The 476,032-nt window shown below is 41.6% G+C and overlaps 7 protein-coding genes across 11 annotated transcripts; 3 read left to right on the top strand and 4 right to left on the bottom strand.

The window, feature by feature from the left end:
* Positions 1 to 16,471: 16,471 nt before the first annotated feature.
* LOC117417689 (tumor necrosis factor receptor superfamily member 13B-like) lies at positions 16,472 to 29,786 on the bottom strand. The gene is made up of 5 exons (XM_034029880.3): positions 29,723 to 29,786; positions 24,624 to 24,757; positions 23,529 to 23,645; positions 22,259 to 22,513; positions 16,472 to 16,929 (listed from the first exon to the last, which is right to left on the bottom strand). The coding sequence occupies exons 2-5, from the start codon at positions 24,733 to 24,735 to the stop codon at positions 16,472 to 16,474; spliced, it is 942 nt and encodes a 313-aa protein (XP_033885771.2). The 5' UTR covers positions 24,736 to 24,757; positions 29,723 to 29,786.
* Positions 29,787 to 65,711: 35,925 nt separating this feature from the next.
* Positions 65,712 to 265,519, top strand: LOC117418224 (myosin phosphatase Rho-interacting protein-like). Of its 5 annotated transcripts, XM_059035673.1 has the most exons (25): positions 65,712 to 66,575; positions 80,282 to 80,359; positions 97,256 to 97,321; positions 150,944 to 151,095; positions 164,632 to 164,716; positions 172,054 to 172,107; positions 206,765 to 206,975; positions 215,076 to 215,550; positions 221,848 to 221,995; positions 223,003 to 223,119; positions 229,195 to 229,251; positions 231,348 to 231,416; positions 232,281 to 232,370; positions 232,747 to 232,856; positions 234,852 to 235,446; positions 236,052 to 236,168; positions 243,831 to 243,978; positions 244,590 to 244,695; positions 246,426 to 246,585; positions 247,530 to 247,640; positions 247,911 to 247,997; positions 251,762 to 251,924; positions 256,678 to 256,763; positions 257,978 to 258,036; positions 260,535 to 265,519. In XM_059035673.1, exons 1-24 carry the CDS (start codon positions 66,456 to 66,458, stop codon positions 258,008 to 258,010), a joined length of 3,438 nt encoding a protein of 1,145 aa, XP_058891656.1. In that variant the 5' UTR covers positions 65,712 to 66,455; the 3' UTR covers positions 258,011 to 258,036; positions 260,535 to 265,519. The 5 variants fall into 5 exon arrangements, 4 of the variants coding, with proteins under 4 accessions (XP_058891656.1, XP_058891658.1, XP_058891655.1 ...); XM_059035675.1 differs by lacking the exon at positions 172,054 to 172,107; XM_059035672.1 differs by lacking the exon at positions 257,978 to 258,036.
* On the bottom strand, positions 89,186 to 94,349 carry LOC131740202 (uncharacterized). The gene is made up of 2 exons (XM_059035676.1): positions 93,327 to 94,349; positions 89,186 to 89,500 (listed from the first exon to the last, which is right to left on the bottom strand). Exons 1-2 carry the CDS (start codon positions 94,330 to 94,332, stop codon positions 89,493 to 89,495), a joined length of 1,014 nt encoding a protein of 337 aa, XP_058891659.1. The 5' UTR covers positions 94,333 to 94,349; the 3' UTR covers positions 89,186 to 89,492.
* A 2,904-nt stretch (positions 265,520 to 268,423) lies between the features above and the next one.
* LOC117417903 (COP9 signalosome complex subunit 3) lies at positions 268,424 to 286,770 on the bottom strand. Its single transcript, XM_034030291.3, has 12 exons — positions 286,565 to 286,770; positions 285,161 to 285,290; positions 282,663 to 282,775; positions 282,465 to 282,514; positions 282,003 to 282,095; positions 279,398 to 279,577; positions 278,881 to 279,021; positions 278,294 to 278,467; positions 276,599 to 276,685; positions 269,993 to 270,106; positions 269,751 to 269,831; positions 268,424 to 269,172 (listed from the first exon to the last, which is right to left on the bottom strand). Exons 1-12 carry the CDS (start codon positions 286,617 to 286,619, stop codon positions 269,119 to 269,121), a joined length of 1,272 nt encoding a protein of 423 aa, XP_033886182.3. The 5' UTR covers positions 286,620 to 286,770; the 3' UTR covers positions 268,424 to 269,118.
* A 386-nt stretch (positions 286,771 to 287,156) lies between these two features.
* On the top strand, positions 287,157 to 302,030 carry LOC117417896 (5'(3')-deoxyribonucleotidase, mitochondrial-like). The gene is made up of 5 exons (XM_034030280.3): positions 287,157 to 287,973; positions 289,802 to 289,902; positions 291,681 to 291,741; positions 295,261 to 295,375; positions 298,602 to 302,030. The coding sequence occupies exons 1-5, from the start codon at positions 287,689 to 287,691 to the stop codon at positions 298,739 to 298,741; spliced, it is 702 nt and encodes a 233-aa protein (XP_033886171.1). The 5' UTR covers positions 287,157 to 287,688; the 3' UTR covers positions 298,742 to 302,030.
* Positions 302,031 to 326,853: 24,823 nt separating this feature from the next.
* med9 (mediator complex subunit 9) lies at positions 326,854 to 330,595 on the top strand. The gene is made up of 2 exons (XM_034031636.2): positions 326,854 to 326,993; positions 329,983 to 330,595. Exons 1-2 carry the CDS (start codon positions 326,923 to 326,925, stop codon positions 330,197 to 330,199), a joined length of 288 nt encoding a protein of 95 aa, XP_033887527.1. The 5' UTR covers positions 326,854 to 326,922; the 3' UTR covers positions 330,200 to 330,595.
* Positions 330,596 to 337,379: 6,784 nt separating this feature from the next.
* LOC117417760 (dexamethasone-induced Ras-related protein 1-like) lies at positions 337,380 to 339,359 on the bottom strand. Its single transcript, XM_034030053.3, has 2 exons — positions 339,014 to 339,359; positions 337,380 to 338,828 (listed from the first exon to the last, which is right to left on the bottom strand). Exons 1-2 carry the CDS (start codon positions 339,282 to 339,284, stop codon positions 338,302 to 338,304), a joined length of 798 nt encoding a protein of 265 aa, XP_033885944.3. The 5' UTR covers positions 339,285 to 339,359; the 3' UTR covers positions 337,380 to 338,301.
* Between the last annotated feature and the right edge of the window lie 136,673 nt (positions 339,360 to 476,032).

The following is a 476,032-nucleotide window of genomic DNA, read 5'->3' as shown; positions in this document are numbered from 1 at the left end:
TATTTCTATTTCAGGGAACCAGTGTTATGATAATAACCTAACGTTCCCTATCAAGTACGAAATGTAACTATTACCGTATGGGTGAGTGTACCAAATCTGTCGCAAGGGAATATTGCATAATGACTAAAAAATTGAAGGCGAAACTCACCTCTATGTTGAACCTGAAGCCGCCCTCAATACTCTGGCCATGTTTTTGTGGATCAATGACATTCGGTCTATAAAACCTGGTAAAGGTATGGCGAGTAGCCCACACCACTACATTGCAAACGTCCTTGACAGATGCACCCTGGAATAAAGCCCACAAAGTTGCCATGCCCCTGGTGGAATGGGCAGTGAGCTTTTCTGGAGGGGGCAAGTTGGCTCGCTCATCGGTAGTCCTGACTGTCTCTTATCCATTTAGATAGCCTCTGCTTGGCAAGGGCTTGACCATGGGACTTCACCCCATAACAGACAAAAAACTGTTCAGACTGCCTCCAACTTTGTGTCCTGTCAACATAATACGCTAGTGCCCGCACAGGGCAGAGCGTATGGAGCTGTCGCTCTCTGTCAGACCAGAAAGGAGGTGGATGGAAAGCCTCCAATTCCACAGACTGGTTGATGTGGAATGTCGAGATTTTCTGCAAAAAAGTAGGATTGGTATGAAGCGTAACCTTTGTCCTGGCTTTTGCAAAAATTAAGCAGGCTTTCAAAATTGGAAATGCTTGCATCTCACTCACCCGCTTAGCGGACGTGATTGCAAGCAAGAAAGCTGCTTTGATTGATAACAATTTCAGCTCAGCTGAATGCAAGGGCTCAAAGGAAGGCTTTGTGAGTGCTTAAGCCTTCGTCAAACGGGTCCTGAAAAAATTTCAGTATAACTGCCATGGGACAGTTCGTGGAGTCAAAACCCCGAGGAAGGCACCACGTCTGAAAGACGCCCCACTTGTACCCGTACTGGGAACATGTGGACGCTGCTCTTGGATTTTTCAGGGTGTCAGTTACCCTATTAGAAAGCCCCAGACGGCTCAAATGCAGGCATTCAGGGGCCAGACCCAGAGCTGCAGGCTCGATGGATCGGGGTGCCACAATGTCCCCCACGCCTAGCTGAGCATGTCGCTGCATCAGAGCTGAAAACCAGTGTCTCCTGGGCCAATAAGGCGCTACTAATAGCACCCTGGCCCGGTCCTGTCTGATTTTCCCTTTCTGGAGAACCAAAGGGGACAGTGGGTCGATTCCTGGGAGGCAAGACAGGCAGTCTGCTCAGCAGCAACACTGCTGTATACAGTACTGTAATAAAACCAAGCCCTCTGGTACTGGACCAGGGATTGTACCGCGGTCAGAACCAGGTTGGTGACTTTGCATCGAGTCTGAATGGTATGATACCAGGAAGGAACCGGAGCGGTTCAGTACCGGTTCTGTGCGTAGCACCAGGTCGGTATGGTACGGTACCGGTGCAGTAACCTCGTTACCTGTTCAGTACGGGTACCGGGTCAGGAATGGAGCGGGTCGGTGACTTACAGGTCTACTCAGTTAATTTACCGCAAGAAGCAGTATACAGGGATGCCCACCTATATAGCTTCTGGCAAGCCCAAACACTCCGAACACATGCAACACTGCGGGAAGCCTGCTGTTAGAGCCCTAACAGCCTTCATAATGGTGCTGCAAGCAGTCACCAAGACAGCAGCGAGATACGGGAGAGACTGCAAGCAATCAGTGCCGAAGCTCGTATGTCAGTCAATGCACAGCTGCTAAGCCCAAGGCTGCTGCGAGATGTAACAAACAACAGGCTATGTGCAAAAAATTACGTGTAATTAGTAAAACTAAAATTAGCGAATAATAAATGCAGATAAAAAGTAACAAGTACTCATTTGTCTATGGTTCTCCTGTCAGGTTCAGTCTTGTGAAAGGAAAAATGATGCTGGGATCTGTCAATGCAGTCTTCTTATGCCCTCGGGGGCAGGCATGACTGCGTCACAGGGACTAGTGCGCAGCTTTATATATCTATTCAGGTTCGGGGTCTTTAGGAGGTAAACACCTGCTAATGGTTACATTTTGTACTTGATAGGGAACAACCAGGGTGTGTGGTTGAAATAATTGCTTTGTATTAAGCACGAGTCATCTACTTTTGCACAAAACCATATGAACAAGACCCTGCGTGATAAAGGGTAAAGATAAATACAGTGAAAGACTGTAAAACACATTACATTTTTGTTTTACATCGTTTATAAATCAGGCTTCAATTAAAAATTTTGCCCAGAGTAATCGGAGCAGGTAACTTAAAATTAAAATACCAGCTCTATACCATGTGTCTGTTGCTTGCTGTGTTTCTACAGCTTTCCCTTTTCTTTTTGGTATTGTTGGGTGCTGCTTTCTGAGTTTTAAATATTCTGGTGCCAAATGTCTCCCTAATCTGTGAGACATAAAAATTGCACAATTGCTTACAGCAATATTTGGACACCCCTGGTGGTTTGTGCTGCTGATTGGGCAGGGACTGGGAGGGAGGGATGGGAATGAATCTGGGAGTTGCTGGCGTGTTTTCTACCATTTTCAAATACTGTACTGTAACTAGAGCCCCAGGAAATTGTTTTTTTTACAAATTTAGTTTTATCTGCTAAAAATTGTTTTATAATTACAGATACACATTAATAAAATAGATGTATATAAATAAAAACAAAGTATACATCATGTTTTAACTATATACATAGTTTTTATTAATCTTTTTTTTTTTTTTTTACATTTTGACATACAGACCTAGCACAGAAAAATAATTGTTACCATAATTTCTCATTAAGTTTCTCAGTATTTAAACACTAAGCAAAGCAGATTCATTCATTCAAATCCATTTGTTACAGTCTGGCTCACAGTGGTGAAGTGGATGACGTCACGGACCAGGAAGTAACTGACACCAAAACAGTGGATGGGCGGGTGAAGCTGAATGCTATTGCACTCAGCGTATTTAATAACAAACAAAACAAAAGATTTAAACAAAACAACAAAACACAAAACAAAAGGGCACGAGGGCCAAACGAATAAACAAACAAGTAAGTGTCGTGCTGGATACTCCAGCACGTTTTAGCAATTGTTTTTACTTTTCCTTCTTTCTCTCCACTCCCCGTACTCTCCTCTCTACACCCAACCCAAAAGTGCAGAGAGCTGCAGGTTTATATACTCTGGCCGAGGGATTAACTAGTTGTTAATTATCTTATTACCCCTCGGCCAGAGTCTGCACGCGTTTGGTAAGGATGCATGACTGTCAGCTAGTTAAATAATCAGTAGCTGATCAGCCATGCATCCTCACGGGGTTTTTAAATATAAAATAATAAAAGACGCGGCGCTTTTACCCGTGCCGTAAACAAAAATACAAATAATAATAAATAGGGGCGGGACACTCCGCCACATCATTCAAAACCAAAACAGCATTTGCTCCAGTGCAAAGTCTGCACCACTTGAAATAAAACAAAGAATTAATAAAATACAAGCAAACAAGCCATATTTCCCCCAAATGCAATAAACCGCTAATGTTTAACAACGGGATATTCCGACTCCCATTCCAGCCGACAGTTGCAAAATCTGCACGTCATTATTTTGTCAGTTAGCTGCATACATCCCCTCATGCTCAAATTCTTTGCAGCGTTGTTTAATTGTTGTTTAGAAACAACCTCTCTTCCATCACAATTTTAATTCCCAACAATGCAACGACTCGCTCCAAATTATACATCTGCGCAAGTGCTAGACAGAGCTTCCGTTTCCCTTCAGACTGTGTCTATATGGTAACAGCTGAGCCTTGACAACTACAATTGCAAGTATTTATTTAAAGTATATTTTTATAACCCTCCCAATTTAAAAATGTAAGTTTGCTTTTATAATGATTTTTCATTTTATAGGTTTCATTTTTTAATATATGTTGCATTTCGTTTTATTTTGTGCTATTTCGTATTTGCGAAAAACCTGGGGCTCGAACTATAACTGTAAAAAGCTAAATTTATGCAAATTGTAAGGTTTTATGATTAAGCGATCGTGCCTGTCGATGAAGGCTCTACCCTGTGTTAGTTGACCGCGACTAGAGTTATGTGTCCCGAGTCGAAGGTGAGCACGCTAACAAAAGTGAAGGTCTTTCAAGAGGGCACTGTCGCTATAAGAAAACAATGTTCTCATTATTTTCTTAAAAAAAAAACAACTTTGAAATCTACATTTACCTTTAACTTGTAATGATTCATAGGGTACCCTTCCGCTGAGAAAAGCTTTAGGAAAATAGGAAAAAAAATAGGAAAAAATGTTCATAAGGGATCACACACCTAATTAGAAAAAAATATATACTTTATTAAACAAATAACTGTTTTACTTGCCAGAGCTGTTTATAGTTTATCTAAACAGTGCCGATATCTGAATGTAGTAATATTACTGAATTGTCCGTGACTCTGTTGTTGAAAGGCAGTGTCTGAGCTACAGTCGAGCTGACAGGATATGATTGGCTGACTCAGCAGTTACAGGTACAGGATTGGTTGCTTTCACTGATGCAAAGTATTGATTGGCTGGTTTTGGTGGATAATAAAATTAATTTGGATCATGTAACAGGGATTTGTTACATGTGTGGGTCGTCACTGAATAATCATGAGGCAGACACAGAGCACTGGTGTTGACATGCTGCACAGGCGCGCAGATTTAATAACAACACAGGTCCTGATGCTAGGGTGCCAACAATGGTAATCCTTGCGCTGGATTTAATAAAGAAAACAAAACAAAGTGAAAAATGTATGTGTGCCACACAAGGCGAGCTCTAGTCTCACTAAACGAGACGTCCCACTCCAGGAACCTACTACACTACGGTTGTGCTCTCTATACATGGTTGGGATCAACATCCCCTAAACTAACCTTTTGCTGTTGCTCCCAAAGTCCTGGCCTCCCAGTGACTCTGTTGTTGTGACGGGCCTGGCTGAGCAGAGTCTTCACAGGCACCATCTTGAAGTTGAAGGGTTCCGTCTGTGTTTTGAGGAAAAGGGTCTGGTATGTTCTAGGAGTTCTGAATGATCCACTCAGTCTCACGCACGCACGCACGCACACCGCCTTGGACTCCCTTACCTGAGTTCCCATTGGGTAGTACAAGATTAGGGCTATCAGGGGCTGTGGAACCAGCTGTAAATATTCTGTTTCTTGATGCTTTTAAAAATGTGTTTATAACTTTGAAATAAGCCTCTAGCCACAAAGCAGTGCCACATAATCTATTACCAATGACATTACTTTCCTAAGAAGTATCCATATCCTTTAATGACTTCAGTGCCCATTCTGGAAAATAAATCATTAAACTCGGGGAGATGTTGACAATTCAAGTATTAACTAATCCTACACTGGTGCCAAGTATACAAAATTGAAGGCATATGAAAAAGTTTTTTTTTTTAAATGTACACAAAACGTTTAAAAGATTAAAAAAATATTTTATTTTCAGGATGTTTCGGGCAAAAGCCCTTCAGCTGTTTAAAAAGAAAAGTAAACACAGTGCAGTAAACTTGTTGTTATTCAAGAATTGTAATTATACAAAAATTCTGTGGATGATGTCATGATTATTAGACTAGAATGTTCATTCCCAGAGGTTCCAAAGTTCCCAGTTTGAAGATAAACTCTCGTTCCTTTTGTTTCCGAGCAATATTTGTTCCATAGCACTGATTGATCATACAGACTGTGATGTCTTCAACTGCAAAAAAAGACATGCGCTGTGACAACTTGCAAATTAATCATTTAGCTCCTCAATATCCCTGAACCTCTCAGAATTGTAATGCAGGTGGTCCTCAATATCCCTGAATCTCTCAAAATTGTAATGCAGGTGGTCCTCAATATCCCTGAACCTCTCAGAATTGTAATGCAGGTGGTCCTCAATATACCTGAACCCCTCAGAATTGTAATGCAGGTCCTCAATATGCATGAACCCCTCAGAATTGTAATGCAAGTCCTCAATATGCCGGAACCCTTCAGAATTGTAATGCAGGTCCTCAATATGCCTTAACCTCTCAGAATTGAAATGCAGGTGGTCCTCAATATCCCTGAACCTCTCAAAATTGTAATGCAGGTCCTCAATATCCCTGAACCTCTCAGAATTGAAGTGCAGGTCCTCAAAATCCCTGAACCCCTCAGAATTGTAATTTAGCTCCTCAATACCACTGAACCTCTGGTCTTCTTCTTCACTGCCACTGCTGCATTCATCACTGGTGGATATTAAGATGTATGAACAATGGCTTATAAAACAAAAAGTAATCTCCATCTCAAGCATTTCAGATTGCTAGAAAAAATTATTTTACCTGCCTTTAAATTTAAGTATCTAAATAAAATTAGATTTTTAATTAAAATGTAATGAGATGGAATAATAAACATAATACATAATACATAGAATGATATAAACTATATAATATTGTTAGGCAATATAAAAAAGGGGAAATGTGGGGCTCCCGAGTGGCGCATCCGGTAAAAGCTCTCGCGTAGCGTGTCAGATGCGCCCTATAGTCTGGACGTCGTCGGTTCGAGTCCAGGCTATTCCTTTGCCGACCGAGGACAGGAGCTCCCAGAGGGTGGCGCACAACTGGTCGAGCTCCACCCGGGGGGAGGGAGGGTTAGGTCGGCCAAGGTGTTCTCGGCTCACTGCGCACCAGCGACCCCTGTAGTCTGGCTGGGCGCCTGCAGGCTTGCCTGTAAGCTGCCCAGGGCTGCATGGTGAGTCTGCAGTGTGAAGAAAAAGCGGTCGACTGACGGCACACGCTTCGGAGGACAGCGTGTGCTCATCTTCGCCGCTCCCAAGTCAGCGCGGGGGTGGTAGCGGTGAGCTGAGCTAAACAAAGATAATAGGACACTATTAAATTGGGGAGAAAAAAAAAAAACTAATTGGCAACTACTAAATTAAAAAAAGGGGTAAATGTTCGATTATTTGACACTGCCCTGTACAGCCAGGTAGAAAATGTCAGTCTCAAACAGAGGTTGCGCTTTTGTTACAGGGTATTATAGCGATCTGTGCTAAGTGTGTGTGTGTGTGTGTGTGCTGTCCTGTCTTTCCTGCCGTTTGTGTGTCACCCTGCATGACTCTGTGAGTGAAGCGCACTTTGTGTCTAGGCAGTGCTCGCGTGTTGCCTGGGGTGTCACTTGCACAGCTGTATGTAGATAGGGGTCTGTGTTTGCTGCACTGTGATTTGTGTTCGGTTCCGCCGGTCAGCTGCTTGCACAGGACCGAGGGTCTGAGCGATTGGTCAGTGTGTATGTAAATATGCCCTTGTGTGTGGGAGCCAATAGGGCTCGGGGGATCTCTATTTAGGAGCTGCCTGCGGTGTCCTGACGTTGAGTGAATAAACATCTGAATGGGATCTTGCTGCGGTTGCCTGGCACTTGTTTGTTCCTCTGAAACGCTACAGTATTATATTATTTAAATATTCAAATATAAAATACTGAACTATTGTATTGGATTAAAATTGTCAGAATTTCTATATTGTATTAATTGAATGGTTAAACAAATGCAAATAACACATTGAAAATCAATCTTTCACCAGACAAAATACAATCTGGGTGTGGCAGGATAGCATCAGGAATGAGACTAAGAGACTGGAAAGCTGCAGTGAAAGCGCTGGTTGTGCACATTTATTAACAAAAGAACAATAAATAAACAAACAGGGCACGAGAGCCAACATAAAAGGTTCAAACAAAACACAATAATCACATGTTCACAATCAATGCTTTGACTTGTCCAGGCTGAGCTAAGCCTTCATTGGACCACCATTGGACCTTCAGTGGACCTTCTCTTCCAACTTCTTCCAACTCCTGGGAATGGTCACGTTCCACCTGTGGGCCTGGCAGGGATGGAATTAACCCCCTCCCTGCCAAACTTACATAAAAAATACCCCTATCTACACTGGCAGGGCTTCGGCCCTGCCACACTGGGATATGTCAGTATAGCTGGTAAATGTTCATGAGAATGGGCATGGAACATACTGAAAATATAATATTATACTAACAAAGGCATTTAACATTACCATTCTCATATTTTGTTGTTTGTTCTAGTTTTGCTTGAAACAATGCTTGAAAATGGCAAAATCAGCAGTACAAGACCAGCCATCAATTGCTGTAGCCACTGCTTTTAGTGTGCCCGTCTACTGGAGCAAGCCACCTAGTTCACAAACTAGAATGGGACAGTCACAAAGAGATGAAAAAGAGGAGATGGATGTGACTATAATAAGGGTATACTTCTAACACTTACAAATACTGTACTTTAGTATATTAAGTCAACTATCTCGAGTCATGGCAGTGTCTTCCGCATATTCAAGCTTCATTGTGTCAAGCTGAAATAGCTGTTGGGAAAGCGTTAGACTGTAAAGGCCCCTGCTTCGATACCGGGTTGTAGGAGGCTGTGTGGTCCAGTGGTTAAAGAAAAGGGCTTGTAACTAGGAGGTCCCCGGTTCAAATCCCACCTCAGCCACTGACTCATGGTGTGACCCTGAGCAAGTCACTTAACCTCCTTGTGCTCTGTCTTTTGGGTGAGACGTAGTTGTAAGTGACTCTGCAGCTGATGCATAGTTCACACACCCTAGTCTCTGTAAGTCGCCTTGGACAAAGGCGTCTGCTAAATAAATAAATAATAATTCAGAATAAAGGCTGGACTAAAACTATTGTGACTCTTTTTAAAGCACAGAACACTTGGCTAATTCTAAGTTGTTCAAAACAGATAAGAACTAACATCACAAAAACAACTGGTGCGTAGGGTTTAAAAATAATATCAAAATAAAGCAAAGGAAACCCTGCAGCTCACATATCAAAAAACACTTTACTTGTTAAAGTATTTGCCCCCTGTCTGAAATTATTTTGTGGGTTGTAGTAGTATATAGAGGGAGTCTGAGAGAAAAAATGACACCAAAGTTTGGTGCTTCTTTCATTTGTTTGGTGTGCAAGGTAATCAAACATGAAATCTTCAGGTGTGAAAAGTTATTGCCTCCCCAAGTTAACTCAACCCAATTAAAGGGATTAGGGTCAGCTGTTTGAGTACTTTAGTTAACAACGAGGCCTGATTTGGGCCAGCCCTGCCCAATATAAATCTGACTAACTTTGGCCCTTACCATCAGAGTGAAGTTGTCAGCACACAGGATCTAGAGGCACATCATGCCACGAACAAAAGAAATTCCTGAAGACCTCAGGAAAAAAGTTGTTGATGTGTCTGGAAACGGTTACAAAGCCATTTCTAAGGCTCTGGGGCTCCACCGAACCACAGTCAGAGCCATATTGTCCAAATGGAGAAAGTTTGGGACAGTGGTGAATCTTCCCAGGAGTGGCCGTCCTGCCAAAATCTCTCCAAGAGCAAGGTGTAAAATCGTCCAGGAAGTCACAAAGAACCCTAGAACAACATCCAGGGATCTGCAGGCCTCTCTCGCCTCGGCTAAGGTCAGTGTTCATGACTCCACCATCAGAAAGACACTGGGCAAAAATGGGATTCATGGCAGAGTAGCAAGGCGGAAACCATTGCTCACCAAGAAGAACATGAATGCTCGTCTCAAGTTTGCCAAGAAGCACCTGGATGATCCTCAAGAGTTCTGGAACAATGTTCAATGGACAGATGAGTCAAAAGTGGAACTTTTTGGCCGACATGGGCCCCGCTATGTCTGGCGAAAACCAAACACTGCATTCCACAGTAAGAACCTCATACCAACGGTCAAGCATGGTGGTGGTAGTGTCATGGTTTGGGGATGCTTTGCTGCATCAGGACCTGGACGCCTTGCCATCATTGAAGGAACCATGAATTCTGCTCTGTATCAAGATAATTCTACAGGAGAATGTCAAGCCATCCATCTGTGAGCTGAAGCTGAAGCGCAGCTGGGTCATGCAGCAAGACAATGATCCGAAACACACAAGCAAGTCTACATCAGAATGGTTGAAGAACAAGAAATTTTAAGTTTTGGAATGGCCTAGTCAAAGTTCAGACCTAAACCCCATTGAGATGTTGTGGCAGGACCTGAAACGAGCAGTTCATGCTCGAAAACCCACAAATGTCACTGAGTTGAAACAGTTCTGCATGGAGGAGTGGGCTAAAATTCCTCCACGGCGCTGTGAGAGACTAATCAATAACTACAGGAAGCGTTTGGTTGCAGTTATTGCTGCTAAAGGTGGCGTAACCAGTTATTGAGTCTAAGGGGGCAATTACTTTTTCACACGGGGCATTGGGTGTTGCATATCTTTCTTTAATAAATAAATGAAATATGTATCAAATTGTTGTGTTATTTGTTCACTCAGGGTCCCTTTTATCTAATATTAGGTTTTGGTTGAAGATCTGATAACATTCAGTGTCAAAAATATGCAAAAATGCAGAAAATCAGACGGGGCAAATACTTCTTCACGGCACTGTATTTTTTGATATGCGAGTTGCAGGGTTTCCTTCCCTTTATAATTCTAGGGTGTTGCCAGAACTATTCCAAATGTTGGAGTGCCATTGTTCGTATGTTTTTGAAGATATCCAGGCACTCTAACATGACATAAAAACAGCATTTCAAAAAGTGTTATAGGTCAAGAGAAATAAGCAGTCAAAAAGTAGGAATATTATTGTTCTTCCATTCATTGTTGAAGTAAAGTGTGGATTTTGATGACTAGTGAATGTTTATGTTAATTGTACTACAATGTTTTAAATATTTCATGTTTTCTTTTGTCTAATCACTTAATAAAAAGGAGCTCTGTTTTAATATCTTGCCATTTTCTTCAGGTAACCATAGTAAAACACTGCTAATGTTTTTGAGTCTGTATTTAAGTGTTCAACAGAACTGTTAAGCAATTGTTTCTAGCAGAGTAAAACATTTATTGTAAAACTTATTTTGTGTTTAATTGTGTTCTTCATGTCCTTGAGCCATGTGGGTGTGCCTGCTGCTTGGTTACAACCATTCAAAGGAATGCTGTCGAGCATTAAACAACAGCCCTTTATAAAGAATGCATAATCTAATGATTCATTTTAAGAAATACAAAACAGCCACCGAACCAGTACCTTCTGCAGTAAGACCAGCACCACAAAGGTATTATAAAGCAGTGCTAGAAAATGAGTACAGTACTAATACCAGGAAAATACTGCTGTACCAGCACCACAGAAGTACTGCAGTGCAAATCTTTCTTACTGAAGCTGAAATACCATTGTTTTGTTATGGGCTGGCACCAGAGAAATCAATTAATAACATCACACAATATTTTATCTAGACTACATAGCGAATGCATTGCTAGGAAGCAGGAACACCATACACGGAAAACACAGCGTAGTGCAGCAAATTGTAATGGCTAGTAAGTCTTTTGAGAACAAAAAATCTCTCCACAGCAAGTTCATTACATAGTATACATTATATTTAAACTACATTACATGCAGTTGTCAGGTTTTAGTTTTTTTTTCAAATTAAACTAATTGCAAGTTTTCTCAAGTTATTGTAAATAGATGACTTAAATAATATAGATTTCTTGTGCATGAAATGGTATCTAGTTTGAACAAGAACATGCTACAATTCCTATTACAATCCCAGAAGTTTAAAACTTACTTCCATTGAAAAATGTAAATAAAAAAACAATATTAAAATACATTACAGTATTACTTTTAAATCGGTTTGGCAAATAACATATATGCTGTATCACAGCAAAAAGGAATTATACAAAAAAACATTTAAAAAAACGAATTGTAAACCGTTATGGAAGCTACCATCTTTGTGATTATAAGAATATTCTTTTACTCATTGTAGATAATAAAATAATTCCATTAATCTTAAATTGTGCAATTCCCTTTGCATGGGTCTCAACTGTGCAGTTTTGAAAGAAACACATATAGCAATCTTGTATTTTGATTTTTAAATTATATTATCTGGTACTATACTTCACTAGATCAAAGAAAGTGCTCAGTTTCTATGCCTTACTCAGGAATATTACTGCTTGCCTACATCATTTCACCTCAGCAGTGTCTTCTGGGTCATGTTACTGGCTGAACGCATGTCAGTCAATAGGGGAAGAAGCTGATTGGCTATTGACAGGAAAGCAGGCCCTGAAGGGCTATCCTCCAGGCAGGATAGCTTACAAAACAAATATTTCTTTTAACTTGTTATTATTTAGCAGACACTTTGTTTTAAAATGACTACATGTGATTATTATAACATGTTTTGTAAAACTGCACATTTGAGACCTGTGAATGGTGAACAAAATATATTAAATGATGCTGTTAGCTACCAACACTTAAGCTCAGAAATGGACAAGCAGGTCAGGTGTTTTTTCCCCCTAAAAGGAACAGTAAGGTGAAGGTTAATGATAGCCTGGTCCCGTGTAATATGAAAGAAGTGAGTTATGTATACAAAATATATCCTTTTCTATTTTGAAATGAACCACACAAAATATATTTAAAAGTTCTTAAAGTGTCCCTTAAACCGGGATGGAAATATGGCACTATTGCACTGCCGTTTTAACCTCTCCATGATTTACCAGCAGATACTCTGAGTTTGTGTACGGCATGGTCCAGTTTATGTACAGCTATGACCAAAAGTTTTGCATCACCATATAGAATGAACACATTTTGCTTCATAAAGTCAAATGAAACCTGGTGAATAATGTTACTTTAACATATTGAATACATACGAGAAGCAACCTTTCCGAAGAGTAGAGATGAGTGAATGGAGAATGTCTGTTGATATGGGCAGGCGGGAAGGTGCAGCAGGGGGGGGGGAACTTTTGAAGATTCCGCGGAGAGTCAGACGAACTACTGGTATGGAGAGAATGGTGGGAAGAGAAAAAATCCCTAGCGTGGACGATGAAAGCCATGATCTGGTTTGATTGAAGGAATAGGATGAATCCGATTCTGGCACAGAATGTTTAAAACACTGACCAAGCTGTAGAATATGAAGCTTTCGAAGGAGGGAGAGGGCTGCAGATATGAAATGCTGAGCAGATTGAAGGAGGTTACTGAGAGTAGGATTCAGTCAAATAGCAGCTAGTGAAGCTGGGGAGTCTGGGGGGGGGGGGCAGCAGACGGAACTTGGATACTAAAAGTAGAGGCAGAAGGGGAGCTGGAACTGACAGTTGAGGTAGCAGCTGGAACTGAATGAACGTGTGTAAATCGACTGCTGGGGAAGCTCAGCACGCTTTGTGCTCCATTTTCTGGAAACGAGGGCAGAGATGACATGTTGACCATCCTATGTGTCAGTTAATACAGGATCGATCAGCGGTTTGCTACTATCATGTCTCCTTGAAATGGAAAAGGTGAACTCACATTCAGAGACTGGGTTTCACAACTCCAAACACTCTCCTAATAGTGGAACTCCTTAACTCATAAACAAAACAGATTTCCAGTCTCATACCGCGTCCCTCACCATGTATTAATGCTGTAATATTTGAGAGGATGTGTGGACATATGAGTAGATTGCTGAGAAAGTCAAGCACCTCGTATTTTGATTAGATGGGGATTAGCATTAGCCTTGATTGCGGAATGTTTCCATGATCTGCATATTGGAGGAAAGCGGAAGTGTTGGAAGCTCTGGAGTAGTGCAGGTACAGATTTAGACTGTAAACTAAAGCAACTTTTGCATGCTATAATAGTGAGTAGATCTGAAGAGGGAGCAGAGATCTGCTGTAGTGAGGAGCAGTTAACAGAAGAGGACGGGATCTGCTGAACAGAGATCTGAAGAAGTAACAATGAAGTGCTGTCAATAATGAGCAGTGGCCTGCTGTAGGGAGCAGAGATCTGCTGAATGTGGTGGATATTGGACTTAGAGTATTAAGGTGATTTAGGTGAAGCCAGAGATGGGGCAGAGATGAAGAATGCATAGATCAGAGGCCGCTGTAGAACCTGAGAGGATGAAGAAGGCGTTGCTGTGAGGCTTCTGCAAAACCTATTGACTTGGTCGGGAGCAGTCTATGAGTGTATTGTCCATTGCAGGATAGGAGGGCACTTGACTGAAATGTTGACAGTTGTAGCACATGATTTCTGTATCTGACTAGCAGCTCACGTTGATGAAATGATAACTTTGAAGGTTGAATAAAGTGTCTTGGTTAAATTTGTCGGTTTGGAGGAGAGGAGCCAGATGAGGAAGCACGAATCCAGGAACAGGAAGAGGTCGCTGGAATGGATGCCTGATGCAGGGAAGCTGGAAGTTAATGTGACTGTAGATTCTGAGCATCTCAGAAAGCCGATAAGTACGTGGCTTCATGACCAGGTCCTCAAAGGGGCAGGTAGAGTTGAAATTGAAGAATGTCATTTGACAGATAGACGAAAAGGTCGAGGCAGGAGGGGAACTCCTGAGAATCCATCAGAGTGAGAACAAGCTCTTCAGAAAGCACCTGTAGAACTCTTCTGTTTTTCCCCTGGGACACATATCACCCTTCCTTAAATGCGCTTTACTTGCTCTTATCTGCCCCCTATTTTACTGCATTTAATTCTGTACTTCAGAGTACTATAATCTGTCAAGTGTTTAATCTGTTGTATTTTGTATTTAATTGTATCCTGATATAACTATCACTGACACTTATCTGCTGTATTATTGAATTGTATTTTGTCACACTTGTACTTGTACTTGCTTGAACCAAAGTCATTGTGTTTATCTTGCTCTTAATTGTATTATTACTTGCACTGTGATTCTTGAAATGTGTTTGTTTACGACTGTAAGTCGCCCTGGATAAGGGCGTCTGCCGAGAAACAAATAATAGCAAACCAGCTTAAAAAGGAGACAGAACTTGTGGTATTATACTGCCATCCAGAGGTTACGATTGGAATTAACCATTGACTTGAGTTAAGCAGGGTAGACTATATGAGGTTATTACGATTAAAAAACCTTGTCTATGTAGAACAACATTTGCTTATTCCTTTAGATTTGAATAATAAATATTCTAGACATGTTAGGACAGTTAGTCATGTATATAAATAAGTTAACGCAGTATTTAGATGTCATGATTCGGCGCGTTTAATTCGTCTCCACCAGTTGTGAAAGCGCAGCAACAGGAAACCAGAAGACTGCAGTACTGAGGCACAGAGCACGCAGAGCCTGATGAAGCTGCCTGATCACCATGACAACTTACCACTCCCCGCAGTCAGTCAATGAGGGCATTGCCGTGGTAACCATGGTCTGAAAGGCGCCGGTGGAAAGGTTGCAGTACGGCACTATCGTTGGAGCATGTTGTGACCAGTCAAACCACGAGCCGCCACTGGTTGAAATTGAGTTTGTAATGGGCAGGATACGTCTTTTAAAAGGTTGAACGTAGCTGATGGAGGTCCAGGGCAGGATCTTCTTATGGGACGGTAATTGTGCTGGCTCTGTGGGACCGGGGGGAGGGGCGTCTGATTGCAGGCGAGGAGTAAATAGAGATTCCGCAGACAAAGCTTCGTGGTGGATTTAATAGAGCTAAAAAGGAAGGCAATTGCTGACAACGGGAATGTCGATGTCTTGTCGAAGGAGCTTGAAAGTTTAGCAGAGAACCAGTCTTTCTGACAAAGTTGCAGACAAGTTGAGTAATGAAGCTGCGCTTTGGACGGCGCTGTTGCTGAGGTGGAGACTGGATGGAACAGGAAAGACTAACGTTGGAGCTCCTGGAGCCGAAAAGAGAAGCTGACTGAAAAGAAGCATCACCTGAGCAGGTAGGAAAATGATTGATGATATCCTGGCAGCGCTGTGCAGAGAAATGACCTGCAGTGAGCGAGGCAACGAAGTTTAGATATTTAGCGGTGGAGCACGAAAAGACGGCGTCTGAGAGTTTGTTACGAAAACGAAACACTAGACAGAAAGGGTGCAGGTGATCAGGGCTTAAATAGAAAATAGATACTAATTGACAGAGAATTAGAAAATTAGAAGATTAGAACCCCCGCTCCACGCCCCCTGAACCACGCAAGCTAACATTTAACGAAAAACGTTTCTTTTTAAAATGTGACATTTCAAAATCTAACATGAAATACTGTACTACTATTATTTTTTAATAAAATATCTAAATCATGTTCTCTCTCTCTCTCTCTCTCTTTATATATATATATATATATATATATATATATATATATATATATATATATATATATATATAATTTAAATGGTCAGAATCCTAAAATTCTAGGTGATGCAAAACTTTTGTCCATAGCTGTACACGGTGTCCACAAAATCATTACAGTTAATCCTAACTAATATGTATTGCGTCATGTATCACTTCGTAGATCTCACATTTTCCTTTATGAAGAAGCTGACGACTTAATTCCTTCATGCGAATTGTCAAAGTTGACTGGAAGTGCAGCATTGAAAGGAGCATATGACACATTTTCTTCACTAACAGCTTCAAACAAATAACTATTAAAAAAATCACATATAAACATGTAAGATATAAGAAACGAGGGCTACACATGTCAGGTAAGATTTACTGGAATTATTTTGTTGGTATGTTCTAAGCTCACAGTAAAACTGGGAAGACTCAAAGTTTTAAAAACCCTGAGATGTGCCCAAGTGTTATCATATTAAACCCCCTTTAGTGCAATGTTTAGCTGTTGCTTTCTTATGTGCTAAGTGGTAGGTTGTGTCGGGGAACAAATAATATTAAGTGTTCTGTCGCTGCGATACATGGATGAAGCCGTGGTGGCTGCTGCCTGCTGGTAGAGTCCGGTGTGTCTGTGTGTCTGTGGTGCTGTCTCCATCGCTGCCAGTCCGGTGTGTCTGTGTGTCTGCGGTGCTGTCTCCATCGCTGCCAGTCCGGTGTGTCTGTGTGCCTGCGGTGCTGTCTCCATCGCTGCCAGTCCGGTGTGTCTGGGGGTCTGAGGTGCTGTCTCCATCGCTGCCAGTCCGGTGTGTCTGGGGGTCTGAGGTGCTGTCTCCATCGCTGCCAGTCCGGTGTGTCTGGGGATCTGAGGTGCTGTCTCCGTTGCTGCTAGCTCAGGAAAGCAGTAGCTGCAGGTCCCCACAGTCTCGGGGGTTCCTCTTCCACTCAGACTCCCTTGCAGACTGCCGGATTCCATTAAACAAGCTGTGCACAGGAGAAAGATCTGCATTGAGCATTTACATGCCAAAAGTGAAGCATCAGGTTTGGCCTTATGCTTACTTTAACTTCCTTGGGAGAATTCACCCTTCAGCTGACCAAGGAAGCATGGCTGGCAAACAGAGATTTGTCTACCATTGTGTAGTACCAGATATCAGATATAGCTATAAAACAAATCCACAATTAAGATTTAAGTAATTATTTTGTGCAGTTTCGAAAGAAGCATGTGTTATACAAAACTTCGATTAATGCATTAGCTAGAAGCAGGGGTGAAATTCTGGGACTTATTTGATCTGCTTTTCATTCAACGCGCATGTATTCCATCCACTCTTACTCAGCCCACTAGTTCTGTTGGAAAGCAGTCTCAATTGCAGCAACTAATATCATTCAAATATTCTCGAAATGAACCAATGGATGACTGTGGCAATGTGCCCCGTCCCTGTGTGCATTTGTGTGTTGCGTGCGTGTGTAAATGTTGGTGTATAGTCATTGGTACACGGGATATAAACGGGTCTGTGTTTCACGTGTATTTAAAAAGTGTAGATTTGTATTTAGGCACGAGGAGAGCACAAATCACTTCACGTGCTGGTTAAATGTAATATGTGAGCATGGGGTTGCACAGAATTAATTCACGTGCTGGGATTCAAGTGAATAATTAATTAGTAATTGAATCCCAGCACAACAGTATATATAGATGCACGTTTCTTTCAGTCGGGGTTAGGTGTTCGGTGAGTGGAGAACGGGATTGGAGACGGAGGTAAAGATAATAATAATAATAATAATAATAATAATAATAATAATAATAATAATAATAATAATAGGTAAATCTGCTCACCGTGTTTTGTCTGTGTAGTCCGTTTTGTTTGTCTTTTTATTTTGGCGTGTAGTGCCGTGTCCCGTGTTTTTGTGTTTAAAACCTTTTATTTTCTGTTCTGTTTATTAAATGCTGAGCGAAAGCATTCGCTCAGCTTCACCAAACCACACATCTCTGTCTGTTTATTTCCTGCTCCTGGTCTGACGCCACCCACTCCGGCCGTCTTTGTGACACGTGGTGTCAGAGTGGGATTTACAGCGCCGCCAGGACTCAGGCCAGAGCAGGAACCGCATATTTGGATTAAAAAAAAAAAGAGGAAATATGGCAGAAGACGCCATCAAACTGCGGGACTAGATCCGGGAAAATGCTGGGCTGGAGGCCCAGTCGATACCAGTAGCCGTCCGGTTCCTGCGGTTGATGGACAGTGAGCGATGGGAGGCGTATGCAAGGGAACACACCGTAAGCACCTGGGAGGAAGGTGTGGAGTTGGTCCTCAGCTACCTGGAGGGAGTTATAACTACAACAGCCCAGGTAGCAGGTCCACCAGCAGAGGAAGAATGCCTGCTGTCCCCGTCTCCACCAGCAGAGGAAGAATGCCTGCTGGTTTTGCCTCCACAGCCCAAGCGGGAGGAGCCAGAGCGTCCACAGCCCGAGCGGGAGGAGCCTGAGCGTCCACAGCCCGAGCGGGAGGAGCCTGAGCGTCCACAGCCCAAGCGGGAGGAGCCTGAGCGTCCACAGCCCAAGCGGGAGGAGCCCGAACGTCCTACGCCTGAGTGGGAGGAGCCCGAACGTCCACAGCCCAAGAGGGGGGAGTCGGTGCGTCCACAGCCCAAAAGGGAGGAGTCGGTGCGTCCACAGCCCAAAAGGGAGGAGTCGGTGCGTCCACAGCCCGAAGAGAGGGAAGTCGGGGCTTCCACAGCCCTAGGACCCAAGCTGCCAGCAGAGGGAGAATACCTGTTGGTTCACCTGCTGCTGCCATCCCGAGAGCTAAAGGGGGAGGAGCCATCGCTGCCGTCCCAAGAGCCAGAAGGGGAGGAGTTACAGGCGCAACCCCCTGAATTTTTCTGGGGGGGAGAAGGGCAGGATGCTGGTGTCCCCCAGCAGCCTCTATTTATGCTGCTGAAGGGAGCACGGCGCACACCAGCCCAGCCGCCACAGCAGAGGGAGCCAGCACCGCCACAGCCTCCCTCTGAGTGGCCAGCATCAGCCCCATGGCCTCTGCCTCCACCGCAAGGAGCAGAGCAGCAGGAGCTGCCTCTGCCTCCGCCACCTCCACCGCAAGGAGCAGAGCAGCAGGAGCTGCCTCTGCCTCCACCACCGCCAGGAGCAGAGGAGCAGGAGCTGCCTCTGCCTCCGCCACCACCACCGCAAGGAGCAGAGCAGCAGGAGCTGCCTCTGCCTCCGCCACCTCCACCGCTTCCTCCACTAGGAGCAGAGGAGCAGGAGCTGCCTCTGCCTCCAACACCGCAAGGAGCAGAGCAGCAGGAGCTGCCTCTGCCACTAGGAGCAGAGGAGCAGGAGCTGCCTCTGCCTCCGCCACTGCCAGAAGCAGAACAGCAGGAGCTGTCTCTGCTTCCCGTACCTCCACCACAGGGAGTACGGTGGTCGGAGCCCCAGAAAGGGGAGCTGTCGGCCACGAAGAAGGGGGAGGAGGTCTGGAGACCACCAACCCAAGCAGCAGTTTCGCTGCCGGAGATCGTGGGGGAGGTCAGGAGACCTGCTCCCACTGCAGCTTCTTTGCTGCTGGAAGTACTGTGGTCGGAGCCCCACCAAAGGGAGCTACCGGCTACAAAGACAGGGGGAGAGGTCAAGAGACCACTTTCCCCAGCAGCAGTTTCGCTGCAGGAATGGACCAGCATGCTGTCAGCCGTGCCACTACCGGCAGGGGTGCTGACAGCATGGCCAGCCATGGGCCCACTGAAGCCTCCCTTCCCAGCCCGAGACTTTGTCCTGGACTGCTGGATTTTTAAGGGGGGAGGTGGCCGTTGAGGCCACGTGTGCTGCGCACAAGGGGGGGTATATGTGGCAATGTGCCCCGTCCCTGTGTGCATTTGTGTGTTGCGTGCGTGTGTAAATGTTGGTGTATAGTCATTGGTACACGGGATATAAACGGGTCTGTGTTTCACGTGTATTTAAAAAGTGTAGATTTGTATTTAGGCACGAGGAGAGCACAAATCACTTCACGTGCTGGTTAAATGTAATATGTGAGCACGGGGTTGCACAGAATTAATTCACGTGCTGGGATTCAAGTGAATAATTAATTAGTAATTGAATCCCAGCACAACAGTATATATAGATGCACGTTTCTTTCAGTCGGGGTTAGGTGTTCAGTGAGTGGAGAACGGGATTGGAGACGGAGGTAAAGATAATAATAATAATAATAATAATAATAATAATAATAGGTAAATCTGCTCACCGTGTTTTGTCTGTGTAGTCCGTTTTGTTTGTCTTTTTATTTTGGCGTGTAGTGCCGTGTCCCGTGTTTTTGTGTTTAAAACCTTTTATTTTCTGTTCTGTTTATTAAATGCTGAGCGAAAGCATTCGCTCAGCTTCACCAAACCACACATCTCTGTCTGTTTATTTCCTGCTTCTGGTCTGACGCCACCCACTCCGGCCGTCTTTGTGACAATGACCTATTGACATTAGTTTTTAGCAAGATTGTGAGAAGTTTTTGACAGCTTTGATGCCAGTCATTATTAAACCAATCAGGCAGTTTCATTCAGTAGATATCACCTATACACATTTCAAAATTTAAAGGGAGGGTTCATGCTAGTTGGCATTTTCTATCTATGAACTTTAATCGTTGAACACCCTGTATATCTGTCTGTGGCTAATCACCGGTGTAACGTCAGAAAATGCATCCCTCAGTCATCTGGGCACGCGCAATGCCTGTTTCAGTAGTCCCCGCCTCACTCTTTTGTCTCGCCTTCTTATTTTTAGCATTTTCGATTTTCACAGGGCTCCAGTATTTCTGTTTTGGCTCGTGCTGTTTTCACCTGCGTCCATCACACACCTGTTTCTACTGCCTGCGATTAAGGATTGCTACTGATTCAATGAAGGTGGTCACACGCAGCGGCAGAGGAAAACGACACTCAAGCAGCACCGCAGAGCGACGCGGAGGAGATTAAATATTTTCAACTTCTGCCGTGCCGCGCCATGATGTAAACTACCAGCAGCCAATCAGGGGAAAGTGGGAGGTTCCTTTACAAAGAAGAAATAACTAAATAAATAAATAAATAAATAAGTAAATAAATTTAAAAAATGGGGGGAAAAGCTTGTGGTTCTGATTTCAGATTTTCCAGAGTTGTATAATACAACATTAAGTAGGTTTGCTTTCATCAAACCGGAGCTCCTGTATCAGCCGATGATATTCGCCGTACCTTTTTCTTTTCTTGAGGATGTCAAGGACCCACAGCGGTCTTAATTTTTTTTTCTTTCTCCTGTAGAGCAGGGCAATCGCAATTCTCTTTTTTAGTTTGCTGTTCATTGTTCAGGTATTGTGTTGTCAGATGCACAGTACCACTGATTGTTGCTGCTTTTACAGTCCCCCCCCCCCCAAAGTCTGATATGATGGGATGGCAGTAGCTGCATTTTTTAATCATGTGTATACAATAATGCTCAATAATATAAAAGTATAATGATGCCTTAAACTCACACTCTCTTTGCCTATACCCAGCAAACCAGACAAAACTCACAAAGAAAGAAAGAAAATATCTCCATTTTTAAAAGCAACATGTTTTTTATTTTATTTTAAACAACACAATTACCTGATATTTGGGGTAATTGTGGGGTGTGGGGGGTTAAAACGAGGTTTTATAAAAAAAATATATATATATACTGTATATAATGTTTACTCATTCCTCAAATATTTTTTTGTTTACTAAGCTTTGTGTATTTTGTATAAAAAGAGTTTTCCCTTCCCGCTGGCATTTAATGTTTGTTGCTTGGCATCCAAAAGTCACTGTACATGTAGCCATGACGTAACAACAGACCGCCCATTGACTTTCCCCAGCCGCGTTCGGTGTGAACAGTGGTCTGCGGCTATTGCAGAGCGACGCACAAGGAGGCGGCATAAATGCCCCTTTACTTGTGTAAATCAGGTTTGTGGCAAGCACTGAACCCGGAACAGCACTGCACTATTTGTCACTCTTTAAACTGTATCACCCACCACGAGCACTACAGCACGCACCCAGGACTGGTGACCGTGGTTGTATATTGTGGGAGAGATACTGTGTTTATTGTTTAGGGCTGCAATCCCTGTTACTGTTCTCCGTGTTTTACGCATCGTTGTTTATAACTGGAGTTTATTATTATTTGGTCACCAGACCTGGATTATAAACAAAAATAAAACAACCATTTTCCATACCGGATTACAAATCTCTGTCTATTTATTCCTGCACTGCATCACCTCTGCACCTGTTCATAATCAGCAACCACTTTGCCACACCGTCACACTAAATTTGAGGGAGAAAATAATGGGGTAAAATAATTGAGAGTAGTTACCTTTGGAAGAGGCAGGGGTGTGCCGAGTGGCCTCCTTCCTGTGGCACGCCTCCCCCCTCCTCTTCCTCAGCATCACGAGCAGAGCCATGAACAGGGTGAAGAGGAGGACACTGAGGCAGACACCGAGCAGGGAGTAGATGAGGGCTGCATGGTAGTGCTCCAGCACAGGCCTCACCGCCCTCCCTGGCTGCAGCTCCAGTGCTCTCCTTGTGGGGGGCCACACTGACGGAGCTCCTGCTGCTGCAGCTGTGCTTGCTGGAGAATGCAGGGAACATGTAGAAGAATTAAAGGGATACCTTACACCATCGATACAGTTTCATAACGTTTAAAGAATAGCATTAAACGTTTTCCTGGTACCGTTTTATGTTTGCAATCATTCTGAGTGACTCTTAATTACTCAAATACGGTGTGTTCTTACTTTTGTTGTTGTGTGTGATAACATTAACGATTTTTATACTCAATGCATTATTTAGCTAAGAGCAATAGATGGCGCCAGTATCTATGAATGAACAGAAGTCTATATTACAGCGTAGCAGAAGAATAAATCATCATTGATTTTGCTTACATAACTGCTGTGCTTATTCCTAATGACTTTACCAGTCACTACCTCTGTGTTAAGGTGCTTTCACGGTTTCTTTATACAGTAAGCAACAATGCCGTATAGTGATATGCAGCTCAATCTAGTTTTTGTTTTGCTGTCAATACACTGCTGTGCACTAGATGGTGCTGGCGCACACTAAAATAAAGACACTTAGACTGATCTAGCCTGCAGTACAAATAAATGTATGTATGCAGGATCTAGATCAATACATGGATTCAATATCTTTTTGGTTTTTGTGAATTGACTGCGTCACATTCATGCACACCAGATCAATGTAAAATTAAGAATAAGCTTGTACTGTATTTTTCATATTGAAGTTGGCAGTGATTCATTTCATTAACTTGGAAGAATTAGAAAGTGAACTTAGAGCTGCAACCAAGTTGAAGAGTATCAGTGTTTGAGTTATTATTCAAATTTCACATCCAATAGAACACTAAGCTTGGTTGGGCGTGGCTAGTGAGTCACATACAGGGCCGGTTCAAGGCTCCCGTGAGCCCCTCCCCCTGCAGCAAAAATAAAAGGATTTCAAAGACATTTTTCAGACAGTGACAAAATCCTCTATATGTGATTAATATGCACAGCTGAATTGAAAGTGTTTGCTTTTATTTTAGCGGCCACACGCTCCACAGATCTTGTTTAGTTGTGTTTCAGAGGCCGATGCTGACTCACCCTGACAGGCAGCTCCACACTGCACTGGGTGCTGCCCACACACTTCTGCGCAGTTGATGCACTTCCTCAGTAGCGTGTCATAGTAACTGCCAGCTGTGTTTGTGCACCTCAGAGCCTCTGAAAAGAGAAGCGAGAGTAGAAACAATACAGAGGGGCAGCGGGGTGGCAGCTTGCGGCTTCTTTATTTAACCACTCTCTGGAGGCTGATCTGACACAGCAGCGTGGACTGTGTGTACTCCGTCTGTTCAAAGGAAATGGGGCTGACTGTGGTTCATGTACTGCACTGAGAGCGCATAGACACATCTTACATCAACAGCCTCTATGATAAATAAAGAGATGTAAAACATCTGTTTTCAGGACTGTCAGGTTTTTAACTTCTAAGAGTTATATTTATTATTATTTTAAGTGTTTGCTTTTTGTTGTGCATGGAGTAGAAATAATGAATTTCAAAGTAATTGTAGATGACAAAATAATTCCAAGAACTGTTTTTCCATTAGCTACATACAGGAAGTCTCAAAATGTGCAGTTGTAAAAGCAACACATACTATAGCAAACACGTATATCTCCTTTTAAAATATCGGGTACTACACTGGGTTAAAGAAAGTTCTATTTCTAGCCTTATTCTCAGGTAATCTTTTGCCCTGGTACATCCCCTCAAATGTCATATTTTTTTCCCCCAGTGTTTTGACATTTGAGGATAAATGCCTTGTAGGCTAGATCATCTGACGTGTCTTTACGTATATGAGTAAGCGACAGCACCCTCTAGGGGAGAGCAGTGTAATGCAGGGAAACAAAAGGAAACTTGTGCTCCCAGATCACTAGTTGGCACTGGCTCTTAAAAAGACATGTTGGCTGATCTAACCAACATTCCAAGTACGTGTGGCAGGCAGCTAGAACTGAAGGGCAGCTCCTGAACGCAGGGGAACATATAAACAAAGAAGCATGGTGTTTTTAAACCTTTGGGAGGTAATAATAATTGTTATTTATTATTATTATCTCTTTCTAGAAGTTTTTTAAAAGAAACACAGTTTAATACAGGGGGTGTTGAGAAGCTCTTTATACATTCGGTTAATTTCAGACAAAAGGCAAACCTACCACAAAATGGTGCACATTTAGCTTTTACAATGCGCTGGTGACACATATCTTTACATGAAATGCATGTTCGTACGAGGCTGTCCCAGTATTCACTGTCCTGGCAGGATTCCATATTGCTTCAAGGATTTCCAAGTCTGCAGAACAATCACGATTTAAAAGAGATGCATTAGGAGGCTATGTACAATATAGCCGCTCATAATGATACAAATAGCTGATTTACAAAGAGGTCTCCCTTGTAAGAGCTTACAAGGGTTTCCCAGCACTTATCCAGTACTGCATTAACCATACTATACCAAGCTTTAGCACACTTCTCTGGGCTATACAGTGCCACAGTTTAGATCATTAAAATATTAAGAACATAAGAAAAGGTTGGGAACGAGAAGAGGCCGTTCGGCCCATCAAGGCTCGTCCTGGGATCAGCTTAGTTGCCCTTCTCTGTACCTTCTCAAGTGCAATTATGTTTTTATTTTTATTTTGTAGTGACCAAAACTGTACACAGTATTCTAGGTGGGGTCTAACTAGGGCATTGTATAATCTTAGCATAAACTCTCTGGACTTGTATTCCACACTTTTTGCAATATAACAACATTATATTTTTCTTTTCAATTGCCTTACCACTTTGGTGAGACAAAATAGTTGAAGGACCCAAGTTTCTACCTCCTATAAGCACGAGCAACATTATTACAGGTCCCCCTTTTCTTGTGCTGAAGATTTTGGTATTTTGAATTATTTTACCTAATGAAGGCTTTGAAATTGGTTACTTCAATATTCATTTGTATTATTGTATGTCTTTATATCCTTTCCACACATTTTCTTGCTTATTTTTTTATTTTTTTTATTTTGCATGATGCTGTGTACAAACTTTACTGAAATGTATGCTAACATACTTTTTTCCACTGTAAGCAAAGTTACCTCACTAATGCAATAACAGCTTTTCAGAATGTCAAAAATGACTGACGTTTACAACTGGAAAATGCTCAGCTAAAAGGCTTAGAAAGTAAAAACTACCTCTAAAGTTGCAAGTTCGTAAAAAAAATAAAATAAATAATAATAATAATAATTTGTTTGGTTGGAGTGGAAAAAGAAAAAATAAATGTTCTTTTTTTTTTTTTTTTACTTATACAACCTCTTTTTAAAGTTAATACTATTTTTTCAATACAATTCAATAAAAAAAAAGACTCTTACTGTGCTCCAATGCACACAAACTCAAATCGAATGGAAAAATAGAAGCCTGTAGGTTTATGGTTTTGTGTTGTTCGCTGCGCCTGCGGTGTACATAAGTTCAATTAAATCAACCTAATTACATTTTTTAAAACGGTAAAAACTGAAATAAAAAAATAATAAAACAGATTTTTAGTGCCCTAACTGTTATTTATGAGCCTGGTTTTACTTTTTAACTCCCTGTTAATGTGTGATGTTAAAGCTGAAAATCATGTTAGAAATCACATTCAAAATGACTTTGGTTAAGTGTTCAATATTATTGCAAATGTTATCCCTTTACAAGAGATTACTGATGACTTTAGAATAAATAAATAAATAAATAAATAAAAATAGATATTGCACTTTCTGTGAAAAAAAGTTTTAAACAGCTTACAGTTATTTAAACAGTTGTAGCAACACGTGGGGACGTGGAACGCTATATTTTTCTGAACCCTGCTACTTACTCTTTTACCAAAACAGAAACCATGTATGAATACCTTTTATAAAGGTTTACCACAGTAACTAACCCATGCTTTTCCCAGGCTTTTCCCAGGCTTCCACTCTGCATTCACCATAGTGTACACTGGGATCACATGTTTTTGAATATGCTTTATCATACCTCTCTGTGCTTTACAATGTTTACCTACAGTGTGCTTTACCAGGTTTTCACTTTGCTTTATTACACTTTGGTGTGCTTTTACTATTGTAAACTTTTATAAGAGTAGGTTGTCTTGAGATAGATTCTGTAAAGAATGCATTGCAATTCGCTGAGCCTTTCTGAAGATATATTCTGCATAGGCATGGATGCACCATGACCTTCATGCACCATCTGTAACTTCATAAAGAAATGTCTGTGCTAAGTTTCATCACAACTCATTCCTAAATCTTTTTATTGAAACATTCCAGTGCCTATATAGGTATATAAAGGATATCAATGACAGATTTTGAGGGGTCTAATACATGTGCACACTGCTGTATCTACCCTGTTGTTCATAGACAGTGCTGCAACAAGGTTTAGGGATTTCACCTTAAACAGTATAATTGATTTATTTCTAGGATTTTATTTCATGTTGCCCTTCTCTGATAATACTGTCCTTCTCCCTGTGCACTACTGTATAAGAAGCAGGTGGTCTTTTCAGTTTGAAAAGGATGCGTGTTGGGCTTCCTGCTGAGTCATACTATCCTCCAAGATGGGTTCAGCTCTCCAGCAGCTCAGCATGAAATCTCAATAGCTACATTATTGCAGGAAGTCATTCCAGACCCATCTGCTGAGCCCAGTTGATTGCTGTTTTCCGCTCCCAACAGTAGGTTTAAAACATTATAGTTCATATTACCTTCCATGATTTCAATCTAGATTATTGTACAGTGTGGCTAAGGTAATTAATTTGTTATGAATATCAATATACTGTACATTTTCAATGACTTAAATCATACAGTAACCCAATATTCCAAGCTCACAACTGATTTACACTCATCACTTAAAATAACATCATAAGATGAGATGGTCTCCATGTCTGTACATTTCTGTATTGAAATGTTCTGAATAAAAGTACGGTAGCACAATAGAGACTTTGTACAGCTTTCTTATGTTTTAAATTATTACAATTTGTTTTACATATACGGTCTAGTAGACTCTACAGCGATGGTCAAAAGTTGTGCATCACCCTATAGCAGCGTTCTTCAATTGGCAGCCCATGGGCCAAAGGCCTGTGGGAGCCTTCCGTCTGGCCTGTCGGATATTAGCTGCAGTGCTGCCTACGGCGTTTTTTCTTTAATAATTTTATTAAAAGAAATAATTTACCAACTTGAATAAAACTGAGTGAACTTTATTTCTGGAAAACTTTTTTGTTCTGTGACATTGAAAGAGACATGTGGTTACAAAGTTGTATAATTTCTTACAACGAACGATGACTCAAAATAGTGGTCAGGAGCAATCTCATCAGAGTAGAGTGGCAACAGAAGGAGGTTTATTGGCGGAAGTATTTGGCCTTCTCTCTCATGGCTGACAGACAGTCCTTTTCACTGAAGGAAATGTTCCTTCAAACCAAATATATTCCCGTGCCCATCCACATTCCCAAACTTGTCAGGATATCGCTGGCTTTCTGTTTCTGAAAGTATAATGGGAGCACTATGCAGTTCACAGAAGCTGTAGAGTCGACCTGTGACTGTCTCTGTGTCTATGTGTGTGAGCCCTCCACTACGGCTCTTTTGCTCTAGATGTGAACCACTGAAGTCTGTTAATGGTCTTGGAAAGACTATGAGGACACACGGTTGATTTGGTAGAAGATACAGTCTAAATGTATTGAGCTCAATAATACGGATTTAATCTGGAAACAAAAAAAAAAAAAACATTTTAATTTCTTTGCTGTCAACCTTTTAGTTTTAGTAAACCAGTCTGGAGATTTAGATTTTTGTTGAGTTTGTCTCTTAGGCATCAACTGGTACTCAAATAGGCTGAATGAAAACCTAAAATAAATCCTATTAGTTACCATTTATATGCTATACCTTACCATATGACAACAGTATATAAGATGATCATTAAATGTTATTCATCTGTTACTAAAAACAGTTTAAAGTTTCTTGTTGTGTTTCAAAAGAATATTTACAAACACTATAACAAAAACAATCAGGATTCAGGATAGTTTGAGGTTTGACCTCACAAGACAAGCCACACAGCACCAATGGATAAAACAGTCACCTTGCAAAAACCAAATGGACACTATAGTACAATAACATATTATAATGCAATTGTCAAATATGATGTTTCTATTCATAATGAATCAACCATTGATTATTTTGAATTGAAAAATAATGTGCAGAGTTTCCATGCAAGCTCAGTGGTGTTTGGAGGGATGCTTCTGAATCCCTTTAATACCACCAACCCAATTCACATGGAGGATGTTGAAAGGATTTCAGATGGGTAGCTTGAATCTGCATATAATAAACAGGGCGAATGTATTTTCACCAGTACAGAGGATCCTAAGTTTGCAGAACCTCCATGAATTGCATCTATTATTACTAAATTATATCGTACACCCATTACTCCATTATTTAATTAACTCTTATTTTTTCAAATTCAAAAAGCAAAACACCTCAAGGGTCCTTTAGAGGGCTTAAAGATACGACTTAGTTGTTTGGATCTAGTTTTGTAAAATGAACAGGTTTTCCCTCTTTCAAAAAATAAGAGTTATTTAAAGACTGAAGTAAACACTTTGAAAATATGGCCTAATATATTTTACCTGAAATATATTGTAGCTGAAGAGTTCGCCATATAAGTTTTAATTTTGCTACTTTATGGAGCAAAGCACTACATATGAAATATTCAGAATACCACGTTGTTCTTTAAACTTTGAAAATGGCTGGCATTCAATTGGAACCTACTGAGCAAAGGTAAACTAACAACACAGAATGTAAGTTTTAGGCTCCACCATTTCAAACATCCTATTCATGCTAGCAGACTTTAATAACTTGTTATTAGAGGCTTGTTACTTCTATCTCTAGTTTCACAGATTGGCACTAATCACCTTAAGCATTAGAGTTTCAAATTCAAATTGCAGTATTCAAGAAAAACGTTACCCACCACCATACTCTAATAAAACGTTAATTTATTCCATAAAGATCAAAACTAGACATTACTCCTCAAGACTTCTCTTTATTGAGCTTGAAATGGTCTGACAATCTCAAAAGAAAGGGCCCTTAAAATCGAGCACAAAGACTGTACAATGTGATCACTAAATGTAAGTAAATGCAAAGATCCTGTTCCTCTCCAGTAGTTTTTCATGCTGCTCAACGCTATACACAAGCATTGTTTGCCAACAAAAGAGTCCTTTCTGAAACATGTTAAAATGTGTTTGCCGCTGGCAACTGGAAAGTGAAAAGTATAGCTCAGCAGGACTTACCTTTAAGAAGCTAACAGCCAGTGAGGTGTATCTGCTCTCCTCGAAGCAGCCAACATTGTACAGCAGCTCTATTAGTACTGTGTGGATTTGAGTATGGCCATGTTAATTCATTTCCTGGGGTTTCCCCTTCACTCTAAGTTTGATCTCCTGTGCACCAGCAAAGCCCACAGTACTGCATTCTATAACCGCTCCAGCCTCTGGTCTCTCTAGCATGTCCTAGCTTATAAAGGTTTGGACCTCACTAAGCTGTATAATTGTATTTTTATTGTATAAATAAGAAATATATAAAGCATACTGTAGGAATCTTAATGTGGCAGATTTCAAAATGTAATGTCTGGTAAAAGTTCTGCAGTGCACTGTGCCTATGACAGTTCACCAACTATAGGATTTGTTTGCAGAGATGAAGTTGTCCATTGCCACATTCTTATTTTGTCCACATCAAATTCTGTTGGCCCACTTGTGCAATTTTGTTAATTTGAAGGTCATTTTTACCACTTCTAATCCTTCTTTAAACAACTTCAGTGTTCAGTATGTTGCTTAGCAATCAAAACTTTGTCAAGTCGGGTCTTAAAGGATCCCAGTGATTCAGCATCAACAACATGACTAGCAAACCCATTCCATACTTCCATTCTGTATGAAGAAATGTCTCCTTCCCTCTTACCTAACCTCTTCCAACTGTGTCCTCTGGTCCTTGTTTCTGTGCTGCGCTTAATGTATTAGTTAGGGGCAGTGCCTTTTAAGATCATAAAGACTTCAATCATTCAATAATTCTTCTTTGTTCTTGGCTAAAGATTGTTAGTTATTACAATGAAACCTACAGCTCCTGGTCAGAACTTTGTTATGAAAGGAGCTCTATAAAAATAAAGATGATATTCGCATTTTGGAAATATATCCAATGGTAGTTCTATTATTTATTAAAATTGCCTGTAACAACCCGATTGCCTAAAAAACTAAATACTTCAACACATTCAGGAAACTGGTGTGTAAATGTGTGCAATTGTTCGTGGTATTCTTACTTAATTAAGCATATATTGAGGTAGTATGGAACCCTAAAAGGTTAAAGGCCAGTTTCCTCAGAATTCATGGAATAAATTACAGTATTCTGTATTGAGGGCTTTGCAGAACTAAACATACTGAAACTGAAACATGTCAAATTTGTGCTTGTCACCCTTGACTGATTCTGATAAACAATTCTTTAAACGGGTACCTTTGGGAAATCTGTGACCAATATATAAACCTTGTAATAAACTTGAGGTTATACAAATAAGGGACATCAATGTGTACAAGCAGAGAGCTGGTGAATCACAAAGCATGGCAAAGTGGTCCAGAGATGAGTAAGAGAGAGGGAGAATACGTGTCTGTATGATGGCCCACTAGAAAAAAAAAGAATATGATTATTTCTAACTGTTTCCTGTGGTCCTGGTTTCTAAGCACAGCAGAGAACACAGTTGGAAATGAAGTGGAAATAAGTGTAGGACAGAGGGAAGGAGACATGGAATGGGTTACCTAGTCATGTTGCTGAGGCAGAAACACGTTGATCCTTGAAGACGATGGAATTGGTTACCTAGTCATGTTGCTGAGACAGAAACACTGGAATCCTTGAAGACGATGGAATTGGTTACCTAGTCATGTTGCTGAGGCAGAAACACGCTGATCCTTGAAGACGATGGAATGGGTTACCTAGTCATGTTGATAAGGCAGAAACACGTTGATCCTTGAAGACAATGGAATGGGTTACCTAGTCATGTTGCTGAGGCAGAAACACGTTGATCCTTGAAGATGATGGAATGGGTTACCTAGTCATGTTGCTGAGGCAGAAACACTTTGATCCTTGAAGGTGATGGAATGGGTTACCTAGTCATGTTGCTGAGGCAGAAACACGTTGATCCTTGAAGACGATGGAATGGGTTACTGTGGCAATGTGTCCCACCTCTGTGTGCATTTCTGTGTTATGTGTTACGTGTGCTGTGTTAATGTTGGTGTATAGGCATTGGTACATAGGATATAAACAGGTCTGTGTTTCACGTGTGTTTAAAATGTATAATTGTATTTAGGCATGGGATTGCACTTCACGTGCATTTAAAGTATTTCATATGTGAGCACGAGGTTGCACATAATTAATTCACATGCTGGGATTCAAGTGAATAATTAATTAGTAATTGAATCCCGGCACAACAGTATATATAGATGATTTTACTCACTCGGGGTTGTGTGTGCGGTGAGTGGAGAACGGTGCCTGCTGCCGCGACTCAGTTGCACACAGTACGTCTGTCTCTGTGATTCTTCCTGGCCTGAAGTCCTCCCTGCAGCTAGCCTGTCACAGTTACCTAGTCATGTTGCTGAGGCAGAAACACGTTGATCCTTGAAGACGATGGAATGGGTTACCTAGCCATGTTGCTGAGGCAGAAACACTGGAATCCTTGAAGATGATGGAATGGGTTACCCAGTCATGTTGCTGAGGCAGAAACACGTTGATCCTTGAAGACGATGGAATGGGTTACCCAGTCATGTTGCTGAGGCAGAAACACGTTGATCCTTGAAGACGATTGTGGCAATGTGCCCTGCCCTTGTGTGCGTTTCTGTGTTGTATGTTGCGTGTTGTGTGTAAATGTTGGTGTATTGTAGTTGGTACACGGGATATAAATGGGTGTGTGCAGCACAAGGATTTAAATTGTATAATTATATTTAGGCACGGGATTGCACATCACTGCACGTGCATTTAAAGTATAATATGTGAGCACGGGGTTGCACGTAATGAATTCACGTGCTGGGATTCAAGTGAATAATTAATTGGTAATTGAATCCCAGCACAACAGTATATATAGAGACACGTAGCACTCTCTCGGGGTTGGGTGTTCGAGAGTGGACAACGGGAGAGAGAGAGAGGAGTTAAAATAAGTAAAAGAAAAGTAAATATAAGTGTTGTACTCACCGTGTTTGTTTGTCTCCATGCACCGTTTGTTAAGTGTTAGTTTGTTTTGTTTGTCTATTTATTTTGGCGTAAGTGCCGTGTCCTGTTTTGTGTTTGTGTTTGTTTGTTCAACCTTTTTATTTTCTGTTCTGTTTATTAAATGCTGAGCGAAACCATTCGCTCAGCTCCACCAAACCACACCTCTCTGTCGTTTTATTTCCTGCTTCTGGTCTGACGCCACCCACTCCGGCCGTCTTTGTGACAACGATGGAATGGGTTACCTAGTCATGTTGCTGAGGTAGAAACACTGGAATCCTTGAAGATGATGGAATAGGTTACCTAGTCATGTTGCTGAGGTAGAAACACTGGAATCCTTGAAGATGATGGAATGGGTTACCCAGTCATGTTGCTGAGGCAGAAACACGTTGATCCTTGAAGACGATGGAATGGGTTACCTAGTCATGTTGCTGAGGCAGAAACACTGGAATCCTTAAAGACGATGGAATAGGTTACCTAGTCATGTTGCTGAGGCAGAAACACTGGAATCCTTAAAGACGATGGAATAGGTTACCTAGTCATGTTGCTGAGGCAGAAACACGTTGATCCTTGAAGACGATGGAATGGGTTACCCAGTCATGTTGCTGAGGCAGAAACACGTTGATCCTTGAAGACCTCCTCTAGTGTGTGAATGTTCTTATCTAATGTGCAAATTTGTCGTTACTTTAATAAGAGTGATATATGTTTAAGATATATTGCAAAAGTTTTAAATAAACATCGCCTACAAAAAACAAATTACAGCTATGGCCAACAGTTTAGCATGACCCTATATAATTAACTCATTTTACTTCATAAACGCTGAATAATGTCACATTAACATATTAGATTACATACTGCTTTGTAGTTTTCCATATACTTAATGAAAAACTGATAAAAATTGAAAAATGTGATATTTGAAATCTAACACGAACTACTGTACTACTATTATGACTTCCGGTAGACTTTTACAATATCATTTTGTAGTTTTTTTGATTACATGATGTTAAATAAAATATCTAAATTATATTCAAATACACACACACACACACATATATAGTCAGAAAACAGTGACAGTGACGTTTTAATCACCATTTTAGTGTTCGGAGCATCTTTCTTTTGTAGTATGTTTTGTAATAAATTTTCTGTTAAGTCACAGAATCGCTATTCAGCAGCTATTCAGCAGCTGTCATTGGGACTGACAGTGATTTTAACCAATCACATGACAGAGGGAGACTATTGACCGGTGGTGTAAGGATGTTAGTGCAATAGTTCAATCTATTTTTGCTCCTATGATGAGGTTTTAACCAATCACAGCACAGAATTTCCAACCACTGATTCTCTCTCTCTCTCTCTCTCTCTCTCTCTCTCTCTCTCTCTCTCTCTATATATATATATATATACATATCTATATATATATATATATATATATCTATATCTATATCTATATATATATATATATATAAATTCCTAAAATTATAGATGATGCAAAACTGATGCATTCTATAAAACATGTCTCTCCCTTGACTGTATGGCAAGCCAAATTATCATTTAGAGATATATCAAATTACATTTTAAGATATCTGTAAATATTTAGAGATATCTGTAAATCATTCAGATCATTAGCACCTGTTTGGTATAATTGTTTAATCATACACCTGACTATATGCCTACAAAATCCCTGACTTTGTGCAAGTGTACCTAGAAGAATTGATGCTGTTTTGAAGGCAAAGGGTGGTCACACCAAATATTGATTTGATGTAGATTTTTCTTCTGTTCACTCACTTTGCATTTTGTTAATTGATAAATATAAACTATTAACATGTCTATTTTTGAAAGCATTCTTACTTTACAGCATTTTTTCACACCTGCCTAAAACTTTTGCACAGTACTGTGTGTATATATATATATATATATATATATATATATATATATATATATATATATATATACACAGACGTGCTCAAATTTGTTGGTACCCCTCCACAAAAAAGGAAGAATGCACAATTTTCTCTTTAATAACTTGAAACTGACAAAAGTAATTGGAATCCACCATTGTTTATTCCATATTTAATAGAAATCAGACTTTGCTTTTGATTTTTTATTCAACATAATTTTGTAAATAATAAAACAAATGAAAATGGCATGGACAAAAATGATGGGACCGCTAACCTAATATTTTGTTGCACAACCTTTAGAGGCAATCACTGCAATCAAATGTTTTCTGTAGCTCTCAATGAGACTTCTGCACCTGTTAACAGGTAGTTTGGCCCACTCTTCCTGAGCAATCTGCTCCAGCTGTCTCAGGTTTGATGGGTGCCTTCTCCAGACTGCAAGTTTCAGCTCTTTCCACTTCAGAATAGTCCAATGTTTTGTTCTTATCCATTCTTGGGTGCTTTTAGCTGTGTGTTTTGGGTCATTATCCTGTTGGAGGACCCATGACCTGCGACTGAGACAGAGCTTTCTGACACTGGGCACTACGTTTCGCTCCAGAATGCCTTGATAGTCTTGAGATTTCATTGTGCCCTGCACAGATTCAAGGCACCCTGTGCCAGGCGCAGCAAAGCAGCCCCAAAACATAACCAAGCCTCCTCCATGTTTCACTGTAGGTATGGTGTTCTTTTCTTTGAAAGCTTCATTTTTTCGTCTGTGAACATAGAGCTGATGTGACTTGCCAAAAAGCTCCAGTTTTGACTCATCTGTCCAAAGGACATTCTCCCAGAAGGATTGTGGCTTGTCAATGTGCATTTTAGCAAATTCCAGTCTGGCTTTTTTATGTTTTTCTTTCAAAAGTGGAGTCCTCCTGGGTCTTCTTCCATGGAGCCCACTTTCACTCAAAAAGCGACGGATGGTGCAATCAGAAACTGACGTACCTTCACCTTGGAGTTCAGCTTGTATCTCTTTGGCAGTTATCCTTGGTTCTTTTTCTACCATTCGCACTATCCTTCTGTTCAATCTCGGGTCGATTTTCCTCTTGCGGCCGCGCCCAGGGAGGTTGGCTACAGTTCCATGGACCTTAAACTTCTTTATAATATTTGCAACTGTTGTCACAAGAACATCAAGCTGCTTGGAGATGGGCTTGTAGCCTTTACCTTTACCATGCTTGTCTATTATTTTCTTTCTGATCTCCTCAGACAACTCTCTCCTTTGCTTTCTGTGGTCCATGTTCAGTGTGGTGCACACAATGATACCAAACAGCACAGTGACTACTTTTCTCCATTTAAATAGGCTGAATGACTGATTACAAGATTGGAGACATGTGTGATACTAATTAAAGAAACTAATTAGTTTGAAATATCACTATAATCCAATTATTTATTATCTTTTCTAAGGGGTACCAACAAATGTGTCCAGGCCATTTTAGAATATCTTTGTAGAATAAGCAATAATTCATCTCTTTTCACAGCTTCTTTGCTTTATTCTATGACATACCAAAGGCATGCAAGTATACATGATAAAATAGCTTTTAATATCATCACTTTTCAGGAGGAATGAAGCATTATTTCAATGAGCTGTAAGGGTACCAACAAATTTGAGCACGTCTGTATGTGTGTATATATATATATATATATATATATATATATATATATATATATATATATATATATATATATATATATATATATATAAATAAATAAAAAATAATGTACACAAAAAGTTTAAAAGATTAAAAAATAATTTATTTTAGTTAATTATTTAAACTTTTTGTGTACATTATTTTTATTTTATTTTTTAAATATTTTTTCTTCTTATCAACCTTCATTTTTATACACTGCTGTTTTACCTTCTCTGAAATATATACCGTATATAAAATCCCTTTTCGAGATATCTTAATTTAATTTTGAGATATCTAAAAATGAAATAAAGTTATCTCAAATTGATTTAAAGATATCTTAAAATAATGATTTGCTAGCATGATACTCTAAACTGTCATTTAGAGATATATCGAAATTACTTCCCATTCATTTAGAGTTATCTCAAAATAACTTTGCATTCATTTAGAGACTCTAAATAACTTCCTGTACAAATGCTCTATGTTTCATGTCCATTTAGAGATATCTTAACATGAACTGGAAGCTATTTAGAAATATCTCAAAATGAACAGGAAGCTATTTAGAGAGATCTGAAAATGATTTAGAAATATCTGAAAATGATTTAAAGATATCTCAAAAACATTTTGAGGTATCTTAAAATGATCTAAAGATATCTGAAAATGCATTTTAGATATCTCATTTAAATCTCTGTTTAAAGATATCTGGAAATCATTTTTAGATATTTTAGATATCTTAAAATGGTTTTGAGATATCTTTAAATATTTGAAGATATCTTCAAATATTTTGAGACATCTGGAAATGTTTTAGAGATGTCTTAAACGGTTTAGAGATATCTACACATTAATTATATCTCTAAATGATAATTTGACTTGCCATATGACTGGGTACAGATAATTACCAGAGACCTGCCAGAACCCTAGTGGTTAATATCCTTTTTGAAGAAAATCAGAATTGAAAAAATGTTGAACAAACACTTGATGTTTTTGTAAGCAGGCTGTGCATCTGAATTAGCAAAGAGGGTGGGAACTGTGACTCAGGCTGCTTTTTCCCCTCTGTTTCCTCTGTTAGTTTTGAGGTGGCCCATCTTGATTCAGATCCGTTTCTATCTTAGAATGTGAGCAAAACTGCCATTAAAATAGGCCTGTGTGCACCTGTGAAATTGACTCATTTCATAGCTGGTTGAAAGGTCAGTTGGTTCAAATGTGATTTTTACAATCAGTTTTAAGGGGCCATATTTTTTAAAGCTTATTTAAAAGAAAACGGAACATTTCACATTAATGTTAAGAAATTAGAAACTAGCAACTTAAAAGTTATTAAACACCCAAGTAATATAATCCAAGTTATCTTAAGCTATCTCAAGGTGTTTCTCAGGAGTTAATCACAGAAGGAGGAAACGCTATGAAAATATTGCTCATTGAATTCTATTACTTAGCTGATGGTTTTAGTTTTGTAAACGTAATAGGAGTTACTTCAAGACTGGAAAGTCACAAAGATAAACAAATTGCAGCTGTGGAATGCTAACTGCCCATTTATTTCCTCATTAGGGCAGCAGTGTGGAGTAGTGGTTAGGGCTCTGGACTCTTGAACGGAGCGTTGTGGGTTCAATCCCAGGTGGGGGGACACTGCTGCTGTACCGTTGAGCAAGGTACTTTACCTAGATTGCTCCAGTAAAAAAACAAAAAAAAAAAAACAACTGTATAAATGGATATTGGTGTGTAAAAATAATGTGATATATTGTAACAATTATAAGTCGCCCTGGATAAGGGTGTCTGCTAAGAAGTAAATAATAATAATAATAATATTTACATAATATCACCTTGGAACTTGGAACTGCCCATTGTTTGGTGGCTTGAGACTGTATGGTCTCCTACACATACCCGACATATTACAAATTAAGGGGTAATATGGCCTAAAAATATGTTTCAAAAGGGGGCTCCTGAATGGCGCATCCAGTAAAGGTGCTCTGTGTGGACTGCAGGATGCGCCCTATAGTCTAGACGTCACCGCTTCGACTCCAGGCTAAGCCACAAGCCATGCAGCAGCCCTAGGGGTTTGCTGCCACAGGCCCAGGGCTCTTTTTCAGGGAGCCATCTGGAGTGTTGGTGTCTGTGCACCACAGACATCTGCGTGCTTGCTACCGTTCAGACCGGCTGCTCACTGCAGTTCAAGCACGGTCCCCCTCCCTTTCGGGGCGTGAATGTAACTTCAGTCACGGAATGCACAGGATGTCGCGGTGGTGTCTCAGGAGGTAGCAGCTCAACAGCATTACTGGGGAATTGGTTCCAGACCTCTCTGTGTAAAAAAGTGCCTCCTATTTTCTGTTCTGAATGCCCCTTTATCTAATCTCCGTTTGTGACCCCTGGTCCTTGTTTCTTTTGTCAGGTCGAAAAAGTCCCTTGAGTCGACATTGTCAATACCTTTTAGAATTTTGAATGCTTGAATCAGATCGCCGTGTAGTCTTCCTTGTTCAAGACTGAATAGATTCTTTGCACTCTTTCTAGAGCAGCAATATCCTTTTTGTAGCGCGGTGACCAGCATTGAACACAATATTCTTGATGAGGTCTTACTAATGCATTGTAAGGTTTTAACATTACTTCCCTTGATTTAAATTCAACACTTTTCATTATATATCCGAGCATCTTGTTGGCCTTTTTTATAGCTTCCCCACATTGTCTAGATGAAGACATTTCTGAGTCAACATAAACTCCTAGGTCTTTTTCATAGATTCCTTCTTCAATTTCAGTATCTCCCATATGGTATTTATAATGCACATTTTTATTGCCTGCGTGCAGTACCTTGCACTTGCTGCTGCAACAGTGTTTGCCACTCCTCCTATTTTTGTGTCATCTGCAAATTTAACAAGTTTGCTTACTATGCCAGAATCTAAATCATTAATGTAGATTAGGAAAAGCAGAGGACCTAATACGGATCCCTGTGGTACACCACTGGTTACCTCGCTCCATTTTGAGGTTTCTCCTCCAATCAGTACTTTCTGTTTTCTACATGTTAACCACTCCCTAATCCATGTGCATGCATTTCCTTGACTCCCTACTACGTTCAGTTAGAGAATTAATCTTTAATGCGGGACTTTGTCAAAAGCTTTCTGGAAATCTAAATAAACCACGTCATATGCTTTGCAATTATCCATTGTCGATGTTGCATCCTCAAAAAAATCAAGGACTTTAGTTAGACACGACCTCCCTTTCCTAAAACCATGCTGGCTGTCTCCCAGGATACTGTTACCATATAGGCAATTTTCCATTTTGGATCTTATTATAGTTTCCATAAGTTTACATATAATAGAAGTGAGGCTTATTGGTCTGTAGTTACCTGGTTCGGTTTACTCATAGTGGAGGCTAACCCTGAGGTGGTGAGCCTCGTTTGGGAGAGGATTGGGAGAACAGAGATAGATCTCTATCTCCCAGGACCCACTGTCCCCTCTGGCTCTCCATAATAGGAGGCGGGGACCCGCTGGCGGTAGATGCCTTGGCACACCAGTCGCCGAGGCAACTGTTATATGCCTTCCCAACGCTCACCTTGCTCCTGGTGTGTGGAGAAAATCAGACAGGACCAGGCCAAGGTGCTCCTAGTAACCCCTTATTGACCCTGATGCAGCTCTTGAGTGGTCAGCCGTGGAGGCTGCCCAAGCGCTGTGACCTGCTCAGTCAGGCAAGGGGGGACCTTATGGCATACCAACCTACCGAGCCTGCAGCTCTGGGTCTGGACTCTGAATGGCTACATTTGAGCCATCTGGGTCTGTCCAATAGGGTTATTCACACTCTGCAAAATGCCAGAGCAGCGTCCACACATTCCCAGTACGGGTACAAGTGGAGCGTCTTTCAGACGTGGTGTTCTTGTTTGGTTTCGTAGTACCAGTATTACACATGCACTTGAAACGGAAAGGAATCTATAAAATGGTATCATTCTCACTGGTAACAGCCAGAAAGGAAATATTTACTATGAAAGTCACCTTTAATAAAACTACTCACACTGCACAGCACAGAGACAGGACTTAACCAAGAGCACTACTCACACTGCATAGCACAGCACAGCACAGAGACAGCACTAAATCCAGAGCACTAGTCACACTGCAAAGCACAGAGACAGGACTTAATCCAGAGCACTACTCACACTGCACAGCACAGAGACAGCACCTAACCCAGAGCACTACTCACACTGCACAGCACAGCACAGAGGCAGCACTAAATCCAGAGCACTACTCACACTGCACAGCACAGAGACAGCACTTAACCCAGAGCACTACTCACACTGCACAGCACAGCACAGAGACAGCACTAAATCCAGAGCACTACTCACACTGCACAGTACAGCACAGAGGCAGCACTAAATCCAGAGCACTACTCACACTGCACAGTACAGCACAGAGGCAGCACTAAATCCAGAGCACTACTCACACTGCACAGCACAGAGGCAGCACTAAATCCAGAGCACTACTCACACTGCACAGCATAGCACAGCACAGAGACAGCACCTAACCCAGAGCACTAATCACACTGCACAGCACAGCACAGAGGCAGCACTAAATCCAGAGCACTACTCACACTGCACAGCACAGAGGCAGCACTTAACTCAGAACACTACTCACACTGCACAGCACAGAGGCAGCACTAAACCCAGAGCACTACTCAAACTGCACAGCACAGCACAGAGACAGCAATAAACCCAGAGCACTACTTGCACTGCACAGCACAGCACAGAGACAGCACTAAATCCAGAGCACTACTCACACTGCACAGCACAGCACAGAGACAGCAATAAACCCAGAGCACTACTTGCACTGCACAGCACAGCACAGAGACAGCACTAAATCCAGAGCACTAATCACACTGCACTGCACAGCACAGAGGCAGCACTAAATCCAGAGCACTACTCACACTGCACAGCACAGAGACAGCACTTAACTCAGAACACCACTCACACTGCACAGCACAGCACAGAGACAGCACTAAACCCAGAGCACTACTCACACTGCACAGCACAGCACAGAGACAGCAATAAACCCAGAGCACTACTTGCACTGCACAGCACAGAGACAGCACTAAATCCAGAGCACTACTCACACTGCACTGCACAGCACAGAGGCAGCACTAAATCCAGAGCACTACTCACACTGCACAGCACAGAGGCAGCACTAAATCCAGAGCACTACTCACACTGCACAGCACAGCACAGAGACAGGACTTAACCCAGAGCACTACTCACACTGCACAAGCACAGCACAGAGACAGCACAGAGGCAGCACTTAACCCAGAGCACTACTCACACTGCACAGCACAGCACAGAGACAGCATAGAGACAGGACTTAACCCAGAGCACTACTCGCACAGCACAGAGGCAGCACTAAACCTAGAGCACTACTCACACTGCACAGCACAGAGACAGCACAGAAACAGCACTTAACCCAGAGCACTACTCGCACTGCACAGCACAGAGACAGGACTTAACCCAGAGCACTACTCGCACTGCACAGCACAGAGACAGCACAGAGGCAGCACTAAACCCAGAGCATTACTCACACAGCACAGCAGAGAGACAGCACAACCCAGCACTTAACCCAGAGCACTACTCACATAGCACAGCACAGAGACAGCACAACCCAGCACCACTGTTCCAGGAGCACTTTCCTTGTGCACAAAAGTAGAAGATTGGGACGCAGTGTTTAAATTGATTATTGTTTGGGACTGAAACCCTCTTGTGTTTGCTTATTTTGATTAATAAACACAGATGTTTTTAACAAGAATTGAACTGTTTGGACCTTGTATTATTCCCCACACTACTCACATTCTGACAGTTAGTACTTAGGGGCAGAGCAATAGCAAGTTTTGGACAGACAATAAGCAAATTAATGAACAAGAACAGCATGCTGTAGTTGAAACACAGCAGGCTTGAACACAGGTGATCACGTCCCAGAGGGCACTCAAGAAAAGAGCAGTTTGAGGCTAAGGTGAAAGCATCTATACAGTGAAAAAGACTGTGACTACCGTCTAAATGGGGAACAGCTTCCTTTTTTAACTTCTTTTTGTATAGCTAGTTCAATGCTTTGCAATAAATAAGCGCAATAAATAAGCAGAGACACTTTCAAACTATTCAAAGTTAAAGTTTATTTTTCTTACTTTTTTCAAATGTCATTTTCTTAGTTTAGTGTCCCCGTACCTTTTTATAATGTTTGCAATCAATCCGAGTGGTAATTCTTTTGAATAAGTCTGTTAACATGCTTTCACTTGAGTTCAGTTCTAGTTGCTTGCAGCAGATACAGTGCAGTGAAAAAGTATTTGCCCCCTGTCTGATTTTTCTGCATTTTTGCAAATTTTTCACATTGTATTTGGTCAGATTTTTTTGTGGGTTATAGTAGTATATAGAAGGAGTCTGAGAGAAAAAATGACACCAAAGTTTGGTGCTTCTTTCATTTGTTTGGTGTGCAAGGTAATCAAACATGCAATCTTCAGGTGTGAAAAAGTTATTGCCTCCCCAAGTTAACTCAACCCAATTAAAGGGATAATTAGGGTCAGCTGTTTGAGTACTTTGGTTAGCAACCAGGCCTGATTTGGGCCAGCCCTACCCAATATAAATCTGACTAACTTTGGCCCTTACCATCAGAGTGCCACGAACAAAAGAAATTCCTGAAGACCTCCGGAAAAAAGTTGTTGATGCCTATCAGTCTGGAAACGGTTACAAAGCCATTTCTAAGGCTCTGGCTCCACCGAACCACAGTCAGAGCCACATTGTCCAAATGGAGAAAGTTTGGGACAGTAGTGAATCTTCCCAGGAGTGGCCGTCCTGCCAAAATCTCTCCAAGAGCAAGGTGTAAAATCGTCCAGGAAGTCACAAAGAACCCTAGAACAACATCCAGGGATCTGCAGGCCTCTCTCACCTCGGCTAAGATCAGTGTTCAGTACTCCACCATCAGAAAGACACTGGGCAAAAATGGGATTCATGGCAGAGTAGCAAGGCGGAAACCATTGCTCACTAAGAAGAACATGAATGCTCGTCTCAAGTTTGCCAAAAAGCACCTGGATGATCCTCAAGAGTTCTGGAACAATGTTCAATGGACAGATGAGTCAAAAGTGGAACTTTTTGGCCGACATGGGCCCCGTTATGTCTGGCAAAAACCAAACACTGCATTCCACAGTAAGAACCTCATACCAACGGTCAAGCATGGTGGTGGTAGTGTCATGGTTTGGGAATGCTTTGCTGCATCAGGACCTGGACCCCTTGCCATCATTGAAGGAACCATGAATTCTGCTCTGTATCAGAGAATTCTACAGGAGAATGTCAGGCCATCCGTCCGTGACCTGAAGCTGAAGCGCAGCTAGGTCATGCAGCAAGACAATGATCCGAAACACACAAGCAAGTCTACATCAGAATGGTTGAAGATCAAGAAATTTAAAGTTTTGGAATGGCCTAGTCAAAGTCCAGACCTAAACCCCATTGAGATGTTGTGGCAGGACCTGAAACAAGCAGTTCATCCTCGAAAACCCACAAATGTCACTGAGTTGAAGCATTTCTGCATGGAGGAGTGGGCCAAAATTCTTCCACGATGCTGTGAGAGATTAATCAATAACTACAGGAAGTGTTTGGTTGCAGTTATTGCTGCTAAAGGTGACGTAACCAGTTAGTCTAAGGGGGCGATTACTTTTTCACTCGGGGGCATTGGGTGTTGCATATCTTTCTTTAATAAATAAATGAAATATATATCAAATTGTTGTGTTATTTGTTCACTCAGGGTCCCTTTTATCTAATGTTAGGTTTTGGTTGAAGATCTGATAACATTCAGTGTCAAAAATATGCAAAAATGCAGAAAATCAGACAGGGGACAAATACTTTTTCACGGCACTGTATGTGTAATATAAGTCTGGCCAAGTGTCTTTATAAAATGATAGCCAGAGTAATCCAGTGATCTGCCACTTTGGATCAAGTTTCCTTTTGTTTTTCTGGCAGTACAGTGCTGTGCACTAGGTGGCGCTGGCTCTTACTAATATAAAGACACTTCAGCTGATCTAGCCTACATTATGGCTGGCAACAAAACTGAAGAGCAGCTCCTGAACTCTTAGAAAAGACTGCTCTATGAGCTCAATTGCAACATACCAATTTAAACCACAAGGTGTCAGAAGGCTTTTTGAACTTCAACGTACCAGCAGTGGCTTAATTTAAGCCCATTTTGCAGTGTATTTTAGACTACGTAACAGCAGGTTTAACTGTGGGGTTTCTACCTGTGAAGGGACAGTATTCCCATCAGAAAGATACTTACCGATATACAACTTCAAGGAAGATGTTCATAAAACATATTCAGATGTCATTTTTATTTTATATAAAAAAGCGTGGTTTAAAACATTGTTGATATAAATAACTATTGTTTTAAGTGCTTCTGTGAACAATAGGTACTGTGCTCACTGTGCCTTAATTATTTCATTTTATACTTTTATATATTAACAGTGTCTACTGAAATACCGACTGCTTTATTTAAAAACAGTATGTCAAATTCTATAGGGTGACATTCTATGGATGTCCATTTTAGGACATCCTCAGTCGTCTCCCCTCCTCGAGTCAATCCTCACCCCTCTTCGAGTCAATCCTCACCCCTCCTCGAGTCAATCCTCACCCCTCCTCGAGTCAATCCTCACTCCTCCTCAAGTCAATCCTCACCCCTCCTCGAGTCAATCCTCACCCCTCCTCGAGTCAATCCTCACTCCTCCTCGAGTCAATCCTCACTCCTCCTCGAGTCAATCCTCACCCCTCCTCGAGTCAATCCTCACCCTCCTCGAGTCAATCCTCACTCCTCCTCGAGTCAATCCTCACCCCTCCTTGAGTCAATCCTCACCCCTCCTTGTTTTATTTTTTGGAGAGAGTGAGGGGTTGGACGGAGCCCTCAGAATCACCCAATCAAACAAGAGCAAAAAAACTTTCGGTGCTTCCATTGGATGAAACAGATGTCAGTGTAGCTGCTGATTGGTTCATGCGTTTTTACCTTTCTTCAGCATTTAATATGTATACTGCAAGCGTTTTAAAAAAAATACTTTAAAAGTTGCGATGTGCAATTTCATTATTTGAATTTGTTTGGATTTAAATTAAATTATAAGGCAAATCTTCTCAGCATACGGCATCAGACATACAGTACTGTTTTCTGTTTGTTTTTTAAACAGTTTCTATGTATTTTTTAATTTAATTTAATTTTGTTATGTGAAGCACTTTGAGATGTCTTACGTGAAAAGTGCTATATAAAAATAAATTGATTGATTGATAACCTCATCATTAATCATTTTTTGATTAAATAAAGTGTGTGTTTGTGTAGTGATGGGTAAACCCGGAACGACAAAACTTAAGTTTGCATTTTTTCTATAATAACAAAATCATATCTTCATATTCTCTTTTTATATTATGAATTCTTAAAAAAACAACAGGCTTTACACATCAAAATGTAACAGAAAACAATCTAAATTACACATGTACTATGGGGTACATGGGAGAAACTTGCTTTTTCTTCACAAAGACACAAATATCTACTTTCTAATGTTTTTCTTCAGAAAATGATAGATTGTTTACTGTTACACAAAAAAATGATGCTGTATGCTAAGATTTGCCTTAGAATTTAAATCCAAATAAATTCAAATAATGAAATTGCACATTGTAACTTTGAAATTATTTTTTAAAATGCTTATAGTATACATATTAAATGCTGAAGAAAGGTAAAAACACATGCACCAATAAGCAGCTACACTGACATCTCTCACTCTCCCCGAAAAAAATAAATAAAAATAAAACTCAAGGAGGACTGATGCCTGACGATTGACTCGAGGAGAGATGAGGATTGACTCGAGGAGGGGTGAGGACTGATTCGAGGATGGGTTGAGGACTGACTTTGAGGAGGTTTGAGGATTGACTCGAGGAGGGGTGAGGACTGACTCAAGGAGGGGTGAGGACTGATTCCAGGAGGGACTGACTTGAGGAGGGGTGACGACTGACTCCAGGAGAGGGTGAGGATTGACTCGAGGAGTGACGACTGAGGATGTCCTAAAATGGACACTGCATGCGTGGGTCGTCACTGGTAATAATGAGTCAGACACAGAGCATTGGTGTTGACACGCCGCACAGGCGTGCAGATTTAATAACAACACAGGGCCGACACGAGGGTACCAACAATGATTGTGCCAGATTTAATAAAGACAAAACAAAATAAAATAAAACTAAGAAATAAAGGTTTGCCCACAAACGATGAGCGGAAACCGACTACACCATGAAACCCTCACTATACCAGTATGGGATTAAAATCCCCTAAACTGACCTAGCTCTGGTGCTCCCGATGACCAGCTCTTTCTGATGGTGTGGGCTGGGCAGCGCCTTCACGGGAGTCTGGGAGTGGAAGGGTTTCGTGCATTAACCCTTTTCCTCTGGAGCGGACGCTCTCCTCCTCCGTTTAGCTCCGCACATGTCTGTGGGTCAATGGCCTTGCAACAGCCAAGAGCTGTGGTGCAGATGCTTTTTGAACAGACCGTAGGCTCCCCATGGTACAGCCTCTAGCCAACCAAGGACTCCCAGTCAGCCAAGCCCCGGCCCGACCCTCCCTGCTCAATCAGTTGCCTAGCAATGCGTCTCCCGTTGCCTGTCCCATCTGTTTCTGCAGTAGTATGCATACGCGCAGGAACCAATGACAGGGTCCTCTCTGTCACATACCCTGCCCCTCAGAATGGCACCAGCGGTACATTCAATAACTCCGGCTGGTTCCTCTTCTGTTTGTGGGTGGGTCAGTGAACGGGTTGCTGTCCTCTCCGGCGCCCCCTCAAAGGGACTGAGAAACGATGACATGGTGACCTAAGCGCAGGAGGGTGACCAGATGGCTGCAGCTGCAGGCAGAGGCAAGAGCCTCGGCCAGTGTTCTAGTGACTCGAGTCAGAGTCAAGTCGCAGTTTTCGGTGACTCGACTCATTGTCATCAAATGACTCAACTCGACTCGAGTCCCTGCAAGAAAAGACTCGACTCGACTCAAGTCCCGCCCAAAAGTCTCCCCTCGACTTGACTCTATGATAAAATAAATTCCATGATCAGTTTTGTTTTCAATAACTGCAGCCCTTCTCCTGCCTCTTTGAGTGAGAGGAACACATGAGGCAGGATAAATCTCTTTTTAATTTGGTGACCCCTTATTTTTATTTCTGTGTTAAATGTATTATAGATGTTGTATATTTTGTCCTGCAAAGTTTAAGAATAAAATAGAGACAATTGAGTATTCATATTTAAGATTAATGTTATCTGTTGTATATGTGTGAAAGCTATAGGCCTATAAGGTATTTTACTTTATCACAGCTATTAGTTTAATCAAAGAAAAACAACACATTGATAAAAACATGCTTTTCCTTCAGTAAAAGGCAAAGGTCAGGGCTTGAATTACTGGGGAGCTGGGGGTGGAGTCGATCCCTTTAAGTTTATACAAATAGTTTTATTTCTAATTTTCCTTTTTAACATGTTTTAAGCCAGGGGTGTCCAATCCTGGTCCTGGAGGGCCGGTGTCCCTCCTGGTTTTTGTTCCAACTGTGTCCTAAGTTACTTAATTGGACCAATTATTTGTGGGGCTTGTGAAGCAAGAGTCCCCACTTTAAATCTTCGACATACTTCTTCTTCTTCTTCTTCTTATTCTTTGGCACGCTACTCCTCTTACACCGTTTAAGCTAGAAACGCTGTTCAAACTTTAAAACGTGTAGACCGGTCTGGAATAGTGTGCTTTTATACAACTTTTTGATATCTTTTATACTTTTTAAACTATTAAGCTTTTTGTCCTTTTTTGTCTATCTTCATTCACTTTAATGGGACTTTTTTCAACATTCTAAAGCTCCCCACTGTTTAAAAACTCCCAGACTTCCAACATCTATTTTCTGTAAATGATGTAACTTTGTAGCAATTCACTTGCTCCATAAAGTGGGTGTAAGTTTCACCCACCTGTCCCTTTTATTAGGGTCAGTAGCCTGGCCAGGTTAAAACTCAATTTCCCATAGTTCCTTACTATCAACCTCTGTTCATCCTCTCCCCCCATTGGCTCATTCAGATATCCACTCCTCCAATCTCAGAGCTCCTTGGAAGCCAAAACCTGTTTAAAGCTGGCTGGCTAGACCAGGAGAGGACTCCCTTTTCTCTTTAGGAATCCATTTTACAAACAGCACATTACTTAATTATAGTGTAACTTTAACTTTATTTTAGATAAATACAGGTGCATCCATTTACTCTTTTGTTAATCTTGTACTTTGTCTAAACCTTTCTTTTTTGTTTAAACTGTTACTTGTTTAAGTTTAGTTGCTGTACAAGGTCTGTTTAGGGTTTGTTTTTTGTTAGCGTGTTCAGTCTCCATTTTGTTCCTGATTCTCCTGATAGTTTCTAAACAGCTGTTCACCATTCAACCCGATTCTACTCGACAGACTCACCATCTTCTACGATCGCTATTTTTTCATCAACCTTCATCCATCATCATCAGTACAGGACTCTATTCGGGACTTCATTATTTCTTGGTGAGATTATTCCTTTTCTGTTTGCTGTTTTTTTTCTACTTTACTTTGATACTTTGGTTCCTGTAATTTTGGTTTTGTTCTTTTGTTACTTTGGATTACATGTGCATTGCTTCACTGGACTTGTTAGGCCTAAATTTTATTTATCATCCATTGCCATCAAGACTGTCTTTGTAATTGTTTTCCCTGTATACTTATTCATTCACCTGTGTCTTTTTTGCCTGTCGGTGTGTTGGTTTTGTATTGGTGTGGTGTTTGTGTTTGTGTGTGTGTGGGTTTATTGGAGGCCCACCGGACACCGCATTCATTTCGCTTTAGTATTAGTTTGTTTGGATGTTTGTTTAGTTCTCTTTACTTTCTGACTCCCCTGTACCTTCCACTAAATGTTCTCTGCAATAAGTTGTTGTCCTTATATTTCATTTATTACATTGTAGTTTACAACAATAAACCGTTTGTTCGTGAAATTGACACCTCTGGCGTCCCTGCTTTTGCTGTCTGTCACTCTTGCTGACTTAGTTAGTTATAGATATTGGGCCAGTAGTATCTCCTTAGGGAGGACAGTACAACTGCTTCTCAGTTGTGCAGAGTGATCGTTACAGAATTGGTGGCCGGTACGGGGACCCTTTGTGTCTCAATAAATTCATATTCAAATTCATCGGTTTAAATTGTTGGAAACCTGATGTCAGTAATGGAAAATCAGACCTTGTCTTCATTAAACTTCTCTGAAATTGGAGATAGACCCCATGTGACTCTCAGAGAGCCTGTCACAGAGATAACTACCCTCCGTAGTGATCTGTACATTACCCAAGAAGGGGCAGAGCTTTGTGGAGGCGATGATGATGAAGATAACCTTACTGACAGTGAGGCAATAGGGCAATTGACTGAGCACTGTTCTCATCTCACCGAGCGGGTTGCGCAACTGGAAACAGAGCTGTCTGAGTTCCAGGAGAGCAGCATTAACCGTGAACAGGTCCTGCGAGATTACATCGAAGGACGCTTTGCCGATATGGAGAGGCGAAGGCAAGAGGCCATAGATGAAATTGATCTGGAAATGGTGAAGTGTCTTAAACGCCGCGATATGCTGTGGGGAGAAGAGCTGAAGAAACTCTTCAAGAAGACCAGCACCCCTCATCTGCCACTTGCTAAACCATACCTCTCCTCTGGAAGGCAGTCTGCCCCGCAACAATTCTCCTTTGAGGGTGGGTTGACGGATTACCGTGACTCCAGAAATGAAGGAAGTCTTCACCCAGCAAAGCTGCCAATTAAGATCAACTTCCCGGAGTTTGGCGGAAAGGCCAGCAGCGATGTCCTTGACTACCTGGACAAATGCGATGAATTCCTTGCGTTACGGCCCATGACACCAAATGAGATCCTGGCAACCATGTCCAGTGTGCTGAAAGGCTCAGCAAAGAGCTGGTGGGTAGCAGAACGCAAGGCAATCCAGTCCTGGGAACAGTTCAAGACTGTCTTCCGTCAAGCCTTTCTGCCGTCCGACTTCCAGACCAAAGTGGAAGACCGACTCCGCTCCAGAGTCCAGCTGCCGGACAAGCGAATCCTTGACTTCGCCTATGACTATCATGCCCTATGTCTGCGCTGGAAGCCAGACTTGGAGGAGTCTGAAGTGGTTCGACGGATTCTCAACAGCTGTAATCCCAAACTGTCAAGCTGTCTAAGGGGAACGGTGAAGACAGTGAAAGAACTGGTGCGCATCGGGACCCAGGTGGAGAGAGACAACGCTGCCCAGCGGGAGTACTGGGTCAAGGCAAATGTAATCAAAGCTGTTCAGGATAAGAAGAGCAATAAAGGAGCTACCAAGAAGCCGGCAGAGGTCAGCATGGTAAGAAGCCAGGAGAAGAAGCATATAGCTCCTGCTGCAAGCCTGACTCTGCTGATCGTGGAGGTGGGCGTTCGAGAGCTCCAAGGGCCAGCAGTCCTGGACAGTGGGAGCACTTTCACTCTGATGAGAGAAAGTCTCTGGAGGAAGATAGCTCAACCAGGGGAAGAGCTAGAGTATGCACCAGTATTTCACGCTGGCAGATGGACAGGCCCACCAGGCCAAAGGTCAGGTTCATCTCACTTACCTTCTACACGGAGAGGTATGGTTTATAGGCACCTATGTCCTGGAGGATCGTCATCTAACTTTCCCTCTTGTCCTAGGCCTGGATTTCCTGAAGAAAACTCATACCCAGATTGACATAGTCAATGGGCATTATGGTGTTAAACACCAGAAAGATTTCTCCTACCATCCTTTTTTGCCACCGTACGAGTGGGAATCTTCGTGGCACAGGTCTTCACTGAGGGTCTGTCTGTACTTCCATACGGCTGGCCAGCCACCTACCACCTATCGTCCTAAGCCAACCCAACCGCCGAAGGAGACCATGACCATCACTTCATCTGAACCATCGCTTGTCGAGCTACAACTCCAGAAGCTCCAGCAGAAGTGGTCATCGGTCTGAATTCTGCTGAAAAGAAATACTCCACATCCGAGAAGGAGTGTCTCGCTGTTGTGTGGGCAGTGGAGAAATGGCGGCATTATCTGGAAGGGGTGGAGTTTGAAGTAGTCACAGATCACGCTGCACTCTCCTGGGCATTCAATAACCCAAAAACCTCTTCCAGACTGAACCGCTGGACTCTTCGCCTACAACAATTCACTTTTACCGTTATTTACAGGAAAGGTAGTCTTAACTTGGTACCTGATGCACTCTCCCGAGCTCCTCTTGTACCTCCTTCAACTTGCTCTGCAGCAGTATGTGTCAGCAAGGCCTCTGCGAGTAGCATGGACCTTCCTACCACCATGGACCAGATTGCGGCCGCTCAGTCCAAAGACCCAACTATCTCTGATATCATCCGTGACATTGGTTCAAAGACTGACAGTAATAATCACATCACCTTCATCCAACAGCAAGGACTTGTGTATCGCCGGGTGCCCATCCCTAAACAAGGATTCCGATACCAGCTGGTTATTCCGGAACAGCTGACGGATTCCTTCCTCCTACATTACCATGACAACCCTTTGGGAGGTCACCTGGGCAGGATGAAGACCTTTCTGCGCATACTGGAGATTGCATGGTGGCCATCCATTCATAAAGATACGTGGCACCACATAAAGGAGTGTCAAACCTGCCAGAGGTACAAACCTTCCAACACCAAACCTGCAGGTCAACTCCAGTCCACTACTGTGAAGGAGCCCGGAGAGATGTTGGGTCTGGACCTAATGGGACCTTTGCCGAGAAGTAAAAAAGGTAACACTTACATCCTGGTAATTGTCGATTATTTCACAAAGTGGGTTGAGCTGTTTCCGTTGCGGGACAGTAATACCACCAAGATTGTGAACATTTTGACGCAGGAAATCTTCACCCGATGGGGAACCCTACAACATATTCTTTCAGACCGTGGACCGCAGTTCATGAGCCAGCTACTTGCAGAGGTGTGCAAAACCTGGGGAGTCGTACAAAAACTCACAACCAGCTACCACCCCCAGACCAACCTGACAAACCATGGTGGCATCCTTTGTTGGAAAAAACCATCAGCTGTGGGATCAGTGGCTACCTGAGTTCCGTTTCGCCCTCAACACCGCCAAGCATGAAACCACTGGCTTCTCTCCTGCAGTATTAGCGCTCGGAAGGACCATCAGAGGCCCATTGGATCGATTAATCGCTGTTGCTCCTGCTCCATCCACTGATCCCTACCAACTGCTAGATTGCCAGCAGCAGATTGCCGAAGAGGTAAGGGATCATGTTTCCAAAGCTCAGAAATGGCAAGCTTGAAATTATAATGCCCGGAGAGCACACTGTCAGTATGAAGAAAGTGATTTAGTCTGGATAAGATCTCACCCCTTATCTGATGCCTCTGGAAAGTTTTCTGCTAAACTTGCCCCTAAATGGTTTGGGCCAGCTGTAACCAAGAGACTTGGACCCAACAACTACAAAGTCAAGTGGGGGGAGCCCGATTTTGTTCCTGATTCTCCTGATAGTTTCTAAACAGCTGTTCACCATTCAACCCGGTACTACTCGACAGACTCGCAATCTTCTACGATCGCTATTTTTTCATCAACCTTCATCCACCATCATCAGTACAGGACTCTATTCGGGACTTCATTATTTCTTGGTGAGATTATTCCTTTTCTGTTTGATGGTTTTTTTCTACTTTACTTTGATACTTTGGTTCCTGTAATTTTGGTTTTGTTCTTTTGTTACTTTGGATTACATGTGCATTGCTTCACTGGACTTGTTAGGCCTAAATTTTATTTATCATCCATTGCCATCAAGACTGTCTTTGTAATTGTTTTCCCTGTATACTTATTCATTCACCTGTGTCTTTTTTGCCTGTCGGTGTGTTGGTTTTGTATTGGTGTGGTGTTTGTGTGTGTGTGTGGGTTTATTGGAGGCCCACCGGACACCGCATTCATTTCGCTTTAGTATTAGTTTGTTTGGATGTTTGTTTAGTTCTCTTTACTTTCTGACTCACCTGAACCTTCCACTAAATGTTCTCTGCAATAAGTTGTTGTCCTTATATTTCATTTATTACATTATAGTTTACAACAATAAACCGTTTGTTCGTGAAATTGACACCTCTGACGTCCCTGCTTTTGCTGTCTGTCACTCTTGCTGACTTAGTTAGTTATAGATATTGGGCCAGTAGTATCTCCTTAGGGAGGACAGTACAACTGCTTCTCACAAATCAGCTACTTTGACCACTTTCCCAACAAGTAAGACAAAAAGTTAGAGCATATGGAATCTCCCTCTACTTTTCTGCTATTCAAATCTGAAATCAAAACATAAATAACTTTTACCAATCAAGAGGTACAGCTGTTTTAGTAACCGCATCAACTAAATTGTCTCTAACTTTTTATAAACAACTGAAATTTTTACCACTTTCCCAACAAGCTAGACAAAAAGTTAGAGGGTATGACATCTTCCTCTACTTATCTGCTATTCAAATATCAAAACAGGAATGGCGTCTACCAATCAAGAGTTACAGCTGTTTTAGTAACCACATCAGCTTCTTTCATAGGCTACTTCCCACTGTTGAATTAACTGTCATAGAACTTTGAGAAATTTCAAATTATAGCACATTCTAAGCACGAGACAATTAGTAAACAATGTGACTTTTGACACAAATCAGCTACTTTGACCACTTTCCCAATAAAGCAAGCCCCACAACTTTACTTGTAAAGTTACCATCTAGTTACCAATTATTGTTCTAATTAAGTAATTTAGGGCACAGTTGGAACAACAACCAGGAGGGACACCAGCCCTCCAGGACTAGGATTGGATACCCCTGTTTTAAGCCGACAGGTATCACTTAAAACAGAAAGGACCCTGTTAAAAAACGTGTTCATTGTATGATGGCATTTTCTGCCTTGTCTATGCAGTTTTTCAGCACCAATCAATGATAATGTGAAAGCGTCTCCTGACAATCTGAAAACTTCTCTGCACATTTTACACAGGCTAATGCTTATGCTTCCATTAAGGCAGATTCAATAGTATTCCTTTCATAAGTAAAGAAGTGACAACATTTCATTTGATCAGAAAAGGAAGGCGATTTAATCTTATTACAGCATGATCCGTGTCTCAGCCTATACTGTTGACTCAAAAAACTAAACTGCATCCATGATCAGCAATGGGCTTTATTTACTGCACACAGTCAAAAGACAGGACCCCCCCCCCCCCCCCCCCCCATGAATGAGAAAAAAGAGGCAGTAATTGGGTCAGTTTACAGCGACATAGCATGCTGCGCTTTGTCAACACCGTTCTTGTTCTTAAAATAAATTATACAGAATGTGCAATGCAAGTATTTTCAAAGCACGGTACTAGTTTATAACAAACTTGTAAATATCGTTCCACTGAGTCTCATTTTATAGTAATAAAGTGTGTAATGTTACTGTCGTCGTTTTCACTGAAACTCTGAACTGCTCTGCTGCCAGCTTCCGACATCCCAGTAAAGTAAACAATTCACAGTTACATACTGTAGCTACTGCTACATTAAACAAAGAAAATAATTTTACAGTAGCAGCTAGGGACATTAGACTACTCTTATTTTAGATCATTGGAAAAAAAAGAAACAAATAACATCCATGGGCTTTACATAAAGAGCCAGGGATAAGAATGCAGTTTAACTTTATTTTAGAGCATCCATCCGAATACATTTCACCAGATGTGATACATTCTTACAACCTCGAGTTCAGTTTGATACATTTCACCTGCTTTCCACAAAGAATGACACTTTGTATCAAATATAAACCAACGACATAAACTGCTGAATAAGCACCTGTAACGGGGAGGTCTGAGCTGACTGTCTGGCGCATGCGTGGTTCTGCAGGAAGAGGCCGACAGCCTCATAAGATCCGCCTGTCAGTCATGGCGATGACACGGAGAGATGGGGAAGAGGGTGTGCTGGCTTTCCCTCTCTCTGAGTGGCTGAGAGGCAGGACTGACCATATATCTGATCTGAAAAAAATATGTTTTTATAATTGAATTTGTTCTGGGCAGTGGAGGTTATTTTGGAGAGAAAATGGCAAGGAGGTGGCTCAGTGATGAGGCTGTTGCTAACCTAATGGAGTCTGGCTCAGACAGGGATTTTGTGCCAATGACTGCCAGTGAATATGAGCCAAGTGACACGTCCGCCAGTGAGGAGATCAACAGTGATCAGGAAGAGGAGCCTATGGAAACAGAGCCTGAGCCCCTGCCTGAACCCAGTACAGTAGGTGGATCCTCAAATTCCCTTTCCTGGCGCACCAGGTACCACTGTGAACACAACTGGGCTTACCCCAATTGACTTTTTTCAGTTGTTCATCACTGAAGAAATGTTTTAATATTTGGTAACCAAACCAATTTGTATGCTCAACAATATCTGGAACAGCATAGGAACAACCTGGGACCACATTCTAGGGTGCGCAAGTGGGTCCCCACAAATGTTATTGAAATGAAAAAGTTCTTATCTCTTCTAATGGGACTAGGGGATAAACCTAGAATTGATTTATTTTGGTCCACCAACCCAATCCATGCTGCCCCACTTTTCCCCTCCACAAAGAGCCGGGACACATTCCAGTTATTATTAAGATTTTTACACATTATTATTATTATTATTATTATTATTATTATTATTATTATTATTTGTTTATTTAGCAGACGCCTTTATCCAAGGCGACTTACAGAGACAAGGGTGTGTGAACTATGCATCAGCTGCAGAGTCACAATTACGTCTCACCCGAAAGACGGAGCACAAGGAGGTTAAGTGACTTGCTCAGGGTCACACAATGAGTCAGTGGTTGAGGTGGGATTTGAACCGGGGACCTCCTGGTTACAAGGCTGTTTCTTTAACCACTGGACCACACTACAATGACAATGCTATGGCTCTCCCAAGGGACCATCCTCAGTTTGACAGACTCTTCAAATTATGGACACTTCTAGACCATCTGCACCATGCACTTGAAGAGATATGTACAACATCTGTGGATGAGTCCCTCCTGCTGTTCAAGCGGAGGCTTCTCTGTAAGCAGTGCATTCCTGCGAAGCGTGTCCGTTATGGGATTAAACTGTACAAACTCTGTGAGAGCTCCAGTAGGTACGCAGGTTGAGCCGCCTGCTATTTTAATGCCTCTGGAGTTGGTATGGTGACAGTGACTTGAAGAAAAAAAAAAGTCCCAGTTTTTCACTTTGCAAATCTGGGAACCCTAATTACATGGACAGTGTGAGAAACTAAAGCTCTGATATAAATGCGGTCAGACACAAAAATACACTGAACAAAAATATAAACGCAACATGCAACAATTTCAAAGATTTTACTGAGTTACAGTTCATATAAGGAAATCAGTCAATTGAAATAAATTCATTAGGCCCTAATCTATGGATTTCACATGACTGGGAATACAGATATGCATCTGTTGGTCACAGATACCTTAAAAAAAGGTAGGGGCGTGGATCAGAAAACCAGTCAGTATCTGGTGTGACAACCATTTCCCTCATGCAGCGTGACACATTTCCTTCGCATAGAGTTGATCAGGCTATTGATTTATGGCCTGTGGAATGTTGTCCCACTCCTCTTTAATGGCTGTGCGAAGTTGCTGGATATTGACGGGAACTGGAACAAGCTGTCGAACACGTCGATCCAGAGCATCCCAAACATGCTCAATGGGTGACATGTCTGGTGAGTATGCAGGCCATGGAAGAACTGGGATATTTTCAGCTTCCAGGAATTGTGTACAGATCCTTGCGACATGGGGCCGTGCATTATCATGCTGAAACATGAGGTGATGGCGGTGGATGAATGGCACGACAATGGGCCTCAGGATCTCGTCACGGTATCTGTGTGCATTCAAATTGCCATCGATAAAATGCAATTGTGTTCATTGTCCGTAGCTTATGCCTGCCCATACCATAACCCCACCGCCACCATGGGGCACTCTGTTCACAACGTTGACATCAGCAAACCGCTCTCCCACACGACGCCATTCACGCTGTCTTCCATCTGCCTGGTACAGTTGAAACCGGGATTCATCCGTGAAGAGCACACTTCTCCAGTGTGCCAGTGGCCATCGAAGGTGAGCATTTGCCCACTGAAGTCGGTTACGACGCCGAACTGCAGTCAGGTCAAGACCCTGGTGAGGACGACGAGCATGAGCTTCCCAGAGATGGTTTCTGACAGTTTGTGCAGAAATTCTTCGGTTGTGCAAACCCACAGTTTCATCAGCTGTCCGAGTGGCTGGTCTCAGACGATCCCGCAGGTGAAAAAGCCAGATGTAGAGGTCCTGGGCTGGCGTGGTTACACATGGTCTGCGGTTGTGAGGCCTGTTTGACGTACTGCCAAATTCTCTAAAATGAAATTGGAGGCGGCTTATGGTAGAGAAATTAACATTCAATTCTCTGGCAACAGCTCTGGTGGACATCGCTGCAGTCAGCATGCCAGTTGCACGCTCCCTCAAAACTTGAGACATCTGTGGCATTGTGTTGTGTGACAAAACTGCACATTTTTTAGTGGCCTTTTATTGTCCCCAGCTTCAGGTGCACCTGTGTAATGATCATGCTGTTTAATCAGCTTCTTGATATGCCACACCTGTCAGGTGGATAGATTATCTTGGCAAAGGAGAAATGCTCACTAACAGGGATGTAAACAAATTTGTGCACAAAATATGAGAGAAATAAGCTTTTTGTGCATATGGAAAATTTCTGGGATCTTTTATTTCAGCTCATGAAACATGGGACCAACACTTTACATGTTGCGTTTATATTTTTGTTCAGTGTATAAGCTGAACAACTGGACAAAACTCACAAAAATAGTAAAATATAAATCAAATAGTTATTTTTTTTTATTAAGTGTTGTAGTATTAATCTGTATATTTAAGGTTCAAAATTAAACATAACCTTAATTGTGAATAAAATATTTGATTGTCAAACCATTATTTCAAATAAAATGCCCTTCCCTCTCCATTTAGCTTTGGTCCCCATAAATTAGCAGTGCCTTGTAGCTTACAAAAACGTTTACAGGTGGGAGACTGAACAATTAAAGTTACTTTCACCTCTGCGTATTGGGCACATGAAATTGGGGTGGGTGATATACACCATGGACTGCAGAATTCAAAGTGGAAAAGTCAAAGTGGCCCGGTGTCAGTCTAGGGCACTAAACCCCCAAAGCCAATGAAAAGATGCACAGACAGACATAAGAAAATACAGCAGCTTAAAAATTTCTAAAATCTTACATCAAACATCAAACATATTTTATCACATGCGGGGGACAATTAAAATGTAAAAAGTCATGCCAAAAAAGTAGATAAATGATTTGCTGCGCTCTTCCAGCAGATGGCAGTGTCTCTCCATTCCTTAGCAAAGTTATTCAGCTGTGTGAGGTGACTCAAATTAGCCCCCAACAAGTTGAGTTCTGGCCCTCTGGAGTTACCCTCATACGGACAGTTATATAAAGCATATTCTAGAATTATTTTACTCTCATTAGCAAAACAATATTGCCACGATGTTGGTGGTCTTTTTGTTTTCCAGACTTTGACTTTGACTAAGGTGAAGCCCATTGTTCCTGTAATAGCACTGTCCCTTCCTCTTACAGGAATAGTTTCCCATATCAAACATCTGGAAAACATCAAAGCAAAAGGATAAAGGTCTTGGCAGAATGTTGTTATGCCTAAAAAAGATGGTAAGATTATTTTTAGAAAGCTTTTAAAGGAGAGTTGTCAAAGCTTGTACTAGAATTGGGCAAAAAGGCTCGCTATACTTTGTATGACCAAACTGCACAGAAATACCAGTGTCCCACAGCCCCAGACATGTTTTCCTGTTTCATAAAGACACATTAAACAAATCAATATGTTATTTTAACCATTTTCAAAAATAAAACATGAGAATTTACCATATCAATAGTATTCAATTGGTAGTGTATTTCAGGGGGTCTTTTGACTGTATTAGACTGTATGATGTTCAATACAAAATAAAACATGGTCACGGCATTCCCTCTCCATAGGTTACCCTGGGGTGGAATTGAAATACACTCTGATAATATAACCAAATCATTCTAGTGCTTTGTGGGAAACAACGTGAATAACGCGGTTTGACACATGATTGTGATTCTTAATCAGGACACAATTGTGTGGTTGCAGTTATCTACCTGAAGAGTCACATTAGTGTGCTAGCTAGTAGGGATAGTTTACAGTTGCAGCACAGCTATCATCATGCTCCATTTACCACAGAGATGTCTTTAACCTCAGGTAGTACAAGATATCATGCTTTAAAATGAAAATACATGCTTGCTATAACATTGTTTCTTTCTTTCAAAACTGCACATTTCATATCACTACAGCCAATAAAAGTGTATGACAGGTAAGGGTAAATATGAGCCCATACCACCACCATTTTTAAATAATATAGTGCAGTAGTGTAGTACACTGTATGCATTGTAGTGTTGTGTTTTAGTCTTATCCAGTGTTAGTTTCAGTGTCTTGGGTCCTGTTGGCACGTGCACTCTGCTGTTTTTTGTTTACTGTGATTGATGTTGTAACAATACAGTATATCTTCTCAGAGGAATGCTTTTGTTTAGATAAAAACAATTGTTTATACCATTTAGGATTTTTAGAAAAGGAAAGGATGTACCCTTTAGGAAGTCCTGGCCCATTGTGTGGAACACATACAATCACTGTGGATTGGAGGTGGAAGTTATATAGAGTATCTTTACTTCAGGAGTTATACATCACATCAGTAAGGTTATCTTTAATTTAAGAGAAGCAGCTTTTTCTACCTGAAACAAAAGAAGGAACCAAATTGACAATGGTAGCTGCTGTACAACTGTATGGTAACCTTTCATACAGCAACTGACGATATACAGAATCAAAGTAACATAGGAACATAGGAACATTTCGAGAGCAGGCCATTCTGCCCATCAGCACTCGTCCAGTTCCTAGCAGCTGATTGATCTCAGAACTTTGTCAAGTTGGGTCAGCAAGTTGGATTCAGCATCAACAAAATTACTAGGTAGCCCGTTCCATACCTTCACCGTTCTCTGTGTGAAGAAGTGTCTCCTTCCCTCTGTCCTAAGTCTCCAATCAATTTCCAACTGTGTCCTCTGGTCCTGGTTTCTGTACTGCACTTAAAGTATTGGTTAGGGTTATGATTTTAAAGACTTGTCCTTTTAACACTGGGCAAGACACACCTATGTCCTCTCAAACGATGCCCTACATTACAAACTGGTTAAATTAAGAACCAGTTTGTGTTTGTTCAAATGAAATCACAATGATATGCAATAATATAATACAACACCTAAATGAAACCTAGCTTTACACACCTCTGGGCAGTCCAAGGCACCCAATTAGACTAATGCATACAATATAACATAATCTCCAAAGCTAATAATAATAACAATAGACTATAACCTAACATCATCATGCTTCAATATTGGTGAGATTATGCCTACCTCCTTCAAGAAGTATGTCTTGAAATATAAATTAGGACAAAGAAGGGACAGTTGTCCAAACAAGAGGCTCTGTACAACAAACAGCAGTCAGCTTCGCAAAGTGGCCTTCAAAGGATGGACCAGTTAAGTCTGTGTTAACAAATTCAACTGATGAATAAAGTGTAGTTTATTCCTCTTTTATAGAACTTTTTCTTTCTCTTTGTGCGTCAGAAGCCTAAACATCTGTTTCGTTTGACAGCCTTATCTGTAAAATTAACAATACATTTCTTGACAATAAGCTACTTCTTAAAACTAATAATAATAATAATAATAATAATAATAATAATAATAATAATATATATGCAGTACCATGCTGCCCCCCCCCCTCTAATATACTAATAATATATGTTCCTGTACCATGGTTAAAGTTAAATTAAAGTTAAAGCACCTGTTCTGTCAATAAGTTTCGCCTCAGTTGTTAAAATATACTTTCTTGTACCATGAAAATCCAAGTACCATGACAAATAAGTTTATAAAAGCGAGGGGCCCCTTGTCCTAAGTTATAACTGCTGATAAGGAATTTGGCTACATGAGCATTCCAAGGGGCTTTACAAGGTTGTTCAATCGTGTCAGTGTTTCATGGTTCACTAAACACATCACTGAGCTAACACAGAATTCTTTGCAATAATATTTCTGCTTGTAGCTGTCTCAGTATAATCTAAATGAATACAGAGTTTTTACAAGAATATTCTTGCCTTTAACAGTTACTCTTCTCAGATATCTTCAGTCATCCCAGCAAGGCTGGAAATCCCGGCTCTGCTCTCAGAGGTTCCTTAAAGGTGACCACAGGGCCCAGGAACCATCACTGCACATCGCAAGTGTGTTACAGTCTCACATACAGTAATCCGTCGCATATCCACCCGTCACATATCCGCCCTAACCGTTTATCCACCACGATCAACCTCTTCAGCAGTGTTAGTTTATTATTGAACAGAGAAGATTAGTTCAGATATTGTAGATCCTACCAAAGTTTTCGTACACTGTTGTATGTGCTCCATGCGCTGCCATTGCTGGTAGTGTCCTGTGAGCTGTTCACTGTGTTGATATGTAAATAAATCCTGTTCGCCTGCAGGACGTATCAACTTCAACCTCCGTCTCGATCTCCTGCCTGTCACTCAGCAGTGAATGCACGCACCCACACGGCAGACGCATACTCTGTCACAAGCATTAATACCCTGTATCTTTCTAAACAAGGGATTTACGGGCGCTTCCTAATAAAAGCTGAATCTCAAAACAATAATTGTGTGAATATATTAATTGTTACAGCTGTGTATAATGGTATTTAAAACAGGATTAATTTATCTGCCTTTTTACATACCCGTCCTTACTCTGGTCCCATCACAGTCAGACATGTGACAGATTACTGTACTTCGTACCTGCAGAATACTTGAACTCTGGTAGCAGGTTTCCTATCTTTGCATTCTAGTTTTCCCAAGTGAGCCCATTTTATTGTATGTGCTACATCACATTCAATTCGACCTTAGAGGGCTATTTTGTTAGGTATCCCTTCCATCCAAAATATCTGAGTGGGCCGAATTCACTATTTTTCATTTCAGAGGTTTCCCAAGCTTCAGTTTCCACTACATCATCAGTGGGGAACCCAATGATCAGTGAAGCTGGTTCTATCGAAGGGGCATATACTTTAGCAGCATTAGACTTTCATTCAAAAGGAGCCCGCACTATATACAAGAGAGAAGGGGTTTGAGGATCGCTTGTAACAAATTACATTTTTAATCACAATTTCATAAGCGATTCTCCAGATTAATGCAGTAGTGTGGCATACAGATGGACATGTCCAGACATACAGACACACCCTATTTCCCCAAATTCAGATATTCTCAATAACTTAAAAAAAAAATGTTAATGCCAAGCCTATTAAAAATGGGATAAGCGGTTAATATGTTAATATTGATAAGCTGTTAATATACCCAGAAAAATGCAGAATGTGTGCAGTGTGATGGCTGCCTCCACTGCATCCTCTTTGCAAGTAGTTAAACTGGCTGGCTTCATTAAATGGCAGCAGATTGGATTTGGTGGATTTTATCAAAACTTGCAGACAGCCAGAGTCTCTGATATAATCTCCTGGAGTTGGCCAGTTTCAGAGCTTGTACGCACACAGCAATGGCTCAAATAAATTGGCTAACACTTAAAAAAAATATTATTGCTGTTTGCACACTATATTTTAAAACTTCTAGGAATTTTTGTAACTATTTAATTATGTTTTAAAATGTCATTTACATGTTAATGGTTTGCCACCACAGCTGCCCTTCCACTGCTACTTCACAATCACGTGACGATTACTTGATTACCAGTATCTGAGGTCGACTGTCACATTTCTAGTCACACAGCAATGACACTTGAACGGCTATCTGTTTTCAACTATATTTGTTTTGTTGAGCTCCGGAGACTTCATCCTCTTAATCATCTGTCAATAAATGTTTTGGCAAACATATAATGGATAAGATATGAATGACGTGCATGTCCATTGAGATTTTTCTATTGCTTCTTTAAAGCCTTTAAGCCATATCATCTTTTAATATTTATCAAAGCTCATAATTTAGTTGTTTAAAAGATGGCCCTCAGATTTAAAAAAAATGTACGCAAAGTAGAAAAAATTACCTTGAAATGACCAAAATTTCACATGATTTGATACACATGGAAAAACACGAATGTAGCTATAGACAAGTTCTGCAAATGTATCCTATGGTAGCTCCATTAAAGGTGAAACAGCTTGTTAATATTTCATCTTCGGCTGTCACGTGTAGGCCCCATCTTATACCCTTTTACCACCTATACCACAGTAGCAACATAAGTGTGCACTAGCCACAGCCATTCAAGATGTGTTTGAGCAAAGCTACACACATTTAAATTGAAGAACCATGGTATTCCAAGGAGTCTGAAGCCAACATCATTGGTTAAAACCGCCAGAAAGCATAAAAGAACACCTGAGATCCAGTCATGTGGTGTATAAAACGCTGTACCCATTATCACAAGGAGGTTTTGTTTTTTCAGGCTCCTTTTATGTTCCCTTTACTTGTGGACAGCGGGCACCGACTTCTTTGTGTCTCAGAGTTTCTTTCAAAACTGCACATTTGAGACCAATATAGCATCTGGAAATGCACAGCAGGTAATGAAATTATTTTGTCAGCTACAATCACCTTTTTAAATGTTACAATCTTACAGTGAAGCTCTCCAAACTGTAACCACCAGTGTAGCATATCTTGAAGGAATGGCAGACAACCCCATATGACAACTACTGGCCAGTCCTCTGTTCGTTTTAAACGCTGTTGATTGACAGGGGTACACGACAGCTGCAAGCAGCTGAATGCACCAGTCAATAGATGCTGAACAAAAACCGAGAACTGCATTAAGCTGGGAAGCAAGCTTGACAACATCAGTGCACAGGGAGTCATGCACAGCTGTTTTTCACCTTGTATTGAGTTTGTCACTACTTTTTAAAATAATAAATAAGAATTAGGAAAAACTTACAAGAAACTAAATCAGGTAGACAAATGTTTCAGCAGGGCCAATGAAGGCACCAGCTAAAACGTGAACTTATTTTCTGATCAATTTTACCTAATAATTAATACTAAAGAAACAGTAAAGTGACTATTAACTTGAATAGTTCATTTAACTTCTCCAATCTGCCCAGTTTACCACAGTAAAAGTAACAGAGCACAGGGAAAGCATGGTAAAGCATAGGTAAGCATTGAAAAGCCCAGAGAGGTATGATAAAGCATATTAAAAAAAACATGGGAACGCTGCAACATGACTGGTGATTCATTTGAGTGAAACGTCTTGAAACATGGAAAATACACTGTTCCAAACAGTCACAAGTATAGAAAATATAGTGGTAGTACACAGTGCCTTTGATATAACATTAAATATAGCCTATGCAAACCAATGCATTGGTGTATAAAAAGTTACAATTTGCCCTTCATGTTTCTCTGGTGTTTTTATTGCACGTTACAAGGAAAAGAATCACAGCTTTTTCTTGTTAGGCTGCTGAATATCTGACTGCAAATGTACAATATGCTATGCACAATATACTGCACTGTACACTTTGTAATAGGCAGAAGCATACATAATCAGTTAGCACAAAGTCGCCATCCACATATGGATTTTAAAATGTAATATGAAAAAAAGACAATTCCGTTTTGCTTCCTGGAGTTTGAAGTTTTGAGTTTGCCTGTGTGTCTCTCAGTGTGTAGTCACATTGTTGCAAGCAGTTTAAAATACTAGCAAAAAGCCTTGCTGAAACGTCATTGTGGAATGCAAACAAACTGGACTGCAAACTGAATGTTCTAGAAGTCACTGTGTAATGGATATATATATATATATATATATATATATATATATATATATATATATATATATATATATATATATGTGTGTGTGTGTGTGTGTGTGTGTGTGTGTGTGTGTGTGTGTGTAGAATTTTACAATTTCACAATACAAGTCGCCGGGTGTAGCCACAACTGTGTGTCGGGGGGAAAAAAATGGCTCGCTCCCCTTGTATGGTTACAAATAAGTTTCACCGGGAGTTCATTAATACTAAAACACACAGTTAATTTACCGCCACTCGTCATAAGTTCTGCACTGGAATGGCCTGTAGTATCTCATGATTGCAAACTCGTGAGCTGTACCATGAACGGGTGTCAACCAAGGCAAAACACAGTATAGTGTCAGAAAAATGTATGAAGTAACGCAAACCTCTCTGGTTTACATACGTGTTTAACTGACTGAAGAGCACTCGAGCCAGATAAATACATCAAATATACGTAAACCTTTGAGACCGCCCCCGTCATTCAGATGTCAAATGGGCTATTCCAAGACCTTGGTCTGTCCACCAAGCTTGAAACCAGAAGCCCCGCCCATCCTACTGTATTTTTTTAATATGCCGAGACATTAAAGTCTACCTAGTTACCATCGTGTTTCTAATTTTGTGATTGGTGTACGTGAGTGCCAGTCACCACCTGCCTCCCATTCCCTGTGGAGCTATTCCAGCTGCTTGCTACATAGTTACAACGTTCCCAGTGTGGTGCAATCTGCAATTTGCTGTGCTTTGGAGGAGGCATATGGAATAGCACCATACGCAATTCTGGGGACTTTAAACGCAAAGATGGACTTTTTGGAGTGTGTAGTCACTTTGGTCCTGGGAATCTGAGCATATTTCTTTTGTCGGTTTTCATTTTTTCTGTTTACACTTGGGAAGTTTACACGCTCTTAGATCTGTTGTAAAATTCCTGATCCACTGGACCTGAACTGACACGGACACCGGGGACCTGGGATTGTATTAATACAGCTGCAGATTACTGTCAGTGTGGGGGGCGGAACCCGGATTGAGAGGAGTTCTATTTTTGCACAGTTGACACCGCCAGAGTGGCCGGTATATGACATTTGACTAACGTATTTTCATTTGGTTCATATTTCATAGCAATGGTAAAAAAAAAAAAAAAGTTCCTTGAACAGAGTTAATAATATAGCAACTACACATGGAGCCCCGCAATAGTTTTTATTATTTCTCTCGTCAAAACTTGTGCCTAGCTGTCTCTTGTCCTGTGCTGAAATATGCTATTCAGTTTAATGATTGTTTTGTAAAGCATTGAGACTTCATTCTGAAGATGACATGGTGTAATATTGTAATACTGCAACCCTCCCTTGCGATATACATTGCTCAACACAACAGTTCAAAATAGTATATCCACCCCGAGTTTCATTTGACCTGAGCTTGACGTCCATTATTCATTTCATTTGTGGGAGAATATCTAACCCGTTCAGCGATGTCTTCTAAGGATAACTCCTGCAGGAAATTCCAAGCTAACATTTTTAACAAAAGCAAATGCCAGAACTGTTTTAAACCACGGGAGTCACATTTATTGAATGACGAGGATTTAAATAAGGTACGTTTTTGTTCTGTTTTATATACACAATAAAACAACTTGTTTTTAACTTCTGCTTACCCTTAGCTATATCACATACAATACTACGTCATGTGTTAGTCTTTTATTTGTTTGATGCGGTGCCTTATTTCCATATGCTGCAAATCATACACGGGATAGTAGTGAGAAAACAGGTAATGCATAAAGACAAGTAGAAGCGTGTATTCATCTTAGCTTTGATCTGAACATTCTTATGGATTACACTGTAACATATTTATGAATAATTAATACCTGAAAACAATGACGCACAAAACAATCCCACTTGCGGGGCTTTTTTTAGGGCTTCTGTTGGGACTGTGGAAATATACGTAGATATAATATACTACGCGCATGCAGCCAATGCTACAGTTTAGAAGCCACGTCCATATGTTTAAGTGCTGTGTGTATATCAGTCAGCAGTGTTTCAACCGTGACCCGCTCGAGTCCATTGGACTTTCACACGTGTAATGCAATAACAAAGTTAACACGTTGCGAATTGTAATTGCAGCAGTAAAACGTATTTAGTCTTTATTAAAACCCAGATTGTGAGTAAACAGCAGCTCCTGTTTGTTCAAGTACAGTAGAATAATACCGTTGTGGTGTTCAAAATAGTATCTGCCTCTGGGATCAGACATCGAATAAGGTTCAGCTGCTACTGAACTAATGCCTTAATCTTTGACGAGCGTTTTCCTGTCCCAGAGACACATTTAACCCTTTCACCGCCAGTGTTACATACACTATATGAAGCAGTGGCATCATAGACAGAGGACTTGTTAACAGTATAGCTTGTGCTTTTTACTGGCTTGCTATTCAAAAGACGGCCCATTGACCGAGCACTACAGTCAAGCTGCAAGGTTACTCGGTTTTTGCTTGTGGAATGATTTGAATAACGCTGTCTACTATCTCGTTTATATTCACCACAGACAGGTGCATCAGTCGGGTAAAAGACCTTATCCACACACATGTGCGTGCCTAAGAGCCTTTGCCTGAGTGGGGCTGGAATTCTCTACATACCTGCAGTCCACAGATTCTGGTACTGTGAAAATGGAAGTTAAGGGTGTAGTAACTATGCTTTTGAAATCCATTACCCTAACATTTATTGAATTTAGTAGTAGGTACCCACTTTATTTTTCCTGTTTACTTTTCTACAGGAAACAGAGAAGCCTATTATCTGTGTAAATATTGGTGTGTCGTCCCCCCCCCCCCCCCGTCCCCCCCCCCCCCCCCCCGTCCCCCCCTCTCTCGCCCCCCTCCCGCTCTTTGCTGGGCAAAGTAAAAGTAAACAAAAAAACATGTCATTCAGCTGTCACATATTTTCAGTGGAGGCAGCAGGAATTGCACAGCTTGTGTTAAATGGAGTTCTGCTTCAGAAAAGGGAACTCTGCCATGCACAGGAAGCGAGGGGGACTCCCATAGGAGCCGACCCAAGTGGAGGAGAAGGGTACCCTATAGTGACTATCCGAATTGGAAGTACTACGATTCAGAAGTTCTGTAATGCTGAGGGGCACAGTGAAAAGGAATTTAAAACATTTGACATTAATTGTTACAAATATTCTAGTTGAATACCCTTTCTGGCTCCATGTTAAATAAGGTGTTGTCTTCTGTCCTTAGATCTCCTTTGTTTGATGAATTTAGCATGGTGTTGAATTACAAACAGGCTAGCGGCAACATGTTTTCAAAGGTAATGCATAGAGCTAATGCTAATGCTGTTCAACATTTTAAACAATTAGCGGCTTTTCAAACAGTTTTATAACCAACTCCATCCCTGTATCTGACATACATATCGTGAGTTTCACTATAAACCCATTGTTTCCAGCTGCATCTATACATAACGGACATACATACATACATACATACATACATACATACAAACGTATATACATGCATGCATCCTTTACAATGCTGTACTCCGCAGCCTAGCTAGGCTGCACTGTTTGTGTTCTGCCATGACAACAATGAGTGCTACTGGACTGGTCTTGTGGGGCAATGGGAATTACAAGCATTGGCTCTACAGCATAAAGGCATGTCTTATAAAGGGGTCCGCAATGAATTGATGGAAATTTATTTCTAAAAAACTTGTGCACTGGCCTCAGGCTTCCTCACAGACTGTCCCATTGGTAAAATGTGCTTGGGACCTTCTGATCCCTCACTATGGAAGAAATACCTTGAGTAAATGTTAGTGTTGTCAATTAATTGCAGTTAAATCTGTGATTAACAACGAAGTTGAATAAGACATTAATGTTTGTAACTCAGGTTAATGTCAAGTCCGGTTTATAAGAAATCTGTAGCCCATTTTGAGTAACTATATAAATATTTAAAATATGTTTTCTCAGTGGCTGCAAGAGACAACAGTACATCTGGGGCCTCAGTGTGTGTGTGTGTGTGTGTGTGTGTGTGTGAACATTTGACTGTCAAAAAAAGTATGAGTTCACCCAAAAAACGAGCAGGACTTGATCGAAAGTTAGCGGGTAATATGAGCAATATATACAAACCCAAATAATATTTGTACTGTAAACTGTGTTTTTCAAAACGATGATCACTATGACAAGGTGATATGCAAAATAAATAAAATTGTTGTATTGATAAAACAGTTTTCTTTTTTGTTAGGTTTATATAAAAAACAGTTTATTTTTTAATATTTCTCTTGTTCTGTCCACTGACTGTGTGCCTAAATCAGAGGCTATTAACTCTGGTCCTCAGGGATTTCCAATCATCCAGGTTTTTGTTCCAACCAGCAAGTAATTTGTTTAATTAAAATCCACTGGTTTGCATTTCATGTAGAATTCTCACATGCTTTAGACTTCAGTATGAATTAGGACATTTAAGTGTTTCATATGCAATATTAAACAGTTTACATTTTAAAACAAACTATTAAGTGCTGGTTGGATTAAAAACCTGGACTATTGGATGTCACCAAGGGCCAAAGATGAGAGTCCCTGTCTTAAGCAATGACCTAACACACCACCTAGAAAGTCTTACTCTTTGACCTTGAATCTCACTCTTTGGGGCTGTAAATCTCACTCTTAAGGAAAGCCAACCCTTGGCATCTCCTGTAGTCACCAGTATAAAGGCCTGCAGCTTTTCTTGTTCAGGGTGGGTGTTCAGAGGAGAGAACGAGAGCGAGCGGAGAAAAGCAAAAACGAAACAAAGTAAAAAGTAAGCAATTGCTACTCGTGCTGGGCAGACCAGCATGGTACTTGTTTATGTGGAGTCAGTGTTCATGATTTATTTTTGTTCAGCCCTTTTGTTTTGCTCTGTGAGCAGTGTTTTTGTTAAAGTATTTAATTAATTTTTCTGCAATAAAAACGGTGCACAAGAGCGCTTTTCACCCGTAGTACCTGTGTGTGTGTCTCTGTCAGCTATCTGGTCTGGGAACATCATCAATGCTCTGCTACCCTGTCACATGTGGTGTCCAGGGTGGGATTCTAGCGCTTCCACAGACCCAGAGCAGGTACAGACAGTTGTGCGATATAGTCTACTAGACTCTGCTTATTTATTCACTGAAGCACGTCAATAAGACGTGTTTTAAACGTTGCGGATGCACATATAACCACCTGCACACTATTCTCATGGGATAAGCAGCTGGGTGGTTAAGTTTTAATCTAGCATTACTTCAAACTTGTAGATAGGCAGCTTTCAACACTGAACTTGAATAGCGGAAGCAGTTTTATTAGACAGGTGTCTTTATGTTAATTTAAAGCAAAGTTGCCAGTGTTAATGTTTATATATGGTACCTTTATTGATTTGGTTATTATCAAACAAACAAAAAAACATTTTCCCGTGTTATCATATAAAATCTAATTGGTCATGTGATACAAAGAGGCCTGGTCTCGGATTGCAGGCTCTGGGCCACATCAAAACAGTGGCCTAAATCGGGCTCTGAAGCGGCCCTGGGCCGCCTTAAATCACAAGTATGAACGGGGTCCTAGTTCCCTATCAAGTACGAAATGTAACCATTACTGTATGGGTGTTTACTTCCTAAAGACCCCGAACCTGAATAGATTATATCAAAGCTGCGCACTAGTGCCTGTGATGCAGTCATGCCCATCCCCCGAGGGCATAAGAAGACTGCACGCACAGATACCAGCATCATTTTTCCTTTCAGAGGACTGAACCTGACAGGAGAGCCATAGGCAGATAAGTACTTGTTACTTTGCATATTTTATTTGCTAATTGTGTATTACACTGTTAATGTGATAATTATTTATGTTGTGTTAGGTTCACTAATTACATGTCATTTTTTTCAACATAGCCTGTTGTTTGAGATGTCCTGCAGCAGCCTTGTGCCCCACGTGAAGCCTGCGGCTATTGTCGCACCTTCCCAGGGATCAAGAACATAAGAAAGTTTACAAACGAGAGGAGGCCATTCGGCCCATCTTGCTCGTTTGGTTGTTAGTTGCTTATTGATCCCAGAATCTCATCAAGCAGCTTCTTGAAGGATCCCACAGTGTCAGCTTCAACAACATTACTGGGGAGTTCTAGACCCTCACAATTCTCTGCGTAAAAAAGTGCCTCCTATCTTCTGTTCTGAATGCCCCTTTATCTAATCTCCATTTGTGACCCCTGGTCCTTGTTTCTTTTTTCAGGTCAAAAAAGTCCCTTGGGTCGACATTGTCAATACCTTTTAGAATTTTGAATGCTTGAATTAGATCACTGCATAGTCTTTTCTGTTCAAGACTGAATAGATTCATTTCTTTAAGCCTGTCTGCATATGACATGCCTTTTAAACCTGGAATAATTCTGGCTGCTCTTCTTTGAACTCTTTCTAAAGCAGCAATATCCTTTTTGTAGCGAGGTGACCAGAACTGAACACAATATTCTAGATGAGGTCTTACTAATACATTGTAAAGTTTTAACATTACTTCCCTTGATTTAAATTCAACACTTTTCACTATATATCAGAGCATCTTGTTGGCCTTTTTTATAGCTTCCCCACATTGTCTAGATGAAGATAAACTCCTAGGTCTTTTTCATAGATTCCATCTTCAATTTCAGTATCTCCCATATGATATTTATAATGCACATTTTTATTGCCTGCGTGCAGTACCTTACACTTTTCTCTATTAAATGTCATTTGCCACGTGTCCAAACTTGAGGCAGCTGACTTGTGCTCTCCTCACAGAAACATGAATACACCTGCTGGGCTCAGTCGCTGTCCATTGACCGAGATAAGCACTTTGGCTGAGTCTGCTTGCAGTCTCTGCCACAGTGTCTCGCTGCCATCTTGGTGACTGCTTGTAGCACCATTGCGAAGGCTGTTAGGGCTCTAACAGCAGGCTTTCCTCAGTCTTGTATACGTTTGGACTGTTTGGGATTGCCAGAAGCTATATAGGGGGGCATCCCTGTATACTTACAGTTTTTATAGTACTGTACACTGTGCTGTTACATACAGTACTGTACACTCTGTTACATTACTGTGCAGAGGCATTGCTGCTTGTGTAGACTGAGGCAGCAGTTTTTTACACTGCGTTGCTGTTTACATCATGCTGGGGTATTATCCCTGTGACATTTGCAAGGCCAGTCTCTCAGTGGAGGATAAGCACGGCAGGTGCTATTCCTGTCTGGGACCAGAGCATGCAAAACATGCACTTGCTGACCGCAGCTTCTGCAGGTTTTGTGTGAGTTTTTCTAAACACACACTGGGGAAACGGGTGTCTCACAGCTCTGTGGACTTCATGTACATTCCACTTGGACTTGCTGACCGCAGCTGTTTCCCATCGGGCACAGTGCTTGCTGAGCTGCTGCACGAGCGCACTGCTCTGCCTGCCCCCCTATTTCCTTGGAACAACAAAGGGCTTTAGCACAGACTGGCAGCAGGAGGATATGTTGTCCATCACCACCTCCGAGGAGGCAAGCGAACCCGGAGTTCCCCTCTGAGGAGGTGGACTCAGACAGCCCATTACTGGCAGTTAGTCTCTCCCATTTTTTATGTCAGCAAGACAGGTGCTCAAAATATTTACAGCCGAGTTGTCACCCAGGGATAAATATAGCGGCGTTATAATGAAAATTAACCCCATAGCTACGCATAATATTGCCCATAGGCAGCATATACAAAGAAAACATAGTTGGGCCAAGAATTGAGTCCTGTGTGACCCCGCATGTAACCTTTAACAAAAAAAGGTCTCCTCCGCTAGTTTAACTAATTGCAACCTGTTCGAGAGATAGAATCAAAACCAAGACAGAACACAACCTGACAATACTACAAGATTCTCAAGACGATCAATTGAAACAGAATGATCAATAGTGTCAAATGCAGCACTTACATCTAATAGTATAAGAACCTAAGGTGGATAACAACACATCATTAACCACTCTAATAAGAACCGAAGATGTTCCCATGTCAGAGGATGACATCACATCATTAACCACTTGTGATGGGGTGCAGCCTATTTTGTGGTGGTTCTGTGTTTTTTTTGTATTGTTTAGAGTGGATGTGAGTGAGTTTGGGGTGTGGTTCAGTGAGTCTGTGCGAGGAATGTGTGGAATGTGCCTGGGCTAATGAGGTGCGAATTGCCCAATTAGCCCAGGCACCTGTATAAAAGGGAGTGGTTGGGTTTGTTAGGAGGAGAGTGTTTGTTAGGAGGAGAGTGTTTGTTAGGAGGAGAGTGTTTGTTAGGAGGAGAGTGTTTGTTAGGAGGAGAGTGTTTGTTAGGAGGTGAGTGTTTGTTAGGAGGTGAGTGTTTGTTAGGAGGTGAGTGTTTGTTAGGAGGTGAGTGTTTGGAACAGTGAAAAGACGTGTGTGAGAGAGTGAGTGATTCTTTCTGTATAGTTTATGTTTAAAGCCTGTTTTTGTGTTCGTCTTTTTGGTTGGCCACCGTGCCTTTTTATTTGTGTTTTGTTAATTAAAATATTTTGGTTTCACTGCACTTTCTGTCTCTGAGTCTTCCCTCTGCTGCTATCCTGCCACAGGTTGGTGTCAGAGTGGGATAGCGCCCCCTGGAGACTCAGAGCGGAAGTGCAGTTTTTTTTGTTTGTTTAAAAAAAAAAAAAAAAAAAAAAAGGTGAAGAGAGGATGAGGTGGAGGAAAATGGAGCTGGCCCAGGAGGAGGCAGATGACAGCTGGGAGCTATTTTTAAAAGGGCTCGCGGCAGAGTTGTGCCCCGGCTGTGGGGCATATGGACACACAGTGGCCATCTGCCCCACCCAGTATGAGGAGGAGGAGCTGCCGCTGCAACAGCCCGAGTGGGAGGTGCCCGAACGTCCACAGCCCGAGTGGGAGGAGCCCGAACGTCCACAGCCTGAGTGGGAGGAGCCCGAACGTCCACAGCCCGAGTGGGAGGAGTCGGTGCGTCCACGGCCCGAGAGGGAGGAGTCGGTGCGTCCACGGCCCGAGAGGGAGGAGTCGGTGCGTCCACGGCCCGAGAGGGAGGAGTCGGTGCGTCCACGGCCCGAGAGGGAGGAGTCGGTGCGTCCACGGCCCGAGAGGGAGGAGTCGGTGCGTCCACGGCCCGAGAGGGAGGAGTCGGTGCGTCCTAGGTCCGGAGGGGAGGAGCCGGTGCGTCCTAGGTCCGGAGGGGAGGAGCCGGTGCGTCCTAGGTCCGGAGGGGAGGAGCCAGTGCGTCCTGTGTCCGGAGGGGAGGAGCTGAAGGCCCAAACCCCTATTTTTTTTTGGGAGGGACGAGGGCGTGAAGCTCAGGCTCCACAGCAGCCACTGTTTTTGCTGCTGAAGGGAGCCCAGCGGAGACGCCCGCCACCAGCCCTACCCCCGCTGTCGGAGGAGCCGGCAGCGCCACCAGCCCTACCCCCGCTGTCGGAGGAGCCGGCAGCGCCACCAGCCCTACCCCCGCTGTCGGAGGAGCCGGCAGCGCCACCAGCCCTAACCCCGCTGTCGGATGAGCCGGCAGCGCCACCAGCCCTAACCCCGCTGTCGGAGGAGCCGGCAGCGCCACCAGCCCTAACCCCGCTGTCGGAGGAGCCGGCAGCGCCAACAGCCCTAACCCTGCTGTCGGAGGAGCCGGCAGCGCCAACAGCCCTAACCCCGCTGTCGGAGGAGCCGGCAGTGCCACCGGAGGGAGACGAGCTGCTGTTCTCGCCGCCACCACCCGAGGGAGAGGAGCAGGAGCTGCCTCTGCCTCCACCACCACCACCCGAGGGAGAGGAGCAGGAGCTGCCTCTGCCTCCACCACCACCACCCGAGGGAGAGGAGCAGGAGCTGCCTCTGCCTCCACCACCACCACCCGAGGGAGAGGAGCAGGCGCTGCCTCTGCCTCCACCACCACCACCCGAGGGAGAGGAGCAGGCGCTGCCTCTGCCTCCACCACCCGAGGGAGAGGAGCAGGAGCTGCCTCTGCCTCCACCACCTGAGGGAGAGGAGCAGGAGCTGCCTCTGCCTCCACCGTCGCCTCCCGAGGGTCCGCTGCTGCTGCCGTCGCCTCCCGAGGGTCCGCTGCTGCTGCCGTCGCCTCCCGAGGGTCCGCTGCTGCTGCCGTCACCTGGGGTCACCAGGGATCCTGCTTCGCCTGGGGTCGCCAGGGATCCTGCTTCGCCTGGGGTCGCCAGGGATCCTGCTTCGCCTGGGGTCGTTGAGGGTCCTGCTTCGCCTGGGGTCGCTACACTGTGGCCGGAGCCCCACGGAGGGGAGCTGCCGGCCATGAAGAAAGGGGGGCGGGTCAGGAGACCAGCTCCCCCAGCCGCACGTTTGCGGCAGGATAGTGTGTGGTGGGAGCCCCGGAAGAGGGAGCTGCCGGCCACGAAGAATTGGGGGGTGCCGGACCTCCCACCATGGCCACCCCCATGGACACTGTGCTTCCCCCTCTTCCGGGACTTTGAGACTGAGGGGGGAGGTGGCCATTTAGGCCATGTTGTGCTGCACACAAGGAGGGGAGGTGTGTGATGGGGTGCAGCCTATTTTGTGGTGGTTCTGTGTTTTTTTGTATTGTTTAGAGTGGATGTGAGTGAGTTTGGGGTGTGGTTCAGTGAGACTGTGCGAGGAATGTGTGGAATGTGCCTGGGCTAATGAGGTGCGAATTGCCCAATTAGCCCAGGCACCTGTATAAAAGGGAGTGGTTGGGTTTGTTAGGAGGAGAGTGTTTGTTAGGAGGAGAGTGTTTGTTAGGAGGTGAGTGTTTGGAACAGAGAAAAGATGTGTGTGAGAGAGTGAGTGATTCTTTCTGTATAGTTTATGTTTAAAGCCTGTTTTTGTGTTCGTCTTTTTGGTTGGCCACCGTGCCTTTTTATTTGTGTTTTGTTAATTAAAATATTTTGGTTTCACTGCACTTTCTGTCTCTGAGTCTTCCCTCTGCTGCTATCCTGCCACACCACTCTAATAAGAACCGAAGGTGTGCCTGTGTCAGAGGAGAACACATCATTAACCACTCTAATAAGAACCGAAGCTGTGCCTGTGTCAGAGGAGAACAACACATCATTAACCACTCTAATAAGTGCTGTCTTGGTGCTATGAAAAGGCCGAAACCCAGACTGAAATTTTTCTTATGTCGCGAACTGCAAGAAATTTGTTAAGTTGCTCGGCAACTACTCTTTGTAAAACTTTAAACAGAAATTGAAGATCTGAAATAGACCTGTAGTTATTAAGAACATTGTGATCTAAAGTAGATTTCTTGAGCAGTGGTTTTATTATTGCAGTCTTGAAAGAGTTAGGAACAATACCTGATAAAAGGGAGCTATTAATAATATTTAATGCTGTTGTATTTATTTTGGAGAATACTTTTTTAAAAAGTGGAGTAGGGATAGGATCTAACGCACATGTGTGGATTTCATCTTCTATATTAGCCAGATCCATTTGACTAATCCAAGAAAAATGCTCATAAATGTGGATTGTAGTGCAAGTAACATAGTTTGATGACACATCTAAATTTGATACGCTGTTGAATGTCTGATTCCTAATGTCAGTAACTTTTTTGTTAAAGTGATTCATGAAGTCATTACAACGTACCGATGAGAGATTGTTTGATTGAACAGATTCTGGTGGAGGTTTAGTTAACTTAGCAGTAGAAAAAATAGAAATTTAGGATTATTCTTGTTTATTTCAATGAGATTTGAATAATACGCTGATCTTGCTGGGGATAGTGACCATCTGTGCCTAGGCGTAACACTGGGCAGCGTCACCAGAAGGGAGGTCCAGCCTTAGCTGGGGCGCTGTGTGGAATTGCAGGGGAACCAGGGGGGATATGGAACCCCTCTTGGCAGGTCTCCATATAAATATTACATAAAACTCCCGGCTCCAGAAAAGCTCACTGCTCATTCCACCAGGGGCATGGCAACTTCGTGGGCTTTATTCCAGAGTGCATCTGTCAAGGATGTTTGCAATGCAGCGGTGTGGGCTACTCCCCATACCCTTACTGGGTTCTATAGACTGAATGTCATGGATCCACAAAACCATGGCTTTGGGACTAGAGTATTAAGGGTGGCTTTCAGTTTCTCCCTCAATTTTTTAGCCCTAGCTGCTTGTTACTGGGGTTCCTAATGGTAACGCACAAGGTAGCCTTCGGCTTAGCCTTGTAGCATTCCAGTCGTTATGCAATATTCCCTTGCAACGGCTTTGGTTCACTCACCCATTAGGTCATGGTTACCACATACAGCAGGGTGAAGTCCTGGTCCAAGAGATACTGTAAACACAGAGACAATGGTCACAAATATCCATGGGGCCCTATTCACAAAGGGAATTCATGAAGAGCTCCAAAACCACCCAGCAAAGTGGTATGATTATCACACTATATTGTATTACTAAGAACAATCTTTCGACCACTTCGGCTTATTGACTGGGACCCACTGTTGTTAGACTGTAATCTTCTTTAAACAGAGTCTAAACAATATAAGCTATTTAGTCAAATCATTTGCAGTCTAAGCTGTCATGGGCTGTAGGTATTAAATACCATTGTTTGTAATCAGTGACCACTATGGATACTATTAATACACTGCACTAGAAGTAGAATGACTACTTATTTGAGTCAACTAGTTGAGGTAAAAGTCATCGAATGGGTCAAGCAGTCGCCACGTTAAAAATAAAAATGAAAAAAGATCTTGTGTTTTGATAACGTCTGGTGCCTTATTTGTGAACTTGCTGTTTCGTAATACTCTGATGTTGTGTGCACTATATTTAAAACTGTTTATTAATGTTCTGCAGTGCCATGTACATGTTAACGGACTGCAACTGCAACTGCACTCCCGCCCATCTGAAACCACATGCTTCACAACCACTTCACAATCTCTTCACAACCTCTTCACAATCACTTCACAACATTTTCACAATATCTTCAGAACCTCTTCACAATCACTTCACAACCTCTTCACAATCACTTCACAACCTCTTCACAATCACTTCACAACCTCTTTACAATCACTTCACATCCTCTTCACAATCACTTCACAACCTCTTCACAATCACTTCACAATCTCTTCACAATCATTTCACAACCTCTTCACAATCACTTCACAACCTCTTCACAATCACTTAACAACATCTTCACAATCACTTCACAACCTCTTCACAATCACTTCACAACCTCTTTACAATCACTTCACATCCTCTTCACAATCACTTCACAACGTCTTCACAATCACTTCACAACATCTTCACAACCTCTTCACAACCTCTTCACGATCACTTCACAACCTATTCACAATCTCTTCACAATATCTTCACAATCACTTCACAACATCTTCACAATCACTTCACAACATCTTCACAATCACTTCACAACCCCTTCACAATCACTTCACAACCTCTTCACAATCACTTCACAACATCTTCACAACCTCTTCACAACCTCTTCACGATCACTTCACAACCTATTCACAATCTCTTCACAATATCTTCACAATCACTTCACAACATCTTCACAATCACTTCACAACCCCTTCACAATCACTTCACAACATCTTCACAATCACTTCACAACCTCTTCACGATCACTTCACAACCTATTCACAATCTCTTCACAATCACTTCAATCACTTCACAACCTCTTCACAATATCTTCACAATCACTTCACAACCTCTTCACAATATCTTCACAATCACTTCACAATCACTTCACAACCTCTTCACAATCACTTCACAACATCTTCACAATCACTTCACAACCTCTTTACAATCACTTCACATCCTCTTCACAATCACTTCACAACCTCTTCACAATCACTTCACAATCTCTTCACAATCACTTCACAACCTCTTCACAATCACTTCACAACCTCTTCACAATCACTTCACAACATCTTCACAATCACTTCACAACCTCTTCACAATCACTTCACATCCTCTTCACAATCACTTCACAACCTCTTCACAATCACTTCACAATCTCTTCACAATCACTTCACAACCTCTTCACAATCACTTCACAATCTCTTCACAATCACATCACAACCTCTTCACAATCACATCACAACCTCTTCACAATCACTTCACAACCTCTTCACAATCACTTCACAACCTCTTCACAATCACTTCACAACCTCTTTACAATCACTTCACATCCTCTTCACAATCACTTCACAACCTCTTCACAATCACTTCACAATCTCTTCACAATCACTTCACAACCTCTTCACAATCACTTCACAACCTCTTCACAATCACTTCACAACATCTTCACAATCACTTCACAACCTCTTCACAATCACTTCACAACCTCTTTACAATCACTTCACATCCTCTTCACAATCACTTCACAACCTCTTCACAATCACTTCACAACATCTTCACAACCTCTTCACAACCTCTTCACGATCACTTCACAACCTATTCACAATCTCTTCACAATATCTTCACAATCACTTCACAACATCTTCACAATCACTTCACAACATCTTCACAATCACTTCACATCCTCTTCACAATCACTTCACAACCTCTTCACAATCACTTCACAACATCTTCACAACCTCTTCACAACCTCTTCACGATCACTTCACAACCTATTCACAATCTCTTCACAATATCTTCACAATCACTTCACAACATCTTCACAATCACTTCACAACCCCTTCACAATCACTTCACAACATCTTCACAATCACTTCACAACCTCTTCACGATCACTTCACAACCTATTCACAATCTCTTCACAATCACTTCAATCACTTCACAACCTCTTCACAATATCTTCACAATCACTTCACAACCTCTTCACCATATCTTCACAATCACTTCACAATCACTTCACAACCTCTTCACAATCACTTCACAACATCTTCACTATCACTTCACAACCTCTTCACAACCTCTTCACGATCACTTCACAACCTATTCACAATCTCTTCACAATCACTTCAATCACTTCACAACCTCTTCACAACCTCTTCACAATCTCTTCACAATCACTTCACAACCTCTTCACAATCACTTCACAACATCTTCACTATCACTTCACAACCTCTTCACAATCACTTCACAACATCTTCACTATCACTTCACAACCTCTTCACAACCTCTTCACGATCACTTCACAACCTATTCACAATCTCTTCACAATCACTTCAATCACTTCACAACCTCTTCACAACCTCTTCACAATCACTTCACAATCACTTCACAATCACGGGTCTTTCGATTAGTCGACTACCGGTTTCTGAGGTCGACTGTCATTTTAATTATTTGGGTTTTTTGTTCCATATTTATGAGTACTTCCTGTCTCTGTCCAGATAGCAAATGTAATTAACAAAGACTGTTTGTTACAATATACTTCAATTCTCCTTACTAATATGCATATTTTATATCCATGTAGGCGAAACCCATTTATGGAGGCTGGTTGCTATTGGCCCCTGAGGGAACAGACTTTGACAATCCGATGCACAGATCCAGGGTAAGGGATGCTCTGGTAGCCATTGTACAGCTGTATTAACTGATCAATGTCAGATCCTATGGATTATTTGTTTAATCACTCTCACTATGTAACATAATTTTTGTTCCTGGGTAGTAAGTGTTTTTTCCTATTTGCTTATGCCTCAAAAGTATAGAAAATGGCTATTATTCCCCACAAACTTTGCTTTTGTGACCAGGACAGTGATATTTTGAAATTTACCTATTTCCAATGAGAAACTGGGTGAATTTGTGTCTTTTCGTTCACATAAAGTCAGAAAAAAACAACATATGAATCCAAATTAACATGTATTTATACTAAAGTAATACAAAAATGACTACAAAAGATTTAGAAGTGAGTAGTTTTTCGAGATTTACGATTATACTGTAAATCACTTTCACGAATCAGCCCCCAAATGTAGTCTCCCATCAAGTTCTCGTTATACTGTCCTTGGTAACGGCGTTCAAAGTCCAGTATATCCCGGTGGAAGCGCTCGCCTTGCTCCTCCGAGTACGCTCCCATGTTCTCCTTGAATTTATCAAGATGAGCATCAAGGATATGGACTTTGAGGGACATCCTACAGCCCATTGTGCCGTAGTTCTTCACCAGAGTCTCAACCAGCTCCACATAGTTTTCGGCCTTGTGATTGCCCAGGAAGCCCCAAACCACTGCGACAAAGCTGTTCCAAGCCGCTTTCTCCTTACTAGCTTCTTGGGGAATTCATTGCACTCCAGGATCTTCTTTATCTGTGGTCTGACGAAGACACCGGCTTTGACCTTTGCCTCAGGCAGCTTAGGGAAGAAGTCTTGAAGGTACTTGAAGGCTGCCGACTCCTTGTCTAGAGCTCTGACAAATTGTTTCATAAGGCCCAATTTGATGTGCATTGGTGGCATCAGCACCTTCCGGGGGTCCACCAGTGGCTCCCACTTGACGTTGTTCCTCCCCACAGAGAACTCGGTCCGCTGTGGCCAGTCCCGCCTGTGGTAGTGCGCCTTGGTGTCCCTGCTGTCCCAAAGGCAAAGATTGCAGGGAAACTTGGTAAAACCGCCTTGGAGACCCATCAGGAATGCCACCATTTTGAAGTCTCCTATGACCTCCCAGCCGTACTCATCATACTTCAAGGCGTCCAGCAAGGTCTTGATGCTGTTGTAATCCTCTTTGAGGTGCACCGAGTGAGCCAGGGGAAGAGACGGGTACTTGTTACCATTATGGAGCAGCACGGCTTTGAGGCTCCTGGATGAGCTGTCAATGAAGAGGCGCCACTCATTCTGGTTACAGGCGATTCCGATTGCCTCGAACAGACTGGTCACATTGTGGCAGAAGCAGAGCCCATCTTGACGGGTGAAGAAGCTGGAAAAAGGTTGGTGACGCTTCCTCTGATCTGCGACTTGCACACTTTCATCCAACAAGTTCCACTGCTTGAGCCTAGACGTCAAAAGCTCGGCATTGGACTTGGTGAGACCAAGATCTCTAATCAAGTCGTTGAGGTCTTTTTGGTTGGGGTAGTATGGGTTTCTCTCCTCAGCTCCACCTCTGAAATTGTCATCTGGATCTACAAAGTCTTCCTCGCTCTCTGACTTGCTGCTCTCTTCTAAAGACGGCTGCTCTCTCCGGAGGAGTGGGTACGGGGAGCTCATGGCAGTGTGGCACCGGGGCGATGGATGAAGGAAGGTCCGGATACGTGATAGCAGGTGCATTCTTGCCAGTCTGACGTTTGGAAGGGTCCACCATGCAGAAGTAGCAGTTGCTTGAGTGGTCAGTGGGTTCCCGCCAAATTCTTGGGATAGCGAACTTCATGGCTCTCTTTTCCCCTCTGTACCATCCTACAATAAATTATTTCACCCATGACTAATGTGTAAGAGATTCTCGCAACATTTTTCATATATGATATATTTTTTCAATAACATTGAAAATTGTAAAACAATTTAAAATTAAAAACTTTCACAATTTTAAAAAATTTAACAAATTTTATAACATAAAATTCCGAGCAACAATTGTCCATCTTACCTTCCAGAGTTTTTTTGCAGTGCTCACAGGTGAAATGAGGTGCCCAGGGTTTGTCTTGATCCCTGACAGGCATGCCGAAATATGCCTTGTAGGCCTCACACATCTTAGCAGATGCTTCCACAGAGTACTTTTTCGCTCTTGTCTTGATAAATTGGCTGCAGACATAGCAAAATGCATCTGCCGGATGCTTGCAGCCTCTTGATGCCATCTCAGAAAAATGCAGATATGTATCCACTTAGGCAGCTGGAACTAAACTGAACTGGTGGGCTTAAGGCCCCTGTATTTATACTACTATTTATATTACTGGAAAGTTCTAGAAAGTTCTAGAAGTTACTCCAAGTTTACTCAGCACTGAATCTATCTGGAATGTTCTGGAAAATAGGTAAATTTCAAAATATCACTGTCCTGGTCACAAAAGCAAAGTTTGTGGGGAATAATAGCCATTTTCTATACTTTTGAGGCATAAGCAATTAGGAAATAACACTTACTACCCAGGAACCAAAAAAAAAAAAAAAAAATTGTTACACGGTGTTATGTGCATACCATGTTTAAATGGTAATCTGGCTTTTTGTACATTTAACATGTTTTGACTACACGACAACTCTTAAATAATGAGTTGTTATCATCTGCAATAAATTCACCTGCTGTTTCATTTTTAAACTATTATTGTGTTATACTGTTATTTTAATGGCTTCTAACAGGCATCAGTGAATTGAAGAAGTTTTCACTGTGGAAATCTGGACAGTGGGAGAAACTGAAGTTCTGATAGAAATTTGGTCAGACACCAAATCCAAGTCGAACTGGACAAAACTCACAAAAATAGTAAAATATATTCAGTCTTAATTTACTTTGTCTAATGCTGACAGTAGGAGAATCGTGCAGAATGTAGGTCTGTAGGTATATTAATTAAATTAGCGAAGTGCCCCCCGTTTCACTGTGCCCTGACTCTTTGAAAGATTACTGCTATTATTCCACTTCATGTTTCATTGATAATCTCCACCTCACACTGCAGGTAGAAACGCTAATCAATATCTGCAAGAAAGAGGTAAATAGTTGTAGTTTACATTTTAAAATAAAGCGATTTTGTCATATTTAGCCTAAACATCATTATTTTTCACCGCATATTTTGGAATCATTAACAACTCCTGTCTGCTTTCATATACCAGTCTTCAGCACAGCCCAGTTTGCCATACTTGGTGAGCTTTGTTTTATTGAGAAATCATATGTGAGAATGCATTGGTGCATGAAGTGAATGTAGCCAACAAAATAATTCCATAACTCTTACAGGTTTTGTGCTTCCATTCCATACATAGGTCTCAAATGTGCAGCTTTGACAGAAACACATTTTAGTAAACATGGTTTTATTTTAAAACATGGTATCTGGTACTGCACTTAGTTAAAGAAATCTCTGTTTGCAGGCCTTGCTTTCAGTTAGTGTTGCATTTCCTTGGTCATTTTACCTGTAGGATGTAATTGTCCCCTCCCCTTCACTGGCACATTTGAGACTTATTTTGCTAATGGAGGTGCAAAAATGGTAATAAAGGATTTTGTTAGCTACAATCTCTAAGAAGATAGGCTGGAAGAAGATATTTTTATCCCAGAACAAAGAAGAATCAGGGGGGACATGAGTCTTTAAAATCTTAAAAGGAGTTGACAAAGTTAACCCAAACCAATACATTAAGCACAGTATAGAAACCAGGACCAGAGGACACAGTTGGAAATGAAGTGGAGACATCACCACATAATGGTGAGGGGATGGAATGGGTTACCTAGTCATGTTGCTGAAGGAGACACTTCACACAGAGTGGTGAGAGAATGGAATGGGTTACCTAGTCATGTTGCTGATGCTGAGTCACTTGGATCCTGTAAGACCCGACTTGACAAAGTTTTGAGATCACTTAGATGGGCTGAATGGCCTTCTCTTGTTTTTTCTTTTGTTCTGTAATATCTTAGGCATATTTTACAAAGGCATTTTTTAACTTTTTCCAAGTAGTTTTGGCTGTAGGACAGCACAGTAACTAGTGTCTCTGAAGATGTAAATCAAAGCAATGCATATGGGTCTGTTTTTTGCTCTTTTTGAAGAAGCAGACTGGTTATTGACTTAATTTTTTGTTTTAAAAGAAGACAAAATACAGGTATGTAGTGTTTTCAAAACAAGCCGGCGACTGGCGCAATCCACCTCCTATATTTGCACCGACTGCTATTCCTTTTGTTTTGATATCGTAAAAATATGTAACCACGTTCATATATAGAGGCTGTACGCCTTTAAGAAGAAAGGCATGATGGGATATCAACTGAAACCTTGACAGCTGATACAAATGCTTCAGTGCAGAGAGATGCATATTATTTACACCTGCAGAGCACGGTAACCCCAGTTTCATGCAACAGTTGTGATGATAAACAAATGTGTGTGAGTACTGTTGTGTAAAAAATGTGCTTAAATGAACAGCTTTCAAGAAATTTAGAACAAGAACAGCGAAAAATAAAAAATACATTTAAGGTTTGTGTGTTGCACATGTGCATTAAGAAAATGCACTGAAAACTTAACAGAAAGAAAATCATTTTAATGACGGGCTGTAGTGCAGCAAAAAGCAGAATAATTAAACAAAAAAGGAAGTTACTGTACCAAGCTGAATTAGTGTAGTGTACTGCTGATTATATATATATATATATATACAGTGCCTTGCGAAAGTATTCGGCCCCCTTGAACTTTGCGACCTTTTGCCACATTTCAGGCTTCAAACATAAAGATATGAAACTGTAATTTTTTGTGAAGAATCAACAACAAGTGGGACACAATCATGAAGTGGAACGAAATTTATTGGATATTTCAAACTTTTTTAACAAATAAAAAACTAAAAAATTGGGCGTTCAAAATTATTCAGCCCCCTTAAGTTAATACTTTGTAGCGCCACCTTTTGCTGCGATTACAGCTGTAAGTCGCTTGGGGTATGTCTCTATCAGTTTTGCACATCGAGAGACTGAAATTTTTGCCCATTCCTCCTTGCAAAACAGCTCGAGCTCAGTGAGGTTGGATGGAGAGCATTTGTGAACAGCAGTTTTCAGTTCTTTCCACAGATTCTCGATTGGATTCAGGTCTGGACTTTGACTTGACCATTCTAACACCTGGATATGTTTATTTGTGAACCATTCCATTGTAGATTTTGCTTTATGTTTTGGATCATTGTCTTGTTGGAAGACAAATCTCCGTCCCAGTCTCAGGTCTTTTGCAGACTCCATCAGGTTTTCTTCCAGAATGGTCCTGTATTTGGCTCCATCCATCTTCCCATCAATTTTAACCATCTTCCCTGTCCCTGCTGAAGAAAAGCAGGCCCAAACCATGATGCTGCCACCACCATGTTTGACAGTGGGGATGGTGTGTTCAGGGTGATGAGCTGTGTTGCTTTTACGCCAAACATAACGTTTTGCATTGTTGCCAAAAAGTTCGATTTTGGTTTCATCTGACCAGAGCACCTTCTTCCACATGTTTGGTGTGTCTCCCAGGTGGCTTATATGGATATCTTCAAGAAATGGCTTTCTTCTTGCCACTCTTCCATAAAGGCCAGATTTGTGCAGTATACGACTGATTGTTGTCCTATGGACAGAGTCTCCCACCTCAGCTGTAGATCTCTGCAGTTCATCCAGAGTGATCATGGGCCTCTTGGCTGCATTTCTGATCAGTCTTCTCCTTGTATGAGCTGAAAGTTTAGAGGGACGGCCAGGTCTTGGTAGATTTGCAGTGGTCTGATACTCCTTCCATTTCAATATTATCGCTTGCACAGTGCTCCTTGGGATGTTTAAAGCTTGGGAAATCTTTTTGTATCCAAATCCGGCTTTAAACTTCTCCACAACAGTATCTCGGACCTGCCTGGTGTGTTCCTTGTTCTTCATGATGCTCTCTGCGCTTTAAACTGACCTCTGAGACTATCACAGTGCAGGTGCATTTATACGGAGACTTGATTACACACAGGTGGATTCTATTTATCATCATTAGTCATTTAGGTCAACATTGGATCATTCAGAGATCCTCACTGAACTTCTGGAGAGAGTTTGCTGCACTGAAAGTAAAGGGGCTGAATAATTTTGCACGCCCAATTTTTCAGTTTTTTATTTGTTAAAAAAGTTTGAAATATCCAATAAATTTCGTTCCACTTCATGATTGTGTCCCACTTGTTGTTGATTCTTCACAAAAAATTACAGTTTCATATCTTTATGTTTGAAGCCTGAAATGTGGCAAAAGGTCGCAAAGTTCAAGGGGGCCGAATACTTTCGCAAGGCACTGTATATATATATATATATATATATATATATATATATATATATATATATATATATATATATATATAATTTCAAGAATTTTGGAACGCCTTGACTAGATTGTGCTAATGAAAATATGAGAAAAATAGTGAAATAAAATATATGTATTTGCTGTGGTGTATTTATATCAAATAGCAGAATGAACCCGCTGCAATTTAAACTTGTTTTTACTGAAAAGTAAATGGTAACATGTAATCATAAGAGATCTCTGTGTTACATGCTGTCAGATCAGGACTTGACTAATGCTGAGCATCTTACAACTGTACACAGTTAAAGGTGCAGTCACCAATTCCACACACATTTTCAGCCAGCCTTGTATTGCAGGGGCCTTAATGCTCCAGAAGTCTATGTTTCTTCTTGTTGATCTTGCCTTGCTGTGAGCAGTGCTGAAATAAAACTCCTTCATTGCACTAATGGAGTACTTTATCAGACACTACAGGCAGACCGCTACTAGTTACCACATGCTTAAACCATCCAAAATTGCACCAGAATGCACCATTTTAATCCCTTTTTCAAAAAAACACCCTCCTCCAAAACTCTCCCCCGTTGGCCCTATGATCCATGATAAGATTGGTGCCCTCTACTACCTTGTAAGTGCCACATACCTCAAAACTAATTGAAAACCCTGGGTATGGTTACATTTTTATATGAGCTGTTTCGATTTTTTTCTCCTTTAGGCTGAAAACTGTCTTGAAGCGACGATACAAACAATAACATGACCAAACTGTGACTGTAGCTGGTGCATCATATTTGCAGCTCCCTGTATATGAGTAAAGCCGTGTTATCAGACACGCAGCTGAGCCACAGCAAGGACAACTGGGATGCATTATCTGCCCATCAGAGACTGCGAGGATCTGAAGCGTGTGCCCTTGTAACAGGAATGTTGAAAAGGCAGATACATTGTATATTTCACAACCCAGAATGTGTGAAATGATCACAAACAGACTTTGAAAATAGATAATAGATTATGCATTTAGTGCATTTTATTATAATCTTCCAGTGGACAGATGGGATTGTATTTTAGTCAGGGAAGCAAGTCTTGTAGTCAGTAAAATGGAGACATTTTAAACTGTCCTGCTGCAAATAACAGTGATAGTAGGAATTAAGAAAAGTAATCGTAGATTCAACCCTGCTTACTTCAAGTTTGGGTTTTCATTTATTGAGGACCACAAGGGTGAATGCATGCCGGCATCTGCTTTCATTAACAAATGAAAGCCTAAAACCATGAAAACTACTCAGGCAATTGGAGACAATCACCTAAGCTATAAAGACAAGCCACTTTTTTCCAACAAAAAAGCAAAGATTTGGAAACGTTACAAAAAATTAGTGAGCGTGGATATAGTGTCCAGGAGCAAGCATTGGACGCCTCTTACCTTGTTGCACAGTGCATTGCGATATGTAAAAAACTCACACAATCACTGAGGAGTTCATTTTACCTGAAATATTAATAATAATAATAATAATAATAATAATAATAATAATAATAATAATAATAATAATAACTTTAATTTAAATACAGCGCCTTTCATACTGAAATGTCCCAAGGTGCTGCACAATTAAAATGTCCAAGATAGAAATTAATTTACAAACATTGTAAACTTAAATACAAACAAGATAATATAGTCCAAATACATTGGTGCAAGCATAAAAACAAGATTATTATTATTTTTTTTTAAATCTCAAATTTCATATTTCAGAACCTAGGACACTTAAGAGTAGAAGACAGCCTAAAAGTTTTAAACTGAGAAACTGAAGTAGAATTTTGTATGCAGCTGAGCAGAGTTCCATAAGGAAGGGGCAATGCAACTAAAGCTGCGCCCACCAAGAGGAATACGCTTGGGTGAAATGCAGTTAAGAAGTCCTGACTTGGAAGACCTAAGCTGTCTCCCAGGGATATATGGGCTAAGAAGGTCCATGATGTAAGAAGGACCCTGACCATGTAGGGCCTTGTATGTCAGCAGCAGAATCTTGAAAGTGGCACGGAAACAGACCGTTAGCCAATGCAAACACTCAAGAACAGGAGTAGCGTGTTCCGTCCGACTAGTGCCCATCAAGATTCGAACTGCTGCAAAGCTGTAAATGATTGATAGAGCGAGCAAGAAGACCAGCAAAAAGGGCATTGCAATAAACAAGATGTGACAAAGGCATGAACAAGGGGCTCAGCATCCCTGGGAGACAGGAAAGGACACATTCTAGAGATTCTCTTTAGGTGGAAGAACCCTGCCTTCATCACTGTATAAATGAGATGTGTGTGTCAAACGTTAACCTAGAGTCTAACGGAACACCTAAACTTCGGACCACCGAGGAAGCATTGAGGGAACAAGCACTAAAAGAGCAAGAAAACCCAGGGAGAGAGTAAAGCTGGGGTTTAGACCCTACTACCAGCAACTCAGTTTTGTTAGCATTGACATCCATACTTCAACATCAGCCAAACATGCAGATAGAACCGCTACAGTATTCATTTTAAAATAAATGTGGGAGTGTGGCAAAGTGGGTGGTGAGGGGTAGCTGTGTAGCAGTGATGCGGTGCAGGAGTAATGAGCAGACAACGGTAGTCCAGTGGAAAAATAGGCTTTATTTGCCAGCACTGGTCTAGTGCTCAAAATAATAAGCCCGGCAATACACAACGATGTGTAAAGCTCGGGCTGACAAAACACAGGATACAGTCCTGAACAAAAGAAACAAGAATACGGTCACCCGTCTCGGGTGCGTGCAGTCGTGATTGTGGTGAGTGAATACACAGGACGTTGTGACAGTACGTGAGGAGGTGATCCGGCTTGTGTTCGCCCAGTGCGACAGCTCCGGATATGTTCTAGCTGTCTGGTGATTCGGAAACAAGACAGACAGTTAGTTTTCAGCCACTCCAGCACACAAACACACACACACAGCTCTTTTAGAGCAGAACAGATTTTTAGGTCCTTCTCGGTCCTTGGTTTAACCCAAACGAAGGAAAAGAACAGCGTTACCCCGGCCCCTATATGTAATCCCGCATGATATCTAGGTAAACGGTTGCAGCTGCCTTTTACTTGCAGCTGCCCCTCGTTTACCTGTCAAATCAATACGGTCTTACAACAGAGTCTCGCTTCCTTCCAGGCTGACCCACTTTCCGGTCCCGGAAACGAACTGTCAGGCCAGCCCTTCCAGATACTTCTCCTCCCGTTCTTTAGCGCCCTCACAGGTCGGGAGGAAGATTTATCACCAGAACTCATTGTATTTCTGTCACATATCCCACCGCTCAGAGTGGAGCCGAAGGAACACTCGGCTAAATCTACCTTTCCCATTGCTCCCCCCTCCCGGGAAAAATAATCCGCATTTTGGTGGTCTTTCCCCGCACGGTGTACCATATGGTACATGAAGGGCTGCAATGCCAGATACCACCGAGTTATCCGGGCATTGCTGTCCTTCATTGTGCTTAACCACTTGAGTGGGGCGTGGTCTGTGACAAGATCAAATGAGTGTCCCAGCAGGTAGTATCGTAAAGAGTGAGTAGCCCATTTAATGGTTAAACACTCTTTTTCTACTACGGAGTAGTTGCGTTCCCGAGGTAACATTTTTTTGCTTATGTACAATATCGGGTGTTCTACTCCAGCTACTTTTTGGGACAAGACTGCACCCAACCCTACATCCGAGGCGTCGGTGTGGAGGATGAATCTCTTGGTGAAATCTGGGGTAATAAGAGTGGGGGCCTGGCAAAGTTTACGCTTAATCGTATCAAACGCCCCCTGACACTCAGCTGACCATTTAATTAAATTTGGCGCACTCTTTTTGGTGAGGTCGACTAACGGGTTAACCACTGTGGCGTACTCGGGGATGAAGCGGCGGTAATAACCGGCTAAGCCCAGTAGTGACCTCACCTGAGTCTTGGTTTTGGGGATCGCCGCATCAACCAAAGCCTGGATTTTGGTGACCACAGGTCTCACCCTTCCATTCCCCATTAAAAATCCCAAATATTGAGTCTCTGTCTTGGCAAACGCACATTTCCTCAAGTTAGCTGTCAGCCGGGCTGCCCTTAGAGACTGAAGAACGGCTGCAACCCTAGCCAAATGCTCTCGCCAGGTGGAGCTGTAAATCACCACGTCATCAATATACGCTGCTGCATATTCATGATGTGGGCGTAAAACCTGGTCCATCAGTCTCTGAAAGGCAGCGGGCGCACCATGTAGCCCAAATGGCATGGTTTTAAAGTGGAACAGCCCCTCGGGTGTTGAAAATGCGGTTTTCTCTCTGGAGCTGCGGGTTAGAGGGATTTGCCAGTATCCCTTCGTCAGGTCCAGAGTGGAAATAAACCTCGCTTTTCCCAGTCTGTCTAAAAGTTCGTCGACCCGAGGCATGGGATACGCATCGAACTTGGCAATAGCATTCACCTTTCTGAAATCTACGCAGAAGCGGTTGGTGCCGTCCTTCTTAGCCACTATTACAATAGGACTGCACCACTCGCTCCTGGAAGGTTCAATCACTCCAAGCTCGAGCATATCCCATACCTCTTTGCGAACGCCACTTCGTCGACTTTCCGGGATCCGGTACGGTCTCTCTCGCACTGTGACACCTGGAGGAGAGATAATGTCATATTCAACTAAGTTCGTCCTGCCGGGCACATCAGAAAAAACATCACTGAACTCCTCAATAAGCTTACGCAGCTCTCTTTGCTGATCCGGAACTAATTGTTCCCCCATTGAAATCGCTCTTGTGCTCGGGGTCTCTGGACAGGGACCTAAATCATCCTCCATATTGCCTGGGGCTATAAATAAGACCTCTCTTGCCTGCCAGGGCTTCAACAAATTAATGTGGTAAATTTCACGTTCATTCCGGCGATCGGGCTGTCTAATTTCATAATTTACTTTCCCTATAGCCCGAATCACCTCATACGGCCCCTGCCATTTAGCACACAGTTTTGACTCTGATGAGGGAAGTAGCAGCATTACCTTGTCCCCTGGTCGAAAGGTTCGAATCCGTGCATTTTTGTTATAATGCTGCTCTTGTCGGTGCTGAGCCGATCTGAGGTTGTCTTGGGCCAAACGACCGACCAAATCCAGGCGATCTCTGAGTAGGAGCACATACTTCACCACATTTTTAGACGAGCCTTTGTGCTCCTCCCACCCCTCTCTCAGCAGGTCGAGAATGCCGCGAGGCTGCCGGCCGTACAGGAGCTCAAAGGGGGAGAACCCCGTTGAACTCTGCGGCACTTCTCTCACTGCAAAAAGGAGGTAGGGGAGAAGTGATGCCCAATGTTTCTGCTCTTGTGTTACAAATCGCCTCAGCATCGACTTTAAGGTCTGATTAAAACGTTCCACCAGACCGTCCGATTGTGGATGATAAACGGACGTCCTGATGGGACGTATTTTTAATATTTTGTACACCTGCTGTAACGTATTGGACAAAAAATTTGTTCCGTGATCGGTCAAAATCTCCTTGGGGATCCCTACTCTGGCCATAATCTGCGCTAACTCGGTGGCTATTGCAGCGGCACTAGTGGACCTCAATGGAACTGCCTCCGGGTATCGCGTTGCATAATCCACCACTACTAAAATGTGCGTATACCCGGAGTCAGAAGGTAGCAAAGGGCCGACTATGTCCATTGCAATGCGCTCGAAAGGAGTGGAAATAATCGGCAGTGGGACCAAAGGGGCGGGGCGCACTCGACCCGGCGCTACTCGCTGGCAGTCTGGGCATGTGGCTACATATTTCGACACATCAGTATGAAGACCTACCCAATAGAATCGAGCCAATATCCGTTCCCTCGTCTTCTCGGCTCCGAGGTGCCCCGCAAAAGGGATATCATGCGCCAGCCTCATGACCTCCAGCCGACAAGACGGGGGAACCAACAATTGTGTTACAGGCTGTCCTGTGCCCGCGGCTAGGTTTACCCTATACAGTAATTGCCCCTTGATACTGAAGTGTGGATATACTAGCGCCCCAGCGCCGTCAACATCCTTACCTTCAATGGACCGGACCCGTCCCCAAGCGTGCACCAGTGACGGGTCGTTATGTTGGCCCCACACTAGGTCCGCGCTTGAGTACCACGGGTCCGGTACATCGAGAGGGGCTGGAATAACATCTGCTCTAGTCGGTCCAGTAACCTCGCTCTCTCGGTCACACTGCGTTCCCACTCCCTTCGACTGGCGTTTGTTACCATTGCAGCACTCTCCCACCAGACCCCAGCCTTGTCTCAACAACGCTCCCTCCCATTTTGCGGTCCGTCTCTCCTTATTCGTTTTTCTAGGACGGAAAAGAGGGGAAAACATTTCAGTGTGAAAAGGAAACACATCACCAATCCGTTCCTTTTTTTTTTTCTCTGCCACGTTTACGTGTGTGGCTGAGACTGCCATTTTTTCCATCAATTCTTTGAATTTTGGCCAGTCTCGGCCCAGAATAACTGGGTGTGGCAACCTTTCCGCCACCCCAACTACCAGGTGACGTTTTATCGGTCCTACCGATAAATATACTTTTAATGTGGGGTATGCCGCCGTGTCTCCATGGATACAGGAGATGGCCACCTGACCTCGTGGCCGCCACGACACACCGCCCAGGAGAGCTGTCCTAATCAAGGTTTGCTCACACCCTGTGTCCACTAATGCGTGGGTTTTCACATTCCCTAACACCACATTAATCAGACAAGGCCCCTCCCGACCATTTTCCCCACGCTTACCAGTCTCAGGTGCCCAATTGCACGCGGCCACGTCACACTCCATGGCAGCGGGGCATGACCTGGCCAGATGTCCCGGCTGGTGGCACCTAAAACAGATAGGAGGGACAGAGGGGGCATGGGTTAGAAATCTGTCCCGCTGCTGGTATGGCAACGGGGCAGGGGCAGCACCTCTACCCCAGCTGGGGGCCAACCTTGATCTCCATGGGGGGGAGGCAAGGGGGCCCAATGGGGTCGGTGCTCTGGGAGGTCTGGGTCCCTGGAACGAGGGGGGTGGTGGCGATGATGTTGGAGGAGAGGGAGAGAGAGCGCGGCTGCTCCGAAGGGCAGGGGCGGACAGGATCCCGATCCGGGCAGAGGTCAGGGAGTCCTCAAAATCTTCGGCCAATTTGACCGCCTCCTCCAGGGTGTCGGGGTTGTGGCGCCGTATCCACGCCTGGGTTTCGGCGCCGACCACATGGCAGAACTGTTCTACCACAATGGCTTCCCCCATCTGCTGGACGGTCTTCTTCCCGGGGGTCAGCCAATGCACCATGTGGTCGCACAACCTCTCCGCAACCACCCTGGGGCGTGTCTCCGGGGCTCTCCGGTACTCCCGAAACCGCGCCCGGTGGGTCTCGGTAGTAATGTTGAGTCGGCGGAGGATAGCCTGCTTGACCAGGTCATACTCGGTGGCGTGCTGGTCACTCATGGCCTGGTAAGCTGCCTGAGCCTCCCCAATCAGGCAGGGTCCCAATTGGCTGGCCCAGAACTCCCGCGGCCAAGCCGCCGCGGTAGCCAGCCGCTCGAATGCCACCAAGTACGCCTCCGGGTCATCCTCCGCCGACATCTTCATCGCCCGTGCCTTTGGGGGCGACATCACCGGTGTTGTAGTCGGGGTCGTTACCGCAGCCACGGCCAGTCCTACCCGTTCAATGAGCGCTGTATAGCGCTCCTCCCTCCTTCTCTCCTCTGCGTCCCGTCTGCTCTCCAGTGCCTGCAGCAGCTCCGCCAGCGCGTCGCGGTCCATGATCCCACTTCTGACACCACGTGTGGCAAAGTGGGTGGTGAGGGGTAGCTGTGTAGCAGTGATGCGGTGCAGGAGTAATGAGCAGACAACGGTAGTCCAGTGGAAAAATAGGCTTTATTTGCCAGCACTGGTCTAGTGCTCAAAATAATAAGCCCGGCAATACACAACGATGTGTAAAGCTCGGGCTGACAAAACACAGGATACAGTCCTGAACAAAAGAAACAAGAATACGGTCACCCGTCTCGGGTGCGTGCAGTCGTGATTGTGGTGAGTGAATACACAGGACGTTGTGACAGTACGTGAGGAGGTGATCCGGCTTGTGTTCGCCCAGTGCGACAGCTCCGGATATGTTCTAGCTGTCTGGTGATTCGGAAACAAGACAGACAGTTAGTTTTCAGCCACTCCAGCACACAAACACACACACACAGCTCTTTTAGAGCAGAACAGATTTTTAGGTCCTTCTCGGTCCTTGGTTTAACCCAAACGAAGGAAAAGAACAGCGTTACCCCGGCCCCTATATGTAATCCCGCATGATATCTAGGTAAACGGTTGCAGCTGCCTTTTACTTGCAGCTGCCCCTCGTTTACCTGTCAAATCAATACGGTCTTACAACAGAGTCTCGCTTCCTTCCAGGCTGACCCACTTTCCGGTCCCGGAAACGAACTGTCAGGCCAGCCCTTCCAGATACTTCTCCTCCCGTTCTTTAGCGCCCTCACAGGTCGGGAGGAAGATTTATCACCAGAACTCATTGTATTTCTGTCACAGGGAGTCATCTGCGTAGGAGTGAAAATGTAACCCATGCTGCTGTGTAACATCTCCCAATGCCATATACATGTTAAAAAGGACAGGGCCATGAACAGAACCCTGTGGGACTCCATGAGCTACTTGAGTGGTAGAAGAATTAGAACCAGCACAGGACATGTACTGATGTGGATCTGACATGTATGAGTGGAACCATTCAAGAGCAGACCCCCTCACACTCACCAGATAGTCAAGGTGTTCCAAAAGAATCTGATGGTCAATAGTGTAACACAGCCATAATGTCTAGAAGAACTAGAACTGATAGATCACCGTCATCAGCATTGAGAAGAAAGTCGTTGATAACCCTAACCAACGCAGTTTCAGTACTATAAAAAAAAAACAACTCTGTAGAACAAACATAAAAGGAAGGATGGACATGTTTCCTAATGTGTCTAGAAATGAAAAACTGGGAAGATTCTACTGTCCGGGAAGCACTGAAGAAAACGATCAGTAATCACTTAACTAAATTATACACTAGATTCTGTGATTACTTTCCAAACGAGCAAGTCAAGGTTGAAGAATGGGTTCGCAATCCATTTGGAGTTGTGTTGGAAAACGTGAGTCTTTCACAGGTTTGGTGCAGCGCTGCAAGTGAATAGCCTGCTCTTGCTTGCCATGCTATTAAAGTTATTTATCCTTTCAGCACTACATACTTGTGTGAAACAGGATTCTCTTCCTTGAGTCAGCTGAAAAATAAAAGCAGGAGCATGACCTTTGTTTAGCGCTGGCTTCAATTCCACCAGACTCTGATAAACTAATAGAGAAGCAAGCTCAGGTTTCTCATTGAGTGGAACCTAGGATTTATACAACAGAATCTAAGTACTGTGTGTTAATATTTTCTGCATTTAGTATGTATTATGTTAATGTGCATATTACATGTAATCGGTAAGAAGTATTTAGTAAGCCAGATGTTTTTTACAGCCGTGACTGGCCATCGATGTTTACAATGGGTCCTGAGCAAAAAAAAGGTTTAGAAACATTGGTACATGTGATTCAGGGAAGATGTTAAAGATTCATATTATACAGGTAACAAACATATGTAACCCATGCACACACATAAAGAGTGCCCTCAATACTTGAAAGGGTTAATATATTGGTATAGTATAATAGTTGTCGTGACTTATAGTAACCTTTGACTTGCTTTCAGACAATGCTTGGTTACTTCAGGACTTTGCTAATTGTCAGCTGACCAATGCTAATACAGTGTGGTTGTCGTGGATTGCACTAGCAGAAAGGAAGTTCACTTTCTCATATTGTTTCTTAATTCTTGATATTCAGATTTGGAACTTGTCAAACTTTATAATACAAACCACAATGTATTTGGAATGATATCTCCTCGGTTGAAAAATAGTTAAGTCATGAAAATAAGTAAAGCATTGCTGGGAAAGTCATAAAAAAAGTGATGGATTAAAAAAAAAAAACGTGCAGAGGCACAATTGTGTATGCTTGCCAGAGATTCCAAAGACCTTTCCCACGTTTATGGGTGCTCAGCGCAAAGAACTTTGTCGTTTCTAATTTTTGGTTTAAAACTACATACAAATGATTGGCCAAAGAACTCCAGGCATCTTTAGTACATATTTTGTGGTAAATAGACTACCTCATATTTGGGTTTTGTTCATCCATAACATTCAATCATGAATTATGAGATAAATTCTGAGAATTCTGGGCCCAATTTGAAAAGCTTTAATAATGATTTATGTAAAATTAAACAAATGTTTTATAAGCTTGAAGCAGTTATGACAATAAGCTGGCCATGTGCCAGTACAGTTTCATTAATATCAGCTTCATTTAATCTGCTAAAGTTGTGTTTATTTCCCTCAGCTTTGCAGGGACACTGTCCTCTACACCAACCCTGCCCCATACACTCATTTTAACTCAGATTTGGGGACAATCTCATTTTATTAAAAGCAACACAGCAGTGCTACCAAGAGGGAGGAGACACAGCACATAAAATAATGCTAATAAAATGCACATCTTGCATTATAAATATTTAGAGACAGTAAGTGGTTAATTTAGGCCCCTTGTACAATGTCAGGGAATCATCTTGGATTGAATCTGCCACAGATTGATCAAAACCCTGAGTAACGTAGCCTAATGTAGGAATTGTTTTATTTCCCAACAGAAATGGCAAAGAAGGTTCTTCATCCTCTACGAACATGGGCTACTGCGCTACGCTCTGGATGAGATGGTAGGTGTCGGGGGTTCTTTTTTATTGATGTTGCTACTATAAACTGCATTTATTTTGTATAATTTTTTAGGGCAGCATTGTGGTGGTTAGGGCTCTGGACTCTTGACTGCAGGGTCGTGGGTTCAATCATAGATGGGGGACACTGCTGCTGTACCCTTGAGCAAGATACTTTACCTAGATTGCTCCAGTAAAAAAAAAAAAACAACTGTATAAATGGGTAATTGTATGTAAAAAATAACGTAATTGTATGTAAAAATAATGTGATATCTTGTAACAATTGTAAGTCGCCCTGAATAAGGGTGTCTGCTAAGAAATGAATAATAATAATTTAAATGTTATTCAACCTTAATAATGAATTACAATTAGTTTTTTAAGTGTTACATACTGTGTATTATAGAAGTTGTTATATTGTAGTGTTATGTTGTGATAGTTCAAATAGTATTTCATAGCAGAATTTCATTCCTGTCTTTGTAATTGAGTTATGGATAAATGGTTCCTTGCAATATTTTATAATGTTCCTTGTTTGTTTATACATTCTTGTGGCCAAGTGCCTGCCTGAGCGTATTTTGTGTTTTATGTTGCATGTGGTGTGTTAATGTTGGTGTATATGCATTGGTGCATAGGGATTGCACAATCGTTTTATCTGCATGTGAAGTATGTAACAATATGTGAGCACAGGGAGTGCACAGATTAGTTCACATGCTGGGATTCAAGTGAATGATTAATTAGTAATTGAATCCCAGCACAGCTGTGTATATTTGTTTTCATGCACACAGGGTTGGGTGTTCAGAGAGAGAGAGAGAAAGAGAGAGAGAACAATTGCTATTCGTGCTGAAACAGTTCAGCACAATACTTGTTTTGGTTCATCCCGTGTTTGTTTGTCTGTCTGTTTGTTTTGGCCCTTGTGCCCTTTTGTTTGTGTTTGTTAAAAGTCTGTAAGTTTGATTCACCGTCCGTTTATCCTTTAATAAATACCGAGTGCAGCCATTGCCCCATATTCACTCTGTGTGTTTCTGTTCCGTGTCTGACGGTACAGCCATCCTGGTGACAATGCTATAGCTTGGTTCCAGATTTGTTTATATTCCTATTGGTGTGTGTTCGTCTTTCAAATATTGAACTCATATTTGCAATTAGTGAAGCGGACAATATAATTCTAATAACATTGGAAATATGCAGCAATAATCTCCTTCAATGTTTGCAATTCCACAGCATATGGGTTAGGTTAGGGTTCAGCCCAGTTTCTTTTTTACATAGTCAACATCTTCCGTCTTTGTCGGGGATGCATTTTCTGTAGTTTTTCTGCCGTAAAGTTTATTTTGTACTGCACATGGGGTCGCCTTTTTATTTTTAAAAACTCTCCATTAGTCAGACACTGATAGACCAAAAATGGTTCTGATACTGAATTTACTAAACTGGCCCCTCCCAAGCCTAACACTATTCACGAAATAGGATTGGTTTGGATCATAGTCACAAACTAAGGAGGGGGTGACATTACAGAATGAGTATTTCATGTTTGAAACAAACCTCTGGTCCTGTATGGTACTAGTTTTCAAAACCACTGCTTGTTTTATAAATTACTTCGAGACAACTGATTCAGTTAATTTGTAAATTGTCAGAATGCTCTGGCTGCAACAAGGTCACTGATATGGCTGGTTCAGTCAAACATTTCCACCACCTCTGCTGTATAATATAATCCTGCTGGGGTTTACAGCAGCTGTTTTAAACAGTAGTACTGCAGGACCTGTAATGAGTTTGAGGGCTGTGTGATAGTCAGGTGTTCCAGTGGAATTCAGAACAGGCACACAGAGTGGTTCCCTTTCAAGTACGAAATGTAACCATTACTGTATAGGTATTTACCTCTAAAGACCCGAAACCGAATAAGATATATCAAAGATGCTTGCAGAGCCTGTGATGCAGTCATGGCCCGCCCCCGAAGGCATAAAAGGACTGTGCTCACAGATCTCAGTGCCATTTTAACTTTCAAGAACTGACCTGACATGAGAGCCTGGTTCAGATAAGTACTTGTTGCCTATCTCATTATTGTGTTTACACAATATGAAGTGATATGATATGCTGTGTTAGTATTCTAATTGCGCGTATATTGTGCACTATAGCCTGTTGCTTGTTACGTCCCCCTGCAGCCTTGTGCTCCGCATGAAGCCAGCGGCTTCAGGCGCTCCTTCCCAGGGATCCAGCATCATAAGTTGGCAGACTTTGTGCTCTCCCCCCAGGCTGGAGCACCAGCAGGAGTTAATTAATTTTCTCGTTTTAAAAATGAGACGTTTATTATATTAACTGTATTTGTTTAATGTTCTCTTGTGTATATTTCTGTGTTTTTTTTACAGATACGACACGCACAGCAGCTGAGCTCAGCAGTGCTGTGCAGGACAGAGATACACGCTTCGGTTGAGTGCAATCTCATCCACAGTGTCTTGCTGCTGTTTTTGTGACTGCCTTTTGCATCACCATTACGAAGGCTGTTTGTACCTCTACCAAGCAGGCTTCCCTCAGTCTTGTGTGTGGTACTGACTGAGTGGTTTTGCCAGTGGCTTGTACAGGTGGGCATCCCTGTACATTGCTACCCACGGTGACTGCGAATTGGTGGGCCCATAGCATACCGGTACCGAGGTCACGGACCCCCTCTGTTCCCGACCCGGTGCCGTTCTTATTCCGACATAGTGCTAAAGTCAACGCACCAACCTGGTACCGGTTCCAACCCGGTACTGTACCGGTACCGAACTGACCCGGTACCAACCCAGTTTCTACCCAGTCCTACACAGCAGCTACCGACTGGTGCTCACGTTCCCAGTCCGGTACCAAACTGGTCTCATTCGGGTCTCATTCGTAGCTATCTATAAGCAGATTGAGGCAGCACCTGTACATCTCTATACTGTACACTGCATTGCTTGCTTCTTGCATCATGCCCGGGTTCCATCCCTGTGAGACACACAAGGCCAGCCTGCCTATTGAGGACAAGCACAGCAGATGCTCTTACTGCCTGGGGCCAGAGCAGGCCAAGGAGGCACTGGCTATCTGCAGTTTCTGCAAGTTTTGTATACCTTTCTCCAGGCGCACGCTTGAGAAATGTCTCTCCCACAGCACTACAGAGCGTTCTGTGTACTCCCTCAGTTGCCGCCTTGGTCCAGGCACCTAATTTAGCTCTTCTGTCCACGGACACTACTTGCCACAGCAAGCAGTGCTGGTTCTCAGAGGTGATCCTCTAGCGTGCCTATTCAGCCAGTGCGTTCGTCTCATGGCTAGGCAATTATAATAGCATTCTGGTAGCCTACCAGTCCTATTTGCTGAGATCTCTCTCTTACAGTCACAGGCCCTCACCACAGCAGCTGGATGAGCTGCGCCTGGTTAATAAGAACCTGCTCCATGTGTCAAAGCTCAATGGGCAGGCTGTAGGCAGGAGCCTGGCTGCGCTGGTAGCCACCCGCAGGCATCTTTGACTTTTCCAGGCACACGTCCCTGACGGGGACAAAGCACTGCTGTTAGACGCCCCGATTACACCAGGGCATATGTTTGGTCCCGCGGTGGACGAGATACTGCAGCGCTCTCACTGTGCGTAAACCAGTGGCAAACTGGCGCCCCAGCAACCTCAAAGACCGGCACAGCTGGCTGCCAGAGGTGATATTCAGAAGCCACAAGCTGAGCAGTAGCCCTAAGCCCTAGGAGTTTGCTGCCACAGGCCTAGGGCCCCTTTTCATGAAGCTATCTTGAGTACTGGCGTCAGTGCACCACGGACATCTGGGTGCTTACTACTGTTCAAACCAGCTACTCAATGCAGTTCAAGCAAGGTCCCCCTCCCTTTCGGGGTGTGATTACTACATCAGTCATGGACCCGCAAGACGCCACTGTGGTGTCTCAGGAGGTAGCAGCTCTGCTGTAAAAATGGCTATTCATATGCTACACCCCCTCCAGTTGGAGGAAGGGTTCTTCTCCAGGTACTTCCTAGTGCCCAAGCGGGATGATGGCCTCAGACTGATCCTTAATCTCAGACAGGTAAACCTGCATCTGAGCCGAAAGAGGTTCAAAATGTTAGCAATGCAACAGCTGTTGCAGTCAATCAGGCCAGGCAACTGGTTCACCATGGTGGACCTAAAAGGCGCCTATTTCCACATCCCATTAAAACCAGCGCATATAAAGTATCTGCCGTTTGCTTTTCAGGGAACAGCGTACAAGCTCCTTGTGCCTTCTCGGTGTGCATGGAAGCTATCCTAGTCCCATTGAGACTCAAAGGAGTCAGAGTGCTCAATTATCTGGATGACTGGCTCATTTGTGCCCAGTCTCCAGCAGAGGCCCACGTGGAACTTGTCACCGGCCAACTTTAACGGTTGGGCCTTTACTGTGAATCATGTGAAGAGCCAGATCACACCTTCTCAGACAGCCTATCTAGGAGTGTGCTTGGATTTCAGGTCCATGCTGTCCACTCTGAGAATAGCCGTCTGTTTGGAGCTCTTTCAGCTCAACAGAGCGCTCACTGTAGTGACATTCCAGAGACTTCAGGGCTTGATGGCTTCCCAGACCCTTCCATTGGGTCTCCTGCGCATGCGCCTTTTCTGCAGGTCTGGTTCAACAGTAGGGTTTTTCATCCCTCGTCAATGTTTTAGAGATGCAGGCAAATTACCTGGCCTTGCAGAAATTTTTGCAGGAGGTTTGAGGGAGACATGTGCTTGTCAGTACAGACAACACAACAGTGGTTGCTTACATCAAGCACGGTAGCGGTCTCAGGTCGCCCAGCCTCCATCGTGTGGCCTGCAAGCTTTTGCTCTTGGCACATTAGAACCTCCTCAGTCAGGCATGTGGGACCTTATGGCATCCCGACCTATCAAGCCTGCAGCTCTGGGTCTGGCCCCTGAATGGCTGCATTTGAGCCATCTGGGTCTGTCCAATAGGGTTATTGACACCCTACAAAATGCCAGAGCAGCGTCCACACATTCCCAGTACGGGTACAAGTGGGGCGTCTTTCAGACGTGGTGTCTGCCTCATGGGTTCGACCCCACGACTTGTCCCATGGCAGTTGTACTACAATTCTTTCAGGACCTGTTTGATGAGGGGAAATCCCCCTCTACATTAAAGGTCTATCTGGCAGCTATTTCAGCTTGCCATGTCAAGATTGACTTGGTCTCCTCAGGAGCTCACTTCCTGGTGGGACAATTTTTGATAGGGGCTCGGTGGCTTCGGCTGCCTATGAAGGACATTGTTCCTCGCTGGAGGCTAAACGTGGTGCTTAATGCATTCATGAAGCCTCCATTTGAGCCCATGCATTCAGCTGAGATGAAATATTTGTCGCTCAAAGTGGCTTTCTTTCTTGCTATCACCTCTGCAAAGCGGGTGAGTGAGATGCAGGGATTCTCCATTGCAAAAGCCTGCTTAATTTTTACAGAGGCCAGGACAAAGGTTACACTCTGTACCAATCCTGCCTTTTTGCCGATGACGATCTCGGCATTCCTTGTCAACCAGTCTGTGGAATTGGAGGCTTTCCATCCATCTCCTTTCCAGTCTGACGGGGAGCGAGAGCTCCATACGCTCTGCCCAGTGAGGGCCCTTGCTTACTACGTTGACAGGACAAAAAGTTGGAAGCAGTCCAAACAATGTTTTGTTTGTTATGTTTAAGCAGAGGTTGTCCAAATGGATAGCAGACACGCTCAAGACTGCCTATGAGCTGGCCAACTTGCCCCCTCCAGAAAAGCACACTGCCCATTCCACCAGGAGCATTGCAACTTTTTGGGCTTTATTCCAGAGTGTATCTGTCAAAGACATTTGCAATGCAGCGGTGTGGGCTACTCCCTCATACCTTCACTAGGTTCTACAGACTGAATGTCTTGGATGCTCAAAACCCTGGCTTTGGAACTAGAGTGTTAAGGGTGGCTTCCCAGTTGACCCTTACAACACAGGCATAGAGGTGAGTTTCTCCCTCAATTTGTTCACTCTAGCTGTTTGTTACTGGGGTTCTGTATGGTAACACACAAGGCAGTCCTTCTGCAATATTGCCCTTGCGATGGCTTTGGTACACTCACCCATATGGTAATGGTTACATTTCGTACTTGATAGGGAACGTTAGGTTATTATCATAACCCTGGTTCCCTGTAATAGAAATGTAACCATTAACCTTCAAGGTCGCTGCGTCCATGATTGCAGCAGGCTTGAAGGAAAAATGAGCACAGTCCCTTTATGCCCTCGGGGGCGGGCTATGATTTACAGGCTCTGCTAGCAGCTTTGATATATCTTATTCAGGTTTTTGGGTCTTTAGAGGTAAATACCCATATGGTAATAGTTACATTTCTATTTCAGGTAACAAGGATTACAACATCAACAAGGCGTCTATTGAGCGTGTCACTTCCTGTGGCAAAACAATAACATGAAAATCACCCCAGCACCGGAACAAGCTGATGACAAGCCAGCCCACAAGGTTTTCCTTGGTGGCAATAACTAAATGGCATTCAGTTCTGTCTGCACATTGTGGAAAGTCAGGGCTGTAGTGTGGCTCAGAGAATACAAAATGAACATACTGTGCATTGTGCTGGCCTCCAGTATCTCGTAACAGACATTTGAAAAGGCTTTGTGATGTAACCCTTTGTTATGTTTGTTAATGACCTTCAAGCTGCACAGTGCAAGTTTTCTTGTTCTATAGAGGAATAGTAAATGATACTTCTGGTGGCATCGGGATAAAGTGATAGGATTACAGTGTACTTTTGTTTTTAAAAAACACACTCTAATACAGTATGTTGCTATGGTAAATAATTGTGGTGGTTTTAAATTAAGTTGCATGTAATTGATACATGGTGGAGGATCTAAATATTAAAAATAACAAAAAAAAAAAAAAAAAAGAAAGAATTTGCACAGCCTGGTATTATCACTCAGTCAATTTTGTCGGATTATCATACTGTAAGGCTATATATAGTACATAATAGCTATACATATGCCCTTGTCATCTGATATGCTGTACATGTGCTTAAGTGCAGAGAGGTGCTGTATTAACACCAACAGAATACGGTAATCCCAGTTTCAAACAACAGTTGTGACAGTGACCAAACGTGTGTGAGTACTATTGTGTAAAAAAACTGCTTAGAATTTTTTTACACAGTAGAACAGAAATTTAGAACAAGAACAGCAAAAAACTAAAATAAAAATATACTGAACTGTGTGTTGCACATGTCGTGCCATTAACAAAATGCCCTAAAACTTAACATAAAGAACATAATTTTAATAAAAGGGCTGTAATGAAGCAAAAAGCTCAATAATTAAACAAAAAAGGAAGTGAAAAGGTTACCATATTGTGAACTGCAGTAAACCAACGCTATCTTTCACCAGTCAAATCGTAGAGTCCCTAAATAAAGTTCTGTGTCCCAAGTCTGCAGCATCTTCTTTAGCAGCTGCAGCATTGTTTACCGTCAGGAGTTTAAAGATGATTTAATCACACAGCAGATTCCATAGTTAGATGATGAGCTGACAATATCTCTTCAGCCAAAGCACACACAGTAATTTAAGAGTTTTGTACTAAAGCAGGGCTAGCTGTTGCAAGGAAAACAAAGTTTATTTCTTAAACTGACCAGGGCTCGTTTCATAAAAGTGATTTGCTGAATCTCAGTCGCAGGCATCTCACAGATTTAAATGTTTGGTTTCTGACTGACATTTGCGACAGCCAGTAGCAACATTCATCACAAATCCTGTTTCAGGACACACCATGCCGCTCGTACAACTGGCTGGATTACGATATGGCTGAGAAATCAGAAGGGAAAGAGTATTTAGGAGCCGGTCAAATCCTTGGTGCATTATACAGACTCAGAATTAATATCAAAACACCGATTGCCAAGAATGGAGATAACTAATCTTAGGGTGGTCAAACGTATTGTAGCGATCTCGGTTAACATAGGCAGGTGCATCACACAGGGCGAGGCAATTCACACACAGGCGGAGGGTGGGTGCGAACCTGTGAACTAAAGCATAGCGCCGATACCTCTGTATAATAAGAGCCGGCTCCTTTGCAAGGAGCGTATATCGGGCTTATGTCTTTGTGTGTTATTACCAGCCCTGTTGCTGCCTTCCCCCGTGCACGCTACAGTATTTTTAGAAACAAATCTAAATGGATTTTATTAATCAGTCCTAACCAAACTTAAAGACGTTTGAAACAAAAACTTAAAAAAGCATAAAAATTAGCTCATTATTAACCCAGAAGTCCATCATTGAGTTTCAATAGTAAATATATATATATCAGAATTCAAATAAAACATTTTACATGTGCTGCATTTTGTGATCTGTGCGATTTGATTAGATCAAGAAATTTGCCATAGGTCAAATACCAATTTTGGTATGGATGAGCTGTGAATGAGCACCTGTACATATGCAGGAAAGGCCTTAATTCCGTTAATATTCAAGCCATCTCAGATGCCAATATGTCATCTGACACTCTCTACTGACCATAAATCCTGGTCTTCTGGATCTGATGCTACCAGCATGCCACAGCTCAACTGCAGGGCTGGGGTCAAACGCTTTTATGTCAGGTGACACCAGCTGAAGCATCAGCAAGTGTGAAACAGTATCACATTTCAGATTTGATTTCCAGTCACTCTTTACCTGCTTCATTATGTTGAAGCCTCGTTCACACTCGGCCGTGGAGGCTGGCAGGCACAGAATGAGGTCAGTCAAGTCAAGGGGAGAGGAACACTGATCCCTGTGCATCCGGTTTACCTCAGGCTAAGAAAGCTTCTGTAGAATCTGTGTGGTGAACTTTGGCTGCTGGTATATCCTAGACTTCAGAATTGTCCATTGATCAGGTATATCATTGATGTTGACCCCAGAAGAAACCAAGATAGGCTTGAAGTGCTCCACGAGGCCAACATCTGAAAGAAAAAAATATTCGTGTTAGCAGAATCTGTTTATTAATCTAATATTACATCCAGATAATTTATGATGTCTACACATGCACTCCCTGCAACAAATATGTTTGTCATACTTTTCCCCCCAATACCTAGACAGTAAATTACAGTAACCTGTACAAATGACTCTCAATATGCAATTATCAAATATTTCTTAAAATACATTAATCTTCTGAATAAATACCTAGAAAGTATTCTGAATTTGGCCAAGAGCTGAAGTTCACAACTTTTGTAGCACACAAGACTCCAGTGCCTACATCATGAAATCTATTCTCCATGGTGCACCTAAGCTCATCTAATAGTTTGTCCTTTGGTGATAGAAGGGCGGTATCTCTGTCACAGCTTGACAAACTGACTCCCTCAAAGCTAGTGTTGTCAACGACAGCCTTCAACATGGGACCAGGCCTGAAATGGTCAACATAAAATAAAAATGGTTTTCATTCGTAATATGCACTTTTTCAAAGATAAAAATGCCAGTTTAATGTAAATATATGAATGCAACATGTTTTAACCAAACTAGTAAACAAACCTCGATTTATATTTTTGAAGCAGAGCTTGGGTTGACACGGGTGCGTCATGAACTTCTGCAACATTAATTGTTGTCTTCTGTTGTTTGAGACATGTTGCTCAAGAGAAATAGAGCATCAAGTAGAAAACAGCGGAATTGAGTTGCATCACTTGCTGTTGTAATATTTTCTGGCCTTACTTTGCTGGACACCTCTAACACCTTCTGCATCTGGTGATTGAATCTAAAATGTTGTGAAAGAAAGAAATCCATATGAACAAGGCTGCCAAAAAGGAATGATTGTGAAAAAGAGAACATAGACACTGTTAAAACTGTATATATTTACCTGCTCCAGGTGCTGTATGATGGCTTTGTACCCCGACAGGGGTCAAGGGTTGTGAGCAAGTTGGAAACCCATCTTGTGACTCCTATTCAAGTGGGTACAGGTGGTTTCAGGCCAAGCACTCGGAAGCTGTTCATCAGGTTTGCCCTGTTCAGTGGGCTGTTGTGGTGTAGTGGGCTTTCTGTATTATGGCATCTTACGGTGGGCCATGCAGTGGATCTCTAGGACATCGGCTTTGCCCCCACGGAGCCTGGTAACAGCGCCACTCTTTGCACCTGTCATCACAGCTGCACCATCAGTACCACAAGCAACACGCTATTCCTTCCATGCAGCCTGAAAGGCACTAATGCCAGCAGTCTCAACAGGGTCTATAAGAATGTGCCTCATGAGTGAAGATATAGCTTCTGCGATGTGTTTGGTATCTGCCTTTTCCACAGACTGAATGCCCACAAACTGCAGTCACCAGCCCTTTCTGACAGAATCTTACATATACTAGCACCTCTTCCATGACATAATTATCTGTAGAACCATCTGACATCACTGACAGGAACTTTGCACCTTTTATTTTCTCTTGCAGCTGCCTTCTTTCTGCCTCAGCAGTGTAGTGCATAAATACTCTTGCTTGTTTGTCATTCCTGAAAGTATTTTAGATTTAGCCATTTACGTTAATCAACCCTATAGAGAGAATCAAATGAAGTCCAAAATAATTAAAATCATTTCAAAAAGGTATTTTATATTGGCACACTGCAACCATTAACCATGTTTTTTCAAACTTTAAAACAAGTGTAAATTTAAGATAAATTTGATTCCAGTCATAGTAATTTCGAATGTTCACCATAAATACCAAGTAAGAGTTTAATAATAATAATAATAATAATAATAATAATAATAATAATAATAATAATAATAATAATAATAATAATAATAATAATAACAGAATGCATTGGACTGGGGCACTACGTAATAAAATGTGTTTAAAATAGCAGTCGCTGTATTAAAATGAAAACTTCACTGGTTAGAATAAAATGACAATAGGATGTAAATACCGAATCCCCCTTTCACAAAATACGATTCTTTTTTTGTAGAAGGGACGCTATTTTATTTTAATTTTTTAAGTGGGGCGAACTAAATGTTGATAAGCATAGTAGAAGTGTGTTTAATGTATCACATTATGAATAAAAAACTCTTTACACAACAACATTGCACACAACACAAATTAAATATTTACTCACACATCCAGGCAAAATCTGAGAAAGGTCTCCCATTCTTTCCAATTGCATGGACAGACCTAAACATTATTTGCAGCTTTTCAAAATGAGCCGCTTTGAGTGACGCTAAAGCCTTCTCTGCTTGTGTGGAGGCTATGTGTGCTGCATGTGCTGCAGGAATCCCCATGCAATGCTGATGCACTTTGACAATCCATGCTGTCTAACACTGTCCAACGTTCAGTTACTTGTTACTGCCACAAATTGATTTTTTTTTGCTTTTCTCTTGTGAATACAACCAGCATTCCGAGCAGTATGTGTTGGTATTGTCGAAAACAAGCCATTCCCGAGTTTCTCCGTTGCCATCAATTCTCGTTGAACTTGCGAACCCTTTCATTTTCTTCTCCTGTTTTAGATAATTGGTTTTCGTCTATCTGTTTTTTTTATTTCAGGGGGCTTTTTGAAATCTCCACGGTATTTACCACAGATCGCTTGATTGCAAAGTGTACAGTATTTTCATATAAGATTAATGCGAAATGATATAAACTCAAGCCAAGCAAAAAAACGAATCCGCCACTAGGGCGTGTAAGTATGTGAAATTTACCCGCCACAGACCAAATTAACCCGCATTTGGCAGGTGGGCGGTTGTTAATTTCGAACCCTGGTATGGTTAGTGGGCAGTGTCTCTTGGAGTGCTCATGTTGAGAGCTGTCTCTCTGAGGATGGGTTTAATGGGGTATGGTTAGTGGGCAGTGTCTCTGAGGATGGGTTTAATGGAGTATGGTTAGTGGACAGTGTCTCTGAGGATGGGTTTAATGGGGTATGGTTAGTGGGCAGTGTCTCTGAGGATGGGTTTAATGGGGTATGGTTAGTGGACAGTGTCTCTGAGGATGGGTTTAATGGGGTATGGTTAGTGGGCAGTGTCTCTGAGGATGGGTTTAATGGGGTATGGTTAGTGGACAGTGTCTCTGAGGATGGGTTTAATGGGGTATGGTTAGTGGGCAGTGTCTCAGGATGGGTTTAATGGGGTATGGTTAGTGGACAGTGTCTTTCAGGATGGGTTTAATGGGGTATGGTTAGTGGGCAGTGTCTCAGGATGGGTTTAATGGGGTATGGTTAGTGGACAGTGTCTCTGAGGATGGGTTTAATGGGGTATGGTTAGTGGACAGTGTCTCTGAGGATGGGTTTAATGGGGTATGGTTAGTGGGCAGTGTCTCAGGATGGGTTTAATGGGGTATGGTTACTGGGCAGTGTTTGAGGATGGGTTTAATGGGGTATGGTTAATGGACAATGTCTCTGAGGATGGGTTTAATGGGGTATGGTTAGTGGGCAGTGTCTTTTGGAGTGCTCATGTTGAGTGCTGTCTCTCTGAGGATGGGTTTAATGGTGTATTGCAGGTCAGCTTCACAGAATCAGATTATCTCTTCTTAACAATAGCGTAGAAGGGATCACAGATTAGACAAAGGGCTGCTGCAAACGGGAATGGTCTTTTATTTACAAAAACATCCAATTTCTGACCAGCATGGCAAACTGATCTTCTGCTAGTTGTGCAACAGAGTTCAGTATTTCTTACTAAAGAGACTTTTTAAATTGTTGGGGACCACAGAAACTTTATTCCAGTTAACCCCTTTTAATATCATGTAACTCAGATATAGGACTACAGTATACATGGCTATTTCCCTGCTGTACTTTTTATTGAGACATGTATATTTCGTTTTAAAAATGAAATGTTGCATACCTTTCCTGATTCATCGATTTTATACAAGTGCGGCAAAGAAACTGAAATTCTAGCTTGTGATTAAACCAAATCCTGTTCTTGTTATAACCCAACTTAAATATAAATCGATGTGAGTATACAAACACAGAATCATAGTAAAAACCCTTGAAGAAAGCCCTCCTGCTATCAGGCTTTGGCTGAAAACAATGAAACTTGCTATTCTGCAGGTAATTCGACAGGGTTTGGGAGTCCTTTTAGCTAATTTCAAATCCGGATTTTGAAAATAAAATGAAGAAATCGGTGTTGTTCCTAGCAGCGTATGATGAAGCACCAGGCTTGTTCATGTGCTTGTTTCGTTGACCTGGAGGCTGCAGTTGTTCTTCGTGGAGATGCAGCCACTGCAGTGTATGGCTGACAGGCTGGCCAGGTCTGGGAAACCTTGGCATTGAAATATCACATTATAATTGCTAGAGTGGACTGCTTTCAAAACCAGAAATAAACCTCCCATACTGCGCTTGCATAAAGATGTTCTAGAAAAGATAGATTGACCATGAAGGTTAGTAGAGGTGCAAATTTTAAGGGGTAACTAATGTAAAAGGAACTCACCCACTCGGGTTCGTTGCCCCTTTAAGAATACGACCCAGACACGAGAAATGGAGTTTTTAAGCGCTGACGCGCTAATTTTTAATAAACACAAAAGTAAATAAAATACACAAAATAAACACCTAGCTCTTCTGAGCACTAACTACACACGCAGGAACCTAACTATCACAGGACGGCTAAGCCGTTTCCCTGTTCCACAAACTTAACCACACAGGTTGGCACTGTACCTTTCTCCTCGGGACTGCTAGGAAGCAGAGCACTCCTTTCTGCCTCCTTCTCTTTAGCAGCCTCGAGCAGACTGCCTGTTCTCCTTTTAAACCCCGCACCTGGGCCTAATTTCCAATAACGCCCAGGTGCGGATGATGATTAATAATAAAACAATTAAACAATTAAACAAAACAATAAAGCAACACAAATCAAAACAGTGCATTTCTATAGCAGGGAGGTTTTAACCCCCTCCCTGCTGTTTCTCATAACCCGCTACTTTACACATCCCCCCCCTTGTCTTTACAAGACACAGGCCACGAGACGGCCACCTCCTCCCCTGAAACACAACCACCCACCCTCAAGTCCATAAATGTCCTTTCTTGCCCTCTTCCTCGGGCAGGCTTGAGGGTGGATCGGTCCACATCCCGGCTCAGCCAGGCAAGGACCGCGCACCGGCGACAAGGGGACCCAACGGTTCAACAGGGGCGACCGGAGCGTAGACCGTGGCACTGGAGGATGCAGCAGTGGGCAGAGATCTTCCCCTGGGAACCGGCGCAGTGATGTCCGATCACCCAGGGGAAGCGAAGCAGCGAACAGGGGGAGCGACAGCGACGTCTGGCAGCAGCCCAGCGACGTCTGGGTGCTCGGGAAGAGCGGAGCAGGGAACCAGGGGAAAAGCTGTGGCCAGTGCTGCAAACTCCTGGGCTCTAGGTCCAGCGCAGGAAGGTCCGGGAAGACCGGCCGGGTGTCCTGGAGCAAGGGGTGAGGGACTGGACGCAGCGGTGCCGGACTGGACCGTAGGGGCGGTGGTCGGGGCTGTGGTGGAGGTATACTTTTCACCTCCCCCCTGGGCTCCGGAAGCGGCGGCTCCTCCCCTCTGGGCTCCGGAAGCGGCGGCTCCTCCCCTCTGGGCTCCGGAAGCGGCGGCTCCTCCCCTCTGGGCTCCAGAAGCGGCGGCTCCTCCCCTCTGGGCTCCGGAAGCGGCGGCTCCTCCCCTCTGGGCTCTGGCAGCGGCAGCTCCTCCTCTCTGGGTTCTGGCAGCGGCGGCTCCTCCCCCTCTGGCTCGGGAGGCTGCGGAGCTCCGCTAGCCTGCTCCCATTCTTGGAGCAGCAGCTCCAATTCTGTTGGCTCCCTTCTCTTCACTGGGGCCAACCCCATCTCTCTCTCCCATCTCCCAAGTTGCTCTCTCTGAGCAACAGCCTTCTTTGTAATCTGCTCGATCATCTGCAGTAAATCCATTTTTCTCTGGGTCTTAGGGGCGCCCACACTATCTGCCACCAAATGTAAAAGGAACTCACCCACTCGGGTTCGTTGCCCCTTTAAGAATACGACCCAGACACGAGAAATGGAGTTTTTAAGCGCTGACGCGCTAATTTTTAATAAACACAAAAGTAAATAAAATACACAAAATAAACACCTAGCTCTTCTGAGCACTAACTACACACGCAGGAACCTAACTATCACAGGACAGCTAAGCCGTTTCCCTGTTCCACAAACTTAACCACACAGGTTGGCACTGTACCTTTCTCCTCGGGACTGCTAGGAAGCAGAGCACTCCTTTCTGCCTCCTTCTCTTTAGCAGCCTCGAGCAGACTGCCTGTTCTCCTTTTAAACCCCGCACCTGGGCCTAATTTCCAATAACGCCCAGGTGCGGATGATGATTAATAATAAAACAATTAAACAATTAAACAAAACAATAAAGCAACACAAATCAAAACAGTGCATTTCTATAGCAGGGAGGTTTTAACCCCCTCCCTGCTGTTTCTCATAACCCGCTACTTTACACTAATGACTCAAACTAAAGTCTTGTTGCACACTGTCCGTTCGCTATACAGGGTCACTTGTGCAGTATTTAAAGAAACACATGTTAGAGAAAACATGCATTTACACATAAAATAAAAATACAAATCTGGTGCCATGTTACAGTGGTTAAAGAGAGCTCTCAACCTAAAGCAGGTGCTGTAGTCTGGCAACACTGAGTGGAGTGGCTTAAACAGATTCAGGGAAGAATTCTTTGTAATTTTAAGTGGAAATGACATTTTTTTCCGGAGACCTGTATCTGCAGAATCATTGTCGTATGCCATAACTTAATTTGCATGGCTGTAGGTTGTTTCGCAGTTTACCTGGTGAAAGGTGACATGCATGTGAGTTCTAAATGGAAAGCTGGTAGCATTTATTTTAATATAGAACTTCAAGGTAAGTGATTCCAGTCTTTATCCACAGTTATGTGAGCGGAAGGCACAGTACTCTGTGTCTGTGCACTACCTGGAGGGAGTTCTTGCCCACACTGATTCTAGGTTCACAAACAGGAAAGATTTAGCGCACTACTGCTGTACAAGTGTTTCTTCATATGTTTGAACTGGATTGAAAGGGAAACATCTGTGAGTTGTTTCTGTGTAGTGATTTCTTTAGCATTGGGAATAACAATGTCATGTGTGACCCTAAGGTACAAGGTATGAGCACCATTTTGAGTGAAAGGTGTATGCAGCAGAGATGCATGGCTCTTACATAGAACCAGCTTAAAGTTTTCCCACTGATGACGGGGATGATAATGTAAAGATGGGAGCCCGGCTAACAAGGTTTAAGTTTTTTGCAGGTATCAGGCTTTTAAAGGCTGTCACCCACACCTGTGATGTGCAGAATGGATAATGGCTCCTGTAGTGGCTTTGACAGATCCATGTATAAGTGAATTATTTTTTATATTTATACCTGAGATACACTGTAGTTACCTCATAAAGAGGTTAGTGGAATGCAAGTCGATTACAGTGACATGACATGTAATAGGATAAGAATCCAAACTGAGCTGGCTGAGAAGTATGTTTTTTTTATAAATTCCCATTAGCTTCCCACATAAGTTGCATAAGATAACCTCTGTAGTATAAGAAAAAGAACTGCAGTCAAAACTACACAGCACTAGCAGTTTAGAAAAGAGAGCCCCATTCAACACTGCAGAGCTGTAAACTAGTCTCATATTCAGTTATGTATATAGGTCACCCTTGTTGTAAATGTAGCTGATAGCGATCTACTTATTCCTTATATTCAGTATAAGATTGAAACTATTTATTAATTACACTTGCCTAGTTTTTCTTAGAGTTACCTAATGTGAAAGAGTTGGTTATAGGCAAGAATAAAAATAGTGGTGGACCATAAGGCAAAACCTCATACAGACAGAGCAGCATTCCTCATCCAGGAGAAGCCTAGTGAACTGTGCTGTACTGTCCATGGGCTGCGTGGTGTGAAGCATCATATCCTCTACATCCAAATTCCCAAGGCTTTTACCTTATTGTATTCCATGTACCTTCAGCTTTTTCTGGGAAATTTTCCGGTTAAGAAAATATTCCATATTATGTAGTGCTGGATTTAACTTCAAATTTGGCCCTGTATTGTAATTCAGAATTATTGTAAATAGGAATAAATGATTAATACTGTATACAGAGCTGGTAAGTCTGGTTTGAATAAGAATTGAAAAGTTACTTTTGTATCTGTTGAAAAACTTTTTTGACTGTGTTGGCGGCGCAGCTTGTTGGCTAGAGAATTGAAAAATAACAGTAGACAAGTGGAGGCGTCACTTCATAGAGAATTGATAAATCACACTGGATAGACGAGTGGAGGCGTCACTTCATAGAGAATCGATAAATCACACTGGATAGACGAGTGGAGGTGTCACTTCATAGAGAATAGATAAATCACACTGGATAGACGAGTGGAGGCGTCACTTCATAGAGAATAGATAAATCACACTGGATAGACGAGTGGAGGTGTCACTTCATAGAGAATAGATAAATCACACTGGATAGACGAGTGGAGGTGTCACTTCATAGAGAATAGATAAATCACACTGGATAGACGAGTGGAGGTGTCACTTCATAGAGAATCGATAAATCACACTGGATAGACGAGTGGAGGCGTCACTTCATAGAGAATTGATAAATCACACTGGATAGACGAGTGGAGGTGTCACTTCATAGAGAATCGATAAATCACACTGGATAGACGAGTGGAGGCGTCACTTCATAGAGAATCGATAAATCACACTGGATAGACGAGTGGAGGCGTCACTTCATAGAGAATAGATAAATCACACTGGATAGACGAGTGGAGGTGTCACTTCATAGAGAATTGATAAATCACACTGGATAGACGAGTGGAGGTGTCACTTCATAGAGAATCGATAAATCACACTGGACAGACGAGTGGAGGTGTCACTTCATAGAGAATCGATAAATCACACTGGATAGACGAGTGGAGGTGTCACTTCATAGAGAATCGATAAATCACACTGGATAGACGAGTGGAGGTGTCACTTCATAAGCACATTAGAGAATTTACTAACAAGAGGAGGTCATTCGGCCCACCTACAGTAAGCTCGTCCGGTTCCTAGATGGGGTGTCAAAACTTTGTCAAGTCGGGTTTTAAAGGATCCCAGTGATTCGGCATCAAAAACATGACTAGGTAACCCATTCCATACCCTTACCACTCTCTGCGTGAAGAAATGTCTCCTATCCTTTGTCCAATTTCACTTAATTTCCAGCTGTATCGTCTGGTCTTGGTTTCTGTGCTGTGCTAAATGTATTGGTTAGGGTTAACTTTGTCAACTGACTTTAAAGATTTTAAAGACTTAATCTAATCTTGAACGACAATAAAGATTTGGTGTGCGCTTCCCCTGAATGGTTTAATATCCTGTTTCCGTAGCAACCCAGTCTGCTTACTCTGTACTTGGTATTACAGTAGTCTGTCGCGTATCCAACTGCGGTGGGACCAGAGAAAGGGTGTATATGTAACAAGTTGGATAAATTAATTCTGTTTTAAATACCATTACACAGCCGTAACAATTACTATATTCACACAATAATTGTTTTGCTATTCAGCTTTTAATAAGGAGCTCCCCTAAATCCCTGGTTTAGAAAGATACTATTAGTGCTGTATACACTTACATTAGTGTCGGGTAATTTACACAGCAGCAAAATGCATAGGTTTACGAAAAAAGAAACTGCAAGTAGTGTCCATTTGCTCAAACAATATAAATAAAACAGAAAATTTGAAAACTGGTTACACTAGAAATTATATGTGCAGTACTTACATTACTGTGTTGGAGCAAAAAAGAATTGAATGTGGGTTTGTTTAAAGGTATACTTTTTAGCTGCCATTGCTATCAAAGACCGGACAAGCAAAAGTTGAGTCAGATCAGCTTCGGGTTACTGTATTGGTCACAGTGCTCTTTACAATTCCAAAATCTTGTGCTACTTTATCCATGGTAACTCCCTTTTCCAGAAGTGAAAGTATTTCCAACTTTTTTTTCAATTGTAAGCACAATTCACTTTCACTTTCCTGTAGTCATTTTGCATTAGCACTGTACACGTGGGTGACGTTGCTGAAGAGCTTGATCAGGACAGATAAACGGTTAGGGCGGATATGTGATCCTCCAAATCTAAATGAACTGAAATGTCTTATAAAGGTTTCATTTTAATGTTTTAATGAGGGTAGGAGACACTTCTTCACGGTATGGAATGGGTTACCTAGTCATGTTGCTGAAGGAGACACTTCACACAGAGTGGTGAGGGGATGGAATGGGTTACCTAGTCATGTTGCTGAAGGAGACACTTCACACAGAGTGGTGAGGGGATGGAATGGGTTACCTAGTCATGTTGCTGAAGGAGACACTTCACACAGAGTGGTGAGGGGATGGAATGGGTTACCTAGTCATGTTGCTGAAGGAGACACTTCACACAGAGTGGTGAGGGGATGTGTGGTCCAGTGGTTAAAGAAAAGGGCTTGTAACCAGGAGGTCCCCCGTTCAAATCCCACCTCAACCACTGACTCATTGTGTGACCCTGAGCAAGTCACTTAAGCTCCTTGTGCTCTGTCTTTCGGGTGAGACATAATTGTAAGTGACTCTGCAGCTGATGCATAGTTCACACACCCTAGTCTCTGTAAGTCGCCTTGGATAAAGGTGCCTGCTAAATAAACCTAGTCATGTTGGTGAAGGAGACACTTCACACAGAGTGGTGAGGGGATGGAATGAGTTACCTAGTCATGTTGCTGAAGGAGACACTTCTTCACACAGAGAGTGGTGAGGGTATTGAATGGGTTACCTGGTCATGTTGTTGATGCTGAATCATTGGGACCTAACTTTTTTAAGATAAACTCGATCCTAGGGACTGGATGAGCATCGATTACCTCGTTTGGTCTTATGTTCTTATGAGTTATTTTGCTCCGATATTGAAATTATTTTCTTTCTACAGCTGTCTTGCTTGGAGTAAAGTTGTTGTTTGGTCATTGTGTGAGGAATCAGGGAACTTGTTTACCTTTTACCACACTTTTAAATGAATACTTTACATATAAATGGTTAGCACCATGTCTACTATAGTAGGAGCCAGTGACTTTCCTTACTGTAGGCCTACTGTTAAACACTTAAAGCTTTTGATACACCCTTAGGTAAATTCAAAGATATAGCTGGATGACTTCCCTGTAGCACACAGCTGTTCATTTTAAAGTTCTTCTTTTCAAATATCAAGGGCAGATTGTTTTGTCTTTCTCTTGTAACTATATCCTGTAATTTCCTGGACCCACATTCGTTAGGCACTCCCCCGATGTTGTATATCGTGACTGCAGGTGGGAGGTAGCGGGACTGGAAATGGCACAATAATTACATCCTCTGTCTGTCTATCACTTTCAGAAGGAGGTGCCTGTTAACTACAGTAAGTTAATGGCTGCCTTTGTTGCCCTTTACAATATTTGAACAGATTTAAATAGACCTTACCTAGTGCACACTTGCCACGTCGATAGTACAGAGAACCAAACGCATAGGGTTGTTCTGTTCATTAAACAGCCTAGGTCTGTGGCTTGTGGACCATATTTGAACAGCCTAGAGTGTGTTTCAGTGCTTATTATACATTCCGTAACACACAATGAGATTGCTCCCGCCATTCTTGTAATTTTATAATGTTGTTTAAATTCTTAATCATATTGACCGAAACAGTCCACATGGTTACAATTTAAATGTGTGTTGGGCATATAATTTGTGAATATAATAATGCTTTTAGTATTTCACTGCGTATCAAACAGTTCTGTAAACCCAACCTAAATTATTACCTGGATGTTGACCCTAAGCCCTTGTTGTGTAGTTCTCCATGCATCCTTTGTGACGTGCATATGTACAGTGATACACACTGCTAAAACCAGAGGGGCAGAGGAGATGTCTCTTTAAATGCTGTGGGTTCTACAGATTCTGATAGGAATAGATACTGATACTGCAATAGATCACAAACCTTGCTGAGAATAATATAGAAGATTTATGGCACAGTGGGGTACTGTATGTCTGTCCTGAGTAACCTCTGTGGTGGAGGTTGGTGTTTTACTACCATTATGCTGCTTAAGTAGATTTTTACTTGACTGTTCAATTGGTGTACATCCACAAAGGATTTTGAGTAAGATGAGCAAAGGGGATTTAGAAATTGCATCACTAACACTGTTGATCAATTCTTTTTAATAGAAAGAAATGTTTTTAATCTTTTTAAATGTCACCAAGCCCTTTATGCAAATCTTTTCACATGTGTTCAGGCTTGCCCTCTGCAGGAGGACTGTCCAGTCTCTAAAATAACCCATGTAAACACATATGTCCCTCACCCTCGGCAAAGTGACCTGTCTCACATTGTGGTCTTCTCAGTTCCTCTGGAGCTCTCACAGTCTGAAAGGATTTTTAAAAAGGTTGTGACGGAATACAAAGAAAGCAATCGGGCAACCTAAAAAAAAATCACACACCCAAAATGTGTAGTGTGGAGGAAAGGTCTGTCGCTGGCTTCAGCAGAGTTGGCAAGCTATTTATTAATATTAGTGCGCTTCTTTCACCAATACTTCATACAGTATGAAGGAGAAAGTATTTTGGCTGACGCAGCCTTCAAGGACTTTTTATTTGATTTCCGCCGACCAAAGCAATTGATCTGCCAGTTGCCTTTCAGAAAAACTAGAGTGTGACTGAGAAACCCTATGAAGAGCAGACAGTGTGGGGTGAAGGATGAGATAACCAGGACAGAAATAGCAATGGCTTTGAGGTGCTGACTGTAAGTTATTTGTTCAGTGTTCAGAACAAAACTTTACTACCTGAGGAAAGCTGTTTCCCATTGACGTAAAGCTGATAAACTGTTGCTCAGAGTAAAGAAGAAAGGAACCAAACACTGTACTAGGAGAAATAAAAGGGTTGCTTTTCTAGCCCAGCCAGCAGAAGTCGCCCATTCCATTAATCATGTCCAGTTTCAAGAAAGTTATCCTTTCTGCCAGAAGGACAATAACAACTAAATGTACTACTCTGTTGATCCACATGGTAAGACTGGAGATGTCTATGGTATAGAATAGTAGCTGTTGTATTCACAAATTGCATACGCAGGTAGCAAAGTGTTTTGGTGAGGGCATTTACACTGGGTTGCTATGGGTACAGTCCAAGGCCAAGTGCAAGGATACAATAGATGGACCTATATTGTGGCTTCTTTGACACCAAAATGTCAACAAAAAACAAACAAATATTATACAGCTTTGCAGGAAACTACTACATTGCAGGTAGGAATAGGTTACAATTATGAGTCGTTCCTGCTAGATTTAAAACATCAGAGTGGCAAAATGGCACCCCATTTTAGGGAACGTGGCTGCTTAGTTCCATAGCCCCTGAGATAAGGAAACTGGTGCTGAAACTTCAGAGCCTGCAATGACACTAGCTGAGCATTTTTTTAATTGATAATTTAGTGCAAGTTATTTATTCTCCCAGTGCTATTGCCCTTACAAGTTGTCACACAAATACCAGACACTATTATTTTTACCCTTTCAAATAGATTCATGCTTTCTCAAATATTTTGCAGAATTGTGTGAGAAAGTTTGAGAGCTTAGAGTTCAGTTCAACTGAAACAATAGGGGCTTGTGCATTCAGATTTATTCCTGACTCCGTATTCATAAGAACCAAGTAAAGTTTGGGAACAAGAAGAGGCTGTTCGCCCAACAAGACTCGACCTTGTTAGCATCCCATTTGCCTCTGCCAGGGCTGCCGAATGTTCGCGCCCACGCGCACAATGTGATCCAAAGGATTTGGTCGGGAGCCGAAGATTATTTCTGCCACCCCGATACTGTTTTTATTTATTATTATATTATTATCAATAAATAATGGACAGGGTGAAGAAGAGGCTGTCGGGCCCTATGCAGTTCAGGGTGAGTGTGCAGCATATGTACACGGTCACATTACCTGCACAAAAAGGTTTTCACCATATCTTTGTCACAAAAGGAGGACACGCTGAATAACACTGAATTGCACTGAAATTTCACCTCCAAAACCTTCTTTTAGCATGTTAGTGATCAGAGTAGACATACAAGATGCATTTTACCTAGTGTCTGAACAGTTTATGATACCAGAACAGCATGAATATGAGGTTTTTTACTGTGTGCTTATTTGATAATGAACAACTGAAACATTGCTGTAAATTGTGGAGGGGAAATAGCCAAGCTGAATTGTGAAGAGATCAGTTTCTGGCCATACTTGCTGCCAAGCCCAGCTTGTAGCACTTTTCTTTGGAGAGAACCCAGATTACATGCTTGCATTTTTTTGAGAATATTATCTAGTTAATACCTTTTTACTTCTAACCACAGATATTTGGCGCTGTTTTAGTGTGGTCCAATCTATTTAGTACTGACTCATCTCTACCCAAACTGAATTGTTAACACTGAGGACACAGAGAAAAAACAGCTGCATATCACTGTTTGTTTTGAAAGTAGAAGGGAAAGTCTTGTCAGATGCGAAGAAAATAAGCACACGTGTTTCCTAAGTTCCTAAATAAAGTACGTTTTTGGCTTTGGGGAATGGCCAAGAGAAATGGTACTCTGTTCCATCTGGAGAAAGGAGCCTGCTTTGTTTGAAGAGCTGTGGCTCCTTGATTGTCTTCGGTTTCCTGCTTTCAAAGGCGTGTGGTTTTTCACTCAGGTCTCTCCTATAAAGAAACACCTCTCCATTGATTTGTAAGTGTGCTTTCCACTCACCAGGAGACTGGGTCCTTGAAACACCTCTCCATTGGTTTGTAAGTGTGCTTTCCACTCACCAGGAGACTGTCCTTGAAACCCCTCTCCATTGGTTTGTAAGTGTGGTTTGTGAGTCCTTGCATGAGCTGGAGATTCCAGATCTAGGCCTGATCAAAGTTTATGAAATGCTTAAATAAACTTTCTTGAGAGTTCAAAGCTGGCACAAATGGCAGTTATTATTAATCTAATTCTTTCCCATTTGGTATCCAGGAAACCACAGAGAAAGGACTAGGAACCCACGGAATGCCTATTGGGAAGAGCACTCACTGGTCTTTTCCTATGCAGAATTTTTAAAGCTGGACATTTAAATATAAAAGCGGCATTTCCATCTTCCACTGGGTAGGACCGTGTGGAAAGCATTTTGAAATCAGGACAATGCTTTTCCATTGTTGGCACAACTCTGGTTTTGAAACAGGAAGTGATAAGGGACCATGAAACAGTCAGTTTGACTATTTCTTTAGCACTGTAGATGGAGTCCAGTAATAATGTTCCTCATCTTTTACACAGTTAGTACATAGTGTACATGCTGTAGAATTTATACACTGTGTGAATGCTGTTGGATTGTGAAGGGGTGTTTTAATCTTTCTCCTTTCACTGGAGAGCCTGAGCTCTTCAGAACACGTTCGTTCACACGTGACTGTATCTCCCTTGTAGCATGTCTCTGATGAAAAAGGATTCCGTTCATGCCATGTGTAAACTCAGCGTTTTGTGGGCTTCTGTCCATTAGGAACTTTTTAATGAGATCATCAAGTATACACTTCATCTCACTTGGACCCTTCTGTTATTGCATGCCTGTCGGTGCTCAAGCACACAATTTCCAGCATGTTCTATTGCAAAAACTACTGGTACCTAACATCAGCATTAATTCAGCCAAGAAATAAAAAGCAACCAGCAGACCAGTATTATTACTAAATAGAAAATTAACCTACCCTGGCTACTACATGGTTGGACTTTTACTGTATTTTGAACATCCTACTTAAAAGATGCAACCAATTGGTAGGAAAAATTCTCTGGTTCTCTCTGGCCTTGTGCCGGTTCAGTTCTTTAGGGGGCAAAAAAATGCAAAAGGTGGTATGACTTTCCGTATACAAAGCAGGCTGTGTAATATACACTTTTAGTCCTTATTCATTCAAAATAGAATCAAAATACTATTTATTTGATTAATGTATAGATATACTATTGCAGCATTTAATTTAGCTTTTGGAGGAGTGCAGTGTTATTCCCATTAAAGCAGGCCATTACATGTTAAACATCATCAAAAAGACATCAAGCACAGGTCCGTAGTAGTTTTTTCTCCGGAAAAAGCCCAAATAAACTTTCAATGGCCATGTGAGACCGGTAGAAGCCGAGAAGCTGAAAAAAATAATAATAAATAAATAAATAAATAAAGGAGGCGGATCTGAGCAATACACATAGTCCCTTCACAGACATAACACGGACAGAAACAAACAAGAGAGCTGCTTCCGCATCCAGCGCTCAAAGAATATCACAGACATTTGCCAAGCTTTTTGGGATGTTATAGTAATAAAATAATGACTTGGATAGCATTATTGAGGAGTCTGGTGATAAAACGAGTGATCAGGAGATGATTTATCAGTATACACAACTATGAAGAGATATGTGATAAATACAGCGAACAAGGAGTGGGGCAGTGCTGGAGATGCAGTACTGAGTGTCCTGTTGATATGCAGTGCCTTTTAAACCTCTTTTACTGTGAATAAAATTACTTTTAAACAGCGTGTGTGAAATAAATTGGACCTGATGTGCCTGACAGGCGCTGAATAAATGGACCACAAAGGGTTAAAGTAGCAGCAGCCCTTGGTTTCCCTGCCCTGTTTCTGCAGAATCCATTCAAGGATGGAGTAAGCTTGTGTGCCTTCAGAGAATGTAAACAAACTGAAAAGCCAACCAGTCCCATCTTATTGGGACACTGCCGCTTTAAAACTTTTCAGAACTCATGGCTCCAGCCTAAAATGTTATGCCATTTGTTTTACTAGGGCAGCCAATACCGTTAGAATGCCAGTTTGATTTATTCTGGAGTATCTTCAAATGCCTGGGCGCTCCACTGAATCGGACTTACAAGTACGATTTTCCCATATCAGTGAATCCAGTGTTTCTCTGTGAGCTCCTCCTGAGCATTTGAAAGGCCCATCTGAGCTTCCTATTATGGGAGCGCTTTTTGCCTTTAGGTTTTCCAGCCATTCATTAAAGCATGAATGGAGCTCTTTAGGGAGCAGCTAAATGAATTTACACTCACAGGGTGTTCATTTTACTGGTTCCATTTCAATGTGGCCACTTTGCTAAGAAAAAAGTCTGGATTCTGGACCAGAGTCGCTACTCTCTTCACTTGCCAAGCAGCCTAAAAAGCAAAGCATATTGTTTAAAAAATGAAATGCTTCATTAATTAGGTAGCAAGAACATGTACTTTAAAACAAATCTCATTGTTTTCAGTACACATCACTGTGCCTTTACAATTCAGAAACCACATTAAAGAGGGTCTCTGTCACGGATGGCTTGGTTGGTAACGTCAGATCAGGAAGCATACACAGGCTCAGTACTGCGGGGTGACGCCAATGCCCTCTTTCATTATTTAAACAAAAAAATAAATAAAGCAAACACAAACATTAAACAGAACAAAAACACATTAACAAACAAAACGGCACAAGGGCCAAAACAAATGGTCTATACAAACACTCAGACGCACATAGACAGACAGAACGAGACAGCACGGACCACAGAAAATCCTCCACCTCTCCCCAATGTCAACATTAACACATTCACCATTTCACCACCCGTGATCACCTTATTTATACACCTGTGACTGGAGCCTTAATTAATCATTCAAACGTTATTTCAATTGACGGCTCCAGCCACATTCCCACATGTGTTTTTGCAGAGAGGATTTTAACTCCCTCCCTGTCACCAAATATTGCCCACACACACACGTGCTTCGGCAGAGCTTTTGTCCTGCCACGTTGCCACAGGCTCCCTTTTTATTTCTTTAAATTTTGGTAAAAGTATTTTCTTATAGTTTTGTAATATTTATTTTCCTCCCCCATAAAATGATTCCGGCAGTCAGGCACCGTAACTGAGTCTGACAGCTTTTTGCTGTTACGTAACTAAAGCAGCAGTTAAGGCCTCATGGGAGTTACCATGGCGATGGTGAGTGGGTTACACTAGTTGCGTTTACACTTGCTTCTTAACATATGGTGTCGCACTTTGCTATGTGATGGAAAAACGAGTAATGGCTTTGTTTGCATGGTGGTATGGCCGCGGCAATATTGACAGCATTTAGTGTATGTGTATTACATGGCCTTTCAATTTCCAGAACTGATTCCTAAGTTGTAAAAAAGCCAAGTTTCATTCAAGTGTCTGTTCTTGTGGTAATTCCCATTCTAAATCTGTCAAATGCTGCGTCGTCAGGCTTTACCAGGTAACCACAGGACATAATTAATTTCCAACGCAACTAGCAACCAGTAATCATCTCGGCTGATAAACTGACATTTTGTGCAGCCTGTCAAATGCTGCGTGGGATGCAGTTTAGTTGCAAAACACCAACATTGACATTTAACATAGTCTTATAATAATGCGCAAAAAAAAAAAAGAAAAACACCAAGTGCAACGCCTAATTTGATAGCTCTCATCCGTCAACAATTCATGCCCTTTTAAAATAATGACACAAATTGTTTCGTTCCAGTTAATGATACCAAACGTATTTGTCCTGTAGTAAACTATATGCATGTGTTTAAATGTAAAGAACGACTAAACGTACAGTATTAAAACACAGCTCTTTAATTCACTGTTAGTTTTCTTTCTTTTCTTCTAGCACTCGTAATGTGTTGTCATAGCCAAACCAGGGGCGTCATTTGGGGGGGCTGACAGGGGCAGCCTCCCCTGCCAAGCTTGCCAGAGGGTCCCCCAAATGGCAGCTTCTGTGAGAAGTTAAAATGCTTAAAGGGAAGTGTTCATGCTTCGGGACATCGAAAGTGCAGAGACTAGCCTGACAATGTAACGTTGTTGAATGAAACATTCTCTTTTTTCTTCCCAAAAGCTGCAGTGCTACTATGTTTTAAAATTGTTCTGCCTAAAAAAAACGTCATAGCAACAGCCTCTCCCAAGTTACTGCGATAATTAGCATTTGTTGAAATTCAAAATTAATGGTAACAGCTGTTGTGTTACAAAAGCAAAAGAGAAAGGTACATTTTACTAATAATTATGTTCAAGTGTTTAAGATGTGTTCTGGGAACTTGTCAGTAAAAGTGCTTGGCTTATAAGATCCATCACGTCACAGCAACTAAGCAAATAGCAAAATAATAGCCAGGGCCGGCGTCAGCACCAGGGCAACCCGGGCAAACGCCCGAGACCCCGACGCCAGAGGGTGCCCACACACATACAGAAATAAAATTGGAAATATGAGTAAATGTACTATTTTTGTGCCAGCTATCCTACTCAAGCAGCCTTTAGGACTAGAAACATTTTGTTTTCACTCAGCTAAAGTAAACTGTATGCATGCAGTGCAGAGAAACTTGTCACATCTCCACCCTTTTTTATTCTCTTTTTCTGCTTGCCTCCTAATCCCTTAGTCCTGCCTCTTCTCACTCCCTATTGGCTTCCGTCCTCCCCAGGGCTTTGTAAAGCCGAAAGCTATTGGCTGATCTCGACATACATTATACAAATGTGCCTATTAAAGACATCCTATAATTGGCACATTTACTTTCCAACAATCAAGACTTTCATTTGACAAGCGTGTTGTCGAGCCTCATTATCATAACGTCTATTATTATCACACCTGAACGCCTATTACAATTATACGATTTTAAACCATGAAAAATGAAACCTGCCGAACCCCTGGAACCTCCAAATAAAAAGAAACTCAAATCTGGATGTCAAAAACAGACGGAAAAGACTATTTTCACTTTGTACAGTAATGTGTAAAATGCAGCAGCATGATTTATGTGTGTTACCGGTAGGCTAAAGTAAAAAGAAAGTGTGCTACAGGTATTCCTTTGATTTGTGTATACACCTACTGTACAGATTTATTACATTTATTGTTATTTATTTTTTAAATCAGAGAACTCATGTCAGACAACTCAACTAAATGCATTATTTGCCCCAAACCCCCCCCCCCCCAAGCCTTTTGTGAAGTGACGCCCACAATAAAAGTTTCTGGTTTTGTCTTAATTTAAAATGTATTTTAATTATTTTAATTCCCACAAATGACAGGTAGCCGTGTTATAAGCGGTATAAACCACTTTGGGCTGTGAAGTTCCGGTGGTATATATACCACTTCTGGCATATCATGGGAACCGCATAGCCCGTCATGGTTTATATCATACATATATATATATGTGTGTGTGTGTGTGTGTGTGTATATATATATTCTTTACAAAAAAACATAGTTAATGCATCAGTTAGGGTTGATATTAAAACGACAAAAGTAGGGAGATACTATGTTAACCCTAACTACATTCCCTCCCATCCCTTACAAGCAGTGGAAGGGGCAAGGCAACACAAGCAACCACAAGAGATGTCCATCTGCACTGCATAAAGATGGATATTTACAGAACGCATATGTGTGCTATCTGCCAACATAGTCCTAGAACACTGGAGAATTCAGAGCATACTAGTATTACAGCACAACGTATACAACCCAACTGTGACTGTGAAACCATCCCTCCCATTAAACTGTATTATGTTGCTCATAGAGGTACAGTAGAGGTACAGTGTGATGCCACTATTATGCATCCGTCTCCTATTAGACATGAAAGATGCTTATTTTCTCATCCCCATAAGACCAGGGCACAGGAGGTACTTGAGGTTCGCTTTCCAAGGGTATGAGTTTCGGGTACTGCCATTCGGCCTCACTCTAGCTCCCTGTACCGTTTCGAAGTGCATGGAAGCTATTCTGGCCCCATTGAGACTCGGAGGCATCAGAGTACTCAATTACCTCGACGACTGGCTCATTTGTGCTCAGTCTCCAGTGCAGGCAGTGGCTCATACGGAACTCGTCACCTAGCAAATCGTGCAAAGAGCCAGCTCACACCCTCGCAGACTGCAAAGAGCCAGCTCACACCCTCACAGTCAGCAAAGAGCCAGCTCACACCCTCGCAGACTGCAAAGAGCCAGCTCACACCCTCGCAGACTGCCTCCTATTTGGAAGTGTGTCTGGATTCCAGGTCCATGCTGTCCACTTTGTCGGAGGACAGAGTGCAGAGAAGAGCCGTTTGTTTGAAGCTTTTTCAGCTCAGCAAAAAGCTCACAGTAGTGATGTTTCAGAGGCTTCTGGGCTTGATGGCAGCAGCTTCCCAGACCCTTCCTTTGGATCTTCTGCACATGTGTTCTTTCCAAGCCTGGTTCAACAGCAGGGTTTTTCAGCCCGCATTGAGCCCAGGCCGCCTGTTGAAAGTGTCTCGCTATCCTGGTGAACACAGCCTGTTTACCTGCGCTTATGTGTAGTGCTTGGCAGCGTCACCAGGAAGGAGATTATCACCACGGATGAGTCCAGCCTCGGCTGGGGTGCCGTGTGGAACGGCAGGGGAGCGCAAGGAGTATGGAAACCCCCGTGGCAGGGTCTCCATATCAATATTTTGGAGCTGCAGGCAGTGTTTCTAGCCTTGAAGAATTTTTATACGAGGTTCAGGGGAGACATATGCTTGTCTGGATGGATAACACTAACGTGGTGGCTTATATAAACCACCAGGGCGGCCTCAGGTCCCCCAGTCTCCACCGGGTTGCCCACAAGCTGTTGCCATCACTTCCTGTCACTGCGAGCAGTACATCTGCCCGGGGTGACGAATTGGGCAGCGGACCGCCTTTCAAGGGGAATCCCCAGTGCCTCAGAATGGAGGCTTCACCAGAGCTGGAGAGCCTTGTTTGGCAACGGTTCGGGAGAGCACAGGTGGACCTTTTTGCCTCCCAAGAATCAACCTATTGTTGCCTCTAGTTCTCCCTAACAGGAGCCGGGGACTCGCTGGCAGTAGATGCCTTGGCACACCAGTGGCCGAGGCAGCTTCTGTATGCCTTTCCGCCACTCGCCATGCTCCAGCTGTGCCTGGAAAAGATCAGGCAGGACTGGGCCAGGGTGCTATGAGTAGCCCCTTATTGGCCCAGGAGACTGTGGTTTTCAACCCTGATACAGCTCCTGAGCGGCCAGCCGTGGAGCTTGCCAAAACGCCACAACCTGCTCAGTCAGGCACAGGGGACCTTATGGCATCCCGACCCATAGAGCCTGCAACTCTGGGTCTGGCCCCTGAACTGCAACATTTGAGCCATCTGGGGTTATCTAATAGGGTCATTGATACCTTACAGAATGCCAGAGCAGCGTCCATGCGTTCCCAGTATGGGTACAAGTGGGGCGTTTTTCAAACGTGATGCCTGTCTAAGGGTTTTGACCCTATGACCTGTCCCGTGGCAGTTATACTGCAATTTTTACAGAACCTATTTGATGAGGGGAAATCCTCCTCTACATTAAAGGTCTATTTGGCAGCCATTTTGGCTTGTCATATTAAGATTGATTCAGTCTCCAAAGGAGCTCATTTCCTGGCGGGGCAATTTTTAAAGGGAGCTCGGTGGCTTTGGCCGCCTATAAAGGACATTGTTTCTTGCTGGAGGCTTAACATGGTGCTTGAAGTATATTGAAGTATTTATCAATGAAAATGGCTTTCTTGCTTGCAATTACATCTGCTAAGCGGGTGGATGAGATGCAAGCATTTTCAATTGCGAAAGCCTGCTTAATTTTTGTAGAAGCCAGGCGAAATTACGCTTCGCACCTGCTTTTTTGCCAAAATCCATCTTGGTATTCCGCATTAACCAGACAGTAGAACTTGTGGCTTTACATTCGCCTCCTTTCCAGTCTGACATGGAGCAGCAGCTCCATACGCTTTGTCCGGTGCAGGCGCTACCGTATGACATTTTAAATTCCTAATTATGTTGGAGGCAGTCTGAACAGTTTTTGCCTGTTATGGGGCTAAGTCCCAGGGGAAAGCTCTGTCTAAATAGAGGCTGTCAAGATAGATTACAGACACAGCTAACTTGCTCCCTCCAGAAAAGCACACTGCCCATTCCACCAGGGGCGTGGCAACCTCATGGGCTTTGTTCCAGGGTGCATCTGTCACAGACATTTGCAATGCAGCGCTGTGGACTACTCCCCATACTCTTACAGTGGTCTACAGACTAGAGGTGAGTTCTCCCTCAATTTTTAGCCCTAGCTACTTGTACTGGGGTTCCTAATGGTAACATGCAGGGTAGCCTTGGCTTAGCCTTGTGGCATTCCGGTTTGTCTGCAATATTGCCTTGCGACAGCTTTGGTATTTCTACCCATGAGGTAATGGTTACATTTCGTACTTCATAAGGAACATTAGGTTATTATCATAACCCTGGTTCCCTGAAATAGAAATGTAACCATTAACCTTCAAGGTCACTGCATTATTATTGCAGCAGTCTTGAAGGGAAAATGAGGACGATGTTTGTGCCAGCAGTCTTTTTATACCCTTGGGGCAGGCACTGCATTATGGGTGGGCCTTAGGGGGCCTGGCCCATCCAGTTTAGGTCCAGTGACCCCCAGTTTCAGATTCTAAATTGATTCAGTACCGTCAGCCAATCAGATTCCAGTTCTAGTAGTAGATGCCCGCTGGAATGTCTCACCAACTGTGAATCAAGCAAGCGCTGGCTTTTTCTCTTTGACTTGCTGTATTTTTAAGCGTAGTTCACTATTGGACAGTAAATACTAAACAAAGACACAATTGGTCCAAATGTATTTTATTATCCACCAAAACCAGCCAATCAATACTTTGCATTGACGAAAGCACCCCACTGAAAGACACTTGGTCCTAAAGGGTAAATACACAAAGAGAAACTTTGTCTGCCAACAGTTGTTTTAAACACAACTTTTTTTTTTTTTTTTTTTTTTTTTAACTGGGCAGTTTCATTTAGGAGTCTACAGATTTATAAAACTTGTGTTTAGGGTTATTAGAGTATTTTATCCTGTATTTGCCTTGTGAGAGTAAAAGATATTGCCCAATCCTTTTGAAATTGGAAGTCTGTTGATAAAATGTATTAACTCATTTTCTTCAGGATTAAATATTTTAATAATTAACAATCTTTTAGAGAAAGTACTTACAATATATATATATATAATTGTAGAATGTCAAATTGCTTTATAAAAAAAAAAAACATATCGTGATACATATTGTATTGTGGCTTGTGTATCGTGATACGTATCGTATCGTGAACTTAGTGTATTGTGTCACCCCTATTTATAGCCCTTCTGACACTGGAGTTTTCCTTTGCCTACAGCAAGGCTGTCACACCAAACCAGGCATCGCAGGCCTCACCATCACAACCAGTATCTGCTGACAGGTAAAATAACGAGTCACAATTCAGAACTTAGAGATTTACTAAGCGTTTGCTCCACTACTGTTTCTAAGGAAGAAATACAATTAGGCCTACATTTACAAAACAGTCAAAAGATGTTTTTATAGAGCTATTTGTTAACCCAAATACAGGGCTTTACCATCTGGTAAGGCCCACCTTGCATATTTTATGTCCCGAAGACATGATGCAAGGACATTACCAGACAGCGATGCCCTCCTCTGAGGGTGCTACTGCTTTTAGGAAATGGGGGTGTATAAAATTAACATTTAATGTTATTAACATTTAATGTTGTTCTTTTTTTAAGCAGCCGCTTCTGAATACAGTATTTCTCATAGATTCCATAGGCTGTCTGTTCCAGTAGTCTTTGAGCTACAGTATCCCCCAAAACAGTAATATGTTTCTGTGAAGAGCAATAATAAATGTAGTCCATTAACTCTGCCTCCTACTGCTCTCCACAGGGAGGGCTGGTGACGATGAGGTCACTGCACAGATACGTCTGTCCTGATTCATCTGCCCCGTGGAAACAGGAATGGTTTATGAATAACTTTTGATGATTTAAGAAAGCTGGCTGTTGTGCAGATGAGGTAATTGTGTGAGGGAATAGGTATATTGCTTCCCCCTGTGGATTAATTCCTGGGCCTGGTGGTATTTGTTTACAGAGAACTAGCCTTGTTTCCATGTAAACAGAATAAACAGATTGCAATGCCAGCATGTGAGCCTGCAGCAGCTTGGGATCCTGCTGGACAGCCAGCGTCTGCTTACCTGGAAGATCCATGAAGGAGTTAAATGGAGTGGAATCCCCTTAGTGTTGATCTGAGTTACAGTGGGTTCTATTCAGTTGAGTTCCACCTTGTTGAGGTAGACCTTCAGCAAACTGTTTTACCATAATAGTTTTATGGTCAGCCATGGTTGGGACCTACAGTACGAACATATTTTGAAACTCCATGGTCTGGCAAGGAACATTTTTATTTAGTAAGATTTGGCTGTGGTGTCATATTCCAAGGCCTGGCAATAGATAATAGTGTTAAACACTGGCCAAATCAGTGGTGTAAGATAGCTTAAAGATGACAATATCCTGTTTACAGTACATTTCCCTATATCTGTCGCCTGTTTATTGACATGTAAGAGAACTTCAGGGCCGTTTGTGTGTCAATTAAATACTTAAAGCATTACCAAAATATTTAGGAAAGAGGCTGTCTGTCTTGGTTTTTACAAGGTTTAAGAATTAAAGCAGTATTTATTTCAGGTTAGGGGTAGCACAGAATAGTTGACTGGTCAGATAGAAAAGTGACAGTCAACCTCAGAAACTGGTAGTTAATGAATCGCACGTGATTGTGCAGTAACTGTGAAGCGTGGGGGTTTCAGATACGATCCATTAACATGCAAAGGACATTTTCACCCTCTAGGTGACCAAGGAAGTGCAAAACTTAATGAAATCATAGTTTGCAAACTGAGATTTATTTAATCAAGTGTAGTACCATATTTAATATATATAAAAATACAAGTTTACCATAACAAGTGTTTCTTTCAAAACTGTCCATTTCAGAGTGTGACGGGGTGCCCACCCCTTGTGTATATTTATTTATGTATTAAGATTATTTTCATTTGTATTATCATTATTGTTGTATTGTGTTTATGTGCGGGCGGATGAAGACCGTCCATCATTGTTATTTATTATTTGAGACGGGCGGAAAAGCCGGTCTTGTAATGTGTAGTTGGAGTGGATCACGATAAATCTCGTGGGAATGTGGCTGGAGCCTTAATAAGGTCATTATTTGATTAATAGGTAATGAAGGCTACCCACAGGCCAGCCACAGAATATAAAAAGACCCACTCTGGGCTTAGGAGAAAGAAGTAAATATAGAGAAAGAGAGAGCGAATGCTACAACAACTGCAGAGTGAAAGGTACTCGTTTTAGGAAAGGTAATTATTGTTTATGTCTGTTTTATTCAGGCCAATGTGCCATTTCTTTTTTGTTTTTGTAAAAGTGTTTTGTTTTGTTATTTTAGAAATATACGGCTGCGGCCATTTTAGCCCCGTACCTCGGTCTGCTGTGTACTGCTTCCTGGACGATGATGTCACCACCCACGCCCCTCAAAGCCATCTTTGTGTGCAGGTTTTGAGATGTATTTAACAATGCTATTGCACAGCCTGTAAGAGTTTTGAGATGTGTTTAACAGTGCTATTGCACAGCCTGTAAGGGTTTTGAGATGTATTTAACAGTGCTATTGCACAGCCTGTAAATGTTTTGAGATGTGTTTAACAGTGCTATTGCACAGCCTGTAAGGGTTTTGAGATGTATTTAACAGTGCTATTGCACAGCCTGTAAATGTTTTGAGATGTGTTTAACAATGCTATTGCACAGCCTGTAAATGTTTTGAGATGTGTTTAACAATGCTATTGCACAGCCTGTAAGGGTTTTGAGATGTGTTTAACAATGCTATTGCACAGCCTGTAAGGGTTTTGAGATGTGCTTAACAATGCTATTGCACAGCCTGTAAGGGTTTTGAGATGTGCTTAACAATGCTATTGCACAGCCTGTAAGGGTTTTGAGATGTGCTTAACAATGCTATTGCACAGCCTGTAAGGGTTTTGAGATGTGTTTAACAATGATACAGTATTGCACAGCCTGTAAAGCTGGATCCACACCTTTTTGGAAACAGTAACTGTGGTTCCTTTTTCATACAGGTTAACAAAATGTGCTAACAGATTATATTTTATGTTGAAAAATACATTTAAAAAAAAATGACTACAATACCAATTTAAAAAATATAACACAATACTTTACTGGGTCTGTCAGGACAAGACTGCCCTCCTCATGAGAAGTAACTATTTGTAACTAGTTACATTTTATTCAAAGTAATAAGTTACTCTAACTAGTTGTAATTTTCTTCCAGTAACTTGTACCTGTAAACAGAAAACAATACTACAATTTCAATGACAAATGTTTAGATTAGAAGTGTTTTTCAATGTCGACATTAGACAATATCTAGTCAAAACATGTGTCATTTAAAAGTTAAGTTTCTATATTCTATGTTCAGCACTATTGAGTAAAAGTAATTTCCTGAGCATTGGTCCTGTGCCACTAATGTGCACTTGCATTTGAAGAACAAAACCTTTTTTTTTTTTCCCCAGCTTGTGGTTTGCGGTGAAGCCAAAAAGCTAACCAAGCTTCACTGTAACGTGACATTTCTGTTCTTAGCAGTCCTCAAAAAAATCCTTTCATGGTGAAATTTCAGGTTTATAATTAATCCTGTAGCTACTACAGTACTTTACTTAGAATGTGTGTGGTATTCAAAACAGAACCGGAGTTAAAAGCACATACTTGGCCTTAGAGGGATCTGTTAGTCAAATAATTATGTCACCCAGCTATAAATGTAGATATGGTGCCCTAGGGCCCTGGACATTTATTGGAGTTACTCTGTCTTTTACAATGTTGTCGGTTGTTGCTTAATCCTCTGACTTGAACACTGCAGTTTCTTGAATTATAATGCAGTACTTTGTATTTGGTTATGGTTTTGTAAAATGAACAGGTGTTTTTTTTTTCTTTCAATAAATCGCTCGCCTTTTTTTGAGCCAACTCATATACGTCACGAAACTGGAGCACATGTTTCAATGGTACATTAGCACTCTGAAAATCCCAAGCCCTCCAGATGTAGAGTAAATCCCTCTTAATAAAGCAAAACCAAAAAAAAAGTTTAATTTAGTGCATATTTATATACGCGTGGCACGAACTTCCAAGTAGGGCAGCAGGACAATGAAGCAATCAGTGAATGTTTAATCGAGACCTGCCAAATAAGAGCCGGCTAATCGCATGTCAGGATGATTGTGAAGTCATTGTGAAGAGTGCGGTGTCAGGGTGCTTGTGACGTCATTGTGAAGAGTGCGGTGTCAGGGTGATTGTGATGTCATTGTGAAGAGTGCAGTGTCAGGGTGCTTGTGACATCATTGTGAAGAGTGCTGTGTCAGGGTGATTGTGACGTCATTGTGAAGAGTGCGGTGTCAGGGTGATTGTGATGTCATTGTGAAGAGTGCGGTGTCAGGGTGATTGTGATGTCATTGTGAAGAGTGCGGTGTCAGGGTGATTGTGACGTCATTGTGAAGAGTGTGGTGTCAGGGTGATTGTGACGTCATTGTGAAGAGTGCGGTGTCAGGGTGATTGTGATGTCATTGTGAAGAGTGCAGTGTCAGGGTGCTTGTGACGTCATTGTGAAGAGTGCGGTGTCAGGGTGATTGTGATGTCATTGTGAAGAGTGCGGTGTCAGGGTGATTGTGATGTCATTGTGAAGAGTGCAGTGTCAGGGTGCTTGTGACATCATTGTGAAGAGTGCTGTGTCAGGGTGATTGTGACGTCATTGTGAAGAGTGCTGTGTCAGGGTGATTGTGACGTCATTGTGAAGAGTGCGGTGTCAGGGTGATTGTGACGTCATTGTGAAGAGTGCGGTGTCAGGGTGATTGTGACGTCATTGTGAAGAGTGCTGTGTCAGGGTGATTGTGACATCATTGTGAAGAGTGCGGTGTCAGGGTGATTGTGACGTCATTGTGAAGAGTGCTGTGTCAGGGTGCTTGTGACATCATTGTGAAGAGTGCTGTGTCAGGGTGATTGTGACGTCATTGTGAAGAGTGCTGTGTCAGGGTGATTGTGACGTCATTGTGAAGAGTGCGGTGTCAGTGTGATTGTGATGTCATTGTGAAGAGTGCGGTGTCAGGGTGCTTGTGACATCATTGTGAAGAGTGCGGTGTCAGGTGGACCAGTGCAGATGTGGATGCAATCCATTAAGATACAAATGACATTGTAGAACATTAATGAACTTGTTTTTTAAAATATAGTGCACACAACATCAGTGTTACAAAAGAGTACATTCACAAAAATACATTATTATTAATTTCTTAGCCGACGCCCTTATCCAGGGCGACTTACAAGATATCACATTATTTTTTCATACAATTACCTATTTATACAGTTGGGTTTTTATTGGAGCAATCTAGGTAAAGTACCTTGCTCAAGGGTACAGCAGCAGTGTCCCCCACCTGGGATTGAACCCACGACCCTCCGGTCAAGAGTCCAGAGCCCTAACCACTACTCCACACTGCTGCCCACATTATGAAACACGTGATTTATTAGTGCCGATCTATTTAACAATTTTCACCTCAATTAGTCGTCGTTCTATCCTAACCTGAATGCTAAGTGTCGTCGCACCCTCTAACTGTCTCCTCTGGAATAATCTTCCAAGGACAGCTTTTCCTGGGCCAGGCCAATAATTTCTTGTAGCATTGTTCTGTAACCAAGGAAACAAGGTGCTAAGGTACCCAGCACTGTCACAAATGAGCCTCGCAGAGCTGCCTGACTTTTACAACAGATGGCTTGACATCCTTCCTACAACACTGCTCAGGGCACTAAGCACAGAGTGACTTGTGAGGTGCTGGAAACAACAACAGAGTACAGGCCATACCACTCAATCACAAGGGCTAAATCTATAGGAAACCAAGGACTGTATTTCAAAAACATATACTTTAGTCTTTAATTGACATTTTTTTACTATTGAATGTAAGGTGTACAAAATAATCACGATGACATATCTATCACATGTAAATTGAACTGGTTTATCCATAATGTATATCCTCAATATAATTCTCAAAATGTGATCATAATTGTATAAGATTGTACTAGATTAGTCAAAATGTAAGTATGAATGACGGACTTACCGGAAAGACTGACGGACATGCATTTCTTGATCCGATACTCCCAATAACGAATGTCCTTCCCAAGTTTCTTGACAATTCAATATATATATATGTCTCTTTCCCAGTTTCATAAAATGGCAAATGAAATACACAGTAATATTAAGGTGGACCTTCGATGGACAAGGAAAGAAATAGAATTTTTAGATACCATAGTAAAACTTGAAGAAGGTTCAGTTGAGACTGACCTCTTCTGTAAACCTACTGACATGCATCAGTATTTACACATGTCCTCTGCACATCCGATACACACTAAAAGGGTAATCCCAAAGGGTCTAGGAATAAGAATACGAAGAATATGCTCTAAAGAAAGTGACTATGTAAAACAAAGAAATCTATTAAAAACAAATCTTAAAAAAAGAGGATACAAAGAAAGAATTATAGAGACGGAGTTAAGAAAAGTGGATAAACTAAAAAGAGATGATCTACTAGATTATAAAAATAGAGATAAAAAGGTCAAAAGAGTCCCATTAGTAATGACTTACTCTAAACTTTTGCCCAATATTTCTAAGATTGGAAACACTTGCGGATTCTTCATAATTCAGAAAAATTAAAAAAAGTATTTCTTAAGGCCCCAGTTGTAGCATTCAAAAGAGAAGCTAATTTAGGTGATATTTTAGTTCACAGTAAACATAAAAGAATAATTGACAAAATAGGTTCTACGAACATGTGCACCAGTAAATGTAAAGTGTGTAAATACACAGACAAAAGTAAACATATAATTAAACATAAGAACACCACATATCCACTAAAAACTAATACCTACTCTAAAAATAGCAATGTTGTTTATGGAATAGCCTGCGAAAAATGTGATGAAATCAAATATGTTGGAGAGACTGGAACTACTTTATATAAAAGAATTCAGAACCACCTTTTATTAATTAGAAATAAAAAAAATGAATGAACCAATAGTACAGCACTTCACCAGTCAGGGACATAAATGATATACAGTTTGTAGTATTAGAACAGCTAAAATTAGATAATGCGACATTATCTAATAAAAGAAAGTAAATGGATAAATAGACTGAACACGATTATGCCAGTGGGACTCAACAGAAAAGAATGAACTAATTAACTTCAATAAATATATAACATTTAAATAAATAAACAAAATTCATTCAAAAGTTGTGCATGCTGATGCGCTGGGGAGGCCAAATCTAGACTGATCCTCAGAGCCAGCATTGCATGATATAATAAAAATATAAGTTTATATAAAGTAGTGTTAATTAGAATTAATACAGATTCAAAGATAGAAGTAAAAATGATGTCACAATATATAGAACACCATTACATCATGTAAGAATAAATCATGGATTTGAATGTAAACAATAACAAGTAGTTGTCATGCTGTCAAAAACCTATAAATACCTCCAATGTTTTGATTCAAACACAGGCTCCCTTGAGAAAGATATGTACAACATATCGAAACGTTGGGCAGCTGGCTCTTTGAGCTAATATATATATATATATATATATATATATATATATATATATATATATATATATATATATATATATATACAGTGACTTGCAAAAGTATTCAGACCCCTGACCAATTCTCTCATATTACTGAATTACAAATGGTACATTGAAATTTTGTTCTGTTTGATATTTTATTTTAAAACACTGAAACTCAAAATCAATTATTGTAAGGTGACATTGGTTTTATGTTGGGAAATATATTTAAGAAAAATAAAAAACTGAAATATCTTGCTTGCATAAGTATTCAACCCCCACACATTAATATTTGGTAGAGCCACCTTTCGCTGCAATAACAGCTTTAAGTCTTTTGGGGTAAGTATGTACCAGCTTTGCACACAGTGTCGGAGTGATTTTGGCCCATTTTTCTTGGCAGATTTGCTCCAGGTTGTTCAGGTTGGTTGGACAATGCTTGTGGACCGCAATTTTCAAATAGTGCCACAGATTCTCAATGGGATTGAGATCAGGACTTTGACTGGGCCACTGTAGGACATTCACCTTTTTGTTCTTGAGCCACTCCAATGTTGCTTTGGCCTTGTCCATGGGATCATTGTCCTGCTGAAAGGTGAATTTCCTCCCAAGCTTCAGTTTTTTAGCGGACTGAAGCAGGTTCTCTTGCAGTATTTCCCTGTATTTTGCTCCATCCATTCTTCCTTCAATTTTAACAAGATGCCCAGTCCCTGCTGAAGAGAAGCATCCCCACAGCATGATGCTGTGTGGCGGAGTGTCCCGCCCCTATGTATTATTATTTGTATTTTTGTTTGCGGCGCGGATAAAAGCGCTGCGTCTTTTATTATATTTAAAAACCCCGTGAGGATACATGGCTGATCAGCTACTGATTATTTAACTAGCTGACAGTCATGCATCCTTACCAAACGCGTGCAGACTCTGGCCGAGGGATAATAAGATAATTAACAACTAGTTAATCCCTCGGCCAGAGTATATAAACCTGCAGCTCTCTGCACTCGGGGTGGAGTGTAGAGAGGAGAGTACGGGGAGCGGAGAGAAAGGACAGTTAAAAACAATTGCTAAAACGTGCTGGAGTATCCAGCACGACACTTACTTGTTTGTTTGTTTATTCGTTTGGCCCTCGTGCCTTTTTGTTTGGTTGTTTGTTTAAATATTTTATTTTTGTTTTGTTTATTAATAAATACGCTGAGTGCAATAGCATTCAGCTTCACCCGCCCATCCACTGTTTTGGTGTCAGTTACTTCCTGGTCCGTGACGTCATCCACCTCACCACTGCGAGCCAGACTGTCACATGCTGCCACCACCATACTTCACTGTAGGGATGGTGTGTCTTGAGGCATGGGCAGTGTTAGGTTTGCGCCACACATAGTGCTTTGAGTTTTGGCCAAAAAGCTCTATCTACCTTTTCCCACATCGCAGCTGGGTCACTCTCATGCTTTCTGGCAAACTCCAGACGTGCTTTCAGATGGTACTTTTTGAGTAATGGCTTCTTTCTTGCCACCCTCCCAAACCGGCCAGTGTTATGCAGAGCTCTTGATATGGTTGACTGGTGCACCATTACTCCACTCCCAGCCACTGAACTCTGTAGCTCCTTCAAAGTGATTGTTGGCCTCCCTGTGGCTTCTCTTACAAGTCTCCTTCTTGTTTGAGCGCTGAGTTTTGAGGGACGGCCTTTTCTTGGCAGTGCCTGGGTGGTGTGATGCAGCTTCTACTTCCTGATTATTGATCCAACTGTGCTCACTGGGATATCCAAACACTTGGATATTATTTTGTACTTTCCCTAATCTATGCATTTGTATTACTTTATCTCCAACTTCTGTAGAATGCTGTTTGGTCTTCATTTTCCTTCAGATTCACTGCCTGACCAATGATCCTTCAACAGTGGGGTTTTTATCCAGAAAATGTGACAGAAACTTTAATGGTTCACAGGTGGAGGCCAATGATAAGGTAATTGTGTCCTCGTTAGGGCAATTTCTTTTATCGGTGTAAACTGGGAGCTTCCACAACACAGGGGTTGAATACTTATGCAAGCAAGATATTTTAGTTTTTTATTTTTCTTAAAAATATTTCCCAACATAAAACCAATGTCACCTTACAATAATTGATTTTGAGTTTCAGTGTTTTAAAATAAAATATCAAACAGAACGAAATTTCAATGTACCATTTGTAATTCAGTAATATGAGAGAATTGGTCAGGGGTCTGAATACTTTTGCAAGGCACTGTACATATATATATATATATATATATATAATATATATATATATATATATACCTCCACTGTATCCTGTAGGGTAAATTCACTGCATAGTAACAAGCAACATACAAACTATCACACCAGGACTTGGGGGAGAGCTTGCAAAAAGTACTGGATACATTTATGGGAAATTAAATAAAAAAATGTTAAACATGGCCGTAGCCGTGGCAATGGCTTTAAACATTAATCATTTTAGAAATAGTTGAATTCCCTGCACAGTATAATACCCCTTCAGTGAGTGCTTAAATAGAGAATCACACTAAACTGATGGGGCTTACCCCAGCCAAACAATTATTAGAGATAAGAAAGAGATGAGGAAGTGAACAGTTATTACAGATGAGAAAGTGAACAGTTATTACAGATGAGAAGTGAACAGTTATAACAGATGAGAAAGTGAACAGTTATTACAGATGAGAAAGTGAACAGTTATTAGGGATGAGAAGTGAACAGTTATTACAGATGAGAAAGTGAACAGTTATTACAGATGAGAAGTGAACAGTTATTAGGGATGAGAAGTGAACAGTTATTAGAGATGAGAAAGTGAACAGTTATGATCACCCTGGCTGTACACCCCGTCTCACAGTTGAAGAAAGTGACAGACAGAGGCTCCTCAAACACTCATCCCAACTGTTTCTACTGACATTGCTTCTCCAATTGCACTAGCAATTTAGTCCAAACTGTCTTTTCTGGCAATGAGGTTATACAAAAAGTTCTGTTGAGTGCTTAAATTTACACCACAGTTGAATTCAACATTTTAAGAAAAATGATTTATTGAAGATGGCTTGTAACTTGAATTATTTGTCTTTTTTCTGGTTGCTCCCTTATACACGTTCCCCATAGTAAAAGCACAGCAAAGTTTAATAAAGCATAGGCAAGCATTGTAAAGGATAGAGAGGTACAGTAAAGCATATTAAACATGGCAAACCCTGGTAAACTATGGTAAATTCATTGTATAACAATGAGAAAACTTTATGTATATTAGCAGTGGCTTCAGTTTTAAATTTTTTGAATTGAAAAAACTGCATGTATTGGATACTGTTGATGAAGTGTGATTTCTGTTGTAGAACTGACACATTGTAATTTGTTTTCATATCATTTTTTCTTAAGTGCTTTTTTTCATACACAAATGTACTTTTTAAAAGGGTCTACTGTCCCCTGTAGCTGCAACAGAAGAAATCCTTGCTAGAAGCCGTTGCTAATGAGTCACAAAACCAGGACATTGTTAACGGTGCAGCATTTTTTTGCAAAACTCCAAAAATGCTAATTCAAAAGTATTCATACTCTGACAAGGAAAATTGAATGAATAGCTAGTTGAGACACTTTTAGCAATAATAACCTCTTTTAAACCATTAGGATATTAGTCAGTGAGCTTTTGGCATGATTCTTTAGTGATTTTTGACCATTCTTCAACGCAAAATTGTTCCAGTTCAACTCATACCAAAGATTTCAATCGGATTTAGATTGGGACTTTGGCGAGGCCCATTTCCGAACCATGATTTTATTTTTCTTTAACCATTCTGAAGTAGATTTTGATGTGTGCTTTGGATCGTTGTTGTGTTGGAACGTCCTGTTGTGCTTTAAACCAAGTTTTGTAGCTGAGGGTTTCAGATGATTGGCCAATATCTTTTGGTATGCTATGGAATCAATTTTACCAATGTATTGGAACTAAATTTCCTGTGCCATTAGAGGAAAAACAGCCCCATAGAAGGATATTACCACCTTCATGCTTGACAGTAGGTATGGTGTTCTTTTCTTTGTACTTTCTCCAAACGTAACGACTATCAGCGTGACCAAATAGCTCTATTTTTGTTTAATCACTCCACAAAACCATTGACCAGAACTCATATCAATCATTCAAATGCTGTTTTGCAAACTTTAAGTGATTGTCCTTGTGGCGTTTTCCTAAGAGTGGCTTTTTCATTGGCCTGCGACCATTGAGACCTTCGCCATGCAATACTCGACCTATGGTTGAAATGGAAACCCCAGTCCCACTTGCAGTCAATTCACTTTGAATATCTTTGGCAGTCAATCTCGGATTGTCATTAACCTTCTGCACAATTCTTCTACTTGTTCTTGGTGAAAGAACTTTCTTTCTTCCAGATCGAGGGAGCGTTGTTATAGTACTATGAGTCTTGTACTTCTTGATAATAGAAATTATAGTTGAAATTGGGATACTCGGATGCTTGGAAATCATCTTGTATCCTTCTCCAGCTTTATGACAATACGTAATTTTCTTCCTAAGATCTTCAGATAACTCTACTTTTTTCCATATTGACTTATTGGTAATGACAGCAATCATCCTATGCCTAACCCTTTTAAACTCTCTAAATATGTTCACCTACAATACGGCATTTTGTAGAATTTGGTTCTGCATTATATTGAAATTTCTAGCACCTAGTAGACAATACTATCATAGCATCAAAGGGTATGACCACTTTTGAATTACATCACTAAATGTCAAAAATGTTGTAGGGGTGGGAAGATACCGTATAATGGGATATTTTGGATGGGCAGCAGTATGGAGTAGTGGTTAGGACTCCAGTAAAAACCCAACTGTATATATGGGTAATTATATGTAAAAATAATGTGATATCTTGTAACAATTGTAAGTCGCCCTGGATAAGGGTGTCTGCTAAGAAATAAATAATAATAATAATAATAATAATATTAATAATAATAATATTAAAGTCGGCGGATTTGCGTAAAATCAAAGAAACTACAAAACATTACAAAAGTCAACCAGAACCCATAACAGTTGTACAGTAGTTCATGTTAGAATTTTCAAATGTATTTTAAAATTGTCAGTTTTTGTTCAATATATGGAAAACTACAAAGCAGTGTGTATTTCAATGTGTTAATGTAACATAATTATTATTTATTTCTTAGCAGATGCCCTTATCCAGGACGACTTACAATTGTTACAAGATATCACATTATTTCACATTATACAGATATCACACTATTTTTTAACATACAATTACCCATTTATACAGTTGGGTTTTTACTGGAGCAATCTAGGTAAGGTACCTTGCTCAAGGGTACAGCAGCAATGGCCCCCACCTGGGATTGAACCCACGACCCCTCCAGTCAAGTGTCCAGAGCCCTAACCACGACTCCACACTGCTGCCCTAATAATTCAGCTGGTTTCATTTGACTTTATGAAGCAACAGTAGTTCATTCTATAGAGTGATGCAAAACTTTTGGCTATAGCTGTATATACATAACATGTACAATAAATAAAAAATAAAAAAATAAAAAAGATTTCCTGCTCCATGGATTGAATGACAAAAATGAACCATAACAATATATTATAGGATGCGACATTTAAGAGTAAGAAAATTACTAGTTTTTTGGGGTTTTTTTTTACAACCCAGACGACAGAACGGCAATAAACTAGCGCTCTTAACAGCATCAGTGTCACTCCTGTTCATCAGATTAGTCAGCCCGCCGCTGGTATTTTTGAACCCCTGTTAAAACATGGCGAGGTAAAGGTCAGCATGCAGCTAGGCACGGAACCCCAATCCACAAGCAGATGAGAACATGAAACATATATGGGAGCTGCTGCTGTAAGGGCAGTGCATTAGGACTAGAAACAGAAATGCTGTCCCTCTTCCTTAATTATAAGATATGGTGCCTTTTTATTTACAAGTTAACCCCTGTCCAGAGGAATGTACACAATCATGTCCCCAGAAAGAGCGTGTATTACTTCCAGTGATTTGTACATTTTTGTGTTGCAATGAAAAGCTCTAAAATTGTTCTTCTATCTGTATACATTAGCCTCTGTTTTTGGAGGGAACGTATAGTATAGTTTAACAAGTGGAAGCTAGGATGGGACATTTAACATTAACACACAGTTAGCTGTTTGCTTTTTATAATCTTTTTACACATACCCCCTATTTAAATGTCCTGTGCCACCTATGTCAATATTAAACTGTTTGTAGCTAACAAAATAATTGCATCAGGTTTGAAAGAAACACATTTTAAAACATGATATTTGGTACAAGGATAAAGAATGTTCCCAGTTTCCTTTCCTTGCTTTCCTGGAATCGGTTATTGGTTTACTTCCAAGATTAGTTCACCCAGCAATATCTTCGAGGTCAAGCATTGTTCTGGCTGAAAAGCCTGTCAGTGAATAGGGGAAGCAGCTGGTTGGATTGCGTTGAAGTGGTGGGGACAATTTCACTATCGAGGTGAAATGGCTTAGGAAGTGTGTAAAGACAATCTAAAAGAATGTCTTGTAAACAGAGATTTCTCTAATGCTTTAAAATGAAAACTGCAAATATGAGACATATCTAGTGAACTGATGTGCATGGCTGTGAATTTATGGAACTGTTTAGTTAGCTGCAATCCCTTTAAGACACTGTTTTGATGGGTTGCATCGGACCTCATTTTAGCACCTCATGCTCAGAGGCACCAGTAGTTTCCACAGGTCATTTAGATGAGATTCCACACTAGAGGTGTATCATATCAAGATAGATAGATAGATAGAATACCTGGCTAGTTGAGAGTGTGACTCATCTTCTTTTTGTTATTAGCATTCTATATTCAGTAGAGATTTTTAGAATGATGTTGTTTTATAACTTGCACAGTTATAAAGAACTTAAGAACATTTCCGAATGAGAGGAGGCCGTTCTGCCCTCAGCGCTTGTCCTGTTCCTAGTAGCTGATTGATCTCAGAACTGTGTCAGGTCAAGTCTTTAAGGATCCCAGTGATTCAGCATCAACAGCATGACTAGGTAACCCATTACATCCCCTCATTCTAACTTCTCATAAATAGGCGTGTAACAGTGAATCGTGATACTTTCTTTACATGGTTTCTCGTATCCCAATTGAGGTATGCATTGTGATAAAAGACCAGCAGCACATCATAGCTCAGTGTAGTTCACAAGTGGTTCTTGAATGAAGTGTTTTAAAGTTGGTATGAATACATAGTCTCCCTAACTAATCACATTTATTAAGAAAATAGTCCATCATTAAATGATCATATGATCTTCTTATGCATCATACAAGTAGCCCATCAGGACCATCACATGTATCATGATGTATATCGTATCATGACATGTCGTGAGATTGGTGTATCATTACACCTCAACTCCTGAATCAGTTGAACACCTCATTATTCATGCAGTATTGGCACGGCACATTGGATCATTTTAATATAAATTTAACCGTTGGAAAGTCTCACATTTGTTATGAAATTCTTTCACATATTCCTGATGTTTGGTTGATCTTCTATGAAATAGTTTTGAGTGCCCCGGCTCCATGTGTGTCGAATTCCTCACCTAAAAAAATGCTCAGAGGATTGGATTCATTTTTTCCATGAAGGTTGACATTTAACAGCAGCTATTTGGCAGCTCCTACATTTTGTTTTTGAAGGGTTTGTAACTCCCTAGAATGTGAGATTTTGGGACCTTTAGTGATTTCTTTTTCTGGCGAGTTGTCAACAATGTGCAGATTTGGTCTACATACTTTAGAGCGGTGCCCATAAGTATTGTCACCCTGCTGATAACAACAACATACACTTTTCTTTAAATCGTTCCTGCTGATGGAATGCTTGAATAAATCAGTGATGACTTGCACCTACACTGTAAATGTAGGCTGTACTTGAGCAGTCTCATGGTGCTTTAGCACATTAAACACTGTTCTCCATTGTGGACTGTTACTGTACAATGCAGTATCGCTCTTAGGCATAGCTCCATATGGACTGCATACTCTTTTTTCATTCATCTCAGCTCACTGCAACACTGTGTTTAATCCTGGAGTTGGGCTGAAATTAAGTGCACTAATAGAACTGCTACATATAGTACACTGGTGAGATTGCACCAATTCTGGTCAAAATTGGTGCAATCCAAATTGGGAGAAAATATATTGGCAATGAGTAAATTAAAAAATATATAAATAAATAAATAAACAGTGTATATTACATCCAGCAATAACCTGATTTGACTGCACTGTCTGCTACAAAAGGTAACGTGATGCACTTCTTTTAAACACTGCAGGGCATTCTGGAACACTTTAAAACTATCTTTCCAAAAGCTGTATATAGTTTAAAAGTCTATAACATTGCTACTGGTACATTTGCTTTCATAGAACCCGTTTTGTTTTATTATTATTATTATTATTATTATTATTATTATTATTATTATTATTGTATCAACTGTGTAAGTAGCTTTGTGCAAGCAGCTTGTTTGGCTCTGGTCCCTGGATATTTCATTATCCTCACAGCTTCTGTGATGCTCCAATCAGGATGTCTTCCTTCACCTGCCACGCAGTGACAGTAAATCCAGGGCTGACCTACCTCCGGCGTGTGGAACAGTTCTCTAGAAATCAACGACTAATCCGGCTTTAAAACAGATTAGGAATGAGTGCAGGGAAACCTGTGGGGAGACGCTTCAAGGTGAATGCTTTTTTGTGAAAGGTAGCATGGACATCGTTATTGAATGCTGAGCACAACATTTAACTTTACCTTTGCACTTTCATATGATTGCACTGAAATACCAAAAGCTTGTGAGAACGGGGACTTTTCATTACAGTGAAGTAATATTTCAGAAGAAAATATAAATTAAAGCATGCATAAATTAAAATCTGGTCTACAGTGGCAGATTGCTTTTATAGTCATTTTCTCTTTTTTTCTGTTTTATGGATGATTGCCTACTGCTTCAAAGTGCATAAACAGATGAAATGCAAACGTTATTTGCATTTTGATCCAAATGCAAATAACCTTATTAATATTAAAATGCAGGTGGATATATTTAAATGTGTCTGAGTTCCAATTTGGCCTCGCACAACTTACTGATATCATAGCTTTCTTAAACTGGGTTTGCAGTTTTTAGGTTGTGTTAAAACTTCGAAAGTGCAGCCTGTCTCATATGGCCAATCAGAACATTTCACAAAAAAAGCACGGGTGAAAAAAAAACACAGTTGTTTCCCCATCACAGTGTAAGAAAACCAACACTGGCTTTAAACTGTAAATCAAGACTCCAGACTGATCATTTACACTGCCCTCAGCCACTCTGTCACATTACTACAGTATACTGCTGTGCGGTGTTACGTGTAATGGCCTTTGAATTAAAATGACATTACAGTACATTATTTTACTGTCAGGACTACCATTGCATTTAAGCATCTGTGGTTTACTTATTTTCAGTTGCGATGCAAATCTCACAGTTTTTCACCAAGCAGAGATGCAAAGCTCTGCAATTCCCCCCTCCTCCTCCTCCTCCTCCTCCTCCTCCTCACTGCGCCGCAATCCCACTCCCTCTACATTCATATCACACAATAACAATGCTGTACTCAGTATGTAATCAATGAATGTGTATTCACTTCATTGAAACAAATTTTCACTAAAAGAGAACACAAAAAACATACCTCCACAACGCAGTGGCACAGTCACGTTTAAGAACATCAGAACATAAGAAAGTTTACAAACGAGAGGAGGCCATTCAGCCCATCTTGCTCATTTGGTTGTTAGTAGCTTATTGATCCCAGAATCTCATCAAGCAGCTTCTTGAAGGATCCCAGAGTGTGAGCTTCAACAACATTACTGGGGAGTTGGTTCCATACCCTCACAATTCTCTGTGTAAAAAAGTGCCTCCTATTTTCTGTTCTGAATGCCCCTTTATCTAATCTCCATTTGTGACCCCTGGTCCTTGTTTCTTTTTTCTGGTCAAAAAAGTCCCCTGGGTCGACATTGTCTATACCTTTTAGGATTTTGAATGCTTGAATCAGATCACTGCGTAGTCTTCTTTGTTCAAGACTGAATAGATTCTGCATACGACATGCCTTTTAAACCCGGGATAATTCTGGTTGCTCTTCTTTGCACTCTTTCTAGAGCAGCAATATCCTTTTTGTAACAAGGTGACCAGAACTGAACACAGTATTCTAGATGAGGTCTTACTAATGCATTGTAAAGTTTTAACATTACTTCCCTTGATTTAAATTCAACACTTCTCACAATATATCCGAGCATCTTGTTTGCCTTTTTTATAGCTTCCCCACATTGTCTAGATGAAGACATTTCTGAGTCAACATAAACTCCTAGGTCTTTTTCATAGTTTCCTTCTTCAATTTCAGTGTCTCCCATATGATATTTATAATGCACATTTTTATTGCCTGCGTGCAATACTTTACACTTTTCTCTATTAAATGTCATTTGCCATGTGTCTGCCCAGTTCTGAATGCTGTCTAGATCATTTTGAATGACCTTTGCTGCTGCAACAGTGTTTGCCACTCCTCCTATTTTTGTGTCATCTGCAAGTTTGCTTACTATACCAGAATCGAAATCATTAATGTAGATTAGGAATAACACAGGACCTAATACTCATCACTGTGGTACACCACTGGTTACCTCGCTCCATTTTGAGGTTTCTCCTCTAATCAGTACTTTCTGTTTTCTACATGTTAACTATTGTTTGATTACAAACAATGCAGTGTTTCCTGCATCATTGCACGATCCACGCTGTGTACGTGCTTAATCACCCGAGATGTGATCAAATTCTAATTCAAAAACAGCTTATTAGCTGTACACGTCATTGCACTTGATACAGTATCGTATTATTATTATTATTATTATTATTATTATTTATTTCTTAGCAGACGCCCTTATCCAGGGCGACTTACAATTGTTACAAGATATCACATTATTTTACATACAATTACCCATTTATACAGTTGGGTTTTTACTGGAGCAATTTAGGTAAAGTACCTTGCTCAAGGGTACAACAGCAGTGTCCCCATCGGGGATTGAACCCACAACCCTCTGGTCAAGAGTCCAGAGCCCTAACCACTACTCCACACTGCTGTATTACATGCAGTCAATTTGATTCTTATAAACGGATTGTTTGATTCTTACAAGCGGATTATTTTACATTGGTTAGTATAGGAATGATTTGGTCCCAGTGGTTTTGATCACTATATGCGGTTGATTCGTATGTCAGTGATTCTTATAAGCGGAGTGCACTGTACTAATATATTCTGTACGATAACATATTACAAACAATATAATGTGCATGATAATTAATATTGCCAAATGTTTGAGGGTTTGTTTCCGAACACTAAAACCACGTCATTTATGTTCAGAACCCTCCTTCCGTGTGAACTGTGATGCACAATACATACAGTATAGTATTGTGAATACACTAGGGTAGCTGCATTCGAACAACTTCAAAAAAAAGTAAAGGCAGCTCTTAATCCTGTTCATGATTATTAGGCTATCATCTTGTTTACATTAAGCGATGAAATGGTTGAATCGATTGTATGGAAATGTACCATTCAGGGGGGCGCAGAAACTAGGATTAGAAAAACCACCAGGGGCGCAGAAGCTAGGACAAGAAAAACCACCTCTGTACCGGGGCAGTGCAGGAAGCCATGGCAGCACAGAAATGCCATCTACTGAGGCCGGGTATACACTGCATGTATTGCATTTGATTTGCTTTTGTTCCTGTTTATAGTTGATTCCTGAATAAACTATTTTTGATTGACTTTATATCAAGAAGACTGGTTGATTATTTTGAAGAAGAAATCGAACCCATCTCACAATAGTATTAAATACCATGACATTTACATGCATGCTCTTTCAGATTTCCAGTGAAAGTAGCATATCTGTTGAGAAGACTAGCTTCCCCGCTTATAATTGTTGACTGTCACCATTAGACAAATAAATTCCTTAATATGGTTAAGGCAACTTCATATAAACAGTGTGTTAAATTGGCAGCGCCTTATTCATGGTAAAATTGTTATAAACTAACAAGCCTTGCTTATAAGAAGTTAAATCCCCCAAAAGGGTTCTACTTCCTAAGAATATTCTCCAGACAGGTAAGAGCACTGCCGGAGTGAAGGGAACAGGCAGCAACATTCTAGCAAATGTTAGCAGATATATTGAGGGGCTAACATCCTGCAATTCAGTAGCAACTTTGTAATAAGTAACAAGAGCAAACAGGCAAGAAAGAGGTGCCTGTCTGCCTCTTGGAAAATGTTTGTGTTGCTACACTGAAATGTAACCTTCTAAGAAATCAGGCACCTGTCTGGGCAGCTGAAATACCTTAATGACAGGATCCTGGGGCTGTCAGGTGGAATCTGTGACCTCTACACCATTGTGTTTTAACAACAACAACAAAAAAATGCTTTTCAAGCAACTGACTTCCTAAATCCTAACATGAAACCTGGCTGCTAAAGTGACAGCATCAAGATAAAAACACACACGTTCCTCTTGGTGTAAGTTTAGTTTAGGAAGTTTTACCAAAAAAAGTGTGGCTGATGTTTTAATGATTATACATAGCAACGCATGTGTTCTTATACATAGGAAAAGCAACTTTCAAATACAAATTGGGAACATGGTGTAAGGAAATGATTCAGTTAACCTTAGGAAATCAATGAACACAAATCTATCAGCACTCCTTCTGTCAGGAAAACTAAGAAAAGTGTTATGTTCGTGATACAAGAAATCCCTAAGAAGCTTCTGCTTCTACCCATAACCTGCTTCCGATAAACTGAACTACACTGACCCTTTTAAAACCACAGTGTTTGTTCATCAGTAACACAGAGTGAGAGGAACAGTCCTCTTCTCTAACCAGTTCTCTGCCTCCATTCACAGGGCAATGGTAACAGGACTAAGCAAGTTTTAAAAGCAACTTAAAGATACCAGGTGTGTTTGCTTTTTAGAGTAGACTTCTTAGTTTTTCAGGAGGCTCCTGTGTGCTCCACCCATCTGTTAGTCGTTACACATGCTTTCTGCGATGTTAATCAAAATGACCTTGCTAAGTGAAACATCATAAAAAAAACAATGCAATGTTTATTTGTAGATAGTAAAAGAATGTTACTGTGTAGTGGCACAAACACATTCACACTTACACATATAAACACACACCCACACACACAAACACACACACACACACACTCTCTCACGCGCACACACTCTCTCACGCGTGCACACACACACACTCACACACACACGCACACGCACACACACACACGCACGCACACACACACACCATTGTGAAGCAGTCTGTAGGCAACAATGGGCTCCTGTGAAAAGTGTCAAAGCTTTTATTTGTCCAAATGGCAGAGTCAGACTCTGAGTGTTAAAATACCGTGTCCAGTAGTGTTACTGATCACCCAGCATACCCAGTCAGACCTGGGCTGCTAGATTGAGACCATCTCACTTGTCAGCGCACTTCTTGAGCCCAGACCAGGGGTGAGAGGATAGTCTTTGTTCTAGTTTTGTGACCCTGTGCATCTTCATTTGATATGGTCCTCATATTCACACTGCTGTCTCCTCTCCTCCCACAGCCCAGCACCCTCCCGCAGGGCACCATCAACATGAACCAATGCTCTGACGTGATCGACGGGGAGAGCAGGACCGGGCAGAGGAGCTCCCTGTGCATCCTGGTGCCTGAAAAGGAGTACTTCATCCGGGCTGAAAACAAGGAGATCATCAATGGGTAAGAGGTGGCAGGCTAATGATACACTGCAGCCTGCCCTCAAAGGAAATGCAGCTGAGACGAAAAGTTTTGCTTTACCCAATAGAATGAACACATTTTGAATAATGTTACGTTAAGATATTGAATTACATACTTTTGCAGTATCATTTTGTAGTTTCTTTGATTACATGATAAATAAAATATCAAAATTATGTTCATATATATATATATATATATATATATATATATATATATATATATATATATATATATATATATATATATATATTTAACGATCTCTCAATCCTAAAATTCTAGGTGATGCAAAACCGTTTGGCCAGAGCTGTAGATAGTGAATGTAAGTGGGTCAGATTAGGGTTATGAAATTATTTTATGAGCTATGAAATTCCAACTGAAATTATATATATATATATATATATATATATATATATATATATATATATATATATATATATATATATATAGTAAGACAGCAGGGAGTGGCTTAAATCCTTCCTGCAGAAAACATGTGCGTAGACACATTTGTTTAGTTAATTGTTAATTGTTTAATTTGCATTTGGTAATTGTTCTGGCAGTTGGCCTTATTATTGTAAATTGAGGTCAGCTGCCAGGTATAAAAAGAAAGCAGGCAGTCTGTTCAGGGCTGCTGTGTGAAGAGCCCGCTTGCGAGTGCATGCAGGCGAAAAAAGGAAAAAGGTAGTGTGAAACCTTCTAGAGTGTAAACCAGTGTGTGTTTTGTTTGTTTTGTGGGGAAATGGCTTAGCCGTCCCACTTTGTAGTCAGGGTTGTCCTAGAAGCTTAGTTAGCGCTCCGAAGGAGCTAGATGTTTATTTTGTTTATTTTGTGTTGTTTATTAAAAATAGGAGCTGTAGAAGGATCATCTTGAAGAATGCTAAAATTTCTTTGTATGATGTGTTGTACTTTTTTGGTCATAGTGTCTGGAAAACCACAGTTTCTGAAAAATGCACACATGTCATTTGTTTTATTCATTTTATTTTGCAGTGATGATAGTGATTTTTTGAATAAAACAAATGACATGTGTGCATTTTTCAGAAACTGTGGTTTTCCAGACACTATACTTAGAGAAGCTCAGTTAAGTGTATCGACAATAAACAGAAAGGATGCCTTGTACAAAACCAAAACACAGAATACTAACAATCGTATTCCCCTTGTTCTTACTTATCATCCTATGACCAAAAAAGAACAACACATCATACAAAGACATTTTAGCATTCTACAAGATGATCCTTCTACAGCTCCTATTTTCAATAACCCTCCTCTAATGTCATACAGAAGAGACAAAAATCTAAGAGAGCATCTGGTCCACAGTAACATTCGACCCAATCTGGACAGTCTTAAGGGTACGTTTCCATGCAATAGGTCACGCTGTGCTACTTGTAAATACATTCACAGCAACACAGTAGTTAAGGGAGCAAAATCCTCATTTATTATCCATGATACTTTTACTTGCATTAGTAAAGGAATAGTATATTGCATTGGCTGCATCAAATGTAACAAGCTATATATTGGTGAAACAAAACAACGCTTGGCTGATCGCTTCGTGGAACATCTGAGAAGTATACGAATTAACACCTCTGCCTTTCCTGTCACCAGACATTTTAACAGAAATGACCACACTATAGAAGACATCACAATTTGTGGGATGGTTCAATGCTATGGAACTAATGCTGTCAGGAAACAAAAGGAATGTGAACTTATTTTCAAACTAGGCACTTTGGAGCCTTTTGGAATGAACATTCTATTCTGAGGTCGTCATCATCATTATCATCATCATCATCATCAACATCATCATCAACATTCTGGAATTTTGTTTAAAAGACTACTTGTTTGTTTTTTATCAACTTCTTAAAGCACTGTTTTTTTTGTATTCAGCCAATTGAAGGACTTGTAGGTCAAAACGTCCTGATAATTGATTTGTAATCAATTATTCTACCTTTTTTAAGTACCTGAAATATCCTTTTCTTTTTTCTTATTGATCATTTTGGTACACAGCAGTTTTCCTTTTTCTCAAACTTTATATATATATATATAAAAATAAATAAATAAATAAATAAATAAATAAATAAATATAAAAAATAGAACATCGCTAGGTCAAAATTATATATATATATATATATATATATATATATATATATATATAATATAATATATATATTTTTTTTTAAATAGGTAATTATAACCAAATGGACTTTAACTTGTGACTGCACTTATCCGGTATATTAAGTGCTGTACTCTCAATAACAAGTCTATGATTATAGGATCACAAACAGCCACAGGGCTGTGCTTAGCCTTGTGTTCCCAGGCTGTGTGCGTTCCCTTTCAAGTATGAAATGTAACCGTTACTGTACAGGCGTTTACCTTGTGCAGACTGGAAACCTCAATAAGATAAACCAGAGCTGCTCTGCAGCTGTGGCACAGTCTTGCCCCGCTCCCAAGGGCACAAAAGGATTGCACTCACAGATCTCAGCACCATTTTCCCTTTCAAGTTTTGACCTGAAGAATGAGCCTGGTATCAGAAAAGTACTTGTTGCATATGACTATAATTTGTGCTAATTATTGTGTTTTACATAATTTATGTGGTCATTTATTGCATTACTCTGTAATACATTTTTTTTAGTTAATTGCTCGTATATTGTGCACTACCGCCTCTTGTTTGTTATGTCCTGCAGCGGCCTTCTGCCCTGCGTGAAGCTAGCGGTGTGAGTCGCTCCTTCACAGGGATCAAGCAACGCAACTCGGCTGACTTGTGCTCTCCTCACAGGCTGCTTAGCTCAGGGTGGAGTTAACCCTTTCGCTGCTAGGGCTTTTGGAACCCACAGTGCTAGAGGTTTTTTCCTGAATGTGGGACTGAATCATTTCAAAGTAAAATTTAGGAAACTAAAGGAAACATAGGAAAACTATATATTGTTTTTTTCAGCATAATCTGAACTCTTCAGTGATATTAGATTTGTGGGCATATCTGGTCAACTAACTGATTGAGATACCACAGGTTAAATATAAAATAAAATAACAAATTACATTTTCTGTAATCCCTGGATAAGTTATTTCTTAACATGGTAATAAGATGTCTCACATTGCCAATATGTTATGTTTCTGTCACGGCTGTTTTAAACATTATTATTAAAAATAAATATAAAAAATAGAACATCGCTAGGTCAAATGATCTTTACATTTTTCATAATGTAAACTTTGGGGCATATAAAAACTATATATTTTCTAAAACTAGATAAATACAAAATTCAAACTATATGATGTTATTTTGCTTGGAATAAAGTACAGCACGTGATCGCCTTACATATTTTAACTTTATTTTTTGATTTATTTATTTTGCCTTTGTTCTCTATTTTCTTCCCCGACACCAACTGCAGCAACATGCAACTTTAGGGCATGATATTTCTCCTTCCATGGCCTGTGCACTCAGGGCAGTGTCTAATTCCTTCACCCTGGTTGTGCGATCAGTACACTTATCTTTCTGTCTTAAATTATTTCTTCACTTCTTCAAACTTTCGCTCCGCCTCATTTTTGCCCTGGATCACCATCTGCAGAAAATGTGCAAGTTTCTCCTTGTTATTTTTACACTTTTCATTTCTTTCAGCACAACATTCCTCTAACCATTTCCATGGATCTGATTTAGAATGCGCAGATCCATACGGACCTCGCTTACAGTGCTTTGCATCGTATTCAGTCACCCACTGCATGTTTGTAATCAGCAAAATGACACTTACTGAGTCCAGGGTTTAATAACTCTTTATTATTCACTTTGTTGTGAATATATACCTGAGGCTTATTCCAATGCCTCGTGTTCCTTGAAGAGAATTGTTCCCTTCATACGTGACTGGACTTAATGCCAATAGTCCTTTATTAGACCGGAGGCTGATTCCAATGCCTCATGTTCCTTTATCGGTAAATCTTATTTCCCAATGTACTAGTGTTTTATACCAATAACTCTTTATAATTCCTGATTGTGTGAATTTGTATTACAGCTTATTGTCAATTGCTGTGTGTGCCTGGAAAGGATTTTGTTCCATTTTTTAGCCACGTGTTAAAACTTCTAATCATTGCTTGTCGTCTTGGCCCTGCGCATGGCACTGGCAGTATTTCTGAGAAAACTGCCATAGAGGCTCTACTTTTAATCCTTTGCCCGAGCTCTATACATTTATTTTGCAGTGCCTCCTGACTCTGTTTACCTATGTTGTTTGTTCCTACGTGGACTACGACAACTGGATCCTCCCCAGCCCAGGCAAAGATCCTGTCCACCCGTGTCGTGATACCGTGCAGCCGGGCACCGGGTAGGCAGCGCACCATTCGCCAATCAGGATCACGGCTGCACACCTGACTATCATGTTCCTAATGATTGAGTCCCCTTTGACTATTGCTGCCCTTTTTGAATTTCCCCTGGGGGACTGCGGCACAGTGGTGCCCTGGCTCCACACCACACCCTCCACTGTGCTTGCTGTGTCCGTCTCTCTGAAGGGAGCAAACCTGTTCGAAACACTCAGCTCTGCAGCGGCTGTTTTGGCAGAGGGTGCACCCCTTTTCCTTCTATTCCGTCCCACTGTAACCCAGTCCGTATCTGATATTGACTGTTCTTCACTTCCCCCTCTTCTATTTGAGTGCACATCTCTCTAAACGACTGTTCTATAAAATCTTCTGCTTCTATCATGCTGTGCAGTCCAGCCAGCCTTGCCTCAAGGCCGGCCACCCTAGCCTCAAGGTCAGAGCCCAGCTGGCATCGTTCACAGGTGTATTCCTCCTGGATAGCATTATCCAGAGAAGTTTGTTTCCAAGGGAGAGCTTTACTGTTGTAATGTATCTTACTTTACTAGTTTAAAATGTGACAGTAGTTTAATATTCCTCTATAGTATTAACTTATAACTTGTTTTAATACTTTGTGTTAGCTTAGGGCTACTGTTTGAACTACTGTTTTGTGTTGTTTACATTCGCTCGGTAATTGTTGCAGTTACAATCGATGCTGTAGATGAACTATTCACACAAGCCAGTTGCTGGGTAATTAAATAAATATACTTAGTAATGAAATGAAAACAGACAGCTTTAGCTTTTGGTGGAAGTAGCCCTGTTCCTCGTTCTCACTCGTTCTGGTTCTCTCTTCCACTCACTGTCGCTCGTAAGAAGTCTTGTACACACTCCTGAGGTAAGGACAATAGGATGTCCTTGATTTTCATGAAAGTTATAAAAGGCTTACACTAACGAGCTGGTTTAGGAGACCCTTGTGTGCTATCACTGTACCTCTATGAACTGCTACACTAACAAGCTGTTTTGTTGGTTTAGGCTGTGTTCACCCTGGGCCCGATTAGAGGGTTTGGTCCACATTCGGTACGTTTGGTGTGAAGTTTGAACAACAAAGTCAGTTTGGGAAATGAACCGTACCGAGTCCACCTAAAGAGGTGGTCTCGGTCCGTTTGGCAAACGCACCGAGTCTGCTTCGCTTGATAAACCTCAATGTGAACAGGTGCTAGACCGAACAGGGGGTCTTTATCAGTTCTGGAGACACTCCGGAGCCGGAGCTAGCAAACCCGGAGCACAGCCAACTGGGAAAAGTCTAACTAGGAAGTTGTTTTAATCTCTGCTACAATGGAATAGTGCAGCCACAACCTCTTACAATATTTGTTAAACAAGCACAACTTTACGTGACACAGTGAAACAGTGGATTATTTGAAGTATCCCTGTGGCAGTAAATTGTGGGTGTGGGTGTGGTGAATATAGGGTTGGCAGGGAGGGGGTTAAAATCTTCCCTGTCAGAATAGATGTGGGAATGTGGATAGGGCCTAATTATAAAATTGATGATTAATTAGGCTCCAGCCACATGGTATATAAGGAAGGAAAAATCCTTTGCTTAGGGTTGGTGAGGAGAGTTTGTGTGCTGTGTTTCAGTGAAGGCAGCTGCTCAGCCTGTTTATTTAAAGTGTTTATTTGTATTATTTTGTCTAAACCTTTTGGTTTGGCCCTTGTGCCTTTTTCTTTGTTTGTTTGTGTACATAGAGACACGCTATGTACACAAACATGCACGCTTTAACTGCAGTTTCTAGGCTCTGTCTCATTCTTGGCACTATCCTGCTACAATCCCTGTTTAAGCCCTTTTGACAGACTGACACACTCCTGGAAATCTGTGAAACAATTTTTCCAGATTCCTTTCTAGAACAGAACTTCCATGATGCCCTCTAACCACTGGAGGCCTGGTTCTGAATTAGCCTAAAAAACTGCATTATAACACATGCCTTAATTTGGATCGAAGGAGGCTGTGTGGTCCAGTGGTTAAAGAAAAGGGCTTGTAACCAGGAGGTCCCCGGTTCAAATCCCACCTCAGCCATTACGCATTGTGTGACCCTGAGCAAGTCACTTAACCTCCTCGTGCTCCGTCTTTCGGGTGAGACGTAATTGTAAGTGACTCTGCAGCTGATGCATAGTTCACACACCCTAATCTCTGTAAGTCGACTTGGATAAAAGTGTCTGCTAAATAAACAAATAATAAAAATATTGTATCAAACATTACAATTCTACCTCAGATGGCCTTTTTTCACAGAAAAAAAAACTTTTGCCCTACAGATATGATTCTTTATTAATGATACTGCCACTGTTTAACTATTAATCCAGCTGCTGGTTCCCAAGTGGAGTCGTACAGTGAGGGGGGCTGAGCTTTGCATGCTGGCTGTTCAAAAGCAAGTCTTCACTGGGGATTCCAGGGGGAGCGTCACATTGGCTCTGCCACTCCTGCAGGTTAGGAGGCAAAATCTGCAGGGGCTGAGGTCCTGTTGTGAGGTCCTGCTGTGAGGTGCTGTTGTGAGGTCCTGTGGGGAGGTGCTGTTGTGAGGTCCTGTGGGGGGGTGCTGTTTTGAGGCGCTGTGGGGAGGCCACAGTCATACAGTGACACAGGAAGAAAATACAGTGGCAGTTCTCAGACTGCACTTTTATAGTTCATGGGAACGTTGAGACTTTATCTTTCATTAGATATTAAGGAACAGGCCTTACTGACAACCCTGTTACTGTACCAGCAGTCATCACTAATGAGGCTGTATCAGTTACCATTATTGAACTGATATTTAAAATAGGTTGTCTTATACCTGGCAAAACAAGGAAGTTGTTAACTGGTGATAGGTTCCATAGTCCTGATGCCAGCTTTTCTAATGCCAAACCTAACAAACCATTTTAATCACATGCCCTTTTATGTTAAACACCTAATGTAAACTTCCTGATTCTTTTATATTTTCTGAAACCTAATACCTGTTGTATCAATTATAGTCTGTGGAAGAAATCCAAGGAAACTCAGGTGTGCAGTAAAATTACTCTCATGTATAATTTGCTTGCTGTTGAAACTAGATATGAGAGTACACTGTACCACATCTGCTTCCAAATGTACCAAGCATTGCCTTGAGTGGTGCCCAGAGGCAAAATATGTTCTTGTAATAAAAAGTGTTACCTGAGTGTAGAATGATGCTTGTCTGAAAGACCTGTCTAAGTGAGCTACTGTTACTGGATGGTTGTCAAGACCAGGGCTCTGAAGGGGCTGCAATAATTACAATCAATACAAGCTGTTTATTTTTCACAAGCTTGTTTATTGTGCTTCTCTGTGTCCTGATTTGTCCCAGATTTTACCTTGGAAATAAGTTTTATTTATTTGTTTTATTCCCACTGGTTATTGTTTGAATCGAGGACTGAAAGTTCTGGCAGAAAAGAACTTGGCGAACCCTCACACAGAGTACTACGCAGTGCAGCTTCGTGGTTACTTCCAGGCCAACTGTGTAGCCAAAACAGTTGGTGTCAGTCATGTCAAGAGTCCTCATGCTTATCATTTCTTCATGTTACAGTCTGTACACTTCTGAGACCCATTTCACTAGGACCTGTCTGGATTGAATTTGACATAACAGACAGAAAGCCACCAGGGAGATAGAAGAGGGTCGAAATAACTGGGTTCAGATAGGCAGAGACAGGGAAAAAAAGAAACGTAGTCAAACACAACCACCAGAAATCAAAACATCAAACAATTTGACACACTTCAAAATTTAGATGATCAAAACCAGCATCAAGAGAACAAAAGGAACAACATCCAGGACCCCATAAACAGTGCTGGCCAGGCAGCAAAAAGAAGGGAGGTCATGATTGTCGGGGACCCCATATTGAGAAACACAGCAAGTTCAGTGCGCAGTCTGGACCCCCTTACTACAACAGTGTGCTGCATTCCGGGAGCCAGGCTCCTAGAACGAACAGGAGACGACCCGGTAGTAGTCGTCCACATCAGTACAAACAACATTGGAAGAGACAGACCAAGATCCCTGCAAAACAAATTCAGAGAGCTAGGAAGCAAATTAAAAGACAGTAACAAAACTGTGGTATTTTCTGGGATACTGCCAGCACTTTGCAAAGGACCATACAGACAGCTGGAAATAAATAATCTAAATGCATGGCTGAAATTGTGGTGCACACAGGAAGGCTTCACTTTCCTTGAACACTGGACCACATTCTACAACAAGGACTATCTATATAGGCAGGACAGACTACACCTAAACAAAAAGGGAACCAATCTACTCAGAGAAAGAATCCTCGAGGAGGTTCAGAAGCATTTAAACTAGAAAGGAAGGGGGGAGAAATCAACAAAAACAGAAGGGAGACTACATCAAAACAAGGGCAACAACTCAGGTAAGATAGCCATTAAATGTATTTATCTAAATGCTAGAAGTCTCAGAAACAAAATGTTAGAACGTGAAGCTACTGCACTAACAAGTAACTATGATGTGATAGGTGTTACAGAAACTTGGTTATCCGAGAGTGATGGAGACAAATATAATATTACTGGATATACACTGTATAGGAAAGACAGGCAGGATAGAAGAGGCGGAGGGGTAGCGCTATACATCACAAATAGTCTTGAAGCCCAGGTGTTAAATCTGGAAGAAAAAATCAGCGCAGAATCAATATGGGTCAGAATAATGGACAAAAATTCAAAGGGCATAATAATGGGGGCATGCTATAGACTGCCAAATTCAGATACTGAGCAAAATAATCTGTTATACAATGACATTAGAAATGCGTGTAGCAAAGGAGAAGTCATACTAATGGGGGATTTCAACTTCCCCTATATAAAATGGGAAAACACGATGGGGAGCACGACGGACGAAATTGAAATGGTGGAAATGACAAATGACTGCTTCCTAACGCAATTTGTCAAGGCACCGACTAGAGGGGAGGCATGCCTTGATTTAGTCTTTTCAACTAACAAAGACAGAATAACAGAGGTCAGAGAACCATTGGCAAACTCAGACCACAACATGGTCTCATCTGAAGTGCTTTTTAAAACCCCAAAACGACTAAAGCTAAGGTTTATAATTTCAAAAAGGCAAACTATGAAGGAATGAAACAGAGACTAACAGAAGTAGATTTGAGTAAAATAGAAAAACCACAGAAAAAGGATGGCTATTTTTCAAAAATGTAGTACTAGAGGCGCAAAACAGTTGCATCCCAAAAGTAGACAAATCAAAATCTAAAACAAAATGGCCAAAATGGTTTAATAGATCAATAAAAAAAAAATATTCAGAGAAAAAAGGCGCTTTACAGAGCGTTTAAAAGGGACCAAGAACAACGTACACAGAAAGAGTACTTGGAACTGCAAATGCAAGTCAAAAAGGAAGTTAGAAAAGCCAAGAGAGAGATAGAAATGAACATTGCCAAGGGGGCTAAAACCAATTCCAAAAAGGTTTTCCAATATTATAACAGCAAGAGAACATTCAAAGAGGAAGTAAAATGTCTGAAGAGATACAAATGGCAAAATTACTTTTCACAAGTTTTTACAAAGGAGGATAAGGACAACATGCAGTTTTAAATAACTGTAGCATAACAGAGGCAGAAGTGTTAAAGGGACTAGGAGCTCTTAAAATAAACAAATCCCCTGGGCCGGATGAGATCCTCCCAATAGTACTCAAAGAAATGAAAGAAGTTATTTACAAGCCGCTAACCAAGATCATGCAACAGTCTTTTGAGACAGGGGTTATACCTACAGACTGGAGAATTGCAAAGGTAATACCGATCCACAAAAAGGGAGACAAAGCCGAACCAGGTAACTACAGACCAATAAGCTGGACTTCTATTATATGTAAACTTATGGAAACTATAATAAGATACAAAATGGAAAATTACCTATATGGTAACAGTATCCTGGGAGACAATCAGCATGGTTTTAGGAAAGGGAGATCATGTCTAACCTGCTTGATTTTTTTGATGATGCAACATCGACAACGGATAATTGCAAAACATGGTTTATTTAGATTTCCAGAAAGCTTTTGACAAAACTTGCATAAAAGATGAATTCTCAAACTGAACGCAGTATGGATTCAAGCAAATGCATGCACATGGATTAGGGATAGTACTGATTAGAGGAGAAACCTCAAAATGGAGTGAGGTAACCAGTGGAGTACCACATGGATCGGTATTAGGTCCTCTTCTCTTCCTAATCCACATTAATGACTTAGAATTTGGTGTAGTAAGCAAACCTGTTAAATTTTCAGACGACCCAAAAATAGGAGGAGTGGCAAACACCGTTGCAGCAGCAAAGGTCATTCAAAATGATCTAGACAGCATTCAGAACTGGGCAGACACATGGCAAATTACATTTAATATAGAAAAGTGTAAGATACTGCACGCAGGCAATACAAAATGTGCATTATAAATACCATATGGGAGATACTGAAATTGAAGAAGGAATCTATGAAAAAGATCTAGGAGTTTATGTTGACTCAGAAATGTCTTCATCTAGACAATCTGGCCGAGCCATTAAAAAGGCCATATATAGTGGATATATAGTGAAAGTGTTGAATTTAAATCAAGGGAAGTAATGTTAAAACTTTACAATGCATTAGTAAGATCTCATCTAGAATATTGTGTTCAGTTCTGGTCACTTTGCTACAAAAAGGATATTGCTGCTCTAGAAAGAGTGCAAAGAAGAGCGACCAGAATTATTCCAGTTTTAAAAGGCATGTCATATGCAGACAGGCTAAAATAATTGAATGTATTCAGTCTTGAAAAAAGAAGACTACGCCGCAATGTGATTCAAGCATTCAAAATCCTAAAAGGTATTGACAATGTCGACCCAAGGGACTTTTTTGACCTGAAAAAAGAAACAAGGACCAGGGGTCACAAATGGATATTGGATAAAGGGGCATTCAGAACAGAAAGTAGGAGGTGCTGTTTTACACAGAGAATTGTGGGAGTCTGGAACAAGCTTCCCAGTAATGTTGAAGCTGACATCCTGGGATGTCATATTCTTATGTTATAATTTTGAAATACTATAAAACTTTAGAAATTCAATGACAAACATTTAGACTAGAAGTCATCTTCAAATGTTGGCATGGTTTGAGGTTCAGTGTGGTGCTCGTCCCTTATTACAGACGAGCCTGGTGGAGACAAGTGCATTCTTCACACTCAGGGTTTGTAAAGTCTTTTTTTAAATCCTCTATTAAAATATCCTCATTTTAGTAAAAATTTAGATCAAAGTTTACTTACATCATAAAATATTTCATATTTTTGGAATATCAACATTTTGCATGCTTAACAAGAAGTATTTGCGTTGCAGTTTATAAAAGTAAAAAGTTCTGGTCACTAACTTTTAATGACATAACATGAAAATAACTCCTGGAAATGTAGCCACGTGTGGTATAAAAATGATCTATTTAGCAATGTGGTTTCGGGAAGAGTGGTTTGGTATAAAATATGTAGCTGTGGGGGCTCCCGAGTGGCGCATGCAGTAAAGGCGCTCCACGTGGAGTGCAGGATGCACTCTATAGTCTGGACGTCGTGAGTTCGAGTCCAGGCTATTCCACAGCCGACCGTGGACGGGAGCTCCCAGGGGTGGCACACAATTGGCCGAGCGTCGCCCGGGGAGAGGGAGGGTTAGGTCGGCCAGGGTGTCCTCGGCTCACCGCGCACCAGCGACCCCTGTAGTCTGGCCGGGCGCCTGCGGGCTTGCCTGTAAGCTGCCCGAGAGCTACGTTGTCCTCCGACGCTGTAGTTCTTGGGTGGCTGCATGGTGAGTCCGCAGTGTGAAAAAAAGCGGTCGGCTGACGGCACACGCTTCGGAAGACAGTGTTTTCGTCTTCGCCCTCCCGAGTCAGCGCAGGGGTGGTAGCGGTGAGCTGAGCTTAAAAAAATAATTAGCCATTCTAAATTGGCAGATAATAATAAAAATAATTGGCAATGACTAAATTTAAATTTTTTTTTTTTTTTTTTAAATCTGTAAAAATCTCATTCCTCCATTTTGAAGCCGTTTACAAATGTTCAGATCCAACAAAGCATTTAGAGCCTCTAGCCTTGCTTGCTTTAATAGAAACAGACACACCAGAAAACCTGTGAAAACAGCCTGAGCCTTCTGTGTGCTGACACCTGAGAGATTAGAACACCATTGCACAATCAGGTCTTACTTTTGGACCAGGTTAAATAAGGTCCAAAGATAATTCCTCTACAGACCCGCCTTAATGTGTTGTAATTCTATAACAGTCAAGCTGCAGCCTTTTGCTAATCCAGTAACACTGTAATGGAAACGACCTTTCCCACCGGCTGTGTGGATGGGCTATAATAGGGACAGCTATCACTTGTGATGCAGTTTATCTAATACCATTAGTTAGAAAGTGTTATTGTGCCGTATGGGATCCCAGCACAGTCCAGAGACAGCAGTGGCAGAGGCAGGATTGATTTCTGGAAGACATTGTTGATTTAGGTGAGATCTGAAGATTTCATTAGACAGAAGACTTACATGTGTGCTCTAATGCTTGGAAGTTTTTAACAGGATCGTTTAAAGGCCTTAGATTTGTTTTACTATAGCTGTTGAGTAATAACAAAATGATATGCATGTTCTCGATTTCTGAAAGTAGGAACCAACTATCTGGTATTTAGTTTACCTTTTATAGTTGTGTTTTTTATATGTAATGAATGCATCACTTCTATCTTCTATTGTGACCACTTAGTGAAATAGCACAACACTGCTGCTGAAAAGAAGTCTTGTTCCACAGAAGTGTGTATTGAAGACTTCAAGGGTGACCTAGAATAGTTCTGAACAGAAACCAGTTTTCAGTTTTTCAGCAAAATGTTCAGCTTTTGGACTCCATTCTCACAATGAGTTAATTAAAGTCTGTGTTCGTGGACATAAACATACTGTTGTGGACTGCAGAGGGATTATTTAATCAAAATACATTTTAAAAACAACAACAGCTTTGCAAATAGGGCTATCTTTTTCTAAAAGAAAAATAAACTTGGTGTTACATCATTATAAAGGGTTCAACCACTGTAGTGTTTACCAGAAACACAACTTCAGGCAATTAACAATTCATTTACGTGATCCTGAGTACCAGTGTCCTACACTTTCTTTTTTGCCTGTTATATTATTACAAAATATGGCGCAATCTTTGGTGCAGAAGAAGCTTTGACAATAGTTTTGCGTTGAAGTCTGTTCAGATGCGAGTTCCTGGTTCTTGTTTCTACAATCACCTCCTGAATTCTCCACTCTTTGTGTGGCAGGTGGAGAGAGACCCTGATCGTTTACCCGCGGAGTAACAAACAGAGCCAGAAGAAGAAACGCAAAGTGGAGCCGCCCACACCTCAGGTAAGCACTGCTCAGGGGCTCCTTGAGAGAACTGCCTGAAATACCAAGTACAGCATAGCTGTAACACTCACATTCTGTCAGATACTGTATGCCTTCTAAAACCATGTGCATCAATATAACCAGTGCATTCTTCCTCTGTTACACCATAACCCTTGCTGATCGCTAACTTCCACAGCACTTAGCCAAGCAAATATCAATGCAGGTCTTTCTCACGATGATCATAATCAATTAAAAATCTGAAAATACATGCATAGTCCTTGTGATAATCTCTGTGTTGCTTGCTGTACAGAGCACAGTAGTGGCATTGTTACAGTGAGAAATAAGACAGTTACAAATGAGAGGAGGGCACTTGGCACAGCTATGCTCGTCCTGTTTCTAGTAGTTGATTGGTCGCAAAACTTTGGTCTTAAAGGATCCCAGTGATTCAACATCAACAGAACTAGGTAACGCGTTCCATACCCCCTCCACTCTCTGTCCTAAGTCTATGTCCACTTAGTTTCCAACTGTTTCCTCCGGATCTGGTCCTTATTTATTATGCTTATTACTTATAATAAAAGGTTTTGAGTGCAGATTTTGTATTTTATTGGTTTATAGTGGCCTTTGTTATACTGCCACCCTCCTAATCCACCCTCCTTTGGTTTGTTCTGTGTGAAATGATGGTATCGTGGTCTCTTCCTATAACATTTCATAATTGCATTTCAAATGTGCTGCGAGTCGGTGCAGTCAGAACAGCATGACTTTCATCACCTGGAAAGCAGATAATATGCCAGGTTTCTGAATGACCAGTGAACTTGGAACATGATCAGAGTCAGAAGAGCATACTGTAATCATGCATCCTGTGGTGGAGAGAGATACTGATTGAAGTTTTTTTTTTTTTAAAGTTAAGATGCATATTTGGAGGCACTCCCGTGGGATATGGCTGAGACTTTAGTTTCAGTACCCTGCCAGTATGGCAGGTGGCAGGGAAGCCAAGCGCAGACAAAGGCCCAAGATTTTCTGGCCTGCAGGACTGGCATAATTTCTGTTAACAGTAACTTTATTAAAAATTCTTGTCTAAAATTTAAACAGCAGGGGGTTATTCCCAGTTTTATGAGGCTATTCAGTCAAATTAGCATAAGAGGACAGCCCTAAACACACAACTGGAGATATGTTGGTTCTTTTGTTTTAGATTAATTCTGGGTAAAGTTTTGAATACAATGCTGTAAAAAAACAACATCCTGGTACCTGTGCTGTGGGTCAATTGTAGACCAGTGGATTGAGTTTGAGCAGAAGGCAACGACAATTCCACAGTTAGATGTGGTTGTGCTGATTAAAAACATTTGCATATATCAAATTGAATAAAAAATATAAGGAAATTGGGGGCTGTAATAGTACAGCTAGTACTAATTTGGATTTTAAAATCAAGGTTATCACAACTTTCATTTCAAACATACACACACACCTACAGCTCCTCTGGGAAGTTTGATGAAATCACATGTGCATTTTTGCAGAGTAGGGCTCTCGCTTTGTGGAATGAATTGTACCAGTAAATGTAATAGTTATTTAGCATCCAGACGGTGCTGTAAAAACAATGGGGACCTCGAGGTTCAGAATAAGATATTGAAAAGCACTCAAATATGTATTTTAAAATCTTCACTGTTTCACATTTAATTAGATTTTTTTTTTAATGATTTGTATTTTTATAATACTTTTAGAATACTTACTGTAGAATATACTCTGTGGCCACTATAAAATTATACTGTGTTTTTTCTAACACTACAATATTTTGTTTAAATAGCAAACCCAACATAAAAAGTGATACAAATAACAAATATTAGTTAAATCACACCGTTTTACGTCTTGTCCTGTGTACAGCTTTGTTTTCATTTTTAATGACCACCGACACAACAAACAAATACTTACCATGCAAGCTTTACAAACAAATACTTACCATGCGAGCTTTACAAACAAATACTTACCATGCGAGCTTTACAAACAAATACTTACCATGTGAGCTTTACAAACAAATACTTACCATGCGAGCTTTACAAACAAATACTTACCATGCGAGCTTTACAAACAAATACTTACCATGCAAGCTTTACAAACAAATACTTACCATGTGAGCTTTACAAACAAATACTTACCATGCGAGCTTTACAAACAAATACTTACCATGCGAGCTTTACAAACAAATACTTACCATGCAAGCTTTACAAACAAATACTTACCATGCAAGCTTTACAAACAAATACTTACCATGCAAGCTTTACAAACAAATACTACCATGTGAGCTTTACAAACAAATACTTACCATGCGAGCTTTACAAACAAATACTTACCATGCAAGCTTTACAAACAAATACTTACCATGCAAGCTTTACAAACAAATACTTACCATGTGAGCTTTACAAACAAATACTTACCATGCGAGCTTTACAAACAAATACTTACCATGCGAGCTTTACAAACAAATACTACCATGTGAGCTTTACAAACAAATACTTACCATGCGAGCTTTACAAACAAATACTTACCATGCAAGCTTTACAAACAAATACTTACCATGCAAGCTTTACAAACAAATACTTACCATGTGAGCTTTACAAACAAATACTTACCATGCGAGCTTTACAAACAAATACTTACCATGCGAGCTTTACAAACAAATACTTACCATGCAAGCTTTACAAACAAATACTTACCATGCGAGCTTTACAAACAAATACTTACCATGCAAGCTTTACAAACAAATACTTACCATGCGAGCTTTACAAACAAATACTTACCATGCGAGCTTTACAAACAAATACTTACCATGTGAGCTTTACAAACAAATACTTACCATGCGAGCTTACCATGCGAGCTTTACAAACAAATACTTACCATGCAAGCTTTACAAACAAATACTTACCATGCGAGCTTTACAAACAAATACTTACCATGCGAGCTTTACAAACAAATACTTACCATGCAAGCTTTACAAACAAATACTTACCATGCAAGCTTTACAAACAGATACTTCCAAGGTTAGCTGTACCTGAGAAATGCAGTGGATACGCAGGCAGCTGATGAGCAGCTAAGTGTGGCTAGTGGAAATGAGGCATTAGTCTAGAAAAGTTTAAGTCAGCATTGCTTAATTAAATCACATTTTTATTTTGGTAAACCTCAAAATTCATAGAAAAATACGTTTAAAAATGATGGTCCTTTCAAATGTGGGAAGGAAAAGAAAAGCTGACTTACGATGACAGGAACTTGGCAGCGATACCCAAACCACCTTACCCACCCTGGCTCTGTATTGCTCTCGTGTGGAAGCCAAAAGATAAAATGGTATTGCTTTGAGGAGGTCTATTAAATCAAAAATGAAAGAAAGGATGGCTATTATTGATATACAATAGCTTTTTTGTTTTGTGTTTGACTTCATTTTTCTTTCAGTTCAGAGATAATACAGCCCACACTCTTCTGGAGGACGGGGTTAGACTTTTTTGTTTTGAATTAAGTGCTAGGTTTTGGATTCCTGATGTAGACTCCACATTTGTACAGAATACATGTTTTAAATCTCACTTAACCACCCTGTTGAAAGTAACAGATGGAGCCAACTATTGACTATTACTGTAAAGCAGCTACTTTATATAAGTCTACATGCTGTATTGTGTCTTCAATGATTTTGCACATACTGTATCATATGGATATTCTTTAGCACAAGGTATTGATGGTATAGTGACTTACTTTTGCATTTAAGGCACATTTTCAGAGAAGTATAAAACCATAACAACTGGGAAAATAAACTAGTTGCTTTAAAGATACAAATTAACCTAAGTACATCTTCAGTAGTGCTCACCTGAATATTCTAAATGTGTAAGATATTCGAGATGGTACCCGAGTGGCTCGCCTGGTAGAGGCATGACCATCTTGTGTACAAAGTGAGTGATGCAGTTTCTGTTCTTTGCTGGCGATCTGGCCAGGGCCCTGTGAGCTCAAGTAGATCCCTGCAGGGCTGGCCTCTGTCTTCCAGGGGCCAGTAGTGGTCATGTTGTAACAAACAACCTTTGACAAATATATATATATATATATATGCAACCACTCTCTCACTATAGAAACTGGCACAGTAAACTTTCCCTGCTCCTGCACAATACCACACTAATCTGCTGCAAACAAACATTCAATTCACTGCAGTATATAAAGTCCCATTTTTAATAATAGTTCTGAATTACAACAGTAAAAATCCAGTTTCCTCTGTAGTTGCGCATGGTTTCAATCAAGCAAAACAATCGAAATCAAGTTTGTACTCCACAAGGAAAAAACAAAAAATAAAGCATCAAAAGAATAATTGAGTCCGGGGGGGGCCCTGAGTGGCTGATCCAGTTAAAACGCTGCCGCTGGGAGTGCAGGATGAGTCACACTGCTTGGACGGCGGCAGTTCGTGTCCGAGCTGTGCAAAGAGGCCAAACTTTCCTGGGGACCCCGAAGGGGGAGTCACATTGGCTGTGACGCTCCCAGGGTGGGGGATGGAAAACCGACAGGGATTGCTTCTCCTCATCTCGCAACAGCAAACCTTACTGGCCAGACACCGAGCACATTCAGAGCAGATAAGAGGCAGGGCTGGTCTCTGTTCTCTGGGATCGGTAGCCCACCCACCTCTGCTCTAGATTGCTCGCCATAAAAGCAATTTTGGCTTTAGGCTTGCGAGATCGGAGGACGCTCACACGCCCTCAGAACATCTGTGCTGTGTGGGGACTCGCTGCGGTGACGAGAAAAAATATAATTGGACATTCCAAATTGGGGGAAAATAAACAAAAATAATAACTGGTCACTCTATTTATTGCGCTGTCCACCTGTTTTGTTTTTTATTTAGCAGTAGCCATTTACTAATTCCCATAATATCAGTGTAACTATTTTGAATGCCTGGCCAGGCTAGAGTGGTGTGCTATAGTGGACCACTAATGATTAATTATTATGTGTGACAGGTCTCACAATAGGATCGGAGGACACACACTGTTCTCCTGAGAAGTTGTGGAGAATTTCTGCAGTGAAGGAACAAAATTATTACTATGGTAAATGTACAGTATAACAATGGGAAAAGCATGGGAGAACTGCAAAATTGCAGTGCAGATTTACTGTGGTAAACATTTATCGTGCCATAGACTGTTTTATGTTTTATAAGTAGAACCACAGTTATTAAAATTAATTTTAAACAAACTTGCTTTCAAGTTAAAAAGAACAGGTCGAAATGCTAAAATAAACAGTCATTAAAGTCTTTATTTTAAATACAATAACAGGATGTCAGACGGAAGGGTGTAAGCTGACAGCATTCTCCACCTACTGAAGAGAGAAATCTGTGATAATACCCTTCACTCACACAGAGGGGACCGACTCACAGGGAACGACTGTTATTCAGGCTTAACTGCTCACACTTCCTGATTAGGAAAGCTTGGCCAGCATTTCAAAGGGTTTTTTTTCTCGGCCTGTCACTTCTAATCTGTCGACAGTCGCCAAAATATAACTTTAACAACGTGTGCATGAAAAGCACTCAGAGCCTCACTTACCAGCACAGCAAATACAGACCATTGAAAGCTTGAGATTGTGAGGACAGGGGCCAATAGGACACGTTCTCTGTGCGGTGGAAAGAGTTCTGAGATGCCAAACCAGGGCCTGCACTAACCCCATTCCGCTTATTATTATTATTATTATTATTAATAATTTCTTAGCAGATGCCCTTATCCAGGGCGACTTACAGTTGTTGCAAGATATCACATTATTTATTACATACAATTAAATTATTTTTACATATTATTTTTACATACAATTACCCATTTATACAGTTGGGTGTTTACTGGAGTAATCTAGGTAAAGCACCTTGCTCAAGGGTACAGCAGCAATGTCCCCCACCTGGGATTGAACCCACGACGCTCCGGTCCAGAGTCCAGAGCCCTAACCACTACTCCACACTGCTGCTTAGAAACCTTGGCTTACATAACAGGGCCTGCACCCACCCCATTCCTCTTAGAAACCATGGCTTAGATAACAGGGCCTGCACCCACCCCATTCCTCTTAGAAACCATGGCTTAGATAACAGGGCCTGCACCCACCCCATTCCCCTTAGAAACCATTCCTTACATAACAGGGCCTGCACCCACCCCATTCCCCTTAGAAACCATTCCTTACATAACAGGGCCTGCACCCACCCCATTCCCCTTAGAAACCATTCCTTACATAACAGGGCCTGCACCCACCCCATTCCCCTTAGAAACCATTCCTTACATAACAGGGCCTGCACCCACCCCATTCCCCTTAGAAACCATTCCTTACATAACAGGGCCTGCACCCACCCCATTCCCCTTAGAAACCTGGGCTTACAAAGAAATATATATATATATAGCGTAATCAATCAGAGTACAGAGTCTATATCACCTGATCCGAAACCGCCCAACTCCACGTCTTTGTTATGTGAACCATCTTCATCTATGATGCTAGCAATTTCCTGAATCATTCAATGCACAGAGTAACTACTTCTAGGCAGTTTTTTTTCTATTCACGTAAGCTGCTGTATTTCCCTCAGGCATTATTTGCGCATTGTTATTAAAAACCAGAAGTGAATGGTGAAAATGTCAGCTAAAGTTTGGGGTGGAGAGGCCTTTGAATCTGGGGTGTTAACTCAGCAGATTCTGGAACATGGCAAGCAACTGGAACAGCTCAGACTCATCAAAGTCTAGTTTTAATTGTAATACAAATCACAGAGAATGATTGAAAACATCATTAAAAGGTAAGAGGACTGAACATATCAGTTAACACTACAGCTTCACTTGAGGAATTACTTTCAGCTTTTCCCATGTTTAGCCTACACCATGTTTATTTTCTAAAGAATATCCTGTTACTATACAAATATTTCTGATTTTATGCATTTCATTGTATATTACAAAAATATACATAAAATGACAGCTGTACAATTTTACATCTGTAAAATTTTAGAATGATACTACAGAAACCAATTTGAACCATGGCCACCTGGGTTTACAACGGATGTTAATAATTCAACTATAAAATAAAGGTTTTAACGTTTTTTCCACTTGACTCAGTTACTTATACAGCGCAGATTTCACCTGCTTTAAAATATAATACAGTGGCGTATACTTCTAGAAGGGAGTGTACCAGTATTTTGTTCTGTGTACATACTTTTTTTCTATAGCAAAGCTATTTAAAGGTGAACCTACTGCATCACTGATATAATAAAGGAATTGCAGGCCCCATGGCAGTGACGCCCTTGAAAATCTACCCTAACCTGTTTGTTAACCAGGAGGGACATGTGGGCTCTGCTTGAGTCAGTATTTTAGCCTGCTCATCATCATTTTTATTGGCAGATGGGCTCACAAACCTCTATGCGACTGTCTTCTGAGGAGATGAACGGATGTATTGTAAGTTGGAAATAAATAAAAACCTTTTTGTGCTTTCAATTGGGTTTGGGGGTAAATGAATGCAGAAAGATGCAGTGTCACTGTGTTTTTTCAAAGATATATTAGTAAAAAAGAGATAGCTTCAAGGTTTACGTTTTAAAGGTTCACACAAATCTCTCGAGGTAATTTACAGTATAAGGTTATTTATTTAAGGCTGTGGTGTGTTTGGAATAATGGAACTGAGTCAATAAAGACATTATTTGAATGAGGGAGTTTTATTATTATCTAGGAACACGCCACGGCATTGCCATCATCACTATTTACTACAACTTTGTAAAGTTTTTTCTTTTTTTATTTAGAAGCTTAATTAATGTCTCAATATATTATTTGAAGCTTTATTTTCTTCATATTTGCACACACCTTTTTAATTAATTACACTTCTTTCTTTCTGTATAAAGGGAATGTCATTAGGTAATCACAATTTCCTCACATTTCCCTCATGTTTCATATACTGACAGTATGTGTCTGCCTGTACCAGTAAGAAAGAGATTACCTGTAAGTGCACTTAAAGGATCTTAAAAATCACTTCAAAAACATTCAATCAAATATTATGAGATAGGCTCAAGTAAACAAACACTTCAGCTGCACTGATAAAGGCACTCAAGACGGTTTTCTTGTTACAATCTCTGAAAGATAACATGATTTATTGGAAGTTGAGAAACATGAAAAATTCTCTGGGGGAAAAAGAAAACCCTAAAATCCTTTGAGAGTGAAATGTGTTTAACTCATTTTCCACCATTGTAAAGTGTGACAGAACTTCAGTCCTCACTTGTGAGAAACAACTTCATTTTAGAATTGTGAGGTTGTTTCTAACCGTTGATGTACAGTAAAAAGAACAGGTGTGTTGTTCCTTCGCAGAGAGCTATTTGAACTCTAGAATAAGAGGTAGGGGAGGGGCACTGGGCCTATGTGGGTTTTTTGTCTTTTGAAAATGAACTCGTTACTTGCTGTTTCTTCTGCACATGTTTTATCATTGTTCAGTAATGTTTGATAGGTAGTTCAGGATCATTGTTGAGGAATGATTGGTCGATGGTTCAGGATCGTTCAGTAATGTTTGGTAGATGGTTCAGGATCATTCAGTAATGTTTGATAGGTAGTTCAGGATCATTGTTCAGTAATGTTTGGTAGATGGTTCAGGATCATTCAGTAATGTTTGGTAGATGGTTCAGGATCATTGTTGAGGAATGTTTGGTAGATGGTTCAGGATCATTGTTGAGGAATGTTTGGTAGATGGTTCAGGATTGTTCAGTAATGTTTGGTAGATGGTTCAGGATCATTGTTGAGGAATGTTTGGTAGATGGTTCAGGATCATTGTTGAGGAATGTTTGGTAGATGGTTCAGGATCATTCAGTAATGTTTGGTAGATGGTTCAGGATCATTGTTGAGGAATGTTTGGTAGGTAGTTCAGGATCGTTCAGTAATGTTTGGTAGATGGTTCAGGATCATTCAGTAATGTTTGTTAGGTAGTTCAGGATCATTGTTCAGTAATGTTTGGTAGATGGTTCAGGATCATTCAGTAATGTTTGGTAGATGGTTCAGGATCATTCAGTAATGTTTGGTAGGTAGTTCAGGATCATTGTTGAGGAATGTTTGGTAGATGGTTCAGGATCATTCAGTAATGTTTGGTAGATGGTTCAGGATCATTGTTGAGGAATGTTTGGTAGATGGTTCAGGATCGTTCAGTAATGTTTGGTAGATGGTTCAGGATCATTCAGTAATGTTTGGTAGATGGTTCAGGATCATTCAGTAATGTTTGGTAGATGGTTCAGGATCATTCAGTAATGTTTGATAGGTAGTTCAGGATCATTGTTCAGTAATGTTTGGTAGATGGTTCAGGATCGTTCAGTAATGTTTGGTAGGTAGTTCAGGATCATTCAGTAATGTTTGGTAGATGGTTCAGGATCATTCAGTAATGTTTGGTAGATGGTTCAGGATCATTGTTGAGGAATGTTTGGTAGATGGTTCAGGATCATTCAGTAATGTTTGGTAGATGGTTCAGGATCATTCAGTAATGTTTGGTAGGTAGTTCAGGATCATTGTTGAGGAATGTTTGGTAGGTAGTTCAGGATCATTGTTGAGGAATGTTTGGTAGATGGTTCAGGATCATTCAGTAATGTTTGGTAGGTAGTTCAGGATCATTGTTCAGTAATGTTTGGTAGATGGTTCAGGATCGTTCAGTAATGTTTGGTAGATGGTTCAGGATCGTTCAGTAATGTTTGGTAGATGGTTCAGGATCATTGCTAAGTAATGTTTAGTAAATATGTTTATGACTAAACATATTTTCTATTGAAAAGTCTATATTCGCTTACAGTTCACCACAGGTACCCTCTAAGAAATGTATGTTAATGAATCTATAGTAAATATGGACTGGAGAGGAGTATCATAGTGGAAAATGATTGCCCTGACAGGGGGGCTATAATGCCTGAAGACACAAGCTTTCCACTGTGAGCTGAGTGTGCAGTATTGTACATAATTAATACATGAATCAGTCAAGAAAATAAGTGAGGCAAGGCTGGATAGTAAGTATGACTTTCTATATTTTGTTTAAATATAGCTGGTACAGCATAAGTAAATAAATAAATAACAGAACATGTTTTTGAAGTTCATACTGCAAAGTCTTCTTGACTGCTGCATTATAGTCTTAGTGTGTTTAGATCCTAGACGTCATATTTGTTTACATCATCGAGTTGAATTAGTTTGAATTTCAAAAAGTCAGAAAACAGTGACAGTGACATTTTAATCACCATTTCAGCATCTTTCTTTTGTAGTATGTTTTGTAATTAATTTTGTTATGTCAGAAGCACTGTTGAGCAGCTCTTTCACTTTCAGCCATTTTCTTGTGTTGTGAGGAGTGCAGGGGAAAGGCGGTGCGTTCCTTTGAAAAGGGGCGGGGCTGACAGTGATGTGAACCAATCACATGTCAGAGGGAGACTCTTGTCTTGTGGTGTAGGGATGTTAGGGCAATTGTTCAATCTATTTTTGCTCCTCTGATGTGGTTTTAACCAATCACAGGCCAGAATTTAAATATAATAAGTCTATCCTGTTTTCCCAGATAGGGTCTTTTGATTCCTATCATTTTATCTTAGTTTCCATTTTATTTCCTTTCTTGCTAATTATTGTGTTTAACAGTTTACATATTTTTGGTTTCTTAAACATCTATTTTTTGGCATTAATATTTTATCTCTCTTTTCCATTCTTTTTATTTCCTCAATCTTAATCTCTTTTGCCCAGTTTGTCATATGGAATCAAATGCTCCACCAGCTTTTTCCCATTTTCCCTTTTTATATTCATGATACCAATTTGTCCCAATACTCCCCCTCACTGGATGTTCTTCACTAAAAGATAGTCGTATTCCAATAGTTTATATTAACTTTCTCCTTAATCTTAGTGGCATCTCTCCTGTCATTACTTGCAAAGCCTTGATTGGTGATGATCTCATTGTTCCTGTTAATTCGTTCTTAATGCCTGTGTCTGAATTGCTTCTAAACTCTTTAATTGACTCTCACTCACTGCCTGTAGAACTTCCATAATCTATCACACTTCTTATTGTAGCTTGTATATATCATTAAAAGACTTTTGATCTGCACCACATTTGGTACCTGCTATTGCTCTCAATACATTTAATATCCTTTACACTTACCTGTTATAATTTTGATATGTTTATGCCACATCACTTTTTTTTTTTTTTAAATCTAAATAAACCCCCAAATATCTGGCCCCATCCATGTCTTTAATTATGTTGTCCATATTTTATATTTAATTTCTTTACTTTGGTTTGTTTTGTAAAAGCTTGCTTTCAGTTTTAAATCTCACACTTCCATGAATCTGTTCTGTGGTTATTCCTGTCATCTGTAGATATTTTTCTCCTGCTTTCAGAATTATTTTAAGTTTTTCTGTTCTGCTTTTTGTTTGTGCTGTGCAGTTTATCACCTCCACCATGAAATTAATAAACTGTGTTTTTGTTACTGCTAGTATTTTCATTTGTTTTTTCTTTTCTCTGTTTGTTCAATCCTTTGCACCTTGTCTCCCCCTTCCTCTTTTCTAATTTGTTTTTCCTTAAATTACCTAGTTGCTTCCACATGTCAGTTTACCATCAATTTTCAGTTGTTGTATATCATTTGCTTGTCTAGTTTCTTCACATCCTCTGTATGCTGCACTATGATCTCCCCCACCTTTGCGCTACATTCATTATACTCGTGATCTTCCCCACACTTTGAACACCTTCTTTTCCCTTTGTAATATGCAGCTATATGACCAAACATCTTAGCAGTGGTGGATTGTATTCATTCATTCTGAAAGCCTGGAATCCAGGAATTACTTTTTCTTACTTTACATTTCTCCTCCCTATACTTTTAGCTTCCATTACTTTGTCATCATTTAATTCCTGTACAATTTCATTCACATCCATGTCCATTGTTACCCCATATATTACTTCTTCACTTACTACTCTCTCCTGCAGAGGATAACTTTCTATTGGAAGTGTACCTAGTTTCTCCAGCTTCGTGATGTGTTTGCATTGTGTTTTGCTCAAACATCCACATGTACAGTCCTCCACTGTCACCACTCACACTTCCTATTCCTTCCATAATCCATTCAACAATTTTCAGTGGACTTATTTTACTAAAATCTGTGCCTGTTATTGTTGATCTGACTATTATTCCTATTTCCTCTTTTCTCCCTTCCCCATTTCCTCCAGCCCTATTCATTTCTGCTGATTTAATTATTTTATCCATTACTTCTGTTCTTTCCTCATTTTTTCCATCAACACCACTCTTCCTTTTTCCGATTCTGTCATTAATTCCCGTAGTCTCCATTTCCTCTCTAACATCACCACCTCTCTCCATATCCCTCTGCAGCCTATGGGATTTTTTTTTTGCGCCATATAATCAGTACACAGCGCCTTACTTTGTCTCTGCCGACCTGCTTCTTGTCTATATCTCTCTCCCACTCTCTGGTCAAAATGATTACCCACAACTCCCAGGGCGCTCATCTGCTCCTCCTTCCCTTGAACAAAGAAACCAGCTGTTCAGCCTACTTTTAAATATAGAAAAATAGAAATATTGAGATATGTAATGTTTTCATACAGGAAGGGCCTGGTTTACAGATTGGACACTGGAGGATAGCACAGAGATAGAGCAAGATGGAAAGTGGAAATCAAGGAGAGAAGATGCAGTTTCTTAGGCAGAAAAGGGACTAGATTGCAGTAGTAATCGGCAATAAAATAGAATCTCAGAATTTTATATTATTGAATAGCTACTGTGTAATGTAATAACTATACTTGTTGTGTAGTAGTCCTATTTAGTGCCAGTAGGGGGACTACACCAGCTGTCCAGTGGCAGCCTGTGAAAAAAATTGGTTTAGCACTCAAACAAAAAGGGGTGCTACCAAAAACTGGCAACTAACTAATTTAACGAAAAAAAAAAACATTTTAAAAAAGACTTAAATGAAATGTGTAATTGAAAATGTGCCCCAAAATTAACCATGCAGAGGACACAATTTAGAGCCCACTGGTCGACAAAGGCCATCATGTCACCAGTGGACTCCGCATTGGCGTGCTCTAAATTAACCTGTGACCGGACCAGGCCCCTGAACATGGCCCCACAGTCAAAGAGACCCTCCTCGATGATCTTGCGCTTCCTGGTCTTGTAAGTGGCCAGTTTAGCAAGAGCCAGGAGCAGATTCACCAGGAGGTCTCTCTCTCTTCTTGGTGGAGGTATGAACAGATTAGCCGAAAATAAACTGCGTGGGGGAGAAATGCAGCCAGAACTGCAGCAGAAGGTTCCTCAGTGTAGTCCTATTTAAGGCCTGGTGGCCGGACTATACCGACTGCCCAATGGCAGCCGGTGCACCAGCCGCCCAAAGGTGGCCGGAGAAAAAATTCAGTTTAGCACCCCTAAACAAATAGGGGTGCCAACAAGTACTAGGCCTTAACTAATTAAAGAAAAAACGGTTGAAAAAGGACTGTAAACTAAATATTCAAAACCAAAGGGGAAGTGGTACAGAGCACGCCCCCTAGAGCCCAGTGGTCGACAAAAGATGTCATGTCGCCAGCAGACTCCGCGTGGGCGTGCTCTAAATGAACCCGGGATCGGACGAGGGCCCTGAACATGGCCCCACAATCAAAGAGACCCTCCTCGATGATCTTGCGCTTCCTGGTCTTGTAAATTGCCAGTTTAGCAAGAGCCAGGAGCAGATTCACCAGAAGGTCTCTCTCTCTTCTTGGTGGAGGTATTAAAAATGGTATTTATTCATGAAATATTCTGTAATATTTTAGTATTTGTGCAAAGTAGATATATATTTAATGTATTTAACATGTATTTAATGTGTTTTCTTATAACACACTCTTCTAGTCAAAAGTAAACTTTTTAAAGTGGCTTTGGTGCCTGTGAAAGATATTGTTACTCACTGGAGGCTTAACATGGTGCTTGAAGCACTCATGAAGCCTCCATTTGAACCCTTGCATTCAGCTGAGCTGAAATTTTTATTGCTTAAAGTGGCTTTATTACTTGCAATCACCTCCACAAAGCGGGTGAGAGATGCAGGCATTCTCAATTGCGAAAGCCTGCTTAATTTTTGCAGAAGCCAGGACAAGGGTTGTGCTCCGTACCAATCCTGCTTTTTTGCCGAAAACTATCTTGGCATTTCATGTCAACCAGTCTGTGGAATTGGAGGCTTTCCATCCACCTCCTTTCCAGTCTGATAGAGAGTGGCAGCTCCATACGCTCTGCCCTGTGCGGGACCTAACGTATTATGTTGACAGCACAAAAAGTTGTAGGCAGTCCGAACTATTTTCTGTCTGCTATCGGAGGAAGTCCCATGGTCAAGCCCTGTCTAAACAGGCTGGCCAACTGGATAGCAGATGAGCGACCCAAATTGCCCCCTCCAGAAAAGCACACTGCCCATTCCACCAGGAGCATTGCAACTTTGTGGGCTTTATTCCAGAGTGTATCTGTCAAGGACATTTGCAATGCAATGGTATGGGCTACTCCCCATACATTTACTAGGTTCTACAGACTAAATGTCATGGATCCTCAAAACCCTGGCTTTGGAACTAGAGCATTAAGGGCGGCTTCTGAGGCAACCCTTGCAAGACAGGCATAGAGGTGAGTTTCTCCCTCAGTTTTTTAGCCCTAAGCTACTTGTTACTGGGGTCCTGAATGGTAACGCGCAAGGTAGCCTTGTCAAATGCTGGTACAAGTGCAATCAATTGTTGGATAGTCGGTAGCTATCCAAAAGCACTGGTTCTACTTATAATATCGTACTTCGCTTGATTCATGGGTTTGCAGCGATCCTGAATTTCTAAAAGAGTAGAAACTGACGAGTTTCATTTGTTGTTGTTGTCTGTAGCAGAAAAACTACGTGTATTTTGAGAAGTGAAAGCATGTTTAGCACGCAGGTGATAAAGCAGACTAGATGCATGTCTGTGATACTGGAACTCACTTTGACAGTAGCTACAACTACAAGTAACCCTCTTAGACAATTCTAAGACAGAAATCAGCAAAATGGCTATCAGTTGATTTGCACAATATTTACTCATTTTAAACAGATTTATCCAAAATTTATCGCCATTTTTCTACTTCTCGACGCTGTACTATTTCTTTTAATTAAGATCTTCTACTTCCTTAGGTTTTCAGTCATTTTTCAAAAAACACTGACAGCAAGCTGATACAGCACTGACAGTCTGCGTAAGTGACGTCACAGAACGACAACGAGACCTGGGATCTCGGACCTGATTCAGAGTGCAGTAGCTAAATACTTATACAAAAGAGAAGCTCAAACAAAATAATTTGGAATTTCCTGATTAGCCTACTCTTGGTAAACAGAAAAGAGATCGAGTCTGTTCCCGCAAATTACCACAATCTGATATTTTTGCCCACCTTGTCCCGTCCACAACAAAGTAACATTTTGCTATCCTGTCTGCGGGTCCCACAGGAACCCAGTCCCACTGCAGGGCTCGACTTCACTGCTATGTCCAGTTGTTCATTGGTAAAATCCACATTGAATTGATGGAAGCGTTCTGAATCAATAAAATCATAAATGTTACATGCTTCCTTCGCTACATCAGTATTGTTTGATCGAATTCTTCTTTTTGGTGGTTCAGTTTCGCTTGTCCAGAGAGTGTTTAATTACTACTGCAGTCGAATTTCGCTTTTGTAAGATGTTGTAAAGAATGTCCAAGTGAAACATGGCAAAATGAAAAAGAAAAGAAAATCTTCATCTCCCAGAAGCTTTGCCAGTCCATAAGATTGCAGAACTGATCCATCATCCCAACCGAACTCTTTTTGAATTTTCTCAAAGCACTCGTGCAGAGCCTTGATTTTCATAGACAAGTGTTTACTGTTCTGCTTAAAATCCCACCGTATTGCCCCTGAAATTGGAATCTGACTTTTGCACAAGTCATCAAGAACAGCTTTTCGTTTTCGGGGATGTTGAGAAAAACATTGAAAAGCCTGAAAGATTTGCAAAGAAAACTCTGATTGGTTTGACGACTGTGCAGACTTACCGCATAATAATATTTAGCTGGTGAGCATAACAATGGACAAAGTGCGCATATGGATAACTTTCTTTGAGTCTTGCTTGGACACCATTTAATGCACCACTCATTACAGCTGTACCATCGTATGTCTACGCTGTAAGTTTTGTTTTTAAATTGTAAGGCTCCAGTTCTTGCTTCAGAAGTGTTGCTAATCCTTCAGCCGTTCGGTCCCGAGCAACCTCTCAACTAAAGAGCCCTGTGGCAAAGTACAGGTGCAGAAGTGATGCAGTGCTTAATCAGGAGACAAAACAATGATAATCCAATTAGAAAGGCTTTTAATATTGTAATCCAGAACTGATGACCTCAAACAATAATCCCAGGCAATACACAGCAATGTGTATTGCACAGTTCAAAATAAAGGGTTTGCAGTCCCAAATAATAAACACAGTCCAGTTACACACACAATATACAAACACAGTCACCAGTCCTGGGTGCGTGCAACAGTGCTCGTGGTGCTAATACAGTTATTATTGTGACACGGGTGTAGTGATGTCCGGGTTCATGATGGCCTCTGGCGTCAGCTCTGGAACGTGTTAGCCGTCTACTAATAACAACAAGTAACAATTAGAGACGAGACAAAACAAACAAAACACTCACGTACGATATTTTTAACACAGGTCCTTCCGGGTTGTTTCCTTAACCATAAACGAAGGAACAGATCACTTCGCTCCATCCCCTATTTGTGCCGTCACTCATGACCCCTTGGTAAACGATTGCAGTCACTCCTCCAATCCGCGGCTGCCACATCATTTCCCTTCCGAGTTAGTGCACTGGAGTTCTGCCCCCTTTTTAGATGACCGGCATCCTTTTAACCCTGGGAATGAATTGTCAGGCCATCCGGTCCAGGGTACTCTGTTCCCTATACTTAGCGCCCTCATAGGTCGGGAGGGAGATTTACCACCAAGAATAATTCTATTTCTGTCACAAGCCCTCAGTGATACCTTAGCACAATCGCTAGTGGAGTTGTATGTGACACATTTGTCGTTTCATCGGATTGTACTGACATGAAGCTTGCATTTGAAACTTCCAGCATACAATCTAGAAGTTCGTTCTGTATGGTCTTCGATGTATTTTTAGACACAGTTGCATTTGCAAGGTGACCAGCTAACTGATTGTCTAGTTGAGAAAACACATCTACCAAATCTAGAAACACTCCCCGATTTAAAGAAGACTCTCTCTCATCAGCAACTCATGACTTCCACAGAACCTGATGCAGTCAATTATCCGGGAAAGAATACACCTATTCTTCTGTTCAAGCTCATTATGCCTTTGCATAGAAATACGGTAACCTACATCATTCTGAGTAGCAATATTAATGTTTACAGTCATTTTCTGTTTAACAGTTTCCAATTTGAGAAGCACTGCACTTGTGTTTCTTAACTTTCTCTGACAGTTGTTTTGAATCATTAACTCCTGTTTTGGTCCAAGCTGTATCCCCTCCAGACAAGATGCATGGAAAAAAAATAAAATAAATTGTCTTCACTCCAGTCAGCAGTCATTCCTGTCAAACCATAACACACAAAAGCTTCTTTTTTTTCTTGTCATTTTGCGTAATTTTATTTTAATATCATGAGGCTGGTGTACACCCAGCCTTTTCACCTCCAAACCTTTCTTCTATTGACATAAAAAAGGCTTCTGAAGCAAATTGTCAATGTAATTCATTGTACCCTACTCGCCGTTTACCCTCGTCACGAATAACTGGGAAACTGGCAGGCTGAAGGGTTACATCTGTAGTTTCCGTAAATACTCGGAGATCAGAGCCCGATTTATTCCCGGTGTGCTTCACGTGAACTGTAGGGAGTCCCTGCGAGCCCCAACTGATGAAGTAATGAACACATAGCAACTCGAATAAAGCCGAGGGCTAACGAAATGCAGCCCTCTCCAAACTGATAACGACAAAAGTCAAGGAATGTCAACAACTTCCTAATGCTAGAGGGCGCGCCTTTGCTGTAAATTTAAACAAGGGACTGAATTAAATTAATTGATGATAAGGGGAACTAACAAGGAATATTAGCGCTGTAAATTAACACGTTGGAATAATATGTCCCTGGAGGGGCTTAGCCCGTTCAACCCTTAATGACCAGCCGCCACTGGTAAAGACCACAAGCCACTAATGAGCTTGTTCAGCCAAACTAAAGCTATAACACCTATGGCTTCAGCAAGAATCCAACGCTGGGAACTTATTTTATCAGCCTACCAGTATAATTGTGTATAAGGCTGGCAAGGACCATGCTAATGCAGACGCCCAGACATTCTGCCATGGAAATACCATATTCTTGATGGAACGACTAGCGTGGTCACCAGTGAATGCAAAGCAGATCAAGCTGTGGACAGATCGGGATCCAGTGATGTCACGATTAAGAAGTTACTTCTTCAAGGTTGGCCAGATCTGTAGAAGATTGTGAGCTGAAGCCTTACTTCATGTGTAAAAATGAGTTGAGCGTACAAGATGGTTGCATACTGTGGGGTTCACATGTAATGGTGCCAACCCCAGGGTGTACACGAGTCATGGATGAACTACATGAAGCCCACCCTGGGATTCCACGCTGAAAAGCTTAGTGTGAAGTTTCATTTGGTGGCCAAACATGGATAAAAGCCTAGAAGAAAAGGTCATGTGGTGTAGTGGTAAACACAAAAGTGGGTAAACGACCCTGTTTGGAAGACTATTTTTTTTTTTACAAATGCCCTAATTTGAGCATAACCAGAAAATACAGCATTCTTTTTTTTCAATGTCCATTAAATAATGTACATGCACCTGTGTTTGTGAAAGTCTGTGTTAACATTACATGCTATAATGAATTATCCTATCATTGGTATTAAGTAATTTTTCATACTTTTTGAGCATTTAGATGGTACGTTAATAATAAAACCTCAGTACCTTGCCCACTGGCCTGTGCTGTGTGAGGCGTGCTGAATGCACTGTGAGGTAATGCACCCTTGGCGAATGGGAGTTGCAGCTGGGATCCATGAAAAGTGTCTGTCAGAAAATACAAATACCAAAATAAAATGTTGACTTCAGGTAGTAAACAAGTGGCAGGTCTGCGGCCCACCACTTGGGATCCAGCCCCATAACACCCCTGTTTGATACAGGTATTCAGTTGTGTCTGCTGGCTCCCTGGTCAGTGCTTGTCGCTGTGTTGCTGTGTTGTGTCTGCTGGCTCCCTGGTGAGTGCTTGATGCTGTGTTGCTATGTTGTGTCTGCTGGCTCCCTGGTCAGTGCTTGTTGCTGTGTTGTGTCTCCTGGCTCCCTGGTCAGTGCTTGTTGCTGTGTTGTGTCTGCTGGCTCCCTGGTCAGTGCTTGTTGCTGTGTTGTGTCTGCTGGCTCCCTGGTCATTGCTTGTTGCTGTGTTTCTGTGTTGTGTCTGCTGGCTCCCTGGTCAGTGCTTGTTGCGTTGTGTCTGCTGGCTCCCTGGTCAGTGCTTGTTGCTGTGTTGTGTCTGCTGGCTCCCTGGTCAGTGCTTGTTGCTGTGTTGCTGTGTTGTGTCTGCTGGCTCCCTGGTCAGTGCTTGTCGCTGTGTTGCTGTGTTGTGTCTGCTGGCTCTCTGGTGAGTGCTTGTTGCTGTGCTGTGTTGCTGTGCTGTGTCTGCTGTCTCCCTGGTCAGTGCTTGTTGCTGTGTTGCTGTGCTGTGTCTGCTGTCTCCCTGGTCAGTGCTTGTTGCTGTGTTGTGTCTGCTGGCTCTCTGGTCAGTGCTTGTCGCTGTGTTGCTGTGTTGTGTCTGCTGGCCCCCTGGTGAGTGCTTGATGCTGTGTTGCTGTGTTGTGTCTGCTGGCTCCCTGGTCAGTGCTTGTTGCTGTGTTGTGTCTGCTAGCTCCCTGGTCAGTGCTTGCTGTGTTGTGTCTGCTGGCTCCCTGGTCAGTGCTTGTCGCTGTGTTGCTGTGTTGTGTCTGCTGGCTCTCTGGTGAGTGCTTGTTGCTGTGCTGTGTTGCTGTGCTGTGTCTGCTGTCTCCCTGGTGAGTGCTTGTTGCTGTGTTGCTGTGCTGTGTCTGCTGTCTCCATGGTCAGTGCTTGTCGCTGTGTTGCTGTGTTGTGTCTGCTGGCTCTCTGGTCAGTGCTTGTCGCTGTGTTGCTGTGTTGTGTCTGCTGGCCCCCTGGTGAGTGCTTGATGCTGTGTTGCTGTGTTGTGTCTGCTGGCTCCCTGGTCAGTGCTTGTTGCTGTGTTGTGTCTGCTAGCTCCCTGGTCAGTGCTTGCTGTGTTGTGTCTGCTGGCTCCCTGGTCAGTGCTTGTTGCTGTGTTGTGTCTGCTGGCTCCCTGGTGAGTGCTTGTTGCTGTATTGCTGTGCTGTGTCTGCTGTCTCCCTGTTCAGTGCTTGTTGCTGTGTTGCTGTGCTGTGTCTGCTGGCTCCCTGGTCAGTGCTTGTTGTTGCGTTGTGTCTGCTGGCTCCCTGGTCAGTGCTTGTTGCTGTGTTGTGTCTGCTGGCTCCCTGGTCAGAGCTTGTTGCTGTGTTGCTGTGTTGTGTCTGCTGACTCTCTGGTCAGTGCTTGTTGCTTTGTTGTGTCTGCTGACTCCCTGGCCAGTGCTTGTTGCTGTGTTGTGTCTGCTGGCTCCCTGGTCAGTGCTTGTCGCTGTGTTGCTGTGTTGTGTCTGCTGGCTCCCTGGTCAGTGCTTGATGCTGTGTTGCTGTGTTGTGTCTGCTGGCTCCCTGGTCAGTACTTGATGCTGTGTTGCTGTGTTGTGTCTGCTGGCTCTCTGGTCAGTGCTTGTTGCTGTGTTGTGTCTGTTGGCTCTCTGGTCAGTGCTTGTTGCTGTGTTGCTGTGTTGTGTCTGCTGGCTCTGTGGTCAGTGCTTGTTGCTGTGCTGTGTCTGCTGGCTCCCTGGTCAGTGCTTGTTGCTGTGTTGCTGTGTTGTGTCTGCTGGCTCTCTGGTCAGTGCTTGTTGCTGTGTTGTGTCTGCTGGCTCCCTGGTCAGTGCTTGTTGCTGTGTTGCTGTGTTGTGTCTGCTGGGTCTCTGGTCAGTGCTTGTTGCTGTGTTGTGTCTGCTGGCTCTCTGGTCAGTGCTTGTTGCTGTGTTGTGTCTGCTGGCTCTCTGGTCAGTGCTTGTTGCTGTGTTGCTGTGTTGTGTCTGCTGGCTCTGTGGTCAGTGCTTGTTGCTGTGCTGTGTCTGCTGGCTCTCTGGTCAGTGCTTGTTGCTGTGTTGTGTCTGCTGGCTCCCTGGTCAGTGCTTGTTGCTGTGTTGCTGTGTTGTGTCTGCTGGCTCTGTGGTCAGTGCTTGTTGCTGTGCTGTGTCTGCTGGCTCTCTGGTCAGTGCATGTTGCTGTGTTGTGTCTGCTGGCTCCCTGGTGAGTGCTTGTTGCTGTATTGCTGTGCTGTGTCTGCTGTCTCCCTGTTCAGTGCTTGTTGCTGTGTTGCTGTGCTGTGTCTGCTGGCTCCCTGGTCAGTGCTTGTTGTTGCGTTGTGTCTGCTGGCTCCCTGGTCAGTGCTTGTTGCTGTGTTGTGTCTGCTGGCTCCCTGGTCAGAGCTTGTTGCTGTGTTGCTGTGTTGTGTCTGCTGACTCTCTGGTCAGTGCTTGTTGCTTTGTTGTGTCTGCTGACTCCCTGGCCAGTGCTTGTTGCTGTGTTGTGTCTGCTGGCTCCCTGGTCAGTGCTTGTCGCTGTGTTGCTGTGTTGTGTCTGCTGGCTCCCTGGTCAGTGCTTGATGCTGTGTTGCTGTGTTGTGTCTGCTGGCTCCCTGGTCAGTACTTGATGCTGTGTTGCTGTGTTGTGTCTGCTGGCTCTCTGGTCAGTGCTTGTTGCTGTGTTGTGTCTGTTGGCTCTCTGGTCAGTGCTTGTTGCTGTGTTGCTGTGTTGTGTCTGCTGGCTCTGTGGTCAGTGCTTGTTGCTGTGCTGTGTCTGCTGGCTCCCTGGTCAGTGCTTGTTGCTGTGTTGCTGTGTTGTGTCTGCTGGCTCTCTGGTCAGTGCTTGTTGCTGTGTTGTGTCTGCTGGCTCCCTGGTCAGTGCTTGTTGCTGTGTTGCTGTGTTGTGTCTGCTGGGTCTCTGGTCAGTGCTTGTTGCTGTGTTGTGTCTGCTGGCTCTCTGGTCAGTGCTTGTTGCTGTGTTGTGTCTGCTGGCTCTCTGGTCAGTGCTTGTTGCTGTGTTGCTGTGTTGTGTCTGCTGGCTCTGTGGTCAGTGCTTGTTGCTGTGCTGTGTCTGCTGGCTCTCTGGTCAGTGCTTGTTGCTGTGTTGTGTCTGCTGGCTCCCTGGTCAGTGCTTGTTGCTGTGTTGCTGTGTTGTGTCTGCTGGGTCTCTGGTCAGTGCTTGTTGCTGTGTTGTGTCTGCTGGCTCTCTGGTCAGTGCTTGTTGCTGTGTTGTGTCTGCTGGCTCTCTGGTCAGTGCTTGTTGCTGTGTTGCTGTGTTGTGTCTGCTGGCTCTCTGGTCAGTGCTTGTTGCTGTGTTGCTGTGCTGTGTCTGCTGGCTCTCTGGTCAGTGCTTGTTGCTGTGTTGTGTCTGCTGGCTCTCTGGTCAGTGCTTGTTGCTGTGTTGCTGTGTTGTGTCTGCTGGCTCTCTGGTCAGTGCTTGTTGCTGTGTTGCTGTGCTGTGTCTGCTGGCTCTCTGGTCAGTGCTTGTTGCTGTGTTGTGTCTGCTGGCTCCCTGGTCAGTGCTTGTTGCTGTGCTGTGTCTGCTGGCTCCCTGGTCAGTGCTTGTTGCTGTGTTGTGTCTGCTGGGTCTCTGGTCAGTGCTTGTTGCTGTGTTGCTGTGTTGTGTCTGCTGGCTCCCTGGTCAGTGCTTGTTGCTGTGTTGCTGTGTTGTGTCTGCTGGGTCTCTGGTCAGTGCTTGTTGCTGTGCTGTGTCTGCTGGCTCTCTGGTCAGTGCTTGTTGCTGTGTTGCTGTGCTGTGTCTGCTGGGTCTCTGGTCAGTGCTTGTTGCTGTGTTGCTGTGTTGTGTCTGCTGGGTCTCTGGTCAGTGCTTGTTGCTGTGTTGTGTCTGCTGGCTCTCTGGTCAGTGCTTGTTGCTGTGTTGCTGTGCTGTGTCTGCTGGGTCTCTGGTCAGTGCTTGTTGCTGTGTTGTGTCTGCTGGCTCCCTGGTCAGTGCATGTTGCTGTGCTGTGTCTGCTGGCTCCCTTCAGTGCTTGCTGCCAGTCCACCCTGTAGCCATCCTGGTGACTGCTCGATAAGAATCACTAGGCTTCCTGTGTTTTAGTTTTTCCTGCTGCTGGAAAGCAACACTGTGCCTCATTGCGTTTGGATCCCAGCTATGGGCGGAAGCTGGCAGTCAAGCAGTTGCTTCTGATGGTGTCAGATGTGCAGTGTTGGGGATTAAAAAGTTATAACTAGTTACAATTGCAGTTACAAATAGTTACTCCTCAGGCACATTTTAATTTTTTTTGTATTATTTTTGTATTTGATCAGGCTGCAGCTTGAAATAATCTTTGAAGATCCAGCTTTCGAACCCACTTGTTCCGTCCTCTGGCGCGTTCATGTGACATGTGCAGTGTTGCAGGCATTTTGGATTATTATATCATTAGCCATAGTCCTTGTTTAAAATGTAACGGAAAGTAGCCACGTTATTTTTTTATGTAAAATGTAATCCATTACCACATTTCGTTACCTGTCTGAAAAAGGAACCATTACAGTTACAAATTTCTGAAAAATGTAATCGGATTACAGTAGCTTGTTACATGTACTCCCCAATACTGCAAGCTGGTTCAAGAAGACTTTTTAAAGGACAGCGCGTTCTAGTCACAAAGCTTTAATGTCTTATTTATTTAAGGTATGTGCTTTCAAAGTATTTTTTTATGATTCATTTATTGAATTGTTCTTTACTGTTGAAACCATCAATAGTAATGAAACTATCAATAGTTCTCAACAGTTTCAGGATTATCAAACTATTCACTTTGTTTCAATATTTTGTGACAAGATGGGGTAAGCTTTGTCACTTTCGGGATCTTTTCTCTTCTGGTGTAAATAAACACAGCTCACGATAGCAAATGTATTTAAACGAGGCGGTGGCCGTATATTTATTGTCACAGCATTTTTACAGGGGAGCACCGCAGTAACACAAAAACAAAACAAACACACAAAGTCCTAACTCCACTTTGGAGTGTTAACTAAACTTGTGTTCTTTTTAACTAAATATCATTTTAGCCATTTCCCGATATAGTATTAGTATTATTATTATTATTATTATTATTATTATTATTATTATTATTATTATTTATTTCTTGGCAGACGCCCTTATCCAGGGGGAATTACAATTGTTACAAGATATCACATTATTTTTACATACAATTACCCATTTATACAGTTGGGTTTTTACAAAACAGTGTAACAAAACAAATCCAACAAAGTTTCAATATACCTTTTCTTGTGGTTTCCTCAGGTCTTCTATACACAGGACATAGCATAGATTTCAAACCCCACTAAGAACCTCATCTGCTAGTAAAATAAACCGCATTTTGCATAATACAATTAGTGTTACGAGTCATAATCCTCCTTTGTACACCATGCCTTCCCGTTCTGATTAAGCACAGTGATCATCATTTACCAAATGTTTTTTATTGAATACTGCAGTTATGAATTAGAAGTGTTCATAGTAAGTAAAAAGTAATTCTTCATTTCTCAGTGATTAGACACTGTTAATGAGTTCAGATTGATATTCAATTAACAGCATGCACTATCTCATATTGTAATTGAGTTAATTGGACTATATTGGTACAGTAGCTGTTGGCTCTGTATTCAACATAATGGGAAAATAAGCTAGGGAATGCTTTAACTAGAACAATATACTTTGGTTGAGATTATCAACAACAACAAAAAAGCAGCCACAGTGTAGTCCTTTTTATCCCGTTTTGGGGATATAATGGAGGAACCAGTGATGTGTGTGTGCGCGCGCACATTCTTGGGAGACATGTTTCCACAGGGATGCATGATTCTATGGAACACCAACATTCACAGCCAGCTGTAAAAAAAAAAATCAACCAGTCCGGGCCCCCTGGAATCCCTTTGTGGGCGGCACTGACTGTATATATCCATAATGGTCATCATTATACTGAAAGCTCTAAGTTTGCATTTATAGCCATGATGTGGGGTGCATGTTACTAACATACATGTTGAAAGCTATATCTCAAGAGCTGTGTTTCTGATTTTGGTGAAACTAAGCTAGTGTTCTGATATTAGATGATATTCTACATGCTGTGGGTGTAGATCACGTGACGTGCACTTGCATGGTGATATTATATTTATCCTTGGAGAGGGACATGTGTGTGTCAGTAACACACCTTGCTCCATGTTAAGTCTTTCATGTATAGCACATCTTGCTCCATATTAAAAAGTAAGTCATGGGTTTCAGAAAAATATAACGTTACACATCCCTACGTGTTGTTACTGTTTAAATAACGTACCTGTAATCTTTCTTTTCATTGTTAACATCCAGACAACTTTTTACACTAATAACTTTAAAGTCTGTTTTCAAAGCTCTTTTCAAAATGTCCGTTCTAGACTTGTGCAATGATAGTGTAAGGATTATTGCCCACATTGTCAAACAGGTAACACAGCAATAATGATCCATGATGTGGTACAGAACAGAAAAGCCAGAGCACTAAATGTGTTGTGGTAATGTTTTTTTTTTTTTTTTTTTTAATCACTCTTCCTGCATTGATTTAAAGACAGATCTCAAACCCCAGTTGGGACGTGTAACACTATAAAACCCTGTGTTTTTTGGACGCCCGCTTCTTACTCTTTAAATCGTTCATATATAACACACCTTGCTCTGTATTAACTCTTTCATGTGTAACTGTGGCAGTGTGCCCCGCCCCTGTGCGTATTTTATGTTTATATGTAGTATGTGGTGTATTAATATGTTGGTGTATATGTATTGGTACACAGGATATAATAGGGTTAATGTAGCACGAGTGTTATAAAATGTATATTTGTATTTAGACACAAGGATGGCACAGTCACTTCACAGTAAAAGGGATATTTGTATGGAAGCACGGGAAGGGCACAAAGTAGTTCACGTGCAGATGTACCGAGATTCCAATTGAAAGATTGGTACAGCTGCATAAAAGGGTGAATGTTTCACTCACTCGGGGTTGGGTGTACAGCGAGGAGGTATGGGAGAGAGAGAAAGAGGAGATTAAAAATAATAATAAAAGTAAAATTGCTATCGTACTGGAGGGCCAGCATGATACTTGTTTGTGTAGTGTTTGTCCATCGTTTGTTTGTGTCTGTTCATTTGGCCACTGTGCCCTTTATTTTGAGTGTTTTGTCTGTTCAACCTTTTATTTTCTGTTTTAATAAACCGGCGCAAGCAAGCGCATTCACATTTCACCCTCAGTACTGTGTGCTCTTCCAGGTCTGACATCACCACCACAAGCTATCTGTGACAATGACATACTTTGTTCTGTATTAACTCTTTCATGTATAACAGGGTTCACAGGGGTAGGGGGAACTCACAGGGCACCGTTGTTCTGAATAGCCTCAGAAAGACTCCAGTTTAATTACTTAGGATAGCTTGTTGTGCCTTAAGATATTGTTATATTGCAGTTTTGAAAGAGAGTGCAGAAGCGATGTCCATTTTCTGGTTTTATTTGTTTACAGGTTGACTGAAACAGGTACAAATTTGACTTTGAAACAAATAGCTTTACTTCTGCCCATAGACATAGAACAGAGTTAAGTTATTTTCAATTTTATCATTTTCTTAAAAAAAAAAGAAATAATATTACAGTTCTATTAATACACAAAATGACTGACCATTGGTTAAAGGCATCATTGTTATCAGGCTAAAACTCCAAATCTCTCATGGGTTCTGGTGGGTATTGGAGACAATACCAAAGGCTCACGCACACCAATAATTTATCTCAGATTCCGAGAATTCCTTCCAATCAGTGTCTAGCTGTCTGTGTTCTAGAACTTTCCTCAGTAGTTATGCCATTGGTTAATCACTCTTTGTGTGTCAGCTGCAGCAACAAACACGTTGGTCACCATGGAAACAGTGTTGAATGTGGCCTAGTTGGTTTAACGAAGCCTTAAATCATCGTGTTTGTCGTCCAAAGATATGGCTTCCTTTGCGTGCTGAGAAACTCAACTGAAGAGTTGGCCCTGGCTCAGGGCAGTTTAAAATGCAAACCTGCTGGCTTCTTTCTTGGATTTACACACTGAAAATATTTTCCCTCATCTTACTATATTTTCTTACTTTGATATTTTGCTGAACTAAGAATCGGACACCTCCTTTTGCGATTTACTTTTTTTCTTTTTGATACAGTTTCATTTTTCATGCTTTTGAGCTCCTGCGTTTCTATCACCTGACGCCCCAGCACAGGGCTTCTTCAGCTACAGTATGGCCAAAATGTACACCCTGTAGCATTAACTCATTTCATAAAGTCGAATGAAACCGAAAAGTATTCTTACATGCACTCAGTTGCTTTCTTGGAATGCAATTCAGAACATTAAAAAAGTAAAGAAAGTAACTACTGTATATCATATAAAAATACACCTGACAGGAATAAGGAAAAAAAATGCTTACATTACTGTTACTAGTACACAATATCCACCGCAATTATATAATAAGTTAATCAACTTACATTAATATGATGTTTGAGCTTGATGTGATGAGCATAAATGTTCAATCCTCTGAGATATGGCTACAGAAAGACACAGTCTGAGGTCATGTTCTGGTTGAAGTCGAGAGCTGTATTTTGTTTTCAGAGCAGAAGGAAGAGAAGTCGGTTTCACACAGGTACGTTTTTGCGAATGGTAAGACAACTTGTAAGGCCTTTGCTGCAAGCTCTGGGAATTCATTTCCATTTCATTCACTTGTGAGATATTGATTCTTGTACACACTGGAAAGCTCTATGAGTTGGTCCTCTTCCTTCTCTGTCGAACCACTGCTCGTATTCTCTGAAAAGGGAAACTGAATCCACATTTTGTTAAGCAGCCATGATTCAGATTCAGCAAAATATTCACCAGACTGCTGCTCTAGGGCTGTGAGATGGGCAAAAATACTGTCCTTCACTGCAGTGATGATGGCCAAATTTGAGTTTTCACAGAGTTCCTCCACTGATGGGAACATAGAAATAACCCCCCCGTTCCACCCGCTCTCACCATTTAATTGCCTCCTTACGGAAGGCTTCCTGTTTGTTATATAACTGTATGATATTTTGGCATTGCCGCCTTGCATCGATAGATTGACTCTGTTCAGTTCTCCGCAAGATATGCCAGCTTTAATAACCATTCAGTGTCATTGAATTTACCAGCAGGTTCCGTCTGTGAGTGGTTGTCTAAAAATCCATACACTTCAGAAGGCACCAGTCTACTCTGTAGACCCGTCACAGCCCTGGCACCATTGGTACACAGCCCAGTGCATTTTGTGCAGGATATGCCATTTGTCACAACAAACTCATCAATCAATCTGAATATTTTCTCACCAGATGTACGTTTTGGTAGTTTCTTGCACAAAAGGAATTCTTCAGATATATCAGTATCCTCATGATTTCCATTACACGAGAGTAGATGTTAAAACTTCATGCTGATTTGAACTCGGCTCTCGCCAAGATAAGCACCAACTAAGACGTAGCTTTACAGTAAACTAATGTGATCCATATGCATCTCCATCCATTTACGTTTCCTTCCATATGATGATGTAGATATCCTTCTGTCTGGTGTTAATGGCTGAAGTGTAATGCTGGCTCCAGGGATCAGCTTATTTTGCCTCCCTGGCGCATCAGCACACACAACGGCTGCGATGCTGGCTCCGGGGATCAACCAAAGTGCGGCCTCCCCAGCGCATCAGCATGACAAAAGTCTGGATTGAGCTAAGTAGGGTACATCTCTGGGGTTTTCAAGTGGGCACCTTCCATCCTCAGTGTTTCGTCGACTAGCCCACGACACCTCAAGAGGGCTCGACGGTGATTCTGGCGTCCCAGAATCACCCCCCTCCGTCCCCCACTCAACTCAGCCCAGCTTACTTACCTGTCCCCAGCCAGAATCTTTCCGTCTCAACCACAGCCAGTTGCTGCTCCTCTCTGCTGCTTCAGATAAGTTCTTCACTGTACGACGCAACTCTTGGCCACTGAATCCGACGTCTCTGAGAAACCGGGTTGTAGAGTGTGCCACAAATCCTCGACAACCCACTTCCACTGGGTAAACCCGAACTCTCCATCCTCGCTGTTCCGCTTCAGTGGCTAGTTGAGCATACCGCAGTTTCTTCCTCTCATACGCCTCATCTACAGCGTCCTCCCATGGCACTGTTAACTCTACTAGGTGAACAAGGCGTGCTGATCTAGACCACAAGACAATATCTGGTCGAAGGTTAGTGGTGGCAATCTCAGGTGGAAAAATAAGCCGTTGACCAACATCTGCCAGCATATTCCAGTCTCTAGCAGCTTCCAGTTGTCCTGGGCGAGGATTGGTTTTAACACCTTTTCTTGGTGGTTGCTCTCCTGGGCGGAGGAATGTTGTCTTTTGTGTGTAATGTTTTAATGGAACAGGTGGCAACTTATTGGTCATGTTACGCTTGTCTTCCAATGCTAAGGCCAAACATCGCAGCACCTGGTCATGGCGCCAAGTAAACCGTCCTTGGCTAAGAGCCACCTTACATCCTGTCAAAATGTGCCTTAATGTTGCAGGTGATGAACACAAAGGACATGAGGGATCCTCTCCAACCCAGAGGTTTAGGTTCTGTGGTGATGGGAGAACATCATATGTTGACCTGATGAGGAAACTGATCCTGCTCTGTTCCATTGACCATAGGTCTTGCCAGCCAATCTTGCGTTGTTCCACACTCTCCCATCTCATCCATTCTCCCTGTTTGGCCTGGGAAATGGCCTTTATACACCTCATCCTCTCCTCCTGCTTTTGCACCTCGTTGACTACCAGCTTCCTTCTTTGAGCTGGGGCCGCCTTGTGCCATGTAGGAGGAGTTGAACTGAAACCAAGACCCCCTCTTCCATGCTGAACTTGTCCCATGATATCACCAATTCGAAGGGCAGCCTTTGCATCTTCCACAGCTTTCTTTGCCGCCCACTTTCTTCCAGTTTTCAACACAGGTGCTGCCTCCCTTACGCATTTATCGCGTGACTCTACTAATGTCATTTCCAATCTGACCTTGGCGCACTTAAACTCCTCGGTTAGAGCAGAGACTGGTAGCTGCAGTATTCCTTTACCATAAAGTCCCACTCTGCTGAGGCAGCGTGGAACTCCCAACCATTTCCTGATGTATGAACTGATTAAAGCTTCCAGCTTCTCTACTGTTGTCAAAGAAACCTCGTACACAGTCAGTGGCCACAGCAACCTCGGCAGTAGACCAAACTGAAAGCACCAGAGTTTTAGTTTACCTGGTAGAGCGCAGCTGTCTATGCTCTTCAACCCTTCCACTGCTTGTTGTCTAACTTCTCCCACACGAACTGTGTCCTTTAGATCCCCGTCGTACCATCTCCCAAGACTCTTCACTGGCTTCTCAGACACTGTTGGTATTGCCTCACCATTAATGAAGAATGTTTTATCTACTACTTTGCCTTTAATTATAGAGATGCTCCTTGATTTAGTGGGCTTGAATTGCATTCGTGCCCATTCAATGTTATTGGTTAATTTGCCCAATAATCGATTAGTGCAGGCTACTGTTGTAGTCATGGTTGTCATGTCATCCATGTATGCTCGAATTGGTGGTAGTCGCATTCCAGAAGCCAAGCGCTCTCCTCCTACTACCCATTTTGATGCCCTAATGATTACTTCCATTGCCATGGTAAAAGCCAGTGGAGAAATGGTGCATCCTGCCATTATTCCAACCTCTAGGCATTGCCATGTAGTGCTGAATTCTGAAGTTGAAAAACTGAATTGCAAATCTCCAAAATAGGCTTTCACTAAATTTGTTATTGTCATCGGTACACTGAAAAAATCAAATGCTGCCCAAAGTAGTTCATGTGGCACTGAACCATATGCATTAGCCAAATCCAGGAATGTCACATGGAGCTCCTTCCTCTCCTTTTTAGCTGATTGAATTTGTTGCCAGATCACATTGATGTGTTCTAAGCAACCTGGGAAACCTGGAATGCCCGCTTTTTGTATTGAAGTGTCAATGAAGCAGTTCTTTAATAGGTAAGCTGACAATCTCTGAGCAATAATGCTGAAGAAAATCTTGCCTTCTACGTTTAACAGGGAAATGGGACGAAACTGACTGATGCTTGTAGAATCTTTTTCTTTAGGTATAAAGACTCCACCTGCTCGGCGCCATGCTCTTGGTACAACCTGTTTTTCCCATGCCACTTTCATCAATTTCCACAGAATTCGTAGAACTCCTGAAGCACTCTTGTACACTCTGTACGGAACTCCATTAGGCCCTGGAGATGATGAAGCCCTTGCTTTTTTCACAGCTTGCTCTATTTCTTTCCACTTAGGTGCACAGTCCTCCATTTGGTAGTCTGGTGGATTGATAGGTGGGATGTCTGACGGAATTGACATAGGCTCCTGCCTTTTTGAATCTGTATGTGTTTCCTCCAAATATCTCTCCAGCTCAACCTTAGATGCTTTTAGTGTGCCATTCTTCTCACTGGTGAATAACTTCTTTACAAATTTGAATGGGTCTTTATAAAAGTTAGCTCTCGCACGCTCCTTCTTTCTGTAGCGTTTCCGTAGGCGCTCAGCTCTGCGCAATGTTGCAAGCTTATCTTTTATGACCCTTTGTAAGAGATTGAGTCCCTCCTTCTGACTTTGTTCTGCTCTTCTCCATTGGTTCCTCAGCTGTCTCCTTTCTCTAACTAAGCGTTCAATCTCCTGCTGCCGTCTAGACTTTCCAGGAATAGTTTGTACTTTTTCCTTCCTTTTTTCAACTCCAAACCTCTCACTTCCATATGCGTAGATGATGTCCCCAAATTTATCCAGCTTCTTTTCAACTGTTCCACTTAATCTTTCCAATGCAACGCAGAGATCTGTGTTTACTGTGTCCCATGCAGTTTTCTCACAAGCTCTTGGCCATTTAACTCCAGGCTTGTGCCCGTTGAGGTTCTTTTCTCTCTTATGCTGGTTTGTCTGACCGGGTTCACAAGGATCATTAGGTTCATCACTAACTGTGTCCATGCAAGTCCTCCTCACATCTATGACAGGGGTGCTGATATCCTGCGAACTGTGGTTTGCTTCCTGTCGCTGGATTTCATTCGACTGACTTGACTGACTTCGTAAGAAGTACTGATCAATGCGAGGCCCTTGTCCCTTCTCCCTCAAGCATTTCATTCTCCCTTGATGAATCTTCAAACCCCTGACCGTTGTCGCCTTGCTCCAGCCGCAGACACAAACCTGGAGTTCCATGTCTTTGTTAACTGCAGATCTTGAACTAGTCTTTTGTGAAGTACTCTCCATACTCATATCCGTTTCCGTTCCTAAGTCGTTAACCGTGTTGTCCAACGTTGAGTCATCTTCCGCCCCCGCTCTCGCAGACTCTAGGGGTATTTTTCTCTTTAATTTCTTAGAAGCCTTGGGCGGGTGTCTCCAGCATCCTGTAAACACAGAGCTGGATACTGCCGACAAGGGTAGCTAACCCTTACCAGCCCCAATGGGGTCTCTTTCCTCCTGTCAGCTGTCTCTCCAGGCTGTCACAAGGTCTTTCCCTTGTTGCCAGCTGCACTATTCACAGCAGTCACTGGACGTATCCAGATCTTCATGATTTCCATTACACGAGAGTAGATGTTAAAACTTCATGCTGATTTGAACTCGGCTCTCGCCAAGATAAGCACCAACTAAGACGTAGCTTTACAGTAAACTAATGTGATCCATATGCATCTCCATCCATTTACGTTTCCTTCCATATGATGATGTAGATATCCTTCTGTCTGGTGTTAATGGCTGAAGTGTAATGCTGGCTCCAGGGATCAGCTTATTTTGCCTCCCTGGCGCATCAGCACACACAACGGCTGCGATGCTGGCTCCGGGGATCAACCAAAGTGCGGCCTCCCCAGCGCATCAGCATGACAAAAGTCTGGATTGAGCTAAGTAGGGTACATCTCTGGGGTTTTCAAGTGGGCACCTTCCATCCTCAGTGTTTCGTCGACTAGCCCACGACACCTCAAGAGGGCTCGACGGTGATTCTGGCGTCCCAGAATCACCCCCCTCCGTCCCCCACTCAACTCAGCCCAGCTTACTTACCTGTCCCCAGCCAGAATCTTTCCGTCTCAACCACAGCCAGTTGCTGCTCCTCTCTGCTGCTTCAGATAAGTTCTTCACTGTACGACGCAACTCTTGGCCACTGAATCCGACGTCTCTGAGAAACCGGGTTGTAGAGTGTGCCACAAATCCTCGACAACCCACTTCCACTGGGTAAACCCGAACTCTCCATCCTCGCTGTTCCGCTTCAGTGGCTAGTTGAGCATACCGCAGTTTCTTCCTCTCATACGCCTCATCTACAGCGTCCTCCCATGGCACTGTTAACTCTACTAGGTGAACAAGGCGTGCTGATCTAGACCACAAGACAATATCTGGTCGAAGGTTAGTGGTGGCAATCTCAGGTGGAAAAATAAGCCGTTGACCAACATCTGCCAGCATATTCCAGTCTCTAGCAGCTTCCAGTTGTCCTGGGCGAGGATTGGTTTTAACACCTTTTCTTGGTGGTTGCTCTCCTGGGCGGAGGAATGTTGTCTTTTGTGTGTAATGTTTTAATGGAACAGGTGGCAACTTATTGGTCATGTTACGCTTGTCTTCCAATGCTAAGGCCAAACATCGCAGCACCTGGTCATGGCGCCAAGTAAACCGTCCTTGGCTAAGAGCCACCTTACATCCTGTCAAAATGTGCCTTAATGTTGCAGGTGATGAACACAAAGGACATGAGGGATCCTCTCCAACCCAGAGGTTTAGGTTCTGTGGTGATGGGAGAACATCATATGTTGACCTGATGAGGAAACTGATCCTGCTCTGTTCCATTGACCATAGGTCTTGCCAGCCAATCTTGCGTTGTTCCACACTCTCCCATCTCATCCATTCTCCCTGTTTGGCCTGGGAAATGGCCTTTATACACCTCATCCTCTCCTCCTGCTTTTGCACCTCGTTGACTACCAGCTTCCTTCTTTGAGCTGGGGCCGCCTTGTGCCATGTAGGAGGAGTTGAACTGAAACCAAGACCCCCTCTTCCATGCTGAACTTGTCCCATGATATCACCAATTCGAAGGGCAGCCTTTGCATCTTCCACAGCTTTCTTTGCCGCCCACTTTCTTCCAGTTTTCAACACAGGTGCTGCCTCCCTTACGCATTTATCGCGTGACTCTACTAATGTCATTTCCAATCTGACCTTGGCGCACTTAAACTCCTCGGTTAGAGCAGAGACTGGTAGCTGCAGTATTCCTTTACCATAAAGTCCCACTCTGCTGAGGCAGCGTGGAACTCCCAACCATTTCCTGATGTATGAACTGATTAAAGCTTCCAGCTTCTCTACTGTTGTCAAAGAAACCTCGTACACAGTCAGTGGCCACAGCAACCTCGGCAGTAGACCAAACTGAAAGCACCAGAGTTTTAGTTTACCTGGTAGAGCGCAGCTGTCTATGCTCTTCAACCCTTCCACTGCTTGTTGTCTAACTTCTCCCACACGAACTGTGTCCTTTAGATCCCCGTCGTACCATCTCCCAAGACTCTTCACTGGCTTCTCAGACACTGTTGGTATTGCCTCACCATTAATGAAGAATGTTTTATCTACTACTTTGCCTTTAATTATAGAGATGCTCCTTGATTTAGTGGGCTTGAATTGCATTCGTGCCCATTCAATGTTATTGGTTAATTTGCCCAATAATCGATTAGTGCAGGCTACTGTTGTAGTCATGGTTGTCATGTCATCCATGTATGCTCGAATTGGTGGTAGTCGCATTCCAGAAGCCAAGCGCTCTCCTCCTACTACCCATTTTGATGCCCTAATGATTACTTCCATTGCCATGGTAAAAGCCAGTGGAGAAATGGTGCATCCTGCCATTATTCCAACCTCTAGGCATTGCCATGTAGTGCTGAATTCTGAAGTTGAAAAACTGAATTGCAAATCTCCAAAATAGGCTTTCACTAAATTTGTTATTGTCATCGGTACACTGAAAAAATCAAATGCTGCCCAAAGTAGTTCATGTGGCACTGAACCATATGCATTAGCCAAATCCAGGAATGTCACATGGAGCTCCTTCCTCTCCTTTTTAGCTGATTGAATTTGTTGCCAGATCACATTGATGTGTTCTAAGCAACCTGGGAAACCTGGAATGCCCGCTTTTTGTATTGAAGTGTCAATGAAGCAGTTCTTTAATAGGTAAGCTGACAATCTCTGAGCAATAATGCTGAAGAAAATCTTGCCTTCTACGTTTAACAGGGAAATGGGACGAAACTGACTGATGCTTGTAGAATCTTTTTCTTTAGGTATAAAGACTCCACCTGCTCGGCGCCATGCTCTTGGTACAACCTGTTTTTCCCATGCCACTTTCATCAATTTCCACAGAATTCGTAGAACTCCTGAAGCACTCTTGTACACTCTGTACGGAACTCCATTAGGCCCTGGAGATGATGAAGCCCTTGCTTTTTTCACAGCTTGCTCTATTTCTTTCCACTTAGGTGCACAGTCCTCCATTTGGTAGTCTGGTGGATTGATAGGTGGGATGTCTGACGGAATTGACATAGGCTCCTGCCTTTTTGAATCTGTATGTGTTTCCTCCAAATATCTCTCCAGCTCAACCTTAGATGCTTTTAGTGTGCCATTCTTCTCACTGGTGAATAACTTCTTTACAAATTTGAATGGGTCTTTATAAAAGTTAGCTCTCGCACGCTCCTTCTTTCTGTAGCGTTTCCGTAGGCGCTCAGCTCTGCGCAATGTTGCAAGCTTATCTTTTATGACCCTTTGTAAGAGATTGAGTCCCTCCTTCTGACTTTGTTCTGCTCTTCTCCATTGGTTCCTCAGCTGTCTCCTTTCTCTAACTAAGCGTTCAATCTCCTGCTGCCGTCTAGACTTTCCAGGAATAGTTTGTACTTTTTCCTTCCTTTTTTCAACTCCAAACCTCTCACTTCCATATGCGTAGATGATGTCCCCAAATTTATCCAGCTTCTTTTCAACTGTTCCACTTAATCTTTCCAATGCAACGCAGAGATCTGTGTTTACTGTGTCCCATGCAGTTTTCTCACAAGCTCTTGGCCATTTAACTCCAGGCTTGTGCCCGTTGAGGTTCTTTTCTCTCTTATGCTGGTTTGTCTGACCGGGTTCACAAGGATCATTAGGTTCATCACTAACTGTGTCCATGCAAGTCCTCCTCACATCTATGACAGGGGTGCTGATATCCTGCGAACTGTGGTTTGCTTCCTGTCGCTGGATTTCATTCGACTGACTTGACTGACTTCGTAAGAAGTACTGATCAATGCGAGGCCCTTGTCCCTTCTCCCTCAAGCATTTCATTCTCCCTTGATGAATCTTCAAACCCCTGACCGTTGTCGCCTTGCTCCAGCCGCAGACACAAACCTGGAGTTCCATGTCTTTGTTAACTGCAGATCTTGAACTAGTCTTTTGTGAAGTACTCTCCATACTCATATCCGTTTCCGTTCCTAAGTCGTTAACCGTGTTGTCCAACGTTGAGTCATCTTCCGCCCCCGCTCTCGCAGACTCTAGGGGTATTTTTCTCTTTAATTTCTTAGAAGCCTTGGGCGGGTGTCTCCAGCATCCTGTAAACACAGAGCTGGATACTGCCGACAAGGGTAGCTAACCCTTACCAGCCCCAATGGGGTCTCTTTCCTCCTGTCAGCTGTCTCTCCAGGCTGTCACAAGGTCTTTCCCTTGTTGCCAGCTGCACTATTCACAGCAGTCACTGGACGTATCCAGATCTTCATGATTTCCATTACACGAGAGTAGATGTTAAAACTTCATGCTGATTTGAACTCGGCTCTCGCCAAGATAAGCACCAACTAAGACGTAGCTTTACAGTAAACTAAGTTTACTCAGTAAACCTCACAAATGCAAGTAAGTGGGCATCATTGGCAATTCATTAATTTGTAATGCAAATGCTAATGTGTTGCATAGTTTCTCCATTAACTGATCTGCAGAATCACATGCCATATCATTGATCCTTCTCGAGATGGCATTGTCAGACAAGGGAATTACTTTCAATTTCTCACTGTATTCCTCCCCAAGCATTGTATTGCAAATATCTATGGCTGCCAGCAAAACAAGATCTTCTCTGATCAAATGCGGTTTCTTGCAATTCACAATGCGAAGAGTTGCTTGATAGGAAGCTTTCAGTGCATTGGAGCAAACAGTTGAAACCTTTCTCATCAGTGTTATCTGCCTTTCCAAACCTTTCATGCAATCTTTAAAATACTCCACCGATTTGTCTTTAAGGTGGGATGAAATTTCATTTCCAGATGTCATTTTGAAGGCTTCGTACATTCATTCGTGCTTCGTACAGCACGGCTGAACAAATAACACATTTTGGTAGCTGTTCTCCTTTGGGGCCAACATGTTTTGCACGGACAAAACCAAATTTCAATATTCGTCTTCATATTTTCTCACCATTTTCTGATGCTTTACCTCCTGTATTCTCTTCCTGTTGCGCGGATTCACTTTTTCGCTTGATTAAAAATCGATCCATGGTCAATATCACACATTAAATTTTTGCAAGCCATCCTATTGCTGTGCAGGCCTCGAATGCTGTTTCCCCACCAACAGCCCTATGACCTTTAACCTTGATCGCTTCCTGAAACAACAGTGCATGGTATTTATGCTTAAGTCGTTAACATATTTTTTTCTTTTTGTTTCTGTTAATTTTTATTATTATTTAATCTATTAAACAGAAAATTAACGCAGTGTTTTGTTATCCATGGTCATTTTGGGTTAAAAAAAAACGTTCTGTTATGTTTTGTGAACTTCCTTCACGGACCCCCGATAACGTGGCCAAGGACCCCCAGTTGAAATGCACTGCTGTAGAGGAAGTGTAATATAGTTGCCATTCACTTTCATTGGGATTCTAACAGTACAGTATGCCTAGTATAGTTTGGATCAACAAACGGCACAAAGGCTCCCATTGACAGAGACATCTCCTTCGCTAGTATAAAAACCTGGATTATATTTCCACTCCACATTTTCTCCATATTCATAAAATGTCATGGGCAAACTAAGCACTCTTATGTGCCTCAGCACATTCTTAAAACTAAATTAACTGCATAAAGATCAAAGCACATATGGGTCAACAGCTTTATATTTATAAAGGGAATCTGGCTGCCATTACAGGTGATTAAGAACTACAGGCCACTTAGATATAGATTTTTTCACAATTATACATTAGTCTAACACTCAGAAAGTAAACGGAATCGAATACATTTCAGATGTACATCTTTAAAATCTCGATCTGGTTGGCTACCGCAAGAACACCATCAAGCACCCCAGTGTTTAGAACCGAATGCAGGCCATCAGCAGTTTCTATAGCTGGGGTTGAGCATGGTTGCGTTGGACCTTAACAACAAAGAGATTGTGTACGAAAAAACAAAAAATAAAACAACTAGGTTCAGAATTCGAAGTCAGTGCAGCTGTGTATTAAAAGCAGTACACAGTTGTGTTTCTATTGACTGTGAGTGACACAGTATTGCCAACTCTCGCAATTTCTAAGTTAAATTAAGAACTGCTCGCGATCTCGCGACAGTACTGTTGGATCTCAGGATTTTTCGTTTTTCGAAAGATATACGTTAGTCATGGCGGAAAACTCAAAGAAGCGCAAACACTGAAGATGCAAATTCAACCCAGCCTGGAGCAGTTGCTTTCCTGCTCCTTCACGTGGCTAAACATGCAACACTCCAGTAGCTGTACTCGCAGCAGTAACAGGTACGGTAATAAATAATGTTGTTTGTAATGTTGAATGGTGCTCTGCCTGATTTTATTATGCATTTTGAGAAGCACTAATAGAGGTTTGTAAGATATTTGAGGTGTTTTAGACTCAATATAAGCTGTTGTTAACGAGGTTTAAAAAACAACTGAAAATATTGGTTGTCTCAGCATTGAAATATTGATTTGTTTTGAAAAATAAAATCTCGCGAATCGAACGCCAAATCTCTTAAGAGTTTGTCTCATGATTTCTGCAGAGGTGCAGGTGGCAATACTGGTGTCACCCAGCAAGCAAGCCTGCTTGCCCCTCTCAGCTGATGATGAGAGCCTGAGAGTCTGGAGCACTGGTGGTGAGAATAAATGAAGGCTTGGTGTTTACAATGTAAAGGTGCAGAGCAGCGTTATTGTAGGGAAACAATCATTGCAAACATCACATTTGCAAACAATGTGTATAAAACTATTCTTATATTTTTTGGTTTTACTTCACAGAGAAAAACAATGCATTCAAGCTGTAGTATAAGAATAAATAAGTAAATCAATCTGCATAGCTACAAAATAAATGAACAATTTATTAAGCAGTGTGGCAGAGCAGAAGCTCTGCATGTGGGGGTGTGGGTGTGTGTGTGTGTGGGTGTGTGTTTGATGGCCGGTGGCCATCTTGGTGAAGGAACAGCCTGGAGTCAAGATGGCCACCGTTTGCACCGCCACATATGATTGTTTCATTGTTTGAATTGTGTGATTGGAGAAGTCTGGAATGTGGCCAGGTGGTGATTGATTTATTGTCAAACAACCCCTGGCAACAGAGAGAGAGAGAGAAAAGGAAAGAGAGGGCATGCCAGTGCCAGGACAGCCTAAGCTTGGATGCTGTTTATTCTGAAGAGTTTTGTTTTGTTCCTGTGTTTTCTTGAGAAATGAAAGTGTGTGAAGAGTGCTGAACTGCAGTTTCTGTGTCTGGGTCTAATATTTCAAGGGCGCAGACCAGTCTTAACCGACAGCTATACCACAATCAGTAATATAAGTATAGGGACTCTTTTTCACATGTGGAAGGATACATTCAAGAAAAATTAATGTTAAAAGTTGAAAATCTAGTGTTTTTGCTTTCTTTTTATAAAATTAAGATAAAATCATTTTATATGTGCAATAGCACACTCCACGGTGTGGGGTAGATGTAAGTACAATAGCTCTTTTGTACAGCAGTATCAGCGCTATGCTTTAGTGCCAGAGGTCCTAGGTTCCCTGAGATCGCTACAATGGTGTCAGAAGTGGACGCAGGTACCCCGGCACGCACTCGTCGGACTATAGCCTGGTGAGTAAGTCCGGGGCGGACTTGAGGCAGGCAGGGGAGAGTGTAGCGTGCACGGGGGAAGGCAGCAGCAGGGCTGGTAGGTGACGTATACACATGAAGACATGAGCCCGATATACGCTCCTTGCAAAGGAGACAGCTCTTTTGTACAGCGGTATCAGTGCTATGCTTTAGTGCGAGAGTTCCCGGGTTCGCACCCACCCTCGGCCTGTGTTTGGATTGCCTTGCACCTGTGTGATGGGCCTGCCTGCGTTACCGAGATAGCTACAATATAGTTTGTACTTTTTTTATTTGCCATAAACATTACATTCAACATTGCCATTTATAGTAACATTTTTGAGATAAAATGGCATATGGGAATTGAAAACAGACTGATTTCCCACGTCTGAGGGAGGATTCACGAAACAGCTAAACACTGCACTGGCATTTGACATCAAGGGAGGAGCTTCCAAGTGTTTTTTTTTATGTGTAGGAAATGATCCTACTCAGGTTTTGTGGTGTTCAAGAGAAGCTGACCAATAATTTCAGAGGCTGTTTTCACATCGATGGATGATATGTGGACTAAACAACTTCTGTGTCAGTCTGCACAGTGCCGCAGTCCTTCCCATCCGCAACGAGCACAAAATAATTCCATGCCGAAGCTCAACGGTTGTGTCAGAAGAGAGCAGGAGACATTTAAATGTTATTTTAAATATGTTTCTGAAATCGGAGGGTAGTGGTGAGATGTATCTGTTGTGTCTAATTTAAACATTGCATACTCGCTAGTCAGTTTTATAAGGCGATATTTAGTTTAATAAGTATATGCTGCTGCTGCATATATATTACATGCTGAGTGAGACTTGCGTGGTGATTTCTCAGATGGCTTTTGAATAAAGTCTTACTGCTACTGCTTACCTCAGAGTTGTCTTTGTTCTGTTCTCTGACTAAATACCACAGTATATTTGCCATTGTTTCAGTTGTATGTTGACATTTTTACCTACAGAAACACTTTTTAGATAATTGTTACTAGTAAGGTGTAGTAATATTAATAGAGCAGGTAAGTAAGTTGGTCTATGATGTCATAGCCGTGTGGTAAGACAATTCTTACCGCACGGTCATGTGATCTTGTTAAGCCAATCACAGCACTTAATTTATCCAAGCCATTTTATAAAAATGCAATAGCACACTCCAGAGTGTGGGGTAGTTACAAATGCAATAGCACACTCCAGAGTGTGGGGTAGTTACAAGTGCAATAGCACACTTCAGAGTGTGGGGTAGTTACAAGTGCAATAGCACACTCCAGAGTGTGGGGTAGTTACAAGTGCAATAGCACACTCCAGAGTGTGGGGTAGTTACAAGTACAATAGCACACTCCAGAGTGTGGGGTAGTTACAAGTGCAATAGCACACTCCAGAGTGTGGGGTAGTTACAAGTGCAATAGCACACTCCAGAGTGTGGGGTAGTTACAAGTGCAATAGCACACTCCAGAGTGTGGGGTAGTTACCACACTTCCTGGATGTTAAATATCATGCCTAATGCCCTGGAATCAATTTCCTATATATACCATGCGTATTTTCTATATATAAATTCATTTATTGTTTTTTTGGAAGGAAAAAAAAAACATTATGATTAATTGCAATCTAGCAACCACCATGGTGTGTTGGTCATGGTTCTCGCTTTTTTTTATTAAATATGATTTATAGCTAATAAGTTATCAAACAACACGGATAAATACCCATATCTAGGCAGCAATGATTCTTCAGTTTCATTTGAAGCCCAGATTATGACTTTCCCTGCTTTCCTATAATGGGCAAATCCAAGATAAATGGGCCTAAGAGCTTGGTGATTAAGAGCCTTGTGTCAGCTGGCAGATGTATGGAATTACTGCAGTGATCTGATAAGGACTGCACCAGACACACTCGCACTCGCACACGCACACACACATGCACAAACTCGCACACACTGATTCCTGGGATGCAGCTGATACAAGTTGCTTGTTTGTGTGTGTGTTGCACACTGCAGTGGAGGGGTGCTCAGTCACTCTCCTTCAGCCTGAGCCAGGCACTGATCACTTCCCTTTGCTCCCAGGAGCCAAGCCCTGCGAAGGTGCCAGTGACCAGCAGTAGCAGTGTCCCCGACATCCATGCAGTGGAGCAGGTTCCAACCAGCAAGTCCACGCTGTGGCAGGAGGAGCCGAGGGGGAGAAGCACCATCTCCTGCAGCCGGAGTGCATCCTGCCTGTATCAGCTGAGCCAGCCCAGCAGCCCTCAGGGAGCCCCCACTGGAACCCCCAAAGAAGGTAAGCAGAGTGGGGACCTCCCTCTCTGAGATGGAGCTATCCCCAGCTGGGGATTCATATTCTCTCCCATTGACATGCACAGTAAAACCTGTCTAATCCAGTCCCTCTACATACCGGCATTCTGTATAATTCGGCATTATTTATGGGCCCTGATCAAATCCTTATTGAAATGGATGGTGTGATCCCCAATCCCTATTGAAATGAATGGTGTGCTCCCCTCTACAATCCCTATTGAAATGAATGGTGTGCTCCCCTCTACAATCCCTATTGAAATGAATGGTGTGCTCCCCTCTATAATCCGGAAACTGGATATTCTGGACTCCGGATCAAGTGATTTTTCTTTTCAAAGTTTAAAACTAGTATAAAAAATGTAACAAAACCAAAAGCAAAATTTTGCATATATTCTGAATTGTGCAGTTGTTGAACCTCAAATAAATGTCTTTCTATAGGAATGGTTTAAGAAGGCTTGTGCCAATAACAGGTAATGATTTTTTTGAGGTATTGTGTTTAAAGTTTGCTGAGGCATTATTATGTTTATTATACTGTGTATGTACAGAAATATATATATATATATGGACCACAGACTGTAGATCCCTTGTTAGCAGGTACAAGTGCATTTGAGAAGATAGAAATGATCAAATAAACTTCAATTCAATGATAATGAAGACCTCTAGAATAAGACTTCTAGTCGAAATGTTTGTCATTGAATTGAAGTTTCTGTTGGTATTTCTAAACAGCCCTGTTGAGTGTTTAGTAGTCATGGGTGCATTTGTGCAGATCCAGCTGTGATGAAACCTGCTTGGGACATTCTGTAGCATATTGAGAGCATCTGGGAATGTAAGGAGATGTGGTTATGTTTGTTTTTGTTTTTATTATTATTATTTTTTTTTAGCTTATCAGAATATGGAACCTGTCCGTCAATGTCACACATGTGTACATACAGAAGTAGCTGGAGGTGCTGAGACTGGTAGCTTTAATTTTGCCATTACTTATTCTATACTATCCTGTACGTACTGTGGATATATGTCATGAGCATCCACTTTTCTTTATATATGCTCTGATTTTGAATTGACACTGTTGAGTGAACCATGGAATTGACACTATTGACTATAAACCTTGGAATTTACACTATTAAGCTTCAACTCCAAACCAGAAATTGCACTAGTTGTTGGGAGTTTAACTTGACACTTTCATGCCTTTTGAATTACAAGCTTCTGGCATGTTTGTTGACAGGCAAAATGTAATAGAGTGTTTCCATGGTTATGTACTTTTTTATTCCGAACCCCAGTCAGCTCCAGACATAGAAAGTCATTCCTGTCGCATTCTGTATCACGACAGGTAGAACGCAAGAGGAACCGCTAGACATATTACTCATCATTTTCAGTGAAAACATCAAAGAAAGGTTGTCATGCTGTACAATTTAACTTGATTTTTATTTCTACTAAGATTAGGTGCCAAGGATACAATCGTATTATAAGACGTGGTACTAACCAGAAACCTTTATACTGCTGACACAGAATGCTTCAACTCTGCCAAGAAGTACAGTATCTCTTATCATTAGTCTTGCTTTTCCGTTAACCATTAAACATAGAAGTCTGATGTGCTTAGACTGATGTTTAGACTAATGCCTTCAATTTAATTACATTACTTGAAGGCAGCATTAGGTGTAACATTTGTGTACATTAATTCTGAGTGTATTATTGAGTGTTTACCTTTTTCAACGCTACAGACCTCAAAAGAGGTGAAAATGGAAACCTACTCAACACAGCAGACCCGTTTACAGCCCCCCATCTTGGAGAACCCAATCTATAGCTTTTGTATGACTTTTCCCCATATACTTATATTAATTATTAGTATAGTTAGTAGTTACCCTAATAAAAGTTTGCCATGGTAATTTTGCAGTTTTCTCGTGCTATTCCTTCTGTTATATTATGCATTTGCCATAGTTTATTATGGTTTGCCATGTTTAAAAAAAATGCTTTGACATTCGTCTCTGGGCTTTACAATCCTTATCTATGCTTTTCAATGCTTTCACTATTGCTTTTACTACGGGAAACTTTTCTAAGAGTACTTAGTACTGAAATAATTAAACCAGTTGTTTTTTAACCAATAGCTTTCATTAAAACATGTTGAAATATTTTTTAATAAAGCTTTGTGAAGGGGGCCCACAGGCTCCAATGAGGACAGGACTTCTGTTGTTGTTTTGAACTTCATGGCAGGCTTTGTGTTGAACGCTCAGCCAGAGTTTGTCACTGTGGGTGTAACTGAATTGGCTAAAGGATAAAACACAATAACTTGTTTGTGTGCAAGGCTATTTGAGGAACGCTCGGCTGGGCAACTTTAATAGTATTCTTGTAGCCTACCAGTCCTATTTGCTGAGGTCCTTCTCTGACAGTCAGGCCCTCACCACAGCTGGATGGGTAGTGTCACTAAATGGAGGTCATCACCACGGACACGTCCAGCCTGGCAGGGGGGCGCAGGGGGTGTGAAACCCCCCTTGGCAGGGTCTCCACATAAATGTTTTAGAGCTGCAGGCAGTTTACCTGGCCTTGCAGAATTGTTTGCAGGAGGTGCGAGGGAGGCATGTGCTTGTCCGTACGGACAACACAACAGTGGTGGTGTATATAAACCACCAGGGCGGCCTCAGGTCTTCCGGTCTCCATCGCGTGGCCCTCAAGCTTTTGCTCTGGGCACCCGAGAACCTCCTCTCACTGCGGGCAGTTCACCTGCCAGGGGTGACAAACTGGGCGGCAGACCTCCTCTCAAGAGGAGTTCCCAGCGTCTTAGAGTGGAGAAAGCCTGCTTAATTTTTACAGAGGCCAGGACAAAAGTTACGCTTCGTACAATTCCTTCCTTTTGCCGAAGACAATCCCGGCATTCCATCATATGGATATGGAATCAGAGTCTGCACTCATTAGATCTAACAGAACCAGAATGGATATGGAACTGGAATTAGTAAATCATTTAGCACTGTGACTAGGGCAGTCTGTGTACTGTGACCAGATCTAAAGCCTGATTGAGACTTTTCAAGAAGTTTGTTACCACCAAGAAATACCTTAAGGTTTTAGAGGAGCTACCACCTCCTCTAAAACCTAAAGGTAAATTGGATATCGGTCTAAAATTGCTTAAAATAGTAGGATCTAAATTAGTTTTTTTGAGTCTGAGCTTAACCAGGGCAGTTTTAAAAACAATGTGAACTATTCCAGTTGACAACGATTTAGCTCCCGTCCACGGTCGGCTGTGGAATAGCCTGGACTCGAACCGGCGACGTCCAGGCTGTAGAGCGCATCCTGCACTCCACGCAGAGCACCTTTACCGGATGCGCCACATGGGATCCCCCATATGTGCGCTTTTTAATCAACAAATAAACAAAAACAAAATGGTACAAACACTAACAAAACCACACTGGTCAAAATAAAAGACACAGGGGCCAAAACAAAAGGTTTGACAAAAACTCACGAAAATGTAAGCAAAACAGACAGCATGGAACACGGAACATGAAACACTAACCTTCACCACCAACACCAACATTAATTCTGAGCACTAACTGAGCTAACACCTGTGATCACCTTATTTATACACCTGTGGCACATTCCCATGTTTTTTTGCAGGTAGGGTTTTAACTCCCTCCCTGCCACCCAATAATCCACACACACACACACGCACGCACGCACACACACACGCACACACACCCACCCACACACACACACCCACACGCACGCACGCACACACACACACGCACGCACACACACACACATACACACACCCACACACACACCTAAGAGACCAGGGCTTTTCCTGCTGCCTGGAGTTCTACCAAACACATTATCCTGTAATTAACGTTTTTTTTTTTTTGTATATTCGCACAATAAGGTTACACAGAGGTCTGTACCCTTTCATTCAAGTGCTGTGTGCTAATTTTAGTGTCCCTGTAGAAGTTCAGGGCAGAACAATAGTAATGAGTCCAAAAAATAACTCAGTCTACACACTCAATCTGTGTCTGCTGTGGCTGCTTCCCTGCTGCTGCTGGATTGAGGCTGGGCCTGAGGTACAGTGGTTACTGTAAGATCCTATCACACTGTTAAATGTTACCACAATGCTTTACAAAACAGCTTGAATCTACTAAAGAACTGAGTCAAACACAGAATGTGCTTTTGTTTATTTTTGGGAGGTGAATGTTTCCTTTGTTAATGGTGGATTCTAATCATCTGGAGTAGTAGTACTGTATCCCTCTCCTGTTTTTATAGAGCTCTAAAGCAAGAGTGCTGTTCTTCCAGGCCTTTCAAAGATCCATGAAACACTTTCAACAATGACAGCATGCATTGTCACTTCGTTTCCTGTTTGTTCATATAACATATCAAAGAGTTGATTGTGTAGTGTGTTTGTTCATGTAACATATCAAAGACTTGATTGTGTAGTGTGTTTGTTCATATAACATATCAAAGACTTGATTGTGTAGTGTGTGTTTTGATGAGGAATGGGAGATTACTTTCAATTGAGGCTAAATTAAGGTAAAAAACATAAAAAATGTAACTATGCAAGTTTAAATTCAACAAGGTGATTTAACAGTATTACAAAAGCCTGTAATTAAGGAACATAAGCAAGACTTTTGTCACAGTTTTCCTAAAAAGCTTTGTAGCTGAAACATCCTTCTTTTAGTTTCGTTTCTATTTTCTTTCCTTGTTAAAATTTAGAACTCCTTTTCAGTCAAAACTCCACTAAATAGCTACTACGCCATTCTGCTTTACTGGATCTCACAGTGTACCCAGATCATGCTCCCTCCTGCAACAATACTGGTGCTCTGATTGAAATGAGTAGGTAGTATGGGAACAAAAAAACACCATTGTTGCAGGAGGGAGCGTGATCTGGAGACACTGCTATCCTTCGAAGAGAAATTTAACTTTCTCCTGGTGAATGCTCCAAAGTACTTGATGAGAAATGTATTGCCCAGTTGATTTATGATGTGTGATTACAAATTTCAAAAGATCGTCAAAATGTTTAAAAATGTAATACTGCGGTACGGAAAACACGGGACACAGCAAAGGGAACGTGATGCGTTTCTGTAACACTGCAGGGGGTTTTGTACCACTTTAAGGTTACAGTCTGAAATGTGTGCATTGTATTCAATGTGCTATGCAGTATAGTATGGTGAAGCTGGTAGGTGGAGTGGAAGGTTTTGCTATGCAGTATAGTGTGGTGAAGCTGGTAGGTGGAGTGGAAGGTTTTGCTATGCAGTATAGTGTGGTGAAGCTGGTAGGTGGAGTGGAAGGTTTTGCTATGCAGTATAGTGTGGTGAAGCTGGTAGGTGGAGTGGAAGGTTTTGCTATGCAGTATAGTGTGGTGAAGCTGGTAGGTGGAGTGGAAGGTTTTGCTATGCAGTATAGTGTGGTGAAGCTGGTAGGTGGAGTGGAAGGTTTTGCTATGCAGTATAGTGTGGTGAAGCTGGTAGGTGGAGTGGAAGGTTTTGCTATGCAGTATAGTGTGGTGAAGCTGGTAGGTGGAGTGGAAGGTTTTGCTATGCAGTATAGTATGGTGAAGCTGGTAGGTGGAGTGGAAGGTTTCCTGTACTACTGTGTCTGTAATTCTTAAAAAAAAAAAAAAAGAAGCAATTATCTGGATTATTAGAATATAATCTAAACAGGATGGTAAACATCAGTTCTCTTAGGATCCTGACAGGAACAACAATTAAAGTCAGTGAACCTGCTCAAAGTCAAAAGAATTCTCTGTGCTTGAGTTGAAAGAATTTTGAAAGACAGTGAAATTGATGTTGGCGTCTGGCTGGCGTCGGTGTGAATACTTCGCTGTCAGTTTCCACGTCAGAATGGTCAGCTGTCAGGACGGGGAACACACCTGGTAAAAGCACGGCTGCATGATGCGAGTCACACAGTCAGGGGAGCGCAGGGGAGTGTCCTGGCAGTGCGGAGTCGCTGGTCTTGGCTGGGGAGTCCTCAGGGAGTATCGCATTGGTGCTGGCGCACCCGTGGGATAGGGAGGCAAAACTGGCAAGGACTGTTTTAATTCAATATTGTAATTGTATTCATCTGTTATGAATTACAAGTTTCAGGTGGACAGGGCTCCCGAGTGGTGCATCCAGTAAAGGTCTATAGTCTGGACATTGCGAGTTCGAGTCCAGGCTATTCCTTTGCCGACCGGGGACGGGAGCTTCCAGGGGGCGGCGCTCAATTGGCTGCGCGTCCCTCGAGAGGAGGGAGGGTTAGGTCGGCCAGGGTGTCCTTGGCTCACCGCGCACCAACGACCCCTGTAGTCTGTCCGGGCACATGCGGGCTTGCCTGTAAGCTGCCCGAGAGCTACGTTGTCCTCCGACGCTGTAGCTCTTGGGTGGCTGCATGGTGAGTCCGCAGTGTGAAAAAAAGCGGTTGGCTGACGGCACACGCTTTGGAGGACAGCGTGTGTTTGTCTTCGCTCTCCCGAGTCAGCGCAGGGGTGGTAGCGGTGAACTGAGCCTAAAAATAATTGGCCATTTCAAATTGGGGAGAAAATAATAAAAAAATAATTGGCAACGACTAAATTATAAAAAAAAAAAGTTTCAGGTGGACGTAAGTGGAGTTGCAGTTGTAATCCATTAACATATAAATTTAGCACTAATTCATCATTTTTAAAAACCCAAGCAGTTTTAAAATATAGTGCAAACAGCAACATGTACATACACAAATAGAGAACCAGGTATTATCAAATACGTGATTGTGACAGAGATCGAATGATTCTTGGTGTTAGATCTCCCTCTCGACCTGTGAGGGCATGGTGCAAGAGGAACAGAGTACCCTTAATTAAATGGCACGACAATTTATTCCGTAGGGTAGGTGGAAGTCGGTCATTTAGGAGAGGAACGGAGCTACGGTATCCAAACTCCATGACCCCGACGGTAAACGGTGTGGCATCCGAGGATTGGAGGAGCGGATGCGCTCGTTAACTTAGGGGTCATGAGCGAGGATATAAATAGGGGGGTAGCGTACGTGATCTGTTCCTTTGCATATGGTTAAATCAAACAACCTAGAAGGAGCCCGTTTTTGTGTCCTAAAGAACCGTGAGTGTTTTGCGTGTCTGTGTATTAACACTGTGTGTCTTGTGTGTCGTTTTGTCACTAAAGAATACTGAGCACGATCCAGAGCTGCAGCCGCAGGCCAGTGAAAAACCCGGACCTCACCACTCAACTTTCCACCACAAGCACTAAAATCACGCACTGTCGAAATTGTGTCTGTGTTTTGTGTTTTGTGTGGGTGAAGGAACTGGACTTTGGGTTACGGGTCAAACCCGTGGGATTATAAATCAGAAGTGATACACGCCGCTCTACCACTTCCAACACTATTATTGTTTGCAGGTTTGCCTCAAGGATCTGGACATTTAATAAATTGAATAAACACCCTTGCACCTGTACAATGTTGTCTGTGTGATTAATCCGCTCTGCACTGCACTCACCTGCACGTATTCACCACTTTGCCACAGTGATTGATAATTTAAGTGTTGACTATTGTCATTGACAGTTCGATTCTGGCAATTACATAGTTGCTCAAGCCCTACATACTGAGGTCTTTTGAATGATCTAAACATAATCTTCATATTGCCACACTCAAATTTAAAACCTGATCTCCTGCAGACCTCTGTAATAATATTAGTAAGTGGGTCGATAAATCAAATGGAATAATGGGATAGGCCACTGTATCTTATGAATCGTACAGCACTGTACCTTCATTTGTAGTTATTCAATAACTGGAGAGCATGACTAGAAATGGACAGTGGATGCTTTTCCGTGTGTAGTTATGGCAGACAAACCGAGCCCATATTACCCTAGTAAAATCAGGTATGAAATTGATCTGCATCCATTACTTCAATTGTGTGTTGAAGTGAATTCTGCTGTTAAACAATCACAGAAGTGCAGAATTGCATCACACATCAGAATGAGCCCTTGTTGCTGAAAGAAATTTTACTCCTGAAAGAACTAGAGAGACAACTAACATTAGCAATAATGCCTATGATGCCAGAGTTATGGGACAGTATAATAAGTACAATCTAAAAGCTGAATCATATTTCACAGTCACCTCACCTACCTCCTCAGCTCCACTGTCTCTCTCTCTCTCTCAGATCACAGAAGAGTGAGCGCCGATCACGTGGGAGGCGGGCAGAAGGCTCGTGTGGAAAGCGGATACTTCTCCCTGGAGAAGATCAAGCCCGAGTCCAGACCACCCCCCCCGCAGCAGCTCCAGATCACCTCCCCCACCAGGTACAGTTACCCCAACGCGGACACCCTGACTCCCTGTCGCTCTTCGGAGTATTGCGACCCCTTACTCGCCTCCCACAGCCCCTCCCCCTTCAGCTCCCAGAGCTCGCTGGACTCGGAGGCCAGCAGCAGCACCCAGAACAGCGGGGCGAGCTGGGAAGCACGCTCTCACCCAGCCCGCAGCACGCGGGAGTACGCCAGCCTCGCCGACATCCCCAAGGCAAAGAGGATCAGCAACCGGGACGCCTTCCAGGTGGAGAAGAAGAGGCTGGAGCAGAGGACCCGTGCACGCAGCCCTGGGCGAGAGGAGGTAGCGCGGATCTTCGGGACAGAGAGGAGGTAAGGACTGTGTGTCCTGCTGTTCAAAAGCTATGAAATACAGCAACATTTCAACCAAATGCTTGTCAACTTTGAATTTCACCCTGAAGGAAGAGGCACAATGAAATAATGTGTGCAATTCTGTTGATGTACTGTGAGAGCGCTCTCTTTGTTATCTAAACGCCAGTGTTTGTGCAGTGAAAAATAGCTTTGAGGGGTTGAATCAGTAATCATTTTGTCCAAGGACCCTTGCCCTGATTGTATTTCCCTGCTCCTGTACAGTCAAATTGCTTATTCAGATTCTTGTCTATTGAATTGCCTGGTTACCAGACACATTTCTCAAAAGAGGACTGTGGCAGTGGAAGTGCTCGCAGATCGCAGCGCCATTTTTCCTTTCAAGACTGACCTGGCAGGAGAGCCTGGTTCAGATAAGTACTTGTTGCCTATCTTCTCGCAATTATTGTATTTACACAAATATTAAGCGATATTCATACGCTGTGTTAGTTTTACTAATTTTGCGTATATAGTGCACTGTTGTTACAAGACATTTTATATTAAATTACTGTAATTGTGATATTACTGTTTTTTACAGAGAAGTATTTCTCTTGTATATTTTTCAGTTTTTTAAACAATTTTTACAGAGACTATGTGCAGGCCGGTCTGCAACATGGTGCTTTGCAGTGAGAGTAGCTGCTGGGCTCAGCAGCACTGTGCAGGACCATGATAAGCGCTTCGGGTGTTGATTGCTTGCAATCTCATCCACAGTATCTTGATGCCATCTACCATCTAACAAGCAGGCTTCCCTCAGTCTTGTGTGGGTACTGATTGAGTGGTTTTGCCAGTGGCTTGTACAGGTGGGCATCCCTTTACATTGCTACCTATGGGAACTGCAAAACCGGTGGACCCGTACCGAACTGGTACCGTGGTCAACTACCCACTCCATTCCCAACCCGGTACTGAACCGGTGCCATCCCTGTACTAACCCGTTGCTAAAGTCACCGAACCGACCGGTTCCGACCTGGTACCGTACCTGCATTGTCTCGGTTCATCACCGTTCAGACTCGGTTCAAAAGTCACCTACTCGGTTTAAACAGTGGTACCATCCGTGGTCCAGTAACAGCGGACTTGGTTCTTGACTTGCCCTATTTTAATATTTTAATATTTTTTACAGTGCCTGCTTAATTTTTGCAGAAGCCAGAACAAATGTTATGCTTTGTACCAATCCTGCTTTTTTGCCGAAAACCATCTTGGCATTCCACATCAACCAGTCTGTGGAATTGGAGGCTTTCCATCCACCTCCTTTCCAGTCTGACAGGAAGTGACAGCTCCACATGCTCTGCCCTGTGTGGGCACCACTGTTATGGGTTAAGTCCCATGGTAAAGCCCTGTCTAAGCAGAGGTTATCCAAATGGATTAATGGATTACAGACACAGTCAAGACTGCCTATGAGTAAGCCAACTTGCCTCCTCCAGAAATACCTTTATAAGGTTATATAGACTGAAGGTCATGGATCTACAAAACCCTGGCTTCAGGGTCGACCCTTACAACATAAACATAGAGGTGAGTTCTCCCTTTTTTAGCCCTAGATACTTGTACTGGGGTTCCTAATGGTAACACACAAGGTAGCCTTTGGCTTAGGCTTGTAGCATTCCAGTTGGTCTGCAATATTGCCCTTGTGACAGCTTTGGTTCATTCACCCATTTGGTAATGGTTACATTTCGTACTTGATAGGGAACGTTAGGTTACTATCATAACCCTGGTTCTACGAAATAGAAATGTAACCATTAACCTTCAAGGTCGCTGCATTCATGATTGCAGTAGGTTTGAAGGTATAATGATGCTGAGATCTCTGACCGCAGTGTTTTTGTGTCATCGGGGGCGGGGCCACGACTGCGTCACAGGCTCGTCGAGCAGCTTTGCTATATCTTATTCAGGTTTCTGGGTCTTTAGGAGGTAAATACCCATACTGTAATGATTATAATTCTATTTCAGGGAACCATGGTTATGATAATACCTAACAGTCTTTCTCATGCTTAGTCTCCTCTCCAACAAGATCTGTGGGGCTTACTCTTCTTGGCACTTTTTTGTTTGCGTCTTTATTAAATAAAATGTGTCTCTTTCATCTGGTATAGCGATATCGGATTGTGTATCGATCAATCGCGATGCTTTCCTTACATGATATAAGTGCCATGCAGTGGGTTTCCGATTGGTCGTGCCCTGACTGCATGCCACTGCATGATATATCGTACCGTAATAGAGGTATGTACCATTTGTATCTTGATACAAGACCACAAGTCCAACATATGTGGCTATGGTATGGCTAAGGAAAGGCTTTAAAAATAATTAACAGAAAGATTTTTGTTTTCCCATTTTCTCACCAATCATTTATGTTAAAAGTAAATTACTGACAATTCATTAAGATTGGGTCATTTTATATGCATTCTGGAACCAAAAAAAGGTCAAAGGTCAAAATTCAGTATAATGCATTTTAAGAAGACCAATACATATTAAAATACGTGTTCTTAAGACCTTTCAATTTTCTAGCTTTAAAAAACGTCTATACATCTGTTCCTTGAAAAAGTTCAGGAAAAATATGACGATATAACTAATTATATGCAGTAAAAAGCACTCGTGAGTGAGGGTCAGTCAGCACACGGATTTCCTACAAGAAATCAGTTTTTAGGAATTCAAAAATATTCTCTATGTCTGTGTGCCTCATAGTTACTCTGTGTTTTAGAAGCAGTGTTATCCAATTCAGTCCATCATTTTTGACCACTTTTTACACTTACAGGCAGCACATTTTGTGTTGACACCGTAGCAGGTTTTCTGAGAGCTGCTTGCTGTAGAGTGGTGTTTTTTTCCAGTGTGTCTTTTTTTGCATATACGGGATATGATCGCTCGTTGTGATCAATTCAACTTCCTCTGCTGGCACATGTGTGGTCAAGGCTGTTATTCTAAACGGAATGAGGCTTGAAAAACATTTGGAAGCAAACTTTCCTTTCACTTAGAGCGCTGACATCTTCACACGCGGCGTCAGAACTGCTGTAAATGATACAAAACACGACACAAAACGGAATGATTCGTCACACACACGTGACCTTTTCTTAGCCCTACCTTAAATGAATAATTTGTGTGTTTTATAGTTGATATGCATACACACTCTCTCTAAAACATTACATTTTTGTCTTTTAACAGAATAGTCCATTATTGAATGATAATTTGGTCTTATTATACAGTATACCAGTATCCCATTAGGCCCATCACATGCTTCGTGATTCATATCATATCACACCGTGACATTAGTGTATGGTGACACCACTGATAATGTCCCAGGATAGCACTAGCAGTGAGACCTCTCTGAAATTATTATAAAGTACCATAGTTTAAAAGAGTTCAATACCCACATGTCAAAGTGAATCAACTTTGGAACAAAAAACTGAACTGAAACCTCAAGACAAATAAAATGATCTATTTATCATGTTTTTGGCATAATATACCTTACAAATTTTAGTTTAATCCAGTTTTGTATGGTATTAGCTACTGTGATCGCCCAAGGTTTGTGAGACTACTGTCCTCTTTGACAAATATAGCGTGGATTGCCACGAGTGTCAAGCCTTCCATAAATAAGATACCAGAAGGTTCAGTACGCTAACCGTTCCAAGAAAGTGCGGTGCTCGTCCCTACATACAGCTGAGCTGGGAGGAGAGGAGAGAAGTGCGTTCTTCACAGCCAGGGGTTTGTAAAGTCTTTTGGAAATGTCTCTGTTAAAATATCCTCGTCTAAGTCAAAATGTAGATCAAAGTTTACTTCCATCTTAATATATATTTTTTTGTGAATATCAACATTTTGTAGAGTTTGTTTTAGCAGATACACAGTTTACTTAGCTATAGAATGTACTTGTGTTTCACTATTTCACAATAAAAAGATCCAGTCACTAACGTTTCATGAAAAAAATTGATGGCAATATATCCACGTGAGTGGTATAAAATACATTCACCTCTTCGGACATTGTAAGAAAAGTACTAAAATCTCAGCTCCATAGAGTATGAGAACTGTAAAGTATTTTCAAATAATTTAGCTTCCTGAGTGTAATAACAGCTTGAATAGGTTGTAACATCCAGTAGCAACAGCATATGAATCTGCTTTGTGATACAGTTGAGTTTGAATGTAGAAATTGTATTTCTAGTGAGGAGATATTATTGTGGGGGACTCCCTTTCCAGAGGGATCTCATAGCCTAACTTCCCTAGTCACAGTCTGTGTCTCACTTTGCACTGCTGGATATTATACCCTAACTTCCCTAGTCTGTGCCTTGATGGATATATCTCCTGGATAACAGTGTTGCTTACAGGGCAGGTGCCTCCCAATGATAGGAGGGCCTGTCCCAGCTGCAGCATTGGTTTCTCTGCAGCCAGCATGGAGCGTGCAGGCAGTCCTGCAGCTCCATCTATTGGCCAGCATTTTCCTTTGTTTTTGAGCACAGGGAGTGCAGTGCAGGTCTGTCATATCCATTGGCTAGAGTATCTATAAGGCATGCCAAAATGTGTCTCCACTGGGAGACAAGTAGCTGAGGGTTCAGTTAGTCAAACTGACAAATAAAGTCATGAGCCGGATACACACTTAATAAACTGAAGATTTACAGCTGATATGTTGTGCATGGTATTTCATTCCAAGTCTCTGTGTATGGGAGTTTACATGCATTGTGTTCATCATAATCCCCTGCTGGTGATGCATATGTGGGGTTGCATGAACATACGTGACAATTTGAATATAATAATAATAATAATAATAATAATAATAATAATAATAATAATAATAATAATAATAATAATAATAAATGTGCTCAAACCTGATTAGGACTTTCTGTAGCACAAGTTATGTAGAACATGATGATCTACTGTTTTATAATAATCAGGGCTCTAATTCTGTATTTCCAGCTCTGGTGTGTGTGTGTGTGTGCGTGTCTCTGTGTGTGTGTGTATTTGCGTGTGTGTGTCTGTCTGTCTGTCACTGTCATTTGTTTCAGCACATTCTAATAAGCTCTGCTGGTCCTTATAGAGAAGGATAACATTGAATGTATAGTCAGCTCATCCTGTCAAAAGGCATCACACTTGAAACTGAAACTCTCAGAACCCTCAATATCAAGAAAGATGCCTACAGAGTCAACGAGTTCTAATGGATCTTGTTGGAATGGAAAAAGCAGAGTGAGGAATAACATGGAGTCTCAACAAACAAGGGTGCTGGAGCCCTATCCACACCAATAGTACTTTATTAACTATTAACTGACATGCAGGCGAATTCTCTTACCCAATAGGGTTCACGTAACATAAATTGTAAGAATAACCGAAGATGGTATTCAGATAGACCAGGCCCACACCCTGACATTATTCTTCCCCCCTCCATGTTGATTTCCTGTGATTTGCAATGTTGTGTGTCTCTTGCTCATCCACTCCACTCTCCAGCCTCCTCCCTCTGTTGTTTTTGTTTTTCCAGGACGCTCTGCATTGTGACTCGCCCGCCTGTCTCCCTTCCTGCCTGCCTGCCTGCCTGTCTCCCTGCCTGCCTGTCTCCCTGCCTACCTGCCTGCCTGCCTGTCTCCCTGCCTGCCTGTCTCCCTGCCTGCCTGTCTCCCTGCCTGCCTGCCTGCTTGCTTCCATTTCATCTCCAGTCTTTGCCTGTGCCCGGCTGGTGATGCATTCCTTCTCATTGAGAATCAAATTTGCTGCCGCTGCGCCTAAATAATGTCAAATCAAATCTCTGTCCTGTCCATGGTGTTAAATTGGAGTCCCTCTTCCCATGGCCCTGTTGATAATGTACATTGTGCTTTTTGTGCTCTTTCCTGTTTCATTTTCAATTCATGTTTATTTCACTTGGTTATGAAAATGTAATCTTCAAAGTTCTGTCAGGTTATAGAATTATGTATACATGCATGTCGTTCTTGCAGGTCCTGACCCTTCCCTCCTTCAAATCTCAACTTCTAGTTTCTTGCTTACAGCTGTGCCAGAAGTTTTACATCACCTAGACTTTTAGGATTGAGACATCATTTTTTTTTATAACCAATATGAACATCAGTCATTCATCATCTGACACGCAGCACACGAAGTGACGAAACTCAAAGGTCACAATTTTGTACAATTTATTACTAATAGGAGGTGAGCAATGTATCTTAAAGGCTTGGTTGTCAATACATGATTTTGTTTTTAGCATTGTTAGTTTCAGATATAGATAGTGTGAAACTGGACGGGGGCCCAGCTTGCTCCTCTGTTTTGTGTGTGATGACTGGGAGAGTTTCTCTAAACAGGCCAATTGTTCCCCTGCAGGAGGTCCCAGGTAATTGACCAGTTTGAGACCCTGGACAGAGAGAATGCTGAGCGCATGGAGACCAGCTCCTCCTCAGAACCCTGCTCCTCCTCGTCCAGCACCTCTCGGCAGGGCCGCAGCGAGAGACGCAGCTACCCCAGGAAACAGGTACCCCCCCTCAGCACAACCTCTCCAATCAAAGATGAGAATATTTACTGTGGAGCGTACTGTCCCTGCACTCCAGAGTGCTGTGTCCAATTCTGGTCACACGGCACCAAAGGAGAGCCCCGGAGAGTCAAAACAGGGGACTCACTGAAGTCTTTAAAATCTCAAAAGGAGCTGACAAAGTTAACCCTAACTGATTCGTGCAGCGCAGAAACTAGGACCAGAGAACACAGGTGGAAATTAAACAGAGATAGACTTAGGACAGAGAGTAGGAGACCTTTAACTATTATTATTTATTATTATTTATTTCTTAGCAGACGCCCTTATCCAGGGCGACTTACAATTGTTACAAGATATCACATTATACATTATACATATATCACATTATTTTTACATACAATTACCCATTTATACAGTTGGGTTTTTACTGGAGCAATCTAGGTAAAGTACCTTGCTCAAGGGTACAACACCGTAGGTTATTCTTGCAGAAATGTACTTTTTTTTTTTTTCCCCAGTTTTGTTTGTCACTTGTAGACAAAATTATCCTCAGTAGCATAAAAAAGAAGAATCTGCCCAGGACCTGGTTTGTGAGCAGTGTGCAGTTATTGATTTAAAAAAAAAAATCTGGACACTTTTTTTTAGAGCTTTAAATATTCACATAAAACACAACATTCTTACAGCTTTGGAAATACATGCACTACAGATTATGATTATGAACCCTGTAGTGATATCAGTGTTACCTGAATGCATCATGAACGTTTTTCCTCATATCAGTGTTACCTGAATGCACATGAACCCTGTACTGATATCTACGTTACCTAAATGCACATGTGTTTGTGCACAGTATAGGATATAGGGCTTGAAAGTGAGCACACTGCACGCTTGCTGTATTTGATAACTTTGGACAACCCCTTAATGTTATTATTGTTAGGTGATTTGGACAGACAGATTACTTGGTATTAATGTGCACAGGTGTCCAGACTGAGCTATGCTGTGCGTTACCATTTCAGGAGCGCACACTTGAGGCATCGAAGGAAGGGTCCGTTCCTGACGTGTCGGCCCCGCCCATCTCCCCGAATCGCCGGGCCAGATCACTGGACAGGAGAGCTACGAAGTCATCCATGACGGTAAGGCAGTCATATCACTCCCGAGCCCCAAGTAAGTGCACAGGACTGGAAGGATCTCCCTGGACTGGACTGGTTTACCTTGGTTTAGTGTGCCCCCCTACCAATACCACTACCTGAACCACCTGCTATTCATTGGGTTACTGAGAATTACTGACGGGGCAGAAGTTTGATTAGCCGAGATCCAACATGATTAGAAACCAGCTTGTTATAGATGCATCTACATGTTTGCAGAACATCAGTGCAGTCCTGGGTCCAGAAGCACATGCTAGCAGAGTGCCTGCCATCAGCCCTGTATCAGAGACCGATGTCTTGTATATTGTGGCAGAAACTGACTTGCAACAGGGAGATATAGTCTAACTTTACTAAAACAAACCCTTCTTATAACGAACACGCTTTTTTAACGATCCAAGCAGCAAGAACCGTTTTTTTTCAATGGAAATTAGCCCTATTAGAACAATCATTTTTACAAAATCTACCCGGATAAAACGATCTCAGTAGTGACTGACACCGTACATGCCAACAGTCCCTATATGGTCGGGACAGTCCCGATTTCTTAGCAAATGTCCCGCGTCCCGATGCATAGGAAGAAAGTCCCGATATTTACCCATAGAAAAAAAAAAAAAAATTCTGCACAGTAGAGTTGGTGAAAACCGCACGCTGTGCACTTCGTGCGGCTGACACATCTGCTGATCACTAACTTATACAAAGATTAAAACGGTAAGAGTTGGGGGGATACGTCTATTATGATAATGAGTGTTTTTTGCGTGTGTATGATGCGTATGACCCCCCCACGGAGACGAGCGTCCTGCTGAACAGTTTCAAAATGTAGGCAAGTATGTGACTCTGAACTTTCTCCAGTGTGAATGTGTTATTCTCTCAGTGAAAACAAAGACCTTGGTAGGCAACTTCAAAGATAAGGCTGATTCAGAGATAACCTATTATAGTGTGAATCATGTGAGACGTATGCAACTGTTGCCCTTCACACAAACTGCAACCATGGCAACAGACGTGAGGTAACAGCGTGCATTGAGAAAAGCACGAAAAATATGAAGCAATCTACGCGGGATGTGTTTTTCAAGAGAAAGCGCGCTAATTACTGTATTCAGCATGTAAGTGACCTTTTTATTTTTTTCAATTCTTTACTGTTTTCTTTTAAATATACAAGTTTAAATGTTGATCAATGTGAAGTTGTCTTGCAAGAACTACTGTATAAAGATTCAATTTTTTTTGTCTTCAGTTGGGGTGTTTCTTCATTATTCTGATACAGCAAACTGCCAAACCCTATTTATATATATATATATATATATATATATATATATATATATATATATATATATATATATATATATATATATAATCAGAATACATAACACATGAATGAAGGGAATCCCACAGGACCAAATCCTCTCACACGCTGGGATCCCCCCTGGTGTTCATACAGTTTAAGGAGGTCCCTTGTACCAGGCAGGCTGCAGCTGTCAGGATTCAGCAGGTTATAAATAGACTGATAGGAGACACTGGAGCCCAGGGGTGTGAGGGGAGCGAGGGTGTCTTTCTAGTCATAGTGTCCGATGAAGCTGTACAGAAACAAGGTAGGCGCTGGCTCCTGCATGCTCACTCACTGTACAATAGGCTTGATTCAGGGAGTTCCATTCTATTACAGAACCATGCAAAGCATAGCAGCTTGAGACCTCTTTCACTGAAGCTGCTGTGGGTGAAGGATGTAAATATATTGGTATAAGCTGCAGTGGGCTGAGTTGAAATGAGAAAATGCAAACTGAATTGTGAAACTATATAATAGTTTATGTGTCCTCAACTGAAAAATAACATTTAAAAACAGGCATGGTTTAGTGCTGTTGTGAGTGGCTTCACCTCTCCTCTACTAGTAGAGCAGATTGAAGGGTTTAGTGTTTGATTCCCCAGTCCTGTACACAGGTCTGCAGTGTTGGGTTTATACAGTCGAATTGCACATCATTTGTACAGCAAATAGTTTGAATTGGATCAGATAATATGTAGCCCATCTGCTGCCTAGAATTCCCCTTGTCAGTTAGGCTTTGATTAGGGAGTCAGTGGTGTGAGTAGACATTAATATTACATTTCTATGATTTTTTTGTTTGTTCGTTACAAAAAGAAAAACTATATTCTGTAGAAACCCACACGTGTTTATTCTTTCAAAAATGCAACATTTAGTTGCAGACAAAAATCATTTAAACATTTAACAAACATTCTACAGCTTTGTAGTGTTTATGTCTGAAAAAAATAACACCTGACATATTTTGCCATATTATCTAATTGTCATGAAAGTTGGTGTTAACATTATTGAGCATAAGTTACAGAGTGTCAGATTCTGGGGATCTAGGGGGTGTCTGTCTGTCTGTCTGTCTCTCTGTCTGTTCATTTAGCCGTCTATGTCATGTTTGCATATATCTAGATAATCACTTATTAAATTGTCATGAAACTTGGTAATTCTTACTCTATACTATTCTGTACATTATGTCATACTGACATGCTTGTTAATCTTACCATTACTATTACTGCTGTACTTGGTTAGGCTTGAGTCTCTTGTTTACACATAAAAATCTGTAGAACTATTCCACACTATTTACAATAGCCCAGTGCAGTAGAAATATGCAAGATTGTGTAATACTATACACATAGAATCAGGTTAAAACAACAAGAAGCCAATCCTTCGTGTCTGTGTAATGTGAATCAGCTCAGAGTTTGCTATGTGAATTCTTAAATCATTCCGAATAGGCACAAGTGTCTCGTACAGTACATGCCAGTATGCAGTACAGTAATACAGTGTGCTGGAGTATTGGCGTCAGTGCACCACAGACATCTAGGTGTTTACTACTGTTCAGCCCGGCTACTCACTGCAGTTCAAGCATGGTCCCCCTCCCTCTTGGGGCGTGACTGCAGCATCAGTCATGGACCCACAGGACACTGCTGTGGTGTCTCAGGAGGTAGCAGCTCTGCTGCAAAGACGGGTAATCGTATGGTACACCCCCTCCAATTGGAGGATGGGTTCTGCTCCATGCCTAAGTGGGATGGTGGCCTCAGACTAATCCTTGACCTCAGGCAGGTCAATCTGGAGGTTAGGCCAGGCAATTGGTCCACAAAGTAGACCGCTACAGAAACCGGAAAACAAGTACCTGCGGTTCGCTTTTAGGTTCAGGTTTTGCCGTTTGGCCTCTCTCTAGCTCCCCATGCCTTTCGAGGCGGAGGGAAGCTATGCTGGCCCCTTTGATCAAAGGTATCACGGTTCGGGAGGGCAGAGATAGATATTGCCTCCCAGAAATCGACCCATTGTCCCCGCTGGGTCTCCATAACAGGAACGGGGGACCCACTGGCGATAGGCACACCAGAGGCCGAGGCAGCTGCTGTATTTCTTCCCACCACTCGCCATGCTCCCATTGTGTCTGGAAAAGGGTACTATTAGTAGCTCCCTACTGGCCAGGAGTGTGGTTTTCCAGTTCTGATGCAGCTACTGAGCTGCCAGCCATGGAGCCTGCATGAACGCTGCCACCTGCTCAGTCAGGGGTTATCAAACAGGGTGATTGACACCCTGCAAAACGCCAGGGCAGCCTCTACTTGTTCCCAGTATGGTTACAAGTGGGGTGTGTTTAAGACATGGTGTTTGGCTCATAGGTTCGAACCCACGACATGCCCTGTGGCAGTTATACTGCAATTTTTACAGGACATTTTTGATGAGGAGAAATCCCCCTCTACTCTAAAGGTCTATTTGAAAGCCATTTCAGTGTGCCATGTAAAAATCGATTCAGTCTCCCCAGGAGCTCTTTTCCTGGTGGGGCAATTTTTTAAAGGCACCCGGCTTCTTAGGCCACTGGTGAAGGACTTAGTTCCTCATTAGAGGTTAAATGTAGTACTTAATGTACTGACAAAACCTCCATTTGAGCCCATGCATTCAGGTGGGCTGAAATTTTTTGTCTTTCAGGACAGCTTTCTTGCTTGCAATCACCTGCTTGCACCAGCTCCATGCAGGCATTAGCGTATTATGTGGACAACACTAAAAGCTGGAGGCAGTCAAAACTATTTTTGTCTATTACAGAGCTAAGTCCCAGGGACAGGCTCAGTCTAAACAGCGTCTATCCAAATTGATAACAGGCACAATACAGACGTATGAACTGGCCAGTCTGCCCCACCCGAGAAGCTCACCGGCCTTTCCACCAGGGGTCAGGCGACTTCATGGGCTTTGTTCCAGGGTGCATCTATTCAGGAAATATGCAGTGCAGCGGTTTGGGCTTCAGCCTATACGTTTGCCAGGTTCTATCGACTGAATGTCATGGACCCGCAGAATCCTGGATTTGGCACAAGAGTACTGAGGATGGCTTCCCAGTCCGCCCAAATGATAGAACATTAGAGGCAAGTCCATCTTAATGTGTTCATTGGAACATTACTGTGACACAAGCGGTCTTAGCTTGCAATTGGGTTGTATGCCATGCCCTTGCGACAGCTTGGGTATACTTACCCATTTGTAATGGTTAATATTCCCTACTTGAAAGGGTACGCTAAGTTATTATCATAACCCTGGTTCCCTGCAATAGGAATATTAACCATTAACTTCGAGGTTGTGGCGTTGATGGACGCAATCTCTGAAACAAAACCAATTTTGTAATGGTTATATTCTGTAACCGAGCCGCTTCCACTCAGGTTCGTTGCCCCTTTAAAAACTGACCCAACACACACAGGAATGGATTTCTATGTGCTGACGCGCTATTTTTAATTCACAAAAATGAAACAAACACAAAACAAACACCTAGCTCTTTACGAGCACTAACTAAACTCTCCGGAACACCCTGACTATAAGTGGGACGGCTAAGCCGTTTCCCCACCAAACACAGAACAACAAAACAAAACCTCCGGTTTAAACTGCATCCACCTTTTTCTCGACTGGTCGGAAGCAGAGCACCTCTTCTGCCTCCTTCTACTCAGCAGCCTCGAACTAAGTAACTGTTCTTCTCTTATACCCTGCACCTGGTACTAATTTACAATTGCCGCCCAGGTGCAGGGGATAATTAAACAATAAATCAATTAACAATTGCCCTGGGAGTGCATTTTCACATGTTTTTCTGCAGGGAGGAAATTAACCCCCTCCCTGCTGTCTTACAATTCCTATTTCAGGGAACCAGGGTTATGATAATAACCTAACGATTTTTTGTCTAGTTTAGTAAAGGATGTCTAAAAGGTATCTGAGCCCATGCTTGTGCTGCACAGTGTCCAGTATATACATTTATATATAATTATAATATAACTATTGTTAAAACTTAATCTGAATCAAGAGATATGTAGAGGAGTGACTATTTCCATCTGTTCCTTTGTCACACTTTAAATTGTGTCCAGTATTCAATTATTTAGCCCCAATCTGGGGTCTCGTTGTTGCGTAAATTTTATGATAAAGTAATTGTAAGCACAACCCTTTAAGCTGTCTTAAGACAAATAAACATGTTTTGTATACTATCTCAAGACACACCTACTATCACTTTGCCACATCCCCTTTTGTACCTTCAGCCACATCCCCTTGGTTAGCGAGTGCAATCGCTTTTCCTCCAATCCGCGATTGCCACATCGCCTCCCGTCTGGGGTGATGACTTGGTGTACTGTGGCTCCGCCCCCTTTCTAGGTGGCCGACTTCCACCTTTCCCTGGAATGAATTACCAAGCCACCCAGTCCAAGGCACACTTTTCCCTTTACACAGCGCCCTCACAGGTCAGGAGGGAGATTTATAACCAAGATTAATTCTTTCTCTGTCACAGATACACACGCAATGAGAGACTGAGAATAGTGTGATACACACGCAATGAGAGACTGAGAATAGTGTGATACCCCCCTAGACACACACACATACAAGTCAGTGCATCTAAAAGCCAGCCTGCCCCCAGGGCCCAGAAAGACCATCGTGTTTGGGTTATTTGTAGAACTGTTTTTCTTAACGCATCTGGTTATCTCTACATTCCTTATGGACTGTGTTGCTACACTGCTCAGCAGCATTGCTTGTTTCTTATGGACTGTTGCTACACTGCTCAGCAGCATTGCTTGTTTCTTATTGTTTTTCAGCCTGACTTGTTGAATTTCAAGAAAGGATGGATGACCAAACTGTACGAAGACAACCAGGTCAGTGCAGGCTTACGTGCAGGTTTTACTGATTCAGTGAGCAAAGATATTAATCACAGCTCATTAGTATCGCTCCCATTAAATAAATAAATACAATTACGTCTGTATTATTCCAGACAGCTTCCAGTGGTTTCCTACTAACTTGTATTTGCTTATTATTAATACCAAGTGCAGTGTGTACTAGAAACACATTACGTTACTTTTGTATGTTACCTTTGCTGCAATATATTTATCTACATAATTCTGATTGTTTTATATTTTTATTCACACATCATAGGTAAAGCTACAATATCATTTGCCAGGAGAATTGTTTTTTCTTCTAAACTGTGGGTTATCCTGTTCATGCTCCCTCTTGCAACAATGCTGGTGATTGAAACAGACCAGAGTGATATAATACTGCAGTGTCACTGGTGCCTCTCAAATCAAATCCATAGTTATTTTTTTCTAGCTGTCACGCGGTAACAGCGCTGGATTAACCAATCACAACCAAGTGGTGACAACATGCACTTGCCAGGAAAAATCATGAATGACAAACTGTTGTCTACAGAGGTATCCAAGCACCCTGAAGTGTTTGATCCTTCCCATATTTCATACAAGGATGCTGAGATGAAGGCAGTCATCTGTGAAGCCATAGGACCAACAATTGGACAGGCAGATCAGTATTTTATACATCTCTCCTGATAAGCATCCTTCCTGTAAAGATAAATCACTGTTCCCTCACAGTATCAAATGATACTGTTACCACTTTTTGCTTTTTGATAATTTCTGTGGTTCACTACTATTTTTTTACTAAATAACTGACTGAGACGGTAAAAGGATACATTTTTTATCACTTCAGTGATAGTAGGCTACTTGCTGTCTGCAGTGTACTGTATGTTTCTTTGCTAAGCTGATCGCTCATTTCATACACCTGCATATAAATGACAGAATAACAACTTTGAAAAACAAACCACTGTTTTTATTTAGTAGATTATATGGGGGGCATTACAGCTATGACCAAACGTTTTACATCACCCTGTAGAATTAACACATTTTGCTTCATAAAGTCGGATGAAACCTGCTAAATAATGTTACATTAATGTTACGTTTTTCATACACTTAACGAAAAATGGACAAATTGAAAAATGTGACGTTACAAAATCTAACATGAAATATTGTACTGCTATTATGGCTTCATATAGACTTTTGCGATTTAATTTTGTAGTTTCTTTGATTACATGATGTTAAATAAAAGATCTAAATTATGTTCATGTAGTTTTTTTTTATTTATTTATTTATTTTAATTATGTCTCAATCATACGATTCTAGGTGATGCAAAATCTTTTGGCCATAGCTGTACATTATATTAGAGTACATAACCTACTCTGTGTTGTTGACAACTACTGTTCAATTTTCTATAATATTATAGCAGAGTCAGTCGCGTAGTGCAGACCGCTCATGTGTGCCAAATGGGGACAAGCAGCGTCACGTATGTGTATTCCAGACTTCAGAGATTTCTCCTGGCGACCGCTCCTGAGTAAATGTTGAGGGGTGTATTGCCCTGATTAATTATGAGCCATTATTGAAAATGTTAGAGAGTCGGCAATATGTTTCAAAATACAAAAATACAAGGCTGTGATTGAACTGCACTGAACACAATAGGTGACATAGTGTGTTCTTTTAGCACTTTAAATTGCTTTAAATAAGCTACAACACAAAGCTGCAGCAACTGTTCATCTATAGGTTTGTCATTGAAATGTTTGAAGATCTTTTGGTTTTATACAAACAGAAGAAGATTAATATCACTAGTGCTGATAAAAAGCAAGAACATGGATTTTAAAATCTTGGCTAGAGGTCTCTTTGAAACAAAACTGCCACAATTGGAAGGTCTTGTTAAAACAGAACTTAATTGTTATTGACAGAAGCCTTTTATTTCCTCACCCACTCCCTGTGGCTTATCAAGGACCTCCATTTACTGAAGATAAAGTTGAGATACCGGTTGGAGGAATTACCTCTACAATAATGCCTGAGAACCAAGCACATAGTAAATTACACTGTTTAGAATACATACTCATGCTATTAAATGAATTACTGTTTGTTTGTTTTCATTTGTCTAGTGGAAAAAGCATTGGTTTGTCCTGACTGATCAGAGCCTGAGGTATTACAGAGACTCCATTGCTGAAGAGGTAGGTGCCAAGCACAATGCTGGGGTATATTGCCAAAAGTGTAGAGTACAAATCCAAGGAGGTTATGGTGAGGTTGTGCAATACACTGCGGGTATTGGGTTCAGTTCTGGACACCACAGTACCAAAAGGACATTGTGGCCCTGGAGAGAGTCCAACCAATATCAACCAGACTAATCCCAGGGCTAAGGGAAGGAGCTGTGAAGATAGGCTGAAAGAACTGAATTGATTTAGAACAGAAAAGAGTTAGGGTGGGGGGTTGAAGTCATTAAAATATAAAAAACAATACTTAAGCGCAGCACAGAAACCAGGAGCAGAAGACAGCTGGAAATGAAGTGGAGTAGACTCAGGACAGAGGGAAGGAGACACTTCTTCACACAGAGAGTGGTGAGGGTATGCAGTGGGTTACCTAGTCTTGTTGTTGATGCTGAATCACTAAGATCCTTTATGACCCAACTAAAAGTGTACTAACAACCGGACAAATTTCTATGGGTCGAATGACCTCCTCCCATTCGTTTATTAGATTGCTGTGATTACAATGTAAAACTTAGAAGATATTTTTATCACTCTCATATTTTGGGAGTTTCATTTATTTGCTCATTTCATTTTTGTTTTTTTAACAAAATAGTCCATCATTAAAACATAATTTGATCTTACTATGCATCATGGAAGTAGCCCATCAGGACCATCCCATGTACTGTATCGTGGTACACATCGCATGGGGACATGCATGTCAAGATCAAATCGTGACATTAGTATATTGTTACACCTCTGGAGTGCACTCAATGTCTGTGAATGTGTTATTTAATAGGAAGGTATATAGAAGATAACATTAACACACCTTGTTGGTGTCTCTCCTGAATCCAGGCTGCTGATTTGGATGGTGAAATTGACCTCTCCACCTGTCATGATGTCACAGAGTTTCCTGTACAGAGAAACTATGGGTTTCAAATACATGTAAGTGACATGGACTTTTATAGAGCTGCTGCTCAAAACATGTGTCTAATTGGGTGCTGTCTATCTGTGCATCTTCAGATTCTGTTTAATCAAAGCTAATCAAAGCCAGTGTGGGTTTTCTCTCAGTATCTGTCTACTGGCAGCTCACTTGGTACTCCCCCAAGAGGACTTCATTTACAGTGAAAATAAAACTTGTTTACTCAAAAGATGTAGGGGGAACTAAAGATAACCTGAAGCTTAGTCACAAGAAAACATCTGCTGTACTGAGCACAAGGCATGGAACTCTGACCGCAGTGTTGCTATGGGTAAAGTTGTCAAGCACACCAGCTCTTGTTATGGCTTCATCAAATCTTGTAATCCCCCCCCCCCCCCCCAGACGAAAGAAAAAGCTTTCACCCTCTGTGCGATGACTTCAGGGATCCGGCGCAACTGGATCCAGGCGATCATGAAGCATGCCCGGCCCGCGACTGCTCCTGATGTTACCAGGTAGGATACTAGAGAGGTACACACACCATATGTCACGTTCCCATTGACTTATGTTTATAACTGTGGCTAACTGATCAAGTTGAGAGTGTATCTCTTGCATTCTTTAATCTATCTTTAAAACACCCAAGTGAATCACAGATTCAATGAGTCAATTACCCAATCACACACCCTAGGAGAAGTGTGATTTAGTGAGTCAATTACACAATCACACACCCTAAGAGAAGTGTGATTTAGTGAGTCAATTACACAATCACACACCCTAAGAGAAGTGTGATTTAGTGAGTCAATTACACAATCACACACCCTAAGAGAAGTGTGATTTAGTGAGTCAATTACACAATCACACACCCTAAGAGAAGTGTGATTTAGTGAGTCAATTACACAATCACACACCCTAGGAGAAGTGTGATTTAGTGAGTCAATTACACAATCACACACCCTAAGAGAAGTGTGATTTTCATGTAATCTGCGCCAAGATTAAAGAAAAGTGCATCTTCCATTTTTTAAATGTGTGGCGTGTTTTTTGTGGCATCACCAAAACTGTGTACTGTACAAGAACAATTAAGGTGATGACCAATGTTACGATTTAAAATTAGTATGTTCTAAGAGCATGCTCTGAAATGTTTGCATGCCCTCTCTGTTTATCAAAGTGCAGTGTAATGCATTCTGTTTGTCTCTCTGTGTAACTAAGTGCAGTGTAATGCATTCTGTTTATCTCTCTGTGTAGCTAAGTGCAGTGTAATGCATTCTGTTTATTATGGCCCAATTCTAAGACATTGTCTCTAGCCTGTGTAAAGTACCTGCGACGGCTCCTTCTTCTGCTGCTTGGTTTTGTTTTTCTATGCTGTTAATGTTCTCAGCTGAACCCTTCTTCTTGCTATTTGTTTTGATTCCCATGCTATCCCAGGAAAAACTTCTCCTTAAGTGTCAGTTCTGCAGCCCAGGTTGAAAAGCTTGTTTTGTTTTGTTTTGTGTTAATGTCTGTAGAGTTGTACAAATCAGAGGTTTTACCAGCCTCCCCCTCAAAGGTACACCTTTGAAATGCCTATTCCCTATGAAATGATAAACAGAACAACAATTACATACGTTCAATTGTACATTAAAGTTTACTTGGTGACTTCTTGCTTCATAAGAAACCATACCTGTACCTGGTTCGGGTTTTTAAGTTCCTAAAGACTAAACTAAAGTTTCCTGCTTCTGTGAATTCCTCTAGAAATCTACACAGGAAGGCACCATTGTAAAAGAAACATGTCCCACATGATTTTTTTTAGCTATTGCAATAGCATTTACCAATTTAAATACATACACAATTGGCCTATCTGAAATGTTTAAAAAGTAAAAACGTATGGGCTACTACCCGCTGTTATACCTTTCCAGGGAATATCTGTGAGTGCCAGTATTTGAATAGCATCCTGTAATTCCACAATGCTGTCGGCACCTGCATTGCAGTTACAGCTGAAAACAGCTGAATCTGACCACGGATCTCCTTTAGAATCCACATAAAGAAAACTCCTGTTATTTTGGTGTGTCCCAGACAGGCTAAGGGCTGGATCTCAGACCCCCTTCTCACACTGCCTCTGCCCAGAGGAGTGATCAAAATAGACCTTATCATCATACCAGGGGCTCTTCCTAGATAGTTGATATTAATAACATGCTATGCACAATATTTATTTACCAAAATAAGGGCACACAGAACTGCAGTCTTTCTTATTACATTTCATTTTTATATTTTAATAAATAAACCCTGAAAGAGGTGCTTGGGAATTGTTTTAAATAAAAGAAAGTAAAAAAAATGAATTTGGATAGTATGAAAGAAACTTAAATTCAGTGATAAACATTTCGACTAGAAGACTTTCTCAATGAGTCGAAACATTTGTCATTGAATTTATTACATTTCTTTTAGTATTTCCAAATGTAGCACTATTGGGTGTTTAATAGTTACAGGTAAACATGGATTTGCACTTATTCCATCCCACTGTTCCTTGTGTTCTTCAGTTCATTTCCAGAGGAGGCCAAGGTTCACTCTGCCTACCAGAGTACCTTTGCAGCTGGGGAGATCCAGGAAAGCGAGGTGGACGGGGGCAGCACTGAGCAGCGCAGGAGCCGGGCACGAGAGCGCAGGCGAGAGGGGCGCTCCAAAACCTTCGACTGGGCCGAGTTCCGCCCCATGCAGAAGGCCTCGTCTCCCTCTACCTCAGACTCGGCTCAAATCAGCGAAGCAACCAGCAAAACCCCCGGCAATATGACTGACCTGGAGAGGGAGCGAGCCCAGCGCAGAGAGGAGCGCAGGAAGAGATTCGAGAGTCTCAACGCTGCAGAAGAGGTGACCCGCATGGAGGTGGACCGGGCCCCAGTCTCGCCTGAGACCAAGCCCGTGCAGGTGGAGATCGAGCAGCGCTGGCACAAGGTGGAGACCATGCCGCTGCGCGAGGAGAAGCAGATCCCCATCACCACGCTGCTTGAGGAGAAGCAGATCCCCATCGCCACGCTGCGCGAGGAGAAACAGATCCCCATCGCCATGCTGCACTCCTCTGTGCCCGTGGTAGAGCCACTGCCACCACAAGAACTAGCAGCCTTGCTCGACAAAGAGGTGTGTACGAATAAAACCTAGGAGTGCTCAAGACTCAGTGAAAGAATGTATTGTGTTTAATCATAGAGTAAAACCTGTACAATCGGGTGTCACTTGGTTCTGGAAAATTGTGCAGGATTAGACAGTGTGCTGGATTACAGGGTTACTGTAATCCAGCACACTGGCACTGTAATACTGTACCTAAAAAAGGTAAAATGACAAAACAATTTGAACGCTTTAAAAAACAACTTTATTAATTTACATATACAGTATAATAAACACAATAATGCTTCAGCAAACTTTTAACATTTCCTAAACAAAATCTTTACCTGTTATTGCCACGAGCCTGCTTAAACCATTCCCATAGAAAGACGTTCACTTGTTCGTACTGTACCTGCATGCGGGATTCAGCTGCTTTCTGTTGGCTAGTAAAATAATTTTACCTAAGGTTTCACAGACCCCGCTTTGGAAAGTGAGGAATATAAGAGAGACACCTGTGAACCTGTGTAAACTAGAAGCACAGCAACTATACACATGGAGAACCAAGAGGGTGTTTGAGAAGCATTACAGAGTTCTGTAGGATACAAATCAGTGCAGCAGAGTCTCATTTGTTGTTCCCTTGCCAGCTGGGGCAGACTCAGAGAGAGCTGAGCAGACTGCAGCAAGAGAATCACCTCTTGCAGGAGCAGCTGGAGGAGTCCCGCAGCCGGGAGCACAGTGCACGAGAGGGCTACGTACTGCAGGTAAGCAACCCCAGAACACAGTGAACGAGAGGGCTACATACTGCAGGTAAGCAACCCCAGAGCACAGTGCATGAGAGGGCTACATACTGCAGGTAAGCAACCCCAGAGCACAGTGAACGAGAGGGCTACATACTGCAGGTAAGCAACCCCAGAGCACAGTGCATGAGAGGGCTACATACTGCAGGTAAGCAACCCCAGAACACAGTGAACGAGAGGGCTGCATACTGCAGGTAAGCAACCCCAGAGCACAGTGAACGAGAGGGCTGCATACTGCAGGTAAGCAACCCCAGAGCACAGTGCACGAGAGGGCTACATACTGCAGGTAAGCAACCCCAGAACACAGTGAACGAGAGGGCTGCATACTGCAGGTAAGCAACCCCAGAGCACAGTGCACGAGAGGGCTACATACTGCAGGTAAGCAACCCCAGAACACAGTGAACGAGAGGGCTGCATATTGCAGGTAAGCAACCCCAGAGCACAGTGCACGAGAGGGCTACATACTGCAGGTAAGCAACCCCAGAGCACAGTGCACAAGAGGGCTACATACTGCAGGTAAGCAACCCCAGAGCACAGTGCACGAGAGGGCTGCATACTGCAGGTAAGCAACCCCAGAGCACAGTGCACGAGAGGGCTACATACTGCAGGTAAGCAACCCCAGAGCACAGTGCACGAGAGGGCTGCATACTGCAGGTAAGCAACCCCAGAGCACAGTGCATGAGAGGGCTGCATACTGCAGGTAAGCAACCCCAGAGCACAGTGCATGAGAGGGCTACATACTGCAGGTAAGCAACCCCAGAGCACAGTGAACGAGAGGGCTGCATACTGCAGGTAAGCAACCCCAGAGCACAGTGCATGAGAGGGCTACATACTGCAGGTAAGCAACCCCAGAGCACAGTGAACGAGAGGGCTGCATACTGCAGGTAAGCAACCCCAGAGCACAGTGCACGAGAGGGCTGCATACTGCAGGTAAGCAACCCCAGAGCACAGTGCACGAGAGGGCTGCATACTGCAGGTAAGCAACCTCAGCACGGGGTAACATTCACACCAAGGTTGGCTTGAATAGATTTGAGTTAATTAAATACATCACCCTGGATAGTCCACATGATTTCCAAACTCAATAGACTAAGAACAGACCCATTGTTTTTAATGTTTAAGAACCTTCCCTTTAAAAATACTTCCATTGTGTGAGACAGGAACTTTGCAGGCTATGTGAAAGTATAATATTCACTAATGAGAATGGGAAGAACTGATTTGCATGCATGACTAACTTTAACTGAGTGTCACATCTTTGGAATAGCATATACTCTAAAGCGAAGGGCAAAACAAATACAAAAACTTTGGGCTGTGCTTTTTCTTCTCTTGATATCTGTATTTATATATACACATATTGACTTGCATTTTTTGTTGCATTTTTTTAAAATTCACATTTCAGCTTGTGTTGGGTGCCTCTGTGTGCCGACTATTTAACTGCTAATAGTAGTTCTACCCCTGAACAGTGCTTGATAAACAAGTAATAGCAAGGAACTCCAGGTCCAATGATAAAGTGACACTGAACTCAGCCATTCGCTTAGCCCCAGTTTCAGTAAAGAGGGGTATGGCATGTGTTGGACTTCTAACTGGATAAGGTCTTAGTCCAGCGAATGGACCTCTGGTGACTCCATCGTGGAGACTACAGTATTGTACCCTCAGAGACTTTTCAAATTGAACGAAATGTTTTAATAATGCAATTTTACTGCACAATAAAGGGCAATGACAATATACTGAAGTTTAAAAGCATTTTAAAACCAAAGAGACTACTTTGTGATAGATTCATATCTGATATAAGCTACTTCAGCCCTGGTAATGTATGCTTTAGTCAAAGGATATGCCATAGAATTTTGTATTTATACTGTAATTTCTATCAAATTGTTACCAGAAAAATCAGCCGTAAAGCACAGTGGAAAGCTTAGAAATGTTTGCAGCATTAAAGAATGCTCTTTCTTGAAATATCCAGCCAGCCAGCCCACAGGTATGTCACTCAGTGTTGGGAGCAAGAAGTGTTACTAACCTAATGTTTAATCAATCTTTTAAAGACTGACACTGCTGCCTCGCCTATGGGTTCTTGGCAAAGTCTCCATAAACTTAACCAAGACCTTCAAACCGAAATTGAATCCCAGCGTCAGCGCCAGGACCTGACTAACCAGAAGGTGCAGGCTTTAAAACTAAACTATGGGGAGGCCAAAGATGTGATCAGGAACCACGAGGTGGAAATCCAGAACCTGCAGACCAAGCTTAACAATGCCATGGCCGGAATTCAAATTAGCGAGCAAGCCATAGCGAAAATGAGAAGCGATCTAAAAATGAAGCAGGAGAAGTTCAGGGAGGGTTTGGAGGACTGGGAACACAACGAGCAGACCTTGCGCTCTCAGTTGAGAGACAGCGAGGGCAGGCTGAAGGACGTGGAGGCCCTACTGCTAGAGAAGAGCCAGGCTTTGAGGGACCTGGAAAGACAGCAGGCCTTGCAGAGGGACTACCAGAAGGAGGTCCAGAAACTTCAAGAGAGACTTACCGAAGTCACCAGCCAACTTGTCACCACAGAGCAGGCTCAGGCACTAAAGGAGGAAAGGGTACAAAAGAACTACGAGATGCTGCGCGAAAGCCATGAGAAAGAGAAGGAATCCTTGGCTTTGACTCTGGTTGAAGCTGAGGAGAAGGTCAGAGAGTTTGAGGACAGGCTGCAGGAAGCTGAACAGCAGGTTGACGATCTGCAGAAGGAAAAACGAGCCACCACTCTGGAGAGCAGTGAGTTAATCCACCATCTTGAGGAGGAGCTGGTTATCAAGAACGTAACCATCCAGAAGCTCACCGAAAACATCCGGGACCTGGAGGAAGAAAAGGATCATCTTACCTGCCGGTGCCAGGAGTTAATCAGTCAGATCACAGAGGCAGACAACGAGGTGGCCAAGCTGCAGTCCCAGCTGAAAACAGAGGAGACAGATTATTACAACTTGGAACACTCTTACGAGAAGGTTTCAGAGGAGTTACAGAATATCCATAAAATGCTCAGGGAAAAGGATGAGGAAATCAAGCAAGCCAAGGAGATGTACGAGAGACTGATGGAGAAGAAAGACCGTAACCTCAACGAGGCCCTAATTAAAATGGCGGCTCTTGGAAGTAGCTTGGAGGAAACGGAGTGCAAGTTGCAATTGAAGGAGGAGCTGATCAGTAAGATAGGTTCAGAGGCAGGTAGCACAGCACAGAAAGAAGAGTTGCAGTGTAAGCTAGAAGCTGCAGAGGTTCGCATCACTGAGCTTGAGCAGCTTCTCGATGACCTGCAGTTGGGTTACAGCAAGCTCCAACTGGAAAATGGCAAACTTCAAGAAGACTGTGTTGCCCATGAAAACATCAGAAAACAGGAGTCTTCAACAGCTTTAGATGAGTCACAAACCACCAACATTAGACCAAAAGTGAGAATGAACAACGATACTGGGGCAGCACCGTGTAAAGGGCAGAGGATACGATTCTCAAGCATTCATTTCCAAAAGTATGGCCAAGATGACACAGAGAAACTGTGGGCGAGTAATACATTCTCAGATACCAGTCAGGACAGGTCCCTATCTGAAGAGAGCGGGACTTCAGATCCACCTCATCATTATCTTCCTTCTGCCAACACCAACCCAGAAAGATTTATTTCAATCATCCATTCACTTGAAACCAAACTGTTCGTCACAGAAGAGAAGCTTAAGGATGTTAATTTAAAGCTGGAAGAACAGGAAAGCCAACAGCTGGAGGTAATGATGGAACATCACAGCAAATGGGACAAAATCAAAACAGAGCTGAGGAAGCAACTCGATGAAAGCCTTTCCAAAGTAGACAAGTTAACAGCACAGCTACAGTTGGAAAGGGACAAGAGGCGTACACTTGCACAGGAAACCAGTTGCCGTATCAGACCTGTCCGTGTTACATGTGAGAAGACCCTAGTTTGCTTGGAGTCAGGCAGAGAGAAAGTCCAGTCCATCCTTGCATGTCATGAAGAGAATAGCACAGATCAGCAGCTTCATACATTGTCAGAAATAGAGGCCGAGTTAGTTAATGCTGCAATTCACATAAGGCAGGGACGGAACTCTTTAGAGGAAGAGGCCCTAAGTTGCCAAGAAGCTCCAGAAGAGAGCATGGAGAATGAGTTATCTGATGAGGACAAGATCAAACTATTTGCCAAAATGTTAGCCTTTGAGGCTTTGGTATTAAATAAAATGGCTAACTCAATACAGAACCCGAATTTAGATCTATTGCGGAGTCTGAGTGATGTGCACAAGGAAGCAGAGAAACTGAAAAGCAGTGATGAGTCGTACGTAGCTATTGCATACACAGACGTCTTAACACAAAAGCTGATGTTAGAAAGTGAGTTTTGGTCAGAGGTGGAAAAGTTCCAAACCCAATTCAAAGAAACTGACAACAGTGGTCAAGAAAGCAAACCAGAGGGGCCCTGCCTGCTTGAGCAAGCTGGTAAGACTGTCGTTACCAATGCCTGTATTAAAGCTGAGCTGACGTTCGCAGTGCAGAATTTGAAAGAGTTTTATGAGCAGAAAATCCAGAAAGTCGAAGGAGATCTTCTCAAAGCTCGCAGGGACCTGCAGCAAAGGGAGTTCACTGTGAAAGAAATTGTAAAAGCTTACAAGACACCAGAGTTGGATAGGGTTATTCTTCAGGTTGGTGATGAATTTAAGAAAGAAAGGAGCAGAAAGCTACCAGATATTAGCCCGCCTGAGCTTTCTCCATATGTAGAACAAATACAGATGGAAGAAGTCCATAATTTAGCAGTACTGATGGTAGATCAGCATCTTCAATATGAAACACCTCCCTTAGCAGCTGTAGAACCCTCCAGCCAGGGCCGAGCTAAGCTTGCCAATGAACTCAAACAGCAAGCTGAGGTCCTGCAGCGTTTGTCCCAAGACATGGAGTCAACATGTCACTCGCAAACAGTTGAAATCCACCACAGATTGCTTGAAGTTTCCCACGTGCTTCCTTGCTACATGTACACCAATAAAATCAACAACAGTCCTTCACTGTTAATGAGGGATGCGCTAATTCAGGCACAGATTGCATATGTAGCTTGCAGGATCAAAGCAGACCATGAGAAAGACTTAAAGCAGTACAAGGATGCCTGCAGCAATATGGACGGTCTGTGTCAAGAGAACGCAAAGAATGTCAATTCCATCCGGGAGCGGTATGAAAAAGCCCTGCAGGAGGAGCGGCACACTTTTGCACAAACCATTTCGAATCTTAAAGACGAAAACCAAGCCCTTCAAGCTGAAGCTTCCCATCACTTGTCAGAGCTCTCCCTCCAGCAGAGCAGGATTCTGCAGATGGAGGAGAGATTCCGGCACGAAATGGAGGAGCTGAAAAACAAATACAAGCTTGAGCTTCATCAAGCGCAGCATAAACTCACTGAAGCAGAGGGGGCTCTGAGGGAGAAAACGGCAGAAAGCCAATGCAAACTAGAGACTGTTGTTCTAGATATTGAAAGCATGGAAGAACGGCATGAAGATCAGGTCCAAAAGCTGGAAGACAGGTTTCACGGTAAAATACAGGAGCTGCAAAGAATATATGAGGAAGAGGTGCAACGTCTGTACGGACACTACAGTCAGACAATTAAGGCTTTGCCGCTAACCCTGGACAAATACAAGTGTGAACACCTGGAGGCCTCCCCCTCAGAGTCTTGCAAGCATCACAAAGAGCCCAGACCAGAGGACAATGCTGCTGGGACACAGACGCAAGGAGAGAAGACAGAGCTGGACTCTATGACTGCTCTGAGGGAACGGATTCAGGAACTGGAAGCCCAGATGAATGTGATGAGAGATGAGCTGGAGCACAAACACCTGGAAGGAGACATGTCCAGCCTGAAGGAGAAATACCAGAAAGACTTTGAGAACTTCAAGGTTCTTTGGCATTCTTAGTTCTAGATTTTAGACCCCATCTGCTGCAATGACTATTGATTGTATTGTATTGGTTCAACAACTTAAGCAACAATTTTAATCCTAAATACATAACAACTTGTTGGAATGTTTGTCAGTTAAAATTCAATATAAAAATGGCTAAAACCATTTTCCAGTTAAATGTTTGAACTCTGATTTCAATTGGGGGGGGGGGGGGGTTGACTTAATTTTGTAGCAAACATTTAGCTTTTTACAAAATGACTTACAGTACCTATTATGGTCATTGCTGCTTTTAAATCCATTTTAATGTACCAGTAAAATCATTAGTTAACATTAGTTATCATAATATTTCATTTTCTCATTAATCATTTTATATTCAAGATGCTCAAATGAAAATAACCAATGACTGCCATTGGTGAATGGTGTTTGTTGTTGGAATACTCTCCTCCGTCAAAATTATTTTATAAATGTGCCAAAAAAGAAGCCCATTAATATGTATTGACTTATTCATCTTTTCAAATCTTTAAACCTTTTCATGTATCAAATGCATGTTTCTGTCGTTTTCTGAATGGGATTTTCCATGAGACTTTCAGAATATTGTATCTCAAGTCGAAACTAAAAGTAGCTTATGAATACTTATTAAGATCATTAAATTGCAAAATGTTATTTCAGATATAATGTTTAAGATACAAGTTTGTTTACCAATAAAAGCAAACTATACAATATAAATGTATAATGTTACCAAAAGAGAGAGAGATTGCTAACACATCTTAAGCATGTTTCTCTAAATTAAGATCTGAGAATCTCTGAATAAAAAAAAAAATGCCTATATCAGTTGCACATGGATTCCAAACAAACATCACTTGTGCATTTTCCTCTCAAGAGAACATTGTCTGTTTCTTCTTATTGTGAGTTGAATGTTTAAATAAATCCTTACCTATAATTCTTACCTCATTGTTTCACCACATCCATAACTATTAAACACTCAATAGAACTGAATTTGGGAATTCTAAAAGAAGCTAATACATTCAATGACAAACGTTTTGACTAGAAGACCTCTATTAAGTTTCTTTTAGTATTTCTATTTTCACAATAGGACTAACAGTAAATAAGTACAAAAATAAAATCATAACAACATATAATGCTTTAGATTAAAGTAGTAAGGTTTTAAAATCCATTAACCATCTTGATTAGCTTCAGCAGTCTGCCCAGTGTAACGTCCAAAAAATTGAATTGTCTTTGAAAGCAATTTTAAGGAGGTTAAAAATTGTGTTTCTCTTTGGTCAGATCTAAATCCATAACTAGAAGGGCTTTTTAAAATGATCTCTGGAGTTGCTTCACTACAGAGCCACTGTCTTCTAGTCCGGACTGCACGCTGGTCCACAATCATACCGCAGATATCCCCACATTCTCCCTGCGCAGGACAGAGAGTCCCTTTAAAGGAAATGTTAAAATGCATCATTCACCTTGCCCACTGTTTCAGCAAAGGACAATGCGTGTCATTTAGGGAAGAAGTTCTCTCTGTCCTGCAGAGAAAGCATGGGGGCCTGACAGAGAAGACAGAGGCAGTTTTATAATACTGATCCTGCATAGGACTGGTAAACATACAGCAAAATTGATTCACAATGATACTGCTGCTAATACAAGTGTAGTAAAATGGATTTCAAGACCTTTAAAAACTAACTTCAGGACTTTTTAATTGAGAAATGCTTAAAAATGAGTTGGCCACGTCCTTCCCGTTTCCCAGGCCACGTGTGAGCGTGGGTTCGCTGCCATGGAGGAGACGCATCAGAAGGTGCTGGAGGACATCCAGAGGCAGCACCAGAGGGAGGTGGGCAAGCTGCGGGAGGAGAAGGAGCGCCTGCTGGCAGAGGAGACTGCCGCCACTATAGCTGGTAAACCTCCGATTCCAGCCAGGGACAGACCAGTCAAACCTATACAGAAAGACTTACAGGGTGCTTCAGAAACACTGAAGCGCTCATTCAGAATGTGAAACTATAACTATCCATGTGTATTCTTTGTCTGTTTGACTGAGTGTCTTATAGTTTCACCTGTGCCAATTACAGGACACAATGTTAAAAGAAATAATAATAATAATAATAATATGTGAAATTCTGGACAATTTCCCAGCTAACTGGAGTCAAAGAGATACCAGCACGAAGCTCAATTCGGTAATGTTTTTCATACAGCACAGTGTTAATTAATCACAATGTGTACATACAATTTTTTATACTTGCATGTCTGGTATGTTTTACTGCAATGCCACGTGATATGGAGGTTGGAATCCTGATCTCAATTCACCTACAAGTCTAGATCAACGTTTTCAGTTCTCCAACCGCAGGGGCAGGAAAACACAAACCATATTGTTTGAAACAGTTGAGTTAAAGACAGTGTTGAGTAAAGTGTAAGTCTTGTGTAAAATGTTAGTAAACCTGTCATAGTGACACAAGAGGAGTCAATGCAGACAGAATGGAGAGAGCTAAACAGTGTTTTGCTTCTGCTGCAGCTATTGAAGCCATGAAGAATGCACACAGGGAGGAGCTGGAGCGGACACAGCGCACTGAGATCAGTGGGATGAGCTCGGACATCGAGGAGCTCCGGAGACAATACCAGTGAGTGGGGACAACAAGGAGGCCAGGGGGCAAATCCCAATGAGCGGGGAGAACAAGGGGGCCAGGGGGCACATCCCAATGAGCGGGGACAACAAGGAGGCCAGGGGGCAAATCACAATGAGCGGGAAGAACAAGGGGGCCAGGGGGCAAATCACAATGAGCGGGGAGAACAAGGAGGCCAGGGGGCAAATCCCAATGAGCGGGGAGAACAAGGAGGCCAGGGGGCAAATCACAATGAGCGGGGAGAACAAGGAGGCCAGGGGGCAAATCCCAATGAGCGGGGAGAACAAGGGGGCCAGGGGGCAAATCACAATGAGTGGGGAGAACAAGGGGGCCAGGGGGCACATCCCAATGAGCGGGGAGAACAAGGGGGCCAGGGGGCAAATCCCAATGAGCGGGGAGAACAAGGGGGCCAGGGGGCAAATCACAATGAGTGGGGAGAACAAGGGGGCCAGGGGGCACATCCCAATGAGCGGGGAGAACAAGGAGGCCAGGGGGCAAATCACAATGAGCGGGGAGAACAAGGAGGCCAGGGGGCAAATCCCAATGAGCGGGGAGAACAAGGAGGCCAGGGGGCAAATCCCAATGAGCGGGGAGAACAAGGGGGCCAGGGGGCAAATCACAATGAGTGGGGAGAACAAGGGGGCCAGGGGGCACATCCCAATGAGCGGGGAGAACAAGGAGGCCAGGGGGCAAATCACAATGAGCGGGGAGAACAAGGGGGCCAGGGGGCAAATCACAATGAGTGGGGAGAACAAGGGGGCCAGGGGGCAAATCACAATGAGTGGGGAGAACAAGGGGGCCAGGGGGCAAATCACAATGAGTGGGGAGAACAAGGGGGCCAGGGGGCACATCCCAAATATTTCTATCATGTTTTTTTTCATGGTTCAATCATAAACTATTAATATGGTCAACCATGGTTAACTATTGCCAAACCAGAGCATGTTTTTTCAGGAGATGTTCGTACATCACAACAAGCCATCTTTATACCACGAGGGATCAGGAAACAATTAACTCATGACTTACTAGATTAACTGAATGCCAATACTTGTTTCCAAGTCTGAGCTGTTTATTAACAAATCGACTCTGTTTTTACTGTAGCATAACCTGAACATGAAGAGGCCTGGGGGGGTCACAGCTAGAGAGCTGAAAACACAGGATACACTCTGTACACATTCTAATGGTTAGCAAAAATGTAAATAAAAAAATAAAAATAACAAACTAGAATACCCATCACGAGAATGGAGATGGTTAATCATACCTCAGTGAGTCTGAGTATATGAAAAAATCAGATAACTGTTAAATATGAAAAATGTGTTCTATATTAAACACTAAGGCAAAGGTTTAACACTGCTAATGTTTCAACCCCCTGAAGAGTTTACAAGAAACACATAACTTTGCTGTTTCCCATGTTGTCCATATCAATATTTAACATAATCCCGATTTGTTTTTATATATTTATAACCCACGTCACAGTTAAATCAACTAGGAAATTACTTTTTTTCAACTTTTACTCAGGAACAAATAATCGTTCTTCTAAGCATTGCAGTGTATCCAGTTCATGCTCCCTTCTGCAACAATGCTGGTGATTGAAATGAGTTGCATATTGTGGGAACAGAAAACCATCATTGTTGCAGGAGGGAGCGTGATCTGGATACACTGCATTCCTTAGACCTGGCAAATGCTCCAGAATAAATGTATTGAACACAATCCCGGATTTTTCCTGTCAGGGAAGATCTGCAGTCTATCCAGCGGGAGCTGGAGGTCCTGTCGGAGCAGTATTCCCAGAAGTGTCTGGAGAATGCACACCTGGTACAGGCCCTGGAGGCAGAGAGGCAGGCCCTCCGACAGTGCCAGCGTGAGAATCAGGATCTCAACGCACACAATCAGGTGAGAGGGGCACTGGGAACAACACAAACTAACACAACAACACACACGATCAGGTGAGAGGGGCACTGGGAACCACACAAACTCTATAGCCATTACAGTCTCAGTGTTCTCCATTTGGAGGTCACTTTGTATATTAAAGGCACCATTTATAGTCCCAAACCCATCAAAGTTCAGTTACATGGGTTACGGGAGCAGGGTGGGGGGGGTCGCACCATGATTTCAGAGCGGTCGCAAGCAGTTTTTTTTTTTTTATTATTATTGAAAGTAGACATTGCATTTAAACACTGTCAGATTACTCTTGATGTATTTCTTGATTACTCATGTTGGTTAACACATAACCGTTTTGATAAAGAAGCCACTTCATGTGCTGTTAAGTGAGAGTAGCTTGCTGCTATGAGTTTGTAAGGTAGTGTTCTCTGAGCTGCTTAACGGGTAAAGGTGAGAGTAGCTTGCTGCTATGAGTTTTTAAGGTAGTGTTTTCTGAGTTTGGCACCTGCAGGGCTCCTCCAGAGACCATCATGAGCTGTAGAGCTCCTGGGGGTAAAGAGGCAATGGGTTCAGTCATGGGATTGGAGGACATCCACTGACCTTCAGGTCCCCTCATCTGTTGTGGGGATTGCTGTGATGAGGGAACAAAATTGGACATTCTAAAAATTAGGGAGAAAGCCATGGGTTAACTAAATAAAAATAATGAAGTTTGAAAGGTAATCAGGTGCCTTTTCATGTTGATTTAATTACGCTAAATGTGTTTGTCAAATCTGCCAAAATGGAAATATAAAAAATGATGAATGCATCTATTGAAAAGACCTGGCTTTGCTATGGTAAGTTTGGGGATATTACTACAAGTATGTTATAAAATATCTAGTTAATTGATCGTTCACATAATTATATGAAATGGTCAAGATTAAAACCCCCTGATTTAAAAAAAATCATAATTTTTTTAGGAGCTGAACAACTGCCTGGCAGCGGAGATCACCCGATTGCGGTCCTGCCACTCAGGGGATGGAGCCGGCTCTCCTCCTCTCACACAGGGCAAGGATGTCTATGAACTAGAGGTAACCCTGCTTTACTCCGAGCCCCTGTGCACTACTCCTAGTGGAGCAGGGGCATCCTACAGAGGAGTGATTCAGGACAGGACGAGTTTATTATTCATTGCAGTGCTCATGTGAAATACAGAAATCAGTTTTATGATTGGTAAGTGTGAGTGATAGTAACAGAATGTTAATGGAAGTGGGTGCTCCTATAATGTGGATTTTTTAAAAGTGTATTCATATTTGCAATGCTTGTGTTTTTGCCCCTCAATGTTGGTAAACTTTTGGTTTCAGGTTTTATTGCGGGTCAAGGAATCAGAAATTCAGTACCTCAAACAGGAAATACATTCTCTTAAAGATGAACTACAGACTGCACTGAGGGTATGTAACATGTATCTCTAGACGTACACTGTCAATTGTGACTATGTCTCGGTATTGTTGCTGACTTCCTGGACCTTCCAGAAAATGAAAGGCCTTTTTTCTATAAAAAATTAATAAAATAAAAAAGAAGTAAAAGAAATTCCAGATGCCGATACTCCTCAATATTAACAAGTTATGCCAGTCATATCAAAAAGGACCAGGTGCAGTTAATATAGAGCACAGTGCACCATCATGTGAATACAGGTGCAGTTTACATAGAGCACAGTGCACCATCGTGTGAATACAGGTGCAGTTTACATAGAGTACAGTGCACCATTGTGTGAATACATCCTCACATAGAGACGATTATGGGGTGAAGCATGTCTGATTGTTACTTAAATATGACCGCCTATCTCTGATTGGCTCTTGCTACTCACCTTCTCCAAACTGGAGTTGCCCCTCATTGGTGTTTGCCTCTCTGTGATTGGTTAGGGTTAGGGGTTAGGGTTAGGGTTAGGGTTAGATTGGCGCTTATCTCTATCCACCAAAATCACACTCAGATTGGCTCTGGCTAGTGCCTGTCTCAGTCCAATTACCTCCCACCTTTGCCTGTCTCCTAGTGGAATTTAACTTTCTGTGCCTCTGTCAGATTAGTACCTTTCTCAACCTCTCTCCCACTAGTGGATACCTTTTTCTGCCTGCTTCTCCCTCACTCCAGTTGATTGAACAGGCACACCAAGAGAAAGACCTTGGGGTTGTAATTAGGGTTAGACTCCTACAGAAAATAGTGAGTGGAGTTGTGGCAGGGCTGAGGCCTGCCACTGTAAATCATGTATTTTGGAGGTGGTTTTGTTTGTAATTAAATAAAGGTGTGTTTAATTTATGTAATTGAAAGGAATTTGCAGCAGGTGGCCAGGTGTCAATTGAAGGAGGGGAGAAAATACCTGGGGACCATATAAGACTTTGTCCAGTTGCCGCATGAGGTCCAGCTCAAGGGGATCCAATGGCAGTACCCTGCACTAGAGGGGGCCTCAGACGTCATGACAGAGGTGGTCGGCCGGATCCATCAAGAGTGTTGGGAGGCAAAGCTGTCCGGTTTGCCCGAGAGGGTGCACCATGGTGCTTCATTTGCCCTCTGTATGGGCATGTGGCGGCCAACTGCCCAGAGCTGGAGTGGGAGGAGCCCGAGGTCCAGTGTGAGGCAGAGGAGCTACTGTCCCAGGAGGAAGAGCCACTGCCGTGCCCAGAGCCACCATGGCCGATATTCCTGGGGGAGGTTCCCCTGATGGAGGAGCGGGTGCCGCAATCACCTGAAAACATTTTGGGGGGCATGGGCAAGCTGCATTTAAACCTCAGCAGCCACCGGTGGTGCTGTGGAGGGAGACAGAGAAGGAGGGGCTGCCTGCCCGAGAGTCAGAAAAGGAGCTGCCTGCCCAAGGGCCACAAAAGGAAGAACTACCTGCCCCAGAGCTAGAGAGGGAGGAATTGCCATCCTGCATGGAAGAGAGGGAGGAGTTTCCGTCCTGCATGCCAGAGAGGGAGGAGTTGCCCTCCTGCGTGCCAGAGAGGGAGGAATTTCCGTCCTGCGTGCCAGAGAGGGAGGAATTTCCCTCCTGCATGCCAGAGAGGGAGGAGTTGCCCTCCTGCGTGCCAGAGAGGGAGGAATTTCCGTCCTGCGTGCCATAGAGGGAGGAGTTGCCCTCCTGCGTGCCAGAGAGGGAGCAGTTGCCCTCCTGCGTGCCAGAGAGGGAGGAGTTGCCGTTGCCAGCACCACTGCCGGAGTGCCCAGCGCTGTTGTTGACAGTGCCACTGCTGGAGTGCCTCCCTCCAGAGCCACTGCTGGAGGACGCCAGCAGTAAGCCAGGAGCTTGTATCAGTGTCGGGGCCGTCCTCTGGAGAGGAACCCCAAGAAGGGACAAAGGGGACACTGGGTTTGGGGGGTAGATGGGGGGTTGAACCCGTGCCCCCTTACAGAAGCCCAGGGGTCTGTCCGTCTGGTATTTGATAGAGGCCGGATGAGCCCAAATGTTCCCTCCCACCCACCCATGTGTTTATTGTGGAGAGCGTGAGTGAAAATTTTAATTGGACCCAGAGGGTTCCATTCTACGTGGTAGGGTCTGTGGCAGGGCTGATGTTTTTTGGTGGTGGTTTTGTTTGTAATTAAATAAAGGTGTGCTTAATTTATTTAATTAAAAGGAACCAGGGTGAGCTAAGAATTAACACTGCCTGTGGAACCAGGGTGAGCTAAGGATTATCACTGTGTGTGGATCCAGGGTGAGCTAAGGATTATCACTGTGTGTGGAACCAGGGTGAGCTAAGGATTATCACTGAGTGTGGAACCAGGGTGAGCTACGGATTATCACTGTGTGTGGAACCAGGGTGAGCTAAGGATTATCACTGTGTGTGGAACCAGGGTGAGCTACGGATTATCACTGTGTGTGGAACCAGGGTGAGCTAAGGATTATCACTGTGTGTGGAACCTGGGTGAGCTAAGGATTAACACTGTGTGTGGAACCGAGATAATTGTTAGAACTTTAGGGTAGGGATTAATTTAGGGGATTTTAATCCCTCCCAAATTTATTTAGTTTATACAGCGAGAAGGTTCCTGAAGCGGGACCTCCCTTTTAGTGGGAGTAGTGTTTGGCCACCATTTATCTTCTGGTTGTTTTTGTACAGTGTTTTTGGTTAGCTTTTTTTGTTCATGTGCACTTGTATATATTGGTGTCCTGTCCCAATTGATGCCATTTTGGTGACAGCTTTTTAGCATCACCATTGCAAAGGCTTAGTCCATTCTCCCTGTACGTTGCCACTCGTGATGACTATGAACCGGTGGACCCGTACCGTAATACAATAAGCTCCAGCCAGAGCTACGCAGCCTGGTGGTAGAGTACAAAGTCAGCCAATTTATGTTGCTGGGTCCCTGGGAGGAGCGACTCATGCCACTGGCTTCACGTGGGGCACAAGGCAGGACGTAACAAGCAACAGGCTGTAGTGCACAAATACGTGTAAATAGGATACAAATGCCATAAGTTGCTTTGTTAACAATATTCAGGACTGGGGTTGGTTGGTAATGGTTACATTCCTAATTTCAGGGAACCAGAGTTATGATAATAACCTAACGTTTGTCAGTTTGGAAGGAAAAACTCTAAGCTATTTAACTTTAAGCGCAGCACAGAAACCAGGACCAGAGAACACAGTTGGAAATTAAGTGTAGATAGACTTAGGACAGAGGGAAGAAGACACTTCTTCACACAGAGAGTGGTGGGAGTATGGAATGGGTTACCTTGTCATGTTATTGATGCTGAATCACAGAGATTACTTAAGACCCAGTTTCACAAAGTTCTGAGATCAGTCATCTACTAAGAACCAGCCAAGCATCGATTGGCCGAATGGTGTCTTCTTGTTCATAAACTAAGTTCAGTCTTATCAAAGATCACAGAGATATGCTCAATGTATCCACCTGTAAATGGTTCACAAACACACATTACTACAATCACTGCTGGGCATTTCGGCTCACATGGTACTGTAGTTCATTACTATGCCTGCTTTTGACCAAGTTATGTCACAGAACTGTGTGAAGTTCCATTTGCTTGTCATTTTACAGTGGCACTAGACAACCCAACCTCTCATGCAAAGAACAGTTCTTTGTAGGACAAGTCTGCATCATTATTAGAAGGTCCTCTAGAGTTCCTTGTATAACAAGTCTGCATCATTATTATAAGGTCCTCTCAATTCTCGGAGTGCAGACCCTGTTGTGACTTTTTTTGTTTGTTTGTTTGTTTAAGGATAAGAAGTACACCACAGATAAATACAAGGATATCTACACCGAGCTGAGTATAGTGAAAGCGAAAGCGGACTGTGACATTACCAAACTGAGAGACCAGCTGATTGCTGCAACAGAGGCTCTGGGGGAAAAGTCTGCTGAAAACAGCACTGTTTCTGGCTATGGTAAGAACACAGGCACATAGTAGACAGTTCAGTGTGAAATGAGCTCTTAAAGCACTGATCACAAAACATTTTTATAAATTATACAGTGTATTCCTGGCACACCACCACTTTTGTAACCCTATGTGGGTCACTGTCAAAACCACCCAGCAAGTTTTTAGAATTGTTTTCATTTTGTACTGATTTTTCACCTTGATGTTGGCCCCGTTGCACTCTTGATGCAGATTTGAATTCACAACAGTTCAGTTATTCTTCCATGCACATAAAAGACCATATGTTTGATGACACAAAACAATAAGTTTGGAGAAATACATTTTATAATGTATTTTATTTCAAATCGGGGGCAAAAAACATTCGAAAAACAAACGTTTGAAGAACGCACAGAGAAACCCAGTGATTTGTTTGCTGTTGTTATCTGGTAAATGGTAGCCCCCTTCATTGTGGAAGATGATGGAAGGGCTGTGGGTAGTGTAGGACTGTCCATGCGCCCCCCTTCATTGTGGAAGATGATGGAAGGGCTGTGGGTAGTGTAGGACTGTCCATGCGCCCCCCTTCATTGTGGAAGATGATGGAAGGGCTGTGGTTAGTGTAGGACTGTCCATGCGCCCCCCTTCATTGTGGAAGATGATGGAAGGGCTGTGGATAGTGTAGGACTGTCCATGCGCCCCCCTTCATTGTGGAAGATGATGGAAGAGCTGTGGATAGTGTAGGACTGTCCATGCACCCCCCTTCGTTGTGGAAGATGATGGAAGAGCTGTGGATAGTGTAAGACTGTCCATGCGCCCCCCTTCATTGTGGAAGATGATGGAAGGGCTGTGGATAGTGTGGGACTGTCCATGCGCCCCCCTTCGTTGTGGAAGATGATGGAAGAGCTGTGGATAGTGTAAGACTGTCCATGCGCCCCCCTTCATTGTGGAAGATGATGGAAGGGCTGTGGATAGTGTAGGACTGTCCATACTCCTCCAGTGCTTCTCATCACCTGCACAGAGGAGAGCTCCTTCCTGCATTCATTGCAGAGCTCTTTTCATTCACAATAAAAAAACATTTTTAATACAAACCTGGTGTTACAAGATCCCAGCAGATATTTTGGGATGGCCTTTGCCTCGGTAGCTGTTTCTGACAAGATTTTCTTCACCAAAAAACTTGTGAAATGTATAAAAGCAGGAAAGATGTATGTTAATATTTACCCAGTGTAGGAAACAGTTCAAGTAAAACATATTATATACTGTATAACTTTAAATGAACACCCATGCGTTTATTTTAAATTGCTAAAAACAGCTGTGGTGCTTATTCAAGGGTGGCAGTAATTAGAAGTAATATGGTTTTCGAAAGATGCCATTTTTCATTGCGGTATTTGATGGAGGCGTATATTGAAGTTTATTTCTGCGTATACAACTTGATCAGGATAGCGAAGAAGTCCTACAACTTTAAACTGAAAGCTGTTGAGCTTGTAGATCAGATCAGTGTTTGACTAGGTGAGGTCACATACCAGTGTAGCGTGGACAAGGAAATAATAACAAGAGAGAAATGTCAGTTCAACACAGAGGAGGTCGGTTTATTTTCCCTTTCTTTTCTTATAGCAGTTTCTAAGAGTCGCAGAGTTGAACTCTAATATATGGTGCGTTTCTTTCTCTTCAACCAGCAAGACAACTAAACACTCACGGTCTCCTGATCCAGACAGGGCTTCGGTGAGGAAGAGGAGTTCATCCCGTGGCTATCCCCTAAACAGCATCACCACAGCGAGAGCTACACTAGCTTCTACTGCCCACAAAACACCACACCCCCCACTCTCCAAACTTCCTGTCTGGATCAGGATTCTGCAGCGTCTCTTATTAGCCAAAATACCGTGCATACAGCCAAAACAGAAATGCATTTAAGAAACATAAATAATAAATCATACAGCTCCAGCATTACAACTAAAATGTATTACTTTTCTTGCTAATTCCTAAATATATATATATTTATTTTAGTGCTGCTGTATTTACTCCTACAGTAGTATCAGTACATAGTGCCGTGTACCTATGGTATTATTTTGTTGTTTGGGTTCCATAAACGTTACAGTAAAATACCGGTATGCTCCAATGTGTAATTGTATTATTTTAGATACATTTTATTCAAGTTTATTACATTCATTTAGTTTCTATTTGTAATGTTTTGCCATACTGTGGTTTGTTTGCGTGTCTTTATTAAGTGAGCGGAGACATTTGAGCCATAATTGAGACTCTTCAGAATGCCATAGCAGCGTCTACACGCTCCCAGTATGTCTATAAATGAGGTGTGTCAGTCGCGTGCACTGGACCCCACGACTTGCCCCATGGCAGATATACTGCAGCTTTTGCAGGACCTATTTGATGAAGGGAACTCTCCCTCTACGCTTAAGGTCTACCCGGCAGTTATATCCGCTTGCCATATTAAAATTAAACACTTCCTGGCAGGACAGATTTTGAAGGGTGCTCGGAGGTTAAGACCTCCTAGAAAGGACCTTGTCCCTCTCTGGTGCCTTAATGTAGTGTTGGATGCGCTTACAAAACCGCCATTTGAGCCCCTACATTCAGCAGAGCTGAAATTCCTGTCATTAAAGACGGCTTTCCTGCTTGCTATTACCGAATAGAACTAAGGTTACTTTCCACACTAATCCTGCTTTTCTCCCTAAAAGCATTTCTGCTTCCCATATCAACCAATCAGTGGAATTGGAGGCCTTACATCCACCAGTTTGTCTGACAGGGCGAGAAAGCTCCATACGCTCTTCCCGGTTAGGGCACTGGCGTATTATGTTGACCGCACCCAGAGTTGGCGGCAATGCGAGAAATTGTTTATTTGCTTCGGGTGTAAGTTCCATGGACAAGCCCTGTCTAAACAGCGGCTGTCGAGGTGGATTGCAGACACGGTGAGGATTGCATATGATCAGCCAACCTGCCCCCTCCAGAGAAGGTCACTGGTCACTCCACAAGAGGCCTTGCAACCCTCCTGGGCGTTATTCCAGGGCGCATCTGTCACAGTCATTTGCAATGCTGCAGTATGGGCCATGCTGCATACTTCTACCAGGTTCTACCGACTGAATGTCGTAGATCAGCAGAACCCTGGTTTTGGGACCAGTGTAAAGAGCAACCACTCATTCTGCTTTTTAACACATTTTTATTGTGTTCCTTTAAGTCCTGTGGTAGTTAGCCATACACCCTTTTTGGACTTTAGTGTAACCTTGCAGCATATACACTGCATGAGGGTCCTCCCTCACTGTACTGTGGAATGTATGCCATGGATCCTCATCGGTCCCTTGCCTGAATGCTACAGGCAGTTTATCTTCTTCTTTAGCACATCTGCCGGTGCTGCAAGTCCTTCACTTGCGACGGCTTGGGTAATGGTTGCATATCAGTAATGGTTGCATATCATACTTGAAAGGTTCCCTGAAATATAAATGTAACCATTACCCTTCAAGGTTGCTGCGTTCATTCTAACGCAGCAACCTGAAAAGAAAATGATGATGAGCCTTATGCATCATTCGTATATATCTCCTGGGGGCGGAGACGACATCTGATGCATACGCGGGCTCTTAAAGGAGCAGCTTTGATAGAAGTGCTCAGGTAATTTGGTGACAGGTACTCCCCGCCCCTGTCATAATATGTATTATCTTGTATTATTATTATCATGATTATTATTTATGTATTTAGAATATGATGGCGAAAAGCCCTTTTGTTTAAATGTAGGACGGCATGACTGTCACGCATCTTTTGTAAACCCGTGCAGAATGGACCGAGGGGTTGACTAAATAATGAATAGCTGGTTAATACCTCAGTCACCACTATAAGAACAGGTAGCTTTGGCTGCAGGGTGGAGTGATTTGGAGAGCATAGGAGAGAGCACACCACAACCCTCACATCCTGACAGGTCATATCCCATTCGGTAATGGTTACATTTCTATTTCAGGGAACCAGGGTTATGATAATAACCTAACGTTTCCAATCATGATAATTGTCAATAATAGCAATGAATGGGTTTCATACGAAATATGTTGATTGCCCAAATTCTTTTGTCATAGTATAAAATTTGTTTTTGCATGTCAGTTTACAGCCTCTCTGTTGTTTCCTACTTTTACCGGTGTTAATGAAGGGGCTACAAGCTGTTTGGATAAATCAGACATGGACAGATCTATAACTGGCATTTCTTGACTAAATTCTTTCTCGAGGAAATCGGGGTGCAAATAAAAACAACAATAGAAATCTGAAATGATTTCAGACAATTTAAAGTTGTTATAAAACATGTATCAGTGGCAGTGTTGTTTGAACTCCCGAAGCGCAGCTCCGTCCTGAATTTCAGCAGCACACCACCGGATTGGAGTGGAAGACACGACACATTGGAAACTAGTCCCGCTAACCTCATGTGGCAAAATGTTATGTTATGAAAAGCTAGTGCCCTGGTCCTTTTTTGTTTCATTGTGACTTACTGCAACACAAATACTCTATTGCATACTATATATTATTTTTAAAATATTTTAAGATAGAATTAAACATTGATCTAAATTTTGACTTACATGAGAATATTTTAATAGAGGAATTTCAAAAACCCTGGGTGTGAAGAATGCACATCTCTCCACCCAGCTCACTCGTATGAAGGGAGGAGCTCTGTACTACCTTGTAAAAAGCAATTGCCGATTACCGTACACTACCTTCAAATGAGTTGGGGTTGTGTTAAAATAACTGCAGTGTGATAGGAAGTGTGTTTCTCTAACAGCCATTTCTGTTATGTTTGCTGTCTACAGATATCATGAAATCTAAAAGTAACCCAGATTTTCTTAAAAAGGAAAGGTCAAGCATTAGCCGGCAGATCCGAAGCATGAGGTCAAAGGTAAGTTGTAACATTTTAATGTATTGCTAACACACTTGACCCAAATAGACAACACGTTTTAAGTGGAACATGCAGTGATTTAGTGAGGTTTACCTTAGAATCAGTGATAGAGATGTGGCTATGCAGAAGCGTCTGTTTTACTGCAAAGCATTGTTTTATGTTTCATCTGATATAAACCCTTATCATTGGATAAGTAAATCCTGCAGGGATTACACTTGGAATGGCCTCCTTCTGAACCTGATCAAGATCGTACATTTCTACCTCTCTGAGCTGAGGGCAGCCTATAGTGAAGTTAGTAATCAAACTGTTACAAACAACATGTTGAAAAAAATACATAACATGCAAGCAAGTCTTGTATTTACACATTTTAGGTGGAGTTTGCAATTTACTGTATGAATGAATATAAGTGCTGATTGTGTTCAGTGTATTATACAGTGTTTGGGGTTTGCAGAAGGATATGACACATATCTTGTACTCGAAATGCTACACACTTAACTATCAATGTCCCTGAACATTCTTTCAACAGGTTCAGTAATTAACGTTGTCTTCCAGTTCAAACACAAGCTTGCATTGCTCTAACACTAATCACTGAGTGGTTGGATTTGTAGTGTGTGAGTGGGAGATTTAGTGGTGGGCAGTGATTAGAGGTAGGCAGTGAGCATTTGTCTGGTAACGGTGCATTAGATATTCATACAGCAGACAGAGTACAGATGAAATCACTGTCTGTAGTTACACCTGGCACGATGAAACCTCCAAAAGTAGCTTTCTGTGTGTAAAGGACGCTATACAGACAGATACTGGTTTTGCTATTTGATATCTCAACATGTAAAGCGTTAAAGACCTTGAAAAACACGTTTGTCTTTGAATATATTATGTTTCTTTTAGTGTTTCTAAAATCCAATAAAACTAAAAACACATCCTGTCAACTGATGGTAGTCTGCTGGAGTCATGCAGTCGGGAGCTTGCTGGGTTGAATCCCAGTTGTGCTAAAGTTATCGATTTTCACCCACATCATTGTCATTTGTTCTCGCACAGGGAAGGGAGGTAAAATATTCTGGAGTTGCTAAAAACAAACAAAATAAATATCAGATGCCAACAATTGACATTTTGTATGTTGTGTACTTGAGGTATTGGTGCACCATAGACATGCTCATAAGCGTATATACCAGTGAGTGACTTTCTTTCTTTATGTCCTTGGTTTTTTGCTCTGCCAGTCTGTAATCGAACAGGTCTCATGGGACAGCTGATGCACACCAGACAGTTTCCCAGTGACGTAGGTATCCCAGCCAAGCATGTCACACTTTGCATGCAAACCCTTCACTCCTGTGTGCCAACACATACCAACACATACTCTTCATTGTATTGTGGTTCCTGCAGATTGTATTAATGCGGTGCTACAGTACAGTGATGCTAATAAAAGATCCTGTTTGCTTTGAAAGAACACCAACACTGAACCTTGCAGGTGTATCCACTATAGAAAGAGTTAGAAAGGGCTATACCTTTTCATTTCAATTAAAATAGTAAAAAAAAGAAAATAAGTCAGTAACATACATAGCACCACGGAACTACATTTAAAAACAGAGCTATCAGTATGATGAAAAAGTGGATGACCGTGACAGTATTACAGTATAGTTAGGGCTTCTGATTTTCGGTTTTAACCGATAAAACCCGATAAAACACCCCTGGTGGATAGCCAATGAACACCGGAAAACACCGGAAAAACTGTGGAAATGGTTAATCTATTCACGTTGACGTTACCCTTTTCCCATTTAAACAAAAAAAAAAAAAAAAAAAAAAAAAAACTACTACAAAAATAATAATAAATACATTTCCCAGTGCTGCTGGGCAATGTCCCGCCTTCCTGACTTGCATCTATCATTGATTTGTTCTGAATACTTTAAACCCGCCCCAACTACTGAGTGACAGCACATTCCTACATTTCAAGAACAAGAATTAGAAATTTCCAGAACAAGAATTAGAAATGTTTAAATCACAATTGGATAAGCAATGCTCCAGACTCTGCTACTGAAATATATTTTTTCAACATAATAACAATTTTTTGATATTTTTATTTATATACTGTATCCTGGGTCATAAATCTACTGAAGAATGAAACACGATACGTAGCATGTGAAGAAGGCGTGTCTACAATAAGTATCAGTACAATATGTGTCAATTTATGGAACAGGAGCAAGGGCTGCGAGGAATAAGCCCTGGGACTTGAAATAGGAATTCTGTGCTTGTGACTTTAGGAAGATGACATGCTTTCCACTTGGCCCACGGAGATCCGCCCTCACGAAGGTGAGTCTGAACCAATCGGCCTCCAAGGCTGGGAAGCAAGCATTACATCCCCCAAGTGGAAAATGAAGAGAAGGATAGAAGTCACCCCACTTACAAGGAACGCCTACGCTTCAGGAGATCATCATGCAGAACATCGTGACGGTGCATCAGCCAGCATAGGAGGAGTGGGTGGATGGAGTCAGGTCGCGGAGGAACAGTCAGGGGGAAAGGATGAGCCGAGGGAACCAGGCGATGAATGTTAAGAATCCAGCAGAGGGCTAAGTAGAACTGCCCCTGCCAAAAGACACCGAAGAGATGATGGAGGGAAGCGTGTAACTGAAAGCATCGGAAATGTCTGCCATGGCTAACCATGATCCCTGTCCGGATGATTTAATAGAACGTAGTAGAATGTAGTGAAGAGAAAACTGGTCCAAAGGAATGAGAGAATTGATGCTGCTGCTGGAAGGACAACGATGGGCAGAGAGTCAATGATGAGACGCTTCTTGTCTGAGATTTTTCTAGTGGCGATTCTGATGGGGCTGATTCAGAATTGAGTGGGGGCAGAAAAGGGGCCCTCCGTGAACCCTTTCGATGTCTCGGAAGTGATGAGGGTTCCTTTAGTGCGGATTGAAGGTTTCTACAACATAGGTACAATGATGGGATCATTTTTAAAATAATGGAAATACGGAGTTAATTATGTGGGAAGAGTAAGACAGGTACACAGGCGGAAGGATGATGCAATCCTCACTGTGTATTTTACTGTCTACCATGTCACTCCTAAGATGTTTTCTGATTTTTTTTTTGCCTTCATTCCCCAGATGATTTATGACCAAGATATGTAAATAAAAATATCAAAACATTTGATTATATCTTAAAAAACATTTCAGCAATACGTTTAACACAGGAGTTTGTTGTAATAGCTTTTTTTATTATTTTATTTTAGCAAAGGAACCTGGAAACACGGACTGACAAATTTTTAAAGAGAGGCCTAACCATTCCTCCCTGTACCTCACCTCTCTCCACTCCCTTGAATGGGGTCTCCTAAAAGCAAACCCAAGGGCAGAAACATACCACTAATTAACACTGTAGCAGGAACAATCAGACCAGGTTACACAAAAGGACAACCACATAGCTGCCACATAACAACACTAGGGGGAGCTAATTGTTTGTATTAGTTAGAGGGCTTGGCCAATCAAAGACTAACACATTTATGTAACTATGTTACATAGTCCTGTGTTGTCCATATCGCATGTATTACTGTTGAGGTTGGTTTCACATGGCTCATTCCATCTCAAGTGGAAGAGGAGTGTGGTGTGAGCTCGACCTCATCAATTACACAGCTCTTCTCAATCTGTCATTCCCTGCAGCATGTACAACTAACACGTGCTGTGCTGTACTGTACTACTCTCCACTCAGAGGGCCTCTTTTGTACAGACTTCCATGCCATCATGTTTAATATTCTCTCACTCTCCCTCATGTTTCTCTCCATAGAGCCTGAAAGAGGGATTGAGTGTGCAAGAGCGGCTGAAGCTGTTTGAAGCAAGAGACTCCAAGAAGATCTGAAGAGACTCCATGGGTGCCATTCAGACACACTTCTGTCCTCTGGCCCAGTCATCCCCAGCTCCTTGGTGTCCTGTCCCCTGCTCCAGTCAGCCCCAGCTCCTAGGTGTCCTGTCTGCTCCAGGCAGCCCCAGCTCCTTGGTGTCCTGTCTGCTCCAGTCAGCCCCAGCTCCTTGGTGCCCTGTCTGCTCCAGTCAGCCTCAGCTCCTTGGTGTCCTGTCCCCTGCTCCAGTCAGCCCCAGCTCCTTGGTGTCCTGTCTGCTCCAGTCAGCCCCAGCACCTTGGTGTCCTGTCTGCTCCAGTCAGCCCCAGCTCCTTGGTGTCCTGTCCCCTGCTCCAGTCAGCCCCAGCTCCTTGGTGTCCTGTCCCCTGCTCCAGTCAGCCCCAGCTCCTTGGTGTCCTATCCCCTGCTCCAGTCAGCCCCAGCTCCTTGGTGTCCTGTCTGCTCCAGTCAGCCCCAGCTCCTTGGTGTCCTGTCTGCTCCAGTCAGCCCCAGCTCCTTGGTGTCCTGTCTGCTCCAGTTAGCCCCAGCTCCCTGGTGTCCTGTCTGCTCCAGTCAGCCCCAGCTCCTTAGTGTTCATGATCTCTGCCACGCTACTTCTGCTGTTACATTTTCTGCACCAGTTCAACAAAGTCAACAGGCAGCGTGTGCGTGTGCGTGTGTGTGTGTGTGCGTGTCTGTGCGCGCGTGTCTGTGTGTGAACTCGTTGTGGTTTAGCTTTTGTTCTCTCTATACTGCAGTTACCACTCCCAGGCCAGACATGCAGCTACATTTTATTTCATATATTCCCAAAGTGACTATTAAAAAAAGATGTAATTGGAATGGTTTTCTTTTTAAATTTGATACATTTCACACAAGAAAGCTTAACCCGCAGAAGCCATCATTTGGAAGTGCACAAAAATATTTGATCCTACTATGTGTTCAAGTTTGGGCAGCAAGTGGACGCCAGATCAGATGAATAAATGTTTTTCTGGCCTTGACAGAGACTATAAACATTGATGGTTAAAAGTAAGTTTATTTTCAGATTCATATTATGTATGTAAAGTCCCAGTTATCCCAGGCGGTAGAGTCCAGAGGTGGCCAAACCGGGAGTTCAGTGCGGCTCACAACACTTTTGCATCTGAATATCCTCCTGGATCAGACTGAAGGCAGATTCTCCTTTTGGCGTTCAGTAAAGAAGCAGATTTAACGAGTCAAACGGGTTTTGTATGGCAAGCATGAAATACTGCTTGTGCTAAACGACCTTATTCAGATGAATGAAACTGTTTATAAAATTGGAGTGTTGGCACTAGACTAGAGATTGCATGTTTAAAAGTTATATTGCAGGTCTAAAATTAATATTATATTTACAAATCTTACATCTCGTCATGAGCAGGTACTGTAATCCCTTTCAAAATAAATACAGTGCATTTGTTATCCACAAAGCTCTCAAAAGTATTTAATACACAGAGCAGTCATAGAAAAAAGTCATTTTTTTTAAACCCAGCATTCAGATCTTCAAGGGAAGAGCTTTTCAAAAATAATCTTTTTATGTGGTGTTTTTGGTAAAATCAGTTCAGTTACTGTATTTTACCTCATAATAACGGAATATATTTTATTTAAAGTGCATAATACATACAGAAATAATGGAGAAACACCATAGTGTTTACAGCGTAATACACTGTAGATCTACAGTACAATGCAAATTACACAGAACCAGTGTAGGCAGTGTTCTATCACATGTTCTTGTGTATTTTGCTGCCATCAAGAGACAGCCTAACAACTACTGTACTGCACAACAATGCTAGTATTTAAAATGTCTTGCTTGCAAACCCGTCATGTTTTACAGTGCGTGTCTTGCGGCTCCCAACCACATGGAAAGGTGGGTATGCAGCTTTTAGGGTCAGGAAGTTTGGCCACCCCTGGTATAGTCACTCCTCAGATGTCTACTTGCTTTTCAATGTACTGTGTTGAAATCTTTACTATATCTTGTCCTTGGACTTAAACGCCAGTTTGGAAGATTCTGCTTCCTCTGCATCAAACAACCGTACCGGATACTGGCGCTGGAACAAACGGAACCACAAAGTGCAGATCAGTTCAGCAGCAGGGAAGACATTTATAGCTGCACACTACCTGTTCTTTACAGTGTGCCTGTATGATTACTGAATAAATTGTGACAAATTCCCAAGTCCTGGGAAGATACATTATAAAGACAATGAAAGTACAGAAATACCATTCTGTGTAGTAGTAAATGTGCTGGGTGTTGCTGTGCTGGGGACTGTAACCTAGATATGATTCCCCCTTTTCATTTGAAATTTGGTTCCCATGATTGAGTCTAGCAGAGGTGACTGCTTAGCATGTGTGGCTGCATTTGTTGCTGCACCCAGATGCTAAGGAATCATCAGCCAACGTGCATATGTATAGTTCAAATACAAAAACATTATTTCATTTTAAAAAGGGACTTTTACAAACCAAAGCATTTTGTATACCACACCAGTATGGAAAGATATATCTGAACACAGTGTTATTCCTATTGCAATTGGTGGAACTGAGAGTGTTATTCCTATTGCAATTGGTGGAACTGTGTTGTTTGACTCCATAATCCAGAGTCACTGCTTCTGAGTCCTGCCTGGCGGTATGCATGGTGATTTTAAAAAGCAACCAGCACGGCAGAGCCTGCTGCATCCCATTTGCTCAGTCTGGTCTCTAGTGTTTTTGTAGCCTGCACATTTTAAACATTATTTTTGAAAGTGGGGATCCCAGTAAATGCTGTATTAATAAAATACCATGGCTAAAAAGATTCTGGACGTTGTGTCTAAAATAAATATGATAGAAAGCTATCCTTGTGCAATCTTGTCTGTTTTATATGTTGGATGTTTGTGTAACCAAAGCCAAGGACCAATCTGAAGGCAAGTTTACAACAGAAAAGATTATTATTTGTTTATTTAGCAGACGCCTTTATTCAAGGCGACTTACAGAGACTAGGGTGTGTGAACTATGCGTCAGCTGCAGAGTCACTTACAATTACGTCTCACCCGAAACACGGAGCACAAGAAGGTTAAGTGACTTGCTCAGGGTCACACAATGAGTCAGTGGCTGAGGTGAGATTTGAACCAGGGACCTCCTGGTTACAAGTCTGTTTCTTTAACCACTGGACCACACAGCCTCTTGGGATGGGATTGTGCAAAGCTTAGAGTTTGTGCTTTGAGATGTGTCTCCCAGCTGCCTGCAAAATTAGCAGATTCGACAGCTGTGCTGGCTATTGAAACAGGACCACAACATTCGAAATATTCACAAACACAGTTTTATTTGACAAAAAATGCAATACACTGCAAGAAAAAAACAGGCTAATTGTGTAACACAACATTTTGTATCCAAGAGGTTTTCTAAATGTACTGTCTGGGTGTCCTTGCCGTCCTGAAGGAAATGTTATTTAAAAAGTATTAAGCTGGGTGGTAAATTGCTATAGACATGAACTGTATTGTATATTCTGCATTAGACTTTATAAAGCAAACAAGTTGCCACTAGAAGTCCATTGAAACATTACATTCTAACGTTTCCTTTAAAAAGATGCTGCAGGAAATAGCTTATCGACACTGCTAGAGCTAAAAGACAAATAATTAATACATGTAAGCCTAAACTCATCACACGCAAGTAAGAGAAAAGAAATGAAGGCAGAACATTGACAAAGCATTTTTATCATACAAGTTTCCTATGATTTGATTAATACATTATAATTTGTTGCAACTAATCTTTCAAATTGATTAGTATTCCTTCGTTACCACCACTTTTAAGTAATTGTTTTAGTATTTTTTTTATTCTATTTCGATGGGGACAATTTAGTCACAGATGTTGCTGAAACTTACTTCATGCAGTGTCTTGCGTAAACTAAACAAAGTGGACACTGCAAATGGGTTTATTTTAAACACTGCTATTAATGGTTTATAAATCCACACTCGCTCTCAATTTTTTTCACATCCTTATAAATTGTTGTTTTGTCATACGTTATAATTTAAAACCTGTATAATATTCAAAGCATGCCTTGTAAATATTTGTTACACATAATTTTGTTTTTCTGTTTTAAATCTATATCTTGCTAATAGCACTATACATATTTAAATTTAGACTGTTAACAGAATTGTTTTTAAATACATACAGTATTTCTTACCCCTAGAGTTTTCTGAAATTCAATCAAATTTTGAAACTTATTTCAATCCTCCTCCCCCAAAAGTTTAATTTAAGAAGAAATACTAATTTAACGACCGTTTTGCCTGCTAATGTTACACTGTTTAAAAATGTTTCCTCATGCTGCACTTTATTTTGGCTCGCATGTGAAGCATAAAGCTCAGTGTTAGTAAATGACACACAGTTCTCGATGGCTTTGGCATGCTAGTGTAATGCAAGAATTTGCCTTTTACTCTTAGTCTTAATCTTACATGGCTGGTTTCACAGACTCAGTAGCACCAATCTTGGACTACCGCGTGGTGCGTTAAGAAGGGTAGTGCAAGATCAATGCTAATCAAGGTCTGTGAAACCAGCTGATAGTGCTCTAGACTAAAGAGGCTCAACCCCCCAGTGGGGTAGAACCAGGCATTGCTATATTGTGGTTAGTCTGGTCTTCAGAAACACGGCACAATATCTGTACAAAATATTCATTGTTTTAAGGCTGGTTTCTAGATTTGAATTCCAGAAAAGTTTCCAGTGTTTGGTAAGATGTTGTCATTCTGTGTATAAAAACAGCTATGAAATTTCTTTGTTCCTATGCTATCTGATGGCAATTAACTGTTAACTGTAATTGGAAACATCATCCATCACAATATTTATTACTGGACTGTATGGCTTTTTATTAGATTGTGGTTTTAGTTGTCATTTTTATTTTGTAAATATGAAAACCCTACTTTATATGATCTATAACAGTAATAAAATATTTTTGCACCACCAACATTGTTTGTTAGTTATTCCTCACCCATATTCATCAAAGGCTTGTTCACATTAGATATATCATAGAAGTTTCATTACTGTCATTTTGAGGGCACCATAACAATGAAAGTTAATGCCATGTTTTTGAATACCTTTACCAGGACTAGTGATATTCAGAGAATTCTGACTTGCAAATGAAATTACCTTGGAGGTAGAATGACTATTAATTTGACAGAGTTGAAAAGTCGAGGTAAAAATAGTCAATTAGGATTTTGAAAACATTATTTAATGTTTTACAGTGTAATTTATATGTTAATGGTTTGCAAACGCAAGCACACTTCTGTCCATCTGAAACTGCATGCATCACGGATGCAATTAAGAGCATATTGACTTTGCTAATTGGCTACAAGTATATGCTTTAAAACACACAAACATACAACTATTTTTGTAAAGTCTGTAGTTCTGCTGCTCTGCTGTTGCTATTTTGAAATGGAATCACATTGATGATGTCACGTGATGTGTTTATTCAAACCCCAGTTTGAGGTAGACTGTCACTCTGATTCAATGAGTCCATTATAGCTGGCGTTTTCTTTTCGAAGGTTATTCTTTATCTAAATTCACATTTTTTGTTTTTGTTTTTGACTTTTTTGTTTTTTGTTATGCACAGTCTTAATATTTAATAAAAACAAAAGCAGGAGTGCATTAGCCAGTCAAAAAAAGAGTGTCACCCAGGCATCCCAATCAGAGGGCAGTACTAGTGTGAGAGGTGTGAGAAAGGGTTGCCACCTATAATACAATGTATAAACTGATCCCCTCACGGTGAATTTAATTTTTTCAAATTTTCTTCACCCACTCCCAACCTCAAATTTTCTTCACCCACTCCCAAGATGCTAGGTGGTGTTCTATCCTGTACTAACAAATATGCAACAACTTCAATGACAGCACCTGTAGAAATGTGTCATTCAAAAATCTCCATATTTGCAGTTTCTGAGGTAATGCCCACTCGTTGATTGTCTGCCCACAAAAAAGAAACCAAAACTTCCAAAATGACTATAAAACATGTATCCACTCCCATCAATGTACCTGCTCTGGGAAAAGAACTGGTGAAACACCGCAATCCAGCATGTGTTTCTATCCTTCTTCATGGCTTGACTGAAAGCTTCAACACAGGTCCAGTTGTCCTTCAGCCCTAACTTACAGTAAGCTCTTCAGGAACCAGAAATAGCTGACACACTGCTGGTGAAAGAAATGTCCATTTATGCTTGGTCCTTTGTATGGAAATCTAATACTTTCGGATGTAGAAGTAGCCCCTTCCTGTTCAACACACTTTCAGAAGCACTTTGTTGGATTCTATTAAACAACTAGATGACCCCTTTTTTTTAGTTCATCCATTGGCCGATTTCCCATCTTCACCTACGGACCAACAATTAACAACTCTGAAGTCGTTTTTTAAAAACTCGGCATTTCGCTATCACAAGAAAAAACTAGGATACATCAATACAGCAGGCAGTTTCTAAAACTAAAATCACGTACCAAACGGCAACTACTCATCCTACCACAGGCCGATCCTTCATTTAATTCCTTCTCGATTTAGCCTCATCTGTTAAAGATCTACTTCATCATGTCACTATAACAGCCAATTGTCGATCTGACCTTGACTTCTGGTCCCACCTGCTAGACAATTGGAATGCTATATCTTTCTTCTATGAAGAGCATCTTACTGGTCCTAATGCTATCCAGCTTTTTACTGACGCCTCCCCTTCCTTTTGGTTTCAGAGCACAGTTCGCTGGCCTTTGGTTCTTCGGAGCATGGCCTTCTCAAGTTTGAGCACTTGCCCATGCCATAACGCTCTTCAGCCCTGTATGAAATATACCCCATTAGTGTAACAATAGCACTATGGGGTCCATCATGGAAATCCAAATCAATTTCGTTTCACTGTGATAACAAGCCACCATCTGACATAAATAAATGCTGCTCAAAGTCTATTGAAATGATGAAGTTCATGAGGCGAATAACTTGGAAATACATTCTCAGTAATTTCATGTAATGATCTAGCAGCTAGATTCTAGATTCTAGCTGATACCCTATCTCGTTTTCAGAGCCAACGTTTAAGAAACTGGCCCCAAATGCCGATACAGTCAGCCTACCAGCTCTAGACTTCCAGAGCCTAATCCCATAAATGACCTTCCCAGCCATCTACTCTCTTCAGCCCATAAACTCATGATGAAATCCTTAGCCCCCCGGACTCTGGCTTCATACAGTACAGGGTAGAAATCCTGTCTCCACTTATGTGCAGTTTACCATCTATTGTCTATCTTCCGATCAGTTCCTGGTCTTGATCACACACCGTCATGAAAAACTCTGCTTAGGGGTACATGTATAAAAAGGCATTATTCTATGACCCGAGGGACCTTACAATACTTCCTGAACATTTGGCCGTAGCTAAATTGTTATAAAGTGGCAGTTCCTTTATTCGTTGAAGGACTTTGTCTTTGTTGGGAAAATCATTAAACACGTTCTCAGCTGCTACCATCAAAGCTCCTTTTAAGAGGACCATCAGTAAATGGTTTACCATTCTGAACCGCATGAAGTGAAAGTGCGGAACTTGATTGTACAAAGCGAGTGACAAATGAGAATCTTTATTTTTAATGTAGCGCCTTTCACAATAAAAATTGCCACAAACAGCTTCACATGAATAAAACATTGACAAGAAAAGCAATAAAAACCAAAGAAACACATAAACAGTAAAACAAGGCAGAGAATAAAAGGAACTCAATTTGAGCATAAAAATGCTTCAGCTTCATTATAAAAGCGCGTTTTTAATCTTGTTTTAAAAGCAGTGCAACTTGGTGCTTCCCTTACAGAGCTAGGCAGATCATTCCAGAGTTGTGGGGCCCTATAACTGAATGTTCTACCACCTGTGTTTTTTTTTTTTTTGGACAGCAAGAAACCTGGCATTCTGTGATCTGAACCCAAATATGTATGATGTTGACGTGTTAAACCTTGGATACAATTATTGGAGTAACCAGGTTAAAAAAGGAAAATCAAATTAATTTTTGCCTTTTAATCAGATGGAAAACAAAATCATACAGTAAATAGACCAAGATGATGCACCCCAAGGTATGCTACCTTTTCATTTTATACAAGAGCTAAACATGGGTTCCTGTATACCTGAGGAAGAGGTGCAGCATAGTGTCCTTCCAGAAACTAGCAAAGGATTTGTGTATTTAGCTATGGATAAATGCGTTTTGGATTTCTTTCTTCAATACACAGTTCAATTGGTTTATGTTATAGACAGATCATACACAGTAAGAATATCAAGTGCAAAGAAATAGCAATATTACTCGTTAAAATAAAGACAGCTTTATTTATTTGAACAAAAAGTCCAGTTTTTATTTATTTCACTTGTTTTGTTAATGCAGCAACTAATGCTTGCATCTGAATATCGATAAATAAAACACGGACAAACTTTTTCATACAATATTTTTGTGTGCGTTTGTTTTGTGTTCTGATTTCTTTAATGATGTCCAAACACACTGTTTCCACCCTTCTCAGCAGTACTCTCAAGGGAACTGCTTTGTGGTCATTCCCAGTGCTGCGTATTGCAGAGGGCTTCATGAATAACTTGATGTTTTGCTTCCTACATCGTCATCCTGGGATCCCATACTCTACAAATCAAACAGAAAGGATTATTTTTTACTGAAAATGCAATACATGGAAAAAGCATGCATCTAACTCCTTAATTATCATGATCAGTACTGAAAGCAATAAAAGTATTGTTATTAGAATAAATCTAGCAAGGAACTTTTCAAACCAGCAATTAGCTGCAACACAAGACATTTTTTGCAGCTTTATAGGATTAAAATTGTTTTATTCCTTAAAAAACCTGTTCCCTGGCCCTTGTGTTGTTGCTAAAAAGTTAGATGTGTAAATAAAAATACAAAAACAAATCTGGATTATGTTGAGATCCAGACAACACGGGACACAGCAAACACAATGTTTCTTGTAAACACTGCAGGGGGTTCTGTAGCACTTCAAACTAAAATTGCTGACCCCTTACATTCTTTTTTTTTTTTTAGATAAAAGGCTTCCATTACTTGTAATTTCTCTGTTCTGTTCTTGTAGAGATTGATACAATCGCTGCCGTTTCTTTACAAATGAAGCTGGTTATCCCTGGTAGCACCTGTGTTGCATGTACTTATGCATCAGTATGCAGTTTATAGCAAGCCAACGAGTATAATCTTACTTTCTGTACAAACTGTGGGTTTACTGTGATCTCCTGATCCATGGATTTTAGTTTCTCATCCAATTCTATACACTTCAGCATCTGAAAGAAGCAATAGCACAATTCAGCATTTAGAGCAGCTAACAGCTGACAAAAACGTATTGAAGATTACATCACTTAACAGGAAACAAATGAAGGAAAACTTAATGAAGTTTTGTGAATCAGGAGTTACTGGCTGTGAAACTGCCGCTGCATTACCTTACCTCTTGGTCAATGTTGTGGAGCATGGCAGGATTATTGTATTTCTCGGGGTTATCGAGAAAACTGACCATCCCATCTTTCTGGTTAATACTAGCATAAATCTCACCATCTTCAATCTGAAAAAACAATATCATCGTCATCATAAATTATAATTAGGACTTGAAGTTTTCAGGTTTTATTTTTGATCACGACATCCTTTTAAAACACTAGAACCGCTGAGATTTCTGACTACATACAACTGTGCAGCTCCATTTTAAAATGGCTTCGATATGAAAATAAAAAACAAATCGGATACAACGTAATACTTTTATTCATGAACATACATAAAAGAGCAGAAACACTGTATTTACATTGAAAATTAAACCTCTTATTTTTTCAAAAAAAGCACACACATGAAAAACTGTAATAAAATAAACTTTACGCAATAAACTTGTGTAAACATGTGTAGAAAGCTGTATGCACATATAACATTATAAACAGTGTCCTGCATTTTACGCGACCTGTTTTTTTCAATTGTAATTCAACTGCTATCCCCTAGATGTCCCTGCAGCCACTCCCGTTATAGTAATCCAATTCACAATTAAGAAATTAACACATTACGCTTTGACTAATTAGAAAAATAAGTGCCAATTATGATGAGTATAAATGGTAATTGAATAAACTGATGCGTTAAAAGAAAAATCGAGAGACCTAAATATGGAGTCAAAGACATATCGCAATCAAAAAGCATTTCATTGAGCGAACGCACGCAACAATATCCACCTGGTGTTCTGTACACTTGCAGTTTATCTTTGGACCACACTCGAAAGCCAACAATAAACCGACATTTATCATCAGAAAAACACCGAAAACAAAAGGCTGAGATTGACAGCTATGAGACGACGTCCTCCAGTAAAACACGTAAGAAGAACGAAAATTATGAACGCCGACGAGATGTTATTTTCGATTTGACAGAGGCATGTGTTTGTGCTAATATTCCCCTGGAAAAAATTGATACTCCCAAACTACGTGCATCTGTGAACAAACATGTAATAAATGCGGGAGCAATTCCTACAGCAGGTCAACTGAGAAGGGAATATCTACCCCAAATTAATGAGTTGCACAAGATGAAAATTGTACAACTGGTAAAGATGTCTGACAGGGTATCTGTAGTTACTGACAAGTCTACAAATGCAAAAGATCAGTATGTTTTGCACATTTTGTTTGTTCTCCAAGGACTTTTGAATACCTTCGAACTGAAAGTAATATTAGCCGATACAGTTAATCTGTACTCTGTGAATTACTTATCGGTGGCACAGGGTGTTGTGAAATGTTTAAAACGCAAGTTAATTTTAATAATGTGACTGGACTTGTCTCCGATAATGCCAATTACATGATCAAGACATACAATTACATTCTTTGAGGTTTATTGCCAAATTCAGTACATTTGACTTGTAATGCCCACATAATAGCCCTTGTCAGCAATATCTGGGCAAATCATTTTCCAAAAGCAGACAAGCTGGTTGCAACCGTTAAAATTGTTTTAAACATTGCCCAAACAGAAAACTATGTTTTAAAGACTACCTGACAGAAGCAATCCAACAAGAAGGCTGTACTTTGCCACCTGAGCCATGCATAACACGATGGGGCACTTGGTATTCTGCTGCTGAATATCATTCCAAATACACCCCTATTTACGCAGGCTTCGTGGACAAGGAAATGCACATTTCACCAATCACTGTAGTGTTAAAGGACCTCCAGAAATTGCTTAAAGATGTGCAAAGTTTAAAATCTCAACACTTCCTAATTGCGACGCATGCCAACAAACTGGTGGATCTGATTCAGTGGTTTGAAAGCCGTGCAGCGAGAGTCCATCAAACATATAATAAAGTTGCAGAATTAATAAATCCATACCGAGCAATGGAACAAGAGGTACACAGCACAGACGCCACAATAAACAAACTATGTGTAAAAACCTTCCATGACATTTCTGAAAAACTGACTAATTACTACAACCCGGATCAATGCAAAAAGAAACCACATTTTTTTCAACCAGCTCATAACTTTCTGATGGCAGTAAGGATATTCGACCCACAACAAGTGTGTAGTTTGTATCTGGAAGTCCTCCCATTATATTCTATTCCAGGATTTGATGCCGACTGTAAATCAGAAATGGACAAATGCTTACTATATGCAAAAGAAAACAGCAGTAGAATGACTTTGAATGAATTTTGGATTAAAGCTGAAGAATTATTTCCCAATTTAACACGAAAGGCTAAAATATATTTGTCAGTTGTTACCAATTCTGTAGATTCTTAAAGAAGTATTTCTTCTTATGGCCAAGTTTTTACAGAACAACTTAAGTCTATGAAAGAAGGCAGTGTTAACCAACTGACGATGCTTAAGTTTAATAGCAACCTTTAATGCATGGGACATTTTCTTTCATGAAACTAAGTGACACTTAATGTGCTGCTTGCGAACAACCTTGCATTATTATTATATTTGTAATGTATATGTTACAGCATTGATGTTATGATTTCAGTATTTGTTCCGGGAATTAGCGTTTTTTTTTTTTGTTTTTTTTTTTTAATATTTTGTTGACAAATTATGTGTTCCTACTAGTAAACTGAAACATTTAAATTATTCATTTACACATTCTAAGAAATAATATTGAATAAGACGTATTAGTAATAATGGGATGCATGACTAAATAAATGTCCGTAGCTGCTGCTGCCGCCTAATCAATGCACCAATGCGTGTCAATAGAATGACTAATTGAGATGATTAAAGGACTCGGGAGATTATTAAGCAATAAGTGGTTTAATTAAGCAGACTACATGACCACTTTGCGGTGGGAGGAATGAAGTGCGACCTAAGAAAGCAGGTCGCGTAAAACGCAGGGCCCTAATTATAAAACATAAATAAGTAGTTATAAAAATAGCATAAAACAAAAATATAACATAACTTATGCAATGTGAAAGCACTTTGAATGAAACAGAGTTCAAAGGCTCTGTCTGCCTGTTCAGAGTTCTATCACAGCTTTCTAAGTACAATCTATGCAGAAGACACGCTTTTCAAATGTACCAGTGCATTTGCCACAGACTGCCTTTTCACAACGGGCACAGACATCAAAAGTTCTGTTTTTATTGCATTTAGCAGCCTGCCATTGTCTTTTATTCCGTGTGCCAGTGGGCGCAGCGCTGGCTGAAGGTTGAGGGGCATTTGCCAGCCGGCTTTCATGTCTCTTATCAAAATGTTTCTGCCGTAGCTCCAGGGCTAGCTGCAAATGAAGTACCTCCGAGTGATTGTGTTGCTGGTGCACTCCTTGTACAAAACCAAAGCGTTGATGGCTGCCAGGTCCAAAACATTATAAAAAACAGCCACAGGCCATCTGCGAGTACCACCTTTGACAGAATATAGCCGTGCCATTTGATCCAGTATATCCACACGGTACTTTGTGGCGTTGTAAAAGCAGCAGTCTTTACACCTCTAAGTAGCGTAGCTTTATCACACTGTATTGTGATTCAATGTGTATATTTTGTGACAACTGCTAATAATAAATAATAATAATAATAATAATAATAATAATAATAATAATAATAATATGATGTGTAGAATGACTTTCATTAGTGTTTCAGCACCCGGCAGGAGTATATAATATGTTCTTTCACAATCACTTTGAGTTTATTAAAAAGCCCAGACTAAATTGTCGGCTATATTGTATTCATTAAAATATGCCACATAAACTGCGGGTCTGGCGGTTGAAGAAGCAAGTGCTTATAACGAATTCATTTTTACGATTCTGCAGCTGAACCGCTGTATGTGTATTTAATTCAAATATTTAGTAACACTTAAGAACGGATATGCACGCAATATTCACACACACAGAGATATTTAAATCTGAATTGCAAAAGCTGTTCAAAAAGCGTCTATGGCGGTGCTAGTGTTAAACTTATTTTGAGTTGATTATGTTTCCTAATTTAACTCAGAAAAAGTGGTTAATTACAAAATGAACTTGCTTTTAACTTTGTATCTTGACTGAGACTGACTCGGTTTTGCATAAATTTTATTTAAAATAGATAACGCAATTAAGATCAGCAGTGAGCAATTAACTTAATTGATTTCATTCTTGCAGTTGCCTAGTTTATCATTGTGCTTTTGTTATTTTCACTTGTACAAAAATACATCTTAAACCCAGTATTAATTACAGTAAAACTTCAATTAAATGCCTCTGGTGTTTATTTACAATATTTGCCAGCAGACCCGGCGATTATTTGAGACCGGCGTTTATGTTGGATCACTAGCTTCACATGCTTCATGCAGTCATTGAGAAGCCGCTAACACACAACCTTGTAGCAAGATTATAACTCAATTTAAAACATTCCAGCAACTTTAAAAGGCTGTGTGTCAGTGGGAACTAAGTAACAGATTAACACAATTACATTGTATTGTACACCCTCAAGTATAACGTGAAAGTATACGGCCTTTTTATATGCACTGGTTAACAAGGATACGGTATGCAAAAACACTGGAACATGAACAAGCAGAGGTACGAATTTGTATTTAAAAACGGAATTAGATCTACAACTGTTAATAATAAAGTATAAAACAAACTAATAAAATGTTTTTAAAAATGAACAATAAAAGCAATAAGTATCAAATTATTTATTGTTTAATCTCAAACTTGTACATTGTTAATAACAAAACGTTAAAATACACCAAGAGGTTTGTATCTGGCCTACTTTCAGCACGCTCAATTATCAAAACTTTTAAACAATTAAACAAACATTAAACAAATATGCATTACATGTAGGCCCACTTTAAATTACATTTTCTATTATTATTTATTAACCCTGGAGAGTCACTTTCATCGCTGTCACTTCATTACACTCAAGCTCCTCCTCATCTTCCTCAGCTTCAATGGCAATGACAGAGACCCGGCGTTTATCTACAATATTTGCCAGCAGACCCGCCGCATATTAGAGACAGGCGATTATTTAAGACCCGGCAATTATTTGAAGCTTTGTAGTAGTCGTTTTCTCTTTATTAGGATTCAGAGACAGCTTAACTACTAATTAACATTTAAAGGGAGGTAGAGATTTGTAAAATAAAAACTGAAAAGTTGAAGCCCTAATTACAATAACTCTTCTTGTCCTAATATAACAATACATAAGGCAGGGAGAAACTTGTGGAAAAGTAGTATAACGCAAGTACTCTTAGAAAAATAAGTGACATGTAAGATTTAAAGTTTCATTTAAAAATGTAATCATTAAATGCCCTCTCCCCGAGTAGCTTTGTACACAGGTACTGGGAAAGCAGGACAAATCGAAGAATCAACACACCCCTACTCTCCTTTGTAAATGGTCTTAAACTGGATTGTGCTTGTATCTCATGTAAACACAGCAGACATCCGTTAATTCGTGCAGATAGGGATCATAGTGTGCCAGAATAAGTGGAAAACAAAAATTAGTATGCATGACAATATATCCCTGTGCAGACAGCCAAAAGTGTTACATTACACACCTACCGGTACATTACATCCGTTGTTCAGAGACAGAGGGAGCTGGTTTAAAGTCACTGATCTTGCTTTGAGTTTTTAATTTGTAACCGCTTTCTCACTCAGCCTGCTAGGCTAGGGTAGGGTTAAGTCTGCTTTCTGATCGCTTGTCACTGGTTTCCAAAGCAGCGACAGTGTCCATGAATTGACGAACTCCACGAAGATTGCTGCTGTGTGTTTTGATCTAGTACCAGTACAGTACAATACACTAGGTTTTAAAAGTAGCCTACTGTAATAAAGTGTGCATATATCCACTCAACAGGTTATAGAAACACTGTTTATTAACACAAATAACTGAGATTTCTTCTTGAAAACATAGTCCTCCACAATACAAACGGTGCATTTAAACGAGATCTTTAAATGAAATATCATGCTTTGGAAAAAAAATAAAATAAATTAAAGATATGCACTTAAGCACTATATAGGTAAACAAAATAATTATGATAAAAAAAACTAACACATAAACTGCCAGTATAAGTAACGTCTTTTTATCAAAAGAGCCATAGGGAAGTTTGGTGCTTTTCACCAGTATTTTTTTTACTTCTGATCTTGCGTCCACTCAACAAGAAAATGAAGTACGAAAAGTTAAGAGGATCAAAACAGGGGACTGCGATTAATGCATGTTAAAAAAATGTACGCGTTATTAGGTTTTTTAGTTAATCGCAGAAGTTAACTTAGCAACACATGTAACAAGCAATAAACACAGCACAGTAGTCACTCAACAGGTGATTGATCAATCTGTAGGAACGTTTACCAAGGTGCCTTTGTATTAAATACATTTTTTTAAAATCTAAATTTATAACAGTGTTTATTTTTTTTAGGAAAATAAAGCTTAAGCCTATTTTTAGGGACCCAAAATGTTGCTGTTGATTCCAACTTAGGCACTTCACATAAGGACTAGTACATTTACATCAGGACTAGCAAGTTTCAAAAAAGGACTAGTACCACAATATTGTTAAGTTTCTAACCCTGTACATTGATGATAATAAAGTTATACTGTACCATGACAGAAGACAAATACACTTACACAGCTCAAATCTAAGGAACAGTTTCATTCAGTATGCATTCTTACCATGTGAAGCACGTACTTCTCAGCCTCCTGAGACCCAGATAACTGAACTCTACTGGCCATGTCTTGTAAGGACAATGTCAAAAAGGTCTGAAAAGAAGAAAAAAAAGCTACTAATAAATCAAGTTTTTTTTACAGCAGTAGTTACAGGTATGTGTTCCACAGTTAATACCAACTACTAACACTAAAAAGGCCTAAAAAGGTAAGAATCTGTAATCACACATTCATATTGGCTAGGGGTGGAACAGTACACTTCTCTCACGAGAATTACTGCGGTATGCAGGGATACATGTGATGGGCTACTTGTATGATGGATAAGATCAAATGATTTAATGATGGTCTATTTTGTTAATGACAAATGAAATAAGATAGTGGGCAGTGGCGTAGCCAGGATTTTGTTTCGGGGATGGATGGATTTTTTTTGATGATGGTTAACATTGGCGTAGCAAGGATTTCGTTCTGGGGGGCGGGGGGGGGGGGGGATGGTGGTGAATCGCCTGGATTACGTTTTGGGGTGGTGGGGGGGTGCTGGGGGCGGTGGACATCGAGATTTTTCCACATGGCTGATATTTTTATTGTCCCACGTAATTGAATAATTCAAACCCCTAAAACCACCCCTCTAGCTACGCCACTGGGTATGTATTCTTTTCAACTATAAAACACACTTAAGCTTTTGGTGAAATACATTGAGCTACGTTATGCTATCCCAATACAAATGATTAATACCACTATTATGATACAATACAATACAATACATCATCAAGAATGTACACCCCTAGTACTGGCATTAAATTACATTACACATTTGAAGACATTTTTCCAGATTTTACCATGACTGAATGAAGACTGTATTCTTTGCTACTTCTTGCAGCCTCTCTGGGAGTTATGGTACTGTACATGGAGTCAAATATATGCTAGCCCACCTGTACAAGCGGAGGAACTACAATTAAAAAGAGCCAATTAGGTAGAGGTCTGCTCGGGCCTAAATTTAAAACCTGATCCGAACCCGACCAAACAAAATCCGAACCTGACCCCTTTGAAATATTTGCATATCCGACCCAATGATATTAAGAGGTGATTTCTCAAAGAACCGATGCTGCATGGCAAGTGGTTTATCTAAAATCGTGAAGCAGGAAGTGAGTTTTAGGATGCTCTTGCACACAGACGAAAAAAAAAAAAAATACTCACTTAAATAAAAACGCCGTAATCCCGACCAGCCTGAGCCCGAACCATAATATACAAACTACACCCGACCCAACCCGACCCAGTCCCGTTGGGCTAGCAAGTCGGGTAGCAAGGATCTACAATTAGGTCTCTATTATTTTATTATTATTTGTTCATTTAGCAGACGCCTTTATCCAAGGCGACTTACAGAGACTAGGGTGTGTGAACTATGCATCAGCTGCAGAGTCACTTACAATTACGTCTCACCCGAAAGACGGAGCACAAGGAGGTTAAGTGACTTGCTCAGGGTCACACTGAGTCAGTGGCAGAGGTGGGATTTGAACCGGGGACCTCCTGGTTACAAGCCCCTTTATTTAACCACTGGACCACACAGCCTCCTCTCTAGAGAAAGGTTTTCAAAGATCCAGTCGCTAAAATAAGCCTTTCCTTGTTTAAAATGGAATATGTAAAAATAGTACACAAGTTTACATCCAGTACAACAGGAATGACTAAAACAGCAAGACTTTCTCTTACCTTCGTTAGCCTCTGAATGTTCTTTTTGTAGAGAGATGACAAGCACTGTTTGATGAGTCCCATGTTGTTATCTCTTGTAAATGTTTCATTGTGTTTATTTACCAGGTTTCGAAGCTCTGCTGGGTTATTTGTTGAATACACTTGTGCAAGTTCATGGTAGGCATTGCTAAGAGGCTGCAAGACAGGAGTAAATTACAATTGTAATGTACATTTAAAAATCACAAAGCACAATGTAATCCACAGTAGACTACAGGATATGAAAAGGATATTACAGTTAGCCAACACAAACTCTGCCACTGTTTAAATACCAGGTTAAGATTATGCAATAAAAACATAGCACACCAATGTTGTCACTAGTGCCAAGTCAGCTTAATTAGTTACATCAATGAACACAAATAAACTACTGGGAAAACACATGGTCACTATACTGTGTCACCTGAAAATAATATTTAGACATTTTGTTCCCCACTTCTTATGGAATTGAATAACTATATTTCATTTAGGCAGTAGTGAGAATGTTAAACCCATTCTCTCCTATTCATTTTATAGTAAGCATAGCATATTTAGCTAAACAAGTGCTGCCTTACCTTAATGAACCTTCCCACTATCTGTGATGTGTACTTGGGAAGCTGCTGAACTTTGCCATGGAGAATCAGGGAGACCAAAATATACTTTTTATACGCCTCCAACATAATGTGACTGACAGCCATAGCTGGAGTGGTTATAGCCTGAATATATATTAAAAAAAAGACATGGAATTATTTTTCTTGAAGTGACTGAAGCTAACAAAATACAGGTTTTGTACTTCCATTTGTTACACAAGTCTCAAGTGGCCACTTTTGAAAGAAACACATGATATTAGGTATTAAACCGTTTAAAAAAAATCTGTTGAGGTGAAATGACCAAGAAAAAGGCAGTACCAGGTTTTAAACAGAATATATATATATATATATATATGTGTGTGTGTGTACTAGGACATGAGTTTGTTTCAACACTGCACATTTGAGACATATTTAGCTAATGGAGGAAAGGTATGATTCATGAACTACAACTACTTTGACAGTTAAATTTTTTCAGACAATGATATTTTAAATCTAAAATTACCTGTTCGTAGAAATAGAGTGCCCTTTCAAAGTTTTTTAGTCCTGTGTAGATCATGCCACCGTAATAGTAATAACATAAAAAGTGCTTTGCATCGAAAGCGCCATTTTCTTTACAAATATCCATCATATCCAGCTCAAGGTATTGAAGGACAGGTTTGAAGCACTTTGCTAACAAGCACAACTGTGGATAAAAATGTAAAAAGAAGGGAGTCAATTTAACAAACAAGATAAAACATCCTATTTATACGCATGCGCTTGTGTAACATTTATTTATCATGATACAAAACCAAAAGCACCTAAACAACACTTTAGTTCACCAAGTGCTTTTCAAACAAAAGAATAAGCGTGTTCTATAGCTCGTATGACTACATACTGTCCCTAACATTTAATTGTTGTCCTTTAACAAAATGGTCCATCATTAAATTACCATTTTATCTTATTATGTGTCATACAAGTATCCCATCAGGAGCACCACATGTATCGTGACACACATTGTATCTCAACATGAATATCTTGATACATATCATATCGTGACATTAGTATAGTTTTACCCCTTCTTATTCCTATATCTTACCAACCTGTACCTAAAAGATCTGCTTTTATGTAACTTTTCTGCTTTTGCTAGGGGTGTAATCTTATTGTGTATCGATGAATCGTGACACTTTCTTTACATGATATATTGTATTGTAACAAAGGTATCTATCGCTTGTATCGTGATACAAAACCAAAAGCTCAATATAGCTCATTGTAGTTCACCAAGTGGTTTTTGAACGAAGAATAGGTGTGTTTTATAGTTGGTATGAATACATACTTCCTAACTCATTTAATTTGTCTTTTAACAAAACAGTCCATCATTAAAAGTGGGGTGCAATGACATAAAACAAGTCATTGTTGAGTGCAGCTAAACTTTCTACACATGAAAGTCCTGAAAGTTTCATTCACATTTGTTACTTATAAACTGGAAAAAAAAGGCAAATTTGTGGTTAGACCGTTTTCAAAATCCTTCGAGACATCTACCTGGAAGAGCGTGCGTGCGTGACGTCACACCAGGACGTCACACTGTTGTAAACAAATGCAGTAGATGGAGGACAGAACTGAAAGCGATGTTACCGGTTCGGATGTTTCGTGTGGAAGTTTTGATGTGGACGACGATTTACCCCCACAGTCCCCAACATCAGATACAGGAGATCAGGAGAATATATACACAGGTTCGATAAGAACATACATGTTTGAGCCACTAGCCAGGCCCAGAGATCACCCGGCCAGATGGATGTGGAGGTGCCCCACGCAAAGAAATGAATGCTTCTGAATGGTTAGTACACCTAAGTTTAATTTGCATGTATGTTTATGCAGTCAATATATTGAATATGCTATTAATTTGTTAAATTAGCTCAATACCATTGCTATTTTATCCTACACAATACAGCCTAGCCTGCTTATAGGCAAATATGTTCCAAGAACTAGAAACTATTTATATATAAATGTATTTATATATTTATGCTATAGTATGCTATAGTTTTGGCAGGATTGCGAGCTTGTCCTGCTGTGACATCATGCATAAATTAGCCGCAGCTTCAAGTGAGCTGGACTTTTCATAGAGCTGTCAACTTCAGAGTTGTTTTTTTATACACTTAGTGTTAAAAGCTATACATTAAAACTACACAGATACTTTTACTGACCTACCAACAGTACTATATAAGTGAATTGTGAAAATAAATGAAAAAATCATTGCTCCCCACCTTTAAATGATCATTTGATCCTATTAAGCATCATACAAGTACCCCATCAGGACCACCACATGTATTGTGACACATTTTTTTTTTTTTTTTTTTTTTTTTTTACAAAATAAAGAAACCAGAAAACACTTGAAGAAACACTGTCCATTTAAAATAGCACTCACATTTATATCATCAAAAAACTGCAAAAAAGATACAAAGTTCTCGTTTAGTGTGCTGGTTTATTATTGCCCGTTACTACAATACATGACTAATTTAAAGCACCTTCCACATTGGTCTGCAGTATCCCTTTTGCTTGTTTTGCGGCCTCACTCAGTTTACGACATGGTTATCCCTACTGAGGGCAATCAGGTAAATCTCGTCATACCTTTTGATTTATCTTACCATATTAAAATGATGAAGGTATGTTAATATGAACTGTCTACATGCAGCAGTGTGTGTGATTAGCTTCCAGAAATGCCAGCGGCTTAGTGCTGACTCTGCCGACGCGCTTTCATTGCACAAAAATATATGGTTTCGGTTTTGGTGCAGTTTTATCTTTTGTTGGTATCGTTCAGTTTGGAATTTTATGTTTCGGTTTATGGAAAATCATATCCCTGCAACCTGCATATCGCGATACGTATGATGTCGTGACAGCAGTGTCTCGTTACACCCCTAGCTTTTATACAGGTAGAACAAGAGCTCAAGAAATAAATGTTTGAGAAGGATTGTTCATTTAGTACATTAAAAACAAAATGTGAACAGATTGAAGAACCACCACCTCTCTCTCACACCCCATAAGAAGACAAAAAAAACGCTTTGAAGGCAAATGTATTCAGATCATTCTTTTGTATGAAATGCTATCCAAATCCATCAAAATAGTTTACTCACTTGACAGAGGTCTGCATGAATTGAGGTAAGCTGGTTTGTATTCATCTGCATTTTATCAATGGCTTGCTGCAAAATGCCGACACCCCTTAGTGGCTGTTCAAAGACATGCAGAAATATAAATAACTGTTATAAATAGTATTATGTAATTAGATTGGATTTTATACTTTTGAACAGCGGAACACAATTTAAATATCTGTAACATCTTAAACCATCACATTTATTTTTTATACCTGCTCCTGTTTAGACCAATTAACACTGAGGTTTTATCAAAGTTTCCTCACAACCAGCTTGGTTACACATACAGTAATATACAAACAAATGTGCCCTTATGTTGCATATTCTGCAAGTTTTAATGATTATAACCTGAAAGGTAGTGGACTAACTCACTGCAATACTAGACGTGGTGCCAGATTAACTATTAATATCTAAATCGGTACAGAAAAACAAATAAGCCTACTTTACCTGTTTCCGTTCTACAAGAGAATTTGTCAACTGATGGCAAAGGCCAGCAACTACAAAAACAAACAAACAAAAATAAAATAAGAGGAGGAAAAACTGCATCAACAACATTGCCTCAAATAGCTTTTTTCTTTTTTTTTCTTTTTTTTAAACTGACCAACTTTTTACTGAATTTCATATTGTGCAGAGCTGAAGACTTACACGTGTCTGTTGCATATCTGACGTGTTCTCCATTACAAGTGCTTATGAAGAGCTGAACCTGGGAGAATAATGTTTCAAAGTCGGGGATGTTTGGCATGGAAAACTTTACAAACCTGCAAGTAGTAAGACAGATATTTACAAACCTGCAATGAATACTTTCACATATTTAGTCCTGCCATAGAAAGATCAGGAATCACCCATGGTCCGCTACATTTCACATTAATGCACACCAATATAAAACACTCTTCATCACTTGCTCAGGGTCAGCAGTGCACTTCCTAAGTACAGTCGCAAGTATTTCTATGCATTCTGGTTTCACCTTTCTGGTCAGTTTGAGAAATAAATGTAGTTTTCCTTGCAACAGCTGACCCTGTTTTAGTACCAAATCACACTACATTACTGTTTTTCTTTATGGTAATGTCTTAAATTACTGTGCTTGTTCCTTTGGCTGAAGAGATATTGTCAGCATATCATCTAACTGGGGAATCTGCTGCACGATTAAACCATCCTTAAACTCCTGAAGATGCAATAGACAAAACAGATCTGTTTGTGGGACTTTATTTAAGCACTCTGCGATTTGACTGGTTAAAGAGAACGTTAGTTTATTGGAGTTCAGCTTGTTACAGTAACCTTTTCACTTCCCTTTTTGTTTAATTATTGAGCTTTTTGCTGCACTACAGACCTTCGTTAAAATGATTTACTTTATGTTTTCAGGGCATTTTGTTAATAGCACGTGTGCGACACACAAACCTTAAGGGTCGATTGCACCAACATGGATTTTAAAAAATTCAGTTTAGTGCTAAACTAGGGTTAGTTGATCTGGGGTTATGTTTTAATTACAGTTACATTACACCACAAAAATTAAAACCAGGATTAGTAAATATTGGATTAAGCCGGTAATCCTAGATTTCTAATTAGCAGTCACTAATTTATATACACTGTATTTATATACACTTATATACACAAAGAGTTCAAACATAAGAAAACATTACATTATATTAATTTTACTCACTATACTATTTTTCTGCTCAGATGAGGTTTTAAATTAATTATGAAAAAGCAACAAAATAGGCCCCACACAGAGCCTGTGGCTTTCCTACAACTCTTAACCCGACCTCTAGTTATGCCGACCGGGTCGTCCTGCATTCATTCAGAATATCAATTAACTGCAAGAATAGCTTTGTTTTAATTTGCGTAAACCTTAAAATATTTATTTTAGTGTGAAAGTGTTTATAGGCTATCTAAGGTGGCAAATTCTAATATATCTACTGTGGTATTGTGGTGGTTTTTTTTTTTTTTTTTTTTTTTTTTTTTAAAGAACGGCTCAGGATGCAAATATAGCCTTCATCCATGTATTTATATATATTATATATATATATATAAACACAATACTTAACTTGTCTTTCTTTTCGCTTTTATTCAAATATACAATATAGGCTACAGTTATAATGTGAAACCAGGTTATTATTATTATTATTATTATTATTATTATTATTATTATTATTAAGCATGCTTATAGCTTGTTTGTGACTAATGGGTTTTACTAAATATTCAGCCGAGTGAGATTTGCCCTGACTAGCATTTCATGTTCTCCAAATTGAAACGGATTGTGCAATTGTTTTACAGAAAAGGTGCATTTTGTTAAGGTATGTCCAAGTTTAAACCACCATCCAAGGAGGGTTTAAATCGAATCCACCTTTCACATTTAAATCTGGATTAAAATGAGCGGTGCAATGTGATTATATTTTAATCTTGGATTAAGACATGTTTAACCTTGGATTCATTTTAAACAAGGATTACATACACAACCTGGTTTAAAGTTTTGTGCAACACGATTAAAATATAAACGTTGATTTAATCCAGGTTAGTGGCTGATCCACGTTGGTGAAATCAACCATAAGTGTATTTTTTATTTTTCGCTGTTCTTGTTCTAAATTTCTTGAATGCAACTGTTCATTTAAGCACATTTTTAACACAACAGTACTGACACACATTTGTTCACCATCACAACTGTTAAATGAAACTGGGGTTTAGTATTCTGCTGGTGTTACTACAGCACCTCTCTGCACTTAAGCATTTGTATATCAGATGACAAGGGCTCAGCTGATATCCCACCATGCCTTTTTTCTTAAAAACATACATACTCTATACATGAACCCCCAATATCTCTGACAAGCACCTGGTTACATATTTTTAAGATATCACAACAAAAAGAATAAGTTTATTTTTTTGGTGCATATGTATAGTTATGTACTATATATCCTAAACTTGCCGGTTTAGAGTGAAAACCCTGTTTTTCTGGAATTTTTTGGAAGGAACATATTCTGCAATATTCCTGATGTGAAGTAAAACCACAATATCAAAACAAAGCCGAGCAGCTTGGTAACAATTTGCCAGAAAAAAACCCTCTGGTTTCATGGTATTAAGGTATGTTTTTTAAACATCAACAACAGGGGGTTGTTTGCAGGCATGGTATACAGCACATAGAATTCACTTACAGGACTGCAAGAACCCCGAGTGAGTGCTCCTGTATGTCCAAAGCCCCTAGCACAGTGTCTAGATGGGACAGGTTCTTTGCAAGCAGCTCCCCACTTTTGTTAATCAGCTCACAGAGTTGTGTCATCTGACCTAAAAAAAACACAGTAAATATGTAAGCCATAAAACCCGAACACTGACGGCTTTATGGACCATTTGGTAATGCTTGATATGGAGGGTCTTATTGCTTTTATACTTCAACGTTACAGCACAATTCATTATCATTTATTTATTTTGACTGTAGTTCTAATTGTTTTTTGTTTATTTTATGTATCCTTCTACAAAATGTATTTCTCCATTATAACAATGTTGCCTAGGAACTTCTCTATAAAATTAAGTGTACAAAACAGCATTTTTAAAACGGTATACTTTTAGTTGCATATACATTTAGTTGCAAAAACCGGAAATCATGCAAGTGTTAATTAGTATCATTAGTCTTTTTCTTGGTAATCGATTTGAATATTTCCAGATAGATACTGAGCAGTTATTAAATTCTTCTGGAAAAGTTGTCTTGTGATTGGACAGTAGAAGGAATGTGCCCTTTAGAAGTGCTGCAGCAGGCAGAGTGGCAATCAAAGGCAGTATAAACAGCGCTATTATAAAATTGAGCACGACTGTTTTAAGAAAACGTTCTACTTCTATAATATATACTTGTAAAACCACAAGGGCACTACGATAATACTACCTTGTCCTTCCTACATATTTCATAAAATATGATATCTATCAGAGATGCTCCGAATTCGGGTTATGGGTTATTGTGAAACTAAATGGTATTCCTGTTATGTTACGATAATCAACTGCTTATGACAAGCCATATCTATGACAGTTCAAAGCAGGACAATAAGGACTACGTATTATCATACTGGCTATAATGCAAGTCGGATTAGCTATGTGGATTATCAGCAAAACACTGCTACACCCACCACTTGAAAATGAACCCAAATTCAATTTGCAGTGTGAACTGGTGGTACCAATGGTGTATCAGGCCTTGGAACGGCATTGAAAACCGAAACTTCAGTCCTCAATCAAATCGACGTGTTTTCTAGCCAATCAAACACCCCCTGGATCTAGTTAAACCAATCCAGAACGTGCTAGGGTGGAACTTCCTGCCCGCATACGCGAATAATCAAAATATTCCCAGTCTAAACAGTATTTTACTGCTTTAAAATGTTTATTATTTAACTCAACATATATTGTGTGTATGCTTAAGGCGACACATTGGAGAATGCGACGTAATGAAAACGGTTACAAAATGAACCCATCAAACGTGTTAACATGATAAAGCTGAAATGCAGGCTTCATTTAAAAAAAAAAAAAGAAATGTATTTTTATTTCAAAGCAACTTTTTAAAACGTAGCCTACCATACCTTGAGCGGAGAGCTGCCGAACATTGTTCACAAACTGCTCCAAGGCGGAAGCCATCCTTCTATTGTATTTTCTGGGTTGTAAATGTTCAGTTTATTTTCATTCAAACGACAGTAACAGCTCGCAGTGAATGAGGGACCACAGAGCCGCCACTGTGGGGGAAGTATCGTGAGACTTCTTAGCGAGATCTCACGAGATCTAATGACAGCGTCTCAGTTAAAGCTGCAGCCGTGCTTAATGTTGACGTTTCATTTTCTTTTGCACCGTAATATGCAGAAGACTCATGAATTAATGCACAAAATGCCATTTTGAAAACTTGCAGCAATACAAAAGCTTTCATTTGCATAGTAATTTGCTCTGTCATGAAACACAAAATAAAAACTTACCCAGTTAAGAAATTGCATGCAATGTGCATAACGCGATTATGCACAAGACGTATATACATTGTTTTCTGTAAACATGCATTCATTATTCCCTATTGTTCTGTGAAAATGCAGCTACTGCTTTTGCTATGTTTATCTCCCGGCCCTAGACTATAGAAGCCTATGCGCCTATTTTCTGGATTACACGGTAAAACTATAAAAACAGCAGGGAGTGTAGTACTACCGGGTTATTGAAAGCAGCTATTTCCTAAAAAGACTATGCGAAGCGAATTCCATTCTGTGTTTGTGGACAGAATCGCTGCAGGCTTACGCCGAGGCGGTAGCTCCTGACTCCAGCTGCAAATAAGGCACATTCTCAAAAATAGTTCGTTTTTGAAGCGACGCTGTTATTTTTGAGCTATTTAAGTTGCAAAGATCAATATACTATGACAATTTAGGGGAAGACCGGGCAACTGGGAGCAATTGTTGTTTTAAAATTTTAAACAGCCTTTCTCGTATTTACTACCGGTACGTACTGTTATTTTTAGGTCGCTATCACACGTTACAGCCAAACAATTGTGTGCGCAATACGGTACAGCCCTGGTGCAAGTTGCTGCAAGAGTAAGGTGGTATTGCACCGCATTCTTGATATTACTGCTGTCTGAAGATAACATTTAAGTGCATCCCATGCCTTCAGTTTGATTCAGGGACATTTGCTATTATTGCAGCCGTGCGTGTAGTTTAAACTCAACACATTATAAAACATGATTTTAATTAACAGATTTTCACATGTGCAAAAGGTAGAAAATGCCTTTACATCCACAAAGGTCAGATGGTTTTCTGCAATAACTAACGCCGGTGCGTCAGATACGAGGCAAAGCGGTAGGCTGCGTGTTTTGGTCGACATGGATGGAGTCCTGGCGGATTTTGAGGGAGGGTTTCTAAAGAAATTCCGAGCAAAGTTTCCCAATGATCCTTACATTAGTTTGGAAGATCGCAGGGGATTCTGGGTCTCCACCCAGTATGGACATCTAAGAAGTGATCTCTGTGTAAGTGTGATGCAGTGTGTATTATCCATTGAAATGATTTGGGATATTTTAGCTAATGTAATTGGAGAATAACAATGTACTATTAATATGTAGCTATCCCGCGTGGCCACACCTCTGAGTCAGGATATATTTGACATTGCTAAATAAATATGTAAAAACCGGGGTTTTAAATCCGTTGTATTAAAAAAAAAACCACAAAAAACATCCCGCCTAGTGAGAAAAAAGTCATTATTATACTGTACAATTACTGTACAATAAAATAAATAACATCGTTTGCGGAAATATCATACACAAATGTTTTCGAAGACGGCAGTATAAAAATATTATCAGAACCCCAATCTGAGGCAGTTACAGGGGTGTCCTGCAGTGAACCCCACTCTGACACAGCTTACAGGGGTGTCCTGCAGTGAACCCCACTCTGACACAGCTTACAGGGGTGTCCTACAGTGAACCCCACTCTGACACAGCTTACAGGTGTGTCCTGCAGTGAACCCCACTCTGACACAGCTTAAGGGGTGTCCTACAGTGAACCCCACTCTGACACAGCTTACAGGTGTGTCCTGCAGTGAACCCCACTCTGACACAGCTTAAGGGGTGTCCTACAGTGAACCCCACTCTGACACAGCTTACAGGGGTGTCCTACAGTGAACCCCGCTCTGACACAGCTTACAGGGGTGTCCTGCAGTGAACCCCACTCTGACACAGCTTACAGGGGTGTCCTGTAGTGAACCCCACTCTGACACAGTTTACAGGGGTGTCCTGCAGTGAACCCCACTCTGACACAGCTTACAGGGGTGTCCTGCAGTGAACCCCACTCTGACACAGCTTACAGGGGTGTCCTGCAGTGAACCCCACTCTGACACAGCTTACAGGGGTGTCCTACAGTGAACCCCACTCTGACATAACTTACAGGGGTGTCCTACAGTGAACCCCACTCTGACACAGCTTACAGGGGTACCTTAGGAGGCTGCAGTGGTCATGGCATGTCCCTCAGTGCTGTATTTTAATAGCATAGCCCTCACACCACTATAGGACATAATGAAGTAATGAAACGTACACCCCAGTTCACGTGTGCAAGCCTCACATTATCATGCGTCTGAGAAGCTCCAGCAAACCTCTCTGAATGTTTGCAATGTATTTCTACAGAATGGGTGACGTGATAATAACCAGCAGTGCCCCCAGGGAAGGCTTCTGTGTAAACAGGTTTACTGCTATTGCATGGAATGCTTACAGTTACAAGCACATTTATGTCTGAAAATAAGACAACTTTCAACTGTTATATATTGAACATATTACACAATATTCTAGTTAATTTGAATTACTGTGTGTTGCCATGCTGTATGTTAATTATAGAGGAACACCTGTGCAATATAATTCCTTGTTGTTTTATGACCTCCCCGTGACTTGATTGCAATGATTATTATCTCAATGGTTTTCTCCAAAGTTCAGTTTTTGTTTCATTAAGATAGATTTCAGCTAAGATGATGCTATCTGCCCATTCCATAAACTCCTGAGCCGTGACCCTACTGTATACAGATTACATACATACAACATTAAAAAAATACAATTTGTTATCCAACCGCAATAAGTTGGTCAAATTATTTTGTATTTGTCCACTACTAGTATATTAATAATTGAAACATATAATATTTGACCCGGTGTAGTTAACTTGTTACACAGATCACCTCACTCATTTTTCTTTTAAATACTGTAAAAACAGTTAGAAACGAACCAACTGAATGGGTACTTAGGTCTGTAAATGCATTGTGTTGCACACACAGTTGCTTGTACAGTGAGCAAGCTAACGTGCATAACTTCTGGCTTTTAGGAGAAGGCGATTAGTATTTGGGAATCGCAAAATTTCTTTATGGAACTCGATCCTCTTCCTGGGGCGGTGGAGGCTGTGCAGCAGATGTCTAGATTTCAAAAGTGAGTATCGCTGTTTCTATTATTTGTTATGGGTTTAAAGTTAGGACAATGAGTTTCACTGCATTATTCCTTACATGTTTTAAAGTTACAGTCTGTATGGGTCAGTGCCTTGGTTTTGGTAATTTATCTGATAAAACTAGGAAACAATAATTTTAAATTATCAGGAGCATAACATGAGGGGAATTCAAGGTGACGTGGGTGTACAGGGGTGGCCTTGGAATTCAACCTGCATACAGTTCAATATAAAACAATGCTTGATTCATGCAAAAGTACTTTTAAACTATAATTAAGAAAGGAGTTGATTGCACAGCAAACATGGGACAGACAGTGTTGGGGAGTGTCAGGTTGTGAGTTGTGTGTGAATGATTGAATGTCCGAAACAGGTTATATTTACAAAACCGTCCGTGTTTAATAAAGCAAACACCCCCTATACCAGAAACAGCATGGGGGCCACACAGCGGGTTTACAGTCCCAAGCAAAAAGGTTTCACAAATAATAAACAATACTGTATTACACAAGTGCACGGGTTGAAGGGGTGTGCACAGAGAGGTGCTCCATGTGAAGGTACAGGTTGCTGTTGTGTGGCAGTGCAGGTGCGCCGGCTGAAAGTACTGGCTCGATAGCCTCAGCTCCCGAGAAGGTCTCCGTCTGCCAACAATAAAAGCAACAAAAAAAAATGTAGTTACTTTTCGTTTATTTAAAGAACGACGGCTAATCCATAACGTGGTGATCAGAAAAATACTTCTACAGTGCAGGTTAAACCTTACACGTCACACGAATGCGCTTTTCATATCATCTTGATAGATAATGATGTCAGAGGAGAGAACAAGTGGGTTTGACAACTGGATCTTCAAACAATATTTCAAGCTGCAGCCTGACCAAACTGGAAAAAAAATCTCTGTAAACTGTGCTTGAGAAGTACTGGAACAAGTTACAATGTTCTTCAAGTAACTTGTAACTGTAACAGATTACTTTTTAATTGTAACTTCCTCAGCACTGGTGGTAGTTTAGCAGTAGTTTAGCAGTAGTGTCATGGTGCAGCACAGGAGTCCCACTTAATTATTAACCTTGTTTTTGATGCATCACTTATCAGATGAAAGTTTAAAAGTACTTTTGTCTGAAGCAAACATTGAAATGGGGCAATTTGGTCCTAGATTGTATCTGTGCATCATGATCCCAAAGTATCCAGGATCCACTGATCAGTTGTAGCAAGAAAATCTTGTTTAATGTAGATTGTATTAGAATAGGATCTCTGTTACTCTGGCTATAATCAGGCTTTATGTTGACTGCTCCCCCTTGTCATACAGCTTATCTGTTTTTATATGGGAAAGAACAGAGATCCTAAGCTAGATGTACTGAAGCACTGCAGCTTTCGCAATAGTCACAAACCAGTTCAAACAAAAGTCTAGGGTGAAGTGTACTAAACAAGCGCAATGCTGTTAATGACTTTTTAAGGAAAGCTTTGTGGTAGCAGTTTTTCTTTGCGGTTCAGCCTTATGTAATTATGGGCCTTCCTGCATAAATTCGTAAAAATGGGGTGGAGATAGTGCAAATGAGGATTCTCAAATATTATAATGAGATGTACTAAAGCTGTCGGCAATTGCGACACTTACAATTGCATCAATTTGTTAAGAGCTTTTGAAAGAACGTTTTAAACAGTCGCAACAGACAAGATAAATGATCCGGCAGGTAAGATTCTCTCTCTCGGTAGGACTCTTAAACTAAACAGCTTCTATGTGTTTTTCAGTAATTAGTTTGCTCTCTCATTTTTTCCATAGCACAGATGTGTTTATTTGCACAAGTCCTATAAAGATGTACAAACACTGTCCTTATGAAAAGGTAAGTTTCTATATATTATATTACGCTTAAGGGATAATGGCATTGCTGTGGTGTGCTACAAGGTAATAACAGAACTCTTGAGTTAATAACACACCTCCTCGGTCCATTATTACCTTATAACATGCCACAACAACGTCATTATCACTATTGTACCACAGCTTTGTAAAGTTATTTATTGTTACCTCTGTTTGTCTGAAATGATCATTGTAGTCGATGGAAAGAGTATTGTATAAGAGACATCATTTCGCTCAGTTTGAGCAGCTCAACTTCGCTTCGTGGTTCCCTCGTCCAAACTGCACGAGATGACATCTCTTATAGAATAAGAAACACCCTTCATGACCTGTTAACTTATAATATAGCAGCATTCTCCTATAACAGCTTTCAAAAAGCATCATTACATGCAGCAGTCCAGATAAGTTGCCTATCTGCCGTTTTTATGCGTTAAAAAATCAGAAATACGCACTAACTTTAAATTTAATGCGTATAAATACGCAGAGCAATTTTGCTGCACAGCCTCCCCTAAAACTTCCCTAACCACTACATCTCCCAGAATACAATGTCTTCAGTTACTAGGAAACTGTACACAAGAAAAACCAACCCAACAAACATCCATCTCTGGCTAGCCTCTGCAGCCACTCACAGTAAAAATAAGAAAAATTTGAAGCTACACAGGTTGAAGCGTAAACACCCTCCAGCTACAAATCCAACTGGAACCATCGTCAGAGGCAACCGCTAAAAAAGGTGCCTATAATATTAAACAAACTGTTTTATAACTTATTAATGCATTTCCTTATTTTATTTGTCTGTATGGCTGTATATTTAAGTTTAAACATGTTCAATGAGTTTAATAGTATAATGTTAAAATATAAGTAATGTCATTAAAAAAATGCGCTAAGCCGATAAAGAACCTTGTAGAACACAGACGAGGAACACACAACATTGTGGAAGGCTCTTTTCAATACCTATCTGTGACGGGGTAACCCCGCCCCTGTGTTTATTTATATGGTAATCTCCTGGAGCACTCTCAGGGGGTGCTGGTAACCTCCTGGAGCACTCTCAGGGGGTGCTGGTAACCTCCTGGAGCTCTCTCAGGGGGTGCTGGTAATCTCCTGGAGCACTCTCAGGGGGTGCTGGTAACCTCCTGGAGCACTCTCAGGGGGTGCTGGTAACCTCCTGGAGGTCTCTCAGGGGGTGCTGGTAATCTCCTGGAGCACTCTCAGGGGGTGCTGGTAACCTGGAACACTCTCAGGGGGTGCTGGTAACCTCCTGGAGCTCTCTCACACAGGAGAGTCAGGTCACTCTGCTGGGGGTGGAAGTGTCTCACACAGGAGAGTCAGGTCACTCCGCTGGGGGTGGAAGTGTCTCACACAGGAGAGTCAGGTCACTCCGCTGGGGGTGGAAGTGTCTCACACAGGAGGAGAGTCAGGTCACTCCGCTGGGGGTGGAAGTGTCTCACACAGGAGAGTCAGGTCACTCTGCTGGGGATGGAATGAGCTGTATGGTTTTGACCATGTTTATTTATTTGTTCGTTTGTGTTTATTTTTATTTTATTATTATTATTATTATTATTTATTTCTTAGCAGATGCCCTTATCCAGGGCGACTTACAATCGTAAGCAAATACATTAAAAGGCAATGGAATGAAATGCCACCCACTGGTTTATGTAAGTTGCAGTGGAACAACCAATATGTAATGAAATACCTTGTATTTGTATTTACTATCTAACCATTGCCATACCATGCTTGGTATGTGGTACTACACCCAAGACACATTTAACTGTACACATCCTTCTTTCTTTGCTAGTATAAGTTCTGAGTATGGTCGTGGGTTAAGTTTAGCCCCCTCCTTCCCCACTTACTGGGTGAAAGCATGTCAGCCAAAAGGGAAAAATACGCCAATGGAGGCAATTTCACCCTCCAGGTGACCCAGAATGTGCAGGATAGTCATAAAGCATGGCGTGTAAACCTACTGTAGTTCCAGATGTCATGTTTTATAATAAAACTACTGATTAGGGCCACTAGGTGGAGCGCAAGTACTTGAAAAATTCTAATTCAGACACATTTTTAACTGCAAGGCTTAAGAAAAAAAACATCTAAAACATCTAGAACAACTTGAGTTGCATAGGTCAACTAGTCAACACTTAAAAAAAATCTGAATACATCAATGTGATCAGGTCGATTGCAGTGCGCAGGAATAACAAACACAAGACAGTGAAAGTTCAATGAAACAGCTCCTTTATTTGGGTGGGTTGTGGGCTCGCAACTCTTAAATAATAAGTACCTGGCTCTACACAACGTTGTGTATCGCAAGGGGTACAGTCCCGAAATAATAAACAAACAACACAAATAATACACGAAACACGGTCACAAGTCCAGAGTGAGTGTTTATTAGTGTGTGTGGTTAAGTACAGTGAATGGTGAACACTGGTGACAGCTCCCGGTGATTAGCCGTCTAACAATAACAAACAAGTAACAATTATTAGACAGACAGAATACAGCACGTAAACTCACGGTTCACTTTTACTCCTTCCTGGTCCTTTCATAAAACCAGATCAAAGGAACAGATCGCTTTGTCACATCCCATGAAATACCCTTAGTCATGCCCCCTTCGGCAGCGAGTGCAATCACATATCCTTCAAACCATGACTGACACATCGCCTACCGTATTAAAGCAATGACTTGTGGTATTGTGACTCCGCCCCCTACCTGGATGGCCGGCTTCCGACTGACCCTAGAATGAACTGTCAAACCATCCAGTCCGAGGCACACTGTTCCTGTTATACAGCGCCCTCACAGGGAGGGAGTTTGTTGACTAGAATTCATTCGCTCTCTCACAGTCAAGTATTTCATAATATGTGGTGCTCTATTTGTGAACGTACTGTGTTGTTACACTGTTGTTTGTGCACTGTATTTTAAAGCTGCTTGGAATTGTTTTACATTATTTATAAATGTTCTAAAAAGTTGTTTCTATGTAATGGATTGCAACCGCAACTCCATCTGAAGCCACATGCTTCACAATCATGTGACGTGCGATTAGTCCACTTCCAGTTTCTGAGGCCGGCTGTCACTTTTCTATCGTTATTTGTTTATTGTTAAAAGGATATAAATGGACAAAGCTTAGAAAAGTAAAGGAATGTGGCGTTTTTGCATACAATGCTGATTTTTTTGTTTGTTTTGTATCGCACTGTTTTCAGGGTGCAAATTGTTTTGAAAATTGGTGCAAAACTGTTTTGAAAGTGCTAAATTATCAAACCTCACCCTAATCAAGTCGCCCTCACAACTTCCCACACATCATGGGTGGGTCATGTGAGTAGTCCAGACCCAATGAGAAATCATCTATGGTTGCTAAGGAATAGAAAATAAATAAAATTAAATTAAAATTAAATGTTTTACTGGCGCCAGAATATAATGTTGCTGGAGCTATATGAGATACCCTGGTGCTAGAATCTAACACCATAGAGTCAAATTTGCACCCCTGGTTTTGTTTCATGCCCCGTGACAACACTGTGCTCTTTCACAGTATGCCTGGGTAGACAAGCATCTTGGCAGCGAGTTTCTGGAACAAATCATCCTGACGAGAGACAAAACCGTGGTGTCTGCAGACCTGCTTATAGATGACAGACCAGATATCACAGGTAAGCATGACTAGGAGCACCCATAACTAGGAGCACCCAGCACAGCAACATGCGAGAAAGCACGGTAAAGCCTAGGCAAGCATTGTAAAGTGCAGAGAGGTCTGATAAAGCACAGGCAAGCATTGTAAAGCACAGAGAGGTCTGGTAAAGCATAGGCAAGCATTGCAAAGCACAGAGAGGTGTGGTAAAGCATAGGCAAGCATTGTAAAGCACAGAGAGGTCTGGTAAAGCATAGGCAAGCATTGTAAAGCACAGAGGTCTGGTAAAGCATAGGCAAGCATTGTAAAGCACAGAGAGGTCTGGTAAAGCACAGGCAAGCATTGTAAAGCACAGAGAGGTCTGGTAAAGCACAGGCAAGCATTGTAAAGCACAGAGAGGTCTGGTAAAGCACATGCAAGCATTGTAAAGCACAGAGAGGTATGGGAAAGCATAGGCAAGCATTGTAAAGCACAAAGAGGTATGGGAAAGCATAGGCAAGCATTGTAAAGCACAGAGAGGTATGGGAAAGCATAGGGTAGCATTGTAAAGCACATAAAGCACAGGTATGGTAAAGCATAGGCAAGCATTGTAAAGCACAGAGAGGTATGGTAAAGCACAGAGAAGTATGGTAAACCATAGGGAAGCATTGTAAAGCACAGAGAGGTATGGTAAAGCATATAACACCTGCTAAACTATCGTAAATGTACATATATCCATGTGAAAACTGCAGAATTATCATGCAAAAATGTAGTGTTAAGCTTTTATAAAGGATGCCAAGTTGCAAAGTTAGTGTCGCCCTCTCTGCAAGGCTTTTAAAAGTTTCTGTTCCATTCAGATAGCTCTGTTTTGCCACAAAGCACATTGTGAACCATTAATGTTATACAAATGAGCAAGAACTGAACTGGTACCTGCCCCTAAGTTGATTATTGACAGTAACATTGTTTTCTTTACAAAAACAAAAGCGAATGCTGCAATTTCATTGAACCCTGTTTGAATGTGATGAGAGAGCACTTTTGGAGAGACAAACAAGCAAATCTGTGTTGTTAATGATTTGTGACTACAATGGCTGTGTCAAGTAAAATATTTCCCAGTGTGTGAAGACAGAATGCAAACTTAATTTAGATATGGCAGTGCCAAAACTAAGCAGCAACAGAAGAATGACCCCATTCACACCATTGTCTGCTTTGAGCTGCTGTACACCCTGTGTACTTTTAAAGACATTGCAGAGACGGTTCTTGTAGGTCAGCACCCCCCTGTGCACTTTTAAGTCTGCCTGCTGTCTGAGAAAGGATTGCATTACAGGCCCGACTAACACCGACTATCACGTCATTTTGACTTGGCCCAGTTGGACACAGTGGGTCAATTGCAGTGTACCAAATGAAGTCCACTTGATGCGCCCAACAGGGAGATTAAGTGAGTTTGATCCACTTGCCTGGACTAACATTAGTGCCATTGCTAATCCCAATGGCAACAAAAGAAAAGTTGATTAGATCATCGGGATCATCACTTAAACTAGATCAGGTTAGTCCTGTGACGTTCGGGACTATGCTAGTCTGCTTGTCTGATTTGTCCTCTTTTTCTCAGTTTTTGCTTGCAGACCTGTTTAATATACATGAAAGCATCGTTCTTTACGCTTGTCATGTCTGTGTCACATCCCCCAGGAATAAAGTATATTTTGTGTAAACATTCGTGTTTTAAACTTCTTATACAGTCTTGCAGCTACTATGGTCATTTTACACTTTCAATTGCTTTTCAAATATTAATACTCTGCATTTATTACAGTCTGCATTTATACCTCTGAGTACATTGTGCTTTGCAATGCTTTCACAAATTACACTGTGCTATGTTGCATTTTATTTGTGTTAAAACTAGAACTTGTATTTTTCAACCTTGTGTAGACAGTGAGGGGAGTTTATTTTAAGGACTGTGAATATTGTTTTAGCTTTGTACCTTTATAATACAGTTAGCCTGTAACAATGAGCCCTGTATTGATGCCTCCAGCAATGGGACAGGCAGCTTGTATTTAGATACTAAGAACAGAACAATTTTCACGAAAATTGTTTTTTTTTAGTATATTTTATTCTCGAAATTTCCCATGTAAATTATGCACATTAGAGTTTGGATGGGATTTGTTGCATATTAAAGTACCACACAAACGTACTACAAATATTACAAGTAGGAATACAAAACAGCCTTTAGGGTGTGTGAACTATGCATCAGCTGCAGAGTCACTTACAAATACATCTCACCCGAAAGACAGAGCACAAGGAGGTTAAGTGACTTGCTCGAATGCACAATGCACATCTTAATACCTTCATTTAAAACTCAATGGTAAGGTAACAGCTGCTGTGTGTGATTATAGAGACATAATTCCGCACAGATGCACCAGAAGACTTCTCTTCACGCTGAACTTAAAAATTAGACCCCGTGGACAAGAAACGTTGACCTCTGTCATAAAGGGCTGCAATCCGCAGTGGTTATTGTTGAGATGACATTACAAACAGAAACCCTCATCCCTCAAAGTAGGCAGCTTGTATCGATGCCTCCAGCAATGGGACAGGCAGCTTGTAGTGATGCCTCCAGCAATGGGACAGGCAGCTTGTAGTGATGCCTCCAGCAATGGGACAGGCAGCTTGTATTGATGCCTCCAGCAATGGGACAGGCAGCTTGTAGTGATGCCTCCAGCAATGGGACAGGCAGCTTGTATTGATGCCTCCAGCAATGGGACAGGCAGCTTGTATCGATGCCTCCAGCAATGGGACAGGCAGCTTGTATTGATGCCTCCAGCAATGGGACAGGCAGCTTGTATTGATGCCTCCAGCAATGGGACAGGCAGCTTGTATTGATGCCTCCAGCAATGGGACAGGCAGCTTGTATCGATGCCTCCAGCAATGGGACAGGCAGCTTGTATTGATGCCTCCAGCAATGGGACAGGCAGCTTGTATCGATGCCTCCAGCAATGGGACAGGCAGCTTGTATTGATGCCTCCAGCAATGGGACAGGCAGCTTGTATTGATGCCTCCAGCAATGGGACAGGCAGCTTGTATTGATGCCTCCAGCAATGGGACAGGCAGCTTGTATCGATGCCTCCAGCAATGGGACAGGCAGCTTGTATTGATGCCTCCAGCAATGGGACAGGCAGCTTGTATTGATGCCTCCAGCAATGAGGCCAAGGCTGTTGTAGGTACAGTAAATCAGAATGGTCTCCCCAGTTTGTATATGTTATTTTTTTTCTCTTTTGCTTTAGGGGCGGAGTCTCACCCCACCTGGGAGCACATCTTGTTCAGCGCCTGTCACAACAAGCATCAGCAACTGAACCACCCAATCAGGAGACTCCATTCATGGAGCGACAACTGGAGGGCCTTACTGGACAGTAAAAAGCAATAATGTCTTTATTTCATGTCTTAAATGATTGCACAGATATTACTTTTATTGATAAACATTTGACTACTACAGGAATGGTTCCAAATATATAGTATATGAATGGAACGTTTTTATTAGGAACCAGTAGGTAACACGTTTTTTTAATATACAAAGATGATATGTTATATCAAAATGTGGTCTTCGTATAACCTACAGCAGGTAGGGGGTACAGTGTATGCATGATTCTTCCCAGCAGCTAGTTTTCTAATGCATGTCTAGTCCTGGGTCTGTTATCAATTTAAAATCATTGTATTTCTCATTTACTGTAGGTCTAATATTTAGGTATTTTTAGGTAAGTTGGAAAAGAAATATTATACAACCCTCTCTACCTTCATTCTTTTTAAGCTGTCTAAATGCAGCTATTAAGTTTTAACATTTGAGTCTATGATAAGTTTTTTTTTGTGTTGGTGGTAAACTGAGGGTTATCTGTTTGAGTCTTTTCACAATACGATGTCTGTCTGCAAGAATAGGACTTGCAGACAGACAAAAAAAAATTTAAATGACCCATAATCTTCTTTTGAGGAATGCACAAACGCACAGACGCACAGACGCACAGACACACGCACAAAAGTAATGTCCATTTATGGGCCAGTGTTTATTTTTAAAAGTTAACTACTAACTAACAGCAAGAGTCAACTAACAACAAGAGTCTTGTACACTAATAATGCAACGATTATTCTTCATAAGCCACTGGAAGAGTTCCTAGTGTGTAACCAATGATTTTAGTTGCTAAAAGTATATTCAATCAGAAAAATAAAACGTTGCTGAATGACCCACTGTTTTCTCTGGTTCTTTGGCGCTATTCAATGAAACGTCCAGAATAGGATGGACTGCATTAGCAAATGGGTCTTGTTAAGTACTTAACACATATACACCATACTGAATGAATCCCTCTTGAATTGTTAAACAAGCTAACACATGTTGATTGAATCCCCCTTGAATTGATGAATTTGAAACAGTTACCGTAGTTACAGTACATTTAAGAGTGTGCCGGTGCAACAAGCATATTTCCATTGAGTTTTATATCCGAAGTGGCTGGCGGTTATGGTGATTCAGCTGCATTGGAATAGATTCATTTTCACCACGCTTGTACATTTCTTAATTTAGCTTCTGCACCAAAACCCGGAATTGTCAAGCGAGAGTGATGCATTGATTTTTCCATCTTAAAATCCAAAATTTGTACATCCAAATATTGTTATTTATTTCTCTGGCTAGGTAACCACTTACAATATAATTTTAAAAAAAAGTTTGTTGCAGTTTTGTATTGATGAGTGAAATAGTCTTGAACAGTATTTCATGCCCATTATAGTTTAGACATCCCAGGCTTGTATGAGTCAAAGAGAAACTCCTACTCTGCAAAAGAGTTCTGAAACACTTTGTGACTCAAGCCTTGGGAGAAGTCCTTTACTGTCGTCTCCTGAGCCCATTCATATTACTTGATGTTATGTTCCTGCTCGTGCATTACAGTCTTCCAGTGCTCTGCAGAACTGAATTGCCTCAGGGGCTCAGCTTAATTAACTTTAAACTGAGCAAAGCGATCTGGGGGAAAAAATCTGTATTATGCAAGCACTGTTTTGAATTAACACACCTTCAATGACGTGTTAATCTTATTAAATAAACAATGATCTATATTCCCTTGGTTTACTTCACCAATGTACTTCCCCCAAACACTTTTCCCTTGTCTCAAATTAGGTCAAGACCTTTTAAAGTATTTGTAGCTTAGAAAGGAGTAATAGTTTTCTCTGCCAGTCATTATATAGGTCTCAAATGTGAAGTTTTGAAAGAAACACATGTTTTAGCAAACATGTATTCATTTTAAATCAGGTACTACACTAGAGCAAAGCAATCCCTGTTTGAAAGCAATGCTTTTAGACCTGGAGGGTGAAATTCTCCCCACCCTTTCATAAGCTTCTTTCCTGTCAATAACCTATTAGCTGCTTCTCCTATTGACTGACATGCTTTCAGCCAGTAACATGACCCAGAAGACACTGCTGAGGTAAAATTACCAATACAGACTTGCTGGAAGACATGGCTTGTAAACAGAAGCTTATTTAAACTCATTTGAAAAGTGTGTGAATTCAAAGCATGGAAAAAAAGATGTCATACATTTCTCCCACTGCTTCTGGGTTAATTGAGCTACAGGGGGAGACTTGAGAAGCTTTGTGTTAATATAAAACTAAACCCATTATTACATTGACCGTTAAGTGATCAAATGCATTAGCTGGGGAGCAATACAGCCCTTCATACAGTGCAATACATAAAAAACTTAAGTCCAAAACAACGTTTCTCATACTTGGTTGCAGGAGAGTGAGGCAGTGTTCCTTGGAGGAACGACACATTGTGGTACCACACTAATGTTTACTGTACGCACCACTGTGCTTTATTACACTGTGCTAGGATTTTATTACAGTAACACTTTTATAAGGGCATCCACTTCTCTACTGTGTGCATAGTTCAAGTGTAGAAACGCTGTTGCTTAAAAACAGTGAGTAACATTTCTTCTTAAAGGTACACCCTAGTGAGAGGTTACATAAGAATGCCACCTGTCCACTAAGGTGACTACAGAGCCATTCCTCCCCAGTGGGGTATTGGGACCATCTAGGCCTTTGTTTGTTTAGCTTTTTACTCTAGTGAAACTTTGGACATTTTGAATTGAGCCGTCCAAGTTGTTTCTCACTAGTTTTGTTATAAAGACTTTAGAACGTAATTGAGTTTCAGTTCTTTATAGTGATGTAAATAAAATACATCACCAAATACAAACATAATTAATCTTGTTTAGACCCAGGTAGATTTGGTACACTTTTAATGATTTTTAAAAATATATAATTTAGAATATTCTGGATAATTCTTTATAGAAGCTAATTATATAGAGTAATATTTTTTTGTGACAACTATGTTTATTGTAACAATAAAACGTGGGTTTTGACCCAAGTTCCACCTGAATGCATGCAATACCAGGTGCCAGCATCATGTATATCTTACTCATATAACTGTAAAAGGTATGCATGTTAATTTTCCCAGAGAGGTTCTGCAGTTAGTTAGGAATAGGTCAAGTGTTGGGTGTTGCTTGCTGTACAATGGCACAGACTGAATTCACAAAGCAAGTTCATGAATGTCCTTGTGTCTGGCACACATGCCTGTTTGGTGGTTTTCAAATGTATCTGTAATCTATTGTCAAATCCAATGCAAATGTAATACCTGTAAATAGATTGCAATAAAGAATGCCACGAGCACTGCTTGTGAAATTAATTCATTATAGGGTCATGTTTTTTTTTTTTAAATTAGTTACAGTTTAGTGTTGCAGGAACTCAAAGTTAAATAAGAATCCCTACATAACTGAATTGAAGGAAGCATCCTAATTTCCACCTGCTGTGTCTTGCTAAAGGTGCACCCTGTCTTGAATACTGGTAAAGTTTCCCCTAAAGCTCAGGGAGCTGCTGTTTGTAGAGCAATCTGTATCAGGAGATAGGCACAGAAAGAGAATGCACACAAAGGGGCTTGTCTGGTTTCATTACTCAAAATCACAGCCAGAGAAACGAGGCCAATGCTTTGAGACTATATCGCTTTGTTGTCTGCAGGCGGTGCTGTTGGCACATTTTGCAAGCCAGTTGAGTCACAATGGCAAACCAGCAGATAAGACTTACTTCAATAGAGCGAATGAAAAACAAACGGTGTCCATATCCAGCACAGATTACTGAAATCCCATGTTTCCACAGGGATTTCAGAGGACAGACCTCATGGCACATTATATTGAGGAATGGCCACCGTCAAATCAGTGTCCATGATGCCCCTCTACAACATGGCTCCACAGTTTATCCTTATGTGTCCCTTACAAGTTAGCAATGCAATGCAGTGGTTTAGTAAATTGGTTTGTTTCAGAAAAGTCTTGTGTTTACAGTTAAACAAATTGAATAAATGTGCTTCATCTGTAACCAAAATGTAATTCTTTATCACATGTATGACCTTCCATGAACTCTGACCCTGTTGACATTCCAGTTTGTTTATAAGTCTATATTACCAGTAGCAGGGGATGCAATTAGGTAGCCTTCAAATCAAACTGCTCACAACTCACTCTGGTCGTGCTAAATGGGGTTTAAACCAGGTGGAAATGCAGACTAGGGCAGCACATTCAGGTTTTTCTCCTTACCCCTCCCCATCCCATTAGCTTCTATTCTACTCCAAACGGATTTTCACTTCCATGCACCACAATGAAGTAGAACAGCCAGGCAATGAACCAACTGCTCTGCCCTGCTTATGACCTACAGAGGCAACAGGAAGTCTTGACTTGAATATTAGGAACGCTAACACACACATTCCATAAGCAATGCAGAATGATGGAATGTTTGATTTTTCATTACGCTGCCAGCTTTAATGATCACAGTCCACACAGAAAGGTACACACCAGCTCTAACGATCACAGTCCACACAGAAAGGTACACAACAGCTCTAATGATCACAGTCCACACAAAAAGGCACAGATCAGTTTGCAAACCCAGTATGAACGATCAATATTACATTCATAATTTACTGCTTGTAGTATATTAGGGATAACCCAAAGTTGAACTGTACTCTAACTGATTGTCTGGGTGGTGTCTATTCTGGGGTTATTCCCTGCTGCCACACAAGTCAGTATGTACTTCCCAATGGAGCCCAGCAACCATTAACTAACCACATGTAAGAATCTCCAGATTCAATCACATTGGGTGCATCTTTCAACAACTAGCTCGTTTCATTGAGATTCAACAGCAATTTACTGCCACAGCTAATTACTAAGCATTTGAATGTGCAATCCGGCCCATAAGTTCAGTAGTATGCAAACTGTATAAAGCTGAGTTAACCTGTATCACTACTTGAGTATGTTAAACAGGCAGACCCATACTACACTAAAACAATTTACATCAATGTATCTCATGAATGTAGTCTTGGATTTTCTTGGTGAAAATCGGTAATTATCAACCTTCAGCTTTTGTCAGATGTATCGGTAATACTCTAAAAAAGCAGGAATAAAGAGCCTTGAACAAATAAATTAAATGAGTTTCATGAACCATTAAGAACATATCCATGCCTCTATATGCATCAAACCTGCTTGTGCTTTTGAAAAGTTGAAAAGTGTGAAAAACACTGCAGGTTCAATAACACACTTCTTAACAGCGTCTATACGTGGGTAACACTAATAGATGTTCACTGGCACAATGCAATTGGATTCTGCACTAATGATCTGTTCCTGTTCATTTCCACCCTGAACGCATGAGACAGCAGGGTGTGGCTTATCTGTTTATATTTAACTCTGGCTGCTACTAGAACACTTTGCTTTTCTGACCCCAGCACCACTGTTATTGTGAAAGCGGATACACTCTTTGAATTTTCATTGCGTCAGGATCAAAGATTTCCGAATTCCGGTGGTCTCTCATTCCAAAGCTTGGCGAGTGTGGTTTAACATTTACAAAGGTTACAATGTTGAGTGTGTGTGCGTAATCTCTGTGTGCACACTCAGCTGCCTCTACAATTTACCAGGGGGCAATATATTTGTCTGAAAAATTCAAGTGTAGTTTTTGGGCTTGGCCAGGCTATATGGAACAATCAGGGATCAGGAATTCAAGTGCAGTTTTCTATTTTAACTATTTAAAATCTGATATTGCACACATTGCTAGTGTGAGGGAGTCACACATCACATGTAATGAGTTACTGTAATCTGATTACATTTTTCAGTAACTTGTAACTGTAAAGGTAAACAATGTGGCAACAGATTACATTTTATGTGAAAAAATAACACCATTTTCATTTCATTTAAAAAAAGGAGTCAGAAGAGGGAGCAAGTGGGTTGGATAGCTGGATCTTCAAAGAATATTTTGATGTGTAACTTGAACAAACTGAAAAACGTACCTGTAAAATGTAAACTGTAACTGTACATTAGTATTTTAACTTGAAAGAAGCACAGAATCAGCATCACCACAGTCTGTGGACATCTCATTCTGAATGCTGTCTTAGAAATGCAGGTATGGACCACAACACAGTTTTAACGCCCTAGAAAACCATGGGACTGTATCTACTTTACCTAAGCGTGAATAAATGTGGTGATGTGCAATGCATAAATGAGATTGGTCCATAGGAATCTGTTTTGTGTTTATGTACATCTTTAAAAGAAATAGCTTCTGTACAGTTTAGATATAGGAATTATGTTATATTGGTTTGTATACTGTATACGTGTTGTTGTGTACTGCACTCCCGTTACAGATTCTGTCTCCTGTCGTTGAGATGAGGTTAGAAGCTCCATAGCCATGAATGCAGGGGAGCCCAGATTTTTTACATAGTGGTTAAATGCCCACTTGCTGTGTGTGAGGTCGCTGGTTCACGCCCTCCCTTTTACATATACATTGTGGCAGAGAAGGGGGAGGAGAGAGGACAAATGTAGTCTTGGAGAATACAGGACTACATTCCCCAGAATACTTGCTATTAATCCACTAACAAAGGACACCTGTCTGTAATTTAAGCAGGTGTATATATAGCAGGTCAGCTTGTTAGCTGTCTGTTTGAAGGCCTGACGGGGACGGGGATGGCGATGGCGACGAGGACAGGGACAGACAGACAGACAGACAGACAGACATATACACTGAAAAGGTATTGTAGTAGATATATAGACCAAAATGGTATTGTGACAGATATATAGACTGAAAAGTTTTTGTTTACCGGTAAACAGCTTAGCTGTCTGTTTTTTTAGTTAAAAACTTGTCAAAGTTCACTTCAAGCTCCTTGGAGGAGTTAGGCTTTTGTTTGTTTATTTTGTTTGTTATGTAAACACACAGGCACCACCCTGATTTAAACACATCTGTTGTTTGAGTTCCTATTTTACACCAGAAGACAGTGAAGTGAACTTGTACTGTAGTCTTTTGCAGTACAGTTTAATATAAAGCTTACAAGGTTTTCAGACAGGAAACCAATGGTATCATTAAAACAAGTTCCTAGTACATTTCATTGGTCAATCTACAAGCCAATTACGGGCAAGTTCCCATCAACCTATGAGGTATATAAACCATTGCAAACTCAATCCTGCCGTGCTTTTCTTTGGTTACGTATCCCCGCTGGTCGTATCGATGTTGCCCCTTACCTTGCATCAATCGTAGACCAGTTCTAGGATTCGGCAGGAAAACGTCCCGACAGGAATCGTCTAAAACCACATCCATCTCCCACACGGTGCAATGATTGATTTTGCAGCAATCCTTCATCCCAGTCTGTTGCCGAATGTTCCTCGTTCCAGTAAACGTCATGCTCAAAATTCACAAAGGTAGGAATGTAAATTCAGTTATATTGTTACTTCTTGAAATGCATGACATCAGGTTCAGGACTGCGTCATCTTGCTTGTGAAAAAAAGTAACTTTTCCAGGATTGTTTCAGCTAGTTCTCACACACAGCCCCTTGAGTCTGACGCCTAACCAATGCGCCGTCAGGGACACATCATGCCATGGGGGTGTAGCCAGATGCGAGAGCAATCACGCACAACAGGACAACAGAAAAAATGTAATTGTTTCACCGTTGTTAACGTAGCACAGGATCACAACATAACATTCATACTTTACAAGTCTGTCTTTCCAAACGTTGCATTTGTACTCCCATGTTCGCGATTTTAGTACGCTGTTTCAGCTCATCACACCAGTCTCTATCACCTTTCATCCTACGTGCTGATAATAATAGAGCGCGATGTTGGATGTTCTTTTGAGGCACTTGCATGTTTTTGATAACACTATGTAACACAATTTTTGTTCCTGGGTAGTAAGTGTTATTTCCTAATTGCTTATGCCTCAAATGTATAGAAAATGTCTATTATTCCCCACAAACTTTGCTTTTGTGACCAGGACAGTGATATTTTGAAATTTACCTATTTCCAATGAGAAAACGGGCGAATTTGTGTCTTTTCGTTCACATAAAGTCAGAAAAAAACAACATATGAATCCAAATTAACATGTATTTATACTAAAGTAATACAAAAATGACTACAGAAGATTTAGAAGTGAGTAGTTTTTCGAGATTTATGATTATACTGTAAATCACTTTCACGAATCAGCCCCCAAATGTAGTCTCCCATCATGTTCTCGTTATACTGTCCTTGGTAGCGGAGTTCAAAGTCCAGTATATCCTGGTGGAAGCGCTCGCCTTGCTCCTCCGAGTACGCTCCCATGTTCTTGAATTTATCAAGATGAGCATCAAGGATATGGACTTTGAGGGACATCCTACAGCCCATTGTGCCGTAGTTCTTCACCAGAGTCTCAACCAGCTCCACATAGTTTTCGGCCTTGTGATTGCCCAGGAAGCCCCGAACCACTGCGACAAAGCTGTTCCAAGCCGCTTTCTCCTTACTCGTGAGCTTCTTGGGGAATTCATTGCACTCCAGGATCTTCTTTATCTGTGGTCCGACGAAGACACCGGCTTTGACCTTTGCCTCAGACAGCTTAGGGAAGAAGTCTTGAAGTTACTTGAAGGCTGCCGACTCCTTATCTAGAGCTCTGACAAATTGTTTCATAAGGCCCAATTTGATGTGCAGTGGTGGCATCAGCACCTTCCGGGGGTCCACCAGTGGCTCCCACTTGACGTTGTTCCTCCCCACAGAGAACTCGGTCCGCTGTGGCCTGTCCCGCCTGTGGTAGTGCGCCTTGGTGTCCCTGCTGTCCCAAAGGCAAAGATAGCAGGGAGACTTGGTAAAACCGCCTTGGAGACCCATCAGGAATGCCACCATTTTGAAGTCTCAAAATGCGTCTGCCGGATGCTTGCAGCCTCTTGATGCCATCTCAGAAAAATGTATCCGAAATATGTATCCACTTGGGCAGCTGGAACTAAACTGAACTGGTGGGCTTAAGGCCCCTGTATTTATACTACTATTTATATTACTGGAAAGTTCTAGAAAGTTCTAGAAGTTACTCCAAGTTTACTCAGCACTGAATCTATCTGGAATGTTCTGGAAAATAGGTACATTTCAAAATATCACTGTCCTGGTCACAAAAGCAAAGTTTGTGGGGAATAATAGCCATTTTCTATACTTTTGAGGCATAAGCAATTAGGAAATAACACTTAATACCCAGGAACCAAAAAAAAAAAATAATTGTTACACGGTGTAATGAGTGCTCAGACGATCTCGGGATCGCTGGGAGAAGGGCATTGTTATTTTCAGAATTTAGTTATTAGTTATTTCTTTTTCAAAAAAAAAAATTAAATTCACAAATGTGAAATCTGCAAAGACAATCCTGCTCGATAATAGGTTATTCTGTGTATATGATTACTGTTTTATGTACAGAAATCGATAGGCTCACAACAATATAAACATTTCCACTCCACAGAAATTCATTCTAGATGGCAAGACGATTAGAGGATTTATTTTAGCAGAATAACTGACATCAATCAAGAACAAAGCAAACCACATGTGATACATACACAAGCCTTCAGAGATGATATGTCTGAGCTGGCGACAGTGTGGATGTAGTTTTTCTGGGCTGCCATGGCACAGCGATGGCATGCCTCGACTCTCATGGCACAGCAATGGCATGCCTCGGCTCTCATGGCACAGTGATGGCATGCCTTGGCTGTCATGGCACAGCGATGGCATGCCTCGGCTCTCATGGCACAGCGATGGCATGCCTTGGCTCTCATGGCACAGCGATGGCATGCCTCAGCTCTCATGCATCAGAGATGTTTTCTGAGCAAAGAAATTATTTCGTACAGCACAGATATACAGCTAGCTTACGTAATGTCCTTGACCAAATTTGGTCTAATTTCCCTAGCGTGATACATGATGTGAGACAAAGCAAATTAACAGTTAACATCTGCACTTCTTCACTTCACCAAGGTCAGCAGAAATCCAGATAACAAGTTACACTTAAGAACGACTTGATATGAGTTTTGCTAAATTTTCACAGACGGCAAAGCACTATACCCACGCATCACAAGGTCGAATGACATGGCTGGTGATTGCAAACTGCTGATGTAAACCAGCTATTTACAGCTTAATTCATTGACCCTGCGTTGATTCAGAGCTTACATTAAACACAGGAAAATCACACAATGTTCACCACAGTTTCAATGATTTTTCACTTCTTCACCATTTAAAAGGGCACATAAGCAAGGGTTATATAATGTGAACAAATAGCTGATGAAACAATAAGAGCTTGTGCCATTTACCTGGAACAGAACCATGTGTACACCCCCCAGTGGAGTGGGTCTCCGAGTGTGGCTCGCTCTGCCGTGTCAGTACGGAGTGGGTCTCCCAGAGTGTGGCTCGCTCTTCGGTGTCAGTACGGAGTGGGTCTCCCAGAGTGTGGCTCGCTCTGCGGCGTCAGTATGGAGTGGGTCTCCCAGAGTGTGGCTCGCTCTGTGGCGTCAGTACGGAGTGGGTCTCCCAGAGTGTGGCTCGCTCTGCGGTGTCAGTACGGAGTGGGTCTCCCAGAGTGTGGCTCGCTCTGCAATGTCAGTATGGAGTGGGTGTCAGTACGGAGTGTGTCTCTGTGGCAAAGTGGCTGATTGTGTACAGGTGCAGGAGTGATGCAGTGTGCAATGAACAAACAGAGAATTCTAATCCAGTGGGAAACAGGTTTTTAATGATTATAATCCTGGTCTGGTGACCAAACAATAACTCCAGGCAATACACAACAATGTGTACTGTACTGGAATAAATCAACAGGTTACAGTCCCAAATAATAAATACACTTATCTCTCCCACAATGTACAAAACACGGTCACCAGTCCTGGGTGCGTGCTGTAGTGCTCGTGGTGGGTGATACAGTTTATTTCGTGACAATGGTGAAGTGCTGTTCCGGCTTTGTGCTGGCCCAAGACGACAGCTCCGGATACGTGTTAGCCATCTAGTGATTTACAAAACAAAAGACAATTACTAACAACGACAAACAAACAAAAACACTCAAATACTTTTTCGTTTAGGGTTTCTCCCGGTCCTTCCAGTTTCTCTTTTTTTTTAAACCAAGTGAAGGAGTAGATTGCGATTCTCCGTCCCCTTTTATGCTATCACGCATGACCCCTTGGTAAACGAGTGCAGCTGCCTCTAATATCTGCAGCTGCTACATTGTTTCCCTTCCGGGTAAATACGTTCCTGCAACGGAATCTCGCCTTCTTCCAGACTGACTGACTTCCCAGCCTGGGGAAAGAACTGTCAGGCCAGCCCGTCCAAAGAACTCTACTTTCGCTGCTTAGCGTCCTCACAGGTCGGGAGGGAGATTTACAACCAAAACTCATTGTATTTCTGTCACACTCCCAAGTGGGGGACGGAGGGGGTGATGCTGGGATGCCAGAATCACCGTCGAGCCCTCTTGAGGTGTTGTGGGCTAGTCGACAAAACACCGAGGATGGAAGGTGCCCACTTGAAGACCCCAGAGATGTACCCTACTTAGCTCAATCCAAACGGCTGTATGCTGATGCGCTGGGGAGACCGCACTGTGGTTGATCCCCGGAGCCAGCATCGCAGCCGTTGTGTGTGCTGATGCGCTAGGGAGGCAAATAAGCTGATCCCTGGAGCCAGCATTACACTTCAGCCATCAACACCAGGCAGAAGGATATCTACATCATCATATGGAAGGAAATGCAAATGGATGAAGACCCCGAAGGATCGCATTAGTTTACTGTAAAGCTACATCTTAGTTGGTGCTTATCTTGGCGAGAACCGAGTTCAAATCAGCATGAAGTTTTACATCTACTCTGGTGTAATGGAAATCACACTCCCAAACTAAAATAATGTTATGTTGCAACAAAGCTGGAAACTACATTGTTTGAAAAAAGGAGTAATGCAGGCATATCTCCATCGTGAATATAGGTTTCAAAACACACTCTATTGGCTTGTTCAGCAACCATGCAGCAAAGTAAAATTGATTAAAGAAAAAACAACAACAAACTTTTCATGTAGGGTTGATTTGGAATAAAAGATCAGTTTGGGATTCTTGCATGTTGGATTAAGATTTGGTGCACTTTGAAATGATTCATGTCTGATTTAATTTTTAATAAAAGTTCAGCTTCAATTTGGGATTTTTGCTTTTTGTACTGCGTTTTAATTATTTAACGAATAGGATAAAGCAAAGGCAGAATACTATCTGTGTACTATCCATCTATCTATCATTATATATATATTTGTAACACAGTAAGGGCTTTGCATGTAAATAAAGTCTGGGTGTTGTGTGTTTTGGTGGTGGATGGCAGGGACAGGGTTAATTCCTCTCCCTGCCAAAAACATGTGAGACTGTGGCTGTTCCCAAACAAGGTAATTGGTGTTGATTGGGAACAGCCACAAACTATAAAAGAGAGCTTCCAGCTCCATTAGAGAGAGATCACCAGGGAGCTGGTATAGAAGAGTTTGGCTGTGTATAAAAAAGGTAAACCGAGTGTTTTGTGTTGGTGTTATATGTCAGGTAAACAGCTTAGCTGTCCTGCACGTTAGACAGGGACCTGCATATGTGTAGTGAGTGCTCTACGTTTGAACTAGGCTTTTGTTTTGTTTCATTTTGTTTGTTTGTTTGTTTGTTGTGAATAAAAGTGCGCAGAAGCGCTTAAAATCAAAGTTTTTATCTCTGGGTCACGTTTTTAAAGGGGCACGAACCCAAAGGTACGGCCAGCTTGTTCACAATATATATATATATATATATATATATATATATATATATATATATATATATATATATATATATATATATACACACAGTACTGTGCAAAAGTTTTAGGCAGGTGTGAAAAAATGCTGTAAAGTAAGAATGCTTTCAAAAATAGACATGTTAATAGTTTATATTTATCAATTAATAAAATGCAAAGTGAGTGAACAGAAGAAAAATCTACATCAAATCAATATTTGGTGTGACCACCCTTTGCCTTCAAAACAGCATCAATTCTTCTAGGTACACTTGCACACAGTTTTTGAAGGAACTCGGCAGGTAGGTTGGCCCAAACATCTTGGAGAACTAACCACAGTTCTTCTGTGGATTTAGGCAGCCTCAGTTGCTTCTCTCTCTTCATGTAATCCCAGACAGACTCGATGATGTTGAGATCAGGGTTCTGTGGGGGCCATACCATCACTTCCAGGACTCCTTGTTCTTCTTTACGCTGAAGATAGTTCTTAATGACTTTCGCTGTATGTTTGGAGTCGTTGTCATGCTGCAGAATAAATTTGGGGCCAATCAGATGCCTCCCTGATGGTATTGCATGATGGATAAGTATCTGCCTGTACTTCTCAGCATTGAGGAGACCATTAATTCTGACAAAATCCACAACTCCATTTGCAGAAATGCAGCCCCAAACTTGCAAGGAACCTCCACCATGCTTCACTGTTGCCTGCAGACACTCATTCGTGTACCGCTCTCCAGCCCTTCGGCGAACAAACTGCCTTCTGCTACAGCCAAGTATTTCAAATTTTGACTCATCAGTCCAGAGCACCTGCTCCCATTTTTCTGCACCCCAGTTCCTGTGTTTTCGTGCATAGTTGAGTCGCTTGGCCTTGTTTCCACGTCGAAGGTATGGCTTTTTGGCCGCAAGTCTTCCATGAAGGCCACTTCTGACCAGACTTCTCCGGACAGTAGATGGGTGTACCAGGGTCCCACTGTTTTCTGCCAATTCTGAGCTGATGGCACTGCTGGACATCTTCCGATTGCGAAGGGAAGTAAGCATGATGTGTCTTTCATCTGCTGCAGTAAGTTTCCTTGGCCGACCACTGCGTCTACGGTCCTCAACGTTGCCCGTTTCTTTGTGCTTCTTCAAAAGAGCTTGGACAGCACATCTGGAAACAAACCCCTGTCTGCCTTGAAATTTCTGCCTGGGAGAGACCTTGCTGATGCAGTATAACTACCTTATGTGTTGTTGCTGTGCTCAGTCTTGCCATGGTGTATGACTTTTGACAGTAAACTGTCTTCAGCAACCTCACCTTGTTAGCTGAGTTTGGCTGTTCCTCACCCAGTTTTATTCCTCCTTGTGACAAAGATGGCTGCAGGGAGGAACTCAGACCAGAGAGAGAAACACACAGACAGAGACGGTGGTGATGCTGAGCTGAGTGCAATGGCTGCACTCAGCGTTTATTAACAAAATAAAAAGGTTTACCAAACAGAACACAAAACAGGACACGGCACTTGAGCCAAAATAAACAGACAAACAAACGAACTACACAGACAAACACGGTGAGCTTCTTTTACTATTATTTTACTTTATAATACCCTCCGTCTCCTAACCCGTTCTCCACTCACCGAACACCAACCACCAGTGAGTGAAAACATGCAGCTTTTATGCAGTTGTACCGAGATTCGATTGCTAGTCAATCATTCAATTGGAATCTCGGTACAACTGCACGTGAATTAATTAAAGTGCAATTCCCCGTGCTCACATATTACTTTTTACTTGCACGTGATGTGATGTGCCATCCCCGTGCCTAAATACAAATATACAATTTACACACACGTGAAACACAGACCGCTTATATCCCGTGTACCAATGCCTATACACCAACATTTACACACAACACGTAACATATAACATACACAGGGGGGGCACTTTGCCACATATACCCCCCCTTGTGCAACGCACACATGGCCTCAATGGCCACCTCCCCCCTCAGTCCCAAAGTCCCGGAAGAGGGGGAAGCAAGTTGTTTCTGGGGGTGGCCATGGTGGAATGTCTGGCACCCCCCAATTCTTCGTGGCTGGCAGCTCCCTCTTCCGGGGCTTCAGCCACACTATCTGCTGCCGCGAAAGTGCAGCTGGGGGAGCTGGTCTCCTGACCTCCCCCTCTTTCTTTATGGCCGGCAGCTCCCCTTCATGGAGCTCCGGCCACAGTGTAGCGACCCGAGGCAAAGCAGAGGCCCCGGCGACCCCAGGCGAAGCAGGACCCTCGATGACCTCAGGCGACGGCAGCAGCAGCGGACCCTCGGGAGGTGGAGGCAGAGGCAGCTCCTGCTCCTCTCCCTCGGGTGGTGGTGGAGGCAGAGGCAGCTCCCGCTCCTCTCCCTCGGGTGGTGGTGGAGGCAGAGGCAGCTCCCGCTCCTCTCCCTCGGGTGGTGGTGGAGGCAGAGGCAGCTCCCGCTCCTCTCCCTCGGGTGGTGGTGGAGGCAGAGGCAGCTCCTGCTCCTCTCCCTCGGGTGGTGGTGGAGGCAGAGGCAGCTCCTGCTCCTCTCCCTCGGGTGGTGGTGGAGGCAGAGGCAGCTCCTGCTCCTCTCCCTCGGGTGGTGGTGGAGGCAGAGGCAGCTCCTGCTCCTCTCCCTCGGGTGGTGGAGGCAGAGGCAGCTCCTGCTCCTCTCCCTCGGGTGGTGGTGGAGGCAGAGGCAGCTCCTGCTCCTCTCCCTCGGGTGGTGGTGGAGGCAGAGGCAGCTCCTGCTCCTCTCCCTCGGGTGGTGGAGGCAGAGGCAGCTCCTGCTCCTCTCCCTCGGGTGGTGGTGGAGGCAGAGGCAGCTCCTGCTCCTCTCCCTCGGGTGGTGGTGGAGGCAGAGGCAGCTCCTGCTCCTCTCCCTCGGGTGGTGGTGGAGGCGCTGCCGGCTCCTCCGACAGCGGGGGTAGGGCTGGTGGCGCTGCCGGCTCCTCCGACAGCGGGGGTAGAGCTGGTGGCGGGCGTCTCCGCTGGGCTCCCTTCAGCAGCAAAAACAGCGGCTGCTGTGGAGCCTGAGCTTCACGCCCTCGTCCCTCCCAAAAAAAAATAGGGGTTTGGGCCTTCAGCTCCTCCCCTCCGGACACAGGACGCACCGACTCCTCCCTCTCGGGCCGTGGACGCACCGACTCCTCCCTTTTGGGCCGTGGACGCACCGACTCCTCCCTCTTGGGACGTGGACGCACCGACTCCTCCCTCTTGGGACGTGGACGCACCGACTCCTCCCACTCGGGCTGTGGACGTTCGGGCTCCTCCCACTCGGGCTGTGGACGTTCGGGCTCCTCCCACTCAGGCGCAGGACGTTCGGGCTCCTCCCACTCAGGCGCAGGACGTTCGGGCTCCTCCCACTCAGGCGCAGGACGTTCGGGCTCCTCCCACTCAGGCGCAGGACGTTCGGGCCCCTCCCACTCAGGCGCAGGACGTTCGGGCTCCTCCTCCCCTGGCTCCTGCTCTGGGCAGTCCTCGTCCTCATGCCCATAAGCAATGCACATGGTGCACCACCTTGGCTCCCTCTGCTTCCTCCTAATTTTTCCCCCTCTCTGCCTCCTTCTGCTCACCTTCCTCCTTTGGGCTGGTTCCTCCTCCTCTTCCTGGAAGGGGCAGACAGCCACCGTGTGCCCATACACCCCGCAGGCAAGGCACCAACCTTGGTCCTCCAACCTGCCGAGGAGATCCTCCAGCTCACTGCAGCCGTCTCTCCAGTTCCAGCCTTCCATTTTTTTTTTATTTATTTTTTTTTTATTTACTTTTCCACAAAAAAAACTGCGGTTCCCGCTCTGGCCTGAGCCCTGGAGGCGCTGTTGTCCCGGTTCTGACACCACGTGTGACAAAGATGGCTGCAGGGAGGAACTCAGACCAGAGAGAGAAACACACAGACAGAGACGGTGGTGATGCTGAGCTGAGTGCAATGGCTGCACTCAGCGTTTATTAACAAAATAAAAAGGTTTACCAAACAGAACACAAAACAGGACACGGCACTTGAGCCAAAATAAACAGACAAACAAACGAACTACACAGACAAACACGGTGAGCTTCTTTTACTATTATTTTACTTTATAATACCCTCCGTCTCCTAACCCGTTCTCCACTCACCGAACACCAACCACCAGTGAGTGAAAACATGCAGCTTTTATGCAGTTGTACCGAGATTCGATTGCTAGTCAATCATTCAATTGGAATCTCGGTACAACTGCACGTGAATTAATTAAAGTGCAATTCCCCGTGCTCACATATTACTTTTTACTTGCACGTGATGTGATGTGCCATCCCCGTGCCTAAATACAAATATACAATTTACACACACGTGAAACACAGACCGCTTATATCCCGTGTACCAATGCCTATACACCAACATTTACACACAACACGTAACATATAACATACACAGGGGGGGCACTTTGCCACACTCCTACACAGCTGTTTCTGTTTCAGTTAATGATTGTGTTTCAACCTACATATTGAATTGATGATCATTACCATCTGTTTGGTATAATTGTTTAATCATACACCTGACTATATGCCTACAAAATCCCTGACTTTGTGCAAGTGTACCTAGAAGAATTGATGCTGTTTTGAAGGCAAAGGGTGGTCACACCAAATATGGATTTGATTTAGATTTTTCTTCTGTTCACTCACTTTGCATTTAGTTAATTGATAAATATAATCTATTAACATGTCTATTTTTGAAAGCATTCTTACTTTACAGCATTTTTTCACACCTGCCTAAAACTTTTGCACAGTACTATATATATATATATATATATATATATATATATATATATATATATATATATATATATATATATATATAAATTGACATAAAAACAAGGGGAACTGATTGGTGAGATTTTCCCCTTACAAGCTGACTTATTTTCTTCCCTTTTTCGTCCTAGAAAAACAGAGACGAATCGAAAAATTGTTGTGTAGTCAGTATTATTTAAAGCAATTAAAAAAGCTTTGTTTTCACCATTGAACTGTTTCTAATCACTGCATCACCTCTACACCTGTGCACTACAAATCTCTTGGCCCCAAATGGCCACAGCTACTACAGATTTTTCCTTTAGCTGGGCATTTACTATTAATGTGCACATAAAATCCACAACTGCTGCATTTTTCTCCTTTTCACTGTTTTTTTTTTATTCTGTCATACTGTGGAGTTTCATGTTTCATTCCTGTATGCTTCCTAACCTCCTTGCTTACTGCGTGCACGTCCGCATCTTTACTGTCGAGGCTTTTTAACTGAAACGATGCCGTCTCAGCAGCCTTGCAAATTTGTACTGCTTTTTCCAGATTTAAGTCAGTCTCACGTAGTAAATGTTCTCTCACTTTCTTTTCTTGTACTCCCATCACTAGCTGGTCTCTGATCACACTTTTTGCATATGACTGAAAAACACATACCTCTCATAGGTTTCGTTGTATCGGGGCATGCAATAATCTTCAAACTTCTTCAACACTTCATCATAGTTGTGTTTTTCTTCCTCGTGAGTCTGAAAGTATTATAAACTTCCAGTGCCTGTCCCAGCAATAGTCAGCAGTAGCGCGATTTTCTGTTTATCTTCCTTTGTGTTGTGAGCTATTGCTACCAGATACAACTTGCATCTCTGCTTAAAGCATCTCCAGTTATCATTGACATTACCACTAAGGCATAACTCTGACGGCAGTTTTATCTGGTTCATTGTCCTGTTTATTCTTAATTGTTTTATTCACTTCTGGTACCATGTAATGATTCATGACTCAAGTCTGGAATAAGTCAATTAGTGTTTATTGTCCTCTTCCCGCCTAACGTAAAACTGTTGTTCTCTTTACGAAACCTTTATCATTATGACCTATCAATACTCCATTTATACAGTTGGGTTTTGACTGGAGCAATCTGGGTAAAGTACCTTGCTCAAGGGTACAGCAGCGGCGTCCCCCCTAGGATATAACAGCCTCAACATTTGTGTAACTTTACATTGGAAATGATGGGGCTAAATATTTTAAGAGCTGTATCTTGAAACTATACTAGGATTTTAATAAGAACATTTAAGGTACAGAAAAGTATGATAAGAAAATAGTTTTATCTTGCATAAACTAACAATTACAACATTAAGGATTTTTTCCTGTAACTTTTTCTTGACACCTTTAATCCCCTTTACTTTTTTCTGATGAAAGAACATAAAATTAAAATCTACAAGTCGAGTGTATTTGTCCTGATTTAAAATTGCACAAGTTAATAGGGCGTGACGTTATATGGGCTATATGACAAATGTGACAGAGAACGAAGGTATCTGAGCTGCATCTTGGGGAAGACGCGTAGCTGCAAGTACTCCAAACAACTCCATGGCGATCAGACGGGTCAGGCAACGATTGGTTAAACCATAGCAACGGTCTGATTGCAGGGAGGAGTTTGGTGGTACAAAGGAGATGCAGTTATGTGAGTACAGCCCCTACAGTGACGGTATTAATGCGCCGGAGCGCTGTGTTTGTTTCTGTTTTGTTGTGTGTGTGCAGAGGAATAGGAGCCAGCAACCCACCCAAGCACACCACTATCACTGCCAGCGTCCCCTCTAAGCTTTTTAGATACTGAGAAAATTGCCGTTTTGATTGAGAAAGGGTCATTATCAGTGAGAAACCTTTGGCCACGCATTAACCCTTTTAATATATTTTTGTTGAAACAATATTCCAACACAAGTATCTCAACAATTTTACAATTTACTTTAAATTTAATTAAGACATTTATTGTGGCTCTGCCTCTGATTTTGAATCATCCTCTGATCCCATGCAGCCCTGTCAGTTGTTATCATAGATAGACTGCATGCTTAACTGGTGGCCTGCATATAATTGCTTTATACTACTGCATAAAACACTGGTGTCTGCACTGCCTGAAGACACTTCAAACCTGTCATAATGTTTATAGACATCACTTGGCTCATTGCTGGCATTAAAATACGCAGGAAAACCTAAGAATTATATTACAACAGTTCAGAAAACCAAATGTCCAGCACAGTTGTGAGAATCATATTTACAGTCTTATACTAACAATGTAGTTCAGTCTACAAATGAAGGCGTTAATAATAAGTTTAGCATTTTACCGGCATTATAATAAAAACCAAGATAAAATATGAAACACTGATGAAGGCGTGTTGACTAAGTCGTTGCTCTAAAGGTTTAAAGCAGGTTCACTGCTGTGCATTACCCGATTTTAATTTAAAGAGCGCCCCTTTTAATGTAAACGCATAATTAATCCTCTCAATTGTTTATTTCCTAATTCTGCAGTGTTATTTGCAAGATTTTAAAAGAGGCGTGTCTCCAGAATGTCTTTATGAAACCAACAGTGTGTAGTGTAGTGACTACACAGTAAAGTGATCCATTTCCTTTAAAGATTGTATAGCTAGAAAAATAGTTTTGAGCTCATTTCTTCGTCATCAGAAAATATAATTCAATTAAGAAACGGCCATGGTTTAAAATTGCTAATTATAGCTTCATTAAATACAGGTAGCGTGTAAAGAAGTACACTAAACAAAAATACGCAATTAATTTAGCTTACTTACTTCGGGAAAGCTCCGCCTTGTGCGCAGTACCTTACCTCTTAGTTTTTCATCAGAGAAGAATGCTGTGCTTTGTCATTGTTGCCATCTTATTTACTTTCTTATTCTCTACGTGTTTACGACTGGCATTATGAATATGATATTAAATGGTATTGACTCGTACATGATCACGCGAATTTAGCTCTGTCTTACTGAAACATTGCTTTTTTTATCTTCGTTGGTGCAGCCGCCATATTGAGTTTCAGCAGAGACACGGAGTGAAGTCACATGATGAATAAACTCGCAAAAAAAAAAAAAAATGGACATGGTATGTCTTCTTCAATTACTATACACTTATATGTGTATTTTCGACTAATGTGCTGATTACAATTTTACCAGTTTCAAAACGCTTGAGATGATTTCTGAAATAGTCGTTTTAAAAGGGAAATAAAACAAAACCCTTCAAAGTGTGAGTATTGTGATTTTTTATTTGTTTACTGGAGTATTTACATTTCTAAATAATGCAAGATTGTGCTTCACTGATTAGTGTTCAATTATACGACGAGTTAAAAACTGTAAAGTTAATGAGCAGCACTCTCTATAGAGGCAGAATTGCCCCCCCCCAAGAAAGACACAAATATGCTTATGTTAATGCTTTGCAAGAATGCTCGAGAGGCCGGAGGCTCGATTGAGGTTGATATTTATGATAATAACTTGCTAAAGTTTGTAAACTGAGTGCGAAGGTTGTTGCCAGTTACTGCAAAATATGTGCGCATTTTAGCCTTAGAGGGAACGCTGATCACTGCACACCGGAGCACAGCACTGAAGCACCAGCACCCTGACCAGGACTGAAGCACCAGAGCACAGGACCCCGACCGGGACTGAAGCACCAGCCCCCCGACCAGGACTGAAGCACCGGAGCACAGCACCCCGACCAGGACTGAAGCTCCAGCACCCAGTCCAGGACTGAAGCACCGGAGCACAGCACCCCAATCGGGACTGAAGCACCAGAACCCCGACCAGGACTGAAGCACCATCACCCCGACCAGGGCTGAAGCTCCAGCACCCAGTCCAGGACTGAAGCACCGGCACCCCGACCAGGACTGAAGCACAGGAGCACAGCACCCCGACCAGGACTGAAGCTCCAGCACCCAGTCCAGGACTGAAGCACCGGAGCACAGCACCCCAATCGGGACTGAAGCACCAGCACCCCGACCAGGACTGAAGCACCGGAGCACAGCACCCCGACCAGGACTGAAGCTCCAGCACCCCGACCAGGACTGAAGCACCAGCACCCCGACCAGGACTGAAGCACCATCACCCCGACCAGGACTGAAGCACCAGCACCCCGACCAGGACTGAAGCACCGGAGCACAGCACCCCAATCGGGACTGAAGCACCAGCACCCCAACCAGGACTGAAGCACCGGAGCACAGCATCCCGACCAGGACTGAAGCTCCAGCACCCAGTCCAGGACTGAAGCACCAGCACCCCGACCAGGACTGAAGCACCGGAGCACAGCACCCCAATCGGGACTGAAGCACCAGCACCCCGACCAGGACTGAAGCACCAGCACCCAGACCAGGACTGAAGCACCGGAGCACAGCACCCCAATCGGGACTGAAGCACCAGCACCCCAACCAGGACTGAAGCACCAGCACCCCGACCAGGACTGAAGCACCGGAGCACAGCACCCCGACCAGGACTGAAGCACCGGAGCACAGCACCCCAATCGGGACTGAAGCACCAGCACCCCGACCAGGACTGAAGCACCAGCACCCCGACCAGGACTGAAGCACCGGAGCACAGCACCCCGACCAGGACTGAAGCACCAGCACCCAGTCCAGGACTGAAGCACCAGAGCACAGCACTGAAGCACCCAGCACCCCGATCGGGACTGAAGCACCGGAGCACAGCACCCCGATCGGGACTGAAGCACCGGAGCACAGCACCCTGACCGGGACTGAAGCACCGGAGCACAGCACCCCGACCAGGACTGAAGCTCCAGCACCCAGTCCAGGACTGAAGCACCAGCACCCCGACCAGGACTGAAGCACCGGAGCACAGCACCCCAATCGGGACTGAAGCACCAGCACCCCGACCAGGACTGAAGCACTGGAGCACAGCACCCCGACCAGGACTGAAGCTCCAGCACCCAGTCCAGGACTGAAGCACCAGCACCCCGACCAGGACTGAAGCACCGGAGCACAGCACCCCAATCGGGACTGAAGCACCAGCACCCCGACCAGGACTGAAGCACTGGAGCACAGCACCCCGACCAGGACTGAAGCACCAGCACCCCGACCAGGACTGAAGCACCAGCACCCCGACCAGGACTGAAGCACCGGAGCACAGCACCCCGACCAGGACTGAAGCACCAGCACCCCGACCGGGACTGAAGCACCGGAGCACAGCACCCCAATCGGGACTGAAGCACCAGCACCCCGACCAGGACTGAAGCACCAGCACCCCGACCAGGACTGAAGCACCGGAGCACAGCACCCCGACCAGGACTGAAGCACCAGCACCCAGTCCAGGACTGAAGCACCAGAGCACAGCACTGAAGCACCCAGCACCCCGATCGGGACTGAAGCACCGGAGCACAGCACCCCGATCGGGACTGAAGCACCGGAGCACAGCACCCTGACCGGGACTGAAGCACCGGAGCACAGCACCCCGACCAGGACTGAAGCTCCAGCACCCAGTCCAGGACTGAAGCACCAGCACCCCGACCAGGACTGAAGCACCGGAGCACAGCACCCCAATCGGGACTGAAGCACCAGCACCCCGACCAGGACTGAAGCACTGGAGCACAGCACCCCGACCAGGACTGAAGCTCCAGCACCCAGTCCAGGACTGAAGCACCAGCACCCCGACCAGGACTGAAGCACCGGAGCACAGCACCCCAATCGGGACTGAAGCACCAGCACCCCGACCAGGACTGAAGCACTGGAGCACAGCACCCCGACCAGGACTGAAGCTCCAGCACCCCGACCAGGACTGAAGCACCAGCACCCCGACCAGGACTGAAGCACCGGAGCACAGCACCCCGACCAGGACTGAAGCACCAGCACCCCGACCGGGACTGAAGCACCGGAGCACAGCACCCCAATCGGGACTGAAGCACCAGCACCCCGACCAGGACTGAAGCACCAGCACCCCGACCAGGACTGAAGCACCGGAGCACAGCACCCCGACCAGGACTGAAGCACCAGCACCCCGACCGGGACTGAAGCACCGGAGCACAGCACCCCAATCGGGACTGAAGCACCAGCACCCCAACCAGGACTGAAGCACCCAGCACCCCGACCAAGACTGAAGCACCAGAGCACAGCACTGAAGCCCCAGCACCCCGATCAGGACTGAAGCACCAGCACCCAGTCCAGGACTGAAGCACCAGCACCCAGTCCAGGACTGAAGCACCAGCACCCCGATCGGGACTGAAGCACCGGAGCACAGCACCGGAGCACAGCACCCCGATCGGGACTGAAGCACCGGAGCACAGCACCGGAGCACAGCACCCCGATCGGGACTGAAGCACCGGAGCACAGCACCCCGACCAGGACTGAAGCTCCAGCACCCAGTCCAGGACTGAAGCACCGGAGCACAGCACCCCAATCGGGACTGAAGCACCAGAACCCCGACCAGGACTGAAGCACCATCACCCCGACCAGGGCTGAAGCTCCAGCACCCAGTCCAGGACTGAAGCACCGGCACCCCGACCAGGACTGAAGCACAGGAGCACAGCACCCCGACCAGGACTGAAGCTCCAGCACCCAGTCCAGGACTGAAGCACCGGAGCACAGCACCCCAATCGGGACTGAAGCACCAGCACCCCGACCAGGACTGAAGCACCGGAGCACAGCACCCCGACCAGGACTGAAGCTCCAGCACCCCGACCAGGACTGAAGCACCAGCACCCCGACCAGGACTGAAGCACCATCACCCCGACCAGGACTGAAGCACCAGCACCCCGACCAGGACTGAAGCACCGGAGCACAGCACCCCAATCGGGACTGAAGCACCAGCACCCCGACCAGGACTGAAGCACCGGAGCACAGCATCCCGACCAGGACTGAAGCTCCAGCACCCAGTCCAGGACTGAAGCACCAGCACCCCGACCAGGACTGAAGCACCGGAGCACAGCACCCCAATCGGGACTGAAGCACCAGCACCCCGACCAGGACTGAAGCACCAGCACCCAGACCAGGACTGAAGCACCGGAGCACAGCACCCCAATCGGGACTGAAGCACCAGCACCCCAACCAGGACTGAAGCACCAGCACCCCGACCAGGACTGAAGCACCGGAGCACAGCACCCCGACCAGGACTGAAGCACCGGAGCACAGCACCCCAATCGGGACTGAAGCACCAGCACCCCGACCAGGACTGAAGCACCAGCACCCCGACCAGGACTGAAGCACCGGAGCACAGCACCCCGACCAGGACTGAAGCACCAGCACCCAGTCCAGGACTGAAGCACCAGAGCACAGCACTGAAGCACCCAGCACCCCGATCGGGACTGAAGCACCGGAGCACAGCACCCCGATCGGGACTGAAGCACCGGAGCACAGCACCCTGACCGGGACTGAAGCACCGGAGCACAGCACCCCGACCAGGACTGAAGCTCCAGCACCCAGTCCAGGACTGAAGCACCAGCACCCCGACCAGGACTGAAGCACCGGAGCACAGCACCCCAATCGGGACTGAAGCACCAGCACCCCGACCAGGACTGAAGCACTGGAGCACAGCACCCCGACCAGGACTGAAGCTCCAGCACCCAGTCCAGGACTGAAGCACCAGCACCCCGACCAGGACTGAAGCACCGGAGCACAGCACCCCAATCGGGACTGAAGCACCAGCACCCCGACCAGGACTGAAGCACTGGAGCACAGCACCCCGACCAGGACTGAAGCACCAGCACCCCGACCAGGACTGAAGCACCAGCACCCCGACCAGGACTGAAGCACCGGAGCACAGCACCCCGACCAGGACTGAAGCACCAGCACCCCGACCGGGACTGAAGCACCGGAGCACAGCACCCCAATCGGGACTGAAGCACCAGCACCCCGACCAGGACTGAAGCACCAGCACCCCGACCAGGACTGAAGCACCGGAGCACAGCACCCCGACCAGGACTGAAGCACCAGCACCCAGTCCAGGACTGAAGCACCAGAGCACAGCACTGAAGCACCCAGCACCCCGATCGGGACTGAAGCACCGGAGCACAGCACCCCGATCGGGACTGAAGCACCGGAGCACAGCACCCTGACCGGGACTGAAGCACCGGAGCACAGCACCCCGACCAGGACTGAAGCTCCAGCACCCAGTCCAGGACTGAAGCACCAGCACCCCGACCAGGACTGAAGCACCGGAGCACAGCACCCCAATCGGGACTGAAGCACCAGCACCCCGACCAGGACTGAAGCACTGGAGCACAGCACCCCGACCAGGACTGAAGCTCCAGCACCCAGTCCAGGACTGAAGCACCAGCACCCCGACCAGGACTGAAGCACCGGAGCACAGCACCCCAATCGGGACTGAAGCACCAGCACCCCGACCAGGACTGAAGCACTGGAGCACAGCACCCCGACCAGGACTGAAGCTCCAGCACCCCGACCAGGACTGAAGCACCAGCACCCCGACCAGGACTGAAGCACCGGAGCACAGCACCCCGACCAGGACTGAAGCACCAGCACCCCGACCGGGACTGAAGCACCGGAGCACAGCACCCCAATCGGGACTGAAGCACCAGCACCCCGACCGGGACTGAAGCACCGGAGCACAGCACCCCAATCGGGACTGAAGCACCAGCACCCCAACCAGGACTGAAGCACCCAGCACCCCGACCAAGACTGAAGCACCAGAGCACAGCACTGAAGCCCCAGCACCCCGATCAGGACTGAAGCACCAGCACCCAGTCCAGGACTGAAGCACCAGCACCCAGTCCAGGACTGAAGCACCAGCACCCCGATCGGGACTGAAGCACCGGAGCACAGCACCGGAGCACAGCACCCCGATCGGGACTGAAGCACCGGAGCACAGCACCGGAGCACAGCACCCCGATCGGGACTGAAGCACCGGAGCACAGCACCCCGACCAGGACTGAAGCACCGGCACCCCGACCAGGACTGAAGCACCAGCACCCCGACCAGGACTGAAGCACCGGAGCACAGCACCCCGATCGGGACTGAAGCACCGGAGCACAGCACCCCGATCGGGACTGAAGCACCAGCACCCCGACCAGGGCTGAAGCTCCAGCACCCAGTCCAGGACTGAAGCACCGGAGCACAGCACCCCGACCAGGACTGAAGCTCCAGCACCCAGTCCAGGACTGAAGCACCAGCACCCCGACCAGGACTGAAGCACCGGAGCACAGCACCCCGATCGGGACTGAAGCACCGGAGCACAGCACCCCGATCAGGACTGAAGCACCAGCACCCCGACCGGGACTGAAGCACCGGAGCACAGCACTGAAGCACCAGCACCCCGACCAGGACTGAAGCACCAGAAGCACAGCTGAATCTTTGCTTTAATTTACATATTTCAACAGAACAATTTATAGAAATCACTTTCTTTGTGGTTTTTCTTTTACACTCGGCGAGTCAACATTTAGCTGATATGTTAAATCTGGTTATAACAAATAAATCAGTGAAAAAATACATTTAACTTAAATGTGATTTTACACGTGGCCGGTCAACATTTAGCTGATAGATCTCAAATAAATCTTTGAGATTAGCAATTTAACTCTGAAAAAAAAATCTGCTAAAATAAATCTGGGTTTTGTCCAAATAAATATTTTTTGACCAACCCCGTTAAATCTGATTTTAGCTTGCAAAAGAAATATTTATTTTGACAAAATTCAGATTTATTTTTTCCAGATTTAATTAACAAACTAATTTTAAATGTTTAAGTTGTGACTTAAGCTTTTTCAATATTTATATATTATAGCTGAAAAGTACAAATTTTAAAAATTTAAAGAATGTTTTGTTAAAAATGTATAAAGTTAATTCTGCACTGGGCTGGGGGGGGGGTTGAAATACATTTTGTGTTTAAATGTAATACAAAATACTAGTTTTAAATTAAATCAGGAAACATTTTTGTTTGTTTTTACACTTGGCACCCCATATTCACTTGCTATAAATTATTAACATAGCTTAATTATGGCACAGCTTTGCACATGTTTCAATTGTGTAGATTGTAAGCAAAAAAAACACAAAAAAACACGTTTGTGTTTCAGTATGTATAGATTAAATTACTGCTTCAACCGTCCTCCATTCCTGAAAACATTTATACAGATACCAGTAAGAATTCACTATTTATAAATAACTCAATAAAGTAAATAGTCTATTCTGTTACCCGTGAAAGGTGATCCCCTCAACGTCATTGCGGAGTTCTGAACAATTTATAGCAGCACAATAGACAGGCATGGCGGATAACATACACGCTATAAAATGCAAAGAGAACAGGCGTGTATAATTAAAACTAGCTTGGTTAGTTTTCATAGACTTGGCGCGTAAAATTAATTGTCGCCATTATTTCCGACTTTCACAGCTCTTTCTGTAATATAATATTTTAGTAAAACGACGTAACTGCGGTTTATATTTTGTGAGGAATCACACGCTAAGCGTTAGAAGACTAATAATATGCAAATAAAAAGATAAAGAGAAAAAGATGGCCCATCTGTGTAGCTGTGAAGTGGCTTTGAAACACTGATACCGTCCCTACATAAGATGGCGTCTCTAAACGCACCTCAAAATGACGTCATGCCCTACCTAACCATTCTATATATCTGTGGTATATCCCAATCAAATGTGGGAAGCTTTTTTTTCTTCTGGTTCAAACGATATTGGACTCATGTCTCACAAACACATCTATACAATTGCATTATTATTGTATCCATTATAGCTAAAATAAGTTATCCACACTTTGACCTGGAAACAAATATGACGTAATTGTGAAGCCGCTGTATACTAACCACACTTCGTCCGGATGATGACGCTTTTTCAGAGCGCCGACACACATTTCGCAAACTAAGGAATGGCAGCGCCAGAGCAGAAGACGCAGGAGGATTGCTCTTTGCTTCCACTGGTCCATGATATCATAAAATGGTAAACAATCTGTAAACAAGTGGCTCGCTTTAGCTACGTTTTATCTTGGCTGGCTATGATCAATAAATCATCTACATTTTTTATAAGCATGGTTGTAAACTATAGCTAATGTGAAAAGTGTGTGGATGGATTGATAATTATAATTACATTCTAATGTAGTGCGGCGCTCCCTTGAATTAAGTTATTGGAATGTACTATTATTAGCAACATAATACACTGTTTATACACAGCTCGATACTTTCTTTGTTTGCCGGTCACAGTCAGCAATCCCGAGCTGTGTCTGGGACGTGCAAGCCGCCTTCCATGGAAAACGATTCATTGTTTGTGCTTTTTACAATGTGTAAATAGCAAGAACTACAGTGAATTACACTTAAAAAAAGTTTCACCTTTCTCTATGAAAGTGGTTTGAGTTTGCAACTTTTCAACGGCACAGTGTAGAGTGAAAGCTGCTTTTTGGGTACATAACTATAAAATATGGAAGGCCATCCGGGTCAAAGTAACGCGTTTCAAATATTTAGTACATGTTCTCTTTTGACTTTAGTACGTGTTGTAATTCTAATTACTACGCGTACTATTGGCCAATCAGGTCGCTGAAAATGAAATGAGAACCAACGAATTAAAAAAAATAGTACGTGTATAAATCATCCAATTAAGTCGCCTTATATTTACCATTCCCCTCCTATTCGTGACGGTATAGGGACTTGGCATTCGGTAAAGTGTAAGGAAAGATGGATAGACCCGGAACCTCCGAGACGAGCATCAGCCATAGGGTTCAGAGCCTCCGAAATCACTTTAATTCATTGTGTGTGTGTGTGTGTATATATATATATATATAATATAATAAATATATAAATATAAATGCACCTCAAGATTGTATTTCGTCTATTCCTACTGACAAAACAAGGAAGACGTTACTTGGATCATCCTAACGTTTTCGTAGTCAGAATTTTGATAAAGTAATAACTATCTACTTATATGTTCATTTTTAGCATGGATGAAACCAGGGTTAACATTATAACATGACAGATTAAATTAGCATTTTGAGGACACTGAATAATCTTAATATCCTGTTAGGTAATTGTCTGTTATCTAAAATCATAATGTTTTTAACAGTTATTTAATTTTACTTTTGGTCTATAAAATAAACTTCATGCCTTGAAATTGTATCCACGTTGTTCTGCAGCTGTTGGTACAGTATTTGAACTTTAATACTGTCCAATCCAATTTGCACTGTGGGCCTCACATGTATCTACACAGGGCGGTACAAACCTCAGTCCTCCACAAATAGACAAGCTCTATTAGCAATGGTTTCCCGCTTTATGAAAGATCCTAATAATGTACGTGTTAAAAAAAAAACTAATACTGGTAATTATGTACGTGTTCTATCAGGGTCGGTCATATACTGCAGTGTAAGGTATCATAAAAATGCTACTGCATAAAAAAAACTAGTAGCAAATTAAGAGTTCTGGGTAGCAACATGCTAACAAACATATGTTAACTTCGAGCCTTGCTGATTGTGCAAATGCACGCAATTAGCCACATATAAACTAAGACCTCCGTGCCGATTTAAAGCTTGTATGAAAGCAGCCATGTTCAGGGTAAGTAAATAGCAGCTACGTCTTACACTTAAGGACTGCCATGATATTGAGCAGTGCTTACAGAGGTACCACGAAATGTTCCTGTCAGGACAACTGAGGAAGTTGGCACCTCCGGTCACTTTGTTTTTTTTTATTATTATTATTATTTATTTCTTAGCAGACGCCCTTATCCAGGGCGACTTACAATTGTTACAAGACAACACATTATACATTATTTCACATTATACAGATATCACATTATTTTTTACATACAATTACCCATTTATACAGTTGGGTTTTTACTGGAGCAATCTAGGTAAAGTACCTTGCTCAAGGGTACAACAGCAGTGTCCTCCACTGGGGATTGAACCCACGACCCTCCGGTCAAGAGTCCAGAGCCCTAACCACTACTCCACACTGCTGCCCTAAAGCAACAAAAACGCTTATTCACTGCCAAACAACTACTTTAGATGTGTAGTGACTGCAGTATAGTACGCTGACCTTAAGGTTAGGGTTTTGGTGTAGGTAGAGGATTATTTATTGTTTTAATAACAATAACATGATAGCCAATCAGAGTACAGTGTCCTGACAGGAGAATTTCGTGTTATCTTTGTAAGGACAGCTGATATTGAAGGTTAGTGTTTCCGGTTTGATGGCGTGCCATGTGTGGTGCTGCTGACAGAGCCAGCACAGATTACAGTCACCGAGGTCACAACTGTAAAATATAATACAGAGCAGTTTACAGTTACAACTGAACTGAAATGTACTTTACCTTTTAAAAAAAAAAAAAAAAAAAAACTACCAATGTTGGTGTGTAGCAGAGACAAGGTAACAAGATGAACTTGTTTATTTTTTGCATAAAGAACTGTATTATTATTATTATTATTATTACTCCCATTAAAAATCTAAGGTGTTATATTACCTCGTTATTGACAAAAGTAATATTAAGTAACAATGTACCCTAACTCTGCTTATCAGTCAAAACGAGATGTGTGTCTCGTATAGAAATAACTTTTATTAATGTATTCTGAGTTTTAAAAAAAAAAAACTGTCAGAAATGACACAATTGACAGAAATGAGAAATGCATATCGCAGTATGTTTGCCAGAATTTGCGCAACGGTTTCTAAATGCTGTAGGAGTCTTCTCTTCATCCCTGTGTCTATGTATACGAGTACTGATCCCAGTAGTATCGGTGGGCCATCCCTGACTTCTCACTGGATATCTAGATATTTCCCAGTATACATTTTAATACAACTTTGCAACATCAGTGAATTGTAAAAGGCTTCACAGTCGTTCAGGTTAAACCATTCTAGAGGTATACCCATTTTTTAAGAAGCACATGTTTATAGAATTAAGATCACTGTTATCCCCAAACTTGCAGATATAACAATCTATTGTTTTCTTCCACCAGCATGGACAAGGACAGCCAGGATGTTCACCAGGAGCTGAACAAACTGAAGACCAAGATCCAGGAGGCGAGAGAGCAAATCAGTACAATGCCGGGCATCAGCATGAGCCCCGAGCAACAGCAGCAGCAGCTGCAGAATGTGAGAGAGCAGGTCCGCACTAAAAACAAGCTGCTTCAGAAATACAGGAGCCTCTGCATGTTCGATATCCCTAAAGCATAGGCTGGGATCTGTAATAAGAACTGAGCGTGAGAGAGCTGGCTTTCTTATAACAAACAGGACATGTGTTTTGAAAAAAAGAAAGCTGAAGCCATAATTCTTTTCAAAACTGCAGACCTAAAACTTTAAATACATGCATTGTCAGCAGAGTCTAGAAATCTTTATAGCACTGCATTAATTATCCAGACTGCTGCGACAGTCTGGTAAAGATCAGTGGACATGGCAGACCTGAGCAGTGAACTGATTTCAGCACTGGAGATACAGAATTGTGCCATTTAAAAGTTTGTACATTTCCAGCCAGTTTGGCTGATTAATCTGTTACTGTATTAAAGGTTAAACAGTGACCCAGTGCTCATTGTCATGTGTTCCTATACAGCTTCATAAACTCATTTATTTTAACCTGGTTTTTCAGTTTTTCTTTCTAGTGGTTTGCTAGGGGATTCTGTGGCTGATCTTAATAAATATATTGCCCTGTTTTTAGCCCAGCATTGAATAATTTATATAATTTTTCATTATTGATATCCACACCAATACTGGTTTATTGTTTGTACATGTTTACTATTTTGTATTTAGGAAAGTGAAAAAACTGATTTTGGCAATTTTCTTCCAGTTGAAATTTCCATAGTTCCTATAAGAAAACATTTTCTATTGGGCAAAGCTTTTTAAAAAATGTTTTATTATTTTGGTTATCTACTCTAAGTGTATTTCGTTTTAGCACTGACTGGAATTCCTAACAACTGCAAAGTGTTTCTCTTGTTTCTAAACATTACGGTCTTTCCTCTCCACATGGCACTTTACTGTAGTAAGTGGAATTTTTTTCTCTGGGGCTTAAAGAGAACTCCCCGGTAATCAGTATGGATTTGAAAGTGAATGTGTTTAAACACCAAAATAGTTTGCTGTTTTATACATATCTGCATGATCATCCTCTACCGTTAACAGTAGTATTGCTGATAAAGAAAGCTGCTATATAAGAAGTCATTGTACAGACGGGAACTTTGAATATTACCAAATTGTTTTAAAAGGTAAGGCCCATTGAGGTCTTAAGTACATCCAGGGTCTATTGAGACCTCAACATATAAATAAGGCTCCCTGGTTTCATTTGAAAAGAATACATAGTTACACAATCATGAAAATATTTACACTAAAAGTTGCACAGATGATGCAGTAGTATTCTATAGTGTTTATTATTGTTTTATATTTATCCTGAATTCATGTCAGCAGTCAATCAGGTACCCCAGAATCTATTCTTGTGTAATGCACACTATTGTATTTGAAAGCAAATTTATCCAAATGCTGCCTGATGTGCACTGGAAAACAATGCATGTATAAATAAATATTAGAAAATCGATTGGTCAAAATGAGGTCCTTAACCGCTCTGTTCCAAATCAATCCACCGGAAAATACCTGCAGTACAGTATTAACTTATGAAATTCCTTCTTCATGGTATACGTTCACTATTTAAATTTAGTACAGCAAATAAAGTTAAGAAAAAAAATCGAATAGTGTTTGCTGGCAGCGGCAATAGGAAATAGCCTCTGGTGGAATGACAACTGCATGCAGGCTGTATACCTTTAGCAACTTTAATATTTCACCATGTCATAATAACACAGGCCTGATGCTCTCTTCTCTAACAAAGTCGAGAGGCTTTGAATAAACTTCATGAACACACTGAACAAGTTACTGAACAAACAGCAGGACTAACACATGTAGGCTATCAGATGCATGCACATGGATTAGGGAGTGGTTAACATGTAGAAAACAGAAAGTACTGATTAGAGGAGAAACCTCAAAATGGAGTGAGGTAACCAGTGGTGTACCACAGGGATCAGTATTAGGTCCTCTGCTATTCCTAATCTACATTAATGATTTAGATTCTGGTATAGTAAGCAAACTCGTTAAATTTGCAGACACCACAAAAATAGGAGGAATGGCAAACACTGTTGCAGCAGCAAAGGTCATTCAAAATGATCTAGACAGCATTCAGAATTGGGCAGACAAATGGCAAATGAAATTTAAGAGAGAAAAGTGTAAAGTATTGCATGCAGGCAATACAAATGTGCATTATAAATATCATATGGGAGATACTGAAATTGAAGAAGGGAACTATGAAAAAGACCTAGGCGTTTATGTTGAGTCAGAAATGTCTTCATCTAGACAATGTGGGGAAGCTATAAAAAAGGCCAACAAGATGCTCGGATATATTGTGAGAAGTGTTGAATTTAAATCAAGGGAAGTAATGTTAAAACTCTACAATGCATTAGTAAGACCTCACCTAGAATATTGTGTTCAGTTCTGGTCACCTCGTTACAAAAAGGATATTGCTACTGTAGAAAGAGTGCAAAGAAGAGCAACCAGAATTATCCCGGGTTTAAAAGTCGTATGCAGACAGGCTAAAAGAATTGAATCTATTCAGTCTTGAACAAAGAAGACTACGCGGCGATCTGATTTAAACATTCAAAATCCTAAAAGGTATAGACAATATCAACCCAGGGGACTTCTTTGACCTGAAAAAAGAAACAAGGACCAGGGGTCACAAATGGAGATTAGATAAAGGGGCATTCAGAACAGAAAATAGGAGGCACTTTTTTACACAGAGAATTGTGAGGGTCTGGAACCAACTCCTCAGTAATGTTGTTGAAGCTGACACCCTGGGATCCTTCAAGAAGCTGCTTGATGAGATTCTGGGATCAATAAGCTACTAACAACCAAACGAGCAAGATGGGCTGAATGGCCTCCTCTCGTTTGTAAACTTTCTTATGTTCTTATGATATTTTTAATACATTTTAGGACCTATTGGTAACTTAAATACTGAAACTTACACAAATACACAAACCTGCACTCAACTCCTAATAAATTAAAGAAGTACTGGTACTTTTATTCTTTTACATGTCTTACAAACAGTTCACAAAATAGTTTGTGTACAAGGTTAATTTTCAACATTCTTCCATAGTTCACATCCTTATGAACTATGGAAGAATGTTGAAAATAAAACCAAGGGACTTTATTAAATGTAACACTATAGCTGTAAATGTGTATTATTTGTGTCTTAGGTCTCAATATACATTTTGAAGCTAGACTTACTCAAGTCCTTGATGGGCTTTACCTTTCAAAACAATTTGGTGATATTCAAAGTTCCTGATTCTGATCTAAAAACAAATTGCAGCTATATTTACACAATACATTTGACTGGGTTGGACTTACATAGCAGCTATCGTTATCAGCAATACTATTACTGTACTATGAGTAATGGTAGAGGGTGATCATGCAGGTATGTCTAAAATATCTAATCGTTTTATGATCAATTTTCTAAAATATGACCAGAATACTATACCTTTTTCACACAAAGAGAAACTTTATTATCTCTATTTCCAGTTTAAAATAAAAAGGTTTTAAGAACTCTGCAGTGCCATTCCATTGCAGTTAATGGTTATAATAAAATGATTAGTGCACAGTGGCGGCTCCTCGGAGGAGGCACTGCATACTCGATAATTTTAAAATAAATAAGTTCTTATGTATTTATTTATATGTAATATGAAACATATTTATTTTATGCGGTGGCAGACACTCAGTCGCTGCTGTACGTTCGGAGAAGGCAGACACAGGGACCCTGAATATCAAAGCTTTTCTGATTGCTGGGGAGGGCTTTTTTCATGTTCCCAGCAACAATCTAAAATGGCCAGGAAGGCTGAGAACAGTTGCAAAACCAGAACCAACAACACAGAATTGTTAGGGTCTGGAACCAACTCCCCAGTAATGTTGTTGAAGCTGACACCCTGAGATCCTTCAAGAAGCTGCTTGATGAGATTCTGGGATCAATAAGCTACTAACAACCAAACAAACAAGATGGGCTGAATGGCCTCCTCTCGTTTGTAAACTTCTTATGTTCTTAATTCCAACATGAGGAATTATGAGGAGTGTTATGCAAATGAAGTGGTTACCTAATTAACATACCCCCGTGCAAAAATCAAAAGGGTTGATGTGGTCAGAATGAGTATTTTCCGTCTAAAATGGTTCCGCCTGTTTCAAAGAGTCCTAGTGGAGATGGGAACCTATTTCAAACAGGCTCCATCAAAAATAAACCACCCGTTTGAACCTTACAGAAGAGCAGGTGCTATGAAGATAACAAATGAAGAAGGCTACAGTATTGTATTTATGTGATGAAGTTAAAGAGGATTTAGAGTCAAGCACCACTCACAGCCCTGTCATGCTTTGCCACGGTTGTTTGTATGATATCCTATTATACAGTCACGTGTTATTCATTTTCATAAAGTGCAACCGGGTGTGGAGGACATTTTATGCCAAAATGAGAAAAAAATAAAAAGAATAAACACGTCTATATATTTATTTATTTATTATTCATTTTGGCATAAAATAACCGGGTACATGAAACTGTAATTTAATTAATACAGAACATACATTCAAAATTAGGCTACATAAAATGACCTCTCATATGTTTACTTTTTTTTCACTCTGCCCTGACATACTTGCTTTATTATTATGTGCTACAAATGTATCTTCTCCTGTTTCTCTGTATCACCTGAAACACACCACCTGTCCATTGATCAAATCCTGATATTACAAAAAATTGCGTCATTAACATGTAGGGTTCTCATTTAAATACTGAAATTATTCAGCCACCTTTATGTAAATTGCACCCAGTCCACCTGTCAGAAAACAGCAGAAAAGTGTTTCATTTTATGATGGAAACAACATTCGGGATAAGAGTTGGGTTAAAACAGACAGCGAGTTTTGGACTGTTGGAAGACACGTTTGATATTCAGGGCCAGGCAGACACGCTTCTGCAGCTTTAGTTCTGATTAGCACGTCTATTAGCCAATCATATTCTTTAATTTCTTCAGCCAGCTAGTATGGAACACGTGAGTAAAGCCGTTTAAAATAATAGCCAGAGGCGACATGCTTCCTATCCTCTTTTGCCTGTTTTAGCCAATCACTGGGTGTGTGCCATATATATATATATATATATATATATATATATATATATATATATATATATATATATATATATATATATCTGGGTGGTAGTGACCATGTGGGGGTGGTGATCTGGGTGGTAGTGACCATGTGGGGGTGGTGGTGATGGAGTGAGTGGGGATGATGATCTGGGTTATAGTGACTATGTGGGGGTGGTGATCTGGGTGATAGTGACCATGTGGGGGTGGGGATGGTGATCTGGGTGGTAATGACTATGTGGGGGTGGGGGTGATGGAGTGAGTGGGTATGTTGATCTGGGTGGTAGTGACCATGTGGAGGTGGTGGAGTGAGTGGGCATGGTGATCTGGGTGGTAGTGGCCATGTGGGGGTGGGTATGGTGATCTGGCTGTCTTTCTTAGAGTCGTTGGTGAAGATGGAGTGAGTGGGGATGTTGATCTGGGTGGTAGTGACCATGTGGGGGTGGGGATGGTGATCTGAGTGGTAGTGACCATGTGGGGGTGGGGATGGTGATCTGGGTGGGAGTGACCATGTGGGGTTTTTGGTGATGGAGTGAGTGGGCATGGTGATCTGAGTGGTAGTGACCATGTGGGGGTGGGGATGGTGGAGTGAGTGGGCATGTTGATCTGGGTGGTAGTGACCATGTGGGGGTGATGGAGTGAGTGGGCATGTTGATCTGGGTGGTAGTGACCATGTGGGGGTGGTGGTGGTGGAGTGAATGGAGATGATGATCTGGGTGGTAGTGACCATGTGGGGGTGGTGGAGTGAGTGGGGATGGTGATCTGGGTGGTAGTGACCATGTGGGGGTGGCGATGGTGATCTGGGTGGTAGTGACCATGTGGGGGTGGGGATGGTGGAGTGAGTGGGCATGTTGATCTGGGTGGTAGTGACCATGTGGGGGTGGTGGTGGTGGTGGAGTGAATGGAGATGATGATCTGAGTGGTAGTGACCATGTGAGGTTGGTGGTGGTGGAGTGAGTGGGCATGGTGATCTGAGTGGTAGTGACCATGTGAGGTTGGTGGTGGTGGAGTGAGTGGGCATGGTGATCTGAGTGGTAGTGACCATGTGAGGTTGGTGGTGGTGGAGTGAATGGAGATGATGATCTGGGTGGTAGTGACCATGTGAGGTTGGTGGTGGTGGAGTGAGTGGGCATGGTGATCTGGGTGGTAGTGACCATGTGGGGGTGGTGGAGTGAGTGGGGATGGTGATCGGGGTGGTGGTGGTGGAGTGAATGGGGATGATGATCTTGGTGGTAGTGACCATTTGAGGTTGGTGGTGGTGGAGTGAGTGGGCATGGTGATCTGGGTGGTAGTGACCATGTGAGGTTGGTGGTGGTGGAGTGAGTGGGCATCGTGATCTGAGTGGTAGTGACCATGTCAACATTTTGAAAATGAATACATCAGCAGCAAAATCTGAATCGGTCAAAAATATATTGTTTTTTTTATTTTTTACTTTCCAACGAAACATATTCTAACGTTATTTTAAGACGACTGTGAACAATACAGTAATCAATCCAGAAACAGTATATCCAAACATTTTAATAAATCAATTATGTAACAAGGTTAATCAATTTAATTAATAACTCGATTTAGTTAATATTGAAACATATTAATACAGTAGTTTCAAATTAGTCACAAACACGTATTAATCATAGGCATCAATTGGATTTTTAAATCAATGTTATCAAGTACAAAAGTTAGTATGAAAATGTTTCTGTAGAAAAAAAAACACGTCTGGATCTCAAAACTTAACCCACGGTACAAATGAATTTGTTACAACTCATAAGCGAAAACAACATTCTGTGAACAAACTTAACAAATGAATATCCCAAAGGTATGTGATTTTTTTAAATACTGAATTTTGACCATCCATTAATTAGTATCTCACCCCCCCAGTAGAGCAATCACATGACCTTAACACTGACCTATTGCCAGAACCTTTGTTATTTGTACTTGCACTTGCTCTGTGTCCCGCCTCCAGATAGGCAATCTGACAGCTGTGATTTGCACATTTGTGTTTTGATTGACAGTTTGCCAAAACTATCTTGCTACAGTTTATTTTTCTAATCCCAGTAGATTAGACAGTGCTTACAGATGTATATTTTTACATCTAGTTATTAAAGTGGGCTCAGAAAAAAAAAGAAATGGACTCAGGACTTCCCCCACCTCTCCCCGCCTCCCCCCACCCCCTACCCCCTACTCCCTACCCCCTACCCCCTAGGCCCCACCCCCCGCCAAAGTCCACAAACCCTGGGCATGCAATAGCTAACCTCAGCCCCATCTAATGTCTTGGGGCAGGACGCATGTCCAGGATTGGTGGACCCGGACAGGCAATTTTCAGGAATTTGCTGCAATTAAGATATTGTGGCTTGAAATGATCAATTAACATTCAAAAGTTGCCAAGTGTTTTATGGGTTTAGGGATGTTAACTCCTAGTTGGGGTTTGATTGAATCTGCTTGTGAGGTGTTTAGTTTTTTCTCATATAGAAAAGAAACGGTTTGATTTTAATAAAAATAGACGTTATACTTCTGATTTTACCCATGTATCCAGTAATAAGGGTGTGCCTGGGGTGTGGGGAGGGGGTATGAAATTAAAGATTGATACAAAATAAAACTAAACGTGTAATATTGAAATTATATTTCAAAAGACAAAATATTTTACCAAACTTTTTTTTTTAACTCAACACTTCACTTGCAAGTACAAATAACAAAAGTTCACATTAAAATCTGTGCAAAATTCATGTTCATGTTGTATTAACAAAATGTAAACATTTCGTTTTTAATCACATTTGCACTCTACCCTGAAGTTTTGTTGTTGTATTTTTTCAAATAAAAATACCTCAAAGTATTTGTGTATGTTTTGTGTGTATCGCAAGCACATTACATTCTTTTATCTCCTCAAAACATTTGTTTTAGTTTTTTCTTTGTGTGTGTGTGTGTGTGTGTGTGTGTGTGTGTGTGTCTTGTACACAAAATATTCGCCTCACGTGTCTCTCAGACCTCTCTCAGTAAGACTAGACACAGTTGCTCCGCACGAGCCAGACCTGAACTGCCCGCAAAGCTGGCGCCCACATGCGTTCAAGGAGATACTGAAACGCCTCAGCCAATACATAATTGGACCATATTCCTTCCAATACATTAATAGACAGTCAGTATTTAGCTAATGACGCATCTCTCTTTGTCTTTACCCTGGCCTCCACCAATTGCCTTTTCCTTGATATACATCAAGTCACTGTGGACACTCGGGCGCCGTGCGAAAGGCGCTACAATTCCATACGAATCGTCATCCTTGAGCTTCTTGTTCTTGATAGACTTTCTGTGCAGAATGTCACAGTACTGTACCGATACCTTTCTGTGCAGGTCCGGGCTCATTTCGCTCGGCAGCTTAGCCATGCTGAACAGGGTCTGAAACATCTTGTCCACGTTGGTGTTTCTCTTGGCTGAAATTTCAAAGTAGGCGCAGGAGCTGTCCCCAGCGATGAGCTGCTCGATTTCCCCGGGCTGCACCTCGCGGTAGAAATCCCCGTCTCCCTTGTTTCCACAGATCACTAAGGGCACGTCCACGTTCTCCTTGGTTTTGTTTTTCAAGCAGGACTTGGTTTCGAATATCTGTTGCTTCAGCCGCTTGACCTCCTCGAAGGAGTCCTTGCTGTCAATACTGAACACCAGGATGAAGATGTCACCTGCGAAAACAGCAGAGCAAAATTGAGTAAAACTATTCAAACAAAACACAAGCAACAGCACAACGTTTTTTATTTCTCTGGAACCCGTATTACCTATTGACAAGCATGCAAACAACAAATCAATTTTCTTTTTTAAAACATGCTCGTTTATTTGCATCGCAAAACGTGTTAAAAACTCAATTTACCTGTAAGTATGGATAGTCGTCTCATAGCAGGGAACGGGTGGTTTCCTGAAGTGTCCAAAATGTCCAGCTGATACACTTCTCCCCTGATACTGTAAAACTTCCTGTGAAAATCCTCAATAGTCGGGGTGTACTGATCATCAAACTTTCCATTCAAAAACCTGGATACTATTGCGGTTTTTCCGACCTTTGTAGAACCCAAGATCACCATCCTGGAGCAGTTCTTGGCTGGGATGTCAAAATCATTCTCGGAGGGTGATATTTTCTTAATCATGGTTGTTGTACAGCTTCCAAATTGCGTTTCCAACAACGAAGTGTAAGTCTGTAGCTAGGTGATCTCAGTTCAGCACTGGCGCTGTTCTCATCTGGTGGCTGGAGCCAGCTGTTCTCTTATAGTAGACCACCCGGAAACGTCATCAAAGACGCAGCACTGTCCAAGGTTGCGAAAATAAATTGACAGGTGCCCCGTTTTTGCGTCACTGTGTGAGGCTGGGAACATGAAAACTGGACGATAATGTGAAATGTGAAAACAGCAAACACACTTGAAGATGAACCGTTAAAAAACTCTGACTTTTTCAATGAGTGGTTCTGTTTAAGTTTAACACTACGATACAGTACTTGCCATTTGTAATAATTAAACGAGTAACTGTAAACATCCGTTAAGATTTTAATAATTAAACACTCTTTTCCGAGTATTTTTTAGTTGTGCATTAATTCGGAACGGACATGGTAAAATGCATCTGACGTCCGAAAAGGTTCATTTAAGGCTTATTTTATTTTATTTTTTTTAATTTTTTTGAAGTACAGACTTCAAAAATATACAAGACTTATCTTTTATTATTAAGCAGATATGTAATTCTTGAATGACTTACATGGCAACATAGTGTCATCAATTGTTGAAATGCATGCACAATACCCGTAGTTTCTTTATTTATTTATTTATTTTTTTTTTAAAAAAAGGGTAACGGGACATTTATTGCATTCTACTGCAGTATAATTGTAGCTGTATCACTTTCAATGTTCCATGAAAAGGCATTAACTGACAAACAACATATGTACAGTGCCTATAGAAAGTCTACACCCCCTTTCAAAATGTTCACCTTTTGTTGCCTTATAGCCTGGAATTAAAATGCATTAAAATAGTTTTTTTTTCATTTATCTACACATCCTACCCCACAACTTCCAAGTGAAAAAAATATTCTAGAAATTTGTAGAAAGTTAATAAAAATAAAAACTGAAATAGCTTGGTTGGATAAGTGTCCACCCCCCTTGTAATAGCAATCCTAAATTAGCTCAGGTGTAACCAATTGCCTTGAAAATCACACAACAAGTTAAGTGGCCTCCACCTGTGTTAAATTGTAGTGATTGACATGATTTCAGGATACATTCAGCAGTTCCAGTAGGTTCCCTCTGCTGGGTAGTGCATTTCAAAGCAAAGACTCAACCATGAGCACCAAGGCGCTTTCAAAAGAACTCCGGGACAAAGTTGTTGAAAGGCACAGATCAGGGGATGGGTATAAAAAAAGATCAAAGGCCGTGAATATCCCTTGGAGTGCAGTCAAGACGATTATTAAGAAGTGGAAGGTGTATGGCACCACCAAGACCCTGCCTAGATCAGGCCATCCCTCCAAACTGGATGACCGTGCAAGAAGGAAACTGATCAGAGAGGCTACCAAGGGCTAAAGGCTTTTATGGCCAAGACTGGTCAAAGTGTGTATGTGACAACAATATCCTAAGCACTCCACAAATCTGGGCTGTATGGTAGGGTGGCAAGAAGGAAGCCATTACTCAAGAAAGCCCACCTTAAATCCTGTTTGAAGTATGCAAAAAAACACTCAGGAGATTCTGTAGCCATGTGGCAAAAAGTTTTGTGGTCTGATGAAACTAAAATGGAACTTTTTGGCCTAAATGCAAAGCGTTATGTTTGGCGCAAACCCAACACAGCGCATCACCCAAAGAACACCATCCCTACTGTGAAGCATGGTGGTGGCAGCATCATGTTATGGGGATGTTTCTCATCGACAGGGACTGGGGCACTTGTCAGGATAGAAGGGACAATGAATGGAGCAAAGTACAGAGAAGTCCTTGAGGAAAACCTGCTGAAACTGGGACGGAAGTTCACCTTTCAGCATGACAACGACTCAAAGCACACAGCCAAAGCTACACTGGAGTGGCTAAGGAACAAAAAGGTAAATGTCCTTGAGTGGCCCAGACAGGGCCCCGACCTAAATCCAATCGAAAATTCGTTGCATGACTTGAAGATTGCTGTCCATCAACGCTCCCCAAGGAACTTGACAGAGCTTGAACAGTTTTGTAAAGAAGAATGGTCAAATATGCCAAATCTGGGTGTGCAAAGTTGGTAGAGACCTATCCCAACAGACTCAAAGCTGTAATTGCTGCAAAAGGTGCTTCCAAGTATTAACTCAGGGGGGTGGAGACTTATCCAATTATGATCTTTCAGTTTTGTATTTTTTATATATAATTTTTTTCTCAATAAAAACTTTTTTCCCCTTAACAGTGTGGAGTATGGTGTGTAGATAAGTGGGAAAAAAACTCATTTAAATGCATGAAACTCTGAGGCACTGACACAACAAAATGTGAAAAAAGTTCAAGGGGGTGTAGACTTTCTATAGACACTGTACAGATATGTATCAGACATGAACATGCGGAAAAATGTATTTTGCACAAAAGTGCAAAAAAAGTCAAAACTGTTTTGCTATTCTTTGTGTAGAGTTTTAAGAGCTGTAAACTGGCTATTATGATTTGCAAAATGTGTTTTCTTTTTAAAGTCCGTCTCCACTTCCCATAGATTTGACATGTGCATGGTTTGAGTAAACAGCGGTGACACGCTTGAAATACATATTCAATTGATCCGTTTTGTTTAATATAACAGATTTGAGTTTTCAAATGCAAAATACCGTATGTCGCGGCAAACGACTCTTGATGCTCCTATACACCAAATGCCACCGCCAAGTGTTGTGTTCATTTCTGTCCATTTCAGCAGCCACCACAAACCCGGTATAGTACTCGACCACCTTGACTCCCCTCCGATTGCCCCTCCTGCTCTCTCCTCCTTCTCTCCTCTCCATTACTGAAGTCTCCAGCCTATTGTTGAAATCAACTACTGCCACGTGCCCCCTGGACCCCTGGCCAACAAATCTTGTCTGTCTCTGTGCTTCTGACCTTGCTCCTTCCATTATGCACACTCTCAACCTGTTCCTGGATTCAGGCCTGGTTCCTGACACCAGTGCTCAAAAAACCAACTCACTGTATTTAATGTCTTATGCATTGTACCTCACTATCTTGTAAAGTGCTTTGTGATGGTGGTCTACTATGAAAGGTGCTATATAAAATAAAAATTGATTGATTGATTGATTGATTATATAAAACCAATGCCTATCCCTGATGATTCTAATCTTAATGAAATATTAACGAAAATGTGTTGGACCTTAAATTCCCAGTAACACACTTCCAGTTCCCAAGTTTACAGTAAAAAAAAAAAGTTCTGCTAATATGTACACTCTTGACCCACTAGAGAGCGCCCTTTCATTGGTTAAACTTTTTTTTTTTTTAACTGGTAACGTAACCAAGACATATCAGATTTAACCTTGAACATATACAGCAAAATAAACAGCGGCATGTTTTTATTGTTGCATTTCATTTCATGTAATGGGTTTACCATGTCTAGCTTACAATAAATGTTGATTTCACTGGCTGGAAGTTCTGTGCTGCTTCTCATTTCCAGCAGTGATTACTCACACCTGTTTTTCTCCCAGTTTGTGAAATGTGGTATTGCTAGCATGTTGAAAAATACGGGGGTCTGATCAGCATTTCCAATCTGTCCAAGCTGGTATTGTTTGTTAGAAACGCTGAAGTTATAAAAACTTCGAATTCCTCAAGAAGCTAATGTTGCTTCTTTGAAAATGGCTGCCTGAATATCATTATTATGTGTTTATTTAGCAGACGCCTTTATCCAAGGCGACTTACAGAGACTAGGGTCTGTGAACTATGCGTCAGCTGCAGAGTCACTTACTATTACGTCTCACCTGAAAGACGGAGCACAAGGAGGTTAAGTGACTTGCTCAGGGTCACACAATGAGTCAGTGGTTGAGGGAGGATTTGAACCGGGGACCTCCTGGTTACAAGCCCTTTTTTTTAACCACTGGACCACACGCCTCTATTCTAAATCATGAATAATATTATTCTTATGGAGCAACTCTGATATGCAGCCTCACATGAAAATAGCAAGCCTGGACTGACTTGTTCCCACGCAAATGGGCAATTAACCTTGACCTTTACAGCATTACATTTTTTATTTTATTTTTAATAAATTTAACAAAACAAATAATTAATTTTCAAAACTGCCATGACATACAGTATTAACAGTTTAACAACAACAATACAATAGACATACAAATGAGAAATTTATTGGGGGCTCCCAAGTGGCGCATCCAGTAAAGGTGCTCCACGTGGAGTGCAGGATGCGCTCTATAGTCTGGACGTTGCTATTCCACAGCTGACCATGGACGGGAGCTCCCAGGGGGTGGCGCACAATTGGCTAAGCGTCGCCCGGGGGGACGGAGGGTTAACAAGGCCAGGGTGTCCTCAGCTCACCGAGCACCAGTGACCCCTGTAGTCTGGCTGGGCGCCTGCGGGCTTGCCTGTAAGCTGCCAGAGAGCTGCGTTGTCCTCCAACGCTGTAGCTCCTGGATGGCTGCATGGTGAGTCCGCAGTGTGAAAAAAAGCGGTCGGTTGACGGCACACGCTTCAGAGGACAGCGTGTGTTCGTCTTCGCCCTCCCGAGTCAGCGCAGGGGTGGTAGCGGTGAGCTGAGCTTAAAAAATAATTGGCCGTTCTAAATTGGGAGAAAATAATAAATATAATTGGCAACGACTAAATTTATATTAACTTAAATCCACAAATTATTTCTAACAAATTTAAAGGGACAGTGTATATTAATTTTGCACCCGTTACATCTGGGTATGGCGAGAGGACTGATTATGGACTATTTGGCCGCTGGTCCTGCCTGTTAAGGGGAGAAGAAGAAGCCACCGCCCTCTGAAAGAGGAAATGATCTAACGATGCCAGGATCAGCAGGGTGGACCGTGACAAAGCTATGTCCTTCCCCCCAAAAGCCGAAGACGAGCGGATCTGCCAACTCCACTTAAGTGCAGGAATAACAAAAAAAAAATGAGATAGATGACCCCCACTCTAGGAATACCAGCAATATTCTGTTTGGCCGAATAGATATCAGAGGGTGATATCTGATAAGGTACTGGTTAATGTTTATGTGGGGAAACTCAGGTAATGACCCTGCCGAGGGTATTACTGCTGTTATAAAACAAAAACTCAGTCCCATGGGCACAAAGTTAAAAGTATGTGAGACTTCCCATGTGAGGCTTTCCACCAATCAGCACCCACTGACCTTTAACTAACAACAATGTAATAGAATATCACGTTCCTCATCCAATCAGAGTCCTGTACAGCTGCATGGGGTTCACGTGAACAGCACGTGGTGACCCTCGTGTAGACTGCCTGATCCAGCGCCAAGTCCCAGCACCCTCTGCATGGTGCAAGCCATCAAGTCCCGCAAGTTAACAGTTCTGGAATGCAATACAGCCACAGACAAAGCCGGTCTGCCTGCACCCGCCACTGCAGTATGTGTCCCCTTTAAGCTTGAGACAAAGACACAGTGCAGTACATATACCCACTTGAAAGTGAAATCCTTTGTACCCAGCGCCAGTACACTTCAGTGAAAGATGGCAACATCCTGCTACAAGCATTTCATACGAACCAGAGTCCTGTGAGTGTCACATTTTTACGACCCACTTTCGACCCGGACCCACTACTACAGGACCCAACCCGAACCCACAACCCGCTGCAACACCCTCTTCTTACCCACGACCTACCCGACCCACTTTAATAAGACCTGCAACCCGACCCGAACCCATAAGTGTTTGTCCTTTACCTACTGCCTGCGTCGACTGACTCTCTCACAATTACACAGATATATCTACCATTCTCCACAGATTGAGTTTATAAAATAGGCTATACAGCGTGGTAGCTCCCTCTAGTGGTCAGGATATATTTTAACATAGTAACATATTAACTGTCTCTACTTATTGTACTATAAAATACCTGTCTATTCCTTTTGTGCCACCAATTGAAAGGAAGCTACACCTGTGCTTTCACAGAGATGTACCAGTTCTGTGGCTGGCGTACACAAAGACATAAAGACAGGTTTTACAAGCAACGAATCCAGTCACGTTATTTTCATTTGCTATGATTCCAAAACAATTCCACACTTCTGATTTCTCTCTCGCACTATTATCCACTACATTATATAAACATTGTGCTATCTTTTGTTTCACCTCGTCCACAGGCATTATAATATCACCAGGCAGACGTGATAAAAGGATCTTGTGACGTATCAAACAAGCTGCAATACAAACCGAGAACACTGCCAAAGAAAGTCAACTCCGCCTTTTCTTCCGTCCCTGTCGAAGCGGTGCATCATGGGAATCCAAATAATTCCTTCTATATAATGTAAAATCCGCCTAATTTCCTATTCCAAGCCTTCTCTTTTCAAAACTATTGTATTTTTAAACACGATTCACCTGGATTTATTTAGAGACACCCCTCCTTAACACATAGGTGTTATTATTTCTACAATCGATGTTTTCACTTGGCCTGACAAGAGCTCTTTATCGCCACAGTGCTGTCAGAAATTGCCACTGTCATGCATAATCATGAGCAGTCAAGACTGGGGCGCTAAACGGCCGCCCCTCCTCCTCTTTTGCTTTGGGGCAGGCAGTACCTCCTCCGCCATTGTCAGCATTGCCACCCTCTGTAAGGGAGCCCCGATGGGGCAAAAGGGGGTAGAAAGGGGGTTAAACAGGCACCCCCTTATGGAAGCCCAGGGGTCATCAGAGGGGTTAAACAGGCACCCCTGACCGAAGACCCTGGATCACCCCGGCAGAAGGAGGAGAGGAGACTGCCTCCCTCACAGCACCGCCCGCCAACCCACCCACCACAATCCAGTGGGGGGAAAAGCCAGACACGGGGGGAGTAGGGTTGTGTTTCAAGGGGGGGTCAATTACGGTCATGTTATTATTATTATTATTATTATTATTATTATTATTATTATTATTATTATTATTATTATTATTATTTGGGTGACTTACAGTTGTATACAAAAAATACATATCAAGAATTACAGTACAATTAAGAGCAAGATACAAAATACAATTACTTGTAATCTACACATTTACCGGTTAATCTATAGATTTGCCGGTTTTACACATGAACCGTAACATATACACAAGTTTAATTTTTGTGAAAGACATTGAGACATTGGCGAGTACAGAGGAGAGCAACACGATTAATTCCAGGATTGAAGGGCATGTCATGTGAAGATAGACTGAAAGAGCTGAATCTGTATACCCTAGAAAGAAGGAGAGCCAGAGGCAAATTAATAGAGGTATTTAAAATTGTCAAGGGGTTTAAAAAATAACTGCTGAGAATTATTTTTCACAGGTCACAGAGAACAGAACCAGGCGCCACAGGTGGAAGCTGCAGAAGGGCATATTCAGAACTGAGGGGAGAAGGAGCTTTTTCAAAGAAAGGGTGGTGAACCATTGGATCAGTCTGCCGGACAGAGTTGTTGAAGCAGAGATTATCAGATCCTTCAAGAATAGACTGGATGCTGTCATGAACATTATAGTATAACCATATAGTGACCATAATAAGACCTTTAGCTAGTCGCCTGGAGGAAGGGTGGTCCGTTTAGCCACGGATTCCCAGAGGTTTCATTTGCCCTGCTAACTTTGTTAGGGTTTGAGTGTTGACAGATCACACTTGCATCAAAGCGAGTGAGCATAGGTTGTCTAAACTCTAAATCAGTACATTAGAATACTAATTAAACAGAATGGTATTAACCAGTGTAAATTAATTGGCTAAACTAATACCTTTTAAATAGTCATGCATTTTAACACAAGAATTACTGAACAACTACAGTAATTGGTCCATTGACTGAACTCTATAGAGATGTTTCACTGTAAAGATCTATAATGTTGTATTGCAAAAGTGATTTTCTTCATAAGAAACATAAGAACATTTACAAATTCAGCCCATCAAAGCTTGTCCGGTTCCTAGAAGCTGATTGATTTAATAACTTTGTCAAGTTGGGTCTTAAAGGATCCCAATGATTCAGTATCACCAACATGACTAGGTAACTCATTCCATACCCTCACCACTCTGTGTGAAGAAGTGTCTCCTTCACCAACATGACTAGATAACCCATTCCATACCCTCACCATGCTCTGTGTGAAGAAGTGTCTCCTTCAGCAACATGACTAGGTAACCTATTCCATACTCTCACCACTCTCTGTGTGAAGATGTGTCTCCTATTAATTTCCAACTGTGTCCTCTTGTCCTGGTTTCTGTACTGCGCCTAAAGTTTCAGTTAGGGTCACATACAGACGTGCTCAAATTTGTTGGTACCCCTCCACAAAAAACGAAGAATGCACAGTTTTCTCTGAAATAACTTGAAACTGACAAAAGTAATTGGCATCCACCATTGTTTATTCCATATTTAATAGAAATCAGACTTTGCTTTTGATTTTTTATTCAACATAATATTGTAAATAATAAAACAAATGAAAATGGCATGGACAAAAATGATGGGACCGCTAACCTAATATTTTGTTGCACAACCTTTAGAGGCAATCACTGCAATCAAACGTTTTCTGTAGTTCTCAATGAGACTTCTGCACCTGTTAACAGGTAGTTTGGCCCACTCTTCCTGAGCAAACTGCTCCAGCTGTCTCAGGTTTGATGGGTGCCTTCTCCAGACTGCAAGTTTCAGCTCTTTCCATAGATGTTCGATAGGATTCAGATCAGGACTCATAGAAGGCCACTTCAGAATAGTCCAATGTTTTGTTCTTATCCATTCTTGGGTGCTTTTAGCTGTGTGTTTTGGGTCATTATCCTGTTGGAGGACCCATGACCTGCGACTGAGACAGAGCTTTCTGACACTGGGCAGTACGTTTCGCTCCAGAATGCCTTGATAGTCTTGAGATTTCATGTGCCCTGCACAGATTCAAGGCACCCTGTGCCAGGCTCGGCAAAGCAGCCCCAAAACATAACCGAGCCTCCTCCATGTTTCACTGTAGGTATGGTGTTCTTTTCTTTGAAAGCTTCATTTTTTCGTCTGTGAACATAGAGCTGATGTGACTTGCCAAAAAGCTCCAGTTTTGACTCATCTGTCCAAAGGACATTCTCCCAGAAGGATTGTGGCTTGTCAATATGCATGTTAGCAAATTCCAGTCTGGCTTTTTTATGTTTTTCTTTCAAAAATGGAGTCCTCCTGGGTCTTCTTCCATGGAGCCCACTTTCGCTCAAAAAGCGACGGATGGTGCGATCAGAAACTGACGTACCTTCACCTTGGAGTTCAGCTTGTATCTCTTTGGCAGTTATCCTTGGTTATTTTTCTACCATTCGCACTATCCTTCTGTTCAATCTGGGGTCGATTTTCCTCTTGCGGCCGCGCCCAGGGAGGTTGGCTACAGTTCCATGGACCTTAAGCTTCTTAATAATATTTGCAACTGTTGTCACAGGAACATCAAGCTGCTTGGAGATGGTCTTGTAGCCTTTACCTTTACCACGCTTGTCTATTATTTTCTTTCTAATCTCCTCAGACAACTCTCTCCTTTGCTTTCTCTGGTCCATGTTCAGTGTGGTGCACACAATGATACCAAACAGCACAGTGACTACTTTTCTCCATTTCAATAGGCTGAATGACTGATTACAAGATTGGAGACATGTGTGAAACTAATTAAAGAAACTAATTAGTTTGAAATATCACTATAATCCAATTCTTTATTATCTTTTCTAAGGGGTACCAACAAATGTGTCCAGGCCATTTTAGAATATCTTTGTAGAATAAGCAATAATTCATCTCTTTTCACAGCTTCTTTGCTTTATTCTATGACATACCAAAGGCATGCAAGTATACATGATAAAATAGCTTTTAATTTCATCACTTTTCAGGAGGAATGAAGCATTATTTCAATGAGCTGTAAGGGTACCAACAAATTTGAGCACGTCTGTATATCAAATCCTTTTAAGATTTTAAAGACTTCCATCAAGTCCCTCATTATTGTTCTTTGTTCTTGGCTATTCATATGTATACTTCCTGCATAATGGAGTCTTGAAAGTATGCCTGTTGTATTTTGATCACATGCATTCAAAATATATTGTCATTGTGAGTCGTAGTCTTTATAGCAAACAGCCTGTAGCTGGTTCCTGAGTGAGGCCGTTGCTGGAAGGAAAGCTATTCTGTTCTCACACCCAATTAACTAATTTAACAAGGAGCCTTCAGATGGCAAATGCTTAAAGAGTAAGTAGAGGGGTTCTGAAAAATATAGCGTTCCATGGCCCTGCGTGCTGCTTCAACTGTTTAAATAATGTATCTGTCATTTTTATTTTCACTGTTAACATCGTAACAGCTTTTTATACTTATAACTTTAAATTCTGTTTTCAAAATGTCTGCTCTAGTGCACTGGGGTTTCAGATCTGTCCTCTAAATCACTGCAGGAAGAGTGATTTACAAAAAAAAAAAAAACATAACAACAAGTGCTCTGGCTTTTCTGTTTCGTACCACAAAATAGTTCCAGAAAAGTTCCTAGCTATGCTGATTATATATGTCTCATATGTATAGTTTTGAAAGAAACACATGTATTTTCATTTTAAATCTGATACCTTGTACCACTGTAGATTAAAGGAGTCTCTGTTTGCAAGCCATGCTTTTAAACTTGCACTGTCTTGGTCACCCGGAAGGTGACATTGTCCACCCCCCTTCACTGGGTTTTCTCCTTTCAGTAACCCATTAGCTGTTTCCCCTAGTGACTGATATCCTTTCAACCAGTCACTCTGACCCATAAGCCACTGCTGAGGTGAAATGACTAAGACTAACAGACTTCCTGGAAGGCAAGCAAACTGGGAACTATATTTAACATGGCGTACCAGATGTGCTTCTGGTACTAATCACTGAGTTATTTTATTAGCTACAATTACTTTAAATAAATCATTACTGGAAAATGTTTTCATTCTGGTGAGATGCAAACTCTTAAACCTTTCAGACATTTTATATTCACCTACTTGTTAAATTAACTGGCGATTTTGAGAAATCCAAACACCCCAGTTTTCTTTACTAAACTTTGCAGTAAACTGCAGTTTTTCCTCTGATATAACGCGTTGTGTCCAGACCAGAGTGACATGCGGTCACTGGTTCTTGGGTGCATGTGTGCCTTTAATGAAGTAGCTGGGACGCGCAACAGGAGAGGGGTTGCTAGGGAAATAAGTGAGCAAGTAGGCTCGCTCGGCGTTGAGCTGATTGGAAGGTCCGGATTGACTGGGGGGTGTACCCAGGTGAGCTCAAAAAGCGTCTGTGCTACAGCTGGAGGCTACTGCACAGCCATAGCCATACAGACAGGCACTGAGCAAAAGATTACTGTTTTGTTTTGTGTTGTGTTGGCAGACTCTGACTCGTATCAACCCAGGAGCGGAAGCTATGGAGCCAGCACTAACCCCAGGAGCATCTACCCCTGCACACGACCACAACCCAGAAGAGTGTCCACTCCGCAGGATTAACTACTACAGAACCCTACCACTGCATCCGCTCCGCAGGATTAACTACTACAGAACCTTTCCACTGTGTCCACTCCGCAGGATTAACTACTACGCCGTGGGGGGGCTGGGGCTCCGGGAGCCCAGGAGTGGGTTGGTTTGGGGGATGTTGATCCCAAACAGTGTATGGAGAGGTTTGCGTAGAATAGTAGGTTCCTGGAGCGGGATGTTCCTTTTAGTGGGACTAGCGGTTGCCTTGTGTTGCAAACTTTTATTTTTATTATGTTTTGTTTTGTTTTCTTTATTAAATGTAACACTAGGGCTACCATTGCTGGTTAAATCTGCGCGCCTGTGTGGCATGTCAACACCCAATGCTCTGTGTCTGCCTCAGTCTTGTTCAGTGATGACCCACATGTGTAACAAACCTCCCTGTTACTGTGCATTAAAACTGTGATCTGATGAAAATAACTCTGATTAGAGATGAAGATGATGCACTTTTGCATCTTCGGGGGAATTAAGCATCTCCTCAGTGTAATACAAGGTTAGATAAACTCCTTCCCTTCCTCCTTCACTATCCATACACTGCCATCACTTGTAAATGAACCATGAACCTTCTCAACCCAATGAAACTGAATAAACAAATGGAGCGCAGATAGCAGCGTCACTGTGGGGGATTACTAGTTTCTGAAAAGCTCTTCAGAGAGCACCCAGGGGAGGGCGGGTTGACATTGCCTGCAATCAAGATTTTTTTGTTGGTAGGGGTTCTGCATCATTATGTCTTTTTCTTTGAACTTTGTTATGACAGGAGGCCTGTCTAAGCTCATCCACTTCCGAGCAGCTCATTGATCTCAAAACTAAAGTCTTAAAGGATCCCAGTGATTCACCATCAATAACGTTATGTAACCCATTCCATCCCTCCACTGCTCTTTGTGTGGAGAAGTGTCTCCTACCCTCTGTGTCCTATGTCTGCCCTAAGCCTCTGGTCCTGGTATCTGTGCTGCACTTAACGTATTGCTTAGGGTTAACTTTGTCCTTTTATTTATAATCACACATCATGGGTATAAATCAACTGGGCAATACATTTCTCAACATTACTTGAGAGCTTTCACCAGGAGAAAAATAATGTCTTCTAATGATCGCAGTGTATCCAGTTCATGCTCCCTCCTGCAACAGTGCTTGTTTTCTGTAGCCACAATATGCCACTCATTTCAGTCAGAGCACCAGCATTGTTGCAGGAGGGAGTGTGATCTGGATACACTGCGACATTTAGAAGAAAATCTCTTTCTCCTGGTGAATGTTCCCGAGTGAAAGTTGAAAAACGTAATTCCTTAGTTGATTTAGCTATAATGTAGAATATGTCAAGAAATATGGACAACATGGTGCAGTAATGTGTTTCTTGTAAACACTGCTGTTCATCTTTGAAGGATTTGCCAAGTGGTCCTAGATGTAATTGCAGGTAAGCAGACGGACAACAGAAGTTAAGGTTGCAATCTTGTTTTTTTTTTCATTTAAATTAAGTTACAGGAACCTGCATGAGAACATTACTGACTCTAAACAAAGAAAATAAATGAACTATTTATATTTAACATTAAAAAAACTCCTGAGTACCCTTACCTCAATCCCTTTTTACCATACTAACCTTTCCCTTACAACCTTCTCTCTTTTATTCCTTGGCTCAGGTATCTCCTCCACTTGGAACAAACCAAGAATTAAACCAATAAACTCTAAAACACTCAAATGCAAGTCCCCCAAACTCATAACAGTATTTACATGAAATCACTAAATTCTAAATCAAAATACCATAACAAATCATGCCCAGAAACCTTAAATTTGGTTTAATAAAATGTAAAAAAAACCCTTTCTTTTATAAATAGAACTGCCTGTCTTTCAATCCGACAATTCAGTAGAATCCAATTCTATTGCGCCTGCTATACAGGAGCTAAAACCGAGCTCACATATGCCCCTCATGGACATGGCGTCTCACTGTAGCACAGGGCACGCACAAACATGGCGCCGCCCATGCACCACACTGATTCAGCGCAACCGCCATTACCAAACAGTAGCAACACGGTAAGTATTTTCTTTTATTATTATTATTATTATTATTATTTATTTCTTAGCAGACGCCCTTATCCAGGGCGACTTACAATCGTAAGCAAAAACATTTCATTATAGTTTATTTGTATTTTTATAGACAATTCGGATTACCGAACAACCATCTGCATATCCCTCCATTTTCAGAGAGATAGGTGTTCAGCATTCAGCACCACTTCCAATTCATCAACTATTTCTGCTTCTATTTTTTTCCCATTCAGACTTCAACTCGCTGCATCACCCCATCAAAACCACAGGTAAGTACCTTTTTTTCTTTTGGTTACCATTATATGTAACAAAACATTTACATTGCAGTCAATTTCATTTTCCATAATTCTAAAACAGAACTGTGTTGTTGTTATTGCTCTGTCCTTGATAGTAATAGAAAAAAAGTCTGGTTGTAATCTCGTCTTCAGTTCAAGCAAGGCTTCAGATTATTTAATTATTTCCATAGGGGATGGGCTTGCACCACCACAATCTTATTACACCATTCTTCCAGTGCTAATGCCAAGCACCGCAGCACCGGATCATGATGCCAAGTGAAGCGACCCTGGCTCAGAACCACCTTCCATCCTATAAGAATGTGCTTCAGGGTAGCCAGGGATGAACACAAAGGACATGCAGGGTTCTCCCCAACCCACACATTCAGGTTCTGTGGTGATGGAAGAACATCATATGAGGACCTGATTAGGAAGCTGATCCTCCTCTTCCATTGTCCACAGTTCTCGCCAATCTTACGCTGTTCCACATTCTCCCATCTCATCCATTCTCCCTGTTTAGCCTTAGATACTGCCTTGACACACCTCATCCTCTCCTCTTGCTTTAGCACTCGTGATTACCAAGCTCCTCCTGGAGCTGCTTTGTGCCTCTCAGGGGATCCGAACTGAGACCAGGGTCTCCTCTTCCCTGTTGTACTTGCCACCTGACATCACCAATATGAAGGGCAGCATTTTTATCTTCCACCACATCCTTTGATGCCCACTTTCTCCCATTTCTCACTACAGTTTCCCTTTACCGTAGAGTGCTATCCTGCTAAGCCATCTTGGATCTCCCAGACAATTCCAAATGCATGAACAAATCAAGGCTTCGAGTCTCTCTGATGTTGATAGGGAAACCTTACCGCTCCTGCCTCTCCTGCTAGAGGGAGACTACCTGCCACTACCGCCTACATCGCTAGAGGGAGACTACCTGCTGCTCCCGCCTCCACCCCTAGAGGGAGACTACCTGCTGCTCCCGCCTCCCCCGCTAGAGGGAGACTACCTGCTGCTCCCGCCTCCCCCGCTAGAGGGAGACTACCTGCTGCTCCCGCCTCCCCCGCTAGAGGGAGACTACCTGCTGCTCCCGCCTCCCCCGCTAGAGGGAGACTACCTGCCGCTCCCGCCTCCACCCCTAGAGGGAGACTACCTGCCGCTCCCGCCTCCCCCGCTAGAGGGAGACTACCTGCCGCTCCCGCCTCCCCCGCTAGAGAGAGACTACCTGCCGCTCCCGCCTCCCCCGCTAGAGGGAGACTACCTGCCGCTCCCGCCTCCCCCGCTAGAGGGAGACTACCTGCCGCTCCCGCCTCCCCCGCTAGAGGGAGACTACCTGCCGCTCCCGCCTCCCCCGCTAGAGGGAGACTACCTGCCGCTCCCGCCTCCCCCGCTAGAGAGAGACTACCTGCCGCTCCCGCCTCCCCCGCTAGAGGGAGACTACCTGCCGCTCCCGCCTCCCCCGCTAGAGGGAGACTACCTGCCGCTCCCGCCTCCCCCGCTAGAGGGAGACTACCTGCCGCTCCCGCCTCCCCCGCTAGAGGGAGACTACCTGCCGCTCCCGCCTCCCCCGCTAGAGAGAGACTACCTGCCGCTCCCGCCTCCCCCGCTAGAGGGAGACTACCTGCCGCTCCCGCCTCCCCCGCTAGAGGGAGACTACCTGCCGCTCCCGCCTCCCCCGCTAGAGGGAGACTACCTGCCGCTCCCGCCTCCCCCGCTAGAGGGAGACTACCTGCCGCTCCCGCCTCCCCCGCTAGAGGGAGACTACCTGCCGCTCCCGCCTCCCCCGCTAGAGGGAGACTACCTGCCGCTCCCGCCTCCCCCGCTAGAGGGAGACTACCTGCCGCTCCCGCCTCCACCGCTAGAGGGAGACTACCTGCTGCTCCCGCCTCCCCCGCTAGAGGGAGACTACCTGCTGCTACCGCCTCCCCCGCTAGAGGGAGACTATCTGCTGCTCCCGCCTCCCCCGCTAGAGGGAGACTACCTGCTGCTCCCACCTCCTCCGCTAGAGGGAGACTACCTGCTGCTCCCGCCTCCCCCGCTAGAGGGAGACTACCTGCTGCTCCCGCCTCCACCGCTAGAGGGAGACTACCTGCCACTACCGCCTCCCCCGCTAGAGGGAGACTATCTGCTGCTCCCGCCTCCCCCGCTAGAGGGAGACTATCTGCTGCTCCCGCCTCCCCCGCTAGAGGGAGACTACCTGCTGCTCCCGCCTCCCCCGCTAGAGGGAGACTATCTGCTGCTCCCACCTCCCCCGCTAGAGGGAGACTACCTGCCGCTCCCGCCTCCACCCCTAGAGGGAGACTACCTGCCGCTTCCGCCTTCCCCGCTAGAGGGTTTCAGAGAGCTGTAGTAGTGTTCGTAGGGTTTCAGAGAGCTGTAGTAGTGACTAGGGTTTCAGAGAGCTGTAGTAGTGTCTGTAGGATTTCAGAGAGCTGTAGTAGTGACGGGTTTCAGAGACCTGTAGTAGTGTTCGTAGGGTTTCAGAGAGCTGTAGTAGTGTTCGTAGGGTTTCAGAGAGCTGTAGTAGTGACTAGGGTTTCAGAGAGCTGTAGTAGTGTTCGTAGGGTTTCAGAGAGCTGTAGTAGTGTTCGTAGGGTTTCAGAGAGCTGTAGTAGTGTTCGTAGGGTTTCAGAGAGCTGTAGTAGCATTTGTAGGGTTTCAGAGAGCTGTGGTAGTGACTAGGGTTTCAGAGAGCTGTAGTAGTGTTTGTAGGGTTTCAGAGAGCTGTAGTAGTGTTTGTACGGTTTCAGAGAGCTGTAGTAGTGACTAGGGTTTCAGAGAGCTGTAGTAGTGTTCGTAGGGTTTCAGAGAGCTGTGGTAGTGACTAGGGTTTCAGAGAGCTGTGGTAGTGACTAGGGTTTCAGAGAGCTGTAGTAGTGTTCGTAGGGTTTCAGAGAGCTGTAGTAGTGACGAGGGTTTCAGAGAGCTGTAGTAGTGTTCGTAGGGTTCAGAGAGCTGTAGTAGTGTTTGTAGGGTTTCAGAGAGCTGTAGTAGTGTTCGTAGGGTTTCAGAGAGCTGTAGTAGTGTTCGTAGGGTTTCAGAGAGCTGTAGTAGTGACTAGGGTTTCAGAGAGCTGTAGTAGTGTTTGTAGGGTTCAGAGAGCTGTAGTAGTGTTTGTAGGGTTTCAGAGAGCTGTAGTAGTGTTCGTAGGGTTCAGAGAGCTGTAGTAGTGTTTGTACGGTTTCAGAGAGCTGTAGTAGTGACTAGGGTTTCAGAGAGCTGTAGTAGTGTTCGTAGGGTTTCAGAGTGCAGTAGTAATGTTTGTAGGGTTTCAGAGCTGTAGTAGTGTTCATAGGGTTTCAGGTGCCCCCTTATGAGGACAATTCAGAAAGTAATGATGATGGGGAATCAGAAGACAATACTGGTAATATGATAGGTACTGAAACCGCTCTGATTAACTTATCCTCACCAGACACACAGGCACTGGTAAAAGAGCTCTGACTAACTTCTCCTCATCAGACACACAGGCACTGGTAAAAGAGTTCGCCCCATTACACTCCATCGCCTTCGAGCAAAACCCTTAGAATCTTACACTTGCTTAAAGAAATCTCTGTTTGATATCAGTTAGTGTTGCTTGGTCATTTCGCCTAGAGGGTGAAATTGTCCCCACCTTCACTGACATGATTTCTGTTACACGAGAGTAGATGTTAAAACTTCATGCTGATTTGAACTCGGCTCTTGCCAAGATAAGCACCAACTAAGACGTAGCTTTACAGTAAACTAATGTGATCCATATGTGTCTCCATCCATTTACGGTTCCTTCCATATGATGATGTAGATATCCTTCTGTCTGGTGTTAATGGCTGAAGTGTAATGGTGGCTCCAGGGATCAGCTTATTTTGCCTCCCTGGCGCATCAGCACACACAACGGCTGCGATGCTGGCTCCGGGGATCAACCACAGTGCGGCCTCCCCAGTGCATCAGCATGACAACCGTCTGGATTGAACTAAGTTTCCATCCTCAGTGTTTCGTCGACTAGCCCACGACACCTCAAGAGGGCTCGACGGTGATTCTGGCATCCCAGCATCACCCCCCTGGGATGCCAGCCCAGCTTACTTACCTGTACATCAACGTTTCTTTCTTTCTATTGTGCTTGAGATCCCCAGCCAGAATCTTTCCGTCTCAACCACAGCCAGTTGCTGCTCCTCTCTGCTGCTTCAGATAAGTTCTTCACTGTGCGACGCAACTCTTAGCCACTGAATCCGACGTCTCTGAGAAACCGGGTTGTAGATTGTGCCACAAATCCTCGACAACCCACTTCCACTGGGTAAACCCGGACTCTCCATCCTCACTGTTCCACTTCAGTGGCTAGTTGAGCATACCGCAGTTTCTTCCTCTCATACACCTCATCTACAGCATCCTCCCATGGCACTGTTAACTTTACCAGGTGAACAAGGCATGCTGATCCAGACCACAAGACAATATCTGGTCAAAGGTTAGTGGTGGCAATCTCAGGTGGAAAAATAAGCCGTTGACCAACATCTGCCAGCATTTTCCAGTCTCTAGCCACTTCCAGTTGTCCTGGGCGAGGATTGGTTTTAACACCTTTTCTTGGTGGTTGCTCTCCTGGGCGGAGGAATGTTGTCTTTTGTGTGCAATGTTTTGATGGAACAGGTGGCAACTTATTGGTCATGTTACGCTTGTCTTCCAATGCTAAGGCCAAACATCGCAGCACCTGGTCATGGCACCAAGTAAACCGTCCTTGGCTAAGAGCCACCTTACATCCTGTCAAAATGTGCCTTAATGTTGCAGGTGATGAACACAAAGGACATGAGGGATCCTCTCCTACCCAGAGGTTTAGGTTCTGTGGTGATGGGAGAACATCATATGTTGACCTGATGAGGAAACTGATCCTACTCTGTTCCATTGACCATAGGTCTTGCCAGCCAATCTTGCGTTGTTCCACACTCTCCCATCTCATCCATTCTCCCTGCTTGGCCTGGGAAATGGCCTTTATACACCTCATCCTCTCCTCCTGCTTTTGCACCTCTTTGACTACCAGCTTCCTCCTTTGAGCTGGGGCTGCCTTGTGCCATGTAGGAGGAGCTGAACTGAGACCAAGATCCCCTCTTCCATGCTGAACTTGCCCCATGATATCACCAGTTCGAAGGGCAGCCTTTGCATCTTCCACAGCTTTCTTTGTCGCCCACTTTATTCCAGTTTTCAACACAGGTGCTGCCCCCTTACGCATTTGTCGCGTGACTCTACTAATGTCATTTCCAGTCTGACCTTGGCGCACTTAAACTCCTCGGTTAGAGCGGAGACTGGTAGCTGCAGTATTCCTTTACCATAAAGTCCCACTCTGCTGAGGCAGCATGGAACTCCCAACCATTTCCTGATGTATGAACTGATTAAAGCTTCCAGCTTCTCTACTGTTGTCAAAGAAACCTCGTACACAGTCAGTGGCCACAGCAACCTCGGCAGTAGACCAAACTGAAATCACCAGAGTTTTAGTTTACCTGGTAGAGCGCAGCTGTCTATGCTCTTCAACCCTTCCACTGCTTGTTGTCTAACTTCTCCCACACGAACTGTGTCCTTTAGATCCCCGTCGTACCATCTCCCAAGACTCTTCACTGGCTTCTCAGACACTGTTGGTATTGCCTCACCATTAATGAAGAATGTTTTATCTACTACTTTGCCTTTAATTATAGAGATGCTCCTTGATTTAGTGGGCTTGAATTGCATTCGTGCCCATTCAATGTTATTGGTTAATTTGCCCAATAACCGATTAGTGCAGGCTACTGTTGTAGTCATGGTTGTCATGTCATCCATGTATGCTCGAATTGGTGGTAGTCGCATTCCAGAAGCCAAGCGCTCTCCTCCTACTACCCATTTTGATGCCCTAATGATTACTTCCATTGCCATGGTAAAAGCCAGTGGAGAAATGGTGCATCCTGCCATTATTCCAACCTCTAGGCATTGCCATGTAGTGCTGAATTCTGAAGTTGAAAAACTGAATTGCAAATCTCCAAAGTAGGCTGTCACTAAATTTGTCATTGTCATCGGTACACTGAAAAAATCAAATGCTGCCCAAAGTAGTTCATGTGGCACTGAACCATATGCATTAGCCAAATCCAGGAATGTCACATTGAGCTCCTTCCTCTCCTTTTTAGCTGATTGAATTTGTTGCCAGATCACATTGATGTGTTCTAATCATCCTGGGAAACCTGGAATGCCCGCTTTTTGTATTGAAGTGTCAATGAAGCAGTTCTTTAATAGGTAAGTTGACAATCTCTGAGCAATAATGCTGAAGAAAATCTTGCCTTCTACGTTTAATAGGGAAATGGGACGAAACTGACTGATGCTTGTAGAATCTTTTTCTTTAGGTATAAAGACTCCACCTGCTCGGGGCCATGCTCTTGGTACAACCTGTTTTTCCCATGCCACTTTCATCAATTTCCACAGAATTCGTAGAACTCCTGAAGCACTATTGTACACTCTGTACGGAACTCCATTAGGCCCTGGAGATGATGAAGCCCTTGCTTTTTTCACAGCTTGCTCTACTTCTTTCCACTTAGGTGCACAGTCCTCCATTTGGTATTCTGGTGGATTGATAGGTGGGATGTCTGACGGAATTGACATAGGCTCCTGCCTTTTTGAATCTGTATGTGTTTCCTCCAAATATCTCTCCAGCTCAACCTTAGATGCTTTTAGTGTGCCATTCTTCTCACTGGTGAATAACTTCTTTACAAATTTGAATGGGTCTTTATAAAAGTTAGCTCTCGCACGCTCCTTCTTTTTGTAGCGTTTCCGTAGGCGCTCAGCTCTGCGCAATGTTGCAAGCTTATCTTTTATGACCCTTTGTAAGAGACTGAGTCCCTCCTTCTGACTTTGTTCTGCTCTTCTCCATTGCTTCCTCAGCTGTCTCCTTTCTCGAACTAAGCGTTCAATCTCCTGCTGCCGTCTAGACTTTCCAGGTATAGTTTGTACTTTTTCCTTCCTTTTTTCAACTCCAAACCTCTCACTTCCATATGCATAGATGATGTCCCCAAATTTATCCAGCTTCTTTTCAACTGTTCCACTTAATCTTTCCAATGCAAAGCAGAGATCTGTGTTTACTGTGTCCCATGCAGTTTTCTCACAAGCTCTTGGCCATTTAACTCCAGGCTTGTGCCCGTTGAGGTTCTTTTCTCTCTTATGCTGGTTTGTCTGACCGGGTTCACAAGGATCATTAGGTTCATCACTAACTGTGTCCATGCAAGTCCTCCTCACATCTATGACAGGGGTGCTGATATCCTGCAAACTGTGGTTTGCTTCCTGTCGCTGGATTTCATTCGACTGACTTCGTAAGAAGTACTGATCAATGCGAGGCCCTTGTCCCTTTTCCCTCAAGCATTTCATTCTCCCTTGATGAATCTTCAAACCCCTGACCATTGTCGCCTTGCTCCAGCCGCAGACACAAACCTGGAGTTCCATGTCTTTGCTAACTGCAGATCTTGAACTAGTCTTTTGTGAAGTACTCGCCATACTCTTATCCGTTTCCGTTCCTAAGTCGTTAACCGTGTTGTCCAATGTTGAGTCATCTTCCGCCCCCGCTCTCGCAGACTCTAGGGGTATTTTTCTCTTTAATTTCTTAGAAGCCTTGGGCGGGTGTCTCCAGCATCCTGTAAACACAGAGCTGGATACTGCCGACAAGGGTAGCTAACCCTTACCAGCCCCAATGGGGTCTCTTTTCTCCTGTCAGCTGTCTCTCCAGGCTGTCACAAGGTCTTTCCCTTGTTGCCAGCTGCACTATTCACAGCAGTCACTGGACGTATCCAGATCTTCATGATTTCCGTTACACGAGAGTAGATGTTAAAACTTCATGCTGATTTGAACTCGGCTCTCGCCAAGATAAGCACCAACTAAGACATAGCTTTACAGTAAACTAATGTAATCCATATGTGTCTCCATCCATTTACGTTTCCTTCCATATGATGATGTAGATATCCTTCTGTCTGGTGTTAATGGCTGAAGTGTAATGGTGGCTCCAGGGATCAGCTTATTTTGCCTCCCTGGAGCATCAGCACACACAACAGCTGCGATGCTGGCTCCGGGGATCAACCACAGTGTGGCCTCCCCAGCGCATCAGCATGACAACCGTCTGGATTGAGCTAAGTAGGGTACATCTCTGGGGTCTTCAAGTGGGCACCTTCCATCCTCAGTGTTTCGTCGTCTAGCCCACGACACCATATAACCAGTCAGCTGCTTCCCCTATTGAATGTCATGTTTTCACCAAGTAACATGACCCAGAAGACATTTCAGAGTTGAAATGACCCAGGAAGTGCAAGTACAAACATATCCTGTGAAAAAGCCAGAGAAAACTGAAACTTCTGTTTTTCTTCAGTAAGTAAATCCGGACAGGAGCCTGGTAACCATGGCAGTTGAATTGTATTGCTCAGGAAATGCACTGTGTCCCCAGATCCATTTAAAAAACAGATTTTATACATTTTGATAACTTGTTGATACAGACTGGTTTCTGAGGGCTCATAAACTGCTCTGGAATAAAAACAATCTGGCTACAGTTCCCATGGTAGCAAGGTCAAGAGCAAATCTAATATTACACATTTCCAGTCCCAGTGTACTCTCATGGCCATTAGCCTATGATAAAATGCATCTAAAAATAGACACTAGGTGTGCACATCCCCTACCTCTGCTCAGATAACAATCTCATAAAGCACCATTTGAAAACCCAGTTAAAAAAGATTTTTCATAATAGTTGAACTTGCATCAGAATCCTAAAAAATAAACACTTTTTGTCTGTCTCTCACATTATTAGATACAAATCCTGCATATACAGTGCCTTGCGAAAGTATTCGGCCCCCTTGAACTTTGCGACCTTTTGCCACATTTCAGGCTTCAAACATAAAGATATGAAACTGTAATTTTTTGTGAAGAATCAACAACAAGTGGGACACAATCATTGGATATTTCAAACTTTTTTAACAAATAAAAAACTGAAAAATTGGGCGTGCAAAATTATTCAGCCCCTTTACTTTCAGTGCAGCAAACTCTCTCCAGAAGTTCAGTGAGGATCTCTGAATGATCCAATGTTGACCTAAATGACTAATGATGATAAATAGAATCCACCTGTGTGTAATCAAGTCTCTGTATAAATGCACCTGCACTGTGATAGTCTCAGAGGTCCGTTTAAAGCGCAGAGAGCATCATGAAGAACAAGGAACACACCAGGCAGGTCCGAGATACTGTTGTGGAGAAGTTTAAAGGCGGATTTGGATACAAAAAGATTTCCCAAGCTTTAAACATCCCAAGGAGCACTGTGCAAGCGATAATATTGAAATGGAAGGAGTATCAGACCACTGCAAATCTACCAAGACCTGGCCGTCCCTCTAAACTTTCAGCTCATACAAGGAGAAGACTGATCAGAGATGCAGCCAAGAGGCCCATGATCACTCTGGATGAACTGCAGAGATCTACAGCTGAGGTGGGAGACTCTGTCCATAGGACAACAATCAGTCGTATACTGCACAAATCTGGCCTTTATGGAAGAGTGGCAAGAAGAAAGCCATTTCTTAAAGATATCCATAAAAAGTGTCGTTTACAGTTTGCCACAAGCCACCTGGGAGACACACCAAACATGTGGAAGAAGGTGCTCTGGTCAGATGAAACCAAAATCAAACTTTTTGGCAACAATGCAAAACGTTATGTTTGGCGTAAAAGCAACACAGCTCATCACCCTGAACACACCATCCCCACTGTCAAACATGGTGGTGGCAGCATCATGGTTTGGGCCTGCTTTTCTTCAGCAGGGACAGGGAAGATGGTTAAAATTGATGGTAAGATGGATGGAGCCAAATACAGGACCATTCTGGAAGAAACCCTGATGGAGTCTGCAAAAGACCTGAGACTGGGACGGAGATTTGTCTTCCAACAAGACAATGATCCAAAACATAAAGCAAAATCTACAATGGAATGGTTCACAAATAAACATATCCAGGTGTTAGAATGGCCAAGTCAAAGTCCAGACCTGAATCCAATCGAGAATCTGTGGAAAGAACTGAAAACTGCTGTTCACAAATGCTCTCCATCCAACCTCACTGAGCTCGAGCTGTTTTGCAAGGAGGAATGGGCAAAAATTTCAGTCTCTCGATGTGCAAAACTGATAGAGACATACCCCAAGCGACTTACAGCTGTAATCGCAGCAAAAGGTGGCGCTACAAAGTATTAACTTAAGGGGGCTGAATAATTTTGCACGCCCAATTTTTCAGTTTTTTATTTGTTAAAAAAGTTTGAAATATCCAATAAATTTCGTTCCACTTCATGATTGTGTCCCACTTGTTGTTGATTCTTCACAAAAAATTACAGTTTCATATCTTTATGTTTGAAGCCTGAAATGTGGCAAAAGGTCGCAAAGTTCAAGGGGGCCGAATACTTTCGCAAGGCACTGTATTCTGTAATTCTACCATTATTTCTTCATCTTTATCCAAACGTTTAGATTTTTCCTTGACTCAATGGACTCCATTTTCAAGGCGTTCCTTGCAGTACATAGTAACAAAAGCACATAAAAATATTTTAAAAAGTCAGGTTCCTAGTAGCTGACTGATCTCAAAACTTGATCTTAAAGGATCCCAGGGATTCAGCAACAACAACATGACTAGCAGCGGAGACTCCTTAGAGACAAGGGAAGGGGCTTCAGTGAGTTACAGGAAAATAATTCCATCTAGGGTTTATGTGACGTCATAAACTATGAGAGCATCACAGAAACCTGGGATGGAATTATTTTCCTGTAATTCACTGAAGCCCATCTATTATTTTTTATAATACATGGATATTAGTATCGGTAATTTAAAGAAAACGACAATAAACGGATGTTAAGGTTCAAATTGCAAGTGAATTTAATGAATAATAATAACGTACATTAAGTCAATATTAAAGAATCTTAAATATCATTTTATTTTTGATAATTAAGGAAAGGTGAATTAAACTGGGTACATTTTAAGGAAAATGTGTTTCAATGAGGTATGCTTTTTTAATTTTTATTAGTCGCTTTCAGAGTTGAAGGTTTGTGTCGCTCACTTGGTTGGTACTCCCGTTGGTGAAGGATGATTGTAAATCTTCAGATTGAATTTTTTGAAAAAAGAAAACCTGTGTACCCGCAGTACTTCTCCTGGCCTGAGTGATGGTGGCGCTGTTATCCCACTACTGACTCCACGTATGGAAAAGGATGGCTTGTGTTGTGGGTGAGGTCAGACCAGGAAATGCAGGACAAAGTATTGTTGTTGAATGCGCTTGTGTACAGATTTATTAAATAAACAAATAAAAGGTTTGAACAAACAGAACACTGATACAAAACAAAACGATGACCAAAACAAACAAACAGATACCAAAACAAATAATGTGCTGGTTTATAGCCAGCACGAGTAGCAATTATTTTTATTCTTACTTTCTTTATCTCACGACTCGTGTCTCTCGTTCTCCACTCTGAACACTAAAAACCTTTTTCAGCCAAAGCTGCAGGTTTTTATACATGTGACTGTCTCCAGATTAGCAATAAATTAATCAACCTGGAGACGGTCACATTCTACATGAGTTTAGCGTGGATGGGGTATTTTAAACCCATCCATGCTGTAAAATAAAACAACATGTTTTTAAACACCAAACAATACATTTTAAATAATAATAATTAGGGCTGTCAATTAATCGCAGTTAACGTTTAGCGATTAACACGTTCATTTTTTTAGAGATTAATTATTTTAACTCGTGTTAATCACATTGCTGTGTCTTGAGCCTTTCAGCACACCGTACTTCAATCCCAGCCGCGGCAGCATTGGATTGAGTGTCTGAGTGCAGCTATTGTTTAAATAGAAAGTCACTGAACCGCGTAATGGAGCAAAGCACTCAAAATGAATGAGTTTTTTTTTTGTTGTTCTTTAACGGCTCACTGGACAGAAAGACGCTTATCTGTATAATGTTAAAGTGAGTTCCAGCATCACACACAGTATCACACATGAGTACATCTAGTCTGCTACGTGCTGAACACGCCTTCATGTCTCAAAATACACTAGCAGCTCTTCTGCTACAGACAATAACAACAACAAATGAAACCCACCACTTTCAACAGAAATGCAGGATCGCTGCCAGCACATGAATCATGAGAAGTATGATAATATAAGACTTTTTTTTTAAACTAGTAGGCTGCGTTGCTGCTTTTTTTTGCTTGTATATGTAAAGCCTACCAGTTTTTCTTGTTAGTTTGCAGTTTTTGGATATGATGACAAAGTTTTTTTTATGTTCTCTTCACAATTAACATTTACTTTCCTAGACGTGCTTACTGTAGCACACTGCGTGCCCATATGCCTATTGCACTGTGACACTGGGAGCGTCTATTATGTGAGTTTCATATTACCACTTCCACTACCACTAGTTGTTAGTGTTTGTTAGAAGTTGTATTTTAATTATTTTAGCCCTTCCCCAGCAATGTTTCTTTATTTTCCCCAACACAGGTAACTGTTTCACTTTCTTTTCGCCTGTACGGTATGTAATTATTTTGCTGGTCATTTATTTAAGTTTAGCAAATTAAGGGATCTATTCATAAAGGGTTAATGCCTGTCGAAATGAGAAAATAGGAGTACATGATTGTCCATAGCTGCCTGTTTAATGGCAGTTGCTATTCATAAGAGATCATTCAGATGTGTCGTTAAGCCCCAACGATTTTCGTCTATGAAGGCGTGTTTAAAACAAACTGAGATAAAGCTTAACGATTACCTCATGAGCATGGGGGAAGGTGTTATATGCATCATACACATGGGAGGGGTCATACGCAAAAAACACACTATCATATAAGACGTATCCCCTCAACTCAACACCGCACGACCAGCATGACAGTAAACCTAGACACAATGAAGCGTTCTTACCTTTGTATAAGTTAGTGATCAGCAGATGTGTCAACCGCATGAAGAGCACAGTGTGTGGTTTTCACTAACTCTACTGTGCAGAATAAATGATTTTTTTATGTGTAAATATCGAGACTTTCTTCCTATGCATCGGGACGCAGGACATTTCCTAGGAAATCAGGACTGTGCAGACCATATCGGGACTGTTGGCATGTATAGAAGTGCTATATCAATGTTGTATACAGTGCGTTTTTAAACATACACTAGTAGTGTGTAACAGTTAAGCATATTAGAATAAACTATGATGGGCTAATGTTTTATTTTCTCCGTTAGCTAATGAGTTTAACAGCCAAATTGGGGCAAACCTGTTTAAACTGCACTTGTAGATCTCTTGATCTATCCCTCCTACTATGCACTGGACTTCCCTGATCTACATATCATGTTACTGGATTCTCAGCTAATGCACTATCCTGCACTATTGCACTACTAATATGTCATTGTAGATATAAGCTCTTGTTATCCTAACTTGTTGCATCCTAGTTCATATTGTGTTTTAGTAGCATTATTTGCACTTACTGTAAACTATGCTATATTTAAATATTCATCTTGCATTGTAACCCTGTACTGCCCTGTAACACCTGTAAGTCGCCTTTAATAATAATAATAATAATATGAAAAGTATTGTCAGTCTGAATACAATAATAGAATTATTATTTGTTTATTTAGCAGACGCCTTTATCCAAGGCGACTTACAAAGACTAGGGTGTGTGAACTATGCATCAGCTGCAGAGTCACTTTCAACTACGTCTCACCCGAAAGACAAGGAGGTTAAGTGACTTGCTCAGGGTCACACAATGAGTCAGTGGCTAAGTCTAACGCCACTTAATTTCAACTATCTTGACTTCAGGACTGTTCACAAACCTCAAAGTAAATTTCCAATACAAAGGAAAACTTCATTGTAAGCGGACAGTTATGGAGTCAAGCTAGCCCTCGCTTGGTATCATGTAGTTAATTACTAAGCCGCAGTAATGACAGAGGTCTAAAAAGGTCCTGTGCTTTCTACTGCTTCTTATGCAGCAGTCTGAACCGTGAACTCAGCTTCACAGAATCCAGCTTCTATGCAAATCATGTACGAATTCCAAGAAATCCATTGCTGAGCCAGTTCATATGTTTTACATACTGTGCAAGGCCATACACTAACACAAGCCATTAACACAAAGCAAGGGCCCGCTTCAAGGAGCAAGCACACATACAGAAGCTTATTTAAATGCCATTGTTCTTAAGTTTAATCAATAATGAGTATTACTTAATACCTGGAACAACTACACAGTTCTGGTTGGAATATTTCTTGTATTGAAGATTAAGATGCAAAAATGTAACCTTTATTAAAATAAAATTGTGATTGCATTTCCTTAGTCACTTACTTTAATGTTCTGAATTTAAAAAAAAAAAAAAAATTGTTATTATTGTATTGTTCCTCACTGAGAGCACTGAGGCCAGTCTCTTTATACAGGATGCAGCATATGTGATACACTTCTCTTCCTTGGTAACACCCCCATGTAATTGTGTTGCTGGGGAAACAGTTACTAGGAGGACAGGGGACATGGCTTACATAAACAAGACCTGCTGAGCAAAATGAACAAACTAGTAACATCATAAACCTTTTTTTAATCACCACTAATTGTTTACAGTTATTTAATCTAAAACAAAACAGGGCAAAGCACAGAAGTGGAAATGAAAGCTGCAAGTGTGAAATATTTATATTTTTGTCCTCCATCATGTGAAAGAAATCTCTGTGTTTGTTTTGCATTGTGGGGTTGCTGCCCTTTGTTTTCAGTGCAGGTCATGCAGCAGCATCATACGCTCACTGATTAGAGGCTTTCTTGGGAACAACATTACAATTCATCTTTGTATTTGATGCATGTAACGTTCACTGGTGTAGTCGAGCCAGAACGTGCCGGAACAACGTTCCGGTACTTTTTACTATAGGCAGAACCTTGATTTAAGAATTAACTTAAGAATTGCCTAGGCACCAATGAAGTGGTCTCTTTTACGTGGAGAAATTAGTCTTTCTGCGCCTTGCCATTAGGAACAAAAAAATCAGTGTCCGCTCAACAGTCCACACAATTATCTGATTCAGTCAGTCGTACTGCAACGAAAAGAACATTAGGAACTTCTATTACAAACTAGTACTACTTTAAGAAGGCTAACAGTTTTTTTTTTAGTAAAAATACTGATGAAGAAGACAGCAAAACTGCATTCAACTGTGGACATAAACACGGGTTTAAAGCTGCTTTGTATATCGGTCAGTGTAGAGGTCCGGGTATTTGAATGAACGACTGCCCTTGCAACTAGCTTAGTAAGGCATTTTGTGCCCTGGGGGTAATATTGTCAATTTGCAGGGGAAAAAAACTGAATGTTAAGCTATGATTTGGTGGGGGAGAAATGAGGTGCCCGTGGGCTGGAATGTGTGTCCATGTTTTTCCTGTGTCTCTGACTTAATCAAGGGCAACCCTGACATATATATATATATATATATATATATATCTCTTTTGCAATGCCCCACCACATTTTAGAAGTAATCAGCCAAAATGTAGCCAAATTGTGTTTTACTTTGAGATTTAGGACTACACCACTGATAATGTTAGTAGGCAGCTATCACTATTAATGTGACTGTAGCTAATACAGTCATGCATCTTACTTGTGCTGAATAGGTCTCAAATGTCCAGTTTTGAAAGAACTACATGTTACAGATATCTGTTACTACTTTGGGTTAAAGGAAGTTTCTCTGCATTTTTCACAGGACCATTTGTATACTTGCACTTCCTAGGTCATTTCACTCTGACAGAGTGATGATTGGTTATTGACAAGGAGCCATTGAAGGGGTGGGGACAATTTCACCCTCCAGGTGAACTGACCAAAGAAGTGCAAAACTAACACAGCATGGCTTTCAAACAGAGATTGCTGTAAGCATGTGTAATATCAGATGGATTATTTTGTTAGCTACAATCACATACTTATTTAGACAGCCTCTTTACCACGTGAATCACATTAAATAATGAATAAAGCATCTGAGATTATGAAAATCAAACACCAAACAGTTCACGTTAGTGTATTTCTATCTATCAAAATCTGAAAAAACATGCTGGCTGTATTAAAACCTGCAGCTGTTTATTTCCTGTAGTGTGCTCTGATATTTCTACGTAGTTCATTATTGTAAACTCTGTATAACTACAAGCATCGTGAGGTAACACTGACAAGAAACCAAGACTGCTAATGTCTTCACATACATGGATGAGGCAACTGTACCAATCTGTGCTTCCTAGACATTTAATAAATGATGGTAGCATTATTCCCATGGTTTTACACCTCAGTGGTCAACGACAAAACATTACATCGCACCCAGCTAATGAAATTCAACATTACATTTAGCTTGCTTTTTCTGAGCAGGCAGCGAATCAAATCGCACTATATTTGCCTTCAATTCATGCTTCCACCTTGCGGTCGGCTACGTGCTGGATCCACGTTATTTTATTTATTTCTTAGCAGACGCCCTTATCCAGGGCGACTTACAATTGTTACAAGATATCACATTATACATTATTTTACATTATTTTTACATACAATTACCCATTTATACAGTTGGGTTTTTACTGGAGAAATCTAGGTAAAGTACCTTGCTCAAGGGTACAACAGCAGTGTCCCCCACTGGGGATTGAACCCACAACCCTCTGGTCAAGAGTCCAGAGCCCTAACCACTACTCCACACTGCTGCCCTTATGTTGTCAGTCTTGTATTCACTCAAAATACAGAGGAAACAAGCTGTAAATGTATGTGTGGCAAGTGAAGCGCTTTGTTAATAAATCAGAGGTTTGCTAGTTATATTGGATATTAAGAGTTAAGACATTTTACCGTCGACTTGATAAAACAGCAATGTTTATCGTATAACAAATGTATTTCATTGTATTCTCAATCATTTAATGATTCATGAAAGGACACGTATTTCCACATCCCTATTCGTGCAGTGCACAGGAAATATCTGCGATTCGCCTTTCAGGGGAGTGTCTTCGAGTTTTCCGTGCTGCCATTCGGCTTCTCCTTAGCCCCCCGCATGTTTTCAAAGTGCATGGATTCCATCCTAGCTCCCTTGCGGCTGCAAGGGATCAGGGTGATGAACTACCTGGATGACTGGTTGATTTGTTCCCAGTCGCTGGAAGGAGCAGTGGCCCACACAGCGACTGTGACGAAGCATCTGTTGGGTCTCAATGATGCCAAGAGCCAATTAATACCGGTGCAGAGTACAGTCTACTTGTGTCTCCGGCTGGATTCCCTTACGATGCAAGCCTACCTGTTGGACGACAGCGTAGCTGCCATCCGCAACTGTCTGGCCCTGTTCAACAAGGGTTCACAGTACAATTTGTGTTGAGTCAAAAACTATTGGGTCTGATGGCCGCAGCTTCATCAGCCATCCAACTGGGGTTACTCCACATGCGCCAGATCCAAGTGTGGCTTAGTGCCTTTCGTCTGCACCCCAAGCACGACAGACACCGTCAGCTGACCGTGTCTCACCTATGCTGGGAAGCTCTACGCTGGTGGAGGCAAGCCTCTCACTTGAGTGCAGGCATAAGGATGGGAGTGATACACAACCATCAAGTGGTGACGACAGACACATCAAACTCTGGTTGGGTGGTGGTCTGGGCAGGCAGAGCAGTCCGTGGACCCTGAACTCGGCCGTGAACTAATTTGTGCAACCCCGTGCTCACATACTATTAAAATGCATTTAAATGCACGTACAATTCCTATGCCTAAATACAACTATATATTTTAAAATCACTTGTGCTACACAGACCCATTTATATCCCGTGCACCAATATCTATACACCAACATTAACACACCACATGCAACATATAACACACAAATACACATAGGGGCGGGGCACATTGCCACAGGTGACTATTTATTACCTCGGTGAAGTGGGATCAAACACGTCACTCTACGGAGGGGCATATTGACAGCTCTGACTACCTGACCTGTGCAGGCATATCCCAAAAGTATTGGTTTGTGGTCGTCTCCTCTTTCAGGGAACCAGGGTTTACAAATGTTATGAAGAAAATACCATTAAAAATCTAATCCATGTTTAACATGTGTGCCTCCTTCATATAGTAAAATGTGAGATCTCCAAAGTGATGGCAATACATAGAAGATGAGATTTACTGGAATTATTTTGTTAGCTGTGTGTACTTTAAAGTGTAAGTAGCGGTGTTCCAAAAAATATCGCGTTATACGTCCACACTTGTTGCTACAACTGTTAATTGTTATTGTTAACATTCTGAAAACTTAACGCTATATTTTTTGGAACATCGCTACTTACTCTTTAAGGCTTGTCAGTCAGAGCTGGGGTTAGTTCCAATTGTAATTCGTAATTAATTGCAATTGCAATGTAATTGTAGTTGAACTGTGGCACACCTGCAGAATTGTAGTTGTAATTATGCCACAGGCCAAAAGAGTCAAGCTCCATTTGCATTTCATTATACAAGCAGGTTGCAAACCTTCTTTGGTACATTTTGTTAACTGAGCACTTCAAGCTAGCTATTCATAGCTCTGAAAATTAGTTTTAAGTTTTTTTTTAATAATTTGAGAATACTAATTGGTGTTGTCCTTTCTGAAAAAACTGTGCACCGAGAACCAATGTGGAGTACAAATCTTTGGACCCAGCCCTGCAAGAATAAACACACATATGAATTAATATCTCCCAGTCCCCTTCTTCCCACCCATTGAGTTTCATGTACACGGGTACAGTGGTGGGTGCATATTCGCCCAAATAAACATCCTGCTGTAGGTGAAATTGGTATGTATGGGTGATTTTAAAATGTATGATTGGTATGTGGGCACGGGGAAGTCCCAGTTACTTCACATGCAGTCTGAGCCAGGGCCAGATTGAATAATTAGTAATCAAGTCCTGGCACAGCTGCTTAAAAGGAGCGCTTGGTGTGGTGTCTTCACTCAGGCTTGGTGTGTTCAAAGTGGAGAACGATGGAGAGAGAGAGAGAGAGAGAGAGAGAGAGAGAGAGAGAGAGAGAGAGAGAGGTGAAATAATAATAATAATAATAATAATAATAATAATAATAATAATAATAACAATTGCTACTTGTGCCGAGATATTTACTTGTTTTGGATCACTGTTTTGTGTGTCTGTTTTGTTTTGGCCACTGTGCCGTTTTCTTTTAGAAAATATTGTTTTTGTGTTTGAACCATTTGTTTTGTTTAATAAATCTGTGCAGCAACGCCTTTCACTCATCACACTGTGTCTGGCACTTCCTGGTCTGACGTTACCCACAAAGCCATCTCTGTTACATATGGGGTCGTTGCGTGGGGTAACAGCGCCTCCAAAGACTCAGGCCAGGGAAAGTACTGTGGGTACACAGTTTTTTGGAAAAAAAGATTTTTATTTTGTGAAGAATGGCAGAAATGAAGAGGGGAGAATATATGGAGCAGTGGCATGCAAGGGGTTCCGTGGTGCCTTGCATGCCTGAAGCACGTGTGCCCCTGGGAAGACCCCGATCTTTATGCAGGCCATCCATTGGGGTGAGGTGGAGACCACAGAGGAGTGGATCCGTCTGAAGGCTGTACCATCACCTCAGATGAACCAGGACACCTGCATCATCTGCCTAAAAGGGGAGGAGTGGTGCTTCGGATGTGCAGAGCCCGGGCACTCCACCGTGTGCTGCCTCGTGCAGAGGCCCCTTCCGCCACCTGCGCTAAAGAGGATGTATAGTGTGCGGCGCAAATATAGTATTAGGTGGTGGATCACGCCGGTCGACGACTTATTTTGAAAACTCTGACAACCACGCGCGTGTTCTACAAAGTTCTTTATCGGCTCAGCGCATTTGTTTCAAGGTATTACACTGATTGCAAATTAAATTATGTTACTTATATTTTAACATTACATTCTTAAACTAAGTGAACATGTTAAAACTTCAAACTTGAATTTGTAGCTGGACTGGGGTGTTTTGCGCTTCAACCTAAACTGGGCTGAATTCAGAAACGCAGAGCGGGGGGCTCCCGAGTGGCGCATCCAGTAAAGGCGCTCCTCGCAGGATGTGCCATATAGCCTGGAGATCACAGGTTCGAATCCAGGCTATGTCACAGCTGACCGTGACCGAGAGTTCCTAGGGGGCGGCGCACAATTGGCTGAGCGCTGCCCGGGTAGGGAGGGCTTAGGTCGGCAGGGGAATCCACGGCTCACCGCGCATCAGCGACCCCTGTGGCCGATAGGGCGCCTGGGGCTCTGCAGCGGAGCCGCCAGATCTGTGTTGTCCTCCGGCACTATAGGTCTGGTGGCTTTGCTGTGGATCTGCAGTGCGAAAAATGACGGCTTGGAAGGAGCACGTTTCAGAGGACGCGTGTTCCAGCCTCCCTCCGTTTCCTGAGTCGGCGGGGGGGTTGCGAGCGGTGAGCCGGGGATACAGATAATAATTGGGCATGCTAAATTGGGGTGAAAACCGGGGTAAAAATAATTGGCGACGGAAAAAAAAAAGAAATAAAAAAAAAAAAAAGAAACGCAGAGCGGATTAAAATTTGGGACGTCATCTGAAAACCAAAGCAACCCAGAATTTGGGACGTTATCTGAAAAGCAGAGTGGCCCAGTATTTGGGACGTTATCTGAAAAGCAGAGTGGCCCAGAATTTGGGACGTTATCTGAAAAGCAAAGCGGCCCAGTATTTGGGATGTTATCTAAGAAGCAGAGCTGCCCAGAATTTGGGACGTTATCTGAGGCCTTTTTTTCCACTGTTCAACCGAGCCACGCCAGGGCCGTACACAGCCCTCACGGTGCGGTTAAAAAAGCCTGGGTTGTTTTTCCACTGCAGAGCCGAGCCGTGCTTCAAATTTTTCTTATTCTTGCTGTGACTAGCTGCAAAGACAACAGGGCTAGCCAGAGATTGGTCAGGTTTGTTGGGTTGTTTTTTCTTGTGTACAGTTCCCTAATAACGGAAGACATTGTATTCTGGTAGTTGTTAGTGGAAGTTTTAGGGGAGGGGATGCAAACAAGCTGTGCAGCAAATGTATATATTTATGCATTAAATTTAAATTTAGTGAGTATTTTGGATTTTTTAATTCGTACAAACGGCAGATAAGCAGCTTATCTGGACCGCTGATCACAGGATTGAATGAGAATTTCTGGTTGTTTTGAATCCCTTAGCAACAATTGCTAGTAGTAATGTTGAAATTACCTTACAACTAGTTTTATTTTAAACTCTACGGTTGGGGTTATACATCAGAGGTAATTTGTGTTGGCCCTGCCCAGTCCTCCAACATGCTGAGGCTGAAAATGTGTTTACCTTGCAAGAGCAGGGCGATGTTTTATCGTATTAACATTCAGAAAGCAACGCAATGCATCAGAGTTAGAGAAAACATGCATGCAATGATGGTAAACTTTTTTTGTTAAACTATCAATATTCCCTTTCAGAACCAACTTAACAAAAATTTGAGATCAATTAGATAGTAGGAACAAGACGAGCTTAGATCATCGAATAGCCTCCTCTCGTTTGTACTTTTTTTATGTTCTTTTGTTCAGTATATGTAAAAGCTACATGAAAAAGGCTATTCTGGTGTGTGTTGGGTAAATACAGCCAATAAAAAAACGTGGGCTTGTAATGGTAGCATATCCTAGTTCTTCAAGCACCTACAGAGTAATTCTGAGCTAAAAAAAACAAGTCATTGCGAAGCCACATTCCATAATCTCTGAGCTTGGAACATTCTGCAGCTGAACGTTCTTTTGGATTGCTGTTCTGTTTATGTCTTGATATGTCCTGTGTTTTTGACTGTCAAAGTTTAAAGTACTGAGCATATCTGAAAACACACAGAGTGCAGTTAAACCACACCTGTTGAAACGTCTGCAGGTAATCCAATCCATTCTGCGGGAATGTGACAAAGAAAGAATAAAAAAGCCAATTAAACTGCTTCACTGGGCATCACCAATCACAAAGTGGGGCTTAATGACTTAGACGTGCATCTTTAGTTTAAAATATCACGTTCCGTATTTAATTAAAGGGCTGGAACATCTTCCAGGTGCGATCCAGGACAAGCCTTTCTGTCGCATGTTCTCGTTATACAAAAGCTTAGTGAATAACAGTTGGGTACAGGTTCAACTCTGGCACTGTACAGCTCTTTCATGTTCTCCATATGAACACTGTTTGCTATTTTTAAACTCTTTATTTAACTAAATCTGGCATTCTCATATGTGTAACACCAGCATTTACATGCCCCTAAAACAAAACCCTTACATCAGTAACAAAAAAAAGCAATGAGAAAAACATGTTTACAAGACCAGGGCTCATAAGCCATTAACAAATGAAACCCTGCTTTGATGAAATGCAATATTGATCATTTGTTTTTATGATGCCATGAAAACATTCATCATTATCCTGTTAGCAGTGAGTCTGTTCATCAGTCAAGAAAATAAACAGTAATCATTGAAATTAAACAGTGGGAGTCCTCATTAAACACATGATTTCTTTTTTTTTTCTTTTTACATAGGTAACGAACCAGTGCTTTAAACACAGCACAGAAACCAGGACCAGAGGACACAGTTGGAAATTAAGTGGACAGAGACTTAGGACAGTTTATTTAAGGCAACAAAGCAATTACAGTCAATGTAGGATGTGCAATTATGAATAACAGCTGAAAACAATCGCTGACGTACTACAACCAGACAAAAGCACTGTTTTTTTTTTTAATTTAGACGGCCCAATTATTTTAACCCCAACTTTCCAATTATGGTCCCTCACAGCAATTCCTCACACAGCTCAGGTGGACTGAAGCTCAGTGGACGTCCTACAGTCCCATGACCACCCAGAGAGCAGGTGGACTGAAGCTCAGTGGACGTCCTACAGTCCCATGACCACCCAGAGAGCAGAAATGAAACTACTGGCATCAGGAGGACAAAAGCCAGCCCTGCCTGTGTCCACCTGAGCTCACTGGGCACTTGTGACGGAAATATAATGAGTTGAGTTCTGGTTGTCAATCTCCCTCTCGACCTGTGAGGGCACTAAGAAGCGAAAGGGAAAGGCTTTGGACAGGTTGGCCTGACAGTTCATTCCCTGGGTCGGGAGGTCAGTCAGCCTGGAAAAAGCCAAGACTCCGTTGCAGGAACGTATTGACCTGGAAGGTAAACAAGGTGGCAGCTGCAGCCAATAGAATCAGCTGCAATCGTTTACCAAGGGGTCATGCATAATCGCATATTATGGAGGCTGTGTGGTCCAGTGCTTAAAGAAATGGGCTTGTAACCAGGAGGTCCCCAGTTCAAATCCCACCTCAGCCACTGACTCATTGTGTGACCCTGAGTCACTTAACCTCCACTTAAGTCACTTAACCTCCTTGTGCTCTGTCTTTCGGGTGAGACATAATTGTAAGTGACTCTGCAGCTGATGCATAGTTCACACACCCTAGTCTCTGTAAGTCACCTTGGATAAAGGCGTCTGCTAAATAAACAAATAATAATAATAAAAGGGGCCGGAGAATTGTAAATCTTGTCCTTTGCTTGGTTTTTATTGAGAGACTGGAAGGACCGTGAGAGACACCGAGACTTGTGTGTTAAAAGAAATATTCGTGAGTGTTTTGTTTGTAATTTGTTAGTAACTGTCTGTGTTTTTGGACTACCAGATGGCGAACACGAATCCGGAGCTGTCGCCTTGGGCCAGCACCAAACCGGATCACCATCGCACTAAAACTGTCACAAACTATAATAAATTGTTATCACCCACCACAAGCACTACTGCACGCACCGGGACGGGTGATCGTGGCAAGTATTATTGTGGGGCAGATAACATGTAACGATCACTCTGCACAACTGAGAAGCAGTTGCACTGTCCTCCCTAAGGAGATACTACTGGCCCTATTCCTATAGCTAAATAAGTCAGCAAGAGTGACAGACAGCAAAAGCAGGGACGTCAGAGGTGTCAATTTCACGAACAATCCGTTTATTATTGTGAACAATAATGTCAACAAATGAAAACATGAACAACTGAATTAAATGAATAATGATAAGACAGGAATTCAAATAATTGCAGGTAACAGGTAAGAAATAAGATGGTACAGATAAGTATGTAGGGACAAACAGGAGGTTAAACAGATTCACAAAGTAGAAATGAATGGTGTCCGGAGGGTCTCCAATAAACCCACACTCACAAACACAACACACACAGATAAAGACCAAGGATAAATAAATAGATACAGATGAAAAACAGTGACTTGTGGAAACAATTACATTTAACAGTCTCTATGGCAATGGTGGGAAGATGACAGGTAGGCCCAACAAGGGTAATTGAAATCCATACAAAGTAACAAAATAACAAAGTAACAGAAAAAATAGGGAAACAAAGTATCAAATTAAAGTAGAAAAATCCAAACAAAAAAGAAATGATCTCACCCACAAATAAGGCAGTCCAGCAAAGTGTCCCGAAATGATGGTGATTGTAGAAGGTTGAAAACATTGAGTACGTTGAAAATGTTGAGACTGTCCAGTAGTGTTGAGTTGAATGGTGAACAGTTGTTTGGAAAAAATCAGGAGGATCAGGAAAAAATGGAGGCTGTCACACATAAAACAACAAACACTTAACATACCTAGAAAAACAGCTAAACTTAAACAAGTAACAGTGAAAACAAAAAGAGCAGTTTAGACAAAGCGCAGCAACAAAAGAAAATGAACGGATGCACTGGAATTATCTAAGGATGGTAATGGATTCACTGAAATTTAAGTAAAGAAAATGCTGTAGTTAAATGGATTCCTCTGAGAAAGGGAGTCCCCCTCAGGCCTGATTAGCCAGCTTTAATACAAGTGCTGGCTACTAAGGAGCTCTGAGATTGGAGGGGTGGAAATCTGAATGAGCCAATGGGGAGAGAGGATGAACAGAGGGTGGTTGCAAGGAACTATGGGAAATGAAGTTTTAATCTGGCCAGGCTACTGACCCTAATTAAAGGGACAGGTGGGTGAGACTTACACCCACATTATGTAGCATGGGAATTGCTACAAACGTGTCTTAATTATTTAGGACTGCAGTCCCTGTTTTCTGTACTCCGGGTTTTACATATTGCTGTGTATTACTTGAGTTTATTATTTGGTCACCAGACCTGGATTATAACAAAAATAAAAGAACTATTTTCCATACCGGATTACAAATCTCTGTCTGTTTATTCCTGCACTGCATCACCTCTGCACCTGTACATAATCAGCAACCACTTTGCCACAGCACCTCACCGGTAGGGCCTGCTGTAGCAGTCCCTGCCAGTTTTCTTAACCAGCAGGAGCTAGAACTAGAACCAATACGACCCTCCCTCCGGAATCCCCAGTGACTTTGCACAGTTAAGACACCCTGTGACTATCCTGTTTAACATTAGCACGTGGTCATTTTGACAGTTTTTGGAATTTAAAATTAAATTGCAGTGCATGTGTTTAAAATACGAAGCTGTGCTTTCCTGACTTTTCCTAAATATATGTACTAATTACCCTGACAAAGAAAGAATCGAGTAGCTGCAAACATTAGAGAGATAAAATACTGTCATACCTATTCTGACCAGGAGCGGTCAAATTGACAGCTACATGTCAAGCATATTATAACAATGAAATATTTTGTGGTATTATTTGTATTTATCAGTCGGGACTTGCCACCGTGTATTGAAGTTTGATTATATCAGTCTGCATTCCTCAAGTGAGCGGTCTTCTGACATTTCTATTGTTTCAGTGAGCCTCCTGATAGCCCATCAATCAACCTTGACATCTCACGGCGCCCGGCTGTCTGTCTGCACTCTGGTTACTAGAACTCACTCATTTTTCTAAGAAATTCATTGTTTACCCTGTAACAGGGCAAGGAGCCCTGTACATGTATTTGTTTATTTTTTTTTTGGAACGGGGTACCCCTCCGCCCCGGTGCAATTTATTGTTTTGTTTATTTTAAAACGTGTTCTGACAGAGGTGAGATTCCTCTGCCAGGAATAATTAATACTCCTAGCAGACTGAAAGCCACCAGGGAGATGGAAGAGAGTCGAAACAGCTGGGTTCAGATAGGCAGAAGCAGGGGAAAAAAGAAACTTCGTCAAACAAAACGACCAGAAATCCAAACATCCAACAAATTTGAGCAACATTTAGATGACCAAAACCAACATCAAGAGAATGAAAAGGAACAACATCCAGGACCCTATAAACAGTGCTGACCAGGCAGCAAAAAGAAGGGAGGTCATGATTGTTGGGGACCCCATATTGAGAAACACAGCAAGTTCAGTGCGCAGTCTGGACCCCCTTACTACAACAGTGTACTGCATTCCGGGAGCCTCTGTCAAGCACATCACTGAGAACGTGGACAGGCTCCTAGAACGAACAGGAGACGAACCGGTAATAGTCGTCCACATCAGTACAAACAACATTGGAAGAGACAGGCCAAGATCCCTGCAAAACAAATTCAGAGAGCTAGGAAGGAAATTAAAATACAAGACCAAAACAGTGGTATTTTCTGGGATATTGCTGGCACCTTGCAAAGGACCATATGGACAGCTGGAAATACAAAATCAAAATGCATGGCTGAAATCGTGGTGCACACAGGAAGGCTTCACCTTTCTTGTACACTGGAGCACTTTCTACAATATAGGTGGGACGGACTGCACTTCAACAGAAAGGGAACCACTCTTCTCGGAAAAAGGATCCTTGAGGAGGTCCAGAAGCATTTGAAAGGAAGGGGGGAGAAAACAAAAAAACAGAAGGGAGACCACATCAAAACAAGGGCAACAACTCAGGTAAAACAACTATTAAATGTATTTATCTTAATGCTAGAAGTCTCAGAAACAAAATGTTAGAACTTGAAGCTACTGCACTAACAAGTAACTACAATGTGATAGGTGTTACAGAAACATGGTTGTCTGAGAGTGATGGAGACAAATATAATATTAGTGGGTACACACTGTATAGGAAAGACAGGCAGGACAGAAGAGCGCTATACATAAGAAATAGTCTTGAAGCCCAGGTGTTAAATCTGGACAAAGAAAACAATGCAGAATCAGTATGGGTCAGAATAATGGACAAAAATTCAAAGGGCATAAAAATAGGAGCATGCTATAGACCACCAAATTCAGACGCTGAGCAAAATAATCTGTTATACAATGACATTAGAAATGCATGTAGAAAAGGAGAAGCCATACTAATGGGGATTTCAACTTTCCCCATGTAAAATGGGAGAACCTGGTGGGGAGCACGACGGATGAAATTGAAATGGAGGAAATGACAAATGACTGCTTCCTAACGCAATTTGTCAAGGCACCGACTAGAGGGGAGGCATGCCTTGATTTAGTCTTTTCAAATAACGAAGACAGAATAACTAAAACAGAGGTCAGAGAGCCATTGGCAAACTCAGACGACAACATGGTCTCATTTGAAGTATTTTTTAAAACCCCAAAATTAATGACTAAAGCTAAGGTTTACAATTTTAGAAAAGCAAACTATGAAGGTATGAAACAGAGACTAACAAAAGTAGATTGGAGTAAAATAGAGAAAACATCCACAGAAAAAGGATGGCGGTTTTTTAAAAAATGTAGTACTAGAGGCGCAAAACAATTACATCCCAAAAGTAGACAAATCTAAATCTAAAACAAAATGGCCCAAATGGTTTAATCGATCAATTAAAAAAAATATTCAGCGAAAAATGGCACTTTACAGAGCGTTTAAAAGGGACCAAAAACAAAGTACACAGAAAGAGTACTTGGAACTGCAAACACAAGTCAAAAAGGAAGTTAGAAAGGCCAAGAGAGAGATAGAAATCAATATTGCTAAGTGGGCTAAAACCAATTCCAAAATGTTTTTCCATTATTATAACAGCAAGAGAACATTCAAAAAGGAGGTTAAATGTCTAAGAGACACAAATTGCAAAATCATAGATTAAGAAAAAAAAATAGCAAATATATTAAATGATTAATTTTCACAGGTTTGTACAAAGGAGGACACGGACAACATGCCCCACATGTCGACTTTTCCTATCCAATTTTAAATAACTAGCATAACAGAGGCAGAAATGTTAAAGGGACTAGGAGCTCTTAAAATAAACAAATCCCCTGGGCCGGATGAGATCCTCCCAATAGTACTCAAAGAAATGAAAGAAGTTATTTACAAACCGCTAACCAAGATCATGCAACAGTCTCTTGACACAGGGGTTGTACCGACAGACTGGAAAATTGCAAACGTAATACCGATCCACAAAAAGGGAGACAAAACCGAACCAGGTAACTACAGACCAATAAGCCTGACTTCTATTTATTTATTTATTTCTATTTATTTCTTAGCAGACGCCCTTATCCAGGGCGGCTTACAATTGTTACAAGATATAACATTATACATTATTTCACATTATACAGATATCACATTATTTTTACATACAATTACCCATTTATACAGTTGGGTTTTTACTGGAGCAATCTAGGTAAAGTACCTTGCTCAAGGGTACAACAGCAGTGTCCCCCACTGGGGACTGAACCCACAACCCTCCGGTCAGGAGTCCAGAGCCCTAACCACTACTCCACACTGCTTATGGAAACTATAATAAGATCTAAAATGGAAAGTTACCTATATGGTAACAATATCCTGGGAGACAGACAGCATGGTTTTAGGAAAGGGAGATCGTGTCTAACTAACCTGCTTGACTTTTTTGAGGATGCAACATTGACAATGGATAATTGCAGAGCATACAACATGGTTTATTTAGATTTCCAGAAAGCTTTTGACAAAGTCCCGCATAAAAGATTAATTCTCAAACTGAACGCAGTAGGGATTCAAGGAAATGCATGCACATGGATTAGGGAGTGGTTAACATGTAGAAAACAGAAAGTGCTGATTAGAGGAGAAACCTCAAAATGGAGCGAGGTAACCAGTGGTGTACCACAGGGATCAGTATTAGGTCCTCTGCTATTCCTAATCTACATTAATGATTTAGATTCTGGTATAGTAAGCAAACTTGTTAAATTTGCAGACGACACAAAAATAGGAGGAGTGGCAAACACTGTTGCAGCAGCAAAGGCCATTCAAAATGATCTAGACAGCATTCAGAACTGGGCAGACACATGGCAAATGACATTTAATAGAGAAAAGTGTAAAGTATTGCATGCAGGCAATAAAAATGTGCATTATAAATATCATATGGGAGATACTGAAATTGAAGAAGGGAACTATGAAAAAGACCTAGGAGTTTATGTTGACTCAGAAATGTCTTCATCTAGACAATGTGGGGAAGCTATAAAAAAGGCCAACAAGATGCTCGGATATATTGTGAGAAGTGTTGAATTTAAATCAAGGGAAGTAATGTTAAAACTCTACAATGCATTAGTAAGACCTCACCTAGAATATTGTGTTCAGTTCTGGTCATCTCGTTACAAAAAGGATATTGCTGCTCTAGAAAGAGTGCAAAGAAGAGCAGCCAGAATTATCCCGGGTTTAAAAGGCATGTCGTATGCAGACAGGCTAAAAGAATTGAATCTATTCAGTCTTGAACAAAGAAGACTATGTGGCGATCTGATTCAAACATTCAAAATCCTAAAAGGTATAGACAATGTCAACCCAGGGGACTTCTTTGACCTGAAAAAAGAAACAAGGACCAGGTGTTATAAATGGAGATTAGATAAAGGGGCATTCAGAACAGAAAATAGGAGGCACTTTTTTACACAGAGAATTGTGAGGGTCTGGAACCAACTCCCCAGTAATGTTGTTGAAGCTGACACCCTGGGATCCTTCAAGAAGCTGCTTGATGAGATTCTGGGATCAATAAGCTGCTAACAACCAAACGAGCAAGATGGGCTGAATGGCCTCCTCTCGTTTGTAAACTTTCTTATGTTCTTATGTTCTTAATAAACTCATGCAGATTGTGGCCGAGGGGTAATAGAATAATTACTAGCCAGTTAAACCCCTCGGCCACGATATATAATCCAGGTGGGTGTTCACAGGAGGAACGAGATCGATTATAGTATGCCTGTGTATAAACAAATAGCTTCAGTTGCGTATATGCGCTTTGTTATGTAAGCAATATAAATCCATTTATTAAAAAAATAAAAAATAAATTGATACTTATTTACATCATTTCAGTTGTACAGTTTTGCATATACATGATATACCTGTATACACACACATTTATTTTCAAATATCTGTTTATTTAATTTTTTACCGTTTTCTGAGATGCACGTTATGTAATATGTCTGTATATAAACACATTTCTGTTCAAATGTCCGTTTACTTACAATGCCAATAAAAACTTGGCACGGTTCTTTAAATGAACTGGGTGTCAGAATGGTGGTCTGGGGTTGACTGGACAAGTGAACCAGTCTCACTGCATTGGTATTACAGCAATGTGAACCAGTCTCACTGCACTGGTATTACAGCAATGTGAACCAGTCTCACTGCATTGGTATTACACTTTGTATTTGAGGGAACATTAAGCCAATCACATGGAAGAACGTTGAGATGTTATTTAGTTCTGATTGGTTGTTTTGGAAATAGGCTTTTCAGAAGGCTAGGCTTCAGTTCTCTGCACACCAGTCCTGTCGGCTCTCTGCGGCCGACCTCCTGCAGCTCATTGCGGGCCGCGGGCCTCCCAGTGCAGACTCAATTTTTTCTACTTGTATTTAACAACATAATTTCCTATATGGCTGTATGGGGTGTGCATGGGAAATGTTCTAAAGGTATTAACATATTTCTAAATGTTTATGTGAATGAATGAATGTTCGTAGTTTCATATTGATGTCTTGTTTCTGAAACCCCCACCAGTCGATAGGGCATTGGTTCCCAGAGCGGACTTCCTTCTACATTCATTAAGTTCAGCACTTCAGGCCTCATACATATTCAGTCATTTAAAAAAGACACATTTATTTAGTGTACCTGATTATTTACCCCCGATTGTCTCCCCAATTTGGAATGTCGAATTCTTTTTTCTCCTCACCGCAGAAATTCCCCACACAGCTCAGGAGATCCGAAGGTTCAGTGGGCATCCACTGATCCCACGACCAAGCCAGCTTCCTCTTTTACACCCAGGAACTCGAATGCGGATGTCAGTGAACTATCGGCCTCTGGAGGACAAAGGCCAGCCCTGCAGGTGTCCGCTCTGAGCGCACTAGGCGCCTGGCTGGTAGGGTTCACTGTAGCACCATGAGGAAAAACAGTCCCTGCCTCCCTAACCCAGAGCCACTGCGACACTTCCTTCGGAGTCAGCAGCGAAGACCCTGTATGACTCACCCTGCACACCACATGGCTGTGCTTCTACCAGGTGAGCCATTCCAGGACCCCCTTCAGTAAATGTTTTTATTATTACAGTTAAACAGAATCAGATAAAATTTAAACAACAAACAATTTCCTTTCTTTTTTTTTTTTTTCAATCTCAAAATGTCAGTTTTTTCAGCCACGGCACTCGTGCCTGTAAAGCCCTGGGCTGAAGTACAGAATTCAGCTGAACTGCAGGATCTGAAATTGAGGTGGAGAGCAGCTGTGTCGGATCTTAACAACAAGGGACCACGTACGAAAATGAAAAATGAATAATGTTTGGATTGTGTTATAGAATCCAGGCCAAACAACACGTTCTCCACATTTCAAAACATAAGATGTTATCTCATGTTAGAGAGTTAGAGCATTTTGGTTCAGGTTCTTCTAAGGTAAAGGGTAGCTTAGATCAGTGCAAAACTAGTCTTGTGCATAACAACAATGTGTGTTTTTATACATGAGATGCAAAAAGGATTTACACAAAAACCTCTTGATATTTTACAGCATTGACGTCCGCAGCCATACACATGTTATGCACTGTGCATACCTTTGATCGTCTTCATTAGTGTGGATTTGCATGTATCTTGTGTGATCGGTCGAAGCAAAACAGATTTTAAGCTTATAGAATTGTACTGTTTATTTAGTGGTAGTAATGAGCAAACAGAAGCAGATAAGTCTCTCTTCTGATGATCCAGAATATCAGAGGGAAAAGAAATCAGCAAAAGCACCAAACTGTCTGTTTCTGGAAAATACTCTGGCAGCATCGAATGTTAGTACAGTGCTACTGCATGATCTGAATTCTGCTACTCTTCCAGGACTGAGCACAGGAAGTGCACATTTATACAAGTTTCATTTGTAGTTTAATTTTATCATTGTCTTACATTAAAATGAATAAAACATTTTCCTAATCATTAACACGTAATTGCCAAGTTATTATTATTATTATTATTATTATTATTATTATTATTATTATTATTATAATCAGTAGTGGCCTTTTACAGCCCTATAGATTATATTAGAACTCCCCAAGTTTTATGTACAGCTGTAAGATTATAAAGTGTATTATGGAAAATGCTGCCACAAGAAAAAAGACGGTGAGTGATGTTCATTTTTAAAAGCATCCCTGTAGTCCTTGAACAGCAGAGAGAGGAATAGATTGCTATGCCACCTGCCCTGACCCAGAGGATGTAGCCGAGGAGCCCCAGAGTCCAGTGGCTGAAGTGGCCCCACCAGAGGCGACCAACGCGCCTTGAGGGGATTGAAGCACCCAAAAGGTCCCAGAGGGTATGCAAGCCTGTCAGGTGTTGCCCATGTTGTAACTCAAGAGGGGGAAGATCTGGGCAGCAGAGGAAGCAGCCCCTCGAGAAACGTTCCTGTGTCTCTTTTGTCTCCACAGGTCCAAAGATGCCACCCATTGTGTGCCATCCTGTCCTGAAACTCTACAGTGACTATAGTTAGGGTTAGTTGATGTGGGAGCATGGGACTCACCGGGTGGTTTATTTTGGGGGAACTGCCCCTCCAGATTTAGCTTTCCATACATTTGGGGACGAATGTCTCTGAGGGGTGGGGCAGTGTAGCTTGTTAGCACCCCAGCAAGGGACCCACCAGTTCCTGAGCAATAATAAATGATAGAGATGATTGACAGCTTAGGGGGATGACTCCCAGGGGGGCGGGGGATAAAAAGGAAAGAGACAGGGCGCCTATAGGGAGAGTGGGCAGAATTGGGCTGGAATTCCAGGAGGTGATACGCTACTAGAGCCGGTCATTACTGCTGTAACTAATAAAAAGAAAAATAAAGATTTTCATATTTGCAAAAAGTAATGTGGTCCTGACCTCGTCATTATCCGGACAACCGAGGCGTTGCAATATGAAAGTTCAATTTACTACGGTAGCCAAACAGACTTCACAAAACAAAGTTTAGTGACAAAACAAAAGCATTTAAAAAAACAAGGGAAGGGAAATGGTCATAATGTGCTACCTTTTCAAGCTATTGCCTAGCCTGTAATTGTATCTGACATGGATCCTCCAACTTCGGTCTCGTCATTTATCTTGCCATGTGAGTTTATTCCTTATATTATTATTATTATTACTATTATTATTATTATTATTATTATTATTATTATTATTATTATTATTGATGTTTTATTTTTTTAACTGCCTGTTTTGTCACGTGTAACATAAAAAAGTGTATGTTTATACGCCATGTTAGGGGATGAGTAATGATTAGTTGTAGTGATTGTGAGAGTAATGATTAGAAATGGAACCAGCATAACAGATTTGTGAGCTAGTTTTGCCCCTAGTTTAAGTCTGTATTTCAGGTTTATTTGTAGCTTTTATTGTTGTTGTGGACTATTTGGCTGTCACTGTAGTTGCTGTTCTGTCTCGATGGCAGTGTGCTGTATTTATTCATTTTTAGAAAAAGTGATGCAATTTGATTTCAGTTTTCTAATGTGACAGTGTAGGTGCTGTGAAACTCAGGACAGAACAAAAATGCAGCACTCTGATTGGCTGAAACACCTTACAGCATGGTGATGCAGAGTCGTTATGGTTATGTGAAGGGATGTTGGTGTGGTTCAGTTGTGTGTCCCATGTGAAAGATTTCTGGGGGCGCTCCTGTTTTACAGCTAACCTCTTCCAGGAACCCCCCCTCAGAACACACGGAACAGAACAGGCTGTAAAGATAAATAAAGTGATGATCAGACAATCAGGACCCTTCTCTACTACAGACTTCAAAACGGAACAGTGTGTATATTTGACTACTTTAGGTTAAAGAAAGTTTCAATTCTCTCTTGCCTTTTTCACAGGAATTATGTTATACTTAAACTTCTTGGGCCATTTCGCCATTGAAAGGGTGGGGACAACTTCACCCTGCAGATGACCAAGGAAGTGCACTCTCTCAAAGCATGGATATCAAACACAACAAAGTGTAGTACCAGATACCATGCTTTCAAATAAAAATACATGTTTACAATAAAAATACATGTTTACTGGACATTTGAGACCTACATAACGAATGGACGTGAATAACAGGTAATATTTATGACTACAATCACTTCCACAAAAGAGAAAGGGCCTCATTTAGGAAAGGGCGCTAAACATTATGGTGCACCATTTTGCAATTAGTGTGCTCGTTCATGATTTCTGTATTTACTATTGCAATTGTATTCATTATCGCGCAAAATAGTGGGCATATTATGACGCACACTGATTTTATTGTGCCATACTATGGTAACACCGTGTAACAATTTTTATTTTTTTTTGGTTCCTGGGTAGTAAGTGTTATTTCCTAATTACTTATGCCTCAAAAGTATAGAAAATGGCTATTATTCCCCACAAACTTTGCTTTTGTGACCAGGACAGTGATATTTTGAAATTTACCTATTTTCCAGAACATTCCAGATAGATTCAGTACTGAGTAAACTTGGAGTAACTTCTAGAACTTTCTAGAACTTTCCAGTAATATAAATAGTAGTATAAATACAGGGGCCTTAAGCCCACCAGTTCAGTTTAGTTCCAGCTGCCTAAGTGGATACATATCTGCGTCAAGATGGACTCTGCTTCTGCCACAATGTGACCAGTCTGTTCGAGGCAATCGGAATCGCCTGTAACCAGAATGAGTGGCGCCTCTTCATTGACAGCTCATCCAGGAGCCTCAAAGCCATGCTGCTCCATAATGGTAACAAGTACCCGTCTCTTCCCCTGGCTCACTCGGTGCACCTCAAAGAGGATTACAACAGCATCAAGACCTTGCTGGACGCCTTGAAGTATGATGAGTACGGCTTGGAGGTCATAGGAGACTTCAAAATGGTGGCATTCCTGATGGGTCTCCAAGGTGGTTTTACCAAGTTTCCCTGCTATCTTTGCCTTTGGGACAGCAGAGACACCAAGGCGCACTACCACAGGCGGGACTGGCCACAGCGGACCGAGTTCTCTGTGGGGAGGAACAACGTCAAGTGGGAGCCACTGGTGGACCCCCGGAAGGTGCTGATGCCACCACTGCACATCAAATTGGGCCTTATGAAACAATTTGTCAGAGCTCTAGACAAGGAGTCGGCAGCCTTCAAGTACCTTCAAGACTTCTTCCCTAAGCTGTCTGAGGCAAAGGTCAAAGCCGATGTCTTTGTCGGACCACAGATAAAGAAGATCCTGGAGTGCAATGAATTCCCCAAGAAGCTCACTAGTAAGGAGAAAGCGGCTTGGAACAGCTTTGTCGCAGTGGTTTGGGGCTCCCTGGGCAATCACAAGGCCGAAAACTATGTGGAGCTGGTTGAGATTCTAGTGAAGAACTACGGCACAATGGGCTGTAGGATGTCCCTCAAAGTCCATATCCTTGATGCTCATCTTGATAAATTCAAGGAGAACATGGGAGCGTACTCTGAGGAGCAAGGCGAGCGCTTCCACCAGGATATACTGGACTTTGAACGCCGCTACCAAGGACAGTATAACGAGAACATGATGGGAGACTACATCTGGGGGCTGATTCGTGAAAGTGATTTACAGTATAATCGTAAATCTTGAAAAACTACTCACTTCTAAATCTTTTGTAGTCATTTTTGTATTACTTTAGTATAAATACATGTTAATTTGGATTCATATGTTGTTTTTTTCTGACTTTATGTGAACGAAAAGACACAAATTCGCCCGTTTTCTCAATGGAAATAGGTAAATTTCAAAATATCACTGTCCTGGTCACAAAAGCAAAGTTTGTGGGGAATAATAGCCATTTTCTATACTTTTGAGGCATAAGCAATTAGGAAATAACACTTACTACCCAGGAACAAAAATTGTGTTACGTAGTGTAATCAAAATGAATATGTGATTTGTATGGTAATGCATGATAGTGTATTTAAATGAGGCACCCTGCTCTGAATAATGAGATGAGCTGTATTCACACCCATCTCTGTCCACATCTTGTGTGTATTTTGTATTATTTTGTTGTATTATTGTTTAAATGTACTGTTTTGTGTTTTTTTTACACAATGTTTTTGTTGTTTGACTGTATGGATGGGGTTTAAATCTCCCATCCAGCTGAATTTGTGTGTAATGTGGCCATCTCCCAAATTATTTAAGTAATTACCACAGGGTGCCACATACAGTATATAAAAGTGAAGCAGCCGCTCCAGAGAGGTTGATTAGAGCAGGAGTTTGGAGAAAGAAGACGGAGTGACAGTAAGAGCTTTAAAATGGCAATTGCTACTTGTGCTGGCTTTAACACTAGAACCGTCGTGGTTATACTCATACCTAGAACCACCGCCGACAGTCATTACATTTTAAACAACATCAATATTAAAATGAAAGACAACCTATCAGATACAATTCCAAAGTTTTATTCAAGCACGTCATATTAAACATCTGCACAGCCGAAACGTCGTATTAAATGAACAGTTAAACATAAAAGGGTTTATTTTCGAACTTACCATATATAAAGCACTACTTCAAAAAATGAAAAAAACTATATAATAAACATTTCAAAAGAAACTAGTGTGTAAACAGGTATATGTACATACAAAACTGTAAAAACTATTTTTTTTTTCAAAGTAACATAAAAAAAAGAAAATAACTCAATTCCATTATGTAACGTGAATGCGCTTTCAGGGAAACAGACTTCAAAGTAGCACAATCCACACAGATGTAACGCTTATCAACTTGTCCTGTGCATTTACCACATACTGCTCTTTCACATTGGGAGCAGGTATCAGAAGTTTTATTTTTATTGCATTTAGCTACCTGGCATTGTTTTCTCTTGCGTGTGTCACTCGGTACAGCACTGAATCCAGGTTGAGCTGCAGCAGCCTGCTGCTTTGCAGTTTTCTGATCAAAATGTTTCTGCCGAAGCTCTGTGGCTAGCTTCAAGATTTCTTGAAAACAATTCTGTGACATTGTCTCTATAAAAAAATCAATTCCCCATTGTGTAGACCAGGTAAAGGCTTTTGTCACCATACACTCCATGAACATACAGGATAGCAATAAACACTTCTAATTTCTCCAATGATATTGCCCAGGAATCATCATTTTGTATCATATGTGCCTCTGCTGTAGTACAGTGTTGAATGTGGTGTAGCATTCGCATATCGATCAACAAATGAAAAGCACATGTGCTATCAATGTTATGTTTTGCGTACAGCGTGGGACCTGAGGTTTCAGTCAAAACATTTTGTGCAGCCTGTCTTCCCACAGCATCAACACCAGGATTTATAATTTCCCAAACAGTGCCACCTATCCAGTCTCCTGAAAGCCTGTTTGTGCTGGCGATGCAGCTGGAGTCACTGTCCTTGGTACTGCTGCGGGTGAAGCAGTTGGCATGGCTGGCACGCCTGCAGCTGCTGCAGGAGACGATACAGGCAAAAGCGTCTGGCACTGCAGAGGATTACCCAGGACTGCTGCTTCTGCCACGATCTCTTCTGCACCTGGGGAGCCCTGTTTGTGGTCGTGTCACTTCAGTGGCACCTGTAAGCTCAGTGTTAAAACAATAACATTTAAAGTTTTTTTCTGTTTGTTCTTTTCCTGATTTTATGCAGCACTATTTTTTGTTGCTAATGAATACAAAGGTTTTCCTCAATATTCCATGAGTGGTGTGGTTTGCTCAGAATTCCATCTGTGGCCTGGTAGCCTTCAGGCTTCAGTATCCCAGTGGTGGACTACTACTTACATGGAGCTGTTCTTCAGTTCAGGTACCTGTTTGGACCCGCCTGTCAATCATGACCTTGACGCAAAGAGTTGAGAGAGGGTGTGTTGCTCGGACCTCTTTGATTGGTTGAGAGACGGGTCATGGGGGGACGGTCGATCCCATAAAAATAAATTTCTCCTCTTCCTTTGGTTAGCCCTTGTAGGATATAACACAACGGAAGCTCTGACAGGAGGAGTGGAATACCCCAGAGATAGAACAGAGACAGATTGAGAAAAAGAAAGAAAGAAGTCTGCCTGTGCCTGACGCTGCAGCAGGAGGCAGTGGAGAACGAGAGTCGTCAGTGGGGACAGTAGTTTCTATGTACCCCATACTGGTGATGTACAGTCCTGGGGATGTGATGTATAGTTTAGCTCAGGAGGAGCTGGACACTCCAATACAGTATTGAGGAATAGGAGAACGTTATTAAGAGCTCGGGCCTCGCAGGTTAGCGGAGACAGCGAGACCCTGCTTAAAAGCAACACTTTTGTTTGTAGTTTTATTTACAGTGTTTTAGTTTCTGTTTTGGTTTCTCCTTTTCGTTATCGATTATTATTTCATCACGTACAGTACCTCAGGGGGATACCATTGTTGGTAGTAAACCTGAGGGTAGCAAAGCACTGAATAAATCTTGGGTGCCTGGGCGGTGTCTCATAGTCTTTATAAGTCGCCTTGGATAAAGACGCCTGCTAAATAAGCAAATAATAATAATAGACAATCTCTAACTCCCGTGTTATCAGTGAATCACCCAACCACACACTCTCACATAAGTTTAAATAGATAGGTTGAATATATAGACAGATAAAGCAGGCTTAGTCTACACTGACAGCCAGCATTCAGAGGGTGTGCACTAGAACTGAAATTGTCTTTATCAAGCAAAAAAAAGGTAAATTACATAAATCAATACTGTATTTTTCAGCAGATTGATTTGGATATTAAACATAATTTGAACGATCAGAGATCAGAGATTAGGGATTAGGGACCACATATTGACCAGGTAAAAGGACATTTCTGATCTATTTTCTAATCAGCAACATCTTTTTGTTGAATTGGAAAAGGTCTAACAACAAAGGCTTTGAATGTAACGGCTCTCCTCATTAGAATAGCAGCTTTCTTCCATAAAATAGTCTCAAATGTGCAGTTTTGAAAGAAACACGTTTTAGCAAACATGTATTTTCAGTTTAAAACTTGTACTACTCAAGGTTAAAGAAATATCTGTTTGCAAGCCCTCCTTTCAGACTGTTTTGCACTTTCTGGATCATTTCACCTGGAAAGTAAAATTATCTCCACCCCTTTACTGGATTATTTTCTGTCAATAACCAATCAGCTGCTTCCCCTACTGACTGACAAGCTTTCAGCCAGGAACTTGACCAACAACACATTGATACTATAGGGTGAAATAACAGAACGCAGCAACAGACTTCTTGGAAGGAAATCCAAGCAAACTGAGAACTGTTTAACCTAATGTAGTAGCAGATGTCTGTTTTTAAAATTAAAATACATATTTCCTATAACATGTGTTTCTTTCAAAACTGCACATTTAAGACCTATGTAGCTAATAGAAGATGTTTGGAATCAGTCTGTTAGCTACAATCACTTTAAGTGCAATGTGAGAGCTCAAAGGATCAGCATGCCCGGTATGGAACTATAATAACTATAATAGTGCATATTAGATATTTTATTTCTGTTTGCTGGACTTAAACTTATTTATAATCCCTGGTGAGATGCCCACTTTCAGTAGTGCATAAGTAGGACTATTATTATTTGTTTCTTTTTTCTTTTGAGTCTTGTGAAATTAGTGCACATGAAAAGTGTCACTTGTTACTGTCTTGAATAGTGTGCTTCCCATTACAGCAAATCAGTCCTAGACCCGTTATAACAATTTACCATAGCAAAATGTAATAGAGAATGTTAAAGTGAAATGAGTTTTGATTCATGTCTGTTTAATTTACAAGGTTGAAATGTGTTGAATATAATACATGTATTTTTACAATACAAAATAAAAGACTTCATTTTTACAGGTTTGCAGAAACCCCAGTGGGTTATCTGATAAAGCCACTGTACCACTATAAAGGCACAAAGAGGCTGCTGTAAGGATAGGCGTAGTGCAAACAATTGCGGCTGCAAGATCCAAATTGCCAAGCGGCTGTAGGAACAATTGCCTTGAATTACTATTGATAAAACTATATATCTGGACTAATCTCTTGGATGAATTTTTGAGCACACAGCAACAGGACAACGTGTTGAACTCTTGACTTGAGCAGCTTCCATGGAAACACACAAAGGAGGGAGTAGTGAGCTCATTGCTTAGTGAACTTGAACTGAACCCGCCACAAAGGAGCCTTCACATTATCACAAACTGGAAACAGCAGGAAGATGGATCCTGAGACAATTTAGTCATCCAAAGCAGGATGAGGAAATCCATTGTCCAACACGTGAAAGCCAGTCATAAGGTACAGATAAGTCTTTCTTCAAAAGTCCTATAAAACTGGTAAGTCGTACATTGCTCTGTGGCAGGATAACGCATGTGGTGATATCAGACCAGGAAGTAGACACGCAGGACTGGGGTATGGAAGCATTGATGTGCATGTTTAATAATAAACAAAAGAGTTAAACAAAGCAAAACATTTCAAAACAAAAGGCATGATGGCCAAAACAGACACGGAACAAAAAAAAAGGTGTCATGCTCGTCTAAAACTAGCCCGCGTAGCAATTGTTTTCTTATGGTTACTTTTGTTTTACCTCCCGACTCTTGTTCCGCTTCTGAACACACTCACCCCGTTCAGCCAAAGCTGCTTGTTTTTATATTGTGGTCGAGGGATTAACTAGCTATCAATTAGCTAGTTTATCCCTTCACCACATTCGGCACAGGTTTTCTCATACGCGTGGTCAACAGTCAGTTTGTCAATAATCACTCACGGTTGAGTCACAATTTTCTCTGGATGGAACATTTTAACCCCATCCAGGCTGTAAAACAATAACAACAATAAACAGTGTTTTTAACGCACCAAACCTTCCATTAAAATAATAATACTACAAAATACACACAGGGGCAGGGTGTACCCCATCACAGGCTCCATAAGAGAGTGAGCATGAAGCTTTATACCTCTGGACTGCAAGAAGATTCTGTACCCTGTATAGCACCTAGGCCATGGAATGACTGCAATAAACGAACGTCAAAGAAAGTTCCGTGTTCAGACTCCTGCTGATAGGAAAGAGAAACGTCTGCGAGTCAGTTTATCTATGCGTCAATAAGAACCATTCCCGGCTTTGAAACTAGCTTCTGTTTCAGTCTTAACCACAGCATATTGATTGACTGTGTCTGCCCTCGGGTGAAGCATTCAAAGAAAGAAGAAACACACAGGCCAGTGTGCTAAACCCCCACCTGGATTGAAGATTTGTTGCAACAAAGTGAAAACTGAACTATTATTATTATGTATTTCTTAGCAGACGCCCTTATCCAGGGCGACTTACAGTTGTTACAAGATATCACTTTTTTAAAATTTGTTTTTTATTTTTACATACAATTCCCCATTTATACAGTTGGGTTTTTACTGGAGCAATCTAGGTAAAGTACCTTGCTCAAGGGAACAGCAGCAGTGTCCCCCACCGGGGATTGAACCCACGACCCTCCGGTCAAGAGTCCAGAGCCCTAACCACTACTCCACACTGCTGCCCTAATGGAATGTTTATTCTGCAGACTTTTGGGTCTTCTTCATGGAACTGTTGAGTATGATTTCAGTACCTCTCCCTTGTGGAACTAGAGTAATTAATTGTACTTGCAAACACATAAGTTGATAAAATAGTTATGTTAATTGGTGCTTTTAATGCATGTATGAAAAACCTTAGATTTTGAACCTTGTTAAAAGTAACTATAAGCTGCTTAATATTTGTATATGAAGTGCTTGAAAGTATACTTGTGTAATTGTTATTGAACAATTGCAGTCCAGCGTTATTTGTGACCTATTACTAATAAATTGTATTTGAACAAGGGTTAGTTTGCGTGTAAGCAATAGATGCAGGGGAGCTGTCTGTGTAACTAAGCTAGAGGGACTGTCAGCAGAGTGACGTCATCAGACGCTCAACATTCCGTGTAGCCTAGGCTGAGATTGATACAGAAGGTGGCAGGACCTGCGGCGGCAAACAAAAGTGAAACTCGTAACACAGCATAGGCACTTCTACAATGGTTTGCACCTTATAAGAGGAGGTGCAAAGTTTTTGGAGGGTCAGCAATTGCCCAAGTGGAAGTCAAAATCCTTACATCTCATGGTAATGTTTGCACCTGCTTAGTATTCCAGATCCCTGCCCAATTCCATGCTCTTCTCTTCATTTAAATGGATTAATGATAACAAACTGCTAATTTGATAGCGGTTGCAGAACAGTGAAAACCATTCTTTACATACGCCGCATTTTTAGTGGCTGGTAAAGTTCTGCTTTACGACCGCTAAACATGGTTTGCGTGTGCAAAACGGCAATTTTGGCCGCAATATGGGTGTTTTGCGGCCGCAAATCACTTTGCACGTATCCCAACACCCGCCCCTATATGTGCAAGTGCTATGTGAGTCAAGTGATCTGGAGCTTGCTGATTCGAATCCAGTATGGGCTAAGCTGTCAATCTTGCAGACCCCTACTGCCCTTATAAAAGTTTCCTATAGTAAACGCACAGAGTAATACAGCAAAGGTAAGCATTGTAAAGCACAGAGAGGTATGGTAAAGAATATTAAAAAACATGGCCAACCATGATAAACTATAGTAGTACATATGCATAGCATGGTAAAACTATAAAATGACCATGCAAATATATTGCAGTAAACTTTTATAAGGTTTATCAGGCACTTTCCTGTCCAGATTGAGACCAGAGCCTCATCACAAGAGCCAGTATATTTGTGATTACACACTGGAAAGATGCACTTGAGGGAAAGGTGTGGGTGTAGTTGCTATCTTCTCTTCAGGCTAAATATTAGTTCATAGAAGCATGTTAATTGTAATACACGTAAACAGAGCAATCCATATTTTCCTTGAAACTGAAAATAAAAAAAAGATACTGGATTTTATAGTTAAGTTTGTTTTGATCTGATTGAAGCAGCTACTGAGTAAATATGAGTATTTGACATCAGCAGTGAAAAACACTACAGAGAAACAGCTGAAGATACAAGAAAAAGACAACATCAGTATGGTAAGCAAATCTATTTGAAGAAACAAAAACACTTTTAAAAATGAATAATTACCATAATATTTGATTAGATACTGTATACCATGCAGGACAGACTCCATAAAGAGGTCCGGTAAAAACTCAGCAACACTGAACAACTATAACTAAATCAGTGTTATATAGTATATGGAAGTAAGTCATACAAAAATGTTCTTTTCGAGTGGAGTTTCCTTGACTTCTCACTGACTGATGAAACAGTTATATTCCCCACTACAAAATTCTAAAGTCAAATCACTGTTGTCTACAATCATAAATAAATCTAAATACTGTTGAGAGCGCACTACTGTGTCCTGTTCTGGTCACCACGGTAACAACTGGACATTGTGTCCCCAGCGAGAGTCCAACAAAGAGCAACCAGACTAATCCCAGGGCTAATGGAATGATGTGAAAGAACATAACCTAGTTTTGAAGAGAGAAAAATTAGGGGGGGACTTAATTAACCCTATCCAATAATTTAAGTGTAGCACAGAAATCAAGATCACTTGACACAGTGGGGCAGCAGTGTGGAGTAGTGGTTAGGGCTCTGGACTCTTGACCGGAGGGTCGTGGGTTCAAATCCCAGTGGGGACACTGCTGCTGTACCCTTGAGCAAGGTACTTTACCTAGATTGCTCCAGTAAAAACCCAACTGTATAAATGGGGAATTGTATGTAAAAATAATGTGATATCTTGTAACAATTGTAAGTCGCCCTGGGTAAGGGCATCAGCTAAGAAATAAATAATAATAATAATAATGAACAGAACTGATACCAGGATTGATTTGTTCCAGTTTAGGGATCTGTTGCCATGGTAACATACAAGCTAGATCCTCCTTCATCTGATGTAAGCTGTGCTGCAAATAGAGATTGCATTGAGTCTTTGGGTCATATTAATATAACAAGAGTAAACATTTTATTTCACTGACAAACTATTACCCCATTGACACAACATTTCTTTTCACACCAACTGACAAAGAGGTAGCTAGCACTGGGAAGGGAGTATCGGTAGAGATGGAAAGAGCCCAAGGCCTGCTTCATTTTTTATTTGAATTTTAGAGTGGCACACCAATTTACTCCTCAATTTAGAGTGTCCAGTTCTGTTCCCTCACCACAGCAGGAACACAAGAGTGGATGTACAACTGTGGGAATATGGATAAGAACTTCCTGTTCTTATGGTCTATTCTGTAAGAAATACCACTAAGATAAAATTAGGCCTGTTATCATGAGAATATTCTGTTCTCCAGTCTGTGGTCTTGACCTTAAAGCTATTGCTTATGCATGGCCCCAAGGGCTAAAAAGGATCATCTCAGATGTGGCATAACTCAGTAGCTTTATACCTGTAACGACATCAAACTGTCTGCTGAAGCATATATAAACTCTATATAAAATATAAAGTGCAATGCATTTGAGTTCCTTGGACATGACTGCCACGTCGACATCTCCTGTTCTGCCTGTAAATGGTTCTCCCAGTTCAGGTAGATATTGCGCACCTATTCTGTAACTGTTTTTTTTTTTTTTTTTTTAATTTAGTCGTTGCCAATTAGTTTTTATTATTTTCTCCCCAATTTGAAATGCCCAATTATTTTTAGGCTCAGCTCACTGCTACCACCCCTGCACTGACTCAGGAGGGGTGAAGATGAACACATGCTGTCCTCCGAGGTGTGTGCTGTCAGCCGCCCGCTTCTTTACACTCTGCAGACTCACCGTGCAGCCGCCTCAGAGCTACAGCGTCGGAGTACAACGCAGCTCTGAGCAGCTTACAGGCAAGCCCGCAGACGCCCGGCCAGACTACAGGGGTTGCTGGTGCGCGGTGAGCCGAGGACACCCTGGCCGACCTAACCCTCCCTCCCCCTGGACGACGCTCAGCCAATTGAGTGCCGCCCCCTGGGAGCTCCCATCCACGGTCGGCTGTGGAATAGCCTGGACTCGAACTCGCGACGTCCAGGCTATAGAGCGCATCCTGCACTCTAGCGAGTGCTTTTACTGGATGCGCCACTCGGGAGCCCCCTGTAACTGTTTTAAACTAGCTGACTCTTATAGCCTGTCTAGAGAGATACGTTGCAATAACTTTGTTATCAATATAACCTTTGATTGTTAACATTTACCATTGTAAAAGACTTGTCATTGATGATGAATAATTGATATTAAATAACTATTAATTAATACAAGGCTGAGGATATTTGATCAAAATAATTATAATTACCACATTCCCTACAAGCATGTAAGGAACTGTGTTAAACCAGGGAGCTATTGCTATTAGGGGAGAGACACAGAGGGGATCAGGACAGCCCAAGGATCTTGTTTGCCTAACCTGCGTATTTCACACTGTCTGTATAACCAGGACAGGTAACTGCAGGTGCTACCCCTACCACTCACATTCTGCTTAATGAAAAAGGCATAGTGCACACACAATGCGAACACCACGCTGTTACTACATTCATTCCAATTGTGGTTTTTAGAGAAACACTGACACACACTGCACCCTACTGGTCATATATTAGAATACTTTACTAAAATAACACCTTCCCTTTTTTTAAGCAACTTTAAAGCTATAAGCTCTGTGTTTTTGCCTTAAGAAACAGCAATTTGAGTATTGCTTAGGTTTTTTAGATTATTTAAAATCTTTTTTTTTTTTTAATTGGCTTTGCTGCTTAAAAGGGGTTTTGTGTTGGCCTTCTAGAGCATTGGAAACACGATGGTCCATTTGAAAGGTTTTTCTTAACCTTGTCATGTTTTTGGAAAAACATGTTTCTTTCCAAACTTGCCAGTGCTCCTATGTAATGAATGGAGATGCATGGCAGAGGAATTATTTTGATTACTCCCTTTACTGTTTAGAAGAGCAAGTAGGACTTCCTGTCCCTTCCCTGTTTATAATATTCACACTCATTTTGCTGCTGCTGTTGTTGTGAAGTCTGTGCTCTGTCTGAAGGTTGCTTTAACTATGAGTTCAGGAGCTGCTCTTCGGTTCGAAAGGGTTGCCACAGGCATGTGTAATGCTGACTAGAGCGTCCATTCTATTAGTAACCACCAGCACCATCTAGTGGACAGCACCGTATTGCGGTTTCAGATGGACAGAAGTGCAGCAGTGGTTGCAATCCATTAACATGTAAGTGACGTGTGAGAATAAATCATTTAAAAAGATTCCAAACAATTTCAAAACATAGTGCAAAAACAACAAACTGTTACAAAACATTCTTAAATAGAGTACCAGGAATTATCAAATACAGGATTTATATATATATATATATATATATATATAGAGAGAGAGAGAGAGAGAGAGAGAGAGAGAGAGAGAGAGAGAGAGAGAGAGAGAGAGAGACGTATTTTTTTTTGGAATATACGACTCAAATTAGTACCCCTAGTTCTAACCTATGTTACAATGTATCTATGGAAAGCAACTGGAAGTGAAGAGCAGCTCCTGAACACAGGTGAACCCAGGTGAACACAGGTGAAAACACATTATAACAGACTTAAATAAAACACACAATATTTGGGACAACAAATAATAACGTCATGACAATTGCATAAGCGGGATTCCATATATACAGAGAAATCTACTGAGTATGACATGCATGAAATTTAGAGCGTACTCCTGTAAAAGTTTGCCACAGTATTTTAGCAGCTTTCCCATGCCTTTCCCAAGGTATACATTTACCACAGTTTACCATGGTTTGTCATGTTTTGTTTGCTTTACCATACCTTTCTGGGCTTACCTGTACTTCACCATGCGTTATTACACTTTCTTATGGTTTTACTATGGTAAGCATTCGTAAGGGTTTAACCCTTTAATTGATCTGCCTATTCATAAAACTGTTACTATTGGCATTATGTTTAACAAGGTCTATTAAAGAATCTCTGACTGCCTAATTGATTTATTATTATCTGTTTGCCAGATGTAGAACTTGTTTCATGTCTGGCTTCAGTGTTCCACAAGGGGGCAGTAAAATTCCAGGTTTGAACAGAGTGCATTCTTGTGAAACTCACAGAGGTGTTGTAGTTTATTCATGTGGAGTTTAAATTGCCTTGCTTGTGTTTTTGATAATGAAGACCAACAGACTGCTCACTTTTCCACCAATAGGATGCACCCTATTTCTGTTTCTGTGTTAATCACACTTTTTAGGGGTTACCAAAAATGACCTGTCACTGTGTATTACAATGATTATTTTGTATTTTGTACTGCTGAATTAAGCGACTACCCACTCTCCCAGTATTTTTCACTATTTTATCATTTATTTTACATTCAGCAGAAGTCTAAATTATATCCCAAATTGTGAGTGTCTCATATTGTCCTTATACAACCATATTCAATTGCCTTAAGCTCATGTTTAAAGTACTGTATGAGTGACATTAAGCTATTTAAACTATTTTAGCAAGAACCACGTTGCTCAGGGAGTAGTCCTACTTGTGGAAACACCCCAGTAAAACATTATTCCTTCTTCTCTTGGGACAAGCAATAATACTAGCATATCTTTAAAGTTAAAGTCATCATTAGCACCAAATGAATTTCCTAGCTGTGTTCCCAGCAGGGTTGATCAAACACAAGCAGCACTTATCTTAATGTTATTAAAGGACTTGAGAGAATCTAGCAAAAACAAGCTAGGGGAATCACACAGCAATTAGAGCTAGTTTTTAAAATAATATAATTAAGAAGTTCCATAAATCTTACAGTTTTTCATTTCAAAGGATGTCAGCAACTGTGGTGGGGTACAAACACTGCCATAAACAAATCAGACAAAACTAAACTGCATGACCTCAGCCAAACATCAGAACATACAGGGGGTTCTGGGATACCTAGTAAGCCTGGTTAATAATAACCTGAGCAGAAACAATATTTATTTATTTATCATGTTCCCTTAGCTTTTCATGAGCAGAAACACTGCTCATTTGTTGATCATGTTCCCTTAGCTTTTCATGAGCAGAAACACTGCTCATTTGTTGATCATGTTCTCTTAGCTTTTCATGACACTTACAACCATTCTGAGTGGTTCTACTGCAATGTGGTTGAAGAGACCGTAAGGGTGGGAGCTGCTCCTCAGTTCGACTTGTCTGTTACAGACATATCAATGGAAAAGAGTCTTTATAGTAGTAAGCACCAGCGCCATCTAGTGCCCATCCTTCTATTAAAGGAGATGAGTGGCAGACCACTAGATGGCACTGCCTCTTCTATAAAACACTTGGGTTGTTCTAGCCTATGCTGCATATAGATTTTTGGATGCTATCTTATATAACATTAACTAGGAATTTTTAAAATCTGTGAAAACAATTTATTTCTAAGTTTTCCAGGTAGGCCTACGTATCGGGGGTAATACTGGGGGACGGTCAGTATTCTTTGTGATTGCAAACCGTGTAAAGCTGGTGAAGCTAACCTGTACTTTAATTCAGCATGTTAAACAGGCAGTCCCATATTACATTGAAACTATTTGTTTATTTACACACTACAGTTACTGTAGTTACTAGTTGTAAATCAGAATTTTCACATGCTTGAGTGGGACAGATTTTGTGTGAAAATGAATCCCAAATACAGACCTATAGCTTTTGTAAAAGTCATGAATTTTCAAGTAAAAATCTGTTTAAAAAACTGAGAAAAACCTACTCTATAAACCTGTAAACAAGTCTTTAATTACAAGTTCTACTAAACGATAATAAAAGAGGTAGTAAAAAGGTACAAAAGCAGTGAAGTTTAGAAAACATTAACTATTGGTGAAGGAAGTTTAATATATTTATATATTAACCATGACTAAATATTCACTGTCTTCCGCCAAGTGTACAATTTATGTGGAACTTTCAGTTATCAGCTCTACCGGATGAATACATCTTGAAACCCTTTTTGACCATCAAATATTCCAACATGCTTTAATGACCTGCTGAGGAAGTGCTATGTGAAGTGTGTAATTAAGCATTCTTTTCCAATGAAATCATAAGCTGGACAAAGCTGTTAAATAGTTTCCAACATGAACAAAAATCTCATTCCAATTTCAATTGCAGCCTGCCCTCCTGTTATTCTTTAAGTGTAAGTGTAAACCCTGTGAACTACATTACTGAAGGCCTCTGCTTTCTCAGTGATTATCTTTAAGAAGTATTTGTCGGTATATCAAACACACACCTATTTATTAATGTGCTGGTTTCAAAACAAGAAAGGATGGCCTCCCCTCACCTTAACAACCCAACACCAATCAATGGTAGCAATTAAAAATATCTAGTAGGCTACATGTGTTAATGCTGACCATGCTGTTTGTTCAGTAACTTGTTCACCGTGTGTTCAGAAAGGTTATCATTCTGCATCCACTTGTTTGATTTCTACAATTTGTCATTCAAACCGGAGACTAGTAGCTATTATGGTTACTGTATTGCTGCTGACAGCAAACACTATTCTCGTTTTTTTTACTATACAAAATGTAAATAGATTGAGTGTATATGGCAGTGAGGAAGCAGGCTTAGTCTGTATTGACAGACAACATTCAGAGGGCTTGTACTGGAACTGAGATTTTCTTTCATCTGATAGAACAAATGTTACATACATAAATGTATACTGTATTTAGATATTTTTGACACATTGATTTAGAACATAGATTAAACATAGTTTAAAGGATAACATTTAAGGTCCTTTGCCAGCGATTTGGGACCTCATATTGACCAATCAGGTTAAAGGAGATCCTTTTTCTAAAACATTTTCCCCAACTGAGAAATTCCACCGTTAAAAAAACAAAAAAGTTGTGAATTCCGGTTAGTGTGTGAATGGAGTAGTCGCAAGCAAGGACAGCTCTAGCACAAACTTTTTTCAACCATTTTCTGGCAACTAGAACATTTCTGAATAGCATCTTAATACAAACAGTGTTAATTACCAGTGCTGGTATCTTGTGGCGATGTCTAAATACAAAAACAAGTGAGCATCAACGTCAGATTCAGCTTCTTCGAACAATTTCTGTAGCCACTGAAAGAATGCCTTCTCCCGCCTCTGGTATGTGCCCAGCTTCCATGCTCGAAGAACTGCAGAACACAATCCATACTGAATTTGCAAGGCTCGGTTCGGAGCTGCATGCTGAGCTTTATTCCCCCTTAACAGTGAGAAGCGAGGTGACTGCATATGGCCAGAGGCTGGGAGACATGGAGCACTCACTCACAGATGTAGACAGCCGGCTTACTGCTTTAGAGGCCCGATGCATGGTGCTGGAGACAGAGAACAAGGCCCTGAAAGATAAAGCTGACGATTTGGAGAACAGAAGCCGACGGCAGAATCAGAGGATTATTGGTGTTCCGGAGGGACTGGAGGGCATGAATCCCACAGAGCTCGTGAGTTTAGCCTTTCTTAAAATCTTTGGCGAGGAAAGCTTTGAGTCTTCCCCGGTCCTGGATCGCGCTCAGAGGTCGCTTGCTCTGCGGCTGCTGCAGGGTAAACTGCCGAGGCCCATCATTGTGAGGATTCACCACTTTAAAATGAAGGAGTTGATTCTACGCCTATTCAGAAAGAAGGGACAGCTATATCTCTGTGGCAGCAAAGTCTTCATCTACCCCGACCTTAGTGCTGACCTGGCCAGACGATGGGGAGCTTTTAATGAGGTGAAAGCCAGATTTAGGGAGTCGGGGATAATGTATGGCCTGTTATAGCCAGCCCGTCTCCGAATAACTTTCAATGGAGTACAGCATACCTTCGACCCTCCCCAAGAAGCTGCAGGATTCTATCGGGGCCAAGCTTTCAGTGTTGCAGGTGGGGAAAAATAACATTTCTTAATCGTTAATCGATAATAATAACCTGCGAGCAAATTCTGTTATACTGTTGTTTTACCAAAGTTAAATCTGAATCTGAATCTCCCAAAGATCCCTCCTGATTGACTCCTTCTTTGAGCCACCTCCCATTCCTACAATCGACCCGCTGTCCAAAGCATCTCTGGAAGAGCCTTTCACCCAAGCTGAAATTAAGCAAGCCATTAGCTCAATGCAGAGTGGGAAATCCCCAGGTCCAGATGGGTTCCCCACAGAGTTTTTTTTTTTAAATTCTCGCCTCAACTTTCTTCGTTGCTAGGTTCTGTCTTCTCAGAGTCTTTCATATCCAAACTTCTGCCTCCAACCCTTGGCCAAGCATCCATTTCACTTATACTAAAGACCTATCTCCCTTCTCAATTCAGATGTAAAACAAGAACCCTCTTGACTGTGGGTCATGTTGACCTATCTCCCTTCTCAATTCAGATGTAAAATAAGAACCCTCTTGACTGTGGGTCATGTTGACCTATCTCCCTTCTCAATTCAGATGTAAAATAAGAACCCTCTTGACTGTGGGTCATATCGACCTATCTCCCTTCTCAATTCAGATGTAAAATAAGAACCCTCTTGACTGATGGGTCATATCTCCCTTCTCAACTGACCAAACAGGATTCATTCAGGGTAGGCAGTCATTTTTTAATCTTTGACGTTTATTCAATATCATATACTCTTCATCTACTTCATTGCACCCAGAGATTCTTATCTCGCTGGATGCAGAAAAAGCATTTGGAGCTACCTCCGTGCTACACTCCATAAGTTTGACTTTGGCACTAATTTTGTTTCATGGATAAAAGTATTCTTCGCCCCTGGTCTCTGTTATTAATAATATTATACACTCTAAATATTTTTCACTGCACCGTGGTACTAGGCAGGGTTGCCCTCTTTCCCCTGTTTTTGTCATTGCTATTGAGCCCCTGTGATGGGGTACTCCCTGCCCCTGTGCATATTATGAGTTGTGTTTTGTATTTAATGCATTATTTTGCATTTTATTATTTGGCAAGATGAGCGAGGTGCCGTCCGTTATTTTAAAATGACCTCGTGAGAATGCATGACTGTCAGCTACTGATTATTTAACTAGCTGACAGTCACGCAAACTTAATAAACTTGTGCAGACTACGCCTGATAATTAATAAGATAATTAATAACTAGTTGACCTCTCAGCCAGAATATAAAAGACCTACAGCTTTGGCTGCAACAGGTTGTTGTGTTCAGGGTGGAACGAGATGTGAGTCGCAAGACAAGAGAGTCAATACCAAAGCAATTGCTACCCATGCTGGTTTACACCAGCACGATACTTGTTTGTTCCATGTCTGTTTGTTTTGTTTGACTGTTTTGGCCAACAAGCCGTTTTGTTTTTGTAAACGATTTTGTTTTGTTTAAACCTTTTATTTTGTTTATTTAATAATGAATGCGCCGCAGTGCAGTTGTACCCCAGCCTGTCTGTGTGGGAGCTTCTTCTTCCTGGTCTGACGTCACCACACACGCCATCCTTGTCACAGCCCCTCTCTATTTCCCTATGTGCTAATCAGAAAATACAGGGTGTGACACAAGGAGGGTTTGAGCAGAAGGTCTCATTATATGCGGATGACCTTCTTCTCGCTCCCCCTGCTCTCAACACCTTACAGAAATTTGGTAAATTCTGCGGTTACAAACGTAATTTTCAAAAAAGTGAACTCTTCCCAATTAACTCAACTGCCCAAAACTACATCCTTACAAACCTACCCTACATCTTCACTTATCTTGGAATCACAGCTACTAGATCCTTTAATAACCTTTTCAAATCCAACTTTACTTCTCTATTGGAACGTACAAAACAGGATTGCGCTCGCTGGTCTGCTCTGTCCCTGTCTTTTGCTGGCCGTGTTAACTCTGTAAAGATAAACACACTTCCCAAATTTTTATACTTATTTTCAGTGCATTCCAGTCTTTAACCCACAAACTACTTTAGACCAAACAATCTCTTCATTCATCTGGAACAAAAAATGCCTAGGATCCGTAAGGTCTTCCTACAAAGACCCAAACCTTCAGGGGGTCTGGCGTAATCAAATTTCCTTGTGGTTGCGCTCCAGCCCGGACCAGAGCATTCTAGCTTGGTTAAGCATAGAAGCTGCCTCCTGTCAGGATACCTCCTCACTTGCGCTACTGTGTTGTCCTCTTCTATCAACTAAATCTCATTTTAGTACTAATCCTGTAGCTCGACAAAGTCTTAAAGTCTGAGCACAATTTAGACAACACTTTGGCTTACAATCAGTCTCATTACATTGTGCTGTGGATAGAAACCACATATTTCCTCCTTTAGTGGAAGACACTGCTTTTCGTATATGGCATGTGAACGGTGCTACGTGTCTGAAAGACCTGTTTATCGACAATAGCTTTGGTTCTTTTGAACAACTCTCCCAGAAATACAATCTGCCCAAAACCCACTTTTTCATATACCTACAAATTAGAAATGTTGTCAGGAATACAGTAGCGCAGTTCCCTGCATGTCCCCCTGAGTCCCTGTTATTTTGTAAGCCATTGTGTGTAATTTCGTTTTTTCTTTACAAAACCATGAAAAAATGTGGCATAATAAAAAAACAGAAGTACTTTCATCTGTTTCATCATTCCATTCCACACTGAACTGCGAGGCTGCGAGGCATCATCCGATTTAGAAACTCTCTGAATTATAGCACTTGATGAAAAAATAGCATTAACAGTTACCATAACAAACAATAGTGTTTATTAATAATAATGAAAGCTTTCTACTACTTTGTGTATCTCTTGTATAAACAGTCATCAACAAGGTCTTGAGTCACTTTATTTCCTTGTACACTTAACCTTTATTGCTTAAATATTTGAAATGATATTAGAATAGAGTTGCCATAAAGGGATGGATCTTATAAAAGAGTCTTCCGACTGTTATTGTTACTGCTGCCATTTAGAAGTGTAGTCGCGTGAGCCCGCCTGCAGGCCTAGTTCATGTTATTTCAGACTTTTCCAGGCGAGGAAATGGGTCTCCACTGAGTAATAAGCTATTGTGTAAGCATGAGAGTAAAATGACTTCGAAGGCAGGGAGTGCTTTTCTGAAGTGTTTAATTTCGTGTAATAAAGTATCGTAGTGTAAAGAACAGGTGCAGGCTGAAGAGTAACATTCTTTACTGTAAGTGTATTGTGCAGCATTTGAAGTCTACATTTAGAAGTTCAGTTTTTGCAGACTTCTTGTGATGTACATCTGTTCTGAGTTGCACATGGTTTGGTTGCGGTAAATCATGGCCAAATTACATCTGAGTTTACATGTTAACTTTAGTGGGATCAGGGGGCGGGAGCCAGGGCTTCGTCTCTTCCTATTTTCACCTGCCTATCATCCTAGACTTCCTATTTAAACCCAGTCACAGCTCTTCTCTTTCTCTTGCGTTAGCTTTTTCCTCCTCCTCAGTTTTTCATATGCCGTGTGTCTCTGTGTCAGTCCCCTCTGGGGGGATAGTGAGTCTCACTTCCCTGACCTGGAGTTCCAGTAACTCCACAGGTTCTTCGTGTGGTCAGAGGGGACCACCGGCCACACTATTCTTTTGCAGCTCATGTGCTATATCTTGCCTCAAGTAAAAGGCTCTGTCTTACTTCCTCCTTTATTCTCACGAGACGTGGCCCTCATACTCTTCCCCGTAACTAACAATTATTTGTTTTCTTTCAGATTCTCTTTTCTTCCTTACGTCAAGGCTTCGTAAGAGCCGTTCCATCCTCTGAGGGTCGAACCCGGTCGGTAACTGGGACCCAGTCGCGAGGCAATGCCTGTAACGACTCTCTGAGAAGTCAGGGGACTCTGTGTTTTTAGCAGACTGGAGGCCAATAGGGCCAGGCTCGACTCCATAGGGAAGGCTCTCTTGGTTGGAGTCCGGGCCCATCCTTCTCTCTCTCCCCTGTTTAGAGGCCGAGCCTCCAGTCCTAAGTTGCCAAAACTCTCCCTTCCTCTCACAGCCCTGGCTCCCGTCCTATTAAACGTAATACAGATGCTGCTTCTTTCTGCAAGACCTGTCACTGTTTAGATTAATCAAAACCCTTTGTGTGAATGTATCGATTTGTTTGTGTAACATGTGCAACACTAAACAAACACTGTCATTCTATGGTGAAGCCTTACCAGTACCTGTGCTGATACACTTGTCTGTGTGTAGTGTGCTCCAGGAGATTGCCAACGCTCCTGAGAGAGCTCCAGGAGATTACCGACTCCCCTGAGAGTATTACAGTATTCCTCTAGACCGGTGATGAGAGGGGGATAGGGCAAGGGCGCTGGAGCCTTTCTGAAAGTGTGTGGGGGGGGGGGGGGGGGGGCAAGGTACAACAAGATATTTGGGTTTAAAATGTAGAAAAGGCCTGAAACGGAAAGATTGTTTAACAGGTGTTGATATATCAATGTAAGAAGTAGGCTACTTGATGCATTTTGTAATACAGAATTATCACAAAATGCAAGAGACTGAGCTTGTACTTGCATAAAGCTCAGTTAATGGATGCTTTTACAACAGAAAAAAATAGCCATACCTTTGTCTTGTTGCCAAACCTTATGTTTCCTATAATACAATAGATCACATTACTGTCATGGAAAAACTACCAATTTAATTTTTAAAAAGTAATTTTAACGCAGTATTTCTACAGATAAATTAATGCAATATAACAACTACGTCAAATATTGAAGCAGGTTATATATTTATATTCTAATGGTTTTTTAAAGTTTGTAACAACAACAATACTTTGACTAATAATAATAATAATGAGCTTGTTATCTAAATATTGGGTAGAGAGTGGTATCCCACAAACCTAGTTAAATAAACTTCAAAACAAATTAAATATTTATTTAGTAAACCAACAATAAAGAAAATTACCATGTATGGCATTTACATTGATAAAGAATGTATTGATAAAGAATATTAAACAGCTGTCTGCAAAGTATTTGTTTAGCTTTAATAGCCTACCTAAAGACTAGCTATTTTTTAAGTTATACAGACTGCTTCAGATACAAATGACATGAATGGTAACAAATGTTTCAACATGTTTCAACAGTCTTCTACAAGATGAGAATGTAGAAACAATCGCTATCACACCCAAAGTCGGCTTCTGTGTGCTCATTCTTTGCTATAAACAAGTCTATATTTTTTCCAGCATTCACAGGGTTAGTTCTGTCTTTGTGTATGCGTATCAAAGCCACTGCATTTAAAGTTGTCAGTGTTTTTGCTTTGCGATGGATAGTGGCTCCTGCAGAAATAACTGAATATGTTGCCTTGTTTTATTTTATTGTTTGGAGGTGATGAAATTAAGATTTTCGTTGCTTCACCCACAATATTAATCGCCTTCTAAAGCGTTCATTTTTTCCATTCTTTAATTATCCAAGTTCTCTGTATATTTCCCTTTTTAAAAGTAGTCTATTTGTCATGCTGAAAAAAAAACGTTCTCCCAGCAAAAGTAAAGGCTCTGCATACTGAAACCTACTGGTCTGTCTGCCACTGAAAATGAAAGAGCATCATTTTAAGGATAATTCGTTAAAGTGACAGTAGCCTAATCTACATACAAAACTTTGACAGTGTTGCGGTGCGAGCAAGCATCCAAATTCAAGACAAAGGGAAGCAAATACGGGCCCTTTGAGGCGCGGGGCCCTATGCGGTCGCATAGGCCTAAGGTTGGCCTTGCATACAGGTGCCTTTTTTCCGCAGTGCACATGTTTCTTTTGTCAAAAAGTGAGGGAGCATGGCCACCCCACATTTAAAAGTGGGGAAGCCATGGCCCCTCTGCACCCCGGCTCCGGCGCCCCGGGAATAGGGCAAAGGGACCACCCAGCTTTGTGGAATGTAGTTCTATGAAATTCATAATTTCTCAATTTGTGTGGCACTCTTTAGGGTAACCCATGCAAATGCTGCCTGATAAAGGCATTATTGTTCTATCCTGCAGCACATTATCATTTCCATATTGAGATCTAACACTGAAGCTCTTTCATATGTGTTAGCTCCTGATCTGTTTGTCAAAAAGCTTTTATGTGGAGATGCTTTTTTACACACCCATTAAAGTTCAAATGACAAGCAGCAACATTAAATTCGCCCGGGAAGTTGGTTTCAGATCAAAGCTTATAGTAATTAACTCTGACTCTCTGACTCTCAATTTGAGAATAAGTATTAGTTTGTTCTTTCATTAGCATTTCTTTTTAAAGCCGTATTTAATAAATCTTACTTCCATTCACTGTAGAGGGCTCACTCGTGCAATTATAGCAAACATGTGTTTTCATTTTTCTTTTAATTAGTTGCTTGCCTTATCTTTAGGTAGTCTGCTACTGTTTCACTTCTTAGTTCATATCGATTGTGTCTTTAAGGTCAAAGCATGTTACTGGGTGCAAAGCATGTGAGTCAAAGTTCCAAACACTTTAAAGGAGTGGCAGCACCAAACGTTCAACCAGTCGAATAAAGGTGACTGTCAAGCTCAGAAGCTGGTAGAGGAATAATGTCACGTGATTGTGTAGTAATTGTGAAGCGTGTGGTTTGAGATGGATGGAAGTTATTCTTATTTACAGAAAGTGTAAACATTCACGGCATAAACAAGATATGACATAAAAAACCATGACATGCGATATTCATTTCATGGGCGGTGTTCGTTGGAAAGATAACAAACTCACCCAAAGCTCTTGTATTCATAAGTTTCATATTGCACTAGCTCTTATTGTACATTTGAATTTACCTTTCAACATTATTCGACACTCTGGAGGTCAAAGAGTCATGCCATGCACAAGGCAACAGCACAAGGTTCCTGGAATTCCTGACTCAGAAAGTCAGCAAGTTCTTCACTCCCAGGGTCTGGGCAAACTGCCATATTCAACACTTCAGGCCCAAGTAAACGTTGAACAGAATTCTTGTCAAGTCTCTCATGTGGAAAAACTTGGGGGAGACGTTCTGAATTGCAAGCTGACTCTCCTCTCTGATTTCACTGATGTTCCTCAAAGTACAGACTACAGGCTAGTTTCCATGAACTACCTCAAGGTAACACCCAGCCCAATCTTTAAAGATTTAAACTTGTGAGGTATTTGTCTGTGTGGTGATGCAAAGAAAAGTCAAGGAGGCAGCATGGCCCAGTCGTTAAAGTCCAAAGCTTGTAACCAGAAGGTCACCGGTTCAAATCCCACCTCTGCCACTGACTGACTCACTGTGTGACCCTGAGCAAGTCACTTAACCTCCTTGTGCTCCATCCTGTGGATGAGATGTTAAATCAATGTCCTATTGTAAGTGATACTGCATATAATGCACAGTTCACAGCCTACCTCTGTAAAGTGCTTTGTGCTGGTGGTCCACTATGAAAGGTGCTATATATATATATATATATATATATATATATATATATATATATATATATATATATATATGTATATATAAAGATTATTATTATTATTCAAGGAAGTTGCTAACCCCAGTGCAGTTCTCCACCGTCAAGGTGGCAGTATTTGGGTGACTGGTTACTGGAGATCAGCAAGTGAATCTGGACCCCTGCATCATCTGTTTAATTTGCAGCCACAGCTCGGCTTTCGCAGCAGGATTGGCTGCAGGTTCTATGCAGGCAGCTGCAGGAATCTGCATGGCAAGAACACCACCTCTGTTTTATAACAGCCTCCGTACCAAATGTGGCTAATAAGATATTCAGAATGCAAAATGATGCTGACAGAAAACCTCCAATGGAAGATTATTCCTTTAGATGTGCTGTTTACAACACTTTGAACTTGAATTTTTTTAAAAAAAAAATCAGCAGAAAATGTGTTTAATCCATGGTGTGCCATGTTTTCTTTATTGGTTCAATCAGTGCCATCTTTTACCATGGTTCACCATTTCCAGACCATGCTTGGTATTCGGCACTAGGGCTAGAGTGACTAAATAAAGAGTGCAATAGTTGACGTAAAAATAATCGTCACTTTAAAAATCTATCAATAAATCAACGTTTATTTAAACGATAGTGTTCTAAATTGTCATTCATATGTTAATGGTTTACAAATGTGAGAACTGCACCTTTCACAATCACATGCCATGCTATCGGGCAATTACCAGTTTCTGAGGTCGACTGTCACTTTACTATTTAACTCGTCGACTATTCGCTGCTACCCCTTTATGACACTACAACTCGAACACAATTCCCTTCTCAGAGTGTCAGATCACAACCAGTAATAGCTCAAGTGACCTTGAAACAATGCCTCCAATAGGTCTTACTGCATTCTGAAGTTCTCCTTTACAGCTCATTAGTTCCATTGATGTACAAATGAAGTATTATTTGTAGTGAAGCAATGAAAACACAAGCCAACATTCTTCATTGACTGTTTTTGTTGTTTTAGCTCAGCCTCTAAACCAGCATGAGTGCTGTATACAGGAGAATGAATAAAAAAAAAACTTTTTCATAGAATTTGAGTGAGGCAGACGTGTGTATTCCTTTTATAAGTTCTTCTCCCCTTTGGGTGACTAGGGTTGGATTACCTTGATCATGTAAATAGGTGGCTATTGAATACACTGTGTAACAATTTATTTATTTTTTGTTCCTGGGTAGTAAGTGTTATTTCCTAATTGCTTATGCCTCAAAAGTATAGAAAATGGCTATTATTCCCCACAAACTTTGCTTTTGTGACCAGGACAGTGATATTTTGAAATGTACCTATTTTCCAGAACATTCCAGATAGATTCAGTGCTGAGTAAACTTGGAGTAACTTGTAGAACGTTCTAGAACTTTCCAGTAATATAAATAGTAGTATAAATACAGGGGCCTTAAGCCCACCAGTTCAGTTTAGTTCCAGCTGCCTAAGTAGATACATATCTGCATTTTTCTGAGATGGCATCAAGAGGCTGCAAGCATCCGGCAGACGCATTTTGCTATGTCTGCGGCCAATTTGTCAAGACAAGAGCGAAAAAGTACTCCGTGGAAGCATCTGCTAAGATGTGTGAGGCCTACAAGGCATATTTCGGCATGCCTGTCGGGGATCAAGACAAACCCTGGGCACCTCATTTCACCTGCGAGCACTGCAAAAAAACTCTGGAAGGTAAGATGGACAATTGTTGCTCGGAATTTTAGGTTATAAAATTTGTTAAAATTTTTAAAATTGTAAAAGTTTTTAATTTTAAAATGTTTTACAATTTTCAATGTTATTGAAAAAATATATCATATATGAAAAATGTTGCTAGAATCTCTTACACATTAGTCATGGGTGAAATAAATGTATTTTTGTAGGATGGTACAGAGGGGATAAGAGAGCCATGAAGTTCGCTATCCCAAGAATTTGGCGGGAACCCACTGACCACTCAAGCAACTACTACTTCTGCATGGTGGACCCTTCCAAACGTCGGACTGGCAAGAATGCACCTGCTATCACGTATCCGGACCTTCCTTCATCCATCGCCCCGGTGCCACACTGCCATGAGCTCCCCGTACCCACGCCTCCGGAGAGCAGCCGTCTTTAGAAGAGAGCAGCAAGTCAGAGAGCGAGGAAGACGTTGTAGATCCAGATGACAATTTCAGAGGTGGAGCTGAGGAGAGAAACCCATACTACCCCAACCAAAAAGACCTCAACGACTTGATTAGAGATCTTGGTCTCACCAAGTCCAATGCCAGGCTTTTGACGTCTAGGCTCAAGCAGTGGAACTTGTTGGATGAAAGTGTGCAAGTCACAGATCAGAGGAAGCGTCACCAACCTTTTTCCAGCTTCTTCACCCGTCAAGATGGGCTCTGCTTCTGCAACAATGTGACCAGTCTGTTCGAGGCAATCGGAATAGCCTGTAACCAGAATGAGTGGCGCCTCTTCATTGACAGCTCATCCAGGAGCCTCAAAGTCGTGCTGCTTCATAATGGTAACAAGTACCCGTCTCTTCCCCTGGCTCACTCGGTGCACCTCAAAGAGGATTACAACAGCATCAAGACCTTGCTGGACGCCTTGAAGTATGATGAGTACGGCTGGGAAGTCATAGGAGACTTCAAAATGGTGGCAATCCTGATGGGTCTCCAAGCCGGTTTTACCAAGTCTCCCTGCTATCTTTGCCTTTGGGACAGCAGGGACACCAAGGCGCACTACCACAGGCGGGACTGGCCACAGCGGACCGAGTTCTCTGTGGGGAGGAACAACGTCAAGTGGGAGCCACTGGTGGACCCCCGGAAAGTGCTGATGCCACCACTGCACATCAAATTGGGCCTTATGAAACAATTTGTCAGAGCTCTGGATAAGGAGTCGGCAGCCTTCAAGTACCTTCAAGACTTCTTCCCTAAGCTGTCTGAGGCAAGGCCGAAAACTATGTGGAGCTGGTTGAGACTCTGGTGAAGAACTACGGCACAATGGGCTGTAGGGTGTCCCTCAAAGTCCATATCCTTGATGCTCATCTTGATAAATTCAAGGAGAACATGGGAGCGTACTCGGAGGAGCAAGGCGAGCGCTTCCACCAGGATATACTGGACTTTGAACGCCGCTACCAAGGACAGTATAACGAGAACATGATGGGAGCCTACATTTGTGGGCTGATTCGTGAAAGTGATTTACAGTATAATCATAAATCTCAAAAAACTACTCACTTCTAAATCTTTTGTAGTCATTTTTGTATTACTTTAGTATAAATACATGTTAATTTGGATTCATATGTTGTTTTTTCTGACTTTATGTGAACGAAAAGACACAAATTCGCCCGTTTTCTCTTTGGAAATAGGTAAATTTCAAAATATCACTGTCCTGGTCACAAAAGCAAAGTTTGTGGGGAATAATAGCCATTTTCTATACTTTTGAGACATAAGCAATTAGGAAATAACACTTACTACCCAGGAACAAAAATTGTGTTACATAGTGATATCAAAGGGCTCGAGCACTGTGACACACCAGAGCTGATCTGAAGGAAGATGTTGGGACTCTGTGCCATTTGGGAGGGGATGCTACCAGCAGCTTGAGCTGACAAAAGATAAATGCACAGCATTTCTTAACCGTTAAACTATTAGAAATGGACCACAAAGCAGTATTTTATATTTCCCTGCAGTTAGTAGGCAGATATGGTGAAATGTACGTGAAATAAAAAAAAAAATGTGGTCGGAAAGAAAAACAAGATGTCATTTGTCTGGCTTGAGTTGGCAAATCAGGTTAGAAAGATATCTTATCTCCTCATAATTCATATCAGTGGTCCCAAGTCAGGTTACAAAGATATCTTATCTCCTCATAATTCATATCAGTGGTCCCAAGTTGAACTGCGACACTGTAAACAGAAACAACAGCGCTGCTTAAAGTCTCCTACACTTGTACAAGCTGTTACTGGTAAATGATTACAAGATTTAAAACAACAATAATAATTAAATAAGCAGAAACCTTTCAAATCTATCAAGAAAGGGGAAAAGGTTACAGGCTCCGAACACTGTGTCCTTTTATAAGACCATTACTATGTATGATAAAAAACATATTGAAGAGATATGTAATATGTGTGAGTTCGGGGCTGTACAAGAAGTGTAAGTATCTCAGTTAAGAGCAGCTGGATGCAGTGAAGCACAATAAATACACAAGTATGCACTGCAGACTCTTCATAGTATTAATATTACAAAGCACATCACATTCATTCTACAGTCAGTTTACGCTTTCTAGTTAAAACCGTTTACTATCACTCTGGTAATGTCATCCTCCTTATTATTTCATCACAGTGAAATTAGACAGAACATTAAGGGAGTCAATGATCTTGATACGATCACTTTGGTTATTATCACACTACAGTTAATATCAGTCCCATTTATAAGTCATACTAATTTCCCCCCTCTAAAGTAATTGTAACAAAATAGTCCCATGCATTTTCTCTGCCATGTACATCCATTCATTATATAAGTCTCAAATATGTAGTTTTGAAAGAAACATGTGTTTGCAAACACGTATTTTCATTTTAAAACATGATGGCCCATATTCATAAAACGTATCGTCTCCTTTATAGTACCAGTAATAGTGTTTAACATGACAATATTTCATCGGGTGATGCATAAATGCCATTTACCGTCAGAAAACTTCACACTCACAGACTTCGCAGATTTACATTTCTAACTAGTACTTGTCTCCTTCCTCCAAGGATGATGCTATGACCTTTTTATCCCACCTCTGTTTATTGGCCAGCTGCCTTTTCTCCACTTCCCCTATGGCTCACGCATAGGCATATTTCAGTCTCTGCCAAAATTCCTTCACGTACTGCTGGTGGGTCTTATGGTCATGACCAACAGGATTGATGCCAAAACAGAGGTCTTTAGGCAATCTCGGCAGCCTGCCGAACATGAAGAAGAAAGGAGACTCCCCAGTAGTGTCGCTGCAAGTGCAGTTATATGCATGAATGACAGGGTGGACATACTTCCTCCAGTTATCCTTCTTCTTCCCAGCATGTCAAGGAGGGTTCTATTGCATCTTTCGACTGGGTTGCCTCTAGGATGATAAGGTGTGATTCTAGCAGTCCCAGAAATTTTACAGAGCTCTGAGATGAGTTTGGACTCAAAATTTGCACCTTGATCGCTATGAACTTTTTCGAGAAATCCATAGTGGCAAATTACATTCTCCCACAATAGACTGGCTATAGTTGTGTCAGTCTGGTCTTTAGTTGGATACACTTGTGCATATTTTGTGAAGTTGTCAGTTATTACTGTTCTGGATATCTTTGGAATCAGGCTCTAGGGATAAAAAAATCAATGCAGACCAACACCATTGTAGCAAAAGTTTTTATGTTAACCAGTTTTGCTGCCTTTTCTGCTCTTGCTTTTCTACATAAGCACCTCTCACCCTTGCACTTTTGTTTCACATCCCAGGTCATCCTGGGCCAATAGAAGCGTGCTCTAGCTAAATCCATAGTTCTCTCACAGCCCAGATGCCCAGTCTCATCATGCACTTCTTCTAAAGCTCTAGCACGGTGACTTTGTGGAATTATTAACTGATCATATAGTTCTTCATTCTTCAACTGGAGACGGTCATATTCTACACGAGTTTAACAAGTTTAAGAAGTTTTGTCCACTCTTTTAACAGTAGTCTAACTTCAGGAGTCTCTGACCTTCTGACCTTCTTCCAACAGCTGAACAACTCTGGACAAATTAATGGCAATGCTTTGAAAAGCTTTCCAGTCCTCTAAAGTTAATCCAGGCTGGTTGCCCTGGCCATGGATCTGGACATTCAAAACCATCTGGAATGGCACCCTCTCCACTGCTCATAGTATTGATTACCTCCAGAGCGCGAGTAAGTGTGGAGTTGAGTGCTGTGATTCCTGCTGCTATGTGTTGCTGTCCAATTGATCTATTCGCTAACATCATCTGTAGAGCTCTGGTCTGCTGTTCTAAAGCTTTAGTTTGTCGGTCCACAGCCTTCATGAGCTTTCTTGTAGATGCAGTCTGGTTTCTTAAAGCTCTGGTTTGTTCGTGCAGACAAGTGTTCATTTCACTAATTTTTAGGTCCAACAGTTCATGATGTTTCTGTTGTGAATTTAGGATGGCTCTATCGTATTGAGCCATCTAATACTTGTATTTCCTTTTCAGGAGCTGCTACACCTTCACCTGGTGATAGGGAAGTTGCGGGCTCCAAATCAAGAAAGAACTGCTCATCTGCATTCTCATCCCCCATGAGTGTGGAAACCTCTGGTTCCAGAGAAGTCTGCTCACCTTCAGCTGTTCACTCTGTTCTCCTGTAGAGCTAGAGGCACCTGTAATATAAAGACATGTTTATTTACCTATACGTTTTAGTATTAACGTGAGGTATAATTTTGTGAGACCGAACAGATGTGGACAATCTCATTTTGCAAAATCACTCTAGAAAATGAATGAGTTATGAATTTTAATCAAAAGATTTTGTCTTTACAACTTGACATTTTTTGTTTGAAAAACTAATAAAATGATTTCGCAAAATGGTTAAAACCTGTTTCTGTTCCACATTGAACACGCAGAATGAGTCTGTTATATTAAGCGTGAGTAAACATGAATGAATGTTAGAAAGTCTTAGATTTTATTTTTTAGTTCATTACATTGGTACAAGTAATAGAGTGGTTAAATAAAATAATTTTAATTTTTAAATCAGATTACAGTTTTACCTTAAGATGTTGTCTTCTGATCTTTAAAAGTAGGTTAAAAACGTTCCTTTTCGATATGGCTTATTCTTGATTGTACAGCGCTTTGTGATAACTCTGCTGTGAAAGACACTATATTTTCAAACAAAATGTGTTAATTAAATCAATCCGTTAATGCTTTGAAATTGAGTTGATGAGGTCGTTAATGAATGCATTTCTCATTAAAAAGCTTAATTAATTGTCGCAGGTCACCTAAATCATTTCCTGTTTCAACGACTAGATAATGGAACTGGTTGATCAAAAATGCAAGAAAAATGAATGGAAGCATAATTCGCGATTATGGAAACTATTACTAGCGTACAGGGAGACGGCTTTCCCACCAGCGAGCAGCAGCCACACGGAAATAAAAAATAATGGGACTATCTATGTTGTGAATCATTTGTAAACTTCATTTAAAATTGTGCATTGTGTCATGCAGAATGTACATTTATTTAGAACACTTCACATATAAAATGCTGATTTACGATTATCTGGCGTGTGGGTAAAGATCAGACGCCACGTAAAAAAAATTAAAAAAAATAAACCCCATTAGTTATTTACCCTCATGCGGGGGGATAGTTTGCCACATCTTACTATATACAACTCTTTTAATGTGCATTTTGCAATCTGTTTTTGGTTAAGAAAAAAAATACCATCTTTGTATATTGGTTGGAATTTAGTTTCCTAAGGTGACAGCTGTTTTTCTATGTATGTTAGTATGTACGATTGTAGGCTATATATAAATACATACGTTTCAAGTGCCATTGGTGTTTGTAGTTGTTAGTTATTATACATGTATACCATGTATGTCACACTTCATTATATATTTATTAAGCTTTTAAAATTACGATAGAACTCCCTAACCCAAAACACAATGCGTTTCTAATTAATTGTTGAGTGAATTCCTCTAATCATGCATTTTCTCTGGTACTCTTTAGTCACCTCCGTGATAATAAACTCAGCATGATTAGCTAGAAGTAGCCATCGAACACTTACAGTATTATAAGAACACTGTATATGCATACAAACATGTGAAGGTGAAAGTGTACATTGTACATAAAGTATGGGGGGAGTCTGACAACATTACGAAATACATCTAGGCAAAATTCATGTCAACTACAAATATTGAATTATCGAGGTTATCTGTAGGAAATTAAACCTGGTCCCGTACACTCTCTCTCTGTATTGTCGGCATCACAGATGCGGTCTGTTAAATGTGTGTTTCAAGGTGAGTTATATACTCTTTCTAATTAAAATCCTCTTTTTCCAAGTGCAAATTAACTCCTGATAAATGATGACCATTAGCATGGATTAAATTCCCACGTTAAGATATTAACATTAATTCATAAATCAACATCATTTCGGAAATCATTTATTCAAAACCGGACACAACAAGCTACCTCACTGAACACAGCTTTTCTAACAGCGATAGACATGTGCCATGAGATAAATGTTTTATTCAAATATATCTTTAGTAATTTAATTTATAAATATATTAAACATCCTTCTATCTTTAGAACGATTTGCTGAAAATAATTGAATGGCAGCATATATTAAATTACGTACCTATCAAAGCTGAAATTGTGCTGCTTATTGTGGCGACCTCAATTTGTCCGGCTCTTTTGTTGTTTAGCAACAGCAATTAATAATTATAGGCCCAAATCTGCACCAGCCAGTGGTCGCCCTTCGGGCTATGCGTGTCCGGTTTTCAGTGTACTAGAAAACTGGACAGCAAGTTTAAAAACCAGACTGTCCCGTCTAAAACCGGACAGTTGGCAACCCTACATTAGGACGATTACTTAATAATGAAATAGGCACAATGGCTGCTTGAAAATGCCCAAATCAATGCTACATACCGATTTCTTGATTAACATTGATTATCATTTACAAACTTTTGAAAATCCTACCCATGGTGTCAATGATACCCTGCACACCTTCTAGTTTTTCTGGGGAGAAGATGTTCTCAATGTTCTTTTCCAGGCTGGTCAGTTCCACTTGTCTGGATGGTCCTCCTCCTGTGCATGTTGCCACAGACCGGTTCTGAGCAATCTTCTCTTCAGTTTTTCTTTTCAGCTCATTCCATTTTTTTCATGTCTGTGGCTCTTTGACTGTGACCCAGGGCATTGACCTTGATATGGCTGATAATTTAAAACAACCTCCTCCACTACAATTTGACCCACTGATTGCAGTTTTAATTTGCGTTGCCTCTGCCTGATTTTGATTTATGGTGCACGTTAGGCTCACTACTTAATGTGCACATTACAGCTGCATTTAGTGCCCTTTTGTAAATGAGCCCCTTAGTGTAGTAGCAGATGTCTGTTTGAGGCAGCAGTGTGGAGTAGTGGTTAGGGCTCTGGACTCTTGACCGGATGGTCGTGTGTTCAATCCCAGGTGGGGGACACTGCTGCTGTACCCTTGAGCAAGGTACTTTACCTAGATTGCTCCCGTAAAAAAAAAAAAAAACTATATAAATGGGTAATTGTATGTAAAAGTGTATGAAAAAAAGTGATATCTGTATATTGTGAAATAATGTAACAATTGTAAGTTGCCCTGGATAAGGGCGTCTGCTAAGAAATAAATAATAATTTAAAATGGAAATTCATGTTTGCTGTAGAATGTGTTTCTTTTAAACCTGCACATTTGAGACTAATGTAGAGAATGGAATTGCAAAATGGGTAAAGCCCCTCTCAATATATTCAATATTGCAGTAAGGTAGTAAAACATTACATCAATGTTTTTTTCAATATCTAAAAAGCGATCTTTAAACTGAAAAATGAATAAACAACTTAAGACTACTTAGAGGGTCCTGACTAAAATATTGAAGTTTGTCTATATCTGGTTTGTTTAGTTTGTTAAATCTTTTCTTTCTGGAGCATAAGAACATAAGAACATAAGAAAGTTTACAAACGAGAGGAGGTCATTCAACCCATCTTGCTCGTTTGGGTGTTAGTAGCTTATTGACCCCAGAATCTCATCAAGCAGCTTCTTGAAGGATCCCAGGGTGTCAGCTTCAACAACATTACTGGGGAGTTGGTTCCAGACCCTCACAATTCTCTGTGTAAAAAAGTGCCTCCTATTTTCTGTTCTGAATGTCCCTTTATCTAATCTCCATTTGTGACCCCTGGTCCTTGTTTCTTTTTTCAGGTCAAAAAAGTCCCCTGGGTCGACATTGTCTATACCCTTTAGGATTTTGATGCTTGAATCAGATCACCACGTAGTCTTCTTTATTCAAGACTGAACAGATTCAATTCTTTTAGCCTGTCTGCATACGACATGCCTTTTAAACCCGGGATAATTCTGGTTGCTCTTCTTTGCGCTCTTTCTAGAGCAGCAATATCCTTTTTGTAACAAGGTGACCAGACCTTTGACACCTTCAGTGTTAAGAGCTATGGAGGACAAACATGAAATATTGCAAACTAGTTGCAGCACTCAAGCACCAGTACAGGTTTTTAAATTACAGCAGAACAATGTAATGAACATACAATAGTAAACACTTGATAAAATATGAAATGCTCATGACCTGAGTCATTTCATGAATGCAGCAGCTTATCAACCATACAAAACTAAGGAAGTGCTTTAGTGAAAATATCTTGATCATTTGTGATTAACAAACAGCTCTACTGCCTGCAATGGCTTGACCTTTTTCACTTAATCTCCACTAAACATACCTGTGCAGGCATACAGGAGAAAACAAAGCTGTAATGTAATGCCTGCTGCATATCTCTGCACTGCGCGTGAATGGGTTATTGTCGAAACGTCCTAGTGTCCTTCAAAGCCCAGACTGAGATTAAAAGCACCATATAGCCTCTAAGGAGTCCATTGTTCATGAGTTACTTTGCACAGTGATCAGATTTGAATTTGAATTTGATAGTGTGCTGCCTCATTAGCAGCTGTGTATATTTTAGTGTTTAAGTCATAGAGGCTATCTGAGTTCATTCACAGACACAATAAACATCACCACTGCCAAGCCTACTATCAGCAGACCTGCCAATTAGGTTATGAATAACCCAGTGAAAATGGATAGCGTTTACCAGCTGGATTTGTACCACTTTCTTGTTTAATGCTTACTCTGGCAAGGTCTAAACAGCAGCTTGGTATGTGTTACTACAGCTACTTTCCAAAAATGCTTGGGCGTTGTTTTTCTGCCACAATATGTATAGTAACTTGACAGTACTTGCACACTTAAGTTCCTTCTTTCCTTTGCTGTCTTCCACAATGATAACCTTTTTTTTTTAATTATTTTCTCCCCAATTTGGAAATGGCCAATTATTTTTAGGCTCAGCTCAGCGCTACCACCCCTACGCTGACTCGGGAGGGAGAAGACAAACACATGCTGTCCTCCAAAGCGTGTGCTGTCAGCTGACCGCTTTTTTTGACACTGCGGACTCACCATGCAGCCACCCAAGAGTTACAGCGTCGGAGGACAACGCAGCTCTCGGTCAGCTTACAGGCAAGTGGTGTGTGGTGAGCCAAGGACACCCTGGCCGACCTAGCCCTCCCTCCCCCGGGCGGCACGCGGCCAATTGAGCGCCGCCCCCTGGAAGCTCCCGTCCTTGGTCGTTTTTTGTTGTAGTAGTTTTTTTTGTTTTGTTTTATTTTGTTTTGTTTTTTAATGGGAAAGGTGTGGTCAATGTGAATTGAGTAACCATTTCCACTGTTTTTCTGGTGTTTATTGGATATATATATATATATATATATATATATATATATATATATATATATATATATATATATATTATATACAGCAATACTGAGATTCTTGATTTGAGTTTTCAATCCTACTAGAAGAAGTTCAGATTTGTTACTGTTGGGAAAAGTTGGCAGACATCCAGCCCTCGATGTCTTGGATGCAAGCTGAGGTGATCGGTCCAGATCTCTCTGTGAACTGTTAGTCCAGACAACCTCCATTTGCGCTCAGGCTTGTGACAGGCAGACTTAAGCAGTCAGAGTTCAAGGGTATACCATGGTGTCACAAAGATGGCTGGAGTGGGTGGCGTCAGACCAGAGCCAGGAAATAAAACAACAAGAGAGAGGTGGAGTTTGGTGGAGCTGAGCGAATGGTCTCGCTCAGCATTTAATAAATAAACAGAACAGCAAAATAAAAAGGTTGTAACATACAAACACAAAACAGGACACGGCGCTTGAGGCCAAAATAAACAGACAAACAAAACGGACTACACAGACAAAACACGGTGAGCAGATTTAACTACTATTACTTTTACAATTACTACCTCTGTCTCCAATCCCGTTCTCCACTCACCGAACACCCAACCCCGAGTGAGTCAAACGTGCATCTACATATACTGTTGTGCTGGAATTCAATTACTAATTAATTATTCACTTGAATCCCAGCACGTGAATTAATTACGTGCAACTTCGTGCTCACATATTAATTACTTTAAATGCATGTGAAGTGATGTGCAATCCCGTGCCTAAATACAATTATACATTTTAAATAACTCGTGCTGCACACACCCATTTATATCCCGTGCAGCCATCTCTATACACCAACATTAACACACGCAACATACAACATATAACACACAAATGCACATAGGGGCGGGGCACATTGCCACATATACCCCCCCTTGTGCGCAGCACACATGGCCTCAATGGCCACCTCCCTCCTTAAAAACCCAGCAGTCCAGGACAAAGTCTCGAGCTGGGAAGGGAGGCTTCAGTGGGCCCATGGCTGGCAATGCTGTCAGCACCCCTGCCGGTAGTGGCACGGCTGACAGCATGCTGGTCCACTCCTGCAGCGAAATTGCTGCGGGGGATGCTGGTCTCCTGACCTCTCCCCCTTTCTTCATAGCCGGTAGCTCCCTCCTGTGGGGCTCCGGCCACAAGAACTCCTGCAGCGAAACTGCTGCTGGGGAAAGTAGTCTCCTGACCTCTCCCCCTGTCTTTGTAGCCGGTAGCTCCCCTTTCTGGGGCTCCGGCCACCGTACTCCCTGTGGTGGAGGTGCGGGAAGCAGAGACAGCTCCTGCTGTTCTGCTCCTGGCAGTGGCGGAGGCAGAGGCAGCTCCTGCTCCTCTGCTCCGGGCAGTGGCGGAGGCAGAGGCAGCTCCTGCTCCTCTGCTCCTGGTGGTTTCAGAACCAGCAGGTATTCACCCTCTGCTGGTGGAGGTGGGAGGGGCCAGCAGTCCTCCCACAGTGGTGAAGGCGGAACCAGCAGGTATTCACCCTCTGCTGGGGGAGGTGGGAGGGGCAAGCAGTCCTCCCACAAAAATGAAGGTGGAACCAGTAGGTATTCACCCTCTGCTGGTGGAGGTTGCGGAGGCAGAGGCAGCTCCTGCTGCTCTGCTCCTGGAAGTGGCAGAGGCAGAGGCAGCTCCTGCTCCTCTGCTCCGGGCGGTGGCGGAGGCAGAGGCAGCTCCTGCTGCTCTGCTCCTAGTGGAGGAAGCGGTGGAGGTGGCGGAGGCAGAGGCAGCTCCTGCTGCTCTGCTCCTGCCGGTGAAGGTGGCGGGGGTAGAGGCAGCTCCTGCTGCTCTGCTCCTGCCGGTGAAGGTGGCGGAGGTAGAGGCAGCTCCGGCTGCTCTGCTCCTGCCGGTGAAGGTGGGAGCAGCGTGTAGTCTCCTGGCGACGAAGGTGGAAGCAGCATGTAGTCTCCTGGCGATGAAGGTGGGAGCAGCGTGTAGTCTCCTGGCGACGGAGGTGGGAGCAGCGTGTAGTCTCCCCCTTTTGCAGGGGACAGGTGCTGCTCTGCCTCTCTTGCAGGGGACTGGTGCGGCTCTGCCTCTCTTGCAGGGGACTGGTGCGGCTCTGCCTCTGAAGGGCAAACCAGCAGACATTCTTCCTCTGCTGGTGGAGATGGGGACAGCAGGCATTCTCCCTCTGCTGGTGGAGGTGGAACCAGCAGGCATTCTCCCTCTGCTGGCAGCTTGGGTCCTAGGGCTGTGGAAGACCTGACTTCCCTCTCTTCGGGCTGTGGACGCACCGACTTCTCCCTTTTGGGCTGTGGACGCACCGACTCCTCCCTTTTGGGCTGTGGACGCACCGACTCCCCCCTCTTGGGCTGTGGACGTTCGGGCTCCCCCCACTCAGGCGTAGGACGTTCGGGCTCCTCCCACTCAGGCGTAGGACGTTCGGGCTCCTCCCACTCAGGCGTAGGATGTTCGGGCCCCTCCCACTCAGGCGTAGGACGTTTGGGCTCCTCCCCTTTGGGCGCTAGAGAGGACAACAGTCTTGCTAGTAGCGGTGCGGGGCACCTTTTTAACACCGCCTGCATCTGCTGTGCTGATGTTACTCTGGGGCCCCCTTGCTTCTCCCAATCCAGCAGCCAGTCAATCACCTCCTCTGTCACTGGCCTGCAGGATGGGTGCTGCTGTTGCTTCCTCTCTAGGCTCTTTTCTCCTTCCCTTTCTCCCCCCAAAAAATCCATATTATATATATTTTTTTCCCTTTCCAAAAAAAAAAACACACTACTCCTTCTCTGGTCTGCGTCTAGGAGGCGCTGTTAATCCCACGATGACACCACGTGTCACAAAGACGGCCGGAGTGGGTGGCGTCAGACCAGAGCCAGGAAATAAAACAACAAGAGAGAGGTGGAGTTTGGTGGAGCTGAGCAGATTTATTTGGATAATATTTCATAAACTGTATGTAAACCCCCAGACACCTTTATTGTGGATTTGAGTAATGTCTCCATTAAATCATTTTTATAATCTTGTCAAGAGTGTTGTCCCAAACTCAAATCAAAGTTCAACGCACTTCACACATCCTCTTGGTGACATTAAGCACACAAAAGCTTAACAATTGTATGACTTTGTGCATTAAGAGGTTTGTTTTTGTTATTTTTTTTAAATCTAGTGCCCAACTGCTTTAGCCCTGGTTTACTCCCCAATTTAGAATGACCATTTACAGACCTCACTGCAGAAACCCCACACAAATCAGGACAACAGAAGGACAGTGTGTGTCCTAAGCTTTGCCAAGTTATACAGATGTAGAAATCGATTAGAAACAGCCCCAAAACTTGTTTACCCAAGGGCATCTGGCATACTTTAATAAAGGCAATATATGTAGCACGTTATGTCATGTTATTTGTCCCATCCAATAATTTATTTTATTAGTACCGAAACAAAGAAAACTTGCCTATTTGGGTCTAAAATTCTAACTGCGAAAAAGTAAGCAGCAGGTTGAAGCGAGGTGGTTGTGCTAGATCGTTGTAGTACTGATTTAACTTTCGTTTCTGAAAACTGTTTATTTTACGTTCTGTTCAGCAGCCTCTGTAGTAGCCTTTTGTTTAATGTGTGATTCTGTAGCTAAATAGTGATCGATCGTATTTTCTCCGAAGACACATGAAGATATGAAAAACAATTACCTCCATTTTCATGTACAGTTTCTTTGGGAAATATCTTGACATGATCAATCACCGAAATATATTTTGCTTTTTTTGCTTTGTCGTCCATTTCTACAATTTTACCTCCAATGCTGAAAACTAGATTTTAGCAACCTAAATCAAAACAATGCAGCACTGACTTTGTCCCACCCCCTACTGCACAGTACAGGTCACAGAAAAGCAGTACAGACACACTGATAGGCTAAAACATCGTTGTCATTTGAATAGTAAACAAGAATGTTAACCGCTTTGGAGAATTTTTTTTGTAAATGTTATTTGTGGACGTTTTTTGTTTGTTTGTTTTTTGCTTAAGTGCAACTTATATGGAAATTGAACTTACCTGTTAAAGTTGTTTTTAGGCTTCTTGTTAATGATAGAAAAGTAGGACAGTATCCCAGAATGCTTTTTATCAGAAAAAAGCTGTTTTTTCCAATGTGAACGCAGAGTGGTTGATGGTCCGTGACGTGACGGTTGATGTGAGTCCGTGACCATGCTCAGGCAGCTTGAGTTTTCTGTCGCAACATCCGGAACGAGGCGACGGCGACATTCTTTGATACTATTTCACATGCGTGTAGTCAAGAAGGAAGTTGGTCATCTGGAAAGAGGGCGGAGCTACGATACACTAAATCATCAACCAGGAAGGGAAACAGCATGGCAGCTGCGGATTGGAGGAGAGGTTGCACTAGTTAACCAAGGGGTCATGATCAACGGTACAAAAGGGGGCGTAGCGAAGTGATCTGTTCCTTTGTATGGTTATGCGGAAACTGGAAGGAAAACCTGTGTTGTTATTGTGAATGTTTTGTTTGTTTTTGTCATGTCTTAAATTACTGTTTGTTATTATTAGACAGCTAAACACGATCTAGAGCTGTCGCCAAGGACCAGCACTTATCCGGACTACACTGCACTATTGTTCACAATAAACTGTATTTGCACCGCGAGCACTAACTCACTCACTGTGGGCTTGTGTTTGTGTTTTGTGTTACATGTGGGTGTTTAGGAAACGGGACTGTTATTATTTCGGGATCAACCAGTGGATTACAACAGAGCAATACACGCCGCTGTATTGCCTGTTATCATTGTTATTATTTACTGCCGTTTATCACCAGACTTTTGGATTGTACAAATAATCCACCATTGCACCTGGATTATTGTTGTCTGTCTGTTTATTGATCACCGCAGCATTCCTGCACCTGCACACTGTTAACCACTTTGCCACACAGCTGTTTAAGATTGCACATAGTTACTGATACACCTGGTGGTCCCTGCTGGAATCACTGGTAATTGAGATGAAAAGGTTGAAAACCATTGTACTAGATGAACCCCTCTGCATTCTCACTGCCTGTATACTAGATTAGAAATCCCTGCATTGTCTGCCTCTATGCTAGATGAACCCCTTTCATTCTCACTGCCTGTATACTAGATGAACCCCTTGCATTCGCACTGTCTATATACTAGATGAAACCCATGCAGTCTCACTGCCTAAGAGTCTCAGATCGTCTGGTTCCCTGTAGCTGATTGATCTCAAAACTTTGTCGAGTCAGGTCTTAAAGCTCAGATTCAAGTATATTTAGCATCAACAGCATAACTGGGTAACCAGTTCTATCCCCTCAGCACTCTCTGTGTGAAGAAGCGTCTCCCTCCCTCTGTCTTAAGTCTATCTCCTCTGATCCTGCTTTCTGTGCTGTACTTAAAGTATTGGGTTGGGTTCATTTTTTCAACTCCTTTTAAGATTTTAAAGACTTCAATCAAGTCCCCCCTAATTCTGCTTTGTTCTAAATAGATGAAGATATTTAAGCCTATCACACACAGAAGGGGAATTATATTATTGCAGGTACTGATCCTGGCAGAGAAAACAGTAAATAAATAATCCGAACCCCCCCCCCCCCCCCGGATAATACTTAGACTTCAAAGAGGTTTTGTTTAATCATGTTATTCTTTATTGTAAAACTATCTCCAGCGTGGCAGGTGATATAGGGCTTGGCAAGTGTTTCCTCTGAACTTGGATTTGGTTTTAAATTGCTGAAATGTCTTAGCTGCATATTAATAAAGGAAAAAAACTATCATTAAGATTCAAAGAATGATTTATTGCTTTGTTGTGTTCTTGTTTTTTAGCCTGGATCAGGTAACACAATGGATTCATTTGGGTCAATCCCACTGGTATCTGAGTTTTGTTATTATTAAAGCATTTCAAACCATGTTCTTCAATCTCCAAAACGCTTTTGAGTGGATTTTGTGTGCAAAATGGTCACTATGATGCAACTTGGTATGGGTGTAAAATATGAAATAATGTGTTATTCTTCTTGTTTAAATTAACTTTGTATCATTTTCCATGTCAGTCATAGGCATATTTTACACTGGGGATGCAGGGGACATGTCCCCCTCACTTTTTTAATGATGGGGAACTGTCCCTTTCACATTCAGGAGTACTACAACTTTTATTTCACAATAATGTATTGGTATTATTATTATTATTATTATTTATTTCTTAGCAGACGCCCTTATCCAGGGCGACTTACAATTATTACAAGATTATACATTATTTCACTTTATACAGATCACATTATTTTTTACATACAATTACCCATTTATACAGTTGGGTTTTTAATGGAGCAATCTAGGTAAAGTACCTTGCTCAAGGGTACAACAACAGCAGTGTCCCCCACTGGGGATTGAACCCACAACCCTCCGGTCAGGAGTCCAGAGCCCTAACCACTACTAATCAGTATTGAAGTCAATGGGAAGAAAACTGGATCCCGGATTACTGGAGCTGGGTCATGAGATGGTGTTTTACTATGAGGATCTGAATCAGGAGCCACTGATCCATAATGCTGATCCGATCCTGGAGCTGCACACATCTTAACCTTGAGAACCTTGAGTATGTTCACCTTGAGAAGTGAACATACGTGGCACCTAGTTTAAAGGCCCCGGCTGACACATTAATAATGGCAAACGGATGGACAAAGATAGAGGAGGATGCACCATGTTTCTGTATCCAAAACTCAGGAAAAAGGTTTAAGTTTGTAATTCACCACAGCTCGGTGTTATTTACTAATGTTATCACACTGAGGTTTTACAGTTTAACTTTTCATTTTAAATTGAAACGGTAAACTTAAAACAGCAAAATATATTACTTATTCTGAATTGTTTTACGTGTTTAAATACATAGTGCAGATGATTGCATCTCTATTTACCTATCTTCCAAAAACTCACTCTAGGTCACATTTCACTAAACACTTTTAAAATAATAACTAAACAATTACCATAACGATCATTATCGTATTCATCATAGTAGTTGAGTTCTTACCTGTAAACGGAACATGTTTAAAGTTTGAAACTTATGGTTTGGAGCTTGGTGTTATTTACATTATTGTCGATACACTGCGGTTTGAGGTTCAAGCTACATTAAGTGGATGGAAGCTGAAAATACAGGCTCCGATCTGAGAGGAGCTTCAGTGCTCTTCGAAGACTAAAGTCATGGCTTCGTAATTCCATGAATAATAAGCTATTTGCCACACTCATCATTCATGACAACATTGTGCCAACAATTTATTGTTATGAATGATTGCCTTAGGAATGGCTTTGGCTCTTTTAATTAGCCATACAAGAGATGCAATGTTTTGTTATACTTGTTTGTAAAAAATAAGTTTTGCTTAATCTTCATAATCTTCATGCATGCCCCAGCTACAGAAACTGTCCCCCTCCACACACACTTTTGAAACCAAAGTTACACAACTGATTTCAGTCATCACATCCTGGTGACTTGTTGTTTGAAGCTCAGAACGTTTGTTTGTTGTATGTGACAGGTTAACGGTTACACTGTGGTCCAGCGACCTCTATTGAACATTTGTATTGTATGGGACAGGTTAGTGGTTACACTCTGGTCCAGAGAGCTCTATTGAATGTATGTGTTGTATGGGGCAGGTTAGTGGTTACACTCTGGTCCAGAGAGCTCTATTGAACGTATGTGTTGTATGGGACAGGTTAGTGGTTACACTGGTCCAGAGAGCTCTATTGAGGCCACAGGGAGGCTTTAAGGCATGAAAACCTTTGGAGGAGAAGAGCAAGACGGAGAAGACCCTGCATATTCAAACCCAGGGTCACTTTGTTTGGGATGCCGGAGGATGCAGTGGTGAGGTGTTATTGTCATCCTAGACCTAATTGCTGACTTTCATCTTTTCATCACCTGGTTGACTGTTCTCCTGGGAGGACTTTGCTGTCCTTCCTTTGTCATATTTTTTTGTTTGGTTTGATTTTCGTGCTCAACAAATCTCATACAGCGACTACTGCTCTCTGTACTCCTAACTCACCTCACCTATTGGTTAGGGTTAATTTGGTCAATTATTTGGCTTTTAGAAAAAGCAAGTAATTCAATCTTGGAGCCTAACAGCACGTCAGTCTTGGAAGTGGTTTATCGTGTGGGTATATTTAGTGAATCTTGGAAATGGTTTATCATGTGAGTATATTTAGTGAATCCTGGAAGTGGTTTATCGTGTGAGTATATTTAGTCAATCCTGGAAGTGGTTTATCGTGTGAGTATATTTAGTGAATCCTGGTAGTGGTTTATCGTGTGAGTATATTTAGTGAATCTTAGAACTGGTTTATCGTGTGAGTATATTTAGTGAATCTTAGAACTGGTTTATCATGTGAGTATATTTAGTGAATCCTGGAAGTGGTTTATCATGTGAGTATATTTAGTGAATCCTGGTAGTGGTTTATCGTGTGAGTATATTTAGTGAATCTTAGAACTGGTTTATCGTGTGAGTATATTTAGTGAATCTTAGAACTGGTTTATCGTGTGAGTATATTTAGTGAATCCTGGAAGTGGTTTATCATGTGAGTATATTTAGTGAATCTTAGAAATGGTTTATCGTGTGAGTATATTTAGTGAATCCTGGAAGTGGTTTATCGTGTGAGTATATTTAGTGAATCCTGGAAGTGGTTTATCGTGTGAGTATATTTAGTGAATCCTGGAAGTGGTTTATCGTGTGAGTATATTTAGTCAATCCTGGAAGTGGTTTATCGTGTGAGTATATTTAGTGAATCCTGGAAGTGGTTTATCGTGTGAGTATATTTAGTCAATCCTGGAAATGGTTTATCGTGTGGGTATATTTAGTCAATCCTGGAAGTGGTTTATCGTGTGAGTATATTTAGTGAATCCTGGAAGTGGTTTATCGTGTGAGTATATTTAGTGAATCCTGGAAGTGGTTTATCGTGTGAGTATATTTAGTGAATCCTGGAAGTGGTTTATCGTGTGAGTATATTTAGTGAATCCTGGAAGTGGTTTATCGTGTGAGTATATTTAGTCAATCCTGGAAGTGGTTTATCGTGTGAGTATATTTAGTCAATCCTGGAAGTGGTTTATCGTGTGAGTATATTTAGTCAATCTTGGAAATGGTTTACCATGTGGGTATATTTTAGGCTTCTGGATAGTATTTCCTCCCATCATTTACATCCAAGATTCCGTTTGAACTTATTGTTTTAATTGGAGGCTACCCCGGGCTAACTTATCTAGTCTAGTCACATCATGCAAGAGAATACAATTCAATTATAAAAGAAAAAAGCCAGGAAAAGCAGCCACCACTATTAAAAGAAAGCATAAAAGAGGAAACACATAATACTGAACTTCTTAATTACTTGTTTGTGGTTTCCTTTCTTTTCTTTTCATGTGGATTTTTATAGTAGGAGTTACAAGCCACTACAAATAAATAAAAAACTACCCGCCAGCTATTGCATACCGCCACTCCATTATTTTCTTAGAGCTCGGGACTTTCCTCTCATTATCCTGAAATGAATTGCTTCCACCACACGGAGGAGGACTGGACCACTTTGTATTTGTATTCATTCATTTTCAAGAGTAATGCCCTGGGGGTTGAATTCTTCATTGTGTTTGTTCCTCCATTGGGGCGGAACACTCCTGATTACATCACTGCACTTCAAAGGGCTTGTGTCATGTTTCATTCTGTGGAGCTAAACATGGTATTATTACTAGTTACTGCCGAATTAAAAACTTGACTGTGTACTAGCAGCTTCCAGACATCAACATACTATTGCTTTACTGCAGTCCAAGCATTCAGACCTGGCGATGTGTGTGTCCAAAGCCTTTTTCACACTGGCACTCCTACCCGGGTCCCAACCCAGGTTCTGGTTACCCGGGTCACAATCCAGCGTAGTGTGAAACCACGTACCTGGGCTGTATCCGGGTTGACCCGGGTTGCAGCGACTCCACCTCAGGATGTGGGTCGAGGCGCTTTGACCCGGGTTGAATGAGACAAAATGCATGACAGCCGTTCGTAAGCCGACACAATAACAAACAGCAACGTCTGCGTGAAGGTTTCACTTCCACAAGGAACATTTCTGTGTATTCTGTTTAGCCGTATTTTTGTTGCTTGAGACACACCCTGAAGAAACATTTGCTCTAATCAACATTTGGACCTACGGTTCAATCCATAGAAGCTTGGATGGAAGCGTCCATAACAAGCTGCTTCCAGGGCATTGATACGCATATTGTGTACTTGTATCTGTAACCCAGGTCAACCCTGCTTTATCAAAAGCAGTGTGAAATCACGTAGCTGACCCGCATGGCATCGGGTCCTGACCCGGGTAGAGCATGCCAGTGTGAAAGTTGCTTTAGTTACACAGTCTTACCTGTGGGGACAGGGACAGTGACATTGGAGTTCTCTCTACACAGGTAAGATAATGGACAAACACCTATGCAATCCCTAAACTTCAGGTTCTCTCTCTTTGTACTCTCCTGGCTTTGCTTTAAGTTCTTCTGTGGAGATCATTGTATTATTATTATTATTATTATTTATTTCTTAGCAGACGCCCTTATCCAGGGCGACTTACAATTGTTACAAGATATCTGGAGCAATCTAGGTAAAGTACCTTGCTCAAGGGTACAGCAGCATTGTCCCCCACCTGGGATTGAACCCACAACCCTCCGGTCAAGAGTCCAGAGCCCTAACCACTACTCCACACTGCTGATGCAGTGTGCAATAATCCGTTACTAAGGGCACCCTGTACTCTCTGACACACAGACTGTAAAGTAAATCTCATAAATAACAAATACAGAACTGTTACATGTGTGGGGAATTACTCAATTGTGGTATGAAAAGGTAAGCATTGTAAAGAATAGCAAGGTATGGTAAAGTATATTACTAAATACATAGAACCATGGAAAAGGCATGGCAAAACTGCAGAAATAGATTACCCTGATAGTAGCAAATTAAACAAGTGATAAATGAAATATCAGGGAACTGTAGATGAGCACTTTAACTTGTCATGGTTTGAGTAATGCCTGGATCGTGTCCTCTCTGTGAAGATGTGAATTGATGTTCAGTAGTCCACAGGCCAGCTGGTTACACCGTGTGCTTTCCTGTAGAAGCACACATTGTTGTTCAGGAAGACAAGTTCCAAGGTTCAGTTACACAAACCAGGGCTGCTGCAGCACAAAAGAAACGTGTGAAAATAACTCACTTGAATTCTTGAGTTCAGAAATTGAAACTCTGCACCAGCTCGCCCACCAGAAACATCTGCAACATGTCAGCCAATGCAGCAATTCTCTTCCCAATTTGCCTGCATGACATTCTTTCCTATGGTACAAAGGGAATATGAGTTCCTGTAGGAAATGTGAGAGGGTGGTTTGATTGAATCCAATAAACTGAATAGACTCGGCACTGACTGCATGATAAACAGTGCCAACAAAGACAAGGGGACTCACTGCTTTTTTACTTTTCTATACAGAACCATGCATTTGAAATGCTTCATTTGGACTTTATACATGGTACAAATGTGTTTGTTTTTGTAAGTATAATTGTGACCAGAAGGCTGCAGTTTACACATTCATGCACATTTATTTACAACACTACAAAAACAACATACAAGCAAAACCAGCAGGGTTCCTTCACCATCACAATTCTACACTAACACCCGTGATAGCTTTTTATACACTTGTGGCTGGAGCCTAATTAATCATTTCATCATTTATTCATTTGTCGGCTCCAGTCACATTCCCACGTGTTTTGACAGGGAGAAATGCAACCCCCTCCCTGCCACCTAATATTCCCCACAAACACACACACCCATGCACTGGCAGGGCTTTCACACTGTCAAACTGCCACAAAAATATATGCTCAATGTATACTTTTAAACACAAATACATTTACCATATATGGCCGAACAAATACAGTTTTAAAGACAAACAGTTTTCATAATATGACTATTACATTTAAAATAAGTTACTTTGTATTACATGCAATGTATATTGAATTATACCAAATAACATGGTTTGTAACCAGAGAGCTGCATTAACTGTTTCTAATGCATGGTGGCAGCAGCTGGGATACCCATGAGTAGCTGGGTCCAATGCCACATTCTCTTTCATTTAATATACATCAAACATTTATACCTACACTGTGTACTTCTCAAATCTCTCTAGAGTTACTTAGTAATGGTCTGTTAGGGCAATTGAAGCAACCACTATTGAACAAGAAGCTCAGATTAAAAAATGAACTGATTGTACTGTTTACTTGATATACAACTTTTGCTATTTATTTTTATTGAAAAAATTAAAAACAACTCCATGTTATTATTTGTTTATTTAGCAGACACCTTTATCCAAGGCAACTTACAGAGACTAGGGTGTGTGAACTATGCATCAGCTGTAGAGTCACTTCCAATTACGTCTCACCCGAAAGACAGAGCACAAGGAGGTTAAGTGACTTGCTTTGGGTCACACAATGAGTTAGTTGCTGAGGTAGGATTTGAACCAGGGACCTCCTGGTTACAAGCCCTTTTCTTTAACCACTGGACCACTCAGCCTCCTATATGCATTTGTCCTTATTTTAAATGCAAAGTAACTACACATTGAATATAATGCATTACCATATTTCATTACCTGTCTGAAAAATGAACCATTACAGTTACAAGTTGCAAGTTACTGAAAAGTGTAATCAGATTACAGTAATGTGTTACTCCCTAGCACTGACTAGATGAACCACAGTTTACATAATACAAATAGATCATCTAATCTCTTCAAATGAAAAGATTCTCTGTGTTTGGAATTACAACATTAACAAAATATTTTCCCTTCAACAATAAAAAGGGAGAGTACTTTATTGTGTGGTACGGATTAATTTGGCAGTACCTATTTGTATGCCTGTTACATAAAACAGATTTTATGAATGATGGATGGTTGGAAATTGAAAAACAGCATTTAAAGAAAAGCAGAAACAACAGACCGTTGCACCGCCTAGTACCGTTTTCAGCACAGAGTCATAACACTAAGGGTGTGGTTGGAGAGCATAAATCTCTACAAGCATGGAATATGTTCCCACTTTGTTTAAAAATAGGGCATTTGAGATATGAGTTTGTAGGAGAAGAGAGTATTCTCATAGTTAAAAATGTAAATTATAATAATAACCTGTACTTTATACAGCAATAGAAAATCATTTTTAAATATGTATTCTATAGAGGCCTGGTTACCCTTTGGAAGAATTCTACTCACCATGGGGAGAGTCAGTGGGTATGGAGGAGTCTGCATGATAACTGGTCCGCACATCCCTACTCAAACAGAAGACAAGACGTTTACAAATGCCAGCATTCCTTGCTAATGGAGGAATTATGTGTGCCAGCAATTAGTTTAGTCCATTTCACAGCAAGGTTGGCCAGAAATAAATGCCAGAACTCTTGTCAGACAAAACATCCTTAAAGCAAGGAGTCAATATCAAGTGGGTGGTATTAAGAAACAAGCTAACAAGAAAGAATGTGTTTTACTTACTCCTGGCCTAGTCTAGACCTATCCAAGGCCTGTACATCTGCCTGGGCCTCAGACTAAAGTTACAAAAGATAGAAGAATGTGGCAGCTAAAAGGGATTAGCAAAGAAAGGGGACAGTTTGCCTTCAGGAGTCGTGCTTTATTACAGATTAGCTCAGTGTATAGGTGTAAGACAAAGTGCTGTGCTTTTTCTCTTATAGCAATCAGAGCAACAAAGCCAATCCAAGCAAAGCATTCACTGTTTCCACCCGAGCTGCTAAGGAAAGGTTTTCTTATTGTTTTACAGAACTTCCGAACCATGGCTTTAACAGTGTTTCTCAGCAGCCAGCAGAGCAGTGTAGAATTACAAGAGCTTACAAGCACTTACAAGAGCTTGCCCCATGAAAGAGCAAGCTCTGCTGCTGAAATGCAATCAGCTGCCATTTCTAAAAGGGAATCCCTTCACAAAGTTTTAAATAAGGCAAGATACAGGCATGTAAATCAATCTAGCCAAGCCATACTGTGTTAGCTATTGAAGACAATTATTATTACGTTCTCCTGAAAGGGCGTTTCTACCTTAATGTAAATGAGATTGCATCGGTACGATGTGTGAACATGAAGAAAGACTTGGGAGATTGAATACTAACTTGCACTGTACACATTCTACTGTATAAGCACTAAAGCTGACATCTAATCTTGACGTCCATGGCTTTGACAACGGATAAATGTTTAGAAACATTCTAAACGTTTCATACTTGGAGAATGTTTAAAAAAACTTTCAACTAATAGCATCCAAGGTTTTGTGATGTGGACTCGCTGGCTCCAAGGTTGAGAATGCCAAACTCATTTCATCTAATTTAAACCCTGGCCTTCATTGGCAAAATCCACAGGAGGATTCAATGTGGTCCAGTGGTTAAAGAAAAGGGCTTGTAATCAGGAGGTTCCGGGTTCAAATCCCGGCTCGTTGTGTGACCCTGAGCAAGTCACTTAACCTCCTTGTGCTGCATCTTTCGGGTGAGATGTTGTTGTAAGTAACTCTGCAGCTGATGCATAGTTCACGCACCCTAGTCTCTGTAAGTCGCCTTGGATAAAGGTGTCTGCTAAATAAACAAATAATAATAATAATAAAAGAAAAATGGTACAGCTTCACACGTTAAGCAAATCATTTTGACAGGCATAATTTGGGAGTCAAATAGATTTTCCCTCTTTAGTTTGGGCAGTCGTGAGACCTGTTTTAACACGTACATTTTGTTTGGGGTGAGAGCTCATGATGTTTTAGAGCAGAGATCAGGTATCCCTCTGAAATCTTTTTTTAAATAACCAGAACATGTTTTGAAAAAGGCTTGGGCATACTGAAAAGAGCCTGCCATTGCTACAGACTGTCAGTGGGGTTTAATAAAAGAGCTGGCTGTTTTTTAATGTATTAAAGTTTGTGGCATCTACTCAAACATGATACAAAGGTAAAGAGACAAGTTAAAAAAACAACTAAGAAAAACTAAGAAAAGTACTTACTAAAATATTGTCAGGTACAAACATCTCTTGCCATGGCTGTAAAACCTTGCTTATCAGGTCAGAGTGACCTTCATTGACACTAAGTGGACACTTCCAGACAGACAGAAAGACAGACAGACAGACAGATGCACACACAACGTGAAATACGGTCTCCAGATGCCCCCAGATTCTAATAAGTGTCTGAAGGATAAGCGGTAGGGCGCTTCTACTACACTCACGTCACCAGTGATATAATAATTTAATATTTTATTTAAAACCCAATTGTATAAATCCTACAGAGAAGCTACCACCAAATTGTTGTTGGGAGTGACCTGATCAAGCTGCCCCAGGAGTCTTGTAGACACTTCTCCAAATGCTCTGTTAGTAGGAGAGGTCTGGGGATTCCACAGGAATCACTAAAATGTAACATCTGGGAGAGAGAAGACAAGAAGGCAATGTTTACCTTACAAAGCCTAGGACTTCCTCAAGAAGCCTCCCTTGTGCAACTTCAGGGACAGAATTACACAAAGAATGTCAAGGCTGTTTGACTAACCTGCCCTCTGCGTTCACCAAAAGCCAGTGAGATTTATCAGTATAGCTGCAGTGTCCTGCAGTCATGTTCAATTGTATACTTCAATCTGATTTATCAGTACAGCTGCAGTGTACCACAGTCATGTTCAGCTGTATACTTCAGTCTGATTTATCAGGTTACCACAACGCTCCAGAGATAGAATTGTACATACCTACATGTAGTGTAGCTGCGTGTCCACAAGGAGAATGTGCAAAATGGTGAGTGACAATAAGTGACTTTATGAGAATTATAATACAAGGTAATTTGTCAAACAGTTGAGGTAAAAACCGTTTAATAGGTAGACGAGTTGCCATTTAAAAACCAGTATCAATAAAGCATGCATTTGAGTCTGGTGCTCTAATACTACTAATTAAAAAACGTTACTATTACAGTTACAAATAGTTACTTCTCAGGTACAGTTTACATGTTACAGAGATATTTTCAGGGTGCAGCTCGAAATGCAACGTGTTCACGTGACATGTAAGGTTTGACTTGCACTGTTCTGATTTCTGTGTTTTGCAGTAGCCATTTTTAAATGTAATGAAAAAGTAACTAAGTTATATTTTCACATTTCTTTATCTGTCTAGACAAGGAACCATCACAGTTACTGCAAAAAAGGTAATCACACTACAGTAACGTGTTACATGCAATGTGTTACTACCCAACACTAGACAGAAGACACAATGTAACAGTTTTGCTGTATTGCAAACTTTAAAACAGCAAGAAATGTGAGATTATCCATTTCAATCAGTGGAACCACAGCATAGTAACTGTGGAAGTGGGTGTTAGGATCTGGAGTGGGGTGAAATTAGCTGTGGGTGGCCAAATAAATTGACATAGCTTCTTAAATCCACCAAAACTAGTTAGGAAAGGCGTGGCTGCTTGCTGTTGGCTGAACAAACCAGATTAAGTACAAAACTGGAGCATAAAGACCCCAGACTTAAAGCTGGTTAAGAGCTTTTGGTTAGCTTTGCTGTGATCCAGCACTGTGTCACATTTTACAGCTGTAGCTAATGGAAACACTTTGCCAAACCCCTGACTGAAGCAAAGGCCAGGTACACTTTGATGTGCATTAACAAGCCCGGTGGGATATTTATCGTTCACAAGTCAGAACTTGAGCAATGCGCTGTACTGTAGCCAGTTCTGTAAATGTGTAAAAAAGGAATGAGACTGTATCTATTTTCTTTCATTAGTCTACTGAGGGGGGACTTTAAAATCTTAAAAGGAGTTGACAAAGTTAATACTTTAAGTATAGCACAGAAACCAGGACCAGAGCTGGAAACTGAAGGGACAGGGCCAGAGGGAGGAGACATTTCTTCACACAGAGTGGTGGGGGTATGGAATGGGTTACTTACTCATGTTGTTGAAGGAGACTCTTCTTCACACAGAGTGGTGAGGGTATGGAATAGGTTACCTAGTCATGTTGTTGAAGGAGACTCTTCACACAGAGTGGTGAGGGTATGGAATGGGTTACCTAGTCATGTTGCTGAAGGAGACACTTCTTCACACAGAGAGTGGTGAAGGGATGGAATGGGTTACCTAGTCATGTTGTTGAAGGAGACTCTTCTTCACACAGAGTGGTGAAGGTATGGAATGGGTTACTTAGTCATGTTGCTGAGGCAGAATCACCAAGATCCTTTAAGACACGACAGTGACAAAGTTCTGAGATCAATCAGCTATTAGAAACCGGGCGAGTACTTGTGGGCAGAATGGCTTCCTTTCATTCGTGCATATTCTTATGTTCAACATTTCTTGCTAATGTTGATTTTAAATGCAAACTGTCCTTATTAAGTTTGTGTCTTTAGTTTAAATTGTATTTTTTAAATCATATGCGTGACATCCTTACGCATCCACGTTGGTCTTTGAGGTAATTCAACAGAAGTTAATTTGGGACTGCAGATGGTGGCCATAATACTGATACAGGGATGGTCATAATATTCAAGTTGCTTTAATCCAGGTCATGCTCACTCCTGCAACAATGCTGGTGTTCTGATTGAAATAAGTGGCGTATTGTAGGAATAGAAAATCAGGAATGTTTTGCTCAGTTGGTTTATTATCTATGATTACAAATTTCAAAAGAGTCGGCAATATGTTTAAAAAAATAACACGGCATTACCGACAACACAGGACACAGCAAAGATAACTTGATGCGCTTCTTGTAAACACTGCAGGGTGTTCTGTAACACTTTATTATGTTCAATGTAATAGATAGGGCTGGTGAGGATTACTTTGCTGGAGCCACATCTAAACATTAGCTGGCTGATTCTGCAGAACTGACTGGGCTGTTACTTACTTAATGCCCCCAAAGCAATTTAAACACCCTGCGTACTCGCTGCCAGCGTCAGATCAACCCTGGCTGCCTATGGTGGCCTGCACCCTACTGACAGTGTTGTGGCGGGTATTTTTATTTTCTTGTCCAGTCCCCTGTGTAGTTTTACTTGTCTCTTATCAGCAATAGTCTTTGTGCACATGTTATATACAGTAGCACTTTCTGGGCATCTGCTGAACTTTCTCTGGGCGTAAAGAATTTCTGTTCCCATGTCAATTTTGATGTACTGCAGCTAAGCTCTGCTTAAGCGCACAGCTCTGTGGATCATAATTTCTGTAATAATTCAGTTCATCATGCATTTCAATCTGTAATGAGGATCATATGTGTGTAAAGAATTAAACAGCAGGTGCTGTGAATGTATAATTCTCCACCATGCATAGGTTAGTTCTAATTGATTGTACTGTTAGTACTGGGTTTTTTTTTTCTCTGCTTGACTAATCATTTTTTTGAAATTTAACAAATCGTTAGCTGTATTTGGCAGAAAGTATGAATGTTTTTTTTTTCATTGTGGTTTGGATTCACTTTGGGTGGCATTTATTTTCTACCAGGACAAGTCTACACAGGTGATGTTTGTCCTAAAGTGTTTTTTGTAACTCAGCGCTCTGAGCACAGATGAAAATGTCATTTTCACATCTGGTGGAAATTCCCCTTTCAAAATTACTCTGCGGGGCAAAATCAAATCAAACTGTCTTTTTGAACACACCTTAGCAGAGGTTGTGGTCTCCTCCCAAGGAGAAGGGGCCGCGTCTCTAAAGCACTGTGTGACCTCCTCTCTGAGGCTTCAGGTTCCCCTTCATGTCTGCTAATCCCTCAAGTATACACTTGTCCCAAAAAAGTGAAGGATACCGAGCATACTGTCACTAAAAGACTGGAAAGCAGAAGGGCTGTGATAATTCACGAGGGTCACATGAGCCTGCTATAGAAAAATGGTTTATTCGCTCAATTATTTTACCCCCGCTTTTCCACACTAATTCAGAATATATAATTACATTTCTTCACCATGGCAATCCCCACAATAGCTCAGGAGACCAAGCCAAAAGCCTCTTTGCACCCACAGCTCAATAGTACTCATGTCCCTGTCATGATTACAGTGCAGTCGCAGAGCTGTGCGCGCCTGCCAGCCCTGTGCCTGAGTGCAGGCTGTGCCACACCTTACATAAGGACTAGCAGAGGGACGGCATTTGATTCTCCTGCTGAGTGCAAGTACTATGTAACAGGCACAATGACAATATTGAAGCCCCTGATGTCATTACACACACATGTTTAATACAAGCTGTACTTAAACTAGATAAACAAAATAACACATAACACTTAATCAATTACTGTACTCACTAGTAATCCTGAATGTTCCCCTTTTTAATTCTTACTGTGCCACTTTTGTCACTCTTGGGGAAAAGCGCTGTTGACAAGCAATCCATTCATTACGCCCTGGTTTAAAACATGTAAAGAGCTGCATAGTAAGTGAGGATAAATGATGAACATGTATTTATGCTAGGTTCCCAAGAAAACTAAACATCAGTGGAGAAGTGGAGAGGATTCTCTTTCAGCTGGGTCGCTTTTAGTTGACGCTGACAAAGACTTTTGGTCAGATATTGAGGGAAACTGGTGTGGAAATCTTAAGGAAATGCAATTCATACAAACGGTTGTGTTTTTTGATTATTAGTCCACTTATTAAAATTCCAGACAGGCACTCAGCACCTAAGAGCACGACATTCACAAGCACCAACTTTAGGAAGAAAAATATCTGAATAAATTGCAACACAAGCAAGAACCAAAACATTGTTTATAGGTCATCCAAATATCAATAGCAAAGGTGCAGTCTTTAGTTACAGAAGCATGTTTGTTCTGGAGATCAAGGGGCTGAGCGATTTAAAAGTCTCCAGTGTTAGGCCTCAAAAAGATGACAACATCCTGCCAGAAATGTCATTCTGGCTGCCAGTGAAAGGTGTAATCTTATATTTTAATAACAGCCCCTGGAGGCTGGGGAAATCAGGTAATGGCAGATGTCGGCGGGAGGCTTCAAAAGAAACTTCTGCATTTAGCTTGTGGGCCTCTGAAAAATGAAATGCTTCCCTGAGAGGGTTTTTCCCCGTTTCCTTAAAGCCCAGCTTGAGTGACTGAGTTATTAAAAGGCTTGACGAGGAGCGAGCTGGCTGGAATCAAACTGCCAATCAATTTCAAGGCTATTTGCCGGGCAATGTTACAGATACTATGTCATTTATGAGGGGATCCCAGGAATGTAGGCTCTCTCCCAATATCCCACAGTATGCAGTGTTCCCAGAGAACCTGAGGTTTCTAAACCATTGATTGACTGTAGTGGCCTTGTTTTCACAGCAATTGCAATAATTGTTATTGATATAATCCAACCAATCCAACAAGGACCAACCAGACTACTCCTAGGGGTTAAAGGACTGGGGGCCTATGTACTAATAGTTTTCTATTTCCATTACATTATATTCTACTGAGTTGCTTAAAATGTGTTATCATTGATAGTTCATCAAGAACATCACCCAAAAACCAAGGCTTTAACATTTAGCCTAGCTACTGAGTAAACTCTTTAAAATGTACATTGAAACGTTGTAAATGTACATTGAAACGAGTCGCTATTGAAACAATCTTTAAAAATGTAACAAACTGCTGGAAACAAGTCGTTGAAAATGGTCTGTGTTGGCTACAAAAAAAGTAACAAGCAGACAAAATACGTTTTTTAAAAACAACCTTGAATGACAAATTCAACAACATTTTCAACTTTTGCAAAACTTTAAAACTTATGACACATTAATTACAATGACTGTGTAATTCCCATAGCCTATTTTGCTGCCTCTAATCCCAAAATATTAAACACGGGAGAAACATTAACTGCAAACCTGAAATGACAAAACCAAAGCTTTTGTGTTTTTCTTTATACACACTGTACTTGTTTGACCTGTTGCTGCAGTAACCAAATGCACGGCATTGACACCGGAGTGTGTACAGTTACTGGAGTGCTGCTTCAACTTCATAAACGCATGAAATTCGTGATATCATGAATTTTTCAGGGCCCTGGAGGTAAGTCATGAAAAGCCATGACATACGGTATTTCTGTCATGGGCAGATGTGGCAATAACATAAAAATGCTGTATGCCATGGCCCTTAATGAGATATCTTGTCAATACCAAGAATGCATAAATACATATTTAATTTTGTTTTAAATACATGCCTTTGGGGGCAAAAAAATGGGACGTCTGTGTGGCTTATTTTGTTTATGAAGGGCTATATTAAAAATAAATGGTATATTTTATTGTAATGCGGTCAGTGTTTTCGCTGTTGCTTGTCACTTCCGCCAATTACAAATGTTTCTTGATGGTGACAAAGAAAAAATCAGCCCAGTAGTCACTATTTTGTATAATTTGTTTCATTTTTCAATAATTGTTTAATAGGATGTTTGTAGTTAAAACACAACCGCAGAACCAAGCAAACATTCCCTCATGGCCCACCACTGGCAGCCCTTGTGGGCCCCATGTAGATTTGCACATTGGGTCCTCAAGCTGGACCCAAGCCATTAGCCCAATGTGGGCAGCCAGCATGGACCCCATGGCAAATCTACATATGTGTATATACATCGCATTTCCCTACTTTTGTCGTTTTAATATCAACCCTAACTGATGCATTAACGTGAATTTCCTTCCTTTTTGAGAATATATTTATAGCTAGAAAGCCTGTCTATTCTATTATAGAACACAAAAATAAAACTGACTATATTTGTAAACTTGATTAAACATGTCACAGGTGTATATATGTTAAACACTGACACAGGTTTATATATATAATACAGATGTGTGACAGAGAACAAATGAATCTTGGTTATAAATCTCCCTCCCGACCTGTGAGGGCGCTGTGTAAAGGGAACAGTGTGCCCCGGACTGGATGGTTTGACAGTTCATTCCAGGGTCAGTCAGAAGTCGGCCATGCAGAAAGGGGGCGGAGCCACAGAACACCAAGTCATCGACCCCAAACGGGAAGTGATGTGGCAATCGCGGATTGGAGGAAAAAAGATTGCACTCGCTAACCAAGGGGGCGTGGCTGAAGGTACAAAAGGGGATGTGGCTGAGCGAACTGCTCCTTTGTTATGATTACGGATGAACCGCTGAAGGACTGTGAAATGTGTTTAGTGTTTGTTTGTTTTGTCGTACTAATTGTAAACGTTTGTTCTTGTTAGACGGCTAACATACCAGGAGCTGTCGCTAAAGGCCAGCACCAACTTGGATAACACTGCACCACTGTTCACAAATAAATGTATTTGTTAACATATAAGTGTTTGTTAACATTTATGTATTTCGCTAAATCTGGACTTTTTTTGGTTAAATCTAGGAAAACATACGCGATTTACATTAAATCCAGGAAAAAAACACCTGTTAAAACATTAGTGCTTTTTTTTACACTTGTCATCCCATACATGGTAGCCACCATTTCGGCTCTGTTCATTTCAAACATAATGTCTCCGGTTCTACAAGCCCTAGAGTGATCGTCAACGGCTCATTTGAAAGGTAAGAACTTGGACTAATTAGCTGTCATTTATGTATTTATTTAAAACTAGTCTAGGGGACCCTCATGTCTGTGCATTGGCTAGGGGATCCTCATGTCTGCATGTCTAACCAGGTTGAGCAATGCCTCGACCACTGTGTGTTTAACAGGGATTGGAGCTGGTAATTATGTGTATCAAAACTGCCGGCAACTGCGTGTATAATAACCGGGCCAGGAATTAGTTTAGTGGATTTTAATCCCAAAAGTACAGAAGGGTGAGTCAGGGAGAAGGTTCCTGGAGCGGGAGCCTCCTTTACTGGAGGTAGCGCTCGGCCACCTGTAGGCCAGCTTTATTTTGTTAGCTTTGTTTTATAACAGTGATTTGTTTTTCATTTTTGTAATTATTTTGTTTACACTGCTTTTCTTGAATTCTGTCCTGTGCACTCTACCATCGCTGGCACAGCCACGTGGTTGTTTTATTGATAAATAAATCCTATGTGCTTGAGTTGCGTGCCAAAGACAACTTCCGTGTCTCTCCCGTCTCTCAGCGGATAACCCACACCCCCTAGTCTACTCTTCTGTATGGCCCCACCCAATTGTTCTTAGTCTAGGATAGTGTGTATTGTGTATTCTACCAATGGATCATAGCATTGTAGCTGCCTTTGAAGACCATTCAGTAAGGGATACCTCCCTCCACTCAAATCTCAAACTATTTCTACTGCTTTAAATCTTACACAGTACTCAGAGGGGTCTTTTACTGCCTGGAATGGTTTCCTTGTGTCCTGCCTTGTCCCCTGTGCTTCCTGACAGATTGCTCTGGAGGCAGTGCACTCAAACCCACTGCCTGCAGGAGGTGCTTCACAAGAGACAGCAAGTGCTCACAGGGCAGCCAGTGAAACAGTAAGTGGAGGAAGCCAAGTTTCTACACACTTTAAGGAAGTGTTGATATCTGTGTAACAACAATTCCACACTGATGTGTCACTGCCTTGATTACAGTTCTCAGACCTTGACTTCACCTGACCTTGTGTCCTGTGTTGCTATATTCAGCACATGTCTACAAGGAAAGATGACTCAGTGTCTTACTGTACCTGGCAGGCAAAATGCTCCCCTGTATTAGTAGCTTTGGGATACCATTAGAATTAGAAATGCTAGCAGAAGCCTTAGCCATTAGATAAAGTAACTGAATTTTCCCCATAAAATTGGGGCCAAAACCAAATGCTCTAAAAATATTAAACAAATATGTATGGTCTACCCTGTCGAAACATTTCTCTTGATCCAGGGAAATCAGACCAGCTTTAAAACCAAAGAGTTCGGAGGCTGTTATAAAATGAAGGAATAATGCACGACAGGGCCTGTAATGTGCTGGGATAACATCACGCCTCGGGTGGTTGGGCACAACACACAACCTGGAGTGCATTATTCCTATTATACAATGGCTCACACTGTAAAAAATAGCAAATAAGACTAATTTCATATTTCTAAAAGTGATAAAATTAGACAAATATAACATTATGCCTCATAAAATAGTTCCTGTTTTCTATTTGTAGAGTTTTTCTACTGTAGTAAAGTATTAACTATGATGTTCTAATAGATATACTAAAATGTTATTTCTGTTTAAAGTGAGTTAATAACAATAGGACTGCTCAAGTTTTTTACGTATGCCGTGAACACATTGTTTGCAGAGTTGAACTCTGTATTTGACAGTATATTAATGTTACGGCTCAGGGGCGGTTCATTTAAGTGTCTGTTTAAGCCCTTTCTCAGCCCCTACATAGCTGCACGTAGTACAATTGTTGTAGAATTGTATTAAGGTGTTCCATCATGACAATTTTCAAGTCTATATTTGTGTTACTGTCACTCACGCAGTCATAGAAAACTTTGACTGCCCAACTGGTTTGTCGTTTTGTGGATGTTTCCTTTCTGTTAGATTCTATCTTGTCTAGTCCCTCAGAGTCAATGTCCAGGTGTCTTTTTTTAATGTTTTTTATTCTCTCATCGAGAGGTGCTGTCTGGTCTCGTATGAAGGATCTTTGCCAAACGAGGTTCCACAGTTGTCACGTTGTTTAAGGTAAAATTCACTTCAGGAATTGTGTAATTTATTCTGTGTTATTGACAGTTGTGGCGGATTGATATGTCTGTCTACGTTTTCGGTGAGGTTGCCGGTACTCGATCTGTGATGTTACGCTGGGATAATCCGAATTGTATAATCTCAAATTAAAAACATATTGTTAAAAATAGATCTGTTGGGCACACAATAAGTTCCATAACAGTTCTCAGATGATTGGCCAACACTTTTGACAGTATTTTGTAGTTCAAATAAATGATTTTGTAGTTCTTTATGTTGCATTTCTTGGCAACAAAGCCAACATTACAGCTCAGAGGCAATTCCTTTTCAAACTTCAAACAAGTCTCTCCCAATTTGTGATCAGAGTGCCTTATAAAACTCAACTGCCAGTCCATCAATGCCTGGCGCTTTGCCATTATTGAGTGCTTGCATGACCTTAGTGATCTCCTGGTAAGTCAGTCCATTCTCAAGCTGTTCCTTATCCTCTTCTGGAACCTGGGTCAATCCTTCAAGGAAACGCAGGGTTCCTTGGGACTCTTTCACCGCCTCTGCCGTGAAGAAGTCTGAATACTATAGCATGCTTTCCAGATCTCTTCAGGGTCCCTCAGTTCCTGCCATCACAGTTTTTAGGCAATGAATCAGCTTGCGCTGAGTTGTCTTTTTCTCCAGCCCAAAAATAATTGAGTCGAAGCATCTCACTGGGAAAGACTGTACCCTTGCATCCAACAGATCAGTCAGTTTTTTTGGTTTCATTTTTATACTTTAAAAAAGCTTATCATTAAAATCAGTCTGCAGAGCTCCATGAAGCTCAGTAATGTCTTCCTCCAGCTCTCTCATTGCTGTATTAGTACTCTGTGTAGCGTGTTCAGTGCACTGCTGACAGAACAATTTCACCTGCACTTTAGCTACATCCCACCAATGCTTTAATGAGGAGAAGGCTTTTTTTTTTTACTCTCCACCTTCCCCCCCTCCAAAAAAATGTAACCATTTTAAAAAGAGTGCATTCTGTAGCAGTGCCAGTATGAGGTATGTATTTTTTGACAAGGGTAGAATCATTTTCAAATAAACCAACAGGATAAATAGAGCAATTCATAAATATATTTAAGTGGTGCTTAAAACTATAAAATCTATCCAATCTGGCTAAGGATATCGGCCTTGGAGACCATTTTGCCCAAGTGTATTGTCTAACATACTGTATTGGGGTGCTGATTCCTCCACGTATCCACCATCTCAGGAGCAGTTCTTTGATGGACCTGGGGTGAGGCTCTGAGCTGTTTCTGTCCAGCTGGTCATTTACTGTACAGTTAAAATTCCCTGCTAATAAAATCACTTCCTCAGGCTGACTTTGTGCTAAACCCCCAGTTAGGGTCTGAAAGAACTGCACTCTTTCTTTCCCATCATTCGGTGCATAGACATTAATAAAAACCAGCATTCTGTTCCTATACACGCCTGCACTTTTAACAACCGCCCTTTAACCAACTCACTCGCTGTAAAGGAGTCAAAAATAACACTCTTAGAAAATAAAATGGCAACTCCAGCACTAAAATTGGTGCCATGACTATAAAAAAGTTTCCCCCTCCCAGTCTTGAATCTTGAACTGAAAGAAAAAAAGCTGCCTGAGTGAACTTAAACATGACTAGTCTTAAGGGAAGAACGCACTTTATTCACTGAATTTTTCAATCAGTTTCTTTCTTTCTTTTCAATACCCAGTACAGATGCTTTGCGCATTAACTGCAGACACATCGCACTTCACTTCCTCAGCATGAACAGTCTCCTCAGTACCACTGCGCTTCACTGAACTGTTTTTGCTCTTCTTTTTCTCTTAGGCATTTTTAAACTGCATGCTTGTCTCTTCCATTTTCTCACACCCTTCCATCTCCTCACCTGAAACTAAAGCCGCAGTTTCATCTTGTTCAGGACTTTCTGCGTCGGTTCAGATACTGGGCTTCTACTCTGCTTATCAACACTGTAACCTGCTGTGCTTCCCACTGTGCCTCTGTGGGTGTCTGTACAGCCTTGATTAGAGATACTGATTCTCCCTCACCTTTATTCATTTCTGATGGTTCCTGAACCACAGCTTCCTCGTTATCCACACCAGCAGACTCTGCAGGTTCAGACACAATCTGGCCAGTCTCTCTAATCACTGGCCCATTTGCAGTGCTGTGATTCGAAGGGCCAGCTCCTTGACTCGCCGGCTCAGCAGCGCTGCCACTGGGTTCTGGGATTTGTTCCCCCTCGCTATCTGTATCCTCAGCAGACCTCTTGCTGTTCTTAGCTCACACCCGCTTTTAAAACATTTAAGTACATCAGTTGAAGCAAAAACTACATAATCACTTCCATCAATCCGAAACTTGAAAGCTGTTTTAAGTTCTGGATTTGGATTGTTGAGAAGCATATATAACTGTCTCCTGAAGGAATCAACGTGTTTCAGTTCAGGAGATTTACAACCAGAGGAATCATAGAAACATCGGACATCATTTGTCCATGACAGCTCAGCTCTTTTACTAAAAGTTAGTTTTTTATAAAAGGGAGGACATTGGAAATGGTAACATTTTTTTGCAGGTACAACAACCGAAATTAATGCTCCACCAATCACTAATCCCTACTGGATGATTTCACTCCTGAGAAAAACAACAACAGCTTTATTCATATGTGAGGCTGACTTGATATTCTCACACCCAACTACTTTTCTCAGTTCAACAACACATTATTCCACTGGAACTATGACATCTACTTAGATCTTAATCCCATGTTTACACGTCAGATTTTCAAAAGTGGAGCAGGATCCCCTGGGGACTTCCCCGGTCTTGGCCACAGCAATCGCACCTGCTGACAAAGTCAGCGCTCAACTAACACAACACCTATATAACTGAAATAACTCAATATAAAAAGAAAAGAATGGGAAAACTCCCTACTTAGAGCTGCAAATACTCCCTCCCCGCTCCTCCATACACACGCACACACTCACGATAGGCAAAGCAGCAGACAGCACCAAAAGAGAAACAGATAGATAGACAGACAGACAGACAGACAGACTGATAGATAGATAGATAGATAGATAGATAGATAGATAGATAAATGTTTTTTTTTTTTTAATTAGTACATTTACTGAAAATCCAATTGGGTAGAAAATGTGCAGGATAGGCAGACCTGAATTTTAAGTTCAGGGATGTTACATTTCTGTCTAATCACATCAATGTACATTCTTTGGATAAACAGCAGACATATTTGGAATGAGTCAAATCCACATGAAACATTTCACAACACCTCAATACTTTCCAAAGTATTAGTTTAGTGTAAGAATATATACATCTGTGCCCAAAGTATTGGCACCCTCCTTTGTTTTAAACACTGGTAGGTTAAACACATGTGTATAACATCTTGTGGCAGGATAGCGTCATGGCCCAAGCTGTTCCTGGCAAGAGGGAGACTCTGAGACAGAAAGCTGCAGTTAAAGCGCAAATGTGCATGCTTGTTTAACAAAACAGGAACAAAATAAACAAAGTGCAGGCAGGAACCAAAGTAAAAGGTTTAAACAAATCACTCCCACTCCCACTCCCACTCCCACTCCCACTCCCACTCCCACTCCCACTCCCACTCCCACTCTTCAGGCTGGGCATTTGCCTTCACTAAATACATTCCCAACTACCTCCACCTAAACAAAGGATTTGGCCTCCCTTTTATACCATGTGGCTGGGACTTGATTGATGATCAATTATTCAATTACGATCCAGCCACAATCCACAAGTGAATTTGTCAGGGATGGAATTAACCCCATCCCTGCCAAACTTAAATTCAAAATCACAACACACAAACACAGTATTTACATGGGCAGGGCTATCCTGCCACACATCTGAATTTGGAATTCTGAAGCCAATTATGACTTTTCAGTTTCCAAAATTATTTTTAAATAGTTTTATAGTTCTAAACAATAAAATTAGGAAAGAAATAAAAGAAAATATTTATAAGAAGGTGTTTTAACAAATCTTCCATTTTGACATTCATATTCCACTTCATAATTTCAAATTCAGAGGTGCATAAAAAGTATTGTAAAGATCTTTCACGTTTAGTATAGCCACTTTTCCAAAGTAGTAATAATATAAACATGAACATTTTGCATTGCAAAGGTAGAGGGTGGCAATATTTTTGGGCCTCCACTGTATATTGTAACCAGTACAGTTTATAATATTGGTTAATATATTAGTGCTTTTTTTAAAATAACCCTTTCCCCTTTGAAAATACAAAAAAATATATATTTATGCAAAAAATAAATAAATAAATAAATAAATAAATAAATAAATAAATAATAATAATAATAATAATAATAATAATACATCTTTTGAATTATATTTGTCATGTAAGTCAACATTTCAGCTCAGTTCAGCTCAGATGCTGTCAGTACACTTGGATGAGGTTAGATGTCAGTACACATGGCTGTGGTCAGATGCTGTCAGTACATTTGGATGAGGTCAGATGCTGTCAGTACATTTGGATGAGGTTAGATGTCAGTACACATGGCTGTGGTCAGATGCTGTCAGTACACATGGGTGTGGTCAGATGCTGTCAGTACACATGGGTGTGGTCAGATGCTGTCAGTACACATGGGTGTGGTCAGATGCTGTCAGTACACATGGGTGTGGCCAGATGCTGTCAGTACACATGGGTGTGGCCAGATGCTGTCAGTACACATGGGTGTGGCCAGATGCTGTTAGTACACATGGGTGTGGTCAGATGCTGTCAGTACACATTGGGTGTGGTCAGATGCTGTCTGAAAACAGCCCAGCAGTCATTTACTTGGCAGGCATAAGCCAAGCTTCTGTGTTCTTTTGCCAAACAAAACATGATATGTACCTGCCCCTACCCACATAAGCTTTTAATCAGCCCATATAGGAGCAAACACAAGGCAACCTGCAGCAAACCGAACTCTGGGACCTTTCCCAAAAAAATATGGAATATCAATTTCCTGCTTGTGGAGTTTGTTATACAAGCCTTCAATTTTTTTCTTTAAATCAGCCATTCAAAGTTCTTGCACAAAATGTCGACACACCTGAAATGGTTTAGACATGAAACAAACTCACAGACAGTTGTATTAAACATTCTGCAGAGTAAATAATCCTGTCGCGGCCTATTTTCTGTAAACCCAACTGGGTCTTTGATGCCATACAGTTAGTTTTGTTTTTGTTCCTTTTCATCAGCCTTATAAATCATCCATACATATCAGTGCCACTAGGAACAATAGGACTTCTTAGTGTCCCTGCAGCCTGGCCATTGTTGTGGCTGCAAGTTTCTCTGTATAAATTAACTATGTCAAAGGCTGATACAGGCAGCTTCTCCAAACTTTTCTACGGGTATGGCTTGGCTGTGTGATTAATCACTGTCCTTGTGTGGCATTGCTGAAGGCTCTTTTGTATGCATGTTTGGCCTGCTGTGTTGCTAGCTAGAGGGACTGGGGAAGGTACTGTAGCAGACTTGGCTGCAGGGTGCTTTCATCACAGCCCTAGATCTCTTGGCCAGGCTTAACTAGAATGCCCCAAATGCATTTGCCTGCTCCCTTATATAAACTCATTCAGGTCAGTCAGCATACACACAGCAATAACTAGCTGGAATAGCCCATTTATGTGTGATTTGGTTTGTTGTTTACAGCAGCAGTCAGGCCATGTGACCTACAGTACAGGTATCAGGATGCAACCAGTGTTGAGGAGTAATACATTACATGGAACACATGTAATCTGTAATCTGATTACATTTTTCAGTAACTTGTAACTGTAATGGTTTCTTTTTCACACAGGTAATGAAATGTGGTAACAGATTACATTTTATGTGAAAAAAAAAAACTGTAGTTACTTTTCATTACATTTAAAAAAAGGATTTTAGGCTAATACATAACATGAAAATCAGAACAAGTCAAACCCTACATGTCACATGAACGTGCTTTTCATATCATCTCCCTAGTAAATGGTGTCAGAGGAAGGAACGTGGGTTTGATAGCTGGATCTTCAAAGAATATTGCCAGCTGCAGCCTGACCAAACCGAAAAACAGATCTCTGTAAAATGTGAACTGCGTCTGAGAAGTAACTATTTGAAACTGTAACAGATAACCTTTTTCTTTTACTGAATATATATATATATATATATATATATATATATATATATATATATATATATATATATATATACAGACGTGCTCAAATTTGTTGGTACCCTTACAGCTCATTGAAATAATGCTTCATTCCTCCTGAAAAGTGATGAAATTAAAAGCTATTTTATCATGTATACTTGCATGCCTTTGGTATGTCATAGAATAAAGCAAAGCAGCTGTGAAAAGAGATGAATTATTGCTTATTCTACAAAGATATTCTAAAATGGCCTGGACACATTTGTTGGTACCCTTTAGAAAAGATAATAAATAATTGGATTATAGTGATATTTCAAACTAATTAGTTTCTTTAATTAGTATAACACATGTCTCCAATCTTGTAATCAGTCATTCAGCCTATTTAAATGGAGAAAAGTAGTCACTGTGCTGTTTGGTATCATTGTGTGCACCACACTGAACATGGACCAGAGAAAGCAAAGGAGAGAGTTGTCTGAGGAGATCAGAAAGAAAATAATAGACAAGCATGGTAAAGTAAAGGCTACAAGACCATCTCCAAGCAGCTTGATGTTCCTGTGACAACAGTTGCAAATATTATTAAGAAGTTTAAGGTCCATGGAACTGTAGCCAACCTCCCTGGGCGCGGCCGCAAGAGGAAAATCGACCCCAGATTGAACAGAAGGATAGTGCGAATGGTAGAAAAAGAACCAAGGATAACTGCCAAAGAGATACAAGCTGAACTCCAAGGTGAAGGTACGTCAGTTTCTGATCGCACCATCGGTCGCTTTTTGAGCGAAAGTGGGCTCCATGGAAGAAGACCCAGGAGGACTCCACTTTTGAAAGAAAAACATAAAAAAGCCAGACTGGAATTTGCTAAAATGCATATTGACAAGCCACAATCCTTCTGGGAGAATGTCCTTTGGACAGATGAGTCAAAACTGGAGCTTTTTGGCAAGTCACATCAGCTCTATGTTCACAGACGAAAAAATGAAGCTTTCAAAGAAAAGAACACCATACCTACAGTGAAACATGGAGGAGGCTCGGTTATGTTTTGGGGCTGCTTTGCTGCGCCTGGCACAGGGTGCCTTGAATCTGTGCAGGGCACAATGAAATCTCAAGACTATCAAGGCATTCTGGAGCGAAACGTACTGCCCAGTGTCAGAAAGCTCTGTCTCAGTCGCAGGTCATGGGTCCTCCAACAGGATAATGACCCAAAACACACAGCTAAAAGCACCCAAGAATGGATAAGAACAAAACATTGGACCATTCTGAAGTGGCCTTCTATGAGTCCTGATCTGAATCCTATCGAACATCTATGGAAAGAGCTGAAACTTGCAGTCTGGAGAAGGCACCCATCAAACCTGAGACAGATGGAGCAGTTTGCTCAGGAAGAGTGGGCCAAACTACCTGTTAACAGGTGCAGAAGTCTCATTGAGAGCTACAGAAAACGTTTGATTGCAGTGATTGCCTCTAAAGGTTGTGCAACAAAATATTAGGTTAGCGATCCCATCATTTTTGTCCATGCCATTTTCATTTGTTTTCTTATTTACAATATTATGTTGAATAAAAAATCAAAAGCAAAGTCTGATTTCTATTAAATATGGAATAAACAATGGTGGATGCCAATTACTTTTGTCAGTTTCAAGTTATTTCAGAGAAAATTGTGCATTCTTCGTTTTTTGTGGAGGGGTACCAACAAATTTGAGCACGTCTGTATATACTGCTGTTCAATATCCTCTAAGGAATGGGGGAACAGTCTCCTAGCAAAACTGTACAGAATTCTAGACTGGTTTTGTGGAGAGTGTATTTCACTTGTGATGCAGAACTGCAGATGTATTCAAACTATCCACATGACTGTAAGAACTGCACAGGGATTTAAACTATCCACATGACTGTAAGAACTGCACATGGATTTAAACTATCCACATGACTGTAAGAACTGCACAGGGATTTAAACTATCCACATGACTGTAAGAACTGCACAGGGATTTAAACTATCCACATGACTGTAAGAACTGCACAGGGATTTAAACTATCCACATGACTGTAAGAACTGCACATGGATTTAAACTATCCACATGACTGTAAGAACTGCACATGGATTTAAACTATCCACATGACTGTAAGAACTGCACAGGGATTTAAACTATCCACATGACTGTAAGAACGCACATGGATTTAAACTATCCACATGACTGTAAGAACTGCACAGGGATTTAAACTATCCACATGACTGTAAGAACTGCACAGGGAATTAAACTATTCACATGACTGTAAGAACTGCACATGGATTTAAACTATCCACATGACTGTAAGAACTGCACAGGGATTTAAACTATCCACATGACTGTAAGAACGCACATGGATTTAAACTATCCACATGACTGTAAGAACTGCACAGGGATTTAAACTATCCACATGACTGTAAGAACTGCACAGGGAATTAAACTATCCACATGACTGTAAGAACTGCACATGGATTTAAACTATCCACATGACTGTAAGAACTGCACATGGATTTAAACTATCCACATGACTGTAAGAACGCACATGGATTTAAACTATCCACATGACTGTAAGAACTGCACAGGGAATTAAACTATCCACATGACTGTAAGAACTGCACATGGATTTAAACTATCCACATGACTGTAAGAACTGCACAGGGATTTAAACTATCCACATGACTGTAAGAACTGCACAGGGAATTAAACTATCCACATGACTGTAAGAACTGCACATGGATTTAAACTATCCACATGACTGCAAGAACTGCACAGGGATTTAAACTATCCACATGACTGTAAGAACTGCACAGGGATTTAAACTATCCACATGACTGTAAGAACTGCACAGGGAATTAAACTATCCACATGACTGTAAGAACTGCACAGGGATTTAAACTATCCACATGACTGTAAGAACGCACATGGATTTAAACTATCCACATGACTGTAAGAACGCACATGGATTTAAACTATCCACATGACTGCAAGAACTGCACAGGGATTTAAACTATCCACATGACTGTAAGAACTGCACAGGGATTTAAACTATCCACATGACTGTAAGAACTGCACAGGGATTTAAACTATCCACATGACTGTAAGAACTGCACAGGGATTTAAACTATCCACAGGACTGTAAGAACATGACCAGCAGTGCACAGGGAGCACAGAGGCCTGTCTGGAATGTGAGTCTGCAGGTTGGTGCCCAGGCCTTCACAGAATCATCATTAAAATGAGAAGCACCTTAACAAGAAAAGACGGGTGCTCCACACTTTCAAACTGCCAGTCACCAGCTCAGCTGTGTTATTGCTGATGAAAGTACTGTAAACTATACATTAAACAGCAGAAACAATAGCATGTCATCGCCAGTCTTTCAAAAGCCTGTATCGCACTTTTTTTTCTCTAAAATGAATTAATAGTGTAGATATCTACAGACAAATGCTATCTGCATTTCAGTGACACTAGATTAGATCACAGTAATTATTGGCAATTCATATTTGATTTTCTTCTGAAATTATTATTATTACATTAATTAGCAAGATAAGATTGTTAACATGGCTTGGGTGAATTGCTTACCGTGTGTGCTCAAAGAACGCTAGGACATTATCTATTGCCAGTAAATGTACACATGAACACTTAGGTTACAGTCTGGAGCCACATACATGCTACAGTGAAAACAAGTCAGCCTGTGGTAGTAATTAAACAAGCTAACAATGAAAACAAAACAAATGTAGAAATATTACAAGAAACTACATACATTCATTCTTAACTGTTTTTCAAAAATGTTTGTCTTTGAATTAATTTAATTTCTTTTAGTATTTCTAAATTTAGCAATATTGAGTACAATTTGATTTAAAAATTTTTGTTTTTATGAATAACATGACGTTTGATATTTATGAAACTGTTCTTTATTGTTGTAAATTAAACCATCAATAGTTCTAAACAGTTTCAGGATATCAAACGTCATTGTATTCACTAACTATGGCTTCCTATCTCTGAATCTCCCTAAAAGATTTGTTTATAGAGACCACTGGGCCCTATTCATAAAGCTTTAAGGACAGTTATAATGAATGGTTTTTAAAGCCCATTTTGATAGATTTGGGTGAAACCCTATCAACTGTTGAAGAGAGGGTTTATTGGTTTAACTGAAGTGACTGGTGTGTGACTATAGCTATGGGATAACAACAAAACAGAGAAGCATGTTTCATTCGGAAGAATTATCTGAGAACCAGTTCATGTTTTGTTTTGATGAAACAATGTCTGCGCGAGACATGGAAAATAACCTAATACTCCTGGTACCCTCTGCCTGCTGTTTCAAGAATGCTGATAACATTCCTCAGCAGCTGAGACCAATAGCTGGACAGCAACATTGTGAGAATGTGAGGAGAGGGAGCTGTCTGCTCTCAGAGCAGCATTGTTTCTTCCAGCCCCAGAAGCGCTGCAGTTCTGTCATTTAATATCTTCTGGCCTCAGCATAATTCATAATGGACCGTTGTCTGTATCACAAAAGCAGCACACTGCAGCAGGCATGGCGAGGTCCATGTACCAGATGAATCTAAGGTCCTTCTGACTGCAGCACGTGCTTTATGTTACATTATGTCTCTTGAGGTGGTTTGTATGGCATTGATAGAGTACTCTCCACTGTAGGTTATTCAGTTATATTTCAAGGAGGCTGTGTGGTCCAGTGGTTAAAGACAAGGACTTGTAACAAGGAGATCCCCGGTTCAAATCCCACCTCAGCCACTGATTCATTGTGTGACCCTGAGCAAGTCACTTAACCTCCTTGTGCTCCGTCTTTCGGTTGAGACGTAATTGTAAATGACTCTGATGCATAGTTCACACGCCCTAGTCTCTGTAAGTCGCCTTGGATAAAGGTGTCTGCTAAACCACACCCTACAGGAAAATACTTACCTTTTTTCTTAACTTACATCTCCTGCCCAAGGTCGTATAAGAGACTGGCTGGGTGAACCGATGGACAGACACCACATATCCCCTGAATCTGATACTCTCAATAACATAGGCTAAATAATGTTGCCATCAAGTTTCATGACAATTGGTCATAAGCGGTCATATCCAATTGTAATTGAATTGCTATCCCCTAGATGTCCCTGCAGCCACTCCAGTTATAGTAATCCAATTCACAATTTGCAAAAAGAAACCACGTTTTTTTCAACCAGCTCATAACTTTCTGATGGCAGTAAGGATATTCAACCCACAACAAGTGTGTAGTTTGGATCTGGAAGCCCTCCCATTATATTCTATTCCAGGATTTAATGCTGACTGTAAATCAGAAATGGACAAATACCTAACATATGCAAAAGAAAATGGCAGTAGAATGACTTTGAATGAATTTTGGATTAAAGCTGAAGAATTTCCCAATTTAACAAGAAAGGCTAAAATATATTTGTCAGTTGTTACCAATTCTGTAGATTCTTAAAGAAGTGTTTCTTCTTATGGCCAAGTTTTTACAGAACAACGTAAGTCTATGAAAGAAGGCAGTGTTAACCAACTGACAATGCTTAAGTTTAATAGCAACCTTTAATGCATGAGACATTTTCTTTCATGAAACTGTAAGTGACACTTAATGTGCTGCTTGCGAACAACCTTACATTATTATTATTATTATTATTATTATTATTATTATTATTATTATTATTATTATTATTATTATTATTATTATTATATTTGTAATATATACTGTATGTGACAGCATTGATGTTATGATTTCAGTATTTTATATAAATTGTTCCATGAATCAGTGCTTTTTTTTATATATATATATATATATTGTTGACAAATTATGTGTTCCTACTAGTAAACTGAAACATTTAAATTATTTATTTACACATTCTAAGAAACAATATTGAATAAGACGTATTAGTAATAAAGGGATGCATGACTAAATAAATGTCCGTAGCTGCTGCTGCCGCCTAATCAACGCACCAATGCGTGTTAATAGAATGACTAATTGAGATGATTAAAGGAATCGGGAGATTATTAATCAATAAGTGGTTTAAGTGCAGCCTAAGAAAGCCATATGAGAGACCCAATGCCCAGAAGCTTAATGTTGTTTTGATGCTTTTATATCGTAAATTGGCTGAGCAGGGGCTTAAAATTGTGTCTAAAGTTTTCAGCCACACACTTTCTATTGAAATGATTCTATATTCACTACCACTACAGATATCCTTTAAATATATTAAGTGCTTACCTTTGTTTGTTTTGTGTGCACAAAGGATTTGTGACTGTGGAGAGGCGGGCATACGAGTAACGTTATCATCCCGCGCCTTACATAGACTTTTTCCAGTTAATTCTGGGTGGTGTAGTTTTCGAGCCAGTGCTAGTAGGTAGGTATCGTGTGCTGTGTGATTGGTCCTGAGCAAGGATAGTGGGGAACATTGTTATTCATATTGCCCGTTTATTAAATTGCTGTTTTAAGAAGTGCCTGTTTGTGTTTGCTTTCCTTGGTATGGTTTGTGCGTGTCGTGGTTCTCACACTTAGCGGTTTGTGCGTGTCGTGGTTCTCACACTTAGCGAACCTGTGTAAGCCTGTTAGAATCCGGGTCCTGGTACCCAACCTCCACCATGTGGCGTAGTCGGTTACTAATAAAATTAAATTGATTATAAGTTCAGTGTAGACAAACTGAGTGCCCTTGTGCCATGACAACTCTAATGGTTCCTTTTTCAGACAGGTAACAAAATGTGGAAACGGATTGCATTTTATATGAAAAAATAACATTTAAAAAAGCACTACAGCTAATGCATAACGTGGTAATCAGAAAATGCTTCAACAGTGCAGGTCAAGCCTTATCTGTCACATGAACACGCTTTTCATATTATCTTGATAGAAAATGGCATCAGAGGAGGAAATTAGTGGTTTTGATAACTGGATCTTCAAAGAATATTTCGAGCTGCAAAACAAAAATATTGAATTGTAACTAGTTACATTTTTTTCAAAGTAATGTTACTGTAAATAGCTACAATTGTGTTCAAGTTACTAGTAACAGATTACTTTTTAAACTTAACTTCCTCAACAGACAAAATTCAGCTGCAGAATGTACAAATGCATTTTAACTTGCCATTGCCTTTTGTTAACTTGTATTGGAACGAGACACCTCCACTTCTAGAGTGGTTTAGAAGTTCTACGACCTTGATGGCTACCTGTATTATAAAACCCTTTTTATTTTCAATGCACCATATCATATGTAATATATAATAAGTACTGCAATCTCAGATATCTAAGACCCACAAGAGAGGCGCACAATGCAGTCATTTAAAATGCAAAAGGGCCTGATGAGGAATGGCTAGGTTATATCCCAACACTGAACTGAGGGTTTACTATTTATAATACCATTAGTTGTATTCATATCTCCCCCCGCATTAAATCAATCCAGACAGTGAATGAATCAGCAGCGTAGCTGACCGATGAAAAATATATTTTATGAGGTGTAAATAACATTGGGTTGGTTCGCTTCTGTGTGAAATGTAATAAAATGCAGGGTGTGAATGACTCAACTTTCTTATCTGATACTGAGAAATCAAAGTCAGACATTATCCAATGGAGACCACATCGTTTCCAAGGCTGTTGTGAGTCAGACAGGACTGTTTGTGAGTGATATTACATACCGGATATTTCTTTCCTCCTCATAGATATGCTGTAAAAATGAGTTGTTTTTTCTAGACTGCACAAGCTGCTGTTTTGAGTGGAGTTATTTGTCTTAGACCTTGTGAAAGGGTATTGGGATCCACTGGTAGATGTTCTGAGAGACATTCTATGTGAAATGCCATCCAGGGGCCCAGGTGTATTCACAGGCTTTCACAAACACAGACAAGCAATGCACAAACGTTAGCCCTAGCACAATGTAGGTTCACCGTGAACACTCTGTGATTCAGCACTGTGAAAACACACGCACGGTATAATAGAGGATGCACCGTGAACACTCATACAGCACTGTGAAAAACCACAGCACTCAATCAATGTTCATGGAGTGCTCTGTTTATAAAACAAGAATAAGTATGGGAAATAAAGTATTTTAAAACTGAAAGAAACAGAATTCAGAGGATTCCTTTCCTTGTCTGTTTAGCAACACAGTGAGATTTTGAAACAGTGTGATTCACACGCTCATTCTGCCGCTGGATTTGAATGACTAACAGATGAGTCAAAAATTAAAAAGTTATTCAGTGTTAGATATCTCAATGATTGTTGTATAAAGACCCAATATAGGGCAAAAATACAACAAGTCAAATCTGCTGTATTGGAGTTGGAGGTATGACATCTCACCATATTGCCGCTATGAATAGAAGCACTTAGAGCACAGTCTCTATTCATTGCCTAAAGGGTTATCATTATTATTATTAATTTCTTAGCAGACGCCCTTATCCAGGGCAACTTACAATTGTTACAAGATATCACATTATTTTTACATACAATTACCCATTTATACAGTTGGGTTTTTACTGGAGCAATCTAGGTAATGTACCTTGCTCAAGGGTAAAGCAGCAGTGTCCCTCATCTGGGATTGAACCAACAACCCTCCGGTCAGGAGTCCAGAGCCCTAACCACTACTTCACACTGGGTTCTTGTGCTTGTCATGGGTGCTTGTCAGGATGTGTGTGGTGTGGGGAAGAAGGGAATGTCCAAACAGTTCAATACGATTCCAAAACGTCTGGATTTATTCATCAAAACAATAATAATCCTCCCCTCTACCAGCAATCATATGGGGCAGTGAATACAGCGGTACAACAAATCCCAAACATCCACTGTGCCCAGAAAGTGCTCCAGGAGTGCTGGAGGTGGTGTGATGTGCTGTGCAGTGGTAGCAGTGCTCCAGGGTTTGGGCTGGCTCCGTGGCTGCAGCTCCCTAGCAAACACAGCTCTCTGACATGTTAGTACTTTCAGCGTAAGGGGCCATAGCTGTGTCCCCTTTGTAATGCCAAACTCCTCCCTGTGACCAGCCCGGCGCCACACTCTGTCCAATCGTTGCATGCCCCGCAACTGATCACAATGGATTAGTTTAGCAGTCTTGCAACTACCATCTTTCTCCAAAATGGCTGACTTTGGGTTCCGACCTACCATCAAGTCGGGCCATCTCTGGGAAAGCGTACCACCGCCCTTACATAGCACCCTTTCTGGTAGGGAGGTAGACGTGCAGCTCAGATTTCTTCTCTCCTTGTCACAAAGGTTTTAATTAATCCCCCCAAGATCACTACTATGTAGAAATATTTGAAGTTTTCATCACTGTACTTACAGTAAAAGTTTTAGTCTGGCATTTGGCAATAAGCACCCTTTTCTAAAGGAAATATTCTAAAGCCAGAGCTCTGGTTACAGCAGATGTCAATTACCATTGTCAGTGAAAGCTCTGGTAGTCTGCTGCATGTTGGGCCCACTGTGTCTTCACATTCCTTCAGGACCTGCTGGGGATGCTGGAGCGTGAGCGAAGCTGGAGCTGGGGATGATGGAGCATGAGCAAAGCTGGAGCTGGGGATGCTGGAGCCGGAGCGGAGCTGGAGCTGGGGATGATGGAGCCGGAGTGAAGCTGGAGCTGGGGATGATAGAGCGTGAGCGGAGCTGGAGCTGGGGATGATGGAGCGTGAGCGAAGCTGGAGCTGGGGATGCTGGAGCCGGAGCGAAGCTGGAGCTGGGGATGATGGAGCATGAGCAAAGCTGGAGCTGGGGATGCTGGAGCCGGAGCGAAGCTGGAGCTGGGGATGCTGGAGCCGGAGCGAAGCTGGAGCTGGGGATGCTGGAGCCGGAGCGAAGCTGGAGCTGGGGATGATAGAGCGTGAGCGGAGCTGGAGCTGGGGATGCTGGAGCTGGAGTGGAGCTGGAGCTGGGGATGATAGAGCGTGAGCGGAGCTGGAGCTGGGGATGATGGAGCGTGAGCGAAGCTGGAGCTGGGGATGCTGGAGCTGGAGCTGGGGATGATGGAGCCGGAGTGAAGCTGGAGCTGGGGATGATAGAGCGTGAGCGGAGCTGGAGCTGGGGATGATGGAGCCGGAGCGAAGCTGGAGCTGGGGATGATGGAGCGTGAGCGAAGCTGGAGCTGGGGATGATGGAGCGTGAGCGAAGCTGGAGCTGGGGATGCTGGAGCCGGAGCGGAGCTGGAGCTGGGGATGATGGAGCCGGAGTGAAGCTGGAGCTGGGGATGCTGGAGCTGGAGTGGAGCTGGAGCTGGGGATGCTGGAGCCGGAGCGAAGCTGGAGCTGGAGCTGGGGATGATGGAGCGTGAGCGAAGCTGGAGCTGGGGATGCTGGAGCTGGAGCCGGAGTGGAGCTGGAGCTGGGGATACTGGAGCCGGAGCGGAGCTGGAGCTGGGGATACTGGCGCCTGAGCGAAGCTGGAACTGGAGCTGGGGATGATGGAGCGTGAGCGAAGCTGGAGGAGGGGATGCTGGAGCTGGAGCTGGAGATGCTGGAGCCGGAGCGGAGCTGGAGCTGGGGATACTGGAGCCGGAGCGGAGCTGGAGCTGGGGATACTGGCGCCTGAGCGAAGCTGGAACTGGAGCTGGGGATGATGGAGCATGAGCGAAGCTGGAGCTGGGGATGCTGGTGCCGGAGTAGAGCTGGAGCTGGGGATGCTGGAGCCGGAGCGGAGCTGGAGCTGGGGATACTGGAGCCGGAGTGGAGCTGGAGCTGGGGATACTGGCGCCTGAGCGAAGCTGGAACTGGAGCTGGGGATGATGGAGCGTGAGCGAAGCTGGAGCTGGGGATGCTGGAGCTGGAGCTGGAGATGCTGGAGCCGGAGCAGAGCTGGAGCTGGGGATACTGGAGCCGGAGCGGAGCTGGAGCTGGGGATACTGGCGCCTGAGCGAAGCTGGAACTGGAGCTGGGGATGATGGAGCATGAGCGAAGCTGGTGCTGGGGATGCTGGTGCCGGAGTGGAGCTGGAGCTGGGGATGCTGGTGCCGGAGCGGAGCTGGAGCTGGGGATGCTGGAGCATCATATATTGAGAGGGGCTGGAGTAGCCTCTACCCTGAATGGCCCAGTAACCTAGTCCTCTTTATAACACTGCGTACCAACTCCCTTTGATTGGCGTTTGTTACCATCCGAGCATTCTTCCACCAAACCCCAGCCTTGTCTCATTAATGCTCCCTCCCATTTTCCGATCCGTCTCTCTTTGTTATTTTTTCTAGGACGAAAAAGGGGCGAAAACATTTCAGCTTGAAAGAGAAAAACATCACCAATCATTTCCCTTTCTTTTCTGCCACGTTTACGTGTGCGGTCGGTCTTTGTAGTTTGGCCAGTCTCGGCCTAGAATTACTGGGTGTGGTAGCCTTTCTGCCACCCCAACTACTAAGTGGCATTTTATCGGTCCTACTGATAAATATACTTTTACTGTGGGGTATGCCACCATGTCTCCATGGATACAGGAGATAGCCACCTGACCTTGTGGCTGCCATGACACACCGCCCAAGAGAGCTGCCTTAATTAAGGTCTGCCCACACCATGTGTCCAGTAATGCGTGGGTTTTCACGTTTCCCAAAACCACATTAACAATACAAGGCCCCTCCAGACCATTTTCCCCTTGCTTACCCGCTTCTGATGCCCAATTGCAAGTCGCCACGTCACACTCCATTGCAGATGGGCATGACCTGGCCTGGTTTCCTGGTTGGTGCCATCTAAAACAGGTAGGGGGGACAGAGGAAGCATTGGTTAAATATCTGTCCCGTTGCTGGTATGGCAACGGGGCAGGGGTAGCAACTCTACCCCTGCTGGGGCCAACCTTGGCCTCCATGGAGGGGAGGCAAGGTTGCCCATTGGGGTAGGCGGTATCAGAGGTCTCCATCCGGGTCTGGGAGGTGGTGGTACGGGGAGTGGTTGTACTGGGAGAAGATGCGGTACTCGGCTGCTCCGTGGTACTGTAGCGCCGGTGAGTAGGCCAGTCCTGGCAGCGACTAGGGAGTCTTCAAAGTCCTCGGCCAGTTTCACTGCAGCTTCCAGGGTGTCGGGGTTGTGGCACCGTTCCACCACCATTGCCTCGCCAATCTGTAAGCTCGTCTTCTTGGTGGGTTCAGTGTACCATGTGGTCACACAACTTCTGCGCTACCAATATAGAACAATATAGAGCAGCAGGGGAGAAATGTAAGGAAATAAAATACCCTTAAGAAAATCAGCTGTGTGCTGATGAGGGATGCTTAAGATCGAAACATGATCTTTTTTTTCTTTTATTTTTACTGAATAAAGAATAAAAATATTAACAAATTCTGACATTATTTCTCAGTTTTTGTTATTATTGCGTACATCAGAAATGATAAAAAATACTGATAGTTCTTTCATTTACCGATTGCAGTCAGGCATTTGGCAATAAGCACCCTTTTCTAAAGGAAATATTCTAAAGCCAGATGCTGGCTAATCAGCGTATTTCTGGCAGTCACATGAAAGAAAAAAAAACCTACCAATACTTGTGATTGGTTTACATTTGAGGAAAACCCCTGATGCAGTCCATATATGGATAGTATTTATCACATGATTTGAATTATCGTATAATATGATACAGAAGGATTCCCTAAAATAGTCAGGTAGCGGACTTGTGCTTGTTTGTAGAAAACAAATGAATAATTTCAAAAGTACAGTTTAAAAACATTTACTAGTAAAACTTCTACTGAACAACAGCCAATTTTCTTTTCCATGGATGTAAAGTTATAGCAAAGTACCTTGAAACCAATCAATAAGTATATTTTCTCTGACGGTTATCCAGATGTCACAGTGGTTTTCCAGATGTCATTTACATTTTTTTTTTTTCTCAGTCAAGGTGCGGAACCATAGTCATGGGATTAATTCCAGCTTTTTTAAACTTGGCAAGTCTCCTGGTGATGTCATTAAAAATCATTTGATAAGGCAAAGTGGCTTCAAATTGGTCTCCCTGTTCTCCTGGAACCAGGTTTCAAGCCACTGTTCCTGAAAAAGTGGCTTCTTGTTCCATCAGCTTTAGTTGTGTTTAAACACCCCCCTAATACACATCGCTGTGGCATCGTAAACATAACAAATTTAGAAAATAATATGAATTAAAAAAAATTAACAAAAATAATAATAATGTTATTAATAATAATCATGAAAAAAAGACTGAATAGTCGAGCGGCATGATGTCACAGGTCTGAGGTGAGGGAAACTCGACGCAGCTGCGAAAAGTAATTTTGTTTTGGAAAAAAATGGATTTTAGAAATAAAATTAGACTGTAAAATATGCTGTAGCTATTTTCAGTGATATCAAAAAATAATTTGCCGCAAACTGAGGTATAAGGACTGGGGTTCCCCTTTAAACATGGTGGAGTTTGTATGATGGTATGGGCTTGTTTTTCTTCCTCTGGCAACGTTTTGGACTCCCATTTGTTACCCCGTGCTAGAAGGCTTATTGACCGGAAGTTTGTATTCCAGCAGGATAATAACCCTAAGCATTCTGCAAAGTCTACACAGGACTTTCTGAAAAAAAGGAAGTTTACAGTTATGGATTGGTCATCTCAGTCTCCAGACTTGAATCCCATCAAGGTGTTGTGAATTGATTTGAAGGCTGCTGTTGCATAAAGGAAACCAAAGTCGATTGCAGAACTCAAAGCTGTATGTGCTGAAGAATGGGCAAAAATATCTCTGGATAGATGCCAGGAACTGGTTTCAAAATACAAAAAAAGACTGCACGCTTTAAAAGCAAAGGGTGGGCACACATAATACTAATGTAAGGGTGCCCAAATACTTTCATCAAAGTATGACATTATTTTTTGCATGTTATTTCATAATGTGTTGTTTTATTATAAAGCTGAAATTTACATCTTTGAATAGAACAATTAGAAATTATAGAAATCACTTTTTTTCTAATGTTTAACTGCCCAAATACTTTTGTCTGCAACTGTATAATAATCTCACACATCTGACAGAGCTGTTTTTTCACTTGCAGTTATAGAAACTGTCGCAAATTCTGGCAAGGTGGTAAATCAGATCAAGGTAAAACATGCTGTGATAGGTATTTCTAATTTCTATCAACTATGTAATTCCTGGACATGGACATGGATCTTTACCTTCGAATACATGTGGAGCAATGTTCACTGGAATATTCAGATATTTGTTCCAACACTAATTCTTGCCATACTATGACATTTATATATCGAATGGAAAGGTATACATCACAAAATAATGAGACCTATTCACAAACCTTCAACTTAGCAGTTAATTCATTCATTTCCAAGCCTATGACGTCTCTTCATCAATAAATTGGTAAACACAATGGCATTGTGCAACCATTACGTGGCGTCTTTTTAAATGGCTTATTTGAGGATTATTTTCCAGTGCTCAACTTCCATTTCTCCTGCCAACACACACAGCCCTTGTTTGAAGAGTACGGAAGCTTGCAACATGTTTTATATTGATGATTAATTACTCTCCTCTAACATCGACAAGCCTGAACTGACATTTCCTGAACACTGCCCAGATATTTTATCATGTTTAAAACATGTTACATGATTGAACTAGTACAGGGTTAACCCTGATTTGGTCATTGTCTACCGTGGTTCAGCCATCACCAGACCATGCCAGTGTTTTGGACAATGCATTAAATAAGACTTTTCTGTAATCTGCTTACATTTTTCAGTAACTTGTCACTGTAATGGTTCCTTTTTCAGACAGCTAATGAAATGTGGTAACGGATTAGATTTTATGTGAACAAATAATATAGTTAAATTTTAAAAAAGCACTATGGCTAATGCATAACCTGGAGATCAGAAGGAGCTTCACAGTCAAACCTTACACGTCTGTGGAAAGAATAGCTTGAGGGTGATGTCAAACCGGAACTACAGACACCATACTGTGAGTGCCATGCGCTGGTGTGCAGATTTATTGCAAATAAAATGATTTAACACAAAAGAAAACACTGAGACAAAAGAAATCGGCATGTTATTATTATTATTATTATTTATTTCTTAGCAGACGCCCTTATCCAGGGCGACTTACAATTGTTACAAGATATCACATTATACATTGCCAAAATGTTTGCCAAAATAAACAGACAAGCAAAACACTAATACCAAACCCCAAAACAAGTACCGTGCTGGTCCTGCTAGCACAAGTAGCAACTGTTTTATATTTTATTTTGCTTTCTCCCGTCTCTCTCCCGTTCTCCACTCTAAACACTAATCTCGAGTGAGTGATCCGTGCCTCTTTGTATGCAGCTGTGCCAGGACTCAATTGCTAATCATTCAATCTGGCCCCGGTACAAACCACATACACCCAGGGGCAGGGGGTACCCCATCACAATGTCACATGAACGTGCTTTTCATATTGGAGGATGTACATGTATTTGTTAAAACGATTGAAGAGATATAGCATGTGCAGAAACATAGGGAGTGAAAGATTAACTACGGTAACCTTAGCAAATGGTCGGTTGCACCTGAATGGAGTAACAGCTACTGGGCTTAGTTCTTAGTTATAAAGAAATAAAGCAAGTCTGCTTTATTAAACAATCCACTAATTATCAGCACACTCTACCATATACAATAAACCAAAAACAAAATAAAGTCCATAAAGTCTCTTATTAAACCCCCAGTTCAAACTCACAGCCCTTCTTTGCTCCGCAACAATTTCATGCAGACATCCAGAACTGTTGCAAGGTAGAAAACAAACAAAGTCCTCTCCATTGAATCACAATCTATTATAGTCCACAAGGTTATCTTCACTCACTGCTTTGCAGGAAGCCAAACTTTTATGGAACAAGGAATGCTATTTTCAACGAGCAATCATTGGTAGAACTTAGCGGATAAAGAGTTCAGCAACTTTGATTGTGTTGAATAAAAGAACAAACATGCACCATGGCATGTCTGTCTTGTAATGTCCTCCTGATTTACCTAAAAGGGTTTGATTTATAGACACCTGTGTTTGGTCATGTGGCCTGGTGAGGGAAACCTGGGTCAATTAACCTGTTAACACATGAGATACCCATGAATTACTCAGTTGGTTACATTATATTCTATAATAGAACATTTAAACGCTTTTACTTAAAAACATTTAATAATACACTTAATGGTAACTGGTACAATACATACCATGTACAATAAAAAAACACTTTCCTGTCCCATGAATTGAATGACAAAAGTGTACTGTAACAATATATTTTAGGATGCGATGTCTATGAGTATAAAAATGACTAGTTTTTTTACACCACAGATGGCAAAAAAAACCTAGCTCTTAACAACAGCTTTGTCGCTCCTGTTCAGTCTATGGCTGGTATTGTTCAAACCTGAAGACTATGTTAAAACAGGGCTAGGCAAAATTCAGCAGGCAGCTACCGACACAAACGATAAGGCACCAAACCCTGATCCACAAGCAGATGAGAACTTGATGCATATATGGAAGCTACTGTAAATCCAGGTCAGTACATTATGTCTAAAAACAAAACTGCTAACCCTTCCTTAATTATAAGATCCGGTAGCCTTTGTGTTTACAAATGGAAGTAACCAGTTGTAACTGTAATTAGTTTAAAAAATTAAAAGTAATAAGTTACTGTACCTAGTTACAATTTTTTTCAAGTAACTTGGAACATAAGAACAGTTTGGGAACGAGAAGAGGCTGTTCGGCATATCAAGGATTGTCCCTTGCTAGCACACCACTTGCTACTAGGGGTATCAAATTTAATACGACAGAATCTAGACGTTTTTTAAATGTCCAGAGTGTTTTAGGTCCTACTACATCACCTGGTAGGCTATTCCATGGATGTATAACTTTGTGTGAAAAAAATGCTTCCTACCTTCCATTCTAAACTTTCTCAGCTTCCATTTATCCCTCTTGTTCTACTCTGTGATAAGTCATGGCTTGGATTAACCTTATCTTTACCATTTGGGATTTTATTGATTTTAATCAAGGCCCCTCTTTCCCTTCTTTTTTCTAGGCTGAAGAGTATTCTATTGTATTCTATTGTATTCTATGGTATTTTGATTTGAATATCTCTGCCAGAATGTGTTGATCACAAGCCGAATGACTGATACATTGAAGTTGTTACTCCTAGTGCTCATATAGAAGAATAGTTGGTTATTATTATTATTATCAATTAGTCAGCAACTTCGAGACAAGGAGGTGAACTATGCATCACAACTGCAGAGTCACTTACAATAGGACCTTGGTTTGACGTCTCATTTGAAGGACGGAGCACAAGGAGGTGACTTGCTCAGGGAAGTGACTTGCTCAGGGTCACACACAGCGAGTTAGTGGCTGTGATTGAACCGGCAACCTCCTGGTAACAAGCCCCTTTCTTTAACCACTGGACCACTAGAGAAGGACAATTTATTTTAACCGCAAAGAGTCTTAAAATAGAGTGTTTTCTAATTTTACTAACACAAACAGAAGTCTGTAGGCAGGTATGAGGTTGACAGATCTACATCACTGCGATTAGTCAGACGAAGGAAACAGAAACCTCACTGCTTTCCCAGACATCATCTCCAGCTCTTTAAATATTAGTCTGCAATGTCTTTTGAGGAATTGCTTCAAAGGTTAATGAATTAAGCATGGAAACCATCATTGGATATTTATAAACTAGGTTGGTGATCTTCAAATGAGCTGACTTACGCTCACCCCACAGATTTCTAATTCTAAAGACACTGTGGTTACCACGTGTTTGAGCAGTAATAAATATCTGTGGGTAAGCCATGAGCTGGTTATTTTCTAAGCTGGTACTGTACACTGCTTCCTGGGTAACCCAACACAACCCAGGAATATAGAAAATGAAACAGACAGAAATGAAAGAACATAGAGATCTCTGATGCCGGGTGGTCTGTACCATTGGCTTGGGGTTATTTAGATATTAAAAAGAAGTCTATTAAATGTGAAACACCCTCTAACATGAAAGAGATCCCAATAAGGATGGGCTTTCTACTTAGAAAAGTACAGCAAGGTGTAGAAAAAGTAGAATCACAGTAATTAACAGTACAGCTAAGTAGGGCATTGGTTGGCATAGTAAATGCATAATATAGACATGCATTGGTTTCTTTTTTGTTTAGTAGTTGGGTTTAACACAGAATACTTATGTATAAAATTGTATATGGTTGTGAACTAAGACCCCAGCATTATCCTAAAACTAGTAAACGGATGCACATTAGAAGCCCATAAAAAACAAGGTATTCTGAGTGGCTCTCAGTTGTGCATCATATAATTTCATCTTTTAATCCAATATATTTTTCTCTATAGCTTTATCTAAGTGGCTTTAACCTAATTCTTACCATACCTAGATTTTGGCATTGGATATATAGTACAGTTTAAAGCAAATGGAGCTGTTCAGTTGAAACAGTCCAGTCTTACAATAAATCCCAAGTTTACAGCAGTTACTTGACAAAACATCTGCGTCAGGTTAACTACTTCTTTTCTCCATTTCAGTTTGTGGAATTATAATCTTACTTCTAATTACTAATCTTTCTGACTCAATAATGCAAAGACCCTCTTGAAATCAAAAATCTTAAAAGGTCACGGATGAGGCACAAATATTAAAAGAACCCAAATCATAATGTGCAATCTGTTCTTCAATGGGGCATGACTGCAGCTGCAAGCCATTCATCTTTTATTAAATCCAATACAAGCATACTCTGATTCTGTTTATCCTTAAAGGGATGTTGCACAGTTTTTATTATCATAATTACAAGGTGTGTGTGTGTGTTGCAAGCTGTGAGGTGGGTTTCCTGTGTCGGCTTTGCAGTATTTCTGATGTTCAGTGGCGTTTGATGTGCTACAGTCTTAGTGTGGTCTCTCTGCCAGGGGGCTGGACTATTCTACTCTTAGTGGAAGAGATAATTGCTTGAAGCGTAATAAGGAACCAAGTAGGGTTGTTGATATTTTAGAGTTAAAACTTTTAACATTATCCAAATGTTTTTAATTTTGCCTTTTAATAACAACAAAATATGCAGGGCAAATGTGTCAGCCTCCACAGTCTTTTACATATACAATTAAATGCAGTACACATTGAGCTACACAGAAAAAGGTTTATTCTTTAGGTTTATTCTGATTCTGATTGGTGACAAACATTCCTAATTAAGCGATAGTACCCGTCGATGAAGGCTCTACCATGTGATAGTTGACCACGACTGGAGTTATGCGTCCTGAACTTGTAACGATTCGTCGGGTACCCTTCCACTGATCAGTAGTTGCAGGTACAGGATTGGTTGCTTTTGTTGGTGCAATGTATTGATTGGCTGGTTCTGGTGGATAATAAAATACATTTGGAGCAATTATGTCTTTGTTTAGTATTGCTGTCCAATAGATGTGAACTGAGCTTTCATTATGGCAAGTCAATTTGAAAAAGCCAACACTTGCGCTGATTGATTTTAAGTTTGATTCACAGTTGATGCTGTGACGTTACCATGTGATAGAAGCCCGCTAGAGCTGGAAGCTGATTGGCTGATGATACTGAATCGTTTTCTAATATGTTAAAGTTTTCTAAAGTCCTAAAGTAAAAAATGTAAGAAAGTTTGTTTTCAGCTTGACTGAAGCACCTGTGTACCCAGTACTGGTTATTTGAGCAATGGAATATAAAAGGTCTGAGCTGCATATCCTGCTGTGCCCTGCCTCGATTTCCTTTCAGTGGATTTCTTGTTCTTTAAAGAATATCAGAGTGGTTCTATCTTATTGATCTGAAAGGCAACCGGATTGAAATCCGTCATTCTTTGGATCATCTGAAGAAAGCCCTTTGTTTTTCAGATTGCAGAACTTCAAACGGAGACCAGCAAAATAAAGTGTGGGGGTCTTGAAAGACATGCTAAAGACAACTTGTACTTGTCTTCCACGTTGGTAAGGCTGGATCTTTTTGGAAGTGCACGTCAGCAGGTATCCTGAAAGATTACACAATGTCGGCTCAGGGCAGAAGCACTAGAATTCCATGTGGCAGGTGAAGCAAGTGTGAGAGAGCCGAGTGAGAATCCCAGCAACTCATCGGTTAACAGACAGTGCATCGAACACACAAGGGAACAAACATGAAAGAGTCCAAGCATAATGATCAACAGGGAAGGTATGTGAGCTATAATACTGAGCAAAAAGCTTTGAAAGAACAAAAATAATCAGCATTTTATAAAAGGCTGGTATTACTTAAACTAAAAGGTGTCTTTCAACAACAATATATCTTTGCTTCTGATATCATAGAATCCTGCAAACCCCCATACAAGTACCCTTTAATTAAAGTTTACACTTTATGGAGAGAGGCATCAGGTTTTAATTCTTCCAATATATATATACCATTCAATCGAAAGCTGATCTACTCATATTAAAGGTTTCCAGCAGCAATACAGATTAATTGATATCTCAGAACAAAAGGGCTACTGGTTTTGTAAAATGCAGTAAGAACCCTTATAAAATGTTTCCCCATATTAAAAGCAGAGCAACGTGTATGCAATCTAGTATAAAACAAGGCACACCATACAGAGTATAACCATGGGAAACTGCAAAATGGGGTGCAAATGTAACGTGGTAAACTTTCATAAAGGGATGCTGCGCTGCAGACTCGGTGGAGAGCATGAAAGACAAACATTTTGACTATGTGGGTAATAGGCTGGATGTGAAACTGCTATAGCAAAACAGGTTTTGTGTCCCACAGGATACATCATCTTTAGCACACTCTACCTGTCATATGTCATTGTTTGAATACAAACTAGGAATCGTATTACATAAGATACATCCCCTTCAGTATCCATGCAAACTATCTATTACCTGCTTCTCAGTTCTCCATTCATCAGGCCAGATTAAAACTGTCATGACTGCTTCAGGTCCATGTGAGGACAGCAGTGGAGTCATTTTAATAATTTGTACATATTTCTTCACATGATTAAAGTGCAATAACTGTCAGGTTCTATTTTTAGGCAGTCAGCAGATAGGGTTGTGTCAAATCCAATAAAAACATGCTTAATTATTTTGTTCACATCTATTTGAATGTTATGTATCTCCAGAGATACACCGCACATAAAATACCAGTGGGCCCATAAACTATCTCTAGTGTGATCTTAACCCAGATTATATACCTGAAGCCAGTAGCTCAAGCAGAAATCAAACAGACTGTGTATCTGAGAGTAGCAGTAGAGATACCAGCAGTGAAGAAGACATCTCCTTCGATTCTACAGAGAAACAATACAGCTAAAAGGGATAGTACTTCAAAAAACGAATTGTGAATAATGCTAATATAAACCGAATACTTCTTAAATACATGTTTTTCAACATTGTGTAGGGAATATAAGTATTATTAAATGTGGAGCAGGCACACACACACACACACACACATACACAAAATCAGTTTAGAAATAAATAACAAATGTAACAAACTTTTCAACTTCTGTCAATGTTTGTTTCTTTGATAGTATCTACTGGTATTTCACAAAAGTTACATTTAAGTGTTCAAAGTTATAGATGAAATAATAATAATAATAATAATAATAATAATAATAATAATAATAATAATAATAATAATAATAATAATAAACTTTCACAGGTAGAAAAAATAAGCTTTCAGGCATGATTCAGGAGCAAAAGGTGTGGAATTTTCAGAACCCAATGAAATAAACGCCACTAGATAATGAATTGTTTGAGCTTTCTGAACCCTAAGCACCAGACATCCAAAAGTTGCAGATGTAATGCCTTTGAAGCTCGCCTTGTCAAAATTCGACACGTCATTTTTTTTATTATTTGTTTATTTAGCAGACGCCTTTATCCAAGGCGACTTACAGAGACTAGGGTGTGGGAACTATGCATCAGCTGTAGAGTCACTTACAACTACGTCTCACCCGAAAGATGGAGCACAAGGAGGTTAAGTGACTTGCTCAGGGTCACACAATGAGTCAGTGGCTGAGGTGGGATTTGAACTGGGGACCTTCTGGTTACAAGCCCTTTTCTTTAACCACTGGACCACACAGCCTCCTTTATAAACACATAGGCACTTTTTTTCTGAATTTGTTTCAGAAATGTATTATTTGAAAGCTAAATATGCTGTGTTTATTTTTGATTTCTTATTTATTAAAGATCAGTTTTTTCCCAAAAATATTACATGTACACAATTTGGAAATGGAACAGAATGTACACTGGACTGGATGATACAATTAATAACCTTTGCAAAAATGTACATGTGTTAAAAAAAACTACGAAATATGTTCATATGTGATCTCCATGAAATGCAACTGAAAAAAGGTTCCTTATGCACAATGGCTATGTGACCTTTTAAGGGTTACAACAGGTTTCTGGTTGCCTTGCCCTCCAGGAAGCATGCTACTGCTTTACATCCTTACTTATTTCACCAAGCTGAGTGCATGTCAGACAGGAAAGAAGCCAGTGAAGGGGTGGGGACAATTTCACCCTCCATGGGAAATGACCTAGGAGGTGCAAGAACGTCTATAAGCAAGGCTTGCTAAAAGAGATTTCTTCAACCTAGTTTAGTACCAGATTTTTTAAAATGAAATTACATGTGAAACATGTGTTTCTTTCAAAACTGCACATTTGAGATTTATATAATAAAGCTACAATTACTTGAAAGACTCTGAGATTTGCGAGTGGAAACTGCAGAAACAAAGTATGGAGAGATGTGTACTGGGCATGCAGTACACTGGATAAGGGCAGAGCAAACCACAGCTAGTGACTGAACTGAAAAGGCTGAGACAAGAAAATGCAAATCAGCCAGACACCCTTCATAAGAAACAGAGACGAGTTTGATGGGGATAGTTACATAATGGCACCCTGGCATGCAAGGCAAGGCAGGGAACAAGATGGAGAGAGGAGATACGCAAATCTGAAGGAAGATGATGGACAGCTCTAGCGTCTGACAGGAGAACCTGGCAGAAAGTTAGCTGCAGCTGGGAGAAAACACAGCTTCATTGTTTCACCTCAGGGGCACCTTTTTATATAAAAAAAAAAAAACACCAATAAACATTTCAATTTTCATAACAAATACTGTAAAAGATACATTCTTATTGAAATAACACGTATTACAATGGAAGACTTGAACCAAACACAACTTACAGTACACAATGACTACATACAGTACTATTTGGATAATTAGAATAGTCTAATACATATAGGCCTAGTCAAAACATCTCACAGTAATTGACCTGAAATGACCCAAAAAACTCTAACTCTGATTTGGTAACAAACAGTCTGTATTGCTAGTAACCGGAGACCTCTTCACAAGCTACTGAAGGTAA

The sequence above is a fragment of the Acipenser ruthenus genome, chromosome 13, assembly GCF_902713425.1.
Source record: "Acipenser ruthenus chromosome 13, fAciRut3.2 maternal haplotype, whole genome shotgun sequence".
Lineage (NCBI taxonomy): Eukaryota > Metazoa > Chordata > Actinopteri > Acipenseriformes > Acipenseridae > Acipenser > Acipenser ruthenus.
The sequence above is the reverse complement of the archived record's forward strand: the minus strand, read 5'-3'. Positions and strand labels throughout refer to the sequence as shown.

Bases quoted from the DNA above. Each gene is read 5' to 3' on its own strand.
- LOC117417689 (XM_034029880.3), bottom strand. From the start codon at position 24,735: ATGGAATCCTGCCAGGACAGTGAATACTGGGACAGCCTCGTACGAACA. The intron at 22,514-23,528 runs GTGAGTCAGCAT...TGCATTCTCCAG, and splicing joins GTGTGGAGCTGCCTGTCAGG to CAAGCACAGCTGCAGCAGCA. The intron at 16,930-22,258 runs GTAACTACTCTC...TCCTGTGCACAG, and splicing joins CACCCCTGCCTCTTCCAAAG to CTTGTTTAATGGAATCCGGC.
- LOC117418224 (XM_059035672.1), top strand. From the start codon at position 66,456: ATGTCTTCTAAGGATAACTCCTGCAGGAAATTCCAAGCTAACATTTTT. The intron at 244,696-246,425 runs GTGAGTGGGGAC...TTTTCCTGTCAG, and splicing joins GAGCTCCGGAGACAATACCA to GGAAGATCTGCAGTCTATCC. The intron at 246,586-247,529 runs GTGAGAGGGGCA...TAATTTTTTTAG, and splicing joins ATCTCAACGCACACAATCAG to GAGCTGAACAACTGCCTGGC.
- LOC131740202 (XM_059035676.1), bottom strand. From the start codon at position 94,332: ATGGACCGCGACGCGCTGGCGGAGCTGCTGCAGGCACTGGAGAGCAGA.
- LOC117417903 (XM_034030291.3), bottom strand. From the start codon at position 286,619: ATGGCTTCCGCCTTGGAGCAGTTTGTGAACAATGTTCGGCAGCTCTCC. The intron at 279,022-279,397 runs GTAATTTTAGAT...ATATATATTCAG, and splicing joins CACTCTATTTCTACGAACAG to GCTATAACCACTCCAGCTAT. The intron at 269,832-269,992 runs GTAAGGTAATGC...TGCTTCTTTCAG, and splicing joins TCCACAACATTGACCAAGAG to ATGCTGAAGTGTATAGAATT.
- LOC117417896 (XM_034030280.3), top strand. From the start codon at position 287,689: ATGATTTTAATTAACAGATTTTCACATGTGCAAAAGGTAGAAAATGCC. The intron at 289,903-291,680 runs GTGAGTATCGCT...TTTTTTCCATAG, and splicing joins CAGATGTCTAGATTTCAAAA to CACAGATGTGTTTATTTGCA. The intron at 295,376-298,601 runs GTAAGCATGACT...CTTTTGCTTTAG, and splicing joins TGACAGACCAGATATCACAG to GGGCGGAGTCTCACCCCACC.
- med9 (XM_034031636.2), top strand. From the start codon at position 326,923: ATGGCAGCGCCAGAGCAGAAGACGCAGGAGGATTGCTCTTTGCTTCCA. The intron at 326,994-329,982 runs GTAAACAATCTG...TTCTTCCACCAG, and splicing joins GTCCATGATATCATAAAATG to CATGGACAAGGACAGCCAGG.
- LOC117417760 (XM_034030053.3), bottom strand. From the start codon at position 339,284: ATGATTAAGAAAATATCACCCTCCGAGAATGATTTTGACATCCCAGCC. The intron at 338,829-339,013 runs GTAAATTGAGTT...CTGTTTTCGCAG, and splicing joins ACGACTATCCATACTTACAG to GTGACATCTTCATCCTGGTG.